The sequence below is a fragment of the Trachurus trachurus genome, assembly GCF_905171665.1.
Source record: "Trachurus trachurus genome assembly, chromosome: 13".
Classification (NCBI taxonomy): domain Eukaryota; kingdom Metazoa; phylum Chordata; class Actinopteri; order Carangiformes; family Carangidae; genus Trachurus; species Trachurus trachurus.
Window position 1 is genome coordinate 21361806 of NC_139892.1, and position 555595 is coordinate 21917400.

Consider the following 555595-nt stretch of genomic DNA (forward strand, 5'->3'; position numbering starts at 1 on the left):
TGAAGTTGGTGAAACATTACATAACGATTACCTGCACATTAGGAGTAAGATTTATGTGTTTGATGTAATTGACACTGACAGGAGTCTTGATTATAAACTGGATGTGCCATTGTGTAAAGTGTTCCTCCCTTAAAATTTCACATGGTGCTGTTATTATCTTACTGTTATGTAATAACACGATAAGACTTCTAATATGCAAATCAGGCAAGACCGAACGCAGTGTCAGACAAGCCTTGAGAAAATAGAGACAAATTGGTAAACAGTGCAGGTGAAAGCCAACAGGGTACAGACAGGTACACTTTGATCATGTCGGTTTATCAATCCTATGACTGACATGTGGAATTTGAAACACAGAGAGCAAGTTATTCTGATGTAACAAATTGATCTGTGTGTTTGGCACATTTCTGGTGTGACTTTTCGGAGGAATTTTAAAGGTACGATGACAACCCCACCCAGGGGGGCGTAGTCTGTGTTTATTTTTTCATCATCAGTGATAACATCTTTCATTCATTCATGACCCATAGTGACTCATACTTCCACAGTTTCTTAGCCTACATGGTCCTAAGATTTGTGCAGAACTTAATTTTTCAGATTACAGAGCATGAATATACAGTATCTATTGGAGATCTGAAAGTAAACATTTTGTATATATTTTTTAATTGCACATTTACAGTTTTTCAGCAGTTGCACAATATCATTTTATTTTTTCTTCCTCTTCTTCCTTTTTTCATCAAATAAATTTTCATCAAATTCCAGCTGTGGTAATTTAACATTTAACACACTTCACATAAAAGTCATCATCAAGTGCATTTCAGCTCAACATGCACAGGAAAATTAAACAAAGACAATATTCAGAAAACCCTTTCTAACATACTGAAGGAATGGTACTTTAATTTCTCAAAGAATATGTTTAGAGGTTTTATTAATGATTGAAAATCAATAATTGAACAGTAGGCTAATTTCCTTGTTTTTTTTAGCAGTTAAATCTAATAGTGTACTCTGTACTCTAAATAACAATGGGTTTGGTTAAAGGAAACATTATTTTGTGAAATTACAAAGATTATGCACATTTACTGTGTATATTTCTAACACTGCCCTTCTTCTGAATTTGTCCACATGGTAAGAAAATAGTTTGGGTGAGACATCTCTAGTGAGCGGCTCATCTGACAGGCTGGACCCAAAGTCCTGGAGGGAAGTAGTTTCCACAGGTGGGATGTTTGGCTAATGGAGTTAATATCTGCGCTGAATCAAAGCTATCGCAGTGTACACTTAAACTGACACAATGTACGATGTGTGAATTATTAGATCTGCTTAACTATTGAATCAGTAAATATTAAATACTCAGAGTTTCTTAAGACTGCCGACTGCTGTAATTGTATTTCATGATGATTGTGAGCATTCAACATGTTTTGAATGAGTTTAATTGCTCATTTCATGAATTTTCATTAACAAAGGTCAGCATAGCCTATAGGACTAGTGAGAAAATGTTGTAACAATGAAAAACGGATTCATCACCTTGACCTCTTACAGATTATTGACCTAAAAACACCGTTGATAAATTGTAAAACAGCATGGTAAGGTAAGGTAAATATATAGTATAAAAGTTAAATTTAAAAAAAAAAGCAGCCCATAAGCACAGAGCTTTGAGAGAGAAGTCAATTAAGTACAACAGGGAGCAACAGGAGGAATAAAGTCTGACCTGAGAACTGTATGAAACCTGTTAATCTAAATGTGGCTCAATCTGATCTGAGAACAGTTTCCAGAGCTGGTTCTAGTGTGTGTGTGTGTGTGTGTGTGTGTGTGTGTGTGTGTGTGTGTGTGTGTGTGTGTGTGTGTGTGTGTGACTGACTTGACACATGTTATGAGCTGCATCCTGTGTCAGTCTGATTTAGCGTGTGTGTGTGTTTATAAACCTGAACGAGCTCTGGCCTGAGACTCAGAGGTTACCATGGCAACTTGCCAATGACGATAGAGGACCCCCAGGCTGAGGCAGACAGAAACGTGGTGAAAAAGAGTGATTTTCTGCCTCTGCACTGGTCTCACATTTGGACTTATTCTGACAAAACGGTAACTCCTATCAGAAAAAAACACAGACCATCAGCACTGTAAGGACTTCCTGAACAATTTGGTACGATTTGGTGTTTCTACAGTAAATATTTTGGAGACACTTGCGAGTTTATAACAGGGGTCCGTTCTGCTACTCTCAGAAAATCTTTGTATTGGAGTCAATGAGGAGCAGAGACAGACGTGGCTGCACTTAGAGGCTGACAAATCAAATTCTGTAAGTCTCTCTGATATTTTGAGCACACTGTGAGAGACAGAACAAGTTTGTCTACAAATTTGGGGGGGAAAAACGTGTGTAGAGTGTAAATTGTGTCCAGGAGGACTGTGGAAAGAGAAAAAATGTAGAATTTTTTTGGGGCTCTCTCCCACTCTGACCGATGATGTCACGCACTCTGACACAAACATTCCGTGCAATAGAGGGATTATCTGTTTACCAACAAGTCAGGATGCGTGCGCAACCTGACTGCAGAAAGAACCGGTTGTCATGGTTACCTCCATGGATCTAGTGTAGTCAAAGCGGTGTTAGCTAGCGATGTTGTCAGCGTACTACAACAGTTTATCACCTACTGATGTAGTGTGTGTTTTATACATAGACTGTAGGTTTTATAACGGCAGGAAAGAAAAAAAAACGTCAGGACGGAGGATCGAGTTTGAACCGCGGCAACGGCAACTCAGCCATGGGACAAACCACGGACACTCGGAGCAGCGGTGGTTATCGGTAAAAACAACACTGTGCATCCCTAACGTTACCTACAGCTATTTAGCAGACAATCATGTTCAGAAAAACACACGATTACAAAACTCAGTGTCTGTGAGAACTGAGGTGCTGCCTGGTCAGAGACGAGGGAAGAGGACGGACATGTCTAAAGTCTGGAACAACTGCATAACGTAACTGTAACGTTACGTGCATGACTGAGTATGTACCGGTAATTTAAAACAATATAGCTTAAAGTTAAAGCAGATATCAGCTTCACGGCCGTTTCGGCTAATGCTGCGTTCAAGGCAGGCTTTTGAAACCGTAAGTTACAGCTTCAAGTCACAACTACGACTTGGTAGCGTTCCAGGTAACCCGTAGCTCGTGTTTTTACCATCCTGTTGTCTGTGAAAGTTCCCTATAACGGCCACTCGTAACTTCCGACCCGTGAACTCGTACCAGATCGAACTGGTATGACTTCACAGGAAGGAAAAACACAAAGTACGAGTTTCTTTGAACGCACCATGAGTTAGCAGCCCCCGCCCTTGTCAGGCATCAATTGGTCCTCGTGCTACGTCACCACATTCACGCGCATCCCTTGGCTGCACACACAGCCCTTCATGCCGTTCTCTCTCCTCATTGGATAACACTTGTATCCCACAAGGAAAATTTTCTCCTCGGGTTACAGCAGAGCAGAGTGACGGAGAGACTCGTGTTTAGGCTGAAATACTTCATGTAAGTGATTGCTGACGGAAAATAGGACTATTTAGGACTTATATTAACAAAAACATTCCACTGATATCTGCTTTAATTAATGTCAGCTTGCTTTCCATTAGTATGTGACCTCGTCTTCAGCCACTGTCGTAGTAAACATTTCACAACTCATTCGCTGCAGTTCTACAGCTGTGCCTGTGGGCATAATTAACTTCATCACCATTCAAACCAACGTGTCTAACACGTTATATTGCTCGAAATTAACTCTTTGAGTGCCAGCCCTTTTATAAAATGGTCAGTGCCATGTGCCAGCGTTTCGGGGCATTTTGAGTAATATTTTAAGACCAAGAGAATATTTTGTATTATGACTCTGAAAACACAAAATAGCTCAAAGGAAAGAGGAGACTCTCTATTTAACTAGGGAAAAAAACATTTGTTTGTACCTTGTTCCATTCTTAATTTATCTTAAGTTGAATAGAGCCTGGTTGCACCAAAAAGACCACTTTTTTTCTAGAAAGCTGAGAAAAATGCATTTTTGTGAAAGAGAGTCTCAAGAAAAACAGTGATTTATCCGTTTTAATTTTGGCTTCAAAAACATGTAAGACATCTGAAAATTCATTTCACATGTTTTTTCATTGTACAAAAAAAAAAAAACTAAAATACAACAAGTAGGAGTCTTACTCTGCAGAGTGATGCCTGCTCTCCTACTCCTCCTACAGTTGCTGCCCCCTCACCCTCTCCTAACCCCCTCCTTAATACACTAATACACAAGACTTGTGTCTACTGTTTAAAGTTAAAATTAAAGGGATAGTTCAACATTTTGGCAAATTGGCCCATTGCCATAATCGCTATAGTCATAGCAGTAGGTTCGTTACCTGTATTTGTCGGTGTAAGCTATTTTTTAGAACGGAGGAGCGGAGCGGCAGGCTGTTCAGAGCTACACTATGGAGGCTAATGGAATTTCTTGGTTTCCCTCATCAAACTCATCAAATACAAAATCCCAAAACTCCAAAACGCTTTCGTGGACAAGTTGTGACCTGCACAATCACCACGCTATGAGATAATAATGGAACGTTACGAAACGGAGCCGTTTTCGAGGTAAATACAGAGTCTGCTTGCTGAAAAACTGTCCCTGAACGCAACGCGCATCAGCGGTTTTGCATGAATTTACCTCTAAAACAACTCTGTCTCGTAACGTTCTATTATTATCTCATAGCGTGGTGATTGTGCAGCTCACAACTTGTCCACGAAAGCGTTTTGGAGTTTTGGGATTTTGTATTTGATGAGTTTGATGAGGGAAACCAAGAAATTCCATTAGCCTCCATAGTGTAGCTCTGAACAGCCTGCCGCTCCGCTCCTCCGTTCTAAAAATAGCTTACACCGACAAATAAAGGTAACGAACCTACTGCTATGACTATAGCGATAATGGCAATGGGCCAATTTGCCAAAATGTTGAACTATCCCTTTAAGTCTCTACGTGAAAGTATGCCTGCAGTAGACATTTGAAAAACTCCAATGATTGTCCATTGACTTCAATGCAAAATCTTTTGCAGACTTACGTCGCAAAACATTTGTAAACTGTTGAGAAAAGTAATAGCACACCGATCCTGATCAAGACGCACGTTTTGATATATAATTTGTCCTACTAGGACTAGTAGCGAACTAAAATTGACGAGAACCATGATGGAGTCTCGCATTAAATTCAGCCCTGGTTGCCGTACAGGTGTAATTAGCGTCTGTTCAGTAAATAAATTATTATTCAAACTGTAGAAGAAGTCAAATGTACTTACAAATATTTGTCAGTATGACCGACCATTTAGTTTTATATTTTCTAAACTGATACATTGACTAATGATGCATCTTCTGGACAGCAGGGAAATTTAAAGCTCAAAGTGGTTTTTGTCACTCAGCACAAAAATAACTTTTTTTTTAATGTATTATCAACTTGAAATGCAGATTTTTCAACCATCACTAGAAAGTGCAGAGCTGTTCACATGTCATCAGACAACTGTCACAGGATCACAGCGCACTTATCAGCACATTATATTCATTTCTGAATGATTCATTTTATGAATGAGCAGCTTGTGTGATGATGTGTATGAATGTTTGTGTGTCCGTACATCTGCCACTCTGAGGCATATTGCACTTTAATGATTTTACTGTATGTTTTTAGTACTTTCCTGCTGCTCTCTGTCCGAGAGAAATTTCTCCCACGGGAGACTAATAAATGATTTTGACTTTTGACTTTGACTCACCATGACCTTAGCTTTACACACATTTATGAAGTTACTGTTTATCTTTGCTGCCTACGATTACCAGAATAGAACGACAGGTGTGTCTTCGCACCTTTGGAACTGTCAAGATCATATACTGACTGACATGACAGGGCTTTAAGTTCAAAGACGGTTACCGACAGTCAACACCTACTACAGCAATGTCACCAGTCCCAGGACAGAGCAGCACGGTGCTGCAGTGTCTCCTAGTGACTCTATAAACACCAGGTAGAAACAGATGAATTGTTTAAAATGGACTCACCTGACCTTTGACTCCAAACTACCCTGTCTCTCTCCTGTGTGGATTTGCAGTTTCAGTCAGATATTCTCTCTCAAAACTTTGGCCTCGCACCACATCCTTCCCTCTCCACCCTGACAATGAGGCACTTCGATTAGATTGACTGTCTAAATATGTACGGAAGTGGTTGATGGGCTGGTTTCAGATTTTGGCAGCTCGGAATATCATCCTCATTCGCTCTCTCTCTCTTTCTCTCTCTCTTCGAGTGTGTGTGTCAGTGCGTGTGTGTCTGGCACTTGCCCAGGCTAGCCCAGCAATAAGATATACAGAAAGAAAAACCTGCTGCAACAGGTTCCAAAAGGTCCACTGGTGCAGTCATTGGCAGCTGGCAGCACTCTCTTCCTCCTTCCATCAGTCTTTCTTTGCCTGACTGAATGGTTACTTGTGTGAATGGGACATAAGATACACTACTGATCACAGCCAGTGGCAAAGTGCGAGTGGGCACCGTGCCTCGGTTTCTTAGCTTGCCCGTGGCAAAGACTGTCTTACATGTGATCTCATTCCACCAAATTGTTTGTGTATATAATATTCAAACAACGTGCACAAGTAAACAGATAAGATCATTTGAAACACACTAAACCTAATGCACCTTTGCAGTTGCAGCATACTGAAACACAAAGCAAAGGTAAACAGGAGCCGACAGAGACGAAATGCTAGTTAATGTCATAAATGGCATGTCCACCAAACAGGTTGCTGTGGACTGCAGCCTGTGAAGTTAAACTAATTTCAGAACCATCAGTCAGTTCCTACATGTCTATTAGGATGCTCAATGGTTATGTCTAAAAAAAAATCTGTCTTTTTTTTTATTCACTCGAAATTCTTCTCAGAGCCATGTATGATTAAAGTATTAAGTAAGTAAGGAGGATAGAAAAATAGAGGAGTGAGTGAGAGTGGGAGAGGGAGCAGAGGTATGTCAATACAGGTAGATTCCTATCCTATCCTCCCGATGAACCAGAAAAACATCAGCACCCATAGCTCTTAGCTATACCTTGAACAAACCCTGTCCTCAGAGAGGGCGAGGCAGAATGACAGAGAAGCAGAGGATTAATTACAGATTGAATAAACTCTTGAGTTACAATCCAGTGCCTCTGCTGAGAAAGGCTCCTGCCGAAGGCTCTTTCTGCCAAAGATGGAGTTTTTGAGGAGGGTGAAATGACGGGAGAGATTCCAAGAGGCTCTTAAGTGAAAGTCTCATTGTCTTTTGAGAAGTAATTGCTCCAGTGCTCTGGTGTTCTCAGTTGCCATATCATGTTTTGCAGAGCTTTGACACATTATTGACCCATTGTTATCTAGAAGCACTGAAGCTGTGTGTTTTCTCTACATCACTCTGATTATTATCAGTCAGTACCACTACGTATTATGTAACATTTTAATAGTCCTGACTTCAAGCCAAGAACATTATAAACTGGAGAGTCTTAAATGTCAATTTTAATTTGAGATAGTGGCCTTCCATCAGTCACGCCCATTTTTGGCGAATTCAAGATTGAATCACAACCTAGAAGTCTGGTCTAAACAAAGAAATAAATAATGACAGCTGCCAATGGAAGGTGTAATCATGCTGATGGCTCACACTTATCACAGTGTTGTACATTCCTCAATATGCAAATCAGCATGTTGTCATTTGAGAGTTATGTCAGCACTCATCCACTCTGTCAGGCATTTTGTTTGCCTGACCTCACATGACCCAGTCGGTACAGCAGTTGACTGAGTACACCTGCTACAACCCTGAGATCCAGCTAATGTGGCTGCATCCAGTACAAATAACTTTTACATTCTATAATTCACATACAAACACACAGGTATACACACACACAAACACACAAAATAATTAAAAACACTGAGGAAATGTTACCTTATAGCCTAGAACAATTTGCAATTTGCAGTGGGGAAAACACAAGAGAGTGGATAAAGAGAAGATTAAGTAAGGAAATGGCATGAAAAGATAAATAATATTAAGGGATGAAATGGTAATACTGCATAAACTAAAAATTAAGTAAATATATATGCACAGTCCTAATAATCTAAGAATAAAATATATATAAAATAAAGATAATTCAGTTAAATGCCAAGTTAGGTCTAGAGTTTGAAAGGTCCACATTCTCTGATGTCCTCAGGTCCTTCAGCAGGACAAAGAAGTGGGCTATGATGATAAAAGGAGGCCTCACCTCACACTGTTGTAACTTTTGTGTTGCAATAATCAATTCTGATGAAGTGATAACAGCAGCATTAGTGGTTTGGGATAAAAACAGTATAGCGGCAATATTCTTAAGATGATAAAAAAAAAACACTCTTTGTTACATTTTTTGATGTGAGCACTAAAATTTAGGTTTGAATCTAAAATAAAACCAAGGTTTTTACCTGCAAAAAAGTGTTAAAAGACAGGGATTTGAGTTCTAAATTGAGATTTTCTCTGTGTGCTTCAGGACCGATGACAAGTAGGCCTACATCCGATTTGAACTGCAAACTGCAAACTGAACTGACAGTAATTGAAGAGAGGGTGATGGGTGTGAATGTACTTGAATGAGGGTGGTGGTGGGAGAATGTTGCCACAGCATCTGTTTCATATTGCATCGATGTCTGCAGTCCATGACTTTTTAAAAATATATAAACTAAACAAATATGTATTAGGAATTTTCATTTTATTGGCCCAGTGGCATCAGGAGACTTGGCTATATAAACCTGCATGCATCAGCATAACTATGGAAATGAAGGCTGTGTTTCCTGATGTAGATCAAAAAGTGCTGCACCTAAAATCGAGCTTTGGGGGACACCACAATTCATCAATGCTTATAAAACAATATCTGCCAGAAGGATCAAATTTAAACAAGTTAAAAACAGCACCAGAGAGACCAATCAGGGTATGAAGTCTGTCCAGGGGAATTGTGTTTAGCCAGATTGCTATTTTTCAATGATAATATTAGATTATTAGTTTAGAAAAATCATTTTTAACAATCATTTCTAAATTATTTCTAAAAAATAAAATGGCAAATTTGATAATGGTCTGAGAATTGCTGGATCTTAATAATTTCTCTTCAGAAGGGGTTTGACTATAGAGAGGTTGGAAAACACCCATCTGGAGAGAACAGTTAATAAAATCTTCATCATGTTGGTTCATGGGTGTTCAAATTCAAGGTTTGACAGTGGTGTAAATTTGACCTTATGGTATCGACTTTTATTTTAAAATGGGATGCAAATTCCACACACTTTGAGTTAGACCAATTACTAATAGGGACTGTGTGGTTCCATACAGGAAAACCTCTTTCAGTCAAAATGCCCTGTCAACGAAAGGAACTGCAATCTGGAACACACTACCCTTACCCATAAAGGAATGCCCTACCTTGACTACTTTTAAGAGCCACCTGAAGGTATGGCTCAGAGCCAACCAAACGTGTAATCACCTTTAATGTCCTAACTGCATGCTTCTAATGTACTGATCTGTCTTATATTAGTACTAGTAATGTGTTGTAATATTGTATGTGTTTATGTTATTTCCTACTTAAAATGTATTCTAACCTTTTGTACTGTATTGTAACACCAACCTGCCTAGAGGACTCCAGATGGAAATTAGCCCACGGGCTACAATCTGGCACATTTACACGTACCACGGTACATGTTTTATTAATGTGCATTGTCCTGACTTCTAAATAAATAAATTACAAATTACAAAGATGACGTCCTGCTTGAGTTATTAAAACAGGGTCAATTAAATGGTCTCTTGTTGAAAAATCAGTTTTGAAAGGTATGCTTACCCTGATTGTTTTATTGCCTTGTTATAAATAGTCAGCTGGTCACAGTAAACTTGATCATTCATTTTTTTCCCCCTTCCATTTTCTCTTGCCTGTTCAACAGTTTCTCTTCAGTTTTTTGAATTTGATTTTTTATTTGCCAAATGTTCCAGCCTTGTCGAAAAGCAGCCTTAGCATGCCACCATCAATCATTGTCATCATTGTAGTAATCAAATTAAAGTGTATCGGCGTTACAGAAACTGGGCTCTGGAAAATTAACTTTTGTGACCTCTTTTGCTGTCTAACAAGTTCTATTTCATGAAGAGTAAAATTATTCAGTGATTCAGAGGCAGTAAGCCTGAACACAGTGAAGCCTGACTTGATTTGGTGTGTCTTCCTGTGACCTTTCTCTTAAATGTGTGAAGCATCATGTTTGTTAGTCAATTACTTTTACTGTAATTTTAACGATATTTTCTCATGAAAATATACAGCAGATAATGAGTGTATTCCACATTTCATATAACTGGAAAGAATGATTTACGAGTGTCTTTTGAAAATTCTGTGGAAAACATTCAGAGTCCCTGAGGCAGTGAGATTAATCACTGCATACCTCACGGCTCAGGTTAAGGAATATATAAATCCCACAATTACTTTGCCTGTCCCAAGGATATTTGATAATAAAATGTGCAGCTGTCTCTCCAAATGACTGTTGTCAGTATGTTCTATTCACAATTACAGATTCAGGCACCTCATTAAAAAACATGTTTAGAAATAAATGCTAGTACAGTCAAGTGGTAAAGTGTTTACAGGTGATTATGCATCATATTTATTCACAGTCTTGCTAATTCTTGCAGTGTCAGTAACCTGAGACTTAGACCGAATACTTGTAATTCAAGGGAGCTTTAACACTGAAAAAGTACTGCAGCGCTATAACATTTCAAGTGGTGCTCAACTGACATAAAACCCACTCACATCATATTTAGAAAGAACTAACTGTAATCAGAAGTAAGACAGAAGATATGATGGCAGAAAGATGTTTCCTTACCTCTGATAACAGACATCCATCACATATTCAATGATTTCCATTACTGAGTGATAGTGTCTCCTTTGCGTGATGCTGTATTTCAGTCTTAAACAGAAGAATGGTTGCTAGATTAAACAAAAATGTTTTGGATTTTCTAACTGCTTCCTCTTTTGACCTCTGTGTACTGTAGATTCATGATTTTAAAATCCCTTTTGGTCAAGGCCTTCACATACAGCAGATATACGGACCCCTGCCAAGGAGTTCAATCAAATGTTTTCAGTCAGTTTCCTATAATTGATTTCCCTTACCTCTAATCATTTTTGCATTGCTCCCACATTGACCCTTTGAACGGATTTTCTGTGCTCTTGGATCTCTTTAAATCAGTCGGGGACCCAGTGTTCATAATCCTATGGATGGCAATGAGATTTGAGCCCATCATTAAATCTCAAAAAGTGCCCTTGAACCTACAGCATCTCTTTTCCAAATATTCATTTTCTTGGAAACTGAATATTCTGTCATTGAAAAACAACTCAAATTTTAAATAAATTGTGTCAAGTTTGTATAGGAAGACAGCAGTTTCTCCTCTCAGTATTAATGCACCATACGTACACAGAGGTAAAAAAGTGTGTGTGTGTGTGTGTGTGTGTGTGTGTGTGTGTGTGTGTGTGTGTGTGTGTGTGTGTGTGTGTGTGTGTGTGTGTGTGTGTGTGTGTGTGTGTGTGCGCGTGCATGCGTGCATAAATTATCTCAACTTCTGCTTTGTTGACTGTACAGATGATGATTCTTGTGAACGGAGCTCGGTTCAGTCAATTCCTTAACAAAAAATGATCCAGTGTTTCCAGTCAGCATGGCCAGTTGGTAAATGTGAGGCAGGATATAAGACAGATATGTGTACAGAAGAATCTGTTTCTGAGGACAGGCCTGAGTGCACATCAGGCTGTACTGGCAGGAATAATATAACATGAACAAAACGATATTGGGACCTTTGTCCAGTGTTTTGTCAGCACCATCAGAATAAGTCTTACACTAATCTAATAATATTAATACCAATTTCTCGAGCTACTGAGCCATGTATATGTTGCATTTCCTGCTCAGTCTGCCTGAGCTGTGTTTCCATGGTAATATTCAGAATATTGTGTGTTTGCAAATATAAAAATGATCAGATACAAGGATTAATATAAGCTGCTTTTCTAAAAGAAAAAATTGGATATGAGCCTTTTCCAAAACAGTGTGTACGTCAACCATTTCCGCACAGTTTCCGGCTCTCTGTCATTTCTGAAACGTCTTACCATGTCTATACCTTTAAAGCAGAAGTGAGTGATATATTTGTGTTAATATAAGTCTTAAATAGTTATATCTTCCGACAGCAATCACTTACATAGAGTGTTTGGACTGAAACACGGGTCTCTCAGTCCCTCTGCTCTGCTCTGAGCCGAGGAGAAAACATTTATCGTATCCTACAGTTTTTATCCAATGAGGAGAGAGAACGGCATGCAGGGCTGTGTGTGCAGCCAAGGAACGCCGTGAATGTGGTGACGTAGCGACGAGGACTGTTATGGTGCGTTCAAGGAAACTCGTATTTTTCCGACCGTGAAGTGGTACCAGTTCGATCTGGTACGAGTTCACCGGTCGGAAGTTACGAGTGGCCGTTATAGTGACTTTCACCGGTAAAACAGGTCGGAAAAACACGAGTGGGTTGCCTGGAACGCTACAAAGTCGTAAGTTGTGACTTGAAGCTGTAATTTACGATTTCAAAAGCCTGCCTGGAACGCAGCATTAGCGAAAACGACCGGATCACTCACTTCTGCTTTAAGGTTGACGTAGGAGAGTTTTTCTAGAGTTTCTCAAGAGTTTTTAATACTGCTCACAATTTCTCAAATTCTCTTTATGTTTACCCATTAACTTACACTAAATATTTACGCTGAGATAGGTCAAAGTAATTTTTTATATGATTAAGATTATAACCTCTTATAATCAGAAGAGAATTATAAATAATAGAAAATAAATGACAGAACACAATTATAAATGATAAACCAGGCAGGATTATGTTGTTGTGATTTATGCACTGGATGTGTGTGAGAGTAAGACAGAGATAGTCTCTCAGTGTCACACCATGGAGGTCAGTATTGGCGAAGTGGTGGTGGTGGTAGCGGTGTTGTAGAACATTCGGTGAAAATGGAAAAGGAGGGATGGTCTGCAGGGGCCACACAGGAAGTCCAGATGTCTTTCTCTAAGGCAGGGAAACACATCAGCATCCAAACATACATAGAAAGGAGTACCCTCAGAAAATGTGGAGCTACATCACTGCCAACGTAAGATTTCATGGGCGATGCCCGAACTAAGCAGAGGTGAAGAGGCTTCAGACGGGGCCCCTATCTGAATAAGGAGACAAAAAGGAGAATACATCTTCTCACAAACAAATCAGTTTGTTGTTGCTGTATAAGTTCAGCTTTTAAATGTACTGATAAGATGCTGTTTATTAGTTTATTGGTTTATTATAGATCCCCATTAGTTACTGCCTCTTCTTCCTGGGGTCCACAGTTACAATACTAAAATTTTAAAAGGTTTATATACTCAATGTGAAGACTTTAAGGGAGCAGATAAAATGAAGCATGATAAAGTAAGAAGACATGACTCAAGAGAGCCATGGCAAAAAAGAAAGAAAGAATATGTTGTGTTATTACTGGATTTGTATTTGTAAACTAATGTAACAGAGGTCTGCGGGTATAGCCACAGTCACGAGGTACCAGTGAGGAGAAGTGACGACATGTGGCGGTCACTCACCCATAAAGACGTGCAAACCCACTTGCCAAGTGGTCACTGACCTCTTGGCGAAATGGTTTGCATCATCGTCCGTGGTGAGGCAGAGCCGGGTTCGAAACCCACTCAGGGCAGGTCAGACGACATCGGTCACACTAAAATAACTCTTCTTCAGGCTGAGAAATTGACTTTGGCACCTCCGAGTCTGCATCACACCTCTCATACACAGTGTGTTAATCATTGTGTCATCTCTCTGTGTACAAAACACTCTGCTTTTCCGCTTTTTGAGGGGTAGCAATGACCTTGTTGTCACAGGCAGGAGCAGGACACGCTCAGCTTAAGTTACCAAAGGAGAAAGAAATAATCATAGTGTAGTTTGTCTAAGGATCTGTACAGCATGTGATGCTGTACAGGCTTGACCTTGGGGCTATCAGGCTACAGTTCAGGAAAGAGTTTGGATAACATTTATTACAAAGCACTGAATCAGCGAGATGAGCTGTCACAGGCAGTAAAAGTCATTGACTGTATCTTCTATCTGAAAGGAGAGCAGTGGTAATAAAACTGCACTATATGGTCATGTGATTTACTCAACATGCCGTAAACATAAAATGTTGTTCAACAGTGAATAAATGTAAAGAATGGTTAGTCTGTTTACGTGTCTAAAGGTGGTTGAATCAGTGCATTGTTTCCCAACCTATAGGGTCCTGTAAAGAAACAACATTAGCAACAGTTGTTTAACATTTCATTTCATTTCATTACATAACATTTAATGTTGATTTAATTTTATCATCCAGTCAAACACTGGACCTCAAAGAAAAATATTAGGCAATTTACGGTTAACCCCACTAAGCCAGATTTCCTGTTTACATCCAAGTCATGGAAAGTTGTGTAACACACAGCGACAGGTCTCACGTTCTGTCTTTGTTGAAGAGCACAGTGGCCCTGCTGGGTATTTACCACAGAAGAACCAGCAAGGTGAAGATAACCTGCAGGAGCCCTCAGCTCATCCTACACAACTTTTTGTACTCATCTTTCATTACCTACTATGCCTCCTCCCTGTCACTACCTTTCCTTGTGCACATCCACAGGATGTGTTGGTTTCCACACACAAAAAAACTCCGGGCCATGAGATTTACTCGAAGCCCAGAAACGTAAACTGCAGCCACAGCAATGCCAGATCCCAATCCCAATCCCAACACCATGTTGGGGAATGAGAATCCGAAGAAACTTGCAAAGTTGGTCATAGCCTACCTCAATTTTCTGGGAAGAGTCTGTTTATGATAAAGAAAAACACAATGAGATCAGAACTGCCACCAAACAAAAACAAACAGTTTTTTATGGGTGAGTGAGTTAGCTTCAGTACCGCTACTACTACTTCACCTCACTGGTCCCTCATGACTGTTAGTGGTTATAGCCGTTACGCTTGGGCACTTGGTGTGCGTGTTCACGGGCTTAGTGTAAGTGCGCAAGTATGTCCCATTTCTCCAACGACCAAAAGTGCAGCGCGCTTGATTTGCACTTTACCCACACTTACGACCACACCTGAGCGATATTTGGCCAAGTATAAATCCCACAATGCACCAAGTCTGCCGTCGCCGGGAGCCACAAGCCACGTTTGGGAAATGCCATTGTATAAATTTCAATAAAATGAATTTGACTTTCTATCTCATAATTATGACTTTTTAATCTCATATTTTATATTCTTTTATAGGCTTTGTTTAGTTTTACATCTGATCAATTTTTGACCTGTTATAACGTAATTATGAATTGTCTCTATTGATTATAACTTTTCTTGGGCTTACATTTATGATTTGAATCTTGTGCATAGAGACACTTTTGGAGTAGATGAGACTGTGATCCAGCAGCACTGTATATTACAACTGTTGCTGTGCTGTGTTTGTATCAGAGTTGTAGTGTGCACAATGGCTCTCAGATGACAGGCTTCACTTGTCAAGTAGTCTATGTCCCGATTGCTTTTTAATATCCCCTGCGCTTGGCCACTTAATATCATGCTTGCACACTATATGCAAATGTACACTCCTCCAGCAAAACTTCACCAAAGTGTGTGCGTAAACAAGTGCACTTAGCCAAGTGGAGAAATGGGTGTGAGTTTTCAGGGGAAGAGTGAGTCAAGAGGAGGGTGGGTTCCTACAAATTCGAATTTACATACAGATCCGAAATTACATAAGAATGTGATCTAGAAATAGAATCTGCAAACAAGAAATTGGCCTCTATGTAGCTATATTGGTTGTGCTCCTTTGGTTGTGTGCGAATCACATTCATCAATCTGGCCTTTCAGGGTGACACTGCATGGGTGTGGTGTTGTTCCAGTGAGGGTGGCTCCTGTACCTCCAATGCTGGCATACATAACAAACACTCACCTTTTGACAGCTTCAGCTCAGCATGTAAAAGACATCACATCAGCTGTTCAAGTTCCCATTATGTAACACGAATTAACTACTTGGTCTTCCATTTTCTGCAATCATTTAAACAATTTAAGACAAAGTTGCTACTGGAGCTCAGTAAAAGTTTAGTTTGATAAATCTCCAGCCCCAGGATAGAGGTCACCAACTGAATTTTTTCCCTTGCACTTTTTCAGAAGGCAGTTTTGGTCCCCTGCAGTTTTTACCGTCCAATAACAATGTTACGCAGAAACCTCCTCCAGGAAGATCTCCTGCAGGACAGTGATGCACCGCTGCTCATTCTCTTTCTCTGTCGGACACCGGAGGTCCGATTGAGAAGGGAGACAAGCCGCTCCAGTACCTGTTCAGGTGCAGGTGGTCTCCACAGCGGAGTTTTGACCACCAGGACCTTTCAACCAGTGATCACGCTTGTAATCAGTCATTTCTCACAGTTGCAATTCATTTTCATGCTGTTAAAAGCAACAGCAAAGGAATTGTGTGTTTATTCATAAATATAACTATACAAAAGATATTACCATAGTCTAATATTTTCTAATATTGCAGGTCTGTTTAAAGTTTGGGTTATCTACAGAACAGTCTCACTGAATCAGAACCGAATAGGATCTGGGTGGTTAATGTATTTGTCTAAACGCAGTGTCTGTGAATATTATTTTCTTCATTCATTGATTAATGGTCAGTAGCCTAAGTTTTGATAATAGCAAAACAATCTACACTGATTACTCAATAAATAATCAGTAATTTCTTTTTTGTACTCTTAAAGAATACAAATAACAGCAAAGAATATAAATAACTAATCCTCCGCTTGGAAATATGGTAAATGGTAAATGGTCTGTATTTATATAGCGCTTTACTATACCTGAACGATACCCAAAGCGCTTTACAGTATATCATACATCGCATTCACCCATTCACACACACATTCACACACTGATGGCGGAAGCTGCCATGCAAGGCGCGAACCACGGCCCATCAGGAGCAAGGTGGGTAAGGTGTCCATTAACCCAATATGTTGGGTTAATGGATGCAAATACACGCATTTGACACCAGGCCCTCCTACTACAGAGCCGGGGGCGCATTAGGGAAATGTCTAAGGGGGTGTCAAAAGTTGTGTCATTGATATGGACCAGTGTCAGCCGTCTCTGGGGTCTCAGGGCCCTAGGCTATTGCCTGGTTTGTCTGCCCTGTTGCAATGCCTCTGACCCAGAGACTTCCTAACCACAGATGACCTCAACTCCGAACAGTCTGGTTTACTATAATAGTATAACTGATGTTCCTTTCTAGGCTATTCACCAACTACTTTAACACTAAGGTCCTCTGTAATTAATAATAATAATAATGGTTTACATTTTATATAGCGCTTTTCACGATACCCAAAGCGCTTTACAGAAACCACTATTCATTGCCCACTTAAAGTGAACACCTGAATAGCTTGACTGGCTGCTGTCATGATGAAGAAAAAAATGACAATAAGCATTGTGTATGGATAACCATGAATTGTGGCAAGAGGAAGAGGACAGAGTTTGTGGTTGTTGATCTTCAATTTTATGGGAGTGAATGAGCTCCTGAACATGACCTTGCTTTTCAATTTACCCTGGTCAAAGATAACATGGTACAAAAGGGTCACTGACAGAGACCTTTCCTGGACATGTTTCAGCTATACAGTGCGAAGATGCAATAAATACGTTCAGGCTGATGCCTTCAATCCTTTTTGTTTATCAGAAGTTACCTCTTTCCTTACATGGCAATGTGTGTTGGTGCAGTGTTGGTCTGTTTTTTTTTACTTTGTGGATTTAGGAAATTAGTCCAAGAGCTGTGTTTCGGAAGTTAGTAAGTTATAACCAAATCGGTCTGCTCTCGATATATTCCCCTTTCACAATGAGCCTTGCTGCTTCTCGCTCCTGCTCTTCAGTAGAAGAGTGACATCATAAATCACCTTGATTAAATCAGTCCTGATTTGCTTCATTAACTTGCCACTACAATCTCTCCTACCACTTCCATTTTACATGTTCCCTCAAGGCACTGTGGTCTTTGGACTGCTTACTTGTGGTAATCAAATTACTCCTGGATTTTAAGCTTAAACACTAGAAAGTAGGCTGCTGAGTTAAGCTAAAATAGTGGCAACAACAGTAGAAGTAGCAATTATATATCATAAGATCTTAGTGTGTTCCTATTGCAATAATTATATTATCCTAAATGATAACAAGGCTGATATTGAGCTTTGTAATTTTACTTACACTGTCTACCTGTCTGAAAGGTGAGGAAAAATACTTGAAGCATAGTGAACTGGACCGTTGTGATGAAAACTGTGGTTTAATAATGTTTAATTTCTACATCCTTCACAAAAGATTTCTGGCTGTGGACATTTGTAGTGTAGAGTTTATTTAGAAGGGTCACTGGTTTCTGTGTTTACTTAAAGCCTGAAAATTATTTAGTCTTTGGCTTCAACAGCACTGAGAAACTTATCTGCTCATGTTGATGTTATGACTTGTCAGACATGACTGGCATTTTGTAGAGCAAAAATCTGTATAGTGCTATTATTAGATCAATTTTTTTATGTTTTTCTGTGTTTTTGTAAAGGAAGGGACAGATACAATGAGATATTTCATTGAATCTAAGTCGAAGACGGACATTGTAGTAAGATGATCTGGGGTGGTCTTGTCAGGACATTTATCAGCTGTCACATCTTTTTCAGCTGAGAAACAGCTTCCAGTGCCAAACAAATAGTGTCTCTGGTCAAGCTAATTTACTAGTATTATTAAACTTTACACTTTAAAAATCAAAATAAAGCAAAGTCAGAGTGAAATTCAATAGCAATAAAACAGTATAAAACACACAAAGTTATATATTAAAAGCTAATTTAAAAAGGTGAGTTTTGAGCATGGTCTTGAATGTAGGGAGGTGTGTGCAGATACGGATGGGTTTGGGGAGTGAGTTCCAGAGGGAGGGGGCAGCGATGGAAAAGGCTCTGTCCCCCCAGGTTCGGTGCTTGGTCCGTACAGGTGGTGAGAGGATGTTTCCTTCCGAATAATTCCGTGGGTGAGCAGGCGTGCGGCTGAGTTCTGGATGTGTTGCCTGCAGTTTATTGAGGAGTTTGGATGGTGAACCATAGAGGATGCTGTTGCAATAGTCCAGTCTGGATGTGATGAATGCATGGATGAGGGTTTCTGCAGCAGAGAATATGAGTGAGGGGCGGAGACGGGCTATGTTCTTGAGGTGGAAGAAGGCGGTCCTGGTGATGAGATTAGATTACTGTCCAAGATGATTCCAAGGTTGCGGGTGTGTGAGGAGGGAGACAGAGTGCAATTATCGAAGGTGAGGCAGAAGTTGTGGGTGGTTATTGCTATTATTAATAATAGCACTAGTATTCAAATAAACAAAGAGGTAGAGGTGGGGCAGAACAGGTGGCATTCCTTTACAACAATTGCATGACCCACAAATTGTCTGAAAAAAGACTGCGGCATCTGAGGCCACAGTTTATATACTAAAAAGATTACAAATTAACTTTTGAGTGTGGGGGGTCTACGTGTAGAAGGTGTGTTCCTGTGTGTTTAGAGGGAAGTGGGTTAGCTAAGCAGCCAGAAGCAATAATCGTCAGGAAAAACTAATCTTTTGATCTTGACAGTGTGATGTGATGTGAAAGCTGCATTGACTGCACGATGTGTAAAGTAAATAAAGGTGACCCCTATAGAAGGCCTATCCAGGGCTAATGCGTCTAGACAAAGACATTCACAAGGACAAGCACTTGATGTAGCAGTGTGCAGAAGGAGCATGGAAGGTCAATCTGCTGTCTTGTGCATAACTCATGTGGGTGTAGCTAACTCAGAAAAACAGTGGTGTACTTCCAAAGAAAAGCTGAAAGTGGTTGAAATGTGGACAAACCAGATCATCCACCTACTGTGTGAAGTGTATCATAAGAGAGAAAGTGTGATAATGAGTGTGTTACTGTATCTGAAAGAACCCTGAGCTGAGGGTGAAACTGTGTGGGGAAAAACTTTATTTGTAAATAATCCTTTTAGAGATTAAAAAAATATATATTGAAGAGTTTTTACAAAAAAAACATTAACACAAAATACTTTCAGAGATCATGCCATAACTAATTGTTTTACTATCTTGTATGAATATGAAAATTGAAATACAAACAAAATAGAAATGATAAAAAGCATTCAATTAATTAGTAGTAAAATGTGGGCCAAAGCATCAGAGAGAGAAATCTGAATGAGGCTATGCAAAAATGTACAGGTCAAAAAGCCGGTGCATATTCTCATTTTTCCAGGTCATAGTATTTCAAAGGAGGTTAAATCGAAAGCAACTGGACTTAGTTTTGTCTAAGAAGACGGTTTCACCTCTCATCCAAGAGGCTTCATCAGTTCATGTACGCAACTGACCAGGCTGGGACTGGTCCAACTATCTGGTGTGGAGACTCACTATTTAACCTCTTGTGTGGGCGTTCACAAGGGTGATGATGTCACTGGTTCCCTTTTGTGCTCCAAGTGCCAACGACAGTCGTTTAAAGGACTGCCTTTGATGGAAGTTGGTTTCGACTTCGTTAGTGCCCTATTGTGTTATAACGACAGTCGTTGGAGTCACTTGCCACTTGTGAACAGTTGTTGTTCTTTGAGGCTAGATTGTTGAATCTCCTGGGAAGGGATGAAAGGGCAGCATTGTAAATTGGAGATAGATGGTGTCTGAGGCCACCTCCCCTGTTGAGGGTTGGTTTCTCTGCTTTTACATAGATGGCTTCTTTTACTCCTCTTTCAAACCATCTGTCCTCTCTGTCTAGGATGTGGACATTGCTGTCCTCAAAGGAGTGGGCTTTCTCCTTGAGATGTAAATGGACAGCAGAGTCCAGGCCTGAGGAGTTAGCTCTCCTGTGTTGGGCCATACGTTTATGCAGTGGTTGCTTTGTTTCCCCAATGTAGAGGTCTTTGCATTCCTTGTTGCATTGGACTGCATACACCAGATTGCTTTTGTGGGTGTGTGGTGTTTTGTCCTTGGGATGTACCAGTCTCTGTCTGAGTGTGTTGCTGGGTTTGAAATACACAGGGATACGGTGTTTGTTAAAGATCCTCCTGAGTTTTTCTGATACTCCAGACACATATGGAATGACTATGTTGTTTCTCTTGTTTTGTCTTTCTTTCTCAACCACTTTGCTGGTTTTCTTTCTGGAAGCAGCAAAAAAAAGTACAGGTCAAACATTTTTGCCTGCATTTTTCTGATGGACCATCTAATTGCATCCCTTTAGACTCCCAATTTTTCATTTTGTGAAGAAACTGATGACATTTTTTTTTTGAAATTTAAATGAATATGCTATTTGCATTTAGGGTTAGGGTTAGCTTATAAGTATTTTTTCCTTTTTCTTCAAAACCACTGTGAGCCTTACATCCTAAAGTCTGTAAATATTTTATGTGGCATTTACAAAGTTTACAGGTTCAGCAGTGCAACATACTATTCTTTTATTTTTCATGTTTGAGATGAACATGCTCAAGGCCAAGAAACAGTTCTTCCCAGATGAGGACGTGAAGGCACGCAACTCATGATAATTAAAGACGTCATGAAAAGAGCACATGACTTTACCTGAAAGTCTAACAGTGAGGAATACTTTTCTCAGTTTCTGCTTCTGGGGTCAAATGGCAATTTCTTTCACCTTTAGTCTTAGTTTAATGAAAACCTGCTCATCTTATCTTGTACAGGGGCAAGGCAGCAAAGCATTACAAACTGATGTTATCTAAGCACACAATTGTTCTAATTATATTCTATGAAGTGAAATTAACCTGTATACCTCCACACAATGTACAAAAAAATATTGAATGGACTGTTGATCATTTAAAAATCCTATCTTCTGTTGTGATATTTACCCCAAAATCGTATATTGCTATAATGTTTGGGATATTGACATTTGCCTTAGACATATGATAAGCTTGTGACAATCAGTTTAATAATGAAGCATGTAATCAACTTTACTATAATTGGCGTAATTACTGTGTTTTGCTCTTACAGCCCAGAGAATGACATACACATGACAGGGGAAGTAGCAGTTACACACAGGGACTGAGTGTACTGGTTGTTTGATAAACAATTGGGATATCTGGTCTTCGTACCTAGTGTAACTGTGATAGTCAGCTGGCGGGGGTTGTGTGTCTTGTCTTTTTCTCTTTCTCTTGTCCCTTGTTTAATAGGAGCTATCAACAGCTGATTAGCACCAAGCATGAGATTGGGGTCAGACACGAGGTCATGGCGTATGGACTCCAGCCAATGAGGATGCACATTACATCAATTACATCATATCTTGCATTTGTGTAATCAGTAACTATAAAACCGGACAGGGACAGGAGACAGCATCAGACTTCGTGAACTGGTGCTGCTGCTGTATGTAATCAGGGAACTTAGTCTGGTCCGGAGCTCTGTACACAATCTCTTTTTCTAGTTGATTCTGTTAGCAATAAATTTTGGAAAATTTTGTAACTGAACGTCTCCTGCGTACTTCATCAAACGAACACGCGAGTTCAAGGACTGGAACTCTTCAAATGGTGACCCCGACGTGATGAAGGCAGGACTTTAACAAAAACGGAGAAATTGGACTTATCTCAGCTTTGGGTTCTTTGACTCAGACAACCCAGGCACAAGGACAACTGCGAGGCCTCGACTAAACAAAGGGGAAGCAGATCCCTGTTGGACCAAACATCTGCACATTGGATTTAAAACAAAATTGACAGTTGGCTTTTGTGTCTGGATCATTGTCTGTAGAGCAAAGGAGTATCTGGGAAAAGACATCGTGGTGAACCACGGCGGAGGCTGTAACCAGTCTCTGGGAAGGGTTTGGGACCCCTCTGGGTAAGTTTGATTTTTTTCTCTTTGGTTTAAGTCTTCGGAGGGTTCACTCCTTTTTTTTTTTTTTAATACTTTATTGTTCACTCCTGAACACTCGGAAAGTGTCTGGGACCATCCGAGGTGATTTGTTCTCTTTGGTTTTATCTCGGGAGGGTGTAGGACCTCCTGAACCCTTGGAAAGTGTCTGGGACCATCCGAGGTGATTTGTTCCTTTGATTTTATTTTAGGGAAGAGTCTGGGACCTCCCGAACCTTAGAGGAGTGTCTGGGACCACTCAAGGTTTTTTGTTGACCTCTGTAGAGCGTCTGGGACCTCCAGAGGGGATTTGGCTTAAAGGTTTTCTTAGAAATTGACTGCTAAATTTCTCTGGACTGAGTCCGGGACTCTAGGCTTGTCAAGGACGCTCACGCGACGTGACACTGTAACTGGTGATCGCAGACCCGTGTGTGAGGGCAGTCCGGGGTGCGGGGAGTCTGTCTGGTGCGTCAGAGAAGGGACTAAGAATCCCACACCGGGTTGGAACTCCCAGAGGCTTGGAGCCCTGAAATTGCCGGTGTTCGCTATTGACAGAGAGTAGTGGAGCACAGTAGGTCATTTAAAGGATCAGAGAAGCAAGCGGGAAGCGGTAGTCTAGGGCGATTGCTGCAGAGTGTATTAATTTGTTTTCTCCGTAATGGAAGTTAAGCTTGTGATTCTCAACTCATTGTAAGAAATACCATATTGGAGATATCCAGTGAGGATCCGAGAGACTGAAGTGGGTTGGTGGCCCTGGTTCGAGGCCAAAAATCCCAGAGGAAGGTACACCTTGGTAATGTGTGTATGTGGCCATATCATTGTATGTTAGTATTACCGTGTGTCAGAATGTACTAAGCGTCTGAGTTGTTAAAGAGTGAGTTAAGTGGAAAGTAGTAAAAAGTGAATGTTTGAATGTGTTAAGATAATTGTGTGTCAGTAAGAGTGTGTTAAGTGCAAATCAGTGCAAAGTTAATGTTTGAATGTGTTAGTATTGTTGGTGGTGGAAAAGAAACAAACAAACAAGCAAATAAGGGTGTTGCGGATAATATTGTAATTTTGTACTCTGATAACAATTACAACATCACACCTGGGATTCACAGAAGTCAAAACAGTGACACACACACACACACAGAGCAAACACAGTGACGCACTCACACACAGTGACAAAACAGGGTGCCACACAGAAAAGCCAAGATGGAAGGGACGCTCCCGTCCTTAAAAGAACAGTGGAGGTTAATTAAACAACAGGTAGTCAGTGGACATGTAGGACATTACAGACAAACAATGGGTGAGCAGTGCAACGCAGTGTGGGCCGAATTACTGGTAGAGAACAGTGATTGCAAGACAGAGAGTTTGTGCGTCCTATTTGCCCAGCTAGAGACAGCAGCAAAGCGAGATTTGGAGGAACATGAAAAGCACCAGCCAAACATATTTCAGAGGAGGAATTGGGAGAGGGAGAGGGACAGGAAGGATCAGAAAAGAGCACTGATACATCAACTCACCCTAGCCTGTCGCGCTCTCTCACAACACACAACAAGGACAGCAGTAGGAAACATCAGAGATAAAGAGCTGCAGGCCCAAGGCCCCTCTGCCAGCCCGACTGCACCATTGTATACACACACACAGACAACCCAGCCACACACAGCCGTGCCTCCATCATATTATCAGATGCCAGCTCTGATGCTAAAAGGGATCGTCGAAGCAGAACAGGTCAGTGAAGAGCTTAGAGAAAAATACTTCGAAGAATTGAAGTCACAAACAGGAAGAGAGCTACTGTCATTTCAGGAACAGGTGGAGGCGCCCAAAATACGCACAGCAACACCAATTGACCTGACACAAATGGAGACGCTGAGACTAGATCAGATTGCCAAGAACAGGCAGGCAGGTCAGGAGACAGGCTCAGGGATTGAGGATGAGCACACACCATCAACCAGTACACCATCTCATACCCCAAAATCAAAACTCAGTGCAGCGGTCAGTAACAACGAATACACAAACACAGCCCCGCCCGCCCACACGGTTGTACCATTCGGCTCTAGAATTCAGAGGGAACACCCGTCAGTTCCACCTGTGCCCCAATATATAGGCGGAGCCATAGACCAGGCGTTGGGGGGGATAATGGACGAACTCAAAGCATGTAAAGGAGAATTAAATAAAGTGCATCGTGAACCACTGAAGGACACCACAAAAATCCCGGTAAACCGCATTGAGCAGTCTATTGATAACGATTTTGAGCCCATGTTGCAGTTCGATCCCCTAGACCATAACGCAGTGGAGGAGGAGGTAAGTCTGGTGGAGATAACGGCCACGAATTATTCCCTCAGGAGTCTAGGTCTTCCTCCAAAGGCCGGGCTGCAGCTCCCACTCATACAGAACCGCAGGGGTGAAACAACGTATCAACCTTTCACCTTCACCGATATGAATGGTATTCTCGACCAAATGCCACCTCCAACCGAGGGCGGCGGACCCTGGATGACAAAATTCGCTCAACTAACAATGGGGTACACACTGGCTATGGGGGACTGGAGGGCGCTGATGGGGAGACAGGTGGGGGAGTGGGAGGTAGATCAGATCGAATCCATGGCTAAAACAATCAACTTAGGCCAAGGGGAGCCATTTACCAAACATTCAACCAATATAGGAACCGCCTTGCGGTTAAAGTACCCTGTTCCCCAGGGGGCGATGCACGCCCTAGTTTTCAAAATAAAAGATGATGAAAGTGTCCAAGCATTCCTGGTAAGAAGCAAAACTCAGTGGGCAGATGCCGCAGGTACACATCCAGGTTCTAATGAGCTGCAGATGTCATTGTTTCGTAAAGCCGTGATGGAAGGTATGCCGGAGGGCGTTAGATCCGCAATGGACGACAATCCAGACCTGCTCGGTTGTGACAACGCGAGGTGGGAGCAGCATTTGGCGCACCACTTGAAAAACATCGTAAAATAGTTGAAGCCGCACAGAATGAAGCAACAACGGCACAGACACAATTAATAAAGCTTCAATTAGACTCCGCCCGTAAATCGTTCAATGCAGAAAAGAAACAATCAAAACAGATGACGCAGCAACAAGGCGCGGTCGGGGACACTATAGACTTTGAACCCAATCTGACCGAGATACAACCTCATCAACACCCACAGATGGTAGCAGCGACCGGGGGGTATGCGGGCTGGCGGGGAGGCTCGGCGGGTGGCCGGGGGGGCTATAGGGGAGCAAGAGGAGGTCGGATGCGGCAGCGGGACAGAACCGGTTACGATGAGTGCTTTTTGTGTGGGCAAAGGGGGCATTGGGCCAGGGGCTGCCTGGCCCAACAGCAACAGCGAACGAGTCAGCCCCTGCATCGGGCTCCTAATTCAGCTTCAGCGCCGGCTGGCCAGTACCCTCAACATTGACGGGGCCCAAGAACGCTTGAGCATGTAGGTTTGACAGACCACTACATGGACTTGACAGTGGGCGGCGACACTATGCCCTTTTTGGTGGACACCAGCGCAAGGTACTCCACCATTGTTTTTGAAATGCACCCTGCCTCCCTATCTAAAGACTATGAACTGTTCTATTCCCTCATGGTCCACCACCTCACACATGATGTTGGCAGAAGATAAGTCTCCAACCACCACCACATGGGCCGACATCTACTGGGGCCTGATTGATGCTGAACATCGTACACACAATGGCATCTTCTCTCTGTTTACCCGGTGGCGCCCCTGGTTGCAGTCCCTGCACCCCTATGCTCTGCCCGCTGATCCCTACCATGTCACTCTATTCTACGATCGTGATGGTGATGAGGTTTACCAACAGGCCTTTTATCAAAACATTCACGGGGCTACTTGGCACACCGGTACTGATTCTATTCTAATGGGTCCCGAAGGTGTAGCGGCTGCGATACAGTTAACATCGGAGCAGATACAGTGGTACGAGATGGGTACAGAGGCACTTCCTCATGTCACCTTCTCGTACACACCGACCACCAGGCTAAAGATCTCGGTCCCATGTGTAAACGCTTGGTTGCAGCTTTAGACTGGGTACCGACACAACTACGCGGGGTACTGTATTCGCCGTCCAAAAAATCATACAAAATCGTGCATGCTACTCGGGATGTTGTAACTCTTGAACATGGGCAAATTGAGAGGTTCCACGGTCGCGAAAAAAACGACCATGAGCTGGCGGAGAACATGCTTGCACTTCTCCCGCCCGACTTATGGTCCCAAGGACCCACTGACGTGGGGTTCTGTGCGAGCGCGGCACCGGTTACCTTCCAACACAAGGCAACACAGCACATATGGCAGTCACAATACCCACACAAAGCTGACGCTGAGTCAGGCATGTTGGATACCATAGAAGGTCTGCTCACAGCTGGCGTGTTAGAACCGTCCAACTCCAGGTGGAACACACCAATCCTACCTGTAGAAAAGAAAGACACAGGCAAATATCGCATGGCACATGACCTCAGACAAATCAACAGCATCACCACCACCAAGCCGGTGCATATTCTCATTTGCCCAGGTCATAGTATTTCAAAGGAGGTTAAATCGAAAGCAACTGGACTTAGTTATTTGTCTAGGAAACCCCAACAGTCCCTGTTCCTAACCCCTACACCGCCATGTGTTCGCTCACCCCACAACATAAATGGTTCTTCTGTATCGATTTGGCTAATGCATTTTTCTGTCTTCCACTTCACGATAGTTTGAGAGACGTGTTTTCCTTTACCTATCAAAGGTCAAAGCTTAGGTACACGACACACAGGTTTCAAGGTCTCTCGGAAAAAAGTTGCAGGCAGTCGGTCACATTCTTGGGCAGAGTTATCTCCACACAGGGCACCTCCGTCTCCGGCGCACACCGCTCATCCATCCTATAACATTCGCGACCACACAATGTGAAAGAGATGCTGTCGTTTCTGGGTTTGGCTGGTTTCAGCAGACATTTTGTCCCTCAGTTCTGTGACCTCACCGCTCCACTTCACACTCTAGTCAATGGCCAGGGCATGTGCAATCTCACGGCCCCCTTGACTTGGACGATGGAGGTGGAGTCGGCTTTCATCCTTCTTAAACAAAGTCTATCGCAAGCTGCTGACCTTGCCATCCCAGATTATGCCGAACCTTTCTTCCTGGATGTTTTCTGTAAAAGCACAAACCGTGGACGGGGGGCTTTTCCAGAAAAAAGGGGGAAATAGACAGGTGCTGATGTACGCTAGCGCTGTTCTCGATCCCACCGAAGTGCGACACCCACCTTGCACGCGGCAGGCAGCAGTGGCAAAACTACTAAAGAAAACTGCACACATAGTCATGGGCCATGCACTAACAGTTCTGACGACACACACAGCATAGTAGCATATGTAAATTCAGCATCATTCACTATGACATCATTGAGACAGAACAGACTAGACAGGATCCTGAGTGCAGCACACATAACATACACCCACGAAGGCATCAACATGGTAGACAGCATGAGAGAGGGAACACCACACCGCTGTGAGGAGAGAGTAGAAATGGTCAACAGGTAAGGTGGTGAACATCTACACAGACTCAGCGTACGTGACAGGGGCAGTGCATGTAGAGCTAGGGAAATGGCAGAGAGCAGGGTTCAGAACAACAGCAGGAACACCAATCAAACACGAAGTCAGATAGTGTGACTCTAGCTTGATAAAAGATGTAGCTGCAGAGTCCTTTAATCTGTCACTTAGGTCTGTTGCATTAGATACACGCCTGACCAATACACACAAACACATATGTTGCTTATCACAGGTCAGAAAATTGATTGTTTTGACCCACCTGGCTGAACAGGGCCACAAAATCAGCTTGTCCAAATTACAAGTTTGTTACCAAAGAGGTCACGTTTCTGGGTCATGTGATCTCAACAGAGGGCAAAATCCCTCTCATCCAGAAGAATTGAAGCGATACAGAAAATTCCTAAACCAGTGACAAAAAAACAAAAACAAAAAAACAGGTAATGTCATTTTTGGGCATGACAAACTATTGCAGACAATAGGTTGCTCATTATGTTGAGGTAGAGGCACCATCAGCAGCAATTGCTCATGGAGAAGGCCTAAAAAACTAGGACTCTGTCGCTTGGACCACTACAAGATCATGGGGAAAACAACAACCTGTGGCTTATTTTTCATCTGATGCAGGTCTGCCTCATTGCCTCAGGGTTGTAGCTGCTGCAGAGAAAGCAGTTATGGCATCATGTGACATTGTGGGATACACCGATTTGACCTTGATAGTCCCACATGCAGTATCTCGGATCCACTCAAGCAGAAAAACTCGAGTGATGTACTGTTTTAAACCATGCTAATCTTTTGCCAACAGCTGAGGATGGAGAGCTACACAACGGTGTGACAGTCATAACTTCTGTTTGTTCCCCTAGGCTGAATTTTAGAGACTTGCCTATTGAGAATGCTGATTTTGATGTTTTGTTGATGGTTCAGCTTCTAGGGATCCAGAGACGGGTAAAATATTGCAGTTTTTGCCACCACAACACTGCACGATACAGTCACTGCACGACCTCTTTCATCTTCACACTCATCTCAGGTACCTGAGTGGGTGGCTTTGACGGAGGCGTGTAAACTGGCTGAGGGCAAATCTGTCAATATTTGCACAGACAGCAGATACACTTGGGGTGTGGTTTCTGATGTCCACCATCATGTGCTGGTTGCTGCTCTCTTGGACGCCATTTTGTTACCTAAACAAATTGCTGGGGGTAAATGTGAAGCTCACACTAACAACACTGATCCCATCTCTCTAGAGAATGCACGAGCGGACACGGCTGCCATTGTCTCATGAGATGTTTGGTGCCTCACTAACCCACGATTCTACTCCTCCAGTTTTGACTACAGCAGAGATAGCAGAACTGCAGATTAGGGCCTCTCAGGCGGAGAAGGTCACTCGGAGAAAAGCAGGCATTAGTGGACTAAATCTAAGCTAGTAGAATGCCTCACATAATTTTTTGTGTTTATTACATTGACAAGAACATTATTATTAGTGTGGACGATCTTCCCTAGATTTTATATAGAGCTTGTGTTTTGTAATTGTTGCAATATTACAGAATGTTCCTAACATTTTTGAAAACACTTAATTTTCACTGTCAAAGGCCTCCTACAACATCTGAGTTGAGATGTTTCTTTCTTCTCTAGGTTTTACTATATTTGGGTTTGATGAAGTTAAATATATAATTACAAGATGGGGACAGAGAAGTGGGATATGTTTTGGGTTTTACATGCATTGCTATTTAATCGTTTTACCTTTTTTTGTTATGGGAGACGGCGGGACGAAAAGGGGGTGATCACGGAGACCAGGTACAGGTTCGACCAGGACGAGAATACACCAATCAGAAGGGTAAGAATCCACAGGACACCGGCTTACACTAGTATGGGGGGCATCGAACTAAACTATTGACTCACTGTGGGCACGCAGACAAAATTGGGTGTATTTAGCACTGGGGGTGGATCAATCCGGCACCGACACAATGGGACTGATCAAAGTTAATATGCTGACACCAGAACCAATTGAAATCACAACCACACCCGCACCTCAGTCACCCGAGGCAGAAATAGAAACACACAAGGTTATTGAAATTGACTTGGCCAAATTAACAGGTAAGGATATTGGTTACTGATTATACTGAAAAAACATGTGGTTGCTGGCTAACAGCCACAGCCAGGCATTAACAATCCATTCACTGACATATTTGGGTTTGGTAAATGGCGAAACTTGGTGATCTCCGTTATCCCCTCTCTGATTGCCGTCAAGAGGTATGTTGATTTTGGGTGGGTATTGTTGTGTCCCCGGTATTCGTTTTCTCTGTGTCCGCCTCATCACTGCCACCATGGAGGGGAAACACGTCCCTCCTCCTCCCTACCAGATGCCACTTCTGGGGGAGGGGGAACGAGAGGAGGAGGTCAAGATGGTGACGGTGTTTACAGAGTGACAGGGCATGTTTTGTTGATCTCAGAAAAGTCTGAGATCAAAAGGGGGATTGTTGTGATATTTACCCCAAAATCGTATATTGCTATAATGTTTGGGATATTGACATTTGCCTTAGACATATGATAAGCTTGTGACAATCAGTTTAATAATGAAGCATGTAATCAACTTTACTATAATTGGCGTAATTACTGTGTTTTGCTCTTACAGCCCAGAGAATGACATACACATGACAGGGGAAGTAGCAGATACACACAGGGACTGAGTGTACTGGTTGTTTGATAAACAATTGGGATATCTGGTCTTCGTACCTAGTGTAACTGTGATAGTCAGCTGGCGGGGGTTGTGTGTCTTGTCTTTTTCTCTTTCTCTTGTCCCTTGTTTAATAGGAGCTATCAACAGCTGATTAGCACCAAGCATGAGATTGGGGTCAGACACGAGGTCATGGCGTATGGACTCCAGCCAATGAGGATGCACATTACATCAATTACATCATATCTTGCATTTGTGTAATCAGTAACTATAAAACCGGACAGGGACAGGAGACAGCATCAGACTTCGTGAACTGGTGCTGCTGCTGTATGTAATCAGGGAACTTAGTCTGGTCCGGAGCTCTGTACACAATCTCTTTTTCTAGTTGATTCTGTTAGCAATAAATTTTGGAAAATTTTGTAACTGAACGTCTCCTGCGTACTTCATCAAACGAACACGCGAGTTCAAGGACTGGAACTCTTCACTTCCTATTTTTATGTTTGACAAATACAGTGAATACATGCTAGTCAATCATTGGTGGTTACACTTTTGTGCCGCTTTTAGCCAGAGCTTTAGGCTGGACTTAAATTCTGCAAGGCTTCCTGAGTCTCTTATGTTTGTGGGTATGAAATTCCACCTCCCTATTACTTTAATTGAGAAAGCTGATTGTCCAAAAGTTTTGTTTTTTATTTAAGGCTTTTAAGATGTGTTTATAAAGTGAGTAGGCTACACAGGCTTCAGTACAGTTAAAACACCTGGTGCCTGATGCTCACAGTGCTACAGTTTCAAATGTATCACGAAAGCTTTCAGTAAGGTTCACACACAACTTCATGAATGATTTAATCGGGCTAAATAGGATTATTACTACGACAAGTCAGGCATGAAAGCAAATGTGACAACAACATTCAAAGCATTCGAGACAAAACAAAACTTTTGCCAACCTCTTGAAGTGACTGGTCTTTGTTTTCATTTTCAACATTGCTCTGTTGTTGCTGTCTGTCCAAGTAACCTGAACAATACTAAGGTGTGCTTACATTAGCAGTTACAATAACAAGGACTTCCTCATGAATAATAGACTGGTTACACTACACAATTGAAGACAGTTGCAATATGATTACAATTCACTCATTTACAACAACTTCTATATTTTGTACAATAAACAAGACTTGGACACTGTCCTCTATTTCTACACTGTGTGTTACATAACAAACAACGAACACCTTCAATAAGATCTGAGGGTTGATAACAGTAATGTTTTAACATACATCATAGCTTAATCAACTTCAACTTAATTTGAGTCCCAAAGGGCAATTTAATTTTGCAACTACACAAGGAAAGACAGACACACATTGTAACACATGGCTTAATAATAGAGATTATTATTATTAATAGAGATTATTTAGAAACAAAATACTGAGTTCCGATGAGATGGACTAGTGCTTTTGTTCTTTGTTCTTTATTTTATGGACTGTACAAATTATCTGGAATATATATTTTACTATGACTGTTTTTCATAAGGTTTTTTTTTTTTTTTTGTAGCCTATTATATGAATAGCAGAAGGAGGTAGGAGCAGATAAGTTTTTTAACTTCTTCTTACCCCTTTTGAACATGACAGGCACCTTCTTTAGAGATAATGACATTTATTCATTGTTTTTATTTTTGTTATTTTGTTTGTTTTGTTTTTACTCTTGACATGTTCAATAAAGAAGAAAAAAAGAAGGCTACTGCAATCAACAACAAGGATGATACATAATGGTGAATGTAATTTAATAAGAGGGGCCGACCATCTCCTCCCCTGGCCAGGATTTAAAATAGATATGACTGTGGGGATCAAGGATAAAGGAGGATTAAGATGTAGTCACAAAACGTAAGTGCAGTTCACCTCTTTGTCCACGTGGCGATGCTGACTCCACACTTTTGCTGCGTTCGAGACAACTCGGACCTCGGATCTTTCTGACCTCTTACTTATTAAAAGTGCTCACGTCGGCAAAGCTCCCACTCGGGAAAGTCGGAGAAAAAAAAACAACAACCCGGCTTTACCCGAGAATGCAATCTGCTGCACCCACGCAGAACCACACCGTCAATGGTAAAACATCAATTAAATTCATTAAAAACGTGTCATGTTGTTATTTCTCTTCGATTTTTAATCTGTTTTACTTTTATTTTTAATGCTTATTCTTTTTTAATTGTTTTTTGTCCATTGTAATATTTTAATTCTTTGTGTGAAGCATTTTGAATGCAAAGTCGAACGCTTTGAAGTCGGAAATCTGAGTTTTCAACTGGGAGATTCCCAGTTCCGAGTTGTCTCGAACGCAGCATTCATGTGTTTTGAGTGTCGCTCGCTTCCTTCACTTCGCTGAGCTGACTGACTGATAAGTTGACGGCGTCAAGCTCCTCTTGTCTTTAACGCCAAACAGAAACACCGGCAGCGGCGTAACTAACTAAACACGTAACAGAAAGCAGCAGAGTTATTAGTAACGTTGACGCTGTGCATGTTTACAGTTGACCCAGTTCGACATGGACGACGAGTCGGACACCGCAGCCATCCTCCCCGGTGATGTGCTCGGTGCCGCCGCAGCAACGGCCGAACAACCGTCGGACCCGCGCGGCCTCAAGGAAGACGAGGCCGCCCACGTCGTCACAGCCACGCGCTCCGTGCTCCCACCGGTGTCCGTGGAGCCGGTGTTGTTTCTCTCCATGTTTTCCCTGGCCCTGCAGGCGCCCCTGTCCACGCAGTACCTGTGGGACCGTATCAGCGAGGACCTCGGCTACAACGGCACCAAGCCGTCGGAGTGCGGCGGCAACAGCTCCGTCACACCGGACCCCGTTCAGAAGGTAACGGCGGTCGGTCAACGGCTGTAACCGTGCACAGTGCAGCTGGAGAAGGCTAGTGCAGCTGTTGGCCACACCTGTCGGGTGAATGAGAGGAAAATCAGTGTCACATTGTTACCCTTTTTTAGTTTCCAAAAGTTTGAATACCAAATATTTATTTATTTTGTCAGTCCCCTCCTCAGCCAGTCTAGATTTGACATAGGTGTTGTGGTTTTTCATCCAGCCTCCCTAGACCTGTTGTGATGGGTTGGAAAATCAATGTCATGGCCTTTTTTGTTTTGTAACTCCCTTATCAGAATGATGTACAGTAGCCTACCAGTCAAAAGTTTGGACACACCTTCTTATTCAGTGGTCTTTCTTTATTTTTATTTTTTATAACTTTCTAATCTACATTGTAAATTCATATGTTCAACATTAAAGCTATGAAGGGGCACACATTGAATTATTCAGTAAACACAAAAGTTTCCATTAAAACAAAAGCGTTATCTGTCACCTAACCTAAACCCGATTGATTGAGATGGATTGGGATGAGTTGGAGCGCAGAGTGAAGGTAACACATCCAACAAGTGCCAAGCATCTCTGGGAATTCATTCAAGACTGTTGGAAAACCGCTCCAGGTGAGGTGACGACCTCATGAAGCTTGATGACAGGAATACAAGTGTGTATAAAGCTGGCATCAAAGCAAAAGGTGGCTACTTCGAACAAATCTAAAATCTAAAACATAATCTGCTTTGTGTAACACATTTTAGTTGACTACATAACCCCATATGTGTTCCTTCATAGTTTTGATGTCTTCAGTTTGAATCTACAATGTAGAAGGTAATAAAGAATAAACTAAGAAAAAAACATGAGAAGCTGCATGTGTCCAGACTTTTGACTGGTGGTGTATGTGTTTTTGTCAGGAGGTGGAAACCTTGACAGCCCACTGGAACCTGTACATCAGCCTCGCAGGCTTCTCTGTCGGCCTGCTGGTGGTGCCTTTCCTGGGCTCCTGGAGCGACCTTGCAGGACGCAGGCCCGTCCTCATCCTCCCCAACCTCGGCCTGGCTCTGCAAGCGGTGGTTTACCTCGTGGTGATGTACCTGAAGCTGCCCGTGGTCTACTTTCTAGTGGGCAGGTTGCTGAGTGGCCTTTCAGGTGACTTCAATGCCATCCTTGCAGGCTGCTTCGCCTACGTGGCTGATGTCAGCGACAGAAAGTCCCGCACCTTCAGGGTGGCCGTGCTGGAGGCCTGTCTGGGTCTGTCGGGGATGCTGGCCAGCATTATCGGAGGGCAGTGGCGGCGTGCACAAGGGTAAAGATAGAAGAGAGAAGCATCTTTTTTTGCACAACTCGTCTTTGCTCAGACTCTAAATCTTCTCTAACTTTTACAACCATGTTTATGTCTGTTAATAGATACATCAACCCGTTCTGGCTGGTCCTTGCCACCAACTTGGCCGCGGCTCTGTACGCCTACCTCTTTGTTCGAGAGTCCGTCCTGCCAGACCCGAGTGCAAAGCTGCTTACCATTCGCCACCACAAGGCCGTCTGGCACCTCTACTCAACGGGAGGCAGCAGCAGTGAGGCTGGTGGAAGACTTCACAGATGCAAGCTGTGGCTTTACACACTGTGTTTCTTTCTGGTGGTAAGTGTACACTCGGGCAGCAGGGAGCTGTATGTGTTGTATGAGCTGAGCTCGCCGCTGTGCTGGGGGCCGGCCCTCATTGGCTACGGATCAGCAGCTCAGCACCTGGCCTACCTGAGCAGTCTACTCGGGTTGAAGATCATGCAGCGCTGCCTGGAGGACTCCTGGGTGGCTCTGGTGGGCCTGGCCTCCAATATGACTGGACTGGTGGTCTTCTCTGTCGCTAACACCACTCAACTCATGTTCACAGGTGAGAAACTCCGGAGTGAGATGATAACCGCAAAATGTTTTGCATACACCTTGTGAAAAACAAACATCCTTTATGAGACATCGTGTTGCGTGTATAATTATTTCCTCTGTCACGCCTCGCAGTAAAATTACAATTTGTACTGAGCTTAAATTTTTTATGACCTTGCAGTATTCCTAGCGTAACTCCGTTAAGCCTTAGGTGAAAATGATCTCACGCTGTCAGACAGATGCTGTCACGAGAACAGCACAGCAAGTGACAGACTGAACAAGGCGTCAGTTTTAGTCTGTTGCCACTCCACCTGTCCTCTGAGCTATAGGCTCTGTGAAGAAATGTCTCTGCTCTTTGTCCTTGGGACTAATTAACATTGTGCACAAAGTTTACATTTGCAATGAATTGAGGGTTTCGGTTGTATAGTAATACACAAACCACTTCAGTACAGAACAAATACAAACATAACGGCATGTTGTGTTGCTTCTGGAAGTGTTGCTCTTGATTGTTTGACAGAAACATTTTTAACAACTGAACTGACCTGTTGTTGTCAGTAAAGGTGTGTTACCTTGTCGGTCACCAGGTTATGGTCTGTGTTTTCTCTTCATGGCTACGACGCCTGTGCTCAGGTCAAAGCTTTCAAAGTTGGTCGACCCATCAGAGCAAGGTCAGTGACAGATCATGTGCAAAAACTCTACGTGTTCAAAACATGAAACATTATTAGAAGTGGTGATTTGAAGATGTTAAAATGCAGCAATAGTGTTTTAATTGAAACACGTGTCCTTTTGTGAGGAGAGACAGCTTTGTGTCCTGCAGGTTGAATACATAATTGAGCATGTGTGTTTTTCTCCAGGTGCCCTGTTCGCCTCTGTCGCCTGTGTGGAGAGCTTGTGTTTTCTGGCAGGAAGTGGTGTCTTTAACTCGCTCTACCCAGCCACGCTGCACTTCATGAAGGGCTTTCCCTTCCTTTTTGCTGCCATTATCCTCTTCATCCCCGCTGGAATAATTGGGTAAATCTGCTCTTGTCTCATTGACTTTTTATTCTCTTGGTTTTTAATGGTGCATTCTGTGGGAAAAAGCGGAAAACCTAAATCTAAAATCTATTCTAATCTTTTCACACACAAAAATAGAGTAAAATATTCACTTTTTTTAATGTTTGTTGTTCTAGGACTCTGCAATGTATAGACCAGAGGAGAGACCACAGAGATGCCACAGCATCCTGACCTGAAGAAATCCAAAGGGCAGAAACATTTCACAGAGTTGAAGTTCATCTTGGTGTCAGTGTGTGAGGTGAGCAGCTCTGATGCAGAGACAATGGTGTGTGTCTGTTAGCGGGAACAATCATGACGTTCATCTAACAGGTCACACCAAAGTGATTAAGACCAAAGAATGAAGAATCAGCCTCCTGACTGACATTAGTGGAAAAAACAACCTCTTTCATCTTCAGTAAATGCTGGACACTGGGGGTTTTGTCAACTCACCATAGTGTTCACTTATTTCATTGTGACATTTATGGCAATGATGTTATGAACAAGATTCTAGACGTGCTTTCTAGATTCTAGATGTGATTTACATTTTCAGCAGCGAAGGATGTTCCTTACATTTCACTTTTGATTTCTTTACTTTCAACTGTTAAATATCACACTGCTTTTTTTAGATGTTGACTAAAAGAGGACATCCTCAGTTATACACAAACATGTCGGGCAAGCCTGCAGCCAAATGTGTCATCTGAGGTTGATGTAACATTTCAGAACGCCTGACACGGGTGTGGCGTTTAATGACAGTTAGGGATCAGTAGGTGAGGTTTTTCCTGACATCTTATACCTATTTTCATTTTCCACGTTTTTGTTTTTTCCACGGTTTCAGCATTGTGCACAATTTATTTAGATTCAGAAATCAGCTGTATTTTGTGTACAAGTCACTGCTTTGATTATACTTGGTACTTTTCCAGTGTACTCCAAGCCTGCTTGAAATCGGTGTGAAGTGCGGTACACTAACACATTCTGTTGGCTTGTTAACACAATACTTAATCAATAATGTTGGCCCACATGGGTCCAGTACTTTTTGCACGATTCTGCTGATAAACAAGCAGATATATGAAAACATGACCTCATTGGCCAAGGTAAATATAATCTAGAAATAAATTATGATGTATTTTTATTATAGGTTAAGATAAGATTTTATTGAGCCCTGGGGGAGAAATTCACAAGTTACTTAGTATATCAAGTAATTTAACTGCACTCCAGTTATTACATTTTAATAATGTAACATTATTCTGAAACAGTTTGTTCTGCAGAATGAGCAGTTCTATGTTTGGTACTGTATTTTTGATGCTATTATTTTTGTACTTTTAGTTGTGTCAAATTTTGATTAATATTTTTATTCTGTGGCATTAGTAACTTTACTTGCAGATCGTCTTTTTTTGCTAATTTGAGCCGAGTGTTAGCCACGCCTGACATGTTAGAAATGGTCCATAAAACCTCTCAAACAAAGTCATTACCAAAATATCCATGAGTAGGCAGATAGTTCATATTTAAACCCAGTAACAGTGCTCCACAGCAGAGAGGGCATAACTGCCACAGCAAGCAGGGATTACTTACACCTCCCTCCCTTCCTCCCTCCCTCCCTCTTTTTCCTATAAAACAGATAGCACAGTCCAAACTCCCTGAAGAGTCCCCCTACCCACCACTACCACAAACAACACTGGATAGTCCCTGAGCACAGGCCCACAGCCAACATGCACGCAGGGGTCACGTCCTTGTTGCACATTGAGGAAACAAGAGCTGCCAAATCAGCTTTAAAACTCACAAAGGGAAGTTACAAGGTTAAGTGAAGCATTAACCAAACTGCTGTGAATTGATCTGCATGAAGATTATTTTTGACACTGGACAGCAGTTCAGTTGAAGCATGTGATCAAAGGCTGTCCTATGCGATCAAACTGACCTGTGGCGTTGTCAAAACCAATGCAATATTATAAGTGACAATAATTTTATTTATTGGAATAAAGATGGATTATTTTGTATCATATTTTTTTAAAGATCATGAATTTGTGTCTGATTACATGCTACATGTAATTAAGTCAACTTCAAATAAAGAATTTCACTGTCAAATTTCGGCAAAGCATTTTATTTTGTATCATGTTTTAAACAAACAAAATCATGTTTGTTTCACAAGGAGGTTAGAAACACACAATGATAAAAAATATTGGAGGAAAACAACAGTAAGGTAAACTCAGATAAAATCCCTACACAACAGCTTTTGCATTTAGGCTATAGTAATGCAATTAAAATCCAGATGAGTGCTTTGGTTAATTTGAAATATTTGACATATTTAATCTGAGATTTATGTCGGTATCATCAAAGCAGGATGTCTTTTTTCTTGCAGCTTTACGTACATAGCTGGAAGACATTATTTGCAACTGTTATTTTCACAAGCCTCAGTGTTATCACATTGCTGAAAGTTGTTTTTCTCTCTACTTGTCCTATTCAGATGTTTCTACTGACATACCAGTTTCAAGACGGATAAATAATTACTAAACAGACTTAACACTTGTAAATAAAACCTCAAGTCAACATTATTAAATCATAGTTTAATGTTTGCACTATGTTGCAACAGCAGCCAACAAGACACGCATTTAATAGTTAACATTTTACAGGAGGTACCAGTGAATTTTTGAGCGTTGTAAGTTAATGTACGTTCAAAGATAATTGTTTTACCCACTTTACAGAAGGAAGGAAATCTTTAATACTATATGCATGTTTTCCATTGTCGGCACAATCATTTCATCTATACTTGGTTAAATTAGGTGCTCAGTTATACAGTATGTAGTTTTTTTGTACAGTATGTCTCCAGGAATCAGGAAACCAATTCAGTGCTGGGAAAGGTTTCTAGTTTATCACAACCGAAACAAAAAAAAGACAGCACAATTATAATTAAAATAGAGAGAGGCCTGCTTTGGTTCTGTGATTGTTTTGTATATAAATAAAAGATGAATGCATATGTAATTCATGATGACTGAAGTGTTAGTAGAGGCCTTTGCTATTGATGTTTTTGCTGGATGCCGGTGGCGGCTGATCTACACAGTTCTTTTCCTGAGAGTAAAAAGGCGTATATTGTACCTGATTACACATAAACACAGCAGTGTGCGGATACTAACATTAAAGGCTTAGAGTTCAATACATACAATTCAACTCCCTTTTTAAAATCCCATTTCCAATATATAGCATTAGGTCTAGTAGTTTATACAATTTTTTTAATGTGAGCATGTCATCCAAACATAATCAAATTCCCTTCACGTGCATTGGGGCAATGGGGCGGAGCAGGGGAAGCTGCCGGCCAGTTCACCTTAGGCCATGTGGAATTTGGCATCATTAAAAGTTAATATAGCTGAGTTTAAACTTTGCTTGCGTCACATTTCTTTTTCTCCCCTTTGGAGGCATTTGGACCATCAAGTAGGTCTTGGTGCCCTTTTAGAAAGCGAAGGATCTTCTCGATGGTGGCCTCCTGATATTCATGGGACCATCTGTGTAAGAAGAAGGATATTTTACAAATCTGCTTGTTACTTGTCACAGTCAGACAATAAATGGTTACCCCATGTATTGATAAAATATTAATGGAAAAAGATGTTAGGCTCTGAAAAATTAATAATGTTTGCGCGAAGACACACAACCACCCTGGAGCGATACAGATTTCCCCCCACGGAGCCATGTGGTGAACACTGTTACTCACTTGATACCATTGAAGTTGAGTATTGCTCTCATGTCCTCTGGCAGAGACATGGGGTCCGGCCACATAAAATTATCTGTGACAGGAACTATGTTCTTCTTACAGGCCAGGGCCGTGACTATCTCCTGCAAGATAAACAATCATTTATTTGAGCCTGTGAGCTGCAAAAATGTGTAAATGAACAGATATAATATATAAACAGAATAATTTATTTGAAAAATTAAGTAAAAAAAAAAACAGCATCTGATTACTTGATTTCCATTTTGATACTTCACTATAAATTCATCTAACAGTTGTTCTTGGGAATATTAATGTGAGCTCATGATAAAATTCTACATGTGCTTTTAATTTTTCAGGCATTCTTCAAACAATAGCAGTGATTTTTGCAGACATTGTTGCTAGGAAAAGAAACCACAATTATGTAAAGCTAACAGTAGCTAGGAGTAGGTAATAGAGAATTTAATTGATAGAGAAAGAGGTATACGATTAGCCCAAATTCTTGAATCAAGACCATGACCATTTTAAATCTTAGCCAAAGCGAGACCTGACATTTCAGCATGAAGTCCCTCCCTCCTTTTAGAGAATGGAAAACCTCTCACCTTATGCACCCAGTCTTTCATGGCAGTGTCGCCCATGCACTTGTCCAGCGCGTTTGCGGACAGAACCAGGATGAAGTTACGTGCCCGCTGTACACTCTGAATCAGTTTGTCCTCAAATTTACCGGCCTCTAGTTTCTCCACATCGATGAAGACGCTGTATCCTCGAACCTGCAGGTGCACCTTCAGAAGGCTTCAAGAAGAAAAGAGAAAACAAAAGAATAAAGACACAAACTTTATTTTTACCTTCATGCCTGGGACTTGTGCTTCATCTCCTCTTGTAGTAATTCTGTTCCAGTTCTTACCTTGCCAGTTGAGAGCCAGTGGTTCGACGGTAGCTTATGAAGACGTCGGGTCCTGAAGGCTGGGCGTCTGTGTGGCAGGGTCTCAGAGGCCTGCGGCTGGCAGACAGGATCTTAGCCCTGTGGACTCCGTTGTCTACGCTGCAGTCCTGCAGGAGCTGCACATCGGTGAGGTTCTGCACACAGTTGCGATCCACCCCTGACTGGACCAGACCATAGGTGTACTGACGGAAACGAGGGTCGACCTCAGCCAGCCAGTCAGCCATGTTGTTCGGGTCACACGTGGAGTAGTTGGCGTATGTTTTCAACACACGCAGGTCTCTCAGAAACCTGGAGAGTCCAATTGAAATGATGTATGAGAGCTTTTTTTTTGCTTTTGCTGAAACCCTTGCGTTGAAGGTTTTTTTTTTTTTACCCACTTGCCTTTTTCGGGTGAGAGTTGTAGTCATGCCCAGATCACTGATCAGATCCTGGTCTGTGATGTTCAGCAGGAGGTCTCCATCCACCTGCAGCTCCTATATAATAAGGAAAATAAAAATATCAGACAATCTATTAAAGTGAAGTTTTAGAGGAATGGCTGCTCATGATTCATCATGACTCGGGTATTTTACCCACCTGGAAACGGTCGCAGTAGCTGCTGAAACCAACCTGCTGCAGCCACCTCTGCACCTCAAAGGTTTTCCAGTTGGGAACGCATGACAGGATACGTTTTGGCACTTCCTCTCCCATCATGCTCAGCGCCCGCTTTGCAAGGGCACAGGCCGTGCCATTACTGGAGTACATGGCGATTTTTTTAAGGCTCTGCACCGCTCCAATCTCTTGAAATATCTTGAGACAGAGGACAAAGGAAAACTCAGTGAAAATAAAGCTACCATACAGCACTGCTTATACTTCTGAGCTCTATATAAGTTGGACAGGGATTGTACCTTGGTGTTGCGCTGGCGAGACTTGATGCTGGCCTCGACGCAAAGGTAAAAGGCTGCGATGCACTTTCCCTCCACTCTTGTGCCATCCAGTAATGGCAAGAGGTGCTGCAGATCGGATGCTGTCCTTCCCTGCATGCTGTCTGCACTGTCCAATAAACTGCGGGCAAAGTCATCTGGGTCCAAAGACGCAATGAACGGCTCCACCAGCTCCAAGGTCCCAGATTTCACCACCTCCTTCTCAATTTCTCTGTTCGCAGCCAACACAGTCACGGCCAGGCAGGCGTGGAACCGAATGAGTTCATCCTCTTTGGAAAAAGCCAGGGGGAAAAGCCACTCGGCTGCCTGTTTCTCAATCATCCACCTCTGGCAGTGATGGCCTCCATACATGGCACAGTTGGCCAGGGCCACAGCGCAGTGTCGCAGCACAGTGGGATCTGTGCCCCGGCACCAGAAGAGGAGGGCATCCAGGGCGCCGTTAGTGATGAGGTGGACCGACGTCTCCTCGGTGTGTTTGAACATGTGCTCCAGGATCCCAGAGACACTGCGAGCCAGCTGGGCGTCTTCCTGCTGTCGGGTCAGGTTGAGGACGACCCCTAGACCCATACGTGCTACATAATCTCTGCCAATGGAAATGTAGACATAATGAAGACAAAAATGTACTTCTATAATCTTGTAGGTAGAGTGACAGACATTTTTTTATGTCTCCTCAAAATTGGAAACAGATTTTGTTACTGTGTCCTTAATATTATTGCTAGCCTAAGTGATTTTATCCTCCAAATTATCGTATCTGGGTTTTTTTATTATTACTATTCTAATGGAGCTGCTGTGACACAATCATTTCCTGCAAAGGATTGATAAAGTTCTATTCTATGCTAAAGATTATCAATAAATAAGGGGAAAACAAACAGATAGATAGATAGATAGATAGATAGATAGATAGATAGATAGATAGATAGATAGATAGATAGATAGATAGATAGACAGACAGACAGACAGACAGACAGACAGACATGACTTTATTAATCCCAAAGGAAATTCTTCTGCCAGGATGCTCCAAAGGGAAAAGTGCAAGGAAGATAAATAGGATACAAAGAGGAAGTATATGATAAAATATATCCTACAATGTCTAAAACAAGAATATACACTAGTGCAAAGGGAGCAACCTAGACATAGGTTAAATACTGTGCTACATAATTTGAGTGCAATACATATTTTTAAAATGATATGATACTAACGCAAAAGGGCCAAAACACAATTTAAAATTTTAAAATGAGGTGTGTTGTTGTGCTTGGACATATAAGAATCAGAAATGTTTTTATTGCCAAGAGCAAGTGTCAGGTGCAGACACAAACATTACAAAAAGTCAGCATGCAGAAACAATAAGACAATTCAAAATAATTTGAATTTATATATTCATGTGTACAACAAAATAACTGGCTAACATCATATCAATTGATCATTAAAATATCCAGTAGGCCTAATTGATTTTCATTGCAGTGTTGTTGTATTCTGTTGTAGTGTTTAAGTTTCCATGTCATTTTGTCCGCCCTTGTGCACTCTGTAGCCTACCTGTTGTCTGAGATCAGGATCTGCTCCAGCAGTTTAGCAGACTCGTATGTGATCTCCACAGCAGGTGTCTCCTGGAGCTGAAGCAGCAGCTCCAGGCCTCCATCCAGCCGGATCCTGTTGCAGATCTCCTCGGCCACTTGACGACCCACAGTGGGCAAAACCCAGGCCTCCTCCACCAGCTGGAAGATCTCCGCGATGGCCTTGCGGGTCTCCTCCGACTCACTGGTTTCTTTGGCTGTCTTCAGCCTCCTAATGGCGGAGCGCAGCGGGGGGAGCGAGGTGTCCAACACCGCCTTAACGTCGGCATTGATTCCCGGAGAGACTGCTCTGGGGTCTGGTCCTGATCCTGATCCAGATCCAGATCCAGATCCGCTCCTCCCTCTCTGCCGCCAGCTGGCATAATCCGGGACTGTTAGCCTCTCAGAGCTGAACATGATGATGGAGAAATGTCGATAAAGCCTCCACAGGAAGAGCGTCAGAGAAAAGATCATCTACCGGCACAGACAAGTGTGGATGTCCGCTGGCCTTCAGTGCTGCAGTGTGTTTGTTTACAAAGGCCTGACAGTGACAGCGATCCTGTCACTTAACATCCGGTCTTGTAAACACAGGCGACTCCCACAGATGCGTCCAGTCAAAAGGCCTGAGCTGTAAATCAAAAGTGACAGTTTTCACCACATTGCATCATCTCCCACTGGATGTCATCCTTGGCTCGGGGCCCACGAAGACTCATAAGCAGATCCTGAGCAGGTTAGATGGTGTTTACGCACAGTCCTCCTCCCCTCACAGCTGCTGTGTTGCCTCCTTCATCCCAACGACCGGTAGCCTACCTATTATAGCATCACTGTGGATGAGTGTAGCCTACTTAAAGGGGCGAGAACTCAGCGCACAAATCCCACTCGTCCTCCGGAGAAGAATGACAACTTTTGTCTGCTTCTCCTCTTGCATTCATACATTTGCAGACAAAGAAGGCCCGTTCATCCCAAGCTGTTTCTATTTTCCTTCCACTGCATCTACGCTCTTTTTCTCGGCAAAGATAATAAATGTGACACAGCCGCTCCCTTGCTCAGCTGCTTCATCTACCGCATCTGTGGGTCGGTGTCCGCAGACTGGATGTTCAGGGGGTTGGAGGTCTGCACCGCCCACCGGCTACGAAAACTGCCGGTGATGTAGAAGAAAATAAGCACCCCCTCCTCTCTCCTCTCCTCTCCTCTCCTCCCTGCATCACCGTCGGATGAGAGGATGGATGTGTGTGTCACCACCACCGCCCCCTGCTGGAGGAACTGGAGATAAAACACTGGTCGCACCTCCTTTGTTTCTCGAAATGTGCTGTGTGTACAGTGGGGAAAAACAAGTATTTGGTCCCCTGCTGATTTCTGTCCTTATTTCACTTGATCAAATGTAAAATAATTTATAACATCTATGTGATGATATTGTTTCTGGATGTTTTGTTGATATTCTCTCTCTCTCTCTCTCTCTCTCTCTCTCTCTCTCTCTCTCTCTCTCTCTCTCTCTCTCTCTGTTAAAATAAATTTACCATAAAAACTACGAACTGTGAATTTCTTTGTGGGGGAGCAAACTCACAAATTCAGCAGGGGATCAAATACTTATTTTTGCCACTGTACATGTAAAGATCAGTATTTTTATATATATATTCATTTATTTGTTGTTTAAGTTGTTTAAATACATGTCAAGAATATGGCTGCTAGAAACCTATTAATTCACAGGCACATAAGGGAAATTCACAGCATTAGGAAAACAGCAAAGGTTGGATCAATATAGTATATGGGGCAATAGTATGGATGGATTGGAAATTAAATATACATTGATAAGTACAAAACAAAAAGACAAATGGAAAGAACAAATATATGGCAACAATGATGTATTCAAAACAACCAGTTCTGATGCACTGTGCAAAGTGTAATCACTGATTTAACTGCAACAATTATCTGAACTGTTACATTTAGATGGGTCGATATAGCCAATCGGGATTTTCTGTATTCACAACAATTTAAAAAAAAATATCAACAACAAAATTTTAGTCCTACAACTCTAATTAAATGATGAGTTTGCACTCTGTTAAAGAAAATGAATGTAGTTATTATGAACCCAGTAAGGGTATTATTGATACAGTAAATCTCTAACAATAATGCAATGGTTATTTTTGCTGAAACTACCAAAAAAGCATCAAGTATCACTGTGTCCTGGTCATAGTGAAGGTATTGTGTTGTGGGCTGTAGCTTCTTTTGAGGATGGGAGAATATTGTCCTCCTTACTTTTAAAAACAGATGTAAATTTAGTAAGAAGGATGTAGGCCTGCATTTTTCAGTAAAAGTTCAAAGGTGAAGTGGTCAGAGGTCAACGGACGATCACATGGTTTAAACTTTTGTTTCCTATCGATCTCTTTCCTGCTGTGTGTCTCTGTTTATGAGTAGAAAGAGATTTGCAAATAAGGTTAAAGTAAACAAGCGAGTGGGGTGACTGACTCATGTTTCCAATGATTGGGAGCACACAGTCCATCATTACATTTTCATTCTGTCCCGTCACAGAGCAGAGGCAACATGAGGCTGCGGGCTGTCTTGCTGCTCGCTCTGCTCGCTGGGGCTTTTGCTGCAGAGGGTAAGTAAAACATTTAAAAATACATTTTAAACTACACAGTATGTGATGTTAGGGTGTGGCTGACTGTTCATCTGTTAGACTTGATAAGGTGTGTCTATGTCCCTGTGTACTGTGTACTGTGTCCTGATTTGACGCAGGGAAACAGTGTGTGTTCTGGAGCTACAGATGCATTACTGTTAGTTAGATAAAGTACTTAACATTAACAACATATATATTTTAATCCCGTTATTCATTTGTTCAACCTTGAGATGTCAGTGTGATCCAAACTCTCTGTGGTACTAACTTTGTTTCCTTTTTATAGTACACAAATGCATACACATTCATTTTGAGTAATAGTAATAGTCAATTTTAACCAGTTAATTCTTTAGCATATAAAATGTGTGAAAATAGTGAAAAATGCCCAACACACAAGACCAGAACATAAAATCATCAAATGTCTGGTTTAATCTAAACAGTTGTCAATTAGAAAATGTGATTATTATTAATTTGTTATTTATTGATTGATTAGCTTTTTGCTTTAGAACCCATTATAGATAATTAACACAAACATGATAAGATAATCAGGAATTAAATAGTCTATACAAAGAAAGAGTGTTAGCTTAGCAACTGTCAGCTCTGATCAGTTAAATCCAACTTTAATTTTACTATCCAAATGAGGAAGATCAGTTGGTCAGATAGAGAAAATCCACTCTCTTAACTCTGTCATCTTAAGAGTCCTGCATGGATCGCTGTCAGAATGGCTTTGACTCTCAGAGGAGCTGCCAGTGTGACTCCATGTGCAAGTATTACAAGAGCTGCTGCTCTGACTTTGAGGTGACCTGTGGCATGATCAGTAAGAAACCCCCTGCGCTCACCTATTGAAAATTACAGTCATCATCAGTCAAAATGGTGCAGCGAGGGATGGTCACACTACTATCACATTTCTCCCCTCCCAGCTCGTGGAGACACGTTTGAGTTTGCAGAGGATGAGGATTACGATGAGGTGTTTGAAGGTGCCACTCAGTCCCCCCGCCGTTCAGCACAGTCTCTCACCCCTGTGGATCGGCAGCAGAGGGCCACACCGGAGCCCGTCCCAGACTTCGGTCAGAGACCACCGCAACGTCCAGACTCTACTCTAGAGATGGCCAAACCCCCACGGCTGTCTGACACCATATTTCAGAGAGTCCCTTTCAGACAGGAGCCACCCACGGTTCCCCCTACACAGAGCGACCCCACCACGGCTGAACCACCTGAGATGGATACAGCAGCTGAGACGACCACTGCTGCTGTCACAACAGCTCCCACCACTGAAGCTCCCACCACTGAACCTCCCGACCCTGACGCTGAGGTCTGCAGTGGGAGGCCATTTGACTCTTTCATGCAGCTGAAGAATGGCTCTATATATGCCTTCAGAGGTGAGTGACTGGCAACGCAGCCCCTCTAACCTTTCAGTTTTGGAGAACATGGTCATGAGCTTGTTGTTTCCAGGGGACTACTTCTTTGAACTGGGCCAGAAGTCGGTACTTCCTGGGTATCCAAAGCTCATTAAGGACGTGTGGGGGATCAGTGGGCCAATTGATGCTGCGTTCACCCGTGTCAACTGTCAGGGGAAGACCTACATGTTCAAGGTGGGGAACGCAGAAAACGATTTTGTATTAGTATTATCTGTCAACTGGGTTGTGATGGGAAAAAAATCTAACATTTTTTAACAGGGGAACAGGTACTGGAGGTTTGATAACGGCGAAATGGACGAGGACTATCCTCGTGACATCAGCGTGGGCTTTGACAAGATCCCTGATCATGTGGACGCAGCGTTTGCTCTTCCTTCCCCTGGTCACCATGGAAAAGAGAGAGTCTATTTTTTCAAAGGTGTGGCCAGACCCAATAAATTCAGTTACTATAAAATAATACACGTTGTATTGAATGATTTTTAATGTTGCATCTTGTGTTTCTCCAGGGGATCAGTACTACATGTATGAGTTTTTGCACCAGCCGTCTCATGAGGAGTGTATCACCATGTCCGAGACGTCTCCACCCACAATGTTCAGGCACTACACAGACGTTTACTACAACAACTATGAAAGGTTTTTCAGAGACCTCCTCCCTGACTGTGAGTTGTGTTGTCATCAGTTGAGTCTTTATTGTTTGATGTGGGAGCAGGTTTCATGTGTATAACTTAATGTTTTTATCCCATCTTGTTCAGTGCCTCAGCATCATGACAAACACCACTTCATTAACAAAGACTGGAAGGGCCTCAGATCTCCACTAAATGCTGCCATGGCAGGCAGAATCTACGTCACTCCCCCGAGGTCGCCTCCACGTCGCACTGACTACGGGCCCGATCAGCCGTGGGGTCAACCGTGGTACCAGCAGTATGGACAGCAGTGGGGGCGGAGGAGGCAAAGCCGCTCACCCTTCTGGGGCTCCATGGCGGAGCAAGGCATGAACATGGGTCAGGGCTTTGCAGAGAGGGGGATGGAGATGGGTCTGAAGCTGGCAGAGAGGAGGATGGAGATAGAGGAGAGGCTTGGACGAGACTGGGACAGGGGGTGGGATCAAGACTGGGACCAGGACAGAAGGAGAGATCGCTACAACGGCAACAACAGAGGCAACAACAGGGGCAACAACAGAGGCAACTATGACCCCAGAGGTGACAGGCCACTCTTGGAGAGGCGGACCGGTCTGCCCATTCAGACCGTCTACTTCTTTAAAGGAGGTAACATCTTTTATTTGATGAATCATAGAATAGGAACAGGACGTGATAAGCTGGCAACAACATATCCCATGAGCAATTGCAGCTGGCCTATCAGAGCCTCATGGGACCTGTAATCAAATCAAACCCAATTACACTTTATTAGCCATTGGAAAATATTCATTTAGTCAGAGGTGCAGAGATAATCTATGAAATGGAGCAGTGCTGTAAATAAAATAAATACATGTCATGTACACACTATAGAGGTTGAATGGCCTCACAGCGATCCCCGCTACGTCTGCCAGGTGGTCGGACCGGTAGAACGGACCCGTTTAACCACAAGAATGCGTTTCAGTTTTCTCAGACAGGCTAATGAAAGAAAACCTTTGAATTGAGCTCTTGATGTAGACAGCAGCTGGCAAAGGTGGAAGGAGCTCAGTAATCTTATCAAACTTTCCCCTGCTCTGTCTCGCCACACATGGTTTATTATAACCACTTGCACATGCTGCATATTAGTCCACATGACAAAGAAACAGATGCTTTCAATAACCACAGCTTCTTCTTACAATCTCTCTTTGAGTATTTCTACTTGTCACTGCTACTTACTAACACACAATACTGGTCTTACTTTTTCAATTACCCAACACAAGATAGATAGATAGATAGATAGATAGATAGATAGATAGATAGATAGATAGATAGATAGATAGATAGATAGATAGATAGATAGATAGATAGATAGATAGATAGATAGATAGATAGATAGATAGATACTTTATTGATCACTTGGGGAAATTCCAGTTTGTTAGTTGCATCACCATATGTTGAAAGAGAAAAGGAAAAGAAGAATATATACACAAATATCAATATGGTCTAGCAAAAAAAAGAAGCTATTTCAATGAGACAAGATTTTCACAATGAAGACATGATCAGCACTAAAAAACATATACCTATTACTTTATCCCAAAAGGATTAATAAACAACAAAACAACATTGCATCACATCAACAACAAAATTAATATTCTAACTCTGCTTTTTTATGTGTCCTCTAGATAAATACTACAGAGTGGACCTCAGCACCAAGAGAGTAGACCCTGCCGTACCTCCGTACCCCAGGTCCATCGCCAGGTACTGGCTCGGCTGTTCAGACCCCACCGGAGCCGAGAAGAAGTAGCCTTGAATATTTTAGGTGTTCTAATATCAAGTTATATGACTAAATTTGTGTATAACATGATTCACTTTCACTCTAACAGGCCATGTTGGCTTTGAAAAGTGTGTCAGAAATGTTCAGTATAACACATAACTAGCTGCTCATCGATGACAGCAAACATTGGAGATCAGTGAAAGTCAACACGCGGCTCACAGCGGTCAAAGTTCAGCCGGTTAGTCTTCTGAACACTGCAGTATCTAATCTGTTCTTAACATCAGTTGACCTACTTCATTAAACACAACAGTAGGCCATGTTTTGGTTTTTAAAACTGTTTATTTACAGCAGTTATAAGGTTTTATGTTTTATGGATTCACAGCGTGTCATTTCTGTTTCCAGTGTCATAATAATTAAGAAGTTTATTACATTGTATCCATTCAAAAGCAGGAATAAAAAAGTTTAAAAATCACATATCTACAGAAACCAAAATGTTAATTGTCTCATTATTAAATGTGCACATTATGTACAGTGATGTGGAAATATAAAACATTTAACACTATGATGAGATGAACTATGAATCGCAGGAGGCACTGTGTACTGGCTCAGAGTGAGTCATAGTTTCACTGTGTACCACTGTCTGTTCTTCTTACATGTGTTTTCATCCACGACTAATGAAACACTATCACAGCAGCAAATCTTATCCTTGTGCTCAAAACAAACCTGTGCTCAGTGGAATTAACAACAGTCATCATACTGTGACCAGATGTGTTCTTCACAACTGTAACGACTGTTCTTGTCCTCCTGAAACAACTCAGAGGCTCACACAGTAACGCACAACACACACAGAGCTTGACTTTGCATCCAGAAGTTTCTCTACTCACTTGCTCGGTTTGTTTCTTCTGAGTCAAGAGGAAGACAAAGTTATTACAGTACTTGTATTGAACATATACACTTAACATAACATGTGTCACTGGAAAAAATAAAGACAATCATCATTTCATCAGACAAAATGATATTCTGTAATTTTCCTTTCATTTATACGGCTTAGAGAGGCTTCAGGCTAAAGCACCATGTCGTTTTGTGATGCATGCATGAATATCAATAATGTAAGCTGCACTTTTACATAGCTGTTATTCAAGCAGTAATTCAAGAGTCTGTTAAATGTCACTATTTTTGTGTCTGTAACAGTGATGAGCTCGTAGAAATAAATATGGGTCTGTACTGAGATCAGACCTGCTGACGACACGGTGACTCGGAGGTTACGAGTGCATAATCATGACATTTTCGTAGCAGGGTTCATCTCTCACGCCCACCATCGCTCCTTCATTGGCAATGACTTCTGTGAGACTCACGGCGTCTCCCGCTGGTCCCACAGTCAGGTAGTTGCACTCAGTTTGTCCTTGACTGGACTCAGGCCCCGAGTCGCCCTGAGCCCTTCGATCTGACCCCGAGTCAGCCGAAGTCCCCTCTGGCACGCTCTGCAGAATAGACGACAGCGGCCGCTGCGGAGTGCCACCGCCCTCTGACGGCGGAGTGTCACTGGACCCCGCTGCGTCAGAGGCGGCGTGGGAAGCGTGTTTCCTCCTGATGGGCTTGCAGACGCCGACCTCCCCTCCGACCGGCCCCCCCTGCTCCCACACGGTCGCCCGAGCGCCGAGCTTCCTCCTGGGGGGTTTGGAGATTCCTTCCCCTCCCTTGGGTTTAGACTTGGCCGGGTCCTGCTCTCGTCTCTGCAGGCTGCCGAGCCGTCGCAGCATGGCCTGAACGGGGCCTTCGGAGCTGGTCTCTGATACCGGTCGACCCGCCTTTCCCACCGTCACGTACACTGTGGTCACTTTATTCAAGCCCCCCGCCTGAGATTCAGAGTCAGATGTTGGCAGCTGGGTAACTTTATGAGCAGCTGTGTTGGACATAGTCCGTCTTCTTGCTGCTGCTGCTCCGGGGACTTGCAGCGTGGCTCGGGATGAGGGTCTGTCTGTCCCCTGGCCCCCCGCCTCGCAGCTTGACTCCTGGTTGTCCGTCTCCTGCGCATCCACTCCGTCTTCCCTCTCCTCGCCCTCAGCAGCGTCCTCGTCCCCGGGCCTCGCTGCACCTCCTTGGCTTTGGAGGGAAGAGAGCATCAAGCCCCCCCAGCTGGATTTGGGTTTGTTGCGAGGGAGAGCACCGGGGTCTTGGGCAGAGCCGCGCCGCTCCTTGGGGCTGAAGCGAGTTCCCTCTGCGAAAGACACGGACGGCCGCTTGGACTTGGCGATGCTGGAGGTGCGAGGGATGTTGAAGGGTGAGGTGATGTCCTCGCTGCTGAAGCCCGATGGGTCCAAGAACATGTTACACTTTGAGCTCATCTCCTGGAACTCGCCGCCCGCCACAGCTGGGATGTCTGTCAAATACACATACGGTAGCCATAAATGGGAAAGTTAAAACAAGAAGTAAAAGGCCAGTTTTGCAGCAGCGGTTCTGCTTACAGCCAGAAGAGGGCGATGCAAAGTTTGGCAACAAGTATCTCTGCTCCTACCTTCTCTTGGAGGGACACAATAGAGAGCCTCTCCCTCCTCCTCGTCACTGTCAAAGGACGAGCCCTCAGTCACCCAGCCAGAGGACGGAGGCTCAATGAAGCTGTGGTTGAAGGTCAGCTCCGGGTCATGGTGAGATACTGTGTGGTTGGAATAAACAAAACAGATGAATTAGTATAAAAGATAGAGTGGATCAAATCCAAAAAAGGGATTTCTACAACTATCTCTGACATTCAATTTCCCTGCAGCTTAGACAGAAAAGTCTGTCCTTGTAATGAGATAAAGAAATGTGTGTTTTCTGCAGTAGGCTACCGTATGAATAATGAAACGATTCCTCCTTTAGATATTTTAATAATCAAAAACAGCCAGGTGGGGACATTTCATAATAAAAGATCTAATAGATTAGAGTTAAGGCTGTATTAACAGCAACATAAAGTTGTGTGTTGGTTGAGCAAAAAGACTAAATGTTGACATTTCACATCCCTGTGCCCTTCAGCAAGTTATGTTATTATTACAGTATCAGTTCATGATCCGTGCACTCATTCCTTGACAGAAAGTGAAGGAAAAAAACCCAACCTGAATGGACACACTTCTTGTGACAAAAGCTATTTCAAAGTGATTGACAACATAGTTTGTCGTGTGGTGCTGCCCTCACCGGTGACACGAGGTAGACCAGAGGACCAGTTAGAGATGCAGGGGAGAGCAGCGCTGATGTTTGCCAAGACGCTGTAGACGTGATATTTCATCCGAACGGCCAAACCTCCTTCAGCCACAGCCACCCTAGGAGAAAGGAGGTTTACATTTATATGGTAAAAGTTTCACACCACCATACAGAGCCACAGTTGAGTTTGTGTTGATTGCTAAGTTGAACCAAATGAATTCAAACGATTAGAAACTATTTTGTTTTGTGCACCAGGACTGGCTGGATGTTATGTGGTCTGAATTCACTGTTTGAGATTTCAGTATATGAGCAAGTGTGTGACACTTACATACAATAATACAAAAATACAAATATTTAAGACTTTAACTGAAAGAGAACCATACAGATGAATAACATCGATATAGGGTGTGTCCCCTATACTGCTTCGGAGCGATACTCAGAGCAAAATGTATTTCACACAGTTCAACATGGTCTAATGATTATAATGATCAGGGATTCTCCCTTTTTTCGTCTTATAGGACAGGACAGGGTGAGAGACGGGGATGAGTAAGGGCCATGAGTGAGTCGGATTCAAACCAGGGACAACACTGTGATTAGGACATTGCCTACGTGGGCTGCGCTCTACAGAGTGAGCCACTGGTGTGCCCAGATAGGATTCATTCTTAAAAATAGCATCATACAGAAACCATTCACAATAACATGATAAAGTGCTTTATTAATGGTATTAATCCTCTCAGCTACTGAATGTGTGTCATCTAATCGTAAACCACAGCTCTGTATAATTGATCCTGTGTGTGTGTGTCTAACGGCTGGGTTGTCGTTATTGACCAAACATGTCCCAGGGAGCTCCGATACATTTCCACCAGTTGTGGTCTCACTGGGGGGGGGGCATACATCACATCACATCACATCACATCACATCACATGACACTAGTAGGCATTTGGCTGCTAGTAAAATAAGCAGTGTGTGGTTGTGTGGGTAAGTGAGGTACAGACCGGTCTTTGCCATCAGCAGGCGCTCCTCCACAACACAAACAGCAGCAGAGCACAGCCAAGAGAAGCAGGAGCAGAGGGACCAGCACACCAGCTAGAAGAGCACTCCTGCCACCTGATAGAAACACACAGAGACATGATGGACGGATGGATGGATGGATGGATGGATGGATGGATGGATGGATGGATGGATGGATGGACGGACGGACGGACAGACGGACGGACGGACGGACGGACGGACGGACGGATGGATGGATGGACGGATGGATGGATGGACGGATGGATGGATGGATGGATGGACGTACTGTTGGGGCAAACTCCAGTGACTGGATGGCAGCTGACCTCATCGCCACAGTCACAGACAGAGGAACAGTTGAGGCCGAACTGCAGGGCGGGGCAGCTGCTGTTACAGCTGGAAGAGAAAATAAAGAATCACGTAATTAAACCACCACAGCAAAAGAAAAAAAAAGTCCCGGGGTATGAACTATGAGTCATCAACTCTTTTTAGAGCTCAGTGAAAATACAGCAGACTGTAATGACTTATAAACACTGCAGTGTCATGGAGAGGAAATTAAAGGGACCAGAAGGAGGCTCTGCCTGTTTTATCCTGCTAACCTTAAATTTCAACAACAATGATGCTGTGTTTTATTTACTTAAATGATTGGTACTCTTGGTTTGTCCAGGTTTAAGAAACCAAACCAAACATTACATCACATTTAACATGTCCTGTTTGCAAACTCTCTGTCCCCTGAGTTTGACTTTATGAACCGATCCATCATTGCAACTGCATTACAATGAGACAGTTAGGCAACATAAAATAAAGTAGCCATGTAAATTAAATTGTAGTGAATAATGGCTTTGTAACAACAACAACAACAACCTTATACTTAGTGATATAACAAACTCAAATAATTAGCTACCTTCATTAATAAGCTATTTGCTTTTAGATGCTTGGCTTCTCTATCTATTGACTTGAGCAAAACAAAAAATTTGTTGTATTTCTTGTGCAATGAAAATTATTCTACTGAGGAATTTACAGGTCAAAGGTCCAAAAAGTTTGTGAATTAGCTCCACATGAGGTTAGCTGGTTTCAATGTATGTTTTTCTTCATCAAGTTTTACAGATTTTGTTTTCAAAAATGACACATTTGTATGGTATAATCTTATTTCATGAGGATACAGAGGCTGATTCTGTGTAACTGTATTTCACTGGATATCTCTGTCTGCGTGTGTGTGTGTGCGGTAACTGTACCACCCAAACTCACCTCTCTCCCTGAAAGCCTGGCTCACAGACACATCTTCCTGTCACATGATGGCAGTTACCATGGAAACACGGGCTACAGAGGAAGCTGCAAGCATCTCCGAACGTCCTGTCTGCGCAGACCTCCTCACACCTGGGTGACAGGGAGCAGTTGAGCAAAGACAGAAATAATGAGGACGTATTTTACTGCTGTGAAGTAATTTTTAGGAGACAGTAAACTTTTGAATTCAAGAAATTTCTGATTATTGCAGTAAAATGCACTGCGGCAGCCAGTATGTAGTTGAAAAATAACAAAATAATCAACAGTCTATTTTCACAATGTGTTGATGAATGGGACTCAACAGATAACTGAGAGGTGAATATCATTGCTGGTATTTTAAGAATCAAACTTGTAATTTGGCTCATTAAGGACACACATTTCATATGCAGAAAAATCACTGGAGATTTGAGAGAAATGAAGGGCATTTATATTATTTTAATATATTTTAATAAAGCAATTATTAGATTGGCAGTCCCCCCTTGTCTTTGACATACTGTGTAAAAGCTATAATTGCTGGGTTGAGAATCTCTGATCTAAACTTGTGAACCTTCTTACCAACTAGAATATAATGAGGGGTTACTAACTGTAGTAAATAACACCTTCTCCAACTCCCATATTTATTTGTATCAAACTGTATTTACATATTTGTGGGGAAATTATGTTGAAAGTTTCTTGGACATTAATTGGAAAATACAAAGCTAGAAAATTAGTTACTGCTGTTATTAGGGTTAGGGTTGCTGTGATCAACTGGTCTGAAATGATGAAATGAAAAGTCTGGCATGTATCCTCAAATGGTCAAACATCCTCACGCATGTGCATCCAACATGAATACACACCTGGGTCCAGTCCATCCAGGCTCACACCTCCAACATCTCCCAGTTTTTGGGTCACAGGGTTCATTGCCCCTGCAATGTGGACACTTCTCCTGGCAACCGTCACCATAATAACCAGCCGGACACGGGCGGTCGCACTGTGCACCGGTCCAGCCGGGTTCACAGGCAGCACAGGCGCCATCGGTGGCAGAGCAAACCTGGTTGTCTTTACAGTAACCACAACTATAGACAGGAGAGAAAACTATGTAAAACATGGAAACACACAGGTGTAAAACTATTTTTTTTACCCCATCCTGACTCCACACACACTTACCTCATTGTGCACCCACTGCCGTACCTCCCAGGTTCACAGGGTTGGTTACAGAACAAACCCTGGTACCCCAGCTGGCACAGGCACTGCCCGTCGGTTTGGTTACAGGTGCTGTGTTGTTGGTCACAGTTACATCGGCGGTCGCAGCCGGACCCCCACCAGCCCTCCGTGCACTCACACACACCAGTCAGCTGATTACACGTTGACATGTAGCAGCTGCAACGGGCGTTACATTTGGGTGCCCAGTGCCCTGTTCGACACCGGCACCGGCCCGTTAGCTGGTCGCAGTCGGGGCCCAGAGAGCCCCCACTGCCGCACTGGCACGGTTTGGAGCAGGTTGGCGTCCACCAGCCGATGTTGCAGGTGCAGTTCCCGTGGACAGGGTGGCACTGGCCGTGGTGCCCGCACTTGCAGGTGTACTGGCACAGCGGACCCCAGCGGTTCTGGTTGCAGGTGCACTCGCCAGTGATGGGGTCACACTGGCCGTGTGGGTGGCACCGACACACTTTACGACAGTCTGAGCCCCAGAAGTCAGGAGGACAGCCTGAAACCAATCACACACAGAATCAGAATCAGAAATGTTTTTGCCAAGAGCAGTAAAGGTCACAAGGAACTTAACATGGTGTCAGGTGCAGACACAAAAATTGTAAAAAAGTAGCAATAAAATAAAATATAAAGATTGTAGTGCAAAAAATATGCTTATACTATATACAATTTTGGATTTAAGATAGATACAGAATACTTGAATCAAACACAGAGCATACACACAGAATCAAACTAACTATATTTACACAAGTTCTGCACTTCAGGTCGATTTTCGAGGTACTTTTGAGTATTGCTTAAGATTAACACTGTTTTTTTCATTTCAGATAGTTGAATTGTAAATGAAGAATTTCAAATCCAAAGTTAACAATTGGGTTGTCTTTCAAAGCTGTGTGACAAAAGATGTATAATTAAGCTATTTAAAAAACAGAACTGATAACTCGCAGCAGAGTTGTTTTTTCTTCTTTCCTCTCCCATTAATCACATAACACACGCTCAAATTTATCTTGAAAGTGCACGACCCCTTGACTGGAAACCACTGGACTTAAATTCCTGATGGTACACATAGCGTTAAAAACCATTTCCTCCTTTGAGTAAAGTAAGTTGATAGCACGAACTATTAATTCATTTACACAGGATTTATATATAAATATATATATTTATATTGTAGTTTATGTCATTTTATGTCAATTTAAGGTCTGAATACTTCTTTACTCCACTGGTTTCATAGAGGAAATGACCTGTATAGTAATTTCGCAGCAGTGACTCATGTCATTGTGGTTTAGTATTAATATTTGTGCATATTTAAAGAAAAGTAATCAGTGAGTGTCTCTGAGTGCTCTGGCTTCCTCCCACAGACCAAAGACATGCAGGTTAAGTAAATTGGCAACCCTAACTTGCCCGTAGGTGTGAATGGTTGTCTGTTTAGCCCTGTGACTGACCGGGTGTACCCCACCTCTCGCCCCTAAGTGAGCTGAGATAAGCTCCAGCTTCCCATACGACCGGTCCAGATGAATGAATAATCAGTGAGTCACATAATGCAGCATGTAACTAACAGGCTCAGGGTAAAAATGTAACATTGGCTCCAACTTACTAGATCCTTAATTGCCTCATTTACACAACACAACTGGTGGATTTAGGGCAGCCTGTTGTCTATTGTTACTCACGTGTTGTGCAGTGAGCTCCATAGTAGCCAGGTTGACAGCGACACACTCCAGGATACACACAGATCTCATCCTTCTGGCAGGCCTGCTCGCCCTCACACACAGCTACACACACATAGGACAAACAAGTGGATGTGACACAGTGAAAGCGAAGCCAGAATGGGGGCAGTGAATCCAACAGTTGTACCCCTAAAATAGTTGAACTTACGTATCGTGCACTCTTTTCCCTCCTGAAGCCATCCTGTGCAACAGACAAGCGTGTACGGGTCCCTGGATATACAGAAAACAATTCAATCAGTTTGACAAATATGAATCTTAACAACTGTGGTGTCTAATTAAGAAAAAACATCTACAAACACTTACAAGGCCAGGGAAAACAATGAAAACATTAAGATGTAGAAGATGAGCTTCTATTCAGACAAAGGAGTCACAGGAATAGTATTGATATCCTGGCTGTTTTCAACAGGTGTGAGTAAAGGTGAGGTTGAAGTGTACCTGAGGCTGCGGCAGACGTTCGTCCCGGCAAGATCCAGTGTGTGTGAGGAGGACAACAAGCAGCACAGCAGAGCACTCAGAGCTCTGAAGAGAAACTTCATCTCCACACCGGTCCACGACCAAAACCTGGGGTCAAATATCTTTCTGTCTTTATGTCCAGTCCAATCCCGATTTCTTTCCCCCTCAACCTATTCTCCTTCCAGTCAGAAAGCAGCACAATGAGAGGCAGTATCTCTCCTACTCTCCACCCTTCCCTACTGCCCCCCACCCCCTCTCCCCCTCTCTCTCTCCTGTGAGTCGTCTTGTGGCTCCAGCGCAGGCAGAGAGGTCGAAGCCCCCGGCTTTCCTCTTCTCATTTCCTGGGGAAGTCAGAGCCACTTCCTTCTATTCAGCCAGACGCAGGGCTTTTTAAAGATGGTCGAACACTAACACACAAAACTCGCCGCACACACTGACAAGGGCACGAAAACACACACACACACACCCCTGATGTTCACCTTTTTCCCAGAATCTATTGTTGAGTCTTCCAGAAAGTTGTCGCTCCACCTTATAAGTCATAAACGTTGGTACAAGAAGATCACGTTATCGCTCAAGAACTCCTGTAAGAAAAAAGAAATTCACCAACAATATGTGGTGGGCAATATCATTTCTGAATCTACTAGCATTGTCCTATTTCTTTCCCGACTCATGGCGAAAAAATGCACTGAGACTAGTTTTCTGTGTCTGTGTTCAATGGATTTTATTGACTTTTGATATTGCAGTATCACAGAAAATCCACATTTTGAATTGTTTTTGCACATTTTCACAAAAGTTCACTCACATGGCAACTGATGTCTTCAATGTATTTTTGTCAGCATAAAACTTTCCAATAAAAACATTCTTAGAAAAATAGATAGCGAAGACAGGAATTCAGGAAAACATGGTTTGATTTGAGGTTCATTAATGATTGTCTAACAGTGAATACAACACTGTTCTGTCAGAGCAGTGCTGCGGTCAGACTTTTAGAGGGAACATGGTCAGATACTTTATATTCACTTGTCAGCTAACACTGAACAGAGAAAACAAATGCCCACACACACCGCTTCTCGTTTCCACAAGGAAGCAAATAGCTTCCTTTAAAAGTAAAGTAACCAATCTGCGGAGGCTACTACAGCAGCCGCAACACGTGTCAGTATATATACACACTTATGGCACCAACATCAGATACACACCTGCCAAATGCTTTGGCACTGTGCAACAGCTGATGACTTAAAAAATGAAGAGAATATATTTTTAACTAGTTAAGGCTCATTAAAATGTGGAAGAGTCTGATACTGTGACTGCAACTTTTCTTTATCCTTGAGCATGAAAGTGCTTAAAATCACAAATACACAAGAAGAGACATGGCTATGTCCAGACTGAGGTAAAAAATCATCATTTTGGTGGTAAAATGTTAATTGGAACCAATGCCCTCTTGTGGAGCAGAGGTGAACTTTATATACCATACTCCATATTATTTGACTGTATACTGGTAGTTTGATTTCAAAATATGTACCTTTGTTACAGTAAGTCTTTGGTCTATGTTAAAAAATATTTTTGATTGTTTATATAAATATCTAGGCATAATAATCCCCATTTTCATAACATACAGACAATAAAACCTTCACTACACTGAAGAAAAATATAACATTTGTATTCATACAAAAGGAAGCATCTCTGTTGAGGTGAGTTAAGAGGTGTCTCTTAATACTGTGGTACACTGTGCTGTTTACACTGAAGTTAGACAGTGTTCCTCTTATATATAGGTTCTATGGAAAATGAGGGGGTTTAACATGGGGAAATGAAAGTAATTGTGGTCGAAATAAAATAGTTCAGAAACATTCACACATTCTCTCTCCTCACTTCCATGTGGTGCTTTCTTTTAAAATTCAAATGACCTCCTAACCTTGTAACTGAGATTTTCTGCCACAAGGTCAGGGAGAAGTTGTGACAGGAAAAAAAAAAGATGTTTGCTTCAGAACAAACAATGAAGACAAACTCTGAGGATTATAGGTCAGTACCGGTCTCAAGAAGCCGGCCGCTTCTGTCCCTCATCCGTGGCCTCTGAGTCTCCGATGATCTCCCAGCTGGAGGCGGAGCTGCTCATGTGGGTGGGGCTCCGGCCGCTGCCTGACCGCGTCAGGAAGCCAAAGCTGTTAGAGTAGAAAAAACAGGCATGAGGTCAGATCTGCACTCTGGGATTACAGCTAAATATAGAGCAGGATTGCAGACGATCCCAGGATGGGGACAGCGTCAGCAGACAGAGATGAAGCCAATGCTTTGATTCACAGATGATGACACAGACAACAGCATTTAGTGTTTCATCATCCTGCGGTATAACTCATCTCTCATCTCTACTTGTGTCCCTGAAATTTGGGGCTAAAAAATATTCCGTAGCATAAGTGACAGTGCTGTAATTAATCCCTCTACCTGAATGAGGTATATTAGATTGTAAAGCCAAGAAGACTCATGATGCATCTTCCTGTTTGCAACGACACACATTCCTCATTTAATCAAATTCTCCGTCAACAGACTTCCCTTCTTACTTTACAAATGATACTGGGTAGACTGGAGTAGGTCTTCCAGTAACTCCAGTTCCCCATCTTTCTTTCCTGAAAGTGGTTAACGTCCTCATTCTGAAGATAAGCACATTTCTAGGAAGACTATCTCTTCATTTAAGGGTAAACACATGAACATGAGCGTCCTCTTTAATTCTATTTAGTTGGTGTTGAGACGTGAATGCATTTATTTACTTTTCTACCTAATTAGCTCTGAAGGGAAACACACTGTAATGTGTGTGTACAATTCTGTGCATAGCATTTGTGTGTTCTGTTGCTTGTTGACTCATACATTGGAGATAACCTTTTGTCTAATGACACACACACTGGCGTTCCCAATGGCCAGTACAACTATGAAGGGCTTTGTTCTCTCTGGGTTTTTCACATGAGCGGATCATCAGTGGTTGCAGTATGAGCCAGAATTTCAAATTCCTTGTGACCAATCAGCTGTGGCAATATTTTACACATAAATTGTATATAAAATGTACGGAGCAGGGGCGGCGTTTAGCTCACTGGGTAGAGCTGCCGCCCCATGTTGAGGCCTGCGTCGGACGGCCCTTTCCTGCGTGTCATTCCCCCACTCTCTGCCTCCCCATTTCCTGTCTCTCTCTCGACTGCACTATCAATTAAAAAGGCAATAAAAGCCCCAAAAATATACTTTAAAAAAATAAATAAAAAATGTACAGAGCAAACAGCGTCATCAGTGGCCTGTTGTGTAGTGAGGCTACAGGTTGTGCTCACAGGTTTCGAATGCGTGACTCAGCTGCTTTGTCAGTGCCATCTACTTGTGCGCCGTCTACTTCTGTCTGGTCAAACAGAGAACTCCTGTCCTCCTCGTCACTGGAGAAAAAAAAAACAACACAACAGCAAAAACTGTGAATAAACGGTCCCGTTACTTCTGGATGTGATGAACGTGTGTCTTGTGTGTGTGAAAGACAGACCTGCTGCTGCAGTCGTTCACAGAAATTCCAAGCATCTTGGCCTTAATGAGCTTTCTCCTTTTCTTGATGGCTGAGCGGACAGCTTCTAAGAGGAAGCCTGGACACCGCTCCTCGTTCAGGATCTCCCTGCAGACATTGACAGTTTCATCACAAGACTTGGAGCTTAAAAACTTGTGAGAACTTTATTTATCAATGAAAAGAAACTGCCCACAGACAGACAACAATTGGTGTGTCTGCATCTGGCCTGTCTTCACTAAAATGTGTAACTTAAGAACCTGTTCAGCCAAACTGGTAGCAAAACAACACACACACACTGTCAACCCACCTCTGATAGTAGTTGAGCTCCTCCTGCACCAGGAACAGGTTGGTTTTGAGCTCATTCCTCTCGAAGATGATGTCACGCACCTCCTTCTTGGTGAAGCACGGCTGATCGGGATCCTTCTGGTCACCTGTCGACTTCTTTATCGACTCACTGGGTTTTTGACTTGGACTGGACTGATGGGAGAACAGAGGGTCATCAGACTCATCCAAATCACCAGACATACGTATATACGTAAGTATGACACATAATGGTCAACTTTTGAGCTGACCGCATAGAGGCAGTTACTACAAAATGCTATTTATTTACTACATACAGTTACATACTGTGCATGTGACAATCAGACTACACTATGAGGTGTTTCACTGCACATAAAAGTGAGAGAAACTTAACAAGCGTACAGGGCTGTTGCTGTTGGCGCTGTCCAGCTGTGCCTGCAGGTTTTCTATCTCTTTGCTCTTCTCCTTCAGATCGGCCTCCATGTCGGCCTTCCTCTCCACAGTGCTCTTGAGTTGAGCCTGCAGCACATTCTGCTTGTGTCGCAGCTCTGCGTTCATCTTCATGAAGCGGTCCAGCTGCTCCTGGAGCTGGACAAATACACACATATATATATATATATATATATATATATATATATATATATATATATATATATATATGAAGTCTAAAAATTAACCTACTAAACAAGTTCAAAGTCAAACAAACAAGCAAGAACCAGTAGCAACAGCCACAGAACAGTGGGGTGAAAATGTGTCCGTGCATCAGATTTGGACCAAAAGTTAAGTGGGAGGAAGAGGAACAGGAATGTGGCCACGAAATATCAGGACAAGTGCAGCATTCATTTTTAAGGATGAAACTATTCTAGGCATCCATTAGAGTAAACAGAGAAACCATGAGTTGTTTTCTGAGCAAATACAAACGCAGTTATGGCTGCTATAAAAATCATGTGTTATGTGTGCCTTGACATACATACAGACACGTGCAAACCCACATACAAGAATAGTTTGGTAGCTGTGTGACTCTGGCCAGACTTATCTGAAGTGCAGCTTAATCCTCACTTTGCAACTAGGTTGATAATCTCTGCACTCGTTCCCTGATAGCTGACACTCTTCCCGTCTTCCAGTGAGTTCACTAGTGTGGTTTATCTGATGTAACCTTTCCTTTGATGACACATGTAATGCACGACTGTGTGAATTTAAATGGACACCCAGAGGAATACATGTGCAAGTATTACAAAACCTATAATAAAGTAATACAAAACACACTATTGTTTCTGTGGGAGGGGTCAACATGCCTTAGAGGAGGGAGACCTTTGTACCCACAGTAATTAGCCTCATAATAGTGTTTGTGTGTCCACGTGCTATAGGTGTCATGCACACCAGCAGAGATGACAGCTCTCTATCTCTGCTTCTCTCTCCAGTCTGCAAATGAAGTGTCCACCAGCTGCAGAGTGTCTCATCAGTTCAGTGACAAATGTTTCTCTGAGAAAAATGAGTTGCAACTTGTCTATCAATGTTAGGTCTTTAATGAGTCTTTACAGTGTCTGTGTGTGTGCACAGTGCACACTGCACGGACTAAAGGATCGTCATAGATGTGCGTCTCTGTCTCCTTACCGCCTCCACCTCTTTGGAGATGGTGGTTATCTCCTGGACTTTAGCCCTCAGTTCATCTCTCTGCTTGTCGACCACCTGCTTCAGCTTCAGCATTACCTCTCGCTCCTGACGCTGGACACGATCTGACACACACACACACACACACACACACACACACACACACACAGAAACCATTTTATTTTTGCAATGATTATCACACTGGTTATTGTCATAAATATAGAATGTAGATCCTCAATTCAGGTATCGAGTAGCTGTTGTTATAATGTTATATCATAGTGAATTTATGGCTTACAGAGTCACTTTACTGATCTGTGGTGCTGTATAATCTATCATGTGATAAACCAACTATGGGAAAACACAGAGAGTTGAGTGATGACTTGATGAGGGGAAAAAGAAAGGAGGATGTTATCGCTTCCATCTTTCTACCATTTCTACGCTGAAAAACGTGCATATTATTTTGCTTCTGAGTGGATTTAACAACAATTGTCAAAGTTAATTTATGAACCTGGACATGAATTCAAATTAAATCAAAACCTCAGGTTCATTAAAGGTTAATTTCACCCAAACTACAAAAGAGATTTCTAACAGCTTTTGCAAAGAACATTTGCTGTTGAAGTTTTTGTATGCAGATTTTGAGATAGTAGAGTAAACAGAAGACAGAATTGTGTTTGCAGAGCTAACATCCATGAAAGCATCTGGAAAATTCAACAACTTCTTCAACCAGTTCAGGTGACTATTTTTACACTTGTGAAACATATTCTACTGTAGTGTTTTACATTTTTACGCAAACATACCAGAGATGACTTCCATTCAGCTTCATTGTGCTGAAGTTGAAGTAGAGGTCTCTGACGTAGATATCTTAAAACCTGGGCAAATAAAACTGAAGCTATCGCACAACTAGATACTATTCATGGCGACATGTTTTGTTATGGTCTGGATAAACTGAGCCTACGGGGAAAAATTGGGTGTGTCTTTTAAATTATATTCTGTAGTTACTTAAGACTAAATTCCTCAACATAAACTGAAGTAATCAACTTGTCTGAACTTTGCCTCATGTGAGTGAAGCATGGCAGCAAGACATCTTTCACATTCATCACATATAAACCATCACATTCATCTGCCAAATGACCTCTTGTCAAACAAATCATAAAAGTATTAAGAGAGAATGTTTTGCCTGTCAGGACAAGAAAACAAGAGTCAAGCATAGCGACTCCAGCTTCTGGCTCACATTACAAAATGCTGAAATGTATTAGACCTCTGTGTTGGGGCGTGTTCCTGATATTTGCAGGGTAAGCACAGGCATCCTGTGAGTCTAAAACCTGTGTCACTGCGCAAAATAACTGTACTACAAATACTGCGTGGACCGGTATGACTGCTTTCAGTGACTGTTAACCCGCTGCTTTGAATTTGTACTGTAATTGGTTGAAATGATTTTTCACGGCAGGCGCTTTTACATAAATTTGCATTCCTGGACTGAAGAAAGAAAACTACATAACCAAATGGCCCTGAGGGTAATTTGTGTACTTAGAGAACATCTAACGACAGCCCTGGGACTGGGCAGGGCACTCGGATCAGATCTGGTTCTGTTTGGAAAAATTACATTGTGTTTCCCTGCTCTTTCCAGTGTATAATTCCACTACAGTATTTGATATATCCATACTCATAAATCATTAACATATTATTACAATTGAGAGACATCCTGAAAATCATTTCCAGTTTTTATTCAGTCCACTTAGCTCTCATATATGGAAAACAATCCTCACGCTTTAAGAAAAGTTTGTGTCGTAAAATCTGCACCTTTGGAGCGGAGTTTAAAAGACATGTGAGGATTATAAACAGGATGTAGAGTGTTTTGGAACTCCTTTGTGTAGTAATTTTGTAGATACAAATTCGCAAATACAAATTTTCACTAGTGTTGACTCATTTTTACTGCAGTAATATTGATATACCTTCCTGAGCATGGCTGCCCTTCAGTTGGCTATGCAGCTCCTCCCTGTCCTCCTGCAGCTGTTGCACCTGGGTCTGCAGCTCCTCACACCTCCTCCTCCACTGCTGCTCCTTCTGCTGCAGCTCCTGCTCGGGAGGATTGAAGAGAGTGTAAAACCAAATCATCAGAGACAGGACAGGACAATACACTTTCAGTAAAACTGAATTTAAGTGTGTTGTAAAAATCTCATAAGCATCTTGTAATTTGGCCTCAGAAAAATAGGGTTGTGTTCAAGTGGATGAGTCACTGAGTCATTACAGACACTTTGCTGAAATGGTTCCAAGACTCAACAGCAAACTCTGACTTATGTGAACCACACCTCTTCTTTCTCAGCCATGATTATAACAGCTGTCTTTTCTACAATACAATGGCAAAAGTGTAATAGGCTAAACATGTCCACTGATAAGTCATACCAAAAGAGATTTTGTAAAGTCAGAAAATTGGCAACAATGCAGGTTAAGTAGCTCTGAACAAATAACAAAATAGTCTTAATATTGTGGTCAAAGTAACTCAAAACAAACAATTGGTTGTCCTACAGGAATTAGCCTAAGTTCTTCTCTATGTTAATAATTCATAGTACTGGAGGCTCCTACTGTGGTGTTAGTATTTCCATGGAATAAAAATGTCATGAATTACTGTTGACCCCATCAACCTGAAATAAAGGGTGCTTTTGTGTCTCTGTTTTTGCATCTTCTTGCAGTCAGTCTGTGTCTTATTGAGTCATTTTCTATCTCTGCATTGGTTTTGTATCTTTTTGCAGACTCCTGTCTCCTGACTTATTTTTGTCTCTTTTTTGTTGTTGTTGAATTCCACCAAAAAGAAAAAGAAACAAGAAACATGAACAGTCACTTCAGACTGAGGATCAGACCCTGGGAACCACTTCCCAACTCGAGCCTCTGTAATCCAGTTATCCCCCCCTCCATGTGTTTAGTTGTTGTTCAGTTGTTTGTGCAAAACGGATGCATGAAGAGGTGAAGGAGGCCTACCACCATGTAAACAGTGGACACATCTCCTGGTTACTCTTCTTCCAGTAATGTCCTTATCTTTGCACCAAATAATTGTATTTCTGCTTATGATGTGTAATTTCTCTGGGGCAGTTCTCTGCTAATTAACTAGCCAGTTAGCTTCCTCTACCAAAACATTAGCTCATAGGCTATTTGTTGAGCTGTGCCTAATCCCCCCGAAAACTATAAAACTATCATAGAAGATGGTATCGCACACATTTTTATCTATTTGTTTTACATATAGGTAACCTTAAATAACATTTAAGTAAATCTTGAAGACAACTGAAGCTCACAAGTGGATAATTTTATAAAGGCAGATCTATCAACAACAACAACAAACCACTGCAGCCCAACGGCCACGCTGTGGTTACCTTGACGACGCAGATAAGAACGGGTTATTTTGGGGGGCTGATTAACAATTAATACCGGAAAAACAGGTTTCAGATAATCAATATTAAATACACAAACACAAAAAAAACAGTGCACGAATTATGGAGATTCCTACTTCTTCTCTGGCTTCAAATGGATTCAATATATTCACAGTTTTAGTAACGTTAGGTGTCGTCCATGGCCTGTCAATCAACTCGTGTTAGACAAGGCCCTGTCGTTACACCGTTGTAACGACTGTATCACACACAGAGACAGTGCGCAAAAGGAAGTGGGCACCGCTGGTAAATTGAAGTTTAGAAAAGGTCGGAGAGGATTAACAGCTCACCCGTATTTCATTTTTATCGGTGCCCTCCTCGCCGTCTCGCCCGCAGCTCCGTTGTTTCTTCTGCTGCTGCAGCTGTAAGGTCTCGAAGGTTTTCAGCAGCTCCTCTTCCTTCAGCTTGTGAACATGGCTCCTCGACGAGAAGCTCTCCAGCAGCTCCAACACTTTCACTATCCTCGGCACCAAACCCACCACGCTCTCTTTCCCGTAGCCGTCGATCAGCTTCTCCACCTCGGCGCCGATCAGTTTGGCTATTTCGTACACATCGTCCACGGTGAGCGCGGAGCACGACTTGCCGAAGCAGCTCTCCGTGTTCGTGGTGCTGCTGCTGCTGTCGGGCTGTGCGTCAGGTCCCTCCATGTCTGAGCCCGAGGACGGAGCTCCACTTCACATGCTCTTTATCGCCTGCTATCGAAACCGAGACTGGCTCGTCAGATGTCAAGTCAAACGAGACGACCGTGAACGAGAAATAGCACTTTGACAAAAACTTGGTGTGTGTGCAGCTTCGCCGCGCCACACGCTGCTGAGCTAACGACGTAACTTACAAGTCTGAACTTGACCTGCTCCTCTTCCGACAACAACACGTCACGCATCTCACCGGCGTGTTCACATTGATAACACAGCAGCCTACATGCAAAATAAAAGGACATCGAGTACTTTGCTGCTGCGGTGCATTGTTTTGTTGGACAGTCCAGTCCAGTCCAGCACTCCTCCTGGCTGCAGCCAAGGCGCTGCAGGACCCTCCTCCCTTTCTGACCAATGTAATGTGAGCACACTCACACACGCAGAAACTCGTCTGCCAAGCCGAGCATAAAGATGCACCAGAGCGTGAACATTGAATTTCCTCTATGGCGTTGCTGATCTATAGTTGTCCAATAAATATCGACCGCAAACCGAAAACAAAAGCAGTTGTTAGACAGGAAACTACAACGCAACGTGACTTTATGTGAACCAGGTTTATAGGAAGTATAGAGTCCTATAATAGAAGGAGGCTCCGTTTGCAAGTCTCTGGTATCTAAAGAGAAGTCACTGAAGCCAAACTATGCAGAGTGTCACTGGAGGCTGTATTGACCTCTGGCCTGACCGAGTACTGAAGCACGCCAAAAAAAGTTTCCCTGTACTTCCTCACACACCATGATTGCTTATGTGCACCGTAGGGAAGAAAAAAAATAAAGCTGATTACGATATAACTTGAGCAATATTTATAAAAAATGTGATCTTTATTTAAACCCAAGCTACAATGCCACAGGATGTACAGTACAACATAGTAACAGGGCATTAACAGGCATCAAAATACATATTTCATTTCTCAAAAACCTAAGGGGAAGGAAATTTTTACCCTTTTTTTGAAACAATGTCAATTATCAAATATTACACTGAAGTATTGTGTACTGAAACTACACACAAATGCACATATTCTTGAATGTACTAGAAGTCAAAGGCTCACTTAAAGCAGCCTGAGTGTGAAACAAAGGAGGAGATGGAGTAGGGGACAAAGAAAAACAAAAACATGTTAGTAGAAAATATTAAAAAAAAAAAAAAAATCAACAGATTTCTAAAATGTCCTAAAGCCTTTACAGAAAAATCTCAAACATCACAGTTACACGTGTTCAATCGAAATATTACAAGGGCTGTTCTGGACCGGCTCCACATGATTCTGGTAGAGCTATCTACAAAAACGCACTGAGAGCAGAGTCTTGACTCTCAAGCGTACATGTCCTCTCGGTCAGCGTTGTAGATCTCCCCCTCCTGCAGGGAGGCAAAGTTTAGGAAGTGCGAGGGACGATGGACTTCATGGTAAAACTCTTTGGGGTTGGCCAGCTGCAGGTCGTACTTCATGTTGGGATCGTGGCGCACACCTGCAAGACAAGTTAAAATGGTTATTTACAGTCACCTATTCTGACAGTTCTACATCATCAACATTTAAATAAAAAGATATTGTGCATTTCAACACAGTGGAAATATCAATGTATGCTGCTGATTTCTGACCAATAAAAACAGAAAGCAGTCCTGAAGATATAACATGTAAACCAAACAATTTAGAAACTTCATCTAATGAAAACAAAAAGGCTACTGACCCATGAAGTTGTAGTTCCAGGAGACTTGTCCAGGCACCATGAAGAAGCCCAGGAAACGATCAGAGAGCAGCATCTGCACCCTCTCGTAGTGGGAGGGCAGGTAACCTTTGGGGTTGTTGCCCTTGTCCGTGTTCTGACGACCCCACTCGTAGCCGCTGGGCGTCAGCTTGTAGGCTGTGAGCGTGCACGAGCCGGGGGTGAAGCTGAAACCAAGAAGTGAAATGCATTTAAGTATACGTTAAGTTAATTTCATACCGCAGCACTGAAAAGTAAGAAAACAATATATGTGATTATGATTATTCAGGAAAGTCGGTTCCATTTTCCTGTCACACTATTCCTTGTATTGTTTTATTTATCATTATACTGTATTTTTTATAACTGTACAACACTTTGGTCGACCGAGGTTGTTTTAAAATGTGCTTTATAAATAAACTGTGACTTGACACCGTCAGCGCATCATTTGTTTTACTGTTGTTGGCAAATCTCAAACAACTTTCTACATCGTGGCAGGTGACATACAGATGGACAGCAGCTGTGTTGTAATGAAACCCACCTGCAGGTGATGATGATGGTCTTTTCTCCGTCCCAAGACGGGTTGTCAGCCATGATCTTGGCGTGCGTGGTGACATCCTGCGGAGACAGCTGTGGGGATTCGTTTGGCTGGGTGTGGATCCAGCCGAGGGGCTCCATCTCCTGTTGAAGCAAAGACGTTTAAAATGACTGGGATGGAAAAGGTATTTGCTGGTACGATTAATAAATTCGGCCATGATGAATGAATAATGAGCTGGAAACATGAATCTTACTTTAAGGTATTCATGTCCAGGCAGCTGGTTGGGCAGGTGGACCGTCTGATGTGTCCCCCACTGTGGCACCATGACGATACAGCGGATCTCCTTCACCTGGGGGTTGTCTGGTGGGCTGGTGCCGTACAAGTAACCTGCGATCTGAAATACCAGCGTACAGTCAGAACACGGCCAATATGTACAGAAACAGTTTGTTTCTGCATTAACGTGACAGTTCAACAGTTTACAAATGTTGATTAACACACTCATTTAGAATCTGCTGACAAAGACAACGATGATTAACAGTGTGGATAGTACCTGTGCTCTCAGATCTGAGATGCAGATGAACTTCTTCAGGACGTTCTTAGGCAGGATGTAGGTGTAACCCGTCTCCTTGATGTCATCAGATGACACGTAGATGTGGTTGGTTCGGAGATGGAGGTTGGCAGCAGAAATGGCCCTGACAAGAGAAGGACGAAGTTCATTAAGACCAACTGTTCGACTGTCAAGGAAATGACAGGGAAATAAGGTTTAGCTCGGCCTGCACACCTCACTCTCCATTCGGTCTTGGATGAAAAGGTCTGGGTCTCGTAGTTGGAGGTGGTGGAGGTGATGATCTCGTCACCGTGCTTGTTGACGGTGCGGGTCTGCGTGGCGGTGAGCTGCGACTGCTCTTTCGTCTGTTTCTCGATCTCGGCAATTTGCTGACGCTGCTGTGATGGAGCGGAGATCTCCATACCCAGGATGATGTCACGGATCTCAGACTGCGTCAGGGAGGCCACATTCACACTGAAGGGAAAGAGAGGAAACACTGTAGGTTAAATGTCTTGTCTTTTTAAATTACGCTTTATGGGAAAATTAAAACTGCCGTCCCAACAGACTGACAGTGTCTCCCTGCGCTGCATATTGCTTTTACTCAGGAATATGAATTCCAAATACTTACTTGTTCTTTTTGCCGTAATCGGCCAGAATGAGATCCTTGAGCTGCACTTCCACCTTGATCCACTCTTCATCGGTGAGTGTGGGCCAGATGTGATGGGGCTCGGTGATGGTCGTCTTGTCGGGCTTCAGGATCACCTTTGCGCGGTCGTTGTTGACGTGGAGCGCTCTGAGGATCAGGATGAGTCGGGAAAAGGCCTAGAGACGGAGCAGAGACGGAGCAGAGCAACAAACACAAACTGTTCACCGAGAGTAAGCGGATGTAATGAGTTCTGTTGGGAAACCTGCTTGAATCAGCACAGGTGCCCTTGACAAACACATCTGTTTTATAATTGTTGTTTTTGTTTGTAAATATAAAAACATAATTGATACTGTTATAATTTATGCATGGAATCACAAATGTTACCAAAGAACCTCCACAGAGAAACAATACAGTGAAATAAAATTGATTTATTCTATTTAATCCTGGTGGGACGGTGGGAAACTCACTGTGTACGACGAGATGGTCTTGAGCCAATCATCATAGAGGTTGAAAAGAACCATCTGAGGCTCTGTCGCCTTCAGGATCAGGTCTCCAAACTTCTCCACCTTCAGACAGGCCTGGAAGGGCAGCTGCAACTCAGAGCCCTTGATCACGATGTTGGGGAAGTCGAGCAAGTGGACCTGGACAGAGACAACAAAGGGCATTTGGCATCTAATAATTTACACTCATCATGGTTTGTAATTGTTATAGCAGTCCCTAGTAAGATAGGAGTTTAACCTCAAGAGGGTCCAGCATGCCCTTCCTGGTTACGATGATCTGTTTCGGCTGTTCTTCCACAGGGAGGGAGCGGATCAGAGCAGCCACTTCTTCAGCTGTCTTCCACTTGGCCAGCTACAGAGACAAGACAAGACTGAAGTTAGGAAGGCAGAGATATTCAATGAAGTTCCTCCTGACTTTCTTACATCAAAACAATAATTACGATTCAGTCAAAACTTAAAAGGCGCCGCACATACTAAACAAACATGGAACAAAACACAGATCAAATATAATCCTGCAATGACAGTAAAAGGTCTTCCTCCAAAACACGATCCACAGCACAAAAGGCAGAACTAGTGATGAACGAGAGCATTGTTGTACCTGTCCTAGACGTTTCTGTCCAGCCCACACAGACGTGTGAATGATCTTGAGGAAGAGCTGGCCTGTCCTGGGGTTGAAGATGAAAATGGCTCCATTGATGGGCTTTGTGGTCAAGTTACCCTCAAAGGTCTGTTGTGATGGACAGAAAAAAAAAATTAAATTAAATTCAGCCCTATGAAAGCAATATATTCAGACACGTCCACATTAAGATGCAGCCATTCCACAACACATCGTCCCTCACCTTGTGGATGGTGACTCGGTAGACATTAGTGTCGTCCACAAACCAGATGATCTGGTTGGAGAAGAGTTCGCCGTAGTTCTGTGAGGACAGGTAGGGCTCAGTGGGCTCTGACGAGTACAGCTGCAGACCTTTGCGGATGCGCTCCCTCAGCACGTACAGCGCAGGGTTGGCCTTCATGATCTTGGCCATGGCCTGCTGGATCAGAGGCTTGCTGCCAGGGAACCAGTTACCATACGCACTGCAGAGGAAGCACAAAGAGTAGAAAGTTGACAGTGTTATTCCTTTACAACGACTTAGGAAGCTCGTGTGAAAGCTTTCTAGGCTGCTGCACACACATTAACGAACATCAACAAGTGGATGCCAAAATCCCACCAATGCTGTCTAGCATTTGTCTGACAATGTTCCTCTATTTTCTGACACGTATAATCACTTTAAATATCAGACTAAAATCTCCTTCTTCAATAGCCTAACAAAGCCATTCATTTGTTTATCTGCTACAGACATGTGGACAAAGGCTAATCTATGCAGATAAGTGTGTTTTAATAACTAATCTAATATTTGCCATCGTCCCTGGTCACATGCTGGAAACAGTCCTCACCTGTGGAGGTTGTAGGCCAGGTCGATAGCAATGAGCACGCCGGTGGGAGAGGGGTAGATACTCATGTTGTCTGTCGTGTAGTCCAGGAACTTGGCCCTGGCGTAACGCTCGATGTCATGGGAGTCGTAGTCTCCCCAGCGGAGCTGAATGTCAATCCAGTACTTCTGTGTGGTGGTGCTGTCCATCACGTCCCTGTGAGGAGGAGAACACTTTATTCATGAGGCAAGACGTACGTGAATACTTTCAATATCACTGATTACAACACTCGGAACATTGTTTTGGTGTTATAGTCCTTAGCCTTCACAAAAAATTAAACGTGTTTTTTCTACAAGTAAAGATTGCTCAACAATCATACTTGGAGTCAGCGAGCAGAGACGGACGAGAGACGTTCCACTTGTAGGATGCAAAGAGGAGGATGTCTGCACAGGACGAGTTCATCTTGTACGACTTCCTGGGGTGGATGGTCTCCTTCTGCACAGTCTCAATCTCAAGAGCATCCAGCTCCTGGTCAAACACCTGGAAATAAAAAGAAACAAAAGATGTTCACACTGTTGGAAGATGAAGCCTTTAATTGAGTGACTTTAATTTGTCACGATTTAAAATATAAGTTTGATTATCCACAGAACCTACGACCTTTGGACTGCAGAAGAGCAGAACCTACCTGACACAGATCCATGACAATGCTCTCATGAATCTTCTGCCACAAGTGAGCCCTGAAGATCTGGATGAGGGAAATCTTCAGCGTGGGGATCTTTCCGTGCATGAAGATTCCCGTCAGGTCAAGCTGCACCTGGAAACCGACATACACCTAGAGAGAACAATAAACCAGCATTAGTCCAGTGCAGAAGTTTTAATAAATTTACACCTCACATCAGTGATTTTAAATCACATGAGGGACATTTCTGAACTGCTGGTTGTACTAACATTGGCTCTGTTGATGGTAGGTGACCACCAAAGTGTGAAGCGACGGTTGGGGATTTGGTTGAGACCAGACCTCTGGGCATTCGTCAGCTTCTTCCATTTCATTGACTCCTCAAAGCCACTGGCCTTCTCCCTGGAACCCCAAAACACAGTTGATGATTAAATTAACTTCATTATGAGTAAATCAAATCAGCTGGCACACATCCATCCAAGTGTTTTGGTCGTGATTTAGATTTTTTGCTGTTCTGTCATTTCCCAAAACCTTCTCATAGTGTCCTCACCAGAAGAGACCCTCCCAGGTGGGGAAATAAGTGCCTTTGAAGAGTGTGTGCTCCAGGATGCCCTCCACTCCGCCAAGAGCCTGGATCATGTCTGTGCGGTAGTTGTTCAGGTTCCACAGTTTGCCGTCGTGCCTCTGGTGGGTCCACCAGAACGGATTCTGCTTCAGCACCTGTGCTCAAGCGAAACACGTAACGTCAAGACACGTTGGTGTTCATAGTCAAAATACAACATCTTGGGATGACAAAGTACATTTGGCTCAAACTTCTAAACAAACTTTACCTTCACAAACAAGGCTTTAAGGCCTTTGTATTCTTGGGTTAAATTATTAAAGACATTAAATGATTATACAGGACACATACTTTAATCTCTGAACACATCCGGAGTGTCTCCGTCATACCTGGTACTGCTTAAAATCTGTCCTGACTCTCCAGCCTTTGTCATAAGCCAGCGTGTGTCTGTCCTTCTGGAAGAGTGTGTTGATACGTGGGATTCCTCTGTCCCACGAGTCCTCCAGATCCTCCAAGGTGAGACGCCTAAGACACGGAGAACACCTTGAGTTGCCTCACCTTGTTTCTTTAAAACAATTACTTAAAAGTCAGAGGACAACGGTGGTCATGCAATAAAGCCCCCAGTTCTCTGAAGACGTCTCACCTGTTCTGGGCGATGGCCTCCTGTCTCTTGAGAGCGTACTCGGCCCAGACTCTCTGAGAGTCGATGAACTCGCTCTCCCACGGCTGAATGTACCGATACAAGTTGGGAATCAGCTGATCCTCCTCGTGGCTCATTCCAGACCTGAAGTGGGTGATGCCCACGTCTGTCTGCTTGGACCACCTTGTGTAGAGAAACATGACCATTAGACGTGGCGCCGCAGCTTGATGACAGTTAAGGGGAAGGTTAGGGGTCAAACAGACAGGTAGGCAGGCCGACTTACCGCAGGTCTGACTGTGGGATGAGCACGTGGCCCATGGACAACATGCCGAGGCCACCCAGCTCTTTGGGGGTGTAGAACACGACAGGAGGGAAACGACTGGGCATTTTGGAGTTGAGGCCGATCTTGATACGGGTCTGGATCTTGTTCTCACATTTCACCAGCAGGTCCAGGAGCTCCTGGGTGTTCACCACGGCCTCGCGGAAGTACGTCATCAGGCCGATCAGAGCCGTGTTCCACTTGTTCACGATCTGGGAGTAAAGACACGATATGTTTAATTATCCTGACATGGTAGTTATCCCCTGCGTTACTTGTTCATCGACCCATCCCAGTTCTAGATGCTAGTTTTTTGAGATGGAGTTGTCTGCTGACCTTTGTGAACGTGGTGGATCCTGAGGCCATCAGGATCTGACGCACTCTGTTGTGGAAGCGCTGCATCGATTCATCATCCACGCGCAGGAAACACTGAGCTGTCCTCTCTTTGGTTACCTACACAACATGAAAAACATAACAGTTAGGATTTTTCAAAGACACAAGTTGGTATATTTAAGTTTCTATGAACAAACACAGCTCTGCAATCAGTTTTTCTCCCTCGCCTCATTCTGAAGGTTCCAGACGCCGTCTTTGTGAGTAAACTCTTCATAGCTGGTGCGGCACTTGGGGAGGATTCGGCACTCGAAGCCGCACATGTTGAAGAGGAGGTTGGGGTTGTCTTTGCTGTAGACTGACACAAAGCTGTTCTCCCATTGGACAGTGGTCACAGACCTGGGCAGGCGGTTTTTGATGTCCCAGAACACGGCACGCCCCCTGATAAGAGGCAAAGCATTTTAAAAACCTGCAACTGTGTGCCCCAAATAATAATATTCAACACATAACATAATAAGTCTTGATATTACAGTAAACCACAACTAGTTTACACCGTCTTAAGGTGGAACTCACAGGTTGACGTCGTGCTTCATCAGTCTCATGCGAGCATCACGGGGCCAGCACTTCTTGTTGTTGTAACCCACAATGTTCTCATTGTTGGGGTCCGGGTGCTCTGTCAAATACCTCTGAATCAGATCCCGGGCCTCGTCAGCAGAGAACCTGGAGGAGAAAGTTTTTTTTTTTAACTTCCTCTCACTCTTCTTCACTGTTTTGACAGACAAAACATGACATGTTTGAAAGTGTTGCTTTAAATTTTGGTCAGTCTCACCTGAAGAAGATGTGGATGCGGTCGATGTAGCGGCAGTACAGACGGATTGGGTGAGCACTTTCCGTGGCCGTGTCCTGGAAACTGAGGAAGTCATTGGGCATCTGTGGCGGGCCGGCCATCTCACTGGCACGGTGCAGACCCAGCACCAGGAGGTCCATCACCAGGCCGTAGTACTGAACAATGAAGGAGGCGAACTGGAGCCCCCTGATGATACCATACGAGTTTGTGTGGTTCATGTCCTAGATAAACAGCAGAATGAGAACATTTTATATTAAATAACCACAAAAAAGACCTTAATTGCAGTAAAAATTAATCACAACAGGAACAAATGTGATATAAAATGAACGAGTGTGTTTACTTTGTAATTGATGACCACATTGTTCTTGGCGGTCATGTAGTCAGCGATGTTGTGGTCGACAATAAGACGCAGCAGCCTGTTGAGCAAGGTCAGATCGATCTTCTCGTACATCTTCTCATAGCGGGACTCCAGCATCACATTGCATTCGCCTTCTGTAGTCTCCCACACGTCCTGCAAGTTGTTGATGCCTGAGGGTAATAAACGAAAAATCTCGTAAGTAAAGCGGTAATGTGGCTAGTAGATTTGGAGACTATATTATTAACAAATGTGGCAATTCAGTTCCACTTAAGGTAGAATCAGACATCACAGAGTAACTCTCCCTCTGTTGTTAGTCATTATCTAACTGAATCTGACCTTGGCACCACTTGTAGACGAGCAGGGGTGGAGGTTCTGTGTCGGCAGGTTTGATCCAGGGTGGGAAAAGACGTCTTTTGTCTGCCTCGTACCACAGGTACTGGTCCAGGTAGGCGTCAGTGATCTTCTCCAGGGGCTCCACATCGTACACCGGCACCAGATGGCTGTACAAGTCCATGAACTCAATACCCACCTGCAAAAGAAGAAAACATTTCAAGACTGAGAGAGGAATTTAAATTATGTGCAAGAAGAAGCATGATAACAGCGACTCTTACTTTTTTTAATTCAAAAGAATGTGCTTACCTCTTTGAAGGCTCGCTGTGTCAGCAGGTGACGTTTGATCCTGGACAGGGCCTCGTGAGGGTTGTCGTACGCCTGCTCGATCAGCCCCAGCTCCTCCCTCTGACTCTGGTTCAGACGAGACTTGACACTAGGAGACACAGAGACAAACTGAATAAAGCAGAAAATACATATACTCAACACAGCAGCTGTATTGCCTGGCATGAATAAACACCCACTAATCAAGTGGTTTAAGTTCTCATCATGTTTACCTGTATGCTTCCTTGAGCCTCTCCAAGGCCAGGATGAGCAGCTTGGTGTCGTGTTTGTAGGACAGAGGAGGGAAGGGGATGGGGGAGAACCGCCGACTCTCCAGCCAGTGCACAGTGGTGGTGTAAATGGCCACCGCCTCTTCAGCTGTGATGTATGGGCCATCCTGTTGGTGGTAGAGGGACACGTCAATGAAAATATGGCAAAATGGAAAAAAGAAAAACTCAAAACTCTTAAGCAGCATGAATAGTTACTCCAGTTCATCAACTTGAGCATTTCTGTATTGTAGCAAATATAGATGTGGTTGATGAAAAGAAGCTAATGATGGGAATGAAGGAAAAGGTAAGTGTTCAGAAAAGTATAAACTATAACTATTAAAAAACTATGTCTGAATGGTGAAGAGGAGAAACTGCAGCTGCAGCCACTGATAAATAAAAACACCATTCATTTTAATGTTCCTCCAGTTCTTACGCACAGGCAAGCAGACCAATGCAAGTGCGCCTTTGTAGGAGGAGTTCACTCAAGGAAAAGAGAAGCCCAGAAATTATTCAAACTCAGTTTTTAGAAAGGCAATTACACCACTGTATATACTTATTTATGATTTCTCAAATACAACTTTTAATGTACGGGAAAGTAGATTCTGTTGGTGTTACCTTCAGGTAGTTGTGCTGTCTCTCCTGCTCAGCTTTCAGGTACAGACGGGTCAGTCTGCCCAGGTTCTTCTTGCACACCGTCTTGTCTACGGTGGCGCCACGACGGATTCGCTCACGGTTGTAGTGGGCTGTGTTGGTCCACCAGTCGGCCTTGGCCTTCACGTAGCGCAGGATCATGTTCTCAATGGGAGTGGGCAGGCCTGGCACCTGGGATGATAGAGATAAATACATACATAAATATTCTTTTAAAGAAAAAAAGATTTTTTATCTTCTCGTTCTGAAACTGATGTATTGAAAATTAAAGGATTTTTATGTTAAAGGAAAATGTTCATTCTAGCCACAACTAATTCTGGATCACCAGGTGTAGTGTGAAGCAAAAGGAATAAGAAAAAATATAAAAAACAAACACTACAATCATTTTCAAGTAGCGAATTCTAAAGCAGAGTCTAAATGACACTATTCTTGAAGCAAATCATGAGACTTGAATATTTCAGGCAGTCAACATTTTTCCTTGATACAGAAATCAAACAAATCCTAAACTCCACAACGTGGTCACAATGTGCTGATCTGTGATGCACTGACCTTCCAGGGGATGTTGGCCTTCCAGCACCTCCATGACTCACTGAGGTGCTGCAGGATGGTCCTGGCCTTGTTCTGTTTGATCCCCTCGGGCATCATGTCCAGGATGTCGTGCATCACCGCGGCACGCAGCTCCAGGTCAAAGTGAGACTCCACACGCTGTTTGGTCACAGTCTTGGCTACGCCCTTGGAATGACGTCCTGTTGAAGTCAAACACATTTGCTCAGTCCAGTGAAGTTTGTGTCTGTCTCAGGATGCTCATGTCACACCATTTGTTTCTCAAATAATAAAAACATAACAAAAATGCACATGCATACCTTCAAACTGCCTGGCCAGCAGATTTCCCAGCCACCTCTCCAGCAGCGGAGTGATGCCCCTCATGAAGAACAGCCACACTCTCCAGCCTGGAGCCCAGAAGCCACAGCCTGGACCCTTGCCAACTGGACCCTAACCAAAGCAGCACATACACACAGAGAGGTCAGAGCATGAAGTAAACCTTTAGGCACAAGAAGTATGTGTGACTATTAAGTTTGCAGACCGACTACACAGTGCGAGTACTTACGGTGTTGAACCGGTAGTAGATGAGATGCTTCAGGTCCTTGCACATTCGGATTTGTCTCATCAGCTTGTACTTGTAGCGGTACATGCCTGTCAGCTGACCCACGTGAGCAAAGATGTACTGCAGTCCATCGGACAACTACAATACAGAGACATGGTTAAGAGATTAACCAAAGTGAGAAATTCACATTTAAAATAACCTCAAACCCACATCTAACTAGTTACAACAGGACCAGCATTGAAACCACAATTAAAAAATGACGGTACTTAAGAGGACAAAGTCTATATGGTAAAATTCCTGAAAAATCATTAGTATCTCAACATTGTTCTCCGTGGTTCTATTTGTCCAATCGGTTATGGAAAAATTTGGACTTTCTGAAGGAAATGTGAGTCATGTGCAAGTGTACAAATCTGAACTAACCTGGAAAGCATCAACATTTCCCAGTCTGTACTGCACGTGGCTGTCCACCACCAGCTTGCTGAGACGCAGCACCTCCCTGCACAGATGGAAGGCGTTGCCGAATCTTGACTTCTTTCGCTCCTGTGGGACACGAACAAGAACGGATTATTGAAAAGGTAATTCTGATTATCTTGCAACAGAAAACAAGCAAACCACGAGATGATCTCCTCTGGAGCGCGTACCTTTGTCGTCAACGTCTTGACAGGCTTCAGGTTGAAGTTGTAGTCCAGATGCAGATAGTTGAGATTCTTACGGTGGATGAGCAGATTGAGCATGTTGTAGCCCTGTCTGCACACCTGCAGGCCCACCTCCACCCAGTCCAGCTTGGTGGACTGGAAGAACTTGGTGGCCTTGAAAGAGCGGAACAGATACCTGAAAGACAAAAGTGAGAAAATCTTTTCAGGAAATGACTAGATGATGATTTTAGGAAAATGGCTTGAATCAAAACGTAGATCAGCAGGAAATCATCATCATTCATGTCATTTACCTCTTCTTCTGGGCCTTGGGTGGTCTGTGTTTCAGAGCGTTGAGCACATAGTACTTCAGCAGTTTCTGGTACGACACACGCACCTTCACAGGCTGTCCTGCCGGGCAGTGCTCACGATACCTGTAAGATAATTCAACATCCCCTCTTTAGTGTGTCTCATTCAGTCGCTGAGGTAGGTGCATCATGTAGTGGACTCACCAGTTCTTGATCAGGGGGATATCAATGGCACGCCTTGTGCGGCCTGATCGCAGGTTGAAGGGTCTCGGTGCCCACAGCAGGGCGATGCCATTGGCTGTGTTGTCTGTGTAGAGTGGGGTCTCTTTGAGGAAGGGCTCCACATACTCAGCAAGCTCAAACTCCTCATCGTCATCAGGCAGCGGCTCCTGGCTCTAAAAGGGCAGCAAGAAAAATTCAAGGAAGATTAGTTATGAGTGGAGAAGAAAACAGCAACAGGTATGGCAAACCATACTTTATAAAACTTGTGAGAAATCAAATATCTGAGTGGTGAACGACCAACTGCAGCTGCAGCCAGTGATAGAGAAGCCACCATTCATTTTAATATTCCTCCAGTTCTTACGCACGGGCAAGCAGACCAATGCGAGTGCGCCTTTGTAAGAGGACATCTTTCAAAGCTTTGAATGTGTTTAGGAGTTTTTATCTCTCTGTTCTCAGGTGTCAAAGGTGTGAGGTGGATAATCTGCCACAGTTACCTTGACAGAATGCCTGTGTGAAATGGGGTTGATCAGCGGGTCGAAGTAGAAAGCAGGAAGATCTGGATCTTCTGTCTTGATGAACACCACATTCGGTGTGTGGTACCTGTAGAGGTAATAGCCATATTGATACATTTCTCAAAGTCTATGTGACAAATGTTATCTCAGATTTATTAAAGAGAAGAACAAGTAGAGAGACATTTTACATGAGTAACATCTGATCTATTTTTTTGTCTAATTTGGAAAACTATTTATTGAACTACAAATTTATTTTCCTCTTACCAAGTGAGGTGGACGTGGTGCGGCAGGTTGTTGTACAGGTACGGGAAAGCAATTTTGTACTCTGTCCTGATTGGCTGTCGGATGATGATTTTGTTGATGTCATTGAACTCATTCCAGTCTTCATCCCTGTGGGAGAAAAAGAAAACAATCAGCTCAGGAACAAATCATCCAGTCTCTATTCTTTCTTAATGTTTTGTCTGGGATAACAAAAGAAAAAAAGAACTTATATGGCTCTATGATTTCTTAAATTGAGGAGGAGGCCCTTACTGGAGGTTGATGTCCCGGACCAGCGGCTCAAACTTTGGACCCCCGGGGATGGCCATGTTTAAGGCCTTGGAAGTGAAGAAGGCCTTGAGGTCAAACAGGTAAAAGTAGTTGAAATCCACTAAGTCTGTCAACAGCTGATTTGCCAGTCGGTACAATGTGGACATCATGGGCAGCGTGAACTGCCAGCGACGGTATGTGGTGCCGTTCACAAACCTAAGGAGAGTACAAATAAATTATTGTTTGGTGGATTCTGCTTAGTTTATGCTTGAACTTCACATCGGTTTGTGAGCGTGGTATGACTTACTTTGCGGTATCTTTGAGGGGCTGATGCTCATAGAACCACTCGGCAACTGAGGAGTCCTCCTCGGGGTCCAGCTCCATCTGAATGGCCTCCAGCGGCTCGACATCGAGGATGTTGTCTGCATAGTCCAGCGGCGGCTCCTCATCGTCGAATGGTGGAAATCGCATTCGCTTGAAGTGCCGCCGATCACGTTTCTCACGACGCATCATGATCCACATGGTGCTGAGGAGGAGATATAGATTATAAATTAAATTGCGCTCAATGCACTATACAACTACAAACGTCTCAACATCCTTCAGCAACACTCAACAATACACCGTCTCTTACCCCCACTGGGCGATGTAGACCGGCTCTATGACCCAGGGGATTTCATTCACAAAGGAAATGGCTCCAGTGATGTGGTAGAGGACCGGCACGTCTCTGATCTGTTCCCAGGGCATGGGCATGTTCTCCAGCAGCTTCAGCACTGCATGGGGCATGTACTTGAGGGCACTGTCAAACACAAGGTAAGATACAGGATGAGCTACAGCAGTGGTGATATCAAACAAAGAGCAAAGGGTAAAAATCTTTTCAATGAAACATCCAGTGACTTATATTTCCACCTATTATTGTACAATTCATTTTTTTTACCCAAGGTAGACCCTCTTGTCATGGCGAAATTTCCTGTTGGTCATGTCTCCATGGTCCCTGATGATCTTCCGGACGTGCTCAGGCGGCATGTCCTCCTTCTGAGCATCCACAAAGCCAAACTTTCTCTTCTCTGAGTATCGCTTGGCCTGCAACTGCTGCCATTTCCTTGCTACAGAGTAGGAGAAATGAAACATAGGGATGTTTCTCGTTTCCATTTATGATACAATACAGTAGTTTTTTTGTTGTTGTTTTTCCTTCAACTTACCTTTCTCTTGAAGCTTTTCCTCCGACATGTAGTCTGGGACTGGTACAGGAGGGGGCACACCTGGGGGCATCCCTCCAGGGACCCCTCTGTAGGGGAAGGTGGCTGCCATGGTGTCTCACCACTGAGGACCAAAACAGCACACACAAACACGTTTGAAAAGTTAAATTTTTTTATCTGTAAAACTATAAACAAATCACGTAGTACCTTTCCCCACTAGTCAATCTCTGTATTATATTGGCACAACGAGACCTCTGGCTGGATAACACCTCGTACTTGTTATTAGAGTACAAAATACAAAAAAATTATACAAACCGAGTTTAAAAACTATTAGAACAAAGTAATAGTGTTTGCGTGCCACAAGTTGGCACTCGGCTTTGAGTACAACAGAAAACGTTAATTGATCCATTTAAATGCAAAACCCCATTGATACTTCTACGATCAACCATGTTAACAACATGGCTTCCGCTCGGCGCATTTCCAACCACTTAACTAGACTTTAAAAACACCAGATTAAATGTACTACTCATTCGGTGAAGTCTTTAGAGTAAGGTAAAATTGGCGGATACTTTCAAATGAGACAGACACCAAGTTTGGGAAACATTAGCCCATGTTTTTAGTCTAGTTTCTGACTAGGCCACACACGGCTGCAGCGGTATGTTAGCTCCAGTTAGCACACCGGCTAACGACTAACTGTTGGCGAACAAAGAGAAAAACACCACAAACCTCGCTGCCTCCGATCCCACGGCAAATTCCTGACGTAAACGACGACCTTATTTCTCACACAGCCGACTACCACGGCATTTCTCGTTCAATGGTTTAAAGTAGTTTCCCGGTGCAGAGTTGTGTTGATCTGCTCTCGTGAAGCTGCACGACGAACGACGGCGGCCACACGATGAGCGCAACAACGGTGGGAATTCACAGACGACGGTTACGCTGCGTTTACGTATTTACTTCATTTACTTCCGCTAAGCACAAGGGAACCTACGTCCGAAAGATACGCAAGCGTTGCACGAGCGCAATTTGAAGAAGTACCCGTATGTTCCCTACGCATGCGCGCGCACACCATATATGTCCGTGTGCGCTGTGCTACTGCCCCCTGCAGCTGGGAGGACCAAACCAAAGTCCTTCTACGTCTCTGACCAAAACCCTCACCCTCAGGCTGAGTGACTCTATGCCAACTCGGTGTCAAACTCATTTTAGATCAGGGGCCACACTCAGCGCAAATTGATCTCACGCATAGACTGTATCTCATGTGGGCCGGACCGGTAAAATAAGAGCATAATAAAGCATAAATAAACCTATAAATAACAAGACCTCTCAACTTTTCTCTTTGTTTTAGTGCAAAGAAGTACATTATTAAGATGTTTACTTTTAATGAATTATCCTTTTACAAAAAATATTATGAACAACCTGAAATTTCTTGAGAAAAACATGTGAAATTTCAACAATATTATGCCTCTTCTGCCTTTAATGTCATTTTCACAATTGGCAAAGTCACGGGCCACATGTTTGGCACCCCTGCTCTATGCAGTCTTTCACTGAGGAGAGGCTTTTCTTTCATATAGCCCAGATGGATGGAGGGCTGCAGCAGTGGTTGACCTTCTAAAACTTAATCACACAGGATATCTGGAGAGTGATCTTTGGGTTCTTGGTTACCTCTCTGACCAAGGCTCTTCTCCCCCAGCTCTCAGAAGAGTCCCAAACCTTCTCCATGTAAGAATGATGGAGGCCACTGTGCTCTTACAGTTTTTTGTAGCCTTGCCCAGAACTCAGTGTCTGAGCTCTTCAGGCAGTTCCTTCAACCTCATGGATCTCATTTTGCCTTGATATGATTATTTAGACAGGTGTGTCTCTTTCCAAATCATGTCCAAACTATTTAATTCAACACAGCTGGACTCAGATGAAGGTGTAGAACCGTCTCAAAGATGAACACAAGAAACTGACGGCACCTGAATGAGTTTCAAGGGTCTGAATACTCATGTTTGTGTGAGGGTTTGTGCTGTCATTATGGGGTGGTGAGTATAGATTGATGAGGAAAAAAAGGAATTTTATTGATTTTAACATAAAGCTGCAATATAACAAATGGTGAAAAATTGAAGGGGGTCTGAATACTTTCCTTATGTACTGTGTGTGTGTGTGTGTGTGTGTGTGTGCACATACATACGTTGAGTAGTGTCCTTTTTACCTTTTGACATATTACAGTACAATCAACTGTTACTTTTACTGAGCTGTGAATGTAAATTTTTTTTTAGAAATTGTAAAATATATTTTCTTTATTACATAGAATTAACTGCTTAAAATGCTTAACCAAGGACTTTTGATTCAAATGATTAATTATTTTTGCCTATTATGAAATTGTAGTTTTAGTTTTATCCTATATAGCACTGAATCACTGAGTGGTGGATGTGTGAAACTAAATTTCGTTTTCATGTGACACATAAAAATAATAATAAAGGAATCAATCCATCAAACATTCCTGGAGCTCCAGGCTCTCAACGCTGCATCTTCCATTTTTCTATGTAGTGTATCATGAAGCAGTGGTGTTTTTATTCTCACTGGCTTGTGTATGATCTAAAAAAAAACAGGAGAAGAAGCTGTTTGCACAGTGGAGACATCAACTTTATTTCATACAGATGTTTGAATGTTTTTTTGTTTTTTTTGTACAAGACAGAATGTATTTACACTGACGACCCTGCAGGGGGGTGTATGTACAAACAGAGGTATGACAGCGTACAGTATCATCGTTAATGTATAAATTATCTAATAAATACACAGGATGGATCAGAGACAACAGTTCGTGGGATGTGTGTCATATGGGACAAACAGCAGAGGACAAAACCCCGGTCCTCAAACAAGGCACTGATGTGTTTCACCGACACATCTGTTATTGGTCAGAATAAGAAACTATGGTCTGACTGCAGCAGAGTGCTGAGGGGAGCTAAAAGGTGTCAGCACACTAAGAGTTAAATCACTACACAAACTAAACTCTGTTACACTTATCAAACACCTGTCACGTTCTGCTGCAGCGACACATCTGTTCGCAGAGTGAAGGTCATACAGCTGTTTCTAAAACAAAAATATATCAGCTTTTCTCTGAGCATCTGTGCTCCTCAAGACATTTTACATAAGAACTTTTACAGGATGTGAATCCTGGTGAACGAGATACAAACATGTAAGAACAAGATGGATGTATATACGTATATCTTAATACATGAACTTAGACTATTATCCTGTTTACACATGGAGATAAACACACACACACACACGACATGATCAAGAGAACTTGTTCAACAAGTTTTGATCTTTTCCACATTATAAACAAAACTGAAATCCGACCACTTGGATTAAACGTGAACTAAAATCATTATGATGTCAATCTCAATTAAACACACTGAGTTCTGTTGTGAGGCAGCGCGACTGAAGGCAGTGACCGTTTTCTCAGTAATAAAATATATTTCCTGTTTGACACTGAGCAGAGTGGAGCTGAGGTCTGAACTGGCAGATATGTGATCGAGGGTACGTTTAAGGCAGAGTCTGATATATTTTGGTTTGTAAGTTTCATGTTCAATCATGATCCATGTGGTGCTGCACCAGAGTTGTGGAGCCGCTCCTCTGGTCCTGATCCTGGTACAGTATCGTCCATGTGTCCGGGAACTGATTGATTACAGCTGTTTGTTTCACCTCACTTCAAACTGACCTGGCACCAGCTGCTGATAAAAGGCCACACTCTTCCTGTGAACGTCACAGGGGTTTCACAGCAGAGGAGTCAAATTCAAGGAAAAGCATTCGATGACTATGTTGTTATGACGTTAACATGACACGGGAACGGGATCCAACACCGGGAACCAGCAGCGGATCAGTGTTCACAGAAAGCTCCACGGGATGAAAACGCTTGTGAGCTGTCGCTGCCGAATCTTCAGTCAACTCTTTGTCAACTTCGTCATCATAGGAGTTCAGGTGCAGAGTTCAGTCTAGAGTTCATCTCAACACATCAAAGATAAATCTAAAAAAAAAAAAAAGCTTCAGTCCAACTGAAATTTACAACACTAACAACATCTGGTCCCTGAAACATCTGGACTCTAGCCCCCTTAGGACTGACAGAGCGAGAGTGGGACACAGAGAAGGAGACTTTAACTTTAAACACTATTAACTATTGAAACAGTTATTCGTCACACAGAACAGATGATCCCAGCTGAGCATGAATGAATGTTAAGAAAAAAACAGACAAAAAAGCAGTTTTCTCCACTGGAGCGCAGAACTGCTTCCACTGTCCAAGCAACGTGAAATGCATCCAGTTTATCCACTGACTGATGATAAACATATTCAACATTTAGGACCAGCAGCAACACAATCTGTGCTCTCGACACCCTCCGCCTGCTTCCTTGAAATTCAGCAGGTCACGGACACACCTTTTCCTCACCAGCTATTTAGGACACCATGAGTCTGGGGTCCTCAGAGATAACCTCCCAACGGCCCACCACAGAACCCAGAGACTTTTCACGCTGTAACAAATCTAAAATATCTGATTGATATCTGTGTCCTGAAGTTGTGTAGTATTGGTTCCTCCAGAAGCCACATGCAGGGTGACACCAGCATCTCAGATATGACTCAAACCCCGCCACACCTCGTCTAACCTGAACAGGAACAGTGGTTTAGCCCATATGACAGCTGAGGGATAATAGTTTGACAGCCTTGCTCAAATCTCCCGGTTTAGGTTTTCAAAGTCGTCCTTAACCAGGTTCATTGTCACGCTGTTCACTTTTCACTGCAACCCTAAAGGAGGAGTGGGTGTCCTGCCTCACATCCGGCCCAGAGAACTGAAGTGGGGGAGAGGCTCAGGCGGAGGCAGTCCACTGAGGTGCACATGTCTGTTTGGACAGTGATTTAATATTGACATCATCGTCTGAATAAGCAGACTCTTACTGGCACAGAGACAGTCCTTTAAGTTTGTTCCTGATTCTACAGAATAATGGTTCTAGGTCCAAACTGTAGCGGACCAGAGAGGGGACAACCCTGTCTTATTCCCCTTTGGACTTGTAGAGGTCTGCTCAGCCCACTGCCCACTTTCACCACACAATTTGCACTGTTACATGACAATGCTATGAAAATCTCACTGAATCACTGAAACCAGTGATCAACCCTGTCACAATCTGGTTCCCTGCCCTGATCCAGCTTTGTCCACATGTGACAAACAAACTGTCTCTGGTGAAAGTTTCCAGGCTGCAAATAATCTCCAAATAACAGCACAAACTCTTTCTGTGTTAATGTGGCTGTGAACCTGCTGTTTGTTCAAGTAAACGTATGAAGGTGTGAGTTCTTACACGAAGGGAATATCAGCAGATTGTCAGTCACTGAAAACCAAATTTCAACCGTGTGTGCAGGATTTGTTTTTCATGGATGAACAGCTGGGATCATCTCACCTGTATCATCATGTCAATCTCTTAAAAACAATGACATCGTGGTGACACCTGTGTGAGGTGAGGGTGTCATATAGGTCCAGTGACCGTCTATAGAAAACTGCCTCGCCTTAAGCTCGTTCAGTTTGAGTCTTTGCTGCGGAGAAACAACAGCTGTTTTTAAAGCAGCTGTTCCTGGTCCAGAGGCCGCTGTCCCCATAGAGACAGATCTTAATACCAGCTCATCTGATCTGGATTCATCAGGTCCTCACTGTCTTTACGTTTTTATGGGTCAATTTCTCCACAGCTGATACTCCTCCTCAGAGCTTTGTAAAAAAATATATATAAAGGGAGCTGTTGGGACTGAATAATGAACAAACTGTTAAGGTGAAGGTCTTTTTAATGGTGTTTTCGTGCAGACGAGGACAGGCGTGTTGTCTCAGCCCACACTCTCCGTCACTTTATGGCTCGGTCCTCTGCAGACAGAACACCTAGACCTCCACCTTCAACATCCTGGATGCTGATTGGTTGGTCAGTGAGGTGACAAGGCACTAGTGGATCATCTGGTCTCACTGTGAGGACGTTTGGTTCGGTCTTTGGAGGGTGACCACTCAGCAGACAAAAAAAGGTCCAGGTCCAGTCGCAAAAAAAGTCTCTATGTATAATGTCAAGGACCCAGTTCTGGTTTAGGGTCAGAGGTCGGCACTCAGATGGGGTTGATGAGGTGGTCGATAGCAGCGGAGGTAGGAGAAGAACAGGCAGTGGCCACTACAACAACAAGAAGTTAGATCAGTGAACTGAGACCAGACCTGACAGAGGATAAAACATCTATGAAATTATTAACAGATATTATATACATTCAGATGTTGTATTAGTGAGTTTTTCATAGACCTGTGACTATAGTGAACTACATGGATATGTACTATTGTTTGCCTTACTATAAAATGTGTTGTATTATATATGTGTTACTTATTCTTTGTGCCTGGGCCCCTCTCAAAAAGCTCTTCAGCTTCCTAGGGTGTCCCGTTTCACATAATGTAAATGCAGCTGAATGTTTTCAGACTTGGTTTTTTTAAATAGATATGTGAATAACTAAATTAATGAATATGATTGGCTGATGATGCTGGTTGACTGACCTGGCAGCAGTCAGGCCTCGCTGGCACTGCTGTTCCTGTTCAGCTCTCTGATGCCCTGCAGGATCCTCTTCATGTGACCCACCTTCGTCACTCCCAGGTCCTAACACACACACACACACACACACACACACACACACACACACACACACACACACACACACACACACACACACACACACACACACACACACACACGCGATCAAATGAGCTCCAAAAATCACAGAACTGTCATTCCATCCCTCAGTTCACAATCGTCTCTCATACAGTGAGTCCTCCATGCAGCGTGTGATACCTTCAGGTCCCTCCTCTCCAGGTGGATAAGCTCAGCTCCGCGGACATCGTGTCCGATGAAGATGTCCTTGTACTCAGTGAGACAGAGGAAGTCCAGCCACGTCCCCACCTCCTCAGTCCCCCACTGGTGAACTAAGACACCGAAATGAAGAGAAACCAACAGGAAGTGGTTCAGACCGACAGGGAACAGACCGGCACGGAGAAACTACAGACAGAGACAGACAGGGAAGGAGAGAGCTCACCTGGCAGCGAGAGAGTTGCACACGTCTCCTTGTTCTTGTTGTTCTTGTCTTTCTTGAACTTAGGAACAAGACGAAACTTGGCACTGCGGCTGCGTTTGGAGAAGTCGATAAGAGGACCCTGAGACAGGCAGAGGGGACGGGGAGTTTTTAAACCAAACCTGTCAAATCCTGCAAATCTCAGTCCAGATCCTGCTTCAGGTTCAGTCTGACAAGTCCTGGTTTACCTCGTGGTCTGAAGGGTCGATGACGGGACACAGCCAGGGAACTTCAGCCAGACGACGGAGCTGCTGAGCCACAGAGTTCAGAGCTGCGTTCAACTGCTCCTGCTGAGGAGGATCCAGCTGCTGCAGACACACAGACACACAACGGTGAGGAGCAGGACCAGAGCAGAGGGAGGAGGAAAACCTGTGAGCCCAGAATCTACAGCAGAATACGTGAACTCAGTGACGGTGAGCGGTCCTGGTGTTGTGATTTAAAAGAATGACCACACAGTTTACTTTGTACACACACACACACACACACACACACACACACACACACACACACACATATAGAGACAGAGGTGACGTTACCATTGACATCTTTCCAGCCAGGAGCAGTTCAGTCTCACTGAGCAAAGCTTTGACGTTACTGACCATGTGAACCACCACACTGCAGCTCAGAGCCTGCACACAGACAAGAGACAAGAGGTCAGACCTCAGACAGCTCAGTAAAGACCAGGGCAGGACAGTAAAGACCAAACCCTTGTGTCTCGTACCCCAGAGCTCTTGGAGTTTGCGTAGACCACGTCCATGGCCTTTGAGCTGGCATTGACAGCGTGAGCCAGTTCCTGTTCCATACTGTGGTGAGACTGAGCAACCTCACGGATACTGAAGGGTCGAAGCAAAAACAGAAAGAATCATCATCATTATTATTATTATTATTATTATCAATATAGATACAAGAGAATCAGTAATGAACAAATATCCCACGGATTCTATAATAAAACTAAAGTCTGGTCTGAATTAAACAATTTAAAATACACTGATCTGTGGTGATGATGATGATGATGAAGATTGTCTGTGACACTTTGAGTTTTAACAACAAAGTTATTCTGACACCCCCCATATATACGCAAATCTTCCAGCAGATTCTGTCCCGTCAGTAAAATCATTTGATCAATTAATGGATCATCATAAGATAAACAATAACTGAATAGCTGATGAATCAGTCGTCGACCACCGTGTTTACCTGTGTATGAGCGCTCCCGCTGCCTGACCGAACTCACTGACGAGCGAGGCTTCTTCTGCGGAGACGATCTCTGGCTGAGAGGACAGGGGGGGCTGCGGGGGCTGCGGAGGGGGAGTCCGTGGAAACTCGCATTTCTGTTTGTCCTCCCATGACTTCAGGGTGCTCTCAAAAGCCTGAAACACACAAGATGTAAATTAAAAAAAAAAAACACTGTTGACTGATGAACCATTCTCGTTGTGAGCAGCTCAACTCTTTGACAGTGAGACGAGTCCCATGAGTTCTCTATGATGTAACGAAAAAATTTATTGAACTCAGCTGTCTCAAAATGAGTCAGACAGGTGGGGGCGGGTCCATCACACAGAAGAGTAAGACTTCAAATGATAAACACCTCTCTGTATTTCAGGGATGATGGACTAGTCTGGTTCTGGATCAACTAAACTGGACGATGAAGAGCCTCAGGCCTGAACCAAACAAACGCCCTTGAGTGCGGTAAGGCAAGGCAAGGCATCTTTATTTATATAGCGCATTTCATACCAAGGCAACTCAATGTGCTTTACATAAAGACAAAACATTAAAGAAAAAGAAGCATAAGACAGAATAAAAACAAACAAAACACTAAAAACAGAGTTAAAAGCAAGAGCAAATAAAAGTAAAAGAAAAAAAAAATAGATAAAGTTTTAAGTTCTCAGCTATAGGCATGTGAAAAGAGAAATGTTTTTAACCTGGATTTAAAAGTGCTTACAGTTGGGGCTGATCTCAGTTCTGCTGGTAGTTTGTTCCACTTGTGAGCAGCATAACAGCTAAATGCTGCTTCACCATGTCTAGTCTGAATTCTGAGCTCCACTATTTGACCTGAGTCAGTAGATCTCAGAGCTCTACTGGGTTTATATCCTACTAACATGTCATTCATGTATTCTGGACCTAAACCATTCAGTGATTTGTAAACCAGTAGCAGAACTTTAAAATCTATTCTGTAGCTGACTGGGAGCCAATGTAAGGTCTTAAGAACCGGGGTGATGTGATCTGATCTCTTTGTTCTGGTTAAAACTCGGTACTCACTCTGTCTCTGGTCAGGGTCTGGGTTCGGTTCTTGTGGATGATCTTTATGTATCCTGGAGGTTGGATCCACGCCTCCCCGTCCACCTGAACTGGAACACCTTCATCTCCGAGAATGGTGATCTTCACCATCCGACACTGGGGACAGAGAGACAGCGAGGAGACTGTGAGCCTGCTCCGATGGACAGACAGGTGTGTGGACAGAGACAAGACAGGAGGAGCAGTCAGGTTGGTGAGTATTTACCTGTGCAATGCGGTGGTGTTGCAGGTTGATGACTCGGGACACGGCCATCTGCATGCTGCCAAACACCGCCACCACCTCCAGGATTTTATCATCAAAGGACGGAGCAGTGAACGTCTGACGAGAGAAGGGAGAGACAGGAAGTGTTGTGACATCACAGACAGGTAGAGGAGGCAGGTGGCCGAGATGACGACAGGCTGGAGCTCATCTTACGTCATCCTCTTTGGTTCCTCCCCAGAAATTGGTTCCTCCTGCGTAACTTGGGATGTTCAACACCGCAATACCCTGTAGACTAGGGAGAGGGATGGGACGCCCATCACACTGCAAACACACACACACACACACAGCACTTTTACACACAGTTGTGTTGGAGTCCTGTCACATTGACAATTATTTAAATACAATTGATCGGCCTGTTACTTTTTATTCTAAACTGAGATCATAGAAAAGATCTAATCCGTACAGAGAAGTCAACACTGGTTGTTTCTGGGTGAGAGTGAACCTACTTTACTCCTACTACTGAACTTTCATTTGTGGTTAATGGTGTAAATCAAACCTCACCTCCAGTAAAACTCTCTGCTCCAGGTTCTTGTAGGTCCTGTGCAGCAGCTCTTTGGTTCCCAGAACGCCATACCACATCATGTTCTTTGTCCGGCTCCTGGAAATGTGAGTCATATGCGTAAGTGTTGAAGTGTTGAAGTCGGTCAAACAGAGAAGAGTTTTTAAAAGTGTTTCTTTCTGTATAAGAAGTAGACATGAAGATTGATTTGTTTGTTGCTGTACCTGCACTTTTCTGGATGTTCATCCCTCTTGTTGTTGAAGTCCAGAGAGATTTTTGCATCCAGTCCGATACCAAAGTAGTTATTCATGACACACTTCTCAGTGTAGCAGTCCCTACAGAGACAGACACACACTCTGGGGTTAATGTCAATCAAAAAGGTAAAGGACAATTTATACACACAGCAGCTGATGGTAAAAGCAAACTCATTTGAGTGAGCAGTGCTCAGATTTACAGTGTCACCCACAATGATGAAATATAAATAAACAACACAAGAAGACAAATGTTTGTCCATGTAGTTGTTTGAACCTGTTTGTATCAGTAATAGATCATTATATTCTCTAAAGCAGAACTGCCTCCTTTACAGGAGATGGGATTCATGCTTCATTCAAAACACATCTATCTCAATCAAATTAAGGGTAAAATTAGTTCTTACTTCATTTATGGTTTAAGTTAAACGTTTATAATCTAAACTGTAAGAAGACAGACTCACATGTTATCAGGGTCACAGCTGAAGGGGTCGGCGTTCACCAACAGTCGGCTGATCACAGAGCTGCTGGACAGCGAGCCTGAGATACCTGCTCTAAGACCTGCACACAGAGACGAACATCAGACCGCTGCAGTGATGGACACGTCGCACGATTTAAAACAGTTCTCGTCAAGTTCTTGGTGAATGAACCATTTTTCAGCATGTCTACAAATGCAACACCAGAAGAATCCAACATCAGTACTCGTATAGTCAGTGGCAGTTTCTCCGACCTTAGAGCTTCTTACCAGGATAGAGGATCTTCGCGTTGAGCATGGGCATGGTCTCTCTGCTTCCTGTCTGGACAGGAAGTGACGCTGAACTGCCCAATGACAGACTGCCTTTGCTGATCAGCTTCTCGCAGGGCGTCTTGCTGACTGAGGAGACAGTTACAGACAGGTTCACACCCCTGGACAAGACTGGACAAAGACAATCAGAAAGGTGACGTGACCTCAGATACACCGAGCTCGTCGTTCTTGGAAAGCACATGCACACATCATTTCCAGTTACTGGTCTAAGTTTCATGTTTGCATGATTAGTAGTATTATTGATGACAAACTGATTTCCTGTCCGTTGCACAAAAACCACGGATAGGAAGTTCATTCAGCTGTGAGTGACGGATCTAAACCTGTGACTGTCGGGTTATTACACTTATTGCAGCTGTTGACAGAGGTAGTGCAGCGTTTTTCACCTCTGCGTGTGTTGCGGTGTTTGCCACTGTAGGACGAGTGCAGGGACATCTTGTCCTCCTCCAGCTCTTCCTCCTCGTCCTCCTCCACCAGACCCTCCTCTTCCTCGGCGCGACTCAGGGAGAACACCTGCTGCTGCTGCTGGGTCTGTGCGTTCTGCTCGTCCACAGCTGGAGAACAGAGAACAGGGTTTAATGACCTCCCCCTCCCGAGACACTCTGTGTGTGTGCATGCGTGTGTGTGTGTGTGTGTGTGTGTGTGTGTGTGTGTGTGTGTGTGTGTGTGTGTGTGTGTGTGTGTGTGTGTGTGTGTGTGTGTGTGTGTGTGTGTGTGTGTGTGACGTCTGGAGGGTCTCTCAGACCTTTCTCGGTGTGTTCAATGATCTGTCTGATGGCTTTCTTCAGGCTGTTGGCTCTCAGCATCAGCTGCTCCCTGGGCTTGAAGAGGGCGGCGGACGAAGAGGAGGTGTTGGTGCGCGGGGAGCACTGGGCGGAGCAGGGTGGGGCGTGGACAGGAGGAGGGTGATGGAGAGGGGGAGGCAGCAGGACTCCCTCACCCTCCTCCTGCTCCTCGGCGATGGTGGGGGGAGGCACTGAAGGGAGGACGGTGGTGGCCTGAGACTCCTCGTTCAGAGTCTTCAGCAGAGAGTCCAGTTTCTCCTTCAGGATGCCACACTGAGACAGAAAACATGACTCGTCAGAAACAGAAAAGGACTCAACATAAGCATGACTCGTCAGCAACTGAAACATGACTCGTCAGAAACAGAAACATGACTCATCAGAAACAGAAAAGGACTCAAAATAAGCAGAAACATGACTCGTCAGCAACTGAAACATGACACGATTTAAGACAAACATTTAACACTGACTCAACAGTATAAATTCAGACGACAGAGTGCTGTACCTTCTTGGCCATGGCCTCCGACTCCTCTGAACTCTCTGTGTTCTTCTCGTAAGCCTTTCCAACACGAGCCACAAAGTCCTTAACCGTCTCACACAAAACCCTGAATATAAGGACACGCACACACACACACAGATGTCAATTAACAAACTAGGCATAAAAAGATGAAGAGTACAAGCAGATTGACCACAACAGTTGGTCTTACTTGGCGGAGGAGATGACAACAGAGTGCTGGTCTGAGGTCAGGATCTTGGACAGGTGAGCAGCCACTGAGTCCTCATATGTGAGGATCTGCTGGACCTGGATGAGAAGACACGAACACCAGGGTCAGGACAGTCTGGGAAGGTTTAAAACATCTTCCTTATTCATACCCAGGTTGACTATTTCTCTTCTCTTTTGTTTTTAAAATGTTGTATAAACTATGTTAACGTCAGACGCTGGGTGCCGGTCTCTGTGTTCGTGCACGTTAAACCACTGAGTGAGACTCTGAGGGACAAACTGGATCCAAGTTACAGGAGCTGAATGAATCATGACACATCTGTTATTTCCAACACTTTTCAGCATCCTCACTGCACTCTGAAAACATGATGTCATTTCCTGTTACCTCAGAGTCATCGCTGCAGTCCTCAGTGACAGTGGAGGCAGAGTGTTGCCGTGGGAACTTGGTCTCATAGACCATGATGCTCCACCTGCAGCAGGAGGAGATAAAAAAACAAATACAGTTTTTAGGGCTCAATGTGAAGGTTACTAGTCTTGATGTGGCACCATCATTTAACCAGTGTGACCTCACATTACCTGTCTAACATCTTGGTGCTGGCTCGCTCCAGTTTCTCCAATATCTGAGGCAGCTGAGTGTCGTCGTCACAGGCTGAACCCCAACCCAGAACCCGAGCCAGATCGTTCCCTGTCCCCAGAGGGAGAACGCCCAGCTGACACTGAAACAGACAGAGACACACGTTTAAACTCACACGTTACAGTGCTGAGCCATATTTCCTGTCATTTTAAGTGTTTTGTGCACATCACAGATTATTAATCTTTACACAAGGTTTAGACTATTTAGGATTAAGTATGAGTGTATACATTATATATTTATATAATATATAAATATATAATGTATACACTGCTGTCACATCTGCTTTTAGACAATTAAATATATTATATTGAATTGTCTAAAAGCAGATGTGACAGCTTCTCAGACTGTCCAACCACCAGGACACTGAGGATCTTTGGAGGTCAGACAAAACCAGAACAACTGCTACTATTTATAACTGAGAAATAACCCTGAAACTGTGCTAAGTTCACACAGAGCTGTGTTTTAACATTGCATCAAAAATCCTGTGAAACTCCAGATGATTCTAAGTGAAGTATGGCAGGACGGTGGCGGGGCAACAGGTGGTGCTGTTGAGGGAGCACAGACGTAGAGCTGAACCTTCTGGATCACAGAGCTCTGAGTCAGTGATTTATTTGTCTGTAGAGCGAGACTGTCAGGTGACCCAGCACTCACACTGACAGAGTCCTTTTCTGTCTCATCAAAGTGTAGTTACATGTGTAACCGTGTGAGGTCACAGTTACTCGTTCCATGTCGAACTGTTACAGACGGACTGACACTGTAATGGACATCAGGTGAGACAGGTGAGGAGGACAGGTGTGGGTGTGTCCTCTGGATCTGGATCATGTCACGTTCAACTGTTAAATTTCTCTCTTACAACCTAAAGTATCAAACCGTGTGTGTGTGTGTGTGTGAGTGTGTACCTGCTTGTGTAGCGTTAAGGCATCGATCTCTGACAGCACCCACCCGACGCTGCCATCTCCTCCACATACCAGGATCCTGAACGTATCAAACTTCTGGAACAGCCGCAGCCTGACACACACACACAGACAGATTATAATATAAGACAAGTTGTGGACTTTTTTTTTTTGCCTTTATTCAGATCAGACAGTGAGAGAAAGACAGGGAAGAGAGAGGGAGAGGATGATGCTGCAAAGGACCACAGGTTGGATATGAGCCCAGACACATTGACTTTGTCTCTCACCCCAGGTGTGGTCCTCCGTTCATCAGGTCAAACACCTGCGCTGGGTTCAGTAGCTGTTTGAAGCGTCGCAGGAACTTGACGCCCTGATTGTCTCCACTTTTGGAGTTGACGAACACCAGCAGAGGACTGGTGCAGGACGGAGGACACGACGCCTTCCAGAAACCTGAGGACACAGCAGTGGATCAGTGTTCACCTCAGTGTGAGCCGTTGACAGACTCGGATGTGCTGATGATGATGAGTGTGTTTGTCGGACGCCCACCGTCAGAGTCGATGCTGTTGAGCGCGGTCGGAGGTATGACGGACACTTTACACTGACCCAGAGGACACTTGGAGGACAGCTGCTCCTTGCAGCTCGAATGCACCTGGAGGACAGAAGGACAACTTGAGATAGAAATCATCACCTCTATCTACTACCTATATGTAAAAAAGACACTGAAAAAGAGACACATGAGATTTAAAATGGATTTTAAGTCAGGAAGCAAAGAGTGTAGCTCGGACAGACTCTGGTCTCTGTCTCTCATCAGAACCCACACGGAAAGAACCTATAGGTTTTAATATAGGTTTGAATATATGTGACATACATAAAATTGGCTGTTTTCATATATACGCATATATGCTAAAATATATGCAGCATATATGCACAGATAAACTGCATATAGATTTCATATATGTGCATATATCATATGCGCATATATCCTCATGAGGATATATGCGCATATATGAAACCTATTGCAGTTTATCTGTGCATATATGCTGCATATATGTTGCAAAACCTATAGGTTCTTTCCGTGTGGGAAGAGACAGAGAAACCCGTGACTCTCCAGTCCGTCCATCAGTCTCAGCTCACCATGGCTTTACACCACAGACACCTCCAGTCCTGAAGACGCAGGACGCTGCCACACGTTTTATCACAAATGTTGCATTTAGCTGAGACCGGGAGGTTCCCCTCCAACCACTGATGAGGCATTGACACCTGGGGAGAGAGAGTAGGGGTCAGGGGTCAAGGGTCAGAGGTCAGATGACACGGCTGAATTAGAAACAAATTATTGCTGTGAGTGTGTGACCTCACCCCGTCCTCGTCCTCAATGATGTCTTTCCCAATGGAAGCCAGTGTGGTCCACTTACAGTTGTTGGTCGCTCTGACTGCACAGCGTTTATGGGCCTTAAATTTACACACTGGAACAAACAAACACACACACACAACCCACGGTTTAATACTACAGTAGTTGTTGAGCACGCTGAGGGCAGACAAGCAAAAACAGATTCATCGAAGGAAAACATGACGGAAATAAATCTGTTTCTCCACAGGTGAGTCCAAACAGAGGTGTGTGTGTGTGTGTGTGTGTGTGTGTGTGTGTGTGTGTGTGTGTGTGTGTGTGTGTGTGTGTGTGTGTGTGCGTGTGCGTACCTTCACAGGACAGGCCATGAGATGTGACTCCAGACAGAGCCTCTCTGCAGACGTTGCAGTACGTGGGCCTGGCGTGAGAGCAGGCGTACCAGTTGTGCATCCCACTGAAGTGGTCCATGCTGTACTGGGTGGACTGGTGGAGAGAGCACACACACACACACACACACACACACACAGAGTCAGTGTGTGTGTGTTCCCGGGGCTACGACTGGTCTAACTGCTAACACCACAGACACACACACACACACCTCATAGTTTTGTCGGTTCTGGACGCTGCGCAGCGCTGCCATCCACTCCTCCATCTCCTTCCTGTTGTCTGCGCACAAAATCAGACGTCGACACGGGGTGATCACCTGCACACACACACACACACACACACAGAGGTTAGATTAACACTGAGTACTTGGCCCCTCATGTTTGTCAGAGTTATTTAAAACATGAAGCTGGTTCCTCTGAGCATATGACTGGAATAACACCACACGCACACGCTCACGCACACAGCGCGACTCAGTGTGTGTTGCATTTTCCAGAGAAACAGACGCGGATGTCCACTTCCTGTTCAGCTGCTCCACAATGAACCTTCTGTTCCCACATCGACAGGAATAGACCCAGATGCCCCCCTCCACCCCCCCACCACACACACACACACACACAGTTTTCTGCTCAGTGTCTCTAATGACACAAAAAACGTTGTTTTAGTTTGATGTTACGTTACACACTACATTTACTCTGAGAGCAGATGGTGTGTTTGAGGTTCTTGTACTGTAGCTGAGGCTGATTTTCTGCTCAAACAGATACCACTGAAGACTAATGTGTATATACATACATACGTATGAAATACGTATTATATGTATACGAGATAAACCTTTACACTTATTCATCTGTTTCATCTTTAAATACAGACTGAAGCAGGTTTCCTGTCTGGTTGGTACGGACTGACTTGAGTCTGGATTCCTGGTTAGATTAGACAATATCACTGGTCATTGTCATCATCATCATCATCATCATCATCGTTATTTGATTAGTTTGATCGGTCCAGATTCATCCTGCAGTAGGACAACGAGTTCAAAAGAGTCATAACAACTTTCTCCAGAGACCAGAAGAATCAGGAGTCCTGGTCCCACAGAGTCCAGGTCACAGCAGCGTGGACTCAGTCTCAGGTTCTCCAAGATGCGGGAACAAGCTACCTGAAGACAAGAAACCTGACCAACCGTGAGCAGCAGGTCAACTGGAGAGAGAACTGGAGCTGGTTTAAAGGTAGAGGAGGCTCACAGCAAATACTGGTCTGATGCAGGTGTTTATTAAACCTTAACTGAAGTTCAACAAAATAACAAACTGTCCTGGTTTTATTTTTGAAAGCATCTTCGTCGACCCTGTTGCTCAGACCTCAACATGCAGAGCTCTTAAGCATTAAACAGAGCAGGTTCAGGTCATGACGACTCCTGATATGTCTCTGCTGAAATCTAGTCTGCAGCCTTTTGGTTGTTTTTAGCTCAAGACTGTAACGTTCAATGTGTTTTTGTTTAGTTTTTTGTGCTAAAACACTTGATGACGTGTAGAGAGGAGCACTAGAAATAAAGCAGAGCTCAGACTCTGCTGTCCTCTAAAGTAGCTGCATCATTAGCTGATGAGGAGCCACTCAGTGTGTCAGTGTGTGTGTGTGTGTGTGTGTGTTTCAGAGTGAACCTGCAGGTAGCGTCACCTCCACCTGCAGCTCCTATCACATTAACCATAAACAAACAGATGATGGCGCTGAACTGGTGCGACTGGAAATAATGAGCAAATATTTAAAGAGCTTCATCTCTGAGCTCAGCATGTGACGGTCTGGAGCCGGAGGCCGGAGTCACCACTGTGATCCCTACGCACAAACACAACCACAGCCACACAAAGCTAGTACACACTGACTGACACACACACACACACACACTCTCTCTCTCTCTCTCTCCTGACTCCACCTCTCTGATTCAGCTGTGACTCTGCTGCTGTGATGGGTCACACTGACAACATGTCCAAAAAGATTTACAGGAAGGAACCAATGCAAAGTCATGTATTCTGAGACGCTCTCCCACTTACTGCATTTTAAAATTCACTGAGGTGGACGGTGACTCTCACTGTGTAGAGAAATATAGACGCTAGTTTCATCAATTAGACATAAAATGAGTCTGCAGTCATTTTAATGATCAGTTTAGCCTTCCACGTGTATTTCTAAAATAACAAATATGTGTTTTCCACTGCCAATTAAATATCAAAACCAGGAATCTCTCTCTTCCTCCATAAATGTCATTAAGAACATTTACTGGAAGTACAAGAACATACGTCTTACATCATCGTACTCACTTCACGTGGTGAGTTAGTCTGTAACAACCACAGGTGTGGAGAAGACTAAATCAATCCACACCTCTCAGCCAATCAGAATGAACAACAGCGATGGTGTAAAAGCCAGGTAACGGTAACTCCCTCCACATTCAATCAACAGACAGCAGTAAAATACAACTGAGAACTGAGATGAAATGTCATCACTGTGTCTTTAATTTGCTCCATCCAACCACTCGCTGGGTTTAGTGCAATCTGAGAAATGACCCTGAACAATCAGCGGTTGTCTACGTGACGCATTTCTGACGTCCGAGACACAGGCGACCTCTGACCTCCCTACGCTCACTCCACTCACCCGCTTTTAAAACTCCTGTTGAAACTCTCACTTCGTCTGAGGAACGTCCGTCTGAAGCTCAGCACCAACACAGAGACCACATTCTTGAGTCCTGAGACCACACACACACACGGGGTTCAAACTGGGATTGAAGTCACGGCTGATCCCTAAAAATCCACTTTGAAATCTGGTTTCGGGTCACTCGGTCCTGGTTCGAGTCCTGATCCAGGCAGAGTCCGGTCTCCAGAAGCTCTGGTTCTGGTCTTTAGTCCACTGTGATGGTCTGTCGCTCGTCTGCTGCTCTCTTTCTGCCTCTCCCTCTTGCTGCTCTTTAGCCCCTCCCACATCCTCTCGTATAAATCGACCTACTTCCTGTCTGTCGTCATGCCGACCCCCCTCTCTCCTCTGGAGAGGGGGAGGGGGATCATGAGGAGCAACACTGAGGAAGATGCCCCGAGATACAGTGAACGAACACACAGATGTGTGTAGTAGTATACATATATTCCCTATACTATCATACACACACAATGAGATGGATTTAATAAGAGCCGGTGAAAGCGTCATTCACATTTCCTATAAATACACTCAGTCACATGTTTACAGTTTGATGCAGCCTGACCATTGAAACACACACACACACACACACACACACACACACACACACACACACACACACACACACACACACACACACACACACACACACACACACACACACAGCCCCACCCTGCAGCTTAACAGCCCCCAGTCTCTATAAATACACATCAAAGTCAACTCTTCAGCCTCACTAACAGGAAGTGACAAAGTTTACCAAAATAAGACGAGGAGGAGGAGGAGGAGGAGGAGGGGGAAACTCTGAAGAACTTTTAAGTGTTGGATCCTTTCCTGAACTTTTCTCCTCCAAAAAACTGGGACTGAAAGAAGACGTCTCTAAAACCTTTGAGTGCAACATGAAACTGAAAACCTGATCTTAGTTATTTTGGTTTTTAAAGGAAAGTGTGAAATGTCTCCTGGTCCAGTGAGGCGTTCAGGGTCTGCGTGTTTCTATGTGAACACACAAGTTGTTTTCAGACTCACAGTGAAGCTGTTGTTGACGTTCTTGGTGCTGGACTCGGCGACGCTGGCGTCAGTCAGGTCCACCTCGTCAAAGATGATCGACTGGAGACAGAGACAAGACGCACACTTAGGAGTGAACCTGAAGACTGAACCCAGATCAGTCTGTCCTCTCGTTCAGGATTAATGGACAGGCAGTAACACACCAACAACATTCACATCAACATCCCCCTAAAACTTATCATACAATTATTTGTTTGATTGATTAAAGCTGGGGTAGGCAGGATTTATTCTGAAAACACGCCTATCTTTGACCAATCAAATCAGGAACCCCCAGACCAAAACAGATTTGATTGTTGATAGCTAAATAGGAAAACATAATTTTCTTTAAAATAAAGTTAATATTTTGTTTTTAAAACATATCCTGCCTACCCCAGCTCAAATTCTGTGATTGACATAAAATTTACTGCCAACTATTTTGGTCATTCTTTAAAATAGGCAAAAAGAGAACTGGCAACACTGTCTTCTTCTCCTGAAATAGAAAATATATTTATTCAAGGGCTACATATTAAAAAAGACAACGTTTCAAGCCACATATATTTCAAGAGACAACATATTGAGCGACTGGCTCATTGTCAGGTCAGTGATTCAAATCAAATCATTGACCTGACGAAGAGCCAGTCGCTCGAAACGTTGTCTTTTTTAATATGTAGCGCTTGAATGAATATATTTTCTATTTTGGGAGAAGAGAGTGTTGCCAGTTCTCTTTTTTTCAGACTCACCTACTGCATTTTGGATGTGTGAGCTTTTTTCTTTTTTACATTCTTATAAAATGCCAAACAGTTGATATGCAAGGTCACTTTATGCTGTTTTACATCTTTTATTGACAAACAGTGAGGATTGATGGGGAAAATAACCGGTGGATTAATCAATAATGAAAATAATCAATGAATCTGACTAAGCGGGGTGCCTGAGTCAGCGTCCTCTGCAGCGGACTGGGAGCAGTCACCTTGGCGGTCTGAGCGTAGTACAGAGTCCTCCCTCTCAGTTTGAAGTATCGTCTCTTCCAGCGCTGGAACGAGTTGGTCTGTTTCATCAGGTTTCCCTCCTTCAACACCGTCTGTAACACACGGGGGGTTCAACATGAGCCACAACACTGACACAGTTTAATCAACAGGAACCATTTCATCATTATTTATGAGCCGGTGTGTGTGAGTGTCTGTCTGTCTGTCAGGACCCTGTGTGAGTGAAGCAGCTCCACTGACTGACACCTTGTTACAAACCGAGTGTGTCAGTGGTAAAACTGAGTGAGACGTCTTCTCTAGAGATAACATCACATTCACAGCTTAAAACCACATCACAGTTTGTTGTTATGTAAAACATTGCAAGTGTTACTGGTGGTAACAACATGAGCGTGCACAAGCGTAGCCTGTTACACACGCTGCTTTTTTGCTGCTTTTGGTTAATTGTTCTTTGATCAGTTGTATTTTACTTCACGACAACATGTGGACTGTTAGACTTCTGGTGTTTTTGTTTGTCGTGGGGACAACTTTTTTTCAGCGTGGCGCGACGCAACAACTCCGCGCAGCCTGCATTGTTTACACCAGGGCTGCTTATATTTTAATAATAATATTTTTATTCATCTCTTTGATCATTTCCAACTTCTATTTTTTTGTTGATTTTTCTTTACTAGGCCTATATTCTGTTCTGCTTCTGATGTTGAAATTTTAAATTGTAAGCGCTTTGAGACTTGTTGATCAGGTGAAAAGCGCTCTATAAATTTAATAAAAATATAGGCTATATCTTAGTTTGAACTCATTTGCACAAGACGTGTTTCTGTTCAATTAATAAAGTGAACAACTTCACTGCAGGAGACAACTAAAACGTCTTTCTTATGATTAAACTGATATCAACAGACTGAGAGTGATCATCACCTGACAGGAGCTTTGATCACATGACAACAGGTGAAAACTACCGGTCAATGTTCAGTTTGACCAGTTGAACAAGTTTATAACAAGCTGTTTCCATCTGATCTTTAAGAACTCAGACTAGACTGTGACCATGTTTGCATTCAAACTGTTCAGATAACAACTCAAACCTGTTCAAACTTTGTTAATGATGAGATGAAACTGAGATAAAGCTCACACCAACGTACATCATTCTGCACCGTTTATATTCATATAGAGACAAACAAGCTCACACAGTCACACATTCACACCTCTCTGCATTTAAACAGTTCAGGAATTACTATGTGTTTCTACATTTTTAGTAGCGTGCAAGGAATTATCAATGGTGTTTTTATTCTGGTTTGTATGTGATCTGAAAACAAGTTTGATTTTGAGCTCAGATAAAACTGTTTTGAGGTGTTTGTTTTGCAAGAAGAGTCAGAGGTTTGGTGAAATAAGTTAGAGTAGTACGTAGTTTTGAGAAAAAAGCACAGGTTTCAATAAATGTTAGTGAAGAACTTTACTTAGGTGTAACGGTGATTCAGAGCTCAGTAACCAGCTCGCTCTCCTCTCCTCCCACATGACTCACTTCTCATGTTTTTGACTCTCACTGTGAAATCTCCCAAACAGGAGCTTTAAATAGAAACTGAGTGGCTCCGAGCAAAACTCTCTTCCTGTGACTCAAAACATCCACGTCAGTGTGAACCAGCTGCTGCTGCCTTCAGGGCCCGACAGAAATACGGGCATTCAGCACAAGAAACCGCCATCTCTCCACAATAACACTGGTGCTGTTGTCTTATCTGGAGATGATTTGCGGTATTGCACAACACTTCTCAGATTATTATAAAATAGAGTGTGTGAGGGAAATAAATCAACCACCATGGTATTATTTAAGTCTCTTTTTTTTTTATCAGTGAAAGCTTTTCAATTGTTTTTGATATAATCCTAAACTGATATTGACTATCACAATACAGACAAAACTAAACTGATTTCATCTGAAGTAAAAAAAAAAAAAAAAAAAAAAAAAACTGAAAATCTACTGAGAGAATTTACTTAATGAATACTATAATACCAGATTATTATTCACACTATGCAAGTCACTTCACAGACTGGTCGATCAACAGATACTCAACACTATTTAAGTGATTGATTCATCTTTTAAGGCCAGGATTTACGCTAGGATCAGTTTTTCAACTCGTTTTTACTTTTAACAATGTGATGCTAAAGTGTGTACACAAACATAATTGACAAAATCATTGATAATGACAACACTTGTTTGTTTGAGTCCAAAATAATGAATTTTATTTTGTATTATAGATTTGAATTGACACATTCAAAGCAGCCTTGTGAATGCAGTTGAGAGAGTAAAGGCCTTCTTGGTTGTTTTCCACCTGGCTCTGTATCTGCTTATTCACTACAATTCCAAGCTTTTGCCGTGTCCTTAAAGGCAACACAATGCAGGTCCATGTCTCCTGTCAGAGACACACCAAGTGTATCAAAGTGAGTCTCACTTTAATCACTGTTTAATAAGAGATTTATATATGGGTAATATTGTCAAAGCAGCAGGAATTTCCATTTGTGTATGTTTCTTTGTCACTTGGTGTTTCACAAAACATAATTTAAGACAAAGACAGGGTGATTTATTATTTCTGTTAAAGAATAAATCTCATTATTCAAGGAATGGCTGACTGTGTAACACCAAAGACTGTGGTGGTCTGGAGGTTTTAGACTTTAGCTCTCCCACTTGAGGATTACGGAATATAAAAACAACAAAACAAGACAAGCATGTGTAATATTTCCCCCAATTATCTGTTTGATCCAGTTGATCATATCAACTCTCAACTAAAATGTTGATAACAACAACAAAAAATCCCCAATAGGAATAGGAAACATAATCATCAAGTACTGGCAGCTTGTTTACTGAGGTGAAAACATATTTTTTCTCTCCACAGAATGGAAACTTGACTGAACATGTTGTAGGTAGAAATTTTAATTATTTTGGAAAATCCCACACTCAAAGGTAAAGAGCCAAGCAAACTACACTGCAACAACACAGCACCACTTTAATCTGATTATTCACATAAAACAAACACATAACCAGGCTCAGTCTCCGTAGTTACCAACTCTCTGCTCTTATCACCTGGTAACGGTCGAACGCTCAGAGAGCAGGTGAACACGGAGCAGGGACCGTTACATCCCACGGAGCGGACGGACCGTTAGAAACCGTTAAAACACAACAAACCGCTACACAACAGAACCAAACCGAGCCCTCTGAGCTCTACCACCGGCCGGAGAAAGAGCTCTCTCTCCGGCCTCAACTTAACCGTCCTCCCCGCTGTGTAGCCCTCCTCTGGAGGGGGAGGGCGGCGGTGGGAAACAGCGGGGCTCATCGGGCCTGAGGACCTCCGGTTAGCAGGAGCTAGTTAGCCGGAGTTAGCCTAGCTTTTCCATGACAACCCGGGATATAATATATTATGTATTTATTAACTGTGTCCGGGCTAAACTTTACCCCGAGGCCACAGTCTGCTTTTTGTTTCTTTTAAGTTACTCGGGGAACTTGAAGCCACACTTTATGGCAGAAGAGACACAAGTTTAGACCCGAGTCTTCACACGATACATGTCTCCTCTGTAGTTTTGAACCTGGACATCAGACTCAGCTCAGAGTTTTATTTTACTTCTCTTCATGTCATTTAGTGGGAGTGTAGTTCAGCAGCTGTGTGACTCTGACCCACAACGATGAGCTCGATGGACTGAGGCTCCAAAAACTCCGCTCAAATCACTTACGATTTTAATTTTACACAGCTAATTAAAAAAAAAAAAAAGTAAAGTAAAAAAAACAAAAACAAATTCAAACCAAAGAGTGAAGAAGATCAAAGTTCAGACACATCCACTATTTCAACTCGGGGGGGATTCATCACATCCACCAAAGCTGCAGCTCTGATTTTCAGTCGCATGCCTCTGATTTTAAATATTTTCACTGGTTAAAAGAGGATGTGATTAAAGGTGTCACTCATAAGTTAACTTGTTACAAAAACAACTCCTCGGTCTGGTCTTTATATGCCGTTTTTTAAAAAGCGGATCCTTATTATGCGTACATTGCCTTATCTGGTTTATAACACCAGATTTAATAGGTCCAAAAGTGAAAGTGTTACACTTTAGTAAAGGCTTTATGTGCATCGTCCGGTCCGTGGCTCACCGTGGTGTAGCCCGTGGCTGGATGTGGCCCACCGCCGCTGAATGAAAGCCGACACGGACCACAGATACAGCGGGTGGATACACGGCGGGATTTGGACGCCACTCACCTTGCTGCGGATCTGGCCGGACGTGGACACTTTTCGGATGAGTTTCTGCGGGGTTCCGGGCTCCTGCTCCGGCTCGCTGTCCGATGACTCGTCCGGGCACCGGGCCGCGGCGGACTCCGGTCCCCCTGCCTCCGCCATCCTGCCATCAGACCCCGGAGGAAGACCAGTACACGGAGCGCCCCCCAGCGGCGGACAGCGGCCAGCGCAGGGACAGCGTTCAGGGGCGACTACCGACCTCTGGTGGCCACACAGAGACATTACAACAAAACATTTACGCGAAAGCTAAAACACATTTCGTCAAAGCTTCTGTGCTTTTTTTTATCTGAGCTCAACATCTATTGAAGATCATACATAACAGTTTTTGTTCCTATTCTCTTTGTTTATACATCATTTTGATTATCCAATTGGGATTTTTAAATTTTAATATGCACAAATATAATTTTGATAATAACCTCAGAACAAACAAAGCTCTGTGCTGTGGACTCCCTGAGATCTCTGGGGGTCCTGACTGGGACCCAATGGATTGTAACTGTTATTCTTTATTGAAAATGGAATAAGAATTTAATGTTCTTGTTTTTAATGTTTATTTTTCTTGAATCTGAGTGTTAATGTTACAGTGCCAAAGTGGCCCAAACTAGCCCAAACTTTTCACCCTTTCCCTGTGAAGCAGAGGAGGCTCAGAGGGTCTGGCAGGGTCTCATAGTGTGTCAGGGTTTCACAAGCGGCTCAGAAGGTCTCAGATGGCCTCACAGGAGTCTCAAATGTAGGGTGCCAGCAGGATGTTTCTGAGGGTCGAGGTCAATAAGAGAGCAGCGAGATAAATCCCTTGGGAGAATGTAAGTCAGTACATTGTCCACTATGTGTGTGTCTTCAGAAACAGGTCAGTAGAGGGGTGTAGGCTTCCAGATTAGGTTCTCTCTAGGATCCAGTTTCACCAACAAGAAAAAGGGAAAGTTACAAACAGCATACACACACACACACATGTCTCTGCTGTGACACTTTCCTTTCCTCTGGGATCAGTACGATTACATCTTAACATCCTAGCTTATGTAACAGGTCGACAGGCCCATGAGAAGATTATGACGCTTTTCATTAAAGAGTTGTAAACTGACTGTATAGGAGATGAGAGCTCAGCCTATTCCTTCTGATAATCATGATCAAGTAGGCTATGGTTGCAGTCTTTCCCATGCCATGAACATCTTCTTGGTCTTACCCACATTCTGCTCAAAACAAAAGTCATCACAGGAACTCATTGAAGATGGGCCCGTAACCCTGTTTTGGGTCTAAGAGCAGAAAGAGGAGCATTGGATTGGATTGTCCTTTTACTGTCTAGCACTGTCTGTGTTACCCCTGCAGGGTTAAGAGGACCTCCATCATCCAGGATTACCTTGTAATAACAATAATGGCTTGGATTTATAGAGAGCTTTTCTCAGCACTCTAAGCACTTTACCATTATTCATTCATGCCACATCCACACTGGTGGATGTGGGGCAGGCTGACAGAAACGGCCCCTCTGAACACCACCAAACATTCACTCACATTCATAGGCCTACACGTTCACACGAGGCAAGGTGGATAAGGTGTCTTGCCCAAGGACACTATGACAGCCATCGGGATGGAGCGGGATCCAAACCGCCAACCCATGGTTACTGGACGATCCACTCTATGTAGTTTTGGAGCCTTGCAGAGGGATTGTACAATAAAACTAATGATAGGACGGTGAAGTGTAATAGAATAATAGGAGTGCAATAAAATTATTTGTACAATAAAATTAATGATAGAACAGGGGAGTGCATTAGGGCAAAGAGAGAGAGTGTGTATACTGTATCCGTGTGGGGTTTGCAAGATGGAAAGCCTGTGGATATGTGGTGCTATGTTTCTATGCTTTTATGTTGATATATGGATACATATCTCGTGTCTATGTTATAGGTGAACAGACATTTTGGTAACCCTTTAATTTACAGGCCGTAAATTATGTGATCATGTCAAGAAATAGCCAAGAAATACCGGTCAATTTCATATAGTGTGATGTCATGTTTTTCACAAAGGCAAAAGATTGCACATGTTTTTCATGCTTTGAATTTTATGGGAAAGGCCAGAATTTTTCTCCACCAAGTCCTTGCAATTGACCATTATTTCTGAGCTATTTCTGTGCAATCGGTCATTATTTCTTTCTTTATCTCTTTCTCATCTCATCTCATCATGAAATTGACCACCATTTCTAGGCTATTTCTTGACACAATTATTTGTTAGCCTATTTCTTGGCTATTTCTTGACATTATCACTTAATTGACGGCTTACCCACAAATTTCTCCCAAGGGAGACAATAAAGTAACTAAACTAAAGCAGTTCAAAAGTTAGTCATACAGTGAGGGTGTTGAAGGCAGATGAAAAACATGTGTGTGACAAGTTTAGCATCAGCAAACCCTCTGTTGGTGCCGTGCGATACACAAACTGAAGAGGGTCCATGCAGCTTGGCGACCCGGTTAAATCCTCTTAGAGGTCTTTATGATGAGAGAGGTTTAAGGTTTTGCATCAGTGATTCAGTGATTGAACCAAAAACTACACAATAATCTCAGAACAAAAGGTTAGAGCTGCAGCTGGGGTGAGACAGTAGTAACACACCTGTCTCACCTTGCTCAGGCTCCACCTCTGTCATGTGTTCACCAGTCCCACAACAATATGAAGCAGTGAATATGTTTATTTGTCAGAGGAGTTTCAGGTGTTCAGTGTGAGGTCTGGTTTAAACTGCAGCTCACTAAAAACACACACACACACACACACACACACACACACACATAGTTGTGGTTGGATAATGAAGCTCAAGTGACCTACATGACCACACAACTCCACAGGTGACCCACATCGACCAACATGAGTCGTGTCATCCTAATTCCCAGGATTCTGCATTAATAAAGTCACACCTATAGACTTTGTCTGTGTGCGGGATCCGGTGACAGTCTTCAGTCAGCCCGGTGGACTGATCACAGTTACAGTTGTGTATTGTCAACTTTTTGAAGTCATGGCCAGGTCACCTGAGACCTGAACGAAACTCCACACAGAGAACAAAGACCAGGAGGATCCTATCTAGGGCTCACATAAACATTTATAGTGTGAGACCTGTCTTTGTCTTCACCACATACCAGGGGGCAGAGAGGATGAATGGTGTTCAGATGGTTCACTAATGAAAAAAGGAATAAACCACCAGTCACAAACGGACCAGAAGTGGTTCAGTTCCTTTCTCCTTGCAGTCTATGGACAGACAACCATCAGCAGAGAGTCCACCCCATCTCCACAACATCACTGGTCCAATGGATCAGTTTGCTGAGCCCATTGGCCTCCACAGCCGTCAACCTGTCGACCCAGTTCACAATGTCATCATCTTCTTTTCTCTTGTCAGAAGATGAAGTACCTCAGCTTCTTCAGAAATGAGATACAACTTTAACCTTTCTTATAGAGAACCTGGATGCATTGTTCCTCTGAAGGTCCACCACTCTTTATTTCTGTCACATTGAGCTGCAGATGGTTCTGCTCAGTCAGGTAGTGATAATCCAGGACACATGGGGGGCATCCAGCTGCAGTGCTGTCAGTTTCTCACCCACCCAGTCGTCCAGCCTGATGGGGTTGAATTGAAGTCAAAGAACATGACCATGACCCTCGTTGTGCTGCTCGCACACTTGTCCATGTGGCCTAGACACGGACACAGGCTGGGAGACAAACTGGAGGGGGTCTGGGGGTCCTCTGACCATGAGCTGACCCAGGATCAGTACCTCCAGAGCTAAGGGTCTGTAGTCCTTGGAGTGCATGGCATGAATGAGGGAGACCTTCTGTAGACTCAGGTTCATGCTGCCACGTGGTGGAGGCCTCTTGGTTATTCCTGATGTAAAGCTAAACAACCAAGGTGATAGAGCCTTTGGTCTAAGCTCCTGTCTAAAATGTTACTTTTGTTATTGCTAGGGTATCATCGCACATGCCACTGTACTAAAGTTGCTACATTTTTGGAATGATATATTCGACACACTGACTAAAATCATGGATATAACAATTCCATTAAATCCAGGACTCTGTCTTTTAGGAAATGTAACAAACATGAAACTAAGTCAGAGTTCCAGGAAATTTACTGATATAACTTGTACTGTTTCCAGAAAATGTATCATGTTAACCTGGAAGTCAGATTACACCCTTTCTATATATTAAAATTGATATCCGAAATGATGACCTGTTTGCCCTTAGAGAAGATTACATGTCTTGTCATGAGAAACATATGATGCCTTTTTAAAAATCTGGAAACCTTTTAGTGAATATATAGAAACATTACCCCTAACAGCTGTGGACTCACTGTAAACTTTGAACAAACCAAGTACTAATGTTTGAGATGGCTTAGATGTGTTAATGAATATGTTTTTTTTCTTCTTTTCAAAAAAAAATATTATATTATTGTTTGTCTCTATTATTTATATTACTTTGTTGATTTAGTAGTTGTTATTATTTTACCTCAGTCCTTTGTTAAGTATTGAGTTTCTAGTGGGAATGAAGTTTACTCTTCTTGTACAATTGAAAACTTCAAAATAAAGATTAAAAAAAAAAAAAATTACTTTTATTGTTATTTGCCTGATTTCATTGACTTCTATTGTCCTTACTGACATCTTTTTTGTTGTTGTTGTTATTGATTTCTACTGATTTCCCTACTGCTAGTGACACTGCAGTGTATTTCCACTTGATTGTTTCAGGTTGATGCGCATGTTTTGTTTCGCTGCCTTTTGTAAATCATTGTGTAACATACGTTTACAAGAGTGCTCCATGAATAAATCTTATTATTCCTATCATTATTATTGTGTGTGTGCTGTGATGTGACACCTGTGTGTAGCATTGTAATGAGGTCACAGTATACGTTAAAGACAAAAACACAGGCCTATGTCTTATTCAACAAAGACACACGCACACACACATTAGTTTAGGTGGGTCATCAATTGTTGAGCTGGGTGGAGTCCAGGTGCTTTATTAACAGCTGTGAGTGTGACAGGTGAGATGAACTGCAGGTGACAACAGACCTTGAGACAGATTGAAGCACTGACTGCTCGGTGAGTAATTGATCAATTTTATTTTTTTTTAAATAGAATTTCTTTTTTTCCCCAGAAAAACTGAAAAAAATGAATGCAAATCTAAGATTGAAATAATAAATTGAAAATGTATTGTTTTTATCATTAGAATAGAAAGCATTTCATATGAGCCATAATAATTATAACATTAATATGGCCATTCACTTTATGGGAAAAAAAGTGTAATAATCCTGTATAAATATAAAATATCTGATTGTTTAAATTATCATAATTTTGAGATGAAATTAATCATGGTACTATGTTGCTTCATGGTTATCCCTATTTCTGTCTGGAATTCTGTAAATATTTTTAATTGATTGATGATAACTGAAACACTGAAATGCTCAGAGATGCAGTCTTTCTTTGTCTTTTAAGAAATGATAATAAATGAAATAGATTAAATACATACTTATCCTTAAAAAAAAAAAAAAGAGTGGTCAGAAGTCATGTCCCATATGGGCTCTAGCTCTTATGCAGGAGATTGCTGGCTTGGCTCCTGACTGTCATGATTATTCACTGCGTAGGCAGTTCCCTCATTCTCTCCCCTGTTTCCTGTCATGTCTCCACTATCCTGTCTAATAAAGGCAAACATTAGAATGAATAAATAAATAAAAAGCACCATCCTTTTAAGAAGATCATAACGGAATAAAACAAAAAAAATCTTATGCTGTTCAAATGGCCTGTTGTGACTAACTTCAGGTTGATCATCAGTGGATTACATTTTTTATTTTTTTTTTATTTAATAAAATCATTTCCTTTTGCAGCAGTGCCGTGACACACATTGTGTTGTGGTTAACACACAGCACATCAGTAAACAGAGTAAATGTTTAGTGTGAGAACGTGATCCAGTCTCTGAGCATTTTGGTTTTTAAATCAGGATTAAGTCTCGCTGCACGGTGGTGATGAAGAACCGGCTGACATTCACTCAGTGAGGCTGTGGGAGGAAGATGATAATAGTTAATGGTCCTTTACCATGTTTGCAGACTGAAAATGGCAACCTTTCCTCCTCACTTCTTGTTGATGGTGGCGTCCTTCCCTTTCATCATGGGGATGCCTGAGCCACTGACCGAAGACGGCTGGGAACCCCCCCTTGATCCTCCTCCTTCGCTCCCATTCCCACCCATGGATGGATCGGGACGGACTTTTAACGTTGATGGAAACGACACGTCGCTGCCTCCTGTTGGGGTCATGGAAGCCTACTGTCAGATGCTGATGCAGGGCCCGGTCCCCATTCCCGCGAGCCAGTTACCTTGGTACTGTCAATGCACAAGCTGCCAGACCACCCCGGGGCCCAAAGGAGACTATGGAGAACGGGGACTGCCAGGTAAAGGCAAAAATAATACAACTCTGCAACACTGGGATCTCTATTGCTTTAGAGATTTAATTCAGAGGCAGGACGTTTCAAAGCTCCTCCTGGTCTCAAGTGTATCACAGTCAAGCTTCGACTGTCAATGGTTAGACCTTGCATGATCTCACTCCCACTGGCACTTTGGCTAAAAGTAGCTATAGAACAACAAACCCTGAAAAAGGGATTTCCTCCTCACCTCTGACTGGAAGTCTACGATCCTGTAATGCATGTGGTCATCAGGAGGTTTTGGGTCCCAGGAAGTTGTTCGTATATGAAGCATAAACTAAGTGTAATATACTCTCAGTCTGTCATCGGCAGCACTGATCCATCTGATGCTGCTGAGTTCTGGAAGTGAGTGACCTGTGTTGTTTGCTACCTGACACTTTACACTCAGAGTTCATCTCTCTCCCTGTCTTCCATCAGGTAGCCCTGGTAGTCCTGGAAGAAGGGGGTTAACAGGGTTCAGAGGCCCTCCAGGTTCTGTGGGCAGACCGGGGATCAAAGGTAAACAGCTACTTGGATCCTGATTGTACACAATCAGCTTCAACTGCAACAATTACTTTGACTGTTTCTGTTTGTTCAACCCTCAGGACAGAAAGGAGATGAGGGTGAGAAGGGACAGCGAGGACCCTCGGGACTGGTGGGACCCAAAGGAAGCCAAGGTTTCAAAGGTAAGGGCAATTACCTTCATCATTTCACTGGCTCCTCAAGTCCAGTACCTGACCTGGGCTTTGTTGAACTGCAGGTGACAAAGGTGATCAAGGTCTGGTGGGAAACTCTGGGCCCATGGGTCCTAAAGGAGATGACGGTGTCTGTCCAGAAGCCTGCGAGTCCAGCCTTGGCCCACCAGGAAACCCAGGTCTACCTGGTCCTGCAGGGCCCAGGGGCTTGTCTGGTTCTGCAGGACCAACAGGGCCCAAAGGCTACAAGGGTGATATGGGTGATATGGGTACTCCTGGTGCCCCTGGATCTTTGGGTATGAAGGGGGAACCAGGGCCCCAGGGGGAGTGTAACTGTACAGACGGGATGGACGGGGGTCAGGGGCATAAGGGAGAGAAGGGGGACAAGGGGGAGGAGGGCAAACCAGGAACCGAAGGGGTGATGGGTGTAGCTGGGGATCAGGGAACTATGGGGCCTATGGGGATGATGGGGCCTCCTGGTCCCTGCATGCCCAGTATCCAGTCTGCATTTGCTGCTGGGCTGGCGTCCAGTTATCCCTCACCCAACGCCCCTGTGGTCTTCCCCACTGTCCTCTACAATGTCCAGGGGAGTTACGACCCCACCAACGGTCTCTACACTGCCCCCATCAACGGCACCTATGTCTTCAGCTACCACCTCACTGTCCATGAGCGAGTCCTCAAAGTCGGCCTCTTTCATAATTTTACCCCAGTTGTTAAAACCACAGACCCCAAAGTGTTAGGGACCACATCGCACTCAGTTGTCCTTCACCTGGCTCGGGGGGACCGGGTGTGGGTTCAGGTGAAGGACGGTGTCACTAATGGCATGTATGCTGGTCCTGAGGCCAGCAGCACCTTCTCTGGCTTCTTGCTCCACCCTGATACTTGTGATATGGCCTTACTCAGAGCACCCGTGCCCCTAATGACAGTACCTGCTGATGGATACAATTGGGGAGGCGAATAAATCCCAACTTCACCTGCTGGTGGAGGATCCAACCAAATGATCCAGCTTGCTACTTGATCCTTCTTCACCTAGAAACTGCAAGATTAAACTAAAACCTCAACTTTTCAGCAGAGATGAAACTTGTGACTTACAATTAAATTAGTTTCAGCTGAATCATTTGTTTTTTTGTCATCTCAATCTATATATTTGTTGTTTTAGACAGTAGTTTAATGTTTTGGCTTTCCACTGTTTGTTTCAGTATTGTGGCCTTTTGGTTTTTTTATTTTGCCGTTACAGATTCTGTTTCTCTGTATTGTTTTTACGTTACATTATAGTAATTACAAAGGCTTGTTCAGTATCCTGGTTCATTCTGTGCCGAACAGAGAATGGGCTTTTGAACAGGAGAACATGAGTACCTCTGCTGTTGTAATACCCCACAATTGTGTGTGAAACCTTTATCTCCCATCTTGTCTGTGTGTGTAAATTGCTGAGATTTTCAGCTTGTGTTAAGAGTTGTAAGGACAGAAAGTCATCTGATGATCCCTGGACACTGATCCTACAGCAGCAGTGTAAAGTGATATACCTCCTCACTTTAGATCCACCCAGCCCCTTGAGGCCAGAGTTTCCCTGAGGGATCTCTGCTCTCCAACAACGGGACAAAGAGACTATAGAATCCATCGCACCCGAAGAATCATTAAGGGACGTTCTCACAGAAAGAATTCAGCCTAACAACTACTAAACGTCTGATGTACTGGTGTCCATCCCCTCATCTGGAATCTGAGGGTAAAACTAAACCCACAGACATCTCAGAAATCGAATTCAGGGCAAAGATGGAGCTTTTTCGTCCCAGAAAGTTGATCAGAAACTCATTTTGTTGGCCTTCGGAGACTCTGTAGGTTTTGTCTCTTGGTGTGTAGCGCTTGTTTGTTTATGCAGAAGCAGTAACAGCAGCTTCAGCTCTGAACGAGAGATACACTCTGGGCAGCATTACAGTGTTAGTGTGAGAAAATGACACTCAACCGCAGTAGTGAGCGTCTCTCCAGACCCACAACATGTTTGTTGGTTTTCTTTTTATCTACAGCAGCTGTTAATCTGAGATGTCCTGCTGTATCCCACGTTAACAGAGCAGAAATCTGAGCAGTTATTGTTTACAGAAATTGTGTCTGAGGGGTTTCACTCAAAAACAGCTCAGCCCGTGTTGATTCAACTGCACAGACATTAGACATGTGAGCACCATGTGTGTTATTCTGCAATTCAGTCCACAAAACTATAACGTGAATGACTGTAGCAGTGATCCAGCAGCAGTTTGTATCAAACTGTCCACAAACACAAACACAAGTACATCTGCTGCTCTTCTTCAGTGGACAAACATCACATCAATTTAATTTTTAACAGTGACTGAAGCTACAAAGCTGAATTTAAGGTTACCAAGGTAACTTTCAAGTTACAATTTAGTGATAAATAACAACCAGCAGCTCACCCTGCCTTTTTTCAAATAAATGGAAATTAGAGGAAAACCCCAGAGTTGACTGAGCCACTTGATAACCAGCTTCAGAGTACGGATAGTCCAGGATGGTTTCATTAGTTTTAATTAACCCAGATAACTAACAGTTATCCTGGATAATGTTGAACATGCTTCGTAGTGCAGGCGTCTGGTCACAACATCCTGAACCCGACCACGTTAAATACAGGACGCAGTGGAGAGTGAATGAGAAGTGGTTGGTGATAAATGGATTTCAGGTATGTGTCAGTGTGTTTTATAAGTTGGCAGATGGAGGAGGAGGTGTGAGGGTCTCCCACTGCCTGGGCTGGTTCTCTGTCTCACTAGACACATCACTAGGTTAGACAAGGATCTGGCATTGTAACATTTAGAACGACATGACACAAGGTGTATTTAAATCAGAAACTTTAACTAGCAGAAAGTCTTTTGTTTGTGATAGTTTTGTTCTTAAAAATAAATCATCTGATTGTTGATTATTTGTTTCTGAGAAAAAAAATCTTCAATAAAACATTGAAAGAAACGTTTGTGTATGTGTATATGACACTAAAGCTACAGCAGGTTCACACTGATCTACAGCCACTGCTTCCATTTCACCATCCACATAACTCGCTAAAGATTAAACAGGCCGTAAATGGCTGAGACTGACAGTGGAGCAAACAGGCTGCGGCTGTGTGAGTCAAACTCACATTCAGACTGGTGGAAGGACTCACAACCAGGATCAGACTCACAATCAGACTCAGATTCCTCCAACTTTTAGACTCAGACTCCTCCAACAGAGTTTGTTTTATTCTCAGACAGGAAGCTCAACACTATCAGTGTATGCTAGACAAAGCTTCATCTGTTACTATGACTCATCACAGTTTGACCTGTGACCCCTCAGCGATTATAGGAGACAGAATCAAATAGTTTTGTAAAGAAAATAAAGACAGGCGTCATGACAGACTCCTTTACATCTGCCCTATCCACTAGACTGTTTTGAGGTCAGGAGGTCAACAGATTTACATCCGCAACACATGGCCTGCATTGCATGTGCTTGGTGGCTGATGTTGCTGACTGCTGTGGAAAGTGTGTGTCTATGTTCACACTGACTTCATCTGTGCTGCGATACTGCTCTTCTCTAGAGTTTACAGGTTAGTGGATGGTTGGACGATGCTGCTCTGTATGAGGAAAGGTTACTGCTATGATGTAACTATGACGTCAACACATCTTTCTCAGTCTAATTTTACTTGGAGCTATGTGTGACATGGATGAAAAGTATGTGAGAGGTGGAATTCCTAGATCTCACACCAACACATCTACTCTCATCTGCTAACAGAGGTGCCAAAACGAAAATCAACATCTGCCACAGCTCCCACTGCATCCAGTATACTCTGAGCCTTGGGCCAGTTTTTATTTAATAATGGAAAGAAATCAATTCTTCCATTAGCCTGCTGCGAGCTCTATGCAGAGAGGCAGAGCTGGCAGGAGCAGCACTGCAGCAAGTCAGTGACATCGGCCACCACCACACTCATGCAAAGCTCCCTGTGTTGCTTAAAAACAGCATCATTTACTTTGTTCTACTGCAGCAGTTACGTCATCACAGGACTCATTAACAGAATAGGAACTACACATCGGATTTGTTTCTGTTGAGTAGAGACTCCCTGATCTCTTTGCATGGTTTGATGGAAAAAGAGGTCAGACGGTGTCATGATGCTGTTACAGTCAGTTAATGTGAGTGACAGAACCAGGACTGGGACAAAACTAGAGGCTCTGCTCTGCTGAGACCCTGTGGCTTTGAACAGAAACACAGGATGCAACACTGTGTCATTGTCTGAACTACCGTGTCTCATGCGTCCATGTGACATGCGACTGATGTGTCCCGCGTCACCACAGGATCCCCTACAGAGTGTCCTACAGTCAGACTACAGCCGAGCAGAAGTCATCCTGATGATTGAACTGAGGGCGGCACTAGAGGAAACATCGCTAACATTAGAAACCATCGAGTCTTTGGACCAAAACTGTGTTTGTGTTCAGTTCTGCACAGTGACGGACGGCAGGGACAGAGCCTGAGGTCTCAGGCCTCGGTGGGGGACTCGTCGTCAGAACCGTAGACCACACCCTTCAGGTACGATCGCTTGAACTCCTCAAAGACCATGTCGTCTGTTTCACTGTGGGACAGACAGATGGACCAATGACTTGTCATTAATTAAAGCCTATTTTCAATGATAATGATGGAATACATATCAGTAATAGATCATTATACTGCCACACTGTTGATCTGAAAATGACAGAAACAGAAAACAGAACTCTAATCTGTAGTCGAACTCTGCCAGTGAAGTAAAAGTGGTCTCACCTCGCCTTGGCTGTTTCTTCAGCCCAGTGCACACAGGACATGAGGAAAAGTGACGGAGAGACAGAAAACAAGTCAGTGATCTGGTAACTGGTAAAACTAGTCAGTCAGTGACTATAAAAACTGGGGTGAGGAGTACCTGGCTCAACAGATTTAGGATTCATCAGTTTGAAAGGAAGCTCCAGAGACACCTCACTGTAAGACACACACACAGAGAGACAGAGACTTAACACTGTGTCCAGTGTGTATATCATCTGTTAGTATCTATCTATCTATCTATCTATCTATCTATCTATCTATCTATCTATCTATCTATCTATCTATCTATCTATGAGACAAACATACCTGGATCCAATGGTCCTGTTGTCACCAGACACAGAGGAAACAGACAGAGATTCAGAGTCCTTGAACATTTTGTTTGAAATATTTCTACAAACAGACTTAACTGATGAAGTCTCAGTGACATTAAGATATAAATGTTTGACTGACTGACTCACCCAGAAGCCGTCATCCGCACCACCACCTTATAGGAGACCAGCATCCCCTGGACCTCCTTCAGAACCTCGTCTTTCACACTGACACATGGAAACAGAGAAACATTTCAGTCAGACTAATGTGTTTATAATCACTGTGTCTCACTGTGTTTTTATCTGTGTGTGTGTGTGTGTGTGTGTGTGTGTGTGTGTGTGTGTGTGTGTGTGTGTGTGTGTGTGTGTGTGTGTGTGTGTGTGTGTGTGTCTCACATGCTAGATGAAGCCAGGTTGGTGTCCTCATGCTTGAGTCGTCCATCAAGTGCGATTCCTCTCCGGTCTTTGTTGTAAGCCAGCAGAGGATGCAGGGTGTAGTCCTTCTTCAGAGTGGTCCCAGAGGGCACTGAATCACTACACACACACACCAACACGTACGTTACATTATATCACAAACTTCACTTCTGATCAGTTTTACTATCAAGTTACATTTCCTTGCTTGTTTTCCATTTTCCTTTCAAATGCTGTTGTCAGAATAAACACAAAAATACTGTGTGTGTAGGTTCAAAAGGAGTCTGACTCACTCTGTCTCATCTTTGGCCACCGACTTCACGTATTTGTCATTGGAGTAAAGAACGACGTTGGTGACCTGTTCCACTAAAAACACACAGACAACATGTTTATACAAACTGTGGTAACATTAACTCTCTCAGGTGTTTCCACCTGTATGATTTGTCACGTGACACCATCGAACACAAACACAGGTCAGACACACACAACATGTATGACCTCACCTGACATGCTGATGTTTTTGATATTCCTGCTCGATGAGTTGTTGATCTCGACGTTCACTTTGACCGGCTCACCGTGGTAATAAGTCTGTGGACAGGCAACACAGGTGAGACAGGTGAGACAGGTGAGACAGGCAGGAAAGCAACAACATGTACGAGCAGATGAGTCAGGGGAGTCAGGCAGAAAGGTACACACAGGTACACACAGGTACAGACAGACAGGGGCAAACAGTTCTGTCATCCTGCTGGATCAGGGATCTGTGCAATGTCTCATTTCTAGTCAAAACTAATCTCTTTCCACTTAAAATAAGACTCATCACCTAAAAACTAACTTGTTTTTAGATCATTTTCACTTGTTCCAAACAAATTTTCACTAGAAATAAGTAGAAAAATATGCTTGAAAGGAGTAAAAAAAAGTGTCTAAAAACAAGCTACTTTTTATATGATGAGTCTTATCTTAATTATAATGAGATTTGTTTTGACTAGAAATTACATTTTGACTAGAAATAAGACAAATATTCTTGGTAAGATATTTGAGTTTTTTCAGTGTGGTGAAGGTCTCAGGAGAACCAGGTGTGTGGAGCTGGTTTTGTGGTCTGTTGATGACCTGACTGATCTGAGGAAAGTGTGAGTCAGTCTCACCTCTTTGGGCAGACTCATCTTGACCTGCAGAGGTTTCTCAGACATCAGGAACTCAAAGTTGGTTTCTACAACCGGAACCACTTTACTGTCTTCTGGACTGAACTGGATCTTACGGATGCTGAGACGAACTGAGCTCCTGCAGAGAAGATAACGTTTGTGAATGAAAAACACAGTGGCTCCTCACTATTTACATGGATTCATTCAATAATGCTGAACAGGATCTGGACCTGGTGAGCGACTCACTGTTTTTCTATCTTCATGTCCTGGTTTTCACTGCAGAAAGCTTTCACCTCAAACTCCACCGCACATTTCTGTCACACACAAGAAACAACTCAGTTATCTGGAGAACCCTGAACAGACCTTTCGCTCCAGCATCAAAGTTCTGGATCTGAAAAAGGTTTTACTGAGCAAGTCTGAAGAAAGTTGTTTCTTTATCATACGATTAACTCAAGATAACTCAATGTTCATATCTAATTAAGTTGAGACAATTATAAACCACGAGGTAAATCAAAAACATGAGAACCTCAAACTCGTCTACAAAGAAGATGCAACGATGCTGTCAGAAGATGTTGAGGCTGATGCTGCAGTGCAACACGATGAAGCTGTGATTTACCTTCCCGTCATCAGATGGTCCAGGCTGCAGCGCAACAGAACACGGCAGGTTGTCTGGAAACTGAAGCACAAACACAAACATCTGCTTAGATACCCATTCAAAGTGTTGGAGCATTTTCTATTCAGCTACAACACATCACTGGCTACTGATCAAAACATCTACAGTAAGAACCCAGACACATGTAAGAGGTTCATGTCTCAGGTCAGAGGGATTTCATCTGAGGAGCATTAACATCAACAGTTTTTAATGGAGACCCTCTAGTCTGGACCTGAGACTACATCACACCCACAGGCTTTGTTCAGTCAGAGAGTCTTTGGTTCAGTGTGTTCAAGGGTCTTGTTTGGGAGTGAGGCTCAGGGTTTTCATGCTCCAAATGAAACCAGGCTGTTCACCAGTGTCTGACAGCAACAGAACTGGGGTGGGGGAGCTGCTGACCATGCCTGATGAGACCCATTGGAGATGGAGCTGAATTTAAAGTCTGAGCCTTGACAGGAGTTTCCTTGGCAGGGTGTCAAACAGACCAGCTGAGGAGCTTTTATGTGGAAGGAAGTTCAGCATTTGAAAAGGATGGCAACTAGACTCCCTGCAGTCCCCCATGGAGGGGTTAGGGGAGACTGAGCGTGGGGTCTACCTGACAGATGTGTTTCCTAACGCGGAGTCCCTCACCTCAAAGAAGAAGGGGAAGGCGTTGTCTCCCAGCTTCTGGAGGAGTTTCTTCTGGACCTTGGTGTGAGTCAGGGTCCCCTTGTCCTGCAGCTCGGGGTAAACCTGCCGGGTGACCAGGAACAGGTCCCTCCTGAAGGACACGCCCATCACATCCATGTCCTGACGGCCGTACCGAAACGTGCACGACAGCATCACGTACACTATGGACACAGGAAGGAGGAGAGGAGAGTTAGAGGTAGTGAAGAGCCCTCCTGACTAAAGGCAGCTTCATGGCAGCGCTCTCCCTGCTCTGATCGCTGCCATACATGGAGGACATGGAAAAATCTATCGCAACATGTAGAGGGAATTGTGAACAGAACAAAACACACCATCAACACACAGGTTGTGTTTGATGCTGCAGTTGTAGACGTTGGTGGTGGAGATCACTGAAAGATCTCTTCAACCCACAGCTGCATTACCACAGGAAAGACAATACAAAAATGTGCCTACATTAGGCACAGGATCTATTTATCACACACCTAAGTTAGCTAACTATGGTACTAAACAGGTTTTAGTGATTATAAAACACTTTATCAATACAAGCTGGCCAGCTTTTCGTATTCTTGATTAATTTATTTATAGAAATGTATTTATAGAAATGGTGCTGGTGCTGATGTTGACAATAACAATAACTGAGTTGTTGCTATGGCACAAAGTGGACCAGCATACAGGAATCACTTTGTCCATGTGCACTTTGGGTAACATACACACACAAATCAGTGGTGCTTGATGTTTTTTTTTAATCCATAGACTTTAGTACTATGTCTGCTCATGTGCATGATGGACACACACACCAATCTCTAAGATATGTAAAATGTAAACCAAAAAGATCCTAATTAGTTTTAATTAAGCAAGTGAGGAAACACTAGAGAAGTCTAGAAAGGTTTCTCTTGCATATGACATAATGTGAGTGAATGGACACCTGCTGTCTAGCTCAGTTTGTAGAGCAGAGATAACTCATCATGTTGTTCTCTGTTATAGCCTCCTCTTCTCTATCACCTTAGCTCCTACTATCAAGTTTCAGTTCAGCTCTTTACCTGATCACATTCACTCATTAAACAGATGTAGTACTTATCACTACAAAGGTCTGTAACCGCACTGTAGCTTTAGTAACGTCATGGTAACGGTCTCTCAGGTTACACAACAGATCAGGATGCTTTCAAAAGAAAGAATAAAGGCAGGTCAAAGGTCAAACACACTGACCTTTCTTTCCTTTGAGCTGCACCGGGTCGATCAAGATCACTCCATCTGAAAAAAAAAAAAGCAAAGAGGCACTGTAGAGTCCAGGTGACAACATCTGGACCACAGCTGGAACCACATCCAATTCTCAGATTCAGATGACGTCAGTTTCATAATAATAATAATTTATCACTGGACAGATCCGGTCACCTCTGGGCCTCAGCCAGACGCCAGAGCATGGACATAATGATAGGTAGCTGGTGTTATGAGTCTAACATCATATTAACATGCAAATGTCCTCTGGTGTGTGTGAGACCACCATCAAGTATCAGAAGTTTTCAATTGGTGGACTTCCTGTTGGGTGAATCTAGGGGAAGCAGACAGCAGGGGTCACCTAGTTAGAATCTCCTACATCTCGTACATGTTGATGTTTTCATATGAGGCCCCTTAAATGAGCAGTTTTCATTCATGACTAATAATAAACAGCATCATTTCAATATGTTTCTCACACACCTTGGTGCTGAGGCCCTCATAATGTAAAACTGTGGTGACCTTGAGACCTCAACTCGACAACACAACACACTGCAACAGCACAGTGACAACACAGACAGTCTTAGACACTGAACAACTTGTTCTGACCTGGTTCTTCAGTGTTTAGTGACATCTGTGCTGCTACCTGCAGTGTGTGTGTGTGGTTTTGAGTGTTTACACCACACTTTGATGCTGATGTTTTTCATTTCCGTTTTATTGCAGTGTGTTGAGTTCTCAGGGCCTCCTGTACTTTTGTTGATTTTTATCTATTGAGCCTCCCTTCATAAACAAAAACTGTTAGCTGTTATCTCCACACAGAGAGAGACCTCCAGGTCTGACCGACTGACGTGTTGTGATGTAAGATAATGAGCTCATGAGCTAATCGCAGAGCCACCTCCCACAGCCAGAGTGAAACTGACCTCCACGTTCAGGAGCGTTTCCAGCGTCTGTTTGTTTGTGTCTGACAGAACTCACCGACTGGATCCACAAAGTCACAGTGATCCACAAAGTCTCTCTTGCCCATGTAGACCGCCACCTGGGGGAGGGAGGACGAGGGGTCAGAGAAGGTGTGGTGCCTGGCTCAAAGGTAGGCTACATCAGCAGTAGAAACATCTCAGTCTGATTCTGCTGCTCTGGGACCAGAACCACGACTTTCACTACCTGAAGAATTCTATTTTTTTTATTGCAAAAAACCTTTCCGTGAGCCAACCAACCCACTATTTAGTCGCTTGAACATTTTGAAATTCAGGGACTTAGTTGATTACATTACAATACAAACCATGTACAAAGCAAAAAATAAACTTCTTCCTCAAGATATCCAGAATCTGTTTAAAATGAAGGATTCCAGTTATAACCTGAGAAGACCACTATTATTTGAGAAACCAAGACTCGAACTACTGTAAAAAATCACTGTCTTTCTGTTAGAGGGGTTAACATCTGGAATAATTGTCCTGAAAATATTAAATTATGCTGTACTCTAGTCGGCTTTAAAAGACTTTATAAGAACAACATAATTTCTCGTTACAGTAGCCTATGGAAAATTAAGTTGAATGATTTTGTACTATTTTGGGTTATGCACTGTGTACGATTCTTTATTTCGTTGTGATCAGAAATTTAAGTGTACTGATTAATTTCAAATGTCTGTGATCTGATCCTTTTGTATTAATGAGTATAATTTGTTAAGGTAAAAGGGGTAGGGGTGTATAAGCTTTGGCTTCAACCTACATCCTTTCGGTTATATAAGCTTGATATATACCGAAATAAATAAATTCATTCATTCATTCAAGACCTTTCCCAGTTGTTTAGTTCATCTGATACCAGATGCTTCAAACACACAGTTGTTCAGTCCCACGCACTCATTTCAATACAAGGTAAATAATCCAGCTGCAGTGAGGATGTGGCTGTTTAAACCAGTGAATACAACAAGTATCATCCTCACTTTGTAACAGTCTGCTGTAGGTGAACTCTCTGTGTCTGAGTGTGTGAGCTGTAGGTGGACAAACACACACAGATTAAGCTGCACTCACCGACTTGTCACGGGAAACTTTCTTGAAGACGACATGTTTGGGACTCATGTTGACGCCTCGTTATCAGGACCTGCAGAACACGACCATCCAGAGGTGAAACCCTGTGGCTCCCCATCATCAAGTTCACACACCAGTCTGACCATTATATCACACAAGACCACCGTCTCCTTTCTTTCTTACATTTACAGCTAGATAGATATAGATGGATATATTTGTCCTTTTCAGGAAAATTGTTTTCACCTTCCATACATACAGCCTCGAGAAGTACAGACAATCAACAAAAAAAAAGACCACAGGAGTGTATCCTGAGACTCGAGGCAACAAACTGCTATGTTATTTTACCTAATATAACTCTCTGTGACTGTCCTTCACCGAGACACTGGGTGTGTTTACACTGAGGCTTTAGCAGTTATAGTTATGTATTTAAATGTACTTCAGTGAACTTACAGATGTGGTGAGTGTGTGTTGTTGTTTGAAGACAAACAGAAAGCAGAGACTGACCTGTAGCAGCAGTGATGAGCTTCAGCAGCAGGTTTCAGCTGATCACACTCACTGAGCTGCATTTATATTCTTACCACACACAGCGTGGTCAGCACGCTGATCATTACTGACTTAACCTGCACACACACACACACACACAGGTAATCCCACATGTGACACACACATACATAACACAGAAACTTCCATCACATCTATAGATAATACAAACACACACATAAGATGGATGAGGCCAAATAACAGGTGCCACCTCAGCTACGACCCTTTCTGTAGATGAAGACCATGTGATGCTGTTAAAAGCTCCAGAAAACAGGCAGTAAGTGGACACTGAGGGGTTTTTTCTGCTCCGGTGTGAAGCTGTTTCAGCTCCACCTACAGGCTGCTGCACTCATAACAGACACACAACACACACTTCTTCTTCTCAGATGCCAACATCTGCTCAATGGAACAACAGGAAAGGCTAAAAACCACGTGGATGTTGTTTTTTCATTGATGTCCTATCCTTACTGAAATAACTCCTACAGCTTTTACTTGATTAATATTTATACTAACCCTAACCCTCAATTAGACTCTCACAACCTCATCACTCTAATTATGATTCATGCTGTCAGTATAAATTAAATATGAAGCATGATTATAATGTAGACAGCAGCTGCTCACTTCTTGGTTGATGGTGTTTTAAATAACAGGTGCTTTGCATTTCCTTCCTTCACTTCCACTGTTTTACCTTCACCTCACCCCGTCTCCTCTCCCTCTGTGTGAATCTGCGTGTAAGTGACGAATGTGCTTCAGTTGTCGTCCCTCTCTGTCCTTCACCTGTGAATATTCGACTGCAGCCATTGTTCCCTCTTCTTCTTGCTGGTGTCTGTCATGGCATGTGCCTGTCCCGTCACATGATCAGCAGGAAGAGAGTCTCTGCTGAGCTGATAAGTCGTCATCAGTCGGACTCAGCAGTCTGTCTGCTGACATCAGCGGTTTACACACCTCAGCACACGGAGCGGCCGGGGAGGGGCCCGGAGGTCCCTGAATGCAGCGCTGATCGTACCCTCACTCTGATCTCTGGAGATAAAGGCTTCCTGTGCCCGTCTCCACAACATGCCTCAGGTCTGATCAATGTGCCTGAAACGTAAACAATTCAACCCTCAGCTGGAGAAGAAAGAAACAGTGAAAAATAAACCGTGTGAGACGGAGGGGTAGAAAAACAATGAGCTAAATAAGTTTGGACAAGTGAAGTGCAGACACGTCTTTATTTTCTCCTTTTTTTTTTTTACTTCCAACATCTCAGTGGTTTGTTTTCATCAAAGTGCTGCAGAAGATTAATTAAACTGCTGAATGAACTGAGCTCCAGCAGCTGAAGTTGTCTGACCCCTGCTGGACACGTTAGTGTTGGCATCAAACACACACAGAGGTGAGGATGGGTCTGTTGAAATGTTTTCCTTTGTGTTTCAGCTGCGGACGTCCTGCTCACTTCAGCTGTTACAGAAGACTGTGTTTAAACCCTCTTCAGCATCAGCAGGATGAAGTTTGTGTCTCAGTAAACTGTGTGAGGGCAGTTTAGGGTTCTCACTGTCAGAGAAGAAAAAAACACCACAGAACATTAAAACGTCTGAACCCAAACAGAGAACAGGTAAACATGATTCAAGCCGTTTCTTGTGTTCGACATGAAGGCAGATCAGAGAGCGGCGGCTCTCGGCATCTCGTTTCCTCTGACTGACATGACACACATCTGTCCACAGCTGTCTCAGCTCAATAGCAAGCTCCAAACATTTCATATCGTCCGGCTTCTGAAAATCCGTCCTCGCACTGGACAAGAGTCTCTGTCTCCATCGGTGTCCAGCTGGGACACAGTTCGGCCAATCACATGTCAGACCACAGGATGGCTTTGCTGCCTTTCTCCACACTGACCACGTAGGCTCCCGACGGCGACCAGGACACCGAGTTGATGGCAGAGCTGCACACAGAGGACGACAGCGTGAACACACACCATCAATTTACTGTACAGGAATCTTTTTTTTATTGTTTTCATCTCATTTTGTTTGTTTTGACCTGATTAAATGATGTGCAGTGAGAGTTTTGTACATTGTCCCTGATCTTCTACCAGTAAATACAGAATCATGGGTTTTCACTTGGCATCAACAATCACAGGCACCAGATTGTAAAACTGTGGAACAATAATTAGCCATGAGAGTTCAAAGAAGAACAAAATTAGAAAATAAGATTAGTGTTATACATCTAATATCCAAGGTGACGATCCCTGGAAAACCTTGAAATACGGCTGTAGAGTCAATGGATGATTGTACATGTGGAAGAAATCCCATCAAATACTGTGCGTGTCAAAACGATGCTCACACAGAGGACTACCTACTGATCAGTTCAAATAATTCATAATAATTTCACACAATCACAATCAATAAGTTAACACATTTCTGCACTCCAATAATTAAATCCATGCAAGTTAATGAGTTCTGGAGGTGTTGTTAATTACACTACCAAACCAGTTAAACCTGTCTAAGTCTTGTTCTTATTACCTATGTCCAAACATTTATTAACTCATTGAGTGCCGCGCTCCTTTCCAAAGTTTTAGTCAAGTGTACCGGCAATTTAGACCATTTTTGACTTTTTATGTAGAGCCATAGTGTATTCTATATTATTGCCACCAACACATACTGTAGCTCAATTGAAAGGTTTAACTTTATGCTTCAAATGACCACAAACGTTTGTTTCTACGTGCCTCCGTTCCTGAGAAAAGTCAAGCTAAACATGGCTGGGTTTCACCAAAATCCCTCCTTTTTTTCTAGAAAAGGAGATAGAGCGTCTTTTATGAAAGGTGCTCTGTTTGTGCCTGTCGCTCTTCTCACACTCGCATTTCTGGATCAAAGGGCTCGTATAAGATAAATATATACAACAATTGTTGTTCTATTCACAAAACCACCATCGGGGGCGGGGGGGGCGCCACTAAACAACAATAACACAGACGCACCGTGCCCTGTCACAGCCTCTCGCCACGGAACGTGATGGTCTGTCGGCCACAGCGCCTCGGGAATACCGGTCCCGCCGGTGGTCGCGGTCCTTCTGTGGTACGGGTCGGTGATGCCGGTCTGCTTTGGCCCAGAGACCATCAGATTTTACCGCGGGAGGACTTTGGGGAGGACACGGTGTTGCTCCAGATGAAGACCGGGCGGGACAGTCGGCTGAGAGCTTCCTGTTTCTGCTCCGAGCAGCTCGAGCAGCTGGAGCAGCAGCGCAGGTGAGAGCAGAGCAGCTGCTGCATCTGCATGCAGAACTCCGTTTGCAGAAGCCGAGTTATGATAAAAACTTCCAGATCATGAGCTGTCATGTGACTTTGATCGTCATCTATTTCAGTTCTCCTCGTCGTAGAGTCCCCAAATTTACATATAATGTGTATTAAAGTGTCTATTTTCATAATTTAAAAAAAAAGCAAAAAACGAAAAATCTCGTTTTTGGCACTCAACGCATGGGAACGAAAAACGAGAAATTACGTGGTTGGCACTCAATGAGTTAATGCAGCCACAGAATACAGGTCACTCCTCAACCTTTCACCTCTATCTATGCATACGATCAGCGGATGACGCCGCTTCTTTCCCTTCATGCCGTTAAGTTGTTAGTCATGAGAAGGAAAGCAGCCTCCTCTCCCTGTGACTTCTACGTTCCCTTTATAAGGCTATTACTCAGTTACACTCAGTGTGTGTATGGAGGCTCATTACCTCTATGTTTCATTGTGTATGTGGTGCTTGCAGTTTGTTACTCACTTGTGGTTTCGGTCCAGAGTTTTGTCCACTTTCCCCGTCATGACATTCCAGATGTAGAGAGCGCCATCAGCTGACCCTCCCGCCACGTAGCAGCCGTCAGGACTGAGAACAAAAACAAACACAGTCAACATTTTAATCATGCAGGTTGAGAGGGGGGACGTGTCTCTATAGAGAAAACCGAGTCGAACCCACCTGAAGGTCACTCTGGTCCAGTCGGCTCCACACTTGAAACCCTGAGCGCTGGAAACACACAAACACACACACACAGTTAATACAGCGAGTGGGGGGTCGTCTGAGAGGATGCACATGACGGGTCCGGACAGAACTCACCTGAACGTCTGTCGGACAGAGTTGGTGCGCAGGTCGATGATCTTGATCAGGTCGTCTCTGGAGCAGGTGAGCAGCTCCGTCCGGTCGTGGTTCAGGTCCAGAGACGTCACTCTGCCCAACAGCTCCAGCTCCCGCACTATACTCTCCGCTCTGACCCATGGCAACACACACACGCAGCGCACACACACACGCCACACACACACACGCCACACACACACACACACACACACACACACACACACGGGAGAGGCAGAAACACACCATCAGTGCTGAAATGATGAATAACATTGAATAAAATATAAAATTAATCTTCATCTGCCGACTAATTTTGACATTTGCTGAAAAGATTTAAACTGGATGTAATTCTCCTGAGCAGGAGGAGCTGAAGTAAATGTAAAATGTAAATGTAAATGTACTTTATCTGTACAGCCCTTTACAACAATCCTTTCGGTGTTGTAAATACAGAAAAATCAAATAAGTTAAAGCAGAAGTAAGCGATCCGGTCGTTTTGGCTAATGCTGCGTTCCCGGCAGGCTTTTGAAACCGTAAATTACAGCTTCAAGTCACAACTTACGACTTTGTAGCGTTCCAGGCAACCCACTCGTGTTTTTCCGACCTGTTTTACCGGTGAAAGTCACTATAACGGCCACTCGTAACTTCCGACCGGTGAACTCGTACCAGATCGAACTGGTACGACCTCACAGGTCGAAAAAACACGAGTTACGAGTTTCCTTGAACGCACCATAACAGTCCTCGTCCCTACGTCGCCACATTCACGGCGTCCCTTGGCTGCACACACAGCCCTGCATGCCGTTCTCTCTCCTCGTTGGATAAAAACTGTAGGATACGATAAATGTTTTCTCCTCGGCTCAGAGCAGAGCAGATTGACTGACAGACCCGTGTTTCAGACCAAACACTCTATGTAAGTGATTGCTGTCGGAAGATAGAACTATTTAAGACTTATATTAACACAAATATATCACTTACTTCTGCTTTAAAGTAAGATAAAATAAGGTAAAAGTGTTGGTTAAAACTCTCACCTGATGTCCCAGAATCGAACTTTCTTATCAAAGTGCCCACTCATGACGCACTGCTCCGTGCACACAATGTCGTTACAGCTGGAGCCGGCGAACACCGTCTTCATGCCTGCACACAGAGTCGGTGACAGAGATTCAATCTTACGGTCGGCTCTCTGTCAGACCGGATCCAGTAATAGAAAAAAAAAAAAAAAACTTGAGACAAACCAACCAATCACGTACAGACTTTACTGCGGAGGTCCCACAGTTTGAGCGTCCGGTCGTAGCTCCCAGAGACGATGCGAGCGTTGTCCAATAAGAACCGAGCCGACAGCACCTTCCCACTGTGACCGGTCAGGGTGTGCTGCAGGACACGGACACACACACACAGACAGACAGGTGAGTGTTGATGTTGGATGTGACACTGGGACACCACTTGTACAGACTCGCTTCCTGCCTCCAAAATAAAAACCTCAGATCTAACCAGTGGAAATGGCTGAGGTCACAGGTGTCAGCAGGATAAATATCATCATATCAGATCATTAGTGACAACCACAGACTGAAATCTTGCTTCGACAATTAAAGCAGAACTATGCAGGATTTCGGCTGTAATTATTGTGGCTCAGAGTCACTGTGATGGTAGAGTGACCTATTATGAGGTGAATGGGGTCTAGGCCAATGCGCTCACCCCCCCCACTGGCTGAAAACCGCACTTGCAAGATCAGTCCTCCGTCTCGGTGTTACAAATCTCATCAATGGATAGAACTATCGTGAGAAACTGCCTTACGGCAGTACGAGATAAGAACGCAGATGACGTCATGCATGTTATGAATCGTGATTGGTTTGAGTTCGGAAAGTCGGAGGAAACCATGGAAACATGTTTGTACTGATGAAGTTCGGCTTGTGGCTAACACGGAGCTAATGCTAACAGACACACACACACACCATGGATCTTTTATAAGATAATGTAATACATCATGACACACACACACACGCCTTCGCGTTTTGGAACCTTTATTCATGTGTGTGTGTATGTGTGTGTCTTTGTGTCTTTGTCTGTGTGTGGCCGTATTAGCGTTAGCTCCGTGTTAGCATTAGCTCCCTGTTAGCGTTAGCTCCGTGTTAGCATTAGCTCCCTGTTAGCGTTAGCTCCGTGTTAGCATTAGCTCCGTGCTTAGCAAACACCGCTCTCTACCTTCAGCAGTAAACACAAGCACGTGTAGGGAGGGGGTGGAGGAGGTGGCGGCGGCGAGTTTTTTTTTTTTTACGACAGTGACATGTGCCTCCCAGAACTGTGGGGGAGCCCCGGAGAGGGAAAAAAAGAGAAACCAACGAAGGAGCGAGCTATTTCCGGCCAAGTTGCATAGTTCTGCTTTAACTTGCAGGTGAATTCAGTCCATTAAAGGTTCACTGCTCCGCCTGTGTCCGTGCAAATCGCGCAAGATTTGTACGGACACAGGAAGAGCAGTGAACTGAGACACTGGGAGCTTCTGCTACAAACAAGCTTAAAGTATAGACTTGTTTAATTTTTTTCTCAATTTCTCATGTCGGGGCTTCAATACAAGAGGGACATTACAGACGAGCAGCATGGAGGTATTTGGATGTTTTTTGGTGTGTCTTTTTGGACGAAGAAAAGTGAGCCCCGTTTGCAACCGTCATATGGACATGCAGTGCTGCACGGACCCCCCCCGTAACTCCGAGAAGGCACGGAGGACTCTGAAACTTCTCCCAGCCCTTAGACGACATGAGGGTGAGTAGATAATGAGTGAAATTTGAATTTTGGGTGAACTATCCCTTTAATGTCTCCCAGTGATTAATGTTGGTTTGGATCACTCTCCAACCTTGTAGACAGACCTATTACAGTTACGTCACGCTGAACCACAATATTATCTTTATACCGCCTGGTGATAATTTAATCTCATAGAGACGAGTTTCATGAACGACCAAAGATTCATAAGGTGGTGACACAGATGAAGTCAGTTATACAGAAAGAGATATAATGATGTTCAGTGTTTCTCATCTTCTTTATTCTCTGTGTCTGAGTGCGTGGACAGGTGTGTTACTTGTGTGAGAACATGTAATAATTTGACATCTGACATCATTTACATTCAGCGTCTGTGCCTGGTCTCAGCAGCAGGGTGAGATCATCTCTCGGGCCTCGCCCCCTCAGCCTGACTCTCTGGTGAGTGGTTCTGTTTGGATGCAAGTCACCAACGATGAGCTCATAGGATCTCTGTATGAACTCGCTATGATGTCACATCCCGTCTGTCAGCGGCTCCTGTGGTCACCAGTGCAACACTAGAGCATGATGGGGGAGCAGGGGCTGCTGGGAGCCAAAATGGCGGCCGAGGGGGGAGGAACTGAGATTCAGACCTTTTACAGTACATCACTGACCAGCAGATAATCAACGTCTCCTGATTATCAGATGAAATTAAAGCCTCAGACGCATCAATGATTCATTAATCAATCAGTTGATTGAATGTGTGACAGGAAGAAAAAAAAATCTTCAAAGGTTTTAAGACTGACGTGTCTGAGAAGCCCCGTGTCCACCATCTTACCTGTTCACATGTGAAGTGTAAAATATCTACTAGATCAGGTAATGAGGTACACACAGTGCTAGTGGATGAAGAATCCCTCTCATATAATCAATGTAAGTAATCAATATGAGTTTTCCACTGTAAAAAGATTCTATCATGTTCACATTTTACACGGTTTGACTCACGACAGTGATCACATTCACACAGGAACTTTCACAGTGACCACATTGACAAAGGATCAGTAGGTTACTTTCCATACATGTTTTAATCAGATTGGTTCTCGGTAAACATCAAAAAGACAAAATGAGCCGTAGGGTCAAGGAGCCTGAATAAGCAGCAAAAGGATGTAGAAAACGTGTTTTAATAAAAATAACCTAGGTGTCCTTGGTTCTCACTTGTTTTGAATTAAAAGCAAAATGAGTCTTGACGAGTTGATTGATTGCATCCTGATTTACAGGTTTTTATTTCATCTGTATTCTTGAGACATTAATGCCGTGTCCTGTTCATCCTGGGACTGTAAGATCAATAGAGGCAGATGCAGCGGAGGAAGTTGTTCTGACCTGCAGCAGCCTCATGCCAGCTGACCACTACTAATGTTGACAGAAGATGTCTCAAGCCGACACACAACACTTTACTTGGACATGTGACGTCGCTCTAGCCGACCAAAACAGTAACTACACAATGATGCAGCTTCATGTTCAAAATCAGCGTTTTGGCGGCTGCAGGACGTCAGGAGGGACAAAGCAGGAGCGGTTTGGCTGCTGCTAATAGAAACCTGCACAAGTGTCTTTAGGGGGATATTTTCTGTCACAATTTTGGCTTCCAACAAAAATAAAGATAATATATTGTGCCCCATTGTGTTTCACAATAATTTAGAATCGCACTACAAAAATCATCCAGCATTATTGGTTCTGTAAGGAGCAATATTAGCCTAATAGCTTTATTGCCACAATTAGGCTATAACCAGTAAATTGTCATAAAAATAAAATATAACAAAATAAAAGATTCAATCAACGAAACAAAAGCAAAACCATTCAAGTAAATAATTGAAATAAACAACAAAACAGAATATAAATAGTTGTTTACACAGCAACAATCCACTTCATGGCGTAAGTGAAAGGTTCGTGTACTAGAAACAGACATTATTTATCCACCTTCAATACAGAAGATGAATGTTGATAAATCTCCATCTGTGTGAACATTAGATGTTACTGATATCTGGGCCTTTACTGTGGGTTGGAGACGACAACATATTGAACACAGCACATTCTTTCAAATTCATGCTGTGTTGAAGTAAATGATTCATCATAATTTTCTGGTGCTTCTTCCGCTGCAGGAAATATCTTCTGCAGGAGTTGCATTTTGTTGAGAAGTAAAACTTGCGAAAACAAAAACACGCACTGCACTTTTGGAATTTAAAAGCAGAACAAAAAGACACGTGTCTTAATGAAGTTGTTTTGAACCAGCACTTCACACCTAGCGTGTTGCTCAGTCTTGTCCACGTCTGTTTGGTGTGTTACTTTGTACACAGAGTTTACAACCTATGAACAAGGGAGGGAATGTATCCCATGCTCATTTATCAGTGACTAATCGCGTTAAACAAAAAATAATCATATATCTAGTTCTAACATAATGAAGCAGCCCTATGTGATATGAAAAAGGCTGAGCAGTCATGTGTTTGCACTCACCCTCAGTCTGTAGTCGTCCACCGTCCAGATCCGACTGGCAAAGTCATTAGAGGCAGCGAGCAGGTACGAACCCTGAAGACACAGGTAGGAAAACATAAAACAAAACATCAGAGCGTTACAACAGATGCTTATTGAATATTCTCTAACACGCTTCAGGGCTGGAGAATATTCCCTCTCTCGTTGATTTTAAATGTTTGGTGTCTAACTTTTGTAAATCACCCTGCAATTGTTTTTCAATGTAACTGTATTTATGCTCTGTTGCTGCTTGTAAACTGAGGGAAACCTCAGTGACCAAAAAGTTAAAATAAAGGTTTAAATACATTTTTTTAAATAAATTATATGACAAAAAGGAAAAAATAATAATAATCACGCAACACTACAGGTCAGAACTACATAGTGGTCGCAGAGAGATGCAGATGCAGACTCACAGCACTGTCGAACTCGATACTGGTGATTCCTGCGTTGCTGCCGGTCAGAGCTCCTTTTGGCTCACAGTGACCTGCACACAGAAAGAAAATAGGCTGAAGTCAGTGTTGTCCTTCGGCACGAGGAAAATCTGAGACACAAGTGGTTTGTAGCAGTTGAATGATGTTTATTAGCCTAGTCCTGAACTAGGAGAAAATCAGCAGTACTGTAAAGACCATGAATGTACGTGTAGATTTGTGTCGATGCCGCAGGATTTACACATGAACATGTTTTGACTGTACTTTTATTTCTGTAACAATCAATATGGAAATACTGCTCCAGGCACATCCATATTTCGCCACAGCTGTAGAGATTTCCTTCAGAAAAATGTTCTAACGTGCAATCAGTGATGGTTGTCATGGAGACCTCACCTGCAATAACCTCCCACAGCTTCACCCTGCGGTCCATCCCTCCTGTCGCCAAGAGACGGGAGCCAGGGCTGAACCTGACTGCATTCACCTCACCGTCATGGGCTTCCTACACAGAGAGCAGCAGGAAAGGATTATGGGAAGTCAGACCTTCAATGAACCTTTGACCCGAGTTCGGTCCCTGTTTTCAGCTGGGAAACGGTCACTAGGGCTGGGTATTGTGGCCAATTTCCTGAATCGATTCGATTTCGATTCCTAAGGTTCTAAATCGATTAATCACGATTCGATTCGATTCCATTCCATTAGAATCGATTCAATCTCCTCTTGAAAAATGAAAATGGCTCAACTCTGTGTTACAAAATACACTGCACTTAAAAGCTGATGTTTATGGTGAAAAGAAAGAAATAAAGAACAAACTTGTAAATGTGACAGTTTAAACTTGAACTGTAAATAAAACTGTTCCAATTCTCAAAAGGGCAATTTTGAAATTAGAAAGGAATTGCAGGTGAAAGTGAACTTGAACTGCAACATTCCATCACTGCAAATTGCATTATTTAATTAATTTATAATTAAAGCATTGTTTCTTTAAGTGCAAAAATAATATTAATGGTAAAAAAATAAATAAAAAAAACTCAAACTGCCTCAAGTCAAGTCTGCAGCAGCTAAAGCTCCCTCCCTCTTTTCGAGGAAATGTGTATAAACGGAGCCCATGGTAAATAAAGTGACGGTGAATGTGTGGAGCGGTTCCTGTGACGAGTTCGGCCCGGTCACGTCGCCTATCTCCAGAGTCTGGGCGTCATGTGTTATGATCCGACGGTCATTAAGTGGAGAAAAGTCGCACTGTGAAAACACGGAGCTGCTCGTGTCCTTTATTCTGCGGTAATAACACGTATCATACAGTATGTTGGCTCACCTACGGCGTGAAGAACATGCGGTTCCTGTAGATGTCTGTGTGTGTGTGTCAGCTCTGCACCGCTGCCACACGCACACACACACAGCGTCGGAGCGCTCAAGTGAAACAATAACCTGCAGATCACCTGAGCTGACGTGAACTCCGCTCGTAGTTTGGTTTGGTTTTTATTCATATCAAACACAGCAATACATTGCACAGCTACAAAGAGGAAGAAAGAAACTCCGCTCGTAGTTACTGAGGTCAGAGCGTCAGACGTAACCGCGCCGCTGCTTCATCACGCACGAGACTACCGGGGGAAAAAATCGATCTCACGCGCTGTGAATCGATATTACAAAATTTTAATGAAATCGATCCAGAATCGATTAAATCGATTTTTTTACCCAGCCCTAACGGTCACCGTCACAGATCAGACCTCTGAGTTTAACCAATATCAGCAGCAGGATCGACATCGAGTCCCCTGTGGTTTCTGCTGGTTCTGAGGCTGCAGGTTGAGTTTGAGAAAAACTACTGAGACCATGTTTCCATCCACTTGACGATCGAATTATCTCAAAATATGAATGCGAATAATGTCAGTGCAACTGCGTTTCCATGTCAGACCTTTAAATCAAATAAAAAGCTGTGCGTAATGACGTCATGTGCTGTTTGCGATCATAGTGCTGTATCGAATTGTTTTCTTGCAATTTATGGTGTTTCTATTCATTTTTCTACTAAAATCGCAAAACAGAAGGACACCCATCCTTCATTAACCGATTGTCCGAGGTCGGGCTGCAGACAGGATAAGTGTGACGAGCTGCTGGAGTCGTTGCCTGGAAACTGAGCCATACGCACGCTATTATATTATTATATTTAGTTGTAGGCTAAAGGCCGGTGCTTATAATGCCACATGCCTATCATCAGAAGACAGTGGGGTGTAAACACTGTTTTGATACAGATGCACCGCATGTTAAATCTCACTCACATTTATCCGGCAAATTACCATTTCCATCAGCATTTGTCGCATTAACTTTGCATCAATCAAGAGAAAATCCGATGATATCGACCGTATTAACTTTTTATCGATATTCATGACATTTACGGGTAATCGAATTTTACTGTTTCCATAAGGCATTTTTAATTTGATATTGCTAATGTGAATGCAGTGTTTCCGTATCTGTTCCTATTGAGTGATCAATACATCAGTCCAGAGGTCATTCCCAGCTGATCTTAACTCCTGTTTTGGTTTCCCTGAGCCTATCCCAGTCAAACCACGACATCTATTCCACTGGTGAAGAAGCTGAGGTACTTACAAACGCATGCAGAGCCGTGGACGGGACTCGAACCTCTGCACACCCGCCTGACGGAGCCTCTGTGTTTTCAGGCGACGTGCTGAAAGAGTTGGCGGTTCGACGCCTGCTGAGAGAGAGACCGGAGTTACCAACAGTTTACAGAGATCAGGAGGTCAGAGGTCACTGAGCAGGCCTCTAAGGTAACATCAGCCATCACATCTGTAGGAGGTGAAGGACGCGGGGACCACGGTGATGACAGACAGGTGCATCATCACTGTTGACGAGTCAGTTACTTGTAAAAAGAGGTTCACAACTAGGGTTGCAAAATTCCGGGAATTTTCAAAGTTGGAAACTTTCCATGGTAATTAATGGGAATATATGGGAATAAATCTGAAATTTACCAAATTCAAGATTGGCCCTTAAAGGGATAGTAGCATTTTTTTGTGGGGTTGTATGATCTACAAATAGCCCCCAAGTACTTTAATTGCAGTAGCAGACTCTCTACACTCCTCCCGTTAGCAATGCCAGCCCATAGCCCTGCCCAGAGATTTACAACACACATTGTTGTGAACAGACCCAAAGAAACGGCCTATTTTCGTGGCCTAAAAGAGGTTTTACCTGAAAAAAAAAAATTGACAGTTCCATTGTTCGCTATAATATAATTTTTTCCAGCCCCTGAAAGTGCAGGAAAAACACCGTTTTTATTTGGAGCTAACCAACTGCTGATCGGCGGGCGCTAACCCTGGGCGGAGGGATACGTGAGTTGGTTAGGTCCAAATAAAAACTGCGTTTTTCCTGCACTTTGAAGGGCTGGAAAAAATTATATTATAGCGAACAATGGAACTGTGTATTTTTTTTCACGTAAAACCTCTTTTAGGCCGCGAAAATAGGCCGTTTCTTTGGGTCTGTTCACAACACTGTGTTGTAAATCTCTGGGCAGGGCTATGGGCTGGCTTTGCTAACGGGAGGAGCGCAGAGAGTCTTCTACTGCAATTAAAGTACTTAGGGGCTATTTGTAGATCATACAACCCCACTTTAAAAAAAATGCTACTATCCCTTTAACAGGGAACTTAACCCTCCTGTTGTCCTCCTGGGTCAAGGAAGGAAGGAAGGAAGGAAGGAAGGAAGGACGGAAGGAAGGAAGGAAGGACAAAGGGAAAGTAAGAAGGAAGGAAGGACAAAGTGAACGATGGGAGGAAAGAAGGAAGGAAAGATAGATGGAGGGAGGGAACAGATTGGGTCAAAAAAGAAGGAAGTAGTAAGGACGAAGGGAAGGAAGGGAGGGAGGCTAAAAGGATTGTGGAAAGAAGGAAGACAAAAGGGAAGGAAAGAAAGATGGAGGGAGGGAACAGACCAGGTCAAAAGAGGAAGGAAGAAGTAGTAAGGACGAAGGGAAGGAAGGAAGAAAAGAAGCAAGGAAAGAAAAAATGGATTGTGGAAAGAAGGAAGGGAGAAAGGAAGGAAAGAAGGAAGGATGGAGGAAGTGAACAGATTGGAAGGACAACAGTTCCAACAATTCCCATAAATTCCCAATAATTCCCATAATTCCCATAATTCCCATGGAAAGTTTTCAATTTGGAATATTTCCAAAATTCCCCATCTTAACTTCCCATGGAAAGTTTCTGGAAATTCTACGCCCCTGCAACCCTATTCACAACTCTTAATCATGAAGATGATTAGACATAATTAGCTACGTAATCATGTTTGACTGAATGATTTCAATATGATCCAACAATCATGAGTGACAGTGTGCTTGTTAATTACATTAATTTATTTAACTGTGCCGCTACTTCAGATTATTCATGATGTGACAGCTGATGTTGGTGTGAGTGTTTGAAGATAAAACATCGGTGTTCAAACTGCGACAAGTTCAACCTGAGCTGGACTCTGCTGGGTTCATGCCGTGCACACGTCAGAAGCTCTGCAGCCGATGTCCAGCTTTAAAACAACCAGCAATGTTTGGATCTGATCCGACCCCCAATCCACTTCAGTTTCCAGGTCACGGACAGCGAGAGCAGATTTAGTGAGACTGAGAGACCTGAGGCCTGTACTGCGAAGCCAGTTTAGTGGGTTAGCGAGGTATGTTGAGTGTAAAGCCAGCCTCTCCTGTACTGCGACGGTGGCTGTCTTTTAACGAGGCTAGATCACCATGGTAACTTATGCTTAGCTCATAACCTGGTCCCGACCAGGTTATGTTCCGAGTTTAATCATAAAACCGGCTATAAAAGCGCCGCTGTTTCACTATTTTAACTCATTTACAGCTGGCGTCACCTTTACTTTGAAAGTCCAGTGGAGCTGGATCAGAACGGAGCGTTTGACCGGAGGGAGAGATCAGCTGATCGCTGCTGTTTACTTTCTCTGAGCGTCTCCGCTGAGTCTCCGCCTCCTCACCCGTTGAGCTGAGCGTCAGGAGATCATTATATATTAGACTATAGCCTATATTTTACTTTTATATACAGTCAGTCACCACTGATAGAAGTTGTTCGCTCGCAGCAGGACGGATAATCAGATGGATAATCGGTAAAGTTAATAATTTCACTTAATGTGGCCGTGAATAAATTAATTCCGATGTGTCGCCTGTTATATTTCAGTGTTGCCCAAACGCAAATCTTGAATAAGTCTCCGCTGTTTTCACATTTAAAAAGGTCTTTGTTTATGAGATTTGCTTGTAGCTACAGCACCTAAAAAAAACCTCACTGTAACCTATCCAGCCTCGCTTCCAATAAAACACACACTCGCGTTATAATTGCGATCAGTGAAATATATAACAATATAAAACACAATTTAAAATGACAGTTGATGTTGCTCTAGTTTATATGGATAAAGCTTCATATTTAAAAGTAGCGCAAGAGCTGTCAGAAAAATTAAAAGCAGCCTCCTCTCTTGTCATATTTGCAGCAACACTGTTGCTTCAGGCTGTGATCGTGCTTTTTTTTAATATCGCTCATACTCTCTCCATTAAAACACTCGTCTTGGCTGAAATCAGCCCGTTGTGGATCAATTTCGTGCGGAAGTAGAATAATATGACGTCAAACGCCCCCTTTTATGTGAACGCGCGCAGAGCACAAAGCTGAGAACCGGACTTGACTAATTAAGTTGATAACCACCGTCACAGTACCGTTTAGCTCTGATTGCGGACTTGAGGGTTTGTTGGGCTGCATCTTGAGCACAAAGCCTAGGTATGTTGAGCCTCCTTCGCAGTACAGGCCTCAGGTCCCAGTGGCTGAGTTTAGTCCTGAGGGACGGCTCGTCTCCGAGGAAACCTGAATCTAACGACACCTGGTTCCAGAAAATTCCTCCTTCAGTTTGTCAGAGCTGCTACATCCTCTGATCTCAATGTCACACTTCATCTACTTTTTAATATCTAACCTGGTTTTTACTTGAATTTTATAAAACCACCAGTGTGTGTTAGCCAGATTAAACAGAGGTTTTTGATCAAGTTAAAAGCTCCATCCATCAGCACTGAGAGGTGAACAGAGCTGCTCAGGTGTAATCACTGGGGTGAAATGGACTTTACAAACATCTCGCACTCAATTTGTCAAACTCACCCCAGAAGAAACAAATAGATTATAACTTAAACCCAAACACAACATGGGAGCTCAGTCAGTAAAATAGGTGGTTCTTCAGTTGTCGTGACCCTATTAAACTCCTGCAGCTCTGGACCGTGAGGTTCGACAGGACCATGACGATCACATATGATGTTACGGGGTTAATCAGGACAACAGCGGGAGCAACAACTCTAAACTACAGCCTCTAAAAAAAAATCTGATTACTGTGGTTGGGATTATTGCCAAGAACCATCACATCAACACAAACGTCAGTGTTCACACTGCCAGCAGAAACATCAACAGTCTGCAGACCTTCTGATCAGAGCTAAAAAAAAAAAAAAGGAGCCAGAGGCGGCTCACGTGGTTATCAAGGTTGTCTGTTCGCTTTGTTCACTGACAGCCAATCAGAGGAGATCTTACTGAAGGATTAACACTGGTCTTTACAATCTGAACAGACTACAGCAACGTACAAAAACAAAAACTAGGAGAGCAGGACATATTAGGAGTGGGTTCTTACTGCTCCCGTTTCTTCTCTCTCATCTGAACTCTTGAATTCAGTGTTTGTGTCACTGACGGGGCAGATGGACAAAACTACCAAACACAAGAGCTGTGTATTGTGCGTTCACACCAAAAGCGTCCAAAGCTTCAAAAATGCCAGAAGTCATTCATTTTCAATGAGAGCCCGGCGACCTGAGTGACCAAAGCGTCAACTGCCGTCAGCCGAGCTTCCAAAGCGTCACCAGACGAGAAGTTGAGTCTTGGTTAACTTTATGGTAATTTGCTATGACGCGGTTCGGCGGCAACCAGTCAGAATAGAGCTGTCCTTCACCTCCTTTAACTGACCAGCGCAATCAAACTTTGACGTCAGTCACGTGAAGAGCAACCAAAGCGGCTAAAAATATTTTGCCTGTTAGCTTTTGGTGTGAACGCACAGTGAGACTTCAGCGTCAAGACATCTGTCCATAACACAGACCTCATTACACTCATTACAGACAGGAGGATTGATCTCTCACTCTCACACACACACGACATGTACAGGTGGACATGCAGGTATTATGTAAAGACCAGCTGGGTGAAAATAAAATGATCTCTGGCTCCACCCACAGTCAGTCAATGATGTGTCAATGAGAAACTGACAGTGTGAACAGGTGAACACACACAGTCATTCACCTGGCGTGTGGTGGGAGGAGTCCAGGCTGAACACACTCAGACACTCTGCAGACAGACATAAGACAGATAGATAGACAAACAGGAAGATAGACAGGTGGTCAATCACAACATGGACAGTCCCAGCCCCCCTTTACAGAGACCAGGACAGAGACCGAGACCAGATGGCGTTATAGCTACATACCCAAATATGTTGGAGATGGAGTCGAGCAGACCACCAGGTGGAGGCTGGGACATTTTCTTACTGCAGGAAGAGAAAAAGAAAACTTGCTAAGTGTCCAGGTCCACTGATGTCTTCAACGTCTCCATCTGTCCACAACCCAAACCAGGGATGGGCCGGTGTGGCTGCAGGTTTCTCTTCCAACCAACCAAGAGCAACACAGTTCGACCAATCAACTGTCTGAAGACTGAGATCAGCTGATTAAATGAGTTAAGTCTGGTGTGCAGCTGTTGCTGCTGATTGGTTGGAAAGAAAACCTGCAGCCACATCGGCTGATTGTGGAAGAGGTTGCCTGTTTCCAGCAAACCTATCAAATTCCACCGGAGAGTATGGCTGATGCGTGTTGTCCAGTGGCGGCTGGTGCTAAAATAAATTGGGGGGGCGTCAGATAAATAAGATAAATACAGAGCATTGCTAACTTCACATCCAGCCAGAGGGGTGTACTGCGAAGCCAGTTTAGTGAGGAGGTATGTTGAGTCTAAAGCCAGGCTCTCCTGTAGCTACTACAAAGGTGGCTCTCTTTTAACCCAGCTAGATCACCACGGTAACTAAGTCTTCTTCTTATCTATCCTAGCTTCACCACACTCAAAAGAAAGTCAACAGCAGCGGATCAGTGTGATCTCTCCCTCCATACAAACACTCCGTTCTGATCCAGCTCCACTGGACTTTCAAAGTAAAGGTGACGCAGCTGTAAATGAGTTAAATAGTGAAACAGCAGCGCCTTTATAGCCGATTTTAGGATTAAACTCTGAACATAACCTGGTCTGGCCCAGGTTATGAGCTAAGCATAAGTTAACATGGTGATCTAGCCGGGTTAAAAGAGAGACATCTTTGTAGTGCAGGAGCGCCTGGCTTTAGACTCAACATACCTCGCTAACTCACTAAACTGGCTTCGCAGTACACCCCTCAGCTGAGTTTGGCATGACACAGACGGGAGAAGCGTTGTGTAACTCCGTCCACGGCCACTTGCCTGCTGCAGGATTTTGAAGTCAGGTTGCTCCGGTCCAAGCTCCTTTATCCTTTTTTTTTTTTTTACTCCAGCGAACGCCTCGTGAAAGGATTATTTCGTAAAGAAACAACTGATTTTTCTTTTGCTGCGGCCCCCATTGTCTCCTGTCTTGTTGTTGTCTGTCTGCTCCCTGTGCACGCGGGTGCGTCTGTAACTGTTTGAGTGACAGGCACGTCGCCGCTGCCAGGGGAGTGACTTTGATTGACAGGTCAGGTATCATGAATCAAGCCGATTGGATGAAAAAATGACCCAAACGCGCTGATTGGCCACGGGCGCAGAGAGCTGCGCCAGGAGGAGAATCTTGAAGTAACCAATTAGAGACCAGCATGAAGTCACATGGAAGCCAAAAGTTTAAGAGCCCACATACACACTCATTAGGCCGGCGCCCCTCGCTATTGAAATGTATGAAACAACCCAGAATAAACCCAATATGGAATGGAAAGGCTTACACATTTCAAAGTAAAACCCATTGTATGAGTGAACACTGAACAGATATGGTAATTACTTTTTATTATGTTATTTATGTTCACCGTGTATACACTTTTTTCCTGAAATTTTGATGGGGGCGGCGCCCTAGCGCCCCCTATTGACCGGCCGCCACTGCTGTTGTCCAAAACAAAAACACAGAAAAAAAGTGTGTCCTCCAAGATAGTTGGCCTTAGAGGTTTATTCACAAAGTACAAAAAATAAAAAAGCATACATTTTCCACGGGCACTGTTACTAACGATACCTGTCCACCCACACACACACTCCAAAACAAGGCTTCAACACGGTCAGAAAAACCATGTGTTCCTGTGGCTCTCCCATCATCCACAAAGCCCATAGACTGTACAGCCTCGTTCCTAAACACCAGCGCCTCGAACAGCTACTTTCTTAAAGATACAGGCGCTTATTTTTTTCTGTCTCACCAAAATTAATAACATTAAAAAATAATAATAATTATCAGTGTTTGTGCAAATAATAATAATAATCAAATAATAATTACTTAAATTAACTTGTTTTTTTAATGCAATGAAATTAAACTAATATGAAATCCTAAAAATATACTCCATAATGAACTGATATTACTATCAGTCATATGGCACCTACATTGCTGCACATTCCTGACCCAGACTGTTTCTGCCCGTTTGTTTTGACGGACCAACAGTTGATAGGAAAACCCTGACACTCGATCAGTCTCATCAATTCAGTGAATTCTGGTGATGTGTGTGTGAAAAAGAATAATCAATCTGGAAAACTTGGACCCCGGTGAACAGGACTGGTGGTCTCACCTGGGAGTCCTGCTGAGCGGTCTGTTGGGTGAGGTCTCGCCAACCCCCTTCCCTCCGTCCTCGGCCAGAACCTCGATGTCGTCGTCCCTGAGGAGAGAAACACCAGGTCAGAACCGACCCACCTCAGCCATGATTTTAAAAAAAGAAAGAAAAGAAGAAGAAGCTGGAGGTTGAATCTACTGACGGGTCGATGGGAAGAGGTTCTTTGGCAGCGTCGGCCAGCTCCTTCTGCAGTTTGGCCTGTCTGCGTCTGAAATGAGGCAGATCGGTCAGAGGAGTGAAATCAAAATCAGAGACACCGTCGTCCTCCTCCTCCTCCAGGCGTTTCAATCTACCTGCTGTCCTTCTCGTTCTCAGCGTTCAGCCTGTTGGCCTCCTGAGCTTTCTCCGCCATCCAGCGAGACACCAGCTCCTGGTTGTCCTCTGTGGTTTTCCTCAGCTTCTCCTCCAGAGCAGAGAAGGTGATCTGCAGGGCGTCGTACTCGTCCTTCAGGGTCTGGTTCGCCCTCTCCAGGTCCTGCAGGAGAAAGAAGATCAACAGTCACAACTCTGGGCTCCTGAAGAAACTAAACCTGATGAGTCTTTTTTAGTCTGTGGCCTCCGTCACTCTGACTGATTACTGTCCTTTAGCAGACACCTAAAGGTCTGACTGGTCTAAACTGACTCCATGTTTGGTGATCAGATGAAGGTCTCAGCTTGAAAACTTTAGATCAGCTCCCTCCTCCTCCTCCTCCTTTAGCCTGGTGCTCCTTGCTGATTGGTTCTGTTGGATGTCAGCCATCACACTGAGCCTATTGGATCTCTCTATAGACTCACACTGATGTGACTTCCTGTCTGTCAGCAGCTCCTGGGGCCACCGCTGCACAACTAGAGCATGATGGGAGAGCAGAGCAGGAGCTGCTGGGAGCCAGAGGGCAGCAGGAGAGGATGTGGGTGATCAGACCTTTTACTGTTCATCATTGACCTTCGATCACTAACGGTTCAATCCAAAGACACACGAGCACCTTCCTGTGTTGAGTCAGTCTGACACCGACACTCACATCGGCTCGTCAGGAGTGATAATACTCCAAAGAAACATGACGTTCGACATAGGGATGGGCATTTGAAGAAATCTTTTTGATCGATCTTCGGGAAAATTAACGATCAATTATCGATTAATCGTTAATATTAATATTAATAATTAAAAACAAAATGCGTGCGGCTATGGCGTGTGCCAGTAATCCAGGGCAGTCCCCGTGAAGGAAGAAGGTCAGACAACAACGTACACGGACGTCTGTGTGCTTGTGCTTCACCTGTGGGGGCGGTGCCGGTGCCGGCATCATTTAGGTTAAAAAAAAAAAAAAAAAAAAAAAAAAAAAAAAGCACGTTGCGCTGCCTGGCTCACCTGCAGCTGAGCTGTCAGAGCAGCTCTGCTGTCCCTCTCTCTTCAGCCTCGTGTTTGGCTGCTCTTGTACAAAAAAAAACCACAAGCACTTTCAAACTGTGAAAGCGTGTGTTTTATTGTTTTTTCTGTGGCCAACACTCTGATCAGCGCGGCACAGAAAAGAGAAACAAACTATGCAGGATATTTACCTTAAGTTTCATTTTAACCGTCGTTAAACAGCTTCGGACTAATTGTGATGTTAGATAAATGACTTGTAGCTTGTAACTTACAGAGAGAGTGGAGGCTCCTTCCACACCGCTGCTGAAAACCAAACCTGCTGATCAGAGCGGGCGGAGCCGCGGGGTCACAGCTCATGTCCGCGACACAAGCGCCCTGTCATATTTAATGAATTATTTCACTCTTAAACCATGTAATAATAATAATAATAATAATAATAATAATAATAATAATAATAATAATAGGCCTGTATAATAATACGTATATGGAGTTTATTGGTTGTTATGAAAAAATAAACCCGTGGTTTATTTCTCCATGACAACCTCTGCCCTCTACATGATCCCTTATAATAAATCGATAAAAAATTTCCGTGATCGATAAAATTCTTTACGATCAATAATCGATCATCGATTAATCATGCCCATCCCTAGTTCTGCAGCATCGAGTGAACTTCAAATCTTTCAGTCTGAGTGGACCTAATCCTGACTCCTTAATTAGTTTCATGGACGTAATACTTCTGCATTGCTGCATTTCCCAGGATGCTTTGCGCAGCCCCAGATAAGTGGAAGCCCCTTAAGGAACCTTGAGGCATGCGTTTGCTCCAGGTGATCTATATTTCTACCTGCAGGCAGCTCCTCAGCTCCCGACAGTCTCCCTCCAGGTTGGCAATCTGCTGCTGGTACTCCAACATCCTGAAAATACACAACACAACACATTTCAGTCTGCTGCTGGCGAACCGACCTCCACCGAGATGTCACGCATACACACAGGTACAAATAAGAGTGTGTGCAGATACTGACTTGGCCTCGTTGCTCTGGATCTCTTTGTCTTTCAGTTGAATCTGGTTGTTCAGCTCGATGACGTTCTGAGCCAGCTGTAAGGGAAAAAAAAACAACACACCTTCATCATCTGTCTGCAGATTATAAAATATGAAACACAACAGAAGTAAAAACCATAAAGATAAAGTTTACTGTGAGAACTGTGCTGCCTGATCGACCAAACAGTAATCAATGTGCCGAGGCTCAGTCGACCAGGTGTTTTGATTGGTCAGGTCAGTTAGTCAAAGGTAAAAGTTTGCCTATAGAGATATTTTGTCAATTTGCACATTTTGAGAAAAAAAAAGATGTAAAATTAGACTAATTTTATGAATTTTGAGAGCAGCAATACCAAATTTGTACATTCCTATTGCATGAAAAACACAATGCTTTGCACAGCTCCACTACGCCCTGAACTTAATGCTGCTCCTTTGTTTTCCTGTCTTACATTATTGGACAAACTGATTAATCCAGGTGTGTCTGAGTAGTCACAATGGTCAGACACAGGAGCAGCTTTAAGTTCAGGACGTAGTGGAGCTGTGCATAGAGCCCATTTCTGTCATGAATGAGCAAATTCAAATGAAAAACATGGCTGCCATCAAGAAAAATATCCTTGGGGAAAAAAAAGTGCTTAGTGAATATTGGTGATAAATTATTAACCCTTGGTTCAATCATCATACAGTTTGGTACGTATGATCAGGTTGTGAAAGGAAGAAGGCAAACCATACAAGCCTGACTTGGAAGGTGTACTACAAACAAACACACTAAAAGGCTCTGACTGATCATTGTAAACTTGATAAACACACAGCAGACATCTAAAGGTCTGACGGTCAAAACTGACTCCATGTTTTGTGATCAGATGAAGGTCTCAGCTTGAAAACTTTAGATCAGCTCCCTCCTCCTCCTTTAGCCTGGTGCTCCTTGCTGATTGGTTCTGTTGGATGTCAGCCATCACACTGAGCCAATTGGATCTCTCTATAGACTCACACTGATGTGACTTCCTGTCTGTCAGCAGCTCCTGGGGCCACCGCTGCACAACTAGAGCATGATGGGAGAGCAGAGCAGGAGCTGCTGGGAGCCAGAGGGCAGCAGGAGAGGATGTGGGTGATCAGACCTTTTACTGTTCATCATTGACCTTCGATCACTAACGGTTCAATCCAAAGACACACGAGCACCTTGCTGAGTCGAGTCTGACACCGACACTCATATCGACTCGCCAGGAAACATGATGTTTAGCAGCATCTAGACTCCTATTTTTTTCTAACTATTAGACTAACTATTTTTTCCAGTACACTATGATTAAATATTTTCAATATGCACAAAAACAAAACGGTGATTTGTGTGTTATCTGTTTAAATGGATTGTGTTTGTGTGGATGAAGATCTGACCGTGTTCCAGTTGGACAGGTGTTCGTGTCATGTCTCCGTGTGTGGGCTAAAGGTCACTGACCTCTCCTCTCTTCTTGTGGAGCTCCGTCAGCTCCTCCTGGTGTTTGATTCTCATCTGAGCCATTTCCTGCTGCAGAGCGTCGCTGCGATTCGAGTCCGCGCCCGAACTGAAACGCAGGACAGGGACAGGTGAAGAGCTGCGTTCCATAAGGTTCCCCCGGGGACGTCCCCACCAACTGAACATGCCAGACGTATGGAGCTTTCACAGACAGGTGTGAAATTGACTTATTTTACACGATCAGCAACACAGGCCAGAAATGATCAGTATTGGCGACAAAAAACACATGATTCTGTGGTCAGTGTGGTTTCCTAGATGATCAGTGACTAGAGGCATTAATGCTAATCTACCAATCACATTTTCTGATAAAAACTGTCAAACCGTGTTTAGCGGCCAATCAATCACAGCATCCCTAATTCCCACCTTTTCATTTATTTCTTTTCAGAATCATCTTCAGGTCATGTGGTCGTGCCTACCCGGTCCGTAGACTGGGGCATTACAAATTTGTCAGTTGTTTGTTCATAAAACATGTAGGGAGATGGAGCGTATATAGAAAAAGAAAGAGCGGTCAGCAGCTAACGTCTTCGTATACAGTGTAAGTTTGAGTGGAAAAAAGTAACTGGCAGGAAGCAGCACAGATAATTCTGTTCGATAGGGATGCACGGGGTGATACCAATGTTTAAAATAACAATCTGGCTGATGGTGGATACTGGTACCAATGCATTTTCTCTGTAATTTATTCCTCCATTGTGTAAAGAAAACCAAGAAATCTTCGTTACTCCCACCCAACTGACATTTTCGCTCACTTTAACAAACTGATGAAAGCGCCCTCTTGCATCTCAGCAGAGTCATATCCCACCCAAAAAGAGGAAAAACAAAAGAGAGAGCAGGCTTCCCCGAGTTAGCAAAAATATACCACTGAACTCAACACAGTATTTTCCAATGGCCGATGTCAGTCAACGAGGTGCATCACTACTGTTCGATTATTATTCTGTTTTTTTCTCCGTATCACTTTCACGATGCTGGGTAGCAGCGCTGCATATTGGGAGGATCACACATACAGATACAAGAGTCAAGGTGGAGGCGTGTCCCCGCTGCACCTTGAGCTGTGCCTCAGATTGTCTCACCTGGCCTCGTGTCCTCTCTGGATGTCATATTTGTCGGCCTGGTATCGCTCTGACAGAACGGCCTGCAGGTCTGACTTCTCCAGCAGACGGTTATCTGAAAGCAACAGAGCCCAGCCAGTCGTTAATGTGTCTGAACTGAAAGGTCACACAGCAGCTGGATTACAGCTGTGACTCTGACAGGGTGTAACAGTCTGGCCTGCACACCAGCGAGGGCGCGGATGAGCTGGGAAGTGAGATGGAGAGAGTGAGGGGGAGGGAAAACACCACAAAGATCACCACATCTGTGGCACAAGACAACAAAAGTGACAATTCATGCTCTCTGTTCATTTACTAAATTTTATGTGGAACAAACCACGACATTTTATCACCCAGCTCCATGTGCAGTGTTAAGAGCCTCTGTTCAGTGCAGTACACACATTTTTAATGACTCAAAAGACCCGTCTCTACTATCACCTTCACTTTCCCCGTGATGTAACACTTTGTTTTTGTTGTGTTGATTAAATCTAAACTGTACTGTGTATGTGTGTGGGTGTGTATGTACACCTGGGTAGAGCTGTTGTTAAGATAACCTCTCATTCATGTGCAGTTGTGCATGTGAGGGGCGTGAGATGTGATGAGATGTACTCACACTGGTGGATGATCTCCTCAAAGGCTTGTCGCTGCACTCGGTCCCTGAGCTTCAGCTGCTCTGAGATGTGCCTCTTCCACGTACGCTCTGCCATCACCACTACACACACACACACACACACACACACACACACACACACACACACACACACACACACACACACACACACACACACATATTAGGAACACTTGACAGCACAGCCTCTGATGACTGGTCAGGTGAATCAACACCTGTAAACATCTGTAGAGAATATGAACATGAGACTCTTCGGGAAGGAGAATGTATCAGTCATACTGTTGAAGCACCACAGCAGAGGACTGTGAAGCTGTAGTGTCCAAAAATGGGAAGTTGTGTTTCGACAGCTCCTTACTATCTCACAATAAAAACACTTTACTCAAAAGATATTTTACTGCCATTAATACAGTGGCTCAAGTTTGTTTGATTCAAGCCTCCGAGTCGTCCTGCTGTAAATCACAGGTGACTTCTTGTTGCACAGAAGCAGGCGGCTAATCTCCAGACACGGTCAGGTGATTAGTAGCCAATGTAAATGATAGTGCATTTAAAATAATAAAAGAAAAAGGTTAAAAACCTCGACTCGGAGTGATCGCTGTTCACACGGACGGATTCCCAGGTAATCCAGGTGACTAACCCCGGTGACGTCGGAGAGGTAAAAAGCACGAGGCGGTTGAAAACATCCTCAGTTACTGTGTTGTTGGTGTTGAGGCTCCGTTAGCATTAGCTGCTAAAGGAAACGCCAGAGAGACTAAATGGTGACGCCATGCTAACGGGGCGACGGGCTACAAGAGCAAACGTCACCGATTAGACCCGTGCTAAACCGACTCAGTTACATGTGAACCCATCGTGTCGCTGCTCCGTCAGTCTCCCTCGTCGCGGCTCCGGTGAGGAGGGGTTACCGGACAGTTTCCCGGGACGCAACACCCGTGACTCGACATGTTTGTATGCTAACGGAGAGGCTAGCTCCGGTGCTTTAAAATGAAATAATAATAAAACTTACTCCACCCAACCGAGTTCCGGGCTGTAGCTCGTTTCCTCTGACGCCTCCCCGTTGACCTCGATGTTGCTGTCTCTGTTATCGGTTTTAATGGGCTCGGTTTGTCTCTTTAACCGACATCAGCTTCTTCCCTTAATTCGCTCCAAGTAAGCGCCATTTTGGCTCCGACGGCTTCACTTCCGGGAGGGTCGCACGAAAATACGATCGGGTTTAAATAGCAGCCGGTAGTGGTACTGATAACTTGTAGGTAATGTAATTTTCACACATTTCATCTGAAAGTAAATTAATAATTATTCGGAGTAAATATATACATATATATTTATAGTAATGTAAATGTTATAAATATAACTTTGTTTACTGTCGACACATCCAGATTGAAACATGATGATGGAGGAACCTGGACTCATCAGTGCATTTTTAATCTCCTGATCATCCAATAAGCTTTTACAGTCACAATTGACTAATCACCCATGTAAACACTAAAACTATCAAAATACCTATGTAAACACTAAAACTATCAAAATACCTATAATTTAACCTATTGATATCAGTAATAAAATTGTTATTTGAGTACAATGTGAGATTATTTGGGATTTTAGTATTAAAATGACCATAAGTGGTGAGAGTATAACTGATGATATACTAAGACTGACTCTATTCAGTCACCTAGAGAAATCACCAGATCCCCTGTTTGAATGTTTCAGCTGCTGAATGACTGATGCAGGTTAAGACCATTAGAGATAGTTTTATTTATTGATAAAAGTTAGTACAGAGTTAACAGTTGAGACAGTGTAACCACTGCAGGTACAAATCAGAGCTCAAATATAAAAGCGGTCAAACAGTGCATCATTAATAAAACACATTAAATTCAAAGCCACACTGGGTCAACATTTTAAAAAGCACTTTGTCAAATGAGCATTTAAGATTTGTTATTTCTGTTTCTCTGATATTCTTCATACAGATCAGCTGTTCTCATCTTCTGTTTGTGTTTCACATTTCATCCCAGAGTCTCAATAAAATAAAAGAACTTCAATCTTAAAACTTCACGTCAAGTAAAATAATCATCTCGCTTGTTTTGTTACTTCTACATCTCTGCTACCATCACTACTTTGATTATCATTAAGTCATAATTTTTTTTGTTTCGGTGCAATTCAAAGAAAAGTTTCCCTTAATAATCAATAAAATGATTCATAATGATCAATAACAGTTTAATCTGACAACTCGGTAGTCTATGTAACAGTATTGTCCTGCACTGCACTCCCCCTTCCCTGAGTGCATCCCACACCACCGCTCACTTCATTAACAGACTGCTTTGATTAGATATTTAATTGTCTCATTTGATGGTCAGAGATCAGAGTGACACCTGATTTATCTGATATACTGTATATTGCAGTGTTTGGCTTCAGGTCAGTAAAAACAAAAGGCAGAGAGCCCATTCCCAAGCTGCAGAAACATCCCTGTAAAAGTGAACAAATAAAAACAAATCACTGATAAAAAAAAATCCACCTGCTGCACGACGGACAAAGAAAATTCTGATAATTAATCTAAGGAGCTTGAGAAACAGCTCAGATAAGGGCAGATACAGCAGAGGCCCAGTTTTCATGTTATTAATAAACTAATTTCCCTCTGATGATGGTTTTTACTGGACTATTGTTGTGTTTGGTTCAGTGTCCTCTGCTGACTCTGAAATTAAATCATTTAATCATCAAATCACAGGAATAATATCTAAAATCAGTTCTGAGGTGCAACAACCCTTCCCCTGTCTGCCGACCCTCCACAGGCCACTGGTGAGTCATGGCGTCTCCTCAGGCCCTGTCAGGCGTGGGACTCCCTGGGATGGACAGAGACTCCACAGAGAGCTGTTCGTATGTTTCCGGGAGCAGCTCCTCCTTATCACTGAAGAAACAAATACCAGAAACACTTATTAGAAAATGTTGCTGTGTGAGTACAGCTGAAAAAAGGCCTGTTCAATCTCTGTGTGCAGGCCTGCTTAGAGCGAGAGAGAGAAGGCCACAAAGTCTGACAGGTGTTTCATTTCATTTTTTACCTGATAGAGGATGCACGGTGGGGCAGGCGATGGCGTCTCATCGAGATGACGACGAGTGTCACCAGGAGCAGAGCTGAGATGGCTGCGAGTGTGATTAAGAGGAAGAAGACTGAGGGGGAAAAGATGGAGATTAGAGGGTTGAGTCATACAGGAGGCTCTTATTGTGTAAAGCCTATATGAAACAAAACAAATCCAGATCGGTCCAGAATCTTTATCATTTTATGACTTGATGTCTTGATATAATATGAGATAATTAATCAGCAATTTAGTATAAATGTAACATGACATGGAAGCAGTATTACAGTATAAGCTATTACTTGGGTTACATGAGGTAACTGCCTCAGTGCTGTCCATCATTTTTATTCCAATACCATTAAAGGTGCATTTAAAACACAGTAACTGGAAGCCCATACAGGTACTTTAGACTACACATAACATAAAGATTTAATTTTTAATAATAAAGATTTCATTTTTAAAAAGGATAAACTGGCAGTCCATCAAAATTTTAGATGGATCGATTCAACCACTGGACTCTAGGTAGGTTTTAGATTCTAAAACTTACCTGGAGTCCAGTGGCTGGGACGTTTGGCCCGACCGTCGAAGGAGCCTGAAAGAGAAGAACAGCATCAGGACACATCTGGTCACATCACGTTACATCAGATCAGCATGCTGCAGGAAATCCCTGTTCCTCACCAGTGCCGCTGCACCGATTCATACACTCCCCCATACTGCTGTAACGGTTCTGGTTTCCCTTGCAACCTCCGTAGATGAACGACCGGCAGCTCTCAGTTTTTTGGTCATAGTAGAAATAGGTGAAGGCGGCACGGCAGGGACCAGGGTCAGGGCTCGCCATGCACTGGTCTGAGGCTGAGACACAAGAGACGCATAAATAAAGAGATACAGAAACTCGAGTTTCTCTCATATGACGGGTTCAGACACCAGAGGCTTCACTTTCTCACCTTTGTGCTCGGTATCTTCAGATGAGGATTTCTTAGCGGACGGCAGGACTGTCACTGAAGGAGGAGAGAGAGTCAACATCTGTAATGAGTACAGCTGTGTGCCCCACATGTGCAGGTATGAACAGGTAGAGGCAGGTGTGTGAGTTACCTGTGCACGCGGCCACGCAGCTCTCCTTGCTGATGTAGTTGTTGTTGTTTCCTCTGCAGCCTCCGTAGGTGAACCTCTCACAGCTTTTAGTCTCACTGTTGTAGTACCAGTGCTTCAGCGCTGCCCTGCAGGGACCGGCCAGAGGCTCCGCCTGGCAGTACTCTGATTGGACGAGAGGACACACACACACACAGGTATGATGAGATTTGTCCTGACAGTATTTTTGACTTCCTCTGTGTGTTTTATTGACAGATACTGCATAAACATCTGGAATCAGTCTCTGGTTGAAGTAAATTAATACATTTTCTAAAGTTGAAGAATGTGAAACGTCATCCATTTAAATAACAAATGAGCCAGATTGACGGCACACCTGCAGATTGTTACTACACCAACAGGTGACATCAAGTTTGATGATAAAAATTAACTGTGAATCCGTTTCTGTCACTGGAAACTGAGGAACACTGGACAATCAACAAGTCAAAGTTGATATACAGATCCAGCACACTACTATTAAAACATCTTCACATCTTCATACTCTTTGAAGTCACTTTAGACCTCTGTTCTATTATAGTTGATGTCAATATATTGATTGAACAAGATCCCGAGGCTTTGTGGCATCTGGACACTTCTTGCCTGTTGTCAAATTGTGCTGAGCACACACACCGCATGCCTCACCTGATCACTTCTATAACATCTAAAGACCTTTTCAGAGCAGAGGAGAGTTACACAGGGACCTCAGTGTAAATGTGATTAAATGATAATGTTGTCTAAGTATAAATACATCAACCCTGAGAACTAGGTTAGTCTCTTTTGAACTTAAATCCCTACTTTTTTTCCTTTTATCTTTTTTGGTCCTTTTAATCTTTTATTTACTTTTTCATATCATGACACTAATTGTAATTGTGAACTTACTGTATTTATATTTTATTGCATTTATTTATCTCATACTTTATATGTGGGTGGTGTTGGAAGTTGAATGTGAAACATACCAGCATATTCATCAGCAGTCATTCCTATAGGAGGGAGAAAACATCAGGGTGAACACTTTTCTCATGTGACCATGCTAATAATGAGTTAAATTGTGTATAATATTCATTACAACCCATGTGTCATAAACATAGACACTAAAAAAGTACATTATTAAAATGTTACTATCCCTAAATATTTGTTGGTGCAATAAGGTTGTTGTGGGTGTGTGTCCAGGTGTGATATTACCTGTCTCCTGAGTGTTAGCGGACTCTGGAGCAGCAGGTTCAGGCTCAGCTGGACCAGGACCAGGAGGGACAAGACACAGGAAGTGGTGAGGTGAAGTAAAGCTACAGTAACCGTATCAGGATATCAGGAAATAAACTGACCTGCCTATTTGTCTGTATAATCAGTAACTGGTGTATTGATCTGCATGTTCAATAACAGGAATATTGATCTGTGTGATTGGTAAATAAACCATATCTTTATATAAACTGATCATAGAGATAAAACATAACAACTATCAGCTGAGAAAGATAGAGCAGAAGTGAGTGATATATTTGTGTTAATATAAGTCTTAAATAGTTACATCTTCCGACAGCAATCACTTACATAGAGTGTTTGGACCGCCACACGGGTCTGTCAGTCACTCTGCTCTGCGCCAAGGAGAAAACATTTCTCGTATCCTACAGTTTTTATCCAATGAGGAGAGAGAACGGCATGCAGGGCTGTGTGTGCAGCCAAGGGACGCCGTGAATGTGGCGACGTAGGGACGAGGACTGTTATGGTGCGTTCAAGGCAGCCCGTAACTCGTGTTTTTCCGACCTGTGAAGTCGTACCAGTTCGATCTGGTACGAGTTCACGGGTCCGAAGTTACGAGTGGCCGTTATAGTGACTTTCACAGGTAAAACAGGTCGGAAAAACACGAGTGGGTTGCCTGGAACGCTACAAAGTCGTAAGTTGTGACTTGAAGCTGTAATTTACGGTTTCAAAAACCTGCCTGGAACGCAGCATTAGCCAAAACGACCGGATCGCTTACTTCTGCTTTAATCACAGCGGATCAGATTGAATCACAGTTGCATCTGTTGTTGTTGCTAGGGCTGTGTTTTTATCCTTGTCAGTTTTATTGGAACAACATCCTTCTGTCAAGCCCTTCTTATGTTTGTAGGATGGGCGATTGTATGTGTTTCTTTAATTAACTGTCAAATAAATCAAATCAAATCAAATGATGATTATTATTATCATTAGTCCACATAGATAAGGAGATACAGCTATGTTGAGACACTGGTACAGAGACAGAAAGATGACTTTATTAATTAGTCATTAACTGGACTTTATCTCATATGACAGGTTTGGATCTGGTCAGAGTTTCACTTTCTCACCTTTGGGTTCAGCAGCATCAGATGAAGATTTCCTAGCGGACGGCAGGACTGACACTGAAGGAGGAGAGAGAGTCAACATCTGTAATGAGTACAGCTGTGTGCCCCACATGTGCAGGTATGAACAGGTAGAGGCAGGTGTGTGAGTTACCTGTGCACGCGGCCATGCAGCTCTCCTTGCTGATGTAGTTGTTCTTGTTTCCTCTGCAGCCTCCGTAGGTGAACCTCTCACAGCTTTTAGTCTCACTGTTGTAGTACCAGTGCTTCAGCGCTGCCCTGCAGGGACCGGCCAGAGGCTCCGCCTGGCAGTACTCTGATTGGACGAGAGGACACACACACAGGTATGATGAGATTTGTCCTGACAGTATTTTTGACTTACTTCCTCTGTGTGTTTTCGTACAGCTGCTGGATTAATCTTGCTATTTGCGTGTGGGTGTGTGATGTGGGGGGTTTGTATGTGAAACGTACCAGCATATTCACCAGCAGCCATTCCTGTAAGACAGAGAAAACATCAGGATGATGAACACATATTTGTGTTGACCTCGTGCTCACACACACATTCATTGTTCTTTTCAGTGCTCAGTTATTTTCCTCTCCATCCTTTCCCTCTGCTGGCTCCCAACTAGGCCATTATTTATTATTTCATTTATGGGTCAATGACATGAAGCAACCCAATGTCAAGTGGTGTAACCAGTATTTTTTCATAAAAACCTGACTATATACAGGACAATTAATCTGGACTGAAATGTGAAATAAATGTAATTCACTTTTACAATGCAACACTATGTTTCTTGACAAATTTAAAATCATTTGTCACACATTATTTAGATGAAAAGCTGTTTTTAGGATAAGTCCTGCTCAGTGTTGCTAAAATGCATTAAAAGTCAAATATACGTATATATTACAGTAAAAACAAAAAAAAACAGTTAAAAGTCAAATCAATTTAATGTTTTCAGAAGAAAGTAAACATTTAAATCCACTTTAGGTAGATAAAAAATATTTAATATGTATTATTATTTTGTGGTTACCCCATTTGACATTTTCAGGGCATTCAGTCTTACTTTTGTTAAAACACGTTCAAATGATGTAAAACATTAATACAATATATACATTTTAACAAATCTGATGCATGGTCTTAAAACAGTTTTTATTAATTTATTTTCTTTTTTTTTAAAGAAATATTTTTTTATTCGTCACTGACCCTTATACTAAAACTCAGATAAAACCTACAGAGACAAACTGAGCTTGAGACAGTTATGACATCATAGCAATGGTGACTTTGTTTCTGCAGGTCACCAAGAGTCGAATTCATTTCTATCAGTGTGTCAGAATGGAAACTAAACTAAGAAGTACAGTATAGGTGTGTGTCCAGGTGTGATGTCAGGGCTCCGGACTGCGACTAAACGGTCGCATTTTGCGACAAAAATTTGATACAATGCGAGTAAATTTTTCATCTACTCGCGCATGTGCGACCAGTAAATTTGCCGATTTTTTTTTTTACCTTAAACATCCCATAATATGCTTGCGGGTCTGTTCTTGGATGAGTTTAGTGTTTAGTTTAGACTGTTTAGAGTTTTAGAGTTTAGTTTGGTGTGTCTAAACATTATAGTTTCTGCATTTATCAAAGTATTTATCAGTAATACAGTGAAAATTTGAGGTCAAAAAAGTTAGTCTGGAGCCCTGGATGTTACCTGTCTCCTCAGCGTTAGCAGACTCTGTGGCAGCAGGTTCAGGCTCAGCTGGACTCTCATCTTCAGGCACATCTGGGCCAATAGGGACAAGACACAGGAAGTGGTGAGGTGAAGTAAAGCTACTGTAACTGTAAGGCATCAGGATATAAAGAAACATATTGATCTGTCTATTGGTCTGCTTAATCGATAACTGGTGTATTGATGTGCATGTTCAATAATAGGAATATTGATATGTACAGTAAATATATCCATATCACTCATTATAGAAATAGAGCATAACAATTACAAGCTGTGTGTGTGACAGTTAATCACAGTGAATCGCACACTAAAAACAAAGTTTACCTTTGTCAAAGGACGTAGTCATCGGAGGAGGAGTTGTGTCATCAGAGACAACTTCACCTGCACACACACAAACACACACACAGATTATATAAATGCAGTATTTTCTGTATTGTTATCTTAATAATAAAGGCGTTGAACTGGTGTTAGCACATTAAGTCATCACACACACCGTTAACTACATAGCAGACCCACACCACACAGGACAATGGCTCCTGACCGACTCCTCCCTCAACTCTGTTCTAATATTAACCAGCAGTGCACACAAGTGAGGTGAACACACTGAACACACACAGAGGTGCAGCGACTGTGAGGCGTTTCCCTCTGAATCACGGTCTAGGTATAGAATAGTGTGTCTTTTCAGTGTCAGTGTGAGTGAGTCAGCACTCAGAGCTTTAATGTTTCACCACGGTGGTTAGTTATGTGTTTTACATTTAAGCTGTGACGTCACCTACTGGTTTGTACACTGCCATTTGGAGGCCTTAACTTTGGCTTAATGGATGTCGGCATCTTGGTGCTAACTACTAAGTCCGTTCTCATTACAGATAAATTCATCACAGTGGTTTTAACATTCATGTTGACAATGACGATCTCAGCCACACGTTATTCACTATTAGACTCAACTGTAAGTAAATGAACCCCCTTACTGTTATGACGTCCTGCAGGGTTCAGTTCTGACTCACCAGTTTGTTCATGTTTATAATGACTCAACTATTCACAAAAAAAAACAGCTCATTTAGTTAAAGCTCCACAAGGTTGCATGCCAGGAACGTAATGTTTCATTTACTTCCTTTAGGCAATATAATCAGGAAGCAGCAGATACATTCCCAGTGTTACACAGATGACACTGAGCATTACTTATGTAAAGTCAAGTGTAATGACTAACAACACGCATGTGGCTCCACAGATTAGGGGCAGTTACAGGGAGAGCTCTGTATCTCCTGCTTTTTACGGAGAGTTTTTATGAGAGAGACAGGGAGAGAGAGAGACAGACAGACAGACAGGTAATCCAACAAGTGATGAAATAAAATTTAGTTCAGATAATGGAAACTGATGTTCATGGACTTGAAGATTTGATCCTCATTAAAATGTGTGCTCATGTAGTAATCAAATTAGAAATAAATTAAATATTCAATTCAAATTTAATTTGTTGATTGAGTCCAGATGTCAAACATCTACTGAGTAACAACCAAGAAAAACACCTTAAAAATGTCCCGTTGCTTCCACTAGGCCATGAGTGGTACAGCAGCAGCAGCATGGGTATTTGGAAGTAAGGAACAAGTCGAAACATCTCTATATTTTCAATTCATATGTTTAGAAAGATCAGCAGCTCTCCATGTGAGGACAAAAGGGCAGAGGAAGGTGGTCATTTGTTGACCAACAGAGATAAATACACTTCAGGCAAGTTTCTTCCGGTTTCTCCCTGAAAACCACTTCAGACCCGCTTCTCCTTCTCCCGTGAACACAATAACAAACACTAAACACTCAAACTAAACTTTACTGACTACATTTACACTGATTTTAATTGTAACTCGAGTCTGGTTCAGTTGAATTAGATGGTTCACAGGTGTTTTTCCTCCCAGGTGTCATGTTCACAGGCTGGAACCGGTCTAACCAGTTCAGCCGGAAGCACTCAGACCTGAACACAACACGAATGTGGGTTGTATCTACTCTGCAGATACCTGAGAAAGGTGTTTCCTCATCCTTTTGTCATGACTCACACACGGACAAGTGGGTTCGAGGTCAGGAAATTGTTTATGTGACCATGACATGTATATATCCATCACCTTCACTGTGACAGCTCACACCGTACAGTGGCCTTCACGTCAACAGGTATTGATTATCAATTAATCAGCATCTGGCAGTAAGGGCCCAGCACTTCCTGCACGTGTTTCACATTAAACACCTTCACATTGATGGATCTGTATTATGTACAGTAAAAGGTGTGGGTTAGATACAAGCCTGCTTGTTCCACTGGTTTAGGAGGAAGTTTACCTGTACAGATAAGATCAGCATCGCTCCTGTGAATAACTGAGTAGCTACTGCGAGATTCAAGCTTTGTCAAACCTCCAAATGATCCAGACATCAAACTGAGACTGTCTCAAAAAATAAAAAATAAAGAAACATCTGATGAGTTTATCAATAGAAAACAAACTGTCTCTTGGGATTGAATTGTCCTGTCAGCATTTGTTCCCAATAAGTTATAATTAAGTTGTCACCTCTCTGACCTCTCTGTTGTGCCAGCCCCTATGGAAGCAGAAAACCAGTCAGACATTAAACCATGACATTTCCCTGTTTCCCAGACATCATGTGAAACACACACACAAACAAATAAACACACACACACACACACAGCTGTGACTCAGCTGTTTACTCAGTAGTCTCTATCTTCACTCTTGAACCACGTGATTTCATCAACCACACAGCTTACTCTCTACAAGGATGAAGGCTGATGAAGAGAAACTGTGTTGATTATCTGGTGTGACCTGACTCAGCTATAATAATCAATAATCAATCACTAATGTTTGAACTGACTGGTCCACAGTCAGTGAGTGGGGCCTTTGGTCTTACTGTTGTTGTTGTTGTCCTCGCTGGTCCGTGGCTCCCCGGAGCCCAGCAGCGGCACGATGTGCAGCTTCTCCCTGCGGTAAACCGTGAACTGGTCGCGGGGCTGGAGGACACACATGTCCCGGCCGTCCTTCATGCATCTCAGCAGCATGCACTGCGCCTCTCCGTCCGCCGGGTAGCCCACCAGGGCCAGGTCGCACCGGGGCTCGGCGCAGCACGCCGCCTTGCAGCTCTCCGGGGAGTTGGCCGCCCGGGGCAGGGGCAGCATTTTGACGCCCGGGGCCCCGAGGTCGAGACCCTGGTTGGGAGCAACGCTCAGGTCCCAGTCACACTCCTGAGCCAGGCCGGAGCAGACCATGAGACAAAGCGCCAGGAGGCTGGGTAGGAGGGTTTGTCTGAACATCTTCGCCCTCTGATGTGATGAAGATTTAATCCAAGTTTCAGACTCTAGGTGTCCTTGTTTTTACACTAAAACCTGTTGTTCAATTGCCTCGAGTCCGCCACAATGCCACTCACTTCCGTGTTTGGTGGCCTTCTGTTGTCGCAGATAAAATTACCTGAGCGACAGGTGTAGCCACGCCCACCAGCTGCGTCACACACACAGACAATCCTGACGACGGAGACTCTGATCGATCCTAGCAGTGTTGTAGTCCAGATCAATGTAGTTGTGTGGACCAGTTATTGTAGACCCAGAGCAGCTTCTCTCTGTTTTCTGTGTGAAACAACTTTTTTTCCCACTTGGTGAAATAGCTGAAGTTTCTCAGCCCACGTGACGTCATCTCAGAGGAGTCGGACAAGTCAGACCGGTTAGGATCAGACACACCTCACTGATGAAACTCCATGCTCACATTCAGCTGATCATAATGATATCACATAATTTACATCATTATCGTTGCTCATTTCGCAATCACACTGTCCATCACCTCACCAGCCCCAAACTGGGAGTTATTGCACCACTGAGGAATCACGGATCATCTGTGGGATGAGCAGCAGAGCTGAGTGGGTTGCACCCAAGAAAATAAATTCCAAATCTTCTCTGCCAATGCCAAACCGTTTATTCTACCATTGACTCTTGTTTGGTGATGATTGAAGTCCGAAGAAACAAGAGGTATTGGCAAATGAACAATTTATTCATTAAACAAACAGGAGCCTATAAGTCGAGTGCAGAAGAACCATACACAGTCACAACAACCTGGCACCTGTCCTCATGCTATAGTCACCAGCCCGGTCACACACTGCTGTGGGGCGACATCCCATTCTTCAACCAGCATTTGTCGCAAGTCAGCCAACGTGGTTGTGTTGGTCACTGTTGTATATTGATGTGTTGATTGAAAGAAGTGATCACCACTGACACGTTCAAAAAGACTTTATTACAAGAAAGAACAATGTCACAAAAATGCAGGATCTGAGAAAATCTCTGGTGCCAATAAGAGATCTTCTCCTGTCTCAGCCCAAAGCACTTCTATATACAGTAGCCTATATGTTGGCTGATCTCCAGAACCACACCTTCTCCAGACAGAGAGGAGCCTCTGTCCAGATGTTCCACATCCTCTGACCTTTTTAACCTCTAATGTAGCCTACAGGAAAACATAAAATCACATTTCACCAAAACAAACATCATTAGTCAGGAAATGGGACCCCAGAAATAACACAAAGAAGACGAATAGTTAAGGAGGTTAATAGAAGACAGCTCAAAGGGTTAATATACTTTATCACTCTGGCACGGCCAAACTGATCCCACAAGAGTTCAATGGGGTTGAGGTCAGGACTGCTGACAGGCCACTCCATCCTCCCCACTCCCAATGTATGGAGGTAGTCTCTGATAAACCCCGCTCTGTGGGGGCGAACGTTGTCGTCTTGGAGGATAGAGTTCGGTCCCAGACTGTGGCGATATGTGGTGCCACTGGCTGCAGAATCTTATCTCCGTATCTCTCTGCGTTGAGACCCACACACTCAGCTCTGCTGCTCATCCCACAAATGCATGTTCCTTACAAATATAGCACCATTTAAAAAGGGAAATAAACAGGCTTTCCAATTGTATGAGATTTATTGCCAAGAAGCCTTGTTACAACAAAGAAATAATCTACCAAACACAAATTTACTTACTTTCTGTGCAATGTTTATCTCTGTCTATCTCTGTTTTTCATCACAGCTTTAGCATGGACACAGTTCATCTAGTCACCACTAGGTGCTGCAGCTGTGTCACTCTCAGCTCTCACAGCTGCCTTTGAACCACGAACATTAGACCCTGCAGAGTCCTCTCATGCTGCATTCATCAGCTTGTAAACTTCTGCTGCTGGTATAATAAAAAAAGCTTTTAAAAGCAGCCAGGATTCACTGATAGTGTGCTGAAGAACCAGCCATCTCCCTCCTTTCCACCTGCTGCTCCACCTGTTTCATGCTCCACAGGAAACACTCCCCGAACCGTTTCAGACTCTGAGGAACAAGGTTGCTGGCTCCTCTGGCTCAGATTACGACACTGTTTCTTGTGGCTTGAACGTGTTCATCTGTATTTTGTTGATATGGATGAAGTCATGTTTGTTGAAGTGTCTATACTTTTTTGAACTTGAACTTGAACTTTTTTTTTCCTGACAATTTGACTTTATAATATAATTGCATGATAAAAAAAATATTCTTCCCTAACCCCTCAGGGCTTCTTTCCATCTGTCACCTGCTCAGCACAGAGCTGTTAAATCCACCAACACTACAGCTACACTACCTAACAGTAGCTGCTGACTTTTTTGAAAGCACACAAGTCTCACACTGTGACTGTTTCAGTGACACATAACAAACCCACTGCTCACTGTTCAGATCAGAAGTACTTTATTATTTTCGTTACATCGTTGCATTCATTCCATAGTAATAATAATAATAATAATAATAATAATAATAATAATAATAATAATAATAATAATAATAATAATAATAATGACTGATATGTTGGTGACCTTGTGTTGTTGTGTTTTCCTTGATGTCGGTAAATGTGTTGTGCACGTAGAGGCTGAGAAGCCAGTCATTAGAGGTAATAAGGACAAATTCAATAAGGTTTGGACGCCTTTGCTCACTCACTTCGACAACCTTATTTCACAAACTGGGACTCCTGAGTTGAGCCCAACTTGCAGGAATCGTAGCATGAATATACTTATATCTGCAAATTAGGTGAATACTGGTGATTTTGATGATTGCTGCTTTTTTATTATTTTTCTTTCTTTCTTTCTTTCTTTCTTTCTTTCTTTCTTTCTCACACCAATTCATAAGTTTAGTTTAGTTTTAGTTTACCGCAGTTTTATTATTTAGCACAGTTTGAAATAGAAATATGACAACAATAAACAGATTTTTCGAACAAACAAACAAAACAACAATCATAATGATAATTTACTTTTAAACAATATAAATAACCATGATAGTGCTCTCAATCTGATTTATATAATAAGTCCTTTCTAAATGTCGTCTCAGTGGCGGCTGCACTAAATATTAAATATGAGGTCAGGTAGTTTCACATTATTTAGAGTCAGTGTTTAAAGTGCATCAGTGCTTTTCAAACTAAAACATGTCGGCTTCAACAATGAGTTGAGACCTTCATGGAAACCCACCAGAATAAAGCATTTATGAAGAAATTTTGCCACAGCTGATGTCGTTGTTCAGGCAACTGAAACTGGACTGACCTGCAACACACACAGACACACACACTTAAAAAACACGTCTACACAGCTGCATAACATAGCAGCAAAACATCTGTAACATTTGAAGGAACCTCTGGGGACACAGACAATAACAAAATACACTTTACACTGACACAAACAACCAGCGTCTGGGGAGTCCCATTATACAAAAAAAATTATCTTGCTGGAGATCTTGAACTGTATCTGTATTTTAAATGTTTTGTAAATAAACTGGGCTGACTGACTGACTGACTGACTGACTGACTGACTGACTGACTGACTGACTGACTGACTGACTGACTGAGCACCTCACTGTCCTAAAGATAACTGTAATCTGTTTCCTAGATCCAACTCTTGTCTGGACACAACTCTGAACTCTGTACATAACTTTAATCTGGACTCTTGATCCATCTCTAATTTGGACCTTATTCTGAACTCTACTCTGAACTCTAAAACCACACCTGGACCCTCACAGACCTGTAGCACAGTAAGTCCACACAGAGACAGATGTGTACGAGCTCACTGACCTTGTTGTGGCAGAATCCCTGACCCAGGATCAGTCCCAGCAGCGAGTTGAGGATGTTCGCTGCACAGATGACGGCCTGCAGAGCGCTGGCTGCGCCCATCACACTGAACAGAACTACGTTCCACTCAACCACAGCGTGGGGCTGCAGACAGACCCCAGACCATAGAGTCCGATTGTACAGATATCCTGAGGGACTGAAGGACCAGCAGAGACCAGACACAGAGATTCAGCAGGGACTCAACACATCTGGATGAATTCATGAATCTGTGTGTGTGTGTGTGTGTGTGTGTGTGTGTGTGTGTGTGTGTGTGTGTCTCTCACCTGTCAGCAGTAGGTCTCAGTGGGACCCCCCAAGCTGGACCCGTGGTGGAGTTATACAGACAAAGGGGGCCCTGAGTGAGACCAGTAGCACTGACCAAACAACAGGTCCCTGCAGCCAGCAGACACACGCAGGAATATGCTCCCTGACAAAACATCTGGAAACCAAGAAAACATCTGTAACACCTGTCACAACATGTGGAAATACATAAAACACCCAGAACACCTGACAAAACATCTGGATGCAGTGAAAAAATCTGTAACACGTCACACACTATCTGGATGCAGTAAAAAAACAAAAAACATCTGTAATACTTGACACAGCATCTGCACACGCAGAAAACATGTGTAACACCTGAGTGAAGAGGTGTGTCTAACATAAGATCTGTAACCCAGGAAACGGCTGTAACACTTGACTCAATCTGTGATAAAGAGAAACATCTGTAACACCTGACACAACACCTGTAAACAGGTTTTGTAATGACACTGGGTTGTTGTGGGGTAATTTATTAAGCTTATTGCACCTATTAACCGTTGTTATCAGAATGAATGGCTGGTTGGATCAGAAGAACAGTTAGGCTGTGCCTGATCATCACAGAACTGCAGGACTGACACAACATCTGTATTATCCCGAACACAATTCCCCAGCTGCTGCGGTTTAATCAACAAATCACAGCGACCACTGTTCTGATGTGAAGTGACCGTCAGTCTGAGTGAGTGGAGTTCGGCTCACCTGGGACCTGAAGGCACAGCAACCTCTGGTTTTGCTGCTCTGGACAAATGCTCGTGCTCCCAGTAAAACCTGAAAGAAAACAGGAAGTCAGCGTAGAACCTGACTCAACCTCAGAGGAACAACACACAGATACAGTTTGGAGGACGTATATGAGCAACATGAGTCACACACACTTCACATGACACACGTGTATGTACCAGGAAGCCGGAGCCCCACAGGCCTGTGGCCCAAGTGGCCTCTCTGGTCACGTGACCCTCCAGCAGGAAGTGGATGTTCAGCCCAGGAATCAAGAGCAGGATGTTGGACACCATGCAGACGATCGCCATGGGAATCAGAGACACGCCAACACACATCAGACACCTTGAGACACACATCTGTCGGGAAGTGAAGAGTTGAACAGGTTAATGAGGAGGAGATCTTCATCAGTGTTTAGACAAGCATTGGTGTTAAAGAGATAGTTCAACATTTTGGAACGTTATGAGACGGAGTTGTTTTCGAGGTAAATTCATGCAAAACCGCTGATGCGCGTTCCCGTCGGGGGCTGTTTTTCAGCAAGTAGTCTCTGCATTTGCCTCGAAAACAACTCCGTCTCGTAAGGTTCTGTTATGATCTCATAGCGTGGTGAATGTGCAGGTCACAACTTGTCCACCAGAGCGTTTTGGAGTTGTTGGATTGTGTATTTGATGAGTTTAATGAAGGAAACCAAGAAATCCCATTAGCCTCCGTAGCGTACCTCTGAGCAGCTTGTGGTGGTTGATTGACACGTGATCAAACAGGACACAGGGATATGACATTAGTAATGCTGGAGTTCCTCTGGGCTCTGCTGTTGGTTCTTTATATTTTGATCAATAGTGTGTAACATCCTATAACACATGGTTCACATACTTTGTATTGTGTATAGCCTATCTGTGTGGCTGTTTATACCCTCTAATCTCTGAGGTTACAATTCAGTGATGACAATAATTTGATTAAAACTGATTTGATCTAATTTGATTATTTGACACTTTGATTAAACTTTATGTTCTGGCTGCTTTTTGTCTCAGTGATCAGCCTCTGAAAATGACAAAAATCTGAACCTGTGAATCTGAACCAGCTGCTGTGGGAAAGACTGAGCTCTGTGGATTTTTTTTTTTTTTTTTTTCAATTTCTTTTTTTTAATTATTTCCTCACATTCACTTTTACAATATAAATTCAGCAACCATTTGGACAATTCATTTTACAAGTGGTATTAGTAGACAAACAATCACCTTTTGTTTACATACACGTGTAAAAAACAAACAAACAGAAAACCAAAATTTTAGAATATTTAAGAAAGAAATTTAAGAAGCTCTGTGGATTTAATTAAAGTAGAGCAACATGACAGCTTCTGTTCTTAACTCTGTGATCAGGTGTTTGATTCAGATGTCATCTAACTTCTGCTGATGGTATCAAGATTTTAACCTGATTAAGCATCATAAGTAATTGCCACTTTAAATTGAAAATGATCACAAACAATGCATGAAAACAGTGAACGCTAAAGAAAAAAAAGGCATCATGTGAATGTATAAGACATGTGACTCTCATATTGAGTCTCTGTCAGTAAATCAATCATATGCTGCTCTGCAGAATGAGCCTGAGAATAAAAACAGTTCACTCACCATGAAGAGCCGGTTCTGAACAATCTGCTGGTCCAATTCACACTCAGTCTGAGGAACAAACATTTATAAACTTGTCACACAGAGGCACTGACACACATGCTGCCATATATGGAAACGGGAACCACCGTGGCTGTGCAGACAGGTCAGATGGTTGGCTCTAGTCTGCCTTGAGGTGCTTCTTCACATGTCAGGCCTGTAGGATAAAAAAACAAAAACATGAAAAATATTTAGCCCAACAACTGCTGGTGGACATGTCGTCTGTCTGAGGTATCTGAGGGGAAGACCACCAGCACCGCTGCAGTAACACCACACAAAGGGAAAATCACAGAAAAAGCAATAGGTGGCGTATTGTATGTTTCGTACCCAGCACCCTGGGGTTTGGACCCCAAATGATAAAAAGTTTGTTGTTGTTTCCAGAGCTGCAGGTTGAAGTGGTTCACTGATACTTAAAGCCACATCACCACCTGAAGACAAATGTCACAGGTCAGTGAGACTGGAGACAGCTGCTGGATTACAACTGCACAGTCAGTCTATAGTGCTGTCCCAGTGTATGAATTGAATTGAATTGAATTGATGTGTCATACACCAGTAAAGGTGCCCAGTCTATAAGGGCTTACAAGACACAGATTTCATACTCATTGCCAGCAAACATAATCAGCAGAGTACAAACCAAACCAAACCAAACCAAACCAAACCAAACCAAACCACATAGACTGTACATTCCAAGTAGAATTCACACAATAATTCATTCTTCCTTAATTTCGAAGCACCTTTTATGGAAGTAGCTTACGTTCCAACCTAACCTCATCATCAGTCCAAAACAACTCAGCTTCACACTCTGCATTTTCTGAAATAAAAGCTGCCTGGCATCGTCATATAATTGGACAATGAAACATAAATGAAGTTAATCCTCAATCACATTTAGACTGCATACATGGGGTAATTATCCTATGTAGGATCCCACGATGCACCATGAGAAGTAGTGAACAACTGATGACCACCAACCAAGCAATATATACCATCATGCAACGTGATCACACTGAGAAAACCATGTGGTTGTGTCTGAAGGTGTTACTTCATGGATCCAGACCCTGGATGATGATGATGATGATAATGATGATGATGATGACACAGAACCGGTGACCTCTGACTGTGGACTGACTCACATCTGTTCACTTCATGTTTTTTCTCTATTTTCAGTTCTTCTAAAAACGACAGGTCTTATTTAAGGCGCTGTGAGTCACTGTGTGTTGGCTCGTGTCGTCCACAACATGCCACAGTCCCACGCTGTCAGAAATGAAAAGAGTCACAGGACGTCTCCTGGACCGCAGCACAGTCAGAGCCATGACGACTAATCCACGAGGACGGTGGTTTGAAGAGCTTCACGTGTGTCAGTCACAGAAGCTCAAAGAAACCACAGAAACCCGAGTGTGATACTGAAACGAAAAATCCATGCATCGCCACTGTTACTGTTATTCATGTTGAGATTTGTTGTATTTTATCTTGTTGTGCTGCATGGCTCCATGTTTTGCTCAGGTGTTGATGGGCTTGTCCCACAGTGAAGTCCAGATGTGGCCTGTGGTACCTCAGCTGATGCCCCCATGTCATCTATCACCACACCCCTCACTCACTCCTGCAACCACGCCTCTTTATCTTAGAGGGAGGGGCTCAGAGAGAAACACATCAGGGCACTCCCCACCCCGTGTTACAGGTTTTCTCCATTGGTTTGGCTCATTTCTTGAAAAACATAAATTACATTCTCAAAACAACAAGGAGAAACCTCCAAACCATTTGGCAACTGTTGACTACAGAATTGAATTTCTCATTCATTTCATCAAATTGCAAATGTCTTACTACCTCTTTGCATATGATTAAGTACAGGTAGCCTACATTTAGCACAATTTCCAAGTGAAAAGATCTTGTTTATCTAAAGTCATCACATGGACAATAGTCTGTTCAATTGTCAAAATGAGTCAAGAACATAATACCATGATTACCATATACGAATCTCTTGGAACATTTGATAAACTGATTATTTCAGGTTTATATTATGCTGTATACATTTTTACTCTGATGTATGGAAGTTACTTTATGTGTGAATAAAAATGGTTACAATTTCCTTGGCAGTATGAGTGCAATGTGTGATGTCAAATATTGGAGGCTAATCTTATCGTAAAATCTTCTCTTTTTTTCAGTTTTATGCACAAAAACTAGTGCAGTCACCACTGTCAATGAAGCACTGGGCTGAGACTGAGAGGACATGAGGGATATTTCAATGGTCCTCTGCCATAGTGACAAAACACCTAAACATTTTGACTTGCAGTGCTCACACAATGCCAAAGGGACGATGTATTTTGGGGGCACTGACTATTTATATGAGAAAGAAATTTAGTTCTGACATGAGTGAATTGTTTTAGGAGAGATATGAGCTTGCAAGTGTGTTGTGCTGAACTGTAAGACTGTTTTGCCAAATGATCTCAAGAGTTTTGAAAATGTAATTTGTTTCAAGAAATGAGCCGAAACTGAAGGAGAAAAACTGAAACTAGCCGTATTTTTAGCCCACAGATCCATGATCATCTTCAACTGAGAAATCTACAGATAAGGAACGAGTGTCTGAACAGTGGATTTTGCTGTTGCTGCTCTCTGTTCAAATGTTTGTGACTGGTGTTGAAGATCTGAAATGATCCAGCAGACGATGAACCGACCACACACTCAACCACTGTGTTTCATGTTGTTTATTTCATTGGTATTTGTAAAACTACAGTTGAGGATAATCTCAGGTCCTGAACAGCTGTGTTCACATGAATCCATGTATCATTACTTACATGTTCATGTTGACACGCTTAATGTTAAATGACAGATGTGCACGTCCTTGTGAACACTGATGTTAGTGAGCAGAACTTTAATCTGTAAGAACTGAAGAAAACGGTGTGCAAAGATTCACTCTGGCTTATAATACATCAACCAAGTCTGCAACGGCACTGATGACATGATGAGGTTTGGAAGCAGCCACACACACGTCCCTGCAGCTGGATCAACATCTGGTAACCAGGTGGAGGCTGGATCAGCAGCTTGACGGACTTTGGACTGAATATTGGTTGAATTAGATGAGATGATGAAGGTGTCACATAAGGCCTCTGATTGGTTTCTAATGTTTCTGACTTAAAAAAAACCAAAAAAAAAAAAAACCTGAAGAACCATAACAGGTTGCAGCGACGGGCCAACTCAACATGTTCTATGTCCACATAGTGTCTCCAAACAGTGAAATGAAAGCAGGACAGAGAAAAGAAGATTTCTGTCAGAACTTAACACGAAATTTCCTCAGATTTTATTCACCCCATGAGAGAAGGAGATTAAATGAGGAGGTGAAACAGAGACTGAGTGTGACGGGCTCAGCTGCTCAGGCTGGTGAACATCTCAGTCAGCGTGATCTGTTTGCTGCCTCTGCTGCCGGAGCTGGAGGAGGACGAAGGAGTCTTTGTGGGCTTTGAAGGAGGCGAGGAGCTGGAGGCACTGGAGGTCTTGGCCGACCGTCGCTTGGGGGTTTTGGAGCTGGTCTCCCCCTTCCCTACTCGGTTCTGGCGGAGCAGGTAGGCGTCGGCGGTTCCTTTCTGTCGGTTGGTTGCTCTCTGCTTCTCCTCCTCGTTCAGCTCCTTCTGGAGGAGCAGAGCGAACCGCCGGTCCTCCTCCTCCTGCTGCTGCTGTCGTCTGCTCAGCTCCGTCTCCCACTCAGACCTCCTCTGCAGGATGCATCCATCCTCCAGAGAGGAGGAGGAGGAGGAGGAAGGAAGAGAGTGACACCCTCGTTTGGTGACCACCACCACCTCCTCCTCCTCCTCCTCCGTGGACTCCAGCACGCAGCTCTTCCTCTTGGTGCAGGTGGATGAAGGACCTCCGTTTCCCACCACCTGACTCCTCGGAGTCTGATCCTCTACGGAGTCCAGGTGACGGTCTGGAAGCTCCCGCTGAGAGAGGATGTTCTCCTGAAACATCAGGATGAAGAGTCAGCGGTGGTTTTTTAAAAGAAGTCTCTGTCCTACAAAGGTCTGAATCAGTGTCAACAGTTTCATCTACAGTCAATGAAAACTATGGATGCTAGACATCAAACCAGGTTTATCATACATCAGTAGAAATGCCAGTCAGTTTGTATCATCATTTAAATATTACTATCACTGTGGTTAGTGGTCAATCATCATCGAAGGAACAATCAAATGATCTTAAGTCAAATGAATAATTTAGTTTAATCAAAGCTTCAGCTCAATAACGCTTCAATTAAACCGACCTTGTTGGCGATGGAGCTGGAATTCGAGCTGCAGCATGAGTTGGTTTTAGATGGAAGAGGACACAAGAACCTGAAACACACGCACAATAAACACAACCATCATCTCATCAGCCAAACTCAGAGAGCTATGGCTTCAAATGAATTAGACCAGGAGAAACAGAACCAGTGGCAATAACAGTCTCTACAGCTACAGTTTTAGTTTCACTCAGTTTGTCTGCCAAGTCTACATGCATCCCTGCTGATCACGTCATATTACTCAGCTACAGTTAAATACAAGAAATACAGCAAAACATCAATGGAGGTGGGAAATAAGACTGAGCCGGGACACATCAGGTGATGTATAACCAGGAAAATGAGTTCAACCTCACTGGTTCTCCCTCCCACTGCTTCAGATACAGTGGGACACATCATGTGTTGCCTATGGGAGTTAAATGACCGAGACGTCACACGTCATGAGGATCCTACAGTGTTTCTTCATCCTCTGTGGACTCAGGTGAACACACACGACTAAACCACTACAGTTTGTTTACAAGGACCCATCCAAAGACACTATCCTCTACATATTTCATTGGGCCAATTACTACTGTTAGTCTGCACCTTAATGGATTATATCACACGTGAAAACTGAAGATATAAGCTACATGTCTGCAGTCCAACTCAATCAGTGAACTTGCATCAGGCTCTGAAGTCAACCTACTTCTCAATTTGTCCCGGGGCAACCTCCTTCTTCTTGACTGGAGTCGCTTCAGCAGAGTTCTGCAGGAGGGAAAGAATAAAACCAGCATGAGGAGGGAGTGATGAGATTAAAACTGATGACATTAAGGACGACAACGTTATAACAGTAAAAGAAAATATGAAAAACTCTGTCAGTCATTTGATTTTTTCGACCACCAATCATTTCAACCTTTGCTTTAATGTTTCTAGAGGCAACATGAGGAAGAAGGTGAAGTGAACCACAGAGGCAGGGCAGTTTACACACCTGTCCTCTGTCAACGAGTTCATTCATTAAAACATGGTGTCATTGTGATGTCGTACTTTCAGAATAAAAACAAAGCCTGAACTGACCAGCTGGTTGCTGAGCAGGATGGCCAGCCTCTCGTCCTCCTCCTTCCTCCTCCTCTCCTCCCGCATCAGCGCCTCCTCCTCAGCCAAAAGTCTCTGGATGTACTCCTCGCTGGTCCTCGTCTCCTCCTCGTCCAGCACCCGCCTCTCCTCTGTCAGCTGAGGACACACGGACACACACACACACAGTTAATTTATCTGATGATTGTGTTGATGGATCAAAGACTGGGACAGAAAGCTGAAACCTTTACACCTGATTCTCTCTGATGATGTTTGTGTACAGGATCAACTTACTTTGACGATTTGATCCTCGTATTCCTGTCTCACTTCTCCAGGCTGACTCACTATGGGAAAACAACCTGAAACTACACACACACACACACACACACACACACACACACCTCAGTGATCAGCTCAATACACAGCACCTAACTATGACAACTACTGAAACCATGGAAACGTAACACAACTCCACCGGTCCGGAAGAGCAAAACCGGCTTGACGTTCGTAAACATCTGGATACAGAGAGACATGGCAGTGGACATCGGCAACAGGTACAATGTCAGCCATGCTGGACCAATACAAACGGGAAGGAAAGAGCGCCCCCAAGCGAGCTTTTTTTTTTTTGCCTCCAAGCGAGGTGAAATTCACTGGAATCGCTTGAATGATGTCATAAAAGCAATTGACTAGCGATTGCAGCTGAGCGGCCGACAGACTGATGACAAAGGAGCGATACGAGCGGCAGCGACAAAAATAAAAGGTCCGGTGTGAACGCACCTTTAGATAGAAGCAAAACTGATATGACTGAAATGACTTTGTGAATCATGCAAACTCCTACAGACAGACTGTCAGTATTATGGGATGTACCTCCTGAGTCGTCCTCGCTGTCTTGCCCTGCGAGGCGGCGTTCACACTGCGTGGGGAAGCAGGTCTGGATCTGTCTCCACAGCTGCTGGTTGACCAGAGTGTTATTCTTGCTGTTCAGTCGAGCCCAGGTGGAAACTCTCTTCCTGCACATGGGACAGCACAGGGTGGTTTTGTCCACCGTCTCCAGGAAACAGCCCTGAGATAACAAAGACAGATGATACAGTTACAGTGCTGGTTGGAGCCATTTATTTATTGTTAGTATTTAGTGCTGTTTAGTTTAGTGTTTTGTGTAGTTAGTATTTAGTTTTGATTATTCTGAATCAATTTGTTTGATTTCATTATGATTAGATTTCTGTCAGTTTATTATTTGTTTAGTTTAGGTGTTTCTTGTTATTTGTGTTTTGTTTCATTTGGGCATGTTAGGGGGGCACCTGAGATTATACAGGTAGGCTCATGGTAAGGGACCAGCATGCACCTGGGTGGGCAAATGTTTGTTTACCAGAGCGGGAGAGGCACAGGAATTCTCTTTGTTTTCTCGCTTTTCTGATGAATAAACCACATTTTTTGTTCAAATTGGACATCTGTTTGGACATAATGTTTTTCCCATCCAAGTACACCACAACCCATGGTGCAACAGTGGCCCTTTGATTTTTATGATTTGAAACTTTTATTTGTCTTGACAAACGGCTACGACAGTGCTCTTTGGTGTCTGGCCTCACTGATTTGCATTAAATTTAGTTTAAATGATCAGTATTCAGGACTCCATACACAATTTGGTAGAGTGACAAGAAGACCACAGATTACTGCAAAATCCAAATCACTACTCAGGCATAAATATCGAGACTAACTGGCTGGTGTTAGTGTAACAGTGTCAGACCCAGGCTCAGATAGGGAGTCTGTTGTGATCAAAATCCGAGATTAGCAGGCACATTGTTTAGGTTGTTAGTGTTTGTGTTCATGCAAAAGGTTTCGGTCAGTGTTACCTTGCAGAAGGTGTGTGTACAGGGAAGTGTAACCGGCTCCAGAAAGATCTCCAGACACACGGGACAACGACAGTCGTCCAGAGTCAGTGGACCTTTTCTCCTCCCCTTTCCCTCTCTTTCTGACACAGAGGTGGACTCCACCTCCCTGCCTGACACCGGTGGCGTCATTGCACTCCTCAGATCGGTCTCAGCTCTGCCAAGAGGACTGGGGCCTCCACTCAGCCTGGAGGGGAAGACCGCATCAGAAACAACATTCAATCAAAACCTCAGGTTGTTGTCAACTTGCACCGTTTTTACACCAACATTTTGCTGGCGTGTGTGTGTGTGTGAGTTTTGAAACATCCCATCGCCAGCAGATGAGTTTCTGTTCAACATTACAAATACAAACATAACAGTGATTTAACAGCAGCATCAGGGAGCAGAATAGAGACCATACATACTGTCTTTGTTACAGAAGAACAAAAACTGGATTGGATTGAAAAATTTGATTAAAACTAAAATACATCTTTTTTGTTTGTTTTTACTTTGTCCAGTGTGAAATAATCTTTACACTAAGGGGCATAATGAAAGCATCCTCACCACACAGCTCTGGACCAACAAAGATACAACACAATAACAACATGAGGGGTTGGGGGGAGCAGTCAGCTGACACCTGTCCAGGTGTAAGTCTAGTCTAGTGAACAGCTGTGGAGTCTGTTACATGTGGAGTTGTGTGTTTTATAAACACAAGATCTTTGTATTAACTTTAGCTGGTGGTAATGTGATGGTTTGGAAACATCATCACCACACCTGAGGCCTGCAGTGTGAAGTAGCGTGATTTGAGGTTAGAGTAACACCAGGTTTAACTCTGTTTCGACTCCTTTAGCTTCTTTTGGTTCATTTCTGACCATAGTGAATCACCATGGTAACACGGTGAACTCATAACGAACTTCGGGTCAGGTTAACTTCAGTTTCTGCTGAAGTGAAAGGAGACTGACAAACCGTTTCACGTCTCTAGCAACCCATATTTTTCAGTCCGCCTGCAGCAGCTAACAGGGCTAAAGCTGCTACAGTCCGTTTACACCTCCCTCCACAGCAGCAGGCCTGTCCCAGACCTGGAGTAACACGGCTTCCCGTCCCGTCTCCCTGAAACTCACCGAGGCTCCGTGATGCTAACGTTAGCTGCGGGCTAATAACGGTCAGACAACGACTCACCGTGACAACAACAACACCCGGAGGCCCACGCGACACGGCTAACGAGTCACAGCTCCCTCCGACAGGCTCGGTGACACCGCGGCGCTTCACGTTAACAAAGCCTCCGGACTGACGGACGGGCGGAGGCTCAGGCTGGTCCGAGGCTACTTGTGTTTACCTGGTGTTAACCCATTAGCAGCAGCAGATCCCCCGCGTGAATGCTGCTGCAGCGCCTGCGCAGTGCGCACACGGCGGATGGTCTGTTCCCAGCTTCCTGTTTACTTCCGCGTCATGTGGCACTGAATTTTCGCAGTAGTCCATGCATGTTTGTGAGTCTTTGCTCATATAATAAGTTTAGGCCTTGCTCCTTTGTGCTCTTTTTTGTTTTGTTTTTTGTTTCATATTAGGATGACCCAATTTCTTTCCCATAACTCATGTTCGACCCTTTGTACCAAATGTTCTGTGCCTTTTCCCTGTTTTGTCTGTAGATTATTCATAGGAATTAACAAAATAAAGTTGCCACTTCCACTCTGGGCTGTGAGAACAAGAAAGCTGTGTTTTGTATTTTGTTATTACCGGTAAACTTACAACCGTTTACCTTGTGGTTCGGTTGTGTTGTTGTGTTATTTAGGATGTCATTGTGAAAAAGAGCCCACTTCAAAGCTTCAGAGCTTAAAAATCACATTGGATTGAAAACAATAAATCATACTGAAACCAGTATTTATTGTGAAAGCATTCCCCCACAGCTCATAATACTTTGTGCAACAAAAAGCATTCAAGTATTAAAATGTACAGTTTTGGGAAGGTGGGGGGGCATTTGATATCACACACACAAGATTCAAACCAGTTGATTGACTGACTGACTTTTCAGTTCACCAAGAGTCCAACACACACACAGAGAAGTTCACAGCGCCTTAATGTCAGTGCTCAGAGAGATGATCATGTGTCTGTCTGACTAGCTGTCTGTACAATGTGTGACTCCCGGTGTTGAGGTCGTGGGTTTGATTCCCATGTTGACAGAAAACTTATAACTATGATGGAGCCTCAGACTGCAGCTTTGATTTTTGCTCTCTGTTACATGATTTGTTTTTGTGTAGCCTTAATGAATCAATTCAAGTTTTCCAACTCTTCAACTGTTAGACTTACACAGGATTTTCAATGTTTGTTTGTTTGTTCGTTTTTGCCTTTGTCACATTTCTACAGCTTTTAGCCCTTTTAAAACCATTAATCTTTCTTTCATTTTCTGGACAGAATAAACACATGAGAAAAGAGTGACTAATAGGTGATTATCAATGCAACACAACTCAGCTTTATTTTTCAGTCATTGTGGGGCAGAACCTGCCATTCAACATTTCATATAATTTAGAAAATACCGGGAGAGGGGGGGGGGCACAAACGTGACACAATTATTTCTACAGTAACTGAATGATGTATGAACTGCTGCTTCACTCTGATGAAGTGTTGTCAAATAATCCCCATCATCAGCTACACCCTCTAGTCTAGTGTTGGTCTGAAGAATCAGTCGGGACTGAGTGGATCAGTCGAGTCCGAGTGGATCAGTCGAGTCCAGGCTGCAGCTCGGCTGCTTTCACTTATATTCTCACAGAATGTCTCTAAGACTCAGTACAAAAAATCTTTGTTTACTTCTTCATGAATGAAATGAGGTCCCAAGTGTCAATCATTTCCGTTTCTTACAGAGTTTCAGCAAAACACAGCAACTGTTCAGCTTAGTGTATGATGAGGATCAGGGTGAAACCACAGATTTATTCATAAAAACAAGATGCGCAAAATATAACTGTATTTTCCAGCCGGGGCTGACACATGTGACACACATCACATCTGTGCATTAAGTACTGAGGGGAAACTGTTGTTAACCAAGACAAAGTTCCAGCAATAAGTTTTCTTCAAACCACGGACTGTGGTTCAGATGTTTTCAGTCTTGAAGCCAAGCTGAACTACTAAACTACAGACACTGCGCTGATCAAAGACATGAGGCTGATGTTGACCTGAACATTTCTCCTCTAAAAACAGAAGAGGGGCAGAACCTCATGATCTCAGCTGATCTTTTATGACTTTGATCCTCATTGATTTCTGATACAGATTTCAGGTGTTACTGGTTTGTGAACTCCTGCGTCCAGGGGAACTCCTCCTGGGGTTTAATGCTCTTGCTGCAGGAGTCGACTGTGTCCACAGAGTCGTCTCCACAGCAGTGTTTCTTGAGCTGCCTGGAGTCGGAGAAGCCCTGGCTGCAGCGGCTGCAGGAGTACAGCTTCACGCCGGTGTGGATCTGCATGTGAGACTTGAGCTGGTTGGACTGCCTGAACTTCTTACTGCACACCACGCACTGGTAGGGCTTCTCTCCGGTGTGAACCAGCTGGTGGCGGTGGTAGTTCTGTGGCGTCCTGAACTCCTTCCCACACTGCTCGCACCTGTGCGGCTTGACTCCGGTGTGCAGCAGCTGGTGCTGCTTCAGTTGGGACGAGAGCAGGAAAGCTTTCTGACAAACACCGCAGACGTACGGCCGGTCGCCGCTGTGCTGCCTCATGTGGTACAGGTACAGGTGTCGCAGGTGGAAGGACTTTCCACAGGTGTCGCAGGTGAACTCCTTGTTCTCTGCGTGGCTCTTCTCGTGCGTCCTCAGGGTGGAGCTGCTGCCGAAGCTCTTCAGACAGACTTTGCAGCTGAAGGGTTTGGCCCCGCCCAGTCTGCGTTTCCCCAGTCCTGCGTTCTTCCCTTTGTCATCATGAACCAGCTGCTGGTGTTTCTGCAGCTGACAGTTGTAGAAAAACGTCTTCCCGCACAGATCGCACATGAATGGCTTTTCCACACCGTGAACCAGCATGTGGGTCTTCAGGGCCCAGGTCCCAGTGAAGCCCTCCCCACACTTATCACACCTGAGACACACAGACAGAAGCACAGGAGGGTTTAGAGAAGGGATTAAAAAAAGATTTCATTTCACAGAATGTGAAACTGTATTCTTGCGAACAATCGATCCATTAGAGAAATGCACCTACAGGAGGAGTAAGTAAAGTCTTCGACTGAAACGAATACATCAGACCTTTGAAGCCTACAATTTTAAGTCTTCAACATACGGTAGTTATTTGTTTTGGCATCTTTGTTTCCTCAGTAAAACAAAATTGGATCATTTTGAAACACATAAAACCCTTTGAACAACTGGTCCCTCTGGTCTGATGTTCATGACTCTGACTCCCCGATTGAAAAATCTGGATCAGGCCTTAGGCCCATCAGCTGCTCGCTCCGGGTCGATGAGAGCAGGGAGCATCAAGACGGTTGGAGGAGGAAACATTACAGGACTGAGTCACATGTTTGAGCCTCAGTCAAACCTAGGCCCTGTCCACATGTAAACGCCAAAACCAAATACTTTTCTATGCATTTTGTTCTATCATCCACACCTAAATGGTGTTTTTTGGTCCGTAAAAAAATAATATTTCCAAAAACACATTCTGGGCAGAACGCCATTTTCGCGTTTATGTGTGGAGAAGGAAAACAGAGTTTTTGGTTAAACAGGGGGCTGGGCCGGGGGTTTGGGCTGCTGCTTGCCAGGTAGCATGTTGTTGCTTGAGAAGCAGGTTGGTAAAGCCGATTTATTATTATTAATTATTCATTCTTAACACATGACATGCGGTGCGTTTGCTGCATGCATGTCACATCTACCGAGTTGCTTTGTGCACTTGATGTGCGTCTACATGGAAAGAAATCGACCTGTGTGCGCAGTAGACGCTTCATGTGAACAGCCCCTTACAACAGAATGAATATGAAGATCTACCTGCTTTTCTCTCACATCATCACTCTGTTCACTTGTCCACCTGCAGAGTAAAGTTAAGTTGTTGTATTGTTGTGTGTTAATGTAATCACCTGAAGGGTTTCTCTCCGTTGTGGCGCCGCAGGTGTCTCTGGAAGTTGTACTTGAGCCCGAAGCTGAGCCCACAGGTCTGACACACGAAGGGCTTCGCTCCGGTGTGGACCACTTGGTGCTGCAGCAGACCCATCCTGCACTTGAAGGCCTTGTCGCACTCGCTGCATTTGAAGGGCCGCTCCTCCGAGTGCGACCTCTTGTGGACGCGCAAGTTGCTGGTGGTGGAGAAGCTCTTCCCGCAGGTCGGGCAGGAGTACGGCCGGGCGCCGGTGTGGACCGTCTGGTGCTCTCTGAGGCTCTTCTTCCTGGTGAAGCTCTTCCCACACACGTCGCACATAAAGGGCTTGACTTTGGCGTGCGACACCTCGTGGTAGCGGAGGGCGCTGGCGGAGGTGAAGGTGCGGTCGCAGGTGTGGCACTTGAGCGGCATCTTCTCCAGCCGGTGAGAAGCCTGGTGGACTCGGAGCTGCCGCAGCAGCCTGAACTTCCTGTCGCACTGGTTGCAGCTGAGCAGCTTGTCGGGGTCGTTCTCCTGAGCCTCCCGGAGCTGGTGGCTGAGCAGGTGTTTCTGCAGAGTCTTGGCCTTGTAGAAACCTTTGTCGCAGGAGCTGCAGGGGAACGGTTTGAGGTGACAGGACAGGTGTTTGCTCAGCTGGTGCTTCTGATGGAAACCTTTGTTACAGAGCTCACAGAAAAACCTCTTCTCTTTGTAAAGCTCCCGCCTCCTCCTCCTCTTCTCCACCTCCTTTTGCTCCTCCTCATTCACACCTGCAGAAAAAACAGGGTTTACAAAAGACATAGAAAGGCAAAGAAAGAATAATCAAATCATCATCAATCAAAACACATCATAAACAAAAACACTTTAGGTTCTTCACATAATATTTATCTGAATGTCCTCTCAGACTCTCACCTGGTTGACTCTCTTTTCCTTTCTCTTTAACAGTTTCCGTCTTCATCCCCGACTCCTGAAAACAGAAACAGCAGTGACTCTATTGTTGTGATCCGACACCGTCTGTTTTATCAACCTGAGCCACCTTGTCAGTGAAGCTGTAACAGATGTGATTAACAGAGTATGAGCCAGCGATTACTGAATCATTATTTATCTCACACTCGTGATTCAGGATTTGATTTTTCCCCCCAGCAGCACAGTCGGAGCCCAGACAGCTGAAGTCCGACTGTGGCAACGATGTGACGAACCCTTTTACTTCAGATCACTGTGGCTGATGTGATTTTTTTGGATTGGATTCGTGACCTGTGTGACCTTTGTAAAATCTCTTAAGGTTCACACACACCCACGGACAAAGAAATATGACAATATGCAATAACTAGAGCCCATAGACGAGAGATATGCATACAAAATGATATGGCATACAAAGTGTATGAATGTTTTTTAATTTTTTAATCGTTTGACAGCCCCTAACATTCACGTCTTTTATGTGTTTAGTATTGACCAGTATCAATAATCTGACTTACATTCACAGCTGGTTTTTCTTCGTTTGTGGGCGGGTCCTCACTGACTGTCACCGACACACCTGTGAGCTCATTGGTTGGCTGATCATTAACCACGAGGAGCGATGTGATGTGAGAGGACGACTGGATCGCATCTGGAGATCCGTCGTTGTCTGTGGACGTCTGGATCGATTCCAAGACCTCAGTGTCAGGCGGACCCGGATCAGGGGGAGGATCTGGTTTCTCCTGCAACATCTGTGTGCAGGTGCTGCTCTGCTCTGCAGCCGGCCCGGGGAGCGGCTGGCTGATGATGACCAGAGGGACCTGCGGGCTGCTGCTGGACTTGTGTGTGGGTTTGGTGGAGCTGAGGATGGCCATGGCCAGAGCTGCAGGATTGGCAGCTGGTTGGTTGATGTCCAGTGACGTAGAGGGGCCACCTGAAAGATTCAGATAACTATGTCAAATTCAGTTACAGAATTTATGTCAAATGATAAATGTTCAGGTTGATGTACAGGAACATTTTTAGTTTCAGGAGTTTGTAAAGTTAAAAACTAATTAGACCTGTTTTCACCGTGTCGTTATTCAGGGATATTTATTAAAGCAGAAGTAAGCCATCCGGTGGTTTTGGCTAACTTCTTGTCAGCCGATGGAGTTAGCAGTCCCCGCCCTCGTCCCTACGTCACCACATTCACGCGCACCCCTTGGCTGCACACACAGAGAGGACCGCCCCTTTATGCCGTTCTCTCTCCTCATTGGATAAAATTTGTAGGATACAAGAAAAGTTTTCTCCTCGGCTTACAGCAGAGCAGAGTGACTGACAGACCCGTGTTTCAGACCAAACACTCTATATAAGTGATTGCTGTCGGAAGATAGAACTATTTAGGACTTATATTAACACAAATATTCCGCTTACTTCTGCTTTATTAATATCTAACTTAATGTTTACGGTGTTTCAGTGTTTTCACATCGTCAGTCATATTTTCTTGTACATTTCTGACTGACATTTCAGAAATATTCTCCCTTCTCACATTGCAATGTACCCAGGTTCTCTGAGATGTTTAGACCACTGACCTGCTGGTTTGATCTTATAAAGCGTCTGAGCTTGGTTCTTCCTGGCTGCTGAGCTGCTCTGGTTCTTCATTTGAGACTCCAGATGTTTCACTTCCTCCTTCAGGGCTTCAGTTTCCTTCTCTAAACTCACGTACAGCTCTCTGAAAACTCTGCAGATTTTACGAACAGCCTCTCTGGACATGACATGAAGGACGGCAGTCAGCTGAATCTGTAGGAGATAGGACATGAGGTATATAAAGGTAAAGTAGAAATTGCAAGCAATGCTGAAGGAGCTGAATTGTTTCACTTGCTGAATGAGTCAGACAGTGTTTGGAGATTAAAGTGAGGACGATGTTATTGAATTGACGATTACTGTTAGAAGCTGTGACTTCTCAGTTCAGTGGATTTCCAGTCTCCACCTCAAAAGAACACAACAGGAACTGTTTTATTAACTAGACTACCAATTACAGAGTAAATGTCATATCTAATAACAGTCAAGATGAGAGAAATAATAAAGAGAATTGGGTGATGAGTTGGCAGTGGTGGGAGAAAGTATTTTATACATAGAATAAAACTTTGAAGCCATGATCGATCCTACGATATCATTTCTGTTTAATTACAGCACTGTCTCACTGCTTTTCACATTGTTGCTATTTATTTTTATTTATTTTAATCTGCTGGTATTATTTGTCCTTTTATGGTCTTATTTGTCCTTTGTGGATGCTCTGTCTGATGGATTGCCCCAGAAGTACCAACAGGATTTCGTTGCACCATTGTACAATGACAATAAACTCTTCTAAGTCCTTTATCCTGAAAGGTAGAAACCAGAAGTCGTATCGCCACTTCACTTTAAGATAAATATGATTATGTTATGATCAATATGATTGTGTACAGTACAACTATCTGAGCTCCGTGAGTTTCCCTTGACTAATGGTGCGTTCCAGGCAGGCTTTTTAACCCGTAAGTCACGACTTCAAGTCACCAGTTACGAGTTTGTAGCGTTCCAGGCAAGTTACGAGTTACTAACTGGGAACTGGGAGTAGATCGATCTAGTACGAGTTCACAGGTGGGAAGTTACGAGTTTGACTGGACGTTCTAACGGGTAACCATAGGAACAGGTCGGAAAAATACGAGTTACGGGTTGCCTGGAACGCACCATAAATCTCCACATGACATCTTCTTATTTTGTTGAAAAAAAAGAAAGAAGAAGTTGTTTGTTGCTTTTGTTTGAACACACGGTGGCAACCGACATAGAGGGAACAAATGTGTGAGCAGCAGAATAATGTTGTTGTTGTTGCTGCTGTAACCGAAGTAGGAAGTGACGGCGGATATTCCTCCGGAGCTTTCGCTCTGTCAGATGAACTTCCTCCTCCTGTAAACCGACTCTGCCTGTTTCTACCACACGTCCTCCTCACCTGCGTGTCTTTGCCGTCGGTCCCCTGCTGCCCCAGCCTCTGGACGCACTCGGAGACAACAGCCTCCACCGCCGCCTCCATGATCAGCTCCGTCTGCCTGGAGAAAGTTGCCAGCGCCGCCGCCATGTTGGCTCCGCGCCGCTCACTCACTCACTCACTCACCCGGCCGGGGCAACAGACTGCGGGGCAACACGCTGCTGGCTGCAGCCTGCAGGGTTTAACGGGACTCAGGGCAGCCGGTCCGGTCCCAGTCCGGGGTTCAGGGGCGTGTCGGAGACGGTAGGACCGTAGGAGAAAGTCTGACAAACACGGTCAAGATGTTAGCCCGCTGACTCACTCGGTTTACATCCGGTTCCCCGCCGGCGGCTCTTCTCCTTCCTGGGTTTTACAGGGGGTCGTGTCCTCGCGGCCCCTTGCTGCCCCCCACAGGCCGAGAGAGAGACTGTGGAGCAGGGAGGGGTGTCAAAAACTCATGGCCAGACCAGTGAAGTAACAGCATAACAATAACTCTAAATATGAAAATGAACCCTCCTTTTACAGAACACGTTAGGAGCAACCTAAAATTTCTTGAGGAAAAAGTACTTGCAATTTCAACAATATTTATGCTACTTCTGACTTCTATGTGAATCTTTTTAAAGCACTTTTTTATAGCCTTTTTTTTTCAGGTTACAGAACACAAAACAACTAATCAACCCCACTCCCCACAAAGCCAAAGAGATAAATAAATAGGCTAAATGAGTAAATAAAAAAAAGAAGAAGAAAAAAATAGAAGAGCAATATATAGATGTACACTCACATATATAATATGTACTTACAACCTAAAGGAAAAAAAACATTAACATATTCCTACACATGCTCACTCGTACAGTAACTATGTGGACGCACTCATAGGCTACTCACGCTGTCCCTCGGCCGTTCAGGAACTGAACTCTTGCTCCCCAAATCTCCTTCCTCCCCCACAACACAGCAATTTTGAGGCCACGGACTGTGCAATAACTGCTGCCATGCACATTTGCAATTATGCACTTGAATCCTTTTTTACAGCACTTATGTATTCTATATTGTATCCTCTTCTACAGTATTGTAGGGTTAGGGTCTTAATGTGAGTGTGCGTGTGTGTGGAGTGAATGGATAGGCTACAGTACAACTGTTTGTTTTGATACTGAATATTATTGTATCTTTGGTGGTTGAATCCTGAACGATGTGGTGTGTGAACGTGATGAGCAGTAATGGTTTGGTCAGTTTGGTCCCAGAGATGATCTCAGTCTAAACACACCTGCGGGGTTACCTGCTGTAGAAGAGCCGACCAAGCACAGTTTAATTAGAAATGTATTTATTTCTGTCATCAAGTCCCATAAAGATGAAAACAGAGTCACAACAACCAAATTTATACTCAATTCTCTCTCTGGACAGATTCAATAAAAATCAAGACTCTCGTCTGTTTCTCACAGTGCAAACATGCAAACATATTGACTCCCTTGGACAGGTGAAAGTACAGGTGAGACCCACTCATAGTGTGCACACTATCATGAATCTGGAAATACTTTCAGTTGAAGGTGATGAAGATGAGATGAGGATGATGACGACACAAAATGGTCAAATAAAATTAACTGGTGTTAGTTTACTTTTCTGTCAAATATCACCTAACGTGAGGTTGCTGAAATATGGAAAATGATCAAATAAAACTGATGTTTGTGGTTGGAGTTTATCAATAGTCTATCATCACCATCTACCACCTTTTAAAGAAGGTTCATCACAAAGACCTTAAAACCACCTGAAACAAGTATTGACTGATCAGCTGATCTCACATTTAATGAGACAATGAACTGAAATCCTCTACTGTGATCAAACTGTATATTGATCACAGTGTGTCTGTGTGTGGCTCCAGGCTGATTTACATTAATAACAAACGTTTCATCATAAAATCCCAGAATGCTTTGCTTAAATCTCATATTACCTTTGATTTGACATCATGGTAATCAATCAGTTCATTCACATTTATGAATAAATCAAAACACTACATTCATCAGTGTTTTTTCCTTCTTCCCATGTTCATCAGCGATCTACTGTCCCGAAAACACCCTCGTGTCCCCTTCAGGTGACTTTATTTACATCCGTCAGTAAACGCAGCAACTTCCTCTGTCTGATCCTTTCTATAAAACATTTAACTGAAAAACAGATGCTCTTGTACTTTGCTGAACTTACATAGAATAATCAGTTTAACGTCTCTGATTTCTGAAAATGTAAAACCAACTGACTTAAATTTCCTATATATCTGAACTTCATAAAAATCACACTAAGTTGAGTCAACATTTTGAAGTTGTGCAGTTTAAAGACATGACATGAAATTCTTACATGTATTGGAAATAGTTTGTAAAACAACGAACCAATTGTTATACTGTATATCACAAACATTTAACTTTCTATATTTAGTGATTCTCTGGTTTGTTTTCAGGAGCCAATAAAATTAATGTCACATAAAGTCTTCTCCCAAGACCTTAGATGATCTCCTCTATGTCACCAGCAGTCTCGATAGGATGAATCAACAGCTGACCAACAAACTGTAAAACACCTGCACTGTGTGAACAGGTAAACTCGAATTAATCTGGTGTAAAACTGGAGTTAATCTTCAATTAAACTTGATTTACTAATATGGACTTGATGTGGGATTAGACTGGGATTAATCTGGAGTTAGGATGAGAAAATAGTGGTTAGATTTAAATTAATCTAGACTTTAATTTAAGTAAATCTGGGGTTGATTGGCATCTAAACTGGAGGTTTTAGTGTGGAGTTAAACTGGACGTTAAAATGCAGTTCATTTAGAGTTTAACTGGATTTAATCTGCAGTTAAACTGGAGTTAACATGGAGTTAAATTTGAGTTGAGTCTGTGGTTCAGGGACAGTGGATAAGACCAAACAAACAAACAACTCATCAAAATATACTCATTTTAAAATAGTGCCTTTTTCATCATAATAAAAGTTTTTTTTTCTTAAATATAAAAACATTGTCACATCTTTTTCTTTCACACAGAGTCACAGATTACAGTAAATTTAAATATAAAAACATGTTTGATGACAGACTTTTCACACCGAAAAGTTAATAAATATTTTTTTTTCTCTTACAGCATTCTGCTACACGACTGTCAGACTTTATAAAAACATCTGAATCTTTTACAGTGGTGAGATAGAAAAATAACGAGTAGAAAGACAACACCTGCTACACCTGTTCAGCCACGCCTCCCCACAATCTGACTGGACAGCAGGACGACCCCTGCACCTCTCATACTGTGTGTGTGTGTGGTGTGTGTATGGTGTGTGTGGTGTGTGTGTGGTGTGTGTGCATGTGTTACCGTTGGCTGAGAGTTTGGTGATTGTCATGTTTTGTTAAAGGTTGAATGAAGATGTTTTTAAAGTGTTGAAATGAAATAAAAAACATAAAACAGCTGATTTTCTCACATCATTTACACGACCGTATGTCAACTGCTGGATCGAGACCCACATGTGCAAACCCTCTGAAAACTGTCACATGTTCACACTCAAGAATTAGTGCAATCATTGATTAGTTGACAGTTACATATTATAGTTAATTTATCTGAACTGTAAATGATTTAATGAAGGCATTTTGACCGTTGTGAATCTTTGGTTATTTGGTTTATATCAAATCGTTGCAACTCTTTGATTATTAGTCTTTCATTTGAAGGCCTTGAACCAGATTCACTTGAATGAGGATTTAAAATCAGTAGCAGGGAAACTAGTGACAGCACAAACTAAAAATCCCTCACGACTGAAATATTTATTGTTTTCATCTATGTGAAGGAATGATCCAGATCAATCAAACGATGAGAGAAAACCAGCCACATGTGTTTCTTTAAATCAAAGTATAGCTTGTCAATGGGGGTTGGGTTTGGCTTGATGACTGCTTCATCATTACCATCACCACTGTTTGTGTGCCCCCCAACACTGTGATGGCCTGTGTGTCACGTTTCTGTTAATGGTGTTTCAGATGGCAGTATCCCAGAAGACTGTGGTGGTCTGTCCGGTGGCTGCGGCGGTCAGAGGGCCTGAATATGGAGGTGGCTGTTTCCTCTTCCAGCTGGGCAGAATTGGCATACTGTCCTGTTTACACAGATTCTTCTCTAGCCGCTGACGAGATTTGATCTCTCGACACAATACTCTTTTCCTCTCGATCATTTCCATCATGGTGGCGTCTCCGCACAGCCAAGGCATCTGGAGACGAAGAAAAGCTCAGCATGAACACGTCCATCGACCACCTACTCTGTTTGACAAGTCTCTGAATCTCTGTTTGGTTCGGCTCTGTCTGGAGCTACTTTGAATATTATTGTGATCATTTGTTTGTAAAAGTTAAGTTCATGCCCCGCCCCCGCCCACTACCCACGCCCCAGGTGTGAGGTTGGGGGGGGGGCACTGACACGCACACAGGAAGTGTTGAGTTTGAAGTAACAGCGTAATGCAGTACATTTAAAAAGACAAACGAGAGTGAGTCAAAACCATCAGAATGTGGCTTCTTCTAAATATGACAAATTTCCCATGAAAACATTGGGGAAAATGCCATTTACTTTGTAGCCTCTGTAGTTTAGCCAATAATGATGGCTCCAGTCACTATTTTAGAAAAAATTCTAAATGTCTGTAAAGGTCACTTAGTAGAATTATATTTTATCATATTAAGTAACCCTTGAGATTACACCAAGCAGGGAGTATTAAGATGGTCAAAGGAGGAAACATCAGAGAGACTAACAGTTTCATCAGAGTGGCTTGTTAGCATCTTCGAGAACGGTAAACATCAGTAGCATCTTTTATTTGTTTTTGTTGTTTGTTTGTTTGTTTGTTGTGTAATTGGCGGTGACAGTTTGAGATACATTGTAGGTGGTGTGCTAATTAGTTCATGATGAGTTTGCTGATGCACTAAATTCATATGTGATATATAAAAACATCAGATGGATGTTAATAAGGTTAAAAACATGATTTTCATCATAGTCTTTAGAAATGAAAATGATGATGTCAGACAGACAGAAACAGATGGATGGACAGACGGACGGACAGTCAGACAGAGAGACAGACAGGTGGAACATCAGACTGAAGTTTATTTTCACTCAGATTGTCAGTGTGATGCCTGCGTCACACTGATTTGATCGGCATTTGAATACAGGTGTGTATGAGATACACTTCAGGTAAATTCAGATTTAATTTGACAGATTAGAAAAAAGGTTTTTTGATGAGATTACTCTGGTGGCTGAGAAAGACAAACGCACTGCAACGGCCCCAAACACTTACAATAAGAGATAGTAGCCACAAATTCAAAAACGATGCAAGATTCAAAAACACTGAACATCAAACACTCCTAATGGACGTGTTCTGGTCCGTTGCAGCAAATTTGCTTTTGTGAGCCACTGTAGATTACAGAAGGTGAAATTTACCTGAAGCCCTATATTTTAGCTTTTTAATTTGGTGAAATAAAATATTTTATTATCAGAGCTTCATCAGTAAACATTTGTACACAGTGTTACACATTTTATTACATTATTATCACCTGAGAGGGAACAAACCAACAATTCACAGGACTGAAGACAAAAGTGTATTTTCAAAAAACGAATGGTCCGTAAAGTTGGTTCAAGAATCACAGAACTTCCAGGCTCTGTTTCTGGTTTGGGTGGAGTCTCATTGACTCGTTTTCTTTTTTTTATTTTCATGTTTAACTAAACATGATAGAAAAAAAGGGGGGGGGGGGGGGGGGGAAGAACAATCTCATCATGTTTTTATGCATTTTTAAATATATTATGGTTTTAGACGTTAGTGGGTTAAATGGCTCGACTGACAAGGCCACAGCGGAGCCAAGCATCTGTGGTTAGTTTTCATTCATGTGTTAGCAGGAGAGGACCAATATTAGAAAAGCTCTTTAGAGAGCGTGGGAACTGTAATGAAATGGATGAAACAAGTTATGGTGATGGATATGGTACATGGTGATGGACACTTACTCTATAGATCATCATGTGAGCTCATAAAATAATTTAATTAGGCTAATTAAGTGGGACTGCTGAAAGAGCACTTCACATCCTATGTGAGCTGCAGTGCTTTATTATGAACGGTCTGAAATTCACATTAGACTTGGACTGAGAGGAGGAAAATACAAGAAGGTGGTGAATCAAGCGGAATCAAGGAGTACAAATCCAAATATTTGTTATGTTTAAAATTTGAGTGCAATTTTTTTTTAGTATTTTTGAGGAGAGTAAGAAAGTGAAGGAGGAGGCTAAATGACACTGGGTGTGAACATTTCTTCGTAATGTTTCTCACAGAAATGTGGCGTCTGCAGTGATTTTAAAAATGGCCTCCACCTGATTTCTTCCTCTGTTTATGTGAGAGTGAATGGGGCCTTTGAGTACACGCTCTTACTTTGAGTGACCTTGGTCAAAAGTTAAATTAGTTGAAATCACAAAGGTCTCTTATAGCATCTGTAGAGTATTGAGATTTGTCTGACATGGGGGAATGCGCCATTATTTCATACAGACTGATGCTAAATGTTAAATTGTATTGAGTGACTGGAATGGATTTCAGCTCTCTCTAGTTAAATGGGCCATGCATTGTCAATAATACAATGGGATGTGATTATTGTTAATTGAGTGGGGCTATTGTTTCAAATCGCATATATGGGTGTATTAGGATTAATTGGGTTATATTAGTGTTTTAATGAGACTTCATCCCCTCTTCAGTGTGAGTCCTGCTAGTGTTAGTGTTTCATGTTAGTTTAATGTTAGAATCATATTAGTATTAGTAAGCACCATGTTAGTATTAATGTAATTATGTTGAGACAAAAACATTTATTTTAAACATCAAACATTTTTGCAAAGCTAAAATGACAAAATATGTCATCCTCTTATTTAAGTATGTTTACATGTGTACAGTTCAGATCTCAGTCAGCTGATGGGTGAAGGCTCTGTCCGTCTGTAAAATGTTTTACGTTCTGTTGTTGGAGGTTCAATCCTGTGTGAAATACACAATATACAAGTTTCTATTTCTTTCCATCTTCTTAAGAAAACTGATTGAAATGAACACAAAGATAGTGGCTAGACAGACAGACAGACAGACAGACAGACTGGATGGCTGGTTAAATGGACAGGTGTTTTACAGGTGTACCTGGCTGAGGGCGGGGTGATGTGTTTCTTGCAGGTGGCGTTGTGGCGTCCCGCCAGGTGAAGGAACTCCTGACGTCGAGGCTGAACGGCCGAGTTTACAAACCGACTTTGATTCTGTACATGAAATCATTGAACATTAACAACCAAGAAAGGATTAAGACAACATAGTCAACATAGCTAACCTGTTGCTAACCTGATGTCCATCTGTTGTTCACCTGTTAAACGGTTGTTCACCCGCTGTTAACCTCACTTCACTTTATTTTCACATGCTAGCACGCTAGTCACACAATCTTCACCTGTTCCTTATCAGTTAATCACTGATATTTGCCTGTTGTTCAACTGCTGTTGTGTTGAAGTATAGAGATATGGCCTGACGAGACAAACACTCAACATGTCTGAGGACTGGAGTCAACATCTTGTGTGAAATGAGCACATTCGTCTCACTGACGTCATCTAAACCTGACCTCCTCCATGCTTCCCTATAGTGTTGCTGTTGCCACACTCACCTCCTCCTCCTCCTCCTCCTCCAGACAGCATCATGGTGGGACTGACAGATGACCTCCCCATCCTGCTGGAAACCGGACTGGATTGTCCTTCTCTGTCTTTACTGCTATGTCTGGGCAGAGACCTACAGTCTCCTGCAGCGATACAACAAAGAAGCAGTGACACAACAAGACAACGAACCCTTCTGAATCATTCACGTCCAAGACAACACAGAATCGCTGATAATCTAGGACACATAACCTCGAAGACTCAAAGTGAGAAAAGGACCAGAAGAAACTGGAGACCAGAAAGACGGGAACCTCGGAGGACGTATAGTTGTGCCATTATTGATTGTAATTATTGATGGAGATGTTTGGAGACACTGCGGCTTCTCACAACAAATTATCTTTTGTCTTTGCCTAATCATGAATATTTCTGTCGTAGAACAACAAATAGACTGATAACAACTTTGACAGCTGAAATAGAGTTAGATGTAAAACTCTTCGGACCTTTAGATTAGATACATTTTAGCAACTATTCGGACCACAGTGTATCTGTGAGAAACATTTGGTTGTTATGGTCAAGGTCTGATGACATGATTACATACCTTCACCCTCCCTGTTCTTCCTGCCGCCTGAGCCTCTTTTCACCACCTGTCTACCTGAGGTGAACAGGTTGTTGAGTTCGTCCAATGGGCTTGTTGGAGTCTGCGACCTCATTGACACGTTCTGCATGGAGCCGTGGGTGGAGGAAGAGTTACTGAGTTTGGCTCCACCGTCCCCCGCCCTGTGTGAGGAGGAGGAAGATGATGATGAGGAGCGGGGCATACTGCCTCCGGCCATCAGAGCATCGTACGGCGGTGGCCTCTTCAAACTCAGAGGGGTCAGAGAGCGACCTATGCTGACAGGAGATGGACACGCTGATTGGCTACGGGGATAACCGTATCCACTGTGGGCGGAGCCAGATGATTTGTAGAGGTTTGAGGGGAGGGGCGGGGCTGACGATCGGCCTGACGACGTGATGGTGTGAGTGGACGACAAGTCTCGATCTCGATCTCTGTCTCGATCTCGGTCTCGGTCTCGATCTCGATCTCGATCTCGATCTCGGTCTCGATCTCGGTCTCGGTCTCGGTCTCGATCTCTGTCTCGATCTCGGTCTCGATCTTTGCGGTGGTGGGAGGAGCTCTGTGGTTGCTCAGGACCACCTTGCTTGTAGGAGACATTATCTATCATTGGCAACCGGGTGACATCTAAGGGTGTGAGGGGGGACTCGTCAGAGTTGGGGGAGCATTGAGCGGGGGCAGGCGGGAAGACGAGCAAGGGCGGACGGTGGGTCAGGAGGTTGGGGAAGGGCGGGGGGATATCAAAGACAGATCCACGGGACCAGGAATCAGGGTCCATCATGGCGGAGTGAGTGTCCTGCAGAAAGTCCTCCAGCATCGGGTACTTCATCTCCTCGTACACTGACTCGCTCTGCTCATCCTCCACCGTCTCCTGACCTTTCAGCTCTTGCAGGATGTTTCCCACCATCTCGATATACACCGGCTCCTCGTCGTCCGTGTCTCTGGACGCTGGACTCTGACTCTGGGACGAAGATTTTTCCCACCTCAAGGAAGACTTCTTATTCCCATGGTTGTGGATGTAAGACTCATCGAAGGAGGTGCTGAGCTGAGTGTTTGGGTTCCTCTTCGGTTTAGGTGGAGGCATCTTCTTATAGTCCTCAGGGTAGAGAGGACATCGAGCTGCTAACAGACGAAGAGACAGACAGACTTTCATCATTTAGCCTCAAGTCATAAAATGAATTTCTCTTTCAAACATTTAAATAAATGAAATACATGTCCTCACCGTCCAAGAGCTCTGCCTCATCCCCCTGTTCCCCCTGCTCCCCGCCCTCTTGGTGGTCTCTCCTGGAGCCTCCATTTACCATCTCAGAGCTGCTGCTCAGTTTGGTGGCGGGGTCTCTCTTGGGTTTGGGTGGGGGTTGTTTTCGTTTGTGGTTGGAGTCGTCATCTCCTCCGCCCACTGAGTGGAGGGACTGGGATCGTACGGTGAAGCCCTGGCTTGGAGGGGGCAGCCGGTCCTGCGGTGCTGGCATTGTCATAAAACCCATCCTGAAATGTTTTCCAGAGTATGCCCCATCTGATGCCATGGCAACATCTTCACCAATCCTGGATGGACAATGGGAAGAAATGCAACTTCAAGCCTACAATCATCTACCAATCCCACAACATTTTACCCATAAAATGTGACAACAAAGCCCCAAATTTATTTGATTCAGAATTTACAGCAGAAGTAAAAGGATGAACTTCAGCTGTATGTTGGTCTGTCTTCTCATTTATAAGAACAAACTTGATGGAGGGATGGTGCACCTATGAAAAAACTCTGTACCTGGCATAGTAATATGAAGACAGGAAAAACTGTTGATGCCGATAACTACTCACAACTAAGGTCAAGTTCATCATCACAAGCACTGATGGTGTTGAAAGAGATTGAAATCTTTCCATATTAAAAGTCTAAGAACAACTAGACCTCATAGGAAGGGAGAGGGAATGAATGTTTAGAGTTTAAAGAGGAACTATGCAAGTCCAGTAGCCTTTCCCCTGTTTTGCTTACACTCCTCACGGCCATGTGCATTTGTTTTCAATGAAGCCGATGAGAAAGCAATCAGTAGAGTGGTAAACGTTATTTATCGTAATATGATATATTTGTGTAGTCTTATCTGTCATGAACAAGAGCTTACAGGTTATGGGGCGCGTTCATGTTGCGTCAGCGGCACTGATCTTGCAGGGTTGGTTTTCGGGCCAAGAGTCGCTACCTGGAAGGCAGAGAGCCTCCATTCTCCCTACACAAGTCATTTATTTAACCATCACAATTACTCCGAAGCTGTTTCATTAAGGTACAAATCTAGCATAGTTCCTCTTTAAAGGGATAGTTCAACATTTTGTCAAATTGGCCCATTGCCATAATCCGTATAGTCATAGGCAGTAGGTTCGTTACCTTTAATTGTTGGTGTAAACTATTTTTAGAACGGCAGAGCAGAGCCGCGAGCTGCTCAGAGCTACGCTACGGAGGCTTTAGTTTAGTTTAGTTTAGTTTAATATTACAGGACAGTGTACAATACCATTAATCAATTTTAGAACAAAGAAGAGATGGTTGTACCAGATTTAGCCACTAGGGCTAATTTCCATCTGTAGTCCCAACATAAAACTCACAATACAAAACTCACAATACAATGCAGCTAATGCATTATTTATTGGTTTTGCTCATCAAACTCATCAAATACACAATCCAACAACTCCTTAACGCTCTAGTAGACAAGTTGTGACCTGCACATTCACCACGCTAAGGGAACGTTATGAGACAGAGTTCTTTTCGAGGAAAATTCATGCAAAACTGCACTTTTCCGTCAGGGGCAGTTTTTCGGCAAGCAGTCTTTGCATTTGCATCGAAAACAACTCTGTCTCGTAACGTTACATTATTATCTCATAGCGTGGCTCCACGGTTCTAAAAACAGCTTGCACCGACAATTAAGGAGCTATCCCTTTAAGGCTTGGATCAGTGAGCTTTAATGGTTCCAGCTTTGAACAGACCAACTCATCATCCCAGTAAAAACACAACTAAGGGCCACACTGCCTTGAAGGAGGCTGATAGGATATGGTGATGTAGGTCATGTTGGATGTGACGGATGTCTTATGTCATGTTCATATATCCGTCTATGTATTCATCTTGTTGGCTTACTAGCTGTTCAGGCTCAAGTGTGTGTGCACAGTTAAATACAGTAGTTGTTTTTGCCATACGTCATTTTCATTCATGTCCACAGAATGTCCTTTTAAATTACCGTAGGTCTACATTTCAGAAATAAAATCCACTATATAGACATTATATTTTGAGTGCGGCACACTGACTCTCAGTAAGAACGTTGTGCGTTCGATTCGATGGAGCTCATGGGTGGAGTTTGCATTGCTCTCCCTTTGCCTGTGTGGGTTTTCCTTCCACAATCCAGACACATGTAAACTAGGTTGATTATGTTGACTCTAAAGGTTGATGTTGTTTGTCTCTATGTGTGGCCCTGTGATCGACTGGTAATCTGTCTAGGATGTGCCATTTCCCTACGTCAGCTGGGATTGGCTCCAGGCCTCCCACAACCCTGCACACATAAGTGGTATAGACAGTGATTGGATGGATGGATGGATGGATGGAAGCGCTTTTGACCTTCAACACATTTTCATTGAATCCCTGTGAAAAAAACAGTCTGGGTGGTGAAGCCATAGAATAATCTCATTTGTAAGGTTTGGGTGTCTTTTCTACCTCTTGATGGTTTCCTCCTGCCGTCTCTTTTTCTGGTGTTTTTCCTGTAGGTAGGTCCAGTTGGTCTGGTTACGAATGCGGTCGCTCTCTCTGGCAATGTCTGAGGCGTTTTGGATCACTAGACCATCGTATGTTCTAAGTCCACAGTCCTCCACATACTGAAAAAACCTCTTGAAGGAAGATGCCTCCTCCTGAGACGTCATGACTCCCCAATGACCTGAGAGAAAAATCATTGTCTCTGTGAGTCCAAACAGACCACAAACCTGCAGAGAACCTGTTCTGTCCCTCTGACAGGACTCCTCAATACAGTGGCTGAATTTAATTACTGACAACCAATTTATGTCTCTGACCGATAGTCAGAACCTCTTGATGACAACCTCAATGTAACAGACTGGAAAATGTATACTAAAACTGTTTCTGTTGTGGTTTTATTCAACAAGACAATCAAATCATTACGGAGATAGGTAAAAAAAAAAAAAAAAAAAAAAGAAGAAGATGATAAGATGGCTGCCAGAACATGAATGAAACCCTGAAGAAAATTGGCAATCATCAGACTGAACCACTGACAAATAGAGAATAGAATAGAATAGAATAGAATAGAATGACTAATAATGGATGGACCTGAAGGATCTCATTTTTTAAACATTATTCGGTTCTCTGTTTAAACCACTCAGTGTGATACAAATGGATGGATGGATGGATGGATGGATGGATGGATGGATGGATGTACGGACAGAAAGGACGAACAGATGGAAAGACGGCGTGTGGTATGAACCACAGCAGACTGGATACCAATGTACTTGTGTGTTACATGAATAGGTAACTTTGGTTGCCAGGTTGGGTGTACACAACACAGGTATTAACATGTGTGAACAGTAAACGGGTCGGTGTACAATCAGATGAACTGCTGATGCTAGAACAGAGAGACATGTGATTGGTGACTCCACTGTCCTCTCTTTAAATTTCTTGGCTGTCTCAGTATTAACACTAATATCCATTTAAAATTGTATTTCTTAGGTGACCAGATTCAGATGACCTGGTTTTAGTGGAACCATCAGACCAGTATGAACTGAATCATACTCGTCTCTAATGTGTCTCTGATTTGATTTGAAATAGAGCTGATGCATTCTTGTTCTCGTCTTTTACCATTTGGCTTCCTGTTTTTTTTCATTCTTCAGTCATTCCCACAGTGATATAATCTCTCTCTCTTTCTCTCTCTCTCTCTCTCTCTCTCTCTCTCTCTCTCTCTCCGTGCTCTTTTGGTGTCTCTCTATCGTTCCCCTCCCCCACCTCTCTGTCTCTCAGCTTCCTTCTAAAAATGGATCAGGGAGTCATTCGGCGGTAACCTAGCAACAGCAGCATCTCTCAGTGGAGTATGATGTAATGCTTCCTGTACACGAGGGAGGGGGAGGAGGAGGAGGAGAGAGGAGGGGAGGGTGAGGAGGAGAGCGAACAGGAGAAGGAGACAAGGAGAAGAAATGAGGAAACAAGGAGAGTAGACGATGACAGGAAACACGTGCTTCCTCTAACCTGAAGGATTTAGCTCTCTGTTCAAACCACTCAGTGTGATACAAATGTATACGTTTGCTTAATCCATATTTTATCTTATTATTATTATTATTTAGAATATGAATTTGTTTCATGTTCCTAGTATAAAACTGAACCAGTTTAAGTCTGATCTTGTTTTGAGCTGTCAGGTTGTGTCCTCATTAACTCTGCCCTAACGTCTAAAACCTCACGTTCATTTTCACAACGGAAACATAAAAACAAGTTAATCACTGATATTAAACAGATTGAATGGGCAGCCATATTAGATCATCTTTGATGCAGAGCTGCTTCACTGTTTGACCTTTGACCTTCTGTCCTGGAGGATTATTAATAACATTGCAGGTGCGTTGACCCCGGAGCCGAAAACGACTCTTGAAAAATAAGATCCTGCTTTTTAAACATGACCAAATTTTCCCTCAGTCTGTAACTTTGCTCACAGGTCTGATACAAGATGGCGGCCACACTGAAGCTGCTGATTTCAACAAAAACAGGGTGTGAAGGAACCAGATGTGATTTGAACAGACTTTATTGACACAGTCAGCAAATGACAGCGGCAACACGACGACAAACAGATCAACATTTTCCAGCAGGAGATAAAGGAGAGGCATGAATGATCGAGTGACCAGCACACAGAAATGAAACAAGGGGAAACAGATACAAGGCAGCAGCTAAGAGGAGGCTTACCGGAGGATCAGCGATGACTCAGACTCCATCCATCCCTCCTTCACTGTCTCCTTCACTGTCTCCTTCCCTCCCTCAGTCCTCCCTGTGCAGAGACAAAGATGGAGTGATGAAGGTTCTTGTCGTCCTCACAGAAACAATGTCTCGCTGCAGCAACTTTAATCTACATCCACCCTTCGACACCTCCGTCCTCCTCCTGCCCTCCCTCTCCTCCTCTTTTCCTCTCCTCCGTCCTGCAGTCATATATCCTCACAGCTGTAAGAATCACACACACACTCTCACTCGCACCCTACAGCCACACACACACGCACATCCCCGACGATGGTCACCACAAGAAACGAGAGGCTGAAACCACGGCAACGGGGCAGCATCCTCACCCTGCCGACTCCTCCCCCTGCTGCTGAGACAGGGAGGAGAGAGAGAGAGGAGAGAGAGAGTGAGAGAAAGAGAGAGAGAGAATCACAAAGTTGCTTTTGGTTTTTTCATTTTGCAGCCATGATGTTCTTCGTGTGTGAACAGATGTGTGCAGCTGCCTTTTCTCCTCCCTCCACCTTCACCTCCTACACGATGACACGATTAGATGACATCATGTCACATGTTATTCTAGCACAATGACATCATGTGATGTCACAGCACATGATACTCCGAGAGATTTTCTGTCCGATGTTAACGCTCATCTACAGCCAAACATGTAGATGTTGCCACATGCAGCAGGAAGGAAGCAGGCGTGTTGCAGTGTAACAACCAGGCTGAAACCAGCTGATACTAGACCGATGACAACGTGCTCCACCCATTTCTTTATTTATTTAGTTTATTATGAAATTTAAATCTATCTTTTTTAATGATGAGGGCAATGTGGTGTGTTGTTAGACCTGAGATGTTTTATGAACAGCCTCATATCTTTCACTGATTTTTTTTATTTTTTATCACTACCGGAGTCTGGGTCAAGTCACACATGTGCAAGTCTTAAATTGCAAGTCCAAAGTAATTTTTTCTTGAGCAAGTCAAGTCAAATCAAGTCAAGGGTTATGTCAAGTCAAGTCACCTTGATTATAGTTTTACCTGCAGTATCGAGTCAATGAAGAGAAAAGACAAGAAATTAGTACCTGTCAATGATATTATTGGCCAATTCATCTCACCTGTTTAACATGAAAATGACAAAGAATTTAGCATTTACCATAATTATGTCATATAGGCCTACTGCTTTGAAGCTATATATTAAGTCTTTTTAACTTGTAATTACTACATTTTAAAATCATATTTACCTAATTTTGCTCAATTTTTAAACCACTTACCTAATTTACTTAATTGTTAAGTCATATTTACCTAATTTACTGCCTTCATAAAGTCATTCTTGTCTTTGAACTTGTGGAAGAGATGGCCGAGACTCAAATAATTCATAAATTCCGCTTAAAATGGTGTGAACGCTGCTGGTTCGCCAGAAAGCACAGAGGCTCTGAGACTCCAAAACGGAGCCAGAACCAGAACCAGAGCCGTGTCTGTCTGAAAACACCCTGTGTGTCCATGTTTTCCTTTTTCCCCAGGGCAAGGCCTCCTGCACCCACCCTCCTCTGCACACCTGCTTCTCATCAACCTGATTAGATTTTCTGCCTCTCACACCTACAACAGTAAGATGGTCTCAATGCCATCTCGTTGTGTCATCTCTTATGGTAATGCTCTGATCCCTTGATCTTGTCATTTTGTCCTCAGCATAATATTTGATTACAGCTTGTCTTTTGACTTTGTCTCTTGGATTTCAGATTGGTACTTTCACCTTGGACTCACCTGTTTTGTTGTTTGTTTGTGTTTTTATTTTCTTAATGTTTTCCTTTTTTCATGACATCAACCTGCCTAGGGACAGCAGATGGAAATCAGCCTGGGGCTACAATCCAGTATATTTACATGCAAATGTTCATGAATATGCATCGTCCCTTCTCTTTAATAAATTAAAGCAGAAGTAAGCGGAATGTTTGTGTTAATATAAGTTTTAAATACGGTAGTTATATCTTCCGACGGCAATCACTTACATAGAGTGTTTGGTCCGAAACACGGGTCTGTCAGTCACTCTGCTCTGCTGTAAGAAAACTTTCCTTGTATCCTACAACCTTTATCCAATGAGGAGAGAGAACGGCATAAAGGGGCGGTCCTCTCTGTGTGTGCAGCCAAGGGATGCGCGTGAATGTGGTGACGTAGGGACGAGGGCGGGGACTGCTAACTCCATCCGCTGACAAGAAGTTAGCCAAAACGACCGGATCGCTTACTTCTGCTTTAAGAGCTTCTCTAGTCTCAACTAACAATGGGCCAAGAGTAGACCCTTGTGGGACACCGTAAGTGGGATGGGCTGGAAGTGGTTCAGCAGGATGGTCCCTTATGAACTTCAGTTCATTGTGGAGGTGGATGCCTTAGACACTGGGGATGCCCTGCTCTCTCTCAAGGATCTGACACTAACCTCTGCCCATATACATTTTTTCTTACCTCAGCTGGAAGAAACTACAGAAACCTACAAAACCTCTTTCGGTGAAATTGGCTGTTGAGGAAAGTGCCTCTGGTTGGCGGGCACGGACCATCCCTTCATCATTTGGACAGATTTACTCATACCAGGCCAAGTGAACTCTGTTTCTTGGAAGGTTTAACGCCAGTCTGACTTATCATCCACATTCCCGCAACATTAAGCAAGATGCCAGCTCACTGCTGAGGAGGCTGGTTCTGACTCAGACATCCCGACGCCCACTTGTGACAGCGTCATGACCACTGCCACTTGGGAAATCGAATCCGTGGTTAAACAAGCTTAGAGTCATGTACACTGACACTGATTTGATTTGAAGAATGATATACAACAGTAGAACTATATAACTGTACTCATTTACTACTCTGACCTCTGACCTTGTAACTCCTCAGTGTGAACCTGAAGTCTGTCTCACTCTGCATCAACAGGTTTGTGAAAGTCTTCTCTGTTCTTCTATTAGTCTCCTGCTGTGTCCTCTGAGCTCCTGTTGTGACATCTCTGTGTCAATATTTGAATTCAGGGGAAAGATCAATCAATAAACCTCATCTCTGTCGACCATTTTACTTAGAAACAGTCACTGTCCGTCCTCGCAGGAGACAACAAGCGACGACAAGAGACAACAACAGAAGACTGGAGACACCGAAGACGACAGGTAGGTGGACTATTCTTATTGATTGGTTGATCCTTGCTGAGCAGTAAAAGCATCACAAAGTGTTGTCTCTGACATGTACATAGAGACACACACTAACATGCACACACTCCAACACGTTCACACTTACACACTAAGATACACACACAGAGACACACACTAACATGAACACATAGACATACACTTTAACACTGTATACACTGACACACTAACATATTGTAGCGTGTTGGGGGGTAGGTGGGAGGAGTTTCCCCAGCATGCTTTGGGACAGTGTTTGTGAATATAAGTTCACGTTACAACTACACAATCTCTAGTGACACAGTTCTACACACTGATTTACTAATTCAGTGATCTACTTGGTTTATAATTACTGTTATGGAAATACGCACTTTGACATCATAAGTGAATTTATGTGTTTGGTTATGTGACTCCCTTCAGTTATGTTTGTGTCTGTATTCTGAGGATAAACAGCATCCATCAGCAGTGTATGAGGTGCAGGAGATAGCCTACTACAAAATCTAAAGTTAGTCTCTGTTTGAGTTATTGTTAGCTATAGAGCCCTATAGCTTATCTCAATATACATGCTGACACACAACATGAACACACACTGTACACACTGATACACACACACAAATGTGTTTGTTCAGAGTTAACTAGACTGTTGTCAGACCTTTTGTTAGGCCGAGTGTGGGTGTCTGAATGTTCACACTTAGCATGTAGCCTGTTAACATGTAATGATGTCATGGTGTAAGATCGATGTGCCTTGGTTTCAGATGTTCTGTGTTGAAGTGACATGTTGAGGCTTTAAACAAAGACTCACTGACCGTCAGTGTGAATCCTGAATCTGATTAACATAAACCTGGTTCCTGAGTGGACCTGACGGTCGGTGTCTCTCTCCTCTGGTTCTGTTTGTCCACAGAGAGAAAGATGCTGCTGTCGTCCATAGGCCTGACTCTGACTGCGTGCACCCTGCTCATCAACGCTGAGCTGACACTGTGTACAGGTGAGACTGACACACAGGTAGACTTGCAGAGAAACATGAAAGACTGGATTTCTTCAAAGATGTGGGAAGTGAACCAGACCACGGTCAGATTAAAGGTTATATCGATCAGATAAGGTCCAATGTCAGGGGGCCACTTGTAAAGACGGGTCGAGAGAAGACAACCACACCCAGTGACTGGTTGAGGTGAGCGATGACGGTTAGCGAGACAGCGGATCTGGAAAGGGAAAGAGGAGGTGAATTACCCAAGGAAACCAAAAATGTGGACATACCTTTGGAGAAGCAGATGAGGGAGTTGCGAGCACATTTAAAACCAGGAAAATTGTGAACTCTAGACGGCCAGGCTCAGGTTGGGGAAGGGTAGACTGAGCGGGGAAAAGAAAAAAATAGAGCAAAGAATGAAAATGGATTATTTTCCTGCAAGTTGCACAAAGAATTGTTAGTAGCCTACTTTTTTTGGAAAAGATTTCATTTACAGTTTTTTACAAATCGCTATGACCCATTTATCAATACCTTCAACACACAGTAAAGAATTGCCACAAAAGTTACATTTTAATGTGCAAAATCACACAAACTAAACACCCACTTCAAATGTTCGAAATACAAGAATACACTAACACAATACACCAAATCTACCAAAACACTGACACACTTCCAAAAGAAACAATCATAGCACAATGCCATAAAAAACAGGAGATGGAAACACAGAAATGTGTCACGTGTCAGGTCTAGTCTTTTACAATAGACAGTATTGAACTGAAACAACACTTTGGTCACAAAGACCAAAGCCACTTTTATATACAGCACACTTTGTTCACCCCTCAGTGTTCCTGGATCAGTCTTCAGCGGGTCAGATCCTTCGCTCCTCCTCCTCCTCCTCCAGGAGGCGTCGGGCCAACTCCTTCCTGGAGGAGATGTTACCAGGGAACCTGGAGCGAGAGTGCTACGAGGAGAGCTGCTCTCAGGAGGAGGCCAAAGAAATCTTTCAGACCAAAGAGAAGACGGTATGATCCACCGCTGTGGTCCAGGTCACTGCAGGCTCCCATTAGTGTTCCCATTGGTTTACTGTCTTTCTAACTCCTCCATGTTTGAGTCCAGTAGATCAGACAGACATCCAGTCAAACTTTTACCATAAAACCACTGACTTATTACAGTCAACCTCTCTTCAGCTATCAGAGTATTTTCCAATGGCCCCTGTCCACAGAACAGAGCTGTAACTCTGTATTGATCTGTAATCAGATAAGTGATACAGTTAAACTTTCATTAATCCAGAGTTTTAGATGTAAGTTTCTGCCAAGAAAGCAGTGGCTGCTGTTTTTGTTGTTATATTTGGAATTGATGAAAATGATATAGCAGACACATAAAGTAAACGCCTGAGCTGCTGTAATGCAGAGGTTTAACTATGAGTGTTCTTTGTCCAACAGCTCGAGTTTTGGTACAGATACACAAGTGAGTATAACATCAATAATTGTTATCTATAACCAAAGTGACCCAGATGTTCATATTAATTTAGATGATTAAAGATTCAGGTTCACATGATCACCACCTGATTTATGTAAATAAGAGCGTTCAATAGCCTATCTCATAGCCTTCATCAGCAGATGTATGAAACAACCTTTACTTTAATTTGAAATCACTTCAGCTGATCTAAATTCAACTAGGCCTACAACAGATCAGAACTATTCAAATTACACTTTTTATTTTATTGGAAATTGAAATAAATCATCTGGACCACCGGGCAACATTACTCTGTATGAATGAGTTTGAATGTCTCTCCTGTGTGTGGCAGATCGGAACCCCTGTCAGTTCAACCCCTGTATGAATGGAGGGATCTGCACTCTGGACCGAGGAGAGTACCTGTGTCTCTGTCCTCCTCATTACCGCGGCAAGATCTGTGAATCAAGTGAGTATCGCCTCACACTCAGGGATCAATCAATTCAACAGAGTATCAATTAACTTGATTTGTGCTATTGATATTATAGTAATTATTGTATTGGTATTGTGTTTAGTGGTGTTGGAGTGTCACTTTAAAAACGGGGGCTGTATGCAGTACTGCAGAGACCTCCCAGGTGGAGCTGGAGTTGAGTGTGGCTGCGCTGAGGGATTCATACTGGAGCCTGATGGACAGAGCTGCGCCTCAACGGGTATCATCAGCATTTAAGATTTTACCCCTCCCATCTCTCTCTCTCTCTCTCTCTCTCTCTCTCTCTCTCTCTCTCTCCTGAACTTGAAAGATTCAAAATCCCTGACATGTTAACTAGTACTGTGCTAGTACTGGTACTACATTATACTACAGTTACTGGTGTTTCTATACATTATACTACTTTTATTACTGGTGTTATTATATTGTACTACTTTTATTACTGGTACTACTGTACATAACATTATACTACTGTTATTACTGGTACCACTATACATTATACTACTTTTATTACTGGTGTTACTATATATTATTATAATATGCTACTGTTATTGCTGGTAGCCTACATTACACTACTATAACTACTATACTATACATTATATTACTGATACTACTGTTAATGCTACATCATACTCTTATAACTACTACGTTATACTACTGTTAGGACGTGATGAACCTCCTGTCTCTTTCCAGTGTCGTTCCCATGTGGTCGCCAGCAGATGCATATGTTGTACCGAGGTCGCTCTCTGTTGGACGACTATGAATGGGATAACGTCACCATGGGGACAGATGGCAACATCACAGACAGCTGGGAACTGAATTTAGAGACAGAGGGGGAGAGAACGACAGTGAATACAACATTAAAACAGACAGAAGAAGAGAGAACGACAGTGAACACAACATTACAACAGACAGAAGAAGAGAGAACGACAGTGAACACAACATTACAACAGACAGAAGAAGAGAGAACAACAGTGAACTCAACATTAAAACAGACAGAAGAAGAGAGAACAACAGTGAACTCAACATTAAAACAGACAGAAGAAGAGAGAACAACAGTGAACTCAACATTAAAACAGACAGAAGAAGAGAGAACAACAGTGAACTCAACATTAACACCGAGACAAAGAAATGGCACCGGGCTGGTGGGGGGAGAGGAGGGAGAGGAGGACGAGGGGGACGAGGGTTTGTCAACTCGTATTGTGGGTGGAGTCCTGGAGAAAGCAGGTGGGAGTCCCTGGCAGGTAAGAGAGCAATTCTGAAAATCTGTTATTTTTACATTTATTTAAAGGGATAGTTCAACATTTTGGCAAATTTGCCTATTGCCATAATCCCTATAGTAGAAGCAGTATAGGTTCATTAGCTTTAATTATCGGTAGCCTACATGTTGTTTTGAGATCCACGGGGCAGAGCAAACACAGTGGAGGTGAACGGTACAGGTCCTCTGTCTCTCATCAAACTCATAAAACACACAATCTGTCTGGAATGTAGTTCCGACCGCATTTGCCTCATGTCTCATGATGTTACATGATTATTTCATAGCGTGGGGAATGTGCAGGTCACAACTTGTCCATGAGACTGTTTTAGAGTTGTTGGATTCTGTATTTTATGAGTTTGATGAGGGACAGGGGACCTGTACCGTTCACTTCCATTGTGCTCTGAGCAGCTCACGTCTCTGCCCTGCAGATCTTAAAACAACATGCAACATGCAAAGGTAATGTACCTACTGCTATGACTATTAGGATTATGGCAATAGGCGGATTTGCCAAAATGTTGAACTATCCCTTTAAATTTGACTGATATCAGGATTATGAATTCTGAAAGCTGTGTGTGTGTGTGTGTGTGTGTGTGTGTGTGTGTTCAGGTTCTGATCCGCAGGTCTGATGGTTATGGTTTCTGTGGAGGAACCCTGGTGTCTGATCGCTGGGTCATCTCTGCTGCTCACTGCTTTGAAGAGTCTGCAGACCATGTGACTATAGGTGTGTGTGTGTGTGTGTGTGTGTGTGTGTGTGTGTGTGTGTGTGTGTGTGTGTGTGGTAGTAGTAGTAGTAGTAGTAGTAGTAGTAGTAGTAGTAGTAGTAGTAGAATCTGAAAAGGGCCATTCTGCATAATGAGAACTTTAATTTATGGTATTTCAGTATGAACATGTTCAGGGTTTAAACTTGCACATTAATATGCACTGTTGATGAGTGGTTGGTTTCAAGTGTAAACAAATCCAATGTGTGTGTGTGTGTGTGTGTGTGTGTGTGTGTGTGTGTGTGTGTGTGTGTGTGTGTGTGTGTGTGTGTGTGTGTGTGTGTGTGTGTGTGTGTGTGTGTGTGTGTGTGTGTGCGTGTGTGTGCGTGTGTGTGTAGGAGACTATGATAAGCGTCGTCCTGATCCAGGTGAGCAGCTAATAAAGATCCAGCAGGTCTTCGTTCATCCACACTTCCACGCCTACACCTTTGACAGTGACATTGCTCTGGTGTACTTGGCCCAGCCCGTCGTCAGGGGCCCCACGGCCGTCCCCGCCTGTCTGCCCGACCCCCACCTGTCCAAGTACCTGGTGCAGGTAGCTGAACTGATCACACTGACTCTCTATGTGTGTGCGTGTGTATGTGTGTGTGCGGAGCAGACTTACAGATGTCTGTGTGTGTGTGTTCTGTTCAGGAGGACAACCGGGGGGTGGTGACGGGCTGGGGGCTCACTCGCTTCATGGGCAGGTCCTCCCGCTTCCTGAGGAAGGTGGGGCTCCCAGTGGTCAGCTACAGAGCCTGCACCGCGTCCACTGAACAGGTGAGCAGCTGCATTACACACAGTAACTCTCTTCATATTCTAACTGCTGCTCTGAGATACTTTACTGCGACTTTATACTTTATGCTACTTCACAAAATTTCATTATATTTTTACTGCACAAGATTTTATTAAAGGGATAGTTCAACATTTTGGCAAATTGGCCCATTGCCATAATCCCTATAGTCATAGCAGTAGGTTCGTTACCTTTAATTGTCGGTGCAAGCTACTTTTAGAACGGCAGAGCAGAGCCTTGAGCTGCTCAGAGCTACGCTACGGAGGCTAATGGGAGGTCAAACTCATCAAATACACAATCCAACAACTCGAAAACGCTCTCGTGTGTATTTGATAAGTTTGATGAGGGAAGCCAAGAAATCCCTCCTCTTGTTTTTAACATTACATTCAATCTATTCATCTCTCTCCCTCTGTGTTCACTGCCTAGGTCCATCTCAATAAACTACAGTAGAATATCATGGAAAAGTCCATTTCCAGTAGTTCAAGTCAAACAGCCCCAACCAAGTATTGAGTGCATATAGATGGACAGAAGGGCAATTGTTTCCATATGAAAAAAGCTTTTTTTAAATTGCTTTTGTAATATTCACATTTTTGTTAGATACTGAATTTACATCTTCATTAAATGTAAGCCATAATCATTACAAATAAAATAAATGAAGACATGACATGTTTCATTCTGTGTGTAATGGATCAATATAATGTATTAGTTTCACTATTTGAATTGAATTAGTGACACAAATAAACTTTTCCATGATACTCTAATTTATTGAGATGCACCTGTATGTAGCTGTGGCTAGTTTGCAGTCCCTGTCCCTGGTTAACTTTAATCTTGACTCGTTGTGATGCAACCTAAACCTGACTTTGATTTGCCGTGTCTCCTGCAGGTGATCACAGACAACATGTTCTGTGCAGGTTACCTGGACACCGGCATGGACGCCTGTGGTGGAGACAGTGGAGGACCCTTCATGGTGAACTACAGAGGGACCTGGTTTCTGACCGGAGTCGTCAGCTGGGGGGAGAAATGTGCTGCCAAGGGGAAGTATGGGGTTTATACCCGTCTGGGGAACTTCCTGAGCTGGATCAGAGACACCATGGAAAGTCAGGATCTGAGCAGCACCAGCAGCTGAGAGATGACGATGGAAGAAGACTGATAAAGATTGATGTAAATGTAAAACTGACCCCACAGAACGTGTGACCGACATGTAGCATCAACCCATCATCAGTGTGAATGACACAGATCTGCAGGACCCTGTAGTTCTGCACAGGCCTGAAGCATAGACCTGATCTCAGCTCCTGTCAGCAAGATGCACCGAGGCGAGCACAGCTGGTATCATCACATCTGGGACTAAAAACCTGCAGCTGTGTCTCCATTGTATCCGACCGTTAGTTTAGACCAGAGACTTGTTTGTTGAAATGAATTACAAGTGTCTGATACATGGATGTGACATCTGGTGAACAGAGGAGCAGGTCAGATCCTGATCTTCACCAGCAGATCCAGGTTTCACACCTAGTTACGGTTTCTAAAAGACAATATATTAATTGTTAAAATATGAGAAAATTAGGTCACGATTGCATGTTTGACTACATTTCTGAAAAATACACTGTAAATAAGTCTATAACACATGAAGACATGAGACCGACCATCTCCGAGTGTTTATTTCAGTGTAAAATATAAAAAATGGTGTGTCTGTGCTGTGGTAAACATACATAGGAGTGTAGTGATAGTACAATAACACATATTTTATACGCCAACATTAAAAACAGAGGAAACATCTAAACTACAGTGTCTGGCTCTGCTCTCTCCTGGATCTGAGTTTATTAAATCCAGTTTCATGAAGCCAGGATTAAAAACCCTGAGGATCAGGGGAGTCAGGTTTGTCCTGAGGGGGCGCTAGAGGAGAGACCAAGGAGCTGCAGCTGGATGGATCAGCAGCAGCAGCTTACACAGGCTGGAGCAAAGGATTCTGGGTATTTTTGTGTGTTTCAGTCCTTCTTGCTCCTCTGTGAATGAACAGAGTTTAGTCTTAAATGAAGGAACATGGACCTGAGCAGAGCCTCAGGACCAGGACCAGGACCAGAACCTGGACCAGGACCTGTTATATTTTATATTCCATTATTCATACTCACTTTATTTTCCCAGATTAGACAGCAGCACTGTCCACACACAGCGATGCTGCATTAAAAGGAGTGAAGCGTATTTAACTCAACAGTGGAGAGTGTACAGGGTTTGAATAGCTAACCACTTTTTCCTCTGTTTTTCAATGTATTTTTAGTTATTTTTTTGTTTTCCAAACCAAATTTAACTGGCAGTGTGAAAATGTGCCATCACAGGTATGGTGTCCTGCAGAGGTAAAACTGAGCTTCACTGTTGAAGGGTCGACTCTACTGTAAATGTGTCCTGGCTCACTTTGTTCACACTGTTGCGATGAGGTTCATGCAGATGAAGCAACACAGGACTTAGCTGCGCATTCAGTCTGAAGCTCGACCACTCAGAGGTCAAAGGCAGAAAGAGTGAAGTGAGCTGCGGGGAGAGACGCCATGGAGACAGGTCGACCAATCGGAGGACGCATGGTCGCCCCAGGACCAGTCTCGCCATCAGGGGGCGGTGTGGAGGTGGCTCTGTATCCACTCCACGTATTTAACCACTCGGGTGTAGACGCCATACAACCTCTGGCTCCCGCACTCCTCCGGCCCCCCCCAGGAGACCAGCCCAAACACCGCCCACCTCTGGCTGACCTCGTCCTCCATCACAAACGCCCCCCCGCTGTCCCCCAGGCAGGTGTCCCTGCCCCCTTCGAAGAAGCCAGCACAGAACATGTTGTCGGTGATGTTGTAGCTGACGGAACGTGACGTGTAACTCGCCTGACACTCGTCCTGAGAAACCACCGGCAGCTTCACGTACTGCAGGAGGTCAGAGGTCACGCCGAGGTCGGAGGACAGTGACCCGGGGTCGCTGGAGGATGAAGAGGAGGAGGAGGATGAGGAGGCATTGGGATTAGAGATGCCCCAACCAGCAACTACACCCAGAGAGTTAGGGATCGGGGTCGAGGAGTCATCCTGGAAAATAGTAAGGGTCATATTTAATATGTCATATAATATTTCAGAAGTGTTTTTTGTTTGTGTCCCAGTTCTCAGGACAGACGGTCAGTGTCCCACCTTGCTGTGAGGGGGCGGGACACAGACTGGACGGACGACCTCGTTGAACTCCACCCGCTCCTTCAGTCTCAGCAGAGCAATGTCATTGTTGTAGTTGTTGGGTTGGAAGTCTGGATGGAGGAGGATCTTCTCTACTGAGCGGCTGGTGGCCCGACGTTTGTCCCGGGTGTCATGGAGACCAAGGAAGACCTGCAGAGACACAGCGGGACATAATTAATAATGTTAATTTGGTCCGTCAACGCAGGAGCAGAGACTTCGGACTGAGTCCTGACCTGGGAACTAGTAGAGGGTCACAGTAACATATCTAAATCAAAACACTGAATAAATCCAAAGTGAAATACTACATTTAATGAAAATACAAGTATTTACAGCAGCCACGGGACAAAAGCCCCACTGATTAGAAAAGAAACTGAGGCTGTTTACATACAGAAAACTGTGTAAACAGAAGAGATTAAGAAAATAAATATTCTCCTAAGAAAAGGCGAGGTAACACTTTATAATAAATACACACTATTAAGTATTAGTTAAGCATGAATTCTTCATTTATAACGCATGAATACTCATTAGTAGTACTCATTATAGTTTATAAATACAGTAAGTGCTTATCAATGATGAGTAAAACATTTTAACTGTGTTTATAAACTACATACTAATGAGTCTTCATGTGTTATAAATGATGAGTTCAGTATTTAATGCTTACCCGTTGCTTAACAGTGTGTACTTATTATAAAGTATTACCAAAGGTGAAAATAAACGTGCAGTGACAGTTTGTGAAAGGTAAAAGAAAAGGAAACGTTTCAAAACACCTGCACATATTACAGTCAGTTTCCTCCTCTGACCTTCACATGTTCGGGGGCCACTGGGACGACGCTGGGGTCCCTCCTCTGGGACCTCAGGACATGCGCTGCTGTGAGGACCCAGGACTCAGACAGCAGGGCCCCGGACCCGAACCAGCGATCTTCTGGGACCCGGGACAGATCCTCCACGCTCAGCAGGACGTGCCAGGGGAACAGGCCGGGCTCGGCGGTCCGACCACCCACAATCCTCTTCACCTGAGACGGGAGAGAGCGGGATGGGCGGCCACAGGCTGGACGGAGACATGGAGGAGAGTCAAACACTGTGTCAACATCTGTTTACACAACACGTCAACATACCAAGGAGTGATCTAGGTTAACTAAACGTTGATTATCCTGATTACTGGCTCTCATAACATAAAAGCCTGTGTTGAGACCTTTTTTATTTCTCTTATAGAGAGGGCAACCATCGTTAGTTTATACGACGATCCAGTCTTTTTTCAAATTTATTTATTTATTAGTTAAATCATGTACACAAAAAAATCACTTTTATCTAATGAGTAATGTATTTATTTATTTATTTATTTCAGGGCTTTGGTAACTGGAGGTTACAAGTTTGCTGATGAATCAATCCATTTATCTGATTAGTCAGTAGTTTGGCTGCCAATCTGATCCTCTGTGGTTAAGTTACCATGGTGACTTTTACCCAGTAACAAGTGAGCCACCATTGTAACGACTGAACACCCAGAGTTAATCCTGAGTTTGCCTCCATAATCTTAAATCGTGATTTGTAGTATAGAGCTCAGCTTTAATAGTCGTTAACACAGAGACTCAGTAACAAACACTGTGAACTAATTCACTGTTCTACTTTTTGTCCCTGTCGGCATCCTGTAGGACTAATGACTCTGGGTGGTCGCTCTGATCCTCTGAGGTTAACCTGCACTGGAGCAGGTGAGGAGCATCAGTTTAAGTTACCATGGTGATTCACCTTGGTAACAAGTGAACCACCATCGTAGGACTGAAAACCCAGAGTTAAACCTTAAGTTACTTTGATTTTCAACTTTGAAACAGCTCTGCATTACAAGTAGCTACAATTAAATGTGTTTAGGATGATTCAAGATGACGTGGTCTCACTGATACACACACTTAACTATTAACTAATTAACACATCTATTAACTATTTAACTTACCTACTGGTATTTAAATAGGCTAATCAACACTAACATGTAAATTCACGTCCATGTTAAAGTAACATGTTACGATCAGACAGTTGACACAGAGGACAGACAGGTACCTGGCAGACAGATTGGTAGTTCGTTTCCCATGTCTGGATTCAGCCATTCTCCATTCTGACTGCAGACGTACGAACCTACCGACCAGATGCACAAATACAGATGTGAGCTGTGTCTCTATACCAATACAGATGTGTCTTCACAGTGATTTAGTTTCAGTTCAATCTGACCTCAGTCATAAGCTGACTTCTGCTATTGTAAGACCTAACACATCTATGAACTAATATTAATACTCTTACTGTTCGTGGCGTTCAGTTGAACCGTGTCCCCTCTGCAGACATAGCGGACAGTCGACCCAAACTGTGTGCTGTTGTCATGGTTACTAAACTCCACGTCAGCCATGTCGACCACCTTTGGACTCCCACAATCCACCACTGTGACAGAGACAAACATTTACTGGTGGTCATTATCAACAGATCAGCTTTCAGCCTGAGCAGAGGGGACGGTGATGAAGATGAAGAGTTGAAGAGATGAAGGCAAACGAAACCAGCTGCATTTTTTCCACTGTTCAAAACAGCAGGACACGTTAATGTCAACAAGAGCCAAACACAGACAGAAACTGTGTCCTGTGTGGTTAATTAGACTATTAACCACGTCAACACCTTGAGTGGATTTTCAATGTGCATCGTCTTTTTAATCCCCAACATGTCCATATCTGATATCTAAGTGACATATTATAATCGCTGATACTCTAATATCTGACTTTATCCAGAGGTTTCAAGGTTTCAGAGCAGCAGATGAACTGTAAGGACCTGATGATGAGGATGAGGATGATCTTGTTGTATGTGGCAGGTTTGATGAAATGAACCGTAGTGACGGGATGTTGCATGAATATGAACACATGAAGACCCACCTCCACAGCTGCAGGTCATCCTACTGTCTGTCTGTCTGTGCTCACAGTCAAAGCTGCTCCATGAAGGTTGGTGATGGTAGTTTCCCCATCATATTGTTCATTTGTTTTGTTTTATTTTTGTTTTTTTAACTGCATTTTAATATGTTAAATCCTGTGATAAGACACTGGTTTGTGTCCTATATTAATATTTTCTTCCCCTTATTTTCTTGTTGTTCAGATTTTTCGGAGACTCACAGAGACACTTGACTCAAGAATGATTCTTTTTTATTCAAAAATAATTTACGTAAGTTCAGGGGAAACTGAGATTAAAGGAGATATATGTAAATTTAGTTATTGTTACATAGCTAATCTTAGCTTTACAGCTGTGCACTTACAGCACCATGTGTACCTTGTGTATAGTATCAGAGGTTATAAAACATCCTCAGAGCCATGTCCTCGGGACAGACTGGAGGCTACAGTGACTCAGTATCAGAAAGCTGGTTAACATGATAACTTTCCATTAATCACAACATTTTCTCTGGACTGGTAAGTAAACTGCTGCTTATGCTAATGTTGGCCGAACCTTACAACTCCTTTAAGTGTGGAAGATGTGTTTCCTCCTACAGTGTCTGTCAGCACTTCAGTGACCTCTAATCAACAGACTGTTACAGACGGTGGACAGAGATCTTCACCTCCTCATCGAGTCTGTTTCTACAGAGACAAAGAGAGAAAACAGATTCAGCGGCTGCTCTCCTTCACCCGTCCTCCATCCTCCCGCCCACACACTGACTGACTCCTCCATCAGCATGTCACCGTGTCTGAGAGGAGAACAGAGGAACTAACAGGGCTTCATCAGGCAGGGATGTAGGGATGTGCGACAACAATATCATTCATGTTTATTCATTAGTTAATAAACTAGTGGTATAGGTTTTCTGGCTTCACCTTGGTTCATTCAGCACAAACAACGAGCTGTAGACATACTCTCATCGTCATCATCATGATCCTTAACAGGACTAGTGTATCTTTACCTGCAGTCACAAACCACAGAGGCTGTAGATTTACTCTGAATATCTGCAGCTGCTGCCTCACACTTTGTCCTGTCAGTGTGACAAAAGTTTTCCATCTGGTCTACATTTTAAACATTATAACTGTCACTGACCACATGCTCCCACACATCCTTAACATATGGATGGATGTTAAACAATGTGTCCACTAGAGGACGCCACTCTCAACACAGACCTCAACTTCCCATCTAATCTCCATCCAGTTGTTTGTCTGTCCCAGTGCCTCAGCGAGCTGACATGAGATAAATGTTTATATCAACCTGCACAATCTCTCCTCAAAAAGTCTGCCATTCTCCAAAGTGCTTTATTTGTGTTTTTCTGGCTTGAATTGTGAATTTCATTCCAGTAACAAATGTGGCCAACACAGGCCGGAGAACAGGAGTAGAGGAGCTCACACAGGAGGAGCCTCTGTTTGTGGGACACACTGTGTTGTCACTGACTTGAAGTGAAGTGAAGGTAAAGGGATTTGCACTCATTTGTCTGGACTTCTATTATGCATAAGAGAAAAACCTTCCCATACCAGATAATGTTCCTAATGCAAACGCTCCTGGTTATGATCTATAGGGTACTGCTAAAGTGTGGTGTGATTAGTGATTTTTGTTCCAGCAGACGATACAGCGGCCAGAGAGACTGGTTCTGTCAGAGCGACCGACCCAGTGTCTCTGGCATCTCTGGCGTCTCTGGCATCTCCGGATTCTCCAGTTGCTCCACTGAGCCCTGTCCTCTGTGTGCTGAGGCCTGACTGTACCAAGGCACACTGCGAGGGCTATTCCACAAAAATCCACAAAAATATGAAGAATTTCACCATGTTGTTTCAGTCGCTTTTAACTGAGTCTAAATGGCAACTTTGTTTGCTGGAGGGTCTGGGTCCTCCACCAGGTCTGCTGTACCTATGTGCAACACTGTGATGGACGCTCAATGCCAGCGTGATGTGGTCTGTACAAAAGTGTACGACCCCCACAGCACCACCGACTCTTCAGCTGCTCTATTGTTCAACAACTGACCAGGTGCACGAGTGGCTGTCGGCTGGTGTTGGCAGCCATGTCTTTAGGGGGTAACCATGGTCTCCTGATGGACAGTTGAACAAGTAGAAGAGATGCATTTTCTTCTTCTTCTTGTTAAAGTTTTATGGCGGTTGGTAAACAACGTTATGGTGCATTACCGTCAGAGATGCACATTGCCTAAACCCATGACCGACACAACTGAAAGACATTGGTCCATTTGAAAATCAAGAAACTAATAGTTCTTCTGATTTCCAAACTGGAAAATATAACGTCAAAACAAAACCAGAGGATTGTAGTTCTTGTCAGTGTGACAGGTCTGTCTGGAGAGAGAGGGTCTGAAGGGAAAAGAACTGGCAACGTAAAACTCCTCGCTGTGTCTCTCTTCAAAGTCGGACTCAGCTCAGCACACAGCTCCAAAGGGCTGATAAAAGATCTGTGTGGTCTCTAAATGTCCACTCTCCTTCTAACTCTGCCACCGGCAAGTTCTTCTTTTGTGTGTGCTTTTATACCCACTAAAATAATTACATAACACCTGTGAATAATAAATGTGTAATGTTTCCATTAAAGCTTGTGTGTCCGTGGTGTGTGAATCAATCTGAGGAGTAATTGTATTCTTATGTGTGCAAACAGACTCATGCACCCAAAAACCAGACCCTGATGTGTGTGTGTTTCTCTTACTCTGACACTGAGGAGGACTGCTGCTCCATGTTGCATCGGACTGACAGTCCACCTGATAGTGATCCAGCTCCTCGCCGTCCTGAAACACAGAGACACTGTTTCTTCTGCATCAAACTGTCAAACAACCGGAGATTCAACACAACTAGGACCGATTACTTTAATGATGTAAAGCACCAGTGTTGTACCTTCAGCAGCCTGTATCCAGGCTGACAGGTGAACACGATGTGGTCTTTGAAGAAGTATTCTGATTGGATGGGGTTTAAAAGAGCATTGGGTGGGGTCTCAGGTGGTGGACACTGACTTCCTGTTAGGACACCAAAGGAAGAAGTCTGTTAGTGTCTCTGTTAACCTTAAATATGTAGAATAAAGCTGTGGTAGTGGCAGCATACGACTGGGTGTAGTATACAAAACCGATGTTATAATGTAACTGTGTGTTCATATATACAGTATATGAGTTTCTTGTGTGTTGTAGCGTATTGAGTGTGCGCAGTATAAACAGTTTAAACCTATAGCAGTGTATGTGAGCCTCCAGCCCAGGTTCTCCCCAGAGTTGTCGCTGTGGAACAACACGATGACGACGTTGCTGTCGATCTCGATCGCTCCTGGAGATCGATTCCCACAGAACGGGCCAAGCTCACTGCCACCTGCTGCGATCTGACACACACACACACGTTAACACACTCATTAAAGGAATAGTTCAACATTTTGGCAAATTGGCCCATTGCCATAGCAGTAGGTTCATTACCTTTAATTGTCTCATGGGATTTCTTGGTTTCCCTCATCAAACTCATCAAATACACAATCCAACAACTCCAAAATGCTCTCGTGGACAAGTTGTGACCTGCACGTTCACCATCTCATACAGTAGGATTGTGTATTTGATGAGTTTGATGAGGGAAACCAAGAAATCCCATGAGCCTCCGTAGTGTAGCTCTGAGCAGCTCGCGGCTCTGCTCCGCTGTTCTAAAAACAGCTTGCACCGACAATTAAAGGTAACAAACCTGCTGCTATGACTATAGGGATTATGCCAATGGGCCAATTTACCAAAATGTTTAACTATCCCTTTAACTACTGAGCTCATCTTATACACATATCAAGCCTACAAGGTATGTTTGCTCCTCTCACCTTAACATAGTCGTAGGGGCAGCTGATGTCAGGGTGATCCTCCACATCGAAGCTGGGGTCAAACTGGAGGCGGAGCCTGAAGCCTGGCTCCACCTCGATACGATACAAACACTCGGAGCTCTTTGGATACGGAGCGGGAAAATCAATGCTGCTCAAAACGCCAGAGCGCTCCCTGAACACACCGTCACTACACTCCACTGAACACACACACACACAAACACACATAAGGACATTTTGCAGAAATTAATCACTGTGTTCCTATTAAGTAACATGTAATCAATATAATCACAATAAATACACTGAATGCTAAACCTTTTGAAAGTGATGCAAAAGTAATATCTCTAAAATGTGAGTGAGCCAGTGAAGCAGTAAGAGCTTCTCGCTGTGGTCTGCATATCTCTACCCAACGAGCAGGGGAGTGAGTGCACTCATTGCTGTAGGTCTGTGAGCAGGGACACATTTTTTAATAGTTAGTGAAGACTTTGAAAATAATGGAGTCAACAAAAAGCAGATTTAGGGATTTAAGGAAAAACTGAAACCACCATTAAAACACAGTTTGGAGGGAATCCAATCAAACGCGGCTGGACAACATTATTTCCAGAATGATACTAGGCTGTTGTTTATTTCAGTTAATGCTCTTCACTTCAGCTCCCAGACGATCTGTTGTTTATTTTCCTGTACGAGGAAATAAAACGCTATTTCACTGCACTCTGGCCACGTCTGCTGTATTTTTTTGGGACTTGAGACTCTGAGCAAAAGAGTTGAAAGTTATATGTTGGAGAAGAGGTTCAGACTCTCACTTCTTGAACTTCTCACCTCCAACAACAGAGACATGTCCACTGACCCCGAGTCAGGACTTCCACTCTGCACAACGCCTGTAAGAACCATCCCGAGTTTTATCTTTGGTGTTAGCAACACTGCTACACTTCACTGAACAGAGATATGGGACTGTTTAGATTAGTGTCAAAGCAGCTTCTGAAACAAAGATATGAAATGCTGTGAACTGAGTTGGAATGAAGGAGTCGGGGTGAGGTCTATATGTTCATTTCACCCCTAATGTAAACAAGTAAAACATAATTTTGAAAGTATCACAGTAGAAATCGAAGTTGAGAAACCCGCACAACTAAAACTAATGAAAATAAAAAGTAACTAGAGAATGCTCAAGAATGAGAGAAGAAGTGGACGCTACCACATGACACAAAGAGTTAAATCAGCTTCAGCAACACATTGGTGTGTGTGTGTGCGTGTGTAACCTCCAGAATCATGCAGATGTAAATATTTACCACCAACCCTCGTCTGCTATCAGTCAGATAGAGGTTAAAGTCAGATACCGAGCACACACACACAGACACATTCTTCCTACACTTGTGAGGACAAACTCCAGCCTGAGACTCCCATGTTGATGTGACTTTATCAATCAGCAGCATATTTGCAAACTAACCTCTGCAGGTGCGGTTGTCGCTGTGCAGCAGGTAACCATAGCGACAGGAGCAGTAGTATCCTCCGATGTAGTTGTGACAGAAATGATCACAGAGCAGATCTTCGTCAGCGTGGTCGCTGCATTCGTCCACATCTGGAGAGACGGAGGAGAAGAGAGGGATGATGGGATGATACAGCTGCTCCTTTACTCTGTGACGTTTCTGCTGCCTGTGTGTGTGTGTGTGTGTGTGTGTGTGTGTGTGTGTGTGTGTGTGTGTGTGTGTGTGTGTGTGTGTGTGTGTGTGTGTGTGTGTGTGTGTGTGTGTGTGTGTGTGTGTGTGTGTGTGTGTGTGTTGGATCAATTGGATCATGGAAATTGGTTCTTTTTAATGTGTGGCTCCAGTTGAGCTAATAATCTATCAAACTGGAAAACTGACATCCTAAAATAAACTATTGAAGTGATCATGATAATTACACAGCTCATTTACGAGCAGGTCCCCTCACTCTTGACGTCCTCTCAGGATTGGATTTATTTTACGAGAAGTGAGAGGACCACAAAATCATCTTCACTGTGTGACGAGTTTTGTCTTCCTTTCCGATGTTTTTGAACAGAAAATAAAAACACATAGTGATAAAATGCATCGGACTCAAGTGTGTAGGTGTCTGTGCTTAACGATTTTTGTCGGGTGATGGATTAGAAAAACGTGTACGAAAGAAAGACCTTTACTGACTGTTACTGTCACTACGGCCAGGTGGAGATGCAACAGCTGGAGCTCAGAAACCACTGGATGTCACCTGCATAATGTAAACATCACATTTTCAATGTGTTTGTTATTGTGTGTATGTGTGTCTAGTTCCCTGGTTTTCTATTTTCTAGTTCTCCAGGTGTCTGTGTTTCTGCTGTGCTGCCTATGGGTCTCGTTCTCACCCACAGCGCTGTAGTGAGCTACGAAGCCGGAGTATCTCTCCTCGTTGGAGAAGTCGGAGGAGAAGAGGACGCTCAGGGAGTTCCTGGGGGAGGTGATGACCTGCTGCGCCGGCACCGCCTCCGTGTCGGACTCCTCCTTCCCACAGAACAAGGCCAGCACCTGGCTCTCCGCCTCCACCTGACACACACACACACACACACCACCACAACAGCCTTTCAACAATGTTACACTAAATGTTCAAAGTCTTCATTTATATAAACAGAACAGCATAATGCTCACACTATCACTGTGTGTTACAGTGACACTGAAGGAAACTTAAAAGCAGCATCCTGCAGCCTGGACCTTTACATCCTGTCCGTCACACACAGAGAATAGGAAAATGACCAGAAGTAGGAAAAAGTCACAGAGAGCAGAAGAGAAACTCTCTGCTCTGAAACTCAGCGTGTGTTTAACAGCAGACTCCAGTCCTGTTCGCCACAGTTTACTCTGAGAGTCAATGACCAGCAGGACACACAGGGAGAAGAAACAGAGAGTGTGTGGTGTGTGTGTGTGCGCGCATCTGATTACTACTGAAACATGGAAACATCTCAGAGGCGATCACTGCCTACTTTGAGTCTGTGCTCTCTCCCCATGGATCTCAGGCAGGCAACCTCAGTATCTTCTTTCTTCTTTTAAATCCCTTCTTAAAACTCACTTTTATCGATTGGCCTTTCCTTTTCCTACTGTAACTTGATTGTATTGTATTTGTTGCTGATTTTATTGATGTACTCTTTTTTTAATTGTTATTGTTCTATTTGTTTATCATTGTTTTAAATGTGAAGCACTTTGGTACATTATTTTAATTTTGATAAGTGCTATAGAAATAAAGCTATTATTACTTCACATACAGACACAGAGAAGAGAGTTGTGGGCTAAGTCTCCTGGTCTCTATTGCAGTTGCTTGTTCCTGCAACACCTAGTGACAACATTTAAGTATGAATGTGTGTGTGTGTGTGTGTGTGTGTGTGTGTGTGTGTGTGTGTGTGTGTGTGTGTGTGTGTGTGTGTGTGTGTGTGTGTGTGTGTGTGTGTGTGTGTTGGCTTTGACTAAAAAACACCAAGATCCCAGTCCTGCATCAGCACAGGCTTTCACTAATGCAAACTAAAAATACCAAGTCGTCATCTGATTCACAGCAGGTTTGTGTAAGAGAGACAAAATAACAAATAACAGGAAAATATCAGACATTAAAACACAAAAGCTGTTAAATCTAAAACTCCCCACAATGCCCTGCTGTCTCACCTTGACAAAGTCGTATTCACACAGGTAGGACGGCTCCAGGTCGAAGTGGCTGAAGTAGAGTCTGATCCTGAAGCCGCTGGGGACGCTGATGTTCCAGCACAGGTCCGTCTCCCTGGGATACGGCTCTGGGAAGTTTGGAGAGTTCAGAGTGCCGTACATGTCCGACAGAGACGTGTACGACAGCTGAGCGTCGACCACGAGAGCCACGAGGAGCGGGAACACAGCGAGTCTGGAGGATGTGAGACAGGTAGACTCAGGCTGCAGGCAGAACCACACAGCTTCATTCAGACACAGGAAACAACAGGAGAGTCATGGACTGAACTGAGATCAGCTGTGAAGCTTCAGGGTTCAGACTTTAAAGAGACTTAATCCACTGTTTCTTCTGTTCTGTGAACCAACGTGGATTCAATTCATACACTAACATGGAGTGAAACACACAGGAGCAGTGACTACAGCTTCCCACAATTACTAAAACATTTCTTTAAACCTTCTCAGCTTTTTTTCAAAAAGCTCAAAACACACAAGGCATTTGGAATAAAACACCACTCATTCATTACACACTACTAAATGGAAAACACACTCACGCACAAATGGCAAAAGAGAAACTGATTGGATCAATGGGTTCAGGCAACCGAGGATTTGATTCAGACCATGAAATTTAGTGAGAAAAACCTGTAAAACTGTAAAAATGTTTGTTGACAAAAGTTAAACCAACACTTTTTTTTGGTCTTGTTTGTTGTAGTAGTCATAACAACAACAATAATAATCATAATCATAATAATAGTAATACATTGTAATAATAATAATAACATATTGATGGCCAATAATAACCATGATCAAATAATTGGTAATAATAATAATAATCGCCTGTGCTCAGTATAGGAGGCTTCATACTCAGGTCTGGTTGCAAACTTTCAGGTCTGGGTTTAAAGTCTCAGGTCCGGACACAGATAAAGATTTAATACTTATTGATCATGTCGAGTGGCAGAAGAACTGAGACAGAGACCTGGTTCAGTGCAGCGGCATGCACTCACCTCATGATGCAGGAAACTCCTCCAGCTGCTGCTCCTCTCTCCGTCTGACGAGCCGGACTCAAACACCACGGCACCTCTGGCTGCGCGTGACGTGTAGCTACGCGTCATCACGTCAGGTCGGGGTGGGAGCTGGAGGGGCGGGGCGGGGGTCTGCTGTGTACAATAATGTTAATAGTAACAAACCAGGACGGTGAGGTGGTTGGACATACTAAAGTTATTTGACTGCAGCTCCTGATGTCCAGACACTTTGAGCTGCAGTGAGCATGAGTCAGGAGGACAGCTGTGAGACAGATGTGGAACAGCTGCATGCAGCTCTCACAGGAACAACTGCACGAGCTCATCATGTAGCTACTTCACAGTGAAATAAAACAGCGGCTACTCATTTATACTGTCCAGCTGCTGAAATGTCACAGGGACAATAACACCACTACTACCGCCACAGGGAGGCGCCACCTGACTCTCTGTGTGTGTGTGTGTGTGTGTGTGTGTGTGTGTGTGTGTGTGTGTGTGTGTGTGTGTGTGTGTGTGTGTGTGTGTGTGTGTGTGTGTGTGTGTGTGTGTGTGTGTGTGTGTGTGGAGTATAGGCTACATAAACCATCTGTCATACACACGCACTGGACATTTACGACCCTCCTCCATCTCATCCTCCTCCTCCCCCCTCCATCTCTGTAATTGAACCGCTTGTTTCCATGGCGACAGGCTGCAGGTGTGAGCTCACCTGTCGCCCTGCCTCTCAGTCTGTAGTAGTTGAGCTGAGGAGCCGCCGCCTGTCACCGTCCTGCAGGGTTTATCCTCCTGCTGAGCTCTCCTGGTCCTGCAGCGGGTGGTGTGTGGGGGTACTGGTGGTCTACTGGAGATGGGAGGGGGGTCTCCTCCTCCTCCTCCTCCTCCTCCTCCTCCTCCTCCTCCTCCTCCGGTGCTCGCTGCCCGGCTCCTGTCAGCCTGACTGACCCAGCCTCGCTCCGTCATGCCGAGCCGACAGAAGCAGCTGCTCTTCTCCCTCTCCGGCCTCTTCGGCTTCTCCTGCGCCCTGACGGCGGCCGTGGCCACCGGGCTGCCCTACTGGCTCAACGGCACCGTGCTGTGCCGCACCGGGGCCGACCTGGTCAACGCCACCGGACCCGAGCTGGACAAGTTCCTGGGAGACCTGAGCTACGGGCTGTTCCACGGACAGAGGGTGAAGCAGTGCGGGCTGGGAGGGAGACCGTCGCGGTTCTCATGTGAGTGTCCGACTCGAGCCCGTCTCGGTCCTCGTGTCCATGTGAGGTGTGAGCTCACCTGTATGAATTATTCACTCACAGCCTGAATCATTTAGAGCGGCTTTTAAAAGGCCTGACAGTCGAGACCACCTGCTGAATCTGTAGTTTGACTTTTGGTAGCTACTTCAAGTAGCCTACGTTACCTTTATACTTTTACTTTAATTAGCCTAGATGTAAATATAGCTGTTGCTGGTAGCCTACTTTGAGCTAAGTTAAAGATTGTCTGACATGTTCATCTTACATTTATGCCTAGAGGGTTTCAGTCAGTTGACAAAGTATCTGGTAGGCCTAGCTGATGACTGATGCAAACAACAATCATCTTACTGTTTTATAGTGACTGAGATTAATCCACTCCACTGATGTCAATAAACAAATAAAATAGGCTAATAATCAATAATGACAGTGATTATGTTCACTGTCAATACTGATTTTTTAATGAATAAAGTAAATAAATCATATTGTCCCGAAACAGGTAAATAGTGTTACAGCATGGTGCTTGACAGTTAAGCATTAAGTTAAGTTAAGCAACAGACACAGTTAAGAGAGAGGAAGAAACAAAGAGACAAGACAGCACTGCTGCAACAGTTTTGCCACAAGAGAGAACAATTAATTAAATTAAAAATGAAGTTATTAATCATCACCCTGCCCAATAATATCAATAATGAAAGAAAAATCAACAATAAAACCTGTTCAACGGAAAGTCACAGTTGTCATATAAAGCATCATAAGCTCTTCTCTATCACTGAATACTGATGTGTAGATGTGTCTAGGAGGGAGTTAGACTTTTTTTATGGTGAATCAATGAAAGTCGTCACGCTGCCATGAGCAGGTCCTCTAATGAAAAACTACAGGTTCACAATTTAACATCACAAAGTTTTCAAGATCAGACGACGACGATCTGATCTGTTCTCTTGGAGCAGGTTCATGTTCATGCTGGTGGACTTCCTGCTGAGTTTAGACTGTTAGAGTGCTGGTTCAGTGCTTGGGCCCAAACAAAGGTTTTAAAAGAGTGTTGTTACATCAGTGTGTGTGAGAGGGGACAACACGTCCACTGTTCTGGTCTTCATTCACTGCTCCTCTCAGACTCAAACACAAATACCCTCACAGCCTCATCCAGGTGCTCAGTCAGCCAGAGTCAGGAACCTGGTTTTGTTCTCGTTAGTCTCCTTTGCCCCAGAGACTCAATCTCTTTTCTTACTGGAATCCGTGGAGGTTGCACAGTGACGTAGAGCAGTGTGGACACTGGTCCCAGTTAATGAGAGAAGTTGTCCTCTCGCTAACGAGTTTTCTGCCTGACTGGACCAGATCTAACTGGACCAGCTCTGATGAGGAAACAAAGTGGGTCTGTTCCAGTCTGCCTATCAGCTCACAGAGTGGAATCAATTCCTCTGTGGAGCTTGTCTGAGTTCATCAGCTCTCAGGTTAGAAGACGTTAATTTCACAATTTTAACATGAATTAATTACTCAACTCATGCATGGAAATTTTTTCAAGGAACAGAACTAGCTGCTTATGAGTGATCACATTGTTTTGTGTGTGTTGTCTGGTTTGAATAAGACCTTTCCTCCAGGACAAAGGACTGTCCCTCCTGTCTTATGGACCCCTGATGTTGGACACTGGTTCTCTTTGGCTAAGAATGAGGCAGAGTCCAGAAACTCCAAGCCCACGTCAGGGTTTAAAGAGCAAGGGTCGGCAACTCGTGGCTCTTCATCCCCTCAGCTGCTAACATCTCATTTGTTATTTGAGTGAGAGCTGTTTCTGTGCTGTGATCGGGATGCAAACTTGACTATAAAGGCTAAAGGAGGTAATTTTTTTAATAGGTGATCTTGAAGTTGGGAGGCCACTGTACGTTCAATAACTTTCAAGATGAATGAGATGTTTGAGAGAGGGTGATAGTTAGTGAATTCATCTGGATCTAGGTCAGGTTTCTTTAAGCCTCTTGGCCAGGTCTCCTTCACAAAAGAGATTCAATCTCAAAGGACAACCTGGTAAAATAAGGGTTAAATAAATAAATAAAATGGGTGTGATTGAAGTAGTTTTGAGTAGGGAGGGAGAAATGTGAGTTGGAAGGGAGGAGTGAACAGCTTGTGTGATAAGAGTAGAGAGTGTGGGCAGACAAGCCTTGACCAGTGTAGTAGGAAGTGAATCAAGTAGAGACAAGTGGAAGACATGATCAGTTGGGATACTTGTTGGTTTTAGGGAAGATGGAAGGACATTAGCATTAAAGCAAGGGGTTGGAGCGATAGGCAGACTTGGCAGCATTCAGAACAGTCTTGTGGTTTGAGTATATTTGACAGTGAAGAGCCCAGTTTTCTTGGCAAGGCGCTCACGGCAGTGACCTTTTAAGTTGGCTGAGCTTTGAGGTGAACCATGGAGACCTGGAGAAAGTCACTGTGCTGGTTTTTGGAAATGGTCAACAGGTTTGAGAGATTGACATAAAAATGTGTTTATCTCTAATCAGAATGAGAGATTGACATTAAACTATTCAGTTAACACTACAGAGACCAGGGTTTCAGACTATTAGTCCTGTTCATGTTCATTAACCATCAGACACACTGTACACATCCTTCAAACCGTCTTATCAAATGGTTAAACATCTTAAAACCTTGTCTCTAGGACTATGATGTGTTTCTTTGGGCTTTCACTGGTTCTAATGTTCAGAAAATGTTTGTTGTGGCTCAGCAGCTCTGTCAGTGTTTCCTCTCACCTGCTGGTTCCTTACCCTCTCTCTCCCAGTCTTCCCAGACCTGCTGAGTGTCTTCCCAGCCAGCCTCCACATCACCGTCATATTCTTCTGTGGTGTTGTGATCCTGTTCTCCTCCGTGGCCACCTGCTTCTTCTTCTTCAACGCCTTTGGCAGACCCTATGAAACGCTGCAAGGCCCCATGGGCCTCTACCTGTGGACCTTCATCTCCTGTGAGAATCACCTCATATTGTCTGTCACTGACTCCTTGTACTAATGAGGCTGTTTAGATTCAGCTTCATCTGACACAGCAAATGCGTTTGATAAACAAGTTGGTTTTATTCTGAAGGATTTTTACTTATATCTCAGTTATATCCAATTTGCCACAGAGAAATGTATATACATTTGACAGAGAATTATCATTAGGATTTGTCAGGACTAACCATGTTGTACACCTCTGACCCAGAGCTGTGGTTGTTAACCTGGGTGACCACACATGCCGTGTTACCAGCCAGTTAACCAGAAACCTGTAGAGCAGCTGCTAACCTCTGCTCTGTCCTGCAGGTCTGTGCAGCTGCCTGGTGATGATCCTGTTTGCATCAGAGGTGAAGCTCCATCACCTGTCAGAGCGGATCGCCAATTTTAACGAGGTCAACTTTGTGTACCAGACGTACAGCGAGAGCTACGACAGATGTTTCTGGCTTTTCTTCCTCATCTTCCTCCTCCACGGAATCAACATCCTGCTGATCAGACTGGCTGGATTCCAGTTTCCCTTCCAGGAAACTAAAGAGGCGGGCATGAGCGAGGGGGCGGCCGACCTCATGTACTGAGGAGTATCTGTGATTCCAGCACAAGACTGAAGCATGGGGGCTGCTGCACAAAACCAAGATAGCGGATTAAGCCTTGATTCTCTGGTTATCCTGGCTGAATTTAACCGGGACTTGGTTACACATGGAGATTTATTCTTTGTTCCTAGCCTGCTCTCAACCAGGCTAACAGCCAGACTATAACTATTCTGATGCTGTATTTGTTCAGTCAGCTGTCAGTCTGATCAGAGATAAACGTATTTTACAGTTTTTTCAGGTTCTAATTTTTATTAGCAAAGAAAAAATATTACAGATTTATATAAAATCTATTTCATGATAGTTTTGCCGACTGTGGTATGAACACTGCTGTTCACATCGCTGTCAGACTTTTGATGAATACTCCTAAGTATAATAATACATATATTATTCGAAATTGTTGATGACGTTGCAAAGGTGGTAACAATAAAATGTTTAGACACATGTTTAGAAAGATGGTGAAAAGCCCAATGTGACAGTGCATTGTCCATGGAATCTTCATACATGTCCATGTCATACACCATTCCATTCTGTCCACACATTCCATCCGACACTATGATGTCATACACATTCCATCAGACACTATGATGTCATACACATTCCATCCGACACTATGATGTCATACACCATTCCATCAGACACTATGTCATACACATTCCATCCAACACTATGATGTCATACACATTCCATCAGACACTATGATGTCATACACATTCCATCCGACACTATGATGTCATACACATTCCATCAGAGACTACGATGTCACAGATGGAAGAATTCAGAAATTGAAAATCTCTAAATATTTTTTAATTAATTTTTAAATGTTAATATTAGCATTTTAGGGGGCGGTGCGTAGCATAGTTAAAGCGCCCGCCCCATGTAGAGGCTACAGTCCTCAATGCAGGCGTCCCCGGTTCGAATCCCGCGTCGGGCTAGGGCAGACCTTTCCTGCCCCCTCTCTCTGCCTCCCCCTTTTCTGTCTATCTCACTATGAGTTATCAAATAAAGGCAAAAAAGCCAAAAAAATATACTTAAAAAAATAAATAAATAAATAGCATTTTAGCTCAGTAGCTTTAAACACAGTAACTGCTTCAAATATCCCACATTTTTATTTTGATAACAGGAAGTCGGTACATGCTGTAGCTGTAGCCGTCTTCTCCGTGTGTTTACTGTAAAGCTGCGATACGGGTGCACGTGAAATGTTGAGTGGCTTTCGTATATCCTTTGAATATCCAACTTAAAACTAACTTCATTGAAGTGCCCCGAGGCAGCGCTGCTCCTCTGTCCAATACACACATGAAGCTTCACTTCACACATTCCATCCGACATTATGATGTCATACACATTCCATCCGACATTATGATGTCATACACATTCCATCCGACACTATGATGTCATACACATTCCATCAGACACTATGATGTCATACACATTCCATCAGACACTATGATGTCATACACATTCCATCAGAGACTATGATGTCATACACATTCCATCCGACACTATGATGTCATACACATTCCATCCGACACTATGATGTCACATACATTCCATCCAAGACTATGATGTCATACACATTCCATCAGTCACAGATGGAAGAATTCAGAACATACTGCTCCTCTGTCCAATACACACATGAAGCTTCACTTTTCATTCAAACAAACTAATGTGACTGCCACATTGTTAGATTTCATCAATGAGACCAGCATTTATCTTCCAAAAAGGATTTAACCAGCCGGTGGAAACCTTTAAAAGCCTGCGGGTAACTTAATCAGCAATCGTTTTCTCCCCTGGGTGACGACGCAGGCTGGCTGGCCGAGCAGCTCTGCAGACCCTGCTGCCTCTGTGACGTCCCGGTCGCTGCTCACACAGGTGGAGCTTCACTTCTCTGAAAAATGTTGTAGCAAACTTCTAAACAGCCGTCATTTAGATAAACCAACCGCACATTGGGGATCTAAACAGTTACTTCCTCACATGAATAAATATTAAAACGTAATAGTCTCCTCGTCGCTCCAGAAATCCGCTCTTGTTGTCGCCACCATTTTGTTAGTATTTCTGTAATGTATCTATGGTGACGGTTACGTCAGTTGGCTATCCTGGTTTCTTTCGGAGTTCTCCAGGCAGCAAAATCGGGATCCCCGGGATCCCGATTTCTGAAATCACAAAACACAAAAACGATCAAAACCGGGATACTGAAGTCCATGTAAACGCAGTCATTGTTGCCAATGCCAGACACTCCTCAGTAAGTCATTAAAGTATCTCTTTGTTCACTCTATCTTTTGTGTCCTTGGTCTGCATTTGGGTCCTTTGGCTTTTATTCATCATTCCCCGTTTTGACAAATTGTCCTTTTCCAGGAGTCAGCTTTGCATGAAGGGAAAACAGGTATTTGGATAAGTCAGGTCTCCCATTTGGATCATATCATACTTTGTCAGTGCAAGAGTAGTCTGCTGTTGAAATGTGCTTACCTTATATCAAAGTATACGTTCATTGAATGGTTACAGATTTCCTTCTTTCATCTCTTATTTTTATTATTTTTTATCTCAGTTCACATCACCATTCGTATTGTCATGATATTTATGTATCATGCAATTAAAGATAAAAAAAATGTGATTACTAAAATATACATAAATTAAAGAGGAATGGCTCCTTCACACTTGAGGAAAGTGAATTTTCAGAGGTGGTGGTTCTGCCCCCTCGTGGACACATACATTCCTACAGTATCATGTTGATTTTACTCCCTGTATTGTTCTAATTTTTTCTTTTTCTTCCTTCCATTAGTCTTTAGGTTTATGGTCAGCTGTCATCCAGTGTCATCTGCTGCTTCTTTTTTTTATCTTCTGGGTTTAACCCTCAGTTTTTACCCCCTCGGAGGACAAGCAGGGGTCCTGAGCAGGCTGCTCGACTCCAACGTGTGTTGTACCATTTAGATCTTCAAACCATCCCGCTCCACTGCAGCGAGGTGTACCGCACTCCTCCACCCAGCTCCGGCGAGCAGAGCAGGACTGTCTTCTTCACGTTGGATCCCAGACGAGCCACGGAGAGGAGGTCCAGGACTGAGACTCCCTCGTGCAAGGACAGACAAACAGCAATGAAGTGTGCATGGAAACGAAGAGGGTCACCTGGAGGGGGAGGGAGAGACAGTTAGAGTCCAGTCCGCCTAATCTGAACCCTGACTACCTGTGGACCTGTTGGTCAGTACGCAAACACACACAGAATAAAATATCATATTACTTTAGATAAAAGAAAGATAAAACCTCAACTATACTGAGATAAATAAAAGTAAATGGACTTAATTCATATAGAACCTTTCTAGTCTTAATGACCAGTTACGCTACAGGTCACACACACTTTCATACAGCTCGTTCTATGTACACAACACATTTCTCTCGTACACCAACGGTAATTTGTCTCATGAGGGACTTTTACATTGTGTGTAAGACTGATACAATGTACGCCACCGATACAATACAGGACAAAAACGCTGGATCAGTCAACACACTCACAGCTGATCAGCGTCAGTAACAAGACGTAAGTGTATAAAACATCTGAAAGGGATCAGACTGACCTGGATACACGAGGAAGTCTCCTCCAAACTTCCCTGCTGAGGTGAGGTAGAAGCCCTTCCCCCTCAGGTCTCTGAACACCTGGTACCTAGCGTCATTACGCGGGTCGTCCTGCGCTCTGATTGGCCAGTCAGCCTGCAGGAAGGCCCGGTCCTCGGGGCAGTAGGTCAGCCCCGCCCTCACTGTGCTCAGCTGGACGGCGAGCGCCGACTGTGGGAAGGAAAAGCTGCGGTCCAGGGCCTCCAGGCGGCCGCGCAGAGCCTCGCCTGAGGGTTCGTGTCCAGCATCTGAACCTGAGGAGACCAGAACCAGACTCAGACTGCAGGTACAGGCCACTGATCTGCATCAGGTGAATGGCTGCCATGGTAACACTCTCACCTGTGTGAGATGAGTTCATGGCTCGCAGCAGCGCCGACTTCCTGTCCTCCAGAGCAAGGACACTCTGCTCCTCATAACTTCTCTGCTGCTCGTCCTTGTACTGCTCCACCCACTGACAGAGCTCCACCCCTCCTCCATCCTGCTGGAGCCAACAACCAATCAAACAAACCCTCCGATATCCGCAACAATCTTTTTTTAGTTTGTTTCGTTTGATGCAGGCACAAAAAGGTGAGAGACGATAAGTTTCTTAACTATCAGGTCAAAACACGACAGACAAGTAAACACAGGTCACCTGCAGGTTAAAGGGATAGTTCAACATTTTGGCGAATTGGCCCATTGCCATAATCGCTATAGTCATAGCAGTAGGTTCGTTACCTTTAATTGTCGGTGCAAGCTATTTTGGGAACGGCCGAGCAGAGCCACGAGCTGCTCATTTTTCGAGGTAAATTCATGCAAAACACCTGATGCGCGTTGCCTTCAGGGGCAGTTTCTGGGCAAGCAGTCACTGCATTTACCTCGAAAACAATGTTCCGTTAGTATCTCATAGCGTGGTGAATGTGCAGGTCACAACTTGTCCACGAGAGCGTTTTGGAGTTGTTGGATTGTGTATTTGATGAGTTTGATGAGGGAAACCAAGAAATCCCATGAGCCTCCGTAGCGTAGCTCTGAGCAGCTCGTGGCTGCGCTCCGCCGTTCTAAAAATAGCTTGCACTGACAATTAAAGGTAACAAACCTGCTGCTATGACTATAGGGATTATGGCAATGGGCCAATTTGCCAAAATGTTGAACTATCCCTTTAACTGACCTGGTTTCCAGCAGGTAAGGCGGCAGCAGCCTGGTTTTCACTCAGCAGTCTCTCCTCGTCTGGCAGCAGGAGCAGTGGTCGTCCCAGCCGTCCGTTCTGACGGGGGGTCCGGGGCAGGGAGCCCAGCAGCGCCCCCACCAGACCCTCAGACCTGACCGTCTTCAGGTCCTGCACCCTCCACAGCAGAGGGGAGGAGTCACACAGACTGAGACCCACAACATGAGGCAGGGACGAGTCCCCCTCCTCCTCCTCCTCCCTCTCCTCCTCACAGGCCGGGGGCTCCGCTCTGCAAAGGGGCTCCTCCATCAGCAGAACCTGTGGAGGACAGAGAGCAGCAGTGAAATACACACACTGACCATACTCAATGTTAGTGTTTAATCAAAGATACAAATCTAGGTCAAGTCTCAGTATATGAACACATACAGTATAAAACAATCAGAGCTCAGAGGTGATGACGAGACTGTACCTCTAGCGAACAATTACTATTCTCACTCTACAGATCTCCAATAATCATGTACATTCATTTGTATTTCAAACACAACAACCATACATTATAATTAAGGCTGTTGAAGTTAACGCAATAATAACACATTCACACAATGTTCTTTTCACGTCACATGATTAACGCTCACTGTGTTACACTGGCCGTTCAGTCCGACCCATGGTTTGAGTCTGTATTACAGTGAAATCTGTGACCTGTCAGATTTTGTGACCACAGATGTTCAGCACTTGTTTGGAGGACAGTTACTAGAAGAGGAGCAGGCACGTACACAGTTTGAACTCCTCCAGGTCAGATGGACACGAGCCCTGGTAGAGTGGATCTGCTCAGTCTGTCTGCTATGATGATGTGACTGTTGTGGAATAAGCTTCACAGCAGAACGGACTCTGAAGATTTTAGTGAAATAATCAATCAGCTGCAAACCATCTGTGCGAAAAGTTTCCACTCAGATGGAGCCATCATTGTAGGCTAATTATTGTAGAGTATAGTTTGAGGATTTCTGGAAATTATATGTCATTATTTTTGGCTCATGTGTGATAAAGTTACATTTGGGCATAAGGAAAAATATTTTCTCAATTAATATACACTTTTAACATTATACACAACAATCATTCAAAATTCATCTGGAACAAATGAAATAGGTATGATTTAAAATGTTGGGATTTTTCAAAAACCCTTAAACATGAGTCAGAATCAGACTCACTTTAGAGAATCTGTTTGGTGATAGCAGCACAAGCAACACAAAGAGACAGGAGGGGAAACAAGAGAAAGTCAGCACAAAGAGAGGGAGTGGTGCAGATATTTTGACCTGATAAAAAGACAGACATCAGCACGTGCCTGGACACCGTAAGCTTCTCTAGGTAAATAAAGAGTGATATGATACTAAGTCCATGTATAAATTCATGCCACTAGCAGAGAGGAGAGTATTTTACTCTGATCGAGGAACAGCTTCATGGATTTGTTGATGTGCAGTTTGAAAAGCATCGAGGTTCAAGCTGAGTGTAAAGTTTCAGATGCCCACATGTAAACATCTCGTTCAACATCATCAGTGATGTCGGATTATCTCCAGTCTATAATAATTAAACACTTATTCAGTCTAGTTTTAAATGTTTAAGTGTTTTCAGCTGCTCTCTACAGTCGCCCTCACTCACAAACAACAGTGTGACAGGACTGTTCATCACAACAAGACAGCTGAGTCTGTGTCTGAAGCTTCACACGTGTACAATGTTTCAGTGCAGGGGAGCTCAACTGACCGACAGTAACACAGACAGGTAGAAATAAAAAATACTGCTCCTCGTTAACTCGTCCACACAACTACCGTGCTTACTCACCGCTCAGTCTGTAACTAACAGTCAGTGAGTCCGTTTAACCGGGTAACCTGACGAGTCAGTCGGCTTCAGATGTTAGCTTACCTCGCTGTGAGCACGCGCCGTCTCCTCTCACCGCGACATGCCGTAAAGCTGCGCGGCTGTAGTTTTATTATCCTGATGACTGACCGACACGACTACAGACCACTACACACGGTGAAAACTCGGCTACATCACTTATTAGTAGTACATTAAAAACAAACACAGCCGTCTCTGATGAAACGCTCAGTCAGCTGTGTCGGTGTCCGCGGGTCAGTTTGATGTGCACACCGTCACTACACGGATACATGGGCGGGGCTTCAAGAACCAGATGATCCACCCGCCTTTTGCACTTTAAACGGATTGGAGGAGACTGAATCATAAAAGCACGGCTTGAAAAAACAACAATTTATTATTAACCCTTTGTTAAACCCCCTTACTGCATGTTTGAATACGATCAGTGTACTTCCCTCATATGTTGACTGGCTGAAAGTCACTGACCATCTCTTTGGTGTTTTCCGAAGGAGCCTGTACTTGTTGCTCCATCCACTTGAAGACCATTGTCAATGTCAGACCCCTGTTCTCCTCGTCCTGTCTGTTCCTGACAGTAGCTGTGTCATCCCTGTATTTCTGGATGTGATAAGACTCAGAGTTGTATTTAAAGTGTGCTGTAAACAGAGTGAACATGCCCAGTCACCCATGCCTGTAGAGTCCCAGAGCTGCTCGTCATCAGTCATCACTGTGCCTGGGACACAGTTGTCTTGTCCGGTAATCACACCAGTAAATAATATATTTTGTTTCTTCATCATCCTCATTTTTATTGCCTTTTTTCCTTTTATTCTATACATTCATACTGTATTCACATTTCACCATTTTATTTCAGAAGTTGTCATTGTTTCCTATATTTGTAATATGTTTTAAAAATTAAAAATGTTTTGAACAATAAAAAAGTAACTTAGCTGTCAATTGTGACCAGATGAGAGGCTTTAATTCTGAAAGGAACACTGTCAAAGGCTTCAGCATCTGTACAGATGTTGCACAGCAACAGGGTGCAATTACCTACTATCTCTTTACCATGCGCGCGCATACACACACACACACACACACTCACATTATTTGGTGCAAAACTGGCAGCAGAGGGATCAATTCATCTCAGGCAGATGCATCAAACAAATCTATAAGAACTCCATGACCACAGCTCTTTGTTTCAGTGGCACACACAACTCCTCGTCTGTGTGAGAATGATGGGTTGTGGGATTTGGAGTTGTGTTTCCGTGGCTCCTGCCGCTCCCCCTACTGTTGGATTTGCAGCTCCTCCAGCTCCTTCAGCAGCTGGTCCTCCTTCTGAACCTTCTCCAGCTGCAGAAACACAGTCTAGGTCAGTCTCACCTAAACATTTACTTACTATTGATCAGTGATCAGTCGTGTTGTAAAATCAATACATCATTCTGTTGTGCTCAGAATTTCACATGCACACATATGAAGTTAAATCATCCAAAAATCAACTACAAATAGCTACTTTGATGAGTTGCTGCAGTAAAGTACGATAATCAGTAGCAGAAGATGAAGATGTTTTTACTTATAAAAGCGTCACCTTCAAAATAAAAGTAAAGTTCTGATTCTGACTGATGCACAGGTGAGCTGAGTAAAGCTTGTTTCATTAATACATCATTGACTTATTGATTATTTTAGGTTTAAAAATCAGAATGTGGTCATCGTGACAGAAGCTGTCAGGTGGATGTAGTGACACATGAAGCTCTGGTTTTTAAACCAGCCTATTTCAAATCAGTTTTCTCTAACGAAACCATCTCAACTGTCAATAGGACTTCAAAGGTAACCAACTGTAACAGGATGTGAGAGGACAGAGAAACTGTCTCACCTGGTTCTTCTGTAGGACTTTTCCCGTCGCCTGCTGCTCCTTCAGCTCCTCAATGGCTTTAAGTTTCTAAAACACAGAAACATAGAGACACACTGATGGTGTATACGAGCCCACACACACACATACACACACAGCAGAGTCAAACCTCACTAACAGCCAATCCCCTCTCTGCTTCTAATCATGTGACTCTGAGTCTGTCTTCACCTTCTTTAGATTCTTGATCTTCTTGTCTGTCTCCAGGTCACCGCTGCTGGGCTCTGGTTGGCTGTTGGTGACGGGCGCGACGTCGGTCGCAGGTTCAGGTTCAGGTTCAGACTTTGACTCCTGCAGAACCGAACAGAACCAGAGATCAATACAGTAAGAGGAGTCACAACCTGGACTCACAAGTACAGTTGATCTTTATGGGCAAAAAAAATACAACATGAATTAAAATCAATACTGTTTATGAGCTGGACAGTTTGAAGGATACGTGACCTTCAAACATTACGTGACATTGAGCGGTGTGGCTCAGGTTACAGGTTAAAGAGGGGCTGTGACATCGTTTCACAAAAGATGCATTTTGGTTGTCGACACGAAAGCGCTGGAGCGGTGTTTTGAGATTTATTCACTCAAAATTTCCATGTGTACAAAACGGCAAAACCAGAGCTAGGTTTGGCTTAACACTACAGCGTGTGTGATGTCATTGTGAAACCAGCCACAGGTTCCTGCAGTTTCACACCGAGGTACGTCAGGTACAAACCACTGCCTGAATACAGCTGTGAACACATGAACGTTACCGACAGCCACAGAACCGTCAACATTAACGAGACCTGCAGAGAGAGGACGGGTGATTCAAACAGTCCATAGGCGAGTGCATCCGTTCACCTGTTTCGCTGCCTTCTTAGCCTCTCGTTTCCTCTGGTTCTTCAGAGCTGCTTTAGAAAGACTCTTCTCCCCTGCAGCGCCTGGACGCATGTTCTGTGGCAGCTCCTCCTCATGCTGACGGACGGGTTCAGAGCAGAGAGAGAGAGAAACATCAGTGGTCGATATGGTTTTGATATGAGACACCAGAGACAATCATGTTCATTTCTCTTAAAGCAGAAGTAAGCGATCCGGTCGTTTTGGCTAACTTCTTGTCAGCCGATGGAGTTAGCAGTCCCCGCCCTCGTCCCTACGTCACCACATGCACGCGCATCCCTTGGCTGCACACACACAGAGGATCGCCCCTTTATGCCGTTCTCTCTCCTCATTGGATAAAGGTTGTAGGATACAAGGAACGTTTTCTCCTCGGCTTACAGCAGAGCAGAGTGACTGACAGACCCGTGTTTCAGACCAAACACTCTATATAAGTGATTGCCGTCGGAAGATATAACTATTTAAGACTTATATTAACACAAACATTCCGCTTACTTCTGCTTTAACCTGTGATTTAAGTCAACAAATGAAACCCTGTGAACCAGTTCAGCGTTCCTTCCTCACCAGTTTAGAGCTGGCAGTGGCCGGCAGGTGTCTGAGTGCGGGAGGGCGGTAGGCCTGTGTGGGCGCGGCCTGCGTGGTCCCCAGCTCGCTGGCTGCTGCTGCCTGGTACTTGATGGGTCGCTCGGGGAAGCTGCCGTCGGGGAACGGCTGCCAGCGAACCTCCCACAGCTCCGAGCCGGCGGCCACGTCCCATTTATGCAACACTGGGCCGGTGTAGTGCCAGATCTTATAGCCGTTACTGACACGCAGCCGGGGGGAACAGGTCGCTGTGATGACGTGCTCGCCATCAGGAGACCAGGAAAAATGTGTGGCGTCTGGAGCCTCAGGTTTGGACACCTGAGAGGACAGAGAGACGTTAGACTGGCTTCAGCAGCGAGGAGTCAGCTGGTCTGACAGCACGTCTGTGTACAGGACAGCACTGAGGTTTGAACCACAACACAATGAATATGAAAGTGTGTCTTGACTTAAAGTTCCAGTGTGTAAAATGGGGGGGGAAACCGTGATATCTAGCATTCAGATTCTAAATTGCAGCCCCCTCCTGCCTGCAAAATGACGGTGGCCTCCGAGGACAAAAAGACTTGTGCGTTGATGATCCATTCGCAAACTTTCAGGTTTATAACTCATTGGTTTATTTATGCACGCGAAACTCGCAAGTCGCGAAACGTGCTCACTGGCTGGATTTTCCATTCGCCAAACATGGCGGCGCAAGATGGCGACACTCTCTAAAGCAAGACCCTTGCTATATGTAGATATAAAAGAAGAATTATAAGGCTACGAAAACCAAACTAATTTTATTTTATTTTATAGCGATTATACACAAATATATTTATGGCAAGTATATCCAGATTTTGCCAATAAACCTATTATTACACACTGGACCTTTAAGGGTCTGAAATATCAGCAGCAGCTCCTGCTGTTTCATCAGTGTTGACTCACTGTGCTGCTCCTCTTCCTCCTCACCTGTTTATATTTCTTAACATCCCAGACCTCCATCTGCCCCCGCAGGTTTCCAAAGCCAGCCAGGACCAGCATGTGTCCCTGAGGACTGGAGACAGGCAGACTGGTCAATGTCTGACAGGATGTCTGAGCTACTGACACAACAATCTGTGAAGAAGCTCAGTGGCCCTGCTGAAAGCTCAGGTAACATGAACGTGGCATCAGAAGCAACAACAAGGCCTCACCTGTAGTAGGCAGCGTTTCTCGGTCCGGTTCCAAAATCGAACACAGGGTCACATTTGAGGTTGAAGATGGTGGCTTTGGCGGGCATGAAGCCGTAGACCACACAGAACTCTGCAGAGTTTGGACTCCAGGCGACATCATAGATCGGACCGTTCTTCGCTGAAAAGACACACAAAGAGGATTTCGTCCTGAGTTCATGCAAAGACCAGTTCCGTTCATCAGATTCTCTGATGTGGACATGATATTGTTGTAGACCTGCAGCTACAGCAAGAAGAATTCATCCCCTGAGCCCAGAACAAAAACTGTGGGGGCAGAAGACCAGGAAGTGGTCTGTCCAGCTCAGTACTCACCGAGCTGAACCATAGACGTCTCTCCATTCACACCCAGGTAATGCAGCGTCTGCTCTCCGTAATATGAAGCTCCGGTCTTGTCCACCTCGGTGCTCGCTGTCACCAGAACTGCTGAGGCTGAAACACAACAGAGGGAACAGAGACAGAGGTCAAGGTCTCGGACTTCCTGGACCCTGGACATGAGGTTTCTCTGAACTCCCTCCACCTTTCTTGTTCCACTGCATGGTGACCCTGTCGGCCTTGAAGAAGCTCTTGTTGGCGAGCGCTGCAGTCGGCCCCCCCAGCGCTGGGTACTGGTACAAACGCACAAATGAGGGGGCTCCTTTACTGCCTGGGACATAGACCACTACCTGGAGGGGACGAACGGGACAGAGACATGATGAGGGGACGTGTCCGGGTTGGACAGGGTGTGTTGTTCAGAGGCTGTGGGTCCTCACCTTGCTGGGCTGTCCTCCGGGGGACAACACAAAGTCTGAGACCTTCTGCATGTGAAGCTTGTTGGCGATGGAGTCTGAAACATAAAGGCTCTGGTTTAACACGGAGACAGTGTGAACATCAGGTCCTGACCTACGACAGGGCAGGTACTGGTAGGGCGGCTGCACACATGAACTACACCCGGAGCGTCTATCTTTTGTCCTATCAGGCTTTCATAAATATGTGAGAAGCGACAGGAACAACAGAATACTTGACAAATGCTTCATACCTTCAGCCCCCCCCCTCTCGAATTCGGACCATAATTCAATACATCTTTAATCATGCTGATTTTCTACAGAGCCATTCTTGAAAGCATCATCAGATATGGGATTACTGCTTGGTTTGGTTAATCTTACAATCCATCTGAAGAAGGAGCTGACCAGCCTGCACAAGACAGCATATAGATAATTGTGATGAAAAAATATGAGTCAGAGAGTTTTTACAACAACACAGTAGTGAAACAAGCTCCTTTCAAGCTCATTTCATCTCCTGTTCCCAGAATACGCACTTTTCTCATCAGGGAGAAGATTTAAATACCAAAATGTAAATCAAATCGCAGTAAATCGTAAATCAAAGTTATAATTCTGTCCAACCTTCATTAAGCTGCTGAACACTGATAAACTCTGGTGCAATAGGCCGGTGCATATTCTCATTTGTCCAGGTCATAGTATTTCAAAGGAGGTTAAATCGAAAGCAACTGGACTTAGTTATTTGTCTAGGAAATAACTAAGTCCAGTTGCTTTCGATTTAACCTCCTTTGAAAAAAAAAAAAAAAAATCTGGTGCAATAGAGCAACGTGCAATCTTAACTTATTAAACCCAGCGTCATTTTATGTGATGTTGCTGATCTGTGTTGCTTCTGTTTTTCAGGATAATGTTTTTATTATTTCTTTGTGATAATGTCTGTCTAACACTATGAAGCAACGGACTGTAGCTCTGTGCCCACAAGTTTCCGCTTGAGGGACAATAAAGTTCACTTGACTTGACAGTAAAATCAATGTTTGCAGTGTTAACTACATATTTACTACATCCCACGTGGCACGAGTGGCTACACATTGGGTGTAACTGATATTTGACCCACCACTAAGTGTGTGTGTGTGTTTGTGTGTGTCGGACCTGAGTCTCAGTCAGACGTGGTTTCTTACTGAAGTCATTGTTCTCGTAGAAGTGCAGCTCGTTGTTGACGCTCCTGACAGCGATCTTCTCATCATCAGACCAGCTGGGACACCTGCACACACACACACACACACACACACACACACACACCTTCAGTCCACACAAAGCATCATCACCCACCACATGTGCTCATGAAGGAGAGGACATGTGCAGGAGATAAGACCAATTCTCAAATCATATGATAGTGGATGCTTCCCAATAGAAACTACTTCAAATTCATTTTAAAAGAGTGACAGCCAATAAGGAAACTCCAACTGGGACATCAACTAATTAACACTCCCTAAAACAGTCTGAGTGTTGCTTATCACATTCGTGACGTGTGACCAGAGGAGTGTGTTCACACTGACCAGGAGTCCACCTTCTTCTGATACAGAGCTTTGACCAGCTGACCGCTCTGCACATCCCACAGCTGGAGGTTCGCATCACCCTGAGGACTGTCTGCGCTCTCTGCAACAACACACACAAAAACACAAACACACACACACACGCCACAGTGATGCTGAGTCATCCTCTTCTCTTACAGTGCCCAGTTCTGCTCTTTGAGTTAATACAATGTCACTTCCTGTCTCATCACAAAAAGCTTCTACTCTGTGCGTGATTGGCTCCTTCATCTGATCGTTATCTGAATTTGATTTTGTCTCGGGTTGTCTCGTGGTCTTACTGCTGTATGGTTGCCATGTGACCAGGATGGTGTTCAGAGGAGAGAACCGCAGCAGAGCCGTCTTAGGGAGGTCAAAGGTCGACACAATGGAGCCATCTGAAGATTTCACCACAGAGACACTGAGAGAGAGAGAGAGGTCAGACAAATAAAATGTGGGGTGTGACTCTGCTCGGGTGTACTGCACCACAGATCGGCTATGAGTCTTAAAAACAAAGAACAAGTGTTTTTGTCATTTTTATCGAACTGACCCTTCACATTGTGTCAGTTTTACCTCTGTCCGTTGCACCAGCCGAACAGTGTCCCATCTCTGCTGAAGATGACACCCCTGCTGGGCCGGGAGTCCCTGACAACACACACACACACACAGTTTAATGAGGATACATGTGCTAATAGATGGCTGCACAGAGAGGCTGTACATGATGGAGGCGCTGATCTGAGGTGTTTTACCTGGTGAATGCTGCATGCTGCTCACACTTAGGAGGACCACAGAGCAGAGATGTGCCGTCTGAGCCACGCACTGAAAACATAGAAGTTCAGCAATCAGTGAAGTAAATACAGAGACCAACAGCAACAGCTGCAGACTGAAACACATCTGGCTGAACATGGGATGTAATGTTCAGAACATATATTAGACACAAAGTCCTGGAGGTGGAAGTGAACTGTGGTAGATGTAGACCTGTAGCTGACTGCTATCTCCATCCCCATCAACCTCCAAATAACACATCAGAAGATCAAACAGTGTCCCAAGTCCACAGTAAAACCAGATATAATCATTCAGATTGTGCTCATGCCTTCTTTCCATAAACTGATCTGCATCAGCCCGAGCTGTAGGCTAATTAATGAAGACTAGACATCATGATGACAGGTCACATGTTTGTTTGTTTTTTTGCAAAGCTTTCAGTGACAATGAGATGGTGACCAAACCTGGTTAGGAAATAGTAGTTTTTAGGGACATTAACAAGTTGTGGATTTTATTTATAGGCAAATCATGCCAGTCTGTTCATTTAGTCTATAAACAACGAATGGGTTGATGGATATGTTTTTCTATTCTCTGGGTCACAGAGAGATGGATGATGTAGGTCATATATCATTAATAAATCTAGTTGGTGTGCTTTGTTGGCTTATTTCTTTTCAATTGTACAGAGTAAATCGGGAGATCTGCTTTAGAAAAACACTGATTTGAGAAATCCGTGTTGAGAGGCCGACTAGCCTGTCACATAAAACACACGGAAGACATTTACTGTGTCGCTACCTGACTCTTTTAATTTGGTATAAGTGCAGTTTTCAAACAACCATTACTGTGGTGGTTTTAACTGTTAATATCCAGCTGGTCATTTATTCCCACTGCTCTGTCATAGTCTGTAATGCCACAGTTTGGACGGCATGGTCAAGTTTTGAAAAATATTTTTTCTGCTTGGGGTGTTATCTCTTGTGCATTTTATTCTGCCGAATAAAGCAGCAGGCTATGATGATTTATATTCAGTCTGATTCGTTTTGTTTTAGACTGAATACATTTACTAAAAGCAAATCACATTAAAATTGATTGGATTTTACAATGAGTTTGGTTCAATCTTTAATCAAGTTTTTTTTTAAACGAGTGAACAAAGTGTGGCGGGCGGTTGAGCGCGTGTTCCGCTCTCTACCTGTGGCCGCAGGTGTTCAGCAGCATGACGGTGTAATTATTTTAAACACAAGTGTACAGAGAGTTAAATTAGGTCTTAAATTACCCACCTGCTAACAGCGGAACGGGGGGCGCCATGTTTGTATACCGGAAAGAGAAAAAACGTGTCCCGGAAATACGTAACCTAACGAGAGGCGGGTCTCTCAGTGCCACATCAGCATACAAGCAGTTATTCATTTAAAACACGTCGCCTAAAAATCACATTTAAAATTAAAATAAACCATCCACACATCAACGATACCGCTCTCCAACACATTAGCACACATACCGCATATTGTTTCCGAAAAAAAGAATAAAAGCCAATTTTTTAAAACGTGTAAAATTTAAAGCTGCGTCAAGTTAACGTAAAGTAACTGAAGACAACACAACTTCCGCTTTCAAAGTAAAATCACTGGTAAGCGTTATAAGGTAAACTAAGGATAAAATGAGCTTTTTCTCAATAACTTTGATGACAAAACGTCTTTCCCACGCCTCTTAATGTAGTTTCTCAAACTGCTAATGCCTGTGTAATGTGTGATTGCGTGAACTGCGTCAAAGCGACTGGAGGTGACCTTTAATTTGAAGGAGCGGACAGGAAGTTGTGTCCTGATAGACGGTAGCTTTGTGTGGGAGTGTACGGAACCTGCGGGCAGCGAGGGGCGGGACCAGGGGCAGGGCTGTAGGTTTTTGAGTACGTAGACAAGTCTGAGGATCTCCCAGTCCGTCCGCGTCCGGAGGAAAGAAAGGCCAGCGACTCAAACAAAGTCCTACAAACGAAAACCGAATTAAAAAACATTTTTAAAAACCAACCGAAGCGGCAGAGAAAAAGAAGTCAAGATGGTCGCCAAACAGAGGATCCGCATGGCCAACGAGAAGCACAGCAAGAACATCACTCAGCGAGGAAACGTGATCAGGTCAACGGTGAGTTTAACAACGAACGTCTCTCCACCGAGAATACGATAATAGTAATAATAATAATAATAGAAAACATAAACCTTAATGTCTTAAAACTGCTGCTGAAAGTCTCTGTGGTCCTGGTCCACGTAGACGATCTGGAAAAACCAGTCGGTCTCTGGCCAGCACCGTTTACACCGAGACTCAGACTTGCGAAATTAGGAAGTTGTCTTTAACTCTTCCTAGATGCTCTATAAATCTTCTGTTGTCATCATCGGTCATTCTTATAATTATCTGTTAAACTGGTTTGTGTCTGGATGAATGAATGTGTCAGGCTGAGTTACCATATGGATCAATACAGAGCTCAAACTACTCGTCATCATCACCCACTGAACTGATTGATGGCCTTGATTAGTTTTAGTCCATGAATGATGATTGATGATTGAAGAAATGCTTGGAGAGAGACAACCAGCTGATTTGTCTTTTCCTCAGATTCACTCAATATTCAGTTCACCTAGTAAAAACAGCTTCTGTCAAACCACAAGATCAATCACTGTGAAGCGTTTCTCAGTTTCACTCACTGAACTACAGCTCAGTCAGCACTGAGGCACCACCATCCAACACACACACACACACATGGACTTCTACACATATATTAAAGGTTAACATCGGACACAATCAACCGATCAGTTATCAACATGAATAGGTCACATGATTCATCTACATCAAACAGGCCTCACACGTGAAGACACATATGGAGACACTTAAAACACACAAACAAGCAACAGTTGAAGTCGCAGTAAACACGCACACAGACGGAGTGAAACCAAACAGAGGCGGCGGTGGAACGAGAACGGACTGAGAAGAAGTTAGTTACTGATGATGTCCTGCTGTGGTTGTTCATCTCTTCTGTCTGTGTGTTTTCAGAGGAACATCGCTGAGGACAAAGGTGTGGGTCCCTGGCTGCTCGCTCTCTTCATCTTCGTTGTCTGTGGATCAGGTGAGTCCTCCTCTTCCTCTTTTCTTCTCTTTTCTTTTTCTCTAACACTCACACACTGAAAATCAGACATTTTATCTTCTCTCAGGAACCAACAAATTCATATAAAGTCTGACACGGACACACACTCACCTCACATATGTTCAGATTGTTACTGACTTAATTATCAGTTAAATGATTGAGTTTCCTGGAAAAATATCTCCAAAACATCTCAGGGTGTTCAACTACAAATGGTGTTATGATGATGATGATGATGATTTTGATTATCATTATTATTATAAACGCTAAAAATCTAACAGACACCCCGTCGTCTCAGGAATATTGTAGCACTAGCTGCTTAATTATACATATTTATAGTTTGTATAATTTTTTAATGAATGTTTATACATTTTTTGCCTTGAGTTTAGTAATAAACATACATTTAAAAAAAATATAAGAACATAATACACAAATCACTGATCAATAAACATATAAGTTTTAATCAGCAAAAATAATAAGCTATTAACAGTAAATTAAAATGTGACATCATCACTGTAGCGTGCTGGTCATAAATACGGTCAGACCGTTGGTGGCGGTGCAGAGTGTCACCAGGTCACATGACCTGGGGCAGAGGGGTGGGAGTGGGACGGAGGCCGCGTCCTCCAGCTGCAGCACCTGAGACCACCTCCATGTTGACATGACGCTGAGCTCACTGTCGCTCCAGGTTTTGATTGATTGGTTGTTTTATACTCCGCCCTGCGTTCACGCCGACCATCAGGTCAGTCAGAGCGGAAAACAAAACACCGCCAAGGTCACGGCGCTCTCCGAGAGTCGGTGTGAGTTAAAAACACCTGCTGGAACAGGTGTGTTTCTTTTGGCAGCAGCTAGAAGATAACGTGGGTTTTATCTGAGCATGCTCAGAGGCCTCACTCTGTCACAGAGCGTTTAGCCACTGATCAAACAGACAAACATCAAAGTCCGTCGTTCGGCGCTGACTCATCAGCTTATATAGTCAGATAATCAGATAATAAATCGGTTCACGATGCTCAGTGTGAATGATTGCTACAGTAGCATGCGGATATTAAAATAAACAAGGAAATCAAACATTTATTGAACACAAAGGCGTCTCAAAGAAGTTTCAAGTTTCAATACTTTATTGCCATGTCAACAACATTGTTGATTGGGATTTGTTTCATTGGGCTTCACACACTGACATAAAAACACAACATACACCCAATACAGTTCATGATAAAATCAGAATAAAGTGCACAAAAGTATTAAGATAATCAATAAATATGGCACAAAAACAATACCCTGCCCCTCTAAATGGACCATAGTATTTTAAATAATAAATGGCGCTACACACCTATTACATACGAGGTGGAGGTGTTGCGTTCATGTTCTCTGCTAAAGCTCAGTGATTTACACAGTTCAACATAGGACCCATTTATTATCAATAAATCAGCTTCATCAATGGATCAGAAACAGCCGGTGACTGACTCTCTCCTGTGTGTCCGACTCTCTTCTCCTCTGCAGCCATCTTCCAGATCATCCAGAGCATCAGGATGGGCATGTAAAGTGACGTTACCGGCAGGGGGGGGCGGGGCTTACGATGGTCACCATGACGAAGGAACTGCAAGTGCCGCTGTCATCAGACTGTCGCTTTCCTGCCCCGAAACCCACCCCATCAAAACATTCCCTGAACTCTGCACAGATGCGACCAAACAAACCCCGAAAACCAGGCCTCGCCCCCCACCCACCCACCGACCCACTGACCCCGCCCCCCACGGACCAGGCGGCCCCTCCCGCCCCCCACGGACCCCCGAAGACCAGTGTTTATCCCAGTTATCTGTGTTGATCTAATGTCTCTGCTGTGACCTTCTCACAGTCTCCTGCCTGTAAACAAGCCATACATGTGCCTTTCTCTGTTTACCTGCGCTCTGACCCCGCCCCCGCCTTATCAGCACAACTCAAGGGGGGAGGGGTCAGAGTCCACCCTGAAAGCTGTTCCAGTGATTACTCTAGACCAAAATAAATTAATCCGTGTTTGTGTTGTATCAGACGTCTGTCCTCATCACATTCCAGCTGATCTGACCTCTTCCTCCTCTTCCTCCTCTTCCTCCTCTTCCTCCTCTTCCTCCTCCTCCTCCTCCTCTCCCTCCTCCTCCTCCTCCTCCTCCTCAGTGTGCACCAGAGGGCTCGGAGGTGCTGACAGGTGTGTGTGCACTGTGTGCAGGAGCCTCACCTGAACAAAGTGTTTCAGTGCTGTAGAGAGTCGACCGTCTCGGCCGTGTGTCCATCAGTGTTTCTGTGTTCCTGGCTGTGACTGCTGCTCCGACAGCGGAGGTGAAGACGCCGCTGTGGTTGGACGCTGTCGTTTGTTTTCACCTCTGATTGTTCTCAGGTTTTTTTGGTGAAATGCAGCGACTTGAGTTCAACGCGACGACGTCTCTCGTCTCTCTGTACATCAGAGGTAGTGATGGTCAAATGGAGCTTTGTGAAAACAAAGGTTTTCTGGCCCAGTTGTTTGCTCAAGGCTTCGTTCACCAGCGAGCGACGTCTACCGCCACGTGGGTCACATGGTTTACTGCTCAGGTTAATGAGTTACAGCCAAATGAAGCTTTTATCTGGACCAGCACAGCCCTGCTGTCCCTCTGTGCCACTGTGCTCTCTCTCCACCTGCTGTCTCACTTCTGTGCTTTTCATTATGTCACTGACAAGTTTTTCAATAAAAATATTTATAATCTAATAATGCAATGGAAGAATGTGATGAATGGGTTAATGTGGTGGGCTTCAGTGCTTCCACTATTACTGCTGCTGCTTAGGATGTAAATTATTATAATGCTACTAACAAGGTGCCTCACGTAAATCAAAGCACCGACAACGAAACTGTGACGTGTCCCACACAATGGAGACACGGTGGGTCACGTGGCACAAGCCGGTCACCGACCTGCTGCAGTGCAATGATTTATCCACACGGTGGCGCTGCTGGACAGGCGCTGAGTGGAGACCAATAAAGACCAGTAGAGACAGAGCAGGCAGAGCAGAGCAATGTAGGAGAGTCTGTCCCACAATGAAACACTGCTTCACATCAGCCCAGATGTTGGTGGAGAACAGGTCTGACTCAGACTTCAGAGAAAATTGTGAGAAATTAAGACTCATTTTAAGCAAACAATTTTTGCTAATAACGAGCTGCAGTCCAAACAACAAATCCATAACCCTGACATATTTAGTCATGACATGAACATACATAACATATTTTATCTAAACTTCCTGAAATCTGACATCATTTTAAACATCTCAATATTCAACTCTATTAATGATGAATGTAATGAATATATATAATTAATAGGCTATTTATATAACGTAACATTCTTTTCTACAAAAATGCTGAACAAAAACTGTCAACATCATCTTTTGTCTTTGTGACACCTCAGTTCACTAGACTTCTATTTCTGTTTTAGTCTAAATGCTAATTTGTTTCATTAAAATACTTATTTGGAAACGTTTGTTTATAGTATTCACAATACAGGTCATTAGTGGTGTTCATTAAAATGTTGCTGACTGCCAAGTATTTATCTGTTCTGTACTAAAGTATGGCACGCACACACACACACACACACACAGAGAGATTAATGTTTACTTCATTCTAATATTAAAATATCTTCATTTTCATTGTGTTCCTATGAAAATTAATGCAGTCAGATGTTTTTATTGTGGACCTGATGAGTCAGATTTACTGTATCAGTGTGGACGAAGCCACTTTGACCCACATCATGGTGCAGTCAGACAGAAAACACCAAAACTGGGTCAGAGAGGGTTAAAACCAGACAAGTCTTTGTGTGGAGGCTTTGTTCCCGTCTGTCTTCTCCGGAAGATTTTACAAATATGTCTGAAGCTCAGTCTGACTCCTGCTGTGATGTCGCATTGTGGCCAAAGAATCTCACAGACATGTTACTGTTTTTATAAATTTTCCCTGTTATTATTATTATTATTATTATTATTATTATTATTATTATTATTATTATTATTATTATTATTATTATTATTATTTCTGTTGTACATCTTGTACAGTAAAATGAGCGTCAGGGGAAACAGACTGAAATTACAGATTTCATATCATCTTAATTAATGTAATTAAATATCAGATTATCTTGTACTCATTCGGTCATTGAGTTTTAACTGAAAACATTCAATGTTTGATTTGTTTTTAAATGATAATCAACAAGGTAGGCTATAGCCTATGTCTGGACGATGTGGGGGTCAATATGTGAAGCTGAAAACTGTTCATCATCCTATCCGATCATCAATCAGTCTCGTGTCAGCTGGTTTAGGTCTGTTCATCACCTGCTAGGATGAAGTCCCCGTCTAATCAGCTGGTTTCACTGCAGCAGTTTCAGGTCTCAGTCTCAAGTCTCCAGTGGCTCCAGTTAATACACCATGTTATTGTCCAGCCTGAACCGATTGAGCTGAATCATCAATGTGTTCTTTATTATCTCTGATTTACTGGTCTGGGAAAAGACTGCTCAACATCTGATTGAAGAAAAAAGTTATTTTTATTGCATAATGTTTTATTACCATCTCACTCCAGCTGAATAGTGACAGCAGTCTGAACATAAACACTGATGAAACATTAGAAACAAGGTGACTGGCTCAGCTTTGGCTACACATGAGAATGTTTCTGTTGTCATCTTTGCTAATAATAAAAATTTAAAAAAAGATGTTCAAAAAGAGATGAATTATATTTAAATGAGTCCAAGACACGCCCTGCCATCAGATCCCAAACACATCACTTATTGCTGTTTCATATTTCATCACAGACAGTCAAAGGTAAATGATGTTATGGTGTCTGACCTGCAGTACCAACAGTGGTCACTACATGAATATTACGTGACGAACAGCTCACAGCTTTGCTCATTCAGTGGACAAAACTCTCAGTTTGATTGGGAGAGTCACTGGGAATCAGCATTGTTAAAGGTCAGTGGTCACTGGCAGGATCACATTATTAGTGCCACGAGGCGAACGCGAAGCAAAGATACACAACTAACTATTGCGCTGTAATTTAGCAGCACTTTGATATATACATGGGTTCTACAGACTATATCATGACTGTACTGATCCACATCAAACACCACACACATGAAGTTTAACCGAGATTATTAAGATTTACATGACATCACGTCTTAAATGCTACAGGTACCTGAGGTTCTACAGAGGACACGAGATCCCATCAGAGGTTTATGAGGATTTCCTGAAAAGACTTTTATGAGATCATCAACATGTCAACATAATTAGGCTGCAGAGACTAAACTGGTCGATGACATCGCACTGTGGGAAAGTCATTCTTCAGGATTACAGGGACATGGCTTTCTACAGACAGGCAACATAAACATGAATTGTTTCATGAACATTGTGTTTGGCTTTTCCACCACATGATCTCCTACAGGTTTATGACGACATGACATCCTATCAACACCACATGAATATGATGCCCAGGGCCACACACACAGACAACTGGGGGGCAGGTCCTTAAAACCAATAAAAAGGGCACCCTCATGTCTCACGGCTGAAAACCAACCTTACAACATCAGTGTAGTACTTGGACCACCGCCCCGGTGTCCCAGCTCTCGTCTCAGCGGCACCGCGACACAAACATGCTCCTTAACTCATAATCTTTTGTTTATGTCAGTTAATACTACACAGATACACGTCGTAACATCGTATGTGTTGTAACGTTATCCACTGCTCCAAGGCTTGTTTTTCTGCCGGCTTTGTTAAAAACAAATGCACATGGCCAGGACGAGGGTTAGCAAAACAGCGGAAAAGCGACCAGACTTGCATAGTTGCTCTTTAAGTAGCTTCATGTCTGATTTAGACCAGTTTGGGTTAAAATTACTCGTGGACTTACAGTAAGATTTTATTAAATTCGACTAAACTGAAATTGTAGGAGCTCTGAATTTTTGTAGCTCCCCATGATGACCATCAATGACTTTATATTATGTTTTAATCTTATACTGTAACACAGGCCGTCCCACATGGTCCCCTGATCTCCCACATTGTCTGAATGACATCACTGCCAATGCAATGCCTGGTGCTTCAATAAATCTCTGTCATTATAGCAAAAGTTTCCACAAAATGACTTCCTGTTTAGCAAATTAGCCAAAAAAATAATTGTTTGTTTTTCAGCAATGCTTAATTTGAGTTATTGTAAGCTTTTAGACTTAAACATTTTGTCAGGAAGTTCTCAGGTACAGTATTATCATTCACCCTTTTCATCATCAACAGTGGTATTTTACGCCAGGTCACACAGGTGTGTATACCCCTGGAGGGTATTGCCAGATGTAGGCAGTCTGTATCAAGATGTTTTAAGAGTAGTTTAATTCAGTGACATATAATGTTTAGGACATACTCTGTTGTCACCAAAGACGTCAGATATTCGACACACTTTTGGGTGAGAACTGATGCATGGGTCAAATTTAAAAACTGAAAATAGAAAACAGAAATAGAAAAAAATGCAAAAGGGCACTTATCTAGTCAGAGGCCTGGTTGAGCACCACCTGAGGTCGATCTGTGCATGTACCTGATAAAAGCAACAGATCAAACCCAGGAGGATTATGCAGACATGTCTACCAAGACCTTACAGGTTATCGAGACTAGAGGTCGACCGATAGTGGATTTTTAAATTCCGATATAATAACGATAGTTTGGAGCAGGAAAAAGCCGATAGCCGATTAATCGGCCGATATCCCCCCCCCCCCCCCCCACGAATTTTTTTTTTTATATATATTAATTAATTTTTTTTTATTTAATTTTTTTTTTTTTTTATAATAATATATAGCTATTAGCTAGTGTAAAACTAAAGGATGTGGGACACTGAATCATCCCTGGACCCTGTGAGTGACGAACAGCCGAACTCCACACGAGTTTGTTTACACTGATCAGCTGTAGTGACGTGACGCTGCAGGAGAGGAGACTGTAACTAAACAGGACACGTTAGCTCGTGGTGTGGTTACGCCGTACATTAACAGGTGACTGTTTCACTACAATCAGCCTACTGTGTGGAAAACCCATAGACTGTAAAAAGAAAAACCACGCTGTAATGATCGTGATCGAGTTGAACGAGTGTGTTTGGAGCTGACGGGAGGAGAGAAAAAAGAGAGCGAGACGCGCGAGACGCACGTAGCGGCCGTGATATGACGACACCGTCCCCGCGGAGGAGGAACTCGCTGTTATGGAACAGGACCTAAACCAAGTCGAGTAGAGCCCATAGAGCCCAACTTTGTAGTGTAAAGAGCCATTATTGTGCGTCTGCCCCAACTCTGAAGCTGTAGCGGCGCTCTCTCTTCCTTCTTCCTGTCGCTCTCTAGCTGTCCTTTCAAAATAAAAGCACAAAAAGCCGGAGGGGGAAAAAAAAAAAACACTGACTCGTGAGCTGGTGGCGGTGACATATTTAGCGTGGCAGCCGCCACCACATTATCTGTGCAGGAACCCTTATATGATTAAGAGAAAATACTACAGTGTTCAGCCCCTCCACCTGCCGCCTCTCTCTTACTGCGGTCGCACCGCACCTACCCTCACCTGGGTCACTTCTCCGCTGCTGCTGCTGCACTCGCCCTGTCTCTCTCTCTCCCATGCTCTGTGTGTGTGTGAAGAGCAGCCCCGCCCCTCAGTGATCAGAGAGACAGAGAGCGGCAGGGAAGAAGCAGTTTATGGCGCTGTGGAAAAAACTGCAGCCATCGGCCACTATCGGAGCCAAGTTCAGCTGATTCCGATAGTTTGTAAAATGTCCTATCGGCGCCGATTAATCGGCCAAAACGATTAATCGGTCGACCTCTAATCGAGACATGCCATAAGGTGGATAGTTTTACAGGATTATTGGTGCACAATATCCTGTCAAAATGATTATAAGAACATGACATCATCATCATGAGGATTACGGACAGATTAGTTATGGGTGAACTATGGAAGAGTTTGGACTTTGGGTAAATTTCATATGTTCTTGGTTTGATGAACATGATGATGCTAGGACCAGGGAGCTGCCATGAATTCGTCATCTGTCCCCAGAGATCTGCGATGAAGGCGTTCAGTCTGTTTTTACAGTGATGACTTGTGGAAGTTCAATCGTGTCCACCTTCAAGTTTACCTGCATTTGAAACACCTGGAAAAAAGGTCCAAACACAAAAATCGCATCCATTGAGACTCTGGCCACAGGTGCAGTCGTACTGAGTGTTGTTGACGAGTTGCGTCGTCCTACAAATATAAAACACACTTGCACATTATTAGTTGATTCGTCCTCCTTAACTCCATGTCTTTCGATGTCCTCAGCTGTTGAACGGCTGCTCTGGTTTCAGTCGCACGGCCCAGGAGTTGGCAGAAACAATGTCCCCTCGTCGATGGACGCGGCAGGTGTAAACGCCCTCGTTGAACTCGTTGGCGACAATGCGAAGGTCTCTGTCCTTCATGACGATGTAGCCAGGGATGGAAGTCAGGATCTGCTCACCATCTTTATACCAGCTGCAAAAAACAGCAAGGAAGAACATTATCTATCTATCTATCTATCTATCTATCTATCTATCTATCTATCTATCTATCTATCTATCTATCTATCTATCTATCTATCTATCTATCTATCTATCTATCTATCCTTCCAGTCTCTGACTCAGCTAGAGTCATTGTATTTCACTGACTCATGACTTCAGTCTTGATTATTGATCAGCTGACCTGACTTTGGGCGGCGAGCGGGGGTTTTTTGTTCCACAGCGGAAACCCACCACCTTCCCCCTGGGAACCATCTTGATCTTGATATTGGCTGGAGGTGGCGTTGGAGTGGCCACTGCTTCCAGAGGCTCTGTGTGGCAAGAAACACAAGACACAGATACAGACAGGAAATTATTTTCATACCGGGGACAATTCAACAGAGAGGATCAGTCTCTGTCTGTTCAGCTGCAGCAGCAGCAGCAGCACAGAGGCCAACGATACCCTCAGCAGCAGCAGCAGCAGCAGCAGCACAGAGGCCAACGATACCCTCACACCAGCCCCACAGTTGGAGTGCGACTCCTTAAAGGAGACTCCCAAAGAAACCCGGTCAGAGTTATGATCCAGACTCACCATAGCATAGGTCACAGCGATGAGGACAGTTCTTCTTCATGAAAGTCTTCCTCCGTTCACAGAAGCCCAGTCGAGCCCAGGGCTCACAGACTCTCTTCTTATCCAGACAACCTGTTGACAACGGGTGAACAACAGATTAACAGGTGAAGGTCTAATGAAGGTGTAGTGGAGGTTCTGATGAAGGTGTGATCAAGGTGTGGTGAGGGATAGATTAGTTGTAGATAGATGAGCTGAAAACACTCAGCAGCTGAGAGAACTTGTCAGGTGGAAACATCCTCTATCATATCATATATAGATCATAGTCAACTAATCCACTGTTAAGTACGCGTGTGGACTCCACATGCTTAGCGTTACCGTAGAGTCTCTGGATGCCCCACACGTCGTCCTGAGCGATGTTCCTCTGTCCTGTGTAGGTGGCGTTGGGATGCATCAGGGCCTCAGGGTCCCTCGAGTGCCACAGGCCGAGGGCGTGACCGATCTCATGAGCAGCCACCTGGACTAAGTCGTTCAGCCACACACCTGCAGAACCAGAGGAAGAAGTCGGTCTACATGGCCACAGAGACCCACAGACCATAGTCACCCTCCTCTTCACCCAACAACAGATCTTGTGTTGTGTTGAGGTGTTGGAGTCATCTCACCTCGATGTTCACTCCTAAATAGAGTAGCCACAGAACTGCATCATCTCCGTTCATTGACAGCCAGTCTGACTGAGGACTGATGATGTGAAGCCTAGTTCACATCAAACCTCCAAACTGGATTAACTGTCTCCACATCTGTTAACTGCTGACTCCTGATAGCATCTGTTCACAACGCAAAGATGTGCGTGCTATTAGTTAAAGCTGATTGTGCTTGTTCAGTGTAATGAATGAGATCAAGATCTGATCAGATTTTAGATTTTAGACTTTAAATGTATTGATTAAAGGCTCACTGAGTTTTTTTGTTTTGTTTTTTGCCACCGTAGAACCTCAAGTGCTGTAAACACCAGGGACCCTAGGTCAAAAATTTGACTTTGGTGTCCACAGGTGGAAAAAATAAACAGTCCTGCTATAAAAAGTCGTCATGATCAATTCTGACATTGAAAGTCCAAACTTAGATTCTTGACTCCATGGTCATAAATTATTAATCTTACTATGTATCAAAATGATTCAAGCGAAGGTGCCTCCTTATTAAACCAGATTACTTTTTATTTAACGCCGGCACTTAGAAGAGGAGTTTTAGACAAGGAAAGGTAACTGTGTTTTGCTGTGAGTCAGTTATACGCCGATGATGATGTTTTATATGTCGGTGAATGTCTCACTCTCCGATTGCTACACTAACATTAAATCTGTATCCCCAACATGATTCTCTCCTTTTGTACAGCTTTTGTTCGTTTTACTACCCCTGTCTGTAGTCCTGCATCTTCTCTAGCACCACTGATCAATCACCTTGTTTCCAGCTGAACCTCGACTTCCCGAGGATCCAGAACTCATGGTTGTCAAAGTGGATTTCCCCCCGCGGCGGCAGAAAAGCATGAGCCAGCTCGCCGTTCAGACCATCGAAACACGGGTGGAGAGGAGACCACCAGCAGTCGGTGTGGTTAAAGGTGTAGAAACCTAACATACACAAACAGGAGTCAGGTTTATAAATCCACATTAGAGACTCTGGATTCCCCCTCCCCGCATTCCTCCAATCTCTTGTTTATACCGATTGTGATGTCCGTAGTGGCGTTGCCGTCTGTAACCTCTGTGAAGCTTAGTGGAGACACGTCACTCCACTTGGTGAAGGCGATGCTGATGGCCTTCCTGGTGTCCTCCACATTCAAAGTGTTGGGGAACTTGATGATCCTGAAACAAAGAGAAAGGCAGAGGGTATGTCTGACTGGTGGCGCTCGAACACCTGAGCTTCATGGGAGCTGCAGTTTTTTTTACTTAGTGCTTGAGTTCATTTAGCTACTGTAAGTTTACAATAGTGTAAGTCATCTGAAATACTACTTCATTTAACAATATGTTTTTAAATCTTACATTTGTTGAGCAGTATATCCATACATCAATTAGTTATTCTGAATCATTATATATTTGGAATACAATGATCATAGTGCTGAGCTCTGTTTACATGCAGGTTAACAAGCAAACCTTGCCTTTACCTGTATGTAATGTTGTGGTGAGTCCATTTCTGTCCCAAAGGATTGATGGCATAGCGTTTGGTTCTGGCTGCTCTGTGGACCATGTGGTCAGCGTGAGTGTCCGTCACTCTGCTGCTGCTGCTGCCTGATGTCTAAAAACACAACACAACACAATCACCAGTGATGACCAATCAGCTGCCTCCCCTGGGCTGCACTTCTTCTGATGTCCATCAGAGGCTGCTGTGACCAAACTCTGCAGCACTGAGCAGGGAAAACCCAGACCTGTCTGTACAGGTGTAGACGGAGAGTGAGAGCCAACATCTGGGAGGGGAGGGGCGGGGGGGGCCTGAACTTCTTGTGGACTGTCATGTGACCAGAGAGTGTATGTGTGGCAGTAGACTGATACCATACGTTAAACACTTCTTTCTTTCTTTCTCTCTCTCCCTCTCTCTTGCTCCCTTTCATGTTTCCCTTTGATTGCCTCGCTCTCAGAAATCTGTCACCCACATGTGAACTATACTCTGAATCTCCTCCACATCCAACTCTATGCTCCACACTACAGCCCCTGACCCAGGAGCTGCATGCTGTATATCAATCATATCCACTGTGCGATGAGTCTTTTACTCAGACTAGATCCAGGGTTTGTTTAAAAAAAAAAACATTCAGTCCCTGGTCAGACAGGATAAAAATGGATTAAAAGAGTGTCAAGGTATTTTCATTTCGAAGTCTTCTAGTGCAACACCTTTGGGTCAACTTACAGAAAGGAAGAAATCACTCAAAGATTGTGTGGGTTTAGCCACAGGTCTGAGTGTTCATAAGAAAGTGCTGTAGGCTACTGGAGAAAGAGAAACATCTATTCCAGGTTCCTCGAACCTGGATAGATCAGAGGACTCTTTTTACTGTCAGACTGTGGCATGTAAACACCCGATCCTGGTTCCTGAACCCTCTCATGGAGACTGAGATGGTGAAATCAAGACAGGCCTGTAGAAACAAGAACTTGAAATAGCTGTCTCTGGTTCTTGTTCCATGTAAACATAATACTAAACATGATTAAAACATAACAAATCTAAGAGTTGACTAATGAAAAGAAGATCATGTCACAGACAGAAGGGAAAACCAGAGCAGGCTTCTCCTCAGCAGCAACGCAAACCTTCCTCGGGTAAAGTCAGTTCAGTGTTCAGTGTCAGTGCGCAAAGTACTTTCATTGTAGCCTAGAAATCTAGACGCACCCTAGCGGCAGCAAAAATATTTGCTCCGTATAGTCTGGCTCGTCAGGCTACTTTCATTGATTCATTGATTGTATTATAATTGTAGCCTAGCCTATATCAAATTCATTGTTAGCCTTTGCTTATTATACAATACACAAAGTAAGTAGGCTAATAAGGCAATAGTCAGCAGATTGATCATGCTCATATTCCATCCATTCACCCGACTTGTGGCTGAATCTATTGTATAATTGATTAATAGTCGATATGAATATGGATAATACCCAATTTAGAAACTCTACATAAAAAACTACATAAATCTATCTTAGATCACTTCTAACAAACTAGTTTTTCATTCATACACTGAATGAAAATGTATCAGGCAAGAGACTTTTGTATTTGGGAGTCGGATCTAATCTAGACCTGATGACCCCTCTGCTGCGTTGGTAACAGCTGCAGCGTTGGCACATTAACTATTTTTGTTATGCTAGCTTATAATCACATGAACAGAGGGAGGAGAGGGGTGCCAGGGTTGACTCTAGTTTCCAAATATGGACAGGAAAAAAAGTGATGCGAGTACAAAAAGACATTTGATGAAACTGTCCTTGCCTGGATACGCCGAGATTTTTTCCTTTATCTGTCTTGATGGAACAATTAAGGCCCAGGAAAGTCTTGTAAACATGGATGAATCACAGTAGATTCAGTTCACTGTTATTTAAATAAGCACAACGCATGGTTTAGCTCAGAGATAACATAGCCTAGCCTACTGTAAGTTTGATGTTTGAGGCCAGATGTAACTGGTGATGTTGTTTTTGTCTCCTCTGACACGATAGACCTCCACAGTGTGAACTGGTCCAGGATCTTATGGTCTGGATAGTCCATGGTCAGAGGATGGATTTACGGACTGTTCTCTCTTTGGCTTTTAATCGGGAGGAGGAGAAAGTCTGATCTGAGCAGTCAACTGCAATTAAACATTTTATGGGACTGTACACATGTGCAATCATACACATCTGTGTGACTGCAACATCTGTCACCAGGAGGACCAGCAGACTCTGCTGGTTCGGTCTCATCTCTTCATCTCAGTCTGCAGTTTGTTTCGCTTATTTCCAATTAACACAACTCAAGTAATCCAAACCTGAGTTCATGTAGCCTAAGTAATAAATAAATAATTAATAATCATGATGAAAACTGCTAGTTTCAAAAGGTCAGCTCAGTGTTTGATTGGAGCTGCAGAGGAATGGATTGACAGTAATAATCAAAATATTTCAGCTGCAAATTCTTTTCTTCAGACTTTCAATCTGATCACATTTATTTATTATTTATGTATTCGCAAATTGATTAAACGCGATGATCAGTGATAAAACAGTGAGAGGAGAAGCTGCAGCCTGATCAGTCACTGCTGAGGATCCTGTTGTCACTGCCACACTCAGAACTTGACAAAACAATCAATACCAAGTCAATCAACTAATCAGAGCCATCGGTTCACTCACCTTCATCATCATCATCATCAATATCATCACCATCAACAGCTGGCGCGTGTCCATGATGATACCTGAGAACTCTACACGGTCCAACACATGACCTGTCTGTCAATCAATCAATCAATCAATCAATCAATCAATCAATCAATCAATCAATCAATCAGACTATGTGACGTCATGAAAAGAAAATTGAAGACAGAGGTGTCAGGCTTCCCTAGGATCGTTTTGAACCAGGCGAACCGCGTTGAGAGAGACCGCCTCCTGATCTGAGCGATAGAGCAAAAAAAAAAAAAAAAAAAAAAAGAAAAGAAAAAAGATCCGAACCAGAAAACAGTCTGATAAGTCCCGTCCGAGTCCCCGCTCCTGTCCTCCGGTCTCCTCTAAGTCCCGTGTCCTTCTGTCTGAGACATAGCCTACGGGAACTGGGGTCGGTCCCTGCCTGAACCCGGCGCCTCCTGCTCGACTCTGGATTAAACTGAGGGAACTTCCCGGACAGTGCACTCGCTGCAGCAGTGGGGCTGGTCCGGAGGGGCGGGGTCAGGTGTGTGCGTGCGTGTGTGTGTTTGTGTGTGCGTGTGTGTGGTGTCCATTTACACATTGAGGATAAATGTGGAGTTTAACCCTTTTACTGCAGATCTACTGACAGTGACTCTGGTGCTGAATGTTCCTACTCTTTGTCTCCAGAGCGAAAATCAAAACATCATTAAGTCTCTTTTTTTTTTTTTTTTTTTTTTTTTAAATTTCATTCACTCTGTAGTGTGGGAGCTGCTCGTCTGAATCTGAGCAGCGCACAAACAAACTCAGATCTGATTCCTGTTGTTGCATCTGGGGACCTCGGAGGCCCCTGAAGTTCAGGGCCACAGGTAGGGCCACCCTGAGGTGTTTTCCCACCAGCAGCGGTCCAGATGTGCACCATTTGTCTTATCTTTCTTCAGACCATCTGTCCAAACAGCCACCACTGCTGCAGACCCTCGTACCATCAGCTTCCTGTCAATGTGAATAAGACCACACGAGGAATAAAAGTCTGAGGTCTCCTGGTTTCTGCTGTGACTGTAGCTCACATGGAGCCTCCACTTTCCCCTGGAAAACAAAAGAACTAGCCTACTATTTATCATTCAATAGATTTTCAGAGTTGTTGTTCAGTCCAGATGTTTCTAATCCCTGATTATGAAATAGAAAGAAGGGCCAATCCAGAGAGCCAGGGGTCAGTCACAGCTTCCTCTGCGATGAACAAAAAATGTCTAACTACTCTGATTCCTATTGTATCAATAAATAAGGTATCATTATTAGTTGTGTGTAGTCTGGTGGTCTGATGTTGTGATGGTTTATGCTGTGGTGGTGACAGATGGTTCAGTTGTCGGTCTATGGTCTGATTGTTTGAAGATCTAATGGTTTGATGGTTTGTCGTCTAACATGTCTAACAACATGACTAAAGGGAGCATGCAGACACTTACCAAATAATATTTATTTACACATTCATACAGCCACAAAATATTCTAAATGTATCTATAATAGTGTTTACACTACAAACAAAAGTTTTCTTCCTCCTCATTTCTTGAAGTCTTATTCAGCAGTGCAGTTTGTTGAATCTTCAGTGTGTTGGTTTTGGTCTGCACACTAACTCATCTCACTTAAGTCTGCTTATGTCTTTTTAATTTGGTCCATGATGCATGAGTAGCAGGGGGCAGATTCGTCCACTATCAATGAGATATCTCCTGGTAAGAAGCTCGTCTGTGGTCACTTTTATCTCTCCTGAAGAAGTGGAAAATATTCTGTGATCCATCTGGTCCACAACAGATCTGCCATCTACTGAACTTGTTTCTATCATTGTGCATATTACTCATTTTTATATTACTCCAAGTTGAATTCTCCAAGTCATTTCTGTAGCAACAAATAGTTATGTCAAGGACTGCAAGTCATTTGTGTCATTTAATGTTTGTTTGATTGGTCAATTATTGATGAAGAGTGGCCTCTGTTTCTCACCAGCTTCATTCTGGGAAATCTCAGTTGTGCCGCTTCATGAGCAGGTCTTATATTGCATCACTGAGGTGATTAGCAGTGATATTCTGCAATTTACCACTGGCTGATTCATACAGCCAGTACATTTATTACCTATCCTGCCTGTATATGGCCGATAACTATTTATGATCTGCCATGATTTCCGAGCAATATGCACTGCAAATTGCAGCGCTCTCAGTGATGTTTTCTTCAACCTTTCTTATTCAATTTCAGTGTGTAGCCTATACTTTGATTTGATTGCATACAAACATTTAATTGAATTAGGTTTCAGATGAAGCAACTGAGCTATGAGTAGCAGATGAGTCTGATTTACTGATGGATTTACTGTTAATCCATGGCTGTGTTGTTGTAATATCATCTTGTGTGTGTGTGTGTATGCTTGATGAAGTTCACTGGCATCATTCGCATCTGCTTTTTTCTTCCACATTGTAGAACACCAGTTTTCAGTATTGTCCACAAAGTCTCTTATGTGTGCTGTTCTTGGTTCAAACCAGTTATGCTGATCTGCTTGTCTTTTATCTTCTTCTAATAAAGCTGTTACTTCTGCCTTGAGGTCCTCAAACGCTGAACACTTAGCCAAAGTAATGACAATGCATCTTGTCCATTTCCTTCACATAAAACAGTCCCAGTTTAGAGTTTTCCATTGTGTTCATCAAGTTTAAAAGCTAAGATAATTTACCTCTTCTGGTTCCACTAAACCAGTTAAGCCCCAGGAGCCTTTTCGTTGGACTTTGGTGCCCTCTTTTGGTCGGTATCTTCCACAGCAACATGTTGATGGTGTCAGGTGGTGTAAGGCCATCTCAGTCAAGGCTTTTCTGTTTTCTGGTGCAAAAACAAGGTCCAGTGATTAAATGTGCACAAAAAACGCAGGTAATGTCCAAATTCCACTTATACACTGCCGTTGCACGAGCACTGTCCAATACAGTACATTAACAACATTGACAATTGTCCACATTTGAATTATTGTAAGATAATGGTTTTTGTATCATTTGCAAATATTAGTTGAGTGTATTATATTGATTAATTACTCCAAGGAGTTATTTGTATAATTTCATTATCAGTTGCCAGCCGTACTTTATCATTTCACATATAATTTATAGGCATAATATTTAAGTTGTTAGCTACAAACCTTTGAATCACTATGTTGCAGGTGGACAGGTGTAAATGTGAGTCTTTGAATTGCACATGAATTTAATGGGTGGCATGATGTGCAGTGGTTCTACTGTTACTTACTTGTTTACTTACAACAAAGGATTTCCACTCCTGTCTGTTTTGGGCCAGTGTCTTTATGGAGGGCCTTCAGCTCTCCCCCCACTGTCCTACGCCAGGTGTTCTTGGGTCGGCCTCTTTTTCTTTTACCGTCTGGTGTTCAGTGCCTGCGGTTCCCTGGCTTCTCCACACAATCCAAAGACATGGCCACTTGGTTGAATTACCCAGTGCTGTGCATTGTTTGTCTCTAGCCTATATGTTGCCAAACTGTCCCCAGTGCACTCCGCCCTCACCCTATTGGTTTAAGTTTTTCCAGACTCTGCATGGATAAGCGGTAGTTCGGTTGTTTATTCAGATCATCCTGATTGCCAGTGAATAATTGGTCCTAAATGTGGTCATCCTAAGCCACTCGAAACACTGGACTAAAAGCCTCTCACAAAGATTTCTACAGTGTCCTGCTAATGCTTTTGAAAGCCAGTCCAGTTGTAAATTATGATTGATATCTTCCTCCTCCTCCTCCTCCTCCTCCTCCTCCTCCTCCTCCTCCTCCTCCTCCTCCTCAGTAAGTCATGAATTGATTCTGCTTCTCTCCCCATCACAAAGAGAAATGCGCTCACTTGTACCTTCTTGTCCAGCCTGGAAACCACCCAAAACCAGTCAAATCAATACCACCACACTGATCACTACAATGTTAAACTCTACACCATTGACATTGTTTTATCAAGCCTTTATTTTTGTTTTTAAAGGGATAGTTCAACATTTTTGGCAAATTGACCCATTGCCATAATCCCTATATGGTTTTAGGAGTAGGTTCGTTACCTTTAATTGTTGATGCAAGCTATTTTTAGAGCAGTGGAGTAGAGCCGCAAGCTGCTCAGAGCTACGCCACGGCAGCTAATGGGATTTCTTGGTACTCATCAAATACACAATCCCCAGTGGACAAGTTGTGACCTGCACATTCACAGCTTACACCGACAATTAAAGGTAATGAACCTACTCCTAAAACTATAGGGATTATGGCAATGGGCCAATTTGCCAAAATGTTGAACTACCCCTTTAAGTTGTTTTTGGGGGCATTTTCTGTCTATATTTGGATGAAGCAAAAGAACCCATGGCCACTGCAGGACTAAACCGACATGGTACACACTCTAAAGGTGAGCTCCTCCTGCCCAACAAAGCCTTTATTGTTGTTGTCATGCACTGGCTGTCTTCATGACAACAATCAATCAATCAATCAATCAATCAATCAATCAATCAATCAATCAATCAATCAATCAATCAATCAATCAATCAATCAATCATTCAATCAATCAATCAATCAATCAATCAATCAATCAATCAATCAATCAACCAATCAATCAATCAATCAATCAATCAATCAGTACAGTACATGTACGGTTTCTGCAGTACTAAAGTATGTGAGTACTCTCTCCTCCTTCGCATATGGAAAACTCATTATCGCAGCTTTGTAGTATATTATACTCCTTAATGTTCTTAGTTTTAATATCTTGCTATTACCATTATGTATACTTCTTTGTATGTGTGCCTTGTTTGGAACTGAAGGAATGTCTGGATAGATGCTCTACTTCATGGGTTCCACAATTTGCTTAGAAGTCATCTAACCTAAGGGGATAGGCATGGTCCAAGACGACTGAATGACCCGGTTGTCTTCTCTAATGGGATACAGGACATGGGGTTATTCGCTAGCCTAAAAGTTAAAGGGTCAGGTCAAAGGTCATTGGACATCTGGACGGGAGGTTTCTCTCTGTCCGGAGAAGGTGGAGTGTTGGAGATAAGCCAACATATAAAAAGGGAAGGCTTTTGGGTTGAGGGAGAGAGATCTCATTTTGGACAGAGATGCTCCAGGATTCGGCATTTTTGTACACTGTTCTTCTTCTTGTTAATAAACTTCTTTTTTGAATACAAGCGAAGACGTGTCAGCGGTGATCCCTTCTTTTCATCAACACATCAATATACCACAATTTTGGCGTCACGAACTTGGACGTGTTTGTGGCTCTTCAGTTTTTCTTCAGCTTTAATCAGCCGGCTCCTGCATCGATCTGGGCTTCTGGGAAGTGTGAGTTTTTCACAATATTGTGTGCTGGTTTGTTTGTTGGAGCTGTTGTCTGTTTGCTGTTGGGTCACACCGTTTAAGACTCTTTGTGTGGGTGATTGTTGCTTTGATGATTAGAAGTTGATTTTCGTTCTAAATTTTTCTAAATTAGGGGGGTCTTTGGTCTTTGGTTTTTGGGTCTTTGGTTTTTGGTTTTTGTTTGCGCTGCAGGCAACGCAAAAAGGGGGGTAATAGGGAATTTGGGGTAAAATAGGCTTACAGATGGAAGAAGAAGAGTAAATAAGAGAATGAAGAAATAGGAAAAGAAGAGAATAAGAAATAAGAGTAAAAAGCTTGAATTAGTAACATGAGTTGAACTAAAAAGCAGCAAAATTGGTGACGGCATCTGTGATCTACTCAGTTAGACATGTGTATTTTTAAGAAATTATACAGTGCAAGAGTTAGATATAGTTTCCTTTAACTACTAAACTAAAGAGTTATGTAGAGGAGCATGTACACCTAAATAGTAAGTCATGTGTTTTTGGTCGCTATGTGAAAATTGGTTATAAAAGGAATTGGATTAAAGGAAAATAAAATAAGAGTAAAGAAAGAAGAGAACTCCTTGGCCAAGGGGGGGATTTGGAAATTTTAAAAGTAATAAATTATAAGGAATAAGAATAAGGAAAAATAAATAGAAGTTAAGTAAAGGATTAAAAGAGGAAAATAAAGAGAAAGCCTAAATGATAAACAGAAGAAAATAAAGGTAAAGTTGAAAATAAAGAAGAAATAAGAAAAGGATAACAGAGAAATAGGAAATAGTTTTTTAGTTAAAGAGAAGTTGAAAAGAAGAAAGAAACTGCAGTTATTAAGCAAGAGAAATATGTGATCGCTTACCGGTACATTTGGATGTTTTGTGTTTGTTGCGTGTTATGTTTGTGTTTGTTGCTTTTTGTTGTGTATGTGGCCAATGTGATAGATTTTATGTTGAATAAGGTATGAGAGTGAATAAAGTATAAGAATAAGAAGTTTGAGTAAGTTATAATATGTTATATTAAATATATAATATGTTCTTTAGGTGTTAACAAATATGAGCCTGAGAAGGATGTTTATGAACCTTTAAAGGACGTTTAATAAGAAATAAACCTTATGAATCTTCTAAGGGGACTTTGTGATTAACTTGCTATGAGCCTCTATTTAAGAGAGACTTTTGGAAAATAAATCTGTAAGAAACTTATGAACCCTGGAAGAAGAACTTTTTTATGTGGTGGAGAATTTTTTGATAAAGCCTGATTAATTTTGGGAGAAAACACTTATTTAAAGTGAGAATGTTTTTATGAAAATTATAACGTTCTTAAGTTATAATACAGAATTTTTGAAAGAAAGGAAAAACTTGCAGTAGGAATGTGTTTTGTGTATCTAGTGATTTTATAAAACACTGAACTATTTGTTTGTCTTCCCTTCATGGAGCGAGAGTTCAAGGAGGAGACCAGAGTTTAAGAGGTGTGTCTAGAGGAGGACAGAGGACAGCTGGCTTGGATCACAAGGATTGAGGCTTGCAGACAACAGCGCATGCATCTGGATCCAGTGATAAAGGCCAGTTTGATTTTATCCACAAACTCTTTCTGACAAATGTATCTGCATTTATACCTCTGTGCATACATTTATAGTTGACATTGTTGATGCATATTCAGTTTGATTGATAATAGTACACTCATTTACATTTAGTACATACACCTGCATCATACATATGTTGTAGTTAAATAGAAGAAAGCTTGGCAAAGGACTGATCATTTCATTAATGGGATAATAGTGTTTGGTTTGTGTGAGATTTTGTTGTTGGCTTGTGATTCAGTTTGGTTATTGCTGGGTAAAGATTATTGATTTTGTAGTTGAAGAGCTTTGTGTGTGGACCTGGCGTTGTGAATTTTTACCCAAAGAACTCTCTTTTTGATTTCTGAAGTTGGCAAATCTTTTCATCTGTTTTTTATCAACTGTGACAATTAAAGCAGCATAAGTAATTAAAATACAATTAGTAGTAATTCATTAGATATAATAAAATCACAATAAAATAGAACAAAAATAATCTGATTAAAACTGAGTCAGAGAAGAATATCAAAATGTCAAAAATAGACAATCCAAAAGTAATTACTCCTGTTGAAGTTGTCCAAAAGAATAATCCCTTAATTAAAGGTATAGCAGAAATGTCAGAGAAGTGGCATAAGCGTTGGTCTAATGTTGACCAACCATGGCCAGTCGTAGGGACTTTTAACTCAGATGTAATTAAAACAATGCAGGTGCTTGTGTCCACATATAAGGCAGGTGAGAAGAAAGGGAAAAAGGGAGAGAAGCGTAAACAGAAGAGACAGACGGAACTTGACATGCTCCAGCTGTTTGAGAGAGAGGGACAGCAATGGGCAAAGGCTAAGAAGGAGGAGAAAGATAAGGTTCAAGAGGAAGTAGAGAAGAATGTAAAGAAAGTAGAAAAGTTGATGGTAGAGATTGATATACTCCTCTCACATTTGGTCCCAGTAAAGAGACCCTCACCTTATGAGAAGGAGGAGGAGTTTAGGGAAATGTATCCTCAGTTCCCAGTGATTAGTCAGGAAGGTGACTGTCTTATTAAAGATGAGGATGAGCGAGAAATATAAGTAGGTAAAGCAAATTTAAGTTTAAAAAGTAAGAAGACAGCGATGTGTTTAGAAATTAAAGGTAAACTGAGAACTAAGAAGAAGGATCGTGAAGAAGAGGAAGAACAGAGTGATCTAGAAGAGATTGAGGGAGAATATGATCCAGCAGTTAGAAGGTTATTGGCTAGTGCAGAAAGAAGAAGAGGTGGAACAGAAAGGGAGAAGGATTTAAGAGAAGAAAGTGAAAGGGAAAGCAAAGATGAAAATGAGAATAGGGATAGTAATGGAGATTTGGGGAAAGAGAGTCCTTCATTTTCAAGAGGGCTTGCCAAGAGTAAACAGCTACAATCACAGCTAAATCAGTTTCAGTATCAGGCACCGCAGCCTTTATCAATGGTACCTTTTGTTTATAACACACAGCCGACCTTTGGTCTGCAGCAGCAGGCATGGAGAGAAAGAGGTCGAGGAAATGTAGGGAGAGCAAGAGGAAACTTTAATCCAAATTTTCAACAAGTTCCTGAAGTGTGTTATATCTGTGGATTGGTTGGTCATTTGGCTCATGCATGTAACAAACTAGGAGGAGGAAATTTCAAAGGGAATTTCAGAGGAATCCCAAGAGGCTTTAGAGGTCAGCTAATGACATTCCGAGGACAGGTGAACCCTCTCAGGGGTCCGCAGCTAGGATTCTAGGGCTGCCCAGAAAATCTGAAAGGGAGGTGTCAGCTGGTACCTCTTACAAAACCAATTGAGCTCTGCTACAAAAATAAAAAAAAAACTACAATACCTATACTGGTATCAGGAGCCTATACCTATCTGTACTTTTTGTGTTCTGTGATGACACTAGCATTAAAACCAGTTAATTTGTTCTCCTTCTACATCTCAACTGTCCACTGCATTGGCTGGCATATTATTAAAGCAAGATGTAAACATTTAGGAAGTGTAGGGTAAAATATCAACATCAGTATAAGGACATATTTTGACTTATACTTGTCTGAATGAGGTTAATGTTGCAGTGTTGAACAGCCACTCCTCAACACTCATGTGTTGTATTGTTTTGATTTTGTTGGTAGTAATGAAACCTCGTAGAATTCATAAGTTGTAGTTTAGCATCTATTGACCAAACTGACATGCATCAGATGCTAAAGTAAAGAAAGTAAAATTGCACTGCTTTGGCAGTAACATGTAGTATGAGCAGACATTTGAAGTTTAAACAGTTGTTGTTTTTCATTCTCCATCTTTTCCTTTATATAGTTAAGAATTATTGTTATTGCCATAGTGCAATAAAATGAAACGTAGGCCTGCATAAGAAATCTTTCTAGTATGTTGTGGTTTTAGTATGTTTAAACTCATTGTGTTGGTAAATGTTGATTAGTTGGTTTACTGTTGAGAAAAAGAAAAAAAAGAATATCTTATCCTATAAGTCTCACTCAATTATCCACAAAACTGGCTTTCTCATAATAAAATGAAATAGGACAGAACATGACATGGTAAGAAAATTGTGTGTCTCCAGTGTAAGTGTGGGATTCACTACTCACTCAGGTCAACGGTCCAATTTGAGCCAAAGTGTGAGGCTGCTGCCTCTTAAAGTTCCAGTGTAAAATGTATAATTAAATAATACAAGGAAAAATTAGAAATTTAGCAAGCTTACTACACTTATTGCAGTAACATACAGTATATTCAAAGAGTTTAATTTACACAGTATGAAGTTGTATGGTTACCTTAGAAAGTTGAGATAATTTCAAACAGAAGCTGCTCTTGAAATAAAGAAATAGTTGTGGTTAGGCAGAGGTGACACTTAAGATTCTATTGGTCTTTGGTGAATCATGAAGGATTGATAATAGTGCTCTCAGACCTCTTAGGTCTGACGATTCAAGAAGCACATGGGTTGGCCCATGTTGCAAGGGGGGAGATTATAGTATGGATTTTATTTGCTTATATAGATTGAGTTATAACCAGGTGGATGCTCAGTCACTTGCCAAGTTAACCAAGTTTTTGTCAAAATTTTGTAAGGTTTTTGCCACATTTTTGTGAAGAGAAGTCATGAGCAGGAGGGGACTTCTGCTTGGATAATGGATGAGAGTCTGTGGATAAAATTGCAAAACTGATTTTGTAAAAATATAGGGATTTATGTGTTTATGTGCATTTGATGTTTGAAATGTATTTGCTGTTGCAAAGATCCTGGTTTGTTTTTTCTCTCCCTCCTAGAACATATAGGAGAGAGATCACTGTGAAAGTGCCAGACTGTTCGGGGACCCAGATGTTATGAGGAGATTCAGACATCTAAACATGAAGAATGTGAATGAATTGAAGGGCCCTGAACATGGACACTTAAGTATTTTGACCACATTGAAGATTGACACTGTGGAAGAACTGCAGTGTAATTTGGTGTTTTTATTGTATGCATTTTTGATATTAAAGTTTGATGTCTTTTATGATGATATGTATTCACTATTGTATGTTTTGCTAGTATGTGGATATTGAAGCCTCAGATGTTTTCTTTTTCTTTTGACGTTTAGGGAGAGTAATGTTAGGCAGGGATAGGTCCAATGGAGGATCCGATGGGTTGACCAGCCTGAAATTGGATATTGTTTTGATTTTATTTGTCTGAGGTTTTCATATGTATCTGTTGAATTATTTCATATAAGTTTAAAGAATTTCTTCTTTTCTAATTGGTTTGGAGTGCTAAACGGTGGTTGCCTAAGGCAGAGGGACCGTGAGAGAATTTCCTGTCTTGATTGTTTGATGGAAACTTTAAGGAAGATTGGCTGCCAGGCAGGTTTTCGCTCTCACACTCCACAAATTGTTTTATTGTTAATGATTGTTTTGTTGTAAGCATTATATATGAATATCTGTTTGTTTCATTATGATAATCATTTGATTGTATGTTATCTTTTATGTGTCGAGACTCTACGAGCCTCGAAGGGGGGAAATATGTAGTATATTATACTCCTTAATGTTCTTAGTTTTAATATCTTGCTATTACCATTATGTATACTTCTTTGTATGTGTGCCTTGTTTGGAACTGAAGGAATGTCTGGATAGATGCTCTACTTCATGGGTTCCACAATTTGCTTAGAAGTCATCTAACCTAAGGGGATAGGCATGGTCCAAGACGACTGAATGACCCGGTTGTCTTCTCTAATGGGATACAGGACATGGGGTTATTCGCTAGCCTAAAAGTTAAAGGGTCAGGTCAAAGGTCATTGGACATCTGGACGGGAGGTTTCTCTCTGTCCGGAGAAGGTGGAGTGTTGGAGATAAGCCAACATATAAAAAGGGAAGGCTTTTGGGTTGAGGGAGAGAGATCTCATTTTGGACAGAGATGCTCCAGGATTCGGCATTTTTGTACACTGTTCTTCTTCTTGTTAATAAACTTCTTTTTTGAATACAAGCGAAGACGTGTCAGCGGTGATCCCTTCTTTTCATCAACACATCAATATACCACAGCTTTAAAATTAAAACACCAAGAGGAAGCTGCTAATGAGAAATGAATCATTTGAATCATCACTGCAGCCTCACACACACACGAACACACGTACACACACACACACACACACACACACACGCACACACACACACACACGCACACACACACACACACAGCCAGTTTCATTGTTTATATTGTGTGTATTGTGTTACAGTGTGTCCCGTGTGTATTGTGTTACAGTATGAGTTACAGTGTGTACTGTGTGTGCTTTGCGTCACAGTATGCTCTGTCTGTTGGTGAGTGTGTAGTGTTAGAGTGTGTGTGTTGTGCGTCTTGTTTATCTGTCCGCCCACACACCCGCTGCCTCGTCCGGCTCGGTCACCTTCAGCCTGACAAACTGCCTCATCAGATGCTGCATGTTAAGCAGCTGCTGCTCATTAAAGCCGTATTGTGAGCTGGACCAGGTCTGAATGTTGGCAGCTGAGCCATCTGGCAGACTCCCATCATGCACTGCAACAATACTCTGACCTACCACTGACTCTCTGTTTGTTGGCAGCGAAGCTTCAGATCGATACGTCGACAGAGAGACCAGAGTCGAGCCACCTGAGACCAGCACAACGTACGAGGCTCTGTGATAATGGCTTATCATCATCATCATCATCATCATCATCATCATCATCATCATCATCATCATCATCATCATCATCATCATCATCATCATCCTGTCACTGTCAGGAGAGGTTGACAAGAACCTGGACTACACGTTACATCATCTAGTCTCTGTACCATGGTGGAACAGTGATCTTGTTCTGAAAGAGGAGCTGGGACTGGAGCTCGACCTGAGAGCGACACAGGAGGTAAAAACACCAACTGCCCCACAGATACAGTACACCCCCCACCCAGAGCCCCCTGCTAGTTGGATATTTACTTCAACCTAAAGTCACATACAGTCAACTCGGTCCATTTACTGAGTTAAAGTTACATTTACTGGAGTTGATGCAGTAGATATTGTCAATTTCTTCAGTGGATGGTCGTGGGAATCGAACTACAGATCAGGGGAAAGATACCAACATCAGATCATATAATCTAACAGTATCTAATCTATGGGAGGTGGGTCCTGGAGCGCAGCAGCGACAGTGAGCAAATGATCCTGAAATCGTTGCGAATCAAATTCCTACCTACCCTGTTGTGGTTTTCAACTCTTCTGCTGTCAGATCTCAGGATCCACCTCAGACTTTACGCTCTGTCCATCGCTGATCCTTTCCCACAAAGATTCTCTGATCACAGTTTATCATGAGCTCTTCTCTTCCTGGCCAGATCATAGCTCGTTGTTTTCAGGGCATGTATAGGAAATAAACAGGAAATAATAGACACATTCAAGAGTGGCCTACTTCATCAGGAAGTTTCTCAGATGCCTTTTTAAATATATATTTCAAGACGTCAACAGCTCAACAAATGAAGGAATTAGTAAGTTGAAGCTGTGACTCCCAACAACAACAAGTTTTGAACACACTGACGCGTAAACTTGAGCAGCTTCAGGAGACGTCATCTGTCTGTGTCTCTGGCTGGAGTCCCAGGGTCCCTGGGGGCCTCCTGGCGGCCGTCCAGCCAACCCAGTGGCTGCAGCGTCGGGCTCCTGGCGGTGGCAGAGACAGACTTTCAGCCAGGGCTGAAGGACGAGGATTTAATTACACCTCTGTCCATTCATCTGTCCATCCGCACTCTGAAGTCACACACTCGTACACAGTGAACACACAGAGGACATTGGTCCGTCAGCAGCAGGTTCCCACACCTCAGTCACCTCCTCTTGTTTTTACAGGAAGCAGGCTGTCATGGTAACCAACACATTGTCCAGGTCACTGCTGATGTTTCTAACACGTCAGGTGGTTCATTCACGCAGTGACGGCGCTCTGAGTCCATCTACAAGTTAGAGGCCCCTCGGTCTGAGCTGTCAGTCTGTTCTGGCCTCGGCCTGGAAAACACACAGCAGCATCAGTGTGAATATGACTCCAACACAAGTCAAAGTTGTTTGGCCAGATTCATTTTAGCTCAAGTATTCAGAAGGTTTTGTTTTTCATCAACACTGTTGTTCACTGTATTTGTAATGTTTTTTGATGTATAATGCATTGTAGCCTACCTAATGACCTAAACAAACTGTTGAATGCACTGACGGACTAATAGGTCCAGTAGGATGAATACCTTAGTCTGCACTGAGTGTGTTGATTGATGTGTTTTTTGTTAAGCTACTTTCATGCTCTTTTAAATTGCCCCTTGGGGATAAATAAAGTGATTTGGATTGAACTAAATTAAATGAAATCTGTGGTCTGAGTCTGAGGTTTCAGTCTGTCTTGGTCTGAGTCTGACCAGCTGCTCTCCTGCATCAATCGTAAATGTGTTTTCTGTTGAGATTATAATGGTTAACAGATAAAACTAATGAAAGATACACTGACATTTAAACTACACATACTGTAGGAATTAGTGTTGCCGAGATTTTTATAATGCCATAACACTGTCAATATCACTAATCTATCCGGTATTGTAACAATACTCTTATTGATACTCCCCACGTGACTTGAACTTCTAAATGACAGTTCACATTTTGCATATGAAGGTCATATATGAATTTCTTTGTCTGACAGACTTTCACTGGATGTTTCCAGAGCTCACATTTGTTTCCACTCTTACCAGCTAAACCATATTTATAATAATAACGAAAAGCATGTTTAACATTTTTAATGTATTCAAAAAGGAGTGGGAAGATGAAAAACACATATCTAATCCCACCCCTTCCAAAAATTATTACAAAAGAGAATACACCTGGTGGCCGTCTGTCACCCCATGATACCTCCTTTTTTAAACTTTTTTAATGTCTGGGCAGTGCTTCAGATCTCGGTTAAGACTGCTCCATAACTTCACCCCACTGATACGCAGAAACCTTTTCTGGTTGTATCAACTCTTTTGGTTTTGAAATTCAAATTTCCCCTTAAGTTTTAACTTCCTTCTCCCTTTTGGGTAAAATTGAATAACTCACAGTAGTAAGTTGCTTTTGGCCTTTAACATTATTTGTTTTAGGCCAAAAATATTATACAAGATCTGTAAATTTGAATACTTTTGACTGTGATACAAAATGTGAAAGAGAAGTGTGATGTTGCAATAACAAACATCAAATCTAGACAGAACAGATCATGTCGACGTGCCTCAATGGCACAGTGGCCTTTAGTGCTGGGTTTCAGTGCACACCCTGAGCTACACAACAGTTTACATTTCAGTAGTTTGATTAGTTTAAATCAATTGATCGGCTTTGATATGTTTGAAAAGTCTGTTTATGTTAAAGAAAGTGTCAGAGACAGAATTGGAACCCACAGCAGATTTAATTTTTATTATTATAGACACACAAACACACGCCTAAGGACGTCAGTGGTCGGAGGAGCCTCGTCCTGGATCAGACAGATGTTACAGGTAAAGAGCACAGACTGAACCTGGACAGAGTCGTCAGGAAACAGTCAATTCAAGACATCTTGACCAGTGTCTAATTACAAAGCTGGAGAGGAGAAAGACGACAACAACAACATGTTGGGGCATCCTTCTTTTGTCATTTCATCAGATGTAAAAAACCAAACATTTAATGACACGGTGATCGCTGTAGTTCAGTTTTAGCTCAAAGACCTTCAGATGTGGGACGTCCAGACCTGATGGAGCAAACGGCACCTGAGGAGAAGGACGAACGAGACAACATGAAAAGTTAAAGCCGTGATCAGAGAAGAGGCTGTAAACTCCCATCACATGGTCAACAATAACATATCCCTGTGTTTACATGAAGCCAAACTGTCCCAACAACAGCTGTGTGTGAACCAGCTGTCTGCAGAGTGAAGGGAGGAACCACGTTCTGCTGCAGGACACTGAGTTCATGTCCTAAGCTCAGAGTTCATGGCCAGCGGAGGTCATGCCCACTCCTTGTCTCCTTGTCTGATCTGAGGTGTTTAGCTGACGTAGCAGCTGCAGCAGCGGGTGGTGCAGTCGGTGTGTTGTTGTTGTAATGCTGATGCTGCAGAGCTGCTGAGCTGAGTGTGTGCCGACTCTCTGCGTCAGCACACACTCAGCTCAGAGGTCGAACTATCGATCGGTTTATCACGGAGGCAACACAACACAACTTCATCTTCCTCACTGATTTTTACTGATTTCTACAGGACACACACACACATTCTGGTGTATTTGTGTGTACTTGTAGATTTTAATGGACCAGGTTCTGACATTAACCCTGAGTCTGAGGTTATGCGCCCACTGTTGACAAGACAGATCACCATGGTAACCCAACATCACCTTGTGAACCCGGTGCAGAGAAGAACACACAGGTCAGATCGATCAACGATAAACAGATGATGATGTTTGTTTTCTACCATCCTGCCTTCACCTACATCAGCTTTTATCGCCTCATGAAGTGAACAATGAAGCTTAATCCTGTATCTTTGTTAATCGTTCATTTATCTGATGATATTTTGCCAAACACATGTCAAAAAGTTATCATCTGAGATTTTTTTACATCAAAATCTATGTGTTTTCTCTCCCTGAAAAACAATTTCAAACTTGGTGACTCATTCTACACTCAATAACGTTCCTAATTTTGTGTCCAAGTAAAATTGTTTCTCAAATTTTTACCTCTCTCCCCTGAAAAATAAATCCTGATGCTGACGGTTACCGCCACGACCTCTGAGCTGTAATGAGTTTATTGTGCCGACTCTGCGGAGCCTCCATCTCTCGTCATCCGACACAACTGCTGCCTTCAGCTTTAGGCTCAAAAAGCCAAAATGGTCTCAGTCCAAAACTGTTTTCACTTTTTCTCCCATTTCATCTCCACCCAACTTATCTATGAGGTCACAGGGGGGGTGAGAAGTCTTTTACAGCTGCAGGGGAAGAGTGCAGCTACCCACAATCCAACAGGGGGTGCTTAATGTACAGTCAACACTTTTGGCTACTGTGGACAGCAATCAATATCATTGACAAGTTGTGTTTTACTGGAAACACAAAAGCATGAGGAGCTGAATGACCCTCTGAGAGATGTTTCTGGGCGTGAGGATGCCGACCTTTATCATGCTCCACTGAGCCCACACTTGGATGAGTCAGCCAGTTAACATGGCAATTATGTTTTTTTCAGGTCCTGAAATGTGTATTATTGACAAGTCGACCACAGAATGTCAGGCTGGTAACTGTGTCTGAGGGGCAGTGATGAGCACTGGGACTGTTCCTGTTCACTCTGTACAGCACACTTCAAATACAACTCTGAGTCTCACCACGTCCTGAAATACTGGGTGGCCTTTACCATTCAACCAGTAAACAAAGGAAGGAAACACTGAGACACTGGTTCACACTCGTCAGTGCCTGTGTGCACCTCGACAGTAAACTGGACCGGACCTCATCTACTGGAAGGAACAGAGCCAGACGTATCGATCAATGTATGATACACACTGTTGGATGAAGGTAACCCTGGTGTGAAGTTGCCCTCTGGTGGCTCAAAGGGGCTGCTACAGTTTTTCTGTAGTGACGTCACAGTTTTAAAACTGGGTCACATGGTAACAGCTGCAACAGTCAACCAGTCAATTAATATTGTGGTAAGTGACCGAGAACAGCTGTGGCCAGCTGTGCTACTTTACTGTCAACAATGGGTGAAGGTCCAATAAGAACTTTATCAATGCTCTCGATCAGCTTGTGGAGATACGTTGTTTACCTACTGTCTCCTGGTGAGTCCCGGCCACAGGGGGTGGGGAGGTTATTAATTAATGGTGCACATTTAAAAATGTTTTTTCCCATGTTTAGGGAATTTCTATTAGGAATAATATTCAATAACTTCATTCTTATGTTCGGTAGTGTCACACATTGACGTTCTTCCATTAGAAAACACTTACTGGGAGATGGGTTTTTTCCTTCTTGATGAGTTTTATACGGAGTAATATTACTATACAACTGCAATAACATCAGTAAAGTCCTGTTTTAAGTATGTTTTGTGTTTTTTGGTAATGTTCTTGCTTGTAAATTGCTTGCATTTTTTATGTGTTGTACAGCACTTTGATGTAAAGCGTTTTATAAATAAATGTATTATTATTATTATTAATACGGAAACATACAGCTACCAGAGATTGTGTTGTACAGTTTAGGGACATCACTCCTCTTGTACTACGAGTACTGATGGTGTCTTCACTGTTACTGTCAGTCACTCAACAGCTGTTTGAAGGAGAAAACAGTCTGATCCAGGACCAGTTACTGGGATGGATGACGTTTCCCTGAGGAGACATGAGCAGGTTGATGCTCTCCAACATGTTCAGGAACATGTTGTTCCCTCTGTTCTCGACTCCCTCCTCCTCCTCCTCCTCACCACACATTTTACCATTTCTGTTGTCAGACAACGGATCCACTCTGAAATACTGAGTGAAACCTACACACAACACCAACCACGCTTACAACACTGTGACAGAGATTGTCTAGCCACACTGTCATCAACACCTCCACCAAAGGAGGTGGCTCATGCAGACTCATTTAATTATTATTGTTTATTTATTACTAACTATCATTATTACTAATGAGATACTGGAAGTATACATTTCCCATTGGAAACTTCCTGTGACTGCAATGGATCCGACTCATGTGTTACCTGTTCAGAGAGTCCTACCTGGTGAGTGATGAAGGTTTTCAGAGCGCTGGTCTCTGACTTCTGATGAAAACCAGAGGACACACAGACTCAGTCGTAGTTCTCAGCTCAGTCAGCTCCTGTCTGCACTGTATTTTCTTTAGGTTTTGATTTTCTCATCCAACGCTTACAAAAATCAAAACCTAAAAAAACAACAGAGCAGCAGAACAGTAGCAGAGTCCAGATGTGACCGGTCACGTTTCCTATTGTTTAAGTTTAAGTGTTAGCAAGGGTAGAAACACAGAAACGTCCCCGCCCCGCCCCTGTTGATGAACACTGTTTACCATCCAGCAGCTCATAGACCAGGATGAAGGATGAAGCTGTTTTTGACATTTCTCTCGCTGATTTTGCTGTAGAGCGCGTCGCACCTCAAACATCAACACCACCGTGGACGGCCGCTGATGTAACCTCCAGCCAGATGTTGACGTTGGTGACCGAGGAACAGATCTGCTCTCTGGCGTGGAGGACCTGATACGCAGCTGTAGCATTTCTCCTGAACAGAGAAGAGAGAGAAGACCAGAGTGAAGCAGAGGCTTCTGGGGGCTGACAGCTGGTCTGACGGCTCATGTACACAGGTCTGTCCTGCAACCACATCACATGTCCAAGGTCACTCCTGAACCTTAAAAACACACCTCGTGCTCTCAGGTTTTGTCTTCATCTTGGTTCAGACCAACAAACAGCAGATCGACACATCACTGAGTCCAGTCCAGGTGGTCTAGGATGATTTCATCAGAGGTGAAACAGAAGTCAGAACAATATTCCACACGATAAATTAACGTTTTCTCTTTACACTTGTTTGTGCTGTGGACTGAAAACATGTGACTGTGATGTGAGTCATTGCAGTCAGTACTGAGGGACAGATGTCTCACTCTGTTGTATAAATCCAGTCTTAGCTGCCTCCATCAGCAGCCATGTTATCAGTGCAGACTGTGATGACCTCATCACTCCAAGGTTTCTCTACGCTGCTGCTGTTGCCTAGCAACAGGCTCCCTGCATCGCAGCGGCAGGGATACTGAGGCTGCAGCATGTTCAGTACTCGCTCAGCTGCAACAGACAGTGGTTGAGACACTGACCATCTGTCTGACGCCATAGACGGTGGTCAACATCTGGATCATCTGTCCTCAGACTGATGCTCAGTCTCACTGTACATTATTGATTCAGTCTGACTCAGCAGATCCTACATTTATACAGTTTACATCTTTTTACATCTTTATAGCTTGAGTGTGACTTTCAATTACAGGTGTATCTCAAACTGGAAATGTCCAGTCTGTAACCTACTTGGGTAATTGATTTTTTTCCTTATATTCTTGACTCATTACACATTGTAATATTTCAAGCCTGTTTTATTTTTATTATAATTTTTACAGTATAAATACCCAGTATCTTTGCTGACTTGACAGTTGTCCATAAGACGATCGTCAACACCTTCCACCTGGAGGGTGATGGTGAGCTGAGGAAAGAACTGAGTGCTGCTGGCAGAGTTGTGTTCAAGTTTATTCATGGGAAGTGCTCTGACCAAGCACCGAGGCCTTGAACAAACACACTCTCCAGAAGTTGAATATTTCTGTGATGTAAATCCTTCTTTTAATTTATCTCAGGAAATGTTTGAAATATTGAAAGTGGATTTTAAATTTTCATGAACTGTACATGAAAACAAAGAAGCTGGAAATATGTCACACGTGGGTCTAAAATATTAAAGTTACACTTTTATCTAATTTTTCTATTTTTTAATTCTGTTTTACTTTGTTATCTACACATAAAAGTTAAGCACCTCCTGGCTTACACGTTCTGTCTCAGTCTGACTGATAAATATTTCAGCCCGTCACACACAGCAGGCGACTCCTTCCTCCTGGATTCCTGTTGGAGCAGGAAGTGGAGATGGTAGTTGTGTTTACACAACAAGGTGTTATATGTCCTCTGAGCAGCTACGTCCTCAGTGAAAAGTGACTCGGTATCAGAAACATAGCTCTTTATTCTCTATGCACTATTTTATGAACTGATCTGTTGTTATTGATGATTGATGATTGATTTTGCAGCTGAGAAATTGAATTTCCCTCGGGATAAATAAAGTATCTATCTGGTTAGCATGCTAACTTAAGTGGAACAAAAGACACAATGGAGCTGAAAGTTAAGTAAACAGCTGCTAATGTGAATGTTAACTATGTAGCAATAACAAAAAATGAGCTATAGCGCCTTTAAGATTGACGAGTTTATGTCTGGCTAATGGGCACATCAGCTGTAACTGTCGGGGACTCACCTGAAGTTGTCATGGTACACGTTGGAGATCAACACCTTGCCCTCATGGTTGTAGATAAGGAGTCCCCCCATGAGGACAGATCCGTCTCATTATCATTTGTGTGAAAATATCAACAGTCCATGAGCAAACGTGTAATCTGTAATTATCAATCAGCTTCCACAAAAACGAAGTAAAAATGAGCAAACTCACAAAATATCTTCAAAATATCAAAACAAAAAATCTCCACAAGCAGGATTTGTGAAAGCTGTTATATTTACAGATTACATTGTCTGTTCATATAAATAATAATGAGCCAGATCTATCCCTATGGTCGTCCATCACTCAGTCAGAAAGGATCAGGATGAAGAGTCACTAGACAAAGGAGAAGGAGGGTTATTGTTACCACAGGAGTTAACTGGGAATCTGCTGTTGTTTAATAGATGGTCACTGATCACACACTTCAGCCATCACCATCCAATCAGCTCTGGCAGGACTCTGATCTCTATTAGACATCCTTTTATAAAACAAGTAGACAGTTAACACTTAAGGAAAAAAGAGAGTTACTTACATTAAAAAACATCAGACACAGAGATTAATGCTGAATCTCCATCCTCAGATTTACTACTTCCACTAATTGATCCCTTTAACAATTACAGCTTAGCCCGCTCCTTCTGTGTCAGACAACATGTAGAAAGGATTTAAAAATACATCCAGTCCACTGATATTCAATAGGGGATGGAAACTGACGTCACTGCTCGCGGCGGTGACGTAAGCAGCTCGCCTGTTTTAACGGAGCTCGAACCCGAAGTCAATTTAAAATAACTGACATTTTAACGGTCTTCATTTGAATTGACATCTGCACGCGCACCGTGTGTGGACGTGTTGGCCGTTGGTGACCGTTGGTGACCGTAGGGTTCTTACGGTGTTTTCGGCTTTCAGAAAAAACAAACAAGCAGCATGGATTACGGTAATATTTCCTCTTTTGTCGCCGGGACCGAGTCCGAGTCCCTCTCCTACATATACTGACTGAAGATACCGCCCTGTCTCGTACACTAGGTTAGGATGGGACCGGAGATAACGTTATATTTATCGACAAACAGTGATTGGAAATACACTCTCAGTATATCACACACAGATAACTGACGTACGGTTCGTGCTAATCACAACCGACGTTATATCACGACTTTTACTGTGAAAGCTCCGGGACTGACGACCAATAAACTATAAATCATCCCACTAGCAACACCTGCTAACGTTACCGCAGCAGCAGACACAGTGAGGATCCTCCGTGATCCCTCCGCCGCCGCTGCTGCAGTGCAGACAGACGGACGGACGGAGAGACAGGCGACGGTCGGTGGATGTGTCTGTTTCTGTGTCCTTACCCGGTCCACCGACAGGCCGCCGCCGCCGTGTCCTCTGGTTTCCTTCGCACGGAGCTCCGACAGCCCGTCCTCCCTCCATCAGGACGTTTGACCGTGAGATCCGGACTCTCTCGTCTCCTCCGATCGGAGGCAAGATGTCGGCGGCGGAGGAGCAGACTGTCAGCTGACGGAGCGCGGCCCGGCCGCGTCCCCTTCAGAAACACCACCCTCCTGCACCCTGGCTCCTCCCGCTAAGACCAGACTCCATTTCACCCCGCGTTTTCACTTCAGGTCTATATTTTTAGCCAGGTCGGTACCTACATGTCGGTGTGGTCTCTCACTGACAGAGCCCAGACCGGTGGTCTCTGCTCTGGCCGCCTGTTCAGACCGAGGAGACGAGTGAGTGGATTGGGACGCGTCCCTTCCTCCTCAGACCTAACCATTTTCCGGCAGGCCTCAGATCTGTGGGTCAATAGGACCCACACTCCCTGTTTCCAGGGCTGGATGTTGTCTAGGTGAAACCACCTAAACCCCCCACTGCCCCTGGGGCACCAGAAGGCACTGGTCCTTCATCCTCCACTCTGTGGTCCCAGTCATGCAGTAGAAAGACCTTTACTTTTGCTTTTATGCTGCACATCTTAAAACGAATGTAAACAGGGACAACAAAGAGACTGGAGGCCATTAGTCCTCCTGTACACCTGCATCTAGGGAGAACTTTTCTAACCACACCTTTAATGTGCTTACACCTGAAGAGCACTGAATAACATAGATTGTATAACTGGATGGAGCTGTGTCAACACATCTGATATAAATGTGTCTATCATACATATAGAGAGAATAAATCTGTTCCAAGCCTTTGTCTGAAAATAATATCATAAATCAACAAACATGTCTGACATTTTTTAATTGTATTTCTCATTTAAAAGCTTCAGTGTGAAGACAGAGACAAGATAAAAACAATAATCTGCTCATCCATCAGGGGCAAACATCTCATAAATAATAGGCTAAATAAATAAGAATAATAAATATATCCATTTACATTTAAATGTGTGCTTTGGGGGGAAGATGTGCTCAGGGTATTTCCTATATCTGGGGTATTGTCCAGGAAGCAGGTTTAAAATACTCACATCAGTGAAATGCAGTTAACACAGTGTCAGATTGCCTCTATAATCAAACACTCATTCAGTTCAGTTTTAAATGCTGAAGTGTCAACTGCTCTACAGTCGCCCTCACTCAGAAACATCACATCATCTGTAGCATTAGAGAGCTGTTCTTCACAGTGATAAATCATGACATAAGAGGTGATTCTTCACCAATCACAGTCTGTGAAGCTTCACCTGTACAGTAAATGTTTCAGTGCAGAGGCCTTGATGTACAGTCACAGTGTTATAAAGTTGAACAGTGCAGATTTTAATCTGATTTGAGGATGAATAATCCAATTGTAAAATTTGAATGTCAGAGAACAGCCTGTCCTCACACTGATTGATCAAAGAGGATCTTTGCAATGTCTAATCAGGATTGTAATCCTCTCCAAATGCAAGTTAATTAGGCTAAATGAATGTCTCTGATCTGCATTTGGTGCAGGCAATGTGGATGAGGAGCAACAGAAAGCGGAAACAGATTGAAACTTAGCGTTTGTTGAAGAAAATCTGCCGTAGATTTAAAGTAATCTGAAATTGTAGAAGTGAAAACCCAGAGTTTCCCTCAGCCAGTGGTCAAGTCACTCAAAGTTTTCACTAAACCTGCTTTCTGGAACAGACCCCTTGTGGTACACACAGAATAAATAAACAGTGAGGTCAGTGGAAATGAGGTACAGCTTTTTTTGGCTCCACTGAGACTGAACCCTACTGGGTACAGCAGAGACTGGTCAAACTGGTCTCTCCCTAACTCCTTGAACAACCAGTAATCATCTTCCATCTCTTTTCCCCTTGGCGTGAGAAGCCAGTGTCCTGATCAGTGAAATTTCAGGAGATTTGGAGATATTCCCAGGCAAGGAAATGTCAGCTCCCAGGTCAACTGTGGGATCTCTACATGGGTCTATCCTTCTAAATACACGTCTAAAAAGACTCCAAGATACTGGATTTTTGTCAAACTTGGGGCAGTGACTTGTTTTACCAGAGCAACCATGGCCTCAGACCCTGAGTTAATCATCTATCCTTCTGTCTCACACTCAGCTACAGATCATCCCACACAAGTCAAGTTCTGTTGAAACCACCAAAACAACATCAGTCCTGAGGCCTTTAGATTATGTCAACAGTTGCACAAACAGGGCAAAACCTTGCTGGGAAGGTATTTGACTCCCTGCTGATATAATTTAATATATCAGCGGTGGTACCCATTATTCCCAAATGACCCTCTTCTGCAGGTCCACAAAACACATCTAGACTCGTGGACAACCCTCTGGCACCTCTGCACTGCTCCTCCTGGATTTAACAAACACCAGGAGTCTCTCCAGCATCATGACATCAGCTGAGAGGCTGAGCAATGTCATACCTTAATAACTGGAGCACAGCCAGTGGTACCACAGTTAACAAGTCCACCACCCAGAGCACGTTGAATAAACTTTATCCAGTCCTGGTATGTGGTGCAGCTCTGCATCTTTTCACTGTTTTCCGGAGTTTTCCAGCTCAACCCTCACTGAGACTGCAGCTGGGTCTTGGAAACTCAGTTTACTGAAAACTACCCATATCCCTAACCAATGCCAACAGTTCTTCCCCTCTGAAAACTGCCCAAACTAATTCTGCCTCCCTTTTTTGCACCATGTGATGGTTTGCTAGAAAACTCCTCAAGACCACCAGAAGACCCTTCTTCAAGGTCTCTCACACTCATCCTGAACCCAAGGTATTACGACATTGACCGCAGAGGATGCAGCCCCTTTTCTGCAACCCCATTTTCTCCACAATTGGCACAATACTAACCCTCTGACCAGAATCCAGAAGAGCAGACACAATGCTGGATGATACATCATGGAAAACTGTCTTGAGGCCTGATGATTACACCAACAAAACCTGATCAGCACTCTATACACAGGCATAGAGATGGGGTGATAGACAAAGGTGCGGTGGCAAGCGGGAATGCAGACCTGAGCATGCTGGTCCTGGCTGGATGTCTTTGATACTGGCTGCAGAAACTAGTTTTACAAACATAAGACTCATGTGTCTGGTAGGAAATGAGCCTGGGCTTCAGGAGTAGGACAAGCTCCACATGAGAACCAAACTACCGTAAACTCCTGGGCAGAGGACTCCTTTCCTGAAGTCCCTCTTGGTGAGAGGGAAGGTTTTTCATACCTGGTTTTGTCATGTCATTCATCTCTGCCTTCCTGAATCTTACTGTAGATCACACCACAGATGCCTGCAAAGATGTCTGTACAGATATCCAAAGTCAACAACATAACTCTAGACAGGACAACCATGGCCGACTGCCTCCACTGACACGTTCCACAGTGCGGAGAAGAGTCAAAACCATTGGGGAACAGGAGTACCTGTTGTGTTATTACCTTAAAACTACAAGTGATCAGTGATATATTTGGATGATATTTGCTTCTTATGATAAATTAATATTACTCCCTGTGTGTTGTTTTAACTTCAACTTATTCTATGTCAAGTCGCTTTACCATTAACAAGCTCCAGGGTCCAGGTTTGACAGTAAATTTAAATAAAAACATGTATTTTCTAACGAAGATTTTGGTTCTGGCTGTTGTATCCAGCCTCAGAGTTGGAGGACCAGGAGATGTAACTGCAGGTGGAGCTGTGGCACTGGTCCATCATAAATACCAGGTTCAAGCACTGGTAAGGTTGTTCACAGTGGACACATACACAACTAAATCAACCTCTGATGGTTCAGTTTCTACTGACATGAAAAAGAAACTTTACTGAATGAGTCAAATATCACTTAAGTCTTCCTCCATGTCTGTCCTCTTTCTCCTCCTCTTCCTCTCACAGTCTTCTCAGTCCTGGATTCACCATCAGCTGATCCTGTTCCCTGACCTACAACACATCCTGACATTATCTGATAAGACATCATCATCACCGCTATAAGGGTCACATGACATCCACAAAGAAATCACTGGGGTTTCCCATGGCGAGATGGAAGGACTGTCTGGAGGCAGAGATTTCAGGAGGGACGGAGGAAACGTCTCCCTGCTGACCTGGAGATGGAGAGTGAGGCAGCGCAGGGTCCTTTGAGTCACTGTCACCCTGGAGACCAGAGATGACGGTTGGAGGTTGCTGGGCGCTGTTGTCACCAGGGGAATCTGTCGCAGGGCGTTTGGTGGGATCTGATTGGCTGTCTCCTCCTCCCTCCTTAGGACCATCGCTGCAGTTTGAGCCACTGCTGTGACTTCCTGTACAGATACAAGAAGACATGATGTCAGTTCAAGGCTATGGAAATTATTATAAGACCACTATGAGAACATCTGGTACACCACATCTGTCTAACCTTCACTGTGCTGACTTCCTCCTCCACCTCCTACCCAGGCTGGCAGCGGCTGGAGGGGGCGAGGAGAGCTGTATGGGTGTGGGACGGGGTACTGGTAGGGGAAGGCTTGGGACCACTGGGCACCTGACGCCAGAGCCAACGGCTCACTGTCTGATCCCGCTCCTTTGGCGTCTCCTTCACGATCCAGCAGAGACATCACACCCAGTTCTGACAGACAGGATGAACCACATCACCGATACATGTTACAGGAAGGACTGGGGGCACTTTTACTATAACACTTTAACAGCAGTTTTCTACTGTGATGAATTAATGATGTGAATACTTCTTCCACCTGGTACATGGCTGCTGGAGCTCAGACTGAACCTGGACCTACACTGAACTCTGAGTGGCGTTATGAAAAACCGATGTAAGATAAATGCAGCCAAATAAAACATCATGAAGAAGCTCAATCAGGGAGTTCAACAGAGAAAAAATTATAGGTCTGAACTATGAATAAATCTTATTGCAGAAAGAAGCTAAAAGTGAACACTTGAAACTTTTTGCCAAGATTGCTAGTGAGATACATGTGTACAACTCTTTATTATGTGCAATGGCAAATATTAGAATTCTTGTAATGTCCATGATTTGCAAATTTGGCATGTAAAATTGGACAATGATGGGTCATGTGACCAAAAGACTTTTAAACACACCCAGAAATACAGGAGGCGAACCTGATGAAAACGCATTGTTTGCTACAAATAAATCACAGTAGTCGTATCTGTGTGCGGTGGCTGCGCAAATTGTCAGAGCAGAAACACCAGTCGACTGCAACTAGGATGTTGATAAGTTAATGAAGTGAAGAAGGTTTCTGGTTTCAGATAATGAATTAGAATCAAGCAATTCTCTTATTGATCATTATCAAAGAGAAATTCAATGTTTTTGACACACTGAGATGAGCTCGTTTTGCCCAACAATATTACTCTATATTCACACAAATACTGTATAAAATAATAACACAAAATTAGAATAAACTGTAAATTATCATTAGTTTATCTAATTTAATCTAAGGAGAGAAATCCTGGGAGTCCCAGGAAAGTATCTATTCTTAATTTAATTGATTGTTTCAAAATGATGGGGAAACATTCCCAGATTTCTACAAACAGAACAATCAGAGTCTTTTGAAAGAAAAAGGTTTTCATAGTTTAATGTCTGGTTGTTGAAACGGTGTTGTTCTTGTTTTACCATTTAGTTACTGAATTCTATGGCTCAAGTGCAGTTCAGGTCGACTCTTTGAAATTTTCATAGATGCAGTGTTTCAGGCCTTTTGTTACCATCTTGTGGTTATTTATGAAACTGCAGCTTCAGACACTTAAGGTAAAATCTTAAGTGTCTAACCTAACCTAACCTAGTCTAATCTAAAGGGCTCATTGTCAGATATTTGATTAATCAGAACAGTGTATTGTACAAACTATAGACTGATGTATGTCAGACCATCCTCACCTCCACAGAGGTCTCCAAACACGTAGTAGCACTGCTCAGAGAAGGTGACCTTGTTGACGGTGTGGCGGATGTATCTGGCCTTCAGCAGGTTGCCTGCATACTTCCTGGCTTCACGGCGGTCCGTGAAACCTTCCACGTTATGGTGGAGCCAGTCCACCACATCCGAACCTGGACAGATAGATCACAAACTGATCCTAGTCGAACTCAAACTCAGACATTTAGATCAAAGCACTTTCAGATTTGTGTCAATATTTTTGAAACAAGGCAGATGTCGGGATCTCAGAGCACTTATTATTTAGAGACACTGACCAGACTAAACGACAGACTAATATCCTGAAGCCACATCTGACTCATAGATCTTGAATTTCCCCCTCTATTTGAAAGGTATCTGTATATCTTTCTAAACATCAACAAACACTGTAAGATGTAAGATTCAGTGTGAGCCGACCTTTCATCTTACTTGATGTAGTGAAGTGAAATTAAAACTTGCTACTTCCTGTTATATTTCTCTGCGTTCATATTATTTTTCTATAATTTCATACAAAGGTTATGTTTCTGTGTCGAGTAAGCAGATCAATGAAACACTTCAATATTTGTTGCAGCTCGTAAGTATTAACATGAAGAAAACCCTTATCGTGAGATGCAGTGTTTCCATTTCACATCCTGGGACATTTGTTTCCTATATCCTGTCTAACAGTTCATAAATGTCTTCACAGATCATTTTCAGGGAGCAGCAACAGAATGATTGGTAACCCTGGTGGACAGAAGAGCCTGTGAGGTTTCTGTAAAAAGCAGTAGTAGGAGTTATCAGTCTGGGTCTTTTGTCCCATTGCACAAAGCCTCAGGTTGATCCTGCTAAAGGATGCAGACTGAAATGTGAGCTGGAATTTCTTACCGATGAAGGCGTTGGGGATGGTGATCTTCAACCACATCCTGTCCCGAACCTCCAGGCCTGACTCTGGATTGGCCATCGCCTTGACAACTTCTGTGATGTCGCTGTGGATGGTGAGACGGTTTTCTTCATGGACGCCTGATAAACAACAGAAGCAGGTTACTGTCAGAGTCATGGATGGATGGATGGATGGATGGATGGATGAATGGATGGATGGAAGGATGGATGGATGGAAGGATGGAAGGATGGACGGACGGATGGATGGATGGATAGACGGATGGATGGATGGATGGATGGATTGGTGGATGGAAGGATGGATGGATGGATGGATGGAAGGATGGATGGATGGAAGGATGGAAGGATGGACGGACGGATGGATGGATGGATAGACGGATGGATGGATGGATGGATGGATGGATGGATGGATGGATGGATGGATGGATGGATGGATGGATTGGTGGATGGATGGATGGATGGACAGATGGAAGGATGGAAGGATGGATGGACGGACGGACAGACGGACGGATGGATGGATGAATGGATGGATGAACGGACGGACAGACGGATGGATGAATGGATGGACGGATGGATGGATGGATAGACGGATGGATGGATGGACGGATGGATGGATGGATAGACGGATGGATGGATGGATGGATTGGTGGATTGGTGGATGGATGGATGGATGGATGGATGGATGGATGGATGGATGAACGGACGGACAGACGGATGGATGGACGGATGGATGGATGGACAGACGGATGGATGGATGGATGGATGGATGGACGGACGGATGGATGGATGGATGGGTGAGTGGACGGATGGGCAGACGGATGGATGGATGTACGGATGGATGGATGGACAGATGGATGAATGGATGGATGGATGGACAGATGGATGGATGGATGGACAGGTGGATGGATGGATGGACAGATGGATGGATGGATGATGGATGGATGAATGGATGGATGGATGGACAGATGGAGGGATGGACGGATGGATGCTACAGAGGAGTCTTACCATAGTGTGGGAGGAGCCTCCCTGTCATTGCGGCAGTGTGAGACACCCAGGCAGCAGGGTCAATGGGACGGACTGGTTCACCTTAAAAAGAGTTTAAGGAAAGAGAATTAAAATAACTTTACTGGATTAGACTGAATACGTTTAATTATTCAGTTTAATTAATGTATTAGTGTATTAGTGTTCAGTAATATTAGTGGGAGCTTCATGCCAATGTACAGATATTAGTTTTTCTCATCAAGAAAATGCTATTTACTGACATGATGTGGTGTTTAGATGAACTGAATAGTTTTTACAGACTGTACTGAGCAGGCTTCTCAGGTTTCAGACTGAATGTTTAGAGTGAGTTTAACGCTGAGGCTCAAGTGTCATCTCACTGACAGCTGACTCACTTCTCGGCAACGTGAAGCAACCTCGTGGGTTTGGGTCCCAACACTTTGCCACTGTTAATGTCACTGGACTGCAGGCAGGTTAACAGGCAGACAGGTCCACAGACAGAGACAGACAGACAGGTTAACAGACAAGAAAAGCAGCTCAGTCAACAGATCATCGAAAAGTGAAAAGAACGTGTTAATATTCAGTGCAACACTCTGATCTCATAACTCCCTGCACAGATAAACCAGCCTAAACACGGAGCAGTGTGGTGTTGATGATGATGATTATCACTTCCCCACCAACAGAGGAAATCTGGTTGTTACTTGACAAAGAGTGACTTGATGGGGCGTACTTCAGAAGAGGCACAAAGCAGCAGTCTGTAACCTACCGCCTGAGGAAGCAAATGTGATAATATAGGTCTTTTCAGCAGGTTGGCGCAGTGCTGGGATGTTGGGAAAACAGGACGGCAGCATAGCTGGATGTGTTGCTCAGATGCTGCAGTTTGTGTCACCCTGTCGACTTCAGCTCTGTGTGACCTCTGGTACCTGGCTGAGCTACAGTGTGAGGTATTCAGTCTGAACCACAGAGGTGAGTGATGCTGCTAGCCTGGCTAAAACCTGACGCTACAACTACAACACACACTGCTCTGAACAAACAACTCTTTGATACGCCGCTGTCTGGGGCTACAGGACCAACTTTTAAGACGGTGACAGGGATCAAATCAAACAGCAATAGTGGTAACAGTAACAAGAGTAGGAGTAGCAGCTGTAGCAGGACAAGTAGTAGTAGTAGATGTAGTAACAGTATTAGTAGCAGACAGTAGTAACAGTAGTAGTACTAAGTATGACAGTAACAGAAGCATTTACAACAGTGATGGATATTAGCAGTAGTATTATTAAAGCAGATATCAGCTTCACGGCCGTTTCGGCTAATGCTGCGTTCAAGGCAGGCTTTTGAAACCGTAAGTTACAGCTTCAAGTCACAACTACGACTTGGTAGCGTTCCAGGTAACCCGTAGCTCGTGTTTTTACCATCCTGTTGTCTGTGAAAGTTCCCTATAACGGCCACTCGTAACTTCCGACCCGTGAACTCGTACCAGATCGAACTGGTATGACTTCACAGGAAGGAAAAACACAAAGTACGAGTTTCTTTGAACGCACCATGAGTTAGCAGCCCCCGCCCTTGTCAGGCATCAATTGGTCCTCGTGCTACGTCACCACATTCACGCGCATCCCTTGGCTGCACACACAGCCCTTCATGCCGTTCTCTCTCCTCATTGGATAACACTTGTATCCCACAAGGAAAATTTTCTCCTCTAGTTACAGCAGAGCAGAGTGACGGAGAGACTCGTGTTTAGGCTGAAATACTTCATGTAAGTGATTGCTGACGGAAAATAGGACTATTTAGGACTTATATTAACAAAAACATTCCACTGATATCTGCTTTAACAATAGCAGTGGTAGCAGTAGTACTGTAGTAAGAGATGTAGAGCCAGTCTGACCCTGGTTTGTGGACGATCTCTCTCAAGACTCGAACAGCTTCATCATTACTCATGTTTTCAAAGTTGATGCTGTTCACCTGAAACAGAAGAAAGCACTGGTGTTAGTGTTGGCACTGCAACTGAAACAAGCACTGTAGCATTATCAACAGTAGCACTGGAGCGGTAGCTTTCAATTTTGTTTTTGTTTTTGACCTTTATTTATTAGCCACAGTGAGAGACAGACAGGAAAGTCAAGGAAAGAGAGGGAGGGGATAACGCAGGGCCACTTTGCTGGTCTGTCCTGAACCCAGGGCCCCTCTGTAAGGTCTAAGCCTAAATAATACCCGCTACTCCAGGTAAGCCAAAAAGGCACTGGAATAGTAACATTATAATATTGGTATTAGTGTTGTAGTGGTAGCATGGTAGTGTGGCAGTAGAGTAGTAGGGTAGTAGCAGAGGCATCCTGATAAGAAACCCAAACCACTTCAGCTGGATCCTTTGCACATGAAGGAGAGCTCTACTCCATGGTCCCTCCAGATATCCCTTCCTTCATGTGCTTCTCGGGCTGAGAGGAGCTGGTTAAATAAAAGCTTTGCCTTTTGGCTCAACTTCCTTTTCACCACAACTGTCTGGTAAAACATGCAACTGTCAGTCTCCTACTCCATCCTAACTTCACCCATGGACACCCTCCTTGGCGGATGTGTAGACTTGGTTCAGAAGAAGACTTTTCTACCAGCGTCGACATCTCAAGACAGGACACAGCCTGAGTTGAGCTCCTGCTTTTTTTCTTGATTTTGCAGAATTTCCTTGAGCCTAAAGTCGTGTTTTACCGTCTGCAACCAACGGCTGTCTTTCTGCTCGCCCGGCACCTATCTGCTGCTTCCGGCCTCCTTCTTCAGCCTGACAGCTTACCTCACCACTGGAGCAGCCTCTTTGGTTCACGCCTCAACAGCCACAGATGACTTCAAGACCACAGCTCCTACCCACTGTCTATGCAATAAAGACTATAAAGAAATGTCCCACCCAGACCCCATGTCCCCAACCTCCCAAACCAGGGAACTCCCCTCTGAGGTCTGGCTCCAGGAGGAGGCCCCAGTTTCTCTTTAATGACAGTGTCAGTCTTTTATGATGCTGATCTTAGTCAGTCCTCTCCCCTGGGATCAGTTTACCCTTGGAGACCCTCACAAAACATTAGGGTGGTGACTCTTGGAGTAGTATTGTAGTAGTATTTTTGTATTGCAGTAGTACCTGCAGTAACATGTCTCCAGGCTCAATACGTCCGTCTGCTGCCACGGCTCCTCCTTTCATGATGGAGCCGATATAAATCCCTCCATCTCCTCTGTCATTACTCTGACCTACTATACTAATCCCCAGGAAGTTATACCTCTCTGAGAGACAGACAGGAAGAGAGCGAAAAGCAGACAAATAGGTAGAGAGACAGATAGACAGATAGGGAAAGAGAAAGACAGAGAAAGATGGGACAGGAGAGAGGGACAGGGAGAGAGAGAGAGAGAGAGAGAAGGAGATAGAGACATAGAGAGAGGGGGGAAGAAAGGTAGAGAGGGATGGCATAGACAGAGAGAGAGAAGTAGACGGACAGAAAGAGAGCGAGAGACAGGGAGGACAGAGACAGTGTTAGCAATGTGCAGGTAAGTGCAAGGGTCATCAACACAGTCACTACTGTATTATCATGTGAAACACAGATATGAACAGATAATGATGATTCAGTATTGATGTGAAAAAAGCTTCATCTAACACCTGATTCATCTGAGGATGTTTTACGTTAAAAGGTGAAATCTGATCATCAGCTGTCGGCGGTCACATGACCATCAGTCAGACGTGTTGAGTGCAGCTCTGTACTCACCCATGTTCAGAGTTACAGTGATGATGTTGAGCGACATAGTGGAGTCAGTGACACTGCTGAAAGACACAGACTGACAGAGAGACAGAAAGACAGACAGGAGAAGAGACAGATATAGAGACATGTGGACAGACACATATAGTAGAGAAGACAGCGAGGGACAGATCAGTGATGATAAATTCACACAAAGAAGACAGAAGAAAGAAAGTGTTTGACTGGCAGCATATCAGGCAACATATCCTCAAACACTTTCAACACTGTTAGACCAGATTAGACCAGATTAGTGAAGTTGTCTTGAATCTGCCCCCCTCATTATTCAGGTCATCACACAGTCAAATACATATGTCAGGAATGAGCATCTGTCTCCTGGCAAGAGAGACAGGACAAGACCTGTAAGACCAAGTAAGATCACTGCCTCACAGACCACATCCAGCAGCAGTTACTTAGTGTAACTGGCATAAAAACATGGTCTGTGTGGTCACAGTGACCTTTGACCACTCGATGGACGCACGCTGTAGCTACTGCACGTCAAATGTGAATCAATTCCTTCACAGATTCAGCTCATGGATCTGGTCCATGACTGAACAACAGACGGGTCAGTTCAGGATTAGAGGACTGAAGATCAGTTTGTTTCATTTACATCTAATTCATCATCGGAGAGAATCGCGAGGTGTTGACAAAGAGACGTGTGTAACTGATGTTGTGTATGTTGGGATGTCACTTATAGAAAGAGAAGGGTGTGTGTGTGTGTGTGTGTGCGTATTCACCCTCTCCATCCGCGAGGTTTTGGGTTTCCGATGGCGGCGACGTTGTCGCCTGACAAGTCGTGGCGAGGAGTTGTTCTGCTCTGTTGATTGGCTGAACCTGGTGTGACATCACAGAGGGAAACAGATTGACACATGTGAAACTGCTATTAAATAACAAGGTGTTTATCAAACAATTATTACAAACTTACTATTACAAACCATTATCATTAAAAAAAAATCACTAAAGATCCAAAAAAGTAAAAACAAAAAGCAAAAAAAAACAACTAAAGTAACATCTCATAGTATTCCTTCCAAATGTAAAAGTGAACATTCTGTTTATATAAATAAAAGTAATTTTTTAATTGTCCATTTTACAACAGACAATATCATAGAATTTGAAAAATGAAATATGATATAGAAATTAGACACAAAAATGATCAATACAAATCAAACTGAACATCAAAAATAATCAGATGAAATACTAAGAACAGTTTAAAAATTGACGTTCAAAATACAAAATTCAGTTCCTTCATTTTGTTTCTAAATCTAAAGCAATAAATATACTAGATAAAATAAAAGATATTAGTAAAACTGCAAAATGAAATGAACCTGAACGTAAACTATAAAATGCTGCAAAATACAAACAATACAACACTAAATAGTATTTTGAAAAATCATCTTCAAATCAGTATTAATAAGTAAAAAACAAACCTTTAAACAAAAACTGAAAGCAGTAAAATGTAAGTACACAAAGAAACTTTTAAAAAGCAGTGATGATGAGTAAAATGTAATGAATCCGTTGTGCAGGAGCTCAGTGTTTTTCTCTGTGATACAGGAACAGATTTTTTCTGCTCTCAGATCAGCAGGAACTCTTTTATGTGCGAGACAATATGTCACATAAGTAAGAAGGTCACGTGACCTGCAGCAGCCCATCAGAGCCGCAGGAGGACAGTAGAGTGTGAACAGGTTTACTGGGGCAGAAGAAGATGACCTGAGGGCAGGTGAGTGTGCTACGACCAGCCCACCAATCAGAGAGGATTGCCGATGACGTCGCTGAGCCATATGACTGAGGGTTTCGTTCATATTTTTGTGAACAAATCAGTTTACAAATGATAAATTTAAAAAGAAAGTGGGCAATGTTCACACAGTGGCTCGCGGTTGAAGCGTCACATGACATCTTCATAGACACGACCCAGCATCAGTAGTGTACTACAGACAGTACAGACACATCTACTGCTGACAGTTTGTTAGATTCAGACAGAAAAAAGACACTCTTGTAAGCAAGTTGTGCCTGGCAGGTATTTCCATACCTTATATCTTACCACCTAAATATTAAAGCAGAAGTAAGCGATCCGGTCATTTTGGCTAACTTCCTGTCAGCAGATGGAGTTAGCAGTCCCCGCCCTCGTCCCTACGTCACCACATTCACGCGCATCCTTTGGCTGCACACACAGAGAGGACCGTCCCTTTATGCCGTTCTCTCTCCTCATTGGATAAAGGTTGTAGGATACAAGGAAAGTTTTCTCCTCGGCTTACAGCAGAGCAGAGTGACTGACAGACCCGTGTTTCAGACCAAACACTCTATATAAGTGATTGCTGTCGAAAGATACAACTATTTAAGACTTATATTGACACAAATATTCCGCTTACTTCTACTTTAACTGCACTCTTTTCACTTTCACAATAATTCATTTAGTTTGAATGGTGATGCCATCACCAGGGATGACAGAAGGAGATTTGATTGGAAAAAAGAAACTGCAACAAACGAACATACTTTTTGTAACTGTGAGCTGTGAAAATAAATTGAACCATGAACGTGAACTAGTTCATTTTCATCCGTATGAACTGTTGAGTTGTTTTCCACAGTGAGCTCTTGCCGATGGCTCTTATAGTCCTGTTGAAGTCGTCGTCGGCTCTCTTGTCCTTAATCCAGGCAGTGCACAGATTGGTCTGTGCGGCCTCACTACTCTATCAACCTCTCTGCGCTCACTCATGTACTGAGCCATGTGCTCACTCATATTATCTGTTAGAAGCCTCCATGTTGAGCAGAGGCACGTTATCAGCTGTTGGTTGGATGGGATTATGGGGATGGAGATACTTCAGGATCAGGACCGTTCGACCCTCTGTTAATCACTCAGCGTGGGTCCCATCCATCAGCAGCTGGTGCTGCCAGGCGTTCATGCAGCGCACTTAGCTTCTTCGGCCACTAGGTGTCAGGGCCTGGTGCCGTCCAGCTCTTCCATCCATACAGACTGGGCTCTACCTCTTTTATATACAGTCTATGGCCCAATTCCAATCCGACCCCTCACGGACTCACTGACTTAGAGGCGCGTTCACGGGAAGTCCGTGAGTGTGTGAGGGCTGTTCCGTTGTCAGATCATCAAGTCAGTGAGTCAGTGAATGAGCCCTTACTGCCCCCTTACCGTAAGTCAGCACCGATGCTGACTTTGGGTAGGGGAATTACCCACAGTTCATAGCGTTGTGAAGTCAAACCATAACACAGGGGATGCCGTCGGAACGCAAGTGTTAAAAAAAAAAGAAATTAACACAAGTAGTCAGAGAGAGCTCCGCCGGTCTCTTTATTGTTAATGGACAGGAGCCAAAAAAAGGAATAAATAAAAAGAAAAGAAGAAGTTAACTGTCAGTGTTAACGTGCAGTTTGTGATTATTGATGATGATTTGATCAGATCTGATCCAGGAATATTTTGTTTTGAGTCCGTCCCCCTCACACACCTTGTGCGCGTTGAAAGTAGCCTACAGTAAATTTATCGGTCCAAGGGCGGAGTTAAAAACATTTTGTTGTCAAGGTAACGTGTTGTGAGAGTGGGTAAGTGCTGTTCCATTCATGTTTACAGCATCTGGACCCTCACAGACTCTCACACTCTGTCACTTAGAGCTGACATCACTTTAGTCAGTGAGGGTTCAGGGCTTGAGTCTTTAGGGGGCGGATTGGAATTGGGGGAATGGCTCTGCCACACCAGACAGGACTCCATGCAGTCTGCACCGCTGTGTTTAGTGTAATAGTCCAAATGCCCGCTAGGTGGTGCCGTGGAGTTATGTTTGAGTGGTGATGACAGTAGTAGAGGGAGAGCGTGTTATGGGAAGCAGAAGTAAAGCAGCTGTATGATAACACACATGAAGTCTCCTGAATCTGAATCAGCTGCTTTCATCATTCACACGCATTTCCTTCAGGATATGCTATCTTTTTCTAGTTTTTACTAATCCACTGAACACTATTTGTATGTTTACGAATACACAACTATTGCAAAAACTGACCTTCCTCCTGAGTCATCCTCAGATGAGCAGAAACTGGTCGTCTCTAACTCGCTGCTCTGTTGGTTTGACGAGCTGTCACCTGCACTTGTTGGTCGTGCCCCGTTCTGATCAGCCGGTTGGTGGGCGTGGCCATTCAGACGCTCACCTGCGCACACACAAACAGCAGGATGATTGGCAGACACTGATCCCACTCTGCAGGTGGGTTTAAAGGTTAAAGTATCCATCAATACATTAATTATGACACTTATCGACGGGGGTTTTACTGTAACAAAACCATTAAGAAACCTGTCTGGAATCCAGATACTAAAATTTACAATGAATCCTTCATTTCTGTTCTTATTTACTAATGGTTAGTTTTCATGAGTTAGATGAACCTGGTGGAGTTTAGATATCACAATGTAGAAGAAACAAGAACAGGAAAGTTGAGAGTTATGCATGTGTGTGTCCTTGTCAGACATGAGGTGTGTTGTGTATGAGATGAAACCTGTCGTAATGATGAGAACGTGTGTCCTCTTGTTAACTTTGTTGTTCTGGACACTTCTTCACGTTTTCCCTCCGTTATCACCAGGCTTGTGTCTCTGTGGTGTCTTACCGCGCTCACTGGCGTCTCTCTCTGTTGGTGACGTGACCTCTGACCCCTGGGGTTCATCGTGGTAGGTGACGGCTGCGGCACTGAGAGGTAAACAGACAGACACTCGTATCACAGTGAAGATAAATACACGTGATCTGTTCACCGTTTACTGATCATCAGCTGTTTCATTCATTACGTAACGAAAGGCGAGTCGAGTCAAACACACTCGGTCATGGACTCACTGGAATGACGGCGGTCTGGAGTCTCCGATCCCGCCCGTCCTCTCAGTGCGGGGCGGCGCCTGGCTGGACGGCGTGGACAGCGACTGGACATCCGACCCCCGAAAATCTGACTGAGAGGCGTCTGAGGACACGACCTGAAGAAAGACAGAGGACAGGAAGACACCTAATTTAAGAGTTAACATCCGAGTGCGTGTGTCTTAAATGGTTGCCATGTTTACAGGGGGCTGTACATACTGTATGTAGGCATGAAAGAACTGTGGATTTGATATCAGCAGATATCTCATCTATTTTCAGGTCCTCCATCATGCTGTATAAACATTCTACTGTAAAGCCGAGCATGTTCAGCCTGGGTAATAATGTTTCATTGTTCTCTAATATTACAGCTAACACACCTGATGTTGTTGTTGTTAATGAAAATCACAGAGAGGTGTTCATTCTGGAGGTCGGTTGTACCTTTGATTACAGCCTTGAAGAGGCCTTTCTAACCAAAGTGCTAAAATATCAGCAGCTGAAGCAGACCATCTCTCAGCTATGCTACAAATGGTAGTCTGGGACATGTGCACAAGTTGGTTGTGAGGGGCCTTTAGATGGCTGGCCTCTCTAAAAGAAGAGCTAAACAGTTAGCGAGGTACTGCTCAGTTTCAGTTATTATTGGAAGCCGCTCAGTCTGGAGGAGACTGTGTTTTTTGTATCCTTGAATGATGTCTGCTTTCTATCTGACCTGTAGGTCATCATATATGTAACTGTGTTCAGCCGCCCAGGCACTCGTATCTGACCGACTCCCGTTGTCAACTGTACTGGCAGTGTTTATGTCCCTTGTGCAAGAACCCTTGTACTTTCTTTTTATGTGGGCATAAATAAACATTTCAAATGTGTGTTCCTGACCCAGCAGACGACACGTCCATTCAAACAAGGCAGCCTGGCATCATCGTCGCTGATCTCCTCTTTCACCACCCTGTTAACACACATCATCATTACATCATCATTACATCGTCATCATCATGAAGGAGAAGATGAGCTGGAAAGACTGAAATCATTTCATACCAGGCTGTTAACATGTTTATTTCTGCTGCACAGCTGGACATTTAACATGGGAATATATGGAGACTAATCTAGCTGTTTGTGTGTTCATTTTTTCAGCCTCAGAGGTGTAACACACAGTCTGTCGGGTCTCAGAGCCAGTCACATCATGGTGGTGATCAACCTGACCAGACAGAGATCTTCCTAAAGTCTGGCACTGGCACATGAGGACAGATAAACACCTGGTAAAGTCCTCAAACCACCCCATGTTGCCACGATGACACACAAACACATAATGTGACTGGCAACACAGCTGTTGCACTCGTGAGTCCTGTACCACGAGGGGGGATTAAGGTTATCGAGATAACTCCAGGTTTAACTAATGGACTTTCAGAGCTACAACGATGCTTCGTTCTTCGACCTACACTGTTGCAGTTCAGTGTAAGACACCGTGGTGATTTAGCCCAATAACAAGTGAACCATGTTGCACTAAAAGCAGAGTTAAACCTGAAGTTACCTCCATAACATTAAGTCCTGCTCCACAGTACAGGCCTCTGGGAAATGGACATGTAAAAATAGCTGGCCTTTATTATCCCTGAGTGGTGTCTGCAGGTTCCTCTCAGGCTGCAGCACCCGCTGCAATAAGGTAGGATTGTATGATGTGACATTAAACAGGCTGCGTGCGCCCCTCCCTCACAGACAGAACGACAACAGTAATCCTGAGTAAACACAGAGATACACAAACTAAGTCTGTGTAAATCTTTAGCAGATTATTCAATCGTCTTCACTGGTTCTGCTGTGATGGTCAGAACAATGACTGTTGTACAAAACTGTAGAGACGATGATATGAAATTCTCATTCATGTGGAGTTTAAAGTCTGTTGAAAAGCTCTGGATCAGTTCAGCCTTTGTTCACCTCAGCGTTTGTTGTTGATGCTGCTTGGCCTCCGTGTGCTTCTAATGGGAACAAGTTTAACATGCACAAGATAAGTATTAGTTACGACTATACTGGCTGCCAGGTTTGTTTTGCAGTGCACAGTCCTTGAAACAGAGTCCATAACAGAAGCTAATATTGTCTGTAGTGCATTCAGCCATTCTGTCAAGATGAGTGTTGTTACTGTTCTCATTTTCCTGTGACTCCAGCAGGACATTCAGTCTGTGCACTCACAGTCACAGTCCTTTAGAGTCCGGTCTGTCTCAGTACACAGGGTCTGAAGGTGTGAGTATGATCTGATCTGTGGAGCTGAGGCAGCGTAGTAACTCTCCTTGATGTTTGCATACGACAGATCAAGTGTCCTATTTTCCCTTGTGAGACAGCCAACATACTGAGGGAAGCCAGTCAGGTGAGAAGTGACGTGGTTATGTAACGATACTGCACAGAAATCATCGGGGTGCTGGTCTGTGCTCTTCGGCAGGGCTGGACGTAAACAGTACATGAGTGATGGTGGTGTGATTTGTTACCCTTACCCATACTTGGTCTTGTTCACGCCAGACAGTCTATGGTTCATGGTGTGTGTGTCAGTGACATGGTGTACAATTTATGTAAGAAGTGAACATGTATGGCATGGCATGGCATGGTAAACCATTCTCTCTCTCACAGCGGACAGTAATGCAGTTTAGTCTCCACTTGGGCAGAAGTTGCAAGTCTGAATCCTGAGTCAGCAGTCAGACTGCTGACTCAGCATTCAGATTATTGTGATCAAAATTATATTATAATCTATTTTTGCTTCATAGCCAAAATGCTTCTGTTTCTCGTTGACTTCAATATTCAGCTTCACATCCAACAGGAAAACAACCTTAAATTCACTTTTGTGTCTTTTACCATCATCTGAAATCAATATTCACCCACCATATCAGTTATCATTGAGATCTGTTAATCAATTAGGCCTACATATCCTATATTATCAGTCACAGTAGGCTACTGTTTCAAAATATGTATTCTGATTTTCGTGCTCTTGTTCACTTATCATAGATATCGACATCATATATCGATAATCAGTGGTATCGGTTATTAATCACGTGACTCACCCGAAGTCATCGTCCATGGACTTGAAGAAGAATTTGACGTTGGGTTTGTTCAGGACCTGCTTGAAGTCCGCCAGGGTGACGCGCTCCGCGGGCACGTTGATCCGGATCAGGTAGGGGGTCTCCTGGTCCTCCAGGTGGTAGATGACCCGGGTCCCCTCCGCCATGCTGTCACCCATAGTGGTCCGGGAGACCGGCACGGCACGGCACGGCCCGGAGCTCCCCACCGGCCTGGAGCAGGGGTAGACGGAGGGAGGAAGAGGAGGACGAGGGGAGGTGTGGAGGGAGAGAGGGACCACACACTGGCTGTCTCTGTGTCTGTCTCTCTCTCGCTGTCCCCCTTTCTCTTCCTCAGGACTCCCCAGTTCTGGCCCAGATGTGTCGGTCCAGCTGTTGCAGGTCTGTGATGCTCTCAGTCTCCTCCGGATGTTACACCACCGTCAAGCCTACGCACAATTTGATAGGGTATTTCCGATGCAGGCCTTCAAAATAAGAGCATCGATCTGATAACCGCTGCAGGCGGGGGGGTTGTGTCAAATCCATTTTATTTACACGAAACTAAATTACAACAGCGCAGTGGTCTGGACTCTGGACCAGCCTCTGTTATGACCCATGAACTCCCACAACATCTACGTATTCTTGTTGAGTAGGACTGCACCTCCCCAAGATCGAGATATTTCAGTAGAGATGAAGTAGCCTATTTCTAGATTCTTGGAGTTTGACCTAAATATTTTAAACTACAGTTTGCTGCAGGGTAATGTGATTTTGATTTACTGTGACATCATTAGAGAGTTTATTTATAGTAAGTAGCCTAGTAGGCCTGTTGTTTCTTTTATATTTAAGTATGCTTTTATATTCAAAGTGAAAACAAACATAGCCTATTACAATAAAATAATCATAATCATAATCTGGTCTGAAGTTTGTAGAGCGTTCAGTGAGAAGAAACTGATCCTGTTTCACTCAGGTTTCACGTCACTCAGCTCGGCCGCACTCTCCGACTTTTAATTTGAAGGCAGATTCACGGGACTCTGTGGAAACTGCTGACATCATTATTGTGATAAATAGTATGTTCGACTTTACATTTCCGGTTCACCTGAAAATAAAAGCATCAAATGAATTAAAATATGACACTGCTGTTTTATGACGAGTCCAGAATTGAACAATAGTGTAAAGTATAACGATATAAACGTGATAAATGTAGTTCTAATTAATGTTGTGGACTGATTAAAAAAGACAAGATAAAAAATGACAAAAAGGATAATAAGATTTATATTTATCCATCCCTCCCCACCCCCATCCCTTGAGGCACATCAGTAAAATAAGAAATAACAAGTGATTGTGTAATTTCAATTGTTTATTCTGAATCACACCTTGATTATAAACCTGTCTGTGGAGGCGTTCAGGGCCAGCTGGGAACAGTGGGACATTTCAGAGCGGAGGCGAGGTCACACAGGTTTAAACACGGTCTGTGTTTTTAGTTGAAGCTGCAGGTATTCGCAGTGTTTCTGCTTCGAATCACTTTGTTCACAAAGGCGACTGATGAGATTCAAACCTTAAGGCTGAGTCTTGGATTCACAGCTGCTCTGGGCTCAGAGTCAGAGCCCAACCCTCCCAAGAAGCTACATGAAAGGTCAAACTTGAGTGCTGGTGATTTAAGGATCATCATTATAAGGACAGAGAACAAACAGGATCAGTCAACCTGTGTCTTAAGTCTCACTGAAATGTCTCCGTTCCCAGCTGCAGTGAAGGCACCGTTAAGGCCACTGTGGTGACGTCTGCTGGTTCTTTTTGTTTTCCCACCGAGACCCGACCGCACGCAAGTCTCTCCGCCTCCAGTTCAACATTCACACTGACGGATCGGGGTCTGGGTGAGAAGCTCTGAGTCCTGGTCCTGGCGTTCAGGATCAGCGGGACAAGAGGTACCTGAGGGGTCAGGACTCAGCTACATTTGGTTACGGAGCAGTTACTGTGGTTAAGAAGCAGCAGTTAGTTAAAGCAGCAGAGCCAGAGACAGCGAAGGTCTCAGGTCTGCAGGGTCGCGACTACATCTACACTCAAGGGCCTCTTACTCAGAAATCATGACACTGCACTCTCGGGGGACTTTTACATCTAAGGTCCTTGAAGAACGAAGGAGTGCTTTATTTCCCCCACATGGAAACTGTCCTCATCACTTCTTGTGGCGAGTCGCTGCGTCTCCAGAGAGGCGCCTCACGCAGTCTGGTCCACATTATAAAGGGGGACGGACAAAGTCCTGCAGGTGCTAATACTGTTCACCGACCCACTGTTTGCTGGGTGTTTGCCAGTGAAATGCATCCTGGGAGTAGTAGTCTGTTTTCAGCATGACACGCTTGGTTTACTTGGACCAATCAGAGCGGAGCAGGGCTACAGAGACACCTGGGCGGGGTCTGAAGTGACTCACCTCCCTAATGTGAGCACAGTGCATGACGGTATATTATTGCTTGATTCGTGTGGCCATCCTTTGTGGTTGTACACTACTTTTCATGGTGCATTGTGGGATACTGTGAGTCTACTACACAGGGTACGAAAACAAATCCTCACTACACATTTGGACAGCACTAATAAATGCCCAAGTGCGAGTAATTTGGGGCACAGCTCTGGTCCGCAGGTGTTCACAGGTGAGGTCTCTGGATCATATTCGCTGACAAAAGCCTCCAACACCTCATCATCACACACGCTGCTTTTCTCTGTGTGCGTCAAGTGTCTGTGGGTATGATCATAACTTGTGTCATCTGGAGTGAGTGTGTCTGTATGTGTGTGTGTGTGAGTGTGTGAGTGTGTGTGTGTGAGAGAGAGAGACGGGATGTCACCCTGAGTATCTACGCCTGCAGCTCATACACAACACTCACACAGGTCCTGTTCACTGATAACAGCCTGCAGTCTGTACCCGTTACCTGTCGTCATAGCAACAGTAACTCTGGGAGGCAGTGGACGCAGGGTTGCTTAGTTAGGGAGCGGTCCCTAAACGTGTACATGAAGGATGACTCAGCAGTGAGGTCACGTCACCCGAGGCGAAGCCGCAGCTCGTCACCAGGTTAATTGCACCGAGAATAAAAAAAAATCTAAAAGTTGAAGTCTTTACAAAGTCTCAGTCAGCCACCGCCGCCGCCGCCCCCCGCCACAGTCTGACTTACACATCGGCTCTGAGGTTAAAGGTCAGGATGAGCGTGGAGGTCCAGGTGCGTCTGCAGACCCCCAGTCTCACCTCCCCACAACTTGGGCTTTAAAACCTCTGGAGTGAACTTCCTCTCGCGACATCACAGTGTTTAAACTTTCACCGCCTTTTCATGACCTCCACCCTCCTGCCCGGGGTGGGTGCTTCATGCCGACACGTTGACGTCCCTCAGAGCGATGGCGGTGGCGGTCGTCCCTGTGGTGGCGGTGGAGGCGGTTGCCGTGGCGGCAGGCTGTGGAGTCTGTGCGGAGGCGGAGGGGGAGGGCGAGGGGGAGGGGGGGATGATGGACAGGGCTGGAGCGTTCTGATTGGCCGGAGTGGAGCTGATCTGGAACAGGATCTGCTGTAACGTACGTCTCAGGTTCGGATGCAGGCGACGCTGAGTCTGGTAGAAAATCTCCACGGCAACGCACTTCATCACCCCGGCAACCAGGTCCTCGTACAGCGGCACCGTGTACATCCTGGACGTCTGAGGACAGGAGAGAGTTGAGACACTTACAGAGCATTATGGGAAGTGTAGTCAATGAAGTCTTTGTTTAATCTGAGTTAAAGTGATGAGGAGGAGGAGGAGCAGCTCTCGGTTCTCACGTGTTTGTGGAGGAAGGCCCGCACCCGGGGCAGGTCTGGGTAGAACGTGTTCCTCACCACCATCTGAAGCCAGCGGATCTGGACCTCAGCATTCAGACCGTCAAACAGAGCCGAGTAACGACCAGACAGACTCGCCATCGTGTCTTCAGAGACAAACAGAAGTGTGGTCAGTTACACCGTTCACAGCATCGTAAACAACAGCAACAGACCAGTCAGTAACAAAGCAGTCAGTAAAAATAATGAACCCGTCGGTCTCTAACAGACCAGTATCATCTGTCTTCAGTGTTTTCCTGATACTGACCCACTACAGACAGGTCAGTGCTGTCAGTAGGTGGGTTTACATGGACAGTTTTAAACGGTTTCAAATAGGTTAAACCTTTTCTAAAGCGTTCTGTCCGTCATGTATACCTTGAACCAGGTTGATTTCTGGCTGCGTTCGTTATGTGCATGCTCAGGACTTGACGTACTCACGCACGCTTGAGCATGCTGGCTGCCACTCGAGCAAAAGAAGAAGAAATCCACGCCCCAAGATGGACTTCACGAGAAACCTATTTACAACTGGACATACTAAAAGATTACGCCGGCAACATATTGCATACACACTTCCGACTCCAAAAGGCTCGCTCTTCTTCTCCTGCCGCTGGACTCTGAAAGTAGGCATCTGTCTGGCTGCTGTTTAATAAAGAGAAATATTGTAACAGCAAAGACTGCGCTCAACAAATGTAGTATTTCCATGTTTCTGTTTTGTTTTTGGCACAGCTGTAGCACTTCTGTAATCAATATTGTTGTTAACATAGTAACACAATCACTCACAGCTGCGTGCACGTTCGAAACATTCGTTTTGTCGGCACATGTAAACACCCAACCAGCTCCCTTTGTAACCTCAAGCTGAAATCTTCAAACAGATTGATTTAAAACCAAACCTATTTGAAACCGTTTAAAACTGTCCATGTTGACCTTTGACCTAGTGACTCTCAATCAGGACTCTTGCTACATGATGGAGGTTAGGCGCCATCTCTCAGAGACAGTTTGCTCCAACACAACCACTGAGCCCTGAGCAGGTTGTTGTGCTAGCACCAGTAGCATTAACACGCAGCAGCAGCAGCAGCAGCAGCAGTATTACCCTGAGGCAGGGGTGTGTGGTCCAGCATGCGGTCCAGGAACAGGACGATCTGAAAGGTACTCCAGGCTGAGAGGTCGAAGGTGGTCAGGGTCTGCAGGTCTGGAGACTCCATGCTGCTCCACAGATCACACAGATCCTGGACCGGCTGGATCAGACCTGCCCCTGCTGACAGATCCGGTTCGTACAGCGGGGGCCCACAGCCGCTCAGCCAGCGCTCAAATTCCAGACCTGAGGACCAGGACGGGGGGAGGGAGGGAGGAGGGGAGGGGAGGGGAGGGGGGTTCATACTTTAACTTCTTCATACACACACAAGGATTTCTGTTATGGTGGAAGTTAGTGAATGAATAGTTTAGGTTCTGAGTCCAGTTGACGCCTCCTCACCTTCTCTCTGAGCCACAGTCGCCCCCTGCAGCTCGGGGAAGTAGCCCAGGAAGTAGTCGATGAGGTCCTGAGCCACCACGCTTTTAAACTTAAACTGTAATATGTAATCCTGAAAACACACACAGAAACTGTTTACTGTTCTACCATCTAAACGTGTTAAACTTACTGTGAACTTGCACTGCAGTTCTTTTCTTAAACGAAGTAGCCTATAGAAGCGTATAGTTAGACCAGTGTCTCCCTCTGCACAGCAGCTGTTAGTGATGTCGCTCACTGTACGTCATTTTGGTGTCTGCTGAACGACATTAAACGATGAGTATTACACTCTGACTTTCACTTCCTGTTTCTTTTAAGTGTTTTTTTTCATGGTGCTGACCGAGACAGGGTCAGACCGTCTCACCCGGCCTGAAGCAGACCCAGTCTGTCACATCAGTGACGACTGATGAGACAGAGTTAGACCCAGTCAGTGAATCCCTGTCTGTGTGTGTGTGACATATACTGTAGAAATAAGTCTGTACTCAGCCGGGTGTGTCTTTGTTTTGTGTCTCACTGTATTTGAACATGTCTTTCTGTGATTTATAGGGACGATATGGGTTCAGGTTAGGATAAGGAGGTTTAAGTCAGGGTTAGGGTCTCTAGTGAGTGCGTTATATCAGAGAGTGTCCTCACTCGTACAGTGTGTATGTAGGTACTGACCCTAAGGAAACAGTCAAAGCGTCGGACGTCTCCACAGAGCTGAGACAGGTATGACACGAAACAGAAGCCCTTCTCATAGGTGAACAGGTTCATCAGAGTGCTGGGGTTCACACCTGGAGGAGGGAGGGGACAATGACGTCAACTCAACCACATCGGTGTCAATCACACCTGTGTGTGTGTGTGTTTCTGTGTGTGAGTGTGTGGTTACCTGGTTCAAACTTAACCTGTAGTTTGCTCACAGGATTGTTGTCTCCGAGGAGACGCAGCTGTCTGTGCAGGGCGTCCAATCGCACAACCGTTTCCAGACAGGTGAAGGCCTCACCTAGAGACAAGGAGGAGGGGAGCGTTACTCATGGAGGACCAGTCCAGGTGTTGTAGTAACAGCAGCTGGTTGTCTGGTCTCTGTAGTGATACAGTACTCAGACAAAAGTACATGGACGGCCTTTTGGCGCTCTACACTGTGAAACTGAACCTCCTCATTTATATAATCTATCTGAATATGAAGCTGCAATTAAAGATTAAATCTGCCCGCCGGGCTTTCAGCCAATCAATAAACCGGACTGGACTCACAACACTAGTGCACTGTACGAACAGGACCAAAGTCTCTAACTGCTGTGGAGATACTGATGAGGAAGGTCAGCTCTGTTCTGGGATGTCCCCCCACACCCAGTGATGGTGGTGGGAGACAGGAGGATGACAGAGAGCTTTAACTCTAACCCTCCATTAAAGGGATACTTCACTCAAAATCGATAATTCACCAATTTTCTACTCACCGTCATGCCAAGGAAGGGTTTGGAGAACTTACGTTTCAAAACCATCCAATCCAAGTGTCCTGAAGCCGCGACATGAAAAAGTTGTTCGGAAAAAAATTATTTGATCTCTGTTTTTAGCCTTGTTGTGCAAGATGTTCTTCCGTGTACATCATACATCCAATGGTTTACAATGACGAACGAACATCTCACAGCAAATCTCCTGCATGCGCACAAACATCAACAGAGCCACTGGGAGCTACTGCTACATCAAGGCTAAAAACAGAGCTCAAATTATTTTTTTCTGAACAAGTTTTTCATGCCGCAGCTTCAGGACACTTGGGTCAGTACGGACGAGCAGTATGGAGTTATCTGGATGTTTCATAGTGTGTGTTTTGGACGATTCAAAAGTGAGCTCTATCCACCACCATTATATGAATATCCGTTGCCAGCCGGACCCCCCCTGGAACTCCAAAAGCGTTTTGATAACTCAGAAAGTTCTCCAAACCCTTCCTTGGCATGACGGTGAGTAGAAAATTGGTGAATTATCGATTTTGGGTGAAGTATCCCTTTAACCCTAACCCTCCATTAGGGGACGGCTGTAATGCTGTTTTCATCTCAGGAGATTAAAACGTTATTTGATATTATATTATTATATTATACTGATATTATATATGATATTTCAGGGTTAGTGTTAGCGGTGGGGTCGGTGTTTTCTGTAGTACCTCCACAGTTAGCCGCAGCAGGTGCAGTGTTGTGAGCAGCACTCGTACCGTAGGCCTCAGTAGTGATCCTCCTCTGGGCGTACGTAGCCAGCCCCTCGCTCAGCCACATCTCCTCCCACGTGGCGTTGGTGACCGCGTTTCCGAACCAGCCGTGGGCGATCTCGTGGATGACGTCGATCAGCAGGAACTCGCTGCTCTCCAGGATGGAGGCGATGATGAAGGTGAGACAGGGGTTTTCCATGGCGACGATGGGAAAGGAGGGGGGGAGGAACACGATGTCACACCTGAGGGGACGTAAGCGTGACAGGGTTACTCGTTTTCAGCCGTTACAACATTAAATCCCACTCGACTGCGACCTCACCTGCCCCACAGGTAAGGCCCAAACAGCTTCTCGGCCACGCCCAGCCAGTGCTCCACGCTGCCGCCCAACTTCTTCACCGCGCAGGACAACAGACACGGCTCCGCCCACACACGACTCCTAATCAGAGGTGGAGGATGAGGACGGGTCAGTTAAGTTCATCAATGAACAGTAGATCCGTCTGTAAATCCTGATGATCACAGACAGTGAGATTTACACATGGTGGATGTTTTACAGGTGGTCACAGTCACAGGAACTGATTTTTGACATGTTGGTGTATGAACAATGTTGTTTGTTTCCACCTCCAGCTGTTACAGATCAACATGATGATTTATGTGCTGTGGTATCTGTGTCAGCTGATGACTCTAAGTCGGTGCCCCTCTCTTTCAGCTCTGTGTTTGGTCTCCACCAGCTCTGCTCAGCAGCTGCTCTCTGACCGAGTCTCAGCAGGTGGAGGACAGAGGCTGTTTACAGATGTTGCTCTGAGAACAGCTGGGTGAGACACTGAAACTCACTGTAAAGCTGAGAGGGGATTCTGCTGATAACCGTCTTCTCACAATGTAATTATAAAATCATAACAATAACATAATATAAATGATCAGTGATTTAAATAAACAAAAATGTAAAATGCTTCAATGCAGGGACCTTGGGACTTATTGAAACATTTTCAGGTTATAAGATTTTTTTGAAATTATAAAATCTTCAGTTCAGTTGACCACAAATTATTTCATCCCCTCCTCCGCTACCTCACACTTTCTTAGTACGAGTGGTTGTTGCTCAGAGAAAATGGAAAACAGACATATGATGAGTCTTCTACACAGCAAAACACCAGTTATGCCTCAGTGATATTAAAGGCAGTTAAGTGTTTTTGGAGATGTTAACATGAAGGAGAAAGACATAATGAAGTCAGGGGCAGTCGGGGCTGAACGACCTCGGGCCAACGTCCACATGCTGCAGCTCTCCGGCCACCAAGGCCACCAGGTAGGACGGGACAGGATACTCCATGGAGAACTGGAAGACCCGGTCGTGTTTGGAGTAGGAGCTGCGAGACGCACTCATCAGGACCGTCACTCCATCAGGGACCTGGAGAGGGAGAGGAAGAGGAAAACGAGGAGGACATTTACAAATGTTTTCTCTCCTCCTGCCTGAACCAAACTACTGTGAATATAATGCTCTGCTGTGTCCTGGTTCTCCTCCACAGTGACTCACCTCCGCACCAGGATCCAGACCTAAAGGACTGAATCTGGTCTGAGCTAACTTCCAGTGAAAAGGCAAGGCAATTTTATTTGTATGGCCCATTTTTACAAACAGTTTGTCTCAAAGGGCTTTACATACTGTAGCAACATTACAACATCCTCTGCTCTAACTTTGCGTTCACACCAAAAGCTTCTAAAGCTTCAAAAATGCCAGAAGTCATTCATTTTCAATGAGAGCCCGGAAACCTGAGTGACCAAAGCATCACCTGCCGTCAGCCATGCTTCCAAAGCGTCCAAAGCTGGAAGTTGAGTCTTGGTTAACTCATAATTAGCTATAATTATAATTAGGTGTGACGTGGTTCGGCTTCAACCAGTCAGAACAGAAGTGTCCTTTGGCTCCTTTAAATGATGAGCACGATCAAACTTTGACATCAAAGCAGCTAAAAATATTTTGCCGCTTTGGAAGCAATCTTGTCTGAAGCGCATCCTCGGGCGACTTTGCCGCTTTGGAAGCTTTTGGTGTGGACGCACAGTTCGACCCTCAAAAAACTCCCAGGAAAACCCTTTTAACGGGGAAAAACAGGAGAAACCTCAGGGTGAGCAACAGAGGAGGGATCCCTCACCCAGGACGGGCAGATGTGTAATAGATGTTATATACAGACAAGAAAACAGTTTATAGCACAGAACATGGAAAAACATGGGAATGGTTAACATGAGCTGATGGAGGCAGCTACTGAATTGAAAGGATGAAGAGTTTGATCCTCAGGGCTGACAGCGAGTTTAGCTTGGAGTCCATTAAATCCATGTATATCAGTATCTATGGTAACAACAGTGTATCCAGCTCTACAGCAGTGACAGTTCAAGTGTCGGAGGTGAGACTCACCCTAACAGTGGCGGTGTACGTGCTCTTGATGGCCGGTGTGTCGAAGCAGGGGAAGAAGGAGCGGTTGCACACCGAGTGACCCTGAGTGAAGACGAGAGGACGAGTCTGACCACAGGTCAGCTCAGAGTCCAGCCACCAGATCTGACAGAGAGACAGACAGGGTTGATACACACACTCCTCCTCTCTCTCTTTCTTTTGGCTTCCCTTTTAGTTTCATTTATACTGAGCAGCTTACACACTTACTCAATTACATACAAGTATCCTTAGTTATTTATTTATTATTATTCTTTTTCAAATTGTGTATTGTTTCTTATTTCGCCCGATTACATTCTTGTGGGCTAAAACATCGGAGGAGGTAGACTGTATGCCCTGCTCTTTATTATATCAATATATTTATATTATAATTGTGATACGGATGTGATGTGATACTCAATGTAAATATGGTTTCTGTTCTAATGTGCCTTAAAAAAAGGATTGATACATGTGATCAGACCAGTCAGGTTGACGGTACTGGTCGGTCTTAATCATAAACAAGAGTGCGATGTGGTCTTCTCACCGCTGGGCCATCTGTGGTGGTGTAGCGGATCGTGATCTGAATCAGTCGACCCGGTTTCACGGCTGCTGTCGGCAGGCTAATGTTGAGCGAAGATCCATAATCTGTGAACGGGTCGATCCGGTATGTGAGGGAGGTGGGCTCCTCCTGCCCGGCTCCGGGGACCTTACAGTCTATGGAGTGGATCAGCAGGGAGGCGTGGGAGTCCAGGACCAGAGTGTGAGTGTCTGCTTGTACGGGGATCAGGTCCAGGACCAGCCAGCCGCTCATCTCCTTCACAGCAAAGTTCAACCGCAGGTCCAGGTGGAAATGTCGCAGCTGGAAGCAACTGAAGTTGGACGCCGAGGCCACGTCCACCAAGGGGCACCGCGGAGACCCAGGACCCGGAGCCGCCGAGGGCCGCGTCGAGTCCCCAATACACCTGCCGCCAGACACCGGCAGGGACTTCCGGCAGCAGCACAAGGAGGTGGGAGTCTGGTAGAGCTCCGCCATCATGAGCTACACCCGGGACTAAACCCCACTCAGACCTGGTCTAACTGCATCAAACACCAACGAGAACCAAAAGAGAGCTCTTTAATATTTCAAAACCAACACTGACCTTTCTCACAATGTCAGAAAAGACTAGATCTGACTACAATTAACACCAGTTTTAAATCAGACTCTGCCTGTGTGAACCAGACTAGACTACATTCAAAAATCAGATTTAGTCAAAGTTTAACAAAACCTCTCTGTAAACCAGACATAAAGTAAGGACACTTGTGATCAAACAAAGTGGACTATCTGCTTCTAGACCCACTTGAAACCCAGGCCAGACAGTGATAACACAGTTTAAAAAACAAACAAACTATTTAGTCCATTTATGTGAGTTAAACAAACTATTAACACCGAGATGGAGTAAGTTCAGGTCAAATGACCATTAAAAAAGCCTGACTGAACCAAAAACCAGTAGTCAACTCACTTTTTCACCAGTCTGGTCTGAGCCCAGGGCTAAAGTCAATGTAATATACCTACATGACATGTTCCCAAAACCAGCTTACATTCAAAACCCTACTTAAGTCTATCTGACTTCTGACTGGAGGGAACCACTAACAATAATAATAATAATAATAATAATAATAATAATAATAATAATAATAATAATAATATTATAATAATAAAAAATAAATAAATAAACACTAATAAGGACACTTAAGCTTAAACCCCGTATTAAATACACTTCTGGCCTAATTCACCAACTGCTTCCTCATTTAAAGTCCAGTTTAACGCCCTTGAACCAAACTTAGTCTACATTTAAACCCGGTTTTAAACCAAAAAAGACTGAATGAACTTAACCTATTGTGAGACGGATTGGACTGCATTCAAAAACAACCAACTCAACTCACGGACATGGTAAACACAGGTGAGCCAGAGCCGAGGTTTCATTAACCCAGGGTCCAGTTTCAGCTCATTTAAACCGGTCTTGGTCCACAGACAGTAAACACACTTTAACACCACACATTGACTGTGTCAAGGTGTAATGTAAACACAAAGGCCAAACCACATCAACAAAAACACACCAAGTTTATGTCCGACTGGACACACATACACACACACACACACCGACACATCTGAAGCCTGGTCAGTCTGTTGACACGTTTAACCCGGGTTATATCCGAGGCTAGCTGCTGCTTGGGTTAATTAGCACCTTTAGCTTTAAACCGAGCTGATCCTGTCGGGAGTTAGAGGTCAAACACGGCGGCAGCGTCAACTAATCCAACTTATTATCCAACTAACCTGGTTAGCACCGCCGGCTAATTAGCACACTCACACACAGTAATTAGCATTAGCAGCAGAGAGCTCATTATTATTAGTTGGTTTTAAAAGGACGAAGCGGTTTAAGTAAAATCCATCAGGACACGGATCAGAAGAAACAGACGGACAGACAGTCAGACAAACACCGGCTCTTCCTGGTGCGCTCAGACCGGGCTGCCTGCTCTCTGTCCGGTCACTGAATCCAGGTCCTCCCGGTGGCTGAGACGTTAGCAGGAGGTGGAGGTGTTGCTGCCTGTCTGTCTGCCTGCCTGCCTGTCTGCCTGCCTGCCTGTCTGTCTGCCTGTGTGTGGAGGACAGAGCAGAGGGAGGGGCACAGACAGCGTCCCCAGACAAAGACACGGGGGACACCGCCGAGGAGCCAGAGGACAGCGGAGGATCTGCTCCCGAGCAAACAGGAAGTAAGAACAGCAGGGAAAAGTTTCTGCGACCGGGGAGGGGAGGGGCGCTGTGGAGCAAGGGATAAAGCCCAGCCAGGTGTGTGTGCGTGTGTGTGTGTGTGTGTGTGTGTGTGTGTGCGTGCGTGCGTGCGTGCGTGCGTGCGTGCGTGCGTGCGTGCGTGTGTGTGTGTGTGTGTGTGTGTGTGTGTGTGTGTGTGTGTGTGTGTGTGTGTGATAGCGTCTCACATCCAAACTGCTCCAACCAAATAATATTGGCGTTATAAAATAACGGCGCTACTTTTTTTTTTTTCCAGTTAACGAGTAATCAAAAAAAGTTACTATTTCCTGCCCCGTTACAACGCCCCGTTTCTGACAATTAAATGCGCCTTTACTCACCTTTATTTGACTCAAGAAGTCCCGTCCGTTTACCTGGAACTATAACCAACTCACTCAGTCAGTATTCCTCCGCACAGGCAGGCCGCCACGCTGTGTCGCTAAGTAACTACGTTACTGAATTGCCACATTATAAAAGTAATTGATAACCAGAAAAAGTAACTGTTGCATTACATTTTTTTTTCTTATAAAATGTTCAAACATGTCAAATTACTTTGACTTGCCCCCTAACCCCGTCACCCTACCTCCCCCTTATCTGGAACTACCTAACTCACTCAGTATTCCTCCGCAGAGGCAGGCTTTAAAGGTAGAGTCTGGAGGTTTGTTCGTAGTTTGTAAACAAAACATTAAACTGGGCCCCTCTAGCAGCAGTTTCAGAAACGTAACTTTGTCAGGACTGTAAAGAAAAAGGAAATACAGTGTAGTGAAGTGCTGGAGCGGCGGTCCGATACCCAGCCGTCGCGGCAACGGGAGTGTTGTGGTGAGCTGGGAAGCTGTGCTAGCCGCCATCGCTAGTGGGTGTTAGCAGTGGCGGAGAGCATCTGCCGCTAGCACTTGCTTGCATCCGGAACAGCTAGCGGGGTTAGCGGCCCTCCTACTCTGCAGCATGAGCTTCACCTGAGCTCTGTCATTGGCTGGAGAGAAAACACAGACTCTCCACTAGGGCTGTAGCCGATATCCGAGTACTCAAATAAGCCGTTTTCCCACTAAAATTAGCGGGTCGACGCGGGTTTTTTAAACGCGGGTTGACCCGCTAACAATCGGCATTTGGCCCCTTTCCCATTGACCAAAATGGGCCGAGTCTGACCCCCCGCTGGGGGATCAGACAGAGCATAAACCAGTCGCCCCGCTCTCATCCGCGGTGCAAGAGACACACACAGTCATGCCACAGCCGCCCGCCGCGGAGTGTCCGCCCGCTGAGGCAGACGAGGTGTCTGGCCGACCTGCGGAGCACCAGGACCGCGGAGGACAGCGAGTCTGCTGCGGCCGGATGACGGACGTCCGTGGCACAACACGTCAGTTAAACAGACTGTCGCTTCTTTTCTTTTCTTCAATCGTTTTTGGTCAGTGTTCTCTGATCTTTTGATCCCAGTCTCGGATGAGAGCAGAGCGGAGCAGAGCTTTGTTTTGGTACGTGATATGAGACGCGACCGGCGCGATGACGTAGCGTCACGTAACGCTCAGCGTCAAAACGTAAATTAGCGGGTTGACGCGGGTCTGGCGTTCCCACTGCAAGCCGTTCGGAGCCGAGCCGATTAAAGGCGATTTTAACCCGCGTCGCTTGCCGAGTCGTTTGACCGCGTCAACGCAGCTCGGTGCGCCTTTCCCACTGCCACCAAAAGCCGATTGTTAGCGGGTTTAAACGGGTTTTTTGACCAGTAGGAAAGGGGTAATAGAGTAGGGGAGACCGGGGTTGGTTGGCTACAGGGGTTGGTTGGCACACCCCTGTTTTCTGGCCTCCTGTTGGTCACAGACTCACAAATGTGACATCAAAATGATCATCTTTTTGAGCTGCACTTATCTAGTTTGTTAAAACATCTGAAAATGACTCACTTTTTTGCTGAGGGCAAAATATCATTTTTTTAGCACCAAAAGTAAAAAATTGCCCCCCGCACTTAAAGTGTTATAAAATTGCTTTGGATAAAGATATTGGAAATGTGTTACTTCCAGCTTGTAGAGATAGGAGTCAGCTTCAATTTGATATGAAACTTGAAAGTCTTTGATGAGTGATGTTAACTGGGCAACATCATATATTCACAAAAGTGGGTTTGTTTTGGTCGGGGTTGGTTGGCACACTCATGTTGGGGTTGGTTGGCACACACAAACCAACCCCAACATGCAGTATACATATATTAAATGTGATTAAACATAATTTCATACAATTCAGTGCACTGAGTGCAAGAAATGGGCACATGACTTATGCAGTGAAATGGGCCACAAAGCCTACATATGCCAATACTGTAATTCCAGTGATTCTATATAGGCCTAAATGTAAATAATCAGCATCCACCCCACACAGCAAATCTAAAACACAGCGAGATAGAAATAAATAAAAAATACAAAGAGGTGATATGCTATATTTAAGAATAAATTATATGTTGATTGAATATTTTCTCTTTAAAAAAAAAAAACGCTCAAATCATTTACTGTTGCCCCGACACACCAACCCTGTGTCGGGGCTGGTTGGCACAAGTGCGCAGTATGATTTTATTCATAAATAAATTGATTTTAGAATATAACTGTGGACATGGAAATGTGTTTAGTTAAAGCTGACACCTTCACCTTTCATTTGATGCTGGTTTGAGTATTCTCACATAAATGATGCCAGAGTGCTATGGCAAAGAGTGAAAAGTGTGCCAACCAACCCCGGTCTCCCCTACTCGCTCGGCTTGGGCGGTATCCGAGTTCCATTTCACTACTCGGATAAGCCTACTTCAAAAATATTTTTAGACGCTTTTCCTGTGACTGGCGTCCAAGTTCGATTGTGCTGGTCACCCGATGTAATTGTTTTCTTGTGTGTGTTTTAGGCTATAAATTAATTAATCCAGTTTTGCTCTGTTTGATTCTATTCTCAGACTGAACTGTCTTATTGTCTTGAATGGATGGATACTGAAACAGATAAAGTGATACCTTAACAAGACTCTGTACATCCCATAACATAAACACTACTACATAACATAAACACTCTCAATCCAATGGAGACATATGTCTGTTGGTTTTAAAGATCTGAAGAGCAACTGAAAATTATCAAAAAATAAAATAAAAACATGAGAGGATTTAAAGAGAGAACAAAAGTTTTTTAATAAAGTGGACAGAAACAGGAAGCACCACAAAACGTTCATTCTTAAAATAGATTTCATTTTTATTTCTTAGAGCAGACCCCCCCTTCCGACAAGGCAATTATCAAGTCATGCTATAAGGCTGTTATAAAAACACAGCGCGCGCGCACGCACACACACACACACACACACACACACACACACACACACACACACACACACACACACACACACACACACACACACACACACACACACACACACACACACACACACACACACACACACACACACACACTCCAAAGCTGTTTGATAAATGTGATAGAAAATGAGCTGACATAAAAAAAAAATCTAACTTCCTATGGTTCTTATACAGTTCAGCCTCTGTTTGGCTTTCACAGCCCGGCTTTTTATTTTGGTAGCTCTGTCCCTCAGCTACGATGCTGTGAGATGAACACATGACGATCAGAGCTTCATGAGATCAGGTCTTCAAAAAAGAGCGACTGTGACGACAACAGACTGACATACAGATCATCACATTAAACACAGGTAACACACCTGATGACAGTTTAAAGTCAAATCCCCTTTATGTGTCCTATAAATATCCTCTCAGTGTGTGGACGTTAGCTGGAGCTCATCATACTCGTTCACAGAGGCAGAGTTTAGGTGTCCAGGCCTCATTAGGTCTGGTCTGGTCTAGGTCTCTGAAAACTGGGACCTGATCTTTACATGTGCAGACACAAGACCTGGCGAGCATCATCCAGAGTCAAGATGAAGCCCGAATAATCTCCGCTCAGCCAGCTGTCCACTCAGAGACATGTTCACTGCAACCTTTCCACTCAGTCGTGCTGCATTCAGGTTCCTCTGCATCAGATTTGTTGACGCATTACAGGAGAGCGTTCAGATTGTTACTTCAAGCTGAGCCACATTCAGTCTAATCATGGACATTTAAAACAGTCAAGAGGAAAATTAATCATTTTGGGAGGATTTTTAACAATAAGGGGGTCACATTGTAATGATCCTTCTCCAGACCTTCTCTGGACATCCAAATCACACAGCGGCAGGTCACCATGGTAACTCAGAATGTGTTTATGACGACAAAACAAATCTTTATAAATAATAACAACCACTGACCGGATTCACATCAGCTGATTAACCACTGTTACACAGAGACACGTCAGCGAGGCTAATGAGTGTAAGACTGACGAATTATAATCTACAGCAGAGCAGGTCTGAGGTCTTTCCTCTACAGTACAGCTACAGCACCTTGTCATGGTTCATACTGGCTTCAACGGGATCACTGCGACACAGGTGCTGATTGACCATCGACTTGCTGTAAGCCCTGATCCCCACTTTGGTCCTTCTTCATGCTCCTCGTCATCCTCGGACAGAGATCTTGTTTTCCATTGCAGCCAGCATCGAGGTCAGTCGAGAGTTCTCATTGGCCAGCAGCTTGGACGGCTCGTCAAACTCCACCACCTGGACCAATCGCAGAGAGAGGAAACTACGCTTAACAGTTCTCTGTGGTTATGGTAACAACTACCGATTAAGATTGAACACATTTATTTCACTTTAGAGATCAAGGATTAGCATCAAGGTGTGTAACGTTCAGCTGAAGAAGCCTGGCCATACAGTAGGTGAATTGGGACCACCCTGTCTCAGACTTAGACATTTTTGTCTGGTGCTTTCAGGTGTGTGACAAAGACATGAAGGCATTATTTTGAGAGTCTACACTGCAGCCTCGAATGGAGACACACTGTGTTTTGTCCTTTGTTTAATGTTTGTTAATTCAAACACTGATCCTGATCAGCACTGAGGCAACAAGACAAAACGTCAGTGTGATAAAAACAGTGTATTACATATTATCACCTACATACATATTGTATGTAGATGACGTCTAATTGTACATTGCACACTGAAACTGGCTGTTGTAATTGATTAGCTGCGTAAAGACTGAAGGATTCAGACAGGTGAATGTAAAACTGTAGCAGAGGACATCTACACTAAACATAGTCCAAAAGAACAGACCAGAACCAGTCCAGGGCAGGGCCCTTGTCAAATAACCAGCTATCGGTCGGTGTGGTACCAACCTGTCCCTGGTTGAGCACCATGATGCGGTCGGAGGAGAGGACAGTGTGGAGGCGGTGAGCGATGGTCAGGGTGGTGCAGTCCTGACAGGAGCTCCTGATGGTCTCCTGGATCAGACCATCCGTTTCACTATCCATGGCTGCTGTGGCCTCATCCAGGATCAGGACCTGAGACCAGAACCAGCCAATCAGACCACAGAACCTGTCTTTAACCATTTTCCCACTAAAATTAGCGGGTCGACGCGCTAACAATCGGCATTTGGCCCCTTTCCCATTGACCAAATGAGCCGAGTCTGACCCCCCGCTGAGGGATCAGACAGAGCATAAACCAGTCGCCCCGCTCTCATCCGCGGTGCAAGAGACACACACAGTCATGCCACAGCCGCCCGCCGCGGAGTGTCCGTCCGCCGAGGCAGACTCTCTGGCTGGCTGACCTGAGCACCAGGACCGCGGAGGACAGAGAGTCTGCTGCGGCCGGATGACGGACGTCCGCGGCACAACACGTCAGTTAAACAGACTGTCGCTTCTTTTGTTTTTCAATCGTTTTTGGTCAGTGTTATTTGGTCTTTTGATCCCTGTCTCGAATGAAAGCAGAGCTTTGTTTTGGTACGTGATATGAGACGCGACCGGCGCGATGACGTGGCGTCACGTAACGCTCAGCGCCAAAACGTAAATTAGCGGGTTGACCCGGGTCTGGCGTTCCCACTGCAAGCCGATCGGAGCCGAGCCGATTAAAGCTGATTTTAACCCACAACGCTTGCTCAGTGCGCCTTTCCCACTGCCACCAAAAGCCGATTGTTAGCGGGTTTAAACTGTTTTTTTGACCAGTGGGAAAGGGGTATTTGAGTTTACCTGTCTGTCTCTGAATGAAACTCTCTCTCTCTCTCTCTCTCTCTCTCTCTCTCTCTCTTTCTCACCTTGCACTGCCTCAGCAGAGCTCTGGCGACACACAGCAGCTGTCTCTCCCCCACAGAGAAGTTTTCTCCGTTCTCCACCACCTCTGACTCGAGCTTCATGGGCAGCTGGGACACCTGAGAGACAGACAGGCAGAGGCACAGAATGTGAACAAACAGATGTGTGCAAACGTGTGTAGGGTAGAAAATAGTGCTATGTACGATAAAGTGCTGTGTGAAAGTGTGTGTGAAGGTGATCGGTAGCGTAAAGCTCTTTGTTTGGAGGACTTAAAGATTAAAAACCTACACAGATCACATAGGCAGCGATGTGTACTCACACACTCCTTCATGTGACTCCTCTCCAGTGCGTCCCAGACCTGTTCTTCGCTGTACTGGTTGAAGGGGTCCAGATTAAACCTGGAACACAAACAGACTGATCTGATCCGACAGGTATGTGCTGTAAACTCAACAGACAGGTCACTGTCATACAGCCCACCGCTGAGGAGCTCCTCTGGCGTTTCTACCTGAGGGTCCCACTGAACAGCACCGGGTCCTGGGGGATGATGGACAGTTTATTGCGGAGGTCAGCGAGTCCAATGTTACTGATGTCGATGCCATCGATGACGATAGATCCTCCACAGCACTCCACTAGCCTGAACAAGACCACACCCAGAGACGACTTCCCTGTACACAGACATGCAGGGAGACAGAGGGACATGTTATCCACAGGGACTGATCTTTAATTAAACCTCTGACCTGTGAAGACCCACAACCTCGTCCTACCTGATCCAGTCCTGCCCACGATGCCGACCTTCTCTTTGGGCCTGATGGTGCAGGAGATCCTGTTCAGGACCAGAGGGAGGTTCTCCTGGTACCGCATCTCAACCTCCCTGAACACCATCTCCCCCTGGTGGGGCCAGTCACCTGGAGGGGCACAGCCTTTGACACGGGCCGGGGCCTCCTGACTCAAGGACTGAGACACAGACAGCACAGCGATTCATTCATCCAGACTGGAACTGAGGTGACGTCAGAGCAGTAGCTAAAATCTAAAATCACATTACAGAGGCATGAGCAGGACATGTCCCAGCTGGAGGCCCAGGTCCAGCTCCTGGATGACCTTACTGATAAATGATTTTTAAAAATAACCTATTCATAGCTTTCAACATACGAAACAGCCTTTAAAGGGGAACTATGTAAGTCCGGTCGCTTTTCCGCTGTTTTGCTAACCCTCCTCCTGGCCACGTGCATTTGTTTACAACACCAGCGAGAACGCAATCAATACAGCAGTACATAACGTTATATATTATATATTATATATTATGTTACAACATGTATATTTGTGTATAATTTGTGTAATCTGTCATAAATAATAGATTATGGGTTATGGGGCGCGTTTGTGTAGCTGAGAGACGAGAGCTGGGACATTGGGACGGCAGTGCTGATCTTGGAAAGTTGTTTTTCAGCCAATCTTTGTTTTTTTTTTCGTCAGAAAAGAAAGAAAACAAACAATGGTGGTTTCTCCACTTTGTGTTGGCACACTGTGGATTTTACGACCTCAGATGATGGGTGGACCAGAAGTAAGTAAAGTGTTCCTGTACCTGGATGTAGTGGTGGATTCTCTCCACGGAGGTGAAGCGAGCTTCAGTCTCAGATGCCAAACGAACTGTGAACTGGAACAAGCCTGTCAACTGGGCGAGAGGGGCAACATGGTCACATCACAGTGTCGAGGGTGTGTTTCTTACAGTGAGCAGATGGTGCACTGGTGTGAGTTACCTGCACAGCGTAGGAGATGGCGAGGCCGGCGTAAGCGGGAGGGATCTGTCCATGCATGAGGACCATCATCAGGGCAGTGATGCTGATCAGAGCCACACTGATGACGTCCAGGCGCACTGCCAGCCACCGCATGGCACAGCTGAACAGGTAGAACGGAGCCTGGTTCTGGTCCAGCAGCGACTGGTACCTGAAAACAACACATACAGCCTGGGTGAGGTTTCAGACCCCGTTACCTGCTCTGAACATTTTGTGGTTCGAACCCCTGACCTGTCGAGGAAGTCCTGGCCCCTGTCGTAGGCCTGCAGCGTGGCCAGGCCTTGGATGCTGGAGGTGATGTGGGTCATGAACGGGGACATTGTCGCGTTGTCCATACGCTTCAGCTCCCGGATGAAGACCCTGGAGACGGTGTGAAGGGCTGCAAACAGTAACACCAGAGGACCCACAGCCACCAGGAACCATGGGAAAACACAGCTGATGACACCCAGGCAGAAGAAGACCAGGATCACATTCTGGATCAACATCTCAGCCTGGAAGGGCAGGCGGGTGTCAACTGGAGGGGAAAAGACAAGACAAGACGTTATCAGTGATGTTTCTACAGGCTCTGTGACTCTGTTAGGTCCTCAACAGCATCTCCTGGTGTCCTTCACCTTCGTCCATGTCCTTGGAGAAGCGGGTGAGGATCCGTCCTGTGGGCATCGTGTTGAAAAACTTCATTGGGCAGCGAAGGATCTTGTGGAAGAGCTGGTCATGCAGCTTTGAGGAGGCTCGCAGAGTCACCTGCAGAGAGAACACCAGAGACAGAGTAGAAACACTGAAGACCTTCAGCTCTCCAGATACAACAGACATGCTGTGTGTGTCTGATGTGACATGAGGAACACGACCGATCATTAGGTGTTGACTGACTCAGCAAAAACAATCCTGGTTCTGGTTCAGGCAAAAGACAGAGGTGATGATGACACATGAACAGGAATAAGCTGAGGTGAGAATCAGCTGCTGAAACTTGTCACCAGTATTAGGGACTGTGTAGTGGACTGACCTTGACGAAGGCAATGCCTCTGATCATTTTGAAGAGCAACATGACTCCCATTGAGGAAGCATAAACAGCAGCATAGTGTTGCATCATGGGATTGTCTTTCATGCTGATGCTCACTGAGGAGTCGTTTCCCTGTGGTACAGTGATGTTCTGGAAAAACCAGGAGAGGGAGTGGAGTCAGGAGGAGTTAAAGAGTGAAGAAGAGCGCTGATTTTAGTGGGGAAGGGAGTAGGGAGAAGGAGGGGGCAGTGACTCACCCCGCTGCCCTGATTGATCCAGTAGCTCAGCCACCACTGGCAGAAGGCGGAGCTCCCCACATTACAGAGGAACAGGACCAGGATCAGCAGGCACGAGGCGGAGCCACCACAAGCTGCCATGTAAAGCCAATACACCGACCAGCCCACGCCCCCACACTGCTGCTCCTCCCCTTTAACGTCACATGACCAAACACAGTAAATAAAAAACAACAGTAGAATAGAACAGAAAAATACAGAGTGGCGTCCTGTCTCACCGTTGTCCCTGACAACCAGTGGATTCTTCTTCACTGAGCCTGGTTTACTGTCGGCTGGTTTCCTCTGAGAGCCACTGGACTTCCTGCTGGGAGCCTGAGACAGACAGGTAGTAAGACCGACAGGTAATAATAGTAGTAATAATGATAGTAAATTTATTTATAAAGCATTTTACATCAAAGTGCTGAACAAATTGATAAAACAAAGACAACAACATCAAAAACTACAAACGGTTCAAAAGCAGAAACATACACCATACCAAAAACACAATGCACATCACACAGGACATCACTGATGAAAAAGCGAGCAACCTATAAGTCTCATACACGACAGTAAGCTTCAATTTAAAAACCTCAATGGAACAGGCCTGCCTGATGTCAAGGGGAAGGTTGTGTCTGTGCCTGGCGGGAAAAGGTAGACAGACACACAGACGGTACCTCTATGCTCGGAGTGTCTCCCAGCTGGAAGTGGTTGAACATGGCGGCATAGTCTCTGTTCAGTTTCATCAGGTTGTCATGGCTTCCTTGCTCAATTATACGCCCCTCCCTCATCAGGATGACATCATCGCAGTCCACCAGGTACTGCACACACATGCAAACATGTTATCTCTATGGTAACCATTACAGTGTCCCTGTCCTTGTGTGGAAGAGGTTTACCTGCAGCTGGTGGGTGACGAAGATAATGGTCTTGTGGCGAAGGTGCTTCTTGATGGCGTTGTGGAAGACGTGGTTGGCCACGTGGGCGTCGAGCGCGCTGAGCGGATCATCCAGGATGTAGACATCCCGGTCACTGTAGAGGGCACGGGCTAAGCTGATTCGCTGGCGCTGGCCACCACTCAGGTTGGCACCACGTTCCCCGATCTAATCAGATGGAAACATGGACGTCTTCAGAGAGCTGGGATGTATTCGTCACATAGCAACAGATCAGATCCAGTTAAACTGCAAGCTGTTTCTCCATGGTGACGTCAGATCGCCTCTTCGCCTCTCCTGGTTCAGAATCAACCAATGATGAAACGCTGACTCATCATTTACTTGCCTCACACTGGAGAGACTGAAGTTGTGACATAAGTGTTTGAGCCCTGAACTGGCTCAGATCTCTGAGTTTCTCCTCAGGAACAGCTGTGGTGCTGCTACGGTAGCTAGCCTCCCTGATCCTCCTCCTCCCTACTTCAGGTCATTTTCAGATGTGTAGGAGGTGGAGTCAAACTGATACCTGGACCAGAGCCAGATACCATTCATGTTTCTGAAAAACTGAATTTACGTTCCACTGCAGAAACCTTTCGAAACAACGTAATCATTGATGAGGATGAGTCCCGGGACTTGTTGTGGTCAAGACCACCAACCCAAGACCAAGACCAAGACAAGACCAGTGTTGTAATGGTGGTGTAATCCAATCACCTTTTTTACATGACAGTTGGGAAAGGTTCACGATTGTTAAGTAGGCCTACAGTGGAGAAGTTAGAAGCAGTCCAATCCAGTCTTAAAAAGTCTGTGCAAATTCTCATTTGTCCAGGTCAAAGGCATCTATAGGCATTTGAGTTAGTTTTTGTCTTTGAAGATAAAAACTAAGTCCAGTTGACCTGATTCAATGTTAAAGATACAAAGCACTAAAGAAAAAATCTAAGGCACTCCTCTAACAAAAAATAAAAACCCTTTATTAGGATGGCTATGGTTAAAACACACCAGTACATCATTAAAAATGGAGACTGGGATACAACCCACGCATAGCAGCAAACAGCCCCTACGCTACTCTGTTTATTTTTGTAAGAGGAGTGCCTTGGATTTTTTCTTTAGTGCTTTGTAACTTCATGTCCCCCTCTCTCTGCTGAAAAAAAAACTTCCTGAGCACTCTGGACCCTATTGCATTTTTGTCTCCAGTGAGGGAAACCCCGTTTCACAGGTTGGTACATTCCTGCACTGGACAAGTCAGCTCATACCTCTGAGAGATCAGCGTTGGGCAGCAGGTTGAGGTCCTGTCTGAGACAGCAGGCACTCAGCACCAACTGATACCTGCACACACACACACAAAGAAAGAAAGGTCAGTTATTAGTTGGCCCCGCCCCAGAAACTGGACCACGCTCCTAAATCAAACCAATGGCCTCACCTGTCCTCCTGGTACTGCTGTCCAAACAGGATGTTGTCTCTCAGTGTTGTGTTCAGGATCCAGGCCTGCTGAGCCACGTAGGCCAGCCTTCCTCTGACAGCCACACTGCCGTCTGACAACGACATCTGTCAATACACCAATCGATAATCAATACCACTCATTAAACTACCGGGAGCGGTGGCGCACAGGCTGGAAGTGAAGTTAACGAAGGTACCTGTCCTAGTATGGCTGAGATGAGGGAGGTTTTCCCACTGCCCACACTGCCACACACACCAACCAGCTTCCCCTGATCAGACAGACAGGTAGAGAGACAGACAGGTGAGATACACAGACAGACTCCCGATAACATCCAGAGACAGAGAGACAGGCAGGTAAACGGGGGATGTACAGATACCTGCTGGATGCTCAGGTTGATGGAGTGCAGGGTGCTCTGAGGGCGGGGGGACACCGGGGGAACAGAGAGGAGGGGCGGACAGGTCTCCTCCCCCTCCGCCTCCTCCTCTGGGCTTGGCGTTACATCTCCTCCTCCTCCTCCTCTCAGCAGGGAGCCAGTCACCTCTTCCTCCTCCTCCTCCTCCTGGAGAACAGTAGCTCTGTCTCTGCACCTGGAAATCACCCCACAAACACACCACACACGCTTAGCTCTTCTTCTTCCACTGCAGGACGTGTTTACACAACAGCAGATCATTCTCAGCCATCAGTCCATGATGTACCTACTGATCTGAGATGGTCCACATGCCATGGACTGCTCCCAAACAAGCGGCGGCCTCCGAGGCTGAAAAATTAATCCAACACAGAAAATACCAAAAACTGCTCTTCTTCAAATAAACACTTGAAGTATGGCTCCGCAAGCAATTCAATCCCCTTAGACTACCATTTAAAAATGACAACTCTACAGGGAGTGAATTCTTCTTTTATCACGTTTATTCACTTCTGCATAATTAAGGTTATGAACAAAAACGTGTCTGAGTGAGTGCGTATACCTGCCACAAACTGGCATGCACCAAAGTCTCTGCTCCACACACACGCGCCTCCTCTTTGATCATTTTTGGATTAGCCTGGTGTTCAGCAGAGTCAGGGACACAGAAGATGATGGCAGCAGAGTTTGAGATTCAAAACTGCTCTACAGAAACCTCTGAGTGAAGTCTCTACATCCATCTTTATTCACAGTCTATGCACTATAGGACAGTCCATATACCACAGATTCATACCCTAGACTAGGGTAACTGACTTGGACCGTTCAGTATTTTAGAAGAAGTTCATGAACTAACATGCATCTGGAATAATTTACCATCAGAGAAACCAGACACATTTTATTTCATTCAATCTAAAAAACTGAATAAATCATAGACATGAGCAGGAGTTCGAGAGGTCTAGAACCAGACCAGGCTTTTAGTTAGTTACTAGCCCTGTCCAGAAACCAGGGGAATTCAAGAATAATTCAGTCCATTCATTCATGCACTTGCTGCTGATTATCCAGAGCAGTCTGATTAAAGAAGTCCAGATGTCCTTCTCCCCAACAACATTTTCCAACTCCTCCTGGGGGACAACAGTGTGTTCTGAGATCAGATATAATCTCTGGGTCTACCCCAGGTTCTCCTCCCAGTTGAACAAATCCAGAAAACCTCTGATGAAAGGCATCGGCCAGGACCTTGGTCAGACGATCACAATCACAGGAGGATCAGAGGAAACTAATTTCAGCTGCTTGTATCCAGGATCATTTTCTCTTGTCAAAGCTCATGATCATGGGTGAAGATCAGAAGGTTGATTGGTAGGTAAATTGAAAGGTTTGCCTCTAGGATCAGCTATGTCAACAACCCTGTGCTGCAACCACATTACTGTTGATGCTGGCATGGCATCGGCAGTGATGCATGCGTTACATAGGGAAACAGTATGAATGTGTGAATGTATTTTGGACATAGATGATGTAAAAGTCAGTTTACCTGTCCCTTTGTCGGAGTCTGCTAGCTGGTCGGACACATGGACTTGGCTGGGTGCTCTGGCTGCACCCATCCCATGCTAGACTGGCCCCACACATCTCCACAGCAACGTCAGGACTAGCAGGTAACGCTCGGACACTGTCAACCTCCGGCAACAGGAAGAGACTCTGAAAAGACAGAGACAGGCAGGTCAAAGTAGCTCAAACTGGTAGAAGATCCTTTTATTACATTACAGGTGGGATGGGAAAATACCGAGATCAAAACATGCCCAACAGTATATAAGCAACACACTGATGATATGAAATTAGTCGCTCTGTCGCTCTCTTTGCAGTGCACCTCCGTGTACGAAGTTCTGAACTTTGTTTTTCTTATCTTTTGCCTATGTATGCGACTCGGGTTGTTTTTCTTTTGCTTTGTTCTGAAGTGAATTAAAGACAACTCTACTTGAAGATCCATCTTTTCCAGCGTTGTGTTTTGAGTTTTTGAGTTTATTTTACTTAAATGGAGAAGGAAAAGTAAAGGCCCAAATAGGACGATATATACGTTCTATGTATGTTATTTTTCTTCTACAATACCCCCCCAAATCCTGTCTTGTTTGTTCGGTCGCTGAGCAACCTGCGCCATATGTGTGAGCGCTGCCGCCCTGCTCTGCGCCTGTCTGCGCTGTACCTCACGGTGGGCGCAGCGCATACCGCGCTCGCCGCTCGGTGTGATGGGTTTGCTGCCGCCTTCCGCCGCCTGCCGCGTTCGGTGTGAAAGGCCCTTAACTCCGTCTGAGAAAACATCCTGGACCTGGGCTATATAAGAAATGTTCAGGGCTAGAGCCGGGAATGCCCAGGCCAGGCGACAGCCTTAATATAATTATAGTTATGTCCAACATTTAATGTAAAAAGGGGATGGAGAGGGGGGATGGCATTTTTACAGGGGGGATGATTTTGATCGTTTTTATTTCAGGGGGGATGCCATCCCCCCATCCCCCCTCAACTCGACTACTGGGTGACCAAAGGCCAATGTATTTACTTCATGTGTCAGATATTGTCTTGGTCATAATACAGAACAGGTTGTGGCTCGTGTCTGTTGATTAAAGAAGTTGAAATATTTCCATGTTTGTCTATTCTGGGTCACATTAGAAGTAATCACATTTCAGGCCAAAGGTGAAGTGTTGGTGTTTTTACTGTTCTCCAATGTAAAAATGGGTCATGTTTGACCCTTAACGTTATTCAAGGCTTAAAGCCATCTGCCTGTTGGTTGCCAGTGAATTAAATAAATAATATGTTCCATAAACATTTTTAATTTCGCTCCCCAATTTCTTTTTGTGCCCCCAAATACTTTACTTTAGGCGTGCTCCTTGAGAAAAATGTTATGGTAGAGCCCTTGCTACCGCAAATGTTCAATAAAATGCTCCTGACACTTCATTGTGCTTTATTTAATGTATTTTCAACTACAAACAAGCCTAACACGCAACTTATATATTGCAATCAATTTCTAATTTTGTGACTCCGCATTTCTTTTGTACGTTTTTTATTTGTCATGATAGGTCTTAAATTTCATCCATAATGGTCTTAAAAATGTCTTTAAAAGTCTTAAATTTGAGCTGGTGAAACCTGCAGAGACCCTGCTTCTTTCAGCGGTGATAAAAGTGAAATATATAGGCTATAGTCTAATATACCTACAGTATGAGCTCCTGACTCGAGTCGGATCAACAGCTGAGCAGCGTATCCCCTCAGCTGAACGTCTGCAGGCGGAGACGCTCAGAGAGAAAGTCAACAGAGCGGATGAAACGCTCCGTTCTGATCCAGCTCCACTGGACTTTCAAAGTAAAGCTGACGCAGCTGTAAATGAGTATAGTGAAACAGCGGCGCTTTTATAGCCGATTTTAGGATGAAACTCTGAACATAACCTGGTCGGGACCATGTTATGGGCTAAGCACAAGTTACCATGCTGATCTAGCTGGGTTAAAAGAGAGCTACCTTTGTAGTACAGGAGAGCCTGGCTTTAGACTCTACATACCTCGCTAACTCACTAAACTGGCTTGGCAGTAGCCTACACCCTGCTATCATCACAAACCGTGTCAACAACGGTGTTTTGGGCCACTAGTTTTGTAGACGCGTGTGCTGTTGAGAGATGCTTCAGTAGATTGGAGTTGCTTATAACGGACGTGGACAAACACTTCGCTCCGGGACATAATGTAGGCCTACACCTCACATGTATGTGCTTGTCTTTTACCTCAAGGAGATTAAAGTAGTGTTTGTAGTTTCACTTTGAAAACGCCAACTTTCCCTCCGAACTTGGTCGGCAGCTTCCCTAGTTTGTGTGTGTGAGGCTAAACTGCGTGCGTGTGTGGTTTGTGTACAAACTGAACACTGCCTCTGATTGGCTTAGCATGAAACCTTACTCTGCCTCAACCAATCATCATCACGCGGTTGTCTCGTCCCTCCCTCCTCCGCCCTCCTCCCCCCTCCCCTCACCAAAGGGTTAGCCACAGAAGTTTTGCAGCTTCTGTGGCTGAGTGAGATGAGCCAAGTCGAAGGACAACGGCTTCACTGAGTATTGTAATAACGCGCCTCATTTAATTGTCGGTAGCGGTAACGGCGTTGTAACTGTGGAAATAGTAATTAGTTAGATTACTCGTTACTGAAAAAAATAACGCCGTTAGTAACGCCGCTTATTTTAACGCTGTTATTCCCATCACTGCATATAATATACCCCTTGTCTATTACACAACACATAACATACACAAGGGGATGAGACACAGGTGGTGCAATCAGACACAGGTGAATCACGAGTACAAACACAGGAAGACAAGTCATGGAACTTCAAAATAAAACATGAAGACCAGAGACAAACCATGACTCTGGTGACCTGTCCAGGGATGAGGACCCCACCCTCATCTCTATGTCAGATGGGATTGGCTCCAGCTCCCCCATGATCCTGCACGGATAAGCTATATACACAGTGGATGGAGATCAAGATGCACTTACGCATCAGCTTAGTGCTATCTCTGCCCACTGAGTTAATTCCATCCCTCCAATTCGGTCTATTCATCCACCCATCCCCCCATTTATATTTTTCCTCTCTCTGGTTCTCTCTCTCTCTCTGTGTGTCTAAGGCATATCTCTCTATACAATTTGCAGTTTGATTTTGAGTTTTATCTATGTTCAGCTGAAGGTTGGACTCTTCACTGCACTCGACAAAATCATTAATGACTGGGCTGTGGCAGGTTTCCTTGTCCTGGACCCTGACACTAACAATAACCATCTGAGCCATCTGAATCTTTAGGGACAGTCCAGGTTTCATGCTGGGAATAGATAAAAGGCAGCAAGGTAGGCAATTATGTGTTTAGATAGGTAGGTGGAAAAGGTAGGTAGGTAGGAAAGGTAAGAAAGGAAAGGAAATGAAACGTAAGGAAGGGAAAAGGAAAAGTAAAGGTAAGGAAGTGTGTCACACCTTGAATCTCTCCACAGCCACTGAAGCTTCTGACAGAGACTTGACAGAAAATGGAGTGACCTTCAGGGCAAAGGTCATGGCATTAAACACTGTCACCACGGTGAAGGCCTGAAGAAACGGAGAGGAAACATCTGTTAAAGTTAAGTCTGCATTAAAAACACATGAGCTGTAACTACAGCGCCAACAGGTCACAGGTGGGGTCTGTGTGTCCAGTACCTGAGCGGCCGTCAGGTCAAACCCAAGCAGCATGTGGGTGGAGAACGTCGCCACGCTGGCAATGACGACAACGATGGGAGCCACGCCGACGGTGATGCTCTGAAAGTAACCTGTGAGTTGGAGGATGCCGCGCTCCTCCTCACGGATACCTAAAGACAGAAAACAACAGGTGTCATCGGCACTATGCCTCTGTGTGACCATGGTGACAGGTCCTCCGGCTCCAGAGTGTTTCATCTGAATACGTACGGCGGACGTCCTGGGAGAAGGCTTTGACCCAGGCATACATCTTGATGAACTTGATGTAGCTGAGGATCTCGTTCATCTTCTGGACTCGTCTGTCGGTCACGGCCATGCCCTTCCTCCTGAAGTACGCCGTCAGTCTGGAGCTGAACATCTGCTCATAAAATCAGGATCAATCATCTGGATCAGGTGCGAGGACCTACTGGTACAGCATCTCATGGCAGATGTTTTATAATGGTAACTGTAAAGGTTTGAGTGACCGTTTAATACCAAGTTACAACAATATGCTGATGACACACGTATCTATACAAGTTGCACCTTGTGACTGTTTGCAGTGTGTGTGCTGTGCATCTGATTGAAGGTAGAGCTATCAGAGCAAACAACATGAGCCTCAGCTGTGTAGACTGCCGAAAGCTCCGTATAGATATATATTCATTTAAAGGGATACTTCACCCAAAATCGATGATTCACCAATTTTCTACTCAATGTCATGCCAAGGAAGGGTTTGGAGAACTTGTGGAGTTCCAGGGGGGGTCCAGCTGGCAAGGGATTTTCATACAATGGCGGCGGAGAGAGCTCACTTTTGAATCGGCCAAAACACACACTATGAAACATCCAAATACCTCCATACTGCTCGTCCGTACTGACCCAAGTATCCTGAAGCTGTGTAGTAGTAGTAGCTCCCAGTGGCTGTGAAAGATGCGCAAGGTTTGCTGCGAGATGTTCTTCCGTGTTTACATCATACATCCAATGGTTTACAACGACGAACGAACATCTCGCAGCAAATCTCGCGCATGTGCACAAACATCAACAGAGCCACTGGGAGCTACTAAAACAAGGCTAAAACAGAGATCAAATTATTTTTTTCTGAACAACTTTTTCATGTGGCGGCTTCAGGACACTTGGGTCAGTACGGACGAGCAGTATGGACGAGCAGTATGGAGGTATTTGGATGTTTCATAGTGTGTGTTTTGGATGATTCAAAAGTGAGCACAATCCGCTGCCATTATATGAAAATCTGTTGCCAGCCGGACCCCCCCTGGAACTCCAAAAGTGTTTTGATGACTCTGAAAGTTCTCCGAACCCTTCCTTGGCATGACAGTGAGTAGACAATTGGTGAATTATCAATTTTGTGTGAAGTATCCCTTTAAAGATATATAAAAAGTGAACAACAAAAATCTTTTCACAGAGTAAACCAAAACCAAAGCCTGTACAGAAAGTGACATCACACTGAATGTGATCAACATGTGGTCCAGGTCTGACTGAGTCAGGACTCGGAGGAGGACGGACAGTTACTGACCATAGTGGGGTAGAACAGGATGAAGACAGCGGATCCCAGGAGAGATGTTGGACCCAGTATGAACAGGTTGTAGGCCACGCCGAGGACGGCCACCAGGGGGCCTCCTGCTAACAGACTGCCCACCGCTGCTGCCTCAAACATCCTCTGACCATCACTGGAGCACATGTTCACCAGCTGAAAGGAGAGGGAAGACAGGATGTTGAGTTTTCTCAATGAATGTCAGAGTTTTGATCATGTCGATGAAGTTTTCCTAATTTTGACAGATGGGAGAGGGAGAGAGAGAAAAAACAGGCCATGCTTCTTTCCTCTGGAGAGATAAAGACAGGAGGAGAGAGGAGACAGGGAGGACAGGAAACAAGGCCAGTACCTGTCCTATGGTCTTGTCTCTGACACTGCGCAGACGGAGGATCTTGTCGAAGGCCAAGCTCAGCACAGCTCCTCTCAGCCTGATCCCAGTCCTGTAGTTCAGGGCCCAAGTCAGAGCCAGAGACCAGGACCGGATCAGCTCGGTGGTGAAAAGACCCAGAACCAGCAGCAGACCGTAGCCCAGGTCCGACTCCTCCTGCTCGGTGTACTCCAGCAGACGCTTCACCACGAACGCCTGGAGGAGGGACAACACCACTGCTTTAGCTCTACTGGCGTCATGCCTTGTCATCGTGCTGTATGAACTGGTCATAGTGGGTTTTATTGGTTGAGCTGGTTGCACTGATAGTACAAGTCACACCGGTACCAGACTCACCGGCCCACTGAACCCAGCCAGCTGTGTGACGGCCAGACAGAGGATGGAGAGGAGGAGACGAGCTTGACAGAAAGACCACATCACCGAGCAGAGAGAAGCCTCGCTGCCCTTTGACCTCTGCTCCTCCTCCCACAGAGACGCCAGCCTGAGGGTTTCCAGAGTTCGTTGTGTTAGTAATGTGTTACAGTTCACACCAAGCGCATATATTCATCAGGTCTGTTTATGGTCTGGGGTTTGTGTTTTTCTGGATGCAGGTTGTGGCAGGAGACGTGGCCGGCTACTCTCTCTCCCCAGACTCAGATGAGGCACACCTGTCCTGAATCACCTTCCTCTATATGAGCCTGGTCTTGACTTCACCGCTCTGTCAGATAATACCGTCCTATTCATTTGTGCTTTTGATCACGTGCTTCTCTTGTCTCGTAGTGTGTTTCTTGGTACTTTGATTGTTAGTCCGTGCTTTGCACTTGGCTTCGACTAACACGTGGTTTTTTGCTCCCTTTTCTAGTTTGAGCCCTGCTGTTTTTTGCCTGCTTCCTCGACAGTGTTGGGCACGTTAATTAGTTATCATTACTTGTTACTTACCCCAAAAAGTAACTGAATTATTACACACATATAAAGTAGCTATTGCATTTTTAAAGTGCTCAAATGTGAGATTACTTAGACTGGCCAGCCTGCCTCCTGCCACCACTGCCACCTGGGCTCTCCTCTGTGAGGTCCAAACCCCAGCTGTAACAAGGTCATCATATTGAACATAAATGTATCTTAAAGCAGAAGTGAGTGATATATTTGTGTTAATATAAGTCTTAAATAGTTATATCTTCCGACAGCAATCACTTACATAGAGTGTTTGGACTGAAACACGGGTCTCTCAGTCCCTCTGCTCTGCTCTGAGCCGAAGAGAAAACATTTATCGTATCCTACAGTTTTTATCCAATGAGGAGAGAGAACGGCACGCAGGGCTGTGTGTGCAGCCAAGGAACGCTGTGAATGTGGTGACGTAGCGACGAGGACTGTTATGGTGCGTTCAAGGAAACTCGTATTTTTCCGACCGTGAAGTGGTACCAGTTCGATCTGGTACGAGTTCACCGGTCGGAAGTTACGAGTGGCCGTTATAGTGACTTTCACCGGTAAAACAGGTCGGAAAAACACGAGTGGGTTGCCTGGAACGCTACAAAGTCGTAAGTTGTGACTTGAAGCTGTAATTTACGATTTCAAAAGCCTGCCTGGAACGCAGCATTAGCGAAAACGACCGGATCACTCACTTCTGCTTTAATGGACAATTATAGAAATAATACTGTGATTATTAAGAGTAAATCCTTATTATTATTATTATACCTGAGTTGTGCAGCTGTGATCATCTATTTTTCTTGCCATTTTCTCTTGTTTCCATCATTACCCTGCTATCAAACCCATTTTAACATTCAATCTTCATATCAAATGTCCATCACACTTAGCAGGATGTTTTGAGCTTGAAGCTCCTGAGTTGTTTTTCTGTGTGTGATCATGGAGCGATAACTTCCTGTCTTGTGTCTCACCACCACCACTGTGTGTGTGGTAACTCTCTCTTTTAGTTCAAACTTTCAAATCCAAGACTCATTCATAAACTCCGCTCCACCCACCTCAGGCTGTTGTCATGGCAACCGTCCCTCTGTGACACGGCCCAGATGTCGTCCAATAGCAGCTGTCCTTTCTTGCGGGCGTGCACGACCAGAGGAGTCAGCCATTGAAACGTCATGAAGGAGAAGAGATCTGCGCTGTCGACAGGGTGATCACACCTGAGGACACACACACACACACACACACACACACACACACACACACACACACACACACACACACACACACATCTCAGCTGTGTGTTCCTCTTCTTTATGTTCAGTGTGTGTGTGTGTGTGTGTGCGTTACCTGTTCTTTCCACCGAGTTTGCTTTGATTGTCATCTTTAGCTCCGCCCTCCTCCAACTCTTTGCCATGGCAACCAGCTGATCTGTCCTCACGCACACCCAACGCATCCTGACCAGACACACACACACACAGATTGACAGATCATTGTTAAGGTACAAAGAACTTCATCATCGTCTGATTAGTCCAGACCGGTCCAGACTCTTCCTGATGATTAAAACACAGGAACTGTTTATGACACTATGATGCGTTTTCCATGGTGATCGGTGTGTAAACACAATGAAAGAGACGATGAAAGAAAGTTAAAAACATATTCTTGGTTTTAATCTCAAGGAAATTTAAATCGAATGCAACTGGACTTGGTTATTTGTCTCTTGTTTCACCTCTCATCCAAGAGGCTTCATCAGTTCGTGTACGCCTCTGACCAGGCTGGGACTGGTCCAGTTGCATTCGATTTAAATTTCCTTGAGATAACTATGACCTGGACAAATGAGAATATTCACAGGCTTCTTGGTTTTAATGTTTTGATTCTCTTTGCTGAGCAGCAGAGGCTCATGGGTAATGAACCTCATCTCTCCGACGGGTTCAGTCACACTCACACACTCGGCATCATCCCTGTGTGTGAGCGTGTGAGTGTGATCTCTCTGCTGCCAGGCACTTGCACAGCTCACGTTTGCTGCCTCATGATGCTCTCTCTCTCTTTCTCTCTCTCTCTCTCTCACACACACACAGACCACACACACACTCATCACATTCATTCACACGACATCGACCAATGAGCCGCCTTTACAGCCTCTCGGCATCAGCCAATCAGACACGTGGATGTCCCTCAGCATCAGTGGGAGGCGGGGCTTCATTATGTAAACAATGAAGGGATGCGAGGAGGCTGCAGCTTCACTTAGTCCTGTCGTCCTTTTATCCTCTGCTCCTCTTTGTTTCTCTTATGTTTCTCCCTCTATCACTGTGAATCTTCGATTTCCTCCTCACCTCACTCCATCTCTGCGATCTCTCCTTTCTCTCCTTGTCCCTGTTTTGCTGTTTTATTTTCTCATCACGTATTAACTAGACCTTGTTGTTTATATATCAGTTAGGTATGAAACGACCACAGTCTTTTGAGTCTGAACCAGTTTGTCTGAACCTCAAACACAAACAGAAGGTCACACTAGTGTCTGATGATGATGAAGAGGAGGATGAGGATGAGGATGAGGATGAGGATGAGGATGCACAGACTCAATGAACCTGGATGTGGACCATTTGTTCTCACCTGCGCCTGCACTTTGACCCCTGACCCCGGCAGAGCGCTGCAGGAGGGATGGAGAGACCCTGGCTCCGTCCGTCCAAAGTCATGTTCTCTCATCTTCTATCAAACCACATGGAGCTGTGACCTCTGACCCCGTCTCTCACTGTCCAACCAGTCTGAGACCACCACACACATACACGACAGGACGCGTTAGTACTTCACACCCCAGTACACCCCAATACTTCACTTAGTACGCACTAAAACTTATATACTACTACTGAGTTCACACTAGTACTTCATATTGTACACGTTGCTATATCTTATAGTACACACAATCACTTCTTACTGTACACACACACTGACACTGTGGGGATACCACAGTGCTGCTACTACAAATACAGTGCAGTATGGGGAAGCACAAGTGCATCATGGGAGAATGTAAAACAGTATTTATCAGATATATATGGGGAAAAAAACAAACAACAACAATCTACGACCCTCCAGAATAAAATAAGAATGACATCCTCCACAATAAAAGCCTGATGCTACAGGACAAGGTGTCCTCTCACTCCGACCGTCAGACAGGGGGAGATGACAGGTGGTCGCTGAGCAGCTCACCTGTCTCTGTCTCCGTGTGAGCGTCTCGTGTCCTCGCTGTCCTCCTTCAGGTCCGCTCTCCCTTGTAAACAGCTCCTCCTCGGAGAAGCTGCAGCTCACGGACTTCCAGCAGCAGCAGCAGCAGCAGCAACAGCAGCGCGGGGCATCATGGGATATGGAGTCCTACCAGAGTGACGTCAGCTCAACATGGCCGCCATATTGTCCCGGGCAACAAATGGGAGTGAGGAGAGGAGCTGTTTTATTCCTTCATGCGTCTCATTTGTGTCTTATAGTCCAGAGTTTGTGACCCACGTGAAGTATAAACACAAGTTTGGTCTGCAGCTGCTTTGGCATCGCGTTAGTTTAGTGACTGTGATCAAAGTAACAACGTGAAGTTGTAAGACAGAGCAGTGATGAAGGTTACATTGACCTGACAGATGCATCCTCCTCACACATTAAGAAGCTTTGTTACAAACCACACAACCACTTGTAACACTGAAACCTTAGTGATCCCTGACCGATCTCACCTAAACTTATGATTTAGGTCGACATTTCAACAGCTGCCCTGATCTATACACCTGTCCACTGACTGGTCAGGACTTTGTCAATCCAGTAACAAAGTGACCCATTGTGTCAGTTTAACATGTAGAAACAAAGCGGCCGTTTGATGTCTGTGACCTCCAGAACTGATGGACAAATTAATATATAGATTTATTCTCTTTAGATCCAGTGAGGAGTCATCAATAAACAAGTGAATTTACAGTCACCCAACAAAAACACTATGGTCTATATACAATTCATTCATTAAAATGTTTCCTTCCACTAGAGAATCAGCTAAATTATTTCACCTGATACATCATGAAACCATGCTTATTTATGCGTTTAAACTCTGACTGCATTTCTTTAACGCCTTAATTCATATAAGACATAAATAAATATATTCATGGTCCCAGTGTTATAGTTTGTCTCGTCCCACATCCTTATAAATACAACACAGTCCCCTTGTGACCTTGTCCATCAGTGTAGAGAAGTGGTTAGGAACGTTTATTGCTCGATGCGACGGCGTGCCCCTCCTCTCGGGTGAGAGACTCACACTGATGTTGTCATACATGATGTCATGTTTGAATAAAGAGACAGTGCAGCAGGTTTGAACCTGGTCATTTTATTGTTTCTGTACAAACAACACAAGGGACGACAGCTCCTCTTCAGACTCTTGAGGGATACAGCATCTGTAAACACAGGAAGTCTCATCAGCCATCACAATAAAAAGCACATCGTCTCATATTGTTTCTGATCCAAGCACACAGGATATCACCATGGTAACTGAAGCGCATCGCTAACGAGATTTAGTTAAACTTAAGTTATTTGACCAAAATTGTTCCTTTGTCAAATGTTACAACATGCTTGAGACCATTAGCTGCTGCTTCATAACCATGTTATTTAAATGTCTTATTTCGCTCATATCGCACACATCACTTTCTCGCATTCTGCTTTTATTTTGATAGGACCGAAAATGTGTTTTCTTGTCATGTTATTTTCTTTAACCTTCATACTTTTCAACATAATGACTATAACTACCTGCAGGTATTAGCATTTCAAATCACATCACTCAAGATTTAAATTGTAGTTGTGTTAATGTTGTTTATAATCAAGTTTGTACCTGGACAGAACCAGAGGCACCTGAACCTTTATAGTTCATGTTATCAGGATCAAGTTGGGTTCAGTTCAACTAGATCTTTGTATGTAGCGCTTTTGTATGCGATGGACAAAGTGAACTGTGATGAAGGTCAAAGTCAGTGATGACAGAGTTGATAAACCTGGACACAGACTTAACCTACAACTGATCAATGACCCATCAGAGGGTTTAGTTTCATGTCCCGGGCCCTGAGCTACAAAGCAGGTTCAACAATCCGGCCTTTCTTCCAGTTACCCCCCCAATTACAGTTACACCAAGCGGTGACACGAGGTGGTTAGCAACTCGGCAAGTCAAGCAAGGTTTCCCAGTCTAGGTGTGAGGGTGTTCACATAAAGGGGCGGAGTTTGCAGCATCTGACCAATCACAGACATGGACACATCTGACAGCAGAGCACCGTGTTTCACTAACGAGGAGCAACAATAACTCTGCAGCAACATGAAGAACTGACGGATCAAATCCAGACAAAAAGCAACAGAGTCACTGCAGCAAAGAGCAGAAAGTAGTGAAAATCACTGCTCCATCATTATGGGATGGCTCTGATAGGAATCGCATCTGTTTCCCACATGTAGTTTGGTGGTGGGTATGCGATGCAGAGTGTTAGTGGGACGGTGAGCGCACAACTCTGGTGTGTGTCACTGGCCACATTCGGTTCAATTAGCCGACAGAGGTTCGTCAGTCCCTCCAATGAAAACTTATCTCCATTACTTATCTCTTATATCTCAGAGACATTCCTCTAAAAAAGCCAGGGGGCTTCGGAGGGATCGTCTCAGGGTTTGGCTCCGAGTTGGTTTTCTTTCTTCTTTTTTTTTACATGTGTTTGTACAATATTCACACGCCTAACAACAGTGATGCCATCTTCCAGGAGAACCGATTGGTCAGGACGCGGAGCTTTTCTACCTGGCGATCTCAACCTGGAACATAACCTGCTCCGGACCAGGTTAGCCGTTCAGCATAAGTTACCATGGAGATGTAGCCCGGTAAGAAGTGAACCGCCGTTGTAGTAAAGTACAGAAAACCCAGAGTTAACCCTGAAGTTACCTCGCTAAGCTCAAATCCTGCTCCATCGTACAGGCCCCAGGATCAAACCAGAGGCTCAAACTACAACTAGAGCTCAACACCAAGGAGAACTTCATGTTCTCATTAGTCAACATCTTGATAACGTTTACTGTGACGCTGGTTATCAACCGGCTCAGTTAAACCCGGGGTTTCCTCTCCAGCATCAGTTCACATGGAGCCGTTCATTATAAAGGAACTTTATCAGAACCATGAATAAAGTTATTGACAAAACACTGTGCAGCGAATTCAGTTTCACCTGCACCCAAAAGTTGGTCAAGGTGAAATGAAAATTATATCAATTCAAAATAGCTACATACACTTTTAAAGTCAGACTAATGATATTGTAAATAAGAGTATTAGTTATCAATAGGTTTGAGTATTTGTCTGATGAACGAGAGAGAAAATAAAAGTTGAACTCAAACTGTGTCTGCTCAAGAGAGAAAAGTTTGTTCTGATAAGTCGTCTGATCGAAATGTTTAACATTTATTAATCTGCTTCATTATGATGTAAATATTGATGAGTGTGGATTATTGATCTGTTCAGTCTTTTGACCCCCATCAGGATCCTGTACGACCAGCGACACAGATTTGATCCCCCTGAAGCGATCTATCCGGTTACCATGGTGATTGACCTGGTTTTAAGCAATAAAGGAAGCCCACTGCGACTCACCACTCTGACTCTGTGTCCGATGGCTTTAGCCGGCAGGTTGCTGCTGAACTTGGCGCGGACCATCCCGCTGTTGCCGTGAGCCCGGGTCACTTTTCCCCAGATCACTCTGGTCTTGTTGGGTTTACCGCCCGGCGTCACTGTGTTCCTGCAGAGAGAGAGACAGCGGTCAGTCAGTCGGCGCCACAACAACACCACACAGGTACAGTCCAGTTCATTATGGTGCACAATAAAACTGTATGAACACACACGACCAGCTCTCAGACCGGCAGCGAGTGAATCGTTTATCTCGTAGATGCTCAGTAACGCCACAGACTAAACTATTTCCACGTTGCTGACGGACGCAAATCAGTGGCTGATCAGCGAGGACCAACCATCAAAAGACGTGATTGTTGAGGCTCGCTGACCTGTCGTTACCACCGGCCAGATTTCTAGCATGTTAAACATCTGGCCGAGTCACCAACTAGACAGAGCAGCTGGTGTTAAGTGTACAACAACAACAACAACAGGTTTGTCATGGGAACTAGAAACCTAAAGATGCTTTCCCACCGTTCTCCACAGCTCAACACATTCAACATCAGAGACGCCAAATATTTTTTATAGAAAATCATCTTTTAGTTCTGAGACCCATAATTACTGAACTCGACATGCTGTTGGAGGTTATTTTATTTAACCCAGGACACCATCTCAACGTACCATATTATATAGAGCTATGAAGGAGCCCTTCCTAATTGTTACACAAGAAATATAAGTTTTAAAACAAAATTAAAAGATAATGATTTAACTCAGAATTTTGACCATTAGTTAAAATTTGTAAAATGGTCTGTCGTAAATATTTGGTTTCAGTTTTGGGTCATGGCATCTGTGTGTGACAGGAAACATTCAATGTAGGAGCTTGTAACTTTTATGTTTGGTGTCGTCTTGGGTGTTTTGTGTGTATTTGTATGTATTAAGTATGTACCTTTTTTTTTATGTAGCCTCTCAAGTATGTGTTGTTTATAGTTGGTTTGTATTGTCACTTATGAAAATGAAAGACCCCAGGAAGAATACCTGCTGCTTTGCAAAAGCTAATGGGGATCTTAATAAACCAAACCATTTGGAGTTTGAGTCCACACACACACACAATCAAATGTTGAACGTCCTGAGTGGAGGAGGGAGGTGATACAGTTCACAACCCTGTGTCCAATTACAGGATCCTCACAGGCTGCTACAGTGAACATGTGCTGAACCCACTCACTCTACAAACATCCACACAAACACACCAGAAAACAAGTTTAGAGACCGACACAGTTGTAGCCTGTTAAAATGCATCAGAAGCCTCAACAGCACATAAGGTACATTTTTCTCCACCAATGAGCTTCCTCAACACGTACAGTCACACCTGCAGCATGTTCTCTCCTACACTACACTTAGGATGTTTCATAGCGTGTGTTTTGGACGATTCAAAAGTGAGCACAATCCACTGCCATTATATGAAAATCCATTGCCAGCCGGACCCCCCTCCCCCCTGGAAATCCAGAAGTGTTTTAAGACTCCGAAAATTCTCCAAACCCTTCCTTGACATGACGGCGAGTAGAAAATTGGTGAGTTATTGATTTTGGGTGAAGTATCCCTTTAACCAGAGACACTGTGTTTTTTAAATGAGCCCAAAAATGAACAGTGTGTTAGTGAGTGTGGCCTCTCCTGATGGTCAGCACCCTGACGTAGATCCACTGCAGCGAGCAAACACACCGACTGTGCAGGACGACCTCACACAAAACAACCCTGGATGTGCCTGAAGGGCGACAGCGGTGAGTCTTACTTCTTGGCCTTGTACACGTAGGCACAACGTTTCCCCAGGTAGAAGTCCACCTCATCTCTGGTGTAACACCCCTCCAGCTTCAGGAGAGCCGTGTGCTCGCGCTGGTTCCTCAGGCCACGTTTGTAGCCGGTGAAGATGGCCTTACTCCACAGTCTGAGACAACGACAACAACAAAGCAGCAGCTGTCAGTCACAATCATCATCATCATCGTTTCATCAGAGCAAAGGAGAGATGGAGACAAACAGTTTGAGCTGCTGAAGTCGGGCGGGTTGTGGAATCAGACTTACCGTCCAGGCATTGTCAATCTTCTCCAGATCAGTTCACCTGTAAAAACACAACAAGACGTTAGACGACTGTCGGCATCACGTCCTGGTTTCACGTTCAGGTGAAAACACAGACTGTGATGACGGGCGACTGACTGTTGGTGTCGATGCTTTGGGAGATTTCAGGTGTTCAGGTGTTCACAGACACCAACCATCGTCGGTGAAATAAACCATCCATTAAAATCTTACTACATTATTTGTTCCTGATCTTTGTTGTGCCGTTTCAGTGTGTATATACACATACATACATACCACTTCCTTTACAATTTACCTGGAGTTTATTATCCGGTAACATTTTAAAAGTGTTAACCCTAACCCAAGCAGTCTCCCACCTGTGCAGACGACTCAACACCTGTCACCTGTCAACATTACGAGTCCTGAGCGATTCAGACTTCAAACATCTGCAAATGAACCATCTATGCTTCTCAGCAGCGGTATCCAGATGTATCCAGATGTGTCCTGATGCTCTGTGCACTCACAGCAGGTAAACACACTGTCTGCTGCTTCACAGTCTCTCCTACTTCCTGTTAGACACCTAGCAGCCACAGTGTGGTGTACTGATTGGTTATTGAACATGAAGCTGATCACTTTCATCACGTGCTGGTCTGTTTTACACTAACGGAGCGGTTCAGTCCTGCAGGCTGGCTCCACGGCTCCACAGTCTACACCCGTGCGGACCCATGCGGACCAGCTCTGACTCTCCATGCTGACTTCCCTATCTCCCCCTCCCTCCGGCCGCTGCTGGTCTCCCTCCCCGCCTGATGCTAACCGCTACAACACCCCCCGGAGGCCGGACAGACACCACCGGCACCGCGTTGCCCCGCCGCCGGCGACTGAACCGATCTCCCGGGTCAACAGCACCGCGGACACCGGGAGGTTGACGCGTGTCTACCCGGACTAACAGCCCCCCTGAGCCGGGCTAAGCTCCGCTCCGTTAGCCGCTGCTAATGCTATCCACCCCGCATCTCCGCCATCCGCCGCCGGACGCCGCCGTGCCGCGGCCGGTGACCGGAGGACACGGTGTCCGTTCACCGGCGGCGACGATCGGCGTGAAATAAACCGGAGAATAACGAATAAAGGAGAAGTTTGTGTCGGGATGTGCGAGGCTCTTACCGTCACTGCGGGGAAGATGGAGGGAAAGACCGGCCGAGGGGCATGCTGGGTAATTATCGTCCACAGAGGTGTCCGCGCAGCTGCCTGATCGGAAACATTTAAATTAGGGTTTTATTTATTATATCAATGTGTTTTTTAACTGTTCATTCATCTTTTTTTTTCAACTCCGTTTATTCCAGACACATTTTATTATTCAAAAATATCAGTGTTGTTATCTCTAACACTATTTTATAATTCAAAAAAAGAAGAAACACTTCCACAACACATTTCTCACTATTTTGGATAGCATTAAAAACCTCTACTATATTTATTACATTTCTATTTTAATCTATTTATCTGTAAGTACAATGTAAAATATTGTATTCTTTCTATTAAGGTGTAAAAAAGCTGTACGCCATTCAATAATACTGAATACCTAAACAGTATAAAACTGTAAATGTATTTGTTCCATGTCATCTCCATTTCATATACTATATACTTCATGCATACATGTGTGTAGGTATGTACAGTATATGCATATGGAAGCATAGGAGCATTATTCCCTGTATCTATTTTCTTTCTGTGTGCGCTTTGTAAGGCTTCTGTATTTTTCTTTTGCTCCAAGTGTCTTGTAAACCCATGAGGGCTGGGCACCTCTGGTGTAAGACATGTTAATAAAAATAAACTAAACTAAATTTTACTTTATACACTTAAGTAGCAGATCGGTTAAAACAGAGGAGAAAAAGGAAAATGTTTTGAACTTATTTTTTATCTTGTTCTTTAAAGCAGGATAAGTGTGTTGTAATTGTTTTTCATCATAACCATTTTATGCCTTTGAAACTCAACTCTTAAGTCCAGTTAATGGTTCATCCTGGTTCCCCTCGTCTTCTGAAAAAGGTTTCTGATGACACGTTTTCCTCACAGTCCACACACAGTGAATAACAAACAAGTTATTGGCTTATCGTCTATATTCAGTATAAAGATGTAACACCTGGTTTATAACAGACCGTGAGCAGCTATAAAAACATGTTGAGTATATTAATGTTCACTGTTGGTTCTCCATATTGTATTTAATGATTCCAGCTGTTTTTGTGAAATATTGAATATGTAGAAGATTGAGGATGTTTCTGTAACAGACAAATCAGACTTTTCCCTGCAGTGTCAGATCGAAGATTTCAGCCCTGACTGGACCTGTAGCACCGACACCAGTGAAGAGAGTCAAATTAAAATATTTATTTAATGTACTTAAACTTAACTCTTCATACAGCTGTGTTCAAATCTTTTATACAGTTTGTCAGCGTGAAAAAAAATGTAAAACTTAAACCTGTGAAACAGTCTCTATTTGTCCTCCTTTAAAAACGGTGGAATGTCCTTTAAAAGCACATGACCTGTCACGACTCGTCACCGCCACAGGAGAAAACACCAAGAAAAACATTACACTGTGCAAACTGGACACCACGTCTGAACCCTCTGGCCCGGTTCACCCGTCCATCACGGCGCCTTCTCGGGGGACTGTGGCCCAGAGTTCAGACTCACAGGAACTTTTACGGACCCTAAACACTCATCATCCTTTTTCCTCGGCGCTTGCTGTGATTCAGATCTCTGATGAGTCTCTGACTGTCTCTAACCTGCAGCCTCTGATTGGTGGAGCATTGTTGGGGGCGGGACCAAGCGTTCAGGGCAGAATCGTCTCTCTGTGGTCCTGAAGCTGCCCCTCAGGGTTACCATTGTTCTGCACGTGTGGAACAAACCGGGTTTCCAGGAGGGATCGGGCACCGACAGATCCCAGTGTTTCAGGCCGACACTGAAGGTCTGTTGCTGCATTCAGGTGAAGCTGGAACAATCCGAGGCTCTGGTCTGGACGTTTCTATCCGACCAAACTCCAACCAAAAAGTTTCCTGCAGCAGATTGAAACTTTAGTTTTGTGTTGATTTCTTTTGTGGAAAAACTTCAGTATCTGTTCTTTAGGATCAGCTGGACATTGAACTGACAGACAAAAACCCTGATTCCCCACATCACCTGAATGCAGCCCGAGCTCTATGAAAACAATGGAAATTAAAAACTAAAAGAAGAAATGAAACTGTTATGTCATTGTCTCCTCCGTCCTGTCAGTGGAGTTCAAACTGTTTGACAAAGGAATAAACAGGTGGCTCAGACGCCGACAGATCCCGGTACTAATGTGAGGCCATGCTCATCTGAACACACGTCTGAAAAAATAAAACCTGTAAACACACAGCTTCTGAGAGAAGTCAACAAATGGACAAAATAATGAACAGAAAATGATCTAAAACCAGAAAATGTGTGCAAACATGATCCGTTAGGGGATAAACAGCATAATTATTTTTCTTTTAACTCTTACAGCTGCATTCACTGACTTTTGACCTTTTTGCTTTCAGCAGAACAGAAACATCGGACACATGACGGACAGCTGCAGGTGAGACGTGGTCAACTCCACGGCTGCGAAGGGAGGAGACAAACTCCCAGTGTTTATGTGGTGGATTAGTGCTTCAACACCAGCGTTGATCCGTCAGCGGAGCAACTGAACGGCTCCTGTGAACCCTCTCCTCCACCGGCTTCACCTCTCACCTGGCTGCACTAACGCACAGGTGCACGCCAGGATGCTGTGACATCACTGGTGGGTGTGGTCACAGGTCAAACTTTGACTGCAGACAGGACAGAGATGCCACCGTCTGCTTTTTGTAAAGAACTTTTTTTTTTTTTTTTTTTTCGTCCTCTGAGCCGCTGCATCTGTCTGAGAAAAAATATAGATGTGTCTATTTACAGGATATATTTGTACACATACATGTGATAAAGATAAGAGTCAGAGTGGGACTGCAGACTGTCCATTCAGTGTTTAGTGTCAGCTCAGGAGAATCCAGGTCACCTGTTCAACAAGAAAAATGTCCCAGCATGCAACACAAACATGAGAAGGTGAAGAGACGGCGTCACCACCTGATCGACCTTGTCCAATCACGTCAGGACCACTGATAAACTGAGTGCACTGTTCAGGGAGAACCATCATATTCACGATAACAACAAGAAACCACTAACAGGTAAATGAGCATTTACCAGATAATAATGGCAGTACTGTAATATCATGTGCTGTCATTGCACAATCAATCTGTGTTAAACCACATTATAGCTTAGAAAAAAAACAAAACACCACAACATTGCCCCCACAAGAGGACGTGTCATAGTCTGTAGTTAGTATTAAACCTTTTAAGTAGCTAATAACACTCCCTGCTTTTATTCTGAAAGGACCAGCTGATATTTGTCAAATATCTTAATGGAGCAATATGCAATATTTCTATTATTGCTACATAGCTACAAACCAATGCCAGTGTTAAATCTTGTTTAGCGTGCCAACCAGCCTGGCTCATCACGTTCTGACAGCAACTCACTGCTGCGTCCAGTCCGTCCTCACACTGCTCAGAGGACAAATCATCACCTCTTGTATTGTAAACATTGAGGCTGAAGCTCCCACAGAGACTGGGAAGTAAAGAGCAGAGAATGCTAACTTGGCCTAACTTGCATAGAGCTACTTTAATGTTAAGGGTCAGGATTCAATTGAAGGTAAAAATCTTTAAATTACAAACCTCAGACTAAAAACAGCTTATCAAACTTCAAAAGTCAGTTCAAATGGGAGGTGGACACTGCAGCTTCTATCAGGATCAATAAACTAAAGCACATGTGGACCGAGGCATGCACGTGTACGTGCATGAATATTTGTTAAACCATCCATTAAAATCCTACTACATTATTTGTTCCTGATCTTTGTTGTGCTGTTTCAGTATCTATTCCACTTCCCTTACAGTTTACCAGGAGTTTATTTTCCTGTAACATCTGAAAAGTGCTAAAAAAATAAAAATATATTATCATCACTAAAGAATACAGGGACAGGGCTGTCCACATACTTTTGGTCATGTAGTGTACTGTCTGAGCTAATGAATGTGTGTGTGTTACTGGAACAATTTGGTCCTAATCAGATATGAAAGGTCGATCAGACGGTGACAGAGTCTCAAACAGCTGCTAACATCTGCCCAACCTGAAATTACAAACCTCCATCAGAGCTCAGAAAGGTAAAAAAAAAAAAAAAACTTAAAAAAAACAGTAAAATATTAAAGACAGGGTGCAAAGCATCAGTCAAAGACGTCCGTCTGTTGTTGGTTTTAAGACACCGACGAGCCTCCAAGTCAGAGCTCAGGGTCCAGTGTCCATCTAATCAACTTGGGACCAGAACCAGATTGTGCCTCTTTGAAAGAAACAGTTAAACTGTGTGCGAGTTTGGATCTGATGGAGACTAGAAACAGAGCTGAAGGTTCAACTGGTGACAGCAACATGTTAGCAATGAGCTAAATTAGAGTCAAACTTCTCTGAAGCAGTTTAATATCAGCAAACAGCCAACTAAAACTAGCATGTCCAACCAACCTGTTCATTATGTTTCACTTCAGCTATAATCTCTAGATCAACGTTATCCATGTTGACTACAGACAGACCTGAATAGCTTGATAAGATGGATCAACACTGGAAGTGATCAATTTCAAACAACATAAATTTCAAGTTTGTTGGCTATCATTAGCATTCACTAGCATTAGCACTGTAAACAACCATCAGCTGTCAGGTTCATAATCTTCAGCTTCAAATAATAACGTTAATAAATCTTAGCTATGTTTTCAGCAAGCCGTTTTGGCTTAACCTCCAAAACCAACTACTGTTAGCTACCGTTTTATTTTGACTCTTATTAGTAGCAGTGCTGCGGAGACTCTTCTTTTAAAGTTTTAATCAATGTTATCGCTGAGCTAGTGAGCATATTGATGTTTGCTAATGTTCTCAATTGTAGATAAATATTAATTAGCTGTGTTAGCATCACCTCCATACCAACTATTGTTAGCAGCAACCTACATTAGTGTCATTTTTAAACTAACAAATGCATAACTACACTAGCCATAGTTGCAATTAGCTACATCAGTGTGATGGGCTCACTCGCGTTAGTTACTTAGGAAATGTTTGTTAATTCGATTTTTTGTGTGGATATTACACTTTTGGTTGTTAAGTTTGTGTCTCAACATGTTCAGAACAATTATAAATACATAAATTAAATAAAATTAAATGTCAATGATGTCAGATAAAGACTGCAAAAAACACAAGAAGGCATCAACCTCCACACCGGCGTTTGGTGTGTGTTTCAACTGGCTGAAAAGCAGCCAGACCCATGAAAGTCTACAGTTAGAATTAATTAATAATTCCTGTTAAGTCTTGGTATGTTTAAAAAAAATCGTTAAAGTTAAAATATATATTTAATAACTCGTCCTAAAGTGTATGCAGAAGAAGGAAAGGTGTTTAATCCAGAAAATTGAGAATATTTAATAAATAGCACCGAGGCAAATTACTCAGCTGCTGATATAATCTTGTTACCATTCAGAACAGCTGCTGCACATTAAAAAGATATTCTCACGTTTCTCCGGCCACAGCTGCTCCTTCATTCTTTGTGGTGTCACTGTACTGTTTGTACTGAGTGGCCGTCAACTCAGCTGTGCCCTGATATAAGCGCACCGTCACGTTACTCTGCTACGACTGCTCATTCAGAGATACTATACTATATACTAGTGTCACTGTGGCTGTGTTACTGATGTTCAGCTCTGCTCATGTCTCCATCAGACACCGACCTGCTGCTCTGGAGGTTTCTATCTGGTTGTGGCTTCCCAGAGGCTGATTGAGTGCGTGTGTGGCGATGGTGACGATGACGATGGTGATGGTGGTGGTGGCAGTGGTGTTAGCGTTGTCTACATTGGTGACTTAGGGTCCAGATGTGGTTGATGATGACGTTGTGGTGGTTGTCGTGGTGATGGGGTGTCGTGGCGGGGCCAGGTTGAGCAGACAGCTGACGGTCCCGGCCACTTGGGGGAGCCCTCGCTCTTCCAGGATGTGAAGGGGAAGACACAACTGACTCTACAGAGACACACACACGAGGACAAACGAAGGGGTGGGGGTGTGGGAGACAAACAGAAAATAAAAAAGAAAGGGGGAATCAACAGATGGTAAATCAAAATCAATGGATAAAATAACAGTAACCATGGTAGGAGAAATGGTGAACAAGGAGCAACAACTTAAAATAACACATGAGTGAGAACTGAAGGGGGAAAGAAAAGATGATAGTTCAGTTTACACACAAAAAAACCTGAAGCCGTCATCTGTAAACATTTCTCATCATGTCACTAGTTGTAAAAAGTGACACTGACAAAGTTAAACCTGCTCCTAGAGTTTTAGGCGAATGGTGTTAATTAGTTTATGCTAACTCTAAGTGGTCAGGGATGGAAAGTAATATTGTGAAAACTACCCGTCTGGCCATGAAACTGCTGTGAAAAAAAAATAAGATGAGAGCTATAAAAACTTAATGTTAACTTGAAAGCTGAGAGGTAAAGAGACACAGATGAGTCACGATGCTTTAGCTCATTTTATTAACAGAGTTCAGAGGGAAAAGATTTCTCCAACATCAGGCCACTTAAAAAAAACTCCGACATCACCTCTTATAAAAAAAAAAAGAGACAAAGGTCAAGTATTTAATCTTCTTCTTCCATTTCCAACCCCATGTGGTTTTCACTTTCAACAAGATTGAAGCTGGAACTTGATGAAGTTCATGGCTGAATTACAGCTGATCACATGGTTACTGGTTTGAGGGTTTGGGTCATCTGAGAGGAAGATGAGTCCACTTCCAGTTGTACTCAGACTCGTTTCTGAACTACAAGGCTCTGCTTGTGCTTCCACTGTGTTTTACAAACCATTTCAGAAATCCCCCACCAAACAGACAATAAATGACAATGTCTGTATCTCAGTGATAGGACGGACAACAATGGAAGAGGTTGGGTTGGATGTGAGATCCACATTAACACCAAAGGAGTATAAGGGTCTGTTATTGCTAGGGTTGGCGTTGAGTCAGTTTCAGTTTGTATTTTATTCTTTTCTTTTACCATCTTGTTCGATGTTTCAAAATTCTCCTGGACAGGTTTGCTTGTTAAGCAAGTCTCCTCTACTGTTCTTCAGTTATCCCCTCTCTGTGCAGATGTCACAGTGAAAGTAAAGGTTTTGTGTTGTTGTGTTTGTCCCAGGCATTTATCTCAAAAGTGAGTAGAGACCAGTGGAAACAAAAGTAGAGCCAACAATAATGGTGTTATAACTTGCTAAGTTCCAGTGGTGGCATGAAGGCTTAGGAGTGTCACTGACCTGCCAACACCGAAAGGCTCCTACGCTTAGGATTCAGCTTTTATCCCCACAATAAACTAACGCGTGTTCAAACACACTTTTGGTGCACAAAGTCTCTTCTCCTTCTGCATACATTCATACAGGGTATGACAGGTTTCTGACGACGGGGGTCTCAAAAGGCTCTCAAACAGTTGGACAGGCAACCAAACATAAGGCACAGGGGGGCGGAGCTTTAACAGACGGGTAACAAGCTTCAAGGTAGACCTCCATCTTTGGGGGATTGTCAAATATAACATCACCTGAGGGATTACGTGATTCTTTATGGCTGAAAAGAATCTCAGACCCACGAGGAGATAACAGACGTATGGCAAATTTAGCAGCAACATTTTCAACATCAAGTTCTGAGTCAAGACCTGCAAGTCCCAACTTAAGGCCAAGTCAAGACCAAATGCCACATCAGAGTGAAAAAGTCCTGAATACATCCCAAGTCAAGTCAGAGTTAACAAGGTCCAGGTCTCAATTCAATACGGAGGACCAGTGATACCACAGGAAATGTAATAATGAATTTCTTAACTTTCATGATTTGATATGCATTCAAAATGGAAATTGTAAAAACAAATGATTCAATCAACTATTAATCGCTCAACATTTGTGAAATGTTTACAAAAATGGCATACTATTCTACAATTCCTGTTTTTGATGTCCATTAAAATATGAAATTAAGGAAATTCTTTATCACTTTTCTGGCTCTCCAGAGTCCAAGTTGTGCTTTGAGCTGAAGGGAAGTGATTATTTATCTGTCTCCACTGACAAATAAATTTCATCTCATTTTCTGCAACTCTACTGGCTGCTGTGAGACTGATTCAAAGTATGTTGTGATTAAAAACAGGAAGATTGTGCAGGTTGGGGGACCATGGGTAGTCTTTCCAAGTCCCAAAGGCTTAGGTCATGAATCGGTTCTATTAAAGTCAAACTCAAGTTGCGAACCTTTTATCGTTTTCTGAAGTCATCAGGCTCATGATCTCTGTCTAATTCATGATTCATGCATCAATCAAGTGACTTTTCACCTGTGTTTTTGTCTCTGTACAGGTATGAAATATGGTAGTGAATGACCAATTTTTCCTGTCTATGCAGTGTTTCCTATGAATCGAGAGGTTTGGTGTGGGGGCAACATAACGGAGAGCGGTCTATGGAAGTAAACAAACACTTTCTATATGAACATTATGCCGGGTCTAACATTTTGTTGATTGATTCATCAATCAAAGTAGCAGGTTTGATGTGAACGGGAGATCAAAAAGTTCAAATACCTCAGGATCTTACTCAGGAATAAGCTGGATCTTAATACTGACAGGCTAAGAGAGCTGAACATGAAGTCAGAGAAGGCGATCCTCAAGAGGATGTCACTGGTCTCCAAGGGTCTAGGTTTTTTTTCTTCAGGATTATACAACTGGGATGAGCTGCTTGAAGGCCTCACTATGGAAGTTTTCCTGGTATATACAACTTCAGGGAGATCCCAGGATAGACCTAAAACACCCTGAAGCAGTTACATAACTCATCTAGTTTGGTAATGTGTTGGGATGTCCAATTGGTAAAAGACCACAAGAATCCACATTGGCCATCTATCCATTTGGGTCAAGGGAAGGTCTTTGAATCCTTCAAAGATGCAAGAATAGGACTTTGCTGGGGAGAATGACCTTTCTCAGCCTACTAGCTCTTTTACCTGGACCTGGACAAATGGCAGAAATTTGAGACTGATGAATGTCCAATCCCCAATAGTCGTGAATGAGATTGCAGACAGATCCCTTTTGTCATAGGATGACTGAACTCACTCTTTGAGCCTGGATGTTGGGTGCATATAACTGAAAGGAAACTGGAGTAGGAATGCTGATCCTTCAAGTAGAAATGAGCCAGTAGAGATGGTTTGGGCATTTAAACCAGGATGATCCTTGGATTCCTCCTGAGGCGAGTCCCAGACCATGAGGGAGGGATTATATCAATAGCATCATCTGACGTGGAGAAGCCAAGTTCTCCAGTGAGACCTGAGGGCTGATGTCGGGGCGACTTCATATATCCCACTGTGACCACAATACTGGGTAAGTGTCAAAGAACAGATGGGTGATAGACAGTGCAAAGCTAGTGCTTTATCCATGCATCCAGGTTTTGTGCTAAACAAGGTCACCTCAAAATGTCCAACTAGTCCTTTGAATGCTGTGCCCTGAATCATATCTTATCATATCTCACTGCATTATTTCAGTGCTCTGAGACTTGTCTGGGAAGGATATTTTGGGAATGTCTGTGAAGGTACTAAGTCACCCAGGATATGACATTTCTAAGTGCTATATGAAGGTAACAGGACTTGCTTGATGTTCTTGAACATGTTTACGGTCACATCCAAAAGGCTTCTTCAGCCACATATTTACTTCTTATGGGGCCATCTACGCCTTGAGAGTAATTGAGGCCAGATACGATTTGTTGACCCAGTGAATACTGTGATAAATTGTGTCTTAGTCCTCCTTCTGCTTACATCCAGGTCCTCAGGGTGGACAAGCCTCGGCCTCAGAGTTTTACTTGGCTTGAAGCGCAAAGGGTTGCGGTGTTTATCAGCAACTCCTCAACTCCCAAGATGTGAATGGCCGCAGAAGTAAATGCCTGGCACTCGTCACTTAGAAGTGAAGTAGCCTCTGGGATGAGAGGAGACGCAACATGTATCTGTTGGGACACATTATTGTACATACGAACTGTGTTATGTGAACGTTTTGTGCTCAGGTTGCGTCTCAGACATGTGGTGCCAGGTGTACGTAGATGGCACACAGCACCGACATGACGGACAGGTAGAAGAGGGCGAAGCCAGCCAACTGGACCCGAGGGGAGGGGCTGGTCAGAGGTGGTGCCATGGAGAGCAACACACCAACTGTCCCATAAACACCTCCCCCTTTTCCATCCAGGACCTCCCCCACTGAACAAAGATTGTCCTGAGGGTGTTTGTGCCAAGATGAGATGGACGTGGTGCATAATTTAAAAAAATGAGACAGAACAAACAAAAGAGTGAGATGGGCAGAATAATAAAAAAAAAAGGATTAATGAAAGGCGGGAAGATGAAAGAGAAGAAAGAAAGCTGTTAGTTGAGGGGTAGCAGCAGAAATTGATGTCACAGCCAATACACTACACAACATTACCGAAAGCAAAATGTGCAGGTTCAACCAAACTTAGTTCTTTGCTTGGTTTTAGTTCCATGATGATTCCCCTACTATACTATTAAACATTTTACATTTATGTATGTCAGCACCTCTGCTTGCGCCTCATAAAAATTACCAACATCCGATTTTTAACATTTTTCAGGACGGGTCACAGGAGGAAAGAGTCACGTTGTCTTACATATGTCTTGGTACATGTGAATGTAGTCCAGAGAACTTTTCTGTTAGTTCATACACCTGTCACTGTGTGTGTGTGTGTGCGTGTGCGTGTGCGTGTGTTACCTGTGGGACTCCAATCCTGCGACACGCCTCCAAGAAATTCTCTACATTTCGTCGACATTTGGCCATGGTGAGTTTAGGCTGCGGGTCACAGAGAGAGGATTAGCCAGGGCCTTAATGTTGTCATTGACTTCATTAACATTATTATTGTTTTTACTATTATTGTTATTATTATTATTATTATGATGATGAGTAATATTCAGATTGTAACAGCAGCAAAGCGATAAACAATCTGCATATATAGATGTGTTCTCACCACAGCAGGAGAGGGGACGTGGATACTGGGGACGGACCGTGGTCTCACGTGATTGGCCAGGTGACACAGAACTACCCCATCCGTCAGAGCTGCTCCCAGGTCGCTAGGCAACGACACTTTAAGTCGTGCCTCAATGTTCTGGATCAACAGAGACAGAGGTGAAGTAGTGTCATCAGAGGTTGTGTGTTGAAGGCAGCAGCAGCAGCTTAGCTCAGTGTGACGCAGGATGAAGAAGTTCAACCCTCACCTTCCTGAGCTGCTCCACCAGCTCAGCGTCTTCTCCAACCAGAGGAGGAGCAGCAGGAGCCTCCTCCTGTTTCTGTGGAGCAGCAGCAGCAGCAGCGTCACCTGGAGGTCACAGAGAGAACAGCAGGAGTTAGACTCCACCGACCCACACGTGAAGGATTGTAACCAACCGATCTGACAGCGGAGACGGGGCCTGCTGACCTTTCCTCTTCTCTTCTTTCTGGCCGGCCCGAAACAGGAAGCTCTCTGGTCTCAGGCTGGCCGTCCGACAGGAGGTCCCACCCGCTGAGCTGGGGTAAGAGGGCGACTGATTGGCTGGAAGAAAAAAAAACTGAATCAGTCAAAGTAAAAGAACAGAATCTAAATGTGAAGCTCATATTTCTGCCTGATTACCTGTGGGGGACAGAGCTGCTCTGTCCTCTCCCTGCAGAGACACAACACAGGACAGTTAGACACCTGAACACACCTGAGAGACAGGTGGTCCTTCAGCCAGATGAAATGAGACACACTGAGTTGAGAGTCCTGGATTAAAACTCAAAATAGTTTAAGGTCACACTTAATTGTCAGAACTGAAGGTGTTGCATGTGTTTAATTGAATGATTCTCTGTTTGCGGTCGAACTAGGGGTTTGAGCTCAAAAGAGAAGCAGAAAAAATAAATCCAGACTGATTCTTCAAACCAAACAGAAATGAAGCTGCTCCCCAGTTTGACCAGTACACACTGAAATGGAAAGAGCAGCAGCAGCATGCAAGGTGCAGTACCTGCAGCAGACAGGAGGCGGAGCTATCAGAAGCATGAGAGCGACAGCCGTCTACAGACACTCCAGCCACAGACTGACAGACACAACAGTAGGGGGGGAGGGAGAGAAGGAGGAAAGTGGCAGAAATAAAAAGATGAAGGTTTAAACTTAAACACAAATGAAAACAAGAACTCAGAGGGTTCAGGTCTGAAGATCAGTTTGGTCTGAAAAAGATTAAAATGTTTCTGACCTCGTCTAAGCCTCACTGATCCCTTAGTGAGTTTATACGGTGGAGAAATATATTAACATAGAGAAACCCAGAAAATAAAATACATCTACTTTAGGTTTTATTCATGAAATCTTTCTAAAAGTTGCCAGATTTTACCTGCATTATTGCTTTAATAAGAGACACTTCTCTGATACAAGTGCCAACACAAAACCTGTGTGAACCAATACACAGAGGTCAGTCCTCTGGTCTGTATATTTTTATAACATAGGAGAAGATTTATTTGTACTTTATTTGTAGTTTTAAGAACAAAAATGAATCTCAATGTAGGAAAAGACAAAAACTGTGATAATGCATCATATTCTGGTTGTTGTGTTTCTCATTGATGTTGTATCTAATCTAATAGTTGAATAGTTCAATCTGCATCTTTTTAACAGATCAGGAAGTCACTTGATCTGATCCAGATTAAAGAGTTTGTACGTCAGTGACTCTCAGGCTCTGACCTCATGTTTCTGACATGAGAAACAGAGGTTCACACAGTTACATCTGACGACTGTTTTAACCACAACCACACACAGAGAGAGCTGGGCTCAGAGGTCACCTGTCTGTGTGAACCAGGTCGTCTCTTTATAGTATTTGTGTTAAAGTCGATCTCAAACACCAGAACACACTGAGATGGGCAGAAGGGCAAAATCAGGACAGAGGGAGAGAAGAAGAAGAAGAAAAACAAACTAAAGAAAAAGTGAAGACGGGAGGAGAACACAACCAAAGGAACCAATGCAAGAAATCATAGAGGAAAATTATAGATGATGGCACGGAAGGTACAAAATCAAAGGAGTGAAGATGAAGGAGAGAGAAAAAGATTCAGTTAATTTACAATAAAGACTTAAGTTAATGTTACAGCAAGTTTCAGTATAAACATGTTTTAACACAGAGTCACTTCTGACTCCATTTCTCTGTTCAGTTGACGGCACACGACGTCTAACACACACAAACTAACACAACCAACTGCACAACAGGTTCGATTCTACCACAGAAACTCATCTGTGAGTGATCCTGTTCATTCAAACCCTACAAAATAAACACACAGACAGAGACAGATTCAGACAGACAGACAGAGACAGATTCAGACAGATTCAGACAGATTCAGATTCAGACAGATTCAGACAGATTCAGACAGATTCAGATTCAGACAGAGACAGATTCAGACAGATTCAGACAGAGACAGATTCAGACAGAGACAGATTCAGACAAACAGATTCAGACAGATTCAGATTCAGACAGATTCAGACAGAGACAGAGACAGATTCAGACAGAGACAGATTCAGACTGATTCAGATTCAGACAGATTCAGATTCAGACAGAGACAGATTCAGACAGATTCAGATTCAGACAGACAGATTCAGACAGATTCAGATTCAGACAGATTCAGATTCAGACAGAGACAGATTCAGACAGATTCAGACAAACAGATTCAGACAGATTCAGATTCAGACAGAGACAGACAGATTCAGATTCAGACAGATTCAGACAGAGACAGATTCAGACAGATTCAGACAAACAGATTCAGATTCAGACAGATTCAGACAGATTCAGACAAACAGATTCAGATTCAGACAGATTCAGACAGATTCAGATTCAGACAGATTCAGATTCAGACAGATTCAGACAGATTCAGACAAACAGATTCAGATTCAGACAGATTCAGACAGATTCAGATTCAGACAGATTCAGATTCAGACAGATTCAGATTCAGACAGATTCAGATTCAGACAGAGACAGATTCAGACAGATTCAGATTCAGACAGACAGATTCAGACAGAGACAGATTCAGACAAACAGATTCAGACAGAGACAGATTCAGACAGAGACAGATTCAGACAAACAGATTCAGACAGATTCAGACAGATTCAGACAAACAGATTCAGACAGATTCAGATTCAGACAGATTCAGATTCAGACAGAGACAGATTCAGACAGATTCAGATTCAGACAGATTCAGATTCAGACAGAGACAGATTCAGACAGATTCAGACAAACAGATTCAGATTCAGACAGATTCAGACAGATTCAGACAAACAGATTCAGATTCAGACAGATTCAGACAGATTCAGATTCAGACAGATTCAGATTCAGACAGATTCAGATTCAGACAGATTCAGATTCAGACAGAGACAGATTCAGACAGATTCAGATTCAGACAGACAGATTCAGACAGAGACAGATTCAGACAAACAGATTCAGACAGAGACAGATTCAGACAGAGACAGATTCAGACAGATTCAGACAGATTCAGACAAACAGATTCAGACAGATTCAGATTCAGACAGATTCAGATTCAGACAGAGACAGATTCAGACAGTGACAGATTCAGATTCAGACAGAGACAGATTCAGACAGATTCAGACAAACAGATTCAGATTCAGACAGATTCAGACAGATTCAGATTCAGACAGATTCAGACAGATTCAGATTCAGACAGATTCAGACAGATTCAGATTCAGACAGATTCAGATTCAGACAGATTCAGACAGAGACAGATTCAGACAGATTCAGACAGATTCAGATTCAGACAGATTCAGACAGAGACAGATTCAGACAGATTCAGATTCAGACAGAGACAGATTCAGACAGATTCAGACAGATTCAGATTCAGACAGATTCAGACAGATTCAGATTCAGACAGAGACAGATTCAGACAAATTCAGATAGATTCAGATTCAGACAGAGACAGACAGTGACAGATTCAGACAAACAGATTCAGACAGATTCAGACAGATTCAGATTCAGACAGATTCAGACAGATTCAGACAGAGACAGATTCAGACAAATTCAGACAGATTCAGATTCAGACAGATTCAGACAGAGACAGATTCAGACAGACAGATTCAGACAGATTCAGATTCAGACAGATTCAGATTCAGACAAAGACAGATTCAGATTCAGACAGATTCAGACAGATTCAGACAGATTCAGATTCAGACAGATTCAGACAGATTCAGACAGATTCAGATTCAGACAGATTCAGACAGAGACAGATTCAGACAGATTCAGATTCAGACAGAGACAGATTCAGACAGATTCAGACAGAGACAGATTCAGACAAACAGATTCAGACAAACAGATTCAGACAGATTCAGACAAACAGATTCAGACAGAGACAGATTCAGACAGATTCAGATTCAGACAGATTCAGACAAACAGATTCAGACAGATTCAGACAGAGACAGATTCAGACAGATTCAGACAGATTCAGATTCAGACAGATTCAGACAGAGACAGATTCAGACAGAGACAGATTCAAACAGATTCAGACAGATTCAGATTCAGACAGATTCAGACAGAGACAGATTCAGACAGATTGAGATTCAGACAGATTCAGATTCAGACAGATTCAGTCAGAGACAGATTCAGATAGATTCAGATTCAGATTCAGACAGATTCAGACAGAGACAGATTCAGACAGATTCAGATTCAGACAGATTCAGACAGATTCAGATTCAGACAGATTCAGACAGAGACAGATTCAGACAGAGACAGATTCAGACAGATTCAGATTCAGACAGATTCAGATTCAGACAGAGACAGATTCAGACAGATTCAGACAAACAGATTCAGACAGATTCAGACAGATTCAGACAGAGACAGATTCAGACAGATTCAGATTCAGACAGATTCAGACAGATTCAGACAGATTCAGATTCAGACAGAGACAGACAAACAGATTCAGATTCAGACAGATTCAGACAAACAGATTCAGATTCAGACAGATTCAGACAAACAGATTCAGACAGATTCAGACAAACAGATTCAGACAGAGACAGATTCAGATTCAGACAGAGACAGATTCAGACAGATTCAGACAGACAGATTCAGACAGATTCAGACAGATTCAGATTCAGACAGATTCAGACAAACAGATTCAGACAGACAGATTCAGACAGATTCAGACAGATTCAGATTCAGACAGATTCAGACAGAGACAGATTCAGATTCAGACAGATTCAGACAGAGACAGATTCAGATTCAGACAGATTCAGACAGATTCAGACAGATTCAGATTCAGACAGATTCAGATTCAGACAGATTCAGATTCAGACAGATTCAGATTCAGACAGATTCAGACAGAGACAGATTCAGACAGATTCAGATTCAGACAGAGACAGATTCAGACAGATTCAGATTCAGACAGATTCAGACAGATTCAGATTCAGACAGATTCAGATTCAGACAGAGACAGATTCAGACAGACAGATACAGACAGATTCAGACAGATTCAGATTCAGACAGATTCAGATTCAGACAGATTCAGATTCAGACAGATTCAGACAGATTCAGATTCAGACAGATTCAGATTCAGACAGAGACAGATTCAGACAGACAGATTCAGACATATTCAGATTCAGACAGATTCAGACAGATTCAGACAGAGACAGATTCAGATTCAGACAGATTCAGACAGAGACAGACAGATTCAGATTCAGACAGATTCAGATTCAGACAGATTCAGATTCAGACAGATTCAGACAGATTCAGATTCAGACAGATTCAGATTCAGACAGATTCAGACAGAGACAGATTCAGACAGATTCAGATTCAGACAGATTCAGATTCAGACAGAGACAGATTCAGATTCAGACAGATTCAGATTCAGACAGATTCAGACAGAGACAGATTCAGACAGATTCAGACAGATTCAGACAGAGACAGATTCAGATTCAGACAGATTCAGATTCAGACAGATTCAGACAGATTCAGATTCAGACAGATTCAGACAGATTCAGACAGATTCAGATTCAGACAGAGACAGATTCAGACAGATTCAGATTCAGACAGATTCAGACAGAGACAGATTCAGACAGATTCAGATTCAGACAGAGACAGATTCAGACAGATTCAGACAGATTCAGATTCAGACAGATTCAGACAGATTCAGATTCAGACAGAGACAGATTCAGACAAATTCAGATAGATTCAGATTCAGACAGAGACAGACAGTGACAGATTCAGACAAACAGATTCAGACAGATTCAGACAGATTCAGATTCAGACAGATTCAGACAGATTCAGACAGAGACAGATTCAGACAAATTCAGACAGATTCAGATTCAGACAGATTCAGACAGAGACAGATTCAGACAGACAGATTCAGACAAATTCAGACAGATTCAGATTCAGACAGATTCAGACAGATTCAGATTCAGACAGACAGATTCAGACAGATTCAGATTCAGACAGATTCAGATTCAGACAGAGACAGATTCAGATTCAGACAGATTCAGACAGATTCAGACAGATTCAGATTCAGACAGATTCAGACAGATTCAGACAGATTCAGATTCAGACAGATTCAGACAGAGACAGATTCAGACAGATTCAGATTCAGACAGAGACAGATTCAGACAGATTCAGACAGAGACAGATTCAGACAGAGACAGATTCAGACAAACAGATTCAGACAGATTCAGACAAACAGATTCAGACAGATTCAGACAAACAGATTCAGACAGAGACAGATTCAGACAGATTCAGATTCAGACAGATTCAGACAAACAGATTCAGACAGATTCAGACAGAGACAGATTCAGACAGATTCAGACAGATTCAGATTCAGACAGATTCAGACAGAGACAGATTCAGACAGAGACAGATTCAAACAGATTCAGACAGATTCAGATTCAGACAGATTCAGACAGATTGAGATTCAGACAGATTGAGATTCAGACAGATTCAGATTCAGACAGATTCAGTCAGAGACAGATTCAGATAGATTCAGATTCAGATTCAGACAGATTCAGACAGAGACAGATTCAGACAGATTCAGATTCAGACAGATTCAGACAGATTCAGATTCAGACAGATTCAGACAGAGACAGATTCAGACAGAGACAGATTCAGACAGATTCAGATTCAGACAGATTCAGATTCAGACAGAGACAGATTCAGACAGATTCAGACAAACAGATTCAGACAGATTCAGACAGATTCAGACAGAGACAGATTCAGACAGATTCAGATTCAGACAGATTCAGATTCAGACAGATTCAGACAGATTCAGACAGATTCAGATTCAGACAGAGACAGACAAACAGATTCAGATTCAGACAGATTCAGACAAACAGATTCAGATTCAGACAGATTCAGACAAACAGATTCAGACAGAGACAGATTCAGATTCAGACAGAGACAGATTCAGACAGATTCAGACAGACAGATTCAGACAGATTCAGACAGATTCAGATTCAGACAGATTCAGACAAACAGATTCAGACAGACAGATTCAGACAGATTCAGACAGATTCAGATTCAGACAGATTCAGACAGAGACAGATTCAGATTCAGACAGATTCAGACAGAGACAGATTCAGATTCAGACAGATTCAGACAGATTCAGACAGATTCAGACAGATTCAGATTCAGACAGATTCAGATTCAGACAGATTCAGATTCAGACAGATTCAGATTCAGACAGATTCAGACAGAGACAGATTCAGACAGATTCAGATTCAGACAGAGACAGATTCAGACAGATTCAGATTCAGACAGATTCAGACAGATTCAGATTCAGACAGATTCAGATTCAGACAGAGACAGATTCAGACAGACAGATACAGACAGATTCAGACAGATTCAGATTCAGACAGATTCAGATTCAGACAGATTCAGATTCAGACAGATTCAGACAGATTCAGATTCAGACAGATTCAGATTCAGACAGAGACAGATTCAGACAGACAGATTCAGACATATTCAGATTCAGACAGATTCAGACAGATTCAGACAGAGACAGATTCAGATTCAGACAGATTCAGACAGAGACAGACAGATTCAGATTCAGACAGATTCAGATTCAGACAGATTCAGATTCAGACAGATTCAGACAGATTCAGATTCAGACAGATTCAGATTCAGACAGATTCAGACAGAGACAGATTCAGACAGATTCAGATTCAGACAGAGACAGATTCAGATTCAGACAGATTCAGATTCAGACAGATTCAGACAGATTCAGACAGAGACAGATTCAGATTCAGACAGATTCAGATTCAGACAGATTCAGACAGATTCAGATTCAGACAGATTCAGACAGATTCAGACAGATTCAGATTCAGACAGAGACAGATTCAGACAGAGACAGATTCAGACAGACAGATACAGACAGATACAGACAGATTCAGACAGATTCAGATTCAGACAGATTCAGATTCAGACAGAGACAGATTCAGACAGTCAGACAGACAGACAGACAGACAGACAGACAGACAGATCCGTGTGAACCTCTCATTTATGTCACAGTTCGGAGTGGACACAGACATCAAAGACAGCGTCACAGTTCACCTGTAGGAGGTTACAGGTGTGAACTGATGAGGAAAACTGTACGACGGGTGAACAACGGTCTAGTTTAGACAGCGGAGAGTGTGAGGGAGGACAGTGGCAGGCAGGACTACGACGACAGGAAGACAGGGGACAGGTGAGTGACCATGGACTGACAGGGGGTCGGTGTGTTGAGTCCTCAGTGTGAGTGAACCGGGGGGGGGGGGGGGGGGGGGGTCGGATTAAAGAGGAGCCTGTGATGTCACATGCTTATTATTATTAGAAAACAGCAGCAGAGCCAGAATCAGTCAGATGTGTGTAACATCAACATGCTCACTGTGTGGTGGAGGTAAAGGTCTGATACCAGGGACCAGGAGAGCAAGAGGTCAGAGGTCACCACATAAACTAACCCTCAACACAAGCTAAAGGATCTGATCCAGTTGACAATGAGAGATCAATCTGTGCTCACATGGTAAATATAATTTATCTAATCTTTCCACATATCCTCAAGTAATTGTAGAAGTACTTGAACCCTGGTGCCCTTGGTTAGGAATAATTGTCCTTGACTGAAATCAGTGGGTGAGCAAGTTGCTGGGTTAATCTGAAATAAGGGGTCAGAGGTGGAGGGTTCTCCGTTTGAATGAATTATTCTGAAAATGTGAGGGGAAGAGGTACACTACAGTGGCTTTTATTATAAACAATTAAAAAAAGAAAAGGAAGAAAAAGAGTGAAGTACTTTTTGACATCTGTGGCGATGAAACAAATCTGAATGATTCAGGTCAGCTGGTTCTAAACTCATGAAGAAGCTTTTATTTTAGAGGTCAGTTAGTATATTGATGGGGGGGGGGGGGGGGGGGGGCGCAAACTCTTACCATGAAGAGTGCAGAGTCGTCGGTGTGGGTGGAGCGTCTGGAGGGGTAGACAGTCTGAACACACACACACACACATCAAAGACACATTAACAAACACAGACAGATGTGATGTGCTGGTGACCAGGTGTGGTGATGAAGGGGCTGGTCTAAACAGAGGGCGGGGGGGGGGGGGGGGGGGGGGGGGGGGGTAAGCTAACACTTAAACCACGGGGCTACATTTAAAATGAGAGAAAAAACCAGAGGTCAAATATCCAACTTTGTTGATTCTGATTGTCATCACTTCTTATTAGGGGTGTGACGATCGCTCAGCTCACGAGACAAGACGATACACGATATTGGGTTCACGAGAACGAGACAAGACAATATTTTAACATTACTTTTAAGAAAAAACTACCATTACAAAATATCTGACTGGACAAACAGACTTTTTTATTTAATCCAAGTCACAAAACAATGCAACTGCATTTTGAAATGTTTTATAACTTTTAATGCATTACCTAAGCATGAGCTTTCAACTGTTGAACGTCTTTCCACAAATTGAGACTAAAACAAAAAATTATAAAAAAATAAACTAAACATTTCTTTTTTTTTTAGACTGACTCTTTTTTTTTTCAAGCATGACACTGACAACATGCTACAACTACACAGCCTAAGGTATGGTAATAGAATATGAGCATGTCCACATTTTGTGGACATGCTCACTATGTCTCCTGCAGTTGAAAAGACAGAGGTAGCAGAGGTAGCAGATAAGAGCAGAGTTGTATTTATTTATTTATTTTATTGCCCGTTTATTCAGCTGGAGTGGTGAGCCAGTGTTTTGTCATCAACCGATCCGCGGACCACCTGCCCTGTGCCCGCAAGACAGCTTTTCACTTAAAAAGGGAAATATCGCCACGTTTTGATCTTATGAGATCTCATCACACCCTTTACTTCTTATATATCATGGGCTGCGGTTTGGGAGCGGCTGATGCAACAAACTAAATTACTACAGTAAACATTTCAATCAAGAGAAAGTGAATTTAGTTGACGAATGATCCACATAAACAAGCTCCTTCACAATGACAATGACGGAGGACAAAGAGCACAATACTACCGTTACTGGACTCTGCCTCTGAAACCAACACCCCCCCCCCCCCCCCCCCCTCCTTGTACTCACTGAATTGTCTTTGGCGTGTTTTTGGCCGACTTTCACTTTCACTGGTTCTTAACAGAGCATGTTTCACTGAGGGCAGAGAGGGTGAAGTGTGATATGTGTGCATGTGTGCCTAACCCCATGTGAAATGGCCCCGTACAAACAAAATGTTCATGGAGTCCTGCACGTGCATCTGAGTTTTTTTGGTGCGTACTGAGGCCTCTGCTGAACTGATCATGTACCTGTGGTACAGCGGTGGAGGGGGCTATGTGTAGAAGAGGAAATACTTCTGTAACAATGCAAAACGACAACCACACAAAACACACAAAGACAGACAGACTCACCTCACTGTCTGGACTGGTCTTTGTTGGACTCTGAGCTGCTTTATGCTGAAAAACAACAGAGTCAGAGTCAGTTCATGTTGTGACCGTGTCCGTTCATTATGAGTCTGTATTATCCCTTCCCTGGAGGGGCTTTTATTGTGAAACACAGCAGGATGCATACAGTTTCATTTAGCTGGGCGCCATTTCATGGCAGTTTGGTTTCAGTAAAGATGTTCTGATGCAAAATCAACAGCTTACTGATCAGGCTCGAGTCTAATGGTGAATAACTCCAACAGATGTTCTGGTGTTTTTTAATCACGAAACCAAAGCAATTTAAATATAAAAACAAGCAGCTGAACCTGAACTATGTGATCAAAGACTAGAGCACAGAGTACTGGTGTGGAACTGGCGTTACCTTGGTGTAACTGGCGACGTTGCATCTCTGCAGGGAACGGGTCTTCTGTCTCTCCTCGTCGTACCTCAGAGCGGCAAGCTGAGCCTCCCTCCTCATCCTCTCCACTCCTCCTGGGCCGGCAGCCCGCTGAGACACAGAGGGGGAGACAGAGGGGGAGACAGTCAGCAACAATAGTTTGTGTCACTTCAGGTTCATGTCAGAGAGCAGGAGGAGGTGTTACCTGATTTTGGGCGGTGGAGGGTAGCGTGACTCCGTCAACCACACTCCTGACAAACAGACAGGACTGTTAGAGCTCCAGCACACAGCTTCAGTCACTGTGTGTGTGTGTGTGTGTGTGTGTGTGTGTGTGTGTGTGTGTGTGTGTGTGTGTGTGTGTGTGTGTGTGTGTACCTGTTGTGCCTCCTTGTGTCCTCTGTCCTGGATGAGTTGGTTTTCACTGGAGAACCCTGGACACAGACAGGAATTCACTCAAGGTTTTTACAAAATAAAGTGAGAGCAGTTTTCATCTTACACCTGCACAGGTGGAGGCTGGAACCAGACTCAGGTGATCAAGATCCACCTGCTGCTCTGACTGACACAGTCCATCATTCACTCTGACACACGCTGGCTGTCTTTACACTACATGGCTCAAGTGGCCCAATTCCGATTTTCTCAGATCGGATCTGTAACATGAACGTGTAAATGGGGAAAAAAACGGGTGATATCAGATAGTGTCAGATCGGATTCAGGTCCCCGTTATAAGTGGAAATAAATCAGATACAAATCGGATTTCCGCCAATGCATCTGCAGTCTGAACAGACAGATCGGATATTCGCTGGCAATGTGAGTCGTACGTCATCAATAATGTATCAATAGCGCATATTGATGACAGTGTGGTTGTTTACCTGAAATGTAAATGCAGATATCATGTGTCACTTCAACAGAACATGTAAACAGACGGATGAAAAGATCGGATATAGGCAACAAATCGGAACTGGGCTTCAAGGCCTGTAGTGTCTTTGATCAGACAGGTTCAGGTGTGATTCCTGGCGGGCGGCGCTCCTACCTCTCTGGTGATGCGTTTCTCGATGTAGGCCATGAACTGAGAGCTCAGGCTGGCGCTGTCCCCACCTCCTCCTCCACCTCCTCCTCCTCCTCCTCCTCCTCCTCCGCCGCCTCCTCCTCCTCCTCCTCGACTCCTCCCCTCCTCCTCCTCGTCCTCCCCCACGCAGCTGTCTATAAAGTCTATCTGCTCCAGCTCTACGTCTGATGAACAGTGAAACAGAGCCAGCAGGAGACCATCAATCAAATCATCAGGGAAGTGTAAATAGAAACCTGCACTGGAGCAGGTTAAAAGTTCAGCATCCATCATCAAGATGACTCATCCATAAAACAAGTGAACCACCATCATAGGACTGAAAACCACGAGTTAAACCTGGAGTTACTGCAGCCTCATTACTGAACAGCTTCATATCAGTATTTTAAAAGTTATGGGAGGAGTTTCAATCACAAAGTGGTCAAGTTTTCATCACAGTAAATATCAGAGTATGAGTGACAGTGTCAAATAATTCACTGACAGAACAAGATAAACACTTATATTATTGGATCTTTTGTTTACTTTTCTTCTGGGGTAATCCTGCTTTAAATTAATTTGTGCGTCGCTGTGAGCTACAACTGGCGCCTGTCTCTATTTCCCTGACATCACACAGTCTGATTACCAGCAGCTGAACCAGCTCCTGTCTGCAGCGACCTATAATGTTCACCAACTGTCACAGGGTCACTGTGATACTGAAGGAAAATTAAAAGCTTTTTTAAAATCTAGGTGGACTTTTCCAGATGGTAAAACTTCCACTGAACAGAGACTCGGGTCCAAACTGATCTGAGAACAGAGACGGACTTACGTGTGCCATTAGACAGTAGTGGTCCTGCTCCCCCTGCCGCTCTCAGTCGCTGCTCTCTGCTGATCTCAGCCACTCTCTGTGGCAGCTCCGACAGCTCCTCTGTGGGCTGAGCAAGCAGACAGGAAGTCAGGTCGAGCACACACAGGAAAAAGAGAAGGGATGCCTGTGTGTGTGTGTGTGTGTGTGTGTGTGTGTGTGTGTGTGTGTGTGTGTGTGTGTGTGTGTGTGTGTGTGTGTGTGTGTGTGTGTGTGTGTGTGTGTGTGTGTGTGTGTGTGTGTGTGTGTGTGTGTGTGTGTGTGTGTGTGTCTCACCTCGTTCCCTGACCACCTCTTGTCTCCACTGTCAACGCTGTTGAAGCCTGAATCCAGTGCTCCGTATGGTCGACCGGGGTACAGCTCATCAACACTGACACACACAGTTAGTTCACGTTAACCGGAGACATCCTCATCACTTCTTGTCATGATTAAAGCCTTTCAACAGAGGGAATAACTGAGGCTTTTATTGTGAAGCTCATGTGGTTTCCAGGCTAGGCTGGTTTATTCTACAGGTACCGAGTTTAATTTGTCTGTTTGTCACTGCAACATTCGCAACAGCAAACCCACCCTGAGTGGGTCTGACACTGACTGTGACTATGGATGTCACGATTACTTGTTTTCACAATTAATCGCGGTATTAAACGCCACAATTAATTGATCGTAAAGATTCCTAAATACCGTCACTTTCCCAAAAAGATTATGTCGAACTCGGAACCATATCGTCAGATGTGCACCAAAGTAAAGGTGAATGCACAGATACTGGTCCATTTCTCTAATGTAACACTGAATTAGTGGGAATTTAAATGTTCTCCAGTCATTTGTAATTTAAAAAAATTATTAAAATAAACTCAAACATTTGGTATAGAGGACAAATAATGACTTAAATATTTCAAACACTTCCCCTGGGGGATTAATAACTGGTCCTATATTAAGAGATTAGTAATGTAATTATATTTTGACTATATTTGATTTTACACATTCATAGTGTTGTAAAATGTATTGATAATTATTGTGATAATCGTAATACCCTGACAATAATCGCACGAAGAAAATCTATAATTGTGACATCCCTAACTGTGACAGGTTTCAACTCTGTGACCAAATAGTCAGTTTACAATGATAAAAAACAGAGCATCATTGTTCAGTAATTAATGATAATTCACACTGTATGTTTCTGTCTTTTTTCTGATCAATAAATCAACTTCCAATTTCTCCAGTTACTGAAGACGACAGATGTTAAACACTAATGTGACGTGTGTGTGTGTGTGTTGAGTACAGACCAGGAGCTGAAGGCGGGGGCATCAGGGGTCGTCTTACTGGCCTCCAGGTTCAGGTATTTAAATATATGGACTTTCCCTTTAATACAAATCTACACACAGAAACAGAGAGTGGTGAGAGCAGTGAGCGGCAGAGTCTTCAGCTGAATCCAGACAGACAGACAGCAGGACGATGACGTCACACCGTACCTGAGCAGGTGGGGTCTGCAGAGGGTTGTTGTCGAGGACGATGGTCTGTAGCTGTGTGAGTTGTCGGTAACAGACGGGGATGGAGGTCACTTTGTTACAGGAGAAGTCCAGGCGCACCAGTGGGAGCTCGGCCAGCTCTAAAAAAAACACCAACACAGATGCATCAGCTTCTGCCTGAGCCACTGACAGTCCACCTTAACTGGTTTAAGGCGGTTCTCTGTGTGTGTGGGGTGATGTGTGTTTACCTGGGGGCAGTCTGACCAGGTGGTTCCTCCTGATGTTCAGGTCCCGTAGAGCCTCCAGCTGACCCACCTGAGACGGTAAAGTCTGGATCTCGTTACAGCTGACATCCTGCGGGGGGGGGGGGCAATATATCCTTCAATAACTGATAATCAATGACCGATCAAAGCAGATAGCAAACATGATGATACACTGAGATGACAGACATTTGTCACCACTCACTACTGTAACGTGTTGTAGTTAATCATTTAAGAGCTGATTGTGACCTTAGACATACTGATTTATCAACACACCTTATCAATATATATTTATCTGTTATCAGATGTTCTTGTTGCTACTGAGACCTAAACCTGATGTTTTATAAATGTTAAGATTTAGTTTACACCAAAACATCTGCCTGAATAATAATACAATATAATATAATATAATATATTATATTCCTATAATATAATATAATATAAATACAGTATATATAACACATATAAATATGATATAATAATCCTATTAACCAGCCAATACATGATAATCACAGGTGTGCGGTCTGCACGATTTGATAAAATTGTGCGATTGCGATCATGGTGGAAAATATTGCAATTTGTGAGTTAGCCTATATTGTAAGTTAATTTGTCTATTTGCTTGATTATCAAGCACAACACAGGAAATAACCATATTTTAGGAGTGTATTTCTCAGCTCAAACATACACAGCTTAAGTAATAAGTGTTTCCTTACAGTATATAATGGACCTGAGTCCGTAATAAAAGATTATCTATATGTTCTTTGTATTAAATAAAAATAGGCAACTTTCTGTGCAGTTTCATAGAGACAGTGGTTTGGAAAGTGAATCTGTGACAATACAGAAATGTGACATGAACCCATGCCCAACCCAGACTCAATAATCCAGTTCACAGACCAGTTCAGTCAGGTGTCTCAGCTGGCCCAGTTCTTCTGGAAGAGAAACCAGTTTGTTGTTGCAGGCTATCAAAACCTTCAGAGGGAGACTGCAGACCACCACGGGGAGGACAGACAGCTGGTTACGACTGAGAGAGAGGGAGGCAGGTAGGGAGGGGGGGGGGAGGGGGGGGGGCAGGTAGACAAAGAAGACGGACAAAGGAGAGAGAAGAGAGAGAGGGAACAATGTGAGCAATCATATTTACTCAGCGTAGGATGGTAACAACGTGTGTGTGTGTGTTTGAGAGAGTGTGTGTTACCTGAGGTTCAGGTAGGTGAGGGCCTGCAGGTTGAGCAGACTGTCCGGCAGAGACCTCAGACAGTTCTGGTAAAGATTCAGACTCTCCAGAGACACGAAGAGACAGACCTCCAGAGGAAGCTCCGACAGACGGTTACGAGACAGATCTGGACATACAGACAGAGATCAGGTTACAGTCTGATGTGTGAACTGCAGCGAGCCTCGTCCAGCCCAGAGGGAGGAGGTCATCAAGTCGTATGATCTACAGTTAAACGGAGCCTGTAATGGTGATGTTATCTCTCCAGAGATATCATGCAGGAGAAATGTTTTGGTCATGCGATGCTTCAGTCTTGTATCCGACTCTGTGACGTCTCTGGAGTTGTTTTGTTTACAGTGATGCAGTTTTAAAGAGGAACTATGCAGGATTTGTAGCTTAACTACATTTTTGCGTTAATTAAACAGCTTCGGAGTAATTGTGATGGTTTAATAAATGTCTTGTAACTTGTTACAGGGAGAATGGAGGCTCTCTGCCTTCCATGTAGCCAACCTTGCAACCAATCTTGCAAGATCAGTGCTGCCGACCCGGTGTCCCGGCTCTTGTCTCAGCGGCACCAAAACACAAACGCGCCCCGTAACCCGTAATGTCTTGTTTATGATATATAATACTACACAAATACAGTGTTTCCCCGAGAATGTTTTATAGGCCCGGTGATGTCCACCAAAAAAAACCCAAACAGACGAGGTGCGTGGGACGGCATATTGGCGCAGCAAGCAGTCTGCAATTTATATTTGCATTAAAATTTTTGTTCACCCAATACTGTATATTGGGGGGGTTAGGATAGGATAGTGTAATGGCAGATATCTCCCACCCCTTATTAAATATAAAAGGAGGCTCCCACATGCTTGAGCTTTACACTGCTGACTTGTAGGGGTGGGAGAAAAAATCGATTCACATAAATATCGCGATATCTTTTTGGACGATATATTTTTTTTTTTTGAATTTTTTTTTTTTTTTTTGAAATTTTTTAATATTGTGCAATGTGCATTTGTTGGCCTTTTTTACATACAGAGAGTACAGGTTTTGAAAAGGGTTTAAGTTCACTTTATAATGGAGTATGCAGATAAATGTTAAAAATGCAGACTAAAAATCGAGAGAATCGGCAATATCATAGAATCGCAATTTAAATCGAATCGCCATCCAAAAAATCGTAGAAGAATCGAATCGGGAGAAAAGCGTATCGTCCCAGCCCTACTGACTTGTATAAACAGACATGTCCTGTGATTTTCAGCCTAGAGCAGGAATGACAGCACTAAAACCAACAACAACAACAACAACAACAAACACAGTAAAAGAAAAACAGTCAGGACTGCCGTTTAGTTCAGTGGGTAGAGTAAGGGTCCCATGTGCAGAGGCTACAGTCCTCTCTGCAGCCTGGTTTGAATCCCACATGGTGTGGCCCTTTGCTGCTCGTCATTCCCCCTCTGTCTGCCTCCTCTCAACCAACCTGTCAATTAAAGGCAACAAAAGCCCCCAAAAATATACTTAAAAAAGAAAAACTGTCGCACAACGATTACACGACGATCAAAACAGCTGCACAATGATAACGTTGCCTCAAGAGCCCGGTGGATCCTCTACGGGTCCACTGTACAGGACCCCCCTCCTACATTTTTACCAGGAACTTCCTATGTGGAAACGGGACTTTTCACGTCGTAGTGGGGGCAGCTCTGTTTCACTTCCTCCACATCCGATAGACACTCACACCTTGGCCGACGGCGGTTTTAGCCAACAGATGCACAAACCACACACAGGAACCTCAGACGCTCTTGTTCAAACACCCACTGGTCCACACACACACAGCTGCTGAGACGCTTTAGGACTTCCTGTTAGGACCAGTCACACATCCACTGTGGCACAGCGACGTGATCTAAGAGTCTGACTCTGCTTTCTGAGGTATCAATAAACGGACGAGAGCTTTTTAAGAGTTTCTAATTTCTATCCATGTGCTGTGGTGTCTGTAGTCGGTGCTCCGTCTCTTTCAGCTCTGTGTTTGGCCTCCACCAGCTCTGACCGAGTCTCAGCAGGTGGAGGACTGAGGCTGTTTGCAGATGTTGCACTGAGAACAGCTGGATGAGAGCAGGCAGCAGCTGAAGCAGGACAGATAAACACACTGTTCCCCTCTTCATTCAGCCTGTGAACTCCGTCATGGCTCAACAGAAATGTGGTAATAAAGAGCACTGTGTGTGAGAGAGCGATAACTGTGACAAACTTGTGACTGAGTCTGAAAATAGAAACCAACCCCTCTAACAACACCCTGTTTATCCAAACCTTCTTCTGCCTTAAGCGTCATTACCCAATCAGATCACTCACTGTGGTTGCCATGGTCACAGAGGATGCCATTACACAGACTGATCAGCTGATCATATATATCCTATTTCCCTGCGCCGAATCATCAGTTTAACGCAGGCGTCTCTCGCCTTCACTCTCTGCTCCTCTCACACACACACAGGATTTAATACAGATGAATTCACAATGAAGCTGTTCTCACTGACATGTTTTGTTTAGTTTGTGCAGCAGCATCAAGCAGCACCAGTCTCTCAGACACGTGTGTGCTCCAACGAGGTCGTGGAGCAGTGATTTCTCAGTCAGTAGGTCGTTTACATGACACTTGAGAAAACCGAATTATTGCCTTAAAGTCCCCCTCCCGCGACCCTTTTTGGTCATTTTAAAACCAGCTCATTAGCAATGCACATTAGCAATGCACCTCTGGAGGGTGGGCGGAGACTGCGCTGCTCTGCACCCGCCCAGCCACCTCCTCGCACCCCACCCACCGCTCGCTGACAGCTGGACATTGTACAATTACAGATTCAGCGCGTTTAGCGTAAAACTCCACACTGGGAATCGATCCCAGACTGGAACATAGTCCATGCTCATGGTGCAAGCTGCTCTACCAGGTGAGCTCTACCTGTTATACCTTGACAACTACACCGAGCTGCCAAGCCTTTCACCTCTGAGCCAGATGCAGAGCGGGGCGGGAGCTTGTAGCACTAGTGCCCTCCCCTGGAGCTGTGACACGTCAGCTCCAGTCTGCCTGAAACTGCCAGTTTGCGTCTGCCATTGGTTCGCAGCAGTTTGAAGGCAGAAAAACTCAGAAATGCAATTTTTGCACTTCCTTTTCTGCTGCTATGTGCTCTAACACAAGAAAAATGCCACAGGAACATGTGAAAAGCACGAAAAACACGATTTTCATGGGAGGGGGTCTTTAAAGCAGAAGTAAGCGGTATATTTGTGTTAATATAAATCTTAAATAGTTATATCTTCCGACAGCAATCACTTATATAGAGTGTTTGGTCCGAAACACGGGTCTGTCAGTCACTCTGCTCTGCTGTAAGCCAAGGAGAAAACGTTCCTTGTATCCTACAACCTTTATCCAATGAGGAGAGAGAACAGCATAAAGGGGCGGTCCTCTCTGTGTGTGCAGCCAAGGGATGCGCGTGAATGTGGTGACGTAGGGACGAGGACCAATAGATCCATGACGAGGGCGGGGACTGCTAACTCCATCGGCTGACAAGAAGTTAGCCAAAACGACCGGATCGCTTACTTCTGCTTTAATCCGACTATAACTGGACAACTGAGCACATGTTAAACGGGTTAGTCCGACTAATATCGGAGTTCTCCAACTCTGATTAAGACACCCAGATAATGCGATTGGAATTCGACTTTCTCCCGCATGTATACGCCGTAATCAGCGTTTAACTGGACAACACATGTGCGCATGCTCCACACCTCCCGTGCTGGCGTAAGACCCCAGAACAAAAACATCCAAGAAAGCCGGTCGCAGAAGCTATTGTTGTAGCGTTGCGGCGTTCTTGTCTAGATCTCGAAATCACCATGACCACGAGGGACAGCGTGCACCTTATCTGCAAAATAAGTAACACGCACACATTACGTAAGCGATGAACAAAGCTTTACGATTAACCATCTTGCTGTTGTTCGAAAATGCCGGTCTGCCGTCTGGCTAATAGGTCAAAAAGGTCGATTTTGACCTATTAAAAGATTTTCTCAGTTGCATGTAAACTGGGACAAGGACAGAAGTCGCCAAAATCGAATTTTGAGCATAGCTCGATTAAGCGCTGCATGTAATCGTACTGAGTGCGTTGATGCTCCAACGTCCGTGGCTGTGAGCAGCTTCTCAACACAGAGACGACCAGTGTGATGACGCCGTCATACACACACACGCACATGAGTGAGCTGAAGTCAGCAGCTACTGGTGTAGCTGGCTGCAGTGTAGCAGGTAAACTCTCTACTGCTACTGGTCCCTATTGACACTGATGTGATGGGTGCGTTATTATTTACTGTACAAATGCAAATACTAAATTGGTGAAATGGTTTCACGTTGAGTTTTATTTAACAACATTTGCAGCACATTTTAACATCACTGTGATAAAACTGATAACCATGATCATTTTGGTCACTATAGTATCGTTGTCATACTACACTGTTAATGTGTGGTCACGATGACAATGGAATAAGTCTGAAAGTGATTGAAATGTGTTCCATTAAGACGACATGTTAACCAGCAGACACTCGCTGCTGCTCCACATCAGTGAAAAACAAAGACTTTAGCTGGATTTACTGTAACCTGAAGAGACTCACAGTGAAAGTAATAAGAGATTCAATATTTTTATCGGTCCAAGCAGCAAATGCTGTTGGATCTATTGTTTTTGTTCTTGTTAATAGGAACCAAGCACCAAAGGTGAAGGAACTTATTGTTTTTGCTGGGACTATTATTATTCTGCTGATACTGTAGCACCATGCTGGTGTTCAGGTCCTTGAATATTCATGAAAACCGAGGGGACGATTGGCCAGTTTTAATTTGACATTTAATTTGACATTTAAAATGTTAAAACGCAGATGTTAAATACATCTTTCATGATATATCATGAAATCTGGTTGACAAGGTGTTGTGTAGTTGTTGTGACTATGCATAACAACGTAAACTCTCGGCAGTCGTCAGCCCCTCCAGCTTTCAGCACTGCTTGCAGCTTCAGTTATTACTGTGTTTCTCACACAGAGCACAGAAAGAAGAGGAGAGAGAGCCATGGTTTGTTAAAAAAAGTCTAGAAAGTCTAGATTTGTCACCAAAAGAAATCTCAGAAGTCTGTAAGAGCAGAGACAAAGTCTCAGTTGTCAACAACACTGCAGTACAGACGGTAACCCCCACACCCCCCCATGAAGGAAATGGTTTGTACCGTTTCACTCTGAAACAGCGATGACCAAAAAGGAAACTCAAACTCTCAGCCAGTTGACCAATCGCCCACTCAATCAGCGACACTCCTGTTTTCAGTTCTGGCCTCATAGTTGAGGTTATATGCAACAGTTCATTCTATTCTTATATAATATACACTGCAGTGAACACTTAAATACATCATATAGATCTGGGTATTACTGTATACATGTAGGCTATAAAATAAATGAAATATAATTGTGAACAAACTCACAAATAAATTATGAGAAGGCATCCCAGACTATAAATAAGCACCATAAACACCTGACGAGTCACGATACAAACAATAAAAAAATCTCTCCCATCTTTTTTCTACTAAAGCTTTCGATTAAAATGTCAGGTTTAGAGGTGAAATCAGCTTCACTGCCCCCTGACGACTGAATCCACCACAGCTCAACACACAAAATCCTCATGGATCATCATCACAGGATTTGTTGTTATTATGACTGAGCAAACCCATTCGATTCATACGACTATAATATGATACTGAACAAAATATTCAGTTGTGCTACTAACCCAGTGCGCGGTCACTGTCATTGTTGTGCGACACTGGTTAAACTTAGCAGAACATGAACTGAGCACATGTCTGTGTTTATCAAGGTACTGTTATACTTCATCATCTCATACTCTCCAATATTAAAATCTCCAACTTTACAGCAGAAATTAACATGTTGTTGACAGCCTGTTACAAGAACAGTTTTACTCCATAGCTGGTTTTATCCTTGATGACAACTGTACAAATGGGGGGTGGGCTTGTAAAGGCTTTAAGTCCTGCTTAATTGAGGGTGTCAGCCATTTGACTGACAGGAAGGTGGGTGCATTCCTGCCACAAGCCGACAGTTGTTGAAGTCTCGACCTCAGGCTTCATCTTTATCTACAGTCTATGATTAACATCTGTCTCAGGTGAGCCAATCAGTGGACACTTCTAAATACAGGTGTGTGAACTGTGAATGCACCCAAAACACATTCAACACAAATGTTTCCATGCTTCCTGGCCATGTTGAAGGACCGCCCACTCTACTGACGTCCTCTGCCACAAGCCTCCTTCACAGTTTTAACATGAGCTGAAAATATTTTACTATTTCAATGTAGGAGCTGTGCACAATGCATTGATTCTCTCTCCATTTTTACACACGTACGCACTTTGACAAGAAGAGACCTGTGTGTTGATTGGCTAAAAACACACACCTGTGTATTTGCATACAATGGGGAAGTGAGATCTGATCACAAGTCGTTTTTTCAAGACATACTGTATGTGGTGACTCATTTTAAAGATTGTCATTTGAGGGACTAAAGACACACGTTAACACCAGGTGTGAGCCGGGCCTGACGCCGAGTTCACACATGTGGAGCCTCTGAAGCTGCAGCTCTGTGTTTTCCTCTGGCTGGATACGTTTGATGGTGTCCTACAGACCAGGAAGTGCTTCATGTCCTGTTACACAGCTTGTTTCCCAGTGTACTGAATATAGCTGCTGCACTGGTATGAGATGTGTTGAGATGTGGGTGTTTTACCAGAGACGGAGCAACACAGACAGAGAGAGAGAGAGAGACCCTCACTTGGTTATTTAATAGGCCTAGTTAGTCTGATAGTCAGTGTTTTATTATGAGCAACTCATTGTGTGGTTGTCTGTTATAGCTGTTAAATAAAACTACAGCTGGTTTTCTGAATTATTCTGGGTTCATGATGAAACTGTGTTAGGATTAATTTGACTGTGGCAGATGACATGAGAGGAGTGGGCGCTCCTTCAGTGTTTCCCCCGATACATTAGTGTTTACAGCTAAAAGAATGCAGACATGTACTCTTCATACATGATTTTGTTCCAGTAATTAATCTAATTGGTGGTTAACTACGACACTTGTACCCCCCAACATCAAATGACACACATAAGAAGTTGCTGATGTTAATAACTAATGGGAATCAAAATACATACATAGATGCACAAACTATTTAACAAATAATCTTAGCTAATAAGCACGTTTTTCATAAAATCTCTCAGTGGACCATGTTGTGATGAAATCATCCCCAGATGCTGCGACAGCAGAGACACAGGATCCACGTTCAGTCACAACATGTTTCGGATCAAACACTGACTGTGTATCTCTTCTCCAGTCAGACTGGGTTGGCTGTATGACGATACACAGTGCAACAATAGCATGTGTGTCCATGTGTAAATATTTTCATATTTCCACTGTGACACCTGCCCCTCAGTGTCCCTACTTAATATTCAGGGGCAGGAACATGATTCGGCAGCAAAACTGCACCATGTTAACATGTGATGCAAGGCGGTTGGAGGCGGTAACACAACTCTGAAGATGGTTCGCAAACCACCACACAAGAAGAGGGGGACAAGAGAACCAAGAGAGGAGAGTAAAGTTGTAAACATGGTGCAGCAGCATCTTAACCAACAGGCTGAGGAGCGTCTTACTGCTGCTGAGGTGTGGCCAGCACTGCTTGGTCATGTAAAACTATTTCTGAATTTACAGAGTAATCAGTATATCATGAATTACATTCATCACATCTATTTCACCCACACCAAATCCAAACATCACAGACCTCATGTAAACACAGAGGTACTGCGAATACACACACACATATAATATTTATGACACAAGTGGACCACACTTGAACCTTTCCTCTGTCTGCCTGTCATGAGAGGTCAAATGACTGATGACTGTGTCCGGTCCAGCCTGTCCTGCTGACACACACAGAGGTAACCTCCTCAGCTCCATGTGTTTTGATTCTCCACGCTGCTGCCGTCGTGGAGCAGCAGACAGTTATTCACCTACTGCCTCGTTATCTAATTACAGTCAATAAACAGTGGATAAAACCAGACTGCGGCGACGCCAGAAACCCCAGTGAGGCTCCACCGGCTCAGTGACCCCCTCCCCACCGCCCGGTGACAGCAGCAGCAGCGGGTCACCATCTCCTCTCTCGTGCCAGGACACAAACACAGCAGGAGCGGGGTTAGCATGTTAGCTGCTAACACCAACCTCCTCCACTCAACAAACCTCACCGGTGGAGTGACACACAGAGCCGCAGCACACCTCCACCTCACACCCACACATCTACATCTCAGTTTAAGACAGAGAGCCGACTCCAGTCACACATACTACAATATTTTTTTACACAACTTTAGCACTGTATAAAAAAACGTGAGGGTGCTGAATTAACCGCGCTGCCTAGCTGAAGTTAGCTCACGTTATTTTGGTTCCTCCTGATGAACGGGTCGGATCACACAGATTATTTTGATTATATACCGGAGGTAGAAACTCTGCAGAAAAACCCAAATACATAAATTAGTGTGGGGATTGGCTCTAGTGTTTATGGGAAGTGCTTCCTCACAGCTGAACCGCGACAGGGGAACTTTTTTTAGGGGGTGCAGTGTTTGTCATAACACCGGCCCTGACGGTTTTCCCGTCCCGTCTCCTCTGGAGCCTCCACACTGGATTTTCACTTCCCCTGCTGCTGAGAACTGCTCCAAACTGCCTGCAACTCATTGTAACCGCCCCGACGTGAACAGATGTGTCGCAGCGGAGCGTGGCGGTGCCCGGGCTGCGGGCTCACTCACCGGCCCTGGTGGTGTCCGTCAGGTCGTGGTTGGCGGCGCTCCGGGGGAACTCCTTCAGCTTCCTGCCGCTGAGGTTCAGACTCCCGGTGGCCGAGGCTTCGTCCAGCGCCCGGTCCAGGGACCGGTTCCAGGGCGCCGGCCCCGCCGGTCCCAGTCCATTGTTATTCCCGATTAAAACATTCCCGGAGCCTCCGCCTCCGACCGTGAAGCTGAGTCCGGTGTTGTCCGCAGACCCCAACAACACCGTGGCCGCCATTACACACTCCGGCTGTTAGCTCTCCCTGCTAACGGCTAACTCTCCCACCCTAAACACAGCGCGGCGCATGCGCAGAGCGGCGCGGGGAGCAGGCGACTGGTCAACACATGACGAGCTGCTTTTTTTTTTTTTTTTTTTCAAATAAGAAAAGTGTATTGTTAGCTGTTTCAAAAAAAAAAAAAAAAGTCTATATTCAAAAAGTCCAAATTCAAAAGTGAAGGCCTACTTTAAAGGCATAGGATTTTCTTTCTTTCTTTTTCTTTTTTTTAAAGCAGGACTTACACAAAAGAAATCCTGTTGAATAATATTCTACTCATGTGGTGGGGACTGTCTGCAGAGCCCCGCCCCCACCTGTATTTTGATGCTTTGGTGTGGACAGGACGTTTCTGGGCGGAGAGTCTGTGTTTTGTCCCCACCCAATGAGCGCAGGTGAAGTTGGGCGTGCAGCACAGTGGGCACTGGGCTTGTAAAAACCTACCACCAAGATAATGTCTGGACTGGACACCATCAAGCCATGAGAAACAGCAGATACCCACTTACAGCAAAGTAATGGAAATACAGTCAGAGGGAAGTGCTAGAGCTAGAGTGTAGGGGTCGTACCCAGGCCATCACCACGGGAGCCTCAACAAGTAGGAGGGCCACTGCAGTGGGTGCAGGCCTGGGTGGCGGCCACCTACTTCTGTTCACACCTGGCAGCCCTCCTACTCATCGCAGCTCCCGTAGCTGGAGACGGCCACGTATGTGCCCAATGCACCAGCACTTCCCTCTGACTGTATATTTCCCTTTCTTTGCTGGTAATTGCATCCGCTATTTAGCTTGACAGCGTCCATTCGGTATCTAAAATGCTCAAACAAGAACTTTGAAGGCCGAAGTGGAGAAGGGTTCGATGTGAACAGATGTGAACACAGCAGTCCAACGTGGGTCAGTCCTGACTGCTGTCAGCGGCAGGGGGCGTGGGCAGTTGAGCCAGAGAGGAGTGGCCCAGTTTGAATGTTGTGTTTACAAACTGCGATGAACAAACCAACTCTACCTTTTTTTTTTACCAATAAATCTCTTGACTCGACTGTATCCTAAATTAATGAATTAGGGTTAGTTTTGGGGCTTTTTCACCTTTAATGGACAGGAGAGTCGAGAGAGAGAACACATGAGGCGGGTGCTCTACCAACTGAGCTAAACACCGCTCCCCAACTCAACCTTTAACAAAAACAATTCATCCACTAACGAGAAAAACATGTTGATTCACACAGCAATGAAAAGATAATGAAGCTGCAGAACGAGCAGCAATAAAATCACCAGGGAAAATAAATAGTTTTGTTTTCTTGTCCTGTAGCCTATATGAACTTAAACACGTCAGTCAGATGTTAGATGCAATAGGCTAAAAGAAATTAATCAATAACAAAAAATGTACATTAATGTTTCAAAAAATCTGAAAGTAGTCTACCAAAAAATTGAAAGAAATTTAAAAAGATTTGTTAAAGTGCAGTCTTCAGGAGGAGTCATAGAACATAACAGAATCTTTAACTAAATTGTCCAAAGTTGTTCCTAAAATTGTTAAATTGTCCAATGACGTCACCCCAAATGGACATTTAAAAATCCCCCAAGAGCTTCAGGAGCTTTGCCCTGCTTGATTTCGTTTAACTAGCTAAGGGACAGTGAGTGTGAGGTTTGACTTGGTCTGGTTTTGGATGTGGTTGACTTTTGATCATTATAAACAACACTGACTTTGGATTGCAGACATTTGGACATAGAACTGTGGGAGTGTGTACTATTGTGGAGATTAATTAGTGGGAGTACTGACCAGCGGCCTTTAGGTCTACAACGATATTCCTGCATCACTTGGTACACACACATGGGAGGGTGACAAGGAGGGAGACAGACAATGACAAGAGCCATATGGACTTGAGGAAGGTGAGAGGAGGGCGAGTGAATGGGAGTGGTGGGAGGGGAAAAAGGTGAATAACAGTCATCAAAGACAGAGGAAAGATATAGAGTAGTTGCCTTGAAAGGTGAGGGAAGAGGAGACAATGAATAAAGCTCTAAAGCAGGATTGCTTAATCTAGTGATGAGATTTGAGGGGGAATGTGTCAAGTCTGCTGACAAACCTGGAGTAGACCCAAATGCATGACTCGAACACAGTTGGCTTCCAAAAATCAGGACTTTAGTACAAACCAACAGGTACAGTCCACGGGAGTAAATTAACAACACACAGAACAAAGGGACTATAGGCAGAGGCAGAGTCAAATGCAGAAAAATTAGTCAAGAACAAACTAAAAATCAGGTTGGTGCTTTTAACAACATGGCTAAGACAAAGGGGAGCAAAAAGAATAAATACACAAGGAAGGCAGGGTCATAGGGCAAACAATCACAAAGTTGGGACACAAACAAGTGCAGGAAATGGGATTGGATCTGAGATGAGAGGAGAGTTATACATAAAAAAGAACAAAATAAAGTAAGAAAAACTAAAACATGGCCATATTTGGGTTCAATTGAAAACTGAAATCATTCAGATCATTGCTAAAACTGCAGAGCATTGGTGGTGGGAGCATCTGGCCCATGTGTTGAGGCTATAGTGCTCACTGCAGGCGACCCCGGTTTGAATCCCGCGTTAAACTGCCCTATTCTATTCCCCTCTCTGCCTTCCATTTCTTGTCTCTCTCTCAACTCTGGTAATTCATTAATTTAGGATACAGTCGAGTCAAGAGATTTATTGCTTTTTTAATACTCGTAATTTAAAATTTTCAGTGGAATATGAGAAGCTTGATAGGAAATGGGTAGAATTTATATTATAGCTGGTGTAGCCGATGTTCATATCTGGCCCTCTGTGTTGTGTTTTCTCGCAGCCTGCCCTAGGTGGAGTTTGAATCCTGGTCTCCTGCACGGCAGGTGACGATGCTAACCGTTTCGCCTAGAGGTTGACAACAACGCTTGGCAAGTTGGTTAGTACGTCCTTTGGGTGAGTGAGTGCACGTCTGTTACACTGGTAGAAAGAAAAAGTCAGATGTCATCTGTGTTCAGGAGGGTTGGTTCAAACCAAATAAGGTTTCATATGTGATGGTATATGAGAGCAGAAGGAAGAGGAAGGAAGGCATATGTGATACTACTTGTGAATTAAAAAAAAAAAAAAAAACTAGAGCTAAGCAAGGAAATAGAAGGGCAGGGATGTAGGGACCAAACTACCTTTTTTGGTATGGACAGACCATACAAACTTGGAATATGGTGGTCATGCAATGTCAAGACTGATGCCCAGTGGCGTGCACAGACTTTTTGAAGGGCAGGGGCGAAAAGGAAAAAAAGGGGCACCTAATAGCGCGTCCTCGCCACTGAGGAGGGCACTTTAGCACGCGTTTTGGCTTCCCTGAAGGCACTTTAACACGTGTTTTAGCTCCCAAGAGGCCACTTTAGCTCATGTTTTGGCTCCTAGATGTGGCTCCTAGAGGGCACTTTCAGGGCTGCCAAGTTTCAGAAAATGACAAGAATGAGACTGTAGCGACATGGTGCGTTTGGCCAGCGACCACAGGTCGGCGGCGAAAATTTTTTGGCCTTTTTTAACATCGATTTGGCCTGTTTTAATATCGATACCTTCAGACTAAAAAAACGTTGATTTGGCCTGTTTTAACACGTGTTTTGGCCCCCAAGAGGGCACTTTAGCACACATTTAGGCTCCTAGAGAGCAATTTAGCACGCATTTTGGCTTCCAAGGGGGCACTTTAACACGTGTTTTGGCTCCCAAGGGGGCACTTTAGCACACGTTTTGGCTTCCAAGGGGGCACTTTAGCACACGTTTTGGCTCCTAGATGTGGCTCCTAGAGGGCACTTTCAGGGCTGCCAAGTTTCAGAAAATGACAAGAGTGAGACTGTAGCGACATGGCGCGTTTGGCCGGCGACCACAGGTCGGCGGCGAAAAAAAATTGGCCTTTTTAAACGTTGATTTGGCCTGTTTTATAATATCAATATCTTAAGACTAAAAAACATCGATGTGGCCTGTTTTAACACGTGTTTTGGCTCCCAAGAGGGCACTTTAGCACACGTTTTGGCTTCCAAGGGCACTTTAACATGTGTTTTGGCTTCCAAGAGGGCACTTTAACATGTGTTTTGGCTACCATGAGGGCACTTAAGCACACGTTTCAGTATCCTAGAGGGCACTTTAGCACGCATTGTGGCTCCTAGAGGGCTCTTTAGCACACGTTTTGGCTCCTAGAGGGCACTTTAGCACACGTTTTGGCTTCCAAGGGCACTTTAACATGTGTTTTGGCTTCCAAGAGGGCACTTTAACATGTGTTTTGGCTACCATGAGGGCACTTAAGCACACGTTTCAGTATCCTAGAGGGCACTTTAGCACGCATTGTGGCTCCTAGAGGGCACTTTAGCACACGTTTTGGCCCCCATGAGGGCACTTGAGCACACGTTTTAGCTCCTAGAGGGCACTTTAACACACGTTTTGCCCCCCATGAGGACACTTTAGCACGTGTTTTGGCTTCCAAGGGGGCACTTTAACGCGCGTTTTGGCTCCCAGGGGGCACTTTAGCACGCGTTTTTCAACAATTGGGCCACGAGGGGGGGCGACCGCCCCCCCTGCCCCCTCCCTGTGCACGCCACTGCTGATGCCTCACTGGAGAGATGGGGGAGAGGCGAAAATCTGCTTTGCCTGCTGTGCCCGTGCCCCTTATCATCAGTTTGAAATATCTGTTGCAAACTGAAGAATATTTAGAGGAAAATGATCACATTTCCTTCAGTTCCTGCACAGAGTATCTTGTGACATGAAAGAGCTGATAGGCCGGAATCAAAATCAGAGAGGAAGAACATAGTGTGGAATATCTAACTACAACAACAAGGAGACATTTGGACCTATCCAAAAAGAGAGTGAGTGGGGGACGATTAAAAAGCACGTTAACAGAAAGGAAAGAACAAGTCATTAAAAAAAACCAAGGTGAGAGCAGCAAAGTACTAACACGGGTTGGAAAACATTTCATTCACAGATGCAAATACCTCAAGATGAAGCCCCACATCAACGGATGGAAGAATGAATTCAAAATATAGGCTACAACAAAATCCTTGTACTAGCCTACATGACAAACAGACTCTTTTTTTAATTGGATTTATTTACCCTTCTAGAATAAGACCCTCACATAGTTATTCTCTGTTCTTTTTCTTTTCATTGGCTTGCTAGCTGATTCAACATTTTCAATCTTTGTATCACAAATGTGCCTTAAATGCATGTAATGGGCTCTTTGCACAGCTCCACTACTTCCTGAACCTAATGCTGCTCCTTCATTTCCTGTCTTAGGCATTGGACAAACTGATTAACCCAGGTGTGTCTGAGTAGTCACAATGGTCAGACACACCTGGATTAATCAGATAGATAGATAGATAGATAGATAGATAGATAGATAGATAGATAGATAGATAGATAGCCTAGATAAAAAACAGTGCAGTGAAATGCAAAAAAACCAAGCTCTCGACTGTACCAATGAAACACAAAAGTAAATAAAGAAATTAAGGAAGTAGTGGAGCTGTGCAAAGAGCCCATTTGATGATACTTCAAATAAATAAATAAATAAAAAGTAAAAAAAAAAAAGAAAAAAAAAGTAGCACGTGGGTGGCAGTAATGCAACATTTTCGCATGGATGTATTGCATTTTCGGCGCTGACTTCCGTAAAGCACCACAGAAGAAGGGTCGTGGCGCTGTCGCATGTTGGCGCATGCGCAGCGCGGCTCAGTCCAGGGCCGGTATCATGGCGACGTACGTGGACATCCTGAAGAGCGAGTTTCCTCACATCGACTCGGAAGTTTTCGACTACATCACAGGTGAGACGCCGGGCACCGAGCCGTCGTGTGGCCGCTGTTCGAGCCCCGGTGGAGCAGCCACAGAGCGGCCACAGACCGGCCGGTACGCCGCGTGTTATCCGGCTCCGCGGCTCCGTGGCTCCGTGGCCACAGAGCTAAAGGAGCTACTGTAGCTAACCGGAGCCGGGGCTGTGGGCAGGACAGCGTGGGACCGGTTAGCTCCACTTTAACCCGAGTCAGCTCGTGTCGGTCCCGGTCTGACTGGGCCAAACCTCGAACCGCGACCCACAGAAACCACGAAGGAAGTGTTTCGTTGTAGTCATCCGTCTTTATAAGAAGTGAATACAGCGAAGTTTAGAGCTGACAGGAAGAAAATATTAATGTAATTGGTTTATGTTAACCCGATAAATAAATATGGCGTGTAGTGTGTTTGAGTGTGTGTGTGACACTGCAGCTGCCACTGTGTGTCAGGGATGAATCACAGACCAACATCTACCAGAATGAGCAGAGCTGGTTCTCCTTCTCCTTCCTCATGAGGCTCAGGGCTTTTACGTCTGCAGGGAAAAGAAACTATCAGTCAGTGTTGGTCAGTGAAGTGTTTGATGCTGCAGTGTCTGCTGGACAACCTGGTTGACATCTGAGACAACATCAGCCGTGTGTGTCAGTCAGGTCAGAGAGGAAGCTACAGCAGCAGCAACGCCTCATTTCACCACAGGACGAGAAGTTCAGGAGACCCTCTGTCTTCATCAGAACACCTCAGACAAAGACAGTGGCAGGTTTTAACAAATCTCATGATACATTTTTTCATCTATTGTCACAAACTGACCTACAGTTATTTACAAAAAGAGAATGACTCAACGTGAGGTCTTGAAGACTCAGAGGGAACTGGACTGGCTTTAGATAGAAAGCCTCCTTCAAATCCAGTCGAGTCTAGTTTCTTCTGACCTCCATCCATCCCATACACTCTGTGTCACAGAGGCAGCAGGTTCAACAGGAGGTTTTTTAGATGTCCGTGATTCTTTAACACCTTCTTTAACCTCTGGTGCTGTAACCTGTCACCTGGATGTAGCGATATAGTACAGATCTTCACGTCCAGAAACATCCTGCACATCTGTTTCCTTTAAAGACGACTTGATAACAGAATAGGACAGAAGCTGATGTTAACTGATGATGGTGAAAACGATGTGTTTTTCATCATGTGTCTTTGTGTGTGTGTGTGTCTCAGGTGTTCTTGCGAGCGGCGGTGCAGACTTCGAGGATGGCGAGGAGGTCTACGACGCCATCGGTGGTCTCCTGCAGGGAGTGTCTGCTGACAGTAAAAACGAGGATGACGTCAGAGACATCTGCTTCCAGATGTTCAACACCCTCCAACTGTAAGAAAGCATGAATAGAGGGAGTGGTCTTTAAAAGATGTTTTACCTAAAACCTGATCTCAAGTATCAAGTTGGATTTGATTTCTTTAGTTAGTTTAGACTTTAGTCCTGTTTAGTTTGACACTGTCATGCAGAAAATAAAATTAATCTCTGACATTTTTAACACAAAAGGTTCAACGAAGTAACTGCGATTATCTATCAGATCAATATCTCTGTGTGTATCTGTTCCGTTAGTGGGAGTTGTGTTCATGTCATGTGTGTTTGTCTCATTTATTCCTTGTGTTCATTCAGAGTAAACTCCATCTCTCTCCCTGTTACAGAGGAACTACAGTAATTTTTGTTTCTGTTTTTGTTCTGACATCTGTACTAACATCTGTCCTCCGTATTTGTCAGGAACAACCATCATGGCTCCCAGAAGCAGGTGTTGTTGGACGCTCCTGTTCAACTCTCTCAGATCTCTGCAGACAACGGTGAGGAACACACTGCACCTCAGTGTCTGTGTGTGTGTGTATTTTGAGGCAGTACAGCATATAATATATTTCTACTGTCTGTGTTTATCTACAGTGTCAGCAGCAGACAAAGATGTTCAGGGTATCTGGATGATGAAACGTGCCCAGAACACAGTGAGTCTTCAACCCAGCGCCCTGTCACTCTCTCACTCTCTTTGGCGCTAGTTCACAGCCAGTGTGTCTCTGTCACTGACTCTGTTACGCACACTCTGACTTTGTCTTTGTGTCTGCCTCACTTCTCCACTCTGTGATGTCATTAAATGTCATTACTTCCTCTCTGTCTTTTCAGACAGTTGACGCTAAGAAACTGGAAAAAGCCGAGGCGAAGCTGAAGGCTAAACATGAACGCAGGAACGAGAAGGACACTCAGAAAGGCACCACGCCGCTGTCAGTACACACCTGGCCCTCACCTGTACACATCTGTCCTGGAGCGGTCTCACCTGTCCTCACTCGTCTGTCTCTGTTGTCTCTCCACAGGGTCCTGGAGGAGGCGTCGGCCAGTCAGGCCAGCAGTAAGAAGGACAACCGAGTCGACCAATCAGGGAAGAACCGCAGCTACGACATTCGCATCGAGAACTTTGATGTTTCCTTTGGAGAAAGGTGAGTGGAGGGAGGAGTGTGTTTGACCTCTAGGGCTGCAACTAACGATTATTCTCATCTCTGTCAATTCTCATCTGTCGATTATTTAAACGATTAATCGATTAGTTGTTTGGTCAATAAAATGTTAAAAAATATAAATCGGTGTTTCCCAAACCACAAGACAACGTCCCCAAATGTATTGTTTTGTCCACAAACCAAAGAGATACTCAGTTTATTGTCATAAAGGAAAAAATAATCCAGAACTATTCACATTTAAGAAGCTGAAATCAGAGAATTTTGACTTTTTTTCTTAAAAAACTACTCAAACCGATTATTCGATTATCAAAATAGTTGACGATTAATTTAATAACCGATTATTGTTTGATTAATCGATTAATTGTTGCAGCTCTATACCCCTCAGAACACACACATTAGTTTGTTGTTTGCTGTAGCAGCCAGGGAGCGTAATTGATCATTGATTTGTAGTTTTGGACGCCACTGATCTGTTCATTCATCAACAATGACCATGTTTGCAAAGAGAATCATGACACAACATGATAACGTATTGCTTCCATCTTGTTTAAGAAGGACTTTGTCGGACCAACATCTGATGCTGTATGATCATTTACTATTTATTCCTCTATTTCCAGGTGTCTGCTGCAGGGGGCGGAGGTCTCTCTGGCCACAGGTCGGCGGTACGGCCTGATTGGTCGAAACGGCCTGGGGAAGACAACGCTGCTGAAGATGTTGGCGAGTCGAAACCTCCGTGTCCCAGCTCACATCTCCATCCTGCACGTGGAGCAGGAAGTGGCCGGCGACGAGACGATGGCGCTCCAGAGCGTCCTGGAGAGCGACACGCTGAGGGAGGGGCTCCTGAGTGAGGAGAAGATGCTGAACGCTCGCATCGCTAACGGAACGTAAGATAAACAGCCACGAGAAATTATGTTGGTGCAGCAGCAGATAGATTTAGTCCCGGGACCAAAACACATGACGGTTTTAGTCCTGTTGAGTTAAACTAAGTGAACTCTGTCTTCACTGAAGGAAACAACATAATTCTAGTTTATTCCTCTGGTCTGACTTCAGTTCTTTACTCCATCTTTTATCATAACTAGTAAAGTCACTCATTGTCACTGACTCTGCTCAGAAAACACAGGCTATTTGTAAACAGCTGAGAACTGAGCTGTCAAACATGTCTGTAGCTTTTTATTTCTCCACGTCGCCAGCTGCAGTCACAGCTGAAGGTAGATTGTTTGTCAGGTCGACCGTCTGTCTGTCCCGTGGTCTTGGGCGTGATGTCTCTGTAACGCTTTGATGCAACATTTTCAAATTGCACACAAACCCTGATTAGGAATTAAAGATAAAACTGATCAGATTTTAGTGGTCACAAGAACACAAGGCGGTAACTCTAGTTTTTAATCATAATAACTTAAGATCCAGACAATCAACGGTGAAATCCATCATCATGAAATATATAGTTGAAAATGACAAATTTGTGAAAAGTGCATCTTAACTCATTGAGTGCCAACCACGTAATTTCTCGTTTTTCGTTCCCATGCGTTGAGTGCCAAAAACGAGATTTTTCGTTTTTTGCTTTTTTTTTAAATTATGAAAATAGACACTTTAATACACATTATATGTAAATTTGGGGACTCTACGACGAGGAGAACTGAAATAGATGACGATCAAAGTCACATGACAGCTCATGATCTGGAAGTTTTTATCATAACTCGGCTTCTGCAAACGGAGTTCTGCATGCAGATGCAGCGCAGCTGCTCTGCTCTCACCCGCGAGGCTGCAGCAGCTGGGAGCTGAACCAGGAAGCTCTCAGCCCACAGTCCCGCCCGGTCTTCACCTCGAGCAACACCGTGTCCTCCCCAAAGTCCCCCCGCGGTAAAATCTGATGGTCTCTGGGCCAAAGCAGGCCACCGGCACCGACCCGTACCACAGAAGGACCGCGACCACCGGCGGGACCGGTCTTCCCGCGGCGCTGTGGCCGACTGACCCTCACGTTCCGCGGTGAGAGGCTTTGACACGGCACGGTGCGTCTGTGTAATTGTTGTTTAGTGGCGCCCCCCCGCCCCCGATGGTGGTTTTGTGAATAGAACAACCATTGTTGTATATATTTATCTTATACGAGCCCTTTGATCCAGAAATGCGAGTGTGAGAAGAGCGACAGACACAAACAGCGCACCTTTCATAAAAGACGCTCTATTTCCTTTTCTAGAAAAAAAGGAGGGATTTTGGTGAAACCCAGCCATGTTTAGCTTGACTTTTCTCAGGAACGGAGGCACGTAGAAACAAACGGTTTGTGGCCACTTGAAGCATTAAGATAAACCTTTCAATTGAGCTACAGTATGTGTTGGTGGCAATAATATAAGAATACACTATGGCTCTACATAAAAAGTCAAAAATGGTCTAAATTGCCGGTACACTTGACTAAAACTTTGGAAAGGAGCGCGGCACTCAATGAGTTAAAAGTGTGACTGAAAACTGGATTCAAGTGGTTTTTGAGCTTCTGTAAAATGCAAACATAGAAAATGAGCTCATTACACAGAACAGAAGTGAACTTTCCACATGGACACACATACTCATGCTCCGTCTTTGCTTGTCTGTGTGTCAGTGCTGAGGGGTTGGAGAGTGTTCGACTGACGGAGATCTACGGCAAGCTGGAGGAGATCGAAGCTGACAAAGCCCCGGCCCGGTAACTATGGCAACCACACATCACACACCACACACACATTGTTTATATCCGTGTCAGCAGAATGAAGAGCTGTGTGCATGGACCAGGTGGTTCCTTCCATGTGCTCAGGTCGACGAGTGGTTGAAGTGCTCTGTGGGACGTTGAACCAACAGGTCGCATCACTTCCTGTTGTTTTCTGGTCAGCTGTAGAAACTGTTACTTCCTGTTCACAGTTAGCGTGCGGTCTGGATACTGGTTTCCAGAGCAGTTCTCTTGTGGAGAACTGCTGTTAATTCAGTCCAGATGTTAAAACGCAAACCTGCTACAGTCTGGTACAAGAGCTGGTCATGACCTGGCTGTGATGCACTGTCTGTCTCCTCCAATCAGAGCCTCCATCATTCTGGCCGGTCTCGGATTCTCTCCCAAGATGCAACAGCAGACCACCAAGTGAGTCACCTCCTGTCTCTGACACAATTTTCCACCTCATTATGAACAGCTTGACAACAGCATGTTTGTGTGTGCAGGGAGTTCTCTGGAGGCTGGAGGATGAGACTGGCGTTGGCCAGAGCTCTGTTCGCCCGGTGAGTCCTGATCGCCACTTGTGAACAATGATCAGCGATGATGTTCAAACAGCTGTCTGACTGTCTGTGTTTCTGTCTCCAGGCCGGACCTGCTGCTGCTGGATGGTGAGTCACATCACTGCCCCACTGTGGTCAGAGCAGGAGGAGAGGTGGTTGGTGTTGGTCAAAGAGTGATAGCAAGGAGGAACAGGGGGAGGGACTGGAGAACAAGAAGCAGGAGAGCAGCAACATGGGAGTGGTAGATCTCCTCTGAGGAGGAGTACGAACAGGAGGAGAGAGATGAGTGGAGGAAGGGGGTGTGGGTAAAGAACAATGAGTGTGATGAAAAGGACCAGGAGCAGAATTGGAAGGCAGAGAAACAGTAGTAGTAGTATAATGTAGTGAGAGGAGTACACATTCAACTACCTGTTCAATCAGTTGTATTAGTATAACTACTAGTACTAGAAGTAGTAGTGAAGAGGTAGTACAAAAAGTATATAAGTAGTAGGATCAATCATAGTAGCAGTATGACTGAGTTGTGTTTACAGTGTTGTTGTACTACTGCTGCAGTGCCCTAATGTGTTGCTGTTTTGTCTCTCAGAGCCGACCAACATGTTGGATGTCAGAGCCATCCTGTGGTTAGAGAACTACCTGCAGGTCTGATCTATGACTTATTTTCGCTTTAGCATTCCTCATTGTAAACACTGTCAAGGCTTAGCCACGAGCTAACAAGGGACAGACATTAAAGTCCTGTACTTGTTCCCACAGACGTGGCAGTCCACCATCCTGGTCGTCTCTCACGACAGAAACTTCCTGAATGCCGTGGTTACGGACATCATCCACTTGCACTCCCAGAGGCTCGACAGTTACCGTGGCGACTACGAAAACTTTGTCAAAACCAAAGAAGACAGACTGAAGAACCAGCAGCGAGAGTACGAGGCCCAGCTGCAGTACAGACAACACATACAGGTACTGCCACGGCACAAAGGGCACAAACAGGTGGATGTTGCACCGCAGCAGTTTCCAGTGACGCGCTGCTTCTGTTTCAGGTGTTCATCGACAGGTTTCGCTACAACGCCAACAGAGCAGCTCAGGTCCAGAGCAAACTGAAGCTGCTGGAGAGACTGTGAGTCCTGGTCCAGACTTGTGAGAAGCAGTTGCTGACTTGACTGACACTGTGTCTCATTGTTACTGTTTGGTCTCCTCCCGCAGACCGGAGCTGAAGCCCCTTGAAAAAGAACCTGACGTCACTTTAAGGTAAGAGGATGGATGTCTGTGAAGGTTATCAGTCATCCAGGTCCTTGTACCCACCATGACCACCTACCCAGGCAGAGGGGCAGCAACCGTTTCCGGCTCTCGGAACAACATGGAGTCGGCCAAATCAATCATGGCAAAACATTACAACATTTCACATGGAGCATTTTCAGGAATAAATAGTTTGACTAAATGAGCACAGACTAACTGACCTTGGTCGGTCTCAGGGTCTCTGTGTCAAACATAATAAAGCTGTCGTCTGTTCTGCGCTGTGTGCTGGATAACAAATGCACATGTTTGGCCCTGGGCCCCTAACAGGTTCATCTGGCTCATCTGGCTCTGAGCAGCTCACAGCTGTGGTGGGTTTACAGCTTCAGTACACAGTGATACAGATGACAGTTGTTTCTCTGATTGACACAAAGCTCCACTCACAAGTAGGGATGGGTATCGTTAAGGTTTTATCCGCTACCGAAACGGTGCCGGTGCTTAAACAGTGTTTAAACCGGTGCTTAAAGAATGGAAAACATACAAACTTTGTCCAAAAACGGTGCCTTTTCATTTTTAGGCATTTTGTGACATGCAAGTTGAACAGAATATTAATTTAAATGGCCTAATATAAATACAACTCAGTTTGTTATCAATTATTTTTTATATTGGTTAATTTTCTCCGTAGTCTGTCATAATTATCAAAACAAAAACAGGAGTGTATCAACACCAGCTGCAGAATAAACAACAAGCTGTGATTGGAGATTAAGTCTGTCCTGTTCCACAAAGATCCTCCAGTGTGGCGGTTATCAGCTCGGCTGCAGCATCATCTATGAGCGGCTGACTCAACCACAGCGGGTTCATGTGTCGGTGCTTCCGTGGGGATTGATTGATTGACACGTTGTGTTTTTCTGCAGGTTTCCAGATAACTTTGAGAAGTTGTCTCCTCCCATCCTGCAGTTAGACGAGGTGGAGTTCTACTACTCCCCAGACAAGCGACTCTTCTCTGGCCTCAACGTGTCCGCTGACCTCGACTCTCGGATCTGCATCGTATGTGTTACCATGAAATGAACCAATCGCTGACTGTACAGCTGTTTTCATAGGTTGTTGATCCCTCAGTACCAAACAAATCTCAAGATCCAGGGCGATAACACGACTTGACATCTTCATTAACATGGACCTTTGAAAACGTCTTCATCATGATGGTTTTAATATTGAACTAAATCACACTGATCAATAACAGCGAGTAAACACCTACTGTTTTCTGTCAGGTTGGTGAAAACGGCGCAGGTAAAACCACCGTCCTCAAACTGCTGATGGGCGAGTTGACACCGGTCAATGGAGTCAGACAAGCTCACAGGTGAGATTACCTGCCGACCAATCAGAGCACAGGAGGAAACCGTGGTTTCTCTACCTGTGTCAGACTGTCACTGTTCGTAGGCAATGATGTACCATCATAGGAAACACTTCGAGTCAATTTTATAGGGATGTTTACAGGGAACTGTTACTGAAGGTAATGTTAGATATCATTCTGGTTTCAGGGAACTACTTTTGAAGAAATGTTCAGAGGGAATGTGTAAATACAGGTTTAATTTACAGGGATGTTCAGTGTACACAACATTCATACAATGAACATAGGAAACCTGCCTATAAAACCATTTATATGGTTTATTGTTGATGTACAATTCTGGCTCCATTTTAACATTTATTTATGGAGTTGTCGACTTTCTTTTCATGTAACAAACACAAACCATTTCTATGGCGTTATCACTGGTTTTAATAGCAGTCACTAACCAGACCTTATATCTCATCAGGAACTTGAAGATCGGTTACTTCAGTCAGCATCACGTGGATCAGCTGGACCTGAACGTCTGCTCCGTGGAGCTGCTGCTCAACAGGTTCCCTGGTAACTATGGAAACTGCAACATTGATCGGCTACTACGGTAACAAACTTGCACACAGGTGATGAGCTGTGATTGGCGGTTGTCTGTGTGCGGCGCTGCAGGTCGGACAGAGGAGGAGTACCGCCACCAGCTGGGAGGTTACGGCATCACCGGGGAGCTGGCCACGCGGCCGGTGGCCAGTCTGTCGGGAGGACAGAAGAGCAGGGTGGCCTTCGCACAGATGACCATGCCATGGTAATGGAGCGTCGAGTGTGTCTGATGATGATGATGATGATGATGATGATGATCAGTTCAGTTCAGAGTTTCTCTTCTCTTTGTCCTCCAGTCCAAACTTTTATATCCTTGATGAGCCGACCAACCACCTGGACATGGAGACCATCGAGGCTCTGGCTAAAGCGCTCAACAAATTCAAAGTGAGTGTGTGTGTTACTGTGCGTGTGTGTTTGTGGACCTGCTTAGACATGGTGTTGATGTCTGTCATTTAGAGATTGAGACTCAACCACAGTCCTTTAACAGTGTGAACGCAAATATGTCTTTGCCGTAATGAAGGACCACCTCCTCTACAGTGTCATCATAAACAGTTATCACCATATAAGATTTTTGACCCCGACAACAAATTAATGAACTGCAGGTTCTGTCACAACACTAATGTTGTTAGGTATCCTTTGTCATTTTATTTCCTGCCAGTCCACTGTGAGCTTTTCCTCACTTCAGATTTATGCTGCTGCAGGTCTGAGCAGAGCCTCAGCTACACGTCACATGTTTGATGTGTCGAGCTTCCTGACACACACCAGGAGCCGTTTGTGTTCAGATGGGTTCAGGTGTGTCTCACCTGCAGGGACATGAGTGGGAGTCAAATGAAGGCAATTCATGTTTGAGCTTGTTTATAAATCTGCCTCATTAAAACACAAAGAGGAAGAGAGCGTGCGGTCTGATCAGATGATCAGCTGTTGAAACAACACCGTCCTCTTTTATATCCACATTCATGTTGTTTTCATGTGTTTCAGGGCGGACTCATCCTGGTGTCCCACGACGAGCGTCTGATCCGATTGGTGTGCAAGGAGCTGTGGGTGTGTGAAAGCGGGAAAGTTGGACGCATCGACGGCGGCTTCGACGAGTACAGAGACATTCTGCACGAGCAATTCAAGAAGGAGGGCTACCTGTGAGGCTCCGTCCGCTGCTCACCGACCACGCTGACCATTAGTAACATAAGCCCCGCCCCCTGCATAATAACACCCGTCGCAAAAAGCCAATCGGCCGCCAGAGCTGATCGGAGGACGTTTACTCATCGTCCGATTCAAGTGACAGTGTGCTGCAAGCTGATTGGTCGTGGAACTTTGGAGGAAGAGGAGTTGCCGGAGACCACCTGGAGATTATTTAAAGTCAAACATGCGTCTGTTGTCACGTTGCCGTCACATTAAACCCGGTTTAGTTTTGTATGGACTCAGCAGAGGTTCGAGGTTTTATCAGTTTTGAAAGGACCTGACATCAAACATATTTACATTCAGAGACAAACAATAAAACCCATCAGATCATGTGTTCAGCCTCTTCTTCACCCACAGTGTTTGAACATCTTTACCAAACCTAAAGATTAAGAATTATTTAAAACAAATAAATCGATCTTAAATTTTCCTGATGGACTTAATCTGAATCAATGAATCTGATGCTGCTAAATCATTTCAGCTACTCTAACACTCAATGAATCATGTGTAAGGACTCAAACACAGGCCGACTTGGATCTTAAGGACCTCCATCCAACTGAATTTATCTCTTAACACAGATGTTTTGTAAAAGGATGTTCTCAGCTGTGACCTGCCATGTGACCAACTCATCTGTTGAAGATATGTTACAGGTCACTTGAGTCGTTGATCTGATCAGCAGAGCAGATGGTGCATCACTGAAGTCACACACTGTTGACCAGGATCCTCAGTTTAGCATCACGCCAAGTCCTTTATTTATCACAGGAGGTTTCATCACACGTGTGGTCACACTTTTTCAGAGAGCAGAAGAGTTTGTTATTACAACAAGAAAAAGATTCAGTTACAGGTGGAAAACATCTTGTTGGAGTAAGAAAGTCAAACAGCTGCTCCAGCATCACTGGTACTGTGTGTTTCTGGGCTGATTATCAACGTGGCTGACTGTTAGTGGCGGTTCTCAGCATTTTCTGATCATCAGTATCGTTCCTTTTTTTTAAATCCAAAAATAAATCCATAAAATAAACAAACTTTAAAAATTAAACGTACGACTTTGGCTCTGACTCCACATTGTAACAGCTCATCAGTGCTGGATACTGCTGTGTGCAGACTAGAGTAGCTAGTTTAACTATTTAGAGAGAGGACAGTGCTAACCGCTAAGCTAAAGCAACCAGCAGATGTGAACATTTAACCAATTAGTCACTGTAGAAATAAAACATGAGCAGCAACATCAGCTGTGTTCAGACAGAACAGCAATAAACTTGTAACAGAAACTCTTCACTAACTGCAGCTTGTCAGCACGTATCAGTCCATCACTGCAAAAACACTTTACTGCCGTACAAGTTAAAAATAAAGTTTTAAAATATTCTCAGATAAAAGTACAAAAGTGAGCCAGTTCAAATGTCTTGGAGTAAAGGGCTCAAGATCTCATATTGTGATGATAATGTATGCCAAAACCATTGACCTAAAGAGCATCTCTAAGCTGCAGATGAGAGCAGCAGTGAAACCAACTTGTTCATCTAGTCTGGCACGCAGAACCTGATACTAGTACCAATATACTCAGTGTTCAGTTTATCATTACACGGAGCTAAAACTGATACAGTCTAATGCAACAGTAGATCCACCTGCATGAAGGTTTTAATGTTGTCTTTGTGATAAAATAGTTTTAGACCACTTTGATTCAACTGTATGATCATGGTGGAGAACGGTGTGTTTAGCTGTGTTACATTATACAGACGTGTTTCTGTTATTTACTTTTCCTAAAACGGTTATTATTACACACGGAGACAGTGCTGTAGCAATAGTTTCTCTCAGGGCATATTGGTTATTGCTGGTGGATCCCTTTTCTGCTTTCATTGTCCTTGGAGGGCTCAGAGACTCGGGTCCAGCTGGTCTCTACAGCTCCGCCCTGGCTGATGCTGTCTCCTGCTGTTTCTTCTCCCTGAGACGAGGCAGGACGGCGTCTCTGTAAAACACCTCCAGCTTGGACACCGTCTCCTCCCACAGGTCAGGGTCAAACGTTACTGGGACAATGGCTGTCTCCTTTAAGGTGTAGACGACGAGGTCGGCCCGTTGCAGCCCCGTCACCGCCAGCTGACACTGGATCTGTGTGTAGTAACTGTGGGACGTCTTCAGATGGTAGACTGAAGACTGGGGGGGGGGGACAAGAAGATGAGGAGAGGATGTTAGAGATGAGGAGAGACGAGGGGAAGATGTCACAGGCCAGCAAAAGATGAGAGAGACAAAGAGGTGATGTTTGAGACAGGGGACTTTAAAGGGATAGTTCAACATTTTGGCAAATTGACCCATTGCCATAATCCCTATAGTCATGGCAGTGGGTTCGTTACTTTTATTTGTCGCTGCAAGCTGTTTTTAGAACGGCGGAGCAGAGCCGCGAGCTGCTCAGAGCTACGCTACGGAGGCTAATGGGATTTCTTGGTTTCCCTCATCAAACTCATCAAATACACAATCCAACAACTCCAAAACGCTCTGGTGGACAAGTTGTGACCTGCACATTCACCACGCTATGAGGCAAATTCATGCAAAACCGCTGATACGCGTTCCCGTCAGGGGCAGTTTTTCTGCAAGCAGTCTCTGCATTTGCCTCTAAAACGACTCTCATAAAGTTCCATTATTATCTCACAGCGTGGTGAATGTGCAGGTCACAACTTGTCCACAAGAGCGTTTTGGAGTTGTTGGATTGTGTATTTGATGAGTTTGATGAGGGAAACCAAGAAATCCCATTAGCCTCCGTAGCGTAGCTCTGAGCAGCTCGCGGTTCTGCTCCGCCGTTCTAAAAATAGCTTGCAGCGACAATGAAAGTTAAAAAACCTACTGCTATGACTATAGGGATTATGGCAATGGGCCAATTTGCCAAAATGTTGAACTATCCCTTTAAGGACGAGACTGCTCTGACAGTAAAGGCTCTTTTACCCCTCCAGGCTCCTGTCTGTCCACATCCTGTATTTCCAGGCAGAAGGCAGGGTCCTCCCTGCAGGCCTCCTCCACGCGCCGGTGTCTGTGTTTGTAAGGACACTTCACCTCCAGGCAGAGCAGCCATTGGCCGGTCCGTCTCTCCGTCACTATGCCATCAGGACTCGCAGCCAACCAGGACCGCTGAGGGTCGATGAACAGACCGCAGTCCTGAACGGAGACCTCCCGTCTCAACTCCAAACTCTTCAGTCTCTGTGGGACAACATCAGTATTAGAGCCTGGGGAGGGTCCTCTGTGGTCTGAACAGCATCAGCATCATTGTGTTGAACTGTACCTGATAAATGCTGACGACCTTGGCCTCCATGTTGACCCCCCAGCTCATGGCTCTGGTCTGGACTCTGCGACCCTCACCTGATGAATCACAGTGAGCTTCATTAGTGATTGGTCTTCCATCACCAAACAGAGATCCTGGATCAGACACACTGAGCTACGGTCGGATTCAGGACCTCACAATCATTTTCTGACACTTTGAAAATACAGAAGCCATGTTTTTACAGTTACAGTCCATCATTCAACGTCAACAGAGATGTTAGTGAAGGGATTTTTAAATGGAAACATGATCTGAAACTTAACACAGTTTGAACCTCAACTCTAAAAATCATGAAGCAGCTGATCCTGGGTCATAACCTGACCAAACAACTCTCTGCCTGATCTGTATTTATATCCATCTCCGTTGTCCCTACCTGTGATGGCATCCAGGTAGGAGGTGGGTGGGGTTCTGCTCCCGCCGTGGACATAGCGACAGTGAGCGATGCGGTGAGCGACAGAAGCTGTGATGCGGTTCTTCCTCCATGAGAACCAGTCCTGGTTGGTCCTCTGTCCACGGGTCAAGACCTCCACATCCTCCACCACAGACCGGTCCAACCGGACAGCCAGACCTAGAGGGACCTCCTGTGGCGTGGGAAGGGCTCTGTCAGAGTCGCCATCTGGTTTTCGTGGAGGAGCTGGATCTGTATCTGTACTCTGAACCTGTTTTTGATTTGGTTTCTTGATGGGTTTTTGAGCGCTCTGGTTTTTGTTTGCTCCTCCCGCTGTGTTGTCGGCCTGCCGGCCTCCAGTCTGGTCGGGGTGTTGTTGTGCAGCTCCAGGTCTGGTCTTCTGCATCCGCCTTGTTCTGGTTCCTGAGGTTTTAGTGGTTTTGGGTCGGGCTCCGTCTCCAGAGGTCTGAGTCGTGATGGTTGGATGGTATCTGACCTGAGGCAGGACGGTTTTCCGGCTCTGATCGGTCCCTGTCGGCATCTGGGTGCTGTGATTCTGCATGGTCATGTGGTCTAGATGAAAACAGGAACAGGTTAACGAGGACTGGACTCTAAACTCACACACCGTGCTCACCTCTAAGAGACAGCAGGACACACGTCATCTCACCTGCCTCTGTCCAGTTAGACATAGGCCTATTTATTCTCACACACTGATTTTTTAATGTACTTTAATTCTAATGCCAGAACCTGCAGTCAAGTTATTTTACATCATAGGCTACTAATGAAAAAGTACAAGTTCAAATTTTCAGTTTCATACATAAAAGCAACTAAAACTGTGGGGCTTTTATTTTGAAGTCGACAGCCGGATGCTGCCGGTTAAGCCTATGGAGATTAATCCCTGGTGTCTGACATCGGGATGAGCAGGTGAGGAGGCCTCAGAGCCGACCATCCTCTCTGTGTGACTCTGTTGGTCCACCAGCTACAAGAACTACAGAGGAAGAGGCGGAAAATACTCATAGTATCTGTTTGATCTGGTTCACACATTAACCCTGAACCTGGTTACAAAACATTAGCTACATAACATGATATGCCCCTTGTGTTTTTGTTTTTCGTCTCGTTGTCATGACGTCGCATGAAGACAGTGTAGCAGCTGTTACGGAAATTTTCCTCAACACTTTTTTATCCAACCAGGGGGAAGCGAGAGGAGGGAGGACGGCGCTTAAATTAGCTTCCGGTTAGTTAAGGGGAAAGTTAGCCTAAGGGATTCTTAACTTGGACAACATGTAGCCTAGCGCTGACTCTCTGGTAATCACACTGTTATGACTGCGTTATTAAAATTGTAAAGAAATACTTAAACGCTTTACCGGATAAGATAAAGAGTCTGTTTATGGTTTATGGACCCTTTTCGTATTTGTGGAAAATGTTAAAAAAAAAAAAAAAAAAAAAAAAAGGACCTTTTTCTGCTTCTAGAACACATAGACCAGGTCCTGATCAAAAAGCACATGACTGGCTATTTTTATTGAAAACCTCTCTGAACAACACACATTTCAAAAGCAAATCGCAACCTCCAAAGTCCTACAACCAAAAACTTGCAAACCTATTGATTTTCAGCACAAAACAAAACAAAATTGACAGGAAAATGTTAAAGCAAGTAGCCTAGAAGAAAGCATGCCTGTGAGGTGAGTGACTGTAACTCTTTTGGTATTAAGCTATAGGCTACTGTTTTTGAAGAGTCTTTGCTCTGAAAATGTGTTAAAGTCTTACTTTGAATATTAAACACACAACTCTAACATAGTGGCCTCATAGAGGCATAGTGCCTCTTAACTTAGTGGCCAGGATCGGACGCTCAGCTGTCAAAGTTAAGTTCCCCTTAACTTTCCCCTTAACTGCCGAAGCGGAAGCTGTAAACCGGAGGCTAACTTCAGCGTCGTGGTAGGAAAGAGGCCTGTAAATGTGATATTTGTGAACGGAGCTGATGTGGTCGCCCCTCTGTCCTAGCTGTGTCTGGTCCCTGCTCGTGTTTATCAGTGTGTTGTGTTGTTATAAAGGTGAGAGCAGACAGTCCTACCTGTGTAGATGTACGGTCGCTCCGTCGGTCTGTGAGCAGAAACGAAACTGAGTTTGTTTTTAACCTCGATGGTTTTAACTGTGACTCACTGTCAAGTGACGCTCACACTCAGCTGTGCCCGGACATGTCTCTGTCTGACAGACTGCACCCTGTCGTCCTCTGCTGCTGAATCAGTTCATATCAATACTAACCTACTGATAGTAGGCTACTGCACACAGGATCGATTTACCAGAGCTGTATTGGATAGAAACAGCTGATTCAAGTCTGTTTCACCATCGTTTACTCAACAGGTTGCCTAAAGCACAAAAATGCATTAAAATAAATAAAATAATAAATGATTCAATAAATATTTTATTTAGTAGGCTAAATGCAATATTAAAACGTTTGGGTAATTATGATATTTCTGTGTCTCTATTTTATTCTAAAAAAATAAATGTAAAAATACTGCTGACAGCATTAATAACCCTATATAACTGTTTCCAAAAAAGTTGGGAAGTGGTGTAAAAGGTTAACACAAACAGATTTGTAAAACATTAAAGCCTGTGTTGGATTGAAAATAGCACAATGAATGTTGAGACTGAGAAATGTCTTTTTTTTAATTTATTTTTTATGTAGGCTATCATTTGTTCATTTTGATTCTTAATCCTTGTGTGTTGTTGTCATTGCTCTGCTGGAGTTGACCACCCTGCTGTTCCCTGTTAGGTGGTGTTGACCTGGATGAGATCTGACAGGTGTTTGTCCGTCTCCTCCTGCTGCAGCCGGTCATGTCCCGGACCTCCCAGATCTCTGCTGGTCTGTTCCTCAGCGGTCTGGACTCGGCGCTGAACCTCAGCGTGCTGACCAGCAGGAACATCACCCTCATCGTCAACGCCACCGGCCTGGAGGACGTGTCCTACCCGCCCCTGGACGGACTGCAGGTCGTCCACGTCCCCGTTCAGGATCAACCTCACGCCCCCCTGAACCAGTACTTTGACCCCGTGGCTCAGCGGATCAACCAGAACCAGACGGGCAGGACGCTGGTCCACTGCACCGCCGGCCGGAGCCGCTCCCCGGCTCTGGTCATGGCCTACCTGATGAGGTACACCACCTGTACCAGTTAACTAAATCTCAAACTAGCAGTGAATTTTTTTTTTAGTTAACTTAAAGCAGAAGTAAGCAGAATATTTGTGTTCATTTTTTTTTTTTCTCCTGCTGTAAGCCGAGGAGAAAACTTTCCTTGTATCCTACAACCTTTATCCAATGAGGAGATAGAACGGCATAAAGGGGCGGTCCTCTCTGTGTGTGCAGCCAAGGGATGCGCGTGCATGTGGTGACGTAGGGACAAGGGCGGGGACTGCTAACTCCATCGGCTGACAGGAAGTTAGCCAAAACGACCGGATCGCTTACTTCTGCTTTAAACAGATATAAAAATGACCGTTTTTCCAAAAACAAGAACTAAAAAAAAAAAAAAAAAAGAACAATGCAAAAATCTAAAACTAAACTGAATTGCAAATAACAGCAGCTTAGTTTTAGTTTTCTTAGAGATGGCTAAAGTTGCAGGAAGAAAACGCCACAGCTCAATATGAGACGGCCTCGAGTATGACCCACAATAATGTAACGTGATGAGGACTGATTGGAACAATATGGGATGCAACTAAAAGGGACGAATCCCACAAATTTGGAAGTAAATTTTAAGAGGTCTCACAGAGGATTATACCTGGAAAAACTAAAACTATATATAAAAAAAACTAGTCAGATCCTCAAAAATAAAAACTAAACTAAAAGTGCTTCAACTAATCTGAAATAAAAAAAGCAAACTGAAAAGCTAAATAAAAACAAAAACTCTGATGTGGTTCTGGTCTGTGTGCAGGTTTGAAGGTCTCAGCCTGCGTCAGGCTTTTGAGCAGGTTTTGGAGCAGCGACCCTTCATCAGACCCAACGCTGGTTTCTGGAGGCAGCTGATCGACTACGAGAAGACTCTGTTTAGTAGAAACACGATGAGGATGGGGAGGTCGTCTGGTGGTGAAGTCCTGCCTGAGGCCCTGCGGGACCCTCAGGACTCTGGCACCGCTACAGCCGCGTACTTTGTCCACGTCTGACGCACTGAGCTCAGAGACATTAAAGCAGCTCAGGTCCTGAGTCGTCTTCCAACAGTTTTTAAATCATGGATGATCTTCAACTTCAACTTGTTCAGAACTGAATGAACATTGTGATGTCACAGTGAAATCGACCATATAGCTTTTACATCCATCATGACATCATTACATGCGAGTTAAACTGTCATAATGAATTTGTACATTATGGGCGGAGGACACAGTGACTGCTGGACCATCAGTTTATTTGTCAATTTTTGTTTCCTCAAGATGCTACTGAGGTGTCAGGTTCATAAGACTGACATGGATGTAAACAACCAAACGGATGAAAATAAAAGTATTAAAATCTTTATGAAAAAAGTAAGCTTCTGGTATAAGCGCTGGTAAAAGTACCGTAACTGAGAAAACGGTTCAGTATCTGTGTGAGACAAGTGTGTGTGTCCATTTATCACTTCTGTGAAAAAAACAGTCAAAAAGAAATAATTTGAAAGCCCTTTAGGTTTTGTAACTTAGTTTGGACCGAGTCCTTACAGGTTTGGCTGCAGGAAGAAAGAGCCACTGTAAAAACCACTTCTGAGTTTCCAAACTCCAGACGTGAATGTGCCGTCCACACTGTCTCTCCAGACCTCACACATAAAGCTGCCGAATTCAACACAAACACTGAGTCTGTTGTTAAAAAAGACAAGTCAACGTTTATTGTGGCAGTAGAGGGAATGATGAGCTGCACAGTGAACAGAGAGCCTCTCTGTCATCAACCAAAACCATCAGCTTAACTACAACTACACAGCAGCTCAGCTCAGTTCAGTTCAGTGGTTCCTGGATGTGAAGACGAACTGTGAACCAGGCGGCGACCGACCTGGTGCTGGTCGCAGCGGTTCACAGACTCAGGTCCACCAGGAGAAGCAGAGCCCAGAGAGCAGTCCTGGTCCTGGACTTGGACTCAGTACTGGAAGCTCCTCTTGGTCTGGATGTCGTCCAGGATCTGCTGCAGCTCCTCGTCTTCAAACCGACCCTCCAGACTGGAAACAAACACATTTCACACACGAGTGTAAGCGTCAGGCAGAAAGACACTGGTGTGTGTGGGGTGCTGAAGTAAACTACGTTCATGAATCCAGACGGTAATGTACAGCTAATATGATCCTAATACACTGTGGCTGCAGCTGGTCACTGTGCACTAACATACATGTCTAATGGATTTTAACATACTGTTTATAAAATCTGGTGATTTATTGGCACTTAAACATCTCATATTTGAAGTTGTTGGTTGGCTCGGAGAGATATTCAACAAGGCAGTACTCAGGAAGGCCAGACATATCTGGGGATGCTTCACACATTTTTAACTGCTCCCATCTGACCGCTGATTCAGGGTCCCAAGGGAAAGTAGGAATAAGAAATATTTTTCCATCTGCTATATAAGCACTTTATGCAAGTGACTGCACCTGATTTTAAAGGGATAGTTCAACATTTTGGCAAACTGGGCCATTGCCATAATCCCTATAGTGTACTGTAAGGAGGACCGCGCTATGAGATAATAACATAACGTTAGGAGACATCGAAGCAAATGCAGAGACTGCTTGCTGAAAAACTGCCCCTGACAGGAACGTGCATCAGCGGTTTTGCATGAATTTGCCTCATAGCGTGGTGAATGTGCAGGTCACAACTTGTCCACGAAAGCGTTTTGGAGTTGTTGGATTGTGTATTTGATGAGTTTGATGAGGGAAACCAAGAAATCCCATTAGCCTCCGTAGCGTAGCTCTGAGCAGCTCACAGCTCTGCTCCGCCATTCTAAAAACAGCTTGCACCGACAAATAAAGGTAACGAACCTACTGCTAAGACTATAGGGATTATTACAATGGGCCGATTTGCCAAAATGTTGAACTATCCCTTTAAGTGCATGCTCAAAAAGCTTTCGGTTTTTATTCTAACCTGCTGTTATCTCTTGTCCACTTGCATGGTTTTTCTGTGTAGTGTAATTTTATGTGGGGGAAGTCAAAGACAAATTTCCACTAAGGTGGACAATAAAGTTAAACTAAACCAAACTAAACGTTGTGAAGTATCCAGGATCTACACACATATTGACCCCTTGCAGCTACGTCACAATTAGAACGTGAAGCGAGAGGCGACGCCATGACGGACAGCAGAAAGTGCTCAGTGATAATGTACTGTGTATGGGTGCCGTCCAACAATGTGGCTCGATCACTTCACACTACAACCTCACAGCATTATCACTTATTTTAAATAGAATATCTACTCATCCGTTGCAATATTCTGTTTGTTTTTTTGTTATTCGCCGTAGAATATCTCAGTTTTCTGTGCTTTTTCCACTGCTAAGGAGTTGACGTCAAGTCAGTGCCACACTCCCCATACAGCAGCTGCTCCTGTCTTTGCTGCTGCTAACTACAGTTAACGGACCTGGAAATTAAAACCTGGTCCGACCCGTGGGTGTTGAAGACCTGACCCGACGTCTGTATAATTAGTGATCATTCTCTGATTAAACCAGGCTGAAAAATAAAAGAAAACAGGAAGCCGTCTTCGTTGTAATCGCCGCGATCGGCCGGCGGCAACTACGTTGTGACGGTGCTATGTATAATATGATTACGAGCGTTAGCTATTGTTAGCCACAGCATGTAGCTCAGCTAGTTAGCTTCAACTGTGTTTACATCGACTATACACTGTAGATAAACTAACTTATAATGGCATCGATAACGCGTCTGTATATCTTCGCACTGGTCCTGTTGTTCATGTAACCCCGCTGCCAGTGGCCAGCCCCCGGTTCTTAGCTCTAGCCCAGCAAGGAGTTGGTGCTTGGGACCAGTTTTAAGAACCAATAACCGGTTCTTAAGCGGTGGGAAAGCAAAGAACCGGTGCTAGTCAGGCTCTGGCTCCGAACCAGCACTGGAACCAGCTCAGTGGAAAAGGAGGGGAAACCCTACAGCCCCGGTATGTCACAAAACTATAACGCGCCCATTGAATTAAATTGACGTTCACTGTTCTTTTGCCGTCCATCATGGCGTCCGTAGCTACCGCGAGTGGAACGTGACGTCACGTGCAAGGGGTCAATACATTACTAGAGAGTGTCCTGAAGCAGCTGCCACAGCCAGAAGCTCAGTTACATCGCAACAGGTTCAGGTTCAGCAGCTTTGTGAACTTTTAGTCCGAGTAGATGAACATTTAGTGGTGAAAGAAAATAAAATTGTGTGTGATCAGGTGTCTGTCTGGGTGTGATGTGGATCCGGCTGACCTGGGGATCAAGGCTTTGGCCTCTTCAGCGGCCTCAGGACACAGATTTGCCAAACTGGCCAGCTCAAATTTATGAAGCTTCTTCTGCAGGAGGAGACTGAGGACACAGAGAGAGGAGGGGACAGAGTCAGATCCAGATCAGGCCACAAAGAGCCGTCAGCGTCCGGCTGCGTGGAGACAGACGACGGTGAACCCGTACCTGCGGACCGCCGTGATCGTCTCCCTGTTCTTGAAGCGGCTGAATCGGGCCGTGTAGTTCAGAGTCTTCATGAAGACCTCGGACAGCTCCTGCTCGTCCTCGGCGCTCTCGTTCTGCTGCTTCCTGTGCTCCAGCAACATGTGGACCTCCGAGTTCAGCAGAGTCTCAGCACTCTCAAACTCTGATGACGACAACACCACACACATATAGATTCACACAACAATACATCGGAGGAGAAGAAAATAAAGACAACTACACCACATGGACCAGGTAGGAACGATGCAGCCGTCACAGAGATCAGGTCCTGGTTCCAGCTGCTACTAAACAGCTGTTAAGCCCAAAATATTTACTAGTTCGTTTAATATTGAAATCTTCATTTCCGATTAACCCACTGACCAATTTATCAATTTACTGATCAGTCATTGGCCGGTGCAGAAACAATTCATATGCGAGTGTCACAGGGGCGAGGCAACTACAACCAGGGATCCTTGACTTTACTGTCAGACACTATCATTAAAAATAATCATCAATTATCAAAAATGCCCCCTCATATTTGGGTTATAAAGACAACACGACAGGAATTGTGTATTTACTACATGTGTGTGATGGTGTCAAACCTAAGTTGCCTGCACAACAAAACAGGGTCTGAAGGATGCAAACACGACTATAAACTAAGTGCAGGGCTCCAGACTTAAACTTAAAATTTTAGGAGCCAAGCAGAAAGTACAGGGACGCACACTATCAATCGACTTGCAAAGCAAATGAATCATCCATGATGCTCAAACACATTGGCCTGACTCCTGTAATGACAGATTCCAGCCAGGTTCTTTGAGTCGCCTCACATTTCACCAGTAGAAAAAAAAAAGTAAATTTACTGGTTGCACATGCTCAAGTAGACGTAAAATTTACTTGCACCTTCTCAAATTTTAGGGGCAAAATGCTCTGATTTACGGGCAGTCTGGGGCCCTGGAGCGGAGTGAAGGGACAGCTGGACCGTGACTCAGGTGGACCAACAGTCTGGCACACAGAGGCAGGTGGTGAGGTGATGGTGAAGCCAGACTGAACTGACTAGTGTCTCCACAACACTGATGGTGGGTGGTAGGGGTACAACAGGCCTCGTGGAGGTGAACACACACCTGTAGGAAACCACATCACCTGTCTGAAACTCAGTGGACTCGCACTTCAGCAGTTAATCTGTTTACAGTATGTACATTATCTGGATCAGGACCACTGTGTGTAAACTGGTCAGATCTGAACCCGAGACCTGGTCCACAGAAAACCACCCTGTAGTTTCCTGGACCACCTCAGTCTGATCTAGATCAGACCAGACCTGGTCTCCATGCCACCTGTGGTCCTGATGAAAACAGGCAGAAACACCGTCTTTTCTAACTTTTAGCCAGTGAAACACAGTTTCGACGGACGTGAGGCGCGTTGGTGATGAACCAGAACCAGAACCGGACCTCGGACGGGACCGTGGTGCTTTAGTTTACAGACCTTTAGGAAACAGCAGCTGTGAAGCGTCCTCTTCAACATCTCCGACGTGCGGAGTGGCCGCGCCGCCCCCCGCCGCCATGACCCACTCTTCCCCCGCGGACGGAGCGCGCTGAGCGGACACTGCAGGCGGCAGACCGTCGGTGCTTCAGACCGTCGGTGCTTCAGTCCGTGTACCGGGGAGAGGTCGGACCCTGCGAGTCGGCGGCGATTTACCGAGAAGAATAACGGACAAAGGTTTCAGCTCGGCGCCTTTCAGTCTCCACCTCCTCCTGTTCCTCTTCTTCCGCCTCTAGCTGCTTCTTCTTGCGGTCTGTGGCGGTCGGCAGACAGCGTTACAGCGCAGTACCGCCGCCTACTGGACAGCACTACAGGTGCACCACCACCATGACATTTTACTCTCACTCGCTCCTCTATACAAGGGTGATGATGAGAGAAGCTGCTCACTGCAACACTGTGCTTCTCTCTGTGTGATGACGATTGGTCCATTTAGTTGCCTATTGTTATCTTTCAATTTTAATATTTGTTTCATAGGAACTGTATCATATCATTTAGTTTTAAATGCATCATACATAGGCTATAGGGCAGCACTGAACAGTTTGTCAGAGTCAGTTTGTCATGTCTCTCAAACTTCTTTTTCTTTGTTTGCCCTTTTGGCTTCTGAGAAGCCCGTAGTTTTTTTTTTTTCAGTAGGCTAGGCTAAATACTCCTACACACTTCTTTTCCTCTGCTTTTATGACATTTGACAGACAAAATGTTCCTTCGTGCTTTGCAACCATCTATGATCCTGAGTCTTTGAGCCACTCTGAGCCACTCAGCTCTTCTTCTTTTTTCTTCTTTTTGTTGTTTTGATGTTGTTCGGCCGTTAACACACTTTAACACTGTCCCTTTCCCCCCAAGTTATCTCTTTTCGTCTTTTATCCACTGCCTCTGCTCTGTTTCTCTCTCTCTGTCTTTTTTTTTTTTTCAAAAACTCACTATAGATAGATAAATGGATAGACAGATAGATGTCTCAACTCACCATAAATCAACAAAAATAATGAACAAGTTCTGACTCAAACCTATTATCTGCAGCATTGGATGATGATGTGAAACTACAAACTTTGAACATAAGACTATAATGGCCTCAGGGGGCGAGAATGGCCATGTATTTTTAAATTTAATTTGTTTTCTCGTGATAACTACTTATTTTGTTATCGTGATATAACAAAATTTGTTTTCACGTGATAATGCATCAATTTATTATATAATCTCGATATAACAGAAGACTTCTGTTGGTTTGTAAACACAGGAAGTCATATGTGTAATACAACAGTGCATCAGCAGCACGCTGTGGGGATACATATGTCCACTCTGACGTTAGTGATTAAAGATCAATAATAAGATCTTCTCTCGTACAGACAATATTGACTGTGCTTTCCAGGATATCTGCACCACCACCCTCGGGCCTGACCCCCTTCACCCACTGTGACCCATTGATGGCTGCCACTGTGTTTCTGCTATAATCTGATAGTTTGTTAGATTGTCTTAGATGGAAATGTTAAGTTCTGAGACATACAAACCAGTGGTCACGTACTCATGCTTGTCTTTAATTCCTCAGAACACCCATGTCTTCATTCTCCATTTCTTTTTCTTATGTATAACACTCATGTTTACCCATATAGGTCTGGGTCAGCCATGGGGGCGGGCATCACTGACCTTATCTTTTTCTTTTATGAGTTTGCAGGAGCAGGACTGCTTCGTGTAAGGTTGGAGAGGGGTCCAGTGACTGTATTACTCTGTGCCTCTAGTTGACAAGTGTAACAGTTGGATATTTACTTTAATATAATTTCACCAAAATATTCAGTTATTATTTTATTTTTCACTCTGTTAAGGTTTTCCTCCTCTGCCTGTCTGTTTTGGGGAGCTCTGTGTGTGTGTATGTAGGGGAGGGGCTATGACGGGGAGTTTTTGAGGTGCTGCGCCTGCGCGTTCTGGTCAGAGTCTGACTGGAACATGTCTGCAGGTAGGATGTGTGGAAGCTTCGCTCCCACTAAAAGTACAAAAATGTTGTTTTATGAGACCGTTGTTTAACGGGACCAGTGCGGTTCATGCCGGGATGTTGTTGGGAGTGTTTTCAGCCGTTAACCGCATTGTGTGTGTGTAAAAAGTAACTCCGAAGCAGTCCGAGAATATCGCTAGTTAGCGTTAGCTTGTGCTAATGTTTACTTTTCATGCTTCATTAGCCGAGAGCCGATTCACGGTGTTTTTGTTTTGTATGTGACTCTTTTTCCTTCTCCTCGGCAGAAGTGTCGACAACCTCCTCATGTACACCACTCAAGTCTCTCCTGTTTTTGTTTATCCTGTGACAGGTATGGAGATGGTTTATTACGTTTTTTATATGTCCACTGGTTAATATGTGGGGATGCTATTTACATGTGAAATGAATGAATGAGGGTCCTCTGAGAATAATTTAAGTTATTTCAGTTAATTTATTTTTATTTAAGTTAATTTAATATAACGTTTTGGGAATGATATTTTACATTTTTACATATTATTTTCTGGTTGCTTTGATAAAACCACTATTATTTTATGAGTAAAGGAGAGTCTGACTGGAACATGTCTGCAGAAGTGTCGACAACCTCCTCATGTACACCACTCAAGTCTCTCCTGTTTTTGTTTATCCTGTGACAGACCGAGTAAAGAATTGTCAGAGCCCACCAGCCCGTTTCCTGGTTTATTGTCGCACAACACATCGCAGAGTACCGGCAGAGAGAGGGTTCTACATGGGTTACATTGGTGCCGTGACCCGGATCATCAAGCATCGATGCCATTCCGATCGCCGAGGGAAGCTCTTCATTCACATCTTCATTTAAAGTCTGGTCATTTCATTTGAGTGGGACATTTTTTTGATTATTGTTGACACATTTGACAGTAATAGGCTATAGCAACATAACTGAGATTCATATTGTTGTGTAGTTTTGATATGTGATTTACACTGTTTTTTTTCTTTTTCTATTGCTATTTGGGGTTGTAAACATGCATTCAGCAACTAATATGGGAGACAATGGAGTTCCAATAGGGGAAACTTTTTCTACCACAAGTTTTGGGAGAGGGTGGTTTCTCAATGAGGGAGTTCAGACACCCAGAGTGGGCGGGTTGGGGACCCCTAGGATTAGCTCCACTCGAATCCAGGTTCCCCCTTATGAGCTTCAGTCCCCACAGACAACACCCCGTGCTGATTTGAGTACTCTCATTTCAGAGCTGGCCGATCAGATTGGTCAGTCCATTGCTGCCCAATTGCGAAGTGATAGAAATACTACTGAGCCTGTGTTAACAGAGAGCCCTAGGTCAGAGCAGGGACATTCTGGGCTGAACCTGTCTGGTGTAAGACTAGTCATGCAGTCTGATGTTAAAGAGCCACCAGTTTTCAGGGGTGACAGCAGTGATAAATGTTCTGTTCGCGAGTGGGTTGATTTGATGAACATGTATTTTATTAAGAGAAACACTCCAACAGAGCAACAGTCACAGGAAATATTGTCTAAATTAATGGGCAAAGCTAAAGACGTAGTGAGGGTTACACTTCGCAACAACCTTTCACTTGACCACATTCAGACACCAGGACTGATATTTGACATCCTGAAACAGCATTACAGTGAGTTGACATATTCCTCCATGCCGATGGCTGACTTCTACAACACTAGACCACTGCAACACGAAGGGGTTATGGAATATTGGATCAGGCTGAACAATGCTATTGACATCGCTGATGAGTGCTTACGGCGACAGGGACGCAGTGTTGAGGATCCAGGCCGAGAAGTCACAATGATGTTCATTAAATATTGTCCTGATCCTGTCCTGTTTAATAGGCTCAGCTTCAAGGCAGCCGAGGAGTGGACAACCAGCGAAGTCCAAGAACGCATCGATAGCTTCCTACGAGAGCTCAGGACACGCTCTCATGCTGGAAATCGAATGCTGCATAAACATGCTGTCAGCCACGCCCAGACCACCATGTTGCAGGGAACTGAGGTATCACATGCATCACCACTGCTCTCCACCCCACAGTTCACCTCACCAGCCTCACCTACAGACACTTACCTGACAACACCAACTTCAGCTCCCACCTTTCAGCTCTCACCCACAGCTGACCAATTCGTCCCATCTTCAGCCACAGCAGTGACTCCTCATGCCTCCCAGGCAGCAGCATCGGCCTGCTCAATACCAGCGCTGGCCTCTCAGTACACACAGTCAGCTGCATGCCCGCCAGCATCCCAAGTGACTCACCACCGACATGCCCCACCAGTCACTACAGCCATAGACGGGAATGGCATGCAGGCTCTGATAGGTCTCCTGGATAGAATGATGGCTCGTCAGGAAGTGCAGGTGGCAACATCTTCGCCAGTCTCACCACAACAGTTTGCTCCTGGCCCTTTCCAGAGAAGGAGCTGCAGGGTTTGTGGGGACACTAGCCACACCACACTTATGCACTGCAGAAAAGAGAAGCTATGCCTTTCATGCTACTCACCTGGCCATTTTAAAAGAGACTGCAACAGACACAACCAGAGGCAGGGGGGCCCCAATAGCTCCAGCCAGAGTCAGCCTCAGGGAAACTAAGACACCCACATTTGGAGAGGGGCAGTGTGGGAGGAAGACAAGAAACCCTCAAGGAAAGTGAAACAGATCTTGAGCTTCTCTATGTTAACACCTGTTCGGCGGTTCCTGAAGGTTACCAAGTCGTGGTTCAAGGGTCAGCAGAGGTGCCAGCCTTCAGTGAGTTATTCTACACACAAGTCAAAGTGAATGACAAGGTCGGACTGAAGGCCATGATTGATTCAGGATCCATGGCATGCACCCTGAATGAAGATGCTGAAGGGTTGCTCAGAGAAGCTGGTGCCCTTGTGGGAGAACCACAGTCAGCAGAAAAAATTGTGTTGGTTGGCTGTGGAGGCAAGCAGACACACCCAAAATGTGTGTATGATTTAACAATGACTGTTTATGGAGTGAAATGCATTGTACCTGTTTTAGTGGTGCCCGGCCAACGAGATGAGCTCATCATTGGCTCGAACGTCCTCAAACATCTGATGCATGTCTTGAAAAGTGATGTTGACTACTGGAAGCTCACGTCCATTGGATGCAAGCATTCGCTTACTGACTATGAACACTTCTTAGATATGATGTCATGTACCACCAGGTGGAGGGGTAATGAGGTCCCAGACAAGATCGGCTCTGTGAAATTGCCCCGTGCTGTCACATTACTTCCCCAGCAAGAACATCTGGTGTGGGGCAAACTCTCCAGCAAAGTCCCTGTGTCCCCTGGCAGCACAATCATTGTGGAGCCTTGCACTTCCAAGTCCAGGCCAAGAGATGTTCTGGTCGGGCGGGTTATCACACCGATGTGGGGAGATCGGTGGGTGCCACTGAAAATCACTAACCTGTCTTCAAGGCCAACCCTCCTGAAGCGTAACTCTCTGGTTGCAGAAGTGTCACCGTGTATTGCAGTGGAGGATTTCAACTTGCAACAGGGCTCCTGCAAGATGGAGACAGGAAAAAAAGAGCAGGTCACCAAGTCCACTCCCACTACAGCCAACCTCAAGGCCAGACTCTCGGAGCTGGGGCTAGATGACCTCGACATTGACTCATGTCACACAAGCATCCAGTCAAAAGCAAAGCTTGTTGAGCTTGTTGAGCAGTACGAAGACATCTTCTCCAGGCACTCGCTTGACTGTGGTGAAGCTAAGGGGTTCATTCACCGAATCCATCTGACTGATGACCGGCCATTTCGCATGCCATATAGGAGAGTGCCCCCGGCCCATTATCAACAGTTGCGGCAGGTACTGACAGACATGGAGGAGAAGGGCATCATCCGTAAATCCATCAGCGAATATGCGTCTCCTCTTGTCATGGTCTGGAAGAAGGATGGAGGGCTACGGATCTGCACGGATTTCAGGTGGCTTAATGCACGGACCCTGAAGGATGCTCACCCCCTCCCTCACCAAGCAGACTGCCTTGCGGCCCTTGGAGGCAATGCCTTCTTTAGCACCATGGACCTGACCTCCGGGTTTTACAACATCCCCATGTGCGAAGAGGACAGAAAGTACACAGCCTTTACGACACCTGTTGGCTTGTACGAATACAACAGGATGCCCCAAGGACTCTGCAACAGTCCAGCTTCGTTTATGCGAATGATGTTGAACATCTTTGGTGAGCTTAACTTCACAAGTCTGCTTTGCTACCTTGACGACCTGCTCGTGTTCGCCGCCACTGAAGACGTTGCTCTTGACAGGCTCCAGGTCGTCTTCCAGAAGTTGAGAGACAACAATCTCAAGCTGAGTCCAAAGAAATGCCATCTGATGCAGGGGACAGTCAAGTTTCTTGGACATGTAATTGACCAGAACGGTGTGGCTGTGGACCCTGCAAAAGTGAGCGTGATTTCAGACATGCCAAAAGAGGCTCTGATGGAAGAGGATGGGAACACTCCCTCAGTGAGGAGGGTTAAATCCTTCCTGGGCATGGTCTTATTTTATCAAAGTTTCATCCCAAGGTGCTCAGCCATCGCTAAACCCCTATTCGCTCTGACGGCGGGCCAGAAGAGGAGAGGGCGGTTTGGCAAGGCTGGTGGGGGCGCTGGCCTGTTCAGGAAGCTGACAGCTGATGATTGGAGCCCTGCTTGTGAAGAGGCTTTTTATAAGCTGAAAAAGGAACTCGTCAATTGTGCAGTGTTAGCTCACCCTGATTTTTCAAGACCTTTCATTCTGTCTGTGGATGCATCTCTAGATGGACTTGGCGCTGTTTTGTCTCAGGTGCCTGTTGGAGAAAAAAAAGCACGCCCCATAGCTTTTGCTAGCAAGACCCTTAGCAAATCACAACAGAGATATCCCGCCCATCGCCTCGAGTTCATGGCCATGAAGTGGAGCATCACAGAGAAATTCAGTCACTGGTTGAAAGGACATGACTTCACAGTGTGGACAGATAACAACCCGCTCACCCACATCTTGACCAAGCCGAAGCTGGATGCTTATGAACAGAGGTGGGTGGCTAAGTTATCGTCTTACAACTTTGATCTGAAGTACATCCCCGGTCCGAGAAATATTGTAGCCGATGCTCTCAGTCGTGACCCATTCACCTCTTCCATTAGTGGACGTCTCATCCAAGAGCCTTATGACAGATTGGTGCATGAAGCAGATGGTGCAGAGGCTGACAAGGTGCAAGATGTTTTCAGAGCTGGCATCCAACACCTCCAAGTAATCCAGCAACACAAACCCACCTTGGTAACACCGGGTTCCTGCAGCTCATCCGAAATCAAGGCTGCTTTACTGTGTCATCATGATTGGGAGAGTCACGTAGAGACAAGAGCCTCATGTCTTGTCCATCATGTCCAACAGCTGCAACCTGCTGGTCAAGACACCTTGCCTTCACTTACCTTACAGGAGCTCGAGGACCATCAGCTTCAAGATCCAACCATCTCCAGTGTTTTGCCCTTTGTAGTTCGGAAAAGACGTCCGTCCCGACGAGAGAGGCATGGTATGGGAGCAAAATCACTGGCTCTGCTGAAGCACTGGGACAAGCTCAAGGTTCAAGGTGGCATTATGTACAGGGAGACAAGAGACCCTGTGAGCAAAATAAAGAGGCTGCAGTTGGTGTTGCCAGCAGGCTTGTGTAAGAGAGCATTGGAGGGAGTTCACGACTTGGCGGGTCACCAAGGGCAAGCCAGAACTCTTCACTTAGCGAGGCAACGGTTCTTCTGGCCGAATATGGAGAGGGATGTGAAGAATTATGTGCGGTGTTGTGAGAGGTGTGTGCTTGCCAAGACTCCTGAGCCCTCAGCCAGAGCCCCATTGGAGAGTATAAAAACCACCAGCCCCATGGAGCTCGTCTGCATCGACTTTTGGACGGCTGAGGACAAGAACAAAAACTCTGTGGACGTGTTAGTGGTGACTGATCACTTCACGAAGATGGCACACGCTTTTCCCTGTCGTAACCAGACTGCCAAGCAGATTGCTAAACAGCTGTGGGACCGGGTTTTCTGTGTCTACGGGTTCCCTGAACGTATTCACTCGGACCAGGGCCCCAGCTTTGAAAGTGAACTGGTGTCCGAGCTGCTGCAACTGTCTGGTGTCGCCAAGTCACATACCACTGCTTATCACCCGATGGGCAATGGTGGCACGGAGCGGTTTAACAGAACCCTCGGCAACATGTTGCGAGCCCTCCCTCTTGGTGCCAAGAACAACTGGCCACAGCAGATCCACACGTTAACCTTTGCCTACAATGCAACTGTGCACGAGACTACTGGTTATGCGCCTTTCCACTTAATGTTTGGACGTGTCCCGAGGCTCCCAGTTGACATTGTGTTCAAATCTGTGCTACATGATCCCTTGGTGACAGATTTCAGCAGCTACTCCAAGACTCTTCTGTCATATCTCGCTGAGGCTGCCAAAATCGCTCAGCAGCACGCAACCAAAGAGCAAGAACATCAAGCTCATCAGTATAACAGAAGAGTGAAAGGAGTTGCTCTCCACATCGGAGATCGCGTGCTACTCGCCAATAAGGGAGAGCGTGGCAAGAAAAAGCTGGCAGATAAATGGGAACCTGTTGTGTACACAGTGGTTGAGACAAACCCTAAGACCCATATATACAAGATCAGTAATGTTTCAGGCCACTGCAAAGTTGTGCACAGAAATCTACTGTTGGATGTGACTTTTCTCCCTGTTCAAGACACACTGGAGAGTCAGTCTCTGGACACCTCCTCTGGTACTGATGGCTTCAGTGGCGATGGTGAGGCAGATGAGCTCAATAGCTTGGAGAGAGAGTCCTCTCAAGCTCGAACGTCCTTGTGGGTTGAGTCTGAACTGGATCAAGGGGATGATGGTGATTCTGTGGCAGATGAGCTCGCATCACTAGTCTCGGACAGCGCTGATGCTCTATGGGATGGTGTTGACAAGGCGGACCTGCCCGACCCTCAGGTCAGCACAGCCTCAGACTCACCTGATCCACAGGCCAGCACAGCCTCAGACTCACCTGATCCTCAGGCCAGCACAGCCTCAGACTCACTTGATCCACAGGTCAGCACAGCCTCAGACTTACCTGATCCACGGTTCAGCACAGCCCCAACCCCAGCAGTTTCCCCTGCTGACTCTGAAGAGGCTCAATCTGCACTGACTGCTGACCCTGACATACATCAGTCTTTGAGTCATGACCATCAACACACTGATACACAGCCTGGCCTGACCAGATATGACACTGACCAAGTTGCAGTCCCGGGTAGGGTGGTTACTAGAGCTGGGAGGGTAGTGAGGTCAGTTAATAGACTCATTGAGAACATGGTCCAGAGACCTATAACGTGGCGTAGGTTATCGCCACAGAAGGCGTTGTCTGTAGCATGAATAGGAGTTAAAGGGTGCTTGACTTTGTATATTGGATGTGTAATTTGATTAGGACACTGTAATACATATGAGCTGCTGAGGGACCGTGTTTAAAGAGGTGTAGACTGCACCTTTAAATTCCTGAGGGGTTGGAGGCCTGATCAACCTTCTAACTTCTTTTGATCTGTGTTAACGGATAGTTTTTTAACTGACCTGAGAGATGTAATCTTTTGGTTTACTGGTCCAGAGAGCGAAGAAAATGTTTTAGTGTTCTTGTACGTTCTTCATTTTAAAGCGCCTTTGTAACCCTGTGTGATTTTGGTGAAATTCGGAAGGGGAGAATGTAACAGTTGGATATTTACTTTAATATAATTTCACCAAAATATTCAGTTATTATTTTATTTTTCACTCTGTTAAGGTTTTCCTCCTCTGCCTGTCTGTTTTGGGGAGCTCTGTGTGTGTGTATGTAGGGGAGGGGCTATGACGGGGAGTTTTTGAGGTGCTGCGCCTGCGCGTTCTGGTCAGAGTCTGACTGGAACATGTCTGCAGGTAGGATGTGTGGAAGCTTCGCTCCCACTAAAAGTACAAAAATGTTGTTTTATGAGACCGTTGTTTAACGGGACCAGTGCGGTTCATGCCGGGATGTTGTTGGGAGTGTTTTCAGCCGTTAACCGCATTGTGTGTGTGTAAAAAGTAACTCCGAAGCAGTCCGAGAATATCGCTAGTTAGCGTTAGCTTGTGCTAATGTTTACTTTTCATGCTTCATTAGCCGAGAGCCGATTCACGGTGTTTTTGTTTTGTATGTGACTCTTTTTCCTTCTCCTCGGCAGAAGTGTCGACAACCTCCTCATGTACACCACTCAAGTCTCTCCTGTTTTTGTTTATCCTGTGACAGGTATGGAGATGGTTTATTACGTTTTTTATATGTCCACTGGTTAATATGTGGGGATGCTATTTACATGTGAAATGAATGAATGAGGGTCCTCTGAGAATAATTTAAGTTATTTCAGTTAATTTATTTTTATTTAAGTTAATTTAATATAACGTTTTGGGAATGATATTTTACATTTTTACATATTATTTTCTGGTTGCTTTGATAAAACCACTATTATTTTATGAGTAAAGGAGAGTCTGACTGGAACATGTCTGCAGAAGTGTCGACAACCTCCTCATGTACACCACTCAAGTCTCTCCTGTTTTTGTTTATCCTGTGACAGACCGAGTAAAGAATTGTCAGAGCCCACCAGCCCGTTTCCTGGTTTATTGTCGCACAACACATCGCAGAGTACCGGCAGAGAGAGGGTTCTACATGGGTTACACAAGGATGATATGACTTCAAGGAATACTAAACTGTGGCCCAGCAGTTTCTACTGTCCTGATAGTTGATACTGGCTCTGGTGTGTGAACTATGCTCTCTGTATTTGCACAAGAGTCAGTTCATTCATGTGATGTGACCCTCTCAGAGCCCAAGCTTAAATATGCCTTACTGTTCAAAATTTGTAACAGAACACAACCAGATAACTCACAATCTGGGACATTCATCAGAAAAACACAGTCAATATCTGAAGAACAACAAATCTCCGGGATCAGATGGTTCATCATCTGAGTTCTATTAACTATTCCCCCAGCAGATGGCACCGTTTCTCTACCAAATATAGGTCACAAGAACTTTTCAAAAGTTATCTGATGTTGGGGAATATCTCCAAGCTTAATTACCTTAATCCACAATGGCCTAAATCCTCTCTGCATTGACAAGAGGCACCAAATTTGCCTTTTGAATAATGATAACATTTTCACCCTAATCCTTGTATGAGGAATTTAACAAGTGGACTCTATAACTGATGTACCACAATAGACCTTAACAACAGAATGAAACTGGTTGTAGACTTACTTCACTATATTTTAGTTAACTTTTCTTAAATTTTGACATGGCTTTTGATACTGTTGAGCAAAATTTAAGGAAGATCACTTCCAGAGGGTTCTTTTGCAATAGAATTAAAACTCTTCACTGTAATGTTTATTGTTTAGTAAAGCTTAGATATGAATCATCTCCCAGATGGCCAGTATGACCAGTATCCCTGTATCTATTTTTCCTTGCTGTCCAACTTTTAAGTGAACATAACTTCTAGTAATCTACAGGTTGTCAGCATAGGTGATAGAAGTATCTTGATAAATCAACTGGCAGATAACGACAGCTAGTACCTCTAGCTATAAATATTATAGAAAACTTTTCCAAAGAATGCAGAATGTAAATACATTATTCAGCTGTCCTATCTGTCTGTCCTCACTCCAGCTGCTGGTTCCTCAGATGATAACTGTAAACTTTGAAATGTTAGTTGTAGATGGTTGAATATTATTTTTTATGATATTCATAATATCAGTTATTACAGTCAAACCCATAATCATTATGAGGTGAAAAACACTATTGTTCCCTAGCCTTTAGTCCAGTTAGTAGTTCATGAACACCCAGGTAGCTACATGTGAGGGCCCACAGTCTTTATGTCCCTGAATGTTCACTGGTGTGTGGGGAGAGCGTTTCAGTCTGCAGACATCCACCACCATTTCTTTGTTTTTCTGAGTGGTTCTGCTGGCAGCCGTCCAGAAAGCAATCACATGACATAACATCAGGCATAAACATCCGTCATACAGTCATGCAATGGGTACCAGAGGCGTCTTGATGCACTCAATCGGGTGAGAAATAGCAAGTGATGAAAAAGGTCCATCAGAAGTCACCAAAGTAAAAGGAAACAGAAATCTCAAAGCAATGACACATGAAGCCAGCACACTCTTTTTTTATTGCAGGTTCGTCAAAAGACATGCAAAGATGCTTTTTTTTTCTTGGTTTGTCCTGTTGAACAATGACGCAAAATGGCGGCCTGTTGATGTTTTCATTTGATCGTATGTAGCCTATCTCCTGAACATTTGTTTTTCCATTTCATGTGATTAATTTGATTTAGATTGAAACAATTGCTAAGTTAAGTTTTTAGTGTAGAGTATAACGGAGTAGAAGCTGTATGAGTGAATAAGCTTCATTGTTGGTTTGTGTCATTATTTTAATGCTAAGTCACTCATTAGAGTTATTGCACTATGTTGATGTTGTAAAAAGGTTAAAGGTGATATTTTTGTAACATTAAAAGACGAAAGTACGTTGATACAAGGTCTCCATTACTGTTTATATGTTATATAAGTGTTCAAATGTGAAGTGAAACAGTTGAAGCTTAAAGAAAATAACATCACTTGTAAAATATTCTGAGGCTGGATAAAGCAGCAGTAAAATAATATTGAGTTTAGGCTACACATTAACACAGCAGTGTTTTGTAATTTAAGCATTATTGGTAATATGTACATTTATAATTTGTTTTATTGTAAATTAGTGGATTATGGAACATTTTATGTGAACGATTATGAACCAAGAAACTGATGATTTGAAGGAGAAAGAAAGATGAATTCTGTTTAAGACAGAGTACAGCCTGCTTGGATGAACACAACTAATGACCCTGTCTCTACTTTTCCTAAACAGGACACATCTGCTGTGCACAGGAAGCCTAACTCATCCTGAGGCCTGTAACATTTTCATCGATGGACCCACGGTGACGGTCAGTGGAGACTCTGATGTGTGGTTACATCATTGTTACAGCATCTTTTGACAGTAATGAGTCCCAGTGGAGCTTCATCAACAGCAGCTATTTGTAACAACACAAGGCCAGACCCCCGAGGCTGCAGCCTGTGTGGACACTTGGACACTCTGGAGGCAGCAAGCAGCTTCACCAACAGGCAAATTAGCAGCAGCAGCAGCAGCAGAAGGGGAGAACGCTTGGCTGTCACCATGATTACGACTGAAAGCAGAGCAGCTTCAGGCCGTTATGAACACATGAAGTTAGACATGACCTTGTGTCACTCACAGAAAGTTCAGGAGTTTATCTGACCATTGTAATGACCCACTGTCCCACTCCCACCTTTGGGCCAGGCGTACATACTGTATGTTTTAGCAGTCATTTCATTTGGGGTCATCCCTATGTTCCCCAGGTCCTATGTTCCCCACTTTGTATGTGGCCGGGGAACATAGAACCCTTTTAGAAAAAGGGTCTATGTTACCCGCTTTTCCCCAAAAGGACCCGGTGAACATGCAGATTTTTTACCTATTTTTGAGTCAGAAGCGGATTTGTCCCATTGGTTGGGTTTAGGCAATGAAGAAAGGAGTTGGTTAAGTTTAGTAAAAAGACCTGGTAGAGGCTAGACAGGCCAGATATATAGAGAGAGTCCAGGTAAGTAGATAGAGTCCATCGACCGGCAGCAGCAGGTTCCCCGGTCGCAATACATAGGCTACTGACGCTGACCTGTGCACATCATACACCAACCTCAGTTATTATACCTGACCAGCGAGATCCCGAGCATGAGACTAGAGGGCAATCGTTAAGAGCAATGGACTTGAAAGAGCTCAGCTATGGAGAGTAGAGTGAGCCAGCCCTGGATGGTCACACAAACCATAAACCAACGACTGATGGTCAAATCTGAGACGTTGAATCGATTCCTGTCCACTGGACTCTTCCACTTTTCTTGGGACACATTAACATGACCATAAACTTGGTCATGTTGGGGTTCAGATAAATTCTGGGTTAGGCTAGGCCATACGTTTATTCTGTTTTTGGTTGCTAATGTCTTGTGTTACAGTTATTTGAACAATTAATTGATTGTTTAACAATAGGACATAGCCTAGATAAAGAGAATACCTTAAATACAACAGACTACAGTGGCCAAGGTCACAATCACTGTTGAGTTCATGTTTGAGCCTGAGTGAGTTGTCTGGTAGGATTTCTGTCAAATGACATTTCCCAAAATGGCAGCTGGAGTATTTTACATGTTGTAGGCCTAGGCTATAGATAATCTTTTATTACGGACTCAGGTCCATTATGGGGAGACAATACAAAAACACATACAATACAAGATAAAAAACACCATCATAAATTTAAAAAACATACAGACACCTGTTCCAGTGTCTCCAGAGACCTGACAAGTATTTTGTATCACTGTGTGTAACTGGTGCAACTATGATGCTATTGCTTGACTGATTAAAGCAGAAGTAAGTGAAATATTTGTGTTAATATAAGTCTTAAATAGTTATATCTTCCGACAGCAATCACTTACATAGAGTGTTTGGTCTGAAACACGGGTCTGTCAGTCACTCTGCTCTGCTCTGAGCCGAGGAGAAAACATTTCTCGTATCCTACAGTTTTTATCCAATGAGGAGAGAGAACGGCATGCAGGGCTGTGTGTGCAGCCAAGGAACGCCGTGAATGTGGCGACGTAGGGACGAGGACTGTTATGGTGCGTTCAAGGAAACTCGTATTTTTCCGACCGTGAAGTGGTACCAGTTCGATCTGGTACGAGTTCACCGGTCGGAAGTTACGAGTGGCCGTTATAGTGACTTTCACCGGTAAAACAGGTCGGAAAAACACGAGTGGGTTGCCTGAAACGCTACAAAGTCGTAAGTTGTGACTTGAAGCTGTAATTTACGATTTCAAAAGCCTGCCTGGAACGCAGCATTAGCGAAAACGACCGGACCACTCACTTCTGCTTTAAAGGGACAACGAGGAGTTTTGGAAAAGCGAAGCGTTTTCACACTACATTTATGAGCCTCCGCGCGCACCGTAAAATTCTTTTGACCGGCGCAAGACAGACTCATATTTTCATTCATCAATAATTAAAGTCAGAGGTTCAAAGAGGTTCACATACCATCGTAGTTCCGACCATAAACGGCGATTCAGCTGCGTTATTCTCATGACTCGTTGCGAAACCGAAAGTAAAAAACGCTGGTCGGCTCGACCAGCATCTCCGCCACCACTAATAATAACAAAATAACGATAGAGACAGAACGATATATTTATCGAAAATGGGCCCATTAACAAGTGTGGGTAGCGGAGATTCATCCACATTAACGTGAGACTTTTTTATAACCGAATAGAAACTCCTCGTTGTCCCTTTAAGTCGATACCTGAACCTGTACATGTAATTTCTTAAAAGAGCATGAAAGGTGGATACATTACAAGATACAAACATATGACTCGCGCTTGTCCATCTTGGGCGCCTAAGTAATATTCGAAATGCATCATTGTAAGCTACCAACAGTTTTCTCATTTTTGCAGCACTGTACTTGCACCACAAGTGTGCTGTGTACAGTGTAGTACAATATGATCTGAACAAGGCTATCTTTACATCCTCTGTACACTTATTGAATTTCCTTTTAAGCATATTAGCCTGTGCATAGAGTTTACAACACTGACGTTGAACGTCATCATCATCACATAGATCTTCTCTGATTATATGGCCCAGATATTTAACTTTTTTCACAACACCAAGTGCTTGACCAGCTAAGAAAAGGGAGGGGAATTGTGTATTCCTATCCTCCTTTGTTTTTACAATCATAATCACACTTTTTGCTGAATTAAACACAATATCAAACTGCATACTATAACAAGAACAGATTCTCAGCAGTTGCTGTAGCCCAACACTAGAGGGCGATATAATGACCACGTCATCAGCATAAACCAAGTGATTAATGAGTCTGTCTCCCACTATACATCCAGTCCTGCACTGGTTCAACTGTCTAGACAGATCATCCAAATACAGATTGAAGAGGACAGGTGATAGGATTCCTCCTTGTCTCACACCATTAGCTACAAGGAAGGGTGCAGATAAACTTGTACCCCATCTAACGTGCATATTTTCATGTACATACCAATAGTGCAATATTCTAATCATGTACGGTGGAACACCGCGCTCCTGCAATTTGACAAACAGCTTTCCATGATTGACTTTGTCAAAGGCTTTGGATGCATCCAGAAAACATAAAAAACATTGTACTATTTTTTGTTCTACTAACCATCTCTTTCAATGCATAAATGCACAAATCTGTGCTGTGTTTACTTTTGAAACCAAACTGGTTATCTGTGGTGATTACATATTGTTGGAGTCTATCCAGGAGAACTTGTTCCAGTACTTTGGAAAGTACACTAGCCAGCGCGATGGGTCTATAGTTTTCTATGCTAGATATCTTTCCAGTTTTGTCTTTGATAACAGGAACTAAGACTACAGCCATCATGGAATCTGGTAGTACACCATGCATTAGCAGTCCAGTGAAACATAGAGCAATTAACACTGATACTCTGCTGCTAGCGTATTTTAAAAGTTCTGCTGCTTTATTCAATGACAATTTCTCTATTGCATAACACACATCATCTGGTCTGATAGTCACACCATCATGATGGGGAACATCTCCAACAGTAAAAGTATCGCTCTTAACACAGTTAAAAATGTCACAATAATGCTTCCTCCACAGTTCAGCGATATTCTCAGATCCAGTGATACCAGAGATACTAGATGGTAAAGGCATCTTGCTGTTATTAATCGCTTTAACTTCTTTCCAGAATTCATATGTCTTATTTTGTTGAAGCTTTTTGGCCATTGAATTAGCCCTCATTGCTTCCTCATTTCTTTTTATAAATCGCACAGCATATTTGAATCTGGCATTTGCTAATTTATTTCTTTCACACTCTGGACCGTGCCTTACTTTTCCTGATGTTACCCAGTTACTGAAAGCTTCTTTGGCTTCTGCATGTAATTCACGTACATATTCATTCCACCCAGGCCTTATACTATGTTTAACCTTTTTTTGGCGGAAACATTTACTGTCATTGACAAGACAATTCACAATTGTGTCCTACATAGTACACAGCTCCTTATTGTGCTTTTGACTCTTACAGTTAATATTACCACATAGTATAGCCTCAACAGGTAGATCAATATTACTAAGGCTAGTCAGTCAGTGACCTATAATGTCTGAGGTCAGCATCTGTGAGGCTCATCCAGTCTAATCTCTCACTCCGCTCAGAGTTATTAATACTGTTAAATTTCCAACATTTAACATCATGGAGACGGGAATGTGGTCTGTTGTCGCTAGCCCATACAATATTTCAACATTCTCCAGACTGTCATGAGCATCGGCTGTACACACAATGTGATCGAGCCAGGATGTACTATGCCATGCTTCACTGACGTATGTGTAGCTTTCTACAGGCAAGAGTATTTTGCTGGAGAGAACCAGTTTATTATCTTGACAGAACTGTATTAATCGCTGACCAAAAATAGACTTGTCATCAGCAACATCAGCATTCATGTCCCCCATCACGTATTTGTATATGCACTTTCCTCAATAAATGAGCCTATGAATGCTAATCTATCTAAGTATTCCTCCTCATTTTTGTGACAGTCATATGGAGTGTATACATTTAAAATAACAAAAACATTCATGTTATGTACAACTTTAATTGCTACACACCAGTCCACCTCAAGGCTGATCACACTGATCAGTGGGTCATAGTTTTTGCGCCACAAGATGGCCACCCCTCCGGGCTTCCCCGCACTATTCCCGTACTTAGGTCCGTTGTGGACTCTCCTGCCCCGTGGAAGTCATTATGAACAGAGTTCAGTTTATCCAAGTCTTGTTTGGCTAAAAAAGTCTCTTGTAAACAGAGAATGTCAGTGCTCTCCAGGAGCTGGTCAATAACAACACGACGCGCTCTGTCCCCAGCACTCTGTCCCAGGTGCAAGCCTCGTGAATTATATGACACAACTCTGATAGCCATGGCTGAGGCTTCTACACGGCATCTGATGACCCGGCCTCCGGTACAGGCACACTACCTGCCGGTGCTGACCCCACAGTAGCCACATTTGGTCTGCGCGCCTCATAGAAGCGCCGCACAAACACACCTTCTGGCCAAAGATTAGGATCGTACATTTCAGCGACCTCAGTGCACTCAGCTGTTACTTTAAATGAGCTGAATCGGGTCTGCACAGTATCTAACTTTTGACAGGTTACCTCACGGCCAAGTTTGTCTTTCATGTAGCTGACCAGAGTCTCAGGGTCTAAAGTGGGGGAAAATTTTATCGCAAAGACACTCACCAATCTGGTCTTTATTACCTGAATGTTCCCACCAGCACTGGTTCCAACAATGGGGGGCTTTCTCTGGGGCTTGGGCTTTGTCGTGGTGTCTCCAGTAACATGTTTCAGTCGGTGGCCCACCTTGACCACGCGGGACCAGTTTGGGGTGTTTGTCGCGTCACTCCATGCTGCATGCGGGGCTCCGGTTGCTGCGTTGTTTGGTCCATCCCGGCTTGAGGCCGAGCTCTCCACCCTCCGGCTCGAGTCTTCCTCGCTGGTCTGGACCTCCACGCTGCCCCGGGGTTCCTCAGTGCTTCGGGAAGTCGATGATCTCCCTCCGCTTACACCAAACTGTTCAATGGCACCCAGCCTTTGGGTTATATCCGCGGTCACAGCACGCAGGTCGCTACAGGTGCTTGTCTGCATAGACGTGGACGTCTGCTCCTAGCCGCTCGATCTTCCCCAAAAGGCAGGAGACATCGAGGCTATTAAAAGTCACTGGTGGTAGTTCATCAAGAAAGTGTGAAACAAAATGAGGAGCGTCCTCGCCGACCTCGTTGAGTAGTTTAATACAAGTCTTGACGTTTTTTACATCTTTTTGCGCCCCCGTGTGCGCTACAAGCTTGCGAGTGGAGCTTGGGCAGAGTTCAAAGAGCACTTTGGTGGAATTCACAATCCACTCCGATCCAAAGTGGTCTACTGTCATGGCCACGGTGTCATCTTGGCTCAAAGTTTTCATTTTGACAGCTAGGAAGTTTAGAAGTTCATCTTCCACAATAATCTTCCCTGTGTCCGTTCGGTATATTTCAGGTTTTATTCGAGTTTTACTCACACCAGCAGCACCTCTATTCTCCCCGTCCGCCATCTTGGACTAATAGTGAGTTAATATCATGGAAAGAATCTACTGTGTGTTGCACCTATGTCAGTCCATTAGCCTGCATGTTGAGCTACTTAAATCAGTTTGATGCTGCAGTATTGTTTTCAGCACACACATCAATAGCTACGTGTGACCTCAGTCCAGTTAAACAACCATCATACCCCCTTTATTAACCCTGTGTATTTATTCAACAAACTCAGTTACAACATTATAAGTGAATCCATTTAAGACAAAACATGGCAGTCTTGAAGGAACGCATGCTCATAGGCTACTCAAAAAAAAGGTATAGGCTACTTGATCATTTGAAGTTTATTATTTTCCTATTATTGTTGTAGATGCATAAATATTCTTTCATTTAGGCCTCAGTGAGATTGGCGATTTTTTTTGTAAATTTAGTAATGGCTCCCCCCGACCCATCTTTTGCATATTTCAGTTTGTTTTATGCTATACTGCTGTATTTGCGATAATGCTCCTTTAACAAATAGGCCTATTACTATACAGTAATATTTTTGAAATATGGTCGGTTAAATTAGCAGTTGTGAAAGAAGTTATCATTAATGTGGAGAAATGTAGAGCTACATTTCTCCACATAGCTCTACGTGTGATATTTTATTTGGGATACTGAAATTTCCTATGCTCTTAATGGTTTTTGAACGTTTCATGTCGTTCCTCTGTCAATTTTTTTTGTCGGGAGAAAACGAGGAATAGAAAAACGACAACGTAAAGAGCTAGTTGTAAGCCTTTAAAAGTTATTATTTCTACTGAAACTAAAAGCCGGAGGGTTTTTATCTGTGTGGTATCGGGTACAAAATGTGATGAGTAGTGTTTGGAGCTGTTTCAGCCGGAAATTATACTAAAGGTTGGCGACGTCATTTTCTGTTGTGTATCAGTGCTAGTAACCTCGTCGCCGCTAGCCGGGAGAAGAAGGAGACCGTGTGTGTGTGGGAGAATATTTTGCGCCGGGATTTCTGACTGAGTATGGACATTATGTGAACTGGTGACAATATGAACGTTTATGGGATAGTAGAGTTTATTAGTTTTGTGAATTTCTGCATAGTGTAGGCCTGCCTGTCAGCCTACTGCCACGCATGCTGCTGCTGCTGCTGCTGGGTGCTCAGGACTTAGTGCTGCTGCAGCCAGAAACCTGCTGTAGCACACGGACGTGTCTCCAGGACTGGTTTCTCCATCCCATCTCACACGAGGAACCTGCTGCTAACCGTTTCTGAATTACCAAGGATCCGTGAGTACTGAGAAAACACATTTCAGAGCATAACTAAGTTTTACAAAACCCCGCGGGTATTATTTTATTTTTTTGACCAGGAAAATTAAAGGGTGAATGTCAAATGTTTTTGTGTGTGTGTCAATAAACATTTCATGTGTTGCAATGTGTATTGGGAGTTGAAATGTTTATTTATATCTGACAAGGGTAAGGCTCACAGTCCTGCACGGGTCCAATTTTGGAAACCCGTGCCTGCCCCGCCCGTAGGTTTTTAAGCCCGTGTCCAGACCCGTCACCCATGATTATTTCTGAATTCAACCCGGATCTGACCCACCCGTCAATATTAAGACCCGTTGCCCATGAGATTGACGTCATCACCGGCGATAACGGGGGTATAGCCGTACTCTTTAGCAAAAAGAAAGAGAAAAAAAAGCCGTAGGGCCTACTCTTTCGCGTCTATTTTCCGGAACGGAATATGAGAGCGACGTAATTCTTTTTTTTAATGAAAGCGGGACACTTCAGCCTTTACATTGATCCTATCAGTGTGTTTTGTAGCTTACCCGGAAGCCGAGCATTCAAGCCATGACAGGCTAAAATCCAATGGGAAAGCTGTGAGCGGTCACATGAGCAGCCAAGATTGATTTACATCAAGTTGGTTGCTCTGTTGTTGCCGTGTATGATACTATCAGGAAATCTCCTGAATCAATAAAAAAAATGATTTGCTACGCTGGTTCGTGCAGCTGCGCGTGAGTTTTTCTCTGTAGGCCTACACACATACACCCGCGTACCCACCCGCGTTCATTTGAGTTCCACCCGTGAATTTACACAAGACAGCTTATCCACCCGTGGGGATCCGACCCAATGCAGGACTCTAGCTCACGTAAACAATATTGCTATAAAATCAGCTAACCAGGCCTCTCTGCACCCTAGGCAGAGTCATATTCTCCAGGTAAAATAGACACATCCAAATCTCATATTTTTGTAGATTCCCTCGAATTCGCCTCCCATGCTTAAAGGGACAACGAGGAGTTTTGGAAAAGCGAAGCGTTTTCACACTACATTTATGAGCCTCCGCGCGCACCGTAAAATTCTTTTGACCGGCGCAAGACAGACTCATGTTTTCATTCATCAAGAATTAAAGTCAGAGGTTCAAAGAGGTTCAGTTACTGTCGTAGTTCCGACCATAAACGGCGATTCAGCTGCGTTATTCTCATGACTCGTTGCGAAACCGAAAGTAAAAAACGCTGGCTCCGCGTCTCTCCCTCCCCCCTTGCCCACCGACAATAATACGCCCGGGTCATGTTCGTCTGTGGAGGGATGACATGGACCACGGTCCGACTGGAGCTCCAGGCCGGGTCCAGCTCTGCTCCAGCAGCGGCAGGGGCGGCTGGGATCACCGCCCCCGGAGCCGCAGCTGGGGCGAGCTGGGGGGGGGGGGTCGAGCTGTGGGATTTAATCGGGCTGATGATGCTGGAAGTGATTTTGCCTCTGATTTTCACCAGATTTAACATTTTATCAAAATTTGCCCAGCTGATCCATTTACATTACTACTGAAAAATTATCATCATCTGCAAGCAGCAGCTGTAAAACGAGAACCAGTCCCAGAAGCTCCAGGCCCGGAGAACCAGAGAGGGGGCCCTGCCAGAGCGCTCCCCAAGAATGGTGCATCGCCGCCCGGGTAAAATACGTGAGGGAGAGGGCTGGATGATTTGACGCTTTTTTCAGAGCGCGCACCTCTGTGCCAGGCTCGTGCTCTGCAGCGATTTGTTTATTCATCTTAACAGAGCGCGAGCGGGATTTAACACACACATTCACACAGGCGACACACACATACGGGCTACACATGATACACATACCCACACACACACACACATCTGAGGGGCCGAGGCGCCTGCCGAGCGGCACGGAGAAAAGCGCATCTGGTGGCGTGCCCCTCAGGGAGCACCCAGGGTGCTCAACCTGGTCAGTGGGATAGATAGATAGATAGTTAGATTTGACCGTTAATTCATATTTATGATTCATGCATGCTGGTATGCTTAAAGTCAGTGTTATTCTGATGGTCCTAATGTCTTTTTTTTTCTAATTAAGACATCCATTTTGGTGGTTTATTACATAATGCACCAAATTATTACATTTTTTTCATAAAAAAGTGTAACACCCGCAATATGTAATAAGTGATGTAAAATGTAACAACTTATTACAAAATGCGGCAAAGTTTATTACATATTGCGTTCAAGATTTTTATTACAAAATGCGGCAGATTATTACAAAATGCGGCGTTATTACATAATGACGTGAAGATTTATTACATTATTACATAATGCGTCATTATTACATAATGCGGCGTTACACACCCTAAAAGAAAAGCAAGACTTATTTCTAAAATAAAATCCAAGTAAAAGCTTCAGCTTCTTTACAGTATACTGAATATGTGCCTTAAAGGACAAGTGATCATCAATCAAAAACCCCAGATATTTAAAAGTAGATACAAGTTCAATTTCTTGACCATTACTGGTGACAATGACAGACTGACTTGATCTTGCTGATTTAGAATTAGTGAAAAGCATAAGTTTTGTTTTATCTGCATTTAGAACAAGTTGCAAATGACAGAGTTGTTCTTGCACTCTATTGAATGCATTCTGCATATATGCAAACACTTCTGCAGGTGTGGGTGCAAAGCAATATATGATGGTGTCATCAGCATAGAAATGAAAGGATGCATTTGGAATATTAATTTCAATATTATTTATATACAAAGTAAATAGCTGATAACAGCTACTGGCTCGTTTATCTTATCTTATATCTTATCTTGGATAAACGTAGTAAAAACTAGGACAGAAAACATGCTATAGAAATGATTTCACTGATTGAAGTCAGTTGATGAACTGCAAATCAGAGTGTATCATCATGTTTCTTCTGTTAAAGTTAACGTTGATTGTTTGTGCTAGAGGAGAGAAGGAAAAGAGGAGAGAGGGAGTTGATGTGTGAGTCAGTCTGACTGATAATTTCATTTATGGACTATGATCAACATTGAACAGTTTGTGGATCATTGTTGTAGATTTTTTTTTCCCAGTCAGTGTTTCCAGTGATCTGATTGGTCAGTTGTTTGGCTGTTAACAAGTCAAAGACGGTCAAAGCAGAGTACATTTGGACAGGTTTTGGTCTGGTCCAGGAATTCAGGATCAGTTACCATGATGGTTTTCCTTGCAAACCCCTGTTACGGCACTGAAAACACCAAGTTAAAGCTGAAGTTACCTATATAACTTTAGCCTTAGCCTCTCGATGACTATAATACTCTGAGATATGATACAAATCTACTGGCCTACCATCAAATGTGTACAGAAGTCATATTTTCATTCATTCATCACATTTTGTTTATTGTTTTTACAAGAAGAAGCCATAAAATACATCAAATCTGACACTATGACCTTCATCAATATTTGTAGCTACAGTTTACACTTTTACTGCATAAAGAAAAGAGCCATGTTGTGAGATTAGTTTGGCTGCTCATACATAGATGCATGCAACATCTGTTCTGAACCAAGAAATAATTCTGAGTAAGATCATTCATTACCACATGTTCTGGAGGACTGTGGAGGACTTGAGTGTATTTTCTAGAGAATGCTTCAAGGCTGATTACTTTCATTATTACACAAAATGAATACCATGACAAAAAAGGGGAAAAAAAGTGTTGCTTACACAATTGGACATAGTCAAAAAGAATGACTGAAAAGGTATAGGCTTAAATAATATTTAGTTTTAATATCTGAACATGCTAAATAGTGCAGACTGACTATATAGAAGGCTTTTTTTAAACATAGAATTAGCCTTGTTCATGTTTAATTTTAGACAGTTAATGACACAGTAAAGGCACACATTACATGTTCTTTATCAAAGTTAACACTACTATTAACAGGGACGTCCCTTGTATGTTTTTTCTTGTTCTAATTAAACCAGTTCATTAGATGATAGATGACATACACTGAGCAGGCTACATTCTTTTACCAAAAGTAAGATTTCTGCATATGACACGGATTTTGGACAGATTCAGTCCATACATTACAGGGTTGAAGAGCGGCTGGCATGTGAGCCAGTATAATGATAAGAAGATACGTAACGTAATGGGCAAATTACTCATATTAAACCTGCCCTGCACTATTTCAAAGAAAGCCCCAAAGGAAAAGTTCAATAGAGAAGCAAGGTGAGGTGTGCAGGTACTGACAGCTTTCTGTCTGGTCTCTTTAGAGCCAGAAAAACACACTTTGAGAATCCTCATGTAAGTGTAAATAATTAGAATTATAAGCAAAACTATGATAGTAAATATATAACCAAGCCCAAAGATGTTACTGACAGTTGCGTCAAAGCAGGCCAGTTTAACAATAGAGTAGTTGTCACAGTACACTTTGTGAATAGTATTCCCACAGAGCTGCAAAGGAGCACTCAGAGATATCATGACAACAGTGGCAACCACACTGTATAACCACACAAACGCAGTAAGGATTACAACCTTGATGGATGTCATTTGTGTGTTGTATTGCAGAGGATAACAGATAGCCAGATACCTGTCATAAGACATCACAGCTATGGTGAAGAATTCTACACTTCCATAGAAATGGACACAATAGATCTGCAGGAAACAAAAGAATGTAGACACAGTATGAATGTCAGAGAGGATCTGAACCAGCAGGGATGGAAACAATGATGTACTACCATAGAGTTCATTTGCAAACAGGCTGCATAGAAACAGGTACATGGGCTCATGTAAACTCCTGTTCATGCAGATAATCACAATGAGAGAGAGATTGAAACAGACAATGATCATATATATAAACAAAACAGCCACAAAAGACAAATACTTGAAAAGCCCAGTGTCAAAGTAGGCAACTAGTGCAAAATATGAAACATGAGTAGAGTTAATCATGACCATTGACTTTGCTCTTTGAGTAATGATAACATTATTCAGCACACGTGAAGCTAAAACATTAGTCACGAAAACAGCAGCCACGACAGCAACAGTAAACAGATTCATTGATCATCCATCTGCAGTCACACTGTGAATCCCTCCTACAGTAACCCAGACAGAACACTGCCTCTGCTTCTTTTAACTGTTCAGGTGAGGTGACAACAGACAGGCAGACGTCACTCCTCATTGTCACACCAATGGTTGCTGATCCAATTGCAGCTAAAATGGCAAACTCTCTTTCTGCATCATACAAAATGGATAAATGAAGGTACTTAATTAATTAATTAATTAATTATTCATAATCAGAAGGTACTGAAAAATGGACACAGTCATGACTCTGTTCATTTACGTGATGTTAAGTAACTGGGTTACGATTAGATTTTTTTTTTTTTTTTTTTTTTTTACAAATAATCATATCAAATCATATTTGAATCATCTGTGTCTGACCATTTGTGTAGGTTTTGGAGACAGGTCATTCACTATATCACTTTATGATACCTTGGCCTCACAATGCACGGAGTTTTGCTCTGATACAAACACACAACAAAAAAACAAGAGACAGTTTCAGCACTAAAACTCACTAAATCACACTTTTTTTAAAAAAATGTACAGTTACAGTAATCACAGTGCATGTAAGTGAGATGATCGTTGTTTTGGGTCTTTGTGAAGGACCAAACGCGCTCCCCAAGTACAGAGATCAGGGCAGGTATGGATTTAGGTGGTGGAGTGAGGAAAACATCAACAATGGACAGGAATTTTATTTTACGAAAAAAACAGGCAACACTTCCAACAATCCTCACTTCTAGAGTGAAAACAAAGAAGAAGAAAAAAAAAAAACAATAGTAGAAACAATCAGTTCTTAGCTAGGCAACAACATGGCCTCACACCAGGCCAGAGTACTGTCTCTGAGAGCTCCAGAGAGCTGAATGAGGCTCCCTTAAATAGGTGCCAGTTTCCAGTAACTTCTGCACAAGTCCAATGTGGTGATGAACAATGCTTTACCTAGGCACTCAATTGAGGGCTTCTGTGCCTGGCTGACTTGTTGTACCAGGCCTTCTGGTGCATCTGGACTTGTTCCAGGTTAGTCCACAACAGCTCAGCCATCTCCTCCATCTTGTCCCTCATTTTCAGGCGTGGGCCAGGATGCTGCGGGTCTTCAGTTTCCCGGGTCCCTCCCACACCTCTCTCAGCACATCCAAGGGACCTTGTACCTGTACGCCATAAAGTCAAAAGGTGAGAAACCAGTGGAGGCCTGGGGAACCTTCCGGTAAGCAAAGAGCAAGTAGGGCAGCCAGCGGTCCCAGTCCTCCCCACCCTGGAGAAGAGCTGCAACAAGGATTGTGCTAGTCACAAATTACCAGCCTGTTTGAGTTCTCTACACGGGGCGGACAATGTCCCTTGCAATGTGGGTAAAGGGCACCTCCATGACAGGCTGGTCAACTGACATTCAGGACAGGTCTTGCAGTACGTCTGCACATCACTGTAGAACCCTGACAAAAAAAGCCTTGCCGCAATCCTCTCACGGCTCTTAGTGTTGCTGAGATGACCCGCCCAAGGAATCTTATGACCCATGGCTGGAACCTGTTCCCTGAGCGGCAACAATGGCTGGAGTGCTTGGGCTTCCTATTGGGACACTTTGGCTTCATGTGGCTCTCCTGATGAAAGATAACAGACCACTGACACACCGGGTTTCTTTTTTGAGGCATCTCTAGGTCTAACTGGTGGAAATGAATTTCAGGCAGGCATTCTACTAGGCTCACTAGTCTTTGGACCACTCCCATGACAAAACCCTCAGACATACCTCGAGCTGTTGGTCTTGGTTGCCCCTCCAGCTGGAAGTTCTTGTGGCCCCGCCGAGTCGCCATGAAGTTCTCCACCAGCTCTGCTGTCCTCTGACAATCTTGGGGGTTGTGCTCCTTCACCCATACTCTGATGTCGGGGTTCAGTGTGAGGAGAAACTGCTCCAGGATGAGTGTGTTGGAGACCATCTCAACCGACTTGGCAGCCGGCCTGACCCACTTGTGGAAGAGATCCTTGAGGCGGGGGTACAGCTCAGGAGGCCTCTCTCCAGGCCTGACATCCGGGTCATGGAACTTCCTCTGGTACACCTTGTTGATCTCATACTCGTTCAGGATGGCCTCATATGGCCTATAAGAAGAGTTCAACATTGGAAGATCTACAGTGAGCTGATTAACTTACCTGCAGGTTTTTAAAGATTCACCGCCGGTTGGTTTAATTATTTTAAGGGGATAAATATTGGTCTTGTTTAAGAAATGTAACAACTGGCAACCACATTAGTTTGTTGCATGAACAGTGAAGCTTAAGGTGCGAACTGGACAGCAGCGCTGCCAATCGGTCTACATTTAATTTAATAAACAAAGAATACAGTGGAGGGAAATTTTGTGTGACGTGCTTGCACAAAGCTCCACGACCTGCTTCTCTCCGGTGTTGAGTAAGACCTGGTTCCGGCTGAAAACCGCAGCAGACCAGTTGTTGCCTCTGTGAGGAGCCGCCAAGGATAATACATCCATGTGAGCCACTGGTGCGACCCTGCTGCTCACACAGGTGGCTCTGCCTCTGCATTTCTCTGAAAACGTCGGAGCAAACTTCCAAACAGGGGTCGTTTGGATAACTGACCACAGTCTGGGGATCTAAACGGTTACTTTCTTCAGTATACGCATGTGAGCAGCACAGAGCAGTCAGCAGCACTGAAGAAGAAAACCTGCCGTGATCATCTTAGAAAAAATGGCTTCAGTAAGTGGGAGTGAAAGCACAACACTTTGGCTTGTCGACAAGACAGGTACTAAGAGTCGTGTGTGGAAATATTTTGCACTTGAGGCGGATGAACACGGAGCAATTTTAGACTCAAACAAGCCGACATGCAAACAGTGCCTCGGGGGTTTTCAGACCAAAGGAGGAAGCACGTCAAACCTGGCCAAACACCTGAAAGACTTGTTCAAAGAATTCAAGGTGAGTGAGTTTACGTTTACTATCACTGTTGTGTCACGTTATACCCATAGACTGTAAAAAGAATGGACGTAGCGTCCGTGACGTCACCCATTGGTTTGGGGGAGTCTGCTTTGTGCCGCTACTACGGGGGTTAGAACCGCGCCATGTTGGATTCTACTTGCCATATTTGGAGCGGTGCGGCCGTTGGCCGGCCGAGAGCCCGCCCACTGGCCTCGTAACAGCGGTCGCCGGACCTGTCACTCAACGGTTCTGCGCCCTGATTGGCCAGAACTTTAACCCTAATAATAGTAAAACGGTAGAGTTTAAAAAAAATTCACCCCCCTCAGAGTGTGTGCGGGGGTAGAAACTATCGATTGAGACCAAAAAAATAAAATGTACCAGGCTGTAAATATGTTTTTTTAAGCTGTAAAATCGGCTATTTTAACATGGGGCTCGATTGGAGTTGCTCCCTTCTGGAGCCAGCCCCCAGCGACAGCCGAGGGGATTGCAGCTTTTTGAACGCGGAAGTGAGCTTCACTTCTCAGACCGACAACTGCCCCCTTGGTTATACCTTAACCCGAATATGCCTACGTTCCGTCATTTGGGCATGAGAGTCAGCTGGGGCGCAGCCGCGCAGGCTTTTACTCTCTCACTCAGTTGCTCCCGGATGTAGATGTTTTTTTCTTTTTCTTTTTTCCCGCATGTCGATGTTTAATGTAATGTAATGATACGGTCTGCGTTATTATACGTAAGGTGGCATGACGAGTCTGACAGTCTCTTACCTTATGTTATTTAAACTAAACGTTTTTTTTTCCTTTACAGTACCAGTGTGAGCCAGACCAGGAGAAGCAGGAGGAAAGCCACAGCACAAAACAGCACAAAATCACAGAATCCTTTGAAAGGCAAAGAAAATATGACACAAATTCCAATGAGGCCAAAAAGCTGAATATGGCAGTAGCAGAGTTTCTGTGCATGGACCAAGTCCCCATCTACACAGTAGAAAAATATGTATTCTGCCAAATGCTTGAGCAACTCAACCCCAAATATCAGTTACCAAGCAGAAACTATTTCATGTACACAGAGATCCCCAGAATCTACACTCCATTCCTTACAGAGGCTCTATCTCTCTCCTCAGACATACTGGAGGCTTTCTTTAACTATATCAGCACAACAAGAAAGATGTGCTAACTGAGGCACTTAGCAACTTCAAGGGGGCAGATATGGATGAACTCCTCAGTATACTCAGCAGTCACAACTGCTGTGTACTCCCAACTGAACACAATCAGTGAAGCCTGGTCGAGGAAATAGTCCACAAAGAGATGGTACAAGAACCACAGTGGCGTTGTCTGGGTATTGCAGGGTATGGCACCTTGACTTTGGTAGAAAATGTTCGGAGTACTGGCACTTATAGATTTTAACCCCATGCGTACCGGGGCTTTTTACGGCGTACCAGGACGGTGTGCAGTGTCCTGTTGTAATTCTCTCTGACTGATTCGCGATAGTGTTGCCTCTTTCTCACTGAACACCATGCTGTCGCTCCTGCTCCTCTCTGCTCCTCTCTCTCTGTCTCTCACTGAGGGGCGGGGCTGCCTCGCGCGCTCTCACATACACACGTGTCTGTGAGAGCGCGTACGAGTGCACTCTGCTGCATCATAGATGCAGACTGTATAACTCCATGTGCTGCAGACGTGAATGTGGAGCGAGTGAACCTTCGTGAGTTATAAAGCCATCAACATGACTTCCCAGTGGTGCCTGCTAACAACTTAGCCTACCACTTATTCCACATGCTCAAATATGAGTCATATTTCAGTGCTTGTTTGGCTAACACTAGCTACTTAGAGCACAGTAAAATGAAAGCTATTTGAGAAACACTGTGAAGCTGCTGCAGTCATCTTGTTAAGAACAGGCTAATGACAGCTGTCTGTGGAGTGTGGAGGCTGTTTATCTTGTCACAAATCACAAAAACTTCTAATTGAGACAAACAAGTCCCAAGCAAGCCCCTGTCTAACATTAGGCTACCTGAATGTAGTGAATCACAGCAGCAACAGAAGGAATCACTCATTCAACTTAGTTGTTGTGAAAATTTTAATTTGTTTCCAGATTAAAGTCCCTGTAAAGTGAAATTGGAGTTTTGTTTCAAAATATATTAAAAGTGTTCGAAATGTATTGATAAAAACATGCAAAAAGACTCATTTCTGTACAGTGCTTAATTTTAGAGGTTAGGGTTTCACAGTTTCACTCTGCTTCAGTGGTCTTTGTTTTTATGGGCGGGCTTACAGAGGGGGACGCCGTGACGCACTGCATGCTAACGCATTAGCGCCGGGCTAGTGTTAGCCGCCAAGCTAATGCTATCAGGGTAGCGGAGATTCGTGTGCTGACGGCAGCGGCCCCAGCATATTTCCCTCACTGCTCAGTGTGTATCCGCGACATTCAGATAAGAGCTGGACTCAGACTCCAGCTCAAGCGTATAGCTCAAACCCGTAGCTGCTCAGGTACGATGTGACAGTTAGCAGTAGCATCAGCATAGTTGGCCGGTAGGCCATTTGATTGACAGTTGAAACTTGACGAAGCTCAGCAAGTGGGCGGGGCTTCTGTGCCTGCAGCAGACATCCAGAGCTGCGAGAACTGCCTCATTTAGTCATGATTTTAAAACCTAATTTCACCTACTAAACGAATTTTTCTAGCATCCAAAATTGGCAGGATGGTTAATAGGACATATGTCTGGGATGTGATTAACTCAGAAGACGAATCCAGTGTGACTTTTCAGGGACTTTAAATGTATTCTGACTTTGCTGTTAAACTTTGCTGTTCTTACTGTAGAAACATGTACTGTAGATTAGCAGTGAATAAACTCATGTTGGCAATAATTTGTTGACACAAAAGAAATGGCAATTAAGACAGGATACAGACACCTTCTACGGAGTGGATAAACTTCAAATAACCTATTCATTCGTCTTCAGAGATTATTTACAAATGGATTTTAACAAGAAAATACTTGTTAAAAATCTTTGTAGAAGGTGTACGATCACGCGTCCTGGAAAACTTGGAAAATGGTTGACCAATTATCCAGTCATGGAAAACACATGGAAATTGAGAAAAAGTGTCAAATGTCCTGGAAAAGCTTGAGTTCCTGGGAAATTATTTATCACACTGTTACATCAGCTACCAGCTCTGTTTGACTTTTTCAGACCCCACTAATGATTTATTTTCCAAAGATAAATAAGTTATATTGTGAACCCTTGTGTGGGGTATTGTGAGTATCATCCAATCCATAGCATTGATAGTGATAATTGAGAAAGCTTCGTGATTTTGCTCTCAAATCACACCAGATTGCTGCATTTCAATTTACAATGCACACAAATTTTCGGCTGGGGGGATCAACCCCCCCGGACCTCCCAGGGAGGGGTTGGTCCTTGCCATACCTGGTCTAAAACTGAAATGATGCCACTGAAGAAGCAGCATTCATCATAAAGTGTTGGAAGCCAATTCTTAGGTTTTGGACAATTTTTGGACTATTGGACAATCCATGAGCACTGAAGAACTGAAGAAGATTCTGGATCGAGGCCGGCTCTACGCTGGGGCAAGAGGGGGCAAAGCCCCCTTAAACAACCGTCCTGCCCCCTTAAATCAAACTTTTAGAAGTTGAGAAAGTAAATAATATTTTACCCACGAACTGAATATAGACAAGATTTACTACAGTAGTTGAAAAAGCCGCTGGAAAAGGCACAAATGAGATGATAGATTTAATCTCTTCTTTGCCCTTTTCCTCAGCGCGTCTGTGTGCAGGCACAGACACGCACTATGCGGTTGTTTAGGGGCACAATCGTTAGGGGGGGCCACATGATCAGAAAGGTACCAACCGGGGTTCAATTCAAGTCATTTAAACACTCTGAGGTCGGTGCACATACTTGTGCGTTTACGCGACGGCCTCCATATGTTTTTGTTTATCTTTCGGTCATTTTACGCCTTAGAAACACGGTTCATCTGCTCCTGTCCTGTGACTGAGAGACGGCTCTCTCTTTCAATACACCCGCCCTCAATGAGCTGAGCCAATAACACACACATCATCACCTCTGTGCGTAATTGGTTGAATCCGCTGTCCGTCAAGCATACATGATTGGTCTCATTGCTTGTCAGTCAACTTCTGCCAACCAATAGAGCTCCGGGAGCTGACGTCACGGTGACGTCACGCAGCCCCGAAACTGACAGCGACGCCATTTTGGCAGGAATCAGCAGATTTTCGTAGCGTAGATACAGGGGAGAGCCGGGTGCGGAATGAGAATAACCATACAAGTTTTACATGTATAACTTTGTCAGCATGTAGTATGACCTAACAGAACTGCTGAACATGAGGATACGTCTTACTTTGACCGAGTTACGTTCAAGAACCAGCCGTTTTCAGTGACAGAAAAAATTCACTCCGGCATAATTTTTTCGATCGATCAGCTGTGTTTACCGTTTCAGGTGTCATAGTTATGATGGCTAGACGGATAAATTAGTCCTCAAACACACCCTAAAGCTTGACATGTCAGGGTTTTTCAGTATAGAAGCAACTAGGTTTAAGTGTCGGGAGTCACTGTGGGGAGTCAGCTGTCCCTCATCCCTCTGCACATTGACAATGAACCTGCCTGTCACTCTGTCGGTACCGCGATCACACTGTGTGTGTTACAGGATTAATTAAAACACACAACGTAACGTAAACAATGTGACTGTACATGTAGATAGTGCGGGAGGAGGGCAGACGTGGATCGGTGGACCAGGAGAACAGCTGCATAACATTTAGGCAGTAAAATGGAAGATTTTAAGCCGTCTGTTCACATGATCTCACTTTAATTCCAACACATTGGACTTAATATATATAAAAACTAAATAGATTAAATATGACCGACCCTTATAATGCCCCCGGGGTGCTTTTCAAAAGTATCTCCGGCCGCCGGCGGACGTCCCAGACCTGCAGCATGCGGACACAGCTAGGCTACCTGATCAACTTTGCATCGCACTGCTGCTTTTGCATACACAAGCCTGGAGGGTTACACATGGACGCAGTCTGGCTTTGTGATGAACGTCCAGCTGTGGAATCTACCAGCAAAAACCTGCTGTATCCTCACTAGAAGGGTAAGTGTTGTATCATCCCCGTTAATGCAGTGTAGCATGGCCAGGCTTGGGGAGTAACGGACTACATGTAACGGCGTTACGTAATCAGGATACAAAAAAAGGGTAACTGTAGTCCGTTACAAGTACAGAAAAAAAACCCGTAATCAGATTACCGGTACATCTGATAAAAACGGAGATTACTTAGCTGATTACTTCACATTTTAAAAATCAACCACAGGCTATAGAGCGGCCGTAGAAGCCACTCGCCGTCTCGTTGTAGTGTGAGGTGAGGCACACAGACAGAGCACCTCTGCCTCTTCTGCCCGTACGGTGTGTGTGTGGCTGAGGCTACGCTGCCTCTTAACGTAACTCTACTCAGTGTGAGCGGCACGTAAGTTCACGTTGCCTTCGTGAATTGTAAACACACAGACGGCCCCTCGGTTTTAGCGTCCAGCAGTTTAGCGGCTAATTCAACAGCAGTGATGGATAACTGTACCAGAGATGCTCAACAACGTAATGAGCTTCATCTGAGGAATAAACGGCAGCTTTTACCTGACGGGAGACCGACGCCTGAGCTACGGTAGCTAACAGCTAACAGCTAGCAGGTTATTTCTCTCTCTCTCCCTCTCTTCTTTACACACACGCGCACGCGCGCGCACACACACACACACACACACAGCCCAGGTTGTCTGTCACATCTGTTGTAAACCTTGTAATACTAGCTTGTTGAGTACAGTTAACATTATTGTTGCTTCGGTTTGAGTGTGTATTAACTCGTGGTTTGTGCCGCGTTTATCCATTGTGTTTTATTTTGAAATTTAGCGGATGCTCGGTGCGTTTCATTTCCTGTTTCCTCTGCGTGGATTGATGCGTGATGGCTGCGTGACTGAATTTGCATGTTTGGTATTAAAGTTATCCAAAAGTAACTAAATGTAATCCGTTACATTACTTTAATTTTGTGGTAATTAGAGTAAGTTACTAATTACATTTTCTAACAGGTAACTTGTAATTGTACTGGAATACATTTTTAAAGTAACCCTCCCAACCCTGAGCATGGCTAACGTTAGCTAGTAGCTGTCCGGGGTGCTATCGGGGTGCCGGCCGGGAGCTCTCCCCGGTGCTGATCAGCCCGCGGCGGGTGCGGCGGTGCGCTGCGACCGGCTCTGGGTCAGCTTGGAAAGGCTGGAGGCGAAGGAGACTCACATCTTATGTGTTTGCCTCTTTCTTTTCTTTTTGTCACCGTCTTTCCTGCTTGTGTCATTTTGTGGAGCACAAAGAGCATAAAGCTGGCTTTTGTATGCTTGTAGAGTAGTTGATCAGGTAGCTGTGTCCAGATACTGCAGGTCTAGGACGTCCTGTTAGGCAAATATATTTTTGAAAAGCACCCCGGGGGCATTATAAGGGTCGGTAATATTTAATCCATTTAGTTTTTTTTTATATTAAGTCCAATGTGTTGGAATTAAAGAGAGATCATGTGAACTCAGACGGCTTCGGCGCTTACAGTCAATGCTTCCGCACTGGTCAGTTTCCTGCCAAAATGGCCGCTCGAACGCTGGAGGTCACGTGGGGTCCGGAGCTCTATTGGCGCTCAGGGATCACTAAGGTCCTTCCTATCACAGTTTTAGCATAACGAGACACGGGAGAGGAGACCGAACTGTCAATCAAAACAACTAAGGAGCTTGAAAACCGCAGAATCGTTAGGAGAGAGAGAGAGAGAGAGAGAGAAGCAGTGATGACGGTGCTTCAGAGCCTGAAAGTTTTGACTCATCTGATGAGGAGGATTATGAAAAAAAAAAAAGAGAGGAGAGTTCAGACTTCAGCTCAGCCCCAGCTCTGTATACAGTCCCATTGAGCTCCTCACACTTTCTTTACTAAACAGCACAGACACATTGAACATTATATTGTAAATTTTGTGTATCCTGTATTTAGTAAATATTTTGTTTGGAGAAAAAAATGCTCATTTCTCATTTACACACATCTCATGAAGCTTGATATGAAATCTTAAATTCAGCCTATTTTATCTCACATTTGAGACATTTGGTTTTTCAAAATTTAATTTTAGACTCTTGTTTTCTACACATATCTACCTACTTTATTCATATATTCCACTGCTCTTGTGAAGCTATGCTTTGGTAAACCTATTTCAAGCACAAAAAAAGTTCTTACTCGTGACTGAGGTGTGTTCACAAGGGATTTGAAAATTAAAAAAAAAAAAGTAGACATCAAATTTCCAGAATTTGACCTAAATAATTTCTTTATACAGTGTTCTAGGACAAAACTGGATGCACATAGAGCTGAGATTGGTCTGAATATTAAGACATAAAACACTTGTATTGTTCATATTCATATATATAATTCATATTGTGTATCTCTGGATACACAATCTGTTGAAAAGTTTTCAATTCGGCAACTTTAATAACATGAATCTTGAATGTGGAAGCAGCACATAATATAGCCTACAGCAAAAATAATGAAGCTCACACAAATTTATGTTTAGTTAAGTTTTATTTTCACAAACTGAATAGTTGTTAATTGCATCAGTATTCACTATAATAACCAAATTAATAACAATTAAAAAGAAAATGAAATTAGTCAAATCAGCAATGATGTAAATTACAGTTTTATAACAGTTTCATGACAAACATTGTGGAATGGTCATTCCTTTTATATTTTCACCTCTTTTTAGGCAAATCAGTTAATTGTCAAATAACATCTGCAGTCACATTTTCTTGCTAAAGAGCAGACTTTTACATACAATGCGTATTTTGGACATTTTCAGTCCATACAGTAAAGGGTTGACAAGAGGCTGACATGTAAGCCAATACAAAGACAAAATAATGCGTAACATATTGGGTATAGTGGTCATATTAAACCTGCCCTGCAATATTTCAAAGAAGGCCCCCAATGAGAAGTTCAGTATAGAAGCAAGATGAGGTGTGCAGGTACTGAGTGCTTTCTGTCTGGTCTGTTTAGAGCTAGAAAAACACACTGTGAGAATCCTCATGTAAGTGTAAAGAATCAACAATATGAGACTTAATATTACAGTGAACATGTGAACAAGACCAAAGATGTTATTGAGACTTGTGTCAGAGCAGGCCAGTTTGACAAGATAATAGTTGTCACAGTACACTTTGTTTATAATGTTCCCACACAGCTTTAAACGGCCAGTCAGAAAATACACTATGAAAACATTGCTAAGAACAGGGTAGCACCATGCCAGAGCGGTAAGCATGGCAATCTTATTAGATGTCATAAGTGTGTTATATTGCAGAGGATAACAGATAGCAAGGTATCTGTCATAAGACATGATGGCTAGGGTAAAAAATTCTATACCTCCATATGAGTACAAACAGAAAATCTGCAGGAAACAAAAAGGCTTAGACACAGTGTGGATGTCAGAGAGGATCTGAATCAGCAGGAACGGAAACACCCCTGTACTACCATACAGTTCATTTACAAACAGGCTGCACAGAAACAGGTACATAGGCTCATGTAAACTCCTGTTCATACAGATGATACAAATGAAAAATAAATTGACACATATAATTGAAATATAATAAGTCAGGAAAATCGGGAAATATAAATATTTCAAATGGCCGATTTCAAAGTAGGCACTAAGGGTGAAATATGAAACCTGTGTAGAGTTTGTCATGATCTTCCTCTAAGTTCATTCAGTGAATGTTGACACCACTTGGAGATAAAACCATTCTGTAATTATACATCGTCCACGGCATTATTCAACAAGATCAAATGTATGATTGTGATCATAGGTAGGTATATAAAACGGGTCCATGGCACTGGTCCGACCTCCCATTAGTTCGACCTCCCATTGGTTCGAACTCCCATTGGTCCGACAATCGGAGTAATGAGAGTTCGAACTAATGGGAGGTCCTCATTAGTTCGAACTGGACTAGTTATTAGCATTAGTCCAACTCTCCGTTTTTACCATTCACTATGCATTTATATATAGGCTCCACCTGTCAATAAGACACACGTGGAAGAAAAAGTGCAGTTTATTGTGTTTCACCAACGAGGAGCTGTCATTACGCACTGCTGCGCGCTCATTAGTGTCCATAATTAAACGTTGACATTCATATCAAATCAAACTTACATTACAGACAGGTATACAGACAGGGTTCTCTCTCTCTCTCTCCCACTCCGAACAGACAGACGGACGCAATCAGAAAGGAAACGGAGGCTGCGCATTAATCCTTTTTTCCTTTCTGGGATCAAACGGATCATGTGCATAATTAACTGCAAAACAAGCACATCATATTAATAACATACGCTCATTATGCTTCCAGCCTGTCTAGCCTCTACCTGGTGTTTTTACTAAACTTAAAGGGATAGTTCAACATTTTGGCAAATTGGCCCATTGCCATAATCCCTATATTCATAGCAGTAGGTTCGTTACCTTTATTTGTCGGTGTAAGCTATTTTTAGAACGGAGGAGCGGAGCGGCAGGCTGCTCAGAGCTACGCTATGGAGGCTAAAGGAATTTCTTGGTTTCCCTCATCAAATACAAAATCCCAAAACTCCAAAACGCTTTCGCGGACAAGTTGTGACCTGCACAATCACCACGCTATGAGATAATAATGGAACGTTACGAAACGGAGCCGTTTTCGAGGTAAATACAGAGTCTGCTTGCTGAAAAACTGTCCCTGAACGCAACACGCATCAGCGGTTTTGCATGAATTTACCTCTAAAACAGCTCCGTCTCGTAACGTTCCATTATTATCTCATAGCGTGGTGATTGTGCAGCTCACAACTTGTCCACGACAGCCTTTTGGAGTTGTTGGGTTGTGTATTTGATGAGGAAAACCAAGAAATTCCCTTAGCCTCCATAGCATAGCCCTGAGCAGCCTGCCGCTCCGCTCCTCCGTTCTAAAAATAGCTTACACCGACAATTAAAGGTAACAAACCTACTGCTATGACTATAGCGATTATGGCAATGGGCCAATTTGCCAAAATGTTGAACTATCCCTTTAACCAACTCCTTTCTTCATTGCCTGAACCTAACCAAAGCGAAATTTACTTCTTCTTTTTTTCTCTCAGTCTGCTGTCAGCAGGAGCGGCGGCTGCAGCAGGCTCGCGCCCGTGAAGTGAGCTCAAGCCGGCCAGGTTCAGCCGCGCTCGAGCGGAGGGAGAGAGAGAAAAAAAGTGCATTTTGTACTCTGGGAGGGGGGGCTTTGATTATCAGTTTACACATCTTGATCAGCATTTATGATGGTTGTGCGCGATCTGACATGATCTGGCTCCTTTCTGGGCCGCGTGTGTGTGTGTGTGATGTGCGTTTCTGTGTTTCTGGGAGCTCTCTCTCTTTCAGTAATTCTCGTTATTTTGCTCTCTCTCACAGAGAAAGAGAGAGAGAGGGAGAGAGAGAGAGAGAAAGCTGCATGCTCCTATCAATGGAAGAGCTTGTCAGAAAGTAGCGATGAATGACAGTTCGAACTAACGGGACCACCCACTGGTCCGACCTCCTATTGGTCCGACTTGTGGTTGATTTTGTCGGAGTAACGGGAGGTCGAACCAATGGGAGGTCGGACCAGTGGGTATTTTGTCGGAGTAACGGGAGGTCGAACCAATGGGAGGTCGGACCAATGGGCAGTTCCCTATAAAACTTACTATTACTTTACTTGAAGGCAGCATAATGCAGGTTATGACACTGGATGAATCCTCACATCGATTTGCCTGTTTTTTGTTGTCCTCCCTAACTGAATTTGGACACGTATTCTGTCTCTTTTAACATCTTCATGTGAGGTGACGCACACAGCAACTGTCAGACCTCATCAAGCAACGCACTCTGGGCGATCTACTAAGATCCCAGATAGCGGGCGCTAAATTGTTTGCGCTCGCTAAAATATTGCGTGTTTGATTAGCGCACGCAAAACAGGTGATCTACTAAAGTAACCCGCTAAATGAAAACCACAGTATTCAAATGAGGGTTTTGCGCGTGGTAATCGTTTCCGCCATGGAGAGTGTGGACAGAGAGCTGGATGGACGAAGGGACAGAATGACATTTGATCCGATGCATACAATCATAGCATGTGTGTGTTCATCTCTCTCGCGCTCTGTTTAGATTAATAAACACAAATCGCTACAGGGCCCAACTCGTCATATAGTGACGAACAGGCAGCAGCTGCAGCGACAATCACACACCTATAATATGTGTGTGTGTGTGTGTGCCGCCTCATGATCCAGTGGATTAATAGAGAGCTGAGGTGGGACACACGGGGAGCGTACCTATGTTCCCCGGGTCCTACAGTGGGTACTAGTTTCATTTGGACGATTTCACGCGAGATTCACGCGTGAGTCACGCAGATTTTTTGTGGAGGAGTTTTGTGTTTTCACCAGAAGCTGCAATGTGCCCAAACAACCGCCAGGTGGCATCTGTGAGCAGGAGCGCCTCCATAAGACAGCAGCACGGAGCAGTGAACACATTCGGGGAATGCAATATAATAATAATACAGTAGGGCTGTCACTTTTTATTCGACATTCGAATATTCGTTCGGATGTGGGGGGAAAAGTTCGTATTCGAGCAGTAATGACCTGCTCGATATGCGGGCTGCAGCAAAGATACTCTATTTACCGTCTTTGGCTGCAGTGCCCAGTGCCTGCATAGCGCCGCGGAACGCGAAGAGCCGAGAAACGGAGCCAGTTTACTTTCTGTGCCCATATTAACCGCTGGTGTGGTGTCGCGGCGTGCACCTCCGCGGCCGGCTCGCGCCGTGCAGCGTCTGGTCTATTTTGTGCCGCGAGCAATCGCGTCAAGCTGGGCAGGAAGTCAAACATGAAACAACGAGAGTATCCGGTCAATTTTCAAAATAAAACACTGCGACTGTGTGTGCCGCGGCTGCATGGGGGGGGGGGGGTTTAATATTCGAATATATCCGAACGAATTACGGGTCATTCAATATTCGTTCGAACCTCATTTTAATAAAAACTGACAGCCCTATAATACAGTATCGTTTTTCAATGAGAAAAATGTGACGACGGCAGCTACAGTATACGTCTCACTCTCTTTTATCGATCCTCAGTCTCGTCAGCTCCAAACGCACCCATCTGTGTTTTTAAAATGAGCCAACTACTGTACAGTAGTGCCACAGATTTCTCACTCCCCACCTTCTTTGATTGTAGCTGGATGATTTCTCGTGAATAAACGGGCAAGAGCGTTGTCACTTTCGGGCTGGGCGATAAGAAATAGGATATCCTGAAATAACTTTTCCTCGATAGAAATAGGCTACAAGACGCGGCCGATACAAAGTTGATAGGTTTCATTCATCCATGTTTTGACAGTGTGTGTGTGTGTGTGTGCCGAGCGGACCCGTTTACAGAGACACGCGTCTGTATGGGACAGGCTTTTATTTAATTTAGAACAAACCTTATGCTCAGCAAAAATGGAAAATATAGGCTATAGTCTAATATAATAAAATGGTTCTGTTGTTTCAGGGCCAGCCCGTGGCATAGGCCGTATAGGCAAATGCTAAGGGCGCCGTCCATCCAGGGGGCGCCAGCGCCACAAATGGGAAAGAAAAAAAAGTGTAACTTTCACTATTTTTAGGTACTATTATTTCTTAATACAAAAAATAACCCCACGTTAATTTAAATGCAAAGCAATACCTATTCAAAAGTAATAATATAATATGTTACAACATTACTTACTAAGTCGCCCCCCCCTCTCTCCCCCACATGCCCATTGGTACTGCCCTCCGCTCTCCCCGCAGTCACACACACAGCAGAGGTACCTGTCTGCAGTGGGAATGCTTTCAAGCCGTTTTCTTGTTAGAAACGCCACATTTTTAATTATATGTGTGGAAACTTGGTTGCATTAATCCTCAAAGTCGGCACAAATGCCGGCTTGTTTGCGCGACCGTCTCGATATGTTTTTGTTTATATTTCGGTCATTTTACGCCGCCCTTGACGACCTGTCAATCAAAAGAACAGCTGTGAAGCGCTTAGAACCCGCAGAATCGTTAGGAGAGAGAGAGAAGCAGTGAGGAGGATGAAGGTGCTTCAGAGGCTGAAAGTTCTGACTCATTTGATGAGGAAGATATTGAAAAAAGAAGAGAGAGTTGAGACTTCAGCCTGCTTAGACAGCAGGGCCACAGCTCCAGCTCCAGACCTGCTGAGCTCTCAAACCATTTTTTTTTTTTACCTCTTAAACAGCACCACAGTGACATATATAGGGTACATTATATAGGTTAAATATTGTAAATGTTGTGTTTTTTGTCTATTTAGTTGATATTTTGTTTGGAGAAAAAAAGCTAATTTCTCATTTAGGGCTACACACATCTCATGAAGTTTGAAATGTAATGTTAAGTCAATATTTAGCTTCTTTTATTTTACATTTGAGACATTTGGTGAAAATAGAATGACAGATAACATTTATGCTCAAAAAGCAATTTCACAAAATTTCATTTTAACTTGTTTTCCACACGTATCTATTAGCTTTTATTCATACAGTATATTCCACTGCTTTTGTGAAGCTAAGACTTTCGTATACCCATTTCAAGCATCACAACAGGTTATTCTCATGACTGTAGACTAATTTTTTTCATGTCTTCACCCAGGATTTACTTAATGACATTTTACTGATTGTTGTGCAAGTTGTGTATCAGAGGGATCAAAGACGGGTGAAGGCAGCGGTGATGTCTCTCAGTCCGGGACCGGGACTGAGAGACGGAGCTGAGCAGCCAGGTGCTGGAGAGGAGAGGAGAGGAGCGCACTGCAGGACAGACGTGTGCCATGCGTAACGCCGTGTAAAAGACTTTTAACAGAGCTGAAAAACTGTTACAGAATTACCCAGACGTGAGGAAATGCAGAGATGTAAGATCATAGGGCCCCAGTAGGCATCAAATCAATAAACGCATACGTTTTCACAAAGTTGTATCAGTTAGTACATGGTTTTCAGACGTGGTAAATAAAGATGCAAAAACAGCCACCACAATCTCTTCCTGGTTTGGAAAATCACATTGCGCACGCTAAATAAATGCATCTACTTCTCCCAGTATTTTGCGCGTTCTGGCAGAAACGCCCATATTTACATATTCATCAAGGCAAACACGCTAAATGGATTGCACGCGCTTTTTTGCCCGTTTGAGAGACGCAATCCTCCAGTGTTGGGAAAGTTCACTTTCTACATGAACTAGTTCAAAGTTAAGTTCACAAATTTTAAAATGAACTAGTTCAGTTCATAGTACATAATTCAAAATTTTGAACTAAGTTCATGGTTCCAAAACTGAACTAGTTCATAGTTCTTTTTTCTTTTCTTTCTTTTTTCCCCCAATATGTTTCAACAAGCTATTATTTTTCAAAATTATTGCCTCAGCCCATATCGAACCACAGACATATTATTTTAGCAGTTTTAACCAGTAGTATTAGTTATAGTTACTACTTTACTTTACCCAAAAAGTAACTGAGTTCTTGTGTGTGACAAAGAGTCCAATGTGTGTATGTTTGTAGCCTATTTGTGTTTATTAATCCAAACAGAGTGTGAGAGAGAAACACACACACACACACCTACACATAGGCTACACACACACACACACACACACACACACAGCTGAGGGGCAGAAGCGCTTCTCGACCGCGCGGAGAAATGTCTGATGTGAACAGGAGGGCCCTGGGTCCGGTGTGGCCCCAGCGTAACCCCCGTTTATCTTTTACCAAAGACTGTTTATAAAATAAAATAGAGTATATTTGTCAGTATTCCTCCAGACAGACAGGCTCCGCGACGCGCTGTATCACTCCGTCTCTTCCATGCGCCGCTGATCCAAACAGCTGATAGGTGTTGCCAGATTGGGTGGTTTTTCCGCTACATATTAATGCCTGTTTACAGTGTGTTTTAGCTGGGTTTTCTATGGAAATCTGGCACACTCCTGAACGAAGTCGAGAGCGGCGTTCACAAACGCCAGAATGAACGCGTTCACAATAACGTTCATCAAGCAGAAATAACGTTCACGTTCGCCCAAAATATGAACGAGTTCATGAACGATCGTTCATTGAACGCGTTCAGGCACAACACTGCAATCCTCGGTGCGCCCGGTTAGTAGATCAGGTTCCACATGTGTTTGCGCTAGGGATGTGGAGATTCACCGATTCATATCGGTGGTCTGATACAAACGTTTGCGATGCGACTGCACCGGTGGATTCAGGGTGCATCGGATAAAATTCATGGTTCAATTTGCGATGCATCTCTAGCCTGTCTACATCGGTAAATTACACCACTGTAATTGTGTGCAGCTTCCTGCAGCAGCAGTAGTCAGAGCCGCAGTCAGAGCCGCCAAGAAAAGTAAACAGTCCGATCTAAAGCGCTGGAGCAGAGTCCTGCACGGGTCCAATTTTGGAAACCCGCGCCCACTTGTGTTTTTAAAGGTGCTATATAAATAAAGTTATTGTTATTAAAACATAGCAAAAGACCAAAATGCAGACTTACCATCACACAGGACTAGAAGCCCATAGGTGATGATTAGCTGGATTTCATTTATATAAGTCTAGCATTTATTTTTGAGCAAAAACCTCTACTATACCTTTCAAATATGAGTTGTTTTCCCCATAAAAATTTACCAAATATAGGCTACATCCCTCAAATTGATACAGAGAGTAAAACAGAATAGTGGTATTGAGGTAAGAAACCTGATGTGGGCTAAGAAACTCTCATATCACAACTGTATCAAACTGTGCACACGTGTTTAAATATAGGTTAGATAGATAGATAGATAGACCTGGATAACATCATAACCTCCTCCCTCCCAGACTACTTTTGCATCATCAGCCCGTGAGGTCTGATCGCGCGACCGGACACTGCCAGCTTGGACCGGACCAGAACATCAGTTTCCTCCCGTCTCACTTGCTCTGACAGATTGAGAGCTGTTGCCCAGTAAAAAAAAACAAAAAACAAAACACACACACCCCTTTTCCATTCATAAAGACACTCATATTTAGTAACCTATATTTAAACACGTGTGCACAGATCACAACATAAACAAACAGCTGTGCGTAACGGAGGCATCGCGGAGCGTCTCTCTTTTTCTTTTTTCTTTAGAATTGACCTGAGATGGAGATGTGAATATCTGCTCACTATGATGTGGTTTGCTGTTAGAGATGATAGTTTATTTGTTTTCAGTTTTATTTGTTATGGTCGCGTGACGATGCGGCTCAATAAATCAATAAGTAGGCTAAATACATAAATATAGCAGATACTCGTGTAGTGTCAACACAGCAGTAATCCATCCTCATCTTTCATCTGTGCAGCCTTTGATCTGTCATCAGTGTGACGGGACAATCGATATAGATGTGCTGAATGTCTATGCTGTAATCTGTAGGTGCTGATTCAAATCTTCTCTTCCACGGTGAAATCAAACGTCCGCCTTGCGCGCGCGGCGGATTTAAAGGCGAGGAGAGGAGCTCATTTGATTGGTGAAGATCTGACTCGGCTGTGTCAAACCCACTCCACGCCTTCTCTCCTCCCTCTATGCCATTTGCGCCGGTGGGAGGGAAGTAGGCGGGATGCGCTCCGCTGCGTTTCGAAGGAAAATTTCAATCTGCTCCTGACCACTCCCCGTTGGCGAAGCGAAGGCGAGGCGCAGGCCTGATCCGCTCCGCCTGCACCTAGTTCACGAAATTAGAGCCCATGCAGTCATCCATCCTCAGTCCTGCTTTTGGGACATCCACAGCTGCTTTTCAGTGCCAGTTCGTCCCTGCTGTGTTAATTCAGGTGGAGTTTCCATTACGCGTGCCACAGCCTTTGATCTCTGCTTTGATCTGACGTCAGATGTGACGGGACAATCTATATAGATATAAATTCACGTGTTGATTCCATTAGTTGCATTAAATAGTGGTTATTGTGGATATTTATTGCATTGAAATGTGTCTGAAACTGTGGAAATCTGCCTGTGAGGTCTTGGTGACGTGTGTGCACTGCAGGTCAGTCAGTCAAACTTCCACTGCACCTGCTGCGCTTCGCCCTGCGCTGAGAATAGACCTGGTTGGAGGTGGCGAGCTTTCAGCGCAACCTCGGCGAGACATTTTCGGACAAAACTTCCACTGCACCAAGCTGAATCTGTGACGCCTCCCCCTGCTGCGCGGCCACGCCTATCTCAGCGCAGCGCGATCTACAAATCTCCCAATCTGACTTTGCGCTAGGCTGCGCTGGTCGAAACTTGCATTAGACCGGCTGCACTACCTTGCGCCACCTGCGCTGCGCCAGCAAACTAGGGCCCAATATGTCTACAAGAGACGCATTCCACGCAGGAAGATGAAGAAAAATGGAAGAAGGAATGGAAAGGGTCAATTTTTTTTAATCATGGTTTGAAAAACCAAAAGGGGAGTTCTAGTTTTGTTTAGAGAACATCTATATTTTTCTGTGCATTAAATAGAACGTGATACGGATGGTCGAATAATTATTTTAGATGTTGAACTTTGAAAATATACGCTTTTGTTTGGTTAATATTTATGCTCCAAATAATAATGATCCTATTTTTTTTGAGAATTTATATTCGATGATTCAGTATTGTGATATTCCTGTAATTCAGACAAAAAAAAAAACACAATCAGTGGAACAATATACTGTGTGTGTGTATATATATATATATATATATATATATATATATATATATATATATATATATATATATATATATATATATATATAAAATAATAATAATAATAATAATAATTCATACGACCTTTATTCATTTAGGTCTGCTTTGCTATACATGGTTTTGCTTTGTTTCTGCTTTGTTATACTGGATTTTGTTTTGTATCTACAAAATTATTGAAAGATCTGCCTCAGCACATTAGACTGGCCTCTTCTGTGTCTGTTTATAAATCTATTCTCCTTGGCCTTTGACACCGTCACAACTTGGCTCATAAGTCGTGACAAAACGAACGACTGCCAAAGTACCAATAAATAAAATTATTTATTAACACAAAAGAGAAACTTTAAAGGGATAGTTCGCTCAAAATTCACCCTCTCACCTTCATGTGGACTAAGGGTTGGGAGAAGTTTCAGAGTCCTCCGTGCCTTCTCTGAGTTACAGCGGGGCTCCATGCAGCACTGCATGTCCATATGACGGTAGCGAACGGAGCTCACTTTTCTTCGTCCAAAAGGACACCAAAAACATCCAAATACCTCCATAGTGCTCGTCTGTAATGTCCCTCTTGTATTGAAGCCCCAACATGAGAAATTGTTCCGAAGAAAATAAATAAGTCTATATTTTAAGCTTGTTTTTTTATATATATATATATATATATATATATATATATATATATATAATTATATTATTAGTATTATTGTATAACACATAACATAATACTGAATTTATTTTTATTGTTTTTTATAATCATATGTCATACACTCAGTGTATCAGTAGACAATGCATACTGGTATATTGCTGTGACAAACACTGTAATCCAAATTTATGTTGTACCAATTTACCAGATTTGGCATAATAACTACATAAAAGATCAAGTTTGTGAAAATCTTGTGAAGCATCTCTCTTATCCTATCTCTTCTGACATCAATTAAACAGTAGTGTCCACGAGTGGTTCCCTTGATAATGAGGTCATTCTACTGTTGTGGGCGTCCACTGATTTAAAAAGGTTAAAATAAACAGGAGAGTTTCAGCTCAGTTAGGAGGGACCCACTGTGTCACTTCAGCTGGGCAATGTAAGGATCCACATGTGACATGAACTATATCTTATTGTTGTGTTCCAAAAAAATTGCAATGCATTTAATTGTGTCAAGCCTAATATCATTAAGGTGTATAATTGTATAATGGTTAATTCTCAATGTGTTCTTTCATCCTATCGACCTATCTATGTTATGAAGCTAAAGGAAGAGCATGACAAACTCTACACAGGTTTCATATTTCACACTTGCTGCCTACTTTGACACAGGGCTTTTCAGATATCTGTTTTTTATTATTGTTGTATTTTTATATTTGGTAATGGTTGGTGCCAATGTTTTGCTGATTGCGGTTATATGTATGAACAGGAGTTTACATGAGCCCATGTACCTGTTTCTGTGTAGCCTTTTTGTGAATGAACTGAATGGTAGTACAGGATTGTTTCCACTGCTGCTGGTTCAGATCCTCTCTGACATTCACACTGTGTCTGCGCCTTTTTGTTTCCTGCAGATCTTCTTTTTATACTTTTATGGAGCTGTGGAATATTTGAGCTTAGCTGCCATGTCTTATGACAGATACCTTGCGATCTGTTACCCTCTACAATATAATACGCAAATGACAGTTAACAAAATTGCTGTCCTTATTGTTTTGACATGGTTTTGCCCTTTACTAATTTGTATTGTGATGATATCCTTGAGTAAGTCTTTACAGCTATGTGGGGACATTATTGAGAAAATATACTGTGATAACTACTCCATTGTCAAACTGTCATGTTCTGACGTCACAATCAACAACATTTATGGACTACTTATTACTGCACTCTCAGTCTTTTGCCCTCTAATTGTAATTATGTACTCTTACATAAGGATTCTCAGAGTGTGTTTTTCTGGTTCTAAACAGACCAGACAGAAAGCTGTCAGTACCTGCACACCTCACCTTGCTTCTCTATTGAATTTCACCATAGGAGCTTCCTTTGAAATAGTGCAGAGCAGGTTTAATATGAAAAATGTACCCAATATTTTGAGAATATTTTTATCATTGTACTGGCTCACATGCCAGCCACTCCTCAACCCTTTAATGTATGGTCTAAATTTGTCCAAAATCCGCATCATATGTAAAAGTCTTGTATTTGCTAAAATGTAGGACACTTACTGTATGTGATGGCCCTTTAACTAATTTCTGTGTTTCCCAAACACAGAAAATGTACTTGTGGTTGGTTAAGGTCAAAACTGTAACACTTCAAATTCACCAGCATAACTGTGGAGACTCAAGCTGCTGCCTGAATAGACAATTCAGATTTACAAATGAAAAGACACTTTTTTCCATAATACTGTTTTGAAATACTTTATGAATAAAAGATATAAAATTATTTTTGTGAGGGGAGAGGGGACCACTGATATTTGCTCAGGCAACAAAAAGAAAACATTTCATAACAATACTATGGTATGATTATATTGATTTTATGAAAACCTATAGATGACGGTATTGTAATGATAATGTAATTCCATAAAACATTATAATTTTCCATATACACGTCTTATTTGATTCAAAATTAACATGAAATAATTCAATAACATTTTTTCAATCAAATGTCAAGATAATTGCCTGGATGAACTGCCAATATTAAAATGAAAATGGAAAAGCTTGTTTGATTCATTTTCATAGTCTTAATCTGCTCTTCGATGGATAATATTTAAATGCTACTTCCAAAACATCTATTGCATTTTCATTTACATTTCACCACGCTCTTTTGGGGTCACACTGAAAATGGAAATGCCATTTTCTAACAATCTGAAAATGAGGAACATTTGGCATTTCATTTTAAACAGACAATATTCAAATACAATAAGCAAAACAGTGCCCCACGTCCACTGTATTGTAATTTACATGTCAACATGAAAATGAAAATGTAATCTGTCAAACCTCACATTAAAGCAGGTCACTTTCTGTTCACATTCTATCTGGCTGGCAGAAATGGATGTACACAGCTGTGTGCAGGGCATTGCAGTAGTCCAGTTGGCTGAGAAAAAGGCTTCACTTTGGCCGAGAGACGGAGCTGTTTACAACAGAACTAATCTGTTACAAGATTCTTTACATGTGGTTTAAAAAAGGGGTCAGAGTACCAGAGTTTGTAATGAAAACATTTGACATAGAACAAAGTAATATAAGTTTGCTCTTATTTTAACTCATTGAGTGCCGCACTCCTTTCCAAAGTTTTAGTCAAGTGTACCGGCAATTTAGACCATTTTTGACGATTTTGTAGAGCCACAGCGTATTCTATATTATTGCCACCAACACATACTGTGGCTCATTTGAAAGGTGAAACTTTCTGCTTCAAATGGCCACAAACCGTTTGTTTCTACGTGCCTCCGTTCCTGAGAAAACTCAAGCTAAACATGGCTGGTTTTCACCAAAATCCCTGCTTTATTTTCTAGAAAAGGAGATACAGCATCTTTTATGAAAGGTGCTCTGTTTGTGCCTGTCGCTCTTCTGACACTTGCATTTCTGGATCAAAGGGCTCGTGTGAGATAAATATACGTATACAACAACTGTTGTTCTATTCACAATTCTATTTCTATATTTCGGGGGGGGGCGCCACTAAACAACAATAACACAGACGCCTCTCGCCGCGGAATGTGATGGTCTCTCGGCCACAGCTGCGCTGCATCCACATGCATAACTCGGTTTGCAAAAGCCGAGCTATGATAAAAACTTCCAGATCGTGAGCTGTCATGAGTTTTTGATAGTCATCTATTTCAGTCCTGCTCGTCATAGAGTCCCCAAATTTACACATAAAGGTGTGTTAAAGTGTCTATTTTCATAATTAAAAAAAAGAAGAAGCAATAAACGTAAAATTACGTTTTTGGCACTCAACGCATGGGAACGAAAAACAAGAAATTACGTGGTTGGCACTCAATGAGTTAAAAATTATGCCATTACATCATACATCCAATGGTTTACAACGACGAACAAACATCTTGCACATGCGCACAAACATCAACAGAGCCACTGGGAGCTACTACTACATCAAGGCTAAAAACAGAGATCTAATTATTTTTTTAACAACTTTTTCATGTCGTGGCTTCAGGACACTTGGGTTAGTACGGACCAGAGGTTGCGCTAGACTTTTTCGTCGCCGGTCATTTTGACTGACGGGGTCATAAAAATTCCGTCATAATCTATTTTTACCGGTCACTTTAATTTTTTTTAAATGATAATAATGCCATATTCAATAGCATTCAATTTTAATTCATGTTTAATTCATATCAAGTCCAAACAAATTACAGAGTCGGCGTCAGAGCACAGACATCAGTTTTCTGTCAACAATCAACATGCTAACCCATGTGTTATACCAAAACATCCAAAGGAGCACGTTTTCACATGCACTTGCACCGCATAGTGCACCGGCGTTAGCTCTCTCTCTCTCTCTCTCTCTGTGCCTCTCATTTCTCTTTTACGCACGCATGCACGCAGCCATTGCGCATCACTGAAACAACTGAAGCTATAGACCACACAGCTAGATGCAGCACAAATTCAGACAGGACCAAACCCCACTCAGCTTTACGTGTTATAAACAATGCCACGGCGGGCAAAATACATTAAAAGAAGGCTTAACGTTACCTTTAGAAGAGTTGAGCGCGGCGAGTGTGTGAAACGGTGATGTCCTACCCCCACCGCTCTACCTGTACCGAGACACACCGCTGTGTAGCTTACAGCTACGTAACTTGACTACTGTCGGTCCCTCGGACACTGCAGCTGAATCTCGCCCGTTAAATCATTATCGACCGTCATATTTGCACTGACACGACTCCCATCAACATTTAATCCACTTGAAGGAGTTTGAATACTGCGGGGGAAGCTTTCTGTCTTCTTCTCTATTGTTAGTGTTTCTGTGTGGCAGCGCTACAGCGCCACACACGCTCCACACGGGGACGGCTCTCCACTCCGACACACCTCCACTTCGACACCCCGCTGTTACGAAATACCCCCACTTCGAAACACCGCTACTCCGACACCCCCTCCTCCCCCCCGCAGCTGTCCAAGGTGCTGAACCGCGTGACGTTGTTTACATTCTGCTTTGTGGCTTGTCTGTGAAACGTGCTGCTCAGAGACTGGGCAGATCTGTCCCACTTTCTCCCCGACACAGTAAAAGAAATACACTTTTTTTCTTTTTCTCCACCCCTCTGCTCCGCTCGAGCGCGGCTGAAGCCGGCTTGAGCTCACACGGGCGCGAGGCTGCTGCAGCCGCCGCTCGCGCTGACAGCTGACTGAGGGAGATGCTTTGGTTGGGTTTAGGCAATGAAGAAAGGAGTTGGTTAAGTTTAGTAAAAAGACCAGGTAGAGGCTAGACAGGCTAAGCATAATGAACATTATATGTCATTAATATGAAGTATTTGCTTGTTTTGCAGTTAATTATGCACATGATCCGTTTGACCCCAAAAAGGAAAAAAGGATCAATGCGCACTGCGCACTGGGGGTTTCCCCCAATAGCCTTTTCGGAGTAGCGGGGTCTTTAGAAAAAATAGAAAACCCCGCTATTACGATGAATGGAAGTCTATTGTCGGAAAGACGGGTCTTCGGAAAGGCGGGGTGTAACCGCTCCACACAGGCCTAGAGGAGGTACTACAGCGTTTTCTACTGAGCGCACCAGCCAGCTGTGAGGTTTTTTTTTTTTTTTTTTTTAAATCTAATTCTCACCGTAGTGACTTTGTGACATTGTATATGTTTTATAACATTATCCACCGCTCCATTTATTGATTATCCGCCGGCTTCATTGTAAACAAATGCACATGGCCAGACAGCCATGGCTGTGAATTGCAATCTGTCAAAATGACGGATGGCCTCAAAATTTTTCCGTCACCGGTCAAACGGTCAATGACGGAAAATATCCGGTTAACGCGACCCCTGGTACGGACAAGCAGTATGGAGGCATTTGGATGTTTCATAGTGTGTTTTTTGGACGATTCAAAAGTGAGCACTATCCGCTGCCATTATATGAAAATCTGTTTCTTTTTTTAAACATCCTGCCTCTCCGACAATACCTTTAATATCGTAATTTTTCCCCAAATGATTTTGCATTGGTTGGGGCTTAGGCAATGATGAAAGGAGTTGGTTAAGTTTAGTAAAAAGACCAGGTAGAGTGTAGACAGGCCTGATAGATAGAGTCCAGTCACCTATTGAGTAACGCACATTTCCTTGTATTGAAAGCAGCGGCGGCGGATTCATTTTAGAGGTGGGGTTCTTGTGCGGCCCTAAACTTGAATTACTGTCGGTGCATATTTTTAATGACAATCAATCATCAGTGGGAAAGTAGCCTTTGCGACAAGAGTCTGTCTTTTGTAAACGGAAAAAAAAAACAATTTATAAAGCAGCACTCATGAATATGAAGGTGCTCTTTTTCCACACAGAGGATTGAATAGGTAATTACTTAGCCTATCATTTGTTTATCAGTGGCAAAGTGTTAATAGGAAGTGAAATATGTCGCTCTGGTCGCACTGCACGCAGAACCTAAGCGTAGCGCCCTGGCTGGAGTGGAGGTAGTTTCAGATTCGGCGCACATGTTAACGGGTCTGCCTGGTCGCACATCTCGCGCTCTGTAGCGCAGTGCGCGCGCTAGATCGGTTCAGTTCTATTTCACACACGAGCCGTGAGCGCCGTCTGTCAAGCTGGATAGACCAGCCGTCTATAGCCTAAATATTTGTCGGTTACGTCTGTGCACACACACACGCACACGCACACACACAACACACACACGTGTGTGTGTGTATGTGGAAAACCGAGTGAATACGAGTATGGGCGACTGCAGTCGATGTTTGACGGGCGCGGAGAGAGGAGAAGGCGCGCACAGTTTGGCACAGCGGTGCACTTGAACACCTGGATCGATCACCTGCTGCCAATTAAGTCACGATCTCTGAATTAACTTGCAGTGTCGGTCTTCTTACACGGGAGATGGTGAGTAAAGAAAACTATTCAAGCAATGTAGTTAACAACAAATTTTACTTTGAGGGAACACAAAACTTTGGCTCATTTCAATAATAAATGTCTTAACAATTTTTAACAAGCAATCACTGACGTCACCTCAGCATGCGCTGCTCACGTGGACAGCAGATGCGGAGCAACCAATGGGAACAACAGGCAGAGAAACAGGTGAGGAGCCAATTAAGAACACTTTTTTAAAATAACTGAAAATATTCCATTCGGCTTATAAGGCTTGTAACAACAACAAGATATTTTAAGGCAAGAGAAAGTATATGAGTATATGGCATGTGTGCAGTTGAGAACTATTTACATGATTTAATGAGCTTAATTAGCCTATTCTTCTCCTCAGACTTTGCCAAAGTAAGCCTCCCTTTGCTCACTCGCAAAGCAGAAGCTGCGGAGTACTTTGCTGAGGTCCAGGCTATCAGTCAGGTCTTTGTGGATGTGAAGGAAGAGGAGGTGATTTAGACGTGGTTCGAACATTGTTGACCGGAGGGAGGTTTTCAGACGACGGAGGCTGGAGAAGCTCCGCTCAGTGGTCGCATTTGACATGGGCACCGTGAAATACAGCCTGAGAAGCCTGTCGACCTCACTGAAGAGGTACTGAGTGCCTCGTCCCTGGGCTGCCAGCATGTCCGCAATTGTGGACACCTTTGTGACCCGAGTAATGGGTCTGTCAGCGGAGCTGTTGTGTGCCTGCAGTAGGGCTGGAACCATGGACAGCTGGGTGGAGAGCCGCTCCATGTCAACATCACCGCTGTACATGTCAGCCACATTCTGAGGGATGCTGATGCTGCCTGGGGCCTCGTTACTTGCTGTGAGGAGAACCTGCTCGATCCCCATCAGCAGATGAAGAGTTGGCTGGTCAAACCTCCGTGTCATCGAGAACCTTCAAAGAACTGGCTTCTCAGGTACTCCTCTGGATTTTGCCACTGATGAGGTGCGTCACCGTCGTCATAACGGTGTGGAGCGTGTCGCCTTGGAGGGAGTGTGGGCCCCTGGACCAGGCCGTCAATGGCTGCACTTCGGGCTTCTTCGAATAAGCAGTGAAATGCCTCAGTGGATCTCATGCCTCTGTAATGAGTCTGGAGCATCTGCACAGCTGACTCAACTGTCTCTGGTGACACGTCTGTGGATTGGAGCACTCTTGCCACTTCCTCCGCTGATGAGAACAATTTTAAAGACACTTTGAGTCCAAAAAAAACACTGAACTGTGTCATCAAAGCTTGCAGCCCTGGTGGTTTTTTGCATGCCTCTGTGTTTCCCCCCATTCGGATAATTTCATCCAAGGTGTCATAGACGGCTTCGAAATTATCCAGCAAGGATTTTATAGCGCTGGTTCTGGCTGTCCAGCGAGTGGGGCAGAGCGGTTTCAGACTGGTGGTTGATGTAGCGGAAGAAGCGGCGCTGATCATGTTGAACACGGCAAGTCGTTTTGGTGAGTTTTTAATTACATCGTGGATGTCATGAATTAAGCTGAAGGCACCACGTACAATATTGCACTTTGAGGCAGCATCTTGGAGGATCAAGTTTAAACTGTGGTTAGTGCAATGGACTGATATGGCCTTGGGGTTAATGTCTTTGATGCGCTTTGCAACACCTGACATTTGTCCCTGCAGAACAGAGGCACCATCGTAAGTTTGCCCTCTCATGTTGTTGATGTCAAGGCCACATCTAAGCAATATGTCCTTGATGGTGTGGGTGATGGACTCAGCGTCGGTGTTGGGACAGTCATGCATTCCGATGAAATCTTCGTGGATGACATAATCAGCTCCTACCCATCGGATGCACATAGACAGCTGCTCGTGCCCGGCACAGTCGCGCGTTTCATCCACGACGATGGCATAGTGCTGTGTTCTTTTTATATCAGCGAGGAGAGTGGTGAGAGCCTCCTTATACATATCTTGTATGAGTTTGTTTATTGTCTCATGAGACGCGTATTTCCCCGTAAGCATGACATTTTTGAGAGCGGGGTTTTTCTCGGCCACAAGCTCTACCAGCCTTTGGAAATTGCTCTCTTTATCTGTATGCACCCTGATTGCAAGCCCTTGTCTGGCCAGGAACTGAAGACAGCGCAGCTGCTCCATCAGCCCATCTCTCCTCTTCACCTGCTCAGTGCGCAGTTGTCTTTATGAAAAAGTGAGTTTTTGTGGCTGTCCAGAAGGCCGGGGCACTTTTTCCAGTTATTTATCCCCGTCTTTATAAAGCCATCGTCTCCACATTTGGAGAATGTGACCAGCTGTTTAACAGCAGCGAATCGGCATACCTCACAAAAAGCTCGCTTTTTACTGGTGCACAAAATCAACCACTCTCTGCCCTTGTACCACTCCACATTAAAATACCGTTCTCTCTGGCCAAATGTTCTGGCAGTCTCCTTTTTATCAATAATTAGCTGTTGTGCGTTTCCCGTCTCCATGTCCCGGCAACAAGCGTCCACACAGCTGGAGCTGGGACTAGCTACGGAACCGGCATTTGTGGCTCTCTCACCGGACCCAGAGCTGCTGCTGCTTGGGGGTTCTAGCTGTCCTGCTCCTTGGTCTGGTGGTTGATCCGATGGTGTCGATTTAGGTGGCAAGATGTTGAAGTTCAATCTTGTTTGATTGTATTTTCTTTTCTTTTTCTCCTGTTCTTCGGACATGTTTGCTTTTTTATTTTTTATTTTTAGCTAGCTTGGTTGTGCTACGCTAACTGTTCAAACAGAAATGAAACAATGTAATTGACCTTTCGCAAAAGCTCCGCCCCCCTTAGTTACCGTTGCTAGCCCGACAAGCTTCTCAACACTGCCCGAGTGTCAACAGTGTTTTTATATTGAGCGTCTTGAGGCATCAGAGTCTCAGAGGCATATGAGCGTTATGAATATTAATAATCACTAAACATTCTGACACCACTACAAAATTGCGTGGTCACAATGTAAACATAATGATGATCAAAATACGGCTTTTATCGATTCATAAATAGCATCATGTGGCGCATCTGCAAGAGAATACGGGTAACAGGACGTGGTGTTTGTGTCGCGGACCGAGACCAGAGCTTCTTCTTTTCTTTTTTTCTCCCCACCGAGAGGATTCAATCTGTGGAAGTACACTAGTAGGCTACAGTGTTTCCTCATACGTACAGCTCCTTCTATTTTTTTTTTTAATTGTCGCAAATACACCGCTGCATGTCTTCCGTTCATTCATCTCCTCATAGCGCTGTTTGGTATTGACATTCACACACACAGAGCGAGAGAGAGAAGCGCACATGCTGCAGCAGTGTGGTGAAAGTGAAAGTTGTAAGGTCCGATCAACCCCCCCCCCCCCCCCCCCCCCCACCCTTAAAAAAAAATCCTAGAGGAAACACTGTAGTAGTGAGTGATTTCGGATTCAGCCCTAGTCCTGCTTAGCCTGACTCTCGCCAGACCCTTGTAGTTCCGCAAAGCTACGCTGAGCTCCACACAAGGGTCTGGGACTGCTCCATAGGCGATTCATTTCAGAAGGCGGGGCCTTGTAAAAAAAATCTTGTATGTGATTGGATAAACCACTTGTCCGTTATCTTGAATGACGTGCTACTTCTTCGGTCGGAAGAAGAGCGAAAACATCCTTGCCACCAATAAATGCCTTCAAAACCGTTCTCTGTTCATCTTTCAAAGAATTAATATTCGATAGATTCGACAAAACAGTTGAAATAGCAGAATCAATGCCAACGCACGACTCCTCACTGCGAGCCGCCATTGTTGTTTGACTCAAACAGTCGCTTCAGCGCTACGTCACACCTCAGAAAGTCCCGCCCGGCGATCCTGATTGGTTCATTATTTTTTGCTCCGGGGAAGAAGTTTGCATTGGCCTCGAGTCCAGACCCTTGTGTGAAGCTGAGCGTAGCGCCTCTGGTGGAGCTTTGCGGAACTACAAGGGTCTGGCGAGAGCCAGGCTAAGTCCTGCTAGCTTACCTTGGAGCAGATGTAGGCCATGCTATGTAGCCTATGCTTGTTTATTTTCATGACATTTAGCTGGGAGGGGGAAAAGGGTCCGGCTGCGGGGTGGGGGCTTCCAAAAGGGTTTGACCCATTGTAGGCACCTCTCCTGTTGTGTTTTCAGCTTTGGGGAGGGAAAGAACACGACTCCCCCAGCCAAACTCTTCAGGTAACTACTGTCCGAATACACTTTGCTTGTCGGAGGTCCGAAGCTTGACGGACCTTGTTTACATAGTAACGGTTGCTATGATGTCTGATTGGACAATGACCGTTCGGGGGCGGGGTTTTGCGAAAGGTCAATTGGATGTATACTGTACATAATGCATGCATGTAATTGGTGTGTTTGTTTGATTTGATTTAAAATAAAAGAATTGTCACTTTTGATTGGTTTATGTCATTTATTGTGAGAAGGGGGGGGGGCCAAACAATTTTGTTACCATGGCTACCTTTGAGATAGCCTAGCCTAGGTTATATCGAATATTAGCCTACTTATATAAATTATTATTATTATATTTATAAATGAATAAATACTCACAACAATCTTTTTAAGAACAATTTGGCCTAAACCTATAAAATAATGATAATCAGCATTTCATTAGCATAGCCTGCTTGAATCTACGTTTTCCCCCTCATTGATTTAGCTATTGTCTCATTTGCTTTTATTCTGCTCCGAAAACAGCTAAACAGCTAAATAAACAAATTGTGTGTGTGTGTGCATGTGGAGCTGCTGCGCGATCAATAGACAGAAAGTGCTCACTCAGTTTTAAATTACGATTTAAACAAATAAAATTATTTAAATGTATTTATTAATTTATCTATTTATATACACGGCATTCGTGAAGGACCTGCAGGGAGAACCTGATGATCTCTACCAAACATGAGCCGCTTCGAGTGCAGAGCAGCTGGCCTTATATTTATGCTCCCATTAGTCCGACTTCCCATTTCTCCGACCACACATTTCTATATTTTTTGTCATGTTTTATAACTAATGAACACAAAGTCTCGGCATCCGAAGGAGGCGATGCGTGAACGGGAAGCAGACCGTGGTGGTTTTCAATCACACTCTCCGACCCGCTTGTTGCAACTTTAGAAAATATAATCCAGTGAAAAAAGATTTAAAAACATGGACCAAAATGCTCCATAATACACAGAAAAATCCAAAAGAAACGAAAATTAACAAAGAAAATTAATTTAACAGCATTAAGTGGTCAAAATTGGTGTTTTACGCATGCATCTAAAACACACACCATACTTGCAAACTGAACCACTTAACGGGGAGTCTGGGGGCACACTTATTGTGATTATTATTATGATTATGATTATTATTATTGTTATTATTAGGCTATTATTGTTATATGCTATTGTTGATGTACGGAGTCAAATAGGCTACAACAAAGAGCCAGTCGCTCGAAACGTTGTCTTTTGAATAAAATAATATTTTTCTACTTCGGGAGAAGACAGTGTTGAGTTCTCTTTCTGCCTCATATGGACAGTGCTATGGATTTATCGGTGAAGAGTGAATTGCTGATATTTTTGTCTTAGTCGTGCTGAAATGTCCTACTAGTATATGACCAAGCGCGCTGTCCGCTGTCACAGTGCTGAAATATGAATGAATGACAGCGTGTCACTGCCCGAGAGAGAGAGAGAGAGAGAGACAGAGATGGTCAGGTTATGTCAGATGAATTAGTCCTTAACACAAACTAGAGTTTGACTTGTCAGTTTTTCCAGGATGTAACGGGTTCTGGGTGGAGCTCTCCCCAGTGCTGATCGCCCGCGGCGGATGCATCTCCTCCACGCCAACCGGTGTTATGCCGGCTCTGCCTCTTTCTTTTCTTTTTTTTTCACCAGCTTTCCTGCTTGTGTACAGTTTTGTACTCAGGTTTATGACACGCGCTGTCCCCAGCTGACTTGAGAACCTAATGAATAACTGACTGTGGTTTACTATCGCGCATTTCCTTTTGCTGCTATAATAAACATTTGCTTAAGATTGATTGTGACACTACAAACGGAAAAACTTGTAAAAACAAAGGTGCATCAACATTACAGAAGGGAAGGCAGGGAAGTGACGTTTTGCTCGGTGCAGAGGCAGAGAGAGGGTGAGAGCAGCATGAGCAGAGCAGAGCAGCAGACTGCTCCACAAAATGGCACAAACAGGAAAGCCGGTGGCAAAAGGAAGAGAAAGAGGCAAACACATAAGCCGTGAGTCTCCTTCGCCTCGAGCCTTTCCAAGCTGACCCAGAGCCGGTCCGGTCCAAAATCGGAATTCTGGATGGTATTTAGCCCTGGTCTGAATATAGGGATTATTTTGGTCGGAGCAGTGGGCAGTTGGGCCAATGGGTCTAGAAAAGTCGGATTAATGGGTAGTCGGAGAGATGGGCCGTCGGACTGACGTACCAACGTAGGCTATGCTCCCCGAGAAGAAGAAAGAAGAGAAGCCATGTATTAAAAGGACAACGACATGAAGTGAGTAGGGAGAGGAGAGAGAGAGAGAGAGAGAGAGAGAGAGAGAGACGCCTCTCAGTCAAACCCTCTTGGTACAGTCGGGTCCTGGCCTAATGGTATATGGTGATGTGCGACTGGTGGAACCGGGCGTCGGGGCAGGGTAAACTGGCCCCCCCCCTGTTCTGGCGCCATTGATTGAAAGCCCTGTCGGAATGGTGGGACGATGGCATGTCTAAATGGTGGTATGTCGGAATGACAGCATGTAACCAATAAATTCACATGGAAAGTTAGGTAGCAACTAATTTTACATGGATATCAACTACTAATGCACCATCTCAATAATCTTGAGTTGTACAGCTCGCCACTACTGTTGTGTACTATTATAGCAATGCTATAAACTGTACACCCAGAGTTCTTTGCTGTTTGTACATTGAATACTTTAGGAGTTTAATGCTTTAGCTGTACACAGTCCAAATCAATTACAGCTTTGTAGGTTTGAGTTAACCTTAAACATTTATAACAAAATGTTATGAAGTTAGCTCTATTACAGTGTTATTACTGATTTTTAAGCCACAGGGATCATGGTAAATGCTACAAATTTCATTCTAAGTCCCTATTTTGACACTGGGGTTTTCAAATATTTATATTTCATTATTATTATGTCTTTGTATCTTTTGATAGTGTGTGCCAATATTTTGCTGATTGTGGTTATATGTATGAACAGGAGTTTACATGAGCCCATGTATCTGTTTCTGATGCCACGTATCTCGCTTTCTACACTGCTTACTTACAGTTTTGAAAAATGAGGCCGCAGGCATAAGCCCAGACGCTCACAGCTGCAGCTCCGCGGCTCATCCGCGGCGCTGTCCGTGGTGCTGAAGGTCACAGGTTAACTTGACAAACAAACTGCAGCATTGTTCTGTTTGTTTATCATGTGTGTCAGTTTTGTTTGGGACTTGATAGTTGAGTTGTTGAGATTAAGAACATCACTCGCTCATCAAACCAGTGATAGGCATGCTGAAAAGAAAAAAAAAAGAGAGACGCGCCTGGGTATCGCAGCTGTGAAAAAAAAAGAAAAAAAAAAAGATGACTTGTCGGACTAGTGATACCAAAAAGTGTCGGAATAGCGGCATGTCTAGACAGAGGGATGTCGTAATAGCGGGATGTCTAAATAGAGACATGTCGGAATAGCGGCATGTCGGAATAGCGGGATGTCTGAATAGCGGGCGGACCCCGAAGGACGCTAGCTCCGACTCCCAACGCTGCCCCATAGCACCCAGCTTAGCGGTCTGCAGATGACAAAGGGGAACACAATCAAAGTTTTTCCCAGGAGGTACTCCCTGAACTTTTTTTGACTGTCCACTTGAGGGCTAAAAACTGTAACTTCATTGAACTATGATTTTCCATGTTCCGTTCAGTTCTCTTCAAGCTGTGACTTGCATAGGCAACAGGTCTGAGCTTACCATTATGCTCCTGTGTTAAAACTGCTCTCAATCCTTGGTGGCTAGCGTCTACCTCGAAGATGAAAGGTTTGGCAAAGTTTGCGAAAGCCAATTCAGTAAAGCCAGTTCTGCCACTTCTACCTGGTTGTACCCACTGGCGAGGTCCAAGGTGGAAAACCATTGGGCTGCTGTGAGCGCATCCAAGGACTCATCAATTCTGGGCAGTGGGTACGCATCTTTATGGGTTTTGGCATTAAGTTGGTGACAGTCTACACAGAGTCTAATGTTTCCATCCTTCTTCTGTACCACAACAATTGGCAATGAGTAGGGGCTGCTACCATGGGCGGCGCGTAATGGAGGCTAGGGAAGGCTAAAGGCCCCCACATACTCGGGCGTACTTGACTCTGCGGACTCACAGTACGCGCACAGTCCGCCCGACTATGTGGGAGCCTTTATTCGTATTGTTCCATTCATAGTGCTCTGTCTCCCCTATTGGCGTTGGCGTTCACACACAGAAGTGTGAAAGCGAGCTCGTATGGTCCGATCACCCCCCCCCCCCCCCCCCCCCGCTTACGGACGATCCGACCACCTGTCACAGCCCCCCCCCCCAGGTCAGATAGCCTGCCGCCTATGGCTGCTACTCTCCCTAACAATTTGACTATCTACCAACTGCTGAATATGGGCTCGCACAGCCTCATATGGGCCGGGGGTATTCTACGATACGGTTGGCGGACTGAATCCAGCAATGGAATTTCCTAGAATTAGCCCTGGAATTAGCCTAGTACAACCCACGTCCCCCTCCCCCATAGCAAATATGGACTGATACATACAGTAGTCATCTAGTTGGTCAACCATGTCATTAAATTCCTGTGTGGAAACCTGGGTAACATACTCATCAAAAGATAGTTCCACTTCAGGCCTAGAATTAATGGGTAACTACTTCGACAGACCTGATTAACCTGCGGGGTAGAACGGGGTTCTAGTTTTTTTTGTCTCTTCTCTACTTAATGTCAGGGGCCACTGTAACTTGTCTCCCTTGGCCGTTGTTTTTACAGTAACAAGCTATATGTCCTGCCTTTTACCCCCCCCCCCCCCCCCCCCCCCTCTGTTTTCGATGCCCCCCCCCTCTGGTCATTCATTTTTTTTATCCCAGGGTGGGATATGTGTTGTACCCCCGGACTAATACTTTTGGTCAAGTCTACATAATTTGAACCGTAAGCCTCATCCCCCCTACATTAGCATCACAGCGTCTCCCAGACCGTCATATGTAGACTACCATTGAAAAATTAGTAAAGGGACATTACAAAGTCAGGCTTCACCTGCCAAAAACTGATTCATGCCTCTGGAATTGTACATAGAGGGATTTTTGCCCCAAAATGACTGTATATCACTCAGCAGAGTAAGATTAACAAGATTTGACCTCAACCAGTACTTTTTATCACTTGAAAAACACGTAAAGGGACATTACAATGTAAAACTCTAAAAAGTCCGGCTATTTCGCCTGCCAAAAACTGATTCATGCCTCTGGTATTGTACATAGAGGGATATTTTGCCCAATGACTTTATATCACTCAGCAGAGTTAAGATTTACAAGATTTGACCTCAACCAGTACTTTTTACCATTTGAAAAACACCTAAAGGGACATTACAATGTAGAAATCTGGCTATTTCGCCTAGCTGCCAAAAACTGATTCATGCCCCTGGTATTGTACATATAGAGGGGTATTTTGCCCCAAAATGACTTTATATCACTCAGCAGAGTAAGATTTACAAGATTTACACAAAAACTCCAAAGCTCATGGTCAGCAGTGCCCTCAAACAATTCTTCTCACCAGCCTGCAGCTGAGTAGCTGCTGAGGACCCCAGACAGACAGCTGTCCCGATTTGCCCGTCTCCCTCTGTCGGCTACAGTAGTAGCTAACAGTGCGTGTAATTAACATCACTCCCTGTTAGTAGCAAAGAAGCCAAAGACAAACAAACTGGTCTACTTCAACTTTGAATTGTACATTTACCTGAAACTAGACTGAACCCGACACAGCTTTGCCAGATCACAGGTCACAGGTGAATCAGACTAAATCAGGGGTGCTCACACTTTTTCAGCCTGAGAGCTACTTTTAAAGTGACCAAGTCAAAATGATCTACCAATTTGTGGTCGTCCAGTTGGGGGGGGGGGGGGGGGGGGGGGGGGGGGGGGTGCAAGGTAAATGCAGCTGCATTTACCTTGCACCCCTGTCTGTATGTGAACCTGTGTCTGTCTATGTGCGGGCAGAGATGAGATATGGTGTTTTTTTTAATAATCATGCTAGGGTTTCACCATCTCTCATCTGTCAGCTGTCAGCCTCTCAACCTGCCGCCTCTCTCGCGTGCGGGCGGGCGCACCGCACGTAAACACACGTGAGGAGAAAAAAAAAACTTTTTTTGTTTTCTGTTAGTGAGAAACACTGATCAAGCTGTGCGTACGCACAACTCCGCGCAATATTCCATTGATAAATCACACCGGACCAAAGAATGGTGCGGACATGAACACACCTCATATTCCACCCCCAGAATGCCTCAGCACAACCATATGGTCAGCACGTGCATAATTAAGTAGCCATGTGCGCTCTGGAGCGGCAACAAATTAACAACAAAGACAACGGGGGCGGAGAGCTTGATTCACCCGGAATGATGCTTCGGCGGACCTGCCCTCGCTTTTGCGGTCGGTTCTTTTACAGTCTATGGGTCGGTTGTGAGGAAAAATGCCTGCTGTCCAGACAACTGTGTTTTTAATTTTTTTTTTTTTTTTTTTTTTGTTCTTCATCACGCGATCGACCCAAATGTCTTCGCGATCGACCGGTCGATCGCGATCGACGTAATGAGCACCCCTGGACTAAATTGTGGTTGATGTGAACAAGACAAAGATCTCTGTGTTAGCCAAAGGGAATCAGTGTGTAAGAAAAACAATCCAATCTACAAGCCAGGTCCAGTGCTACATTTTAGGAATACATCTGGACAGGACAGGAAAAATGACTGTGATTGGACTGTTTTACTGGATAATGAGATGCACATAAACTGAAATGCTTCCAGAAACACTTTCTCTGTATTTTCTTTCAGTGAGCTCTCTTTGCATTATGCATTTGCTCTCACATTAATTCAGTATCAAACAGCATCTTTTTGACAGTGAGGTCCCTTAATGGTGTGATGCTGCTGTGGGTGTCTCCTGAAGTGAGAAGGTTAAAAGAAGCAGAAGCAGTGGCTCAGCTCAGTAATGATGGACTCTGAATATAACCACAGTAGGTGGACAGGTGAACTGTGCTGTATACTGTATGATGTTTTGCCTTAGTATGATACACTACAGCTGGGGAACTTTGGGGAATGTTTCAAAAATAGTTTCCTTGATAAGTGAGTTCTTCACTTTTTGTACATTGAATACTGTGAAAGTTTAATGCTTAAGCTGTACACAGTCCAAAACAATTACAGCGTTGTAGGTTTGAGTTAACCTTAAAAGTCTATAACAAAATGTTATGAAGTTAGCTCTATTACAGTGTTATTACTGATTTATGAGCCACAGGGATCATGGTAAATGCTACAAAGGTCTCATATTTCATACTTAGTGCCTATTTTGACACTGGGGTTTTCAAATATTTATATTTTACTATTATTATGTCTTTGTATCTTTTGATAGTCTGTGCCAATGTTTTGCTGATTGTGGTTATCTGTATGAACAGGAGTTTGCATGAGCCAATGTACCTGTTTCTGTGCAGCCTGTTTGTAAATGAACTGCATGGTAGTACAGGGTTGTTTCCATTCCTGCTGGTTCAGATCCTCTCTGACATTCACACTGTGTCTAAGCCTTTTTGTCTCCTGCAGATTTTCTGTATTTATTCTTATATCACTGTTGAGTTTTTAAACTTAGGCATCATGTCTTATGATAGATACCTTGCTATCTGTTACCCTCTACAATATAACACATATATGACATCTAACAAAGTTGCCATGCTTATTGCTGTCATATGGTTATGTCCTATTCTTGTCATTGTTGTTTGTATATTATCAATGACTTCACCTTTACAGCTGTGTGGAAACATTATTAACAAAGTTTACTGTGGAAATTATGCGATTGTTAAACTGGCCTGCTCTGACACCAGCGTAAATAACATTTATGGATTCATGTACACAATTATCACAATCATCACTCCTTCCATTTTAATCCTTTACACTTATATAAAAATTCTCAAAGTGTGTTTTTCTGGCTCCAAACAGACCAGACAGAAAGCTGTCAGTACCTGCACACCTCACCTTGCTTCTCTGCTCAACTTTTCTTTTGGTTGTTTTATTCAAGTCATACAAAGCAGATTTGATACAAGCAGTGTACCCAACATGTTGAACATTTTATTATCGTTATACTTTCTAACTTGTCAACCATTATTTACAACTGTTCTATTCGGGCTGAAAACGTCCAAAATCTTTGTCATATGTAAGCGTCTATTATGTAGTGAAGTGTAGGTCAGCTCACACCTCTCATAACCGTAAATCACCTGTGCGAAAGCCTCTAAACAATCAAAATCTTCTTCACATGTGTCAAAACCTCCAGCCAGTCAGTTACTTCAACATTGTAACCAGTGAATTAAAGCAGATCTTCTGAACTCAGATTCCAACTGTTCTTTGATGTTTTTTTTTATAAAAGCTTGACAGTCTATAGTCTGTTTAAGCATTACTTAACCCTCCCAGTAGATCACTCACCTATTGCTTTACAACAATAGAAGAGCTTCACATTTAGAACCGTGATTGTTTTGATGTTTTTGTTGTCTGACATTTTTGATGCAGTGTTGTCCAGATATGTGGCAATAGAATTTTTGTAATTGTGTGTAGGCTACAGTAGAATTTAGATAAAATGAGAAAAGTGTAAGTGTATCTGTATGTTCAAGGAGTACACTGGTTTAGTAAACCCAAGGAGAGCAAAAGAAACTACACAACATAAAATAGACAATCACTGATGTGATGCTGGACTGAATCAAAGTGTTACTGGGAGTTAGATGAGAAATGCACGTACAGATACAATGAGAAAGGCTTAATGTTCGTGGTGTGAGCACTGGGGAGTGTATGAATGGGCTAATTTCATCCCCAGGAAATCTAGCCGGCAGCAGCAGTTCTAAGTCACACAGGCCTAGAGGAAATGCTTCATAAAAATTACAATTTTATTTAACAATTTCCTTTAAAATATCTAAAAACAATAAACAAGAATTGGTAATGAATAACTGACCAAAGGGATGCACCCAGATGGGGCCATCATGCTGACACAGGACAAGTGAACCAACAAGGCTGGGGCTTACCACGGCAGCAGAAACTAAAAACGGGAGAAATCTAAACTCTACACCCGTGAACAGCACGGCAACACAAAGGGACCACGTGAAAACACGACCAGCAGGGGATAGGGCTACTGCTTGCTTGGGCCCACAGCTTCTGTTCCAAACAAAGGAAAATAATTATTGATGAAAAAAAAAAGCCCTAGGGTCTCATTTATAACCGTTGCATACGCACAAAATGGGCCTGAAAGTGGTGTATGTGACTTTCCACGCCAAGGTTGTGATCTATAAGAAACAAACTTGACGGGAGAATGTGCGCAGCCCTAAGCAAACTCTGACCCATACGTACGCATGGTTTGGAGGAAAAGGGGAATTGGCGACAGACGGTGTGGTGTTGAACTTGAGTCAGACTCATAAACCCTTTCAAAATAAACATAATTTTAGAATAAAAAGCACCATTCAAATAAATGTTTCTGACTTTCAAGCACCATGACGGTGATCAGAACGGGTGTAGAGCCAGTGCATGCAAGGAGCCAAGACAGCGGCCCTCCTATGTGGTGGACAAAGACGGGCACACACCAGGATGCTGGCTGAACTGCTGCAACACTTCTTAAAGGGATATTCCGGCGTAAGTTTAAGCCATGGTCCAACGCACCGTAACACAGAGTTAGACCCCTCCTCGAGAGATGAAGTCTGCTAACCGCTAGCTTCTCCAGTTGTAGCAACTTTAGCAATGACCACACCATAACAAACAGCGCAGTATACGGATCCACTATCCACCGATCAAAAAGCCACTTACAGCCACAAATAATGCTAAGAACAGCACCAAACGTCATCAACAGTACAAACAAAGTCCCAGCACATAATATGAAGCATCAGACATATGTTAGCTTAGTCTGGTTTCTATTGAAAAGAGACGAAAACAACTCACCCACTCTGCTCCAGTTATATGCTATGCAGCAACTTTCCGTGTCCAGCATAGAGTCCAGCACTGACAACACACGTCCGAGGCCAACTGGCAGCATATCTGGAGCCGAGTGCACCAGCTGGGCGTAGCCTTAGGTCCGACTTAAAACGGAAGGTTACGACCAGTTTAAGGTTAAGACTAGTGCACCAGTTAGACTTAAGCCCTGCATGTGTTCCGCCTGGGTGTAACTTTTACGCCTAGTGTGGAGCAGGCATAAGTTGAAAATTCGGACTTGTAACCATGGTAATTTTAACAGAATCACACAGCCAGAAAAAAGAAGGAAGGATGGCAGGACGTCTTGTTTACCGGCTGATTAACGAGAGGGCATTTAGACGAGAAAGACTCATCCGTGACAGGACAAACCCGCCCGATATATATTCAGAAAGTGAACTGATCGAGAGATTTCGTTTTGGTAGACAAGCGCTGTTTGAATTGATTGAAGAGCTCTCCCCTCAACTGCAGCATCTGTCTGACAGAAACTCGGCGCTGTCCCCCGCCCTGCAGGTGCTGATTGCGCTCAGGTTTTACGCAAACGGAGCCTTTCAAAATACGATGGGAGACATGATCAATGTACACCGGACAACAGCATGCCGGGCTATTAGAAGAGTGTCCCTGGCCCTCCAGCGGTTATTAAGGAATTATATCCACCTACCCACGCAAGAAGAGGCCGCAAGGACCAAGCAGGACTTTTATTTAAAATCAGGCATACCCGGTATTGTCGGCTGCATTGATGGCACTCACATTCGCATTCAAGCTCCCTCTGACCACGAATATTTATATGTGAATCGGAAGGGTTACCACTCTTTAAATGTTCAGATTGCGTGTAACTCGGACATGACCATCATCGACCTTGTGGCAAGATGGCCTGGGTCGACCCATGATGCCCGCATCCTGAGAGAGAGTGCGCTGTGTCAGGACTTTGAGGCAGGGAGAGTGAACGGACTTCTCCTCGGAGACAGTGGATACCCACTGAAGAGGTGGTTAATGACCCCACTCATCGCACCGAGAACACCACAAGAACAGAACTACAACAGGCAGCACGCATCAGCAAGAAATATTGTGGAGCGATGCATCGGGGTGCTCAAACGGAGGTCAGTATTTAGTTTATGGGCATAAACACCACTAACAAAAACAAAAATCATAGTTTGGTATATGTAATGTGTATAATCTATGTAGTTATGATGTTTATTATTTTCACCCTAATATATATGGATACATTTCGTTGCTTTCAGGTTTCACTGCCTCCACGGTGAAATGAGAATGCATCCTGAGCGTGTCTGTGTTGTCATCGCTGCTTCTGCGGTGCTACACAACATTTGCATTAAAAAGAGGATCCCTCTTCCCAGACAAGAAGACGTGGTGCCGGAGGTAGATGAGAACCCTGCTGCCCCTGTAATCCCTGAAGATATCGGCGGACGACTTGCCCGCAACCATATAATCAATAACTTGTAGGACTAATAACTTGTTGTACAGTATGGAGTGAGAGAATGATTTAAATATTGCAATGTAGTGCCACTTTATTTGTAAAATTAACTTGTATATAGCCAGACATTGATGTTTCAGCTGAATTAATTTGATCTTCTTGAATTGAACTTTAATAATCAGACACTGTTGTTTTAAATGATTTGTTTTTATTGAAATCTTCTTCTTCTTTTTTATGCACTAAATAAAAAAGTCAAATCGCTATAGTCTATTTTTTTTTTTATATAAACAACAATCAAGTAGGCTAATTAGGCTCTGAGTAATAAATTATGGCTATAAATTGCTCATATCAAATAGGAATTTATTTTATAATTACAAGGATGCGTTGAACTAAAGCAGGAAACATGGAAAATAAATAAATAGCCTAACTACAGAACATGTTAATCAATAAATCAATCAATCAATAAATAAATAGGCTAGTCTCTAATTAGAGGATGGTAAATGACAGACTATCGTGATCCGAGTAGTTGTGTCTATTCTCCTGTCTCCCCAGTAATTAGGGTCCGGGCAGCTAAGCTGCCGGGAACCTATTGTATTCCTAGGAATTCTTTCTTCTTCTTCTTCTTTCTTCTTCCAAGGAAGTCATACTTCCCATGGGTGAAAACTCACCAAACTTTGCAAAAAGGTCCAGTCCCATGCCAGATTTACTCAACTCCAAGGACATGTGCCCCCCCCTCCCAGGGGGGGCACAATAAGCGTTTAAATTTAAAAACTTAAAAAATTCCTACCAAACCAACGGTAGATGCTAAAGTTTTGAAACTTCACCACAATGTAGCCCAAATACTGCTGAAACTTTTGTCCACTTAAACTCATTACAAATTATGAAGTCCATCACTCTGTTTTTTCAATAACTGTAAAACTTTTAAAATGTATCTCCTCCCACAATTTTTGCTCAATTGTCACCAAACTTGCTACAGAGCATCTCCAGACCGTCCTCCACAAAACTTGTTTCTCGGATTTTTGATTAAGCAAAAATTAAGCCTACAGTGTGTTAGTCCCGATTCTTTGTATTGGAAGCCCAAGAACAAACCAGAGAAGTCTTTCGTACAAAAGTAGTAGTGTTTACTCAGGTCACAGATAAAGTACATCAGCGCTGGACTCAAAGTGACAGAGCTCTCGCAGGATCTCGGTCAGGAGTGAGTCCAGATTTCAGGAAATGGGTCACATTTATCTTCTTGGGCTGGGCCTGCCCCGTACAGAGGTTGGATGTTCTCAGAATGTGATAAGCAACATGATGTGTGTGTTGTTGTTCAGGCGTGTATCTAATGCAACAGACCAAACTGACAGACTAAGAGAACTCAGCAGTTACAGTATGTCCTTGGTTATCAGGCTAGAGTCACACTATCTGGCTTCATGTTCACACACATCAGGTTATGTGCGTTCAAGTACTAAATTAGAATACATGATATCTCAAAGCATACATGACGTCATTGAAGTATAAAAACAAAGTACGTAACGTCCCAGAACATGTCCAATTGTAACAAGTGCATGAAAACGTTTGACTGTAAACAGTACTGTAAACATATACCATCAAATTCTTGATAAATACATTTTCAATCTTCCTGAAAAAAAATTAGAATATTCTGGAGTCATGGTTGATGAAGTTTGGCAAATATCAGAATTTTATCTCAAAAACTGAATTTTTGAGAACATTTTGAATTCTGCTCTCATGGGAACAACTGCAGTCAATGTGAGACTGGAATTTATAAACATCATATTTTCTCTTATGAAGCAAAACACTTATCATTAAAAACAAATCAACAACATTTCCATGCTGTCAATATGCAATTTATGTATTATCAGATTTTTGTTTAGATAACTGAATTTCTGACATTTTGACCATTTCATCACAACAGCTGCCCGGGCACTGGCTCACCTGAGTCGATAAATGAAGCTACACAGCAGGTCTCACTACCAGCCAATTAGCTCAGTGAGTTAAGAGCTGGTTCTTGGTGTCAGAGGTTGTGAGTTCGAGACCCAGCAAGGGAGATGATGATGATGATGATGATGATGATGATGACAGATCAAAATGTCAGATGCCCTCAACATGAAACACAAGACAATTGTCCTAATGGTGGCATCACAGCAAGCCTCTAAATTTAAAAATCCAAATAGCTTGGACTGGACCATGTGCGAAGGCTCCTAACATCTTAGACTCATAGTAGATGACAAATACATATCAGAATTTTACCTCAAAAACTGATTTTTCTTTTTACTGTGGTTTCAAATATGCCTGTACGACAGTGAATGTCTTACTCAATTTGTGAAGCCACTGTTGAATTGCCACTTGCCAATTAGCTCAGTGTGATAGACAATGGTCTTTGGTTCCAGAGGTTGTGGGTTCAATCCTCAACTGATGCAAATTTAACATTATAAGGTCAACTGTCCTGTCTTCCTATTCTCCTGTTTGTTGCTCAGAATTTACCTAAATATGCCAAAATTAGCCCGGACCCGACCCATTGCTGTGCAGCAGCTATAATTTAATTTCCATTCTCAGTTTGGTTTTTTCAAGTTCCAACTTTTCATGCTCTGCTTTAAGTTTGGCAGTCTCGGCCTCCACACGAAGGATCTCCTTTTCAACAAGGATGCGCTGCAGCTCCGCAAAATCCTTCTTGCTCCGTTTTGGGAGGGGGGGAGCGGACAGATGTTGCGATCCCTCCTGCATCTCTGTGTGTGTGGTAAGACACGCTGTTGGGCTTCCCTCTTCTGTGGGGAGGTCGATTGAGTCTGTAAAATTGTAACATTGTATTTAAAGTAGCTATTTTGAGACAATATTGGCCGAACTGATGGCTGTAGGAAAAAAGTTGCTACTTTGTTAATAACCTACCACTCTGACAGCAGCTGAGAGCAGTCACACTACAGTCTGTGCTGCGGTCCGACACATCAACGGCTGCTGCTGCTGACATGTCCGAACTGTCGATGCCGTTCAGACCCGTGAATGCGGGGGAGTCCTCTCCAAACAGCTCAATGATAATAGTGCTGTAGGGGGATATCTTTGGGGCAGGTCCTCCCCTGGTCGGCGGGTTTTTAAGAGCGGACGAGTCTCTTTCCATTTCTTTCTGACCTCTTCAACTGTCCGCGGCTGTCCACCATCACAACTGTTGTTAATAGAGGCAGTGATTGATTTCCACGCCGACAATTTCTGTCTGTTCGTGTTGTTGTTGTTAAATCTTGACGTCAGGATGTCTTTTTGATCTGCGTAGGCTTCTATCAGCTTCCTGATTTCCCCATCCGTGAAATTTTCTTTTCTTTTCTTTGGATTGGCGTTGTCCATGTTTATTCTTCCAGCTGTTTGAGAGCGCTTAGAAGTGTGTTGCTTGGCAACAATTACTGATTCGAATGTATTCACGTGGACGCGCATCGTAAGACCGGGCGCAGCTACGACCGTTGTCAGTCAGGCTTGGTGCACTCGGTGTAAATTCCAGTCCCAATGTCGGACTTAGTTAAGTCTGGCGTAAGAGTTAAGACCCTCTTTTTTTACGCCCAGCTGGTGCACTCGGCTCCTGGTTTCAGTGGCCACCGACAGGCAGTGACCACTGACCACTTGATTCCCCCAGGTCCAGCATTTAGACTCCACCAGCTCTCTCCCTCTGTCACTTTTAGCTTCCATTTCCAGCACTTAGCCTCCACCGCAGCTGCCCCTCTTTCACTTTACTCCTCCATTTCCTTCAGCTTGTCTTCAGTAAACTCGGTCTCAAACTGATAGTAGCGCCCATCGAAATGAAACCAGTCGTTGTTGTTCTCAAACTCCATAAACTCAGACGTGTCCATGATGTCTCCTTCACTAAATTACAGACAGTCTCTTCCGGGCAACGAACGGCGTCCTGATCGCGCGTGTGACGTTGCGTCTAATCTCGCGCTTGTTTACGTGATTCTCTCCGTTCATTTCCCTGTGAACAATCGATAATAACTTTAAGAAACTGATAGGCAAGACACATAGGAACTTGGCTGCATTATATGGAGTAATACACACACATTCATCCTTGCGGGACTCTACTTCACTCGGTAATCGCCTCCACGCCAGCTGACTACCTGTATAAGCAGACATCACAGATAGGATATGGGGGAATCAAGTGATCAGTGTGTGGTGGTCACTGGTCACTGCCTGTCGGTGGCCGCTGAAACCAGATGTCTGTGCTGCCAGTCGGCCTCGGTGTGTGTTGTCAGTGCCTGGACTCTGAGTGGGTGAGTTGTTTTCGTCTCTTTTCAATAGAAACCAGGCAAAGCTAACAGTTTGATGCCTTGTATTATGGGCTGGGACAATGTTTGTACTGTTGATGACATTTGGTGCTGTTCTGAGCATTATTTGTGGCTGTAAGTGGCTTTTTGATCGGTGGATAGTGGATCCGTATACTGCGCTGTTTGTTATGGTGCGGTCATTGCTAAAGTTGCTACAACTGGAGAAGCTAGTGGTTAGCAGACTTCATCTCTCGAGGGGGGGTCTAACTCTGTGTTACGGTGCGTTGGACCATGGCTTAAATTTACGCCAGAATATCCCTTTAACTGGCAGGAGGGTGGCAGCTGCTGAGTACCACAGCTCCCACTACACAGAAGAACAGGTCAGTGTCACAACTAGTACAACGAATGTAAAATTGTATGGCCGATCCCCGTAGGAGATGAACTATTCAGTCACATCTATCCCCCACTTTTGCATCATCGCCCTGACAATGGACCACAAACAAATCTTAGTTCTCCTAAGAGCGGACTAAAGTGTACCAAACTTACCCTGGCAACTCAATGGTTACACTGTCCACCTGACCAGCTGGTTGCAGAAGATGGTGGAAATTGGAGTGCTGACCAGCTGTTGAGCAAGTTGTCTGATGCAAAGCCTGCTGACTGGAAGTGGGTTACTCCCCTGGTGACCGTGAAGGAGCTCATGGCACAGAGCTTCCCTGTGGTGGTGCTGCTTCTGAGTTGGGCCTGACTTCCAGGCAGAAGAGCCTGAAGGGCAAACCACGCTTGACACCACTGGGACGGAGGGTAAAGGGGTTTCTGGGACCAACAAGGAGAGGTCACCATCTTCAAAGGACTCACTATCAGCTTTACTGTGGATTTACTGGGGTTCAGCCTCCTGAAAGGAACCATGTGCAGAGCAAAAGGGATCAGGAGGCAGTGGACTGGGTTGCAGTAACAACAGGGTATGGATCTGGTGCTTCCCGGAGGACGCTGGAGACTAAAGTGCGTTCAACTAACTGTGTTTTTGTAATGTGCAGCACCGCCAAGCAATCAAGGTGCTAGCTTTGCCAATTGAATTGTACATTTAGCTGAAATTGGACTGAACTGGACACAGCTTGGCTAGATCACAGGTCACATGTGAATCAGACTGAACTCTGGTTAATCTGAACAAGACAGAGATCTTGGTAGTAGGTAGGTAAACAGTGTGGAAGGGAACAATCTAATCTACAAGTTAGGTTCACTGCTGAAATGTTTCCAGAAAGAGAAAGGAAACTATATCACTTTCTCTGTATTTGCTTTCAGTGAGCTCTTTTTGCATTATTCATAAGAGTTTGCTCTCACATGAGTTCAGTATCAAACAGTGTATTCTTTGTCAGTGAGGTCACTCAGTGGTGTGATGCTGGCTGCTGTGGGTGTCTCCGGTATGAGAAGGTTAAAAGAAGCAGAAGCAGAGGCTCAGCTCAGTTATGATGGACTCAGAGTAGGACCACGTTAGGTGAATGTCATAAACTGTGCTATATATGATGTTTTGCCTTAGTATGATACACTACAGCTGGGGAACTTTGGGGAATGTTTCAAAGTAGTTTCCTTGATAATTGAGTTCAATTGAGTTCTTCACTTTTTGTACATTGAATACTGTGGAAGTTTAATGCGTTAGCTGTGCACAGTCCAAAACAGTTACAGCATTGTAGGTTTGAATTAACCTTAAAAATCTATAACAAAATGTTATGAAGTTAGCTCTATTACAGTATTATTACTGATTTATGAACCACAGGGATCATGGTAAATGCTACAAAGGTCTCATATTTCATACTAAGTGCCTATTTTGACACTGGGGTTTTCAAATATTTATATTTTACTATTATTATGTCTTTGTATCTTTTGATAGTCTGTGCCAATGTTTTGCTGATTGTGGTTATCTGTATGAACAGGAGTTTACATGAGCCCATGTATCTGTTTCTGTGCAGCCTGTTTGTAAATGAACTGTATGGTAGTACAGCACTGTTTCCATTCCTGCTGGTTCAGATCCTTGCTGACATTCACACTGTGTCTAAGCCTTTTTGTCTCCTGCAGATTTTCTGTGTTTACACTTATGCCACTGTTGAGTTTTTAAACTTAGGCATCATGTCTTATGACAGATACCTTGCTATCTGTTACCCTCTACAATATAACACATATATGACATCTAAAAAGGTTGCCATGCTTATTGCTGTCATATGGTTATGTCCCTTTCTTGCTATTGCTGTTTTGCTATCATTGACTTCACCTTTACAGCTGTGTGGAAACATTATTAATAGAGTATACTGTGGAAATTATGCGATTGTTAAACTGGCCTGCTCTGACACCAGTGTAAATAACATTTATGGACTCATTTACACAATTATCTCAATCATTATCCCTTCCATTTTAATCCTTTACACTTATATAAAGATTCTCAAAGTGTGTTTTTCTGGCTCTAAACAGACCAGACAGAAAGCTGTCAGTACCTGCACACCTCACCTTGCTTCTCTGCTCAACTTTTCTTTTGGTTGTTGTTTTCAAGTCGTACAAAGCAGATTTGATACAAGCAGTGTACCCAACATGTTGGATATTTTCCTGTCATTATACTTTCTAACTTGTCAACCATTATTTACAACTGTACTGTACGGGCTGAAAACATCCAAAATTTTTGTCATATGTAAGCGTCTATTATGTGGTGAAGTGTAGGTCAGCCCGCACATCTTTTCAACTTTATTGATATGAAAAAACAGTAAATAAATTTCTTCCTCGTCTTCATCAGTTTTGACCATCATGTTTCCACTGACACCACTGAATCTCATTCTACTCTGTGAAAAGTGATCCCTGTAATATTTTCTTCCTTTTGGATGTCACATTTTACATCACCCACATCACACAGCTCTGTGATCTGAGACCCAGAGGCTTACTTTGTTGGGGGGGGGGACTACAGGTCTTATATGTCCTATTACCTGAAATTACATTTTGTCGCTCTCCTCCAATTTGAAACTGTATTCTCTGAACTATATACATTGCTGTTTTTGTATCTTTCTCCTTCTCTCTGAGTGGTCATCTCCTGGTCTTTGTTTTGGTGGCTCCCTCTTCTTTCTAGTCTCCTTGCTCTATTTCTTCCAGAGCCATTATATTTTATGCTTCAGATATAAATTATGCTGCACACTGCTGAACTACACAGCAGTTCAGCAGCGGTTTTATTTGTCACATGCTGAGTTTTATACTCAATTAGCAAACTCAGTGCTACAGGGTTTTCCCTGGCCTGACAGTTGTACTTTCAGATATTGCTGATGATATTCTCATGATATAAGTCAGTGGTCCTGATATGTGTTTCTCTTCTATAATACACATTCTACATCTTGGAGGCGATGTCTTTCCGCTACAGACACTACATCTGAATGCCCCCCCATGCACGCTGTAACCAAGGTGATTACATGATCTAAAATCACCTTAGATAAGTAGGAAAACCCTGTGTTGGGCAGACATCTGCGCGTGCATCACCTGTAAGGAAAGGCGCCGCTAAAAAAAGGAAAAGAAAAAAAAGGACGGCTGACCTGCTCTTCAGGGATGAGCTGTCAGGGGAACATCTCTTTGACTAAAATGCCAGTTTATTAATGTCTACTTTAGTATCCCTTCATTCCTTAAACGAGCTGTATGTAGGCCAAAACTGTTGCTGCGGTCAAATTCAAAACACTGCAGCATGTTGTTTCCCCTCCCCTCGCCACACGCTAACCTCTGCTCTGCTCCAGTTTTGTGGCTATCGTACCCCAAGACTCACTCAGTCTCAAAGTAAAGATGATCATGCCTCTCTAAAACCTGTTGGACTTAAGCATTAGTTACTACCTGCAGTCAGAGGGATGAGGTAGCAGTACATATATATCTTTTTTTTTAAGTATATTTTTTTGGCTTTTAATGCCTTTAATTGATAGCACAGTGGAGAAAGAGACAGGAAATGGGGAGGCAGAGAGGGGGAATGACATGCAGGAAAGGGCTGCCCGATGCTGGATTCAAACCGGGGCCGCCCGCAGTGAGGACTATAGCCTCAACATGGGGCGGCAGCTCTACCAAGTGAGCTAAACGCCGCCCCAGTACATCTACATCTGTTATCATAGTAAATATATCGGTAAACCTTACAGGCCATTAATTACGTCATAATGTCAAGAAATAACCAAGAAATAAAAATTAATTTCATAGTAATGTTGAGAAATATAGCCAGGAAATAATGTTTAATTGTGTAGAAATAGCCTAGAAATAATGGTCAATTGTATAGTAATGTCAAGAAATATAGCCAAGAAATAACAGTCTAGTAAAGTAGACGTAAAGTTGTAGTAGTAGAATTGCCGTGAATTACTGCTAAGTATTGGGTAATTACAGAGTAAATAGCGTGTCATTTCCATGACATAGTCGAGTACTTTCAGTGTAATTAACCTGATGTAATTGTAATTTCCACAGTCTTAGCTACGAAGAACTGTAACTACTACAATAGTTGTTTCCCAAAAGCAAATGGTAGATAAACTGCTGGAAATGTCACCGTAGTTAATTACCGTAATTACCGTTCCACTGCCTGTAAAGTGTAGTGGGCTTTGTTCCTTAGAAACATATAGGTAGTTTCAACATAACTAACATGGTAATAAGATCTTACACTGTAGTCTTGCCCATGTAACCCATTTGGATGAAATATGTAAATATTTTCTAAATGCTAAACAAAGACAGGCTAGGTACCATGAAATGTCACTGTCATTACAACATGAACTCTTTTTAGGAACATAGAAGCCATTTCCATATGATGGAGAAGATAATTACCTTCACATTTGATTCAAGATTCAAGACTCAAGATACTTTATTGTCATTGTACACGTGTGTACAACAAAATTTAAGGTGCACAGTCAGGTAGGCTACGGACTCAAAAAATGAGAGAATAAAAACAGAATAAATAACTAAAACAATGTACATCACTCACACAACATCATTCAATCACTGATTCACACACATTCTAAAGCATCACACACTCACAACAGTACTATACCCCGGCCAATACAGACACTACAGTACAGTAAGTGCAGTAAATAAGAAAGTCAAAATTGCACATTTCAATATTCAAATATTGCACTTCAGATATTGCACTTTTCCTGTTTAATGTGATGCATTTGATATCAATTGTACAATATTCCTGCTATAGCCTAACCTATTTACCTTTTTCTGAACTTCATAGAAGAAAGGCAAAATAGATTTCAAGTAGCCTACATGAATGCTGCCCTGTTCACATTCCCAAGAATAAAATACAATAAAGCTGTTTTCAGTTGTTTTAAAGCAGAAGTAAGCGATCCGGTCGTTTTGGCTAATGCTGCGTTCCAGGCAGGCTTTTGAAACCGTAAATTACAGCTTCAAGTCACGATTTAAGACTTTGTAGCGTTCCAGGCAACCCACTCGTGTTTTTCCGACCTGTTTTACCTGTGAAAGTGCACTATAACGGCCACTCGTAACTTCCGACCCGTGAACTCGTACCAGATCGAACTGGTACGACTTCACAGATCGGAAAAACACGAGTTACGAGTTGCCTTGAACGCACCATAATGTCTTGTCAGCCGATGGAGTTAGCAGCCCCCGCCCTCGTCATGGATCTATTGGTCCTCGTCCCTACGTCACCACATTCACGGCGTCCCTTGGCTGCACCAGACTGGCTCTGGCTGCACACACAGCCCTTCATGCCGTTCTCTCTCCTCATTGGATAAAACTTGTAGGATAAGAGAAAAGTTTTCTCCTCGGCTCAGAGTAGAGCAGAGTGACTGAGAGACCCGTGTTTCGGTCCAAACACTCTATGTAAGTGATTGCTGTCGGAAGATATAACTATTTAAGACTTATATTAACACAAAAATATTGCTTACTTCTGCTTAAAATAAAATAAAATAAAGTTCCCTGCTTATGTCAGCATATTGGAACATTCCCAGTAGAGTTAATCCGATTCATCAGCAAGTTACAGTCCACGCACCAATCCAACATATTTTGTTTACCAGTTACCTCTTGTGGCGAGGTGGAGTGGTGAGTAGTGGTGATGAGTGGTTGCCAACAACGCCACCTGGGGAGTTTCGCCCCAGGAAATAGTTACTGTTTTTTTATAAAAATGAAAAAGGTCACGCAGGCTCGAATCACCACAGGGGAGAGTTCAGGTATAAAAAGAATAATAATTTATTGTCACAATATTGTTTCTATAAAACTTCAATAGTTGCCAAAATATTTCACATTCACAAAAGACTGGGCCAAAGAAAGGGGAATGGACAGGGCTGGGCCAGCCACGGCGACCTTAAACCAAACCAAGGGGAAGGAGAAACAAACCAAGAAAAATAATATCACCCGTGACACTGCATACACACGCAATGGAGAAGTGAAGAAGCCACCACCAGGGATTGGGCCGCCGCGCTGGACTACAGCACCTGTCCACAGGGAGAGAGGGAAAAATTAAGATGGCCGCAGTCTAGCTGACCTCCTCACACACCCCAAGAACAATTAGATATTATTTATAATACAAAACCAACATAATGAAGTCTTCTTAAAATAGTCAAATACAAATTAGAGAACAATTAAACAATTATCAAACCCGCCCCCCCACAAAAGGAAAAAAAGGAAAACAAGAAAGAAAATAAATAAATTGTTAAATGTCTCCGAGGTCACTATCGTCGGCAACAACAATCATTTAATCAAAACCATGTAATCGAGCCAAACAAAACAGCAGCAAACATCGTGGTGGCCGATGACCGGAACACACCAGGACGCAGGATAGTGTGCAGAACTAGGAGAGTGGGGGCCGCTGGTTACAGCGCCCCGCTGTAAAGCAAGAGAGACAGTGTCACAACTAGTGCAATGATGTAAAACTGCAACAGCAGACAATTAGAGCAGCCTACCTCTGAGCTCTACTGCACCCAACACGCGCCCACCAGAACCGCTCGCTCCCTCCGGCTCACCGCCGCTCCGAGCACTGCAACGGAGCGGGAGGATGAAGCCCCAGGGCCAATAAAAGTAAAACACCAAACAATAACTAACACGGCATGCTTACCTTAGTGATATGACGGGGAGACTCGGGCATGCACGCCAGCCCGCTCACCGAACGCGCCGCACAGCAGAGGCAGAGAGGGAGAACAGCGACCAAACACACCTGTCCCAATCACACACACAGCGTCGCTCCACCAGCTCGCCGTTGCTCCAACACTGCAACGGAGTAAAGGGATGAGGCCTCAGGCCCAATAACAGCAAACACAAACCAGCAAATACGCAGAATTCCTACCTTAATGGTACGACGGGAGGACACAAACAAGCACGCCGGCCAGCTCACCGGACGCACCGCACAGCAGAAGCAGAGAGGGAAAATGTCGACCAACACAGCTGTTTTAATCACCTAACAGTGCCGTCCCCCCATTAACCTGCGCCAGGCTGACAACAGCGCCATGCAGTGACCAGGAGGGAGATGACTCACCCGGTCACACTCTGTTTATTAAATTTAATTAGCTGCGTTAGCTCAATTAGCGCGGCAACAGTCGAACTGGAGCGGTCAGCGGTACTGCATACAGTACATATTTTAACGCAGTGTGTAGTAGGCAGTGAGACAGGTGAAACACCTCCATTCCGACACCCCGCTGTTCCGAAAGTCCCCCCGAAACACTGCTGTTCCACCCCCCCCCCCCCCCAGCTGTCCATGGTGCTCTGGGTGACGTTGTTTACACTCTGCGTTGTGGTTTGTCTGTGAAACGCGTGCTGCTGAGGGACTGGGCAGATCTGTCCCACGTGCTTTCTCCCCCACTCCGTTGTGGGAGATCTTCACAGAGTGGGAAAGAAACTTTTTTTTTCTCTCCCCGGCTCTGCTTGAGCACGTCTGAACCCGGCTTGAGCCCACTTCACGGGCGCGAGCCTGCTGCAGCCGGCGACCCTGCTGACAGCAAACTGGGGGAGAGAAAAAAATAAATGTTGCTTTGGTTGGGTTTAGGCAATGAAAAAAGGAGTTGGTTAAGTTTAGTAAAAAGACCAGGCAGAAGCCAGACAGGCTAGCAGCATAATGAGCGTTATATGTCATTAATAGCCTATGAAGTGCTTGTTTCGCAGTTAATTATGTAGGCTACATGATCCGTTTGATCGCAAAAAGGAAAAAAGGATCAATGCACAGCCTCCGTTTCCTTTCTGATTACGTCCGTCTGTCCGTTCGGAGTGGGGGGGTTTCGGAATGGAGGGGTTTCCCCAATAGCCTTTTCGGAATAGCGGGGTGTTTAAAAAAAATAGAAAACCCCGCTATTACATTGAATGGAAGTCTATTTTCGGAAAGGCAGGGTTTCGGAAAGGCGGGGTGTAACCGTAGGCAGTATGGTAGCGGTTTTTAATCATTCCTTGGGTCAGTTGGCCTTCTCATCGGGCCCAGCTGGCCCGACCTGACGCTGGTTCGAGTCGAAAATATAAGGGATCGAGCTGCTGGCTTTTTTTTTCTTTTTTCGACACAGTGAGAATTGAACTGAGAATTAATGCTTGTGAGTCCGGCCGTAGATGAGGTGAGTAAGTGACTGAGCTGAGGCTGTGTACGTCCTGCTCTGTAAAACAGGTGGGGTGGGAGGGTCAGCGTGGAGCGGTGTGGGTCTCTGACTGCAGCTGGGACTGCTTCGTGGCACTACTGTGAGAGACTGACCACCGGTGAGTGCTTTGCGACGGGGCTCACGGCAGCACCCGCTGCTTGTTGCAGACAGTTATACGTGCTTTCACATCAGTGTCTCCAAACCACAAACGTCTGTAACAACACCGGAAAAAGAACCTAGATTTGTCGCAAGTCGCTTTTGACAAAAAGGTCAGCAAGAGCGTTTGGAAAGTCACTTCCCGCCTCTCAGACACTCAGAGCGAAGGGGGGTGGGGCCAGTCACATAACGCTGTGATGCACTTTTCGGTTGGGACAAATGCCCCTGTCTTCAATATTGGAGGGGACCTGCCCCTCGGTTCCTACGCCCTTGATTCCAAGCTCTATCAACAATATTCAAATCAATATTCAAAAGAAGGCGTCATCGAGCCACAATAAACCATATTTGGACGAGAGGGCGGAGCTGAAGAGGAGTGAGCGGCAGCTCTGATTCTCTGTCTTTGAGGCCACTCCCACATGAATTCAGTATCAAATATTGTCTTATTTGTCAGTGAGGTCACATGGTGTGATGCTGCTGTGGGTGTCTCCTGACGTGCAAAGGTTAAAAGAAGCAGAAGCAGAGGCTTAGCTCAGTAATGATGGACTCCGATTATGACCACAGTAGGTGAATATCATGGACTGTGCTACATATGATGTCTTGACTTAGTATGATACGCTACAGCTGGGGAATGTTTGAAAATAGTTTCCTGGATAATTGAGTTCTGTGTACATGGAATACTGTGAAAGTGTAATGCTTTAGCTGTACACAGTCCAAAACAATTACAGCATTGTAGGTTTTAGTTAACCTTAAAAGTCTATAACAAAATTGTATAGAGTTAGCTCTATTACAGTGTTATTACTGATTTATGAGCCACAGGGATCATGGTAAATGCTACAAAGGTCTCATATTTCATACTAAGTGCCTATTTTGACACTGGGGTTTTCAAATATTTATATTTTACTATTATTATGTCTTTGTATCTTTTGATAGTCTGTGCCAATGTTTTGCTGATTGTGGTTATCTGTATGAACAGGAGTTTACATGAGCCCATGTACCTGTTTCTGTGCAGCCTGTTTGTAAATGAACTGTATGGTAGTTCAGCGCTGTTTCCATTCCTGCTGGTTCAGATCCTCTCTGACATTCACACTGTGTCTAAGCCTTTTTGTTTCCTTCAAATTGTATGTAATCATTCTTATGCTACGGTTGAGTTTTTAAACTTAACCATCATGTCTTATGACAGATACCTTGCTATCTGTTACCCTCTACAATATAACACATATATGACCTCTAAAAAAGTCACCATGCTTATTGCTGTCACATGGTTATGTCCTATTCTTGTCATTGTTATTTGTATATTATCATTGACTTTACCTTTACAGCTGTGTGGAAACATTATTAACAAAGTTTACTGTGGAAATTATGCGATTGTTAAACTGGCCTGCTCTGACACCAGTGTAAATAACATTTATGGAATTATACACACAAATATCACAATCAACGTTCCTCTCATTTTAATCATTTACACTTACATAAAGATTATCAACGTGTGTTTTTCTGCATCTAAACAGACCAGACAGAAAGCTGTCAGTACCTGCACACCTCACCTTGCTTCTCTGCTCAACTTTTCTTTCGGCTGTTTTTTTCAAGTCTTACAAAGCAGATTTGATACAAGCAGTGTACCCAACATGTTGAATATTTTCCTGTCATTATACTTTCTAACTTGTCAACCATTATTTACAGCTATAATGTATGGTCTGAAAATGTCCAAAATCTTTGTTATATGTAAGCGTCTATTATGTGGTAAAGTTTAGGTCAACCTGCACATCTGTTTAACTTTATTGGTATGAAAAAGCAGTAAATAAATGTCTTCCCTGTCTTCATCAGTGTTGAACATCATGTTGTATCTGACACCACTGTATCTCATTGTACTCTGTGAAAAGTAGTCTGTTGCATTTTTCTCCTTTTCACTTTTTTCCCTGTTTGACTCTTTTTTGAAATCACATTAAACATCACCCACATTCCAAACCTCTGTGATCTGAGACACAGAGGTGTGTGACGTTTTTGTCTCACAGTCTTTGTCGCTATGTCGCTTTCATGCAATTCTCACATCAGAAACGTCATTCTCAAAGTCACTCAGTAATGCAATCCTCAGAATAGTCAATGCATTTCCCATAACAGTAAATCACCTGTGCAAAAGCATCTGAACAATCAAATTTAATTTGTATAGCACTTGCTTTACATTTATAGCAGAGAACTGAGAGACCCCACCCACCAATCCGTCATCCCACAGTGCTTTTGTGACAAGGAGCTGTTAAAACCAGAGTGAACTGAAGAAATGCTACTGTACCATTACTTCGTAATGAGGAAACACAGGAGGTTATTTTTTGATAAAACAAATCTTCTTTACATCAGTCTCAACATCAACACTGTAACTGGTGATTTAAACCAGAGCTGAGACACCAACTGTTTTAATGTTTTGATAAAAACCATCAAAAAAGGACCTTCAGAAAAAATCTTCAGACACAAAACAGTTCTACAGTTAGGGGAGAGTGGGGTAAAGTGAGACACTTTTTACATTTGCTCCCCTCTAAGCGAGCTAAAATGATTTATCAGTAAAATTTACACATTTCCCATTAATTCAGGATGTTTCCTAGCAATGGAAATTATCAGAATGTATTTAGGACGAAGGGCAGTGAAAATATGATTGTTTTAAAAAAAAGTGGTCTTGTGTCTCACTTACCCCAGCTCAGGGGTAAACTGAGACAAACCAGAGAAATCAAGGGGGTAAACTGATCCACTTACTTTTTCCACTCTGAAACTACCATAACAACACATGTTGTAACAGTTAGAATCCTGACAGCTAGCTTGACAACCACACTTCCCAGATCTAATGTCGGACTAGTAGCAGAATCATGGGGATTGGTCAATTAAGCACTTTTGTTTTCTCAACAAAAAGTGACTCAAGAACAAAATCAAATACAACACAAAATGTTTTAATTAACATTCAAATGACAGATAGAACCAGTTAGATAGTCTGGGGGTCAGATTGTAGGCCCCGACAATAGTGACCATTTTGATCAAAAGTCCTCTTGTGTGTCGGGGGAGCCGACAAAGTGGAATGTGACTAAAATTGAATGTAACCAATATTAAGCGAGCTGACTGAAGAGCACATCATAACAAAGCAGTGTGGCTACAGATCATGTTTGATCACGAGAGATTTCTGGCTTGGGGGACGAGATTCTAGTGTAAATCTTTGTGTGTGGTGCTCAAAGTGTCTCACTCATGGATTTATTATAATACATCCATGGTCTCACTTTACCCCGCAGCATTTGTCTCACTTTACCCCAACACCCCCATTTTAGAAAAAACGACCTCTCTTAGAAATTCAGGTTAATTTTCAGCCAGCATCATCACATGGTTTTATGTGTTGGTAGTTCATCATCATGTATCATATAAGTATTTCTACCTGAATCAATTTGCTTTGGCACAACAGTTGATTAAGTTGACAGCAAGAAAAAATTACTTTTACATGCAAAAATCATATTTTTGTGAAAAAAACATGCTTTCCACAGCATCATGAGGTCCTCTCCTTCATGGCCAAGGGGAAATGCAAGGGGCTTGAAAACATAATGGTCACATGACCAAAAATGTGTTCCGTTTTCTAGATACAGGGGGCGTCTCACATTACCCGATGTCTCACATTACCCCACTCTCCCCTACAGAATATTTTGGAAAAAATAACTACAATTTCTCTCAGACTTGCATTACCCCTCTGTCACTTTACATCACAATGGAAATGTATATATTAGCCTATAGTAGCCAAAGAGCTTCAGATTTGAAACACGGTTGGTTCATTCAAAAAATTACTACAATGGGAAAAGTATTTGGTATTCAACACATTTTTTTGCCTTTATTTGACAGTACAGTATACAGAAGATAGGGAGGCAGAGAGAGGGGGAACGACATGCAGTAAAGGACTGCCCGATGCAGGGTTCAAACCGGGGCTGACTGCGGACTGTAGCCTCTACATATGGGGCATCTGCTCTACCCACTGCTCCACAAGACTGTCCCCCAGACACAAACACTTATATTGTTTTAGATGTTTTACTTTCTGATATTTTCAATGCAGTGTTGTCCAGATATGTGTTAACCCCAGTTTTGGGATTTGTGTGTCGAATTTTGATTAAATGAGAAAACTGTATCTGTAAATTTGAAGAATAAACTATTCATGCATAATGTCTCAGAGTTGATGAGAACTTTGTAAAATGTACAGAAATCGCTCAAGTTGGTTAAACTGTCTTGTTCGAAGACCTGGTCTGAGGGGACGTTATTACCAGTCCTCTGTGGGCCAGTTAGACCAGTGCTTAGGTCTGCTCAGACCGACTGGTCTCTCTGGTAAACAGATTTGCTTCTGAGGGAATTAATGGAAACTGTGTCTAATGTGAAGATGCCTCAGGGACAAACATGTTGACAAACTAAAATGACCTTTGATGTACAGTAAGAGACTGGGTACTACTTCATCAACAACAGTAACCTCTGTGGATTCACTGGAGTGTTGGGATGTAGATGATTTTATATACAAATAAGATTACAAAAAACTACACTACTTAAATGTTTAAATTTGGAGTTTTGGAAAATAAAGTTTGTTTAAAACTATGATCCAAATTCAGAATTCATTATTCCATGTTCAGTTGATGAAAGGCATACATTTAGAAGAGTTAGCCGGTGAGCGTTCTTGCTACGAACAGTGTCCTCCCACTCATTTGTTCAGGTGAAGTACATCTCAGACTCTGGGTATTGTGTGTGATGTGAAAATGTGTTTCACAGCGTGGAGAATGAATTATTGCATATTGCTGTCAATGTGGCAGATTTTGAGCCATATTGATGATGATCCATTCTTACTTTAGAAAGTATAATACCAAATTCTATTTGAACTGAGTTATGTTATAGAAATGTAGATTATTAAGAAGATTGGGATGCATTGAGAAGGTGGATGTTGAATTAAAAAACAGAGAGGCTTATGTGCCCAGTAAAAGATGCTCCAAATCCTTCCAGCCAAATCTAATTTATTGCACCATATTCCCTTATAAGACCAAGAACTTGGGTCATAGAAGTGCATAGGCCCAGAGAAAGAGCATTTTAGATTTTTAATCTTAAAAGTTAATCCCCAGGGGTATAATCATATTGAGTTTTTATAGTGGCTAAGGATATTCAGGTTGACCCACCTCCGAAAAATCTCCATAGGCAGATACAGTATGGATGTGCTCAAAAATGACTGACAGTTATGTGTTTTTCTATCTCATATGTATCTTTGTTTTATTTATTTTCATTTTTGCATTGATTTTGACAGAACAGTAAAGTCAGAGTGAGGGGATACCATGTAGTGAAGGGCCAAAGGTCAGATACAAACCAGTGTGCTCTGCCACATGAGCCACCTTATTGAAATGTTAGGCTACTTGTGATACGTTTTGAAGGCCAAAATGTGTCATTCATGGAGTTCTTAAGTTTACTACAAGTTCTGCTGGGCTTTTCATCTCTTTGTAGGTATAATCCAAACCCACAACCTGGCTTGGATTGTTTCTGAGCTGAAAAACCGTCAACTTTGTACTCTGTTTCAATTAAAGTCCATAATGTGGATTTGTAGATCTTTCGAACCATATTACATCGTCCTGGAACTGGAGCCTCTTCACAGAAGGACCACCACACAGAACCAGACCGTCGATCTGCAGCCAAACCCATTTCTGTGCAGTGTCACATTAAGATCCTTTGATCTGTTATTATATTTAGCTTTTACTGTCAGCTTGTTAATCAAAAACATTAAAATGAATCAACTAATGCTGACCATACATTTGACGTGTGATGCGGGTAGGAGCAGCCTGGGACTTTTCTGTGTGGAGTTAGCATCTTCTGTGTGTTTTCTCATTAGGACTCTAAATTGTGAATGTTAGTGTGTGATGTTGTTTGTCCTGTGATAGACTGGTGACCTGTCCAGGTGTACCCCCATCGCCCTATGTTAGTTGGGACTGGCCCCAGCCTTTGACTCCAGCCCCCACCCATGACCCTGCATAGATAATGATATAGCCAGTGTATGTGTATGTTCAATCAAGATATGATGTCATCAGCCCTGGCTGTCTACCTGTCTGTCTTTATATCAGGTGTATAAGAGCTGCTGCCCCTGCAGTCTGTTTCCCAGCAGCTCCACAGGGTTTTCAGCTGCTGCAGTACAAACTGAATCCAGATGGATCTGGTTCAGGTGTCCAGCTGTTGTCAGTGAAGTGGTTTCTTCTCACGTGTTGAGCTCTTGTTTCCTCAAAGTATTTATGTCTCATGTTGTGTGACACTGCTTCTGTCTAATGTGATGATAATGAGTTTGAAGCAACTCAGCCTTTTGTGATAGTGATGAATTTTCTCCCTGTCTCCTGTTAGGTTTCAGTAGAAGAAGCTCAGCTGATATTTGTCATGTGTTGTTGTTAAGTTCATTTTGATAGGGAGCTTCACTGAGCTTTGATAAGTGTCGGTTAATAGGAATGAAAAACTGTGTGATCATGAGAACACATGTCAGAGTTGTAGGATCTGAAGCTCCAGTTGGGCTACCTATGTTTCCTGGTCACTGATCAGTTCGTAACAAAGGTCAGCAGTGTTTCCATTGAGCTGATGTGGCCTGTTTGTGCTGATGTTTCTGGTTGTAAACGGTGAAATCCTCCATGTGCAGCTTTTGCCTTTGCTGAGGCCACAGAAGAAACAGAAGTGTTCTCAGACTCTGGCTCCTGTTGTTCTCTGTTTGACCCCGGTCAGTCTGGTGAGGTCTCGGTCTCGGTCTCGGAGCCTCTGTCTCTGGACCACAGTCCAGATCATGGAGAACGGCTCTGAGATCGTGTTCGTGCTCTCGGGTCTCAACGACTCTGACACGAACCGACAGGTCTACTTCGCCCTGGCTCTCGTGTCCTACCTGTTCACCATCTTCGTGAACGTGACGCTCGTCACTACCGTGTGTCTGGACAGGGCACTGCACGAGCCCATTTACGTATTTCTGTGTAACCTGTGTGTGAACGGGATCTGCGGAGCGTCCAGCTTCTACCCGAAGCTGCTCCACGACCTCTTGGCCGAAACTCACGTCATCACGTACTCTGGGTGCATGACGCAGATATTCATTGTGTACAACTATGTGTTCTGTGAGTTCACCAGTCTGACCGTCATGGCCTATGACCGCTACCTGGCCATCTGCAAGCCGCTGCAGTACCGCGCCCTGATGCCGGCGCAGCGGGTGGCGCAGCTGCTGCTCTTCACCTGGAGCTTCTCGCTGCTGGAGACGACGGTGGGCTTCAGCTTCACCGCCACTCTGCCCTTCTGCGACCGCCACATCCGCAAGATCTTCTGCACCAACTGGGAGGTGGTGAAGCTGTCCTGCTCCGACACCATCATCAACAACATCTACGGCTTCGTGCTCATGTTCTCGCACGTCGCTCAGACCGGACTCATCCTGGTCTCCTACGCGCACCTGGTCCGCGCTTCGCTCCGGTCGCGCGCGACCCGTAGGAAGTTCGTCCAGACGTGTCTGCCGCACCTCGTCACCCTGCTGGTGTTCACCCTCTCTCTGGTCTTTGACTCCATGTTCTCCCGCTACGGCAGCGGCAGCGGGCTGCAGGCGCTGCAAAACGCGCTGGCGGCGGAGTTTCTGGTGGTGCCGCCGCTCATCAACCCCATCATCTATGGCATCAACCTGCAGCAGATCCGGTCCAGGATCATCCTCAACTTCAACTTCAACATCAGGCCAAAGATCATAAAACCACCTTCATGAAAAACTTAACTTCATTAAAAAAAGAAAAAGAAAAGGGCACATAAATGAGCGAAAACTCAAACCAGGCCAAATGTCCAGTGAGTCTAACTGGTCGAACAGTTACATAATGTGACATATTGTAAATTGTAAATGTGAACTCTATTCATTATTTCATGACACACTTGAGCAGTTTGTCAGTTTTTTCAGTATCAACATGGACTTACTGTTACATTAACAACCTTAAATTAGAGCTGTTGAGAGTGAAAACATGACCTTAGATGAAAATGACTGAAAATGTAGTAAAATTGGATTTTTCTCTGATAAAATATTGGAACAGTGTTACAGACTTGTGAAACACTCCCTGTTGTCTCTGTTTAGTCATCTGAAAGGAAAATAGTCTGAAAGATTTTGTAGTTGTGCACAAAGAAGAGAGAGGTCAAATTGAATCATATCTTTGAGAGAATTAAGGAATGACATCACAAACAAGATGCTGACAATAAAGACAGTTGTATAACAAAGTATAATTCTGAGTTCTCACTGAAATCATCTGATCTGATTATACTTTAAAAAACTTTTACCCAACAACAAATGAAAAAGACATTTTGATGTTTCATTTGGTTTATTGGTGAAACTTCAGAGAACCACATGAACAGCATCTTTGTTTTAACACCACAGAAGCTGTGACAGTGAAAACACAACGGGTCTGTGGGTCAAGGCCTCACTGTCATCTGTTCACATGACCATACCTAGAGTCAACCCTCGATAGCTTCAGCTTCTTTAACAAAATATCAGTTGCTACATGGAGCACAGCATCATGACAACATGTGACCCGTCATCTGTACAACATAAATATCTTTTATCTCTCTGAGTATAAAAATAAATAGTGTCCACAAACTCAGAAGAACATAGACAACACAAACAAATTAAGAGCTGATTCCCCATCTCACTCCAGGTATGGAAGTTCTTTAATGACAAACAAAAGCATAACTGGAGCATCAGATACCACTCACTCGCTTGCTGAAATGACTGATTAATCTGTCCATTAGTTTTTTGATTCATTGATTATTTGGTCTATGAAATGCCCAAAAACTGGAGAATAGCATCACAGTCCAACACCCCAAATATAAAACCATAGTAGGAAACCAAGAAAATATTTATCTTGCAGCACTGATGAGCATTCATTATGACTAATAATTGTGTCAGTGATAACTTCAGTGACTGCATTTTGGCAAGAACTGACACAGCTCTGACTCCCAGAGTGCACTGCTGTGATGATCCAATCACAGAGCTGCAGACTCCGTCGCTGTGCGGCTGAGGTTTATAGAACTCACTGGATAATTTTCAAGTAAATCAAGTTAAGATTTTGGATCTGTTTGAATAACACCTTGTGTCACAGTTGTTGTTCTCAGTAAAAACTGATGGGTTTTATCTTACTCTTTGGTTATTGCTTAAGTTAAGCCTAAATGAGCAGCACTGCACCACTTTTAAGGCAAAATGGAAACAGGTTGAGAAAAACTGACATTGACTTTTATGAGCCAGTCTCCAGGGGAAAAAAATAGATTTTTTACTAGATCTGGAAAAACAGGGAAAAACAAAAATGAAGAAAAAAATTTGGTCCATTTCCCATTATAATGAAACTCTACAAAGTCTTAGGTTATTTTTCTTTCTCTCTTCTCTTGTCATAACAACAAACCACATTGTTGTTTGAATATACTGTTATGCCACAACCTCATGTTACACAAAAAAGAATAGATACACATCCCTGTGCAACTTATGGATTTATCATTTTATAATGATCATTATTTGGTATGATTTTTTTTTTTTCAAATAAATAAATATTGAAGAAAACTTTCTTGCTAGAACTGAAAGTGTGATTTGTAAAATTAATCAGAAAAATAATTAAGAATGAAGTGAAATGAATAAACATTCCTAGTTAAATTAAAAGTGACAGTGACCAGCTGTAGATTAATCAGTTTGTCATGAATGAACTTCCTGATGAAGACAACAGGTTCATTTCTCCACAGTGAACGTCACTTCTGAGTCCAAGCTAATATTTAGTTTCTGTCATTTTCATCTTCACATTTAGTTCTATGAAAATACATCTGAAAATACTGCAGTCACTGTGCTCGTGACCAAGCTAACACTGAAAATTCAAGGAAAGTAATTGTTTTTTTTACCCATCATGCTCTCTGCTGTGTGAAACCAGCAATGCCTTCAGCCTGACGTGAACTTAGCGGGCACACAGAGGAAAACAGCAGCTGCTCTGATTCGTCTACGAACAGGATATGACATCACAGGAGGGACCAGGTACGAGGACGTGAAGTTAAACCAAGCGACGAATCAGATTGTTTTTGTCTGGCTCCAGGAACTCGTCGAGCAGGGCGGCCGTCACCTTCCTGAGTTCCTCCTCCAGAGTGGATATATCACTGCAACACAGAGTGATGATGTCACCGAGGCCATCACAACGTCAATATTTCATTTGTAATTAGATTAATTTTATCATTAAAACACTGCTCATACACTAAAACACCAACATTTACATATTCAGAATGAAACTGTGGTGAAATGTATAACTTGTTATGTAGAACAAGACATAAACTACTTGATACAGCTGACCTCAGTGTGATTCAAAGATCAAAGATATGTCGGAGTGACAGAGACGGTGTGAACTGTTGGGTTGTGAAGAGGAATCGCCTTATGATACACAGTGTCCTGTATGATTGAACTTACAACAGTTATGTGGTTGCAGACGTGAGACCAGTACTCTCACACGGACTCACAAGAAGTGAAGTGATCTGAAGTATCAAATCAGCAGCCGTGATCAGAAGAGGGAAAGAGCTGCCTGCTTTCTATCTTATCTCCTTTAGCTTAGGTAAAAACTGGACCTTCCCTTATGCAAGGAAAGGAGAAAATGCCATCCCACAATTCCTTGCTGCAGCAACAGTTAAATCAACATACCACTGTATTTTCTTTCCAGCTACTATGCAAAGCACTAAAATATTCTCTTCTTAACAAATGTAAACAAAGATCAAAATTCTAACATATAGGGGAAAATATGGCATTTAATTTATTATGACCTCTGCCTCGCTCACACTTTATTGAATTATTATTTTAATGGTGGACAGCCCCTCATATTATGTTTCCTGTTTACAAAGGAACATTTGGATTGAATCTACTGACTGCACTTCAGGTTCACAGCAGACTGGAGGTGAGGTGAACAGTAAAGAGTGTTTCAGAGTCAACTGACCTTTTTCCTGGCGCGGCACAGAACTCAGTGTAATACTTGATCTTTGGTTCAGTGCCGCTGGTTCTCAGCGTGGCCACCACGCCGTTCTGCAGCGTGAAGGTGATCATCTGACTGTTCCTGGACACTGGGAGGACCTTCACAGGACACACACAGAGTTACATGATGTCAGAAGAAACACATCAGCCGAGACACCTCACAATGTTTTCTCTGTTCATGTCTCACAGATCTGAGGTCGGCCTGGCTGCTGTCGTATCCCGTGGTTACGTCTCTGACGTGGGCGATCCGGACGCCCCCGCATGCCTCCGGGTACGAACCCTCACCATCAAAGTTCCTGATCCGGCCAAAGATCTTCTTGATGGTGGGTGGGTCCTTACAGATGACGTAGGAGGTTTGAGACACATGATACCCGTACCTGGAGACAGGAAGCCATGACAGAGACAACTGTCAAAATAAAAGAGAGGAAGAAACTCGACTTGGTCTATTTCCAAATCACAGTAAACCTCTAAGAAAGATCAGTCACAGAAAAACAACCTCAGTGGTCTGAAGGATTCATCTCTCAAACCTCAAACCTCAAACCTGCTGGAGAACCTAGAACACCTTAATACGTGACTACCGTCTGTTTTTGATGATTGTTCACTGACTCTGGTTTAATAAAGTTTGAGATTTGGAACTAAAACTAAATGATCTTCAGCTCATCACCATCAAAGGCATGAACAAGCCTCTGTTGCCCCCCTGTGGTACAAACTGGTTAATGATCATGTCACAGACTGAACAGAGTGATCTACAGATTCAACCTCAATGTTATACATGTGACTTTTAAATCAACCTGGGCTGTATTAAATACAAACTCAGTTAGAATCAAATAAATAAAACAACAGTAACAATATAGTCAAGTACACAGTATATTTAAATATGTTGATTATGCTGATGCACCAGTACCTTGATGTGAATTCAAGCACCAGGACATTTTAAATCCCATACTAGCTGAACTATGAAATGTAAATATAGACAAGTGAGCAGTGTACGTTTGGTAGATGTTGTTCAGCTGCTGGTTCAGGCTCAGGTTCTTGTTGTGGAGGTAAGTGGCCATTTCAGCCACGACCACTGCCGAGCTGACGCCGTCCTTGTCCGGGACCATGCTGCCGCACAGGAACCCTGAGGTCAGAGAAACAACTGTGTCACTCTGCTCGGTTGTCTCTACGCTCTGCATGCGATTACACACGTAAAATCTATAAATAAAACAACGGCAGGCTCCAATTACCAATTGACTCCTCAAAGGAAAATATGACAGTGTTTCCTGTTTTGGAGAGTTCATGCATCCTGTTCCCGATCCACTTAAACCCTGGAAGAGTTTCCTATTCAGCACAGAGACAAGACATCATCATCATCATCATCGTCGTCGTCATCATCCCAGTATGATAAATGTTTATAGATGAGCGTTTTCTAGATGTGACTGAACCGTCTCACCTCAAAGTGGAAGCCCTCGATACGAGCGAAGGCCTGCAGGATTTTGGAGGACACGGTGGTGGCAAACATGTAAACCTTCTTAGTGTCTGCTGGATCTGGATGGTTCTCCTTCCAGTTAAAGAACATCCACCAACCCAGCAGAGCTGCCAACTCGTTACCTGTGAACACCTTCCAACCACGCCTGAAACACAGGGAGACACAGGTGAACATGCCTGCGACAGGCAACAGGAGTTGTAGTTTACAACAAGCAGTGCCTCTGAGCAAACATCTCAGTTACCCATCAGATTTCTCAGCTACAGCCAAACGGTCGGCATCAGGGTCCGTTGCCAGAACAACACGAGCGTTTTCTTTCTCTGCCAGGAGCAGAGAAAGCTCCTGTGACACAGAAGAAGAAGATGATGAAGAGAAGATTGCTCAAATAAACTAAACTAAATCTAAACAATCACTTGAAGAACTGGGATCTATTTCTCACCAGAACAGACTCTCCTTCCTCCGGGTTTGGACAGTGGACTGTAGAGAAGTTGGGGTCGGGGTCTTTCTGCTCTGGGACGGGGATCGGTGGAGCAAAACCAAAGGACTGGAAGGCCTGCTGGACGAAGGCATGTCCAACGCCGTGGAAAGATGAGTGGACAAACTTCAATGGACAGCTGCTGTTCAGATCCCTGAGAGACACAGGAGAAAATACAGCACCAGAGATCAGCATCTGAACCGAACTGCATGTGAGAGAACCAGTCCCAGAGTTCTGCAGAGTTCTGCAGAGACAGACCCGGCCTCGTACCTGTGGAAGCAGAGGGAGGTCAGCTCGTCCATGTAGCAGCTGTTGATCTGGGTCAAGGGGTCGGTCCTCAGGGAGCAGCTCTCCACCAGCTGCTCGTCCCAGCAGGAGGAGCTCCAGGGCTCCAGCTGCTCCTCGATGCTCTTCAGGATCTCCTTGTCGTGAGGCGAAGAGATCTGAGAGGCGTTACACCAGTACACCTGCAGAGGGAGGCAGAGATCCAGAGCATCACGTGAAAGTTTTAGATTCACACACAAGTAGAAACCGATGAGATATAATGAAAATGTATGTGAGCTCCTGGTGGTTTAAGCCAGTTTGACTTGGTCCTAAAGTTCATTTATAAAAACACGTCTGAAAAAGGCTGTTGTGACTGTGACATGTGCTGGTGCCATTTCCAGACACAGACAGCGTCTCTACCCACAGGTCATAGGATGATGAAGATGAACATGAGAAAATAAATAATGAAGAGTGGTTCATCCTAGAGTAGAGTTCAGAGAGCTGGTGGCAGTGAAGTTGTTCTGGAGACGTGAGGGCAAAATAGTCTCAAGTTTGAGATTTTGACCTCTTTCATCCTACATTAAATCAGATGCTCTGTGTTAACAATCACTCCCTGTAATTAAGTGTTAAATCAGGCTGCAATTTCATTCCTAATTCATTAACTTCACTGTCAAAAATAATTCTGATGTGAGTGAAGTAGTTTATTTTCCATCAAACAGTAATTCAACTGGCCCCTTGTCCACTGATGGCTGCATTTGGACACGTCACATCTTATAACCCTAAGGAAGCGGCTCGATTTGACCTAAATTATCTGCAGGCTTCACATATATTTTCCAACCGTGTGAAGCTCCACTCATCACTGATTTATTCTGTCTATAGAGCTAAAAGAAGCCAATGAAATGGTAAACGTTGCCATAATAACATGTGAATCACACCCAGGAAAAGTTTCCACCTTAGCTGGGCTAGCTTAGCCACGTTGTCTGTTAGTTTCTCCTGAATAGACATTTACAGTGCGGCTTTGTGACTTGACATAAATTAGTCATGAATTCAAAACACAAACTGCTTGTGTCCAATCGCCTGCTGCTTAATGCTGCGCTGATGTCAACCTGCTGCAAAACATGGTGCTGTCTGATATTAGTGAGCTGGATGTTTGTCCTATTCTGTAGTCATGTGATCCCAGTTCGGTTATCCTAGTAATCCTGTCACTGTGGGAACAGTCATTACATAACCTTAGAAACAAGCCACAACATGCTGTACTTGCCTGCATGCACATCATATAGTGCAGTATATGAGCTATTACCATTGTTTTTGGATTGAGAACATAGACTGTAAAAAATATGGACGTAGCATCTGTGACGTCACCCATTGGTTTTGGGGAGTCGTTTTTGTGACTCAAATATGGCGGCCTGAACAGCGCCATGTTGGATTTACCGGCCGCGAACCCACCCACTGGCCTCGAAGCAGCTGTCTCCGGACCTGTCACTCAACGTTTCCACGCCCTAATTGGCGAGAATTTTAAACCTAATAACAGTAAAACGGTAGAGTTAAAAAAAAAAATCAGAGTGTGTGCGGGGGTAGAAACTATTAGCCAGGCTAGCGCCGCCTACTGGTTCCGGCAAATTTCATTTGCCTCAAACATGTAGTCAGGACACTAGCAATGCGTTTCGGTTTGCTCCGTCCGCCAGAGCGGACGGACCAATCAGCGAACAGACGGGTAAGTGAAGGCGATGACGTTGAACTCAAGCGCTCAAGATTAACCTATGAGCTTAACCGGTGTATAGCACACGTGACCACCAAGCAGCAGCGATTAGTTGAAGCAAATGTAAGCAACCGCCTCCCGGAAGCAAACGAATCCCTATGGCTCGTGTTCAGACGCTATATGAAATGTAATGAAGTAAGCGGCTGATGCATCAGGCTATCGGTTGAGACCAAAAAACGTCATGACACCAGGCTTTGATCATGTTTATTGAGGATGTAAAATCTGCGATTTTAACATGGGGGTCTATGGAGAATGCTGCTTTCTGACACCAGCCCCCAGTGGCAGCTGAGGGGATTGCAGTTTTTTGAACGCGGACGTGAGCTTCACTTCTCAGACCGACAACTGCCCCCTTGATTGAGAACCAATTTAGAATTTAATCTTGAGACCTGAATGATGCAGCCGTACTATTATTGATATTTTCTGGTCGTTTCCTGTCCAGACTAAAACATGCAGTCAGACCGGTGCTGGTCTCTCACCTTGTATCCATTGTCTTCTTTAGGATTATGTGAAGCAGTGATCATCACTCCAGCTGCTGCACCAAGCTTCTTCACAGCATACGGCTGAAAGAAAAAACAAACAAGCAACCATACTGAGCAACAGCTGAAGATGAGGTGATGGTAGTGATGCTATGATTGATAACGGAGAAATATTTCCTCACCACATATGGCGTGGGGACAAACGTGGAGAACAGGTGAACAGGAACGTCTCTGCTGAGAATCACGGCAGCCGTCAACTTTGCCAACCTGAAACAAAAGAATAGAAATGTCCTCATGTCCCACTGACGCCTCTACTTCACAGACTGTGAGGAGGGGGGTGGACACACAGACTGGTTGTCCGTCTTCATGTTGTGATGGTGCGAACAGATGTTACTGCTTCACAAACTCCACTACTATCACTATTTTTGGGGCGGCAGTGGCTCAGGCAGTAGAGCGGGTCGTCCAATGATCGGAGGGTCGGCGGTTCGAATCCCGCTCTCTCCCAGTCTCTGACGTAGTGTCCTTGGGCAAGACACCTTACCCACCTTGCCTCGTGTGAATGCGTATGAATGATCATGGTGGTGGTCGGAGGGGCCGTTTGGCACACATTGTGCAGTGGTATGAATGAAAGCGTCTTTGGGTCATTGAAAAGCGCTATATAAATTGAATGAATAATAATAATAATAATATTTCCTCCACATTGAATCACATCTCTGAAGTTATTCAGGTTGGTTGAAGGAGTCCTCTCCATTACTTCTAACTTCTTCCCCAATTACAGTAGCTGCTACTTTTTGTGCCAAGTGGCTTTGTCTGTTACTCTCAGAGAAATGAGGAGTCCTTAAGTTAAGACTGACCGCTCTGAATCAATAAATCAAGAGCTGCTTTAGCTTTAAGATGCTTTGTGAATACAGATACAGTATATATACACATCATCAGTCAGATGAAGTAAACTCCACAGAATTCAAGGTGTGGATTCAGACACCGACCTCTCACTGCTGCAGCCACTCTCCTCCTGCCCTCTGGTGTCAAAACCAACAACCACTCCTCTGCTGCTGAAGTCTGCAAAGAACCTGGACAGGTAGGAGAACAGACCCTGAGGAGAAAGAGAAACTCATGTCAGACATGAAGTCAGATGACAGGGCAGTGAAACACTCAGAAAAAAACACTCAGAAAAATCTCTTCATTTAAAGGGATAGTTCAACATTTTGGCAAATTGACCCATTGCCATAATCCCTATAGTCATAGCAGTAGGTTTGTTACCTTCATTTGTCGGTGCAAGCTATTTTTAGAACGGCGGAGCAGAGCCGTGAGGTGCTCAGAGCTACGCTACGGAGGCTCATGGGATTTCTTGGTTTCCCTCATCAAACTCATCAAATAGGCTACACAATCCAAAAACCCAAAACGCTCTTGTAGACAAGTTGTGACCTTCACATTCACCACGCTTTGAGATAATAACAGAATGTTACCAGACAGAGTTGTATTCGAGGTAAATTCATGCAAAACCGCTGATGCGTGTTCCGATCAGGGGCAGTTTTTCAGCAAGCAATCTCTGCATTTGCCTCTAAAACAACTCTGTCTGGTAACGTTCTGTTATTATCTCATAGCGTGGTGAATGTGCAGGTCACAACTTGTCCACGAGAGCGTTTTGGAATTGTTGGATTGTGTATTTGATGAGGGAAACAAAGAAATCCCATGAGCCTCCGTAGCGTAGCTCTGAGCAGCTCACGGTTCTGCTCGGCCTTTCTAAAAATAGCTTGCACCGACAATTAAAGGTAACGAACCTACTGCTATGACTATAGGGATTATGGCAATGGACCAATTTGCCGAAATGTTGAACTATCCCTATAAAGCCTGAACCATGATAAAGGCCTGGGTTCTCAGATTCAGGTTTAACCACTGCAGTTAACTTAGTTCTGACAGATACATAGTATTTACGTATAGTGCACACAACGTTTGACATTTGAAGTTGCCTCTGTAGAGAGTTGACATGTCTTCTCTCCTTGTGATGTGACTTTGATCTGATGGTTCTGCATGAAGCTGGCCTGTGAAGAAGAGCTCTGCCTCTCTCTCTCTCTCTCAGGTGAAGAAAGTCACAGATGACCAGCAAACTACAGTCACCTGAACTTGGAAACTACCACCTGACACCAGCAACCAGGAAGTAAAGACAGGAGACAGACAAGACTTAAGGACGCTCTGACCTGTGTGGACTGGATGACGGTGAGGTCGTTGATCCGGTTGAATCCAGCTCCCATCGGTGCTCGGAGTCCGGCTGTACCGAAGCTCATCCGGCTGCAGAGCCTCGATCTCAGATCATCCAACCGGCCCGCTGCCACCAGAGACTCCACCTGAGCCAGAGTCTGCTGGTTCTACACCACAGGAGAAGAAACCCATCAGAGCCAGCCTTTTTCTCCTTCCAGTGTTTTCAGGTTCATTACTGCCAGCCCATGGATGTATTTTTCTTGCTGAGGGCAAGTCAGCGAGAGCGACCTAACCCACTACTGGAACGCAGCAGGAGTCTTCTTCCAGCTGGGCCGACCCAAAGAAGCCACAAGAAGGTACCTGAGATTAAACCTGATCAAATGCCCAATTGGCTCTTTTCAACATGACGGAGCAGCGACTCGACTCCGAGCTCCACACCGAGTCTCTCATGTCTTATAAAAGTTTTGATTATGAAACATCCAGATCATATGAAACTAGAATGACAGGTGTTGTCACTGTTTCGACAGACAGGTCAAAACTGACTCCTTATTGATCCAGACCAGAATATTATGAACTAGCATTTACACACGACAGTCTACTGAACATGTGATTAAATGGAGATATTACAGTGTAAACGATAACAGTCAATAAATCACAGCCTGGTGTGTGTGGCTGACTGTGTGGGAGTCTTTTCCAGGCGGCTGACATTTAAAGCGGAGGTCAGCAGCAACATTCATGGCAGCCATGACCTTTAGAAACACACAGCTCTGGAATCAGAGCGAGCGTGCGTGTTTGATTATATAATAAATGCAGAGTTAAAACTCAACATTTCCTGCACAGTCTCCATGTTTTCAGCTTATAACAGCAGCCTGAACTGCTGCATCAGCACCAACATGTGCCTACTGCCTACTGATGTCTCTTTGTGTTTCTGTTGTCATGGTGACTGCATCAGGATAAAGCTCCACCTGATACGGGCCTCTGTTGTGTTATCTGGATGATGAAATGCGATCACAGTGATTAGTGGATTAATCAATAATGAAAACAATAGCTAGCTGCAGCTCTAATTTAGATCTGTGGGTTAGCAGGAGGCTCCTTGGTTGTGATAGTAAGAGCCACAAGGAAAAAGTTCAAAGTAGATTTCGGTCGTTCAAAAGTGATCTGCTTGGATTTTGGATAATGGAAATCTTGAAAATAGGTTGTTTAAAACTAAAAACAGATTCTGAAAGAGGATTAGATAAGGATCAAATCCTCAGTATGGGTTGTTAAAAACCTTTTAAAAGGGTCGGGATAACGATGATGCCTTCTAATCTTCCTGGGGTCCAATGCATACAAATGTACATTATGAGATTACACAAAAGGTGCTGGTTTGCAAGCACATCTTATACATTACAATACTGGTGTCAGAGCACCAATATAAACCTGGTCTACCTGTTGAGTGTGATATGTAGTCCCATTTATCACTTGTTATCCAGATTTCAACATCTTGAAAGGTTTGCATCTGGATCATACCAATCCAATCCAACTGTGGTAAAAGTAAGATGAATTTCCTGATCCTGAATGGAAAAACAAGGGATGTCAAAACCCAGATCATGTTGATTCATATTAAACCGTTTGAACAACTGGGCCCAGATGATTAGAGAGATGAGGAAGGCTTCAATCATCATATCACACGTTTCACCACCGGTACACCCCTTTCCTGACCCTTTGCCCAATAGAGTAAAGTAAATGAGCTGACTCATGCCACCCAACAACCCCCAAAGCTAATCTGCAGAGCGACCCAGACAGCGGCCAGTGGTGCTGCTGCCAGCCGGCCTGCAGGGCCGCACTGCGGGCAGCAGCACACAGGGCTCAGCCCCCACACCGACCCACAGACGTGTCTGTCGTTGTTTTGAAGATCTCCCATTGAATATCTCTGGATTTTAGTTTTCCTTGCATGTCGACACAAGTGATTACAATAAAAGTGACCTGATGCATGATCGGAAGCTGCTCTTTCTAGTGGTTAAGGTGTCAACAAACATACCCGCCGGGGCAGGTTTTATGTTGTGGAGCTGCTACACCAGCTGTTATCCCCTGCCTGGGTCACTAAACTGCTCACAAAGTTTCAGTTCAGGGGCAAATCCTGGCGATGGAAAACTAATGACTTATAGTAGGTAACCTATGTGCCGATTTTACCAGACAATCCTGATTCCTACACTAGATACAGTGTCTTAAACCAGTTGTGCATCGTGTGTTTGCCAACATGATATGTGAACGTAAAACCGCAGCTTTCCCAGGGAGGTCCGGTGTGACGTCCATCCCGCACAGCCACACACACACTCACCTTGTCCCATGTTAGCCACTGATGCACCGCCTTGTCCAGCTGCAGGTCTCCGGTGCTGGGACACCTCAGGTTGGCGTTCAGGTCCCCGTTAACTCCGTTATCGTCTCCCATGGTGGCGGCGTGTCGCTAACCCTGAGTCGGCAGCAGCAGCAGCGGCAGCAGCAGCGGCAGCAGCGGGGCCATCGGACCCGCAGGCCGGACACGGTGTTAGCTCACAGCCGGTGACGGTGTCCGCCGACCGGCTGGCTCCTGGGCTGGACGGACAAACAGACAGACAGCCGCCTCCTCTTTGTTACGGCCGGAGGGTGGGGGTCAACAGCGGCTCCCTTAAACTCTGCGTGTCCGCCTCTGGCTGCACCCACCGGGGCTAATGTTAGCTCGCGCCGTGGGAAGTCGATATGAGCCCACGAGCTGCCCAGAATATTCCCTGCTGTGAAGTTGGACACGACACGAAGAAGTACTCCCCACTACACACACACTGCCATCAAGTACGAAAATAAACACACACGCACACACACACACTGTACTTCCGGTGTGTTACAATAAAAGCCCTTTCTCGTTTATTTAGAAGGAAACCAAATTGTGTTTGTATTGGCGCTGTGATTGACTTTTTTGGTTTGCCTCAAGCAGTTTTTGGTTTCAGGCTTTATGTGTATTTGGAGCCATTTGACCAGTTTTGTGAACCAGATCAGACTGTAGAAACCAGAGTGCACATTGTTTATTGAACAGGTGTAGAAACAAATGCAAAAATGCATTATTGTAAGAAATAGTGTGACAGACAGTTTTAGCAGCAGTTATATGGACCCATTTGTTCTAATTTAACCCTCTTAAAATGTTCCACCCACAGATTCTCTCTCTCTCTCTATTTAAACGTATATATATATATAATATAAGACATTCTCCAGTAGCAGTGGGGTGATTAATGTACCATGGATTTCTGTTTTGCATTTATCAGAACAGTTCCTTCATTTCACTACAGTGACGATTTTGCAATGACTTAAATGCATTTTGGTAACTTTAAAAAGTGTTTCAAATTAATGCAAAAAAACTGAAAAATAATTTATTAGAGTCCAATAATTCAATAATCAACTGCAAATTTGGACTCAACACTGTAGACATTTACCCAATTACAAAGTCAACACTGACTCACAAACAAGGTAGGTACAAATTCAGAGCTGGCTCGGGGGGTAATATGTAAATGTAGTGGAGGTTGAAAAGCCTTTTTATCTAACATGAAACATCACGTTGTCAGACAGACAAAAACACACCCTTCCCAACCACCCAGTTTCTACAAAGGCAATTCTCTGCTGTCAGTTTCTGGTGTTGCTCCATCAGTCAGCTGACAGCTGAACCGGTCCCTGAAGGCGTCCAGCAGGTGAGGGATGGCTTCCTCCACACTGACGTCTCTCTGCAGCTCAGTGCTCAGCGATGTCACTCCTTTACCTTCAATGCCACACGGAACGATGTGGCTGAACCAAGACAAGTCAGTGTTACAGTTCAGGGCCAAACCATGAGACGTGATGTATCGACCGCAGTGGATCCCTAAAAACCATAGGAAAACACCATTTATAATAATTTTATAATCATTTGTGTTATAACAGTTTCCACTGGAGCTTTATGCCAAAGGTTGGCGTAAAGGTTGAATTCATTTTTGTGAGAATCATATGACTGGTGATGACTGATATTATCCAAGATCTGTACTGGGCTGCGTTTACATTGTAATGTACTCTCCTCTTTCTCTTTTTTTGGCTTTTGTTTTATGGTATTTTGTAAAATATTAATCCAGGGACTACTGACTTCACGGTACTTACACTCTTACTCTTACTCTCACTCTTAGAACACAAACTTTCTCTAGTATGAGGAATCAATATTTCTGGAGCTACAGTGTTTTCCAGTTTTAGTGTAATGTTTGGTTTTGCAAGAAGTGTCCCAGGTTGAGTGAAGGTAGCTTAACTGTTGAAGTTTGTATGGTTTTGAGAAAACCAGAAAAAAACTCCAAAATGTGTTTTAGCAAATGTGAAAAACTGTTAACAGGGTTTTTCTGTTGTATATATATGAAATACAAGTTGAGATAGTACATGAGATACAGACAGTGATTGTAAAATTCTGCCGGTGTGTGAATTAATTCAGAATCAGAATTATGTTTCATGATCCCCACAAGGAAATTGTCTGATTTCAGGTCAGACTTAATGATGCCGATTAGGTGGGAGACAGTCAGAGGTGCAGGTCTGACAGAAGCTCAAGAAGAATACAGATGTGTTGTTGTCGTACCCATGGCACAGATTTTGTTGTCTCCGACCCAAACTCCAGTGTGGGGAGATGTGGATGCTTTGATGCCAAATTTGCCACAGACTGAGATTATTGTTTTCTCCAGCTCGCAGACATACCAACGAACACTCTGAGAGAACAGAACAAAGATTAAATACATCCCTGGTTATATCAAATCATCCCAAACTCCAGAATAAATCAGGTCAGACCTTCTTGAAGCTGCCCAGGTTCAGGACCGGGTAGCAAACCAGCTGTCCGGGCCCGTGGAAGGTGATGAGTCCTCCTCTGTTGGTCCGATGAATGTCTGCACCAAGCAGGCGGAGTTGGTCTAGCACGGAGGTGGGGTAGGGTTTGTGGCGGATCCCGGTGGTGTAGACCGGCGGGTGCTCACACAGCAGCAGAGCATGGGCAGAACCGGACCGGTGCCTGTTTACATAGACCTGCTGCAGCCGCAGAGCCTCCTGGTAGGTGACCAGGCCCAGACGGACCACCTCCACCACTGGCCTGACGTCCCTCATCCAGAACTGGAACCAGACCAGACACCAGTAAACAATACCTCCACATCAACACACATACTCCCAGTTAAACCAGGTGTGTTTTTTATCATCCCAAGTGAGTTTCAGTGTAGACTTCTGTGATAACAAAGGTCTAAAATTTAGGCTGCTGGTCTCCGCTGAGCTGCTACACAACAAGATCTCAACCACTACTTTATTTTTATTTATTTTCTTAGCTGTTACTAGTCTGGTTTACATTAGAGTTCAGCTATATTTTAAGGGATCCATATATACTTAACAGGTATAGCCTATAAGAATTTGAACAAGATAGTGTACACGTTCATAGGCTGGAATATATTAAGGGGAATCAACAGTTATGTTTAAGAGTAACGTCAAAATAGATGATACCGACCTACCTCTTCGTTGGTGTCTTTAAAATATATTCTAGTTTTTTTAGTTTTTAGGGCTTCAACAAAGATGGTTAATTAACGGTCTGCATAGTAAATATTTTCTCCATTTTCTCCAGGTTAACGTCAATTTAAAAAAATAGCATCTCTTATTTCTTAACTAAAAAATTGTTTAATTTCTTCAGATGGCTACACCAGATTTGAGGTAACATTACCATACAGTATACCATAGCTAAAACAACATTATATTTTACTGATAATGTGTATTGTTGAAAATTTTAAAAACCAAAAAATCCATTGCAATGTTTTCTTTCCCATAAGAAACCTAAGGGATTACTAAACCTACTATACCTACTTTACTATAACGACCTATAGATATTACCAGGATATTACTAGTGAAATGTTTCGTTCTTCAATAATCTTCTCAGTGCTGTTATCATGTGTACAATGACAATAAAGGTAATAAAATTATATTATAGCACTTCAAAACTGCTGTAAACTGTATACTCCATTAAAAACACTGGAATAGTAGCAGTAATTTGGTATACTCCAATTCTGATCAGGGATCAATACCTTCAAAACCTTTAAAATGCCTTCACTTAATCATTATAGTTAATTGACTAAGTTAAAAGTAACACTTGAAATATAATCAGTTTCGTATGGTTTGGAGCATAGAAACACAAACTGAAGTAGGTGAATGTAATGTGACTGGGAAAATTAAATTAACAAAGTGATTGATTGGACTTGTCTAATTAGTTGCAGCTGCAACAGTTTTACCGCCATGACACAGATTAACACGACCGCTTTAGTGTCGCCATAGTTTCAACAAAATCAGTTTTTCATTTCATAGTTTATTTACCTCTCTGCCTTCACAGTTCACCTCTCAGAAACACTGCGCCGCCATTACTGTTATTGCCCTCTTCTTCTTCCGCGGTCAAAGTGGTGTCTACTTCCGGGTTGAGTCCGGTCGAAAAACAAACCTTTCACAATAAAACTTTTGCTCATTTATTTAATTTGTTAATTTATAACAGCCACTTACGCACATTTCAAACAAACAAACAAACAAACAAACAAACAAACAAACAAACAATTGTTACTGAATACTGACACATTGAATTTGATCTGCTTTTTAAGTGTTATATATTATTTTATTTTATTCTATTTACTGCAGGCTACATGCATTTTGTAGGTCTATTTCCCATCACAGCCTGCCAAATTTTACAGTGATTGGAGGCAAGGTCTTTTGATCATTCTTGCACAACCATACCCCTAAGCGCTCGGTACTATAAACAATGGCTTGCAGGGCCACTAGGCCCCATATAGGAGCCAGTCCCAGCTGAAGTAGCAGGGCAAGGGTGGCGTGCACCACAGACCTGTCTCCAGTCTACTGTAGACCAACATGTAGAGATGAACAACACACTTACATTTACACCAATGTGCAATTTCGAGTCACCAGTCAGTCTAATGTATTAGGATTGTGGGAGGTAGATGAAGAACCTGGAGTGCACCCACACCGGCACAGGGGGAGACCAATGCACAAGTAACACAGAAAGTCCATGGGCCCAGGAATTGAACCCAGAGCCTTCTTGCTGGGAGGCGACAGTGATCCTGATCTAGCTCATACTAGAAATGTATCTCTCAGTCCCTCAAGTGTGTGAACCAAATCTGGTAAAGTAAAAAGTTCTATTAATTATTTTCAATTGGCCAAAAAACAAAATAAAACAAAACACACAAACAAACAAACAAACAAAAAACAGGGCTTTTGCAAAAACCTGTAAGTGTGAGGTAAAAGGGTAAAATACATTTTTAGACAATGAGACTTTCAGCCTTTCAAACTTTTCACAATCTTGACTGTTAATAGCACCACCATATGGCCGAGTGGAGTCATGTGTTTTGTGAAACACATCAGCTGGACAACTTCAAATAAATGGGCCAAAATTTGAGAGGGGCGAGGCCTTTTTCAAAATTTTATTCTGGCTCCTACTTCCTGGGCAAATGGGCAGGTGATGCACACACATTTCCACACATGTTTTCATGCCAAGTTTTACGCGTTTAATTCATTCCAGATCTGGCAACTGGAGCCCCACAAAAGACTCATTGTAATGATCAATCAGTTCGGGGTGAAAACGTGTTTGTAGTTTTATTTTGAAGTGTCACCCAGAGAGGCTCTCGCCGTGCTCCAGCTCCGCGGTTGGCGGGCTGCAGGCGCGTCCTCTCTGCGCTCCTGCTTTCCGACGGCGGCGGCGGCAGGGCGGGGTTTGTTGTGAGAGCGGACCGGAGAGAGCAGACTCAACAGGGAAGATGGCGACCGCAGGGTCCGCCGAGCGGCCTGGCAGACCGGCGAGCGCCGCTGCCGGCAGGTCCCGCTCCGGCTCCGGCCCCGGAGCTCGGTGCGGGTCCGGGTCCGGGTCCGGGTCTAGCCCGCCAGAGGACGAAGGGACCAAGTGCGCAGCGTGCGTGGAGGCTCCTCCCGGCGGCGGCGGCGGCGGCGGCGGCTCGCCCTGCGGACACCCGGCCTGTCCGCTGTGCCGGGCCCGGAGACACCGCGGCAGCACGGAGCGGCTCCGGAGGAGGAGTGACCCCGAGAGCAGCGGCGGCGGCGGCGGCAGGGCGGGAAGGAGGGACTGTGACAGCCAGAGAGGTCGGTCTGTTTACCGCACAAACTACAGCTCACATTCCGCTATATCAGCGCCGGCGCTGGTTGTTTGTTCAACTAATGAGACGCTAGAAAAACATCGAAACATCCAGAGTTTTAACAGCGTCCTGAGTAACTTTTATCCCAAGTTTAGTTTGAACCACAGGAGGCCTGGGGAGTCTATGACTGTCTGTCAGGTAAAACTGACCCCGATTCAGTTCACACTGAAAAACATGACTGGCCGGTCCGTGAGCCTCGGTTAGCGGGAGTTTCACTCAGAAAACATGTTATGAGGCAGAAATAAATAGTGATTGACTGTTATGGAGAGTTCTGTAAAGTAGACGCTGACCTCCAGTGAACTCAAGGACCTGAACCAACTAATCTGGTGGCTGGACCTGACGATACTGACATAATGTGTGTGTTTCATTCTTATAAATGTATGGAAACTGCACACTGTTGTTAGAAAACAACCCGTTTTACAGTATTTGGTTAGATTTGTAATTAGGGCTGGTGTTGGCGGACTTGTCCGGACTTGTACGGTTGGAGGAGGAGCTGCTTTACTACATTGTTAATATCTGGTTATTTCACTCATCTGTGTTTGTGGCCAGTCTCATTCAGTTTAACCTCAGCTGTTCAGCACTAACCTCTGCCTGTCTTTATATATTAATATATAATTACATATTGATATAACTAACACTTAAAATAGATTAATTGATTAGATCTGTTTTTGAATCTAGATTCAATGCAAAACAACCAGCTAAGAAAAATACTTGAACTTATTCACCCTGAAATCTATGAATGATGTTTCCAGTCGCTTCACTATTTTCTGTTTTGCTTTCTTAAGTGTTAGTGTTCATCTTTAAATCATGCCGTTTGTGTCACACTGGAGAAGTGTTTCTAATAGTCAGAGCCTCTGTGTGTTGACATGGCCAACAACATTGTACTGTTAACTATAGCCTACAGAGTCAATAAAGGTGAGAGCCCAGGACATGAAAGAAGAAAACCATCTCTTGTGGAACTGTTCTGATGAAATCCATGACTCAATCAGTTGAACAGTAATCTCATATCACACTGACAGCTGAATAATCGTCTATTTGTTTATTTAGTAAAATGTGTTAGATATCAGCTGGCTCCACTTCCTCCCACTGTGTGTTACTCATCTGAATGAGCTGAATGTTTTACTGGTTGTACCGTTGGATGGGTACAACTCTTTGACTGAGTTTGGGTCTGATAAAATATGAGCCTCTCAGGTATTTTCTGTCATTTTATAGCTAAAAATTCACTTGAAAATTATCTGAAGATTAATTGATAATGAACATAACCACTTAAATGATAAAATATTCTACTTAAATTTGACACTTTAGTTGCATTATTTTTTCTCTAATACCTCTTTGCTTTTCTCATCTATTTTTTTTTTTTTTTTTTTTAAGTGCATCAATGAAGGTTTTTATTTTGAGTTGGGTACTGAATCTTTTTGTGGTCAGACAACTTAATTTCTTTTATTCAGTGAACTAAACGGGTATTTACAGTTCAGGTTCCATTTAAGTTTGTTTATTTTTTTTCTTGTATATTATTTGTTCAAATGATCATTTAAATCACAACATTTACAACTTTTGTTCAAAAGACATTTTAAACAGCTCAATTGCTCCTGGGTTTATGTTGTGGTTCCTCTCTTGTTCTGTCTCCAGAGTTCTTCGTCTCCCCAGCTCTCATCCCGAAGTCTGCAGAAGTTTCATCAGGACTGAGCGGGAAACACAAGGTGAGTCAGAGAGACGGTTAGGATGGTCAGAGGAACAACACTCTCAGTCTCAGTGAAGAAAATCGTTTTGCAAAAGTCTTCAATGTCTCTGCTGCAATGTTGGTTGTATTATAACTCTACTGGTGGTTTTCTTAAAGGGACAACGAGGAGTTTTGGTTATAAAAAAGTCTCACGTTAATGTGGATGAATCTACGCTACCCACACTTGTTAATCAAGTGTCGATAAATATATCGTTTTGTCTCTATCGTTATTTTGTTATTATTAGTGGTGGTGGAAATGCTGGGCGAGCCGACCAGCGTTTCCTTACTTTCGGTTTTGCGGATGCTCATGAGAATAACGCAGCCGAATCACCGTTTATGGTTGGGAGTACGACAGTAACTGAACCTCTTTGACTTTAATTCTTGATGAATGAAAACATGAGTCTGTCTTGCGCCGGTCAAATAATTTCACGGTGCGCACAGAGGCTAATAAATGTAGTGTGAAAACACTTCGCTTTTCCAAAACTCCTCGTTGTCCCTTTAAAAACTAAAATGTCTTATGTAAACATTGAATGAATCATCCATCCAACCATCCAGGTGTTAATTTTTATCCTATGTGATACTAAAAAACATCTGGGCTATCATAAGGGTCCCTTCAGTGGAGTTTGGATGTTCTTGCTGTGCCTGCATGGATCCTCTCCAGGCTCTTCAGTTTCCCGCCACAGTCCAAACACATGCACACCAGGTGGACTGGTGACTTTTAAATTGTGCGGTGTTACCGCCACTACTTCAAAAAAGCCTAGTGAAAACACTGTATCTGCTTGTGTTCATGTAGGAACAAGATGAATGTGTGATGACGTCTGGTCCATTAATGCTTTGTTTATAACACTGCGGTTTTGTTCATGATTGTTGTGTTTCAGCTGTTGTTGTCTGAGGACAGAGAGGAGCTCAGGAGAAGGAACACTCTGATCTGTAAAGATGAATCAGCACGACGCGATGAAGAGACCGTGAGTCTGATCTGTTGTATACTGTGCAGCCTGCATATTTAACATCCAGCTCAGTGTGCCAGTCTCTTCTGCTCCAACGCAGGTGTTTACCTAAAATCTCTGTTTGTTCTCAGGGAGTCCTGTCAGACTCGGAGAATGAGGAGCCGATCAGCAGGAGAATCAGAAACATCTCCGCCTTCATCAGGAAAACCAAAAACATGTCAGCTGTCACTGGGTGAGCATGAGAGAAACAGCTTCAGCATCGTTTTTTCAATATCAAACCATCTGGTGGGAGTTTACACAAATCAGTCAAACATGCAGGAAAGAGAAGAGGTGGTCTTTTTCCATTCACACAACAAACATGTTGGGCAGCAGCTGTACGTCTGCCGCCCTTAGGGGTCGCCAAATCAAACATTTTGCAGTGCTGATGTTGAGGCTTTAAAGTCCCCCTCCCGCGACCCTTTTTGGTCATTTTAAAACCAGCTCATTAGCAATGCACCTCTGGAGGGTGGGCGGAGACTGCGCTGCTCTGCACCCACCCAGCCACCTCCTCGCACCCCACCCCCAACTTGCTGACAGCTGGACATTTTACATTTTACAGATTCAGCGTGTTTAGCGTAAAACTCCACACTGGGATTCGATCCCAGACTGGAACATAGTCCTTGCTCACGGTGCAAGCTGCTCTACCAGGTGAGCTATACCTGTTATACCTTGACAGCTCCACCGAGCTGCCAAGCCTTTCACCTCTGAGCCAGATGCAGAGCAGGGCGGGAGCTTGTAGCACTAGTGCCCTCCCCTGGAGCTGTGACACGTCAGCTCCAGTCTCCCTGAAATGGCCAGTTTGCGTCTGCCATTGGTTCACAGCAGTTTGAAGGTAGAAAAACTCAGAAATGCAATTTTGCACTTCCTATTCTGCTGCTATGTGCTCTAACACAAGAAAAATGCCACAGGAACATGTGAAAAGCACGAAAAACACGATTTTCATGGGAGGGGGTCTTTAACACGCTGCTGCACAGGCTGTGACTAACAGTTGTCTCATTGCTGTGACTGGTGTTTCTCCACTTCAGTGGTTCTCAGCGAAGTCAAAGCTGCACTGACCCAGTAGAGGACAGCGGGGGGAAAGGGAAGGTCACCACCCAGCCGGCCATGATGGATGAGGTACGACTCCAAATATCGAGATGGTTCCACATTTACAGAATGATTTTATGATTTTATATTCGCCTCTCTGCCCCTGTCACCTGTTCAAAAGTGGACCGAAAGACTGCAAACCTTACCTGGTCTTATTCACACAATGTACACCGACTTGTCCCTTATAGTCCAATTGGTACATCATAGAAGTCAAAGGTGTAAGGCTTTAAAAGCCTTTATTGTACTGTTTAATTATTCAGTACATCATGATTGAGCACCATTAAAGAAGACAGGTGGGCACTGGTACCCAAGAGCAAAGTCGTCTTTATTAGTCTTTATTAATGCCTCTATTGCCTTGTGTGTGATACCTGCACCTGAGAGGCTGATCTTGTGTCTTAAACTGTTTGTGTCACTCTCTGTCAGGTTGGCATTGGTCACAGCTACACAGCAGGAATCCTCCTCTCCTCTGAGAACAGTCGCTCTGTCTCAGCTCCGATCACCGCTCCTGACCGGAGGCTCACCTGGCGAGCTGTGGTCACCTCATCTTCGTCACTGACTCCACTGGTCCTCCCTCTGCTCCGGCCCGAGCGCTCCATCAGCCCTGAGAGCAACGACAGCATCTCCGAGGAACTCAACCACTTCAAACCCATCGTCTGCTCGCCATGCACACCACCCAAACGGCTACCAGACGGTCGTCTGATGGAGCCCACCATTGTAAAGTCCACGCCCAGGAATCTGACCCGGGGCCTGCAGAAGGCCACTACCTATGAAGCCAGTCCTGCCGTGCTGCAGAAGTGGAAACAGATCGAGCTGGATCGCCAGAGCCTCAAAGTGAACTCCAAGGCCACGCTGACAAGCCCCGTTATGGAGCTGCATAACAAGACCGCCGTAGGGGAGGAGGCCACAAAGACTAGTAAGTCTGCTGCAGGAGATGGAGTGACGTCCTGCAATAAAAGGAGGCTGCTGTTCGATCCTCCAGCTGGGGACACGGATACCCCCCAGAAACAGAACATAAAGATCAGAGTCCCAGCGATCCGCTACAGTGGCGAGGTGACTTTCAGAAGTTCAGACTTTGAGTCGCTGGTTGCTGCTCCTGAGTCCTGCAGTGGGGGAGCACTGTTTAGTCGAAAACAATCATTCTCGCCATATACTAAGAACTCTGGTTTCCAGTCGTGTAAATTGGTGCCAAAGGACTCACAGAGTCCGAGGAAGGAGTCTGACAGTAGCATGCCCAACCAGTCTACCTCAAGGAGGGGCAAGAAGAGGAAGCAGAAGACCAAACACCTGGATTCAGATCGGGACAGCGACCTGAAGAGGAACCGGACAGGGGGTCAGGAGGCCTTTGATGAGCGGTACATCCATCAGATCCAGCAGGAGCGTCAGGACCGGGTGTTGGCCCTGAAGCTGCAGAGACAGTTTGACCTGGAGAACCATACTGTCAACTGCAGAAGGAGCCCTGACAAGTACTTCCTGCGGTCCTGGATGTCCAATCAGAACCGCAGGAGGCGCGGCCTAAGGAGATCTCGACGAATCAACAAGAAGCACTAGAGAGGAGTCGTCTGCTGACTCCGCACAACGGCAGAAAGGAAGAGGTTCATATATGCAAAGTGCCAAACGATGAAGGTGTCACAAACAGTATGAATGTTTTTACACGGCCGTCATCTCAGCAGCAGCCGGACCTTATTTCAGGAGAAGCTGAGGAGGAGGGTCAATCATTCCTGTACTTTTCTTCCAGATGTCATTTTCTCACCAGCAAATCACCAAAAACTGAGCTCACGAGACAAAGAAGAGACGGTTTTTATTTAAAGAGCGACAGTATCTAAAGGAGCAGAGTGAACTCAGAAACCACACACTCATCAGTTTTACATCCACCTTACAATCTGTTTATTGATCAGACTGAAGAAACAGTCAGTGGAGCTACAGAGCCATGTTTCATTTATCTAGAAAAGTTCAAAAATCAATATGGGGGGGCACAAAATAGTCGTTGGAGCAATAATCGGTGTATAGATGTGAGTTGTGAGGATACACATGGCTGATAACAACAACATTAAGTGATAGTTAAACATTTTAATTTTTGACTTCACTGTTCTTACAAACATAATCATGACGTTGTTTGCCTGTCGCCTTCTTAATGACCAATATCAAGCCACAAGGTCCATGCAGCAGAAAAGCGCTAAATTGCTTAAAAAATTAATCAATTAAATTAAAATAGTAACAGATTATTTTTCCAATCGTTGCTTGACTAAATTAAAATATGGATGTGGACACAAGATTACATGACATATTAAAAAGGATTCTCCTTAGCTTTTCATCTACTTTACTGATGCAGCAGAAAGTTTCATCCGAGTGAACACGAGGCCGTTGCCTCAAAGTTTTAACTTGTATGTCATCATGTTGCTTAATTTCATCACGGACAGGTTCATCACAGCTCCTGGACGCTACAGTTTCATTTATACTATACATGTTGAGTCGTTTGAGGAGTTGAAAGTTCAGCTGATCTTGCTGCGTGTTGACTGTAGGAGGAAACAGCCATCACATCCGGACACAGTCAGGTTCTGAACAAGGACCTGATCCGGTTTCCTCTGTGTGGCGACTTCAAATGTCTGATAACTGATGAGGCCTTTTCCTGCTCCATGGACCCTTTTCACCTGTGATTCATGTCTCTGCTGAAATCCCCACGTGAGGAACCACCAAGGATGTATGTGCTTGAAAAACCATCACATTTATAAACACCTCCCAGTATGGCTACTTGTCCATCTCTGCCACAGCCCGTCTTCCAGTCTGAGTGTCCATTAGACCTTCTTTGTTCTCTGGGTTTTGACCACCGACATTTTGAAGCTGTGGCTGGAGTCTTCTCCAACACCGCTGAGGCTCATGGGTACTCGAATCTAGACCCATCTGAAGGAGGAAAAAAAACAAAGTATCTTGAGGGATTTCTACTCTTAAGTCTTGAACAGTGTGGCTCATGAGACTGTGGATTGCTTCATTACTGTCGAGGAGAGAAAGGTCATATGACTGGAAGAGCCCCGTTGGCTTTTAGGGTCATGATTAAAGAGTACAGCTTAATGACTACAAGAGACACTGAGGGGTCAGTGACAGAGTACGAAGATAGAAGCCATGTTCACATTGGGTGATTGGTGGAGGGTCACAGTACATGTTACTGATGATCTCAGCATTAATGTTTCTTTTTATGTTCCAGCCAGAAACCAAACCAAAACCTTAGAGTATATGGTTTCGGTTTAGCTGGTTTAGCTGTGTCCTATGGCCTAAGGCTTAGACCATAGGACACAGCTAAACCTGAGTTTGTAGTCATTGCCTGGTAAAGTAAAAGAAGGATCAGGGCTGCTAAGTGAATTCTCTGGTCTATAAAATCTCTTGTATCCAACCAGCATCAAAACCTCAAAAAATAAAATGTGCAGCAAACAGATCTAAGAGGCTGTAAACATCAGATTTTTTGTTAAAAATAACTGACACCATTAATTATCTATAAAGTTATTTTATTGTTGATCAATTAATCAATTAATTGGCTAATTGGTGTAGCTCTAATGAGATTTGTGACCCTCATTCAGGCACCAAACAGTCAAGTTATTCTTCTTTACTAAAGTTTGGTGTTGGAAAAACAGAAGAAAAAATGTGATTTTTTATTTTATTTTATTTTTTTGAAAATCAGTGTTTTGCCTGTTGTTTTCAGTTTTAATTGGCAAGTTTTTACTTCTCCTGTGCTGTGTCCATTTTCGCTTAATTAAAGAAACAAGAGGAAAGATGCACACACAGAAACTAATCAGCACTGTTTTATTTTTTATTTTGTTCAGAAACATCTGCCTTTAAGAATTTGGCAGTACATCAATGAAATTGCCAAAACAAAATTATAAAAAGGTGCATCTCTAACTCTTATGTAACTAAATGTAATGAGTTGCATTCCACCAGTGAATATCCTCCACTTCAATGTGAATACAGCTTGTACCTGTCACCTGCAGATCATTAACTCTTCACATTCCTCATAGCCATCAGCTGATGTTTCAGTGACGTAATCATCAGTCAAGCCCTGGGTTTCCTTAATCATCTTTGCCACGTGCAGTTTATGTCCTCTCAGCTGCCACATGTTCCTGAGTGAGTGTATAGTTTTGTTTCAAATCGTTGATGGTGACAGTGTTAGTATGTGTTGGAGAGTTTGTGTTCAAACTCTTTGCTGTGTCTCTGACGGAGCTGAAGGGCTTTTTTTTTTTTTTTTTTTTACTGACGCCACACGAGCTTTACTCTCTACAACACTGATATGCACATTTTATAAAGCTGTACTAAAGCATTCATCCCTCAGTTGATGCAGTCTGACAGCAGAGTGTTCAGGGCAGTGGTACTGGTGGTGGTCGGGGTTGGGCTGGGGTGGGGGGGCGGGGGGTCGTGGGGATTATAATGCTGAGTGCCAAATGACCAGAGACTGTCTGATGGACGATGTTAATAGTTTATACAGTGATTTAGTAGTTTTGTACAAGATGAGAAGGAGAGCAGGGGCTGTTGGGAAACATGGAAAATAAAATAAAAAACCCTGAAAAACCTGATACTAATGTATGTCCTGTCCTCTGTAACGTCTGTCTGTGTGTGTGAGTGAGAGAAACAATGCAGATTTGTCCACACGGGTGAACTGGTGTATTGGTAAATAAGGTGGAAGTATATCAGGCCCAGGTAACAGCGTTCTGATGCGTTCTGTCAGCCCCCCAACTCCACCTGCTCCTGAACCAGCTCCAGTGCCGTCAGATAAAAACAAAATATATATAAAAGATCAATTTATTATTATGGAAAAGATTAATTAAAATAAAAGAAATAAAAATCGTTCTGAACGATTTTAACTGTTTAATATAAACTTTTTTTAAATAGTAGTGTTGCAGCAAATATATTTATCTAAATGAATTCCATTGTATTCAGAGTGCTCAGTACTTCCCCCGCCTGTCAAATGTCATGTTCTTTTTTCACAAATGTGGGAATGATAACCAAAAGCCCAGTAAGAATTATTATCATGGGGCCCAAAATCCCCAGCGGCGCCCCTGCCCACAGTTATTGTATGTACCTGTGTGATCAGCTCAGGGCACAGCTCAGTGAGAGATAGACACAGGTTAGCGACTGTCCATCCCACACAATGAGCAACAACTCTTGACCTGTCTGATTTACCTCCACGGTAAAAAAAAAAAAAATATATATATATATATATATATATATATATATGTTATTTGAAACTGTCTTCCCGTATAAAATGTACGGATACCCGCGTGGTTGTATTTATATGATTTATTTATTCATTGCGCCGAGAAAAAGGAAGCGCGCTCCTCGGGGACGCGGACGCGGTTACGTCAGACGTTACTATTCGTTCAAAAGTCTCTGAGAGCCAATCAGAAGCGTCCAGGTCACAGGTGAGAAGATGGCTGCCGCGAGGAACGGAAAGAGTGGACTGCTGGAGAAAGTGAGGATTAAAGTTTTATTGTTATTGGTTGTCGGCGTTAAATTAAAAACGGGTGTTTCTGTTTTGTAACGAAGGTTAAAGTGTAGGAGCGGACAGGTGCGGGTGCACGCGGTGCTCTCAGTCTGTGCATCGGAGTTGCGGTTAGCAAGCTAAGCTAATGCTAGCTGGCTAAAATGAAATTACATTGTCAGTGAGAATGTAAACATAAATGTTGAAAGGCGTCGGTATGGAGGAGGAGAAGCGATCGTGCAGTTTTGTGCTTGAATGAACGAGTCGGTCCGTATTCAGCCCGCGCTGTGTGAACTGTTAGCGGGTCTGTTTCCTGTTTCCAGCTGTTAAACTCTCCGACGGCGGCGGCTGCTGCTGCTGCTGCAAACACTGAACCAAACTCTGCACAGAAACCAGGCGACTGACGTTTGTTGTTTGTGCTGCTTAGTCGCACAGATGATACAGCAGTGTTTCTTATTGACGAAACATTGCTTTAACTACCCGGCCTCAGTTTGGGATCACAGCTGCATGATCGATCTGTCTGCTACATGATCTGCTCGTACAACACACGTTTGTTTGAAAGAGATTGAAATCAATGGGGGACACGTCGTTCAGTGGGAACTTCAATCCAGGCTGTTGTATTTAGAGAACTCTCGTTTTTAACAGCCGGTCGACGGAGCTCAGATCACATCCGGTGACCGATGCAGATCTCCCCGTGTTTCTGGTGTCTGCCTCTGTTGAAGCCGTGCACCGCGGTGTGCTGACGTGTCTGTGTGACAGTCAGGATGTCCAGGTTGTACTGATGCGCTACAGTAGTTTATTAGGCTGTGTGATCATTGCGGAGAATATAATGTGGTGTGATGTTTCCATGCTATGTCAACACAAATAGCTCTGCTACTGGACTGGCACTGGACTGTTGCTAAGCAACACAAACACGTCTATGGGTTAGCTCGGGTGTGAGCTGAAGTATCTAGGCCTTTTTTTTCCTTTTTTTTTTTAGAGCTGCAACATAGTGCAATCATATGGGCAGATGTTGCATGTGATTATGATTTCAGTGTTGATGGTGATTTCTGCTCCATTTTCACTGTATACTCCGTATAAAATGTATGATGTGTTTTTGTTGGGTCTTGTACCAAACAAACATGTCCCTTTAGATCTTGAAATATGATTTGTTGACATATGACATTTCATGTTGCTTATGCTAATGCACAACAATGTGGTGTCTTTTACCGTAATCAAAAAACAGTGCAGCTGGATATAGTGCACTTAATTCAAATATTATTTGTTTTTTGTTGTTCAAAGTGTGTCTTAGATCTTAGATACATTTCAACAGTTTATTTAAAGCCTATTAATGTTCAGTAGAACACCTTAACAGGATGATGCATGTAGCTAAATGTCTCAATGTCTATCTGCACGTTGTGTGTTGTATGAAAATAATAATCGTTGTTTTAGAACATTATCTTGTCCCAGCTGTGTTGTCTTTTCCAGGTTGGTGAGTTTACATTAATCTGAAATTTAAACACTTTTGAAAAGTCATAAAGAGCTTTGGACTTTGAAACAATGTTTTTCTAAATGTCCAAACATCAACTGGTAACTTGATTAGTAAACAGTAATCAAGCTGATGTCGGTCATAATTAGGTATTGATTGTGTGTTTCAGTGGAGGATCGATGAGAAACCAGTGAAGATTGATAAATGGGATGGAGCTGCTGTGAAGAACTCTCTGGATGATGCCGCCAAAAAGGTTTTTAGTTTTACTCTTAACACAATCAGTGCATGTGATAAACACTCAGTGAAGAACCAGTGTGTGAGCCATCGAGTGGTGAGGTGGCAGATCACAACCAAATTAATACATGTATCTATTGTCTTCATCATGTTTTAGTGAAGTTGCAATCACCAGGTTGTGCAGTTTGTTGTGTCTGGACTTTACTGGGAACCAACCTGCACCTCATCCCTAACCCTGTTGTCTTGCTGCTGCGCCCCCTGCAGGTGCTGTTGGAGAAGTACGGGTACGTGGAGAACTTCGGGCTGGTGGACGGTCGGCTGTTGATCTGTACTATTTCCTGTCTGTTTGCCATGTTGGCTCTGGTCTGGGACTACCTGCACCCGTTCCCCGAGTCCAGACCGGTCCTCGCTTGCTGTGTCATCTCATATCCTTTAAGTTGAACAGGAAGTTGACCTGAGTTCACCAGCAGAGCTGTTCGAGTCACTTATAGCAGAATTAAATCCAGTGTTGTCTCAGAACCGGGACAGTCCAGGTTCACTGTGTTTTATGCTTGGTGGTTCCTTAACTCATCCCTCTTCACATACTTCATCATGATGGGCATCCTGACTCTGTACACCTCATACCAAGAGAAGAACATCTTCCTGGTGGCCCTGCAGAAAGATCCAGCTGGAATGGATCCCGACCACATCTGGCAGCTCGCCTCCTCTCTCAAACGGTCAGTCTCTCCCTCCAGCATCTCACTCTTATGTCTAATCCTAATTGTCCATTTCCCACTAATCCTTAATCCGCCCTCTATTCCACTGCACATAGTGAAAGAGCAGGTTAGAAATTAAATATGTAGAATATTTTCTGTAAACAACACTGGATACAGGATGTTGGAGATTAGAGTAGTTTTGGCAGTACAGTGCTGTGAAAATGAGCGGATCAGTCTGATTGCTCTGACACCATCAGTTTACATTACCCATCATGTCTGTCTCTGTGTATGTGGCTTTACATCAGCATAGTCCACTCATAAAAAACAATATTAACTGTGTGTGTTAACTTGAAACCAACTCTATCAACAAAGCAGCTGAGTTTTGGAGTTTCTTTACCATTCATTGCGCTTTCAAACTATTTGTCAAGAGTGAACAGTGTTTAAACCTAGGATCCCTTGTCTCTACATTAACCAACTATTCAGTTTTCAGTAGAGGCTCATATATAGGGAGATTAAATAACTCATGACTAATCTGCTGACTTTTTGGACAAAGAGGTTTCACTCTCTGCTGAGCACAACAGCTAATATAGATGATCCTCTCACTTTCTCTATGATCATTTTACAGTAAAAATATGTGAAACAAGCATAAGAGTGTGTTAATATGTTGATAAGAACATAGATGTTATTGAGACTTAATATCCTTCATTTTACACACTGACCACATGACAAAAACAAACCCTGATTGAAACATTTCTCAGGTGTGGACAGAACAGTCTGTTGTTATTTTATTCAAATAAAGTAATTATGTTTTAATTTAAACTCTTTGCTTCACTTCTCCATAAAACCCACGGCATGAAATCAGTGGCTTGGTCTAGTTATTGTCTGTGTACAGTCAAAAGTTTGTTTGTATTTAGTTGTAGACTTGAGTAAAGATTATCATCACCAGTGACCTGGGGCTGATGTTCACTCCTGACTGTGTTTCTGTTTTCAGGTTTGATGACCAGTACACTCTCAGAGTTTCCTTCACCGATGGGAAGTCAAAGAGCTGGAGAGAAGCAGAGTTCACCGAGTCTGTATCGGCGTTCTTCGACGAGAACGGGACACTGGTGATGGACCAGTTTGAAAAGTGTGTTTCCAAACTCCACGACACGCTGGCCACAGAAAAGAAAACCAAATAAGACAGGAAGCAGTCCACCAGACCACCGCCAGTTTTATTTTGATACTGAAGGAAGATCAGAGTGTTTCCCTCCTGTCAGCCGGTTCACTGGTTTCACGTCTTTTCTCTAACTGACCTGCACAGATAATCGATCAGAGCAGCTTCTCACAGTTTGGTTCAAATTCTCTCATCTTTTTTTATTATTATTATTTTTATTTTTTAGTCTTATACATTTGTCAACATGAATGAGGCCGCCTGTTGTCTGTGTTTGGCTCCTGACATTTAATGACACACAAGTATTTATACATGCAACATGAGTTCAAAAACACAAAACAGCCTCCTGTGCTGAATTAATCAGCAAATCAATACAATTCACCAAATCACCAGGTTGTGATTCTCCTGAATTAGCAGCTCAGTGTTTTTATTTTGACCTGTTTGACTCTCAGAGCTAAAAGCCTCAGCATCTGTCTTTGTTATCTTTGTCGGGTTGTGACGAAACGGTGAAGTTCAGCTGCTGCTGTCATCTCAAGCATTTAGTTACTTCAATGTTTTGTTTTTCAAACGGTTTACAGCTGTGACATGAGCGCGGTCTGTTATTATGAGATACTGACAGTACAGAGATGAACTGAGCTCTCAGGACTCAAACTAGGGACATTGTAGATGTGTGTTCTCCAGGATTCGGTCTCTGCAGGGTGATTTTCATAGAACTGAAACTAGTGAACAACCTGAGGAGGGAAACCAAACCTGACAAGCTCAACATGATGTCTGTGGTCCCATCAGAGCTTTTCCCCTGCTTTCTCACAACGGTTTTTCTCTGATCTGATCATGATGATCATTCATCAGTTTGATCACTTTTGAAATATTAAAATCTACATCTCTGAACATAAGGACCATTATTGATCTGATGAAGTCTTTGAGTTGGACTGTTCGAGTCTGAACTCGTCACATGTTGTTTCCATTCGTCCCTCAGATCATCACCAGTTTCTCATTAGTGCTTTTGTCTTTTTGCAGTTTAAACATGTAGGAGCATTGAGCAGCCGACTGAATGATCAGTTTGCTAAGTGTTTACACTTGTTTTTCCCCAGAGTTAATCTTTTAATCAGTATTTCTGTAAGAAGGTTGGAAGAACCTTTGAGCTCCACAGCAGCTTATGTAAGATTGACACTCGTCGGCTCCATCCTGCCTCAACCTCAACTGTTATGCTTCACTTTTCTAATACATACTATATTGTAACATCAGTCAGACTTCTTGTTTGTCGCTGCTCCAGATGTGACATGCGGATGGGGCCATGTGAGGACTTTGCATGTTCTCTTAAGGTCCCCCCCCCCCCCCCCCCCACAGTCCAAACATACACACATCAGGTTAATTGGCAACTCATTAAGTGGCCGTAGGTGTGAGGTTGTTCCTCTCGATATGTCGGACCCGTGACAGACTGGGTGTACCGCCGACTTGCCCGGTGGTCACTGGTCAGTGACCCTACAGGGATGAGCCCATGTAGTTAATGGATAGATGAACCAGCAGCATCATCATCAGGTGTCATGACTGAGAAAACAAAGTAGAAATAGAAAATAGACACCCCACCCTTCTATCAGTGATGTCACGTGCTGATTAGCATCATCAACATGTAGCACTGAGGCCAGCAGCGCTGTGTAGATGCCAGTGATGTTAAACAGTGGATCCACCCCCCACCCCCTCCCCAAGATGGACATGATGCTGCCTTATAACAGGAAGTGGACTGATTGTCGACCAAACTTTTATTTTGAATGTTTTGTATCATTGTGTCAGAGCCTTATTGTTTGTAACCGTCGGAGAAAACATTAAAGATGGAGATTGTTACCAACAGAACGACGACGACCAGTTTGTTTTCGAGGGGAAACTAATCGCTCCTAATTTTAGAGTGCTCCTGAATTATGATCTTTATGTTAAATGAATGAAAGGGAACAGAGCAAGCTGAGGTGCAGGATTAGTGACTTTTTAATCACTAGACAAGTCTTTTTCCTGTGTAGTTTAAGAGTAATCCTGGGTCAAAATCCCTCACTAATCAGAAAAACAATGTTATTTTGCTAACTTTGATTTGGGATAAAAACAATTTCAAAAGTATTTCATGAACCTCATGTATGTTATTTTATGTAACCTTAGTGTTGCAGTGATTGCAGTACCGCAGGTCACCCAGCAGAGGGAGCGCTGGCAGCAGTAAACCAGGTCATAATTAAGAGGCCCTGAGAAGAGGGACTCTACTAGCAAATAAACTAATTACAGAATCTACTAGTGAAACATGTAAAAGCTCCTCTCCTATAGAGATTCTAGTTAATAACAGACTTAAATCCACTGGGACAGGAACCTGCACAGTCCATCTACAATACTTATGAAAACCTGCAGATACACACACGCACATACACACAAACACACACAGGTTGCTGCTGGAGATGACTGTTTAGATATTTCAGGCCTGTGTTCACAAAACATTTTCTCTCCACCGAATGTTCTAAATAAATGTAATACTAACAGCTTTTGTGGTGTTTATAAAAGTAGGGCATCCTCCAACATCATCTGTATGATGAAGTTTGTATCACCCAGTGACGAGTGACACAAACCCGGTTAACCCTGAAAACAACAACTGGAATAAGGTCCTTTGTCCTTTCTCGGGACTTGACTTGGGTCAGAATGTGTGACGTGTGTAGATCCTGGACACTTTACAACAGTGTCTACAACTGTACAGCGGCATTGATTACAACCCGTTCATGTTGTGATGGTGCAAACATTTTCCCGTGTTTTCCATGTATGGCAGCAATCAGAGCAGGTAGAGCGCTGCCATGAAGCTGCTTTATTTCTCTGTAGCTCTGATTGGCTTGTTTCACTTGGTAGCAGATGTTACTGCTTCACTGTTTCCTCCACATTGACTTGACTTGGGTCAGAATGTGTGAGAATCCACATCAGAGATTTCAGATGTTTTAATAAAACATCTAAAAACAACAATGTGATCATCAGACGGGAGAACGAGGACAGAAAACATCTCCAGATGTGTGGTCAGACTGACGTCTTGTTTTCAGTCTGCAGTTGCTTCACATCGATTCCTGTGCAAGATTTATTTTTGTCAGGTCTGAGTTTTGGAACTAGAGACAGTTGATTTGACATACAACATAGTGACACAAGGCAACCATAGAATAGGACAGCATGGTACAACCCTCTCCTCTAATTAACTCAGTAATAGTAATAGTAATAATAGTAACAATAACTCAGTAGTAAACATGAGTCACAGCAGCTGTAACTCAGTTGTTCTCACACTGACCAACCAATCACCAGTACTGAAGCACAAATACAGCTCTTTTTCTTGTCCACAGAGGGGCAGTGTCTGTCTGCCCAGGGGCGGGGCTAATGGTGGGGGCGTGGTCAACCGTCAGGGCGTGTGTATGTGTGTGTGTGTGTGTGGGGAGGGGGGTGAGACGTGATCAGATGTGTGTGAGAGAGGCAGAGTGTGAGAGTGTTGCTGTCTCTTGGCCATGGCCTGTCTGATGGCCGCCTGGTCCATCCACAACCCCACCGTCACCAACTCCATCATAATGGTGAGTACTGAGGACAGACTGGACTCAAACTGGAAACATACTGGAAACAGGATGTTGACATGTAGTGGAGACAGGCAGAGAAAGAATATGTGAGATTTGTGTTATTGAGCTTTGACACAATGAAGACAGTTAACAGTCGTAGGACACGTAGTGGACAACGAGTGGAAAGACAAACTGGAGTTATGCTGGAAATTAGGTGGACTAATGGTGGCCGCATAGTAGATGAAACAGTTTAGTGACGGTAAAGACACAGTTCAGACATGATGGACAGTAAATGGAGACTAAATGCAGAGACATGTTGGACAAACTGTAGTGGACATGTATTAAACACTGATGGTTTATGGATCTTCTTGACCTCTTCAAGAGCCTCATGCTACAGGTCACACACACACACTCACATGGCAACAGAAGGAACCAGGAATCGAACCTGATAACACCTCTCTACCATCTGAGCCACAACAGACCACACACCACAGACAGACACAGTGGACAACAAGTCTCTGTCTGTTCTGGCTGCCTTGCTTTTAGTGATGCAGGTGATCAGTTGATGTGTGCATTGATACTGTGGTTAATGATGATGGTGCATGATGTTGGGTCAGGCTGTTTTTCAGCCTGCTGGCTAAGCTGTGCTCTGTCCTGCAGATTAGTGTCCCATATGGAGCAGGCTGCTCACACGCTGTCCCATATACACAACAACAGCGAGCCAGTTGACGGCTAATCTGTGCACATCACTGCTCTGCATCTGCTGACGCTCCACACCAGCACAGTCCTGCGATGCACGGAGCAGGCTGACGACACACACACTCCTTGTGAAAAAGACGCCAACCTGTGCAACTTGTGCACGTGTCAGTTCTGAAGCTACAGTCATGACGAGCACCGAGTGTGTCTCCTGTGAGGTAGTTGTGTGTTTCTACAAACATGGATGTAGAGCAGCTCATTGCAGATCTTCACTGTGTGTGCACAAGGCCGTACTTCCCACCTGCCTGAGTTGTTGTCACACCTGAACACCACCTGCTGCTCAACCTGGAGCCAGCAGAGCACTGACTTCTGGATTAAACCTGCAGCTTCGTGATCTTCATGTCTCTACTGAGCTGTGCAGCAGCATGTAGTGTTGTTGGAGGGTTAAGACTAAAACCAACGATTGGTTGCTGATTTATTGGCTCTGGACTGTATAGGAACTTGGTGGTTCAGCAACCAGCTTCTTCAGTCTGTGTCCTTGGGCAAAATACTGAACCACCCATTGCCTCAGGTGGCTTTTCGCTCAGTGTATGGGTGTGGTGTATGTACGTGTCCTAGTTGTAAAGTGGCCAGGAAGACAAGTAAAGCTTCTGGGTTGTCCGATGATCTTTAAGGTTCAGACTCTCACCTCAGCTTCTGATCTCACCTTCAGAACACAAACGGGCCCCCGGACCTGATGTTGGACCCCCGGACGGTGTGTGTTTGTATGGACGAGGTGGTCAGCAAGCGGCCGGCGGGCAGCCAGCAGACACCGCTGCTGCAGCGACACCTGAAGAAGGTGGACAACAACCTGACGGAGGCCCAGAGGTTCTCCTCGCTACCACGGAGACCAGCGGTCAACATCGAGTTCAAAGACGTCTCCTACTCCATCAGAGAGGGCCCCTGGTGGAGGAGGAAAGGTACCGAACCACATCTGATTCTCAATCTACCGTAGATCCACTGATTTTCCTCAACCGCACATCACATCTGGTTATAGTTCTAGTTATACTACTGCACACTGACATCATACACTGCTCTGATTATTATTATGTTATTCTTGTCATTCTGAGTTCAGTCAGTCAACATGATTGAAGCGTCCACGTCAGACTTGATGGTAATCTGCTGCTTGTTTGTATGTTTGTCTGAACATCAGGTGACTCGTCAGAATCAAAGGCAAATGTGACACTGATGTTCTCAGGATGATTATTCATTTGTTATTTAGAACAATTAAAACTCTTGAGGCCAGTAACGATTAACTAAATGAAACTTCTTGCCAACATGTCCATTGTGCATGCTTCCTAAGCCCAAGTCTGGCCTGATCTGACAACCAAAAGGTTTCCTGTGTGTGTGTTTGTGTGCCAGAACTGGTCCAGATGTGGAAGTAGAGTTATTCTGTATATGGGCCAGATTTGGGTCAAGGAACCAGGTGTATACTGTGCCAGACGAAAGCAAGCATGTGGCCCACGTATGGGCTGGATTTGATTTGCTGCCTGGAAAACAGTGAAGCCAAATTAAATGATTAAACGGTGTCTGTTCATTTGATGCTCTGACCTACTTTAACTTGACTAAACAAACTTCGGTCCACTGTGTTAACAAGGTGAATCTAAATCCTGGACACTGAGCATCAGGTCTGATGTCCACTGTCCCTCTGCAGATATGGAGCGCTTGACCAGTCTCGTCCAGCACCTGAAACACAAACAGAACTGACTGACCAATCACAGGTGTTATTTTCTCCATATGTCTCTGATCCTATTGGTCTATGCGCTGTGAGACTTCCCTCTTCCCTTTACCAGCATCTGTTTTTGAGAAAAAGAATAAGAATCATGAAAAACAGAGGCATGTAAATTATTTATCAGTGTGTGCTCCATCTCCACTTTGTCTGAGCTTATCATCGCCCATGAGAGCTGTTGGACAGAGTTTGTATCCACTCCATATCTGCACTGAGGATGCTGGAGATGCTGTGAACTGGTTTTCAATCATTAAGCTCCTGCAGGTTAAGCAGACATCAGGTTATTATCGGTCAGCAGAGTGCGTTAGCTTCCACCTGCGTCTCCCCTGTCAGAGAGTGCAGGCGGTTAAACTTGACAGGAAACTCCTCAGTCGTCAATCTGCACGTGAGAGGAGGAAACTCAGCCTCTCATCCACTGTTCCCATGGTGCATTGGTCATGTCTGTCCAGTCTCACACTACTTTACTAATGCCACAGACTGAAGGAGGAAGTAAAACCTTTTAACCCGGTCCCTCTCAACTCAGCCAACAGCGGCTTGTCGGTTTAGATGATAAATTAACAACCTTAAGGTCAGTGTGCTCTGCGCCAAGAGAACACACAAGATGATTTCACACACGGAAACAGGCACAACAAGCAACAGTTTATTATTATCAGAGTCTGATGGGGATGCTCTCTCTCTCCCTGTGTGTGTGTGTGGATTATCAGGCCGTAATCTGTTAATCTCAGTCGGGGTCCCCTGCTGTAAATAGCTGCAGGTCAGATTAGAAGCAGCTCTGTGTCTCACCGCTGAGAAAATAAAATACAAACATGAAGACGACAACAGAAACACCAGCAGCCGTCACTGACCGATGATGACTGATGCTTCACTGAGGCCCCAGACACACTGTCAGTCTGAATACACACCCACGGGGACGCCCCACTGACTCACCTGGTGGAACACCTGCCACGTAGGCTTGGCGGCATGTTGTCCACTTTCTCTCCCTCTACCTACCCTGTCCTTCTCCACTGTCCTGTCCAAATACAGGCAGAAATGCCCCCCAAAAATGATCATTTGAAACACACACCTACAGCCAGGTACACACACGTGCAGTGTCTCTCACATCAGGTGTCCTTTGATGTGATTAATCCCCTGGTCATTCATTGATCTGACTGATGATTGGTCACATCTGTCGTCTGATTTCAAACATGTCTGCTGTCAAACATGTCTGCTGTCAAAGTTATAAATAATATTACTACAGTAATATTCAAATGTGCTATTTTAGAGCCGTTGAAGCATTACACTCATCTCTTTAAAAATATTAAGTAGAGTATTGCAATGGAATATAGAAGAAGAAATTTTTTTTGTCAGTTTAACTCAGGAAGTGAAATGTTTGGCAGTGTGAATGTGGGCAGAAAAGCTTGTATCGTGTTTCACCATTTAAAGACAAAAGGAAGAAAAGACTGAACAACAGAATCTGCTGGAACAAAAAGTTCAGAAAGATGTGAAACCTGATCTGAACCAGTTTAAAAAAGAATTAAACAGCTCAGAGCAGCAGGTAGTACAGGCTACAGCTGGATGAAATCACCACACTGTGATCTGATTTGGACCTCTGTTATTGGCCTGTTATTAGCCTGTTGGTGGTCTGTTATCGGTCTGTTATTGGCCTGTTATTGGTCTTTTATCGGCCTGTTATTAGTCTGTTGTTGGTCTGTTATTGGTCTGTTATTGGTCTGTTATTGGTCTGTTGTTTGCCTGTTGTTAGTCTCTATGAGCTGCTGTTTCACTCTCTTGAGTCTATAATGAGATGCTGTCAGCCTCCAACAGATCAGATTCCTCGTGCAGCAGCAGTTTGACTCTTTGTTCTGACAGGGATTAGAAAACAGAGTTTCACTGAGAACACTGTTCAGATGTGAGGACGACCCCATGATCGTGCTGTTGTTACGGTGAAACACCAGAGAAATGATGAAACCTGAAACACTGAAACAGGCTTGGATAAGTGACGTAAGATGATGTACAGGTTCTCGGTCCTGACGCATCATGGGTATGTCTCACAAACAGCTCTAGCTGAGTAACTAATGGTTGGTGAGTGTTAATGAGGTTACTGCAGTTCATCGTCTCTAATCTGTTACGAAGAAGAGCTGTTTCTAGTCACCACAAAACTTTAGCTGCATGACTGGATGTTCCTGATCACCGCTGAATGTTTGCCTGACAGTCAACAGAGGGAAAGAGAGCACCCGTCACCCAACACATCCAATCACAGTTAGTTCTTCCTGTGAGACAAGGTTGAAGACAGTCTGCTGCTGATTGCCAGGTGACACTCTGATCACGGAAATCAAAAGCACATAACCAGCTCTCAGATCACGGCTGATTCGCAACACAAAACTCTCCTGGTCTAAGTATGTACCAACATCCTGGTACACCTCCTGTTACTAAGTGTCTGTATTTATGGCATGTGATTATATACTCCTGTCTGTTAGCTAGAGACACTGCAGTTTTTTTTCCAATAAGTATTAGTATCAGGAGAACAGCTGAGCCTGACATTAATCCTCAGACAGCATGGAACTTCTCAATCATACACAAATACAGAATCAATATCTGAAGGATTTAAATGATTTGTCTCCCCTAGTCCCAGATTATATTAATTTATCAGTATCAATACAAGTAGTTGGACACAGTAGAGTAGTGTTACTGTGACACAGTGACCTAAATACTAAGTGTGTGTATAATGGCATACTGGAAAAATCAAAGACAGTCTCTGCAGTGAAGTGTGTATCACTGTAGTGTGTATTATTACAGTACATTGTGTATTATTACATTACAATGGGTTATGTTACAGTGCAGTGTAGAGCACTGTAGTACAGTGTGTTTTTGCAGTACAGTGTGTATCAATTCAGGAGAGTGTGTTTTCAGTGTGTGTGTCAGTGCAGTCGTGTGTGTATCAATGTGTGCAGCGGGTGATTCAGTGTGTGTGTCACATGTGTCTGTCTGTCAGTGCATGAATCAGTGTGTAACCGTGCAGTAGTGTATGTATTAGTGTGTATATTAGTGTATCTGTGTGTGTGTGTGTGTGTGTGTGTCGGTCAGTAAGTTTACATGACAGTTGAAAAAATCGAATTATGGCCTTGATGTGTCAGTGCAGTAGAGTGTGTGTGTGCCTGTGTGTGTGTATCAGCGTGTGTGTCAGTGCAGTAGAGGTTATGGTCGGTCAGAGAAGATTAAATCCGACTCAGTCAGAAAAAATCTGATAATCTCATTAAAGAAAGTTCAGCCTCCATCAGCAGATAAACACTGCAGTGGTTACTGCAGGTTATCCTCACCATCCTCCTCCTCCCGTTTGGTTTCCATGGTAACCCCAATTTGTGTAATTAATAAAGTAATGACATTCTTTCCGTGGAGGTGACAGATGAACGTTTCAGTTTGTTGTTGTTTTGATTTTATTGTTTTAACACAGGAAGAGAGTGTTTATTCAGACACATTTTCACACCTTTTACACAGATCAAACCCCTTCTTACATCTTTGCTTACTGATGATAAATTATAAACAAGTGCCGTGTAAATAGAAATGTAAAGTGACAACTTGGAATGGAACATGTTGGTAGAAATAGTAAATAGAAGATTGAAATGTTTTTTTCATTTACTGTGATACTGGAGAGACTGACACCTGCTCAAACTGCGATTGAAATTAATATTCAGTTATCTAAGAACTGGCAATTAATTCACAGTTGATCAACCTTCTGAACTTTATTAATCACAATGGTGATGCATATGATTATGATTAATTATGATACATAAGAGACTTCTTTTATCATTTTTGGCAAACAGCGAAATAATGTTTGGTAACAGTCAGAAGCCCAGTAACCATAGACAGTTTACATGAGATAAATATAAAGAGTGATCCTCCTCCATCTATATATAGGTAATCACCGATGAGGCCAGTCAACAGCATCTCTACATACACACTAACACCATAAATCCTCTTCAACATGTACCAACACTTTGTGCAGAAGAGCAGCAACAAATCAAAACATCCAAATACTTGATGCAAAGCACATTAAAGCCAAGTGTAACCACACACAGAGAGAACACAGTAGAAAAACTAAAGAGCAGGAAGCTGTGAACGATGTAGGACCGAACAAACTTAAAGACTTGTAACCGACTCTGCTGCGTCCTGGACCTGAGGTATGCGATCACCTGTGACCTGAGCTTTGTCAGCCCGTCAGTGAGAATCTGTGTGAATGTGAGTAGATTAAAGTGAAACTTGTCTGAGAGAAAAACCTTCAAACTCATGTGAAACCTGACTCGCGGGGCTGTGGACAAAGAACTGTTCTGAGACTGGCTGGGAACCTGCTCACTGATTGTTTCTGTTCTGCCTCAGGTTACAAAACTCTGCTCAAAGGGATCTCTGGGAAATTTACCAGCGGGGACCTGGTGGCCATCATGGGGCCCTCAGGAGCCGGAAAGTCCACCCTCATGAATATCCTAGCTGGGTACAGGTGAGTTTTCTCAGTGGTAGTAGCCTCTTTAAAGCCTCATCCTACAGAACCAGGAACATGTACTGTCTGTCTGCTTTATTGAATACTGTGTAGAAAATATGAGAGGATGATGACCCAGTCTGTGCCACTGCTGCTTCACAACTTATATGTACTACACTAATATACTACACTGAATGTGTACTGCTCTTCAAGCTTCATGGTTCAGTCTCTGTGCATGTGTCAGATCAGCATTATCTCCACAGCACACAATCATGTCTGCTCCACAGCTTTCTGCAGCCCGTTCAACACATAACTAAATGTAAACATAACTACACAAGAAAAGGATAGAAAGCTCAGGAAGGTCAGCTGAGGATGGACAAACACATGAGACACTGTGACATTAATAAGTGAGAATTCAGCAATCTGTTGTCTGTATTGGTGACTATGTAGTATGTATGTGTATCCTGTATCCGTAGTCTGATCCTGTATCTGTAGATTGGTCCTGTATCTGTAGTCTGATCCTGTATCTGTAGTCTGATCCTGTATCTGTAGATTGGTCCTGTATCTGTAGATTGGTCCTGTATCTGTAGTCTGATCCTGTATCTGTAGATTGATCCTGTATCTGTAGTCTGGTCCTGTATCTGTAGATTGGTCCTGTATCTGTAGTCTGATCCTGTATCTGTAGATTGGTCCTGTATCTGTAGTCTGGTCCTGTAACAGTGTGTTCCTGTGTCTTTACAGAGAGACCGGGATGAAGGGGGAGATCCTGATCAACTGTCAGCCCAGAGACCTGCGCTCCTTCAGGAAGGTTTCCTGTTACATCATGCAGGACGACATGCTGCTGCCCCACCTCACAGTACAGGAGGCCATGATGGTACAGATTACAATGATGATGATGATGATGGTGATGATGATGATGATGATTTGAGAGTTTACACTGAGAGTTCAGACCATCTGCACAGATTAAACCTCCTACCAGGACAGATAATCTATTTCTTCATTGTTTTACTCACTGAAAAGCAACCCATCCCATTTATGTAAAAACATTACATCTGAAATTAAACCTGCCTGGTTGTCAAGGAGAACTTTTTTTTTTAAATCTTTGTTTTGGTTCACGGTTACACAGGTAACCTTAGCTCTGAACTCATTGACTAACATGATGTCTAGTGTATAGTATTGTGTACTAGTGTTGTATTTGCCGGACCAAGTTTGTACCACAGAGGTCAGAACTGATCCCGTCTCTCTGATCCAGTCCTGTATCAGTGCGGTGGGTTTCAGATGCTGCAGTGAGACATCATCTTCTTCTCTCTACAGGTCTCAGCCAACCTGAAGCTGCAGGAGAAGGCGGAGGCTCGCAGAGAGATGGTGAGTTCCACCTCTGGATGATTCTGGGTCATGCTATTGATTACAGATGTTTACCTTCTGGTCCTCTGTGTATGCTCAGGTCAGAGAGATTCTGATGGCTCTGGGTTTACTGGAGTGTGCTAAAACCAGGACGTCTCACCTATCGGGGGGTCAGAGGAAAAGACTAGCCATTGCTCTGGAGCTTGTCAACAACCCACCGGTCATGTTCTTCGATGAGCCCACCAGGTCAGATCAAGAACCACAGCTGTGTCAGTGACTGTCAGGTTCCATTTGGGACCTGATTCTGATGTAGATTTAGTCATATGACCAAAATACTCATTGGTTTCTGTCAACGTGTGGTTATTTGATGAAATCTAGTGATGGTCAGTGGTATAATCGTCTCATTATTATCTTTGTATCTTAACTTCTGTGTCTCACATTTATCATTTCTTGAAGAAAAGAGTTTCTTACAAACATTTAAAAAAAATGTTGTTTCAGTCTTGTTTTTCTATTTTTGTCTGGAATCCAGTCACAATCAAATAACCTTGTTTCTACTGGTGTGGGGACTTTATCAGGCTGGACAGAAAAGTGAACAGAAAAACTGACATGTTAAGAGATACAGCAGATTTGTGAACTGTTTGATCACACTGTGCTTTCAGCTGTTTGAAATGATCTTTATCAACTCCCAAAACTAAAGTAAATTTGTTATAATCTGACAAAGATTAATGAGCTTCAATGAATCGCTGTAAGTACCTGGAACAGAAGATTCAAAGATTTTTATTGTCAATCCTGTGTATGAGTGATCCATAGAATTGACAATAAAAATGACAACAAAAGATGCCAAGAAGATGTTGGATTTAATGACTTCAGTAATTTTAAATGAAACTGGGTTATGGTGGACCTGGATCTTATGGGTCCTCTGGGTGGATGTGGTGAAGGACAGTCAGGGTCTTGTAGGGGTTTCCTGGTCTGAATCAAAGGGGGCAGGTTTGTGTTGTGCTGAGGTTGGAGTTACAAACCAGGTCCTAGACCTGAACCAGCTTCTGGTCTGAGGTCAGACATGGTTGTTCTGTCTAAGTGGATGGTGTCCTATAAGACCAAGGTTACAGAACAGCAGCTCAGGTTGGGACTAGCAGGGTTTTTACACTTAGTGCTTCTCATCATAGTCAGGATATGACATCTGCTTGGATCATTGGGAGTCCTGATCCCTGTCCTTTCCTGTCTCTGTCTCTTTATTTCACTCCATCTGTCCACATCTCTCTCTGTGTCCTAGTGGTTTGGACAGCTCCTCCTGTTTCCAGGTGGTGTCTCTGTTGAAAGCTCTGGCTCAGGGAGGACGAACCGTCATCTGCACCATCCACCAACCCAGCGCCAAACTGTTTGAACTGTTTGACAAGGTGATCACAGCACACAACACACAGGTTCTCCTCACTACACCACATTACGTTCAGGGACAGAGCTGGAGCAGCAAAACCTGTTGGATCGACATGAACTGTGGAACTGTTCTGACCTGTGATGGATGTTACTGGGTGTTTGTTTCAGCTGTACGTCCTGAGTCAGGGTCAGTGTATCTACAGAGGGAAGGTCTCTAGTCTGGTTCCCTACCTGAGAGACCTTGGACTCAACTGCCCCACCTACCACAACCCTGCTGATTTCGGTAAGACCTGCCACCGCGGTTAATTGCCATCGGTTCTCCTTGATGTTCTCTGGCTCACTGCTGCACCTCTACCACAGTGATGGAGGTGGCGTCTGGAGAGTACGGCGATCAGACGGTCAGGCTGGTGAAGGCGGTTCAGGACAGGAAGTGTGAGAAGGACTATCAGACGGAGCTTAATGGAGACACACACCACCATCCATTACTGTGGCAGCGCACAGAGGAGGTGAGAATGCGATCATAGACTCCCATGGTAAAACGTCCAACTTTTCCACAGAGATAAACATGTCTGGTAAAAAAAAAAAACCTGGTCTTTCCAGCTAACTTTCTCTTTCATGACAACTGTCAGGCTTAAAGTCAAGTAGAGTTTAGGGAATGGCCTGTTTGAGTGTCAGGTTGGTGAGTATATGCTTTCCACAAACCTGCACAACACATGGTCCACCTCTTTGCCCATTTTTGGATTAGCTTGGAGTTAAGAGTCAGACACTGCCAAGATGGCGACAATGGAGCAGTTCCCTCTGCCTCAGTCTCTAAACTGCCCTTTAAAAACCTGTGGGTGGCGTCACAGATGCTATGTCCATCTTTAATTACAATCTGTGGATGAAGCATCTAACATACACTGAGACTCAACAATTTCATTGCATTAAAAAAATGTGTTCATTTCATATTTATATGATCAATTAAGTTCAGAAAACCTAATTGAATCTGTTGCTGTTTATCTATATATCTGTACAGTGGGGTTGCACAAGCCTCTGACTTGCCCTGTTTCTGATCCTCCTAAATTACTAACTCCAGGCCCAGTCTGCTGCCTATCAATATAAAATGACCTACACTCAGATTGTTGTGAAGTGCTAAAGTTAAATGCAACAGATTTTCTTTCCGATTCTTATACCTTGGCTCAGGTGACTATAATGACCCAAATGGTGAATAGCCTATATGGGAGTATGAACGACTCTCAGGACTACTCCCAAGATGTCATCTCCCCTAAGATTAAATACCTGGGAGTGGGACTCTCTACATCATTTTTTTAGAACTGAAGAAGCCTTTCAGATGACATGCGATGTGTCTTCAAGAACTGAAGAGGTCCACTTGCCTTCAACTTTAGCACTTAATTTAACAGCCACTATGACCTGGGTGGCTAAGAACCTACAGACACAGCACACTTAGATTGAGTTCTGTATGAGATCCATATAAAGTGGAAATTACAGTTTAGTTTTCTGAGCAGGAGTCGGAGTGCCTGAACATGTCAAAGATCTCCAACCATCAGAGCCAAGTTTTTATGTCTTAGTGGTGAAGAAGTAACTGTGTGTTTCCCGCCCCCTCAGGAGTCATCATCTGAAGGTTGTCACAGCTTCTCGGCCAGCTGCATGACCCAGTTCTCCATCCTGTTCAGGAGAACCTTCCTCAGCATCCTCAGAGACTCGGTGAGTAACACTTGGTTGTCAGTTACAGGCACTGCCGGAACAGCATTAGTAAATGTAAAAGTAAATGTTGTCATTGGTTGAGCAGGTGCTGACCCACCTGAGGATCTCGTCTCACATCGGCATCGGCGTTCTGATCGGTCTGCTGTACCTGGGAATAGGGAATGAGGCCAAGAAGGTTCTGAGTAACTCAGGGTTCCTGTTCTTCTCCATGTTGTTCCTCATGTTTGCTGCTCTGATGCCCACAGTGCTCACATGTGAGTGTCCACATCAACACAATGCTGCTATGAAACATCTGGAACAGCTGCAGAAAATCCATCTACATCTAATCCATGACTGCACAATGGCTCATGTGTAAAGTTAGCTTCACTTTGATCAGACCTCTTATGCTGCCATCACCTGGTTTAATGTATTTATTCTCTCACCACTTGTTTGTGTAGTTGTGTGCATGCATATGTATGTGTTACTTGTGTGTTTATGTTTTAGTTCCTCTGGAGATGGGAGTTTTCCTGAGGGAACACCTGAACTACTGGTACAGTCTGAAGGCCTACTACTTGGCGAAAACCATGGCCGACGTCCCCTTTCAGGTGATCCTCACAGTGCAGCTGGTCTCCTCCTCTTCCTCCTCCTCCCCTCTGTAGGATGAACATTTGAAAAGTTTAATTGGCTCTTACTAAACTTTTAAGTTACTTGTGTTAAAAAGAGATGATTTATAGTGATTTCAGAGCAGTTTTCTAGAGTTCAGACTCTGGCTGACTTCAGCACAAACGCTGTCCTTTTATCTCCCCTTTGTTTTTCTCTGTTGTTTACAAGACACATGATTCACTCAACATTCAGTCTTAACAGGTTTTACTTCACACAAAGGGCCTTGTTAAAAGAAAAAGTTAATTTTTAGCCCAGAAACAAAAACAATCAACCTGAACTTGAACCTAAACCAAATGAATCTGAGACCTGTCCTGTGTCCTCATGCAGGTGGTCTTCCCTGTGGTCTACTGCAGTATTGTGTACTGGATGACTGCTCAGCCTCCGGATGCTGGACGCTTCTTCCTTTTCATGTCTCTGGGGGTCCTGACCTCTCTGGTGGCTCAGAGTCTGGGTCTGCTGATCGGGGCGGCCTCCACCTCACTGCAGGTCACTTTACCTTTGTCTGAGCTCACCTGTGTGATCTCAAAGTCAAGTGTGTTGGTGAGCTGATTTCACTCAGTAGTGTCTATCACCTGCAGGTGGCGACGTTTGTGGGTCCGGTCACAGCGATCCCGGTGCTGTTGTTCTCAGGGTTCTTTGTCAGCTTCGACACCATCCCCTGGTACCTGCAGTGGATGTCCTACATCTCCTACGTCAGGTGGGGGCACTGCTCCACACAGCTCTGTTTCACAAAATTTTCTTCAACTCAATGACAACAAAACAGAGGTTCTGGTCTTTGGGTCCCAGCAGATGACTAACCAAATTCTGTCAGCTGCTGGGCCATTAGTAGATGGCATCAAACCCTCCGCGAAAAACCTTGGAGTCTGGTTTGATAGCGACTTAAGCTTTGAACAGCACACGACCAAACTTGTTCAGTCTTGCTTTTATCATCTTAGAAATACTGTATTTCAAAGATTCAATCCTTTTTATCTTTTAAAGACACAGAAACGATTTTACATGCTTTTATTTCATCACGACTGGATTATTGTAACAGTCTTTTTACCTGTCTTAATCAAAAATCCCTGGACAGACTCCAGTCAGTGCAGAACCAGAACTAAGAAACGTGAGCACATTACGCCTGTTTTAGCTTCCCTGCACTGGCTTCCAGTACGTTTTAGGATTGATTTTAAGATCTTACTAATCACTTTTAAAGCACTCAACGGTTTTAGTCCTGCATACATCACTGACCTTTTATCTGTGTACACTTCTGCTCGTACTCTGAGATCCTCAGATAAAGGTTTTTTTTAGCTGTCCCTGGGGCCCGACTGATGACAAAGGGGGAAAAAGCATTCTCAGTTCGGGCCCCAAGGCTCTGGAATGATCTACCGGAGGACATTAGGTCAGCTTCTTCAGTGTTGTGTTTTAAATCACTCCTTAAAACTCATTTTTATCAGAAAGTCTTTCCTGGTTTTATTTGATTTTATTTACTTGTTCTGGTTGTCATTTTAATTGTTGTTATTTTGTTGTACAGGACCTTGTAACATTTGTTTTGAAAGGTGCTATATAAATAAAGTTTATTATTATTATTATTATTATTTATTTATTTTTATTTTTTTTCATTCACACCTCATGCCTTTCTAAACGTTGGTGTGTTTCTTCTTCCCCCTGGTTGCTGTTCAGATACGGCTTTGAGGGCGTCATCTTGTCTATCTATGGTCTGGATCGAGAAGATCTTCACTGTGACGAAGATGAGACATGTCACTTCCAGAAGTCTGAGGCCATCCTGAAGGAGCTCGACATGCTGGATGCCAAACTCTACCTGGACTTCATCGTGCTTGCCATCTTCTTCTTCTCTCTGAGGCTTATCGCTTACTTCATCTTGCGCTACAAGATCAGCGCTGAGCGGTAGACCAGGACTAGGACTAGGAGGAGGACAATGATGAAGAGTCGCAGAGGAGGAGATGTGAGCGTCCTGCATTTAGGCCAATGTTAGCGTGTAGCTGTGGAGTTTGTCTACATGTGAACACTGAATCTTTGGCTTGCTGTTAAAAAAACAAGATGAAGAAGAGTCAAATCCAGTCCTGTCTGAGGGGACGTCACAGGTCTGCATATGTGGAATAGATTTGGTTGAAGGTCTCAGTCACTGAGGACAAGGTGAGGACATTCAGGCCCTGCAGGATCACGAGCTGGTCTCCTGATTCCTGAAGGTTTCACTGTGCCACAACCTGGACCATAACAACCTGTCTGGAGAAGACCTGATGTCCAGTTCTCAGAGTGAAACCTGCTCCAGTCAGGACAATGTGATGTGGACAGACTCTCAACGCTCATGATCAGTATATTTTTAAAGAGTCGGAGTCTCAGGTCAGAGACCACATTAAGTTACTGTAGCTCATTGTTGAGGTCAAAGGTGAAAGGACACACCCAGACCACCAGAACACCAGTACCCCATTGTATCTCACTGTTGATGAATAAAGACTTCATATATTTGTCACCTACAGTAATACTGTTCAGTTTTTTTCTTTTTTCTCAATGTTTGATCACATAATAAACAGATTCTGAATCAGCACAACCTCCTTGAAAGAAGTTGAATTTTTACTTCCTGCCATAAGGATCAGGTACCTATTTGGTACATATTGTATGATTTACCTCCCTCTTGTGGAGACAGCAGGTTATTGTCTCTGAAGCTGGCTGAACAACCAGCTGATGCTACTCAACATTTCTGTCATTTTCACGAGTAGGACCATGTCCTCTTTTTGTTAAGTGGCAAGCATACACTCAGCCACCTGTCACTTAGAGAGCACTCTCCTTCAATTCTATATAACTTTATCCCCAAGCTTAATCCTCATTTCCCTTTCAAATATCTGATCGTTTCTTTGGTAAATCGCTAAATGAGCTGAATTGCTGTGGCAACATGTGTATAGTGAAATCCAACAATACTGTGGAACTGCTGATTCAAATGAGCCTTATAAGGTTTGAATGTATCAGTTGATTTCATATTGAAAACAACGCACTATAGTCACCAACAGGCTGTGTGGTCTCTAAACACTGCATCTGAAACATGAGAACTAATTTATTGAGGGCCACAAGGGGGCACTTGTAGACCGCTGGAAGTCTATGAACCACACTCAAAGAAAATACATAGTTTTTGTTTTCAATTTCTGTTTACTGTTCATTAATTTTAAAGTAGATTTAATTTAGTTTTACTGTTCCCAAAAGGTTTATTGTTAGTTTCAGTGTTAGATTCGTATTATTACATAAGCCAAGATCAAAAAGATCAGAAAAACTGTAACAATTCACCAAACATTTAACCATTTTGAGACAGTGGTCAACTAAAGGTGGTTAGTCACTGTCCAGAGACAAAAACAACACAACTGTAGATCTGGGCACAAACAGTCTAGACCGTTCAGCCTGAAGTTACACGTGTGCACTATTGTTTCAAGCTGAGACTTTTCATTGTGTTAGAGCATCTCTCACTGTCACTTGCAAAATAACAAGCTTTATATCATTTGTGGTATTGAATAAATGAATTGACTCAATTAACCAGTTACCAGGCCTGGTCTTCCTTCACACTCAAACATTATCATCACATTAACTGAGTCCCTGTTCTGTGCTCTGTGAACTAACAGAGATCTCCTCAGTCTTATCTGTTCATCTGGTCTAGCTGCTGTGCTGTTGATCCAGACTGAAGTGAACTGGAGCTTCAGGGTTTCAGGTCAGGTTCCTGGGGAATTCTGGAGGCTGAATTTGTTTTATGTTTTTTTGTTTAATCTCATGAATGTCTCATGGTCTTGAGAACTGACAATCTGGGTCACAGGGTGAAACATGTTTATACCAAATACTAAAGTCAGAGGAGGTCATGTGACTTCAACCTGAGCTACCAAGTTCTGGTTTAACTAGACATGCTCCAAACCACAGATGAACAGGCCCACACAGAGACAGAGCAGTAACTTCTGTATGAGCTCTGATATGTGGTACTGATGTCGATGTGTATTATGTCTCAGGAACCAGCAGGTGGAGGTATGTACTAACATGCCACGGGCGACACAATAGTGTTGTAGAGAAATTTTCCCAGTATGCACCAGGGAGGCTCATGGTCTTTTACTTGTCAGTGAAGCAACTGAATTTAATTTACTGTATTCATTTACCCATGTTTCACAGACCCACAATGACTAGACATCTGTCCAGGTTTATTTAGGCCAGTTTATCTGCTGATGTCACACAGTCTGCTTTTACCTTTTTCAGATCCGCTGCGCCTGCGCTAGTTTACGAAAATAGAGCCCATTGTATCAAGATATTTAATGTCATCATAGGTCACAAGTCTTAAAGCAGAAGTAAGCGATCCGGTCGTTTTGGCTACTACTTCTTGTCCCCACGTCACCACATGCGCGCGCATCCCTTGGCTGCACACACAGAGAGGACAGCCCCTTTATGCCGTTCTCTCTCCTCATTGGATAAAGGTTGTAGGATACAAGGAAAGTTTTCTCCTCAGCAGAGCGTAGTGACTGACAGACCCGTGTTTCGGACCAAACACTCTATATACTGTAAGTGATTGCTGTCGGAAGATATAACTATTTAAGACTTATATTAACACAAATATTCCGCTTACTTCTGCTTTAATTGGATTGAAGTTTAATTTTCTTATGCAGCAACCAAACGTCCTCCTGTGGTTGGTCAACATCAGAAACTTGCTGTTCATCTCTTCAATACAACAGCTGAGTCTCTCTGTCCTGTCCATTACATGTAGGTCTATGACAGATCATTCTGAGCTCTACAGTTTGTCCTCCATGTCTGTGACCTGATCCAGACCAGAACTGATGGAAATCCTCTTCTGATTGACTGAAGGGACAATCACTGAATATAAATGTATTTTCCATACTCCACACCCTGATGTTTTTCATGCAGGTTGAGAAGATATAGCTGTAGTTAGAGAGGAGATGATTCAAACTTGTTGACTCATGTTTCTTCTGGACCCAGGATGTTTCCTTCATTTAAATATCAATTTGATTATTTTATTGAACATATGTACGCCCCTGATAATGGTTAATATCCTTATGTATATTTGTATACTCCACCAACAGATTTTGGTGGTCAGAGGTCAAAGATCACAGTGACCTTTGACCCTGGGAATGACCACAGTAACAATAGCTTCCTCCAACAGTGGAAATGATGTCTCCGTCCACAGGACAGAAAGCTGGAAAAAGAATAAGTGATAGCTATGTGACTGATAAAGGTGAACAGACCTCAGCTGAAGGCAGTTCTTTAATGTTTTAATTGGTTTAATTATTCATTCATTCATCCATTTGGCTTCATGTCTAAAAACAAATCAAAGGATGTAAAGTGAACAGCATCTTAGCGAATGACCAGGAGAGGACCAGGGGGAGATTTGTTTTGAACATGTCACAAACCCAGACCCACTGCAAAGCTGATAGTGGGCCTGAGGACCATCTCAGTCAGCACCTCTGAAGACTTGACACCAAGTCACAGTTACAATAGCCTGTAAAAATCAGACATTTGGACTCTAACCATAACCCAGCAGGATCTGAACAGCTGCAGAACCCTCATGTTGGACTCATCAACATGACATTGGTTATCAAAACTTTATTCTGATCAATGTTCTGAACCCAGGACAAATAAAAACCCTTAAACTGTGACTAAATTCGGCCTCAGAGGCCTCAGGATCTCAGCTGCTGAGGGGAGTTAGATCACTTCATTAATGAAGTTTCTTCATTTTGTCAACATGTTTATCCCTGAGGCATCTTCACATCAGACACAATTTCCACTAATTCCCTCAGAAGCAAATTACAGAGCTGTTTACCAGTGAGACCAGTCAGTCTGAGCAGAGCTCAGCACTGGTCTGACTGGCCCACAGAGGACTGGTAATGACCTCCCCTCAGACCCATCAGCATGGACAACAAGTGATTCACTCCAGCCAACAAAATTAGTTTGAAAACATTTGTTTAATGAAAGAAATTGTACAAGAATAGTTGAACACACTATGTATTCTTCATGACTGTCAATAAACAGTACTGTGAAAAAGTATTTGCCCCTTTCCTGATTTCTTACTTTTTTGCATATTTAAAAAAAATATTATATTATATTAATATTAGACAAAGATAACTCAAGTACATATAAAATGCAGTTTTTAAGTGATAATTTCATTGAAAAAAAGGGGGGGAAAAAGCTAGACTATGTGAAAAAGTAATCAGAGCCTTGTTAAATCATGAACTAACTGTGATAAACGAAATTTTCTGGAAATGTGAGTTCAACTTCACTATCCACACCCAGGCCTGAACACAGCCAGACCTGTTGAATCAAGATATCCCTTCAATAGAACCTGTCTGATAAAGTGAAGTAGGCCAAAAGATCTCAAAAAGCAACACATCATGCCACAATCTAAAGAAATTCAAAGACAGATGAAAAAACTAAATCAGCGAACCACAGTGATAGTAATTATGAACAAATGAAGAAACCCAAGTGTGTTTGACCCATAGACTGTAAAAAGAATGGATGTAGCACCTGTGACGTCACCCATAGAGGGTATGCACATGACGTCACGGTACTCAGATGTAGCTGTGGAACGTCCACTGAGTGGCAAAAAGACGAGTGGCAGAGCCGCCACAGTTTAAAAACGAGCAAGTAACGAAGCGATTTTCTCGGAGCCCATACAAGTCTGACATGTCTAGCTTTGCCAGCATGTAAAGCATGCATGACCTAACGGAGCTGCTAAAAATCTTGAGGATACGTCTCACTCTGACCGAGTTACATTCAAGAACCTGTTCTCAATGACGGAAAGTAAATTCACTGGAGCGGTCATTTTTTTCGATCGATCAGCTGTGTTTACAGTTTCAGGTGTCGTAGTTATGATGTTTAGACAGATAAATTAGTCCTCTAACACATCCTACAGTTTGACTGGTCAGAGTTTTTCAGAATAAAAGCAGCTCGTGTTTAAGCGTCGGGAGTCACTGTCAGGACGACAGTAACAGCTGTAATCTCGTCCCTCTGCACAGTAACAGTGAGCGTGTCTGTCACTCCGGTGCCGCGGTCACACTGTTGTGTTACAGGAAGTGTCCGTGCAGCAGACGGTTTTGGGGAGCTGGTTGTCGATTCCTTTTGACATCAATTTGTTTTGATATACGATATTTTATCCAGTTTATGAGTCCACCGCTATCCGCCAGCATGTTGAGGGACGCTTGTTTTGCCACTCAGTCCGATCGAACGGGGTGTTGCCGAGGGCAACGTGATGTAAACGCATACCCTCTATTGGTTTGGGGGAGTCTATTTTGTGATCCTACAACGGGCATTTGAACTGCGCCATCTTGGATGTTAGTGGGAGTGTACTTTCCAAGAGAGAGACCAAAAACAAAAAATGTACCAGGCTGTAAATATGTTTTTTTAAGCTGTAAAGCTGGCTATTTTAATTGAATAATTTCTATATTAAAGCAGAAGTAAGTGGTCCGGTCATTTTCGCTAATGCTGCGTTCCAGGCAGGCTTTTGAAATCGTAAATTACAGCTTCAAGTCACAACTTACGACTTTGTAGCGTTTCAGGCAACCCACTCGTGTTTTTCCGACCTGTTTTACCGGTGAAAGTCACTATAACGGCCACTCGTAACTTCCGACCGGTGAACTCGTACCAGATCGAACTGGTACCACTTCACGGTCGGAAAAATACGAGTTTCCTTGAACGCACCATAACAGTCCTCGTCCCTACGTCGCCACATTCACGGCGTTCCTTGGCTGCACACACAGCCCTGCATGCCGTTCTCTCTCCTCATTGGATAAAAACTGTAGGATACGATAAATGTTTTCTCTTCGGCTCAGAGCAGAGCAGAGGGACTGAGAGACCCGTGTTTCAGTCCAAACACTCTATGTAAGTGATTGCTGTCGGAAGATATAACTATTTAAGACTTATATTAACACAAATATATCACTTACTTCTGCTTTAATATGGGTGGTCAATGGAGAATTGCTCACTTCTAGTCCCAGCCCCCAGTGGCAGCCGGAGAACTGAAGCTTTTTGAACGCGGAAGTGGTATTCACTTGCAGTGTTGGGAAAGTTCACTTTCTACATGAACTAGTTCAAAGTTCAGTTCACAAATTTTAAAATGAACTAGTTCAGTTCATAGTTCATAATTCAAAATTTTGAACTAAGTTCACGGTTCCAAAACTGAACTAGTTCATAGTTCTTTTTTCTTTTCTTTTTTTTCCTCCAATATGTTTCTACAAGCTATTATTTTCCAAAATTATTGCCTCAGCCCATATCGAACCACAGTAGTTTAGTTTACTACTTTTAACCAATAGTATTAGTTATAGTTACTACTTTACTTTACCCAAAAAGTAACTGAGTTAGATGTGTCCAATGTGTGTACGTTTGTAGCCTATTTGTGTTTATTAATCCAAACAGAGCGTGAGAGAGAAACACAGACACACACACACATCTACACATAGGCTACACACACACACAGCTGAGGGGCAGAAGCGCTTCTCGACCGCGCGGAGAAGCGTCTGATGTGAACAGGAGGGCCGCGGCTCGCGCGTCCGGTGTGGCCCCAGCGTACCCCCGTTTATCTTTTACCAAAGACGGTTTATAAAATAAATAGAGTATCTTTGCTTTTACTAACAACTGGGTCAGTATTCCTCCACACAGACAGGCTCCGCGACGCGCTGTATCACTCCGTCTCTTCTATGCGCCGCTGATCGCAGCTGATAGGTGTTGCCAGATTGGGTGGTTTTCCGCTACATATTAACGCCTGTTTACAGTGTGTTTTAGCTGGGTTTTCTATGGAAATCTGGCACACTCCTGAACGAAGTCGAGAGCGGCGTTCACGAACGGCAGAATGAACGCGTTCACAATAACGTTCATCAAGCAGAAATACCTACGTTCAGTTCACGTTCGCCCAAAATATGAACGAGTTCATGAACGATCGTTCATTGAACGCGTTCAGGCACAACACTGTTCACTTGTAGAACCCACAACTCCCCCCTTGGTTTGACCAACGTGTTAAAAACCAAGCCTATTTTTTAGGCCTTTTACTCGAAAATTGCATATCCATAATAAAATGAGTAGCTATACTATCTCTGCAACCACAAGGTCTATTTGAATACTTTTGATGTCATAGTAAAGGGAAAAAAATTGAGAAATTGCTAAGATGTGTAAATTTCAGTAGCCTATGTGTTACTGGTGAAGAGTAAATGAAGATGACACACAGCAAAAATTAAATAAATTTAATGTTCATCTAAAAAAAAAAAAAAATCATATTTTTTTATGAGTGCCCTTTAGAATAATGCTATCCAAGCTCACACCCTCTATAAAATCATTCATCACAACATATTCTCTGCAGTGGTTGATTCTGATTAATTGAAGCAGGACAAAATTAGCCTATAGAGATTGCCAAGACACGTGACCAACTGGGCGGCAACGTCATCAGAAACGCAAAGGATTGTGGGTATCTTTGGCCAATTTCCCCCGATCTACATAGCGCGCTAGACATGGACAATGTAAATAATAACAAAAGTACAATAAAAAACAGAATTAACTGGCACAATGCAGCGGGCAAAGGAAAACAACAAAGAACCATACCACCTAAAACTAAATCCAGCCGCAAAGAAACGATACGAGGACAAAATAAAAACAATCAAAGGGCTGGATCCCTATGAACATAAGGTGTGGTCCGCTGACATTAACCTGCTGCCCAACTTCCAGCACCCATATATATATAATTATATGGTACTAAATGTAAGTGCATACACTCACGAAGTGTACAGTAACTTCAAGTCTGTGCAGCAGGGCCAGGTCTTTTTTACCGATGGATGGGTCCAGGATCTGGAGATAGTGAAAGTTGGACAGAAAACGGTCATCCGCTCAAAGGTATGCTAATGTTTTTAGCACCATACTCTTTCTTGCTAGTAAAACACTGTTGTTGGAGCTACTGCTGCACAAGCCTTTTGGCAGTCAGACTGTATGGAATTGAAAGGATGGGTGGGCTAAGGGCTGCATTAGGGGAGGGGGGAGGAGGTGGCAGCATTAAGGGGTGGGGGTGATGTAAAGACGTGGAGTGGGGGTGGTTGAGGGCTGCATTAAAATGGGGGGGGGGGGGGGGGTAATGTAAAGGATGTGGAATGGGGATGGCAAAAGGGGGGGGGGCATGACGGGTCAGGTGGCTTAGGGCTGTCTTAAGGGGGGGTGGTGGGGGGGTGTGATGTAAAGGTGAGGAATGGAGGTACAGTAAGCCCACCCATCCCCCGCCCACTTCCAACCACACTGTACCCTGGATCGGCTACATACATCAAATAGCTCAATGTGTCCTGCTTGTACTGTTTTGTATGTCTCTACAAGCTATTAATAATGTTTTTATTGTCTTAGGTGAATCACTCCATGCGACTCAGCCAGAAGCCCCTACAGCCATGGGTCATACTCTCAGCATGTGGCGAAGTGGAGAGCGCGCATTGCACTTGCATGGCTGGCGTGGCAGAGAAGTGCGCTCATGTGGCGGCCCTCTTGTACAAGATAGATACAGCTGTGCGTCTGCGGGGACATGTGACTCCAACTGATGTTGAGGCATACTGGGTGATGCCCTCTAATATAACTAAAGTGCAGGGTGTGCCTGGCCATGCTATTGACTTCACAACAAGTTCAGCCCGAAAAAAGGCACTTGAACGATCAATTTGTGGAGACACCAGCACAGCACCCAAGATCAGGACCCGCTTAGGTGGCACATGTTTACCACAGAAGACACTAGAAGATTTAAAACCCCTCACAGACCTCATGCATGCACACAGGTCCGGACTGTGTTCTGTAATGGAGGAATTCTGCCACCACTATGCTGACCCCATTCAGCCGTCTGTCACACCTAAGTCTCTGCTGCGGCTTCGCAACCCTGAAATGGATGGCTGTGACTTGACGGCCTTGCTTAAATACTGTGAGGGCCTGAAACACCTGGTGGCAGTGACAGGCACAGAAGCAGCTGCACTGGAAAAAAAACACAAAACAGCAGCACAAGTCTGACCTATGGCACAGCACACGAGCAGGAAGGATAACCGCCTCCATCATACACGCTGTTGTCTCCACTTCCATAACTACACCAGCTAAGTCAACTGTGGAGAAGGTGTGTTATCCACAAAAACCCTCACTGAGACAGACTGACAGTGGCCCAGTGGCCATTCAATGGGGGAGAGAAAGAGGATACGGCAAGGGTCTCCTATATCACAGAGACAGAGCTGCGGCACAGGGACATGAAAGTGGAACAATGTGGATTCATAGTCAACCCTTCGTTCCCAGAAATAGGCGCGACTCCTGATGCACTTGTGTACTGTGCATGTTGCGGGAAAGGATGTTTGGAGATTAAATGCCCTTTTAAGCACCGGGACCATAACATTCTGCAAGCATGTACTGACAAGGACTTTTGTGTGCAGTTCACAGAAGGCAGGATGCTGTTGAAGAAGACCCACAAGTACTACAA

At 43.7% G+C, this 555595-nt stretch overlaps 43 protein-coding genes and 1 long non-coding RNA gene across 59 annotated transcripts; 16 read left to right on the top strand and 28 right to left on the bottom strand.

Moving 5' to 3' along the window:
• Positions 1-33432: 33432 nt before the first annotated feature.
• On the top strand, positions 33433-38621 carry slc46a1 (solute carrier family 46 member 1). Its single transcript, XM_083984582.1, has 6 exons — positions 33433-33819; positions 34719-35110; positions 35212-35690; positions 36262-36345; positions 36532-36688; positions 36847-38621. Exons 1-6 carry the CDS (start codon positions 33502-33504, stop codon positions 36899-36901), a joined length of 1485 nt encoding a protein of 494 aa, XP_083840708.1. The 5' UTR covers positions 33433-33501; the 3' UTR covers positions 36902-38621.
• A 1449-nt stretch (positions 38622-40070) lies between these two features.
• sarm1 (sterile alpha and TIR motif containing 1) lies at positions 40071-44287 on the bottom strand (the record flags this gene model as incomplete). The annotated part of the gene is made up of 8 exons (XM_083985635.1): positions 40071-40200; positions 40407-40528; positions 41003-41192; positions 41305-41631; positions 41725-41816; positions 41917-42129; positions 42228-42846; positions 43797-44287. The coding sequence occupies 8 exons, from the start codon at positions 44285-44287 to the stop codon at positions 40071-40073; spliced, it is 2184 nt and encodes a 727-aa protein (XP_083841761.1).
• A 1986-nt stretch (positions 44288-46273) lies between these two features.
• vtna (vitronectin a) lies at positions 46274-50701 on the top strand. The gene is made up of 8 exons (XM_083985226.1): positions 46274-46412; positions 47125-47244; positions 47348-47806; positions 47880-48019; positions 48104-48260; positions 48349-48501; positions 48595-49107; positions 50136-50701. Exons 1-8 carry the CDS (start codon positions 46355-46357, stop codon positions 50255-50257), a joined length of 1722 nt encoding a protein of 573 aa, XP_083841352.1. The 5' UTR covers positions 46274-46354; the 3' UTR covers positions 50258-50701.
• A 223-nt stretch (positions 50702-50924) lies between these two features.
• On the bottom strand, positions 50925-59394 carry scarf1 (scavenger receptor class F, member 1; the record flags this gene model as incomplete). Its single annotated transcript, XM_083985225.1, is given in 13 exon segments — positions 50925-52607; positions 52743-52880; positions 53396-53520; positions 54398-54509; positions 54700-54806; positions 55659-55787; positions 56531-56749; positions 56841-57381; positions 58547-58648; positions 58752-58813; positions 59039-59186; positions 59189-59313; positions 59315-59394. Coding segments are annotated over 13 exon segments (3006 nt in total). The 3' UTR covers positions 50925-51489.
• Positions 59395-59759: 365 nt separating this feature from the next.
• rilp (Rab interacting lysosomal protein) lies at positions 59760-68923 on the bottom strand. Its single transcript, XM_083985080.1, has 8 exons — positions 68194-68923; positions 66437-66560; positions 64488-64609; positions 63276-63461; positions 62881-63050; positions 62556-62681; positions 62356-62454; positions 59760-61209 (listed from the first exon to the last, which is right to left on the bottom strand). The coding sequence occupies exons 1-8, from the start codon at positions 68548-68550 to the stop codon at positions 61083-61085; spliced, it is 1311 nt and encodes a 436-aa protein (XP_083841206.1). The 5' UTR covers positions 68551-68923; the 3' UTR covers positions 59760-61082.
• A 479-nt stretch (positions 68924-69402) lies between these two features.
• Positions 69403-84628, bottom strand: prpf8 (pre-mRNA processing factor 8). The gene is made up of 43 exons (XM_083985440.1): positions 84451-84628; positions 83728-83848; positions 83463-83631; positions 83160-83324; positions 82836-83054; positions 82532-82744; positions 82265-82390; positions 81983-82088; positions 81471-81661; positions 81273-81392; positions 80968-81157; positions 80747-80866; positions 80330-80464; positions 80085-80214; positions 79771-79967; positions 79189-79395; positions 78538-78701; positions 78290-78416; positions 77987-78179; positions 77633-77820; positions 77275-77513; positions 77019-77165; positions 76676-76886; positions 76452-76568; positions 76083-76330; positions 75803-75982; positions 75549-75684; positions 75151-75320; positions 74873-75002; positions 74610-74756; positions 74304-74464; positions 73949-74140; positions 73351-73588; positions 73110-73238; positions 72750-72863; positions 72479-72652; positions 71994-72187; positions 71600-71839; positions 71369-71510; positions 71072-71212; positions 70822-70961; positions 70269-70471; positions 69403-70049 (listed from the first exon to the last, which is right to left on the bottom strand). Exons 2-43 carry the CDS (start codon positions 83834-83836, stop codon positions 69895-69897), a joined length of 7017 nt encoding a protein of 2338 aa, XP_083841566.1. The 5' UTR covers positions 83837-83848; positions 84451-84628; the 3' UTR covers positions 69403-69894.
• Positions 84629-89756: 5128 nt separating this feature from the next.
• dgkd (diacylglycerol kinase delta) lies at positions 89757-108751 on the bottom strand. Of its 3 annotated transcripts, none has more exons than XM_083985272.1 (31): positions 108602-108751; positions 104363-104473; positions 103378-103458; positions 99902-100006; positions 99654-99786; positions 99315-99421; positions 99093-99218; positions 98505-98607; positions 98246-98408; positions 97965-98073; positions 97008-97147; positions 96817-96901; positions 96418-96512; positions 96216-96315; positions 95674-95986; positions 95315-95482; positions 94872-95000; positions 94591-94687; positions 94103-94213; positions 93881-93977; positions 93533-93640; positions 93323-93436; positions 93082-93216; positions 92023-92195; positions 91550-91661; positions 91365-91457; positions 91017-91136; positions 90793-90910; positions 90552-90682; positions 90260-90359; positions 89757-89891 (listed from the first exon to the last, which is right to left on the bottom strand). In XM_083985272.1, exons 1-30 carry the CDS (start codon positions 108737-108739, stop codon positions 90270-90272), a joined length of 3705 nt encoding a protein of 1234 aa, XP_083841398.1. In that variant the 5' UTR covers positions 108740-108751; the 3' UTR covers positions 89757-89891; positions 90260-90269. The 3 variants fall into 3 exon arrangements, with proteins under 3 accessions (XP_083841398.1, XP_083841397.1, XP_083841399.1); XM_083985271.1 differs by having other exon boundaries at positions 94872-95042; XM_083985273.1 differs by lacking the exons at positions 103378-103458; positions 104363-104473; positions 108602-108751 and adding an exon at positions 102322-102607 and having other exon boundaries at positions 94872-95042.
• A 5993-nt stretch (positions 108752-114744) lies between these two features.
• Positions 114745-116689, top strand: LOC310996256 (uncharacterized protein; the record flags this gene model as incomplete). Its single annotated transcript, XM_083985636.1, has 4 exons — positions 114745-115024; positions 115472-115552; positions 115639-115719; positions 115794-116689. The coding sequence occupies 4 exons, from the start codon at positions 114745-114747 to the stop codon at positions 116687-116689; spliced, it is 1338 nt and encodes a 445-aa protein (XP_083841762.1).
• Positions 116690-120222: 3533 nt separating this feature from the next.
• Positions 120223-127000, bottom strand: LOC310996451 (S-arrestin-like; the record flags this gene model as incomplete). The annotated part of the gene is made up of 14 exons (XM_083985854.1): positions 120223-120308; positions 120638-120693; positions 120844-120858; positions 120996-121073; positions 121242-121379; positions 121550-121622; positions 121760-121844; positions 122399-122534; positions 122642-122709; positions 123012-123071; positions 123678-123877; positions 124920-124964; positions 125901-125961; positions 126953-127000. 14 exons carry the CDS (start codon positions 126998-127000, stop codon positions 120223-120225), a joined length of 1149 nt encoding a protein of 382 aa, XP_083841980.1.
• Positions 127001-128690: 1690 nt separating this feature from the next.
• On the bottom strand, positions 128691-153825 carry atg16l1 (ATG16 autophagy related 16-like 1). Of its 4 annotated transcripts, none has more exons than XM_083985064.1 (21): positions 153649-153825; positions 152634-152732; positions 152006-152099; positions 150882-150987; positions 149418-149491; positions 149240-149309; positions 147353-147534; positions 147202-147267; positions 147018-147104; positions 144702-144761; positions 144521-144565; positions 139824-139926; positions 137628-137733; positions 137220-137290; positions 136792-136863; positions 132810-132930; positions 132591-132696; positions 131551-131700; positions 131413-131460; positions 131221-131322; positions 128691-129401 (listed from the first exon to the last, which is right to left on the bottom strand). In XM_083985064.1, coding segments are annotated over exons 1-21 (1857 nt in total). In that variant the 5' UTR covers positions 153650-153825; the 3' UTR covers positions 128691-129307. The 4 variants fall into 4 exon arrangements, with proteins under 4 accessions (XP_083841190.1, XP_083841191.1, XP_083841193.1 ...); XM_083985065.1 differs by lacking the exon at positions 153649-153825 and adding an exon at positions 153223-153624; XM_083985067.1 differs by lacking the exon at positions 144521-144565.
• Positions 153826-154385: 560 nt separating this feature from the next.
• spint2 (serine peptidase inhibitor, Kunitz type, 2) lies at positions 154386-164257 on the bottom strand. Its single transcript, XM_083984445.1, has 14 exons — positions 163749-164257; positions 161178-161234; positions 160836-160907; positions 159613-159636; positions 159296-159457; positions 159148-159201; positions 158015-158062; positions 157789-157812; positions 156800-156961; positions 156652-156705; positions 156386-156559; positions 156255-156299; positions 155693-155801; positions 154386-155541 (listed from the first exon to the last, which is right to left on the bottom strand). Exons 1-14 carry the CDS (start codon positions 164143-164145, stop codon positions 155451-155453), a joined length of 1473 nt encoding a protein of 490 aa, XP_083840571.1. The 5' UTR covers positions 164146-164257; the 3' UTR covers positions 154386-155450.
• A 3111-nt stretch (positions 164258-167368) lies between these two features.
• LOC310995299 (transmembrane 4 L6 family member 5) lies at positions 167369-170636 on the bottom strand. Its single transcript, XM_083984313.1, has 6 exons — positions 170619-170636; positions 169179-169355; positions 168982-169050; positions 168252-168406; positions 167932-168124; positions 167369-167407 (listed from the first exon to the last, which is right to left on the bottom strand). The coding sequence occupies exons 1-6, from the start codon at positions 170619-170621 to the stop codon at positions 167384-167386; spliced, it is 621 nt and encodes a 206-aa protein (XP_083840439.1). The 5' UTR covers positions 170622-170636; the 3' UTR covers positions 167369-167383.
• Positions 170637-173357: 2721 nt separating this feature from the next.
• rnf168 (ring finger protein 168) lies at positions 173358-179217 on the bottom strand. Of its 3 annotated transcripts, none has more exons than XM_083985838.1 (8): positions 179164-179217; positions 177813-178035; positions 176830-177025; positions 176257-176327; positions 175966-176121; positions 175598-175656; positions 174901-174970; positions 173358-174601 (listed from the first exon to the last, which is right to left on the bottom strand). In XM_083985838.1, exons 2-8 carry the CDS (start codon positions 177978-177980, stop codon positions 174011-174013), a joined length of 1311 nt encoding a protein of 436 aa, XP_083841964.1. In that variant the 5' UTR covers positions 177981-178035; positions 179164-179217; the 3' UTR covers positions 173358-174010. The 3 variants fall into 3 exon arrangements, with proteins under 3 accessions (XP_083841964.1, XP_083841965.1, XP_083841963.1); XM_083985839.1 differs by having other exon boundaries at positions 177813-177998; positions 179003-179188; XM_083985837.1 differs by lacking the exon at positions 179164-179217 and adding an exon at positions 179007-179152.
• Positions 179218-180540: 1323 nt separating this feature from the next.
• LOC310995494 (uncharacterized protein) lies at positions 180541-186911 on the bottom strand. Its single transcript, XM_083984565.1, has 6 exons — positions 186777-186911; positions 185383-185590; positions 184336-184748; positions 183773-183827; positions 182862-183630; positions 180541-181879 (listed from the first exon to the last, which is right to left on the bottom strand). The coding sequence occupies exons 1-6, from the start codon at positions 186900-186902 to the stop codon at positions 181096-181098; spliced, it is 2355 nt and encodes a 784-aa protein (XP_083840691.1). The 5' UTR covers positions 186903-186911; the 3' UTR covers positions 180541-181095.
• Positions 186912-191938: 5027 nt separating this feature from the next.
• On the bottom strand, positions 191939-202283 carry nyap2a (neuronal tyrosine-phosphorylated phosphoinositide-3-kinase adaptor 2a). The gene is made up of 7 exons (XM_083984352.1): positions 200947-202283; positions 198715-198931; positions 196252-196574; positions 195015-196151; positions 194434-194562; positions 193926-194038; positions 191939-193772 (listed from the first exon to the last, which is right to left on the bottom strand). Exons 2-7 carry the CDS (start codon positions 198915-198917, stop codon positions 193767-193769), a joined length of 1911 nt encoding a protein of 636 aa, XP_083840478.1. The 5' UTR covers positions 198918-198931; positions 200947-202283; the 3' UTR covers positions 191939-193766.
• Positions 202284-203991: 1708 nt separating this feature from the next.
• On the top strand, positions 203992-211447 carry LOC310995332 (coagulation factor X). Its single transcript, XM_083984353.1, has 11 exons — positions 203992-204101; positions 205018-205101; positions 205924-206102; positions 206523-206547; positions 206888-207001; positions 207108-207242; positions 207713-208263; positions 208884-208998; positions 209374-209570; positions 209669-209794; positions 210691-211447. Exons 2-11 carry the CDS (start codon positions 205026-205028, stop codon positions 210931-210933), a joined length of 1761 nt encoding a protein of 586 aa, XP_083840479.1. The 5' UTR covers positions 203992-204101; positions 205018-205025; the 3' UTR covers positions 210934-211447.
• On the bottom strand, positions 211448-224477 carry masp1 (MBL associated serine protease 1). Its single transcript, XM_083984351.1, has 13 exons — positions 224412-224477; positions 223378-223606; positions 222099-222276; positions 221193-221324; positions 219752-219948; positions 219133-219280; positions 218812-218930; positions 218627-218705; positions 215288-215422; positions 215051-215125; positions 213802-214049; positions 212963-213151; positions 211448-212863 (listed from the first exon to the last, which is right to left on the bottom strand). The coding sequence occupies exons 1-13, from the start codon at positions 224414-224416 to the stop codon at positions 212402-212404; spliced, it is 2196 nt and encodes a 731-aa protein (XP_083840477.1). The 5' UTR covers positions 224417-224477; the 3' UTR covers positions 211448-212401.
• A 71-nt stretch (positions 224478-224548) lies between these two features.
• On the top strand, positions 224549-229572 carry clrn1 (clarin 1). The gene is made up of 3 exons (XM_083984771.1): positions 224549-225631; positions 228405-228584; positions 228916-229572. Exons 1-3 carry the CDS (start codon positions 225379-225381, stop codon positions 229179-229181), a joined length of 699 nt encoding a protein of 232 aa, XP_083840897.1. The 5' UTR covers positions 224549-225378; the 3' UTR covers positions 229182-229572.
• Positions 229573-232015: 2443 nt separating this feature from the next.
• tsen34 (TSEN34 tRNA splicing endonuclease subunit) lies at positions 232016-236041 on the bottom strand. 3 transcript variants are annotated; one of them, XM_083984650.1, is made up of 5 exons: positions 235852-236041; positions 233941-234255; positions 233136-233277; positions 232760-233050; positions 232016-232313 (listed from the first exon to the last, which is right to left on the bottom strand). In XM_083984650.1, the coding sequence occupies exons 2-5, from the start codon at positions 234244-234246 to the stop codon at positions 232126-232128; spliced, it is 927 nt and encodes a 308-aa protein (XP_083840776.1). In that variant the 5' UTR covers positions 234247-234255; positions 235852-236041; the 3' UTR covers positions 232016-232125. The 3 variants fall into 3 exon arrangements, with proteins under 3 accessions (XP_083840776.1, XP_083840777.1, XP_083840775.1); XM_083984651.1 differs by lacking the exon at positions 235852-236041 and adding an exon at positions 235771-235848 and having other exon boundaries at positions 233136-233274; XM_083984649.1 differs by lacking the exon at positions 235852-236041 and adding an exon at positions 235771-235848.
• A 706-nt stretch (positions 236042-236747) lies between these two features.
• Positions 236748-244781, bottom strand: eif2a (eukaryotic translation initiation factor 2A). Its single transcript, XM_083985285.1, has 16 exons — positions 244693-244781; positions 243409-243478; positions 243233-243304; positions 242962-243080; positions 242648-242747; positions 242270-242352; positions 241089-241162; positions 240857-241001; positions 240652-240768; positions 240304-240460; positions 240083-240167; positions 239123-239458; positions 238529-238642; positions 237869-237988; positions 237665-237730; positions 236748-237144 (listed from the first exon to the last, which is right to left on the bottom strand). The coding sequence occupies exons 1-16, from the start codon at positions 244718-244720 to the stop codon at positions 237079-237081; spliced, it is 1752 nt and encodes a 583-aa protein (XP_083841411.1). The 5' UTR covers positions 244721-244781; the 3' UTR covers positions 236748-237078.
• Positions 244782-245296: 515 nt separating this feature from the next.
• On the top strand, positions 245297-249243 carry serp1 (stress-associated endoplasmic reticulum protein 1). The gene is made up of 3 exons (XM_083985286.1): positions 245297-245542; positions 246443-246515; positions 248028-249243. Exons 1-3 carry the CDS (start codon positions 245459-245461, stop codon positions 248066-248068), a joined length of 198 nt encoding a protein of 65 aa, XP_083841412.1. The 5' UTR covers positions 245297-245458; the 3' UTR covers positions 248069-249243.
• Positions 249244-254812: 5569 nt separating this feature from the next.
• On the bottom strand, positions 254813-258069 carry mmp23bb (matrix metallopeptidase 23bb; the record flags this gene model as incomplete). The annotated part of the gene is made up of 8 exons (XM_083985637.1): positions 254813-255005; positions 255213-255339; positions 255600-255710; positions 255954-256118; positions 257024-257191; positions 257283-257422; positions 257722-257852; positions 257983-258069. The coding sequence occupies 8 exons, from the start codon at positions 258067-258069 to the stop codon at positions 254813-254815; spliced, it is 1122 nt and encodes a 373-aa protein (XP_083841763.1).
• A 17082-nt stretch (positions 258070-275151) lies between these two features.
• Positions 275152-282164, bottom strand: LOC310995507. The gene is made up of 5 exons (XR_014595833.1): positions 282019-282164; positions 280658-281008; positions 278685-278893; positions 278383-278603; positions 275152-275429 (listed from the first exon to the last, which is right to left on the bottom strand). It is a non-coding gene; the product is annotated as an uncharacterized lncRNA (long non-coding RNA).
• Positions 282165-282753: 589 nt separating this feature from the next.
• dvl3b (dishevelled segment polarity protein 3b) lies at positions 282754-301728 on the bottom strand. Its single transcript, XM_083984673.1, has 15 exons — positions 301421-301728; positions 299259-299328; positions 298374-298507; positions 298153-298232; positions 297561-297705; positions 294306-294402; positions 293542-293611; positions 292926-293065; positions 291699-291775; positions 290215-290282; positions 289826-289906; positions 288809-288943; positions 287914-288081; positions 286435-286641; positions 282754-286339 (listed from the first exon to the last, which is right to left on the bottom strand). Exons 1-15 carry the CDS (start codon positions 301594-301596, stop codon positions 286038-286040), a joined length of 1950 nt encoding a protein of 649 aa, XP_083840799.1. The 5' UTR covers positions 301597-301728; the 3' UTR covers positions 282754-286037.
• A 2994-nt stretch (positions 301729-304722) lies between these two features.
• rnpepl1 (arginyl aminopeptidase like 1) lies at positions 304723-314068 on the bottom strand. 3 transcript variants are annotated; one of them, XM_083985326.1, is made up of 12 exons: positions 313633-314068; positions 311863-312395; positions 311307-311447; positions 310159-310310; positions 309231-309347; positions 308870-309153; positions 307604-307717; positions 307396-307508; positions 306703-306811; positions 306322-306549; positions 305199-305341; positions 304723-305079 (listed from the first exon to the last, which is right to left on the bottom strand). In XM_083985326.1, exons 2-12 carry the CDS (start codon positions 312352-312354, stop codon positions 304756-304758), a joined length of 2217 nt encoding a protein of 738 aa, XP_083841452.1. In that variant the 5' UTR covers positions 312355-312395; positions 313633-314068; the 3' UTR covers positions 304723-304755. The 3 variants fall into 3 exon arrangements, with proteins under 3 accessions (XP_083841452.1, XP_083841451.1, XP_083841453.1); XM_083985325.1 differs by having other exon boundaries at positions 312818-314068; XM_083985327.1 differs by having other exon boundaries at positions 308918-309153; positions 311863-314068.
• Positions 314069-318598: 4530 nt separating this feature from the next.
• On the bottom strand, positions 318599-337368 carry abcc5 (ATP-binding cassette, sub-family C (CFTR/MRP), member 5; the record flags this gene model as incomplete). The annotated part of the gene is made up of 30 exons (XM_083984834.1): positions 337261-337368; positions 336667-336818; positions 335407-335513; positions 335121-335286; positions 333502-333646; positions 333130-333363; positions 332763-332936; positions 331469-331616; positions 331223-331371; positions 331007-331114; positions 327563-327726; positions 326014-326224; positions 325834-325905; positions 325620-325744; positions 325453-325525; positions 324173-324376; positions 323954-324097; positions 323519-323612; positions 323265-323434; positions 323011-323157; positions 322622-322751; positions 322242-322524; positions 321975-322161; positions 321800-321889; positions 320985-321174; positions 320726-320885; positions 320540-320618; positions 320226-320339; positions 319312-319476; positions 318599-318700 (listed from the first exon to the last, which is right to left on the bottom strand). The coding sequence occupies exons 2-30, from the start codon at positions 336747-336749 to the stop codon at positions 318599-318601; spliced, it is 4218 nt and encodes a 1405-aa protein (XP_083840960.1). The 5' UTR covers positions 336750-336818; positions 337261-337368.
• A 1012-nt stretch (positions 337369-338380) lies between these two features.
• On the bottom strand, positions 338381-343941 carry rpl35a (ribosomal protein L35a). Its single transcript, XM_083984655.1, has 5 exons — positions 343895-343941; positions 342746-342782; positions 342459-342611; positions 340661-340805; positions 338381-338468 (listed from the first exon to the last, which is right to left on the bottom strand). The coding sequence occupies exons 2-5, from the start codon at positions 342754-342756 to the stop codon at positions 338445-338447; spliced, it is 333 nt and encodes a 110-aa protein (XP_083840781.1). The 5' UTR covers positions 342757-342782; positions 343895-343941; the 3' UTR covers positions 338381-338444.
• Positions 343942-345129: 1188 nt separating this feature from the next.
• lrch3 (leucine-rich repeats and calponin homology (CH) domain containing 3) lies at positions 345130-379987 on the bottom strand (the record flags this gene model as incomplete). 2 transcript variants are annotated; one of them, XM_083985193.1, is made up of 20 exons in its annotated part: positions 345130-349822; positions 354550-354627; positions 354803-354940; positions 355050-355150; positions 355250-355363; positions 355442-355472; positions 364199-364252; positions 365675-365719; positions 366069-366194; positions 366289-366334; positions 366459-366514; positions 367114-367313; positions 367949-368054; positions 368261-368354; positions 369265-369353; positions 369451-369587; positions 369696-369801; positions 370602-370728; positions 370900-371044; positions 379732-379987. In XM_083985193.1, the coding sequence occupies 20 exons, from the start codon at positions 379985-379987 to the stop codon at positions 349670-349672; spliced, it is 2202 nt and encodes a 733-aa protein (XP_083841319.1). In that variant the 3' UTR covers positions 345130-349669. The 2 variants fall into 2 exon arrangements, with proteins under 2 accessions (XP_083841319.1, XP_083841320.1); XM_083985194.1 differs by lacking the exon at positions 364199-364252.
• Positions 379988-385702: 5715 nt separating this feature from the next.
• abcf3 (ATP-binding cassette, sub-family F (GCN20), member 3) lies at positions 385703-396179 on the top strand. The gene is made up of 21 exons (XM_083985333.1): positions 385703-385792; positions 386997-387144; positions 387538-387614; positions 387709-387767; positions 387943-388040; positions 388131-388253; positions 388883-389149; positions 390853-390933; positions 391300-391359; positions 391437-391493; positions 391576-391598; positions 392074-392129; positions 392241-392441; positions 392522-392598; positions 392685-392729; positions 393629-393761; positions 393983-394071; positions 394526-394617; positions 394717-394849; positions 394941-395028; positions 395623-396179. Exons 1-21 carry the CDS (start codon positions 385720-385722, stop codon positions 395779-395781), a joined length of 2139 nt encoding a protein of 712 aa, XP_083841459.1. The 5' UTR covers positions 385703-385719; the 3' UTR covers positions 395782-396179.
• Positions 396180-396540: 361 nt separating this feature from the next.
• LOC310996057 (uncharacterized protein) lies at positions 396541-400069 on the bottom strand. Its single transcript, XM_083985334.1, has 4 exons — positions 399486-400069; positions 399077-399153; positions 398743-398994; positions 396541-397959 (listed from the first exon to the last, which is right to left on the bottom strand). The coding sequence occupies exons 1-4, from the start codon at positions 400066-400068 to the stop codon at positions 397705-397707; spliced, it is 1167 nt and encodes a 388-aa protein (XP_083841460.1). The 5' UTR covers position 400069; the 3' UTR covers positions 396541-397704.
• Positions 400070-401399: 1330 nt separating this feature from the next.
• On the top strand, positions 401400-403894 carry LOC310996095 (dual specificity protein phosphatase 14). 4 transcript variants are annotated; one of them, XM_083985404.1, is made up of 3 exons: positions 401400-401432; positions 402327-402646; positions 403418-403894. In XM_083985404.1, the coding sequence occupies exons 2-3, from the start codon at positions 402333-402335 to the stop codon at positions 403644-403646; spliced, it is 543 nt and encodes a 180-aa protein (XP_083841530.1). In that variant the 5' UTR covers positions 401400-401432; positions 402327-402332; the 3' UTR covers positions 403647-403894. The 4 variants fall into 4 exon arrangements, with proteins under 4 accessions (XP_083841530.1, XP_083841529.1, XP_083841528.1 ...); XM_083985403.1 differs by having other exon boundaries at positions 401404-401432; positions 402271-402646; XM_083985402.1 differs by lacking the exon at positions 401400-401432 and adding an exon at positions 401446-401548 and having other exon boundaries at positions 402271-402646.
• A 130-nt stretch (positions 403895-404024) lies between these two features.
• Positions 404025-408845, bottom strand: polr2d (RNA polymerase II subunit D). Its single transcript, XM_083985395.1, has 4 exons — positions 408574-408845; positions 407080-407260; positions 406882-406977; positions 404025-404659 (listed from the first exon to the last, which is right to left on the bottom strand). Exons 1-4 carry the CDS (start codon positions 408650-408652, stop codon positions 404581-404583), a joined length of 435 nt encoding a protein of 144 aa, XP_083841521.1. The 5' UTR covers positions 408653-408845; the 3' UTR covers positions 404025-404580.
• A 24088-nt stretch (positions 408846-432933) lies between these two features.
• Positions 432934-433869, bottom strand: LOC310996058 (olfactory receptor 5P62-like; the record flags this gene model as incomplete). Its single annotated transcript, XM_083985335.1, has 1 exon — positions 432934-433869. One exon carries the CDS (start codon positions 433867-433869, stop codon positions 432934-432936), a length of 936 nt encoding a protein of 311 aa, XP_083841461.1.
• A 10798-nt stretch (positions 433870-444667) lies between these two features.
• On the bottom strand, positions 444668-445600 carry LOC310996059 (olfactory receptor 4B13-like; the record flags this gene model as incomplete). Its single annotated transcript, XM_083985336.1, has 1 exon — positions 444668-445600. One exon carries the CDS (start codon positions 445598-445600, stop codon positions 444668-444670), a length of 933 nt encoding a protein of 310 aa, XP_083841462.1.
• Positions 445601-455792: 10192 nt separating this feature from the next.
• On the top strand, positions 455793-456719 carry LOC310995501 (olfactory receptor 52Z1P-like; the record flags this gene model as incomplete). The annotated part of the gene is made up of 1 exon (XM_083984578.1): positions 455793-456719. One exon carries the CDS (start codon positions 455793-455795, stop codon positions 456717-456719), a length of 927 nt encoding a protein of 308 aa, XP_083840704.1.
• Positions 456720-472943: 16224 nt separating this feature from the next.
• On the top strand, positions 472944-473873 carry LOC310995711 (olfactory receptor 11A1-like; the record flags this gene model as incomplete). The annotated part of the gene is made up of 1 exon (XM_083984835.1): positions 472944-473873. One exon carries the CDS (start codon positions 472944-472946, stop codon positions 473871-473873), a length of 930 nt encoding a protein of 309 aa, XP_083840961.1.
• A 9204-nt stretch (positions 473874-483077) lies between these two features.
• On the top strand, positions 483078-484004 carry LOC310995712 (olfactory receptor 11A1-like; the record flags this gene model as incomplete). The annotated part of the gene is made up of 1 exon (XM_083984836.1): positions 483078-484004. The coding sequence occupies one exon, from the start codon at positions 483078-483080 to the stop codon at positions 484002-484004; it is 927 nt and encodes a 308-aa protein (XP_083840962.1).
• Positions 484005-490830: 6826 nt separating this feature from the next.
• Positions 490831-491760, top strand: LOC310995713 (olfactory receptor 11A1-like; the record flags this gene model as incomplete). Its single annotated transcript, XM_083984837.1, has 1 exon — positions 490831-491760. One exon carries the CDS (start codon positions 490831-490833, stop codon positions 491758-491760), a length of 930 nt encoding a protein of 309 aa, XP_083840963.1.
• A 5042-nt stretch (positions 491761-496802) lies between these two features.
• Positions 496803-497747, top strand: LOC310995714 (olfactory receptor 6N1-like; the record flags this gene model as incomplete). Its single annotated transcript, XM_083984838.1, has 1 exon — positions 496803-497747. The coding sequence occupies one exon, from the start codon at positions 496803-496805 to the stop codon at positions 497745-497747; it is 945 nt and encodes a 314-aa protein (XP_083840964.1).
• A 592-nt stretch (positions 497748-498339) lies between these two features.
• Positions 498340-510443, bottom strand: pgm2l1 (phosphoglucomutase 2-like 1). The gene is made up of 14 exons (XM_083985328.1): positions 509967-510443; positions 507646-507813; positions 506434-506540; positions 505630-505714; positions 505448-505531; positions 503219-503415; positions 502913-503102; positions 502718-502815; positions 502441-502621; positions 502235-502328; positions 501999-502128; positions 501196-501385; positions 500974-501107; positions 498340-500152 (listed from the first exon to the last, which is right to left on the bottom strand). The coding sequence occupies exons 1-14, from the start codon at positions 510075-510077 to the stop codon at positions 500050-500052; spliced, it is 1872 nt and encodes a 623-aa protein (XP_083841454.1). The 5' UTR covers positions 510078-510443; the 3' UTR covers positions 498340-500049.
• Positions 510444-510779: 336 nt separating this feature from the next.
• lipt2 (lipoyl(octanoyl) transferase 2) lies at positions 510780-514058 on the bottom strand. Its single transcript, XM_083985339.1, has 4 exons — positions 513995-514058; positions 512444-512758; positions 512238-512364; positions 510780-511508 (listed from the first exon to the last, which is right to left on the bottom strand). The coding sequence occupies exons 2-4, from the start codon at positions 512750-512752 to the stop codon at positions 511255-511257; spliced, it is 690 nt and encodes a 229-aa protein (XP_083841465.1). The 5' UTR covers positions 512753-512758; positions 513995-514058; the 3' UTR covers positions 510780-511254.
• Positions 514059-515427: 1369 nt separating this feature from the next.
• On the top strand, positions 515428-523950 carry rnf169 (ring finger protein 169). The gene is made up of 6 exons (XM_083985330.1): positions 515428-515776; positions 517459-517529; positions 518428-518514; positions 518628-518728; positions 519561-519651; positions 520045-523950. Exons 1-6 carry the CDS (start codon positions 515437-515439, stop codon positions 521167-521169), a joined length of 1815 nt encoding a protein of 604 aa, XP_083841456.1. The 5' UTR covers positions 515428-515436; the 3' UTR covers positions 521170-523950.
• Positions 523951-525010: 1060 nt separating this feature from the next.
• Positions 525011-530474, top strand: spcs2 (signal peptidase complex subunit 2). The gene is made up of 5 exons (XM_083985340.1): positions 525011-525073; positions 526720-526803; positions 527049-527208; positions 527365-527500; positions 528471-530474. Exons 1-5 carry the CDS (start codon positions 525032-525034, stop codon positions 528655-528657), a joined length of 609 nt encoding a protein of 202 aa, XP_083841466.1. The 5' UTR covers positions 525011-525031; the 3' UTR covers positions 528658-530474.
• A 1661-nt stretch (positions 530475-532135) lies between these two features.
• Positions 532136-546099, top strand: abcg1 (ATP-binding cassette, sub-family G (WHITE), member 1; the record flags this gene model as incomplete). Its single annotated transcript, XM_083985329.1, has 15 exons — positions 532136-532198; positions 533589-533835; positions 538998-539115; positions 539836-539968; positions 540409-540459; positions 540539-540684; positions 541712-541835; positions 541981-542095; positions 542173-542318; positions 543418-543516; positions 543602-543770; positions 544000-544100; positions 544486-544644; positions 544737-544855; positions 545818-546099. The coding sequence occupies 15 exons, from the start codon at positions 532136-532138 to the stop codon at positions 546044-546046; spliced, it is 2019 nt and encodes a 672-aa protein (XP_083841455.1). The 3' UTR covers positions 546047-546099.
• Between the last annotated feature and the right edge of the window lie 9496 nt (positions 546100-555595).

Bases quoted from the DNA above. Each gene is read 5' to 3' on its own strand.
- slc46a1 (XM_083984582.1), top strand. From the start codon at position 33,502: ATGGACGACGAGTCGGACACCGCAGCCATCCTCCCCGGTGATGTGCTC. The intron at 35,691-36,261 runs GTGAGAAACTCC...GTCGGTCACCAG, and splicing joins CACTCAACTCATGTTCACAG to GTTATGGTCTGTGTTTTCTC. The intron at 36,689-36,846 runs GTAAATCTGCTC...TTGTTGTTCTAG, and splicing joins ATCCCCGCTGGAATAATTGG to GACTCTGCAATGTATAGACC.
- vtna (XM_083985226.1), top strand. From the start codon at position 46,355: ATGAGGCTGCGGGCTGTCTTGCTGCTCGCTCTGCTCGCTGGGGCTTTT. The intron at 46,413-47,124 runs GTAAGTAAAACA...TGTCATCTTAAG, and splicing joins TGGGGCTTTTGCTGCAGAGG to AGTCCTGCATGGATCGCTGT. The intron at 47,245-47,347 runs GTAAGAAACCCC...CTCCCCTCCCAG, and splicing joins GGTGACCTGTGGCATGATCA to CTCGTGGAGACACGTTTGAG.
- rilp (XM_083985080.1), bottom strand. From the start codon at position 68,550: ATGGAGGGACCTGACGCACAGCCCGACAGCAGCAGCAGCACCACGAAC. The intron at 63,462-64,487 runs GTAAGGAGACAG...GTATTTGTCCAG, and splicing joins TCTCCAAAGAGGTGGAGGCG to CTCCAGGAGCAGCTGGACCG. The intron at 62,455-62,555 runs GTCTGTCTTTCA...TTTTTTCTCCAG, and splicing joins GTGAACGACTGCAGCAGCAG to TGACGAGGAGGACAGGAGTT.
- prpf8 (XM_083985440.1), bottom strand. From the start codon at position 83,836: ATGGCAGCCACCTTCCCCTACAGAGGGGTCCCTGGAGGGATGCCCCCA. The intron at 82,089-82,264 runs GTAAGAGGAAAA...TTACCTCTACAG, and splicing joins CACCACGTCCACCTCACTTG to GTACCACACACCGAATGTGG. The intron at 80,215-80,329 runs GTAAGTACTCGC...TGCTTTGGTTAG, and splicing joins TCTACTACCGGTTCAACACC to GGTCCAGTTGGCAAGGGTCC.
- dgkd (XM_083985271.1), bottom strand. From the start codon at position 108,739: ATGGCGGAGGCAGGGGGACCGGAGTCCGCCGCGGCCCGGTGCCCGGAC. The intron at 95,483-95,673 runs GTCTGAGAGACC...TCTGTTCTCCAG, and splicing joins CATTGAACACACCGAGAAAG to CTGTGGACGAGCAGAACGCA. The intron at 91,137-91,364 runs GTAACGTCACCT...GTGTGTCTGCAG, and splicing joins TGGCTGGAAAGATGTCAATG to CAGCTGGATCCTCCTCAGCA.
- atg16l1 (XM_083985064.1), bottom strand. The intron at 147,268-147,352 runs GTAGATTGAAAC...GCCTCATTTCAG, and splicing joins GAGAACGAGAAGGACAGCAG to ACGCAGACAGGCCAAACTGC. The intron at 144,566-144,701 runs GTATGTAGCTAT...GTCTGTCTGCAG, and splicing joins TCCATCTCCAACATATTTGG to AGTGTCTGAGTGTGTTCAGC.
- spint2 (XM_083984445.1), bottom strand. From the start codon at position 164,145: ATGTTCAGACAAACCCTCCTACCCAGCCTCCTGGCGCTTTGTCTCATG. The intron at 161,235-163,748 runs ACAGTAAGACCA...GTGTGTGTGCAG, and splicing joins CAGCGAGGACAACAACAACA to GTGAAGTTGTCTCTGATGAC. The intron at 158,063-159,147 runs GTGAGAAAGTGA...GTCCTGGTCCAG, and splicing joins TGATGCTGCTGAACCCAAAG to CTGAGCCTGAACCTGCTGCT.
- LOC310995299 (XM_083984313.1), bottom strand. The intron at 169,051-169,178 runs GTACATACACGT...GTTTTCTTTCAG, and splicing joins TGTGGGGCTCCGGCTTCCTG to GTTTTACTGGGAGCACGAGC. The intron at 168,407-168,981 runs GTGAGCCGAACT...CTTGGTTTCCAG, and splicing joins GCTGTGCCTTCAGGTCCCAG to ATGTTTTGTCAGGGAGCATA.
- rnf168 (XM_083985838.1), bottom strand. From the start codon at position 177,980: ATGACGCCACCGGTGTCAGGCAGGGAGGTGGAGTCCACCTCTGTGTCA. The intron at 175,657-175,965 runs GTCAGTTCAGGC...TCCCTCCTGCAG, and splicing joins TCCTGCTCAGCAACCAGCTG to AACTCTGCTGAAGCGACTCC. The intron at 174,971-175,597 runs GTAGGTTGACTT...CGTGTGTTTCAG, and splicing joins GCCCCGGGACAAATTGAGAA to GTTCTTGTGTCCTCTTCCAT.
- LOC310995494 (XM_083984565.1), bottom strand. From the start codon at position 186,902: ATGGCGGCGGCGCTGGCAACTTTCTCCAGGCAGACGGAGCTGATCATG. The intron at 184,749-185,382 runs GTCAGTGGTCTA...TGAATCTTTCAG, and splicing joins TTATAAGATCAAACCAGCAG to GTGGCCCCTCTACGTCACTG. The intron at 183,828-184,335 runs GTAAGTCAGATT...TTCTGTTTTCAG, and splicing joins AAGAAAAACCAGCTGTGAAT to GAGTCGGGGATGAAGACGGA.
- nyap2a (XM_083984352.1), bottom strand. From the start codon at position 198,917: ATGACGTCTCAGGAGGAGGCATCTTCCTTCAAGAGGTTTTTTCAGTAT. The intron at 196,152-196,251 runs GTGAGGACATGT...TTCGTCTGTTAG, and splicing joins TGAGGCAGAGCTCTTGGACG to CAGCTCGATGTCCTCTCTAC. The intron at 194,563-195,014 runs GTATGTAATCAT...GTATCGCTGCAG, and splicing joins GAAGAACAGGGAGGGTGAAG to GAGACTGTAGGTCTCTGCCC.
- LOC310995332 (XM_083984353.1), top strand. From the start codon at position 205,026: ATGCTGCTGTCGTCCATAGGCCTGACTCTGACTGCGTGCACCCTGCTC. The intron at 206,103-206,522 runs GTATGATCCACC...TTTGTCCAACAG, and splicing joins TTCAGACCAAAGAGAAGACG to CTCGAGTTTTGGTACAGATA. The intron at 207,002-207,107 runs GTGAGTATCGCC...TATTGTGTTTAG, and splicing joins CGGCAAGATCTGTGAATCAA to TGGTGTTGGAGTGTCACTTT.
- masp1 (XM_083984351.1), bottom strand. The intron at 219,281-219,751 runs GTGAGAGGAGCA...TGTGTGTGTCAG, and splicing joins GCCCCTACGACTATGTTAAG to ATCGCAGCAGGTGGCAGTGA. The intron at 212,864-212,962 runs GTGGGACACTGA...ACTATTTTCCAG, and splicing joins TCCCGCCCCCTCACAGCAAG to GATGACTCCTCGACCCCGAT.
- clrn1 (XM_083984771.1), top strand. From the start codon at position 225,379: ATGCCGAGCCGACAGAAGCAGCTGCTCTTCTCCCTCTCCGGCCTCTTC. The intron at 225,632-228,404 runs GTGAGTGTCCGA...TCTCTCTCCCAG, and splicing joins GAGACCGTCGCGGTTCTCAT to TCTTCCCAGACCTGCTGAGT. The intron at 228,585-228,915 runs GTGAGAATCACC...TCTGTCCTGCAG, and splicing joins CCTGTGGACCTTCATCTCCT to GTCTGTGCAGCTGCCTGGTG.
- tsen34 (XM_083984650.1), bottom strand. From the start codon at position 234,246: ATGGAGGAGCCCCTTTGCAGAGCGGAGCCCCCGGCCTGTGAGGAGGAG. The intron at 233,278-233,940 runs GTCAGTTAAAGG...TGTTGGCTCCAG, and splicing joins CCTTACCTGCTGGAAACCAG to CAGGATGGAGGAGGGGTGGA. The intron at 232,314-232,759 runs GTCAGTCTGATC...CTCCCCCTCCAG, and splicing joins AGACTTCCTCGTGTATCCAG to GTGACCCTCTTCGTTTCCAT.
- eif2a (XM_083985285.1), bottom strand. From the start codon at position 244,720: ATGGCGCCCCCCGTTCCGCTGTTAGCAG. The intron at 243,479-244,692 runs GTGGGTAATTTA...CTATGTTTTCAG, and splicing joins CCCCGTTCCGCTGTTAGCAG to TGCGTGGCTCAGACGGCACA. The intron at 239,459-240,082 runs GTGAGGAGGAAG...CTGTCCTCTCAG, and splicing joins ATGTTAAGAAATATAAACAG to GTGTCCAAACCTGAGGCTCC.
- serp1 (XM_083985286.1), top strand. From the start codon at position 245,459: ATGGTCGCCAAACAGAGGATCCGCATGGCCAACGAGAAGCACAGCAAG. The intron at 245,543-246,442 runs GTGAGTTTAACA...GTGTGTTTTCAG, and splicing joins GAAACGTGATCAGGTCAACG to AGGAACATCGCTGAGGACAA. The intron at 246,516-248,027 runs GTGAGTCCTCCT...TCTCCTCTGCAG, and splicing joins CTTCGTTGTCTGTGGATCAG to CCATCTTCCAGATCATCCAG.
- dvl3b (XM_083984673.1), bottom strand. From the start codon at position 301,596: ATGGGTGACAGCATGGCGGAGGGGACCCGGGTCATCTACCACCTGGAG. The intron at 298,233-298,373 runs GTGAGTCCATGA...TTTACCTCTCAG, and splicing joins TCCAGACCGCCGTCATTCCA to TGCCGCAGCCGTCACCTACC. The intron at 288,944-289,825 runs GTAAGACTCCTC...GTTGTTTATCAG, and splicing joins GAGGCTCCTCCCACACTATG to GCGTCCATGAAGAAAACCGT.
- rnpepl1 (XM_083985326.1), bottom strand. From the start codon at position 312,354: ATGATGGCGGAGCTCTACCAGACTCCCACCTCCTTGTGCTGCTGCCGG. The intron at 311,448-311,862 runs GTGAGAAGACCA...TCTCTCTGTCAG, and splicing joins CCACCACAGATGGCCCAGCG to ATCTGGTGGCTGGACTCTGA. The intron at 306,812-307,395 runs GTCAGTACCTAC...GTGTGTTTTCAG, and splicing joins GCTTTGACTGTTTCCTTAGG to GATTACATATTACAGTTTAA.
- rpl35a (XM_083984655.1), bottom strand. The intron at 340,806-342,458 runs GTAAGACTCACC...CTCTCTCTGCAG, and splicing joins TACGTGTACAAGGCCAAGAA to GAACACAGTGACGCCGGGCG. The intron at 338,469-340,660 runs GTGAGTCGCAGT...CTGTGTTTACAG, and splicing joins TCGGACACAGAGTCAGAGTG to ATGCTGTATCCCTCAAGAGT.
- abcf3 (XM_083985333.1), top strand. From the start codon at position 385,720: ATGGCGACGTACGTGGACATCCTGAAGAGCGAGTTTCCTCACATCGAC. The intron at 387,615-387,708 runs GTGAGGAACACA...GTTTATCTACAG, and splicing joins TCAGATCTCTGCAGACAACG to TGTCAGCAGCAGACAAAGAT. The intron at 388,041-388,130 runs GTCAGTACACAC...GTCTCTCCACAG, and splicing joins CAGAAAGGCACCACGCCGCT to GGTCCTGGAGGAGGCGTCGG.
- LOC310996057 (XM_083985334.1), bottom strand. From the start codon at position 400,068: ATGACCATGCAGAATCACAGCACCCAGATGCCGACAGGGACCGATCAG. The intron at 398,995-399,076 runs GTACAGTTCAAC...GTTGTCCCACAG, and splicing joins AGGTCGTCAGCATTTATCAG to AGACTGAAGAGTTTGGAGTT. The intron at 397,960-398,742 runs GTAAAAGAGCCT...CCCCCCCCCCAG, and splicing joins ACAGACAGGAGCCTGGAGGG to TCTTCAGTCTACCATCTGAA.
- LOC310996095 (XM_083985404.1), top strand. From the start codon at position 402,333: ATGTCCCGGACCTCCCAGATCTCTGCTGGTCTGTTCCTCAGCGGTCTG. The intron at 402,647-403,417 runs GTACACCACCTG...GTCTGTGTGCAG, and splicing joins GTCATGGCCTACCTGATGAG to GTTTGAAGGTCTCAGCCTGC.
- polr2d (XM_083985395.1), bottom strand. From the start codon at position 408,652: ATGGCGGCGGGGGGCGGCGCGGCCACTCCGCACGTCGGAGATGTTGAA. The intron at 407,261-408,573 runs GTCTGTAAACTA...TGTCGTCATCAG, and splicing joins ACAGCTGCTGTTTCCTAAAG to AGTTTGAGAGTGCTGAGACT. The intron at 404,660-406,881 runs GTCAGCCGGATC...GTTTGTTTCCAG, and splicing joins GCCAAAGCCTTGATCCCCAG to TCTGGAGGGTCGGTTTGAAG.
- pgm2l1 (XM_083985328.1), bottom strand. From the start codon at position 510,077: ATGGGAGACGATAACGGAGTTAACGGGGACCTGAACGCCAACCTGAGG. The intron at 502,816-502,912 runs GTGAGAAATAGA...TCTGTGTCACAG, and splicing joins AGGAAGGAGAGTCTGTTCTG to GAGCTTTCTCTGCTCCTGGC. The intron at 500,153-500,973 runs GTCAGTTGACTC...TCTGTGTTGCAG, and splicing joins TGTGCCGCGCCAGGAAAAAG to TGATATATCCACTCTGGAGG.
- lipt2 (XM_083985339.1), bottom strand. From the start codon at position 512,752: ATGAGGGACGTCAGGCCAGTGGTGGAGGTGGTCCGTCTGGGCCTGGTC. The intron at 512,365-512,443 runs GTCTGACCTGAT...CTGTTCTCTCAG, and splicing joins ACCTGGGCAGCTTCAAGAAG to AGTGTTCGTTGGTATGTCTG. The intron at 511,509-512,237 runs GTACGACAACAA...TATGGTTTTTAG, and splicing joins CAACAAAATCTGTGCCATGG to GGATCCACTGCGGTCGATAC.
- rnf169 (XM_083985330.1), top strand. From the start codon at position 515,437: ATGGCGACCGCAGGGTCCGCCGAGCGGCCTGGCAGACCGGCGAGCGCC. The intron at 518,515-518,627 runs GTGAGTCTGATC...GTTTGTTCTCAG, and splicing joins CACGACGCGATGAAGAGACC to GGAGTCCTGTCAGACTCGGA. The intron at 519,652-520,044 runs GTACGACTCCAA...ACTCTCTGTCAG, and splicing joins AGCCGGCCATGATGGATGAG to GTTGGCATTGGTCACAGCTA.
- spcs2 (XM_083985340.1), top strand. From the start codon at position 525,032: ATGGCTGCCGCGAGGAACGGAAAGAGTGGACTGCTGGAGAAA. The intron at 525,074-526,719 runs GTGAGGATTAAA...TGTGTGTTTCAG, and splicing joins AGAGTGGACTGCTGGAGAAA to TGGAGGATCGATGAGAAACC. The intron at 526,804-527,048 runs GTTTTTAGTTTT...CGCCCCCTGCAG, and splicing joins TGGATGATGCCGCCAAAAAG to GTGCTGTTGGAGAAGTACGG.